The sequence below is a fragment of the Ochotona curzoniae genome, unplaced genomic scaffold, assembly GCF_017591425.1.
Source record: "Ochotona curzoniae isolate NIBS_2020 unplaced genomic scaffold, NIBS_Ocur_1.0 contig_2692, whole genome shotgun sequence".
NCBI classification, from domain to species: Eukaryota; Metazoa; Chordata; class Mammalia; order Lagomorpha; family Ochotonidae; genus Ochotona; species Ochotona curzoniae.
The window spans coordinates 8155624-8732339 of record NW_024465556.1 but is presented as its reverse complement, the minus strand read 5'-3'; the positions used below and the strand labels follow the sequence as shown (position 1 = coordinate 8732339).

Below are 576716 nucleotides of genomic sequence, written 5' to 3'. Positions count from 1 at the left end.
CTTCTAGAAATCTCCATGACCGTTTGGGACTGGGTATAGACAGATGGGAGGTTCAGCGTTTAGCTGCAGAGTGCTCCTTGCTGTGCTTTGGCAATTGATATCCTCTCTTGTTTGTATTTGTTATGATCATTTCAACCAAACTTTAAAGTTTCACTACTGGGGGGCTATCATGAAGACTCATTCCACTGACTAATCTTCACTCTGTAAACACTGGCATCTCATTTGCATACGTAGGTCATGTCCTGGCTGCTCCACTTTTGATCCAGTTCTCTACTAATAGCCTAGGAAAGCAATAGAGGATGGTCCAAGTCCTTGGACCCCAGAACCCACATGGGAGATCCAGAGGAGGCTCCTGGCTACTGTCTTCAGATCAGATCAGCTTTGGCCATTGTGGCCAACTGGGAGTTAAACCAGCAGAATGGAAGTTCTCGGTCTCTCCTTCTCTCTGTAAATCTACCTTCCCAGTAAAAAAAAAAAAAAAAAGTATTTTGTTTTAAAAAAAAATCCATAATTGGAGATATATAATCAGGTACACTGGATGGTTACTCAGGCAGAGCTGCATAAATATACATTATCATAGTGAGCAAAGCTTTTGCTTTGAAGATCCCATAGCATTTTCGTGAGTATATTCACTGATGGTTTAGTTCAGGGGAACTAATCTGAATCCAACTTTACAAGAAGCTGATGAATAAACAAGCATAATTTATTATGGTACTTGAATAGATCTGAAACTCTCATTAGCTGTTTGCTGCCTGAAGGAAATTTACTTTTATCAGATTTGTACCAAGCTTGGGAAATTAGTGGAATGGCCTTCTTGGCAGCTATTATTGTACTGTGATTTTCACTTGTAAATCAGGGTCAGAACTATCAGAATGACTACATAATCAAAAGGGATACCCAGGGAGTTTCTGTGTGGCCTGTCCTTTGTCCTCATTCTGCTGTACATTATTTGCTTTATCAGTGGTTTCATCACTGTCTTTCTAGTTTTTACTTACATCCATCACGGGCTTGAATGATTGAATCAATCATAAACATTCAAATAGACTGAAATACATTAATTTGAGGTTTGTTGAAAATAGTGTTCAAGTTTTTGTTTTCACATGTCCTTTTCTTTCTTGAATGTTCCTGGATCTCTAGGGGGCACAAATTGGCTTACTTTATTATTTTTCTCTTACGTTAATTTTATTTTCCTGTTTGCCTAGTTTTATTTTCCTTCTACGTGTTCTTCAGTGACTCACCTGTTCTTATGAATGTTAATGTCTTAGAAATGTTGATGATTCCTACTTAGAAACCTAGTGGGCCTTGAGTTGTTATGAGCATTTCCTACTGGGTGTTACCAAACGAAACCACTCAGTCTCTCAAAGTTGGATCTTCCTGGGAGCTTTTGATGTGATTCGGGGTTCCTGCTGCCCCGGGAGCACATGTAGGCTCCTGTAATCAGTGCTGTGCTCAACACTGACTGTCCCCACCAAGGTTTCAGATGTATTCCCACCCTCCAAATTTCCTGAGTAGTTATTATGTGTGACATAGTTGTACAAATTAATAATAAGAAGAATAAAAATTAACCCTTTCCCTTCAAATAACTTAAAAGGGGAAAAGACTTGTCTAACAATGTTGGAAGTAATTCAGTGTGTGGTTTGTAACTAAAGACATTGTGAAATTTTTTAGGTGAATTTTGGCTGCATGTTCAAAAGTTTTATGGGGATGACTGTATTTGGGCTGAATCTTGAATGATGTCATTTTGATCAAGATAGTTGGCTAGAACTCTGTGTATTCCACTTGTCCATACGAAAGGGTTGTCTAAGGTAGAGTAGTGAACTTCTCTTTGGGGGAAATTCAGTTCTCTCAATTGTCTTGCATTGAAGGAATGTATTTCAGTTGGTTATTTTGAAAGTTTAGCTGGCATATAATTCTGTAATTAATTTGATCCTAAACACTCTCAAAACCTAGATATAAAGCAGTCAGCTTATCTTTTTAAAATATATACTCTTTTTAAGGAGGAACAAATTATCCGGTTGTTATGATCTGTTTTCATTTCTTAAGTTTCAATAATTCATCGTCCAGCCAATTATAACTTTAGTTCAGCTTGTTAAAAATTAGAGAACAGGGACCAGCATTGTGGCACAGCACCTTAAGCTGCTGCCTGAGATGCTGGCCTTGGATTGCTGTTTTGAGTCCTGGCTGCTCTGCTTGTGACCCAGGTCCTTGCTAATGTGCATGGGAAAACAACAGAAGATGGTCCAAGTCTTTGAAACCCTGCCACCCATTTGGAAGACCTGGATGGAGTTACAGGTTCCTGGCTTTGGTCTGGCCCAACCACCTGAACACTTGCAGCCATTTAGGGAGTGAACCAGAAGATGGATGAAATCAATCAATCACTCTCTCTCTTCCCCTATCTATCTCACCCTTCCTGCTCCCCCCTTCACCCACCACCTGCCCCCATCCTGGTTATACCCCCACCCCCTTTCTCTGTCTTTCAAATAGAATCTGGATGAAGTAAATTTTGAAGTGACTTCAGCTACATGTATGTAGAGATACTTCATTAACGAACATATGGTAGCAATTTAGATTCAGCTACCTGTTTGTTAAAAAAATATGTGTATATAAAGAGGGAAAATCCTTGTATAATGGTGATAAAACCAACAACAATGTTCATATGCCCAGGAGAGTGTTATGTTCTTGATTTGCTTTTCTATTCACACTTCACCATTAACCCTATACTGTAGGTTTTTTAATCATTACTTCATAAGTAAAGAAATTGGTTTTCAGGGAGGTTTTTAAGCACACATTAATGTAATGCATTTGATTTTGCAAGATTTGTATTAATGATAACGTGAAGTTTTACTTCCTTTAACAAAAGGAATTTCATTAATGAGCAATTAGCTCACAAACCTAACTTTTTTTTCCCGTTTCCCTTCCCTATACTTAGTAGGCTAGCAAAATTGTTGAAGTGAATTAAAGAATTGGAAATTTCTTTTGCAGTTTTTTCCTTGATTTTAAAAATAACTTGCTCATATCACTAATCTGTGCACACTTGTAAGAATTTTCATTTACTCCTTGCTTGTATTTAAATGATGAGACTTGAAATAAAATTCAAAGATTTATTTATTTTGTATTGGAAGACAGATTTAACAGAGAGAAGGAAAGACAGAGGGAAAGATCTTCCATTAGCATTTTCACTTCCCAAATGGATGAGCCAATTCAATGACGGGAGCCAGGAGCCTCTTCTGGGTCTCCCACGTGGGTACCAGCTCCCAAGGTTTAGGGCTGTCCTTGGCTGCTTTCCCAGGCGACAGTAAGGGAACTGGATGGGAAGTGGAGTAGCCAGGACAGGAACCAATGCCCATATAGAATGCCCATATAGAATGCTGGCACTTGCAGGCAGAGGATTAGCCAGTTGAGGCATTGCACCAGACCCCAAAGCCACATTTTTAGCATTGTTGAAAGTATGACTCTTAAGCAATATCAGAAAGTGAGAGAAATGGCAGTTTTTAAAGGCTTATGTTTGAACTGTAGTAAAAATCTTGAGAAGGACCCAAATTTGCTAAAAATGCTAAATATTGGTTTCTTCCCAGACTGACTCTCTGGACAATCTGTGATGAATATTACAGGTATATCACCGCAAAGAAATTAATCCCTCTAGAGATTAATAGTACATGTATCCCTTCTTCCAGACATTTTTACTGGTATTCAGTTTTTCATTAAAAGAAAATATTACTTGGTGAATAATGATAGTTGGCTTCTTATGACCATCAGTTACATGACTATCAGTTACTATTCTGTAACTATCAGTTACAGAACCACCTGCTTTCATTGTACTCCAGGAACATCTTTCTGGGAATAATTACATACAGTGTGGAAATGCTTCAGCCAGTCCATTTTTAACCTTCCTGAGCTTGTGGGTTCTATATTGTGGGAAAAGCAGTGTACTCTGGTTTAGTTTCATTTTTTTCCTTACTTATTTTCTCATTTTGATAGCTATGTGGAAGGTTCTTTCTACAAGCTATCTACATTTATCCCAATGTGTTTATTTTTAAATGGAAGTAACCTAACCAGAGATAGTATGTCCTATCTGGTTGCTATTCTTGGTTGTGTTATTGGTTCTATTCTTCATGTTACTTAGCCTGTGTGTGGGTGTGTTTGTGTGTGTATTTGTATTTGGGGGATGTGTGTGTACTTAAATCATTGCATGCATTCATCTGTACCATGTGTCCCCAAATCTTTAGCATTTACAATGTAATTCAAGAAGCAGTAATATGAAAAATGACTCCTTTGGTAGTCATTTCCTAATTACTCTTTGCTGCTCACTGTAGGTACTTCAGGCATTTGAACTTACAAAATCTTGTTCCCATTCCATCTGAACTTTAGGATGCTTCCTTTTCTCGCCAGGCTGAAACCCGCTATTCCCCTTATGCTTCTCAGTTGCTGCCAAATTTATTTCCCAAGAATTTAATCCCGTAATTATGAACCCTCTAAGAGAAAAACTAATCTTTACAAATGTTTAATAGCATCAAAAGACCATGTTTCTCCATTCCTGAAATTGTTAATAGTGCTTTCCAGTGGCATCCATAGCTAGACTTACATATGATCCCAAGGGTCATTCCGCTGAAGATGACAGCAATGACATTTTTAGAGGAATATTCTAGAAGATCTGGTTGCAGGCTTCCCTACCCTTAGTATGCTGCTGAGATTCGTTGGCAACATTTATTGTGAATTTAAAAGAAAGTATTTCCATTTATGGTAATTATTTTTCACATTAAGTCTATATTCTCATTTGATATTTAAATGAATGCCTCATTTTACCTATGAAAGAACTGGTTCTTCACAATACTCATTGACTGGCTGAGGATGATAACAGCCTATCAAATCCCATAATTAACATCATGGCTCAAAGTCCAACTCCCATGTAGAGCCCTAACTGTCAACTCCTGTTCTCACCACTAGAGCAGATCTGTGTTGCTGGGACAAACCAGTTTGTCTACGTATTTTTATTTCTTGACTGGTCTTGTAGGTTAGTGAGCTGAAAAATAAAGATATTTAAACACAGATGTAATTAGCCAAATGCCTACTGAAATCATGTGACTACGTTTGCTCCAAATACACAGTTCACATCGTCCAGTCATGTGTGGACACTCACCTGTGTGGGGCATTGATGGGGCTTCTGTGGTACTTTTGTTTCTTCAACCGGCCTTTCTCTTTTCATTATGAAAATGGTTCTGGAGACAAAATCCGGAACTCTATTTTCTTTTCCTCCATGCACGTCCTTTTATGAATATCTTGAGATCCCAGTTTCCAAATCCAAAGCAGGCATATAAACATTAATTCATTTCTTTTGTTTCCTAGTTGAAAAAGACTAGTTAGTGTTCAAATGACAGCAAACCCACACCGGTGTCACTCCTGTTAATGTCGGCTGTTTGGTGCGATTGCTGTTTTCTTTTAGCTGCTTTCTGCTGTGTATGTTGATCAGTAGGGCTGTGTGGTGGATTGTACACCTGGAATTTCAGAGGTGCTGCTTTGGGGTTGAGCTGGCCAGTCTGTCGGCATCTTGTGTGTTTCCATTGCTTCTCGGTGCTGTGCAGGGAGAGTGAATGCAGTGGCAAGGCACGGGCATGCTGGTGGGACAAGACTAGTGTCTTTGAGATGAGCTTTCTGCTGAATGGATGTGTAGCCGTATGAGATCAAGGGTGCTTACTAACCACAAATATTACTCTTTGCTGAGCAGGAAAAAAAACACAGTACTTTGAAATTCTAAAGCTAGGTTTCATTTGCAGACCCAATATTTCAGAAACAGACTTATCTTCCTTGTAAAAAGAGCTGGTTCAGTTGTGCTTGCTTGGCAGAGTAAAAATACACGTAGTATAGAAATGAAGATAATTTCTCTTTTGAAAATCATTTTGTAAAGACTTATTTGTTAGAAAGTCTGAGTTACAAGGAGAGAGAGAGAGAGAGTTTTCAGCTGTTAGGTCACTCTCCAGGACTGACCTGGCCATAGCCAGGAGCCAGAAGCATCATCTGCATCTCCCACTTGGTTGGCAGAATCCTAAGCACATAGGTCATCTGCTTTTTGAGGCCACCAGCAGGGAGCTGGATCCAAAGTGGACCAGTCAGGGCCACCCAGCTGGCATCACAGGTTGTGGCTTTAGTCAACCCCTATTTTCTCTTTAATGGGTAAAATTTGAATTCTGCTCTCAATTCTGAAATGAAAGTGAAACACATCTATAGAGTTGGTGAGACTTACAGGAGCCAGAATGTATAGACCTGGCTAACAGTGGTGAACAAGAGTTGGAACTCACTTTCCAGGATTGGTGAGGGCAGTTAGAATGTGGTTATCTTTCTGCACCTTGATTTGTGCAAAATGAAAAGATAGTAAAGCTTATCCTGCCATACTGCATCTTGCATGAGTTTTCTTAATAAGAACTATGTCAAGTGAATAACTGTCACTGTGCTCCATTTGTTTTTATTGTGGAAAGAAAAACAATTTGTTTTCATTTTCATTCAGCATTGGGATGTAGTGTTATATATATTTAAACATTGCAGATACTTCAAATGAGCTCAGTTCTTTTATTTTTAAATCAAGAAGAGTCTTTTACTTGCCAAGCTTGACTCAATACTTTTAATGCTACCATTAAGCTTTATTAATTTTTATTTGTATTTATTTTTTAAAAGATTTCTTTTTATTGGAAAGGCAGATTTGCAGAGAGGAGGAGAGACAGAGAAAGATCTTGCATTTACTGATTCATTCCCCAAGTGGCTCTAAGGGTCAGAGCTGAGTCGATCTGAAGCCAAGATTTAGGAGCTTCTTCTGGGTTTACCAAGTAGGTGCAGGGTTCCAAGGCTTTGGGCTGTCCTCCCCTGGTTTCTCAGACCAGAGCAGGGAGTTGGATGGGAAGTGGAGGGTCAGGACATGAACCAAGTGCCCATATGGGATTCTGGTGCATGTAAGGTGAGAACTTTAGCCACTAGGTTACTTGCTCTTAATTATTTTAGTTGATAAGAATGACCATGTGGACTTTATATCACAGACAATTTCTTTCAGATAGTCTAGATGATAAAAACCCTTATTAGAAAAGTAAAAAAGTAAAAACTCCCATATTTCCATAGAAACAACTCCTATCAGGAGCTAATATTGAGCTACCACCCTCAATGCTGGTATTTCATACGGTACCAATTCAAGTCTCAGCTGCTCCACTTCCAATCCAGCTCACTGCTAACGTACCTGAGAAAATAACAGAGGATGGCCCAAGTGCTTGGACCCATGTGGGATACCCAGAAGAAACTTCTGGCCCTGGCCCATGCTTCGGGCTGACCCAGTTGAGGTCATTTTGAGAGTAACCATGTATTTGAAAGATTTTCTCTTTCCCTCCCTCCCTCCCTTTGTCTGTAGCTGTCTTCTGTCAGTCTAATTTCAAATAATAAATAGAAATAATGACTAACAACATATTCATTCTTCTATACATTTTTCTATGGTTACATACAGTTTTATTTTTTTCCCAAAGTGAGCAAGAAATATTTTGAAGTAACATTGCATATATAATTTAGATTTTAAATTTTGCGAGAAAATTACCTAAATCCTAATGAGCCTCATATTCAGGCATTCTCTTCCTTAACCAACAGCAAAAAGTTCTTTGAATGCCTAGGGTTAGCAGAGGCCAAAGTGGAAACTCACAAATCATGAACTCGTGGAGTCTTCCTCTTTGCTCTGTGACGGCTTTCATACAAAGCTGGCAAATGCATATTTCGTGGCATTACACCCACTGGTGCTGTCAGTGACTCTGGCTTTGACGGAGAAGCAGAGCTGCTTTTTGCCCACTCTCATGCAGCCTTCCCTTGGGTGACTTACGCAGTCTGAGGACATTTTGGCCGAGCCCTCTGGCCTGCCAACGCCATTAGAGATCTCTACCTCAGCCAGAGCGTCGCAACTGTCTTCCTAATGCGTTTCCCTTCCCTTCCTGCAAGCCCGCTGACATTGTGGCATTTGCTGAAAGCTGATGCATTTGTATCTTTCTCTGCTGTAGCGAGTAAGAAATTCCTTTGAAAATTTTAGAAATGTTTCTTTTCTTTTCAACTTCAGATAAACATAGCATTCCAATCTATTAGCTTATATGTTTGACTTCATAGAAGGATAATGTATCAAGCCATTACCACCCATGCTCCCTCAACTAAACTGACCTTCCTGGGATGGGCACATTAATGCCTGGGCTGTCATACTCCAGAGTCTTCCTCAAGGATGAGAAGCCATTAACTTCAGTCATTCCAGAAAATGCATTACCTATGACTGTTAAGTGACTGTGAGGGGAAGTTTTGCCTTCAGGGAACTTTGATGCCCACCTTTCTGTTATCTTCATAGTCATATCAGATTTGAGACAAGGATGTAATTGCCTAGACCATGTCTGCTCAGTCATGTTAATAAATGCAAAATTCTGCAGTGATATTTTTGTATATGGGGTTTATAGAATTTCCCAAGTATGCTTAATCCGCAAGTTATCTAGAACTTTTTGAGGCATTGAAAAGGAGATCTATATCCTGGGTTTCCTTTACAAAAAGAATAAATGAAGACTCTTAATGTCGTTATCTGTGTTTAAAACAAGAACTAGAAATGAGAAATGTAAAGAATACTGTTGGCAATGTTATTCCAACAAGAATTACTGTTAACTTATTTTGAAGGATTTGTTTCCGGATTTTTTTTTTTCACTTTATATATGTGAGTGTGAATGGCTGTGAGTGTGAATATGTTGACAGGTCTGTGGGTATTGTTAAAATGGAACCGTATTTTCTATTTATTTTCTGTGCCCCACTTTTTTGGCATTATTTTGTGTGGCCTCTGATGTTATTAAGTAGTATTCCATTGTGCTAAAAAATATTCTTGGTTGTGTTTCTGTTACTTATTTTTTTTTTTTTTTTTTTTTTTTTTAACAAATTGGGAACACTTGATTTTTTTTTTTTTTTTTTTTTTTTTTTTTTTTTTTTATTGTTGCTTACACTGTATTGTGTAGTACAGTTTTATAGGCGCTGGGGATTCCCCCCACCCCTCCCCATACCCCTCCCCCCATGGTGGATTCCTCCACCTTGCTGCATAACCATAGTTCAAGTTCAGTTGAGATTCATTGCTTGCAAACACATGCCTAGCATAAAGTTCAGCGTCTTATTGTCCAGATAAGTTCAGTGGCCTCCTGGGGAGACCTTCTATGGTCTGAAGATAGGTGTAACAGAGTAAAGATCCGGTCGGTTAAAAGCCCCAACAAGGCCTCAGTATCAATATACAACATTATGGAATTAATTGACATAGTATTGGGTAAACAATATGTTAAAAATAATGCAAGTTCCATTCTTCGAAACATCTGGGTTGGGACAGCATCAATGACACGTTCAAAAAATAACAAACAACCAAACAATAAATTACAGGTTAAATCAAGGCGAACATGTGGTATCTAATCTTTTGGGATTCACTCATTTCCCTTAGCATTATAGTTTCCAGTTGTGCCCATTTAGCCACAAAGAACTGCATTTTGTTTTTTTTAACAGCTGAGTAGTATTCCATGGAGTAGATGAACCAAAGCTTTCTTATCCAATCTTCTATTGATGGGCATTTCGGTTGCTTCCATGTTTTTGCAATTACTGATTGTGCTGCAATGAACATGGGGATGCATGTTGGTTTGTCGTAAAACAGGTGTTTTGGATATATTCCTAGGAGTGCTATTGCTGGGTCATATGGCATGCAGATTCCGAGTTGTTTGAGTGTTCTCCAGACTGATTTCCATAAAGGCTGTACCAATTTGCAGCTCCACCAGCAGTGGAGTAGGGTTCCCTTTTCCCCGCATCCTCGCCAGCAAGCGTCGTTGGTGTTCTTGTTTATGTGGGCCAATCTTACTGGTGTTAGGTGGTACCTCATCGATGTTTTAATTTGGATTTCCCTTATTGCTAGGGAGCTGGAACATTTTTTCATATGTTTGTTTGCCATTTGGACTTGCTCCTTTGTGAAATGTTTGCCCATTTCCCTTGCCCATTTCTTGAGTGGCTTGTTTGTTTTGGTTTTTTGGTTGTTTTGAAGTTCTTTGTATATCCTGGAAATTAGCCCCCTATCGCCTATATCGTGTGCAAAGATCTTCTCCCACTCTGTGGGTTGTTTTTTTACTTTGTTGATTGCTTCCCTTGCTGTACAGAAGCTTCTTAGTTTGATGAGGTCCCATTTGTTTATTCTATTCTCAACTGCTATTGCTTTTGGTGTCCTTCTTAGAAAGTCGGAACCTACTCCTAGGTCTTGCAGTGTATTTCCTACATTTTCTTGCAAGAGTTTGAAGGTTTCTGGATGTAGGTTTAGGTCTTTTATCCATGTAGATTGGATCTTAGTGTATGGTGATAGATGTGGGTCTATCCTTTTGTTTCTACAGGCTATCAGCCAGTTGTCCCAACAACATTTACTAAAGAGGCCTTCCCACTTGCTTGAGTTGTCATTGGTCTTTTTGTCAAAGATTAATTGGCTGTATTTGTGTGGGTTCCCTTTTGGTGCTTCTATTCTATTCCATTGATCTTCTTTTCTGTCTTTGTGCCAGTACCAGGCTGTTTTGATAACCACTGCTCTATAGTATGTCCAGAGGTCCGGGATTGTGATTCCCCCTGCTAATCTCTTATTTTTCAGGATGGTTCTAGCTATTCGTGGTTTTTTGTGTTTCCAGATGAACTTTTGAATCATTGTATCCAGTTCCGTGAAGAATGTTTTGGGCAATTTGACTGGAATTGCGTTGAAAATGTATATTGCTTGTGGTAGTATAGACATTTTAATGATATTGATTTTGCCTATCCAGGAGCACGGGATGTTATTCCATCTTTTGAGGTCTTGTTCAATTTCCTTTTTAAATAGTTTGTAGTTTTCTTCGAATAGGTCTCCTACGCTTTTGGTTAGATTTATTCCCAAATACTTCATACTTCTCTCTGCTATTTTGAATGGTATCCTGTTGGTTAGATCTTCTTCCATCTTGGTGTTATTTGCGTACACTATGGCTGTTGATTTTCGTTCGTTAATTTTGTACCCCGCCACTCTGCCAAACTCTCGTATAAGTTCTAGCAGTTTCTGTATTGATTCTCCTGGTTTTTCTATGTATAGGATTATGTCATCTGCATATAGTGAAAGCTTGACTTCTTCGTTTCCTATACGTATGCCTTTGATTTCTTTTTCTTGTCTTATGGCCTCTGCAAGTACCTCTAGGACTATGTTGAATAGCAGTGGTGATAGCGGGCACCCTTGTCTTGTTCCAGATCTCAGTGGGAAGGGTTCTAGCTTTTCTCCATTCAGTATGATACTGGCGTTGGGTTTTTCATAAATTGCTTTAATTATGTTGTGGATTTTCCCATCTATGCCTACTTTGGCTAGAGTTTTTAGCATGAAGAGGTGTTGGATTTTGTCGAAAGCTTTTTCTGCATCTATTGAAACTATTATGTGGTTCTTGTTTTGCAGTTTTTGGATATGGTTTATAACATTTATGGATTTCCGAATGTTGAACCATCCCTGCATTCCAGGGATGAATCCTACTTGATCCGGATGAATGATCTGTCTGATGATTTTTTGAATTCTATTGGCTAGGATTTTGTTGAGAATTTTAGCATCAATGTTCATCAGAGAGATAGGTCTGTAGTTTTCCTTCTCTGATGGTTCTCTGTCCGGTTTTGGGATTAAGGTGATGTTGGCTTCATAGAATGAGTTTGGGAGGGTTGCTTCCTCCTCTATTGTTTTGAAGAGCTTGTAGAGGATTGGGGTTAGTTCTGTTCGGAATGTTTTGTAGAATTCTGTAGTGAAGCCGTCTGGGCCTGGGCTTTTTTTCGTTGGGAGATCCTTGATGACTGTTTCAATCTCTACCTCGGTTATGGGTTTATTTAATTCTGCAGTTGCCTCCGGACTGAGTTTTGGTAAGTGGTGGGAGTCCAGGAACTTTTCTATTTCTTGGTGGTCCTCAAATTTGTGGGAGTACAGTTCTTTGTAGTAATTTCTAATTATTTTCTTAATGATTGCAGTGTCTGTTGTTATGTTGCCTTTTTCATCTTTAATGCTATTGATTCTCACTTTCTCTTGTTTTTTTTTGGTCAATCGGGCCAGTGGAGTGTCTATTTTGTTTATTTTCTCAAAAAACCAACTTTTTGATTTGTTGATTTTATGTATAGTTTTTTTGATTTCTATTTGGTTTATCTCCTCCCTTGTTTTGATGATTTCTTGTTTCCTATTGTGCGTGGGACTCTTCTGCTGCTGTTTTTCCAGATCCTGGAGGTGTGTGGTTAGTTCCTGTATTTGGCGTCTTTCTTGGGCCTTGACATGCGCTCCGATTGCAATGAATCTACCTCTTAGCACTGCTTTGGCGGTTGTCCCACAAGTTTTGGAATGTTGTATCAGAGTTTTCGTTGGTTTCCATGAATTTTTTGATCTCATCTTTAATTTCTTCTCTGACCCATTGTTCGTTTAATAGCATATTGTTCAATTTCCAAGAGTGCCTATACTTCCTGGGGAGTTTTGAGTTGTTGATTTCCAGTTTCATCCCATGGTGGTCTGAGAGGGTACATGGTATGATACTAATGTTTTGGAAGTTGTTTAGATTCGCTTTATGTCCTATCATGTGGTCGATTCTGGAGAAGGTGCCATGTACCGCTGAGAAGAATGTATAGTCTGTGGCCTTAGGATAAAAAGTTCTATATATGTCTACTAAGTCCAGTTGTTCTATTGTTTGTGTGAGCTCTGTTGTTTCTTTGTTGAGTTTTTGTTTCGTAGACCGGTCCATTGTTGTTAGAGGTGTGTTGAGATCGCCCACAAGAATTGTCCGGGTGTCTATGTCTTCCCTTAAGTCTGTAAGTAATTGCTTTACGTAACTAGGTGCATTAAGATTCGGTGCATAAACATTAATGATGGTGATTGCTTCTTGATGGATCATTCCTTTCACCAGTATAAAATGGCCTTCCCTGTCTCTTTTGATATTAGTTAGAATGAAATCTATTTCATCTGAAATTAGGATAGCTACCCCAGCTTTTTTTTCTCGTCTATTGGCGTGAAATATCTTTTTCCATCCCTTCACTTTCAGTTTCTTTGCATCTTTTCTGGTTAGATGCGTTTCTTGTAGGCAACAGATGGTTGGGTCTTGTTTGATGATCCATTCTATTAATCTCTGTCTTTTGATTGGTGAATTTAGACCATTAGTGTTGAGAGTTAAAATTGAGAGTTTGCAATTTTGCCCTGCCATGTGATTGTGTTGTGTGTGTGTTGTCGCCAATGTAGTTGTCTTGTTTGTGCAGCTTTTAGTTTGGAGACCTTCTTATTTGCCAGCTTTGTTTGTGATTTGCCTCCTTTTTGTCCGGGACTAGTGCATTTCTAAGGAGACTTTGCAGAGCTGGTTTTGTGTAGACATATTCTTCTAGTTTTTCTTTGCTATTGAAGTATCTGATTTCGTTCTCATATACAAATGAGATCTTTGCTGGGTAGATTATTTTTGGTTGACAGTTGTTTTGTTTCAGGACTTGGAAGATCTTTGTCCATTCTCTCCTTGCTTGTAGGGTCTCTTCGGAGAAGTCAGCAGTGATTCTGATAGGTTTTCCCCTGTATGTGATCTTTTCTCTACTTCGTGCTTGTCTCAGGATTCCTTCTTTGTCTTCATTGGAGTAGAACCTGAGCACCGTGTGTCTGGGTGAGGATCTCTTTGGATCATGTCTGTTGGGAGTTCTCTGTCCATCCTGTATGCGGGGTGGATTCGTGTTCCAAGTGTTTTGGAAGTTTTCCTGTATAATTTCATCAAGCACTGCTTGCATCCCAGATTCTCTTTCTACTCCCTCAGGGAGGCCGATGATCCGAATATTCAGTTTTCTAAGGTAATCCTTCATCTCTTGCATCATTTTATTAGTTTTGCTGAGGTTTGTCTCCAGCTGTTTAATTCGCTGGGCACTTTCATTTTGTGTGTCTTCTGATTCAGAGATCCTTTCCTCTGCCGCATTTATTCTGTTGATGAGGCTTTCAATCTTATTCTCTTGGGCATCCAGTTTGGTTTTGATTTGTTGTATTTCGGTGATTATGCGGTTCTGGTAGTCTTCCAGCTTTGTGTCCACGTCTCTGAGAAATTTTAGCATTATTTTCATCAATTCCTTTGCTGGTAACTCGTCCATGTCTTCATCTCGCATCGCCGATATTGATAATGGCTTTTGGCCCATGTTTGGTGGGGTGCTGGCTCTTTCATCTGGAGCACAGCTCTTTCTGGTTGTTTTTCCCATTGCGTTGGTGTATTCTGGTGGGGCAAATGAACCTGTGTGTTGAGGGGCTGTCAGGTGCTTTCCTGTAGAGATTGGAGCCTGCAGGCGTGGTGTTGCCGGGCGTGGTAATTTTCAAGGCACCGTTGGTGCGTTCTCAGGGCCCGGGGCTGAAGAGCACCACCTTGGGGGCCCAGTGGATTCCAGGCACACTCTGGGCACCTCTTCAACAGGTGTGACACCCCAGGGCGTGGAGGGATGGAGGCGCTCTCTGGGTGTGCCCCCTGCACGGGAATCCACAGGACTTAGAAGGTTTTATGTGCTTTCTCCCTGCGTTCTCCGTGTCAGGGACTGCTAGGTTTTTCAGAGCCCACCTGGTGCGTCTCCCACACACGGGACTGTGGGTGAGGCACTTTCCAGGCGTGGCTCTTGTGCAGTGAATCCACCACTCGTGGTGTGTGGGTGTTCAGAGCCCCTGCTCCTGTGTGGCTCTCTCACACCGGCCCTTAGCGGGGGAGTGGCCCAGGCGCCCTGTTATTATTTCACGGCAGGTTCGCACCGTGTCAGTGTGATGCAGGAGTTTTCTGAACTCTCCTGGTGGGTCGCCCACGCTCAGAACTGCGGGGTGGGAGGCGAGGGGTGAGCAGTTCACCCTATGGGAGTGGTACCTGCGTGTCGGGGACACACAGCGCTACACTTCCCAAGTCTCAAAGCTCCCCTGACATCTGACACCTGCGCTGTGGAGGCGGCTGCTGCAGGCGGGGCCGCCTAGCCCGCTCGGCTGCTGCAGGCGGGGCCGCCTAATCCGCTCGGCTGCTGCAGGCGGGGCCGCCTAATCCGCTCGGCTGCTGCAGGCGGGGCCGCCTAGTCCGCTCGGCGCAGCGACCAGGGTCTTCCCGGATGTGGAGGACTCCAGATCCTCACCAGCAGCCTCTGCGCACTGAGACGCACTGGCCCTCTCAGTGTAGGAATATCTGAGGCGCCTTCCTGGTGCCCCCTCAGCCCCCAACACCACTGTGCGTAGTTCCCAAGGCATAAACCCGACAGCTTCAGTCTCTCTGCCCCGCGTTCTCAGAGGCTGGGCCCTCAGTAGGGGGTCAAGGAGTGCGGAGGCTGCCACGTCAACCCCCCGGCTCACCAAACGTCCGGCCGCTGCAGTCTGCCTCCGCCTCCCGCCGGCGACGGTCCGCCCGATCTCCCCGCCTCCGGGCTGTCCGCGTCTCCCGTCAGGCCGCTTTCAAAAGTGACTCAGCAGGTCTGGAGTGGGATGTCGGTTTCTCTACCTTTGCCCTGCTCCGTTCTCGCTGTTCTTCCGAGTTGTGTGGGTCTTTTTGGCTCCACACTGTCCCAGGGAGCCTCACGGACCTCTCCCTGCGATTCCCTGCTGTTCCACTTTGCTGCTTCTGTAACTTTCTATCCCTCTTTCACTGGACGCTCTCTCACAGCCTTCCTCCTACGTCGGCCATCTTCTCTCCCCCCCTGTTTCTGTTACTTATTATCCATTAGACTACCCCAGCCACGTAGCTGATTTGGAAAATGAGTTGAGCAGAGACTATACGTTGTTAACTCGTGTTGCAAGATTTTCAACATTAGGAGCTCAAGAAATTAATGATTTCACTAACCTGAGGGTCAGTGTTCTATCTTGGGTTTTCTTATTTTGTAAGGATGGGTTATTCACATGGTTTCTACCTGTGACATGTGGTTTCTACATGTGACAAGCAATGTGTGAGCACTGGAGAAAGAGTAAGCTTCTTTCCCATCTTTGACGTATGCCGTTGTGTGTGACCTAATATCTGTGCAAAGTAGCAGGGCCATAGCTTCAGATACAGATGAGGGGCCAGCCTGGTGTTGTAGCAAGTGAAGTCCCTACCTGTGATGCCAGCATCCCATATGAACATCAATTTGTGTCCTGGCTGCTCTGCTTTCTATGCAGCTCCCTGCCAACGGAATAGGAAAGGCAATGGAAGATGGTCCAAGGATGTGGGCCCCTGCCACCCACTTGGGAGACCTAGATGGGCCTTCTGGCTTTGTCCTAGCTCCACCCTGGCCTTTGTGGCCATTTGAAGAGTGAGCCAGCGGGAGAAGGTGGGCTCTTCCCCTCTCAGTAACTGACTTTCAAACAAATATTTTTGATAAAAACACATGAATGTGCATTGGGGGCAGGGGTTAAATAGTTCCAGTTCTGATAGGTTGGGTAATTGCTGCAACTTTAGCTCACTCTCAGAAAAAGCTCTAAGTCCTGCAGAAAGTATGAAATCAAAAGGCTCAAATATGTTAACTATGATTAGTATCATTATATTAAGCATTTTCTCAGTGTTACTAATAACAAAAAAAATATGACAACACTCTGGGATTTTCCTAAATCCTTTTAATGAGTATAGCAAATTGTTTAGTAAAGCAGTGTGTTATGATTCTTTAGGTGTGAGTTGGCAGTGGGATTGCTACTGGTAAAAATCAGTGACATGCTATAAATTACCAAAGGGCATTTCCCCTCGTCTTGATTAATTCCCCAGTAATTACAGACTATTCTTACCAAGACACTATGCTGAGATTTCAGCCTACTAGATAATTACAAAAGAAGATTGCAACTTGTTTATGCATGCATGCACCTCTTCCTAAAGACAGTTCAGTTAGTCTCTGCCTCAAAATGTTGATGATCTTTCTTTGCATTCTGTTGCTTATCATTTGTTACAGCGTGACCTGGCATACTGAGTTGAAAGTCACTTGATAAGATTTGATAGCTCCTTCTCTCAAACTTTTTCTATCAAGTTTGTCTGAATAAATTGTGAATATACAAAGGCTTTGACTGATAACATCCACTTATCAAATGTTAATGATATTCATCTGCTTTTTGTCTCCTCTCTTGAGGGCCTTTACTTGCAAGTTCAAAGTCCAGTGTTCCTGTGGGCACCATTAAATGAAAGCAGTGTTGATGTGTTGATGTGTGTTTCTTTCTCAGATGACTTGCCAATTTGGTATTCATATGCTTTAGTGTATGGTGTTCCAGAAATGCATCTTATGTCAGGCCATGGTTAAAAATCATATTTTAATATATAGGAGAAAATGGCAGTATCATATAATTGATGGATATTTAACATATTCTAACATTCTTTGAAGGCAGTGTGGCAGTATTTTTGCAGTATTTACAGCATAGATAGCCTTAAAACAAACCACCCTCTAGGTAACATGTAAGCATAGTTATTGCAACTTTGTACTCATAAGAAGTATTGAATAAGTATCTGGATTTCCATCCAACTAAGTGCTGGGTAGCCAAGCCATTAAAAAATATAAATATGCCTACAATGAGAAATTCTGACACTTTCTAGAAAGTACGAAAGCAAGCAAACAGGAGTAATAGCAAAAGATGTCAAGCAGTCTGTAGAGAATGGTGCCTTCTTTCCAAAGTAGCATAGTAACAAAATGGTTATCAACATACATGCAATGTGTATATGATAGGGAAATTCCAACAATTTGAGAAATCCACATTCCCTTTCAATTATGTTTGGAAGTGTGTAGGGTTTGCGGTTTGTATTTTCAAATTCTACACAAGAATTGTTGGTGATGTTTCTTTTGGGGATGCAACCAAAAATCACTTGTTTGGGCTTTCATGTTTTCTGTATTATTTGAATTTCCAAAATAATTTCACTTATTATTTCATCAGTGGAGTTATCTCTTTGTGGTTTGGGGTCCTCTTTGTCAAAACTAATCAAATTATGTATTAAAAGCCTGGGGCAGTGCTGATAATTGATATTGTTTCAGTAGATTTTATTTTGAAGATTTACTTGTTGGGAAGGCAGAGATACCTTTATAGATGGAGAGGGAGAAAGACTGGACTTGCACCATCTGATTGACTGCAATGGTTGAGGGCTGGGCCTGGCCAAAGCCAGGAGATTTTTACTGGTTTCCCAGCTGTTTGCAGGGGCTGGTGCACTGTGCCATCCTCTGCTGCTTTCCCAGGCACATTAATAGGGAGCTGAATTGGAAGCAGAGCAGCTGGGTCTCAGCCTGGTACCTGTATGGGATGCTGGCAGTGTAGGTGGTAGCTTAATGCACTATGCTATAGCACTGCCACCTTAATATAACTTTTTAAAATTCATCAATGTTGTTAAGCAGTAGGGGCCAGAAAGAAATAAAAGGTAATATAAAGTGAAAAGTCAAAAGAGCAGAAATTAAAATTTAGGAGATGTGGAAAAGGATGACTGTTTTTTATCAATTCTATTTTCTTAATTTTGTTTTGTTTTTGTTCTCGCTGTAAACTTGATTTCTTTTGCGCTTCCACTGTTTTCTTTGCTTCATCAGACTGCATCGCTATTCTGTGCTGTTTAATTTTCGTTCGGTCCCAACCATGAGCCTGTGTGCTTTCTGCTGTTTTCATTAAAAACTCAGCTTTACGGTAAGGTAGGATTTTGAGTGTTACTCCCAAAGTTGATATATTGGTGTTTATCTTACGCTTGCCAATGGCCAGCAGCTGGATTGAGACCCTCACACATCAAACTTATTCTTTTAATTTAAAAAGCAATTAATATTTTAAGAGCTTTCTTTGTCTCTTCCTGTCTCTTATCCATTGGTTAATTACCCTATATCTGGATGTGTGGAACCGATTCCAGGTGTCTCATGTGGATAACAGGAACTTCAGTACTTGAGCTGATCCTTTCCTCTGGGCATGCACAGGCAGAAAGTTGTAATCCTGATGGGACTTGAGCCCCAACACTCCTGTGTGGGACATCAGAGCCACAGGAGCTAATGCCCAACACAGCTTTACTTTTGAGCTTCCTAAAATGTGTATATCAAATAACATTTTCTAATTCTGTGTCAGAGAGTAAGTTGCTGGACTTTTCCAGTGAATAATTTTGAAATCGGTTAGCCATGATGGTGGTGGAACCAAGAAGGTGCAACCTGCCACTCATTTATAACTCGGCCTTTATTAGACTTCCCCCAATATTGGGGTATTCATGAACAGTCTTACAATTCCAAGGAGTGAGTGGGATTTATTTCACTTGGTTTCTTTTTCCTTTATTCCTCTGCTGTGTAGGAAACAGTATGGATAGATATTTCAGATGGCTTGATGGAAGATACTCTGGGTTGAAAAACTATGCAAAACAATGGAACCATTTGTGCTCACAAATTAGGTGACAATGGAATATACAATATTTTCAATGTCCCTTACAGATGCTCAGGTGAAAAATACTCTCATGAAATGCTAATAATGAAAAAGTGTGGCTAAATGCACATTTTTTCATAATTTTGGAATATATGCATCATAAACATCAACTTGTTTGGCAGTTCTTTTTTAAATTTTCCATAAAGAATGGAGACTTGCTTCTCTGTAATCTGATGATTTGGTCTACATCTTGCCAAAGACACATTTAGGAATAGGCTGATAGATGTTGGATAATTTCATTATTAAGATGGAATGGGATTCCTAGAGCCGCAGTAAAGCAGGAAGAGCTAATATACATTGACTCATGAGTTGCTGCTTTGCAGCATCAGCAACAGCTACCTGCTAGTATTTGAGTGTTATCTGCAAGGAGCATTTTTCTTGTAGTAACGGTTGTTAGCTGATAATGTATTAAACTATCATTTTAAATTATTTACAATTTATCAGTTTAAAATTATTTTAAATTTAAAATGTTTTAAATTATCATTTAAAATAATTTTAAATGTTGGGAGTCAATGAATTTTTCTATCTTGGCTGAATTGTGAATGCTCTCTAATCTTTACTCTCCGTATATTTTTGTTTCTAATTATTTTATCATGTATCATTTACACATCATGCATTTCATCTGTTTAAAATGTGCTTTATCCTTGTTGTTAGAGTACTTTGCCAGTAAATAATTCCAGGGCATTTTTAACAGCACTCCCCACCGAAAAAGAAATACAGTGCCTGATCGCAGGCATTCTCCACCAAACTCCGCAGCCCCACGGCGGTGACCACTGTTCTACTCTGACTCAAATTTCATGTGAATGGAACCACATAACATGTAATATTTTTATGATTGGCTTCCTTCCATCAGCATGTTTCTGAGGTTTGTCGATGTTGAGTATGTATCAGTACATCATTATTTTAATGGCTGAATAGTAGTCCATTGTAGGGCTGTCCTACACTTTGTGTATCCATTCCTCAATTTATGGATGTTCGTATTGCTTCCGCTTAGGGGCTGTTATGCATAGTACTATGTCCAATCTCATGTAGACATCTGGTTTCATTTCTTTAGAGTATAACTCTAGTGGAATGGCTGGGTCCTGCAATCACTACATTTAGTATTTTGTGGGACTCCTAATCTGTTTTCCAAAGTACTGCACCATCTTACATTTCCATTAGCTGCATGGGCGGATTGTCACATTTTTAAATAGAAATAGCAAAACTTGTTTCACCATTGTTTTGAAGACTAAACAAGGCAACATATTTAAAATAGTTAGAGTAGTTTGGGCATAGTAAATAAATGTTTCCTTTTCTTTCCTTGATGTAGTTAGAAAAACTCCCATGAAGCACACATCTTTAGTCACAGGAATCATTGAAGAGAAACAAAAGGCATCTATTGCCACACCCAAGGCTATCCCTTGAGCTACTAGAAGCGAGCTTTGTCCTGTGTATCCAAAGCTGTATTTGGCTTTTTATTCAGTCTTACCTCACTTAGGTTTTTATCTTTTGCAAAAGTGTATCATATGTTGTTATTACATTGTTACATGTTTCAAAAGATAATGCGGTGGTAGGGGTGAAGAACTCAAGGCGGGACTCTCCTCCCAGCTTTGCCGGTAGGAATCTTTTCATTGTGACTTAGTGCTCATCAAAGAGGGACTGAGATAACAAGAGCTACAGGGTGCTTCTACTTTATATTTGGATTCTATTACAGCCAGAAAAAAAAAAAAAAAACTTTACAGCATCTGTAATCTTTCCAGTGATCTACCTTAATACTTTGTTCTAAATTTTTTAGGAAAGAATTGAATCCTCTAATCCTATTAGAAGTTCTTAAATTCTGTCTTCTGTGGAGTGTTTTTATCAAGTTGCTATTGAATTACAGAATTATAGAAAACATTTGAGAAGAGATATTTCTGCCATATACTGTAAGAGGGAAGTAATGAAGAAATTTTGGGGCTAGCCAGCAGAAGTGACCTAGCCTTCCTGGCTTCCCCTTACCTATTGAGTTTGGTTTAGTTACTTACCGAAAGCTATCTATAAGAGGGATATATTTTCCTTTTCCTGAACACAGCAGTTTCCTACCCTATGGACACAGTGAATGATAAATACCCACAAATACATTGCTTTGTGCTGGCCATTGGATGGATAGATGCGGGCTTATTTATTCCAAGCAAACTTGAAGATAATAAATATCCAGTAATTGTGTGCAAGGAATTTTCGTGATCCACACATGGCCCAGAAATTTTGTTTCATGACAGACTCAAGGGAATAACTCCTTCAAATGCTTCCTGCAGTTTTATAATTTACTAGTAAAAATCCTACACATATCTCAGAAGTAACTGGTGACTGTCTCATGAGAACTTTGTTTTCCATAAAAACATGCTAAGGAAATAGAATAAAGTACAGCATCTTCTGCTTTGGAAAACCTAACAGATGGAGGGTGTGGCTCATTGATTTTTAGTTGGGTTAAAAGCCACGGCAGTGAAGGAAGTGCTTTCATAAGGATTAGTGGCTTTGTACAAAAGTGCTTTAGAGTGGATATTTTATAGGTCTTAATGCCAAATTTTATATTTTGTAACCAAGTTAGAAGTGACATTTGTGTCATAATTTTGTTGCTTAAATGTTTCCGTGAGACATTATGACAGTTTGACATTGGGGGATACCAAGGAGAAGTAAACATTGATAAACCAAATTTCTGAAGATGAGAATTAGAACAAAATAACTTCATTTTCATCCACAAATGAAGCAGTGAAAGACAGTGGGGTGAATAGGGTAGTTTCTCAGTTGTGTCAGAGTGCACTATGTCTGTGTGTTGGTTTTACGTGGTTGCTATTTAAGATGGTTTATTCAGGGAATGCTCTGAAAAAAGCTGCATATCATATTGCACATAAAACCTTGTGAATCTTTTTACCAAAGAAGTCAGATATCTTAGGATAATTAGGCTATTTCTTTGTTCACTGCTATTCGTTGTCTTAATGAGTAAAAGTTATTCATGAAGAAAGGTATATTTAAAGTAAGAAATGAATAAAACTGTTTCTGGTTTCAAAATGTAAAAAGAAAAATTCTGCATCTTCTACACATAATTTTTCTTTCCTATATAAATAACATTTTGCTGACTTTTTGATAGTACTGTGATCTGCAATTCTGATGGTGAGGAAAGCATCAATTAGCACTCCCAAGCTCTAGTATCGCCCGCTCCCATTGTGCTTCAGCTGTGCCTGCCTTAGTGTGTTTAGCTGGAGACCCCAGAGTTTCATATACCCTGCACGTCATGTCTCCATTTTATTGCTAAGCCTCCATGTTTCTGGATCATTCCAAAGATTTAGTGGAATGCATGTCTTGGCAAAGAAGATAGCCTTATTCGCTCCTGAGTGGAGAATTAAAATGTCTTTGGCACAGTATGGTGCTATCATTCCACTCTGTTCCCTGTGGAACACTACATTGAAACCCTCTCCTCCGAACAAGTGAAGAAGAGGAAGAGCTGAAAAGTGTCTGTGAAGAAAATCTATTATTTACCCCCTCCCCAAAATCTTCTAAAAAATCTCATGTAATTTTTTTAAAGCGAAATTGCAAAATAATGGCAGCTGAGAATGAAAGAGAGCAATTACATCAGCAAGTTGAGACATAGCTTCTCCACTGACAGAATTGCTTCTCCGTAGAGGAGGGGATTTCAGCATATATTTGATAAAACTCATTTTTCTTGGAAAACAGATTTACGAAGAGGAGGAGAGACAGAGAGACTGGTTCACACCCCAGATGGCCACAATGGCCAGAGTTGGGCCAATCTGAAACCAAGAGCCAGGGGCCAGGGGCCTTTCCCAGGGCTACCATATGAGCACAGGGTCCCAAGGACTTTGGCCATCTTCCACTACCTTCCCAGGCCACAAGCAGAGAGCTGGATGGGAAGTGGAGCAGCCTGGACATGAACTGGTGCCCATATGGAATCATGGCACTTGCAAGGTGAGGATCCAGCCATTGAGGCAAACTGCCAGGCCCTTTTGTTATTTTTTCTTTCTTTTAAAATTGATTCATTTTTATTTGAAAGGCAGATTTACAGAGACAAGAAGAGACAGATGCTCTTCTATTCACTGGTCCACTTCCCAAATAGCCACAATGGCCAGAGCTGAGCTCATCCGAAGCCAGGAGCCAGCAGCTTCTTTCGCGTCTCCCCTGTGGGTGCAGGGGCGTGACGACTTGCATTCCCAGGCCATAAGCAGGGAGTTGGATTGGAAGTAGTACAGCCAAAAGCACAAATTGGCACCCATAAAGATTGCCAGTACTAGCAGGTGGAGAAAGGATTAGCCCGTTGAGTCACAGCACCAGCCCCAACAAAACTTATTCTTGAGGTGCTTAGGGAAAAGATGGGAAAAATTAGTTAAGAGAATGAATGGTTAGCAGGAAATGGTTCTACCCAAAGATGCTCCTCCCCTTCTGTGTGGGCAGACAGGAATACGTTGTTGGCTGACAAAGAATTATAACAAGATCTGCAGAAATGGGATAATTCTTGGTCAAAATAAGTATACAGTTGGGCCTGGGGTGGTAGCCTAATAGCTAAAGTCCTTGCCTTGCATGTGCTAGGATCCCATATGGCTGTTGGTTCTAATCCCGGCAGTCTCACTTGCCATCCAGCTCCCTGCTTGTGGCCTGGGGAAAGCAGTCAAGAACGGTCCAAACCTTTGGGATCCTGCACCTGCATGGGAGACCTGGAGGAGGATCCTGGTTCCTGGCTTCAGATTGGCTCAGCTCCTGCAATTGCAGCCGCTTGGGGAGTGAATCCATGGATGGAAGATCTTTCTTCATCTCTCGTCCTCCTCTCTGTATATCTGACTTTCCAATAAAAGTAAATAAATCTTTTGAAAAAAGATGAGTATATGATTGCAGAAAACTTAAGGAATAAATGCAGTATAAGACAATGTAGAATCCAAGGAAAGAGAAAGTTCTTAACTTTTCTGTGCGTTACAATTACCTGGGTGTGTACCTGAGATGTTTTTCGAAAGATGGCGATTCCTGGCACTCCTGCAACCTACCTAATAAGTCAGAATTTCCAGGAGTGATGCCTAGGTCTTGACATGGTTAACAATTTCCCCAGGTGATTTTATTGTTCATCCAACATTTTATTCACTTTGTACCTGGTTGATCAACTCAGTAAGGAACTGTCTTTCTCTTTTTAGAATAACTTCCCTTCTTTTGATTGATCAGATCCCATTTAGAACATGGAGAACAGGTCACACGCAAGGGCGGCACGAGATGAAGGTGGTGAAACAATTCTAGATGCAGTGTGAGAGCTTTGAGACATTGCCATGTTCAGTTTGAACACATACGTGGGAGAAATGTTGGCATTTGTACTTTTGCAGTTATCAAAACTTGATTTGATGTTATCGAAAATAGATTTTCTGTGGAATTTTCTTCCTCGCAGCCTGAAAACTGTGCTTCTTTTCTTCCCTGCCTCCCTTGGGCCCCCAAACCACTGGGTTCACTATTTAAACAGCGATGCGGAGAACCCCCCCCCCCACTATACCCTGTGGCTGACTTGGAGATTACAAAAGAGGGAATAATGTGAGAAAAAGTTATTTTCACATCCATCGTCTTACTCTGTCAGGAGTGAAATGTGTGAATTTATGTTTGATTGCATGATTCTCGACCTTGTCCAATCTGAGCTTGCAAGGGAGTTTATTTCAAACACCTTGATATCGAGCCTTTTGAATAATAGTTGTACTTGGGCTGTTATTACCTTGTCCCTGTCTTGCTATTGCTCTTTCTTGAAGATGGTTTTGCTGTAATTTTGACAGAATGTTGAAGTTAGGATATATGCTTAGGCCAGAAAGTCCAAGAATGTCTCTTGTACACAGAAGTCATTTTAAACCAAAGTGTTACTGTTCCTATCCTGTCAGTCTTCATTGGCCTACCTTTGTGGCTGTGTCTACTTCCACAGCTGCTTACCATCCAAGTCCATGTTTCACATTATGATTTCATTTTGGAGATGCACTTTGACCTGGCTTTAACCACTTTCCACCACTACACTATCATACAGAACAGTTTCAATATCTTAAAAATCCCCTGTGCTTCAATTGTGTATCCTTTCCCTCCCCTTGAACCCCTGGCAACCTTGGGTCTTCTCCAGGATGTCACAAAGTTCAAACCAGACGAGTGGTTTTTTTATAGATGTTTGGACAAGTCTATCTGGTAGCAGTCAATCTGTGTATTGAAAATATCATTTTGATCTAATTTTAGTGGCTATTTCAGTAACCACAAAATATAATTTATTAAACCGTTTCATTAGAACTATTACTCGGCATTGTAATGAAGTAGCATTGAAAATACAGTGTTGATTGTTGCTTAGGTTTCTTGGAAGTTTCAGATCCCATATTGGGAGGTTCTCTTTTTGTCCGTGAAAGGAAGGGTCAGAAACTAGGACCTTGGTTTTAATAAGATGCTCACAGCCTCTGTGAGGATGTGACTGGGGAAGAAGCTGAGATGTAGATGCTAACGGGTCCCTTCAGGGCAGACGAATGTGCATTTGAAAGTGACATGCATTGTTGAGGTCTGTAACCTGCGCTTGAATCAAGTGCCTGTCTCACACTGGTCATTGATTAGAAGTCTCAACTTTCTGGGCTTCAATAACCTACAAAGGGAGACTATTTGACCGGAACAGTCTGAAGTCTCTTCTCATTTAAAATGCTTCATTCACACACAGCATTCTGGAATCTACTTATGTTTGAAGAATGATCAGTGATTTTGATGTGCATCTAAGCTTATAGTACTGCCTGCATTGTGGCACAGATGTGTTTAAGGGGAAAATGAGAATAAAAGGAATTCTGAGGATCACAAGCAATAAAACTTTCACAATCATGAGAACTAAGACATCTTCAAGTCCTTTGACACTGCAAAATATGAACAAGAATATAAATTCAATTAGAAAATGATGGAATGTGAACAATTCCCTTCAGAAGCCCAGGAAACACCAGCTGGTTTAGTTTGAATGCCAAGGGAGAGACAACACATCAACTCTCTAAGAAAATGCAAGCAACATAGGAAAAGTGAACTGAAGTATCTATTGAAAATATGTGCCTTCTGCTGTGATCTGCTGAGTAGGCCTGTGGCCCTTGCCGGCATTGTTTATTCTATGGAAATTAGCGCCTGGCACAGTGACTCAGTGGCTGAATCCTCTACTTGAATGTACTGGTGTCCCATATTGGCACAGGATTGTGTCCCTGATGCTCCACTTCCCATCCAGCTCCCTGCCTGTGGCCTGGGAAAACAGGAGAGGATGGCCCAAAGCCTCAGAACACTGCACCCCATGTGGGAGATCTGAAAGTGTGTATGTGGGTGCTCCTGGCTCCTGGCTCCTGGCTTCAAGCTTTGGATCAGCTTAGCTCCAGCCGTTGTGTCCACTTGGAGGGTAGGCCAGTGGTTGGATCTTTGTATCTCTCTCTCTCTTTGCAATATATATTGCAAAGTCAGATCTAGAGAGGGGAGGAGAGACAGAGAGGAAGATCTTCTGTCTGTCGATTGATTCTGCAAACGGCTGCAATGGCTGGATCCGAAGCCAGGAGCTGGGAGCCTCTTCCTGGTCTCCCACACAGATGCACGGTCCCAAGGCTTTGGACCGTTCTTGACTGCTTTCCCAGGCCACAAGCAGGGAGCTGGATGGAAAGTGGAGTTGCTGGGATTAGAACCGCTGCCCATATTGGATCCCAGCAAATGTGAGGTGAGGACTTTAGCCACTAGGCTACTGCACTGGACACAAAAATAAATCTTAAAAAAAAAGTGAACATTTTTATTGATCATATCCAACTGTGACAATTGATAAAATAAATTCTATGTTGTGATTTTTGTGGTTTTGGTATGGTTATTATCCTGAAGTAATCCTAGAGAATTTTTCCAGATTAGATGTATTTGTTCTGACAGAATACTTTCTGGCAAATACCTTTCTGAGCCTTAAATTGCTTCTTTAAGTACCACTCAAAGTGAGGTTTTCTCCTCAGTTTCTAATGATTCTTGCTGTCTTCAATATTGCCTTTCTGGCTTCTTTGCTGAATCATTGCGTGTGCCTCTGGGAGATTTGCAGTTATTTCCCGAAGGATTTGCTCCTGACGACAAGTGATTACCTACACGCTAGCAGCTTAGATATTTCTGCTGTGTGGCTTCACTCTAGATAAATCAGTTGTTGCTAAAGTGTACAGCTAAGCTCCAGAATAGGGGATTTCATGGTGGCTGTGCTCAAAGGAATCGGTGGCGTGGTCTGCACTGGGTTTTATCTTTAGATCTTGTTCCAGCGGTGGGCGAAGGTGATGAACCCCCTCTGCCATCTGCTCAGCTGAGCTGAGCTCTTCATTTCACTTCCCCCAAACCTTGTGCCCTCTGCTGGTCCCTGCTTCTGCAGCCTCTGCCCGCAGAGATGACCCACAAACTGGAGCGCAGGGAATTTCATAAAGACCAGTTGGAGGGTACTGTGGTAGAACGCAGTGAATTGCTGCAGATGCGTTTATCTGGACAGTTAGAAGCTGAGTGAAGAAGCTCGGTCTACAGATCTGTGATCATTTTGTATTCTGCGAAGTGACTGCATTATACTTTCTGGATTGGAGGGACTGAGAAAGCTTTGTGGAAACCCCTTAAACACTATCATGCATCATTCATTGGAGCCAATGAGAGGAGCAATCAGTCAGAAAGAGACAAGACCTAACGCGATGCATCAGCATGGAGAGCAGATGATTGTAATAAAGCAGGCGAGAGTTTGAGGCAAGTGCAGCACACAGCTAAGGCTACAGGGACCGGCGAAGGCCCTGGTGTTTCCCTCAGCCTGGCGTGTGATTGTCAAGGTCAGCTTTCCAGAGAGTACAGGATCCAGTAGTGATGAAAAATTCCAGCCACCAGTTTTTTGCAAGTTCTAAGTGAGACTATGCTGAAAGAGACAGGTAGATATGTAGCTTCTTACAAAGATGGAACACTCTTAGATCAAGGGGATGCCGAAGATACTGGCAAAGCTTCTGACTCTTAGACCAAAGGACTGAAGCCTTTCCTCATCACAGGAACAGGCACCATATTGTTTAGATAATATGCCTGTGACCTCTGTCTTTACAAGGAGCTGATATGTTCTCTTTTCTAAACGGGTTCTCTCAAGGCCCCGTTGAATACTTTCCACTTGTTTTGTTCTGATATGTCTTATAATTTTTAGCTTGCTTTCTATTTTGTTTTTTTAAAAACACCCACATTTTCAATAGAACAATTATGTTAGCTACATTTCTTTCTTGGAGCATTAAGGCCAAGTAAAATCCCTTTAACGAACTGAGTCCTATCCATAAATCTAGTCTTACTATTTTTTTTTCAGGATAAATAACGGTTTCTCACTTTCCCTACATCAATCATAGATGCTGACGCATGAGCCTGATTTTTCATCATCACATAGGTTACACCCTAATTGCAACCCTAACCTAAGTATGGCTGAGTAACTTTTTTTCTACCATTTTGTTAGAATTCACATTGCTGCGTGGTAGATACTTTCATGGAGGATCCTTGTTTTAACTTTTCCTTTCTCTCAGGAACTCACCCCAAATAGTGCTTATTGCAGATGCATGAGGGGAGTTCCTTTCTGCTCCCAAGGGCCAGAACCAGTCTCTCTCTCCCCCTAGTGTCTCTGTTGCATTTTCTCAGTCCACTGTTGCCTAGCTGTTGTACATGGTATCACAAACAGCTGGTATTTGTCTCTTTTTAGATCGTGAGCTCTTTTGAGTCGTGTTAATAATTGTCATTGATTCCATTGGCCCAAGCTGTACCAGACAGAGAGTAGGACCCTGCCAAGGGAATGTTGAATTGTGTTCCTTTAAGGGGCAATGTGGAATATAATTATAGATTTATGTGGCACCTGCTAGTGAATTTCACTTCTTCATATTCCTTATTGGAGAGAAGGAGAAAATTGGAAGCCAAATAGAAAAATATGACAGAAGAGAGAATACTTGATTTCCTGTAATTTTCAGTGCTACATGCAGAATGGCAGTGTGGAGATTTTTTATGCATATAACATATATACCTTTCCTAGAATATTTTTATATATAGGAAATTACAACGACTAAGAATTTTTGTTTGTGGTGGGTGCTAGACATTGTCAAAGACCTTCTAAGCTTATCTCTTAATTCTTGCGATAACTGTAGGAAAAGCATTGTATATTCCACCTGTAAGACCTGTTTCAGAGAGTATATAAATCACGTAAGGTCATTTAAGAAGTGCTAGGCCAGCATTGTGACACAGTGAGTGAATCTACTGCCGGCAACAAGTTCCATAGAAGTGCTGCTTGAATCTGGCTGCTCTGCTTCCCATCTTATTCCCCCAGTGTGCAAATGCTCTGCCATTTGTAAGGGTGGAGTTTTGGGGTCCTGGCTTGGCCTGGAAGACCCTCAAATGTCGTGGACATTTTGGGAAGTGAAGCAGCTGATGGAAGATCTCTCTCTTGTTCTTGCTCTCTCTTCACTCTATCCCCCTACTCCCTTTTCTCCCCGCCCCCCGCCATGTGTGTGTTTCCCTCTCTCCCTCCCAGTTCTGCATAAATCTTTCACATAAATCTTTTTCTCATGGTACCACAAAGCCATGACTGCACCTGTTCCTGATCCAGATTGCATTTCCTCTCTACTGTCCTGTCCTGCCGTCTCCCCATCTCATGAATGGACTCAGATTCAACAAGCTGGTGGCAGAATACACACATCAAGGAATAGGAGGTATGTGAAGATTAGGCTGATGTGAAAAGAGAACTGTTTCTTTGGTTAATAAAGCAGAATCCAGAATCTTCAAAAAGATTCAAACAAAACAAGATGCAAGGCTTTAACTCTTCTGTTTCACCCTCTAGGAGGCTCTTTCTCTTAATGTGTCTCACCTTGCTCCAAGGAGACACTGACCATCACTTTATCCTGCAACTTCAGGAGTGATGTGAGATATTCCCTGCTCTGATTCTGTTAATACAGCACAGGCCACTGGGGTTATCAAGGGAGAACTAAAAGGATATGGACATCAGCACAATTTCATAACATCCTAGCAATTACATCCACGAATTTCAGACTTATGTTCCACCAGACATTGCCTTCCACCAAGACTTTCAGCACCTTTTGTTTTTATTGAAAAAGCAGATACACAGAAGGAGAGACAAAGAGGAAGATCTTCCATCCGTTGTTAGACTCTCCAAGTGTCCACAAAGGCCAGAGCTGAGCCTGTCTGAAGCCAGGAACCTGGAGCCTCTGCCAGGTCTCGCACACAAGTGCAGGGTCCCAAGGCTTTCGGCCATCCTTGTCTGGCTTCCCAGGCCACAAGCTGGGAGCTGGATGGGAAGCAGGACTGCTAGAACACAAACCAGCACCCATATGTGATCCCAGCGCATGAAAGGCAAGGACTTTAGCCACTAGGTTACTGAAGCAGACCCCAAGGCCAGCTTCTTAAGAGCTACACAATTTCCTCCAAAGATAGGCTCCAGAAATAGAGACCCACCAATGCCTGGCCTTTTGGCTAGAAGAACAAAAAAAGTCTCAGGTTGAACTGATACTTGTAGGCTTAGGCTGGCAAATAAACACTTGACCCTGGTTAGCAGATTTCTGTCCAGTGTTGGAAGATCACTGAGAGACTAAGGTTGATCAAACAGGGCAGCAGGAAGCAAAGCTTTAGAGTTGGAGACTGTGGGTCATGGATCAGGTACTTGCATAGACTCTCCTAAGCAGGGCTTGAATCATGGAGGAGCTTGAGGAGAGGATCCAAGAAAAACGAACACTGAGCTGATGTTGACTGATAAGGGTCAGAAGTGCAGGAGAACCTGCGATGGACCCATCCTGTCCATCACAGCGCCTCAAAGGTCTGATGACGCCCAGCAGGGAAGCATTGGCAAGGGAAAGCACAGTGGTTATAAGAGTTTAAAGTGATCAATAACAAACTGTTAAAAACTGTAAAGAAATATAAATGTTAGCATACTAAAGACCTCCAGCTTTAGTTTTTCTTGTCCACTTGACCTGTTCTGTACAGGTTTTAAATAAAGCTTCTTTCATCATCTGTGTTAGATGGAAAAATATCTTGACAGAGCAGAGTGAAGAATTAAGAACTTATTTTTTGAAGTTACTTGTCTATATTAATTGGATTTTTTTTAGTTTTCTGCAAAAAAAAAAAAATAGACAATTTGGATGCTAAGACAAATCTTAACTGATGTCTAGCTTTAATTTGGGGCAAATCAAAGCAACCTCATCATACTCACTAACTTGACACTAAATTTGGTAGTGAAACTGGATTTCACAAAATAGTTTTGGTTGTTCAAAACCTCTTTTAAATGCTTTGGGTGTATTGTTCTAAAAACATTTTGCAGTAGCCCTAACAAAAAACCCACAAACATTTGAATGCTCCACAGAGAGTTTATTGCTACATATTATGTTACAGAAATACAGTTTTTACCATGAAGTAAAATGTTATATATTTAGAAATGTGGTCTTATTTTTCCCACCTTTTCACTTTGTTTAAAACATTTTAGTCAGTGCCAGCTGGGTTGTTACTATCTGAATGTCAGATTCTGGTTTAGTTACATTTATTTATTTTTCTTTTGTTTTGGTAATAGCTCATTCAGTTAGCATTCAGGCACAGAAAGTGTGTATGTGAATCCTGACAACTTCAAATGACGAGAGAGACTGTTTTATCTTTGAATTTGAGGTAGAGTCCATCGAAGGGAAGAACCCTTTTGTGTATCTAATAAAAACATCATACCAGGATGTCCTACTTCAGGCAGAGCCAAAAGGTGGCCTATTTTCATCCTGCATTGCATGGAGCTCCTCTTTGGCAGGGGGCATCCTGTAAACCGACCATCCTGGCTTCCTTGCCTACTCTAAAGGGAGTGCCCTTCCTGTCCTGATCCATGTGAGGCTTACCATTTCACATGGCTTGAAAGCCATCACGAGCCACAGGCGAGATCCTGGGAGGCCAGCCTGGCGCTAATAGGAACTGAAGGGGAGAGCCAAGGGCAGTCAGTGGACAGGAGCGAGGGAGCAGAAAAGTGTCATTCTAGATTGTGCTCCGCGTCTCCAGGCTTCTCTCGGATTGTGCTTTTCCCCTGCTCTCATTTTCCAGTGTGCATGAGACAGTCCCTGTCCGTGTCAGAAGAGTAGGGATGATGATGTCACACGACACAGTCCGTGAGAGCTTTCCACTCGAGTCGAAGTGACAGTTCCACAGTTAAAGCCTCATGCGGTAGATGGAACAAATATAAAGGAAACGTCCAGTTTCTTGCAAATGGACATCTATGCTTCCTAAACGGAGAAGACAGAAGCAGATAAGAATGGCTTTTGAAAGACCTAATTTAAGAAGGAAACTGCATCAGCTGTTTGAGTCGTAGGCCTACAGTGGTGAGAGATCTAGAAGCCAGTCATGTTTGTCAGGCTATCCATTTGTGTTTCATGTATTTCCAGTGTCTCATTACCAGCCGAAACCAGATTGCCATAAATCAGCACGCATAAGAATGCCCAAAAGGATTGCTAAGATATGGGCAGAAAATTTGAGAAATGATAATGTTGAAATTATGTTAAATAAACACAATCAGGGGAATTCCTTTATAATTACATTTTCTTTGTTTTTAAGGATTTATTCTGGAGTGACAGAAAATCTGCCTTTTGTAGAATATAGATGAAACAAGGAAAAGTTTAGCTTGTCAAACACTTCAGTTGTTTGTTCTTATGTATCCTGTAGATTCTACCCAAATTCCAAAGTCATTGCTGTTTAAGTTTGCAAAACAGAGAATTTGATAGCAACCCCCACACACAGTGAGATGTATTTTAATTTCCTTTGAGAACAGAACACCATGAAGATGATTTGAATGGTTGGAAAAAAATGTGTTTAAATTGCACAAAGAATTCTTAGCTTGAAGGAGTTGGAATAGATTAGGGAAGTAGGTCATAGGATTCTTTCTTCCAGAAAGCACTTGCATGGAGTGAGAAGAAAGGGAGAGAGGGGCGTGTGGCGTGTGCAGAGTTGACCAGGGTTGTGCACATCGAAGGCTCATGAGGCCACTATAAATGATGATTGATAGCTCTAGGCAGGAGAAAGTGCCGGAACCAAGATTCAGATGCGAGTGTTTCCACTTTAATGTGCTCCTTCACTGGAGATAAGTGTTTGTAAGTTTAGCTTCTTCTGAAAAGAACAACAAATTGGACTTGCAGAGTTTTTCTTGGCTCCTCTGCTGCTGTGTGGAACAGAGGTCGTCACTGTCCCGGTACCACAGGAAAACGTGCCAGGATGATTTGTGTCCAGGCTGCGTGATGACATCCTTCTCCAAAAGTTTTGAACAGCTGAATGTCTTGAATTCAGCCTCTGTGGAACTTTGCAGTAGCCACAGACCAAACCCTTCCAGACAAGACCAGTCAGAGGAGAAATTGAGGGGAAAGTAAGAGTCATCCATATCTGCAAGTAAGTGGCATACAGTTCCCATCAAAGGCACAACCTTAATGAATCACACTTGCAAAACTACACAACCTCCTATAATTGAACTGGACTTTTAGGTCCTTTGGAAGAGTTGAGAGACTCTCAAGGTGTGCAGATTTTTGCTGAATTGCATTTGGTGTCTGTTGCCCTTCAGTTAGGGAGGCTTGTGAAGGCTTGCTTTCTTTCAAAGACTTTTTTTTTAAAGCACTAAAGACAATAGAAGGAGTGTGAAGAGAGAAACAGTTCCTATGACCACACCGTGGTTCACTGGGTTATGATATCAGGAATACTAAAACAAGTATAATGGGTGATTTTCCAAACGCTGTTTCCCTTAGAAAGATCCGGCTGATAATGCTGGCTCTGACTTGGTTCATTCCTCCAGAGGGCTTTCCTACTTGTGCAGCTCCTATCTGTCCAAGTGTGTTGCCTTGAGTGTAGGCACATTTAGCAGTATGTAGGTGTCTGTGCAAACGTCTTGTCTAGGAGGAGAGGAAATTCTAGACTACCTGAAATGATTTCCACAGCTCACCCAGAATCTCTTGGGTGAGAACAAGGGATTCTTGACAGTGAGCAGCTGTGTGTGTGTCCTGCCAGGTCTTCACCCCAAAGGAAACAGGCTGGTTGAAATGGGGAAAGCACAATCGAAAAACCCTGGGTGCTAAGGGTGTCTGTAGCTACAGTGGTTACACTAAAATCAGTAAGGGCATAGCCATGGCGGTATGAGTGACAGAGGCTTAGTTCCCTGAAGTTTGTATTTAACAAAGAGTGACTAAAAGCATTTCAGAGCAGATCGATGCACTTGTTGACCACTAGTGGAAGGCTATTCCTCGCTTATCTCCCAGATTCTTGGAATTTAAGAGAGCCTTATTTCTAAAGTTTCAGGGATGTTTTCTTTCTGTTTTATTCCCTTCAGGAGGCAGAGCACTCAGTGTATAGAGCGAAACCTACAAGGTGCCCAGCACTGATGCTGGTGAGATTCCACTCTGTTCTTAAATCTGACCTTGCTGTGGGCCTTCCAGTATGTGTTCAGTGTCCTGGAAGATGATCAAAACCCTTGGGATAGACTTGTCAAATCCTTCAGAAGTGGCAAAAATCACTCAGTTCCGCAAGTGACTTTTCCCTCGTGGGCAAGACTACTGGGTGGCCCCACACACACCAGCAGGGTGTGAGTTGTCAGAGCCAACAGTCCAAAGACAACGGCACTTAGAGTTGCCCAAGGGTTTAACGCTGCTAGGAAACCGACTCATCTTTCTTGTGCACCAGCTGGTTACACTATTTAGGGTGCTTACAAACCCATGCAGGGGAAGAGGCCGTTGGAGAGGTGAGGAAAAGACAGGGTAAAGCATAGTTTTACCTTCTAGGTGAGAAGAGAAACTTCCGTGACGCCTTCCCAACCATGAGGTTGCCCAACTTTTCCACCTTTCTTGAAGAAAGGTGTTCTTTGAAAGATGAAGCCATGTGAAATGAGATTGAGCAGCAGGCCAGCTGATTTGAGTTGTAGTTCCAGCCTCACCAAGTTCAAGTCTGGTGGTTTTGAACAGGTGACTTCATCAATGTTCATTTGACTTTAGGTCTGCATGAGTCTCTCAGAACTTCCATAACCAGTGCTCACTAGCAGCAGCCATTTGCTTTATGAAAGTTTTGCAGACAGAAGTCTGGAGTGAAGGTGAGGCAAGGTGGGCTCCTTGTGGAGGGTCAGATGGTACGGCTTTAACATCTGGTGCCCTTGTCTTAAGGTGTCTTCCTCTGTGTTTCTCTTTGCTGCCTCACTGGATTTAGAATCCACCCTAAACTAGGATAATTTCATCTCAAGATCCTTGCCCTATTGATGTCTGCAAAAACCTCCTGTGAGTTATATTCTGGAGGTTCCAATGGATGTATCTAGGGAGCCAACATTCGTTTCATTACGAGAAGTATCCCTACCTTCTCTATATGCTATTGAGACTGAATAGGAAAATCTGGCTGCATTGTGAAATGTAACATACTGTTTTTATTCTTGTTATGCTCTCAATTTAGGAGCCTTTGTAAATTCCCCGTGGTGGAGAGGAAGTTCCTGTTCTTTCCTTGCATTCTGTTTTCATTGTGATCTGGTCCTAAGCATTTTTAATCCTTTCTGAGTGTATCTGCTAAAGTATCAGTTCCATTAACCCCAAAAAGAAACATCACTTTTTGGACTCACTGTACAATTTGATCCCTCTTCTTTTTCCTTCCCTTACTCTAAGCTCTTATCTCCCATGTTTCTTCCAAGGTTGGCCTGATAGCCTACTTTGTCAATCTCTTCTGGGTACCTCTCAGTTGGATGTGTTCTATGGGTGTGCTGAAGCTGTTTCCTACGAGCTAAAGAAAATTCATCACTGGTTGCTAACTAGTCTGTGCTGTTTTTGGCCACCTGAAGCCAGCCATGGTGGGACTGTTGACACCATGGAAACGGCCAAATGCTATGGATCAGTTTGTTCAGCCGCCTCACCCCCTTGGTTTCTGTCACGCCACGAGTGTGTTTCTCCACTACACTTTCTTCATCCTTTGTATTTACCTTTATGTCAACATTTTAACTATTATTTTCTATATAGGCAGCCAGCCCTTCTCCTAGATTTTGAGTTCCATGTGGTTGGGGAGATTTTCTGTGTTCTGTAGGGAATATAATCTTCATAATCTCTAATCCAGAGATGGTGCTCAATAAATATTTGTTAAACTGAGTAACATAAAGAGGAAAATAGTGGCCACCCCTTTTTACTAGGCCCTCTCTACCATCAGCTTTGTGTATCAGGTACAAGTATTAGACCCATTTTGTGGAAGGCATTTGAAAAGTAAGTGGTTGCCCAGAATTGCACAGCTAGTAAGTAAACTCTGGAAGTCTGATGCCGAGACCTTTGCCTTCCAGTTGAATAGCCATTATCTACCTTCAGCTATTTCGCACCTGAACGTAGGGCAAGCTTGAATTTGTGGCTGCTCTGAGTTCAGAAGCACAGAATGCATACTGAAATTCAAAGCTGGAGTGGAAGGAAAATACTAACTGTTAAAATGTTGACATAATAGCTTGGTTATATTTGGCTAAGTAAAATCTAATGGGATTTACATCTTGCGTTTTCTCATGTGGCTTCTAGAAATGTTATGAATACCTATGTGACTCATGTTAGGTTTTCATGAAAAAAACAGACTACTGTTTCCTGGGATCTGGTAATTACTTGAGATGGTCTGTTTCCATAATTTCACTTACACACCCAAGGAGAGCCACACATACAAACAGGAGAGGATGCCACACATTGCTAACTTCCTCTGACATTCTCCTCTTGATCATTTCAGTGACTGAGACAGGGCATTTGGAATGGGTAAAGAGATAAAGGTCAATGCTGCACTCAGCTTGGCATCTTGGGAAAGGGTCAGGCATCCAGGGAGTCATGGAACAAGGTTGGAGCCGTTGGCCAAAATTTTATCTCTAAGTCATCTGTAAGTATCAGTTACAATAAATCTTGTCTGCTTCTTTGGAGGGGAGCCACAGCTCAAATTAAAATATTTCAAGGGAATTAGTAACCAATTCCTGTCTTCCTGTAGGGCAGGAAGCTGCTTCCAGTAAACACAAAATAAGCCTGGCTGATATCCTGTAGTTCTCCTCTACTGCCTAGTTTGAAGTCACGGGGTTGGGGAGTCACTTCCAGACTGAAGAGTAGAGAAAGTGTATAAGGCAGGTGATTAAGACTTAGCCGGACCACTCAGCTCTGTGTTATCACAGATGGCATGTAGCATGGGGAAGATGATGTTTGGTTTGAGAACATGAGCCAAATGCTGTGGAAAACAGAAATCAGAACACCAATGAATGTCAGTAAATGAATCCACCAGGCTCCCCGGCATTCTGTTTCTGCACCAGGGGAGTTCTTCACACACTCCAGGCTGAGTCAGGATGTGAGAATTTCGATTTCCCTGACTGTCTAATGAAGACAGAAATGCTGAAAATATTGCAATTCCTTCTGGTGTTTCTCCAGAGTAGTGTGGCTTCAAGTAATCGTTTGGATTCATCTCCATTACTTGGAGTCTTTGAGGCAAATCCCCAGACACATTACCAATCTCGATTTTGCAAGGCAGACCTGGATGCCCCAAGCTGGGTTGCTCACGGCCTGCAGGTGGTAGGATCAAGTTCTTGGCAAAGTGTTGTTCTGCCAGTAAGTGATGAGTAGCCTTGCAAAGCACATCAGGGAGGATTCCTTCTGGCCTGGATCCCACCTGCTCCTCTTCATTTGTAGAAGATTTATATAAATTCCAATGCAGAGAAAACCATAGTTTAATAAAAAGAAAAGTCAGACCTGGCATGGTATCCTAATAGCTAAATCCTCACCTTGCATGTGCTTGGATCCCATATGGGCACTGGTTCATATTCTGGCTGCTCCACTTCCCATCTAGCTCCTTTCTTGTGGCCTGGGAAAGCAGTCGAGGATGGTCCAAAGCCTTGGGACCTTGCACCTGTGTAGGAGACCCAGAAGAGGCTCCTGGCTTTGGATCAGCTCAGCTCTGCTCATAGTGGCTACTTAGGGAGTGAATCAGCAGATGGAAGATCTTTCTGTCTGTCCTTCTCTCTGTAGATCTGATTTCCCAATAAAAATAAATCTTTTTAAAAAAATGATTCTCAAAACCATTTGTTGAAACTCAGTTATTCAAGTAAACTCGGTACAATCAAGTCACTCAAGCAGACCCCATATCTGGGTCTGCCAAGGGCTCATCCTGCCTGCTCTGCACTCCATTTCACTAAACGACTTCCAAGCCCATCATTCTGTTCAAAGGAGTAAGGTGATCGGTAAGAGTCTGATTTTACATCAGGATCAGGAATACGTGACCGTCACGGTGGCATACTGTGTTTTGCCTTGGGAACACCTGATCCTCCCGATGCTCTAGGATTCCTCGCTTGGTCCTTCACCTGGTGCAACAGTCACTGTTTCAGTCCATAGAGGGGTAAGAACCAGCCACAGACTCTACCTTTTCATGAGCCAGGGTTCTTGGTCTGAGGAGGAGCTGGTGCTCTCTGGCTGCCACAGAAAGCAGACCCTCCTGTTTTGACCGTTCTTTAGCTCTCATCCTTCTCAACACCCCAGGGCTAGGACTCTCTCTACTCTCCCTTTGGGCTCATAACCCTGTGTCACGGGCCCTGACATTTTAGAATGCCTTAGAAAGGCCTCAATGGGTTTTTTTCTTTTTTCCTCTCCTTGCGGGATGGTTCTTTTTATCTCTTTGGGGGAAGCCCTTCAATCTGTGAACACAAGTCTCCCTTTGACCTCCACTAATGCCCATGTGTGCCAAGGCCTGTGATGTGGTCCTGTGGCATTTGGCACAGCGGTCAACCCTGGGAGAATGCCCAGGCTCTCAGCCCACTGGTATTTCCTGCCACTTGTAGAATTTGCTTCCTATTACCTTTGCTAACCCGTGGAAACTTGTATTTTAAGCAAACACTTCCTGCTTCGAAAGCACTTTTTGTATGCAGGACTGGGGTAATCTGAGGCTCAAATGGAATTACTACACCATTGAGTGAGTTCGTCTGAAGTGGCTCTTTCAGCCACTTCTGGATGCCATCTCTTCATTCTCAAAGTCATTTTCATTGGATATGGTGGTTTAGGGTGAAATTTAATTATATGAAACTACCTTGCTGTATTCCAGCCTCCTTCCCGTGAATTAACTCCCAAAGGATCCTTTGAAATTAGAGCTGCTTTTCAATCAACCTTGGCAGTGCTAATGGAAGGAATGGCATCAAACGTCATAGTTTATATACATGGTGCTTAGAAACCCAGACAGGAGCAGAAAGGGGAGCAGAGTCTGATAGAGCTTTTCTTCTGAATGGCTTTCAGAATCCAAAATAGTCACCAGAAAATCTCTGTCTACTGCATCTGTAAGGGGCAGAGTCTTATTACCATATGCTAACTACAAGAATGGAGAGATGAAGAAGACGGGGCCGGGGTGGGAGGAGTCATCAAGAACGCTATGCAGAAATAATGCTAACTGACCCCCCAGTCAGGCTCAGGCCTTGAAGATGAACAAGTTCCCCTGGCATAATGGGGCACATCCAGAGGTGCAATTTGCTTGGAGTGAGTGCTTTCCATTCTGATGGATGTGGTATTTCCTTCCTGAGAATGTTTTCCTTCATTCCAGGCAAGGAAACTTGCTCTTCAAAAACAGCTATACCACTCCATGTTTGAGAAATACAGTCTCCCATGGTTTATATTCCAAAAGATTGGCCATTATCACCTATGCCAGGGCAAGCAGGTTGTAATTTTGAGAGCAGTTCTAATGGAGAGAACTGGATGATGAATGCCAGCGGTTGCAATTGGCGGGTGTAAAACACATCGGCTTCCTGTAGTTCCTTCTCTTCAATGTTTCATGACCCTGCTTCCAGCCTTCCTCTATTTACAATGTCTGTATTTTTGCCATTGATTGACACACCAGTGACAGACCTGGGAAACAAGATTAACCTTTCCCCAGCTCCTTTCAAACTTTTTCTGACAGATTGAGCCCCAGAGCATCAGAAATGTGAGGCACGTTTTAGGTTACCATTCCAGCTGGAAGTTTCCAGAAACTCTTGTATAGGAGATGTTGGCTGGTAATATGTGAGTGCTGCCTTTGATCGATGGAGTTGTACAAATATGAATAAAGTTTAAATCTGAAATTTAGTCATTTGTAATGTAAAGAGTTAGACTATAGACAGACTAACTCTAGACCCCGGCCTTAAAAAATAAATACTTTTGGTAAGTATTTATTACCAACCTAGTCTGTGCTAAGCATCGAATTTATCTGTTCCTTAAACATAGTTTTGAATCCATTTTTTTTCTTATAACTTGGAAACTTGTATTTTCATTTTCAGAGTTGCTCCAAAGTCTACCATATTAAAGGGCAAAGATAGGTGTCAGAACTCTGATCTCTCTCTTTAACTTTCACAGCTGTGTAGTAGTGGGTATCAACAGAATGAGTTCATTTTCAAAACAGTTCCAATGAAAAGGGAATTTTGTCAGTGTATAAAGCATAATGGATTCAGTGGAAGCAGCTACAAGATTATGACCCACACAGCACAGAAAGTGAAGGGTCCTTCAGGTTCTGTGGAAATTTTGATGACCCTTATGACGTCATCATATTTCAACACTGTGAAGTCTGTTAGAGGAAAATTATTTTTTCTTACCAACTGAAGCTGAAACAGAAACGAAAGAACAGGTGCTCCCTCTAGTGACAGATTCTAAATTAGCAACTAAATGAAAATGGTTTATTTTTTAAATATATTTTTATTTTGAATTATGTGGTACAATTTCATATAGGCTGGGATTACCCCCAAACTCCTACCCCCTGGTGGATTTCCCCCGTTATACTACAATGGCGTAGTCATTCATACAGAATCATAATTCTATCAGTCTCTTATTGAATGTATCCCGACATTGTTGATACAAACTCTGTCGACAGTTATACTTACCTGGCAGGGGAGATACCATGATCATGAAAATGGTTTAAAATGAAGACTTTGGAGCAGGGGAGCCCTGTTGTGTGATGGAAAGTAATTTCTGGCTTTTGAGTGTTCAGAATGTGAAAAAAAAAAAAAGCAGGTGAAGGAAGATCTTTGTGTTTGCAGTTGCTATTAGTCACTTCCTGTCCAACTTTTTCTCTTTTGATTTATTAATGCTCTTATTTTGTCCTAATGTTGACTTCCTTTTTTTCTTTGTGAGAAGTATTTTTGTCCTACAAATGGGTTCATGTAGGCAAGTGTGGAGATTTGCTGTCATTTCATACTCTCCAACTTCAATAAAATGATTTTTGCAGTTTAGCTAGAGTTGGATGTCTTTGCCCTGACAGGATAATTGCGTGCCAGAATTACACTGCATGATAGGTGGATATAAGAAGCGGAAACCGAGAACAAGATAAGACAAACACCCCTAAATCCAATATTAACATTTGAGGTACATGTGTCTTTTTAAATGTTTTTAAAAGTGAAATATCTGACATTTCATGATAAAAAGGAAAAGTAGGTGGTCTAAGCATCATTGCCCAACCTGGTTAGCAAAGGTGCATTGAAAGACTTTATATGCCTCAGTCAAACGTGGGAATGAGTGTATGCTAAGTAATCTGAGATGGATAAAGGCCCAAAACTATGCAACAATCACTGTCTAGTATTTTCAGATGTATTTGAAAGGCATAGGCACAGAAATCTTGCATGTCCTGGCTCAGTGCCCCCCAACAGTGAGGGCTGGACCAGTTCCAGACCTGGTGCTCAGAACGTGATCTGCAGCTCCTACGTGGCTGGCGGAGACCTCAGTGCTGCAGCTGTCACCTTTGCCTCCCAGGGTGCATATTTGCAGGACGCTGGAACTGGAAATCCAGCCAAGATGGAAACCAGGTGCTGTACGGATGCAGGCATCCCAAAGGTACTCCTGACAGGCTGTCATGTTACCTGTCACCGCTCGGAGGTGTGTGCTGGGTGACTGTTTCGGAGAAAATGAGTGAACAAGCTTAACTATGAGAGCAGACATTTGGAGAATCAGCTAGAGTTTTGAAGGACTTTTGTGATACTGTCAGCCAAGAAAGACCTTGGTATTCTGACGGCACCCAGGTATGTGTCAACATCACATGTGGGAACTCTCCGTGGGATATCCAAGGCTTTCATTTTTAACTTACGTGGTGCAATATCCAGCAAAAGGCATGATGCTTTAATGGGAAGTTAATGGCTAAGGGAGTTCTGGATGGACATGGTGCCGAAAGAAAGAGGGGACCATTTTGGAAATGTGTAGTTGGTTGTGTTTGTGCAAGGGTTGTGCAAGATCTTTCAGTATTACTGTCTCAAAGATCTGTCCAAGGCAGGACAGGAAGTAAAGCTCAGCATTTCTTCTTGATTGGAGACAGCAGGCATATATCCCCAGTCCCTAGCCTACGCCCATCCCTGTCCATCTCGCAACATGGACAGACTTGAGTGCAGCAGATGCTCTTGTGTCCGCTACCTTCATCCATTTCCTCCAGTGATAGTCTCTACTGGGATTAATCTTCCCCAGCCCTCCTCTCGTTAGTAAGCCTTGATACTGGAATCAGAGATCAAACCTAGTTACTGGGTAATCCACGGTGCCTGATGCCAAGTAAACACACAACTAAAGTCTTTGAAATGAAAATCAACTTAAAGAATGATGCCATAGATGAGGTTGGAGACAGCATTCAGATGCCTCATCCTCCAAGAAGCTCTGCCTGAATCTTGAAGTTGTGATGAACTGTTCCAGGAATATGCATACCTAATGTACTCACAAGTGCATTTATTTTTTAATAGTGATTCCTTACTGCATTACCAGCTTAAGATGAACAGCATGAGGTCTGAAGAAGATAAAATATGTGTATCCTGAGACAAGCTACCACATTTTTCAATTGTGATTCCAATTTAGATATGTGTTATTCTCATCAAACCATGCTGTGGACATAAACTTATTTTTTACTGTTAGTCTACACTCCTAGAAAAATACTGCTTATCTTGAGCATTGCTTTTATTCCACAAACTACTTAAGTCTGATGTCATGAACCTGGTAAGGAAGGGAGTGAGGCAACGGGTATGGGGGGTAGAGGACTCTGGCTGTCGGGGCTTGAATCTGTCTTCATAACAAAGTGACCCCTGGGAGCCTGGCACGGTGGCCTAGTGGTTAAAGTCCTTACCTTGCACATGCCAGGATCCTATATGGGCATTGATTCTAAGCCCAGCAACCTTGCTTCCCATCCAGCTCCCTGCTTGTGACCTGGGAAAGCAGTCAAGGAAGGCCCAAAACTTTGGGACCCTGTACCCACATAGGAGACCCAGAAGAGGCTCCAGGCTCCTGGCTTAGTTTGGCTCAGCTCTGGCCATTGTGGCCACTTGGGGAGTGAGCCAATGGATGGAAGATCTTCCTCTCTGTCTCTCCTCCTCTCTGTGTATCTAACTTTCCAATTAAAAAAAAAAAAAACTACAAAGTAATCCCGGGAATACCACAGCATCTGTGTACTTTAATTCCTCTTTGGAAAGGATCAGGACGGTGACTTCTCCATACAGTTTTTGTGGGAGTTAAATATTTTGGTTGAAACCAAACCCCATAATATGAAAACAGGACCCAGCCTCCTGTACGTCTCCCTTGTACAAGGTGTCCTTGCCTGCTCCCCCCCCCCTTTTTTTTTTTTTATAAAAAGAGACTCGCTGACTTAAGGAAGTGAGCCAGCTGGCCTTGCAAGTCACTCTTCACCACCAGACTCAAGGGGTCATTTGCTTCTCCAACAGATAAGAAAATCAATTGGCCAGTGTAGTCCTGGAGTGATTTGGGTGGGGAAATTCCAGGTCTGGGCAGAATGTAACCAAGTGGAACCCCACCTGGCCATCATGAATTCCCTAAGAGCACGGGATGCTCACTGTCCAATCACAGGAGAGTCACAAGTCCACTGACCAACCAGGAATGAAGGCACGAGCTGATCATGTGCCTGTCAGCCTCAATTCCAATATAAAAGAAACTCCGCCCCCCTCCAACTCCTCAGGAAAACCCCAGAATCAAACAATAGATAGTTGCCTGGCTCCTTGCGGGGCAGTGTGCAATAAATGCTTATTTTCTTCCGCCATCCCAATGTCAGTGATTGATTTTCCGCTTATCAGGCAAGTGGACCCAATGCCAGGTTTGTTGTGTTTGGCCACATTATCTTTGTATGGAATTTAACATGTGTTGAACAGGAAGAAGATACTCATAGATAATGAGTAGGGAGTTATTTACACCTGCAAAATTATGTAGGCATTTTTAGTTTGTTTCTTTGAAAGAACCAACTGCTATCATAGTGGACTAAATGATAGGTGTATGTATTGCTCTTCAGGGTAAAGTTTTAAGCAAAATATACTTCGAATCTGCTGAATAAAAATATTCCACTGCCCAAACTCTAGAAAAAGGGAAGTTTGTATTTTCAATTCCTCATAGTTTAGCTTATGTGGAAAAGAAAGCTGAAATAAGCAAATTTAGTATAAATATGACATTTTCAGCTTACCAAATAGAAAAATTCTCTAGTGCTTCAGTGAAATTTGTTAATCTACTTGTGCGAACACCAGGAGGCGCTGTTGTGAATAGCAATAAAATGGTTAGAAATGAAGAGATCTTGGATTCATTATAATTACAATCTTATCGATTTAATTATGCCAGGTATAAAAATTTTATGAAGTTGAGTAAGTGGTTTCAGCACTGAACAGATTTTTATAGGCAATCCACCACTGTTACTGTATGTGTGTGGACAGGATCCGCATGTGATATTTCTGAGCGGATAATGGACTATGTGATGGCTAGAAATCATGCTTCACTTATTAGACAAAGAGCCAAATTAAAATGTCAGTCGGGGATCTCACAGCATATCAACTAGTTATGAATCAATTAAAATAGTACTTTCAGTTACATTTAAAATTCTTTAAAAGTATATTAGGCCTAAATTTTCAACTTCAAACATTATTTGTTCTCAGGCTGAGTTTTTTGTTTTGTTTTTTTAGAGGGGGTGTTAGTTTTTCTCATCTCTAAAAGAAAAGGAGTGGAATTCTGTTCTGACCAATGATTAAAGAAATAGCGATGTTTGTTGAAAAGCAGGCTCAAGCAGTCCAAGAGGGTTGCAGTTAGAAAGTAGAAGTCATCCACAATCCATCTTACTGCCCAGACATGCTCCCAGTAGTGCTTGGGGGGATATTTTTTCTCACCATCTGCTTCCATCCCCTTCCTTCTCTTGCCCATCCTCCTGTCTGTGAGGCAATCTGCTGACTCACACACTTTACCCTCCTATCCTAACTCAAGCTGGGGATGGAGGGCGGGGGATGAGACTTAGGCACCTGTTGCTATGCAAATCGCCTAGCCTTGGGCGCTCTCACAGGGTATAAAGAAATCCCCCTAGGGAATGTGGCAAAAGGCTGATTGGTTCCTCCCTCTGAGAGATCCCATCAGTGAGGCTTTGTTCTCCAGACCCTGGCATTCCCGAGAGGAGGGTACAGGAAGTGTGACAAGCACCCTACACCTGTCGCCAGAGGACTATATCTGTCGCCCTGGACAGAGGCCTTGCATGCCTTAACTTGCTCTTCTTTCTGTATCCTGCCCCTACTCCCACCTTGATTGTTTTGTAAACATTGCTGTAGCAGTTGAGGCTGGTGAAGACCAGCTGGCTGCCTGAGTGTACTGTACAGAAGGCAGCAGGTTCCCTGGGACACCCAGCAGACAGCGACATGTTGAAATGTGCCTGTTGTTGAACTGATTGGCTCCTGTGAATTGAATTTGCTAAACTTCTCTCAGGTTTCACACTGGTTAGTCAGTGGTTGGAAGGAGAGATGTCCAGTTAAGGTGGGAATTGAGGACAAAATTGAAAGGGCATCTGGAATTGTCAGAGCTGCAAAGACTTAGAGGTCATTGGAACCGCTCTTCTTATCCGCTAGAGAAAGGAGCAAAAACTCAGAAGTGAGGTGTCTTGGCCCAAGCCACACAGCCACTCAGTCAGATGGAAGATGGGCTGTTCTGCTCAGGGAGCCAACTCTGTCCGCTGCTGGTTTATCCCCAGAGCAGAGAGCATCCCTGGGACTCACAGGATTTAACGTTTTTTTCTTTTTGCACACACAAAAAAAAATATGTATTTATTTGAAAGGCAGAGTTGCAGAGAAAGACAGATATTGCATCTGGTGGTTCATTCCCCATGTGATCCCAGCAGTTGGGGTAGATCAGACCAAATCCAGGAGCCTGAGATTATATCTAGCTCTCTTGGATAGTGGGGACTCAAACACTACTCTCCCAGGAGTCATTGGCAAGGAGCTGGATCAGAAGTAGAGCAGCCAGGACTTGAACTGGCACCCAAATGGAATGCTAATATCGTGTGCACCACCATGCAGGCCTCAAAGGTTTAACATTCAACAACTTTCCTGATTCCAGAATTCAAAACTGAAGGAGTCTCCCAACATGGATTTAAAAACTTAATTGCACCAAAATAAAGTTATGATTTTAAATTTTTCCTATTAAAAAATGTCACTTGAGAGGCAGATGGAGAGCAAATCAGCTCATAGATACTCTAATATGGATTACACCAATCTGAAACCAGGATGTTGGAATTCAATCCAGGTCTCCCGTGTGGGTGACAGGAAGGTGATTACTGGAGCCATCACTGCTCCCTCACAGGGTCTACATTAGCAGGCTGCTGGAGGCAGGAGCCAAAGCTGAGCATCAAACTCAGGTGCTCCAGCATGCAATGTAGATCTTCTAACTAGCACTTTAACTATAAAGGTAAAGGTCCACCCTTAAATGTATCTTTTTCTTTAAGCATAACTTCTAAATTTTTTTTTCATGTATTTTTAAAGCACTCTCATACAAATTCCCAAGCAAGGTCTGGGTATTATTTAAGTGGCAAATTTCATACTGAGCCTCAGTTTGCTAACTTCCACTCCCACTGCAAGCGCTGGCATCCCATAGGTCGTGTCCCAGTTGCTCCACTTCTCATCTAGCTCCCTACTGGAAAGCAGTGGAGATGGCCCAAGTCCTTGGGATCCTGTACCCACTTGGGAGACCCCAAAGAGGCTCCTGGTTCCTGGGTTCATATCATCTTGGCTCTGGCCGCTGTGGCCATTTTAGGAGTGAAACAATGAATGGAAAATTGTTCTCTCTCTTTCCTTCTCTCTACAAATCCACCTTTCTAATAAATAAAAATCTTTTTAAAAAATTAATGCTTTTTTTCACCATATGCTTCTAATGTAGTGTTATCATTCAGTAGTGTTTTTTCTCTACCAGTTCACAGAAGTAGCCACACTAAGCTATCACATTGGATCATAGAGTGGAGTCACCTCTTCCTCAGTGGGTAGGCTAAGTCGTTGGGGCACACCAGAATTCACCTCGGAAGGCTCTGAGGCAGTGGGTGCATCATCTCCATGGCCTCAACAGGACTGGTGTTTCCTACAGCTTTGCCCTTTGTTTTCTCAGTTGGGATTGTGAGTGGCTTTTGCGACCCATGTTAGAGGATGGAAACAATAGCATCACAGGACTTCCCTTGATGGACACATACCCTATTCACCTTGCTTTGGCATCTTGGTGAACATACGTGTGTTCCGTGTACGGCCAAAGAGATTTTTACAGCATTTAAAAAATAAAATCTCAGTCCCCCTCAGTTCCCGAAGCCAAGGGTCCACTCACTTGCTCTGGAGGGAATCGGAAGCACCATCTTAGTGTGGAGATGACCCACTTTCTATTTTTCCTGTTCCGGAAGTCATAGTGAGCCCCATCATTCCTTCCTGCTTCCTTCCTTCCTTAGGCAATTACCAGCTGTGCAAGGTTCTGCTGAGCTTTTTTGTTAGGCGCTTAAGGAGTCTTCCTACTAAGACACACTCTGTTTTCATCTAGCACCTGGTCAGCCTATCATGTTGAGGTTGTGAATGACTAGCAGTGCCCTGGGCCTTCCCATGTGCCAATCTCCTGTTCGTCCATTGCGTTTGAGGCTGGGCTGCTTGTTACTAGATCTTGGATGCCAGAGTTTGAGATGCGGGAACTAGGATAGGTGTGTAGGTGGATGCAGTAGAGGTGGAGGAAAGTGAGAAGAAATTCCAAAAGAAGCTTCCTGTTCTTTTTCTTTCATTTTGTTCATTCGTTCTTTAGGCGGAAAAACAGGCAGGATTATGGTCTTCATCCTAGCCTCTGCGTAAACCGTACGTGAGACATTGTGTGTGTCTGTAGTCTGTGGGAGAACGACCTGGAGGAATATGATCTTAAGTGTATTAATTCAATCACATTGCTCTAAGAGTTAGTGGAAATGTGGCTGTGATGGTCACGTAAAAGGATTTGTGTAAGTTTCTGGCATAGTAAGACTTGGAGTTTCTCAGTGTTAACTCTTGGGCCCCTGTACCCTTGTGAGATAACTGGAAAAAGTTCCTGGCTGCTGGCTTCTAACTGACACAGATTCAGCTGTTGTAGCCATGTGGGGAGTGATCCAGCAAATGGAAGAATTCACACTCTAACTCTGCCTTTCAAGTAAATAAATACATCTTAATCTCAGGGAAGTATGATGATGGCTTATTGCCTGAGGTATGCCGCCCCCCTCCCCAGGTCTGTCGGGCGTTTTTACAGAACCGCACAGAAACCTACTTGGAAGAATTGTGAAAATGCTTAAAAGAAGTTCAGATGAAATAAATTTATATATTAATAGACTATTAGTGAGTTTCTAATAATTTGGGGAATGCTTAGTGGGAAATTCTGAAGTGTAAAGTTAATTTAAGAATGCAAATTGTGAAACCATTTGGTTTGAACTTTTGTGGACAAAAATAATGTATATACAAAGTATTAAGTGTAAAAATCTAGGGTGGGATTATAAAGACTAAATTTATGCTCGCTCGAGACTGGTGGTTTTCTGTGAGAATTCCACGGGGTGGCAGTGCAGGAAAGCCATTGTACAGTTAGGACCGCTTTCAAGAGGAGCTTTGTGCTGCAGGGATAGGCTCTGCCCGAAGATGTGGAGCTCGCCATCTGTATAAAACATGGTTGATTGCATTACTGATAAATTGGATTCACCTGTTTAAATAACCCACAATATAAGGTGACCCAATTATTTTGGGGTTTCTTCAACCTTTTTTTTTTTTAAAGGCCTTTACTTGTTTGAAAACCAGTGGCCAAGAGACAGAGGGATTGATTGTTTCTCCCTCCGTTGGTGTGGGCCCCGCCCTCCCTCCGTGACTGCAACTGGCAAGAGCCTGGGACTCCAGTAGGACTCCCACAGGAGTAGCAGGGACTCAGATTCTTGAGGTATAATTTGCTGCCTCTCAGGATAAGCACTGGTAAGAAGCTGGGTCAGAAGCAGAATAGCTGAAACTCAAACTGGGCATTCCCAGTTTGAGATGTGGGTATGCCGAGTTGTGGCTTAGTGCGCTGTTCACAGCACCAGACCCAAGATGTATTTTTTATTAACCCATACATTTTTTTCTCAATAATTCATACCCAATAAATCATGCCCATAATTCAACATGCAGTTTGACTCTTGTGACATTTTGATCATCTCTGGCAAAGTAACTAGACTACATTGTTGCCAATATTGTGAATATATGCTATCACCATAGTTATGTATGAGGGGGCTTCAAAAGTTCGAAAATGGAGTTGAAATGTAACCACTGTTGTGCGGAAAAAGAAAAATTAGAAATCCACCTGTGTAAGGAGTGTTTCAAAAGTTCATGAAAATGTGTATAGAGGACATTCCTGGCTCCTGGCTTTGGGTCAGCATAGCATCGGCCGTTGCGCTCACTTGGGGAGTGAATCATCAGATGGAAGATATTCTTCTTTGTCTCTCTTCCTCTCTGTATATGACTTTACAATAAAAATAAAATAAATCTTTAAAAAGATAGAAAACCAAAAATTATTTAGGTAGCAAAAATATTTTGCTCCAAAATAGGCTTGCCATTTCATTTTTCACGAATATCTTGGAGTCCCCTCATATATGAAAATAAAATTTGAAAAGAAGTTATAAGATCTTAAGTATCTGTCATATTGCAATCAGAATGAATGAATATTCACCAGTAAAGATAAAGCTAGTCAGGAACTGAGAGCACAAGCAGTTTTGGTGTTGCAGAGCAGTTTCAAATTTCTTTTGATTGGGAAGTCAGATATACAGAGAGGAGGAGAGACGGAGAGGAACATCTTCCACCCACTGATTCACTCCCCAAGTGACCACAACAGCCAGCTACGCCGATCCGAAGCCAGGAGCCAGGAACTTCCTCCAGGTCTCCCACATGCGTGCAGGGTCCCAAGGCTTTGGGCCATCCACTACTGCTTTCCCAGGCCACAGGCAGGGAGCTGGATGGGAAGTGGAGGTGCCGGGACTAGAACAGGCACTCATATGGGATCCTGGCGTGTGCAATGTGAGGACTCTAGCTAGTAAGCTACCCCCCCAGGTCCTATTTTCAAATTGTTCAATGGTGCACATAAAGCATTTTTTTATTACTTACCTATGTATTGTGTCAGTCCCTCTTGTACAACTGACTTCTTTGAGGTGAATCAGTAACAAATATAACTGATACTTGCAGGATTTTTTTTTTTTTTTGTAAAATCTGTGTGCCATGTACAGTGTTAACAGATGGAAAGAATGCATTGTCAGAGATTTCAGAATTGCTCCTTAGCCCATGCATGCCTCACTGGCAGGACCTTGATTTGGACTTCATTTGGTATGTGTACCCAGGATTTGGAAATACATCAAGAGTGAGGTCTACTCTGATGTTTAGTAATAGTACTTTGTATAAAATATTCTAGAAGCACAGTGCAACAATTTGAAGCCTTTTCCCCAGTTCCTGGTCACTTCCCTGCCCCCTATCTTCATTTAGGCCTTTATTAGGTCATAGGTTATTGAAAGATACAGGCTTCCTATTTATAATCCTTTTTTAGTGGTGTTCTCTTTCAGCTGTCCTTTAACAAAGGAGATTTATCTGCTTTCTTACTTTGACAGTCAGGGGGCAAAAGAAGAGGGTGAGAGAAAACAGAAGACCTTCCAACACCTTCACCCACCAGTCACCACCCACCTATCCATAGCAGGCTTGCCTGGGCCAGACCAAACGCAAGAGCCTAGAACCCCATCCAGGCTCCTACAGGGCAACAGGTCCACGTACTCACCTGCCTTCACAAGGACATTAGCAGGAAGCTTCATCAGGAGAGGCAGCAGCTGGGGCTCAAGCTAGCACTCCAGAAGGCGATGCGGGTGTACCAAGCAGTGACTTATCCCACAGTGCCCACCCGTGCATTTTTTTTCCACCTCCTCTCTCTCTCTTACCCAGTTTCTGGTCAATTTTAGGTTGTGATTAATACCCAACGGGGGACAGTTTTAAAGAGAACTGGGGGCAGTACCCGTCGTCATTTTGTTATGACTGTCCCAGACTTTGAAGGAATTCCTTCTCTATGGCTGTTGACTGAACCTGGGAAATAGAGGGACTGCTTGATTGCAGGATTGCAACTAGAGGGCCCTGGGGCAAGTTTCCAGCCTTTTCCTGAGGTGGTCCTCGTCCAGCCTGTGAAAGAACTTTCTGAGAATGGAGGCGGAGCCGCACTGGCCTTGTCTCACTTGGTGAGTGTTTGTGCTGCCCCCCCTCACAGTGTAAGATCTTGTAATAGTGCCACAAAACATTTTATTCTCCAACCCATGCGAGACTCCCTCCTAAGGCCTCAGCTATCATGTGCGGCAGTTGCAATATTTGTTCTGTTTCTTCTGGTCTATCTAATGCAACTTAGACTGTTGGAAAAGTTGCCCTTTATGTGTTTTTTGGGTTTTTAAAAATTTTTTTATTTTGGTCATTATGTGAGGACAGCACTGTGTTGCTCTTCCAGTCTGATCCATTCCCAGAGCCAAGAAGGAAGGAAATGGGTCACTGTGGATAAAAAGCACAATGAAAGTGGTTAATGTTGTATCTGCTGGTAGATACTGGATAGTGGCTTTTGAATCCAAGGAGAGTGTAGGAGGCGAAAAGTGTGGCCGTTGGACACTATTCGTTAATGCACTGCAGAGCAAACCTGTGGATCAACTGTCTAAAAGTTCATTCCCAAGACAATTTACAAAATTGCTTTTCCACAGCCCTCTCCCTGAGGAGTGAGAGCACTGGACTCCCAGGGCCTTAAACCAAAGCACAAAGGAAGCTAATATAAGAAAAATCATCATTTGTGTGAATAGCAGTTGCTACACACACTCTCTTACCATTTTGAAGCTCTAAAACTCCATGAGGGGAACAGTTGTGATTCTGACTTGCAGGCCTGGGAGGCCACTTGATATGAGATTGTCAATATCCTTTTTGTGAGTTGAAGACTTTTAAGCAGAGATGGCCAGGAGCCACCAGAACAATGATTATCGACCCCATCTTCAGACTCATTTCCATCTTCTTTGAAAGTTTGAAATTCTGAATCTATTTCTTGATTGTAAGAGAGCACTGTAGCATACAGAAGATTGGTAATCCAGGTGGCTTACGAATCGGTCCAGTAGACAGACAGGTACAACAGAGTTGGAACAGCAAAGAAGAATTGAAAACGACATAGTTACACATAGCTTGTTTTTGTTCCATATGTTCTACTGATTTTATTGTGCTGATGGTAATCAGAGCAACACAACCTAGCATGTTATAGATAAGGCCCTTGAGTGAGTGCTGTGTATAGAGATCAATTTAGTCCTCAGAACAGATCAGTGGGCACACATTTCTATCCCTGTGTTTATGGATAAGGAGATCCAGAGAGGTTGAATTCCTTTCACCTGTGATCACACAGCCAGGGGATAGGAGTTAGAATTCAAAATCAGATCCTTTTGTTTTCAAACTTTGTTGTGAAAGATGTTCTTGAAACTCCATGAAGCTGATATCTTAAGAAGTGGAGAAGCACAGGGCCATGGTATTTCTGTTATTAGCTACACACTGAATGTGAATGGTTGGTGCCAAACAAAAAGGTAGATATATAAAGTCTGAGGTATACAACAGAAATATATCTAACTAGGATAAATACATCTTTGGACTGCCTGGGACAAACGGTGCAGATCTGTTGCCAGGAAGTAATTATTGCTAATGCCACTTTTACTCTTAATGATGTCCCCACTGAGCAGGGAATCATCTTACTTGTGATCACCTCTTTTCTTCCAGAGCAGAGTAATCTCTGCCAATTCAGAGTCTGTCAGCAGTTACCTAGCCATCTCACTCCCTGTGGAAATGGGTGGCTTGCTGTTTCCTAGTCCTCTCACTCGGTCTTCCCATGGACCATTCATACCACCTTATTCAAGGCATCTTTAGAGAAGCATTAATTTGAGCTCTTTGGGCTCTGAGTATGGATGTTATAGACTACAACTTGGTCAGGTCCGGCCTGGTATTTCCTCTCTTGTGCCAGTTATTCACACCCAAAGTTTCCTTTTGCTTTTTTGCTTTGCTTGGCATTCATTGTCAGGTGGTGTCAGGACTTTGTGTCCACATTTTCAAACCCATGAGTCATTGATCACTCCAGATCCAATCAAGAATGCTGCTTCAGTGCATTAATCAGAAACTCAATCATTTCTCTAGCATGCTACATTTTTTTTACAGCCATGATAAAACAATCAAAATTCCAAAAACAGAACTTTGTACAATTATTCATGATTGGGTACATTGGCAGATCTGTATCCATGCAGATATTTTTACTAATCATCACGGTAAATGTGTCTAACAGTTTCCAAATGTTCATTTTTCCTCTAGGAAAAGGTGTATGGAGGATCAAAGTGATTTTTTTAAAGTTACGTTTCCTTTCATATGTTAACACAAAAGTATTGTAATTATTAGCTATTACATGTGAGGAAAAATACTGGCACATGAAGCTGTTAAAATGTGCATTTACAACCTTATTTTTGATTACCGACATTCATGTGATGAAAGGAAGGCTGTGAATTTTATCCATTGATAGGGAATGAACGCCTGGGCCAGCCCAAGGGACTTTGAGTTGGGAGTAAAGCCAAGTCCAAAACCTAGAGCAGTTTCTTGGACCAGCACTTTTCCACTAAGCCAAAGCCTTGAGTGTCAATCACTACTTCATCGATGCATTGATCCCAAAGCGTATCCATGCTTGCCTGATTACATTTACTTGTTGATACTTTTCTCAAAACAGTGTTCTTCTTTGCCATCATATATATTATATATATAAGATATGTGTTGTTGACCATCTTACATCCGTTCTGTCCGGAGGGCATCTGACCACCTTTTGTTTGAGGATAGCTACTGCTTTGCCTCATTTTTCCTCCTTGACTTTACCTCTTATGCAACGCTTGTGCACATAAATTGCTCTTACCTGCGCCTTCTCCTACTTTTTGTCCTCTCCTAAGAGTGAGGCAGGGAGGCATACAAGCTGTGTGGAAAAAGCTAAAAACACCTAAACTATGTTATTTATGAGCAATTCAGTGATTGTCAATTAGAACTGAAAATTCAGATTCAGGGTCACATCTTCAAAATGATGTGACTTTGACATCTAAAGCTTTGGGTAGCACTTGAGTCTTTGCCTCTCATAAAGTCCCTGAGACTGAGAACCTGGGTACTGCCATCACATCTATTTTAGCCAGGTTTGAACAGTGAACTTTCATTCTGCCAAATGTACTGTTTCTTAACATCGTCCAATAGAATATAGGTCTCTCAAATAACAAATAAGTCTTTTTTCCCCCTGGGAACTGGATAGCAGTTGATATTTATTCCCAATTTCTTTTGTGAATTGCTTTTCATGCAGCATGGAAGAACAGTTAGGACCTGTCTTCCTACCAGATTGGAAGAAACCACCTGCTGGAGTTTCTCCTTTGTAGAGATTTAGTGAAATTAGATGTGGTTACCAAAGGGTCATAAGTTATCCTATGGCCAGGAAAACTAGACCCACCCATCTCTTTGTATTGAACTTAGAAGGGCTGGAACAGTACTGCTTGACTCGGGAAAATTCAGCATACTGAGTCTGTCCTTGAATCCTCAGATGTGATTTCAGTGCCACTGAAGTCCTGGAAACAAGATCTTCATGACGTTGCCAGGAAGTCCATGTTCCCAAGCTGTGCTGTCATCCTTCCAGCTCGGGATTTCTGGGAGCGATGTCACAGCCCAGTGACACCAAATCACTTAAACATGTGCTCTGAAGAGCAGGAAACTGTGACAAGGAGCTTATCTGGGGAGAAAGTTTTAGAAAAATGACCTCTGAAAGCTAATATTTTTTTGGTTCTGCGATGTTCAAGCAAGGCACAGCACCCTGTGAAATGATGGGTTGCCTATCAGAAGGGAACTGGATCTCAGAGGAGCACTGAGCCCTCCATCCAGGGTCGGCTCTGCCCTCAGTATGTTGTCAAGTTGTGTTCACACATCCATCATCTCTGAACTTCAGTTTCTGCTATGCTTGTTTAATTCAGCGATGACCTAAACATATTTCTAAACAGCTGTGAAGGTTTTTATTGCCTAGAATCGCTGCAGGAAAATGCAACTTCATTAACCTTTCAGCCCTGGCTAGTAGGAGAAAAGAAGCAGTTGAGAAAGAGATGTAACAGGTTCCTGCTAATGTAGGCAGGAGCTCAGAGAGGATGGGGCCACCATGGCCAGGGTGCCCTGAACTGAGTGCTGGCTGTTCCTCCAAGGAGGAAACCAAGGACACCTTAGAAGGTTGAGGTGTTAGATATTCACAGGTAACAACACCATGTTTAGCTGCTAACCCAAACATGTTGTTCTCAGAAGTCCCTTGGGGATTATTCACTTGTTCTGTGTATTTTTCAGAAAAATCTAGTCTAATTTTTAGCTCTGCTCCTGACCCACAAATTAACCTGTGGAATTTGGAAATGACCCTTGGAATGTGTGAGCATGACTCTTGGAAGCTAACAGTAATTTCATCACTTTATCAGCAATCTCATATCATCCTGTGATGCTTTTTTAAAATCCCACAACATTTATTGCGACTATAATAGAAAACAGTGTCAATCATACGTGTGTTACTTTTGAAAGATAACTGGCACTTCCTTGATTCAGAGCCACACCATTTTTCACTTACCAAGCTGGAACTCCTGAAAAGAACCTGCTGCTGGTTTTCTCTTATCTCTGTGGCTCACAAACAAGAAGGGCAGGACAGCTCACTTTACTGTTTCCTTTGTATGGGCTAAGAACTGAGCTGGACTTTCTCATCAGATTCCTGCACATACAGGTCAGAGCTGGGATGTGTCGGTGCAGGTGTGTGTGTGTATGTGTGTGCGCCTTTTCCTGATCTTTCTTGCTCACTCCCCACTGAGTCCCATCCACCTCCTTCCTCCTGTCTGACTCTCACCCACCACTTTACAGTACCTGTCAGAAGTTAATTAGTACCAGGACAAAATCTCAATCACTGTATTCTTTGATATACTGCTTATTTGATCAACATAGCACTTTGTTGATTTGGTTACCTAAAAGGCAGTATCAGACATAAAAATTGCCCAGAGTCACTGGATTTTACTCTTCTTAACCCTTCACCAGTTATCCACATGGTCATGGTTTATTTTATCATTTTTGGTCTTACCATTCTAGTAGCATAAACTGTTAGAATACGAAGGGCATTTTGAATGCCAGATTAACCAGTTCTATTTTTACAAACTAGAAGACTGAGGCTTCATGTTCATGACCATTGAACCTTGTTGAGAGTCGGTCATTGTGCATTTGCTTTCTACCTGCAGGTCTGCGTAGGAGCTATTTCCACCCGTTGTTTTCTTTTACATATTGGCTTCCATAGTTCACAAATGCAGAACTTGTGTGACCTAGTTGATGATGCTGATTTTGCTTTGCTAAAAGCCTCTAAAGCCATAAATAAGTAATTGTGGGAAGAGACTTGATGGCTTTTCAGTTGAAATAATAATCTTTGGATTGATAGTTTCTTTCTTACAAGAGCAAAGAGCACTTCTTAGGTATTAGTGCATTTATCATCAACATCCCCATGGAACTGTGAGGACAGATGTGATCATCTGGATGATTCTATAAAACTTTAAAGAAAGATTTGGCAAGTGATCTGTATCCACTCATGAGCCAAATTTTTTAAAAAATGGGATTAAGAGTTTCAGTTAGCTGTCCTAATGAAGTGTGCAATTAGGAAACAATAGTCTTTGTAGATATTGCTGAATTACAGAAAGTAGGAGCCAGTGGTATCACAAGTTGAAATAGTAGTTCGACAAAGGGAAACAATAGCTGTGGGAGCAAGAGGGAGGGAATGTAGCTTGTGTAAAGCAAGGGGAGGAGAATTGGATTTATGATACAAACCACAGGCATTAGCCAGAGAGCAGGGGTCATTCTTAGTGAAACTGGATTCAGGAAAGCCAGAGATCAAGGGGGAAAATAAGCAAATATGATGGGCTGGAAAGTTTAAAATATGTATCAACTTACTAGGGAGAAAATGAGTGACCAACTAGCATTTATATGTTTCAAGCTTTTTCAAATAATTTTGATTCCCAAATGTGTGATTTGTTCTTAGTCTAATGTTTTTTTCTCTTGTTTATTTTCCTCTTTCTCTTATTATATTTGCCTCTCATCTGTTCTTGCTCCAACCTGAGAAAGAGGGTGATTATTGTACCCATTTAACAAATGGGAAGACTGGGGTACAGAGAAGCCCTGGGGCCTTTTTCAAGCCCTTATGTTAAGCAATGGAGTAAAGACTAAACAAACCTTGGGCCTGGTTTGATGGCTCAATGCTAATGCTCCCCTTGTGTGTGCCAGGATCCCATATGGGTGCTAGTTTGTGTCCCAGCAGCTCCACTTCCCATCCAGCTCCCTGCTGGTGGCCTGGGAAAGCAGTGGAGGATGACCCGAAGCCTTGGGACTCTGCAACTGCATGGGAGACCCAGAAGAAGCCCCTGGTTCCTAGCTACTGACTTTGGTTCAGCTCAGCTCTGGCTGTTGTGGCCATTTAGAGAGTGAACCAGCAGAAGGAAGATCTTTCTATTTCTCTTTCTTTACATTAAATCTGATCTGGCTTTTCAATTAAAATAAATCTGAAAAAAAAATACTAGGTAAACCTAAAGCACCTGATCTTCTGGTCACTTTCTGTCTCCCTCCCTCTTTGTTTAATCCAGCTCCTAGTATTTTATGCAGCATTTGCTGGACTGCATCAGCGAATCCTTTGTATGCCAAAAACGCCCACTCTATTTTCCTAATTTCTCATAATCTGTTTGCTAAATGCATTTTCAATAAGGGAACTGTCTTCCTTAAGATCAAAAACTTAAATTCATAGACTATGACTGTACTTTCAGGACTGGTTGTTTATTTGAGGAAGGGCTTTGTTCAAAATTGAAGGCACATGATGAATGCCTTGTTGAACAAACTTGGCTTCTATAAGTGAAGTTAAGGCCAAAACCTTTCCTACTTGCTGATGCCCATCAATGCTGCAAGGAGTCTATTGTTTAGGTTGTTTGGGTGTGTAGGACTGACCATGAGAGTGGAAAGGAAAATCAGTAAATATGCAATTATTTTTTAAAAATTAATTGTGTTTTTGATGTTTACACAGTTGAGAGGGATTCATGCCCGTGTGGACCACCGATCAGGGAAGGGGTGAAAGTGAATGAGACAGCTGAGAGGGCCACTCCCAGCAGCCCAACCTGATAATGGGAGACGGCCACCCAGTGTCATCCTAGGATCCCTGATGTGGAATATATTCCAAGGATATTGTTTGAGTAATTTTGATAGTTTTGACATGTTGTTGGTTTTGTGACTCCAAGGTTGAAGAAATCCTGCTAAGGTGTATTTGCTGCACATTAGAGTCTTGATTTGACCAGATACTTGTCTGGGAGAGCTGTCCAATTTGTTCTGCCCTCTATAGCATTAGGTGTCTCTTGCAGGCATGAATGAGCAGGTTGTCATGTCCCCCATGAGCATCTGAGCATGCCTTCCACTACACAGGCCTTAACAACCATGGAGACCCAGTTCTGACATACATACTCCATGGTCAGATCACAGATCCTGTGATTTTTCACTGTGATTAGAATTCTGAGTCCAGTGGTCTAGTTGTAGGGGTTCACCCTGTAGAAACCTCACCAAGGGTGACCCCAACCTGACTCGTGTGTGCCAGCCAGCATGGGGTTTGGCTCAATCCATCACCCACATCAGCTTACACTCACACTGGAGCCTAATGCACAGTATTTTTTCCCAGTATTTATTTTGCAGTGTTATTAGTAGTTCCCATTCTCTTTAGTAATGCCAGAGTTGCTAATCTAAAGCATGAGTCCAACTATATCACTCATCTGCTGAAAGCCTTCTGTGGCATCCCATGGGCTTTGAGGAATAACCCATCATTCTTGGCTGGATACACAAAGACTCCATCACTGGCTCACTCTCTGGTCCAACTTGTCTTAACACTCCCTACTCTAAAATGTCTTACCATTGTGCTTGCCCTTTCTACAAGAGAAATGGAAATGGCACTTTTTCGTGTCTTTGTTTCTTCTGTTCTGTCTCCCCACCTTGCTTTTCTATTATTAACCTCTAGCAATTAACCATCTCTTTAAAAGGTCTTCCTTGATCTGTACTTTTCTCCCCTCTCTAGTCAATTGAAAAGCTCTTCCATGGGGATCATTTATCTGATTGTGTGTGCTGTAATGGAAATAGCATGTGGGAGCAATTTCAGTCTAGGTACATCAACGTTGTGTTAATATCTCATTTAATCCCTGTTACCACTTGGTGCCTGGCACTTAAAAGGCATTCAGGAAAGGTCTGTTGAGTACACTTGGTGAGCTTGCGAGGGTGGTATTGCTATCTAGATTTTTCGTAATGGAACAATCCACTAACTTTTCTAAGGTTCCCAACTAGGAAATGGGGAGAGGTAACTGCCGCACCCTACCACCTTGTATGAAAACTCTGCTTTGGTTCTTGTGTTCTACCAAATGAGATAGAATGTTCTGAAGAGCAGGGGTAAGGACTTCTTATTCCCTGAAGTCAAACATATTAATACAGTGTGTTCTTAATAATACCCAGTGAGACTGACCTCAATTTCCTCTTCTACCTCTTTTGATTATTTTTATTTTGGTGATGGGACCTATACTTACATAATGATGCAGTTGACTGGCAGTTTAAAAGATAAGTTGGCTTTTTCCCCCTAACAGTAACTTTCTGGTGACTCTTGGTTCTGCTGGGTGACTCTTCATCCATGTGCTTTTGGTGAACTTGGAGGCTAACCTTTGTTCCTGTAAAATCTTCATCAGAGGGAAATTTTCATGATAGAGGCAGAATTATGGCAATAAGTTAGACTGTAGCCCTCCCAGAGACTGTAAGCTCTTGATGAGAATTCTGTCACATTTCACCAGGCATCAATCATACTTGATTGTGAAATGCTAAAGTGAATGTATGTTCTGATTTGCATAGCATATATTTTATTTTCTCACTATGTATAAAGGCCTAGCAAAATCTTCAAATTTTTAAAGCCGTGGAAAATCATTCCTGAATGAGTGTTTTATTCTGTGAGTGTGATTTCTTGACCGAGAAGGGTTTTTTTTTTCCCTTTAATTTGGCAAAGCTTTTTTTTATTAGCTTGTACAATCTACCTACTGCTTGTTTGCATTTATATAACTCTTTATTGCAACAGCTGCACAAAAGCCATCATAGAACAGGGTGGGAAAAAGAATTAAGCTCTATTTATGAGCCAAATTCAATTCATGGAAGGCAGGAGTAAAATATATTGCTCACATTTTGTGACAATGAAATATAAGATGCTGCTAAACTGGAATATTCCTAGAAGTGAAATCTAAAATGTTAAACTTTTTTTATTAAAAGGTGTTCTTACCCCTTATTTCTAAAAGCTTGGATTGCGGTTTGTTAGGTGTATATTCGTGATTATTTTGATGCACTTGAGTAGCAATAGCTGGCATAGATCTCTTAGCTGATCTCAACGTTCAGTGGTCTAGTTTGAAAGCCAGTTGGTTTTGTGTGTAAAAGATTCTCACTAGGCATTTGCTGGCAATTGTATGAATGAATGAAGAAAGAAGGAATGTTTTGTGTGGCTTTTTAGCAGCTAGGATTTTGTGTCTGTAAGTCACTGTTAAGAATAATTAGTGGGGACCCAGTACAATTGCCAATTGGCTAAATCCTGACCTTGCATGCACTGGGATCCCACATGGGCACCGGTTCATGTCCCAGCTATTCCACTTCCCATCCAGCTCCCTGCTTGTGGCCTGGGAAAGCAGTTGAGGATGACCCCAAACCCTGGGACCCTGCACCCGTGTGGGAGACTCTCAGGAGGATCCTGACTTTAGTTGGGCTCAGTTCCAGCTGAGTAAACCAGCAGACAAAAATTTTTCTCTCCATGTAAAAATCTGCCTTTCCAACAAAAATGAATGAATCTTAACAAAAGAGAGTAACTGAAGTTGTTTGGGGGAAGACTTTGGTGGAAGTTACTCACAATTAAAAAACAACATATGTCAACATTTAAAAGCTACTTCAAGTGGAAATGAGAATCTAAAAATGGACACTCTCATTCCAAAGCTCTATCCTTTCCCAAACTCTTGCTACCTAATATCTGACTTGAGTTTCTCTGTTAGCCCTTCAGTATTTTCTGTAAGCCACAAAGCTACAGTCCAACAGCCTCCTTTAGGTTGCCATTGCTCCACTGCCCTCCCCCAAATTAATTGAAGCCTATGGCTTTTAAAGACAGACTGTATTAAAAGTCCAACTTGACATGACGATTATTGTACTATGTGAACTATGTGCAAATGCTACTCATTGGAGTGGGAAGAGGTATCAGAGCTTGGCCGTGGTTCATGTTAACCAAGGTGAATATGAAGCAGTTCTGTCCTAGAACCGTTTTCTGTGTTTCCTTACTGCATGTAGTACTTGCTTCCTGTGTTCTCAGTGGAACATTGATGTATTTGTACGCTAAGCTAGTTAGTGACCATAGGTGTGATCGTGCCATCCACACTGTTTGAGGAGGAAAGACCATGGCAGTAAGATTTAGGTCATCTTCTTCATCTGATGTTTTTCACAAAACTCTTTTTCACCAAGACTGTGGGTTTCATTCCAGGCTCTTAAAATGGATCAATTCCTTAAGCATGACATTTGCTCCATGAAGAGTTGGTGGATAATTTAAGTGATCTGTAGTGCAGGTTAAATATTTTTCAATGGTCTTACATGGACATTTGAGCAATAAAATATGCCATTGTGATAACTCAAGATAATGAAGCTACACTGGTGTTGGTGCCGGACTACTCTTTGGTCATCGTTGTCTATAAGTAGAGCTACTCCAGGACTCGAAACTTGTTTTTGCTCAGCACCCAAAGAGCCAGTAGAGGATGCTTCCCTTATGATGTCAGGACAGACATGCTAGTTGATGCCAATTAAGGCAGGAGGTTTGACTTGTGTTACTTAGTGAGAGGACATTGACCATGACTGAAATGAAATTGAGAAAGCAAAGGAAATGATTGTTAGAAAAACAATAGACCCTAATATGTGTTGAGAAAAGAAAAAAAGGGTATAGAATGATTATATGTCATTATACAGTGTTCTAATGTTACTTACTGACATCTGGGACTCTGGAAGTGTGGAGTTGGTTTCAGGTTTTCCTGATAAACAAGTTATTTACCTTAACCAACAGTCAGAATTCAAAAGGCAGACTTTGACAGGCAGAAGATGGGACAAGCCCAAATGGGTACCCAATGTGCAGATGTAGACTGTTTCTTAAATGTGCTTGATGTCTTATTTTATTCAGTGTGAGATGAATCCCAGAGAATGTCAAACTTAGAGGTTTCAGAACTAGGACATGGGACTGGTATTGTGACATAGTACATTAAGCTAACATTTGTCACACTTGTATCCCATGTTGGAATACAGGTTCACATTCTAGCTGATTCACTTGTGATCTGGCTGCCCAAAAATGTCACTGGCAAGGCAGCAGAGGATGCTCAGGGATTTGCCTCCATGCCACCTATGTAGAAGACCAGGTGCAGTCCTGGCTGGCATTGCCATTTGAGGAGTGAACCAGTGGATGAAGAGCTCTTTCTGCTCTCTCTCCCTTCTATCTCCATCTCTCTCTTCCTTTCTGTCTGTCGTTCTGCTTTTCAAACAATGACTAAAAATAACCCTTTAAAATAGAGTTGTGATGCATGGGGATTTTCTCTGAGGGTCAAGTGTACTCTCTATGTGCAAGTTCCCCGGCACATGTGCGAGTAGTACTAGGTCGGCCGACTGAGCGTGTGCTCGCTGTTCAGGTCTCCTGGCTGAGTACAGTTAAATGAGATACCTCAAAAACTCTGGAAAATTTGAATTGAAAATTAATTTATTTTGATATGAAAACTGAAACCCATGCAGTTGTTCATAATACATGTTTTCTATGAAGCTTAGGAAGGCTCCTAGTATCCATGGATTTCAAAAAAAGTTTGCCCTAAAAAGCAGAACTATCTTTAAATTCCATTTTCCATAAACATGTTTCAAGTATATTCATAGACAGATTTGGAGAGGGACCATGGAGACCAACATTTTTTTTAAAAATGATATATCCACTTGAAAGAATCGTGTGTGTGTGTGTGTGTGTGTGTGTGTGGCTGGGCATGTCTAAAGCCGGAACTCTATCCTGGTTTCCTACATTTGCGGCAGGGCTGTCATCTGTTGCTTTGCTAGATATATTAGCAGGGACCTGGATCATGACGGAAGCACTGAGAGCATTTAAAAACAGCTCTTCATGTTGCAGAGGAGAAAAAATGAATTGTGTACCCTGCCCAAGTTCACATTTTAAGTCAGTGGGCATCACAGGGCTGAAATGATGCTTGCAGGCAGTTGCCTCTGTACATTTTCTATGCAGGGATTTTTAAAAAATGCTTGTGGCACATTTCTGAAAGTTCCCCAAGCTTTAAACTTATTTCAGAATAACAGATGTTTACGTCTGCTGAAAGACTAAACTGACACATTAGCTTTTAATAATCAAAAAAGTGTTTTCAAGGGAAAAACACTTGAGAGAATGACGTTTTCTGACTTGGATGATATATATAAATATAGGTAAAAATCTACCTTTACATGACTTTGAAATAGATCAAGTCTGAAGTTTTGTCAGTTTCGGAAATGAAACTTTTTGAAGTTTAGAATGCCTCATTCCTTTTAAAAAGTGCATCCTAGGTAGGAGTCAATAATTGAAGTTTTCTGAAAATTTGGATTACCATTTAAAACATAGAACACCAAGTTAAACTTAAATTTCAAATATATATGAAATAATTTAGTGGCTAGTGTTATCCCGCAGTAGATTAAGCTGCCATTTGTAACAGGCATCCTATGTTAGAAGGTTGGCTCAAGTCCCAGCTACTCCACTTCCAATCCTGTTTCCTACTGATGTGTCCTTGAAATTCCTTTGTGAGACCAGGGTGTAGTTTCTGGCTCCTGGTTGGGCCAGCCCTGGTTGTTGTGGCTGTGTGTGGAGCAAAGCAATTGATAGAAGATCTCTCTCTCTCTCTCTGTTGCTTTGCCTTTGAATTAAAGAAATAAATGCTTTTTAAAAAAAGGATGCACTTTTTTCTAGTATATTTATATCCAAAACAATACTTGGGACATGTTTATACTTTAATTTTTTACCTGATACTCAGATGTAGTTGGGAATCCTGTTAGTACAATTGCCATGGCATTTGTTGGTTTTATTTGTTATTGTTAGATGTTTTTTCTTAAATATAGGTCATCAGCAGTTTAGGTATCAGGTTTTGCAAAATGAATAAGACCCATCTGCTGTCAAGGAATATGGAGTAGACCTGAATAGACATTGTAAAGAATGTGATGAGTGCAGCTATGAGTGCAATGAGAAGGCATATTCAAGCAGCAGGATGATTCAGGGGAGCCTTGCACAGGTAAAGATACCTGAATGCAGGTGTTAATGGATGTGGGAACTTGAACCACCTGATGTGACGTAGGAAGGATCAAGGCAGAAGCAATGGAAATGGTAGATAGTCAGAAACAAGTGACTTGGTGTGAGGCTGTCCTGAAAGTCAGGGCGGGGAAAGCTTCTAAAAGAAATTGTAAGCATGCTGCCCTGGAGTGGTCCAGTGATGCCCTGCTGGGTGCATTGCGGGAGGGGCAGAAGGGAATTGGAGATGAGGCGGTTAGCTTGGAGGATGTTGCGATGGAAGTCATAACCCCATTAGTGATAATGCAAAACGAGGGCTGTGTTAGCAGAAAGAGAAGAGATAGACCACACATACTCCAAAGGCAAAATCAGCTCTCCTTGCTTGTTCAATACATGTAGGCTGCATAAGTTGCAGGTGGTAACTGGACACGTGTAAAGGCACATACAGCTTGTAAAAGGTCCTTTCTGGGCATTTGGTGTCAGTATTCAGCCATTCCTTGGCATACCCTCAACCCATATCAGAGTACCTGGCTTACGGTCCTGGCTCTGCTGCCAGTTCCAGCTTTCTGCTAATGCACCTCCAGGGAGGCAGCTGGTGATGGCTCAGGACCCTGGGTTCCTTCATCCACATGAGACCTGGCTTAGTTCAGCAGTCAGCTTTAGTCCAGCCCTGGCTGCTGGAGTATATCTGGAATAAATCAATGGGAAGGAGATGTGTTTTTCTCTGTGTGACTCAATAATTTTAAAAACGTACAGTTTTCCTATTGTGGTAAATAAAAATGTTAGTGTTCTTTGGGTGATTGGTACCACTGATACGGAATTTTATTATTTGAACATCATACTAATGATGTTCTTTCATGCCTAGTACTTTAAAAAAATATTTATCTATACATTCATTTGAAGGAATTACAGAGGGCTGGGTGTAATAATCTAGTGGCTAAATCTTCACCTTTCATGTGCCAGAATCCCAGATGGGTGTTGGTTCATGTCCTAGCTATTTCACTTCCCTTCCAGCTCCCTTCTGGTAGCCTGGGAAGGCAGTAGAGGATGACATAAGGTCTTGGGACCCTGTACCCACATGGGAGACCTGGAGGAAGTTCCTGGCTCCTGGCTTTGGATCAGCTCAGCCCTGGCCACTGTGGCCACTGGAGGAGCAAACCAACAGATGAAAGATCTTTCCATCTTGTGTTCTCTATAATCTACCTTTCCAATGAAAATAAATGAATCTTTAAAAAAATTAGAGAGAATGAATCAATCTCCAGTCTACTGGTTCACTCCCCAAATAGCCAGAATAACCAGGGCTGGGCCAGGTTAAAGCCAAGAGGCTCATCCGCATTTCCCAAATAGGTGACAGGGCCACAAACACTTGGGCCCTCTTTTGCTACTTTCCCTGGGTTATTAGGGAGCTGGATCAGAATTGCAGCAGCTAAGGTATGAACCAGCACCCTTACGGGATACCAGTGTCACAGGTGGTAGCTTTATACAGTATGTCACAGCACCTATGCCTAGTGATTTTTTTAAAAAGATGATATGTAATTCACATACAACACAATGCACGCATTGAAATGTGTAATCCAATGGTGTTCCGCGTATTCACATGCCTATGTATTTGGCTTCTTGTGTTCAACATAATGTTTGTAGACATCCATGTGGCTGTATTTAATAGTTCATTTGTATCTATCTTTTTTCTTAATAGAAATTTCCGGTGGCCATAATAAATGGAATATAGACCATGGGAATTCATTTCTCGCAATTCTAGAGGTTGGGAAGTCCACGGCCAATCAACAGATGCAATTTCTCAGTGGACAATTCCAGTCTCTGATGAGAGCCCACTTCTTCACAGAGTCCTTACGCGATCAGAGCGGTGAGGGCTCTTTTGTAAAGAGACTGATGCCTTTCAAAGGGATTCTTCATTCATAAACAAATTACCCCACAAAGGTTCCACCTCCTGACACCAGCCCAGTGGGCCTCCTTCTTTGGCCAGTAATTTCAAAGATGCATATTCACACTGTCACAGAAATCAAATTATAAGTTGTGCTTACTGTGTTAAATATATACGTATTGGGATGGACAGAATTTTTTAAACCCAAGCAACTTTATTCACTGTTCTCAGAAAAGCCCACTAATGGCTTTTCTGAGATGTTATTTTCTTTGTGCTTGAGTGAAATATTGGAGCAATTCTACAGCTTGTTTTGCTTTGTTTCGGTGACTCTCATGTAACAGTCTTTGGCCATTCTCTGTTCCAAAATGCTCTTATCTTGGAACTTCTCAAATTCATTTGTGTCTCTTAAGAATAACAGCACCACTTTTACTGGACCTTCAAGCTCTTGGCCTTTTCCAGCTTGACCTGATCTGAGGCCTGATCAGAGGCCTGCAGCAGAAGGTGAGGGTAGGAAAGCTGTGCCCTCCTCTCTCACTGTGCATTCATCCCTGTCCTGGCAGATTCACTTCCGCTCTGGCCATTCGGGGGTGGGAACTGTTGGAAGGAGAAGGGCAGAGACCAGCACTGAGGGATTTGGGAGGTTCTGTCAAGCAGTTTAAGTAAGAGAAGTTCAAAGGATCTTCGCTATGTGCTGTGCAGATGATCATGGCAGCTTCTGGTTGCAGGTTTTTTGGGGTCCCTTCTGGAAACATTGAACTGCAATGGCTGTGACCCAGGCTGGCCAATCACTCCCTAACCCGATCCCACCTGCAGCCTCTGCAAATACTAGAGGCAAAGCTGCTGTTTCCAGAAGCCTTCTTGGAAAGACTTTGCAGCTGCCCCGGTCCCAGAGGTGATCACAAGACCAGTGTGCCCTGGACCTGCTGCAGATGGGGCCGGGAATTGCCAGCCTCTGACAGTGCTGGCTCAGTCTTTGTCCTCCCCGCTGCCTCCGATCAGCAGCTATAGCTTCCTGCATGGATTCCCCGGGTCTGTTTCACGAACTCAGGCACTCAGAGGACCTCGAAGGAAATTCCTTGACATGACTGTCGCAAGTCATGGTGGGTGGGGATTACTCAGAGTGCTGCCAGCATCTCCAAGTGATTTCTCTCAGTGTTCAAGCGCATCGGCTCAGGAGCAAGCCCCGAGGACAAAGATGGCTTAGACGTTCCTTCAGCAAATACTGTTCATTGTGAAAGGTGACAGTGATCACCACCATTGCTATCTTTTTATGTCCTCCATTAAAAAGAGAGCCTGAAACAGTCCAATTTTAATGTTCTGTGACATAGAAAATGTTGGTGAATAAAATGTTGGCCAGCATGGTACCACTTACCTCTCTTGCACTTTGTAGGATAGGTAGGGGTGAAGACCGATTTGTTTAATCTCTGTCCCCCTGCCAAAGTCGGCTCCTGCATGGTGGCTCTTTTCTGACCTCCAGAGGATTTCTCAGTCAAAAATCTCATGACTCCTCATCAACACCACCTGTCTTTTTGGACTTGTAGTTGATCTTTGTTCTTATAAATAACATGCAGTCATGCAGTGCCTCGGAGGACCACTCATGGATCTCGTTGATTCCCGTTACATTTTGGAATCTACTCCCGATGAGACTGGGGAGTGTGTTGAGTGGCTGATCACCACTGGACTGTGCACTGGGGCCTCCCCAGCAGGAAGGGGATGAAAGAGTGACTGGATTAACTGAATCAGGACTGAATCTAGTCCTCAGAACAGACGTCTTGTAGGCATCTTTTACATGATCCAAATAAAAGCTGCTATTGAAGTGTGATTGTCCTAGGCTATAAGAGTAACAGAAGTCACACTTGTCTTCCAGTTGCCAAGATTACCAAGTATGAGGGCCAAATAACAGCACCTGCATTGTAGGGTTAGTGTTTTCTTTTTTGCTTAATTTTTTTCCTTGTGAGTTACAGAACAGTTGAGTGTATGTTTTTCATGTTAAATACTCTGTCATTCTGAGTAGGGCCATTTTAACTCCTTTTTGTCGGGGGTATAGTCACTTTTCCTCTAAATCACTGTAGAACGATATACTTAAAGAGCTAGATTTTGCAACAGTTAATGTGATATTTGTTGGTGAATGACATTGTTTTGGAATTCAAGAGATGGGTCTTGGAAATTTTTACATTATATCCAGAGAAAAGAGAGATTGCTGTTCCGTGATCTAGAGGAGAGACATGTCAATATAATTAGGATCTGATCTTTTTTTTTTTTTCAAATACTTATCTGTACAGCTTTAGCATCGAGTATGAAAATTTCCAGTTACTAAATTAAAACAGCATGATAGCCACCATGTTTGTATTTTTTTTTTAAAAGAAAGACTTGTTTATTGATTTGAAAGGCAGTTAGAGAGATGTTCTACCTGCTGGTTCACTCCCCAAACTGCCAAAGTGGCCAGACTGGGCCAAGGCCACGCCAGGAGCCCGTGACTCTGTCAGGTGTGCACGTGGGTGGCAGTGGCCCATGCACTTGGGCCATCTTGCACTGCCTTCTCAGGTACTTTAGCAGCACACTGAATTAGAAGCAGAGCAGCTAACATGCCTACCCGGTGCCCATATTCTTTTCACGAATTCTTCCCTTGCATACCATTTACCATATCAGAAGGAACAGACTTATTTTTATGAACTCCACATTACCTTTAGGAAATAGACCAAAATAAAGTCCTTATTCCCAGGACTTCCAAATCGGACTGAGCCGTTTCACTCGTGTGCGTAGCAGTTTGGCTTGGAGAGATTTTTTTTTTCCTAGTAAAGAAGGAAAAAGTGGTTACTATTGCTACAATTTCCTTGTAGAAAAACACTCAAGACTAGTGTCACAGAAAAGAGACTCATTATTTTTTGTTCTTCAATTTTGTAAATTCAAGTTCTTTTTCATAAACCGGGGGTGGGGGACAGATTATTAATGAGTCAACTGGTGGATGATTTGTGCTTTTAGCAATTAATTAACTGTTTCAGTTTTTTGTTGAGCCCTTATTATGTATGAGATATGCTAGGTAGAAATAAAAGACAAATGAGGTAAGGAATCTGTTAAATGTCGTTGCCGAGGTAAGGCATTCACAATGAAAAAATCTTAAATACCAAGTTTTGATTTTCACCATAAAGAGATTTTTTTTAATCCTTTGCCTGCAAGTACCTGTGAGTGCTGCTTTGTGTCCCAGCTGGACTGCTTCTGATACAGCTCTATGCTTGTAGCCAGAGAAAGCAGTAGAGGATGGCCCAAAACCTTGAGAACCCTACATTTGTGTGGGAGACCCTGAAGTTCCTAGCTCCTGGCTCCAGATCGGAACACCTCTGGCCATTATGGCCATTTGGGGGCATAAACCAGCCAATGCAAGATCTGTCTTTGTCTCTCCTCCTCTCTGTTAATCTGCCTTTCCAATAAAAAAAATAAATAAAACCTTAAAAAAGATTCACTTCTTTGAAAGGAAGTGCAACAGAGAGAAGTAGAGACAGTCCTTCTATCTTATCTGTTATCTCATTCCCCAAATATCTCCATCCTGGACTCCCATGTCCAGGGTGGCAAGAACCTAAGTATTTAGGATTTGGTCCATCATTAACTGCTTCTTAAGGCACATTCGCAGGGACAGGTAATAGCATGCAAGCATGAAGGGAGATGAAGACACTGGTGGGAGATGAGAGTGGCTGGCCCTAAAGGAGTGTGCACAGGAGAACACTGGGGGAACTGGGGTCCAGACAGCATTGCCAGCAATGAAACGGGGAGGGCAGCAGGTGGTGCCGTTCCCTCACAATGGAAGACACGTGGGAGAGGACACCATGTATTTATTTTTTGGACATTGTTGAATTTGTGCCAGCCAAGTGAAGACAGCAAATCTGCAGCTGTGTTTTTGGGTCAGGAGCTTGGGGGAGGAGTCTGGGCTGTGAGTCACCTAACATGAGTGCTATCCAAAGCTGTGGGTGTGGATGAGGTGGGCCAGGCAGAGAGCCGAGAGGGAGAGGAGAGAGGGCCAGGCAAAGGAAACCGGAGTCCAACTCCTTTGTCAAAGCTGCTGCCGAGTCTCAGGCTCTTAAATAGCTAGCCTTATTGAATCAGCCTATTCCTTTATCTATTCATCTCAAACTTAAAACTGGAAAAAAAAAAGTTGTCCTCTTTTTAAAAGGAAGAACAAATAGCCTACAGGTGCACTGATACTCTCTGTTATGCCAAAAACACACTCTGTTTGCAGGTGTGTAGGAATGGAGCCCCTGATGCCAGCTGAAGAAAAAAAAATGGTTACAATAATACATGAGTTTCTCTTGCTCTCTGTAGCATGAGAAAGTTGTTATTTGGGATGGGTGGCACATTTCATGCCCCCAAATTTCAAGGGATGTAAATTATACCACCCAGGGAAAGTTGTGAAGGCAGACTTTTTGGAAAAGAAGGGATCTACTGTAGCTCTCACTACAGTGGTGACCTTGTCTATCAATTGAGGAAACAGAATTCTGAACTCAGGTAGACCCTAGTTAAGATTTTCACTTTTCCCTTCCAAGTCTATTGACATTGCTGCTTGCTTAACAAGGACATTCCTGTCAGGTAGAAAACATGTGACAGCTTCGCTCCCTGCCTCTTTTCTGAGCTCCTTGGCCTTGTTAATTGATTAATGGACATCTTTATTCACAGGGTTCTGCCCAGTGAGGAAGCCTGGCCAGGAAGGTGCTTCAGCCCCTGGCCCAGGTGATGAGGCATTTCCTATACCGTCTCAGGGAGGAGGTGTCTCTTCAGATGGCGTTTTATTCCCAGAGGGAGCTGGTAGGTTGCTAGCAAGGGGCAGATTTATCTTTAGTTCTTGTTCTTTGCAGAGTCTTTCTGTCTTGTGCAGTCATGAGCAACAGAACTGATTTGGTATCATTGCGAAGTTCCAGGTGGAAAGTAAGCTTTTTAAGGAAGGGAGTCTGTGGTCCTGTTGCTTTCCCTGGGTTTATTCCAGAAAAGCCAGAAGTGAAAAAAACATCGTGTGTGTGTGTGTGGTGTGGTGTGTGTTGGGAAATGTGTTCCGAACATGTGGTGCTTGTGGCAGGGGTAAGAATTGACCAGTTACTAACCCCTTACTGCACACAAGGTAGATAGAGGCAGTTCTAATGAGTGAGCTGGTGGGCCATCTGGTCTACTGCTTCACAAACCAAATGTATTATAAAAGGGAAAAACAATACAGAAATTCATTAAACAAGAGACATAGGTATATGTTCACATACTTATTAATAGTAATCAGAATCATTTGCAGGACTCAGCTGTAGTCCTCCTCAGCCATGTGATCTGTTAGCCCTTTTGAGCCTCTATTCCTACAATTTGTAAAACAAGTATTATAATGTTTATCTTACAGGATTTGAGACAGGTTCACTAGGTAATTTATGTGGACATCTACACACAGGTGCTCCATACATATTTATAATTGTGTGAATGAATCAACAACCTACCGCAGTTCCTGGCATATAATAAATACTCATTAAGGAGATCCATTATTGTTATTTTGTTGGTTTAACTATTTTCTTTTTTTTTGGTTTGTTTATTTATCTGAAAGCCAGAGTGACAATGATACAGAGACCTATTCTTTTCCAGTGGACTCCCCAGATGCTCACAGCAGTCAAGGCTGAGCCAAGACAAAGGCAAAGCTAGGAACTCCATCTAAGTGGCAGGAAGCCAATTATTGGGGCTGTGATCTTCTGCCTCCCCAGGTGCACATTAGCAGGAAGCTTGATTAGAAGTGGAGTTGAAACTCAAGTCAGGCACTATGAAATGGCATGTGAGCATCCTGGGGATGCTGCATTGCCATGCCCTCCCCCACGGTGCTATTTTTGTAATCATTGTAGATACCACCTACCTTTACAACTTTGCCCATGATATATTAAGAAATAAGTGGTTGAATACTGTGCTTACTTGTGATTTTGTTGAGAGCCATAAACTATAACTATCACTAACATTTTGCTGCCTCAGTTGTTTCAAGGTTTGGAGGAAAGCCAAAAATCAGGTCAGAGGCTTCACACACTTGGGAAGAAGATAAGGTTTCAAAAGGTTTTGAATGCTTGGTACCAAGAGGTGAACGAAATGAAAAATAACAAAAAGCCAAGTCCACCAACTTGTGTATTCAGGTATGGAAAGAGTGAGGCAACTGGGAAATTTTTATTCTAGTGGAAAACCTGAAGCTTTTTAGTGAATTTCTGTTGGGAAGAGCAAAGGAAATGTAGGGAAGGGGCTGGCATTGTGGCACAGCAGATTAAGCTGCTACTTGCCACCCAGCATCCTATATCAGATACTAGTTGGAGCCCTGGATGCTCTACTTCATTGCTTTTGCTTTTAAATTGAAGGCTCCGGGGCCCGGCGCGGTGGCGCAAGTGGTTAAAGGTCCTCGCCTTGCACGCCCGGGATCCCATATGGGCGCCGGTTCTAATCCCGGCAGCCCCGCTTCCCTTCCAGCTCCCTGCCTGTGGCCTGGGAAAGCAGTCGAGGACGGCCCAAAGCTTTGGGAACCTGTACCCGCGTGGGAGACCCAGAAGAGGCTCCTGGCTTCGGATCGGCATAGTATCGGCCCGTTGCGCTCACTTGGGGAGTGAATCATCGGACGGAAGATCTTCCTCTCTGTCTCTCCTTTCTGTATATCTGCCTTTCCAATAAAAAAAATAATAAAAATAAATCTTTAAAAAAAAAATAAAAAAAAAATAAATAAATTGAAGGCTCCGTAATACATGTGATGAAATGATTTTCTTCAGTCTGTGTTGTGACTGTGCCATTTGTGGAATCTTGTTCTTCCTAGACAAAGTTTACCCTTCAACTATGATTTTAAGCAGCTTTTTTTGTTGTTATTAAAGAAAAAGAAGTATTTTGTTTTTAAGAGGCAAAGTGACAGAGGAGAGAGAGAGAGAGAGAGAGAGAGAATGAGAATGAATCTTCTATCCATTGATTGACCTCAAACAGCTGCAGTGGTTCAAGCTGGGCCAATCTGAAGCCAGGGGATACTTAGAGACCTCCCACGTGGGCACAGGAGCCCAGGGACTTGAACCATTCTCTACAGATTTCCCAGGCCATAAGCAGGGAACTGGATTAAAAATGAAACTGCTGGTGACTTGAACCAGCACCCACATGGGATGCTGGCATTGCAGGCAGAATCCTAGTTTACTATGTCGTGGGACAAACCCCTGAATTGTGATTTTACTCACTGACACTCTGGGTAAGGTTCTTTTAAGACTTTGTTTAACTGGAAAACAGATCGTGTGCCAGCCTTGTAAAGCTGACAGGCTTGTAGGAAGATAACTTATATAAGAAAATGGTGTGGAAATGTAAAAGTTGTTTTCATGTCGTATTGGTTACTTTTTCTCCTGTCATTCCATTAGGATTTTTAGAAGTAGGAAAAAATTGAAGTATACAGTAGACACCCATGTACCTTCTGCTTTATGATCTCTATATCCACCTGCCAATTTTCTGTGATGCATTTGCTCACCTTATTTTTTATGCATTTCAAGTACAGATGTCAGCCAAATTCACCCAGAACATTTAGCTTGTGTGTCATTCACTGAAGCTCAGACTAGTTGTCTCTGGTGTTTAGGGAGGGAGGCTCCAGGACTCCTGCTGATGCCAAACTTTTGGAAAGCGCAAGTGCCTTCTGTAAAATGTGCAGTATTGACAGATAACCTTGCATATCCTCCCTTAGATTTTAAGTCCTCTCCAAGTTTCCTACAGTACCTAGTAGATTGGGGGTCTGTAGATAATGATTTGTTGTTTAAGGAACAATGACAGGACACCAAAGTCTTCATCTACTCATTAGAGACCTGAATTTTCCCCCAAATGTTTTGAATCTGCAGTTGGCTGACTTCACAGATGTGCAGTTGCAAGTAGACTATAGATGTTTGCTAATTTTAGGTGAAATTTATACATAATAAAATGTACAAAGCTGAAAAATGCTGTTTGAATTTTAGCAAATGCATACATTTGGTAGCACAGAATCTTAAGGATATAAACATCATTGTCACCACAAAACATTCCTTTGTGTTCCTTCCCCATTGTTTTGCCCTTCACCTCACTCCTGGAAGCAACCTGGTTCAGATTTTTTTCACCGTAGATGAGTTTTGCATTGCAAAATTTCATATGAATGGAATCATACAATATATACAGATTTTGTTTCAGACTTGTTTGTGTAGCAAAATAGTAAGAATGAATGTGTTACATGGAATAGTTTGGTTTTTTCCCCTTTAATTAGGACTGACTGCACATACAGCATGATTGGTTTAGCTATTCATCTGTTGGTGAACACCTGAGCTGTTTCCCATTTTTATTATCATGAAGAAAGCTGTTGTGTACAATCATACCAGTCAGTTTTGGAGTTCAGTTTGCCTGTCTCTTGTGTAAACATTCAGGTGTGAAACTACTAGGTCACAGGGTAGTTGCTTACATAACTTTAAAAAATTTATCAAACACTGTCTTCTAAAGTGGTTGTGCAGTTCCATTGAATGTATCAGAGCAAGCTTTTACTCTGCTTCCTTGCCGGCATTTTGTACTGTCTTTAAGCCTTGCAGGTAAATGGGAGTAGTAGCTCAGAGTGGATTTAGTTGCATTTGCCTTTTTGCCTTATGACTAACAAGAAGCAACTTTTTATATATTGACCTTTTGCAAATGTTCGTTGCAATCTTATGCTTTTTTCTTTTTTTCTAAAATTGTGGAATGCTACACAGATTTGTCTGTCACCTTTTCTCAGGGGCCAAGCTAATCTCTTTTGTATCTCAAGTGTTAGTGATTGCACTGCTTAGGTGAGCACCTTATGTTCATTTCTAATTGAGTTGTTTGTCTCTTCTGTTTCGATTTGTTTGTGTCCTTTATGTTTTCTGGACACTTTGTCGAGTATGTCCTGAAGAACGCTCGCTAAAGTTGTGGATTCTTAGCAGTGATTTTTGAAGAACAGAAGCTTCTGATTTTGATGAAACCTGAAGTGTTTTTCAAACTTCCTAGTGGTTGTGTTTTTGTGTTCTGAGAAATGTTTTCCTACCACCAAGTTACTTCTCTTGTTTTCTTCTAAATGCTTTAGAATTTTCATATTTATGTTCAGGTTTGTACTTCTTATAGAATTGCCTTCAGGGTGTAATATACAATGGAGGGTGAGGTCCATCTTTATCTATGTGAGTATTGTTCTGCATGAAGTGTTCAACAGATTTGCTTTATTGAACTGCTTTGTTGAAAATAAATTGAGAATGTGAGTATAGATCTGTTTTCACTTCATTAGTCTTTATGTTTATCTTAATGCCTGTCATATCGTCTTAATTATTTTGTCTCTAAATTATATTTTCTATTCAAATAGCACAAATCTTTCCAGCTTATTATTTTCAGAATTACTTTGGATATTTAGATCTTTTACATTACCTTTGTAAAAAAAAACAAAAAAAAGGAACAAAACAACGAACAAAAATGAAAACTACCTAGTAGAGGTGTGATTGAAATGGCTTTGCCAATGGGAGAAGAATTGGCATGAGTTTACAATGTGGAGAGCTTTTATCTTCCATTAAATTTATTCCTATTTCATTATTTTTATGGTATCAAACGTGAAATTGTTTCCTAAATTTCATTTTTCAGTTTGCAGCCAGTATGCAAAATACTGATCTTATATTTTGAAACCCACTTAATTCACTTGTAACAAATGAAGTTACATAAATTCTTAGTACTTCCTGTGTAAACGACTGCCAGGTCTTTGAAAGTTGTCCGGTGTTTATCACTTAATGGCTTTATTGCAAAGATCTCTTGTATAACACTGAATAGAGTAGTGAGGGTGATGTGCTTTGTTCTGTTTTAGGAAGCACTCTATATTTCCCAAATCTAACTTCTTGCAAATATAAATTCTGGGGAGCAGCAAGTTGCCTGCCATGCATATGAGAGAGAGATCTGGACTGAATTTTTGACTCCTAGGTTCAATTGGGCCCGGTCCTGACCACTGCAGACAATTAAGGAGTATACCAGTGGATGCGAATTATCTGTCTTTGCTCTCTTCTTCCTTACTCTTGCTCAAATTAAAAAACAAAATGTAATCATTTGGCCGGTGGGTGGGTGGGCTTGGATCAGCTCCTGGGCTGCAGGCATCCTCACAGGTTCACACAGGGCTGTTAGGTAGGTCAACTGCTAGGCTGCTCTGTACCTAAGATTTACTTGCTGCTCCTGGGGGCAGGAGGGTGATGGGCTACATAATTGCCATGATTTATCAGGCTAACCAGGCTTGTTCACCCAGTGGCTTGGTAGCATTCTTGAAGATGAATGAAGTATGCATTACTTACACATTGCCTTTCCACATTCTTTTGTCCAGAGTAAGTCTGAGAAAGGGCCCATAGATTTCATTGCTCCTACCAATTGAAAGTACATACTGGTGCCATTTTTCAAACTGTTTTGCTTTAATGTCTACTGTCAAGGAGTACTTGCTAGAGTTTGGCGGGTCTTAGCAGGTAGTGTTATAAGTATTGGGCTTCACAGATCCTTCCACATCTTCTTGGGTGTTGCCAAATACCGACTTGGGTGCTTCATCGAAAGTAGCTATTTCCCTCACTAATACCTGTACTTACAAAACACTTTTTACTTAAAAATGGGCTGGCTTGAATAGATCATTATATATTTTGGCCCTCCACACAACCCCAAAGCAGTGGATATCTATTTTATCATAAAAATAGCTTATTTTTTGATCCATTATGCCTGAGACATTCAAAATGTCTTAAATATTTCCATGGATCAATGGAGTTTGGGCCTCCAAAACACTACAAGTTTTATATAATTTACAGCTATCATATGCGTAAAATAAAAAGTAAGCAATTTGCCCTCTCATAGGTAATACGTTTCTCTAGTTTCCAGTTGGGCTGGCCAGTCGGTAGTTCCTATACACAAAAATTACTGGTAGAATTCAGAATAGGGAAGAAGTGCAGCTTAATTACATTAGATCCCAAGTATGATTTCAAACCTACAGGTTCAATGCAATTGGCTTCACCATTTTGGAAACTTACTTCTAGGCATATATTCAAAGTTATGTAGAGACTGTGAACTCACCTGTTGATAAGAGGGGAGCCTTACAGTATTACTTTATCTCTCCATCAAAGTTGAGGCACTGAAGGTGTTTAATACAATGCAATGGTTACAAAATGGCATTAGTATGGGTAAGCATTTTGCCTAGAAGTAAAGATACATCTTAGCACATCATATCTTGTATTGTACCTAGGTCTTGGCTCTGCCCCAGATACCTGTTAGCAGGCAATGGCACAAAGAGCTGGGTCCCTGCCACTCATGGGAGAGACTTACGTTAAGTTCCTGGCTCCCAGCTTCCACTGAGTCTGCCCCAGCTGTTGTAGTCTCCTGAGGAGTGAAATAGTAGATGAGAGATTTCCCTCACTATCACCTCTGTCTGTGTGTTTCAAGTGATGACTAAGTTTAAAACGTCATGACTTTGGGCTGGCCTTGTGCCATAGAGGAGAAAGCTGCTACCTGCAGCATCAGCATTCATATGGGCACTGAGTGTGTCCCAGCGGCTCTATTTCCAACCAGTTGCCTACTAATAACCTGGCAAAAGGTAGCAAAGATGGCCCAAGTGCTTGGGTGTCTGCTGTCCATGTGGGATACCTGGATGAAGCTCCCGGTCTCAACCTGTCCCTGCCCTGGCCATTGTGGCCATCTGAAAGGTGAACTAGTAGCCAGAAGATCACGGTTTCTTTGACTTAGCTTATCTAACTATCATTTTGAAATAAAATAAATCTTTAAAAAAATTATTATGTAGAACATTATTTAACCATGTAAAAATAATGCAGGAGTAATGACCTGTGCTGATGTTCATTTCATATGTATGTACACTAATAAGTATTTCTAAAGAAGGTTGTAAAAAATTTGTGATTACAAAGTAATTATGTTTAAATATATGTAAGCCCAAAGAAAATCTTGAAAAAATTCTCATACTACAAAATGCGAACAATTATTTTTGAATTGTGACAGTGTGATTTTTTAAAAATATTCTTTTCAGTTGAAATTTGCTTTTATTCCATGCATTTTGAGTAGCAGAGATTTTAATTTTTTTGTTCAATTTTCTTGAGAGCCAGAGAGAGAGAGAGATCTGTGATTCATTCCTTAAATGTCTACAACAGTCCGGACTGGGTCAGGCCAAAATCATGAGGCAGGCATTCCACACAGGATTCTCCTGTGGGTAGCAGGGACTGAGGTACCTGGGCTGTGCTGAGCTGCCTCCTGGATTACACATTGGCAAGAGGCTGGTCGAGAAGTAAAGGTGGGAATTCATCCCAGACATTGAGATATGGGATGCAGGCATCTCAGGAAGTGGCTTAATCAGATGCAACACAACACCTGCCACGATTGGCAGTTTTTGGATGTTTTAAAAATTGTAGTGAGAATATGAGCTCTGCCTTCTTAACAGACCTTTTCTGGGAGGGCAGATAGATAGCCAAAGAAAGACAAAGTGAACATCCATTTGTTGATTTACTTCCCAAATGCTTGCAGTGGTCCAAGCTGAGCATGGGCTGAAGCTGGGAGCTAAGAACTCAATCTGGGTCTTCTGCATATTGTTCTGGAACCTAACCACTAGTTACATGACCTTGGTTCTTGGTTGTGTGTTAGCAGGATGGTAGTCAGAAGCAAACCTGAATATACATCCAACCCTAGGCTGTCCAATATGGGATGGAGGCGTTCTTCACTGGTGTCTTAACTGTTAGGCCAAACAGCCATTGCTTTAAAAGATTTTTAAATATTAAATACAGTGTTGATGAGGTACAAATTTATATAGCAAATCCCTAAGGCTTCTTCATCCTCCTTGAATAAAACTTTGTGTCAATCGATTGTAGATAACTCCCTTATTCCAACCCCCCAAAGAAAGTGCCTTCTACCTTTTTTTTTGTTTGTTTGTTTGTTTTTTGAGATTTACTTATTATTACTATTTTTTTTTTGAAAGGCAGAGTAACCCAAGGAGAGGATGAAGAGAGACCTTCCATAGATTGGTTCACTCTTCAAATGCCTGTGACATCCAGGACTTTAGGCTAGACTAAAGCGGGGAGCCAGGTCTATCTGGGTGACAGGGACTCAGGTGATCAGCTGCTGCCTTTCAGGTGCTTCAGCAGGGAGCTGGATCAGAAGCATAGAATGCCCAGCACTCAGACGGACACTCCGATATGGTATTTGGGCTTCTAAATTAAAAATCTGCTATACTACAACGTTCTACTCTTCTATGACACATAGACTATTTTAGATAACTTTTTTAGTGCAACCATTTAGTGTCTTTTTGGGACTGGTTTATTTCATTTAGCATTATGTCTTCAGTATAATTTTTATTTTCCTAGTTTTAGTCCATGGTTTGAAATCTTTTTAAAATTTATTTTTAAATTTCTATATTTGTTTAAAGACAGCATTACAAAAAGAGAAGAAAAGATACAGAAAGAGATCTTTCACTAACTGATTGATTCCCCCAAATGGCCACCACAGCTGAGATGGGGCCAGGCAAAAGCCAGGAGTCTCAAACTTCATGTGACTCTTCCACATGGGTAGCTGGACCCCGAGGACCCAGGCCATCTTCTGCTTCCCCAGAAGTGGAGTATTTTTTTTTAAAGATTTATTTTTATTATTTTTTTATTGGAAAGGCGGATATACAGAAAGGAGAGACAGAGAGGAAGATCTTCCATTCGATGAATCACTCCCCAAGTGAGCGCAACGGCCGATGCTATGCCAGTCCGAAGCCAGGAGCCTCTTCAGGGTCTCCCATGCGGGTGCAGGGTCCCAAAGCTTTGGGCTGTCCTCGACTGCTTTCCCAGGCCACAGGCAGGGAGCTGGAAGGGAAGCGGGGCTGCCGGGATAGAACCGGCGCCCATATGGGATCCCGGGCGTGCAAGGCGAGGACCTTAACCACTGTGCCACCGCACCGGGCCCAGAAGTGGAGCATTTAGGAATTACACTGGCACCTATATGGGATGCCGATGTTGCAAGCTACAACTTAACTGGCTGCCCTTGTAATACTGGCTTCCAGTTTAAAAATTTTTAGCTCAATACATGTTGAATATACAGGGGAAAAATAAAGCAAGGGCTGGCATTGTGGCACAGTAAGTTAAACTGTTGCATTTCATGTTGGCATCCTGCATCAAAGCTCTGGTTCCAGTACTGGCTGCTCCACTTCTGACCCAGCTTCCTGCTGAAGTGCCTGTGAACGCAGTCCGTGGGTGTGGCTCAGTGCTTGGGCTCCTGACTCCTGGTTTTGACCCTTCCCAGCCCTGAGTGTTGTGAAAATGAACCCACAAATGGAATATTTGTCTCTGTCCTTCTTCCCCAAAGACATCAATAAATCTTTTTTTAAAATATTAACACTGATTATAACTAGCTTTACCAAAAACTCCCTACGCAATCGTAATTGTCAAATACTTTTTTTGTTGTCAATTTTAAAGAAGAGCTCTTCAGTTTTGCAAAACTTACAGATAAACTAAAATTTGGGATTCTCTACTAACAAGAAGACAAGTTTTGTTGACACCTTAGAAGAACATGGCCTCAACAAATGTAGTAGCAACTTTAGGATCTTTTCTTTTCCTTTAAAAACTCACAAGTATGCATGAAGACTGGGGAGGTTCTTTTATTTTAATAAGCATCATATTATTTGAACCATAAAAAGTCACTATTTAGGAAAGATCTGTAGAAGGTTCTGGTTGGAATCAGAACCAGCATTCCTATTTCTTTGCTATAACAATTTGTTATATATGCAGCAACTGTATCTTTTTATTAAGCTACTATCCATTAACCTGTGCTCACCATGCCAGTTCCACAGAAGAGCTTGCTGACAGAGTAACACACATTATGGCTGTGCAGGAAATGAAGCACTCTTATTAAACCTTCCGATTTCACTCTCATCACTGATGGAGTAGAGTCTGGGCAAATATTACTGCATTTCAGTGTCTTCTCTACTAAGCCCTCATGTTTTCAAATAATTATTTGAGACATTTTGATATGTTGCATTTTATTCTCATTGAATAGATGGCTCAAACCATTTGCTGCTAGAAAAAATGGTTAACGCAGTGTGTGCTCCCCAATGCTTGGGCATGTCTACAGGGGGTGTTGAAATGTTCTGGAAGCCAAATTAGTCTGATTTACATTAAATATATGTTAAAGCTTTTACATGGAGTGCTGCAAAATTACCACTTGAGCAGAATAGACCATAGGTTTTATATTTTATTTGGTTTTAGTTTCTTTGCATTACTGAGGGGAATAAAAATCTGTTGGCCAGATGCATAGGGACCAGGGCAGGCTTCTGTGGGGTGGGCAAGGGACTGGGGCAGAGGCAACACCTAGGAACTGTGGCAGCCTCGTGCCTGCAGCTCCCTTGTTCAGGCAGCTTTTTCCATGTCAACACCTGCTCATTAGGAACCGGACCAAGACTCCCAAAGAGCTCTCAGATGGCCCTGATTTTGTATCCCTGCCAATCGGCACTAGAATTTAATAACAACCTTGAGGTGAAACTTGGGCCTTTCCTCCTTGCTAATCCCCAAAACCATCTGGCCTTTTCCTTTCCCTGAATAGCAATTCAGTGCATGTGTGGTTAGGAGAAGCAGACTGAGGGTCGAAGGGGACAGCATATCTTACGTTTCTTAAAGGACAATGCACTTGATGTCTGAGCAGATAGAATTGCTTTTAGATTCTAGAGCTTAGCTTATTCTTTTCATGGCTTCTGCCTCTTTAATTGGCAGATAATTGTATGGAATCTACACCATTCGTTAACTATTAACAAAATGCCAAATTTTAGTTCTTTCAGGGAAATATTATCAGTATTATCAGGAGCTTCTTCTGGGTCTCCCATATGGATGCAGGGTACCTAACATCTTGGGTCATTCCTTACTATTTTACCATAAGCAGGGATCTTGGAAGGGAAATGGAGCAGCCAGGACATAAACCAATACACATGGGATCCTCACCCTTGCAAGGTGAGGATTTAACCACTGAGCCATCACACCAGGCCCACTGACCCCTGTCTTAAGACTAAAAATGAATAGGATGGCATCTGTCTAAATCAAGTCACATAGTCATGAAGTTACTGTGCCTTTCCATCAGCCCACTTCTAAGAAAAATTGGAGAGAAAATGAGAAAATTGTTCTCAACTTCTATCATTTTTTTTAAAGATTTGTTTTTATTATTTTTTTTATTGGAAAGGCAGATATACAGAAAGGAGAGACAGAGAGGAAGATCTTCCATTCGATGAATCACTCCCCAAGTGAGCGCAACGGCCGATGCTATGCCAGTCCGAAGCCAGGAGCCTCTTCAGGGTCTCCCATGCGGGTGCAGGGTCCCAAGGCTTTGGGCTGTCCTCGACTGCTTTCCCGGGCCACAGGCAGGGAGCTGGAAGGGAAGCGGGGCTGCTGGGATTAGAACCGGCGCCCATATGGGATCCCGGGCGTGCAAGGCGAGGACCTTAACCACTGCGCCACCGCGCCGGGCCCAACTTCTATCATTTTTTAAAAGGCCTCATAATTCCTCCCTTACTGAATGTATAATTCTATGTCCCAAGTAGCATATTTTAAATATTCTGACTTTAAGAACCCTTGTGATTATATCCTGCCTAATTAAATGAAAGGTGAAGTAAGAGTTGCAAAGTTGGGGAATATATGCTATGTTGTTGACTTAGTGTGATTGACCACTTGCCTGCTAAGGCAATAAGCAAGACAGCAACATGCCTGTAGGTGCCATGGGAAACCAGGGAATCTGAAGTGCACTTAGGGAGTCAGGTGCCAGTCTGGGCCAAGGTCAATGCCACAGTTCGCCCAGCATTGTTAGTGCCCCGTGCTTGTGTGTGCTATGTTTTCTTGGGACATTCCTATTGTTTCCAAGGCATTGGTTATTGAAACACAAGTGAGGTAGGGAACAAACAGGACTGTTTCCCCTGCACAGAGGGAGGCTACACAGACTGCATTCAGCTTGTTCTGTGTCACTAAGGGCTAAATGCAAAACAGAGAAGAATGGTATTTGGCACAACTCTTGGCAGGTGAGTGCAGCCGATAATATGATCCAGCATTATTACGTGGCTTTGAGTGTGAAGTCCTGCTGATTTCCGTTATAACCTTTGGCATCATGCTTAGCTATGATATGTTTTCTCTGCACCACTATTAAGGATGACCTTGTGAATCAACTAAGTAAATGCTTTGTTCTCTCAAAATAAGACCCTTTCATTTGTTGTATGTCAGCCTCCATCCTTCTGACACACAGTCAGCAAAGGACCACAAAGGAGCCAATAGTTTAGTCTTTATTCCTTTGACTGTGAGAACCAGTTTTAAAAGTGAACCTACTTCTATCTTAAACAGAGCACCACAACTGAAAAGGGTCATGTCTATCAGTCATTATCCTTGCTATAATTATACCTCCACGATGCCAAATGTGCACCGAGTGTGCATACTGTGAAAGGGACTTCGGAATTCCTTTCACTTTAGCTGTATGGAGCCAGGGGAGAAGAAAGAGAAGATACTTCTTTGAAGTTTTGTAGAAACATGGCAGTAACTATAGGACCAGAGCTGTTTTGCCCTCCTCAGTTACTTGCATTATCATTCTTTTGGACAACCTTAAATATAACTACTGCAAACATGAAATAGAAGGGTTTAGTGAAATATCAAGAGATACCATCTCATGAAATATCTCATCTGCCTGTGAAGTGAGACTTCTTTCCACAAGAGGCAGGGCAATGTCTCCTATTACTCAGGGGACGTACTCCATCAATCTTTGTGAACTTGTCATTAAAGTATGAATTCAAAAAGGTGATGAACAAAGACTGTAATTATACAGATAATTTAGAAGATAAATGACACACGAGCAAATCTGTTGTTTATCTTCTGTCTTAAATGCATCTGAGTTGAGTGCGTTCTTGGAGAAGCTGTTCACTGTCTACAGTCCAGGCTTTTTTTGTTTTTTTTTTTTTTTTTTTTGGTGTGAAGGGTGGTTTTTGGAGAACGACTTTCATAACAGAAGATTGTTGGCTCTTTTGCTATATTGGTTTAATTTTTTTCCCAGGGAATGTAAACATGGAAAGAAGAGTCCACAACAGATATTCTCCACCCAATCACTTCCAGTTCAATTGTGCTATGATTACTTTCCTTGTAACACTTCTTACAATATGAAACTGTTGACTTCTCTGCATCCTATTATGCATGGCAATGGAACCCTCAAAAAATGAGGGAACATTCACTTGAATTTTCTATTATTGTGCATCTGCAGCAGCACACAGGATGTAAGGGGAATCCCATGCTGTGTGTTCAGGGTGTGGAACTTGGCTGCATGGACTAGAGTATGAAGGGTCGAACTGAGAAATTGTAAAATCTATGGATAGGGACGAGACTGTATCTGGTCTTTATATTAAAGCGTTGTTCTGAATCCTGGTGTCTTTATTCTGTTGCAGATACCCCTTCCCATGCTTCCATAGCACCTTCACACATGTGTGTGGATTGTTGGCTTACTTGCCTTTCCCAGTAATACTCGATGGCAGGCTCATTCATGTGTGTGACTTCCAGCCACAAGGAGTCAGTGAGTGGGTCTGTGTGTATGTGGATGGTACCTTTAGAGCAAGTGCCTGTGATTGTGTTAGACTTTTCTGTTTCACCTCTTCAAATATAAACCATGTTGGGGTGGGTGGGCATGTGGTACAAGAGTTAAGTTACCACTTGTGAGGTTTACAGCCCATACTGGAATGTTTGGTTCAAACTCTGGCTACTCTGCTTCCAATCCAGTTGCTGCTAATGTACACCCTGGGAGACAAGTGATGACTCAAGTTCTTGGGTCCTTGACACTCATGTGGGAGACCTTCAGCCTGGCACAGCTGTGGTTGTATCTGGAGGGAAGAACCAGTGAATGCAAGATCTTTCTCCATCTGCCTCTTGGTGACAGACCGTTTCATGTAACTGAGACACTTGTTGAGTTCCTTTAGGAAGATGATGTCTTGCAAAGTGGACTTTTATTTTATTTTTAGTGTATGCTCTTCACATAGACCCTTGCTATACAATAGAAACAGAATGAGCCATAGCTACCATTTCTGATATCCAGTATCTACATTTAAAACTTTTTATAAAGGTATTCCAATTTTTATTTAGCTGGGAATATACAAAATTTTACTTAAATATCAAGGTATAAAATGATTGAGATTTTTTTTAACTTTAATTCTCAGCCTAAAATTTGTGCATTTCACATCTCAATTTGGATATTGAATTTCCAACGAAAGTGTATAATCTGTATTTTATCTAATAAAGCCCAAATTTAGCAAAGTAGATTCACATATCTAGGTTTTTCCAAACATACTTTAACACATTACAGCACCTGAGATGATAATTAGTTCTAAATTTAAAATTCCTAAGAAAAAGGCATTTCTGCAGCTATACTTCTCACTGTCAGCACCTAGTATCCACATGTTTCTAATGGCTACTGTATTGGCCCATGCAGCTTTTAAATTCTTCTTGCATGAAACTTCCTGGTTTATATTTGTGTTTCCAAACACCTAATCCCTCCTGCCACTTCAGTCCCATTGTTCTAGAACAATGAGCAGCAGTTATGCGGTCCAGGATACTTTCCTTAGTAGGACAGATTCTTGGTTTAGCAGATTAAGACCCCCCCCCCCCCGGCCACATCCCATACCACAGGACCAGGTTCCAATCCCAACTCCAAATCCTGATTCCCACTTCTCTGGGAGGCAGCAGTGACAGCTCTGCCAGCATCTGAGGGATGCACAAGCCCAAAGGAGCTCTGTCTTTGCCTCTGCCTCTCACATAAATCATATCTTTAAAAGAAAATGATATCAAAGGGTATGTTTATTTTGGTGCATTTTTTTGAAATCCATGCATAGTTTAATTATAATATGTACCTGCTGTAAACTTGCCAAAGACTCCCTAATAGGCATGGGGTTTAAAAACTTTGCACCAAGATAAGCATATCTTCCAAGTCCATTGATTTTCGTGAATGTTTTCAAGTTTGTTTTTGGAGCAGGGGCCTACGGAGGAGTAGCACATTCAGTAACAGTTAGTTGCTGCCCACTCTCTGTGCTCGCCCCAGGCTCAGGGCTCTGTCAATCTTTGCCTTCAGATCAGATAGAGACAAGTGGGGCATCTTCAATGCGCAGTGAAAGATGTCTTACTTTCTGCTGGCCGAGGTGGATGTGACAGACCATGAGGTAGCCACCCCCACGTGCCTGGCCCCGACTGCCTGTATGAGGTCACAGTGGCAGCTGGAGCGCTTAGAAGCAGCTGGCTCTCTGTGCAGCAGTGAGGTCAGGCCAGTTAGCTGGACAGAGAGCCTGCTCTGGGGCCAGCGGGCAGCTGCAGAGCTTAGGTCCTCTGAAGGCCAGTGCTGTTGCATCCAGACGATCCACCTCCTACAAGAAATGTGGCAAGAACCACCTTGTCCCTTGCTGTGACCCAGCCACAGTGTGTGTGTGTGTGTGTGTGTGTGTGTGTGTGTGTGTGTGTGTGTATTTAGGACTTCCTGTGTCTCCCCTGATAATGAAGAATATGACTAGGAGAATCTCCCAGGTTGCATTTTTGTCACTCAGAGCCGTTGACAGCTTTCATGCTCATGCTTGCTGACTTGTGCTCCCTCCTTGTTCTGGGCCTGCCCAAGGCCTCTTGATATCCAATCTATCCAGAGTACCAAAATTAATGAAAAGACAATGGGATCCATTTGTCTTCATGAAGGAGAAATATTTTGATTGTGTCTTGCAGTGAGGGTGTGCTGCTTCTGGAGAAAACGAAGTGGGTGCAGCATGAAATAGTTCCGATTCTATCAAAACACGCCCTTGCCTCATTACCATGAACCTAGAGTGGGGCTGGGAAGACACAGCCTCTCTGGCAGAACTGGGCCATCTTCTCTTCTCAGTTCTTTACTGGCTTGGTGTCTTCTGTTGTACTACCTACTCTGTATCTATCATTTCTGTGTGTTACTCTAACATTTTCTAAGAGCGCACAGCTATTATAACTTCAAAGTCTCCAAGTGACCCTGTCATCCCCATAGCAACCACATACATTGCTGATTGTATCATGTCAACTTGATAATGTGGAGAAGATACACTGTTCAATGACAGCAGACAACAGGCATGTTATTAATTGGCTGTAGGAACAACCCAAGCTTGTCTGAAAATCCAGGAAAAATCTGCAAAAACTGAGAAGCAGAGAGTACCCTGCCAGGGTTGTCTAAAGTTGGTGAAACTTTCCAGTGAACTGATTTGGTTTTATTGTTAATGGCATATTGAGTCACAACTTTCTTTCAGTTCTATGGGATATAAATTGACTCCAAACTGGAAAGTGGTGATTTTTTTAAACCTTTTTTTGGGGATGGTGGCTTCAAGTTCTAATAAAATATAGATAGGATAAATACTCAAGATAAAGCATCAGATCTGGCAAGAAACCAATAATTCTTTCAGACAGAATGTTGGGAAACGTTTCAATTAGATTTGCTGTTTCCCATAGCTTCTAATAACAAAGGGACAAGCATAGAATCACCTGGGTCCAACTGGCTGACTGTGCTAGTTGCCTAATTGTGCTCAGCAGCTCTGCCCCTGGAGGAAGTGGGGGAGCCACAGAACTGGACACATCTTCTTCATGTCAGCCAAGAAGCTCCACTGTGGTATTGATTAGAACTCCCTTCCTATAGGACTCAGCAACAGTCCTTTTTCAGCTACCAAGAATTTGAAGGATCACTCTTGTCTCCTGTATTTTTTTTTAAGAAAGTTGGTTTTTTTCATAAAGATTTATTTATTTATTTATTTTTTAAAGATTTATTTTTATTATTTTTTCATTGGAAAGGCGGATATACAGAGAGGAGAGACAGAGAGGAAGATCTTCCGTCCGATGATTCACTCCCCAAGTGAGCGCAACGGGTCGATACTATGCCGATCCGAAGCCAGGAGCCTCTTCCAGGTCTCCCACAGGGTGCAGGTTCCCAAAGCTTTGGGCTGTCCTCGACTGCTTTCCCGGGCCACAGGCAGGGAGCTGGAAGGGAAGCGGGGCTGCCGGGATTAGAACCGGTGCCCATATGGGATCCCGGGCATGCTAGGCGAGGACCTTTAACCACTTGCGCCACCGCGCCGGGCCCGATTTATTTATTTTTTTTGCGAAGTCAGATATACATAGAGGAGAGACAGAGAGGAAGATCTTGCGTCCGATGATTCACTCCCCAAGTGACTGCAACGGCCAGCATTAGGTATTAACTCAAGTACTCCCATGGGGGATGTAAACTTAGTGTCCTAACTACTAAGCCAAATACCCATCCTAGATATTTATTTTCTTAAAGGAAATAACCCATAGGAATTATTATTTCTGTACTTGCAGTAGCTTCAATGTTCCATGCTTAGCCCATCTTCAACCTGTGCAAATTCTGTCTGTTACACACCTATGACCAGTGGCAGCACATAGGATTAGAGAAGTTATTCCCCACATGAATGACCATTGACTGATTCAGCCTTGTGTTATTATTTCATATTGTGTGGTGTCTGTATCCTCTTCTTGTTGTTGGGGAGGGACCTGCCACTTGCTCTGAACCAGAACCCTGTAGCAGCCAATCAGTTTTACTTTGAATATTCATACTAACTGTATTTTCCCAGAAGAGAATTTGAGTTTCAAATGGAAAAGCTTGGTAACACTGTAGTCCAAGAATCAAATTTTAAATTTCTTTTTTTAAATGAAACAATATTTTATTGATTTTTATTAACTGCAATGTTAATAAAATTTTATGCTAGTTTAAATGTAATATAATATTGCATGGGCATTTTTACCCATTTTTCTTTTTTTTTCTTTTTATTATATTTTTGACAATCTTTACATAGGGTAAAATGGTACAAGGGTTATAGGAAAGTGGATAAGACTATTATTTTCATATTATTTCCTATATATATATATGTGAGATCAAGGGAATATTGAGGGAGAAACCCGACCCAGTTTCCCACCCACCCCAGGTCCTGGATGTGGCGCATGCTCTGAGATACTTGCTCAAGTGATTTTGATAGTTCACCAGTTATGAATCGCTGCCAATCTCACCACTCCAAGCACGATGAGGTCGTTGAAGAATCCACTGATTGACATAGTCCATCATAGAGTCTCCATTTGTCCAGTATTTCGCTGCCAATATATAGCTGAGGTAGTTGATTGACCTGTTCTGTCTTCCGTCTTTTCTTGGTTAGGGTTCTGAGTTCACCATTTTGATTGGGGAGATCCCCAAAGAAACTTTGAGGTGTTCCCAGACCAGATTCTTGTATGTACTAGCAAGTACAAGGCCCAGCACGATCCATTGCCCCGATCAGCTGGTGGTTGCACTTGCTGGGTTGGTTCTGTTTTCAGCCCCAACTTGCACTAGAACCAATGGGTGTTGCTGGTTCTGCCCAGCACATACTCGGCCCTCACATAAGCCAGTGGGAGCTGCAACTCAGTCAGAGCAATTCACAGTAACCCCCATCAGGCCTGGCCCTACCCTGGTTTGCCAGTATGTGCAGCAAACTAGTCCAGTCTGCTCCACATCCCATCAAATTTTAAATTTCTATGTTTAGGCTTCAACTATTATAAGGATTCAGTTTCTAGAATTATTAACAGAACTGTCAGTTCAATTTGAGGGCAGTGGGGAACTAGCATTCCTGTCTCTGTTGAGTTAATGCCTTTGTGTTGAGATTAACTACATAAGGAGTTTGAGAGTAACTTGTGGAGATGTGTGTGGGTAGGGATGAAGGTTCCATCCCTTTGGTAACATGACAACTGAAGTCTGTTACCTAGCAGGGCTCCTTTTCTTGGTAGTTACTGATTGAAGTTTTAGTTTTGTTAGAAATGGGAGAGAAACCCCACATTATCTGCAAGAAAGAAATCTAAGCATACTCTGAGTTAGAATTTATTTTTGATAACCTACCCACTTGCTGAAATAGGAGAAAATCCAAGGCAAGGAAAAAAATCACACAATGACATCATAAACGTCATGATGCACTATGAATGTCTAGACATTTTGAGGAAACAATTAGAAACCCATTGAAATATACCTGGGCTTACTTTCCACCTTTCTGTCTTTGCGTGTCTGATAGAGATCCATGGGGAAACAGTGCTTTGCCAGCCTCTGATGGAGAAGTTACCTTGACTTGAGAGTACTCATAGATGTATTTTTAAAGTATAATTAGCATCTATAAACCAAGAAAAAAAGAATGTCCCAGAGCCAGAGGGAAACCAGCCAGTGTTTTAGCTGGCTGCCCTCTTCAACTTGTTGAAAACTAGGAAGGGAAATTGGATGAATGTTCCTCAAAAGCACACGATGATTTGTGCAGGGAGAAGCATGTGAAAGTTCTAATTTGTTCTTTTCCCTGTACTGCTTGTTATTATTATGGTTCAAAGTAATGATGGGGGGCGGAAAAAAAAAGCAAAAGCAAACTTATTTTCCTATAAAGACCTAAATGTGATTTGTCAGCTTTTGGATCTGAGTCATCTTTAGCTCTCCATCTTTTATCCCACCCCAATTCCCCCTCTGCCTGGTAGCCAGTGGGAAAACTTTCTGAAACTCTTCATGGAGGGAGCTTGTCTAGAACATACACACACGAGCATCGATACACATAGTAGGCCCTTGGGCACCATGGTTCCTGAGGGTTTTATTATGTGGTTCACAGTATCAGGACCGTTAGTGGGAGGAAGGTAACACCACAGTCTATGAATCTCCCTGGTCATTTTCCATCTCTACCTAGCAGATATTGTAAAGCATACCACAAAGAAGAAAATACCTTTAATTTCCAAATCAGAAAAAAAAGAGAAGACGTTTTTGGCCAGAGCCCACACTTGGGACTGAAGAACGACCCCAGAGAACCCCACCTGGACCCTTGTAGCCTTCGCTGGGCTTTGTGCTCCATCTTTTACAAACCACAGGGGTCAGCACTCCTAAGTCAAGTACACTGACCTCCAAAGTTAGACGTTAGTATGAGAAGCACAAACATTAAATCTTTCCAACAGTAAATCATGGGCTTATATTTTTGTCTGCTCATCTTTGTTGCTGAAATTAGGGTTTCTTACCACCACCCAAGTATCTTAGGCCCAGTCTATCATTTCAGCAGTTCCTGGCTTTAGCCAGTACTATAAACCCTGCGTGTGTGAATAATCTCCCACTTAGATTTCTTCCACCATGTGCGTCCTCACAGAAGACCCCAGCAGGCCTGAGCATTGTGGCTGGCTGCAGCTTCACTTCACATCATGAATATTCAGAGGCTGCAGTCACTGAGGACTCAGGTGGCAAAAATAGTAAGGTGATTGAAGCAAACCCTCATCTGAAAGCCCAATCTGCATTTCAGCCATTCTCTGCCCTGCAGACCACATGAGAGCAGAGTCCTGGGGAACCTCCCATGAATCAGACATCTGTTCTGTGCACCAACACGCTCACGTCTTTCTGTGTGATGTGTTGTAATCAGCATGCTGTTTGTAAAAGACAACCAGCTCTTCTGTAGTCCTCTCCACAAAATGCATTTAGCCTCAGCGCTCAGCATAAAGGATGCCCTGTTGAGAGCGGCAAGGCATGCATTGTTTTCCCACATAATGCAGTCAAGATCTCCGTAGCAAAATCTAGTGTGTTTTTCTGAAATCTTCTTTTATATATTTTGTCACCATCAGCAGTTGAACCAAAGTAGGAGCTGCTCCATTCTAACCACGGGTTAAATTATGCTCCGTGCAGATCTAGTGGTGATGTATAAATTGCAGCCCTTTCTTTTTTGTCAAAGGATTCTAAAATAGGTTTTCAGAATTAGCGCTGGATTTTTGCTTCTGCCTGTGTGGTGACTCTTGATTTTCTCCCTCCGGAGAAGCATCCTTTGCAGCAGTCCCCCTTCCGAGGAGTCACTTAGACACTTCCAGCTGGTGGCTGGGGATCCAGCCATAACAGAGCTTCCCCGGTCCCAGCTGTCTTCACTACAGTAAATGCATTACGATGGCTGCGCTCTCCGACAGAGGTGCAGGTAGAGGAAGGTGCAGGATGAAGTCTGGACCCCGTCCTCTTGGTTTCTAAAAGCCTCAGCTCCTCCAGCATCTTGGCGTTTTGAATGTCTTCCTGCTTCAAGTCGGAGCCTTCCCTCTCCAGTGATCGGAATGCTGCTGGACGCCTGATTAAAGGTGCCTGAGGATATCACCTTGGACAAGGAAGCCCTTCGTGCTTGAGCATCTTTTTTAATGCATTATGGCTCATGCAGCCTCACAACTAAAGAAGAACAGGGATTTAGAAATCAATGCTGAAGAAGAGACTGAGAAGAAAAAGAAACACCGCAAACGGTCCCGGGATCGGAAGAAAAAGGTAGCTGTGCATGCAGGGCATATGTCTTGCCTAAATTCTTCTTTTTTTTTTTTTTTAAATTTTAGTCTGCTCCTGGCATAAGGGGTACATTCAAGCCCCTTTTCACATGCCATGTGAGGTGTGAATTGGGTGTGTAAATTGCGAACAGATGATAGAACCCTTAAGGCAGACCCCAGCCATGAGAGGGGGAAGGCCAGGAGAGGTTTTCTCCTGTGGGCTGGGTGATGCGGGGCTCTGCGGAAGGTGTGCTGCACTTGACATAGGCAGGGCAGGCTTCCATGGCACAGAAAGGTGTTGTGAAGGAGTTCAAGGTACTTTTCTCTCCAGAGCCTGGTCAAGGTTAAATGGACCAGCGTGACTTCGGTTCAAGGCAGAGGCCAGAGAAGGCATCTTTTGTACTTCTAGGAGGGCTGTCTCGTGGAAAAACAGCTTTTGTGCTAGAACTGTATCACATGTGTGCGTTGCTCAGGCAGATCTGTGACCTTAAGATGTAGCAGTAAAAGTCATTTCCTGCTTTGCTTTTCTTGCTCTTTCTTTTCCTTTGCCTCCTATTTTATTTAAAGTGTTTTTAGTTTCATGATACAGTGGAAGTAAGCCACTAGAAACAACTTTTACTAGGTTAAGAAAAAAGGAGGGGTGGGGAAGGCTACAACCCAGGAGGGTTGTTTTTTCCATGCTCGGTGAGAGTGATTTTCCTAAATGCAGGAATTCCGTGGCAAGGCTGGGACCTGCAGCTTTCAACACTGCCTGCTTAAAATCAAAGCTTGGGCACTGATGATTCCCCTACTGATATTCCAATGCGGTGGAGGCTGAGTGGGGGAGGCGGTGTGCCGAGAGGAAGAACACTCTAGGTCAGTGGTATTTTATGACAGCTGAAAAATACTTTCTAGGTGTTTGATGGCTTTACCCTTAAAAATGACTCCTGGGTACCCCATGGGGAATCTGGCTCTGATACACTTTTCCTCCATGACATTGAATAAAAACGCACTACAACTCAGTGATCTGAATGAGGAAGTCAGCTCATAAAGCATTTTTATGTGTCTTTGTGAGAATTCCCAAGGGAAAGATACTCACAATTTGGTCTGGCCATCAGTGCACAGGCTTTCTAATTGACAATGCAGGTTTCATTGACACCCCACACCTTTCCCTTGGAGTGACCGTGACTGGGTTTGGTACCTTTGCCATTTTCTTCCGGGTTGGGGATTTGTTAGCAGAGGCATCTCTGCTTTTGGTTCCTTGAGCAGACTCTAGGAGACGGAGTGTGGAGATCTGCAATTGTGCTGTGCTGCAATACGTTAAATGTAGAAAGTTTCCCCCATTCTGTGATCCTGTAAATACACTTCTTGAATCCATTTTCATTAAAGTGTAAAGTTAGGCCAAGAAACTGCAGACGGGCATATTGTGAAGCCTTGCACAGTGGGCTTGTTACAGCGTTGTCATCCTTTGCTGGTCTCATTACGTGAGGTATATGAGCTGGCAGGTCAGCATCTCTTGGCTCCTCTGCATGCATCTGTACCTCCCCCACCCTTCCAGAAGAGACTGATTTGTGCATCCAGGTATGAAGTCATCATTGACGTGGCTATTGTATGTAACGAGTCACCAGCCAGGCTGCACTCTTGAGCAGAGTCCTGTTTCTCTTGGAAGCAAAAGAGGGAAAGGGGTGAGGCAAAAGGAGTTTCCGGTCTGATTGAGCTGACAAAAATGCTTTGTGGACCCAACTTCTTTGTTATAAAAGCGTCTGTCCAATATAAATCTTTTAACACCTAGGAGGGAACATGGAGAAATGTCAGTATTTTAAGTGTGCAAGTAGATTTAAATATCTTGGTCTCAGGATATTCACAGAGCACATCCAGAAAGTGGCACATGAAGTACACTTTTGTTGTGGATGTACTTACCAACTCAAAATACCTGTAATGCATGTAATCTCTATCAAAGATACCATGTATGATTATTATGGAAGATAAAATATAATCAGAATATTTCATGAACCGCTTTTAATGCACGAAACTAAGAGGAAATTAGTTGATATACAGTCTAGAATTTCACTTAGTGGCATAGCATACGTAGCCCTTATTCCCTTCAAAGTGAAATCTTTCGAGTTTCTTTTTGCCTACTTTTTCCCAACTATATAAGGTTTGTAGGCTACTTTGTTCCATATTGTGGATCTCATAGCAATTTTAAAAGGGATTTTAAAATATTTGGTGGGTTATTACGTTGCTCTATTCATTGCCAGAAATATCCTCTAAGGTCTTCCAACTACATAAATGTACTAGGAAATACTCTAGTAAAGATCAGAAAATTTAAAAAGCTTGCAAAGTGTCTAAGATCCTGTTTTATACTGTCAGGCAAAAGATGTTTAATATTTGAATAAGGAATTTGATCCTCAGAATTTCTGCAATTCAGGCTTGAGCAAGCCCAAGATGACTCTTTCTGGATTGCGTGATATGGTATGGAATATTAAGTTCATTTTATAATCATCAAAACACATATATGGACTTAACATTGACTTCACATTTAATCTGCCTTTAAAAAAAATCCAGTAAGTTCCATAGTTTGTTTTTAATGTGTCAGTCCACAAAAGTAGACAATTTCTAGGAATTTGTAATTGGCTGAATTTTAATGAAGATGTGTTTTATCCTTGACATAAAAACTTGAGTGTCAAAGGAAAGGATTAGCTCTTACTTCTTAAGAGGAAATGGTTTAGGTGGAAGAACTCCTGATCTTTGATGATCAATGTTTCTGACTTCATGTGTGGTGGAGGGGATGTTTTAATGAGAAGCTACTTTTGAAGTTGCTGACTAGTATGCTTAGAAACATCCCTCATCCATATTTTCCCGTTTCTCCTCCCTGATAGGTTTTATTTTCCTCTTCCCACTCCTTGCCTGATGAGTTACTTGAGCTGGCAGCAGGTGGGAAGGATGCCAAAGGCAGACGTAATACCCATGGGCAGGTTGGTATTGGATCCCCACCCTGACTTGGCAATTTGTTCGTTTGCTTGCCGGTTCCCAGCAGGGTCCCTGCCCTATGCAAGGTGGGTAGTAGATGCCTTACCCTGCTGCCAACCTGTAAAGATTTGAAGTCACAAAGCCTTCTGGTGGTGCCAGCTGCACTCCCTGCACTTCCCTTTGTGGTACTAGCTTCTGTGTGCCTCCATATTTCGCCCCCTCCTTAACTTGAAGTATAATAGTGAGGGTGCTTCAAAACATTCACAGAAAACTAGAATTTAAATGTAAGTTTATTTTAGGGCAAAAACAGTTTGAAATACATGCATGGTTTTTGCATAATATGTGTTTTCTATGAATGTTTTGAAGATCTCTTGTATGCATGGGTTTCAGTTTTTCACATAATAAACTTATCTTTTAGATCTGTTTTCCAAGAATTTTCTCAAGTATCTAAGGGCACTTTAATATGAGAATTAAACTCTAATTTACTTATTATTTTTAGTGCATTAAAGTCTGCTCAGATATATTTGCTACAACCTATTTAAGAAATAAAACTTTGAAGTGACCTGGGCCATGCAGTTTTTTCTTCATGTGTGTACTTGGTACCATGCTAGTAACTTAGCAAAGTGAGAATTAATTCTATGATAAACATCCTTCCTGGTTGTGGATGACACATTCATACAGCTATTCTTGCATTCAAGTAGTCATTTAGTGAATGCGTACTGAGTATCTCCTGTAGACCAGGCGTGGCTTTGCATATTGGAACCCAAACTAAAGGTGACATGGCAGCAGCAGTACAGCCACTGGCAAAGCTGGGTGGTGGGATGTAACTATGTGCATGTATTCACTATGATAAAGGGACCACAGGGGCCAACAGAAAGTCCCTAAGTGGCTCCTCTGGGCTTGGTGAAGCCTCTCAATGAAGTTGAGCTTTCAAAGTGAGGAGGGCAGAAGACAAGAATCAAAGACCTAAGTGGTGAAAGCAGGAGACACTCTGGAGAGTGTGGGGATCAAAGAGTATTTTGGAGTGCCTGCAGCCAAGAGGACCTGAGTGTAGGACAGGGAGCACAGGCAAGGATCAGACCATTGCACAAGATTTGGAAATTACTCTGCTTAAAGGCAGGGAGTTGGGGTGGGAACTTCACTGGTGTGATAGAGAACTGTGAAGAATGTTATGGTCTACAGCCATCACTCAGGCATGGGTGATGGAGACAGTACCCAGGAGAGTTCTCATGGTCTTCCATGAGATGCTGGGAGTCTGAACTGGGGCAGAGAGATTGCCGGTGGAGAGGGGGCACATCATTCAAAACTACTTCAGGGGAGACTTGGTAGAGCTTGGCAATAGTTGGTAAATGGGGTGTGTGTGTGTGTGTGTGTGTGTGTGTGTGTGTGTGTGTGTGTGTGTGAAGGAGGGGGAGAGGGAGAGACAGAGATCAGATTCTAGGATAACTGCCAAGTTCCTTGCTTGAAGAAGATGAAGAATTAAATTTCCTAGGTTCATTTATTTTCTTACAGCACGTATATTGACCACTGATAATGCATGAAGCAGGGTTTTACATTACTTTGGGAATAGAGGCTCATTTAATTTTCACTGTAGTCCCACCAAGAATTATTTTTTTAATCAATGCCATATTACCAATGAAGGAATGGACAGAAGCCTTTAAGCTGGTTGTCCTAAGTTTCCCTGCTCATCATTGATAGAGCTAGGATTCCAATTTGGGTAGCATAACTCTCGAGCTTGGACCCTTAACTACTGAATTAAATGATCTATGTAGCGTGTGGCATTAATATTTCCCTAATTACACCTAAAAGCTGGCTAGTTTCAGAAAATCTTCTCAGAAATACACTATTTCCTTGCTATCTGAAACCTTAAATAGTGAACTTTACGTTTCTAACTAACCCAATATAGTAGTGTTTCTGCTTTTCCTTTCTTCTCTAATAGATAAGACTGTTTTATCTTAACATGTTTTCTCTGTCTCCCTCAATCAATCAATCAGCCAATCAATCTCTGTCTCTCTTTCCCTTTCTCCCCCCTCTTTCTCTCCCTGCCTTTCTGTTAGTTATGGCTAATAAAAATGAAGCCAGCACCACCAGGAGTTCAGATCCTCAAACACACCCTGGTATAATGATGACACAGCAGTGTGAGAAGTACAATGTACAGAGTACTTCCAATGCATTATTTTAACATTTCTTCATACACTTTCCCAATGAATCAAGTATTATTTTGCATAGATAAAATTAAGGTTTATAGAAATTAACTTACATGAAGTCATATACTTAGTAAATGACGAACTCAGGCTGAAATTTGGGTCATAGAATTTTTGAATCTTCATTTCTTTTTAAAAAGATTTGCTTAATTTTTTGAAATTCAGAATTGCAGAGAGAGGGAGGTCATCTACCTGCTGGTCCACTTCCAAAATGGCCACAGTGGCTGCTTCTGGGTTAGGCCAAACCCAAGAGCCAGGAGCTTTGTCCACGTGTTCCACATGGACACAGATGCTTGAGCCCTGCTTCTGGGTTAGGCCAAACCCAAGAGCCAGGAGCTTTGTCCACGTGTTCCACATGGACACAGATGCTTGAGCCCTGCTTCTGGGTTAGGCCAAACCCAAGAGCCAGGCGCTTTGTCCACGTGTTCCACATGGACGCAGATGCCTGAGCCCTTGAGCCATCTCCTACTACTTTCTCAGGCACATTAGCAGGGAACTGGATTGGGAATAGAGCAGCCAGGACTTGAACCGGTGCCCACTTGGGATGCCAGTGTTGCAGGCAAGCAGCCTAACACATTATGCCACAATTCTGGGGATTCCCGCCCCACTGAACTCCCACCCCCTGACTGATTTTTCCCATGGTATATATTTTTAACATCAGGTTTGTTATAATGAAACCCCAGCAGTCTCCTTTAGGACTATAGCAATGTAAGTGGGAACAAATTTCAGAAAATGTGAAATGGCAGCATCATTTCTTGCTGTGAAAGCTTGGTGCTTCCTTGCATTTTAGAAGCTTTCCCAGGGTCTAGTCACATTGATACTAATGGGATCCATAATGTAAGGTGCCAGGTCGAGTGAATTTGGCCCTGTAGCAGCTAAAATGTTACAGGATGGGATTGTGTGGACTCTGCGATAAGGGTAACCCACTCCGTTCCCCACTGTATTGAATATATAGATTCTGGGCCTATAACAAACCTGATCCATTAGCATAATTGACATTCTGCACTATGTGTTCATGTGCCACTGTCACTCAGGATACTCCAAGTTCCTTGAAACTAGAAACGATACCATAACTCTCTGTTTTAAGCAAAGTGGTGCCTGTGGGTAGGTGGATGAACAGGTAGGTGGGTGAGAAGCAGCACTGTGCAATGATGAAGAGCACAGAGTAATATTTTCTGGGATTGGATGCTGGGATGCTGGCACATAGGGCCCTGTGCTCTGTGAGAATTGACTGAACCTCTCTGTGCCTCATTTTCTGCAAGATGAATATAACAAGAGCACGTGCAACTGATCAGAATAAACAGATTTTCATCCTGAGCCTTAAGAAATTAGGACAACTCAGGTTCAATAGGTAAGCATTTAAGGCACATCTGACCACCACCCTGTCTGAACTCTTATCCTTTTTGGACAAGGATTGTTAGAAGGCTTGGTTCACTTGTAGGAAAGGTTGTAAGCATTTGTCCTTTGATGTTCTATGATATTTAGGAGCAGAGGAATAAAGAAATAAAACTTGCCACTGGATTGATTCTGTATGTTCCCTGTTATTATCATAGTACTTTACTCCTCCCCTCAATAAGTACCCCGGTTCAATAAAAGAAAAACTCACAAAAACAAATACTTTTTTGGCTTTGAAAAATTATAGCAAGTACAAGGTCATGTTAGATATAAATTATGCTAGCGATAGCCTTGAAGTGCGCCTGGGGGAATCTTCTTTGAATCACTTTTTTACCCACAACTTTTTTTACATTACACAAACCAATCCATACACAGCTCCTCACATCATGCGGCAAGCACACCAATCATAACTTAGGTCACGTAGCTTCCCTGCGTGCTCGGCCCAATCCTCAGTAACTTCCCGAAACCTGTTTACCACCTTTGTACAATGAAACAATGATCAACAAGTGCCATCTTTGAGGCGCAGCTCCGCTCTCCACACTTTTATACTCTAATTATTGAATAACTATTTCTTTATTACTCATGAGTCCCATAATCTTTGTCTCTTAGTTTTCCTCTGGCAAGATGATGTATTATTTTGTGTCTGTATGTTTTGTTTTAAATTCCCATTTAGAAAAACTTTAGCTTTCCATAAACATGTTTGAAGAAAAAAAAGAGGGTTGGGCAATACTTTCTTTTTTTCCCCTAGCTGGGTTATTAGAAAGGTATACATTAATCATATCCATTTTACCTGTACCTATTTCTAAAATACTATCGGGCACTTAGATTGTGCCTGGTCTTGTGCTGGGAACTTGTACTATACAGGAAGACACACATGGGGTCATCTAGTTGCTGTTATTTGCACTCTATACTGTTCTACACAAGTGGGGTGAAGGACTAGATAAACTGAATAAAATACGTATTTTTGGTGGCTCCTCTATGTTCTGGGAATCTTTTGGATGCATCTTTGAATTTAGTTCAGCCTGTAATGACATATGTATAAAGGTGTTACCACAGTTTAGGTTTGTTAGGCAACTTGCCTTGGGTCACAGAAACAGCTGGGCTTAGAAACAAGGCCTGTGTACTTCTAAGTCCCTCTATTGAAGAGATTCCATTATACTTAAATCAATGTACTTCTATGCTTAAAATAAGTTTAAGGTGGAAGCTAGTTACTGAAGAAAAAATTGTTGAGTTATATATCGTGGTTCATGGATAGGTAGAATTTCAAGGAGAATGTCTAACTACAATGTTACATAATAGATGTTACATAATCCAAATTTTATTCTAAATATTGATATGGAAAGGTAACATTTCAAAACAAGCCATCTATTGTAGGTTTGCCTCATATTGGTGTATATTTGAAGTCAAAGAGTTGAGAGTAAAACAGTGGAAATCAAACTTGTATGTCTTATATAAAAGTCATTTTTTCCCTAGCACTTATCCCATGATTCAATATTAACTACCATGAACCCAAAGAGACTTCATGAAATTGTATAGTGCAGCATTTTCAAATATAAAAGCTGCTTACAAACGATCTAGACATAAAAGTATAGTTACTTAGTTCTAAAAAGTTAATTCTGTGATAGATTTTCCACTAATTAGGATCACATCCTTGGTTCTGTTTAAACACAGATAAAGACCATTGGACTGAATAGAACTCAGAATACCATTCATTTTCCCAGGTCTATATCCCATCTTTGAACAGAGCAAATAGCAGCTACTACCATTGTCACAGGACGATGTAGGAACTGCAGGGTGAAGCATGGGAAAAAATAAATAGGGCATAAGAGGCATGGAAATTCAAGATCGTCTAGGCACTGGAAGTCAGAAACTGAAACACTTGTGGTCTTTCATGTAGGCACCTCTTTTTTAAAAAAAAAGGCAGAGAAAACCTTGTATCTTCAATTGTATGAACAGTGTTAGCTTATTCTAATGAAATACAATTTTTAAGAATCTGTGCATTTAAAGAAGATGTGAAAATATGGTAAACTGTATTTAACAGGGATTCTAAAATTTAAGCAGCCAAGTGAAAAGGAAGAAGAGTGTAGGCAGAGAGATCTCAGTGTTACTCTTTCTTGGAGAATGGAGGATAGGTTTGGGGACTAGACATGAATTCATCTTAAAGCTACTATTGATTAGCTGTGTGACCTTGAACTACATTTTTTTCAGTATTGATCAAATGGGAATATTAATTTTTTAGTAGAGATACTGTAAGTAAACACATATTGTCAGATTCCTGGCATTAAGGAAATATTTAGCAAGGCTTTCCAGCTTGCCACTTTGTGTAGTGTGAGTTCTCAAGTGTAGTTGAATGACTATAGCCAAAGAGAAGCGCAAGAATTGAGAAAAAGGGATAACTATAGATACATCAATTCTTACACCACATAAGCACTCAGGAAATTACTTGCCATATTTGGTGAATGAAATGTTACTAATAGATCACCATCCTCAAACCACCAAGGGGCTACTGCAGCCCAGCTGTTTGTGAAATTTTTCTGAACTTTTCCACAGCCCTTAGGAAATCAAATCTGTCATTTTGAGAAATAGTCCCAAAGATTTAGATGTTACCTACATTTTCCACTGAATAACACTACTTATCAATGAGCTTCTTCAGTGGTTGAGGGATTGCCTAGGGAAATACTTATGAAAGTTTAAGAACTGTGCACAGGCAGAAGACATATCCCAAAACTCCATTTACAAATTTCATTTTTTGGAATCAAGTGTAAATGTTAAAATGGTTATCAAGAAAACCTACTTGGCCTGAGGTGGAAAAACTTTCTAGTTTCTATGACTAGTGAGAAGAAACAAAATGTTCTGTACAATTTATCAACATCAAACTTGCATATAAATATGCATTTTGTATTACCTACAATTTATCACCTCCTCTGTATGGAGTGACCATACTGAAAGTGGTGTTCTGGTTTCAGGATAGTTGGGGACTGAAGGTGGAATGGATAGTCTTGCCTTTTATTGCTTATTTCACAACCAAGTGTGCCCATTTGGCTATCCTCCTTCATCAACACATTCTCTTCTTCCTGCTTGCTCCAGTTGCCACTTAAAATTTTCGTTCACACACAGCGAATCACCCTGCGTCCGACTCTGTTTGTTCTCATCTGTTGTGGCCACTTGGATTTATCGGTGTGTTTATGGACTCTAATTCACCTTCCACCAAACAGAAAGACTGAGCTTAAGATCTAGCTGACTTCCTTTGCATGTTTTCAGCAGAAACTCTGTGACTTTTTGACTTTTAAAGGGGCAATGCAGTGAGGCACCCAATAATACAGCTAAGTGGGGCAGAATTCGCCTTTTCTAGTGTGTTGGGCTGTAATGCATGAGGAACTATAGTGGGTCAGGCACTTTGGTGGACACTTGAAGTGGTTGATTGTATTAGGTTCCTCATGACATGGATGTTACCATCCCTATCTACTGGATTAGGGAAATTATACTCTGAGTTTCACCAACTTTCCCAAAGTCACACAATCAGTAACTGTACAACTGTAGTCCAAATCCAGATCCATCTGATTCCTGCTTTGTGTTTTCTCTATGATTGAGAGCATATTGTTGTTGCAGGTAATAAAAAAATTCACTTAAATTCAAATCACTCCATTTCATACATTTATTAGAAAAGTATTCTACCTTAACAGGACTGTACTCCGTACTATATCAGTACCATACTGTAACATATCAGAGGTACAGTAAAGAAACATGAATATAAGAAATCCCCAAAATGCTTATTTTTTTACTTATTTATTGAAAAGTGAGGTTAGAGATGGGGGGACAGGTGGAGCAAGATGAAAGAAGAAACGTCTTCCTCCATGGGTTCTTTCCCCAGTGGTCTGAACTGGATCAAGCCAAAGCCAGCAACCAGGAACTCATTCAAGTTCTCCCACATGGGTAACAGACTGAAGCCCTTGCAGCATCTTGGGTTGCTCCCCCAGGCATGTGAACTGGGAGCTGAATCAGAAGTGGAGTAAGCGGAACTCAGGCACACACCATATGAGGTGCCGGAGCCACATGAGGGAGGCTCAGCCTCCTGCACCACAATGCCAGGCTGAAAATACTTGTATTTTTAAAGTGGCAAGATCTTTCTGTGTTGGCTGATATTTTTATAATAAGCCCATTCCCATGTGTTTGCCAGTGCATTCTGTTGCATGGTGTCATTTGTATGAGAAAACTGGAGAAGAAACTGACTTTAAATAACTTGGAACCTCAAAACAGGCTACTTTTCAGAGCTTAGGTTAGAAATTAAAATGGAATTTGAAGAGGGTAAGAAACTCACACCAAATCAAGAAGAAGCAACTTAAGCTGGTGACAAAGACAGACTTGCAGCTGAGTCACCATGCGCTTTGCCAGATTTATTATCAGGACAGGAAATGTCTCTTACCTTATGGAGTAAAACTTCCCCTCCTACCAGTAGGAACAATGGATAGACAGTTTTACTTAAAGGAAGAGACTAGGTAAAAATTCAAAGTCCCCACATTTTTATAATTCAGAAACAGACTTTGCTTGCAAGTCTCAGTTTGAATTAAGAGGAACCCATGAGCCAGAGTTTAGGTCCCATTTACAGTAAGATAATTGGCAAGTACCAAAGGCTATTGCCTCCACTAAAATATGAATGAACTCTGAGTCAGGTGGCGTTATTCCCATCTGGCTGGTGAGGCAGATGAGACTTAGAAATTGAATTTATCAGTAACAGTAAGGAAAAGTGGAGACTGAACTTGATGCTTGGGGTGTCAGACTATAAGGCCTTCCTCCTTTCATTTCTCTATTCTGCTCACAGATTACTTAGTATCTGTGTAAGATTCTTGTATTTGGAGGCTTTTCCTTTCATTTTTCATGACTATATTCAAATCAATTTTATGCCTCTCATCATCACCAGTGTTATTGCTCATTTCTTTTATGAAGTAAACACTAGCTAAAAAGTGTTTTTTAAATGATGCATGACTATAGCATCAAATATTACATGGGAATGTAAGTGTTGTGGAAAAGCCCAAAGAAGTTTTGAATCAGGTACGATGTAATGGCAATTGATACTGGCGCTATGCATCAGCAAAGCTCTAGGGAAGCACCAATGGTCCAAAGTATAACCCTGGACACTGTGCTTTGTTTCATGTAGTATGAAGGTCCAGTCACCTAATCCGCAGCGACATGTCTGCTTGCTGACTGGTTGGGGTGAAAGAGATGGGACATTGGTGGGAGGAGCATGGATTCTGGGGTCACTGAGACAACCTGCTGTCCCCTGTTGTGGAAAGCTCTGCCAATGCTGTATGCAGCAACTCTGTGCACTAACTCAGTAACATGATGAGTATATTTACTTAGCTCTGTCAACACCCAAAATACATTTGCCTGCCCTTTAGTAACAGGAAGACAATCATGTTGATGCTTAAAAATGTTCAACATAATTAATTTCTTTCCTTTGAAGCACAGCCATTGTTATAACGATCCCTGCTTTACTCTGATTTTTCAGCTGGAGTCATTCTTCGCTCTCTAAAAATAAATGGATTTATTGTGCACATTCATTCCATCTGCATTTATTCCAAATAGAATTAATATATTAATACTCAGAAGTCAGGCATATGAAATTCACACATTCACTTGTCTTCATTAGCATAGAATCAGTAAAACCGATAATCCCCCTCGATTCCAGGCTATGGTTCACATCAAAGGGTTTGGAACATGCCTCATCTTAGCCGAAATTGGATCTTTGAGATCAACCAGGAATACAGTTAAATACGTTTCCCCTACTGACGATGTGCACCACCTGTTCAAGGCCCGCCTTCGTCTTGGCTTTCTGCTTTGGTTCCCACGTGGCTAAGGCAGCATGGCTTTCTCTGGCTACCGTGTGTGTGTCTCGATCTTGGTCTTTCTAGGAGCAGTCTGTAGAAGAGCCTCGGTTCCAGTGGTGATTTGATTTTATGTAATGTGTTGCACTGGATTTGCCATGGGATAAGATTAAAATAGGGATCTAGCCATCCTTTTGGCATCTGATAGGCATTATGTTTATATTTGGATTAGTCAGGATTTGTGGATGGCAGCGGAAAGAGGGGTACAATCATGTTCATTTGGCATTCTCAGCTTTGACCTGCTTTCTTAGAGCTGCATTTCAGCTTTCCTGAAACCTAAATTATTTATATGCTGTGGGTTCAGCCAGTGCATTGAGCTTAATCCAGCTTTTTTTTTTTTAAGTGCTGCTGTTAGGGACTTCTGAAATTGTAAGACAACTGATTTTTGAAGTCTGTATAGAATGCAGAAAAAGGCCTGGGTGTGGACCTGAGCCTTGGGCTCAGGTAGGCTTGGGAATATGGAATATGGATCCTGTTGCTTTTTCTCAGTGAAGCCTGAAGTCAGTTGCTTAACCTCTCTGAGCCTCTGCCCTCCTCCACAATAATACCAACTGCAAAGAGAAGCTGCAAAGACAGAAGTAAATGGAAGGTGCAGTGACCAGCACATGGCAGTGATTTGACACATGTTCGTTCCTCTCCCTTTCCTGCTCTCCTGTCCTCTTGCCTGGTGCTTATGGTAGAAAGCAGTTTTATGCTAAGAAGAATTAGTGAGACTCATCAGTTCTAACGTGCAAAATAAAATGTGTTCAAGTTAAGTATGATCTGGGGCCAGTAAGTCCGTGGTACGTATGCATCTGTGTTCATATTGAGAGAGAAGAGAAGGGGGTGGGGGGGACTTTGTATTCCAAAAAAGATGTTAAAGCCACAGCCGAGTTTCTATTCCAAGCAACGTGGTTGATGAAGGCACTGGTTGTAGGGTGGGGGCCCAAATTTTGTAGAAGTTCCCTGGCTTTGCCCGGGGCACCTCTGATGCCTTCGTCAGCGGTGTCTCCACTCCAATGCAGATGCCTCAGCCTGCCTGGCTTATTTTCCATTCTGAGAGTGAATCCGGTCCTTTCCTTTTCGTAAGCACTCTTGTTGATTTTAGCTATAAGTTCCCCTTTACTGACATCAGCCATGGACTGTCAGAGTGAAAGCCACACGGTGGAAACTTGTCAGTGAATGTTTGGTTCTGGTGACTCCCGGAAGAGTGCTCTGGGGCCTGTCTCTGAGATGCAGTTTCCCAGGGATAGAGAGAAGTAAGTTAATCAACAGGTGCGCAGTCTTCTTGTCAAATATTAACTGTCAAATCAAAGAAGGCTTCTGTCGGTAGCTTTGATGGCATCTCACGCCTGTGTGCCTTTTTCCTCCCTGCTCGCTGGTTATCTGCTGTGTTCTTTGTCTTCTCACTGGGAAAGTCCAGTGCAGAAACAACATTGATTGCAGGGAGGCAGAGCTCACTCAGAAACGTGACTGCTTGCGGGTATTTTTCTGGTCATGGATGTGTTTCTTTTTTCCTCCTTTTCTCAAAAAATAAATGGTGAGAAGAATGATGTATACCTCCTAGTTTATAACTCCATTTTCCTCACTAAAAATATAATGCAAATGTAAAAATAACATGAACATATGTCCATTTCAATAAATATATTTGTGTGAGTTTTAATGGATCTGTAATATTCTATTTTATGATTGCACCAAAATGTAGCCAATTCTTTTCTCCTTTTTTTATATGAAGTTGGTTTCAATTTTTGTTGATATTAAGCTAGGACAATATTGCTTCAACTTGTCACTAACCTATGACATCCTCGTTTTCTGTTCTCCTGCTTTCTGTATTTATTTGCATGGCGTTCGCAGTCTTCTATCCTTAAGAGCTGGCAGTCTCGTTTCCCACACATCTACTCATCAACTTTAATTCTAGTTGGAAAGGCGCTTCCTGTTCGCAGAGCACTCTCTGCCCTTCCACCATTGGCCTCCGTGTTGCTCAGCCTGTTTTATTTTATACAAACCCTTCCATCTATTAGGCTCTTTTCCAACCCTGCCCCCTTTTCTGCCATCACAGCTGGTTTATCCAACTGGTAACAACTGCTTTCATCTTAACTATTTTATAACCTTTATTTTAAATTATGGTAATCATTTTTTGCCCTTTTTTTTTTTTTTTAGAGATTTATTTTCATTGGAAAGTTGGATATACAGAGAGAAGGAGACACAGAAAGATCTTCTATCCACTGGTTCACTCCCCAAGTGGCCATAATGGTGGGGACTGAGCTGATCCAAATTCAGGAGCCAGGAGCTTCTTCTGGGTCTATCATGCAGGTGCAGGGTCTCAAGGCTCTGGGCCATCTTCCACTGCTTTCCCAGGCCACAAGCAGGGAGCTGGATGGGAAGTGGGGCAGCTGGGACAAGAACTGGCACCCATATGAAATCCTGGTGGATGCAAGGCAGAGACTTCAGCCATTAGGCTGGCGTGCCAATCTCTTTTTGACCATTTTGTATCTTAGGAAATTTAACATGGTCTACATGGGATTAGTTTTCTGCGAAGATGTCTAGATGAAAAAAAAAAACATTTTTATTTTTCACTCTTGGCGAAGCCCCCAAGGTTGTGACTTCAGTCCTTTCCCTTGTTGTTTTGATATTGAAGACACTGGCAGCACAGCACCAAGTGTCCCCCGCAGCTCCCTCAGCCACCCATGCTCCTATGAGGCTACCTCCACCTCGGGCAGGACCTCAGCTGGTTAACTGTGTTGTTCACTTAACCCTGTCCTATTGAGGGAACAAATGATAGTGGAGCCATAGCCTATTGCCTAGGGCTATCTGCTTTCCTTCTAGGCTGCCTTAGCTCATCTGAGATTTTTTAATGTCAGAGACTCTTAACTGGTGGGAGAAGAGGCTGCTTTAGTGGTCTGGAGCATCTGAGATTAATGCGACCACCTGGCCTGGGGTATCCAAGAGGTTTCCAAAGGGGTGATATTTTCAGTGATAAAACTGGTTTGACCATAACTCTCTTCTCAAGGACATATGAGAATTGCCCTTCGTCCATAGTAAGAGCCCCAGTGGATATATGAAATGGCAGATACTAACAAATCTCATATATACTCTATTTTTTTCTATTATGTATATTTGTGGTAAATTTTAACTTATTAGACACAGTAAGAGATTAGAAATAATATCTAATTATAAAATAGAATTATAATTCCTAATAAAATTGTCAGTATCACTGTTCTTGTACTTTGGGGCTGTTAAGCAGAATAGGCATTTCATAAACACAAGCACTGCGATAAGTGAATCCACCAATGGAGAATACTACTATGTGACTGACAGGTGGGTCGCATGCACTGTGTGCATACACTGGAGAAACTCATGAATGTCCTGGGCCAGATGAAGCGGGATGGCGTGAGAGCTCCTCATACTGCTATGAAAAGTATTCAATTTAAAATGCAGGAATTATTTCTGGAATTTTCCATTTCATGTTTTTTGGCTATGTTTGACTGTTTATGGCAGTGAAAACCGTAAAAAGCAGCATTGTGGGTAAGGAAGCTAGGTAAGCATGGAGAGGCACTAACAGAACAGAGAACTCTCTACAGCCTCTCCACTGCGCCTCCTTTGAAGGCCTTGACTTCCACATGTGCAGATGATAGAGCTGTTTCTCCCCGCTAGGTATTCATGTTCAGTTCTTAGTTTCTGCTATCACTGGTGGTTATTACTTTTTAATGACTTTTTTTTTCCTCTCCGCACCACTGAAGCCCAGAGCCTCCTTCTCTATGCTGTGCCAAAACAAACACAAGAAGGAGCATCAAGTCCACCTGCAGGCAGAAATTCATGATTGGTCAGCCTCTTGGCTTTGCTTGTAAACAAATATATTTCAAATGTTCGTGGAAAATGGAATGATCAGATAACTTTCCTTGGGTGCCAAAAAATTGGAATTTCATGCATACAGAATATTTTTTTAAAGTTCATAGAAATATGTATTGTGAAAACACTGAATTTTAAAAGTATTATTTCAGTGTTTCTTTTTGAAAGAATGTATTAATGTATGGAGAATGGATTTTGAACGTTCTATAGGTACAGTCCCAAGAAGACAGCTATTATTCCCTCATTCCCTTTTGCCCAACAATCCCCTCTTTGCCTCCATCCTATCTTCTTATTAGATTTTGCAGACATAATTTTAATGTGTTCCACAGTCACAGGCTTAATTTTGCACTAATCGTCATAATATTTAAGAAGCAAGAAGTAAGAAGACTCACACTTCCACTGGAATATATACAGGGGCTAAGCACAACGACCCTATCCTAGAGAGACCATGTCATTTCTATGCATTTTTTGTCACCAGCAAGATAAACTTAGCTCTGCTTGGCTTCCCATGCACTTTCTGGGGCAGTCTTGTAACTCTCCAGCCATCCAGTGGGGTCTTGTGTCTTCCTGTCTCCTGATTTCCTGTTTGGCTTGTTCCTGACTTGGACGTTGCCAAATGGTCTCCCTCTCTGCTCACCCATCTTGACCAAGGGAGACCGGAAAACTTGCCCCACAAAGAAGCACAACCATACTGGCACCTTCCACCAGGCAATGGGTTATTGCATATAAATAGACATAAAAATATTACTACAGAGCCTGACACAGCCTACTGACTAAAGTCCTCACCTTGTATGCGCCTGGAATCTATCAGTTACGGTTAGGGTGCCGGTTCATATCCCAGCTACTCCACTCCCCATCCAGCTCACTGCTTCTGGCCTTGGAAAGCTTTCTAGGATGACCCAAAGCCTTGGGACCCTGCAGTCATGTAAGAGACCCAGAAGAAGCTCCTAGCTCCTGGTTTTGGGTCAGCTCAACTCCAGCTGTTGCAGCCACTTGGGAAGTGAACCAGTGGAAGGAAGATCTTCTCTGTCTCCTCTCTCTGTAGATCAGCTTTTCCAATAAACATAAACGACTCTTTAAAAAAATATTACTGCCTTCCAACTTAACTCTGGTTTTATTTATCATGCCTTGGTCAAAAGAGCCTACCATTATTTTGGTAGGAATTTTTTTGATGGAAGCCAAACACAAAGCTATGTAACCAGAATGATATATATGTAACTGAGTTCCATTTTATTTAAAATTTACACAATTGAGACAAGAAACATGATTTCAAGATATTTTACAGGGAATATTTACTAGTATGTGTAGCATACCTTCATATTAATAGCAGTCATTCAGATTTTGAATTAGTGCCTTTCATGGACAGCAGATTAAACTATATGATACAGTTACTCATTCAGTGAATGATTCCAATTCTTTGAAATGGAAAGAAAAGCTATGTAGAAATCTGAGTTTGAACACTGGGTTTCCACGAAGGACACATGTATCTGTGTTGAAATGCAGAAGGACATGCACAGTTCAGAGAGTTTTTATCGTTCTGGAGTCGTGGAGGTGGACAGGACCTTGGAGGTCACCGTGCAGAACCTCTACAGAGCCCACTGCTCTTGGACAGCGGCTTTGTGAGTTGTCTGTCAGTTTCTGCTTGTGAGTCTCCTGGGACTGGGAGTGTCCTGCCTCTGAACATCGCCCCCATTCCTGAACAGTTGTGACTGTTAGAACAGGCTCTCTTATTTTGAAGCTAAATCCAGCACCCTGTTATGACCACCATATGCCAGCTATTTATGCCTATAGTTGGATATGATGATATGTAGGTGCTGCTGCTGCTTCTCTCCAAGCCAAACACTTCCTGTTCCTCAACCCAGTCATCCAGAAGCACAGATCACAGCCAGATCTTCTGGCTCCCCTCTTAGCCATTGCATAATATGTAGAAATGCTGCAGGATTTCGTGGGAGCATTATCCAGCTCGTAGCATATTGAGACAACACATAGTCAGCTGTTGCTGCTATTAGTAAAAGGGGCCAAGGTCATGGTTTATTTGAAGGAATAGACACTTGAAAGTGTTTCTTTAGGAACTTGGTTTTGTTTATTTGTTTGCATGTGCACTTTATCCCCCCTGTTTAACTTACAATGTCTTGATTGGGTTTTAAATATATACATTTGATTAGCTTGTGAATATTTGGAACATTTGCCAATTGGAGCTAAGAATAGAGTATCTTATATGAAAGCTTTTTCCCCTTTTGTAATTTATATTCTATGTTTTACTGTAATGCTTCCTTTATTTCTCATATTTAGAAATGATTTTCTAAGTAACTATTAAGGATAAAACAAATGTTCTACATTGTTCTCTTTCATTCTTCTATTTCTTTTCTGACTTGTCACCTTCCTTTTCTGTTTCAGCTATTTTTTTTTTTTACTTTAACACAAAAAGATTGACTAGATTTCATGGAAATATTAGAACAGGAACTGAAGCAGATGGAAATATGCTAGAAATACTAGTATAAATGGAAATTGTAGAACAGATGGAAATATTTCAATATCAGTTGGATACCACAGGATAACAAATTATGTAATGTAATAATTTATGAAAGGTTGGTTTTCATGTATTCCAGACTAACCAATTTAATATGTTAAAATGTGGTTTCTTAGGGACTTTAATGGATTGAATCATTAGAAAGTAGTATATATATATGGACTTATTTGACCAGGAAAAAAGCCATTAAAACATAAAAGGAACAAAATCTTTTTGTTACTGTAGTACAGTGAACATAAAAAAATGCATGCTTTAATTCAGTAACATTTCGGTTAACAAATGTGTACATGCTCCCAGTTATTGGTGACCTCCTAGCCTAGGGAAGAGGACAAACTTAAAATAGTTTTATGGTCAACACAGGAAATGTAGAACATGTAATGGGGGCATTATGAAAGGGCACATCTTCGGGTGATTGAGACGTGGATGCAGGCCTCAAAGCTGATCCTTACAATCAAGTGTTGGAAGATGGCATGAAGAGCACAGGTGGAAAAACTTGGGGAAGCCAAGTGGGTAAGACATGATGATTTGCTGATTCTGATGTGGAAAAGAAGGAAGGGGCCAAGGAAACCATGTGTTGGAGGTCACATGAGCTTTTGAAAGAGAGAGAAGAAACTGGGGACATTGGTTTCCATGAGCTGACATTGCCACTTTCTTCCTTTAGGATTGCCCTATTCCTGTTTGCTATCAGTAATATTTTTGGAAAGTTAGAGGTATTGTTTTACGGAGACTTTTAACTTGGGTTTTCAGTATTAGACCATTTGCCAGATTTCTGTATGAAACACTTGAGAGAATGACTGCACTGAGTTGATAAAGCAGAGGCCAGGAATGTAATGACTGAATTCTGTTAAGAATTGGTGTTACAGCCACTGATTTTTGTCTAGCCTGCCATTCCTTGAGTATCATGCGTGTGAACTTTCTTTAAAGATATGTTTTATTTGAAAATCAGATTACAGAGAGAAGGAAAGACAGAGAGGTCTTCCATTCACTGATAAAATCCTCAGGTGGCTGCAACAGCTAGAACTGAATCGATCTAAAGCCAGGAGCCGGGAGTTTCTTCTGGATCTCCCATGTGGATTTAGGGTCCCAAGCACTTGGGCCATCCTCTGGTGTTTTCCCGATCCAGAAACAGAGAGGTAGGTTGGAAGTGGAGCAGCCAGGACACAAACCAGTGCCTTATGAGATGCCAGTGCTTCAGGTGGAGGATTAGCCTGTTGCGCTGCCATGCCAGCCCTAGTTAATGCTAGTTAAAAGGCTTCTCAGGTTGAGATTAAGACAATCTTCGTGGTAACAACTGTAATGTCCTCTTCATTTCCTCCTTTCTATTAGTATTTATTTTATGCAGAGTAAGTTCTCAAATAGTGTCATGTTTTAATATATTCTTTCATTTTGAGATTCTAGTGATTCGTTTTTTTAAAAAAGGAGTACATACAGAAAAGATCATTCACAGTAAGCTCCGCGTGGTCAGTTTAACATGCTGTACTTTTTACATGTTGTCACAGTTTTAAAAATTGGCTTTTCAGAAACTCAGAAAAATGAAAAAACTTTGAAAATTGCTCAGTTTTGATGGACCAGTCTGTGATAACAAAAATAGGCATGATCGCACATGAAATGCAAGAATACTCTGCACATTTGCCAAGCTGACTCTAAACAACTTGAATTAATTTAAACATGTCCAAAATGTACTGTTTTATTGAAAAAACATACTGTTTTAGAGCCACATTTAACGATGACTGCAAGAATAATATGAGAATGCACGGTTGAGCTTTTTCTATACCACTTCTAGGAAAGCATGGGTAACATTTTGGTGAAAAATATTTCATTCATATTAAACTCATAATTATAAGTAAAGAATGGCATTAATCTGAATTCATGGAATAGATTTATTTTCAAATACTTCTTTGGTTGCATTTGCTGTACATTTGTATGTATTTCTAATTTTGTAACAGAATTGATATTAGTATTTGCAATTGTTAATTGCAGCAAAAATAAGCAGATACCTAACCTTATAGAAACATTTAACTTTGATAAGAGACAAAGTAGTAAAACTGAGAAAATATCTCATAATTGGTTTCCTTTCAGAAGACTAAGTAGATACCTACTGCTCAGTGCAATAGAGCTTGATGCTAAACACAAAGTTCCTTAGCTAGAAGATTGGGAAATGCATGATGACATGTAAAAATTTTTTTAAAAATCATTTTATATTGAAATAAACATGTATTGATGTATGCAGGTTATTTCATTATCATGAAATGAAACATAAACTGATCTTCTGGGGAAAGTCATGCTTGGACCTAGTTTGTGCTGTGGAGCTCAGCTGGGCCATTTACTTCCCCTGGGAGGGAACTTCCAGGGTCCTGTGTCAGCACGGGGAGTGCCATGCAAGTGCCTACCCCCATCTTGGCCTAAGCGTGGGTGGAATTGTCTTCTCAGCCATATTTGCTTTTATGTCACAGCAGTGAACTGTCACTATAAGGTCCTTGTCAAGTGTGGCACTGCATTCTCTCAGCCTGCGTGTGAATGTGCGGCCAAAGGTGCTCATTGTTTTTATTTGCCTTAAAATTACATTTCCAAATAATTCTGAGAGAAACTGTGCTTGGGATTTGATTTCATGTTCTCAGAGAGGTTTTCCGTTTTTTGGTTTTGTTTTTGTTTTAACTAAGGCAGGTTTTACTTGCAGTTAAATGCACTGATTTTCTCTTTGTAGTGACTCAGTTTTGACAAATGCTTAGCCGTTAACCCCTGGCCTCAACAAGGATGTGCAGGCTGCGCTTTGTCCCCCCTGCAAGTTCTTTTGTCTCTTTCCCCTGTCAGTTTCCCTTTTCTCTCCTTCAATCAGTGTTACCGTTTTCTGAAGCTTTGTTAGATCTCATGAATTCTTGTTAAACATCTTTTGTCAGATGCATGTACCCAAGAAACATCTTTAAATGTTTGTTTGTGTGTGTGTGTTTCTCCATATGGAATTGTTTAGAAACACACAAAGGTCAAGAATGGGTATTTAAAGCTTGGCCATGCAGAATTTCAGTCTGTTGTAAAACGCATCAGAGTAACTTCAGCATCTAGTTGTTATTGGTGAAAGAGCATGTCTGTTTCGAACCTATGCACAAGAAAAATTCAAGTAATCTCCTTTCTTGTATTTTCATTTGACTCTATTTTAATTTTTCAGCCATCCTTTGTAGCTGTGTTTTAATGTTGAGTGGGGTGAATACCCATTTGTGTGTGTGTGTGTGTGTGTGTCTTTGTGTGAGAGGAGATAAATGATCAGTTACAATAAATTTAATCACAGTGACCAGTGAATGTCATGGGTGAAACTCACTACCTCAGTGTCTTGGTGTCTGTCCTGTCTGTGTCCAGTGTTCCCACACTCATGCCTCATGACTGTGAACCATTGAGGAAATAAGAGCCTCTCTTACTTGGATCTCATGTTAACCACACAAAGATTACTCTCTGTGTGTGTGTGTGTGTGTATGTGTGAATGAGAGAGAGAGAGGGGGAGAGAGAGGGAGAGAGAGGAGAGTGATTCTGGATTGAACCCCGAGATTTCTTTTCCATCCTTTCAGTTAATGTGCTCTTCTTGATAAGTAAATTTCAGAGACAGAATTAGAAGAACCTGAACACCAGGAGCAGATACACACTTCCAGGACAGAGGAATACTTTTATTTCATGATAGCAACACATGGAGTATAGAATGAAACTGTGCTGCTATTGTAATTCATTCTCTTTATTCAAATAGAAAAGCATTAGACAAGCCATAAGATTCCCATCTGGATTCACAGCAGGCTCCCACCATCTCAAACATAGATCCAGTCCCTCTGAAAAGCACCCGGGAAGGAAGCATTTCGATGCTGGGGCTTGGCAGGATCATAATATTTAATTTCTGGAAGCCATGGTATCCTCGTCTGCTCTTTGGAGTGCAGCCTCTGTTCTTAAAGGGAAAGCGCGCCTTCTGTATTTTAATGTCACCGAGGACACAGGGAGTTGGGTCTGAAAGATCTGCAGTGCAGCAGAAGGAAATGAATGGCCTCCCAGCTCGGTAATTCCGCTGCAGTTCTGCTCCCATCACCTCCCAGGCTAATCACCTTGAAAAGAAAAGAAAAACAAAAGGCATTTTTTTTTTTTTTACAATATGCTGGTAATCACACCAGAAGCAAGGCACCCATTGTCATTTTAGCACATTTTTCTCCATTGCTCATGGGACAAAGGCTTTTAGTAAGGTGAAATTGCCATCCTGGACATGAAAAGAGAAGAGCCTCTTTCTTGTGCTGGAGGGAAAGAGCCCCTCCCCCCACCCTGATAAACGCCCAACACTGTCTTGCCTTTTAAATGTAGAAAGCACAGAATCCTGTGTAGATGGTATAAGAGGGAATTATTTGTAATTAGAATCTTTCTTTTTCTCAGCAAACTGTTTCCCTACTTGGAGAATATTCTATTTCAATTTTTCATAAATGCAGTCTGATGAAAAATTTAAGCCACCTCTTTTAGGAGTGAGTCTTCTGTCAGATGTCATGCCAGGCTCCCATTTGGTGGGAACGGTTATGTAAGGCAGGCTCTGCCATCCTTCTAAATAATAGATACCTGCCGTGAGTTCAGGGTCTGGCGGACTGCCGTGCCTCTGTCTCCCTAGAGCCTTCTGGTTGGTGGTTATTTCTGACTCAATAGCGTGTGGATAGAAAAATATTAATACGAATAGTCTGTTGGAACGTTGGACTAGGATAGACTATAACATTGGAGGGTTAAGAAAAAGTTCACACGGTGGTATAATTACAAATGTTTTGTAAGAATGAAACTGATATTAGAACAGATTAGACCACTGGATGCATGGGTGGTATACTGCGGTCCCTGGAGAGAGGCCGACAGTGAGAGGTTTTGTGAGGTCCATCAGAGACCACATCAGACACAGAGATGGTCGAGTTTAGAGTCTTTTTTTACTGGCCAGGATGGCCAAGATACAGCCTCCGGTGAAACTCTGGGAAATCTGCTGTACTTGAGTCATAACATCCAAGGGTTTTGAAACCTTAGAATCACACCCTGTTTGACACAGTCCTCTGGGAAAGCAGGACTATAGTAAGTATTTAGCAGCCTTATTGTTTACCCTGACGACGCCGAGCTGTTGGGTTGCAGGTGGTCAACCTTACCCTGATCCTCAGATTAGCTCTCAATCAACTACAGAGCTTCCCCTGACAGCCCAGCCAGGTCACAGTTTTTGACAACTTTTCTCACTACCTTTAACAGGCAGTTGGCCAGTTCAGAGCTTGGAACTTTCCAGGCATTCAATAAGGCTTCAAGGGTAACCCTGTGAGGAGAGAGGGCCCAGCCTTGAGAAGAAGCCTCACACCTGCTCCCTGCATGCCGTGACCTGTCCGATTCCATGCTGAAGTACAAAGAATTCCTGATGGTTCTCCCTTTGTTACAAAATAAAAGTTTTAAGATTTTGAGTAATGTGCATCAATCTGTTACACCGCAAGGGTTTCCATATATACTATCACATTTAATCCTTACAAATCTGTGGAAAAGATAATCTCATCTCTACAAGTAAAAAGACACACAAGAAGTTAACACTGTTTGCTCAAGGTCAGTTAGCTACCAGGCTATTCTAAATCCTGAGTAATTTCCTCTTAACAGTCCCCCCCACCCCACCCCTGACACACACACACAATATTAAACACGAAAAGGCCAGGGTCTACAGTGCATTCCTCCAGAGTAACAACTGTTTCAGGCAGATGTCCAGAGTGAAAGTAGCAAGCAAACACCAAGCCTGCCTGCGGTGTCTGGGAGTCTGGTGGACATGCTCCGAGTGTTGGCTTTCCCAGCAGGGTGGCTAGCACTGAAGGGAGAGAGAGAAAAAGCAGTTGGTTTCTTGCACAGTTTCCAAGCGCAGTGATTGAATACTTTGGTCCTTTGCCCTTGGCAGGAGAGTTCAGCATGGCTTAGCATAACCTGAGAAAGAAGAAAGACGTATGAAGGTGCTTTGGCAGCATATATGTATTATTATCTATAATTGGTATTATTATCAATTATTATGATCACCATCTCCACTGCTAACATAATTACATAGCTTGTCTTGCTGGTGAGGCTTGGCTGTAGAGTCAGATGCCTAAATTCCCTCTGTGTTTAAGTCTAGTCCCAGTGCTTACTAACTGGAGCAACTGAATCTACAAATGAAACTTTCTCTCCCATCTATGCAGTGATACAATAACTCTTCCCCATTTGCCACTGTTGGGAAGTTTTCCTGGCATGTTCACCTTGAAGTAATTCAGAAGTGCTGAATAAATCTCTCCTACTTTCCTGTTTGCCCGTTAAGGAACATACTTCAGATCAAATCTTTGTGGAGTTTCATAGATAGGTTTGCCATTGCAGCCAATTTTAGGTATTCTTTAAACCTTAGGCAACAAATTCAGAAATGCCTCTCACCAGTGGGATACGCTCGTCACCTTGTACAGGATTATGTAATACAATCTTAGTTTCTGAAAGCAGTTTCCTCTTCCTTGGTGTTGAGGTGCAGTCTGCAAAAAATATCTATAAAATGCCAAATGAAAATGAAGATAGAATCAGATTTTAATTAATTGTATAATGAAATTTGAGCATGATTTTTTTAAGATTTATATTTATTGGAAAGGCATATATATAGTGAGAAGGAGATAGACAAAGATAGATCTTCCATCTGCTGGTTCACTCCCAAAGGGGCAGCAACAGCAACAGCCACTTTGGGAGTGAACCAATCCAAAGCCAGGAGCCTCCTCCAGGTCTCCCACGCAGCTGCAGGGTCCCAAGGCTTTGGGCCATCCTTGACTGCTTTCCCAGGCCACAAGCAGGGATCTGGATGGGAAGTGGAACATCTGGGATATGAACTGGCACCCATATGGGATCCTGGCACATGCAAGGTGAGACTGTAGGTTACCATGCTGGGCCCTGAGTGTGATTTTTGAAACATGTATATCTAACTTTGTAAGCATGTAATCTTACTTTTTGTTTCATGTTGATATCTAGACATGTGCTTTCTATAGAATGAAATCTATAAAACGAAATGGCTAAAAGAAGCTGAATTTTTCACAAACAATATCTCCCTCTTTTCGGATATTTCTCTCATTTCCTTATTTTCTTTCCTCTCTCTCAGCAAATGTTTTAGCCTTTATTTTTGAGGAACTATACAGTATGCTGGGAAACAATGGTAAATAACATTCGGAACTTTGCCCTCTAACAGGCTGACATCTGTGTTTTCCATATATTGAAATTTGCCAATCATATTCATGCTCAAAGACGTGGTGATGTGGGCGGTATTTGTGAAACAGAACAGATCCACAAACTAGCATCTGATAGGGTGTCAGCCTCCATTTTTTTTTTTTCTGAAATACAGAATATGCCTCTTTACTGCATTTCATTTTCTCTTATTTTCTTGAAAACGTATGGTTCCTCCCCAACTTCTGTATGGCTTTGTAAGATACTCATATTAAAATGGTTATATTATTTTCCCATCTTGGGAAACATTTACTGGTTTGTTAGAACTGCAGTCTGAATGTGCATTTTCCTCACAAATTACACACTTTTAAAAAAAATCATTTAGTCTTCTCATGAGATACTTTTTTATATCGGTGCTAGATAACTTGAGCAACCTTGAGTAACTGGCCAAAGGGTGTGATCGTCTATAATCACTCTAGATGCTGTTCTTAAGAAAACATTTTTCTTCATTCCAGTTTACTCCAATGGGCTAGTAACACTTCACTAGCTCAAGAAAGAAAAAAAGACCTGATATTTTCATGTGAACTTCAAGTGTTTCTACAAGAGCACAAAATGAGACGTAGAAAGGACATCGTGTACATGTTTTTTCTCTGCTTAAGCATACCTCCTTTTTTACACTTATATTAAATTTAGTCTTTAATTCTATGAATCATGTTAGGGTTTTGTTTGTCTTTTTGTTTTTATTGCATTTGTTGTTGTTGCATCTTAAGGAAATCGCATCCAAACCATTAATGGTCAGTGGCAGCGTATTTCTCAGAAAAATTATTTTTTTCTTTCAGGCTTTCACTCTCTAGACAAGTTTTCCCCTGTACACTTAGCCATGCTTCCCACCCCGAGAAGGACCACAGTTGAGCACATGAGTCAGTAGGTTAAGTTGGACATACTAAATGCTGCATGAGACATCGGATTGTAATCTGTCTTGGCTCCTTACCTCTGCCTTTCTTTACTCTGTCCAGCTATCTTGGTTGGAAGAGTGATGAATGAGTAACAAATATCTTTAACTGCAAATATTAGTGTATTTGGCTAACTGATATTAACAAAATGATAGTTACTTCTGCTAGGGAAAAAAAAGTGAAGAGTAGGGCTAGTCATTTCAGCGCTTTTGCCAGAAGACAGAAATGCCTTCCCCCAAGCCCTTGGCCAATTTATCATTGTTAACTTTCTGGCCACAACTGCCTCTTACAAACTCTTCTAGCTGTAAGAGAAGCTGGGGAGCAGTGGTAGCATCTGACTGTGGAGGTGACTGCGGAGTTGAGCATATGCAGTGGATACGCAGAGAGTGAGTCTGTCTCTGTTCAAGGCAACTCATCCATTAACTCTCACAGAATGAGCTCTAACTCCACTCTTGGGAATCCTTACCTGAACGGCTTCTTCTCCAGTTGGTGCTGCAGTCATCACCAACTGATCTGAGCTGGCTCCCTGGACAAGGACTGCGTCTCCACATGCAGTGTCTTAGAGACGATGCTTTAGTGAAGAAGCTGAGAGGATGACCACATGCAGTGTGTGGATCTGCTACACGTTCCCAGAAGCCAGCTGTTGGAGGGAAATGGAGAATGCTGAATGAGGAAATCTCATTTCCACCTGACATCCCATCCTGGTCCCTGGGCACTCCCTTTATGAAATGTGAAACCACAACCTTCACCACTTCTATTCATTAAGGTGCTATGCCAAGCTTTTTGCCAAAGCCCTGCTGCCTCATTTGTGATAAACAAACAAAAAAAAATCTCTGATGCCTTGATTCCAGTAGATTACATATAGCTCATCTTGTTTATAAAAGGCAGTGTGTGAAAATACTTTTTAAGGCAGAGTGAAGACAGTTTCATATTGCTCAACAGAATACATGTATTCAGCCTTTTCTTTTTAATTAGTAGTTTGAACAGGTGTCATGTTTTTCATTTTCACCAATCTTTCCTAGAAAGAGTCATTGACAATGTCTTTAAACAGTTGTTCTTTTTAGGTTAGGTCTTGCAATATTAGTTGTCAAGATTGAAGGGATATTTTATCCAAAGGCTGACTTTAGCTTCAGTAAGTCCTACTCCTATTTCCTTGGATCTCCTGTCACTAGGAAGAAGAGTAAGTCCCTTAGAAAGTCTCTACATTTGCTTCTACAGTGGTGGGAAATATCCGATCCAAGTTGATCAAAAACAAGATAACAACTGTCCCAGCAAGTTTCTTGATCCCTAAGCCGACACTTCTGTTCATTCAGCCCTTGGCAATAAAGCAACTTTCTGATAAAATGAGATAGTCACTTCCTTAAGATCTTGGTTAGTCGTTACAACAAGTCTAACAATGCAGTTGTTTCTCTCCCAACACACACGCACACACCCCTGTACCCAACATACTGAGATTAGAAACTGTAGTTAACTGAGGCTGCTGTTAAGCCTAGCAGTTAAGATACCAGTTATGAGTCGTGTATTTCATATCTGAACGCCAGGGTTCCTGGTTCCAGCTGCCTGCTCAGTGTATATCCTCGGGTATTTGTGATGACTCAAGTAGTTTGGTCTTCACTTCCCACAAGGCAGGCCAGCACTGTGGTTCCAGCTCCTGGCTCATGACAGACATGGAGGGAGTAGGTCAGTGGATGGGGGTTCTCTGCCTCTGAAATCAGTTAATAGACAAGTTTCTTAACTACTGTAAATGTTTCTCAGATTTTGAAACCATTAGATATTTGAACATCTTATATGGTCAGTTAATTGACTGTTTTATTGTAGTTCAGCTGCTTGGAGAGAATTACAGGTAGTCAGTAAAACACTTAAAAATAGTAGAGTTATACCTATGTATTTAAATTTGGTCAAAATAGATTTCTTGACATTATTATCAGGCAGCATAGTTGAATTCAAATTGTAATTCACATTAGCTCTGTTTTTTTAAAACCAATTAATAAGCACTTAGGTCATATTACTCTAAGAAAATCACATAGCACATTAATAAAATAGAATTTAAGATTTAAGAATCTAAGAAAAAATGTTTTAAGGGACCTCAAACTAACCAGTCTGAGGGTACTAGAAGACATTCATAAAAAGTGGAATCTGTGTCATTTTATTTTAGGATGCAAACATTTTGAAATCTTGATATAATTTCTTCTAAAATGTTCAATTTCCATGAACTTTTGGAAAACCCCTATGTATTATAGACTACTTTAGTAAATTATAATTTGCTTGAGTGTCATCTGAAAAGATGCTAGAAACTCATTACTGGATTGAGCTTTCTTTGTGTTTGTGGAGAGAAATTGTTCTAAGCAAATCATTCTGACCGATATCTTTACTCAAGGTGGTCCATATGCCCGAGCTAGAATAGAGTGGTGTTGACCCTGCTGCCATCTGTGGGGTCTCCAACAAATACTGAGAGGAAGATGGAGAGGGAGAAGAAGAGAGAGAGAGAGAGAGAAAGAGAAAGTTAAAGACTGCAGCTTGGGGTCCAGCGCTGTAGCCTTATCTTGCATGTGCTGGGATCCCATATGGGCACCGGTTCTAATCCCTACAGTAACCCTACTTCCCATCCAGCTCCCTGCTTGTGGCCTGGGAAAGCAGTTGAGGATGGCCCAAGGTCTTGGGACCCTGCACCTGCATGGGAGACCCAGAAGGTGCTCCTGGCTCCTAGTTTCGAATTGGCTCAGTTCCTACAGTTGCAGCCACTTGAGGAGTGAGTCAGTAGATGGAAGGTCTTCCTCTGTCTCTCCTCCTCTCTGTATATCTGACTTTCCAATAAGAAATAAATAAAATATATATTTTTTAAAAATGTTCACAGAAAACACATTGTAGAAAAAACTATGCAATGATTTCAAAACATTTTTTGCACCAAAATAAACTGATCTATTAATTCTGTTTTGCCACTAAAGTTATGAAATTCTCCCAAGAAGAAATCTCTGGGCATCTGGTCTTCCCTGTGGCAGTAGGAGTGCCCCTGAATCTATATGCAGACACAGTCCACCTTGCATGTAAATGCAGACTCAAAAGCAGTAGTCGAGTGCTAAGCAAATTCAGTGAGTCACGAATTATGTATGTGAACTGAGAATGTGTTTTCCCGTGAAAATTGTGTGGCAAGAGTGAAGGACATCATATCCCCAAAGAAGTGAGTGAAGATATTGCATACATAAGATGGGTAAGCCTAAGGCTTAAGGAGACTCTAGTGTCTACCTTTAGATATCTTAGAAAAGTGCATACGTTCTTCCCACTATTACTTCCCTGGGCTCCCAAGTCATCCGCGTACCTGCCCTCGTCATTCTTACTTTTGCGGATGCATCGCTGTTACTAAACTGTAAGACCCTTGAAGTCAGGGTGATGCCTGAATCCTGTGATAAGGCCCACATGGAATCATCTGGAAAAGCATTTCGCAATCTCTCTGTTCTGTTTCTCCTTTGCCATTTTAGTGGAGGCGGGCAGGAAGAGGACTGGCTGGCCTTTTCCACTTCTGTCTGAAATGAAGAATTTGTTTAAAGTTTTTTCAGGGTGCAGGATGGAACTGACTCCGTGGAGGCATGTTAGGGAGAGGGACCTGAGTGGAGGAGTGGCAGCAAAGATCTTCAACTGCTGCTCCACCTGCCCTGTGAACTGTAATGTTTCAGTTGAAGTCAAAGAGCACGGTGGAAGATGGAAGTCTGTGTTATTCAGCCAGTTTGTCCATTTCTTCAGATTGAGCAATGATGTCTCATTCCATTTGGCTTTGGACTTCTCACACCTCAGTGACAAAAGGTCTGCTTAGTTCTAGATCTTATACCCAGGAGTAGGGGCATTCACAGTCTGGGTAAGGACTGGTTGTACCCCTATGGATTCCTGAACAAACAGGCTGTTCAAGGAAGTGGCACAAAAAGCAAACTTGGGAGCCCTGCACAATAGCTTAGTGGCTAAGTCCTCGCCTTGCATGTGCCAGAGTCCCATACATTGCACCAGTTCATGTCCCTGCTTGTGGCCTGGGAAAGCAGTAGAGGATGTCCCAAAGTCATGGACGCTGAACCCAGAAGAAACTCCTGGCTCCTGGCTTCAGGTCAGCTTCAGATCTTTCTGTCTCTCCTCTCTATGAATCTGCCCTTTCCAATAAAAATAAAACAAATCTTTTCAACTCCATGGTGCTGTAATTTTTGTTTTTGTTTTGTTTTAGCTTGATACCTGTTGTTGACTGTTTCATGGCTTCTCACTTAAGGAAATATAAAGTGATGGCGTAATAGAGACTACCATATCCAGATGTGAAGACACAATACAACATGCATCCCTACTTCCAAATCAAAGACAGACTCTCAATGAAACTGTTGAACATGTCTAGACAATGGGGTGCTGGACTGTCTGACATTGTCTGCACCAGCACTGTTGGGGCACACTTAAGTAACAGACTGATGCACTTATGACTCCTTATGAAGGACTATACTATTGTAATAACATGGGGAATATCAATCGTGGGTGGGAATTGGAGGGGAGTGGAATTCCACCCTATGGAATTGTACTGTAAAAATTTTTCTTAAAGAAGGCAAACTTAGGATTTAAAAGAATTGATCACTGATTTCTTTGAGGGGGAAGTATTGATATTTACTTCTTAAGGTTTATTGTTGTTTCTTCTTATTTTTTAAGATTTATTTATTTTCATTGCCAAGTCAGATATACAGAGAGGAGGAGAGACAGAGAGGAAGATCTTCCATCTGATGATTCACTCCCCAAGTGACCCCAAGGCCAATGCTGAGCCAATCAGGAGCCAATCAGGAGCCAGGAACTTCCTCTGGGTCTCCCACACGGGTGCGAGGTCCCAAGGCTTTGGGCTGTTCTCAGCTGCTATCCCAGGCCTCAAGCAGGGAGCTGGATGGGAAGTGGAGGTGCCAGGATTAGAACCAGTGCCCATACAGGATCCCAGCACGTGCAAGGCGAGGACTTTAACCACTACGCTATCACCCTGGGCCCTGTTACTTCTTTTTAAATGAAACTTTTTAGAGAAAGCAGTTTTTTATTTGTTCCTTTGTAAATTCTTAAAAATTATATAAAGAAAATATTGGCAATCATGAAAAATTCCAGCATCCAGAAATTAACAATGAGGAATATTTCCTTTTAATCCTATGTACTGTTTTTACGCGGCTAAGTTATTTTATATAAATAGATTCTGTAATATATATTTGTAATCTGCTCTTAGAGTAAACCAGAAAATTAATTTTGTGTATGATCAGATTCAGGAAGCTTTACTTAGCAGGTATTAAAGTTTCTACTTTTATACAAGCACATTTTAATTGGGTAGGAGGGTGGAGGGTTTCATTTAAAATAGGATAAGAGTGAAGAATTAACATCAAACAGCCAGCTTGCACTACATCCTTTCCTTTAATCAGTAGCTATGCATGTGCCAAGAAGAACTGGGACAGGAGCTATTTTTATGTTATATGTTCTTTATTCCTGAGATTTGTGAAAAAATGGTGGTAGAGAGTTTCTCACTGCTGTTCTTGACTGTGTTATTGGCGGAGGGGATGTAATTTAAAAATAACATCAGTTCTAGTTAGTTTTCACCAAAGAATGTACGAAACAACGTCAACTTTAGTATTTTGTGGAATTTGACGATAGCATGTCTTTTGTGTGTGTGCGTTAATGAAAGCAGTTCAGTACTGGGGACTGTATTTGAAGCAAGTTAAGACTGAACTCCATCGTGTTCCTTTAAAGCTGACTGTAAATCCCAAAGAAGAACTGAATTCTTTGAAAGAGATGAAGCACGCAGACGAAAAGGTTTCTCAAATCCTGTCAAGCTTCTTATAGCAACGATTGCATTTGCCTTGGGAGCAGGGGGAGAAAGGCTTCAACCCTAATATTGTATTTTGAAAATCAAACAATTCACACCCAGTACAGCTGATTGTGCAGTAGAGGGTGGAGTAGGACTGGGGAGGGGGGTGTTGATGAGCTCCTGAGGGGTGAGATGTGGTGACCTGCAGGAGACAGCACTGTCCATGACCTCATGCCCTGCACGTGGCTGTGGAGATGCCCCAGCCAAGCACAGCCAAGTCACGCTGCTCACTGCCCAGCTAACGAGACTCACAATGCCTTGTGGCTTTCCCAGCCCAGCTTGCCCACAGCTACTGGGTAGAATCAGCAGGCGGGGCTCTCCCTGGGGATTCTTAAGAGCCTGTGGGTGTGTAGGTTTGTAGGGTGAAATAGTAGGTTTCTGAGAATGTTCCTCCTCCCATCTCTTTTTTTCTTTTAAAGAATTGGTCTTCATTCTAAACACTGCTCCTCTCATCTTTACAATGCCTTGAGTGACTGTTGAATACTCCTGATGTCCTTTTACACCAGAGCAAGCCAGAGCACACGCTGCAATGGGATGAAAGATGTGACCTATCACAGTCTTAGTCATTTTCAGGGCCTTGGAAACACACCTCCCTCACAGCAGGTATTAATCCACCAACAGAATTAATGATGAAAGGGCAGCTGTGTAGTAAGACATCTTGTAAACAGTAAATATTAGGAGACTCCAAAGGAAGAATGGACAAGGGCTATCAAGGGCATTTTTACAAAGGAAATTGTAAGTGTCCAATTAGAATATATTCCATTCCTGGCTTATTACAGCCATGATGCGGCAAGTTTTGGGAAGCTCATGGGCTGCAAGAATGGTAGGCTTACCGTTCACAATTCTTACTTTGTTCCATTGAACAAAACTCTCTTTTCCTCTCTTTTTTTCCTCTATCCTTCTTCCCATTTTTCCTTCCTCTCTACTAGAAGTCCAAGTCAGTTTGCTCAAACTTGTGTATCATAATTTTACTGCCCTGTGCACATATGTATAACTTAGCATGGTACATAGAATCCTTGCGTCTTAGAAATTTTACTTGAAAGAGATGGTACATACCCTTATGTTTTACTCTTGTGGGACTAAAGCTAAGGAGGGAGGAGCTATGTCAGAATAGTTGTAGGAGCAGATGGCAGAATAATTACAGAGTAACGTCTTAGGGAAAAAGTCCTTACCTAGGTTCTCAGCGTGACTGCACCATCAACATACGTCAGATGCCATTGTTTCCTGGAGTCTAGCTGCATGCTCACACCACTGCTTGCTGACCTGAACGTGTGAGTCCTGCAGGTAATGCGAAATCAGATAATCTGTATTTGCCTAAATGTGAGCTCTTTGGCCAGTCCCACTTTCTGGTCGGTGTTGGTTGGGATGTTTTTGTGCTTCAGTAAATGAAATCTAAAAGCAAACCTCCAGCAAAGGCTCTCTTCTCAGGAGAGAGATTTTTTTTTTCTTTTAACTCAGACTGTTTCTCAGTTGATTACTTAATTTAAATTGTGATTCAACTGAACACAAGAAATAAATTGCCATTAAGCACCTATACTTACATTGAAAGTGGCATTCTGTGTTTCACGTTAAATGCATTTCCGAATGCCTTTCATGCATTTGTGAGCTTGGACTTCCTAGAAGGCAATGTACCTTTCCACTCTGGATGCTGGCTGGATTGTTCATGGGCACCCTGAGGGCCCGAGCAGCTGTTCTCAATCCATCTGGTGGCGTCCTGGTCCTCTCTGAGTTCTCCAGGACTCATCATGATTCTTGCAGAGCCTGATCTGTAGGAAGCTGCCCCTCTACCCTCTGCCATCTAGTTTCCTCCTTAAAATCTCAAGGCAGAGAGGTTCAAAACAGATCTTAAAGCCTTGACCTTTTGCATCATGGGATAGGAGAGTCTGAACAACAACAACAGCAACAACAAAATATGTGTTTTTTATGTTGTTCCTTCAGGTAAGGGACTTCCCAAATGCTCCTGCCCTTGGGCGGAGCAGTCCGTGACAGCGCCGAGGTGAATAGTTCTATATTTGGCAGTTCTGTGTCAAAGCGAGTCTCAGGCAGCAGACGTAGGTCCTGGGTGCGTGCCATGCGCATGCATGGGAGACTTATCTGCTAGTTATAGACAGTTGGGGAAGAGGGGGATGGGGAGGGAAGAGGAGCCAAGCACTTTCTTTGTTATTGTTTTACTTTCTAAGTGGCCATTCCAGAAGAAAACATTTCTCAATCTGAATGCTTAAATGGATCTTTTATATTCAAATGATTCGGGTTCCCCTAACTGTTGAAACTCTGGCTTAGAGGTTTTCTAAGGCAGTGGGTCCTGGTAGGCCTGGCCTCTGTAATTGTTGAAATTCCAGTTGTTTCCAAAAGGAAAAAAAAAAAAAAAAAGCATGTGTGCCCTCTGAATGGCATTGTCTGGCTCCCTGAAAGTCAGCTTAGGGGATTTTCTCTGTGAAATATTAAAGCAGCTTAAGTAATTGGAGTACCTGGTTCTCCCTGGAACAGAGCCAGGTCAGTGGCCCTGGGAGACAGTGAAGGGCACAGATAGCTCAAGTATGCAGCAGCAGCAGCATGGCTGTCTTGTGCCAAAAGGTGAGCAGAGGACAGCTGCCACCGGGGAGACCCCAGGGTGCCCACTCTGCTTACCCAGTACCGCGATGTATCCTCTCCCTGCACCCCAACCTTTGGTCTGTTTGTATTGGCAACTGTTAAGTGTGCAGCTTTCCCCAGCCCTTTCTTTGCCTGTAAAGGTGGGAGCTGGGTTTCTTGATTGAGTTTCTGACCTGTCCTTCAGGCGATTGAGAGGACTGGCCCGAGCAACCTCAGGGACTTGAAACTTGACTCTGATGCCAAGCTACAATCACAACTACAAATTTCTTAATATCACCTTGTCTCTCCTGGTTTGTAACACACCTACAGTTAAAAGATCCCATATTGCTTTGTGCAGGGTATAATGAAGAGCTTTTCAGACTCTGGAGTTTTCTGATCACCTCTATTTAAAGCCAGGGCTCTTTGTTTGCCTTTTTTCCTTTGGGTTGTTTCCTCCCTTGCCCCAAAGCAGTCAGTGTATTTTTAGGGAATCTTTACCTATCATTTTAACTCTATAATCAGTTGGAATACATTTACTGAATATTCTGTGAATATTATAGATATTTGTGTTTATAATAAATTCCTCAAAATCAGAACAAAATATTATCTATCTCTCTTTAGTGCCTTGCATATAGCAAGTAGTGAATAAATGAGATCAGGCCTCAATTTGTTTTCAATTCATTTGAAATGCATAAATAGTAATTGTGTTCGTTAGATGGACAGCCTTTGTGTCCTAGTCCATTCGTTCATAGAAAAATGCTTAGTTACTTGATGGGGCCCATTACCTTTCTCCCCCTCATAGGCTGTTTTCTTGTCACCTTTCTCCTCCAGGTTTCCACTTACCTCTGGAAATGTTTCATGTGCAGATGCACAAGTTGCTAGACATTGTATGTTCTTCCATGTGTATTTGGACCAATTGCAATGGAAAACAGAAAGGATGGTGATTTCTTGTTTCACCCTCCGGCCAACTCTTGTTTCAGTGATGACGACTATTTTTACATTCTCTCCCTGTTTGTATTAGAAAGAGTGGTTTTTAGTCCATCTTTATGAGAAGCAGTAACTGTGAGGGAAGAAGGAGGATTAAGATGTTCACATGTTTGGAGTTTTTTATGTTTTAAAAAAATGTCATTCTATGTGAAGTGGATATTTTATGGGTCTGTTTGCTGAGCAGTTCTCCTCCCTAGCATCAGTTACCCCTCGCTAATCTTTGTTTGCTGTTTTTGTGAGAACTGGAGTTTCTGAATATTTCCTTCACTTTTGAGCTGCCTGCCAGAGATGTAACACATGAGCTCTTTGTGCCTCTTTTCCAGTAATTGCTGAAGTCCAGCCTTCAGGCTGCCTGCACCCACATCTTGCAGAAAGATCCTTTTCTGATGCCCTGGTTGTGTTTATGAGATCACAAGTTAAATGCAAGCCTGAGGTTCGCATAGCCGAGGCAAGGCCCAGGATTCCACCCGGGAGATTGCTGCGGCAGTGTCCTGGGCTTCTCCCTTCACAATAGCTGCTTCTCTGCTGGGATGTAGTGTCCGAGCGGCTCTCCTCTCTCTCCTGCTTCTCTAAGGAGGCTGTCTGGTTCCCACTGTCATCCACAAGCAAAGCTTCTCCAAGTTTCAGTTTCTCCTGGGTGGCTGAAGAGACGGTAGAGAGCTGAAAGTAGAGAGCCGCAACAGCCCGTCCGCTGTGCTTGTAACCTAAGGTCTTCTAGTGGATCGTGGCTCTGTTCCCTGACTCTTGTTGGACAACTATGGCACATGTCTCTGTGCCAGGCATGGGGGACGTGGGGTTTATCTCTCGTCCTGATGTGACTACTGCAAGTTGGTTTGTTATGTGACTAATGATATCTGTTCATTTTCTTTTTGAGCTACCTCTTCTACAGAATAGAAATATGGTGGCTCTTGAGAGTGGAAAATGATGAATAGCACATTCCAGGCCCATGAATAAACCCTTAAAGTATAATGCACCGTTTAAGCCATTTAGTCCTCAAGTGAGTTCATGATGAATGTGACACACAAATAAAAATAAATTTTAAAAAATGAGAGGGAGAACAAACAGGAAGTGTTAATAGAAACCTGTTGCTCATACAAGTTAAATCACTTGTCCTGGATCACATAGCTGATGGGTTTCAGAACTGAAGTTAAAACCCAAATTTATCTTATTCGTCAGCCTGTATTCTCAATACCCACCTGCTTCTAACTCTTGGAGATTGTTCAATACCAATACATCCTGTAACAGTAAATTCTTTTTTTTGTTTTGTTTTTTGGCAGTTTTGAGGTTTGCTTTCATGTGATAGATAAGCATGCAAATAATTAAAACCCAGCATCCCAGATTTCTCTGTCACCTAGACTCATAACAGGCTGGCTTTGTTTTCAAGGATTTGACTCAGATATGAGTTCTGCTTGGGAAATACCAGCAAGCAAGGCTGAGGAGCCTTGTTTTAAGATTCCAGTAACTGTTCACCTCTCCTTGCCCTGGAGCTAATGAGGTTGGAGAGAACATAGAAAATCAGCATAAGGAGCAAAGCATGTCTTGGCTGACAATTCCAGTGCAGGGTAAGTGAGCAAAGCAACACTTGATGGGGGTCAGCGTGTGGGGCCAGCAAGTTTAAGAGCCACCTAAAGCCTCCAGAGCTTTAAATGACACCCCCACTTAAGCAGAATAGAAACTGTGCTTCAGAGTAGACACAATGGCTCTCAACACTTGGTGCCCCGGGCCACAGAGTAGGTTTCACTTGGGAATTTAACAGAAATACAAATTTTCAGGGTAGGAGTCCCAGTAGGCAATGTTTTGACATGGATATTATGATGCATGGGAAAGCAGGGCATCCACTGGTTCAGGGTCTCCCTTTCTTGTGTCAGGGTGAGTCGATCTAGTGATCTCTGCAGAAAGTGCTTTATTATTGAAAGAAGTCACCACTCTGGTGACCTGAACTGAACCACCACTGAACTGCTGGTTGATTTATTTACCACTTTCTCAGTGTCATGGTCTTTGACAGATTTTAATTTCTTTCACCTTTGTAAGAATCCCATGGGATATTCTTGTCCTCATTTAACAGATGAGAGAAGAGAGATTCAAAGGTGTTATGTGACTGGCTTAAGATCACACAGCAACTACCTGTTTTGGTATTTGACTCAAGTTTCTGGAAACATGCTCTGAAAAAAAATATATATATATGAAATATATATATAATCTCCATTGCCAAAAAGCTATCTCATAGTAAAACAATGTAAACAAAAATCCAACAATGTTACCATTTGCATGCTTTTACTATATGAAAATTAACATATGCAGGGCCAGTACAGTGGCTTAGTAAGTTAAACCTCCATTTGCAGTCCCAGCATCCCATATGGGCACCATTTCCTGTCCCAGCTGATCTACTTCTGATGCAGTTCCATGTTAATGGCCTGGGATAGCAGTGAAAGCTGGTTCAAGTTCTGGTTCAGATTGACCCAGCTTCAACCATTGGGGCTATTTGGGGAGTGAACCAGCACATTGATCTTTCTGTCTCTACTTCTCTCTAAAACTCTGCCTTCCCAATAAATTTTTTTTAATTAGCATTTTCAGTGTAGCAACAATTAATCAAGCTGAGAACCCCTTAAATAACCCACATACATGCTTCCAGGATACAATTATGGAAGAGACTAAACATACAATCTTTCTGTGTGCTGTTATAATCGTAGCATACCATGTACATTGCTGCATTTTAAATTCATGAGCTTTTGAACAGTCACTAATGTGCAAGTCAGTTAAAGTGTATTTGCTCCATAAAATACTGGATTAGGTACTGGATAGAAGCTAAAAAATAATTGATGCATCAAATTGCTTTAAAGACTTCTGTATGAAATTGCTAAAGGACAGTAAAGATTGACTATGAGGGTCTAACTGAAATGCTGTAATAGTGATTGGTAATGGATGAGGTCAGGGAGGGTCAGAAGACTCATTGTCTAAGTAGTTCAAACCCCCAGTGTTTTCCAGAACAAGCCTGTGTTAGATGAGTTCATGCATATTACTGTGGGCCAAGGGCACAAGCTTAGGTGATGCTTACTCCATGTGTGTGTATTTGTATGTGTATATCTACATGTGTATTTCTAAATTTTGAGTGCATGCATAGACAATTTCAAGAGCAATTGCCAAGTTGCGCCCCAGATAGATGCATCTCTTCGGACATTCTCTAACAATGTGGGCATGACAGTCTCTGCATACCTCAGTGCTGGGTATTTTTTAATCAACATTTTAATCTTTACTAATTTGGTGTTAAAATATCATTTTTATTTGCATTTAAAGGTGTATACTTTTCAGTAATGCTGCATATGTTTATTTCATGTTGATATCATCTACCTGCTATTTTTCACTGAAGGATTTCCTTTGTTATGTGAGTTGCATAGATGCCAGGAATTTATGCTTTAAAAAGTTCATGGAAATATGATATGAAAAACTACTGCACACATGTGTTTCTCTCTGCTATATGGTAACTTTATATTTTAATGCCATTTTGTCATCAACTTTCGAAGTTGCTTTCATGTTTCTTCCTGTTCATTCTTTTTTTAACCTTACTTACTTTGTGTACCATAGAGAAGTGTTGGTTTTAAGTACACAAATTTGCAAACTATATTTTCCAATAGTTCTAGATTTTGCTTCCACATAAAATTTCCTGCTCCAAAAATGATTTAAATATTCATCCATGTGCTCATTTAGTTTCCAGATTTTGTACATGTAATATTTATAAGAAACCTGTATTGCGATTGGCATAGAGTGAGAAAAAAACCTTACTTTATATTTGGCTCCTTGTGGCCAATCCTATATTCTAGATTCATCAGTATAAATGACCCACTTTTCCCCTGATGACTTCAGAAACCATTTACACTACATGTTAAACTCCAGTGTTTACTGAGGGATTTAGTTATTTTTGAACCAGTTTGCAGGCTTCCTGGCATCTTCACCAGATCAGTTCATGCTCCTAGAATGAGTAGCTGGTTCATACAAGAGAGCACATTTGTCAAAACATCTTCCCATGAGTACTGCCTCCAGTATGTAAAAAAGGATGCTTTATTAAAAATACATGCATGCACATTGATGAAAAAAAATCCTCGCATGAGTAACATCAAAATAGGTTGTGCTGGGATGTTATTTTTTGGCCCTATTCTCTTATTTTCAAAAAGGAGTGCTAGCTTTTTTACTTCTATATGATAAAATAATAGCACCATGGGATTAAATTTTGTTTGATTGAGGCATACTCACATACATCCTTAGTTGGAAATCATTCCACAATATTAGCTGATGATTCAACAGTCTGAACTTTATGCAGTGAGAAGCAAATAGACAAAATGGCACTCACTTACAGGTTTTTAGTTGATAACCTGCTGATAAGAATGTCCAAAGTTCCCCCCGGCCACTTGAGAATACGCAGTATGCTTCTATTTATTTCTGTAAGTCTTTTTCATCTTTCCAAGTGAACCAGATATTTTTCTTTGAGTTTACAGATCTCACTGTAGATTCACATGTCTGCACCAATCTGCAGATTCTTCCCACTGGTAGCCATTTCTTAACTGTTTTCACCATTGTGAAATATTATTCTTGGTAAATGACTAAAGCTTTATGCTCGTAATCCAAAATATCTAGCTAACGAATTGTAATTCAGTTTCATTCTTTGCTTTTTTATACCCACAGGAGTAACTTTCTGAAAGATGTCTGTCATGCCTTCTATGTGGGTTGTGAAGCTACAGACATTGTATTAGATTCCTGAAATTGGTCACAGACGCCTTTCAAGGCGCTCTTCCCAGTTGTTACCTGTTGGGTTTTAGAGTTTGAAAGCAGGCGATTGAGGAGAAAAAGGCAAAGGCCGGCAGTCAGATGGAGTCTGCCTTAATGGGGCTGGTCTAATGCTACCTTGTTAGTAGATCTGCCATCGCCCATACATCTTCACATGCTAAGCTAGGAGTAATGTCTCCAAACTTTACATGTCCAGTCCATGGATTTTTAGAACTTCCAACTGCTATAGTGCAAGGATTCTCAAAATGTGGTCCTTGGATTAACCATATCAGTATCACTTGGGGGAATTTATTAGGAATACAGATTATCAGGCCCCGTATCACCCAAGCTGAATGAGAAACTTAGGCAGGGAGGGGTAGTAGTCTGTTTCAACAATCCAACAGGTGACTGAGATGTGAGTTTATACATGGAATCCTGATTGCTACAGAAGCAGAACCTTGGCCTACAGCTAGAGTCTCACTGCTTGTTTATTGGTGACTGCATAATAGATGAAATTCAGCTTCAAACTTTAAAGGAAGATACCTGAGGCCTGCCTCAGAATTATTCATGTGGAACACAAGAATGGATGTGTAATGATTCTCAAATGCACCTGCTCATGAGATCCCTCTTTCTCAAGGCATCTCGAGGACTTTGAAGTGGAACATAGGTTTTCAAGTGTGGTCCTGTCGGATCTGTACTTTGTCCAGTCAAGAGCCTCATTCCTACTTAGAATCTGCATGCAGCCAGTTGCCCAGTTGAACTGCTGCTTGCTGAAGACCTTGCTTGCTTTGATTTGGTGAGCCCAAGAGGTGTGTTTCTCTTCGGCTGTCTTCAGAGAGCTATGTGTGGATGATCCCTGGCCCCGTTGCCTTTGGAGAACTACATGTGGATGATCCCTTGTGTTTTCACGAGTAGCGAACACTCTTTGCTTCTAGCAATGGTACCCTTCAGTCATCTTCGATCAGATAGTTTTTAACATATGTACCTGTATACATGAGATTTTCTTCCAGTTATCCAAGAGGCACTGACCTTCATCCATCTACCTCTCTGAAATGACTTTATTTTTGGAAAACAAGCAAAGCTATCACATGGAATCATTGAGCAGTGAGAAAGCACAGAAAGGATGTTTCTAATCCTTAAGATTTGTTAAGTAGTTGAATTCTTACCTTCTTAAAAAGATTATTTATTTTAAAGAGGCTATTTGAGAATACTGAGGTATGGAAGATTTCATTTCATCAGATTTATGCCTGTTAAGAATAAACAAAAAACAAACAAAGCCTCTCACATTGAAGCATGTTGCACCATCTGGGCCGGTAATTCTTTTCACCTACAGATTTTACCCCAACACCTTTATGGTGAATGAATAATGTGACCACCAGAAGGAAGCCGTTCATATTTATCTTGTAGGATGCTATCCCAGAGTGAGATACTTTGTTCTTTGAAAATGAGCACTGTAACCTGTACTCTGTACCTCTTCATTGAGTGGATTAATGCAGACAGAAGATGCTTAAAAACTGTTGCAGTGAGAACTTCCTGTTTTCTGTAGGTTGCGTGTTTTGTGTAACCACACAGCACTCTGTGCATGCTCTGCTTAAAGTGCTAGGCCAACCACAGAAAGGAACACAGAAAGGAGCAAGGCAGGAGTGTTCTCGTTAAGTGTTGGCTATTGAAATGTAAAGATTGGACATGCAAGTATGTACAGCAAGTGCAAAGCAGAAGCATGCCAAAGGCTGACATTTTGGCATAGCATATAAAGCCACTGTCTGTGGGGCTGTATTCCTTAGGGCCTCCAGTTCAAGTCCCTGCTGCTCCATTTCTGATCCAACTCTCTGCAAATGGACCTGGAAAAGCAGCAGATCACCCAACCCACATGGGAAACCCAGTAGAAGCTCCTGACTCCTGGCCCAACCCTGGTCATTGAGGCCATTTAGTGAATGAACCAGCAGATGGAAGATCTGTCTGTCCACCTCTGTGTATATTTCTACCTTTCAAATATAAAAACCAAAAAAAACCCCCCTTTTTTCTAATTTAGAATCATGCCAAGTATGTAGAGTATGAATACAGTTTTCTGTAGTTATTTGAATAAAAATTTTAAAAATCATACTTAGGTTATTGTAGTGGACTTTGATATTGTTCAATCATGTAACAAATGATGAGTCCTAACTGGCAGTTTCTGGGGGTACTGTAAAGAATCATAAATCCTGGCTTGTGCCCTTGAAAAACTTGATGGCAAGATAAGGCATGAAGGTAGAAATTTTTCTAATGAGAGAAGGGGTCACCAATATGAGCCAGAAGACATATGAGCTGTCACAAATCAGAACATGAGTGATCACCAGTGGGTAGTTTGCATTTCAACACTTCTCCCTACTGACTTCCACCAGTTTCTCAAGAAATGGGCATTTCCCATAGGCATAGTAATAATAGGGTGGAGGTGAGTGGCCTGTGTCAAGGCTTGGAAGAAAAGAAAGGTCAGAATTCTCAGTAGCACATCACTAAGTGATCAGAGAGCAGTGGTTTGAAGCAGGTGCTACAAGGAACGAGAGTCTAGAATAATGGGTGAGTGTCTCTTCACTGGAGCCCAATAACTATGAGTTTGTGTTTCAAGTCTTCTTGTTGTTTACTTGGAAAGAAGTTGAGCAACTTGCTTAGTCTCCTGAGGCCTCAGTTTCCTTATCAGTAAAATGGGGAAAAAATAAGTTACAGGGTCATGATGAGGATAAGATGAAATTCTCTACATGAAATACTTTGAGCAGGGTTTATAGGCTTATAGAGGTTAAACATTTAGTGTACGCTGGCTGCTCTCAAAGTTGCTGCCACTTTTACTATGGCCTCTGTGAAAGGGATAGTGACCTCCACACAGACGCTTTGTTTTGTTTTAGTGAAACTTATGTGCAGTAAAGTGTACAAAGTGCTTATTCAAAGCTGTAGCTTACTGTTGTAAGGCTTGTGCATACAAGTGGGGAGGTCTCATTGTCACAATAGATAAATTAATTTCTTAGTGTTTTCTTCATGTAAGGGCATTTGTTTCCAGTTTTGCACAGTCATCATTTTTGTTAGGTAGGTAGCTGGCAAGCAATAAGTGCATCATCAGTTCCTTCTGGTGCTTTTACTGCTGCAGCTATCATCGCTTCTAGAATCTGGTATTTTTACCCTTACCATGATAGTATTCTTGATTGCTGTTCCGTGTTGCATCAGCCCTGTTCTGGCAAGAGAAAGTTGGCTGGACAAGCTTGTTAGCCCTTTGGATCTCATCACTTCGTTTTGTGTTTTTAAGACTGCATAGGATAAGCATTACATTTCACATTTCCCAGAAGTAGTGGCCACTCTGCTTTCTGAAAGGTCTTTGGGCCTTTAAGTGATAGAATTAGAATTCTATCAGTTAACCAGGTCATTGGATTTTACTTCATGTTCCCATGAACAGCCTGGTCAGATGGAATGTCCATCCTTGTTTAAATTTATTTCTATTGATTTAAAAATCAGAGGGAAAGAGAGAGGTAGTGAGAAAGAGTGAGGGAGAATGAATGGATTTTCCACGCAAATGCCCACAACATGTCACAGTTGCAATTGGACTAGCTGAAGGCAGGAACTCAGGACTCAATTCAGGGTTCCTATTGTGGATAGCAGGAACCTTAGTCAAGTATGCAAGCCGTCACGGGTGCCCTCTCTGGTTCATGTTAACAGGAATGACAAGAGGAGAGCCTCACACCCAGCATTCAGACACAGGATGCAGGCATTCTGAACTTGTCCCCCAACCTTGTTTTAAATGACAGGGAGAATGGACTCAAAGACCATAGAAGAGGTTATGGTCAAGTATCTGTACATGTGTGACATGTGTGACACGTTTATAATCTAGGTGTGGCTGCTGCAGAATTCCCGGTGGTGTGTGCAGGTGAAAATGATCCATGAGATTTTTTTTTGCTGAGAAGAGCCGTGGGATTCCAAGAAGGCTCGCCAATGTCTTGCCTCCCTGCTAGTGTTTTCGTTTTATTCTTCAATCCAGAAATATTCTTGGCCCCTTGAGTAGATTGCATTTTCATAGCAGTGCGGAGGATTAGACTCCCACAGATGTTAATGGAAGCCATGTAGCTCTGTGGCGCTTTGAAAATGTACCACTTAATGTCTGATCCTTTTAATCATGCTGGAATTTTTTTTTTCCTAGCAAATAAACAGAAACCTATTTTTGGCCTCGCAAAGAAAAGAAACAGGCACACATTGTGTTTCTCTCTGCTCCCAGAATATTTATGGATTCTCCCTCCAGAGATTCACCACCTATCTACGAAGCTTTTTATGAAGAAATTAATTTACAGACAAACACAGCTCTTAGTAGTTTGGAGACAAGCATTCAACCAAACAAAATCTTCAAATAATGAGTTATTCGAAAGAAGAGTTCAGAGAAGAAATATTTTAGGATTTTATTTAGAAAAGTGACACAGATATTTTTAACAAAAGAGGCAGAATATGGAGTCTGATCTCCTCTACCTTCCAGGTCAATCTAGTGGACAATGAAATTGGGGTGGCAATAGTCCCCACAAGGGCTGGGGGTACAGGCCCATGAACCTTTGTAATAGCATTACTTGTCACAGGTTAATATATTGGGGATATGTCCTGATGCTATTGTCCTTCCAAAGTAACAGTTCCTGAAAGATTCTCTATTCTATCCTATTTGACAAAGGATGTTACTAATTAAGCATTTTTTCCTCTGTGAGTTCTGTCTTTGCAGTCTCTAGGCCAGCCATATCACCAGGAAGCTTGGTTAGGTCCCGGTGCATGTAGTGAAGGTGAAGTTCAGTAACATATTTTCATCAAGTGTCTGTTCTCATGGACCCAGGCACTTGCGAAATTAGTTGAAGCATTGGCTGAAGGATTGACACAACCGCAGTCCTGTATTCTCAGCCTCCTAGATGCATGCAGATCCATTCCAGCCTGTTGCCCTTGCTTTCCGCTGGTTTCATTGTATTTCAAGACGGTCAGTGTTCTGTTTCAGCAGTGTATGGAGAGGTGGGTCCCCAGACTCAAGAAGAAATCAGAGCTTAAGAGAAGAGGAAACACAAGAACAGGGGTTCTGAGGACAAGTGAGGCCAGCAGTTCAGGAGTCAGACTTTTTCCTAGCAATTCAAATCGGCAGTTCATGTATTTTAGAACTATGAAACTAAGGCCTAGAAAAGGAGCTTGAGCCAATGTCATCTGGAAAATCAAATACAAAAACAGCTTTGGGGTGAATTTGATACTACTTCGTTGATCATCCATTGTATGATCTGACTTTAGCTAATTCTTGGAGTGCCAAGAATATATGTTTCTGCTATTACCTTTACCTTGATGTAATGTAAATCATTTTTTATCTATCTGTATCTCTGTGAAGCCAAGGAATACCATGTCTTGTTGATTTCTGGTATGCCGTAGTACATGTACATTTGTAAATGAAGGGTTTGATGAGGATCTATTGAACTGACTTCTGGTATATGCTGTATGCTTTGCCAAAGATGAGATAGTGGAGACAACCCTGAAAGTGGCCCAATTGCCTATCAGCCTAAGTTAAGCCTAGGAATCCTAGGACACCAGAACAATGCTTCCCTCTTTGTGGTTTGCCTGGCTCTTTCGTTAGAGTCACAGCTGTCACTTCCCAACGTGCCCCAAGGTGACTGTCACCTGCTTCCTTCCAGCAGGCTATCCTTCTCCTCTTTACAATTTTCTGACTAATCTGTGATGATCATCAGCTTCAATATCCAAAGAATATTTTCTGGTCCTTTTTTCTTTTGAGGCTCTTCTGCTCCACTTGGCACTTAACTTGATTGCTCTGTAAAATTCCAGTCTGGAAGCTTCCCTGACCCAGCCTAGGTTTGCAATCCACTTGCCATTTAGAAGTAGCTGTACAACTTTGGCAAATAGCTCTACCTCTCTCTGTTTTGTTGGCCTCATTTACAAATTGGGCATAATAATAGAGTCTGAGTAGGATTGTTATACAGATTAACAGAATTAAATTGACAAATCAGTTACATTACTAACCCAATAAGTACTAACAATAATATCGAGGGCATTCCTATACATGCTCGTTTCATATAGGTTGGATTCTGAATTGAGACTGGTGGGCTCATTAAAAATCTAATCTCAAAATACTGTTTCAAGAGATGTCTTTGTTGCTGAATTTATGTGAGTGTGGCTTGGCACTTTGCCTCTGTTTACTGTTCTACAGCTGTTTGTAAGAACTGGAATCCAGGTGGGCTACCCTCATAGCACAAATGGTTCAGATCAGTCTTAACTCATTACCTGTAGATGATCCAGATGGAATTCTGTAGATGATCCAGGTGAGATCAGCTTCCAGCTGAAGTCATGCGCATACACACACACACACACACACACACACACCCTTCTAATATGACAAAACCTTTAACAGTTTTACTAGTGTGAATATGTCACTTTTATGTTCTATATTAGGAACATATATTATGTTTCCAAAGGAAACATTATGTTCCTTTGAGGGAAAAAAAAATTCCCATCATTGTTTTTGAGGTGAGTGAGTTTTGAGATGAATGTGAAGTTGAGTTTGGCTCTGAAATACCTGTAGCTTGGCTTTCCTGATGCCATACTTGCATACCTGGCACCCCAAGGAGACAGTAACTTGGGAAGCATCCTTCACCTTAGGATGTGTTCTTTTTCCAAAACACACACCTTTCCACACTACCTTTTCCTAACATACTCTACCTTTTGACAGTCTCATTTACACAAGATGGTGTATGTTTTAACAGGTGATCAATCTGTAAGACCTTACCGTCAGTAAAAATCCTAACGCCCATGATGCAAACATTGCATAAGAGCTGTTCATACCAATAGAATTATCCTCATTGTTGTTACCTGGTTTTGTTGTTATTTTAACCTTTTATAGTTTAGTGTTCATTTCTGCTGTTTGTTGAAATTCCTGTGAGCACTTAGCTGGGAAATAAACACTGCTAAGTGTAACAAATGTACATCACTAGTGGAAAATTGGTAGAAGTGAAGAAAAGAATAATATAATTAGAACTAAAATAGTATCCAGGATTCAGAACAATGTATGTGTATGTGTGTGTGTGTTGTGTGTTGTGTGTTTGGGAGGGTGGGTTGGCCCTTTATGCAGAAAAAAAAATTAGTTTGAAACTACCTAAAGAGTGGCAGGTGTTTTTAGCAGTTGCTTGGATTCCTGTAACTAATATTGAAGAGCCAAGTTCAAGTTTGACTCTACTTCCAATTCTAGCTTCATACTAACATGCATGGGAGGCAACAGTGAGAATTCTGGTTTTTGGTTACCTAGCACACATGAAGTAGACACAAATTGATTTCTGGGATCCTGGCTCAGCCTGGTCCAGCACAACTTGTGCCAATATTAGGACAGTGAACTAGTGGGTAGAAAATAACTCTCTCTCTCTCTGGATGTGTATTTCTCTTTCTTCTTGTCTTAAGTAAAGTGAAAATAAATATAAATTTAAAGAAATACCATGGAATTTGAGACTTCAGATGTGTATCCACATATGTCATTTAAGAATGCAGAGACTCGGTAACCTTTTTATAAATAGATTAACTTGTACGTATTTTATACTTTGACTCCGAAAAACCTATGTAGGTATCTATTAACCTTAAACATTGCCTTCCAAATTAACCTAAAATTTTCTTGATGATGTAACACAGGTAGGAAGCAGTTTAGTCTCACTTCTGCTAATTCTTCCAACAGATCTGTTTTCTTTGTGTCATAATCACTTTTCACAGTCCAGTGGTTTCTCTTCTACAATTTTAAAGCCCTGATTCTCAGAATGGTCAACATGAAAGCATGTCACAGCCCCCCAGAGGCAGCCCAGGGCCTGCGCCTTAGATCCGTTGTCACAGATGGGTGATTATCCACTTCTGAGGCTTTGTTTAACACAGCTCAGCATTGAGAATACAGGGCTGCTTTAACTTAGATTTTTATGTTTGGCTCTTCCTGTCTGCCTGTGTACCTCTCCTCCCCCCTCTGGGGCTACTGCCAAGCAAATGTGACAACACTGACAGTTGCCACTTGGAATCAGCCTTGCCATTCCCTGCTGTTCCCTCTCCATGTGTCCCTCTGGCTGGGCCAAGTGTGAGGTGACTACGCTTGGGGACAGCCAGCAGAAATTAGTAAATACTCTAATAGCTAACTATACACAGGGTGCTAGCATCAGACCAGAGCCCAACATCTCACTGTCTGCACCTGCCACCCTCCATATTAGTGTTACGTGAGTATATCGTTGGTGGACGGTGAACTTCTGAAGCAAAGGCACTCCGTGCAGTTTCTATCTCCTGTTGTGTTCATGTGTTTTGCATGATTTAGCTGCATATGTCTCCAACAGGAAATGGCTGGTTGTTCCAGATAAAGCTCCACATTGGTTTTTTTATACTTGTCTTAATTTAGGAATAGAACATTAAGGAAAGATGCCCATTTGCATGTGCATGTAATGGCAGAGATAGAGGGGTATCCAAATTTCTTTCCATTACAAAGAGAATGGCAATTTGCTGATGTCTGTTTATGCTGAGCTTAGCACAATACAAAACTAGCTGAAATTGCAAATAGAAATTGAGTCACACACATGGACAGGGTTCCCAATTTCTGAGTAATTAAGATGAGAAAGAAACTAGACCCATAGTTTACACACACACAACTAAAATGTAGTGATCCTACCAGAGGTACAGGGAGGGATGAGTTGATTTTTAGATTTTTTTCTCTTTAAAATAGTGTCTCTGTAGAGGTGAGATGCATTTAATATTCACTTCAAAATAAGGCCCGATCTTTAGTTGTAACCAATGGCCTGTAGTAAATTAGTATGCTTTTGTTTAATCAATGAACTGTTTTGTTTTTTGACTGTCCTATAAGAAATGAATTTGGCTTCTTCACTAGCAAATTGTAACTCAAGGACAAGCAGGGATATTTACCAAAAAGATGGACGTGTTTGGAATCGCAGCAGAGGAGTGATGGGCAGAGTGGGGGCCTGGGATACTACACTGAAGGTGTAGCATGTGAGCCACATGAAATTCTTTCATAAACGAAGCCAGTTTAGCTTCCTGGTGGAATTTTTTTCCCACTTTATTTGCATCTTCACTTTTTAAAAAGTTATGGAAATTTTAAAGTAGTCTGTTAACCCAGCAACCAGAGGGAATCACTATCACAGTTTTGGGTTATAGTCTTCTCATCTTTTGATTTCAGTATAGAATATTTGTAAAAGTCATTCGGGATCTTGAGGCTTAGACATACACCATAGCATTTTTATGAAGTCGGTTGCTGTTTTTATAGCTATTGATTTAAAGCTTGCAGCATATTCCACTTCTGGGGAATAACACTTTTATTTAACAATTATTCTGTTCATAGGCATTGCTTCTAAAATTCCCTAGTATAAATGAAGAGAAAATGAATACCTATTAAATACATAAAATATCTGTTAAATTTTGTCCATATTTTAAAGAAACGTTTATTTGGAAGGCAAACTGAGAGAATTTTCTGTCTGGTGGCTCAGTCGTCAGGTGCCTGCAGAAGCCAGTGCTAGACCTGGCCAAGGCCAGGAATGTAAAACTCCATCCAGATATACCACAAGGATGGCAGAACCCTTGTACTGGGCCATCATTTCGTGTCTCCCAGACACATTGGCAGAGAGCTCGATTGCAGCCAGAGGATCCTGGATCAGATCCTAGGCGCTCTCATACAATGTGCAACCATGCTAAGCTATAGCTTAACCGACCACATTAAACACTGGCCCTCAGAAGGAATTATTTTCTTTCTAAAAAAGATTTATTCGTTTTTTTATTTGAAAGGCAGATTTACAGAGAGGAGAGAGAGATCTTCCAGCCACTGGTTCACTCCCCAAATAACCACAACAGTGGGAGCTAAACCAGTCTAAAGCCGAAAGCCAGGACATTTTTGTGCTCTCCCACGTGAGTGTAGAAACTCAAGGACTTGAGCCATTCTCTAATGCTTTCACAGTATCTAAGTGGGGAGCTGGATGGGAAGTGGAGCAGCCAGGACTAGAACTGACAATAATATGGGACACTGGTGCTGCAAGTTGAAGATTATCCTATTGAGTCAGCACATCTGCAAAAAGTTATTTTTTAAAAATTTTATTTTTCTTAGAAAGGCAGATTTATAAAGAGAAGGAAAGCCAGAGAGAAATATCTTCCGTCTGCAGATTCACTCCCCAAGTGGCAATAATGACCGGAGCTGAACTGATCTAAAGCCAGGAGCCAGAAGCTGCTTCTGGATCCTCCATGTGGGTACAGGGTCCCAAAGCTTTTGGACCATCCTGTACTGCCTTCTCAGACCACAAGCAGAGAACTGGATGAGTGGAGCAGCTGGGACATTACTAGGCACCCATATGGGATTCCAATGTGGACAAGGAGAAGATTTAGTCACTGAGCCATCACACCGGGCCTAGAAATAATTATTTTTTAAAAATCAGATATTAATTGGTCGTCACCTTAAGTATTTTTAAGATGTTGCCAAGTGTCTGGCCTTGTAGAACAACAATTAATAAAGCCGTGTATGCTGTGGGCATCCAAAATGGGTGCCAGTTGCAGTCCCGGAGGTGCACTTCAATCCAGCTCCCTGCTAATATGTCTGGGAAAGCAGTGGAAAATGGCACAAGGGCTCAGGCCTGTGCTATTCATATCGGAGATGTGGGTTGAGTTGACATCTCCTGGTCCATCCCTGGTTGTTGCAGACATTCAGAGAATAAACTAGCAGGTAGATGATCCTTCTCTGCCTCTTTATCTGGGTCTGTGACTTTTTTTTTTTAATGTAACCAAATTCATCAAACCAATATATACACACACTTTTCTGAAATTTAGTCTCAGGAATCCAAAGCCAGTAGTTTACCACCTGGCTAAGATTCTGGTATCTGAAGACTATGTGAACCACACAATTTACCCGTTGCATTAACTCCAAACACTCAAGGCCAACTTTAAAAATCTAGCCAGTTGGTTCTAGCTATCTAGATAGACAGGAGGACTCTAGAGTCAGGATAGTGTTTAGCTCACCCTGTGGTCCTCAGAGGCCTCCGGAAGTCGGGAATGGGCCTGGAAGAGTTGGGGAATTCTACTTTGTAAGGTGACATAATCCTTCTCCTTCTCTTTTTCCTCCCTGAAATCCCACATGATTGCTTTTTTCTTTACCAACAATAGAGAGACTGTGAGGGACTCTCATCTGGAAGATTCTGTAACTCCTAATGGACGCCTTTGCTTTCTTACAGGATGAACATAGGCTAGGAGAATGTGGGAGTCCACAGCAGGGAGAAGAAGAAAATTGTTTCTGTTAGGCAGTATCTACCAACTCTCCCACTGCTTTAAACTTACACACTGATATGTATCGTATCTATCCTTTTAGACAAAAACAAGCAAAAAAATCCAGAGCCTGTTCTCCTAACCTAAAAGAAAGTTTCTTCTTCTTCTTCTCTCTCTTTCTCCCAAAAAAAAGAGTAGTAAATTTTTTAAATGTTGATGAATGAAACACCTTTTTATCAGTAACCCCAGAATCTACTACAGAATAGGCATGAAACATGGGTGATGTCTCCCATTCCATTCATAACAACATGAGAGCAGTAATCTGGCTTTCCCCTCGCTCCCTCTTCATCCCGTGAATTTCTGTGTAAAAGCTATGGGTAAGCATGGACTGATGTAATCAAAACCAATCACATCTTTGAACAAGCTTAATTTTTAAGAAGGAAGTCAATCAATTCATCTACATCTAGCTATTCAGATAAGCCACTTACTGTCTTTATAGGGGTTGGTCAGAAGCAGGGTGATTCTATGACAGGCTCACTAAGGAAAGAAGGCAATGAAAGAAAGAATACAGGTAGGGTTACCTTAATTGTGGCTGAGAAGAGGGCAAGGTTGTGATATTAGAACCCAAAGAGAAAAATGTTTTCTCAAGTTCAAGTGCTTAGATATGGTAGGAAAACAAAAGAGTAAACCCAGAGACCTATATCAGGATAGAGGATGACCTGGAAATAAATCAATTCCAAACTTGTACTGGAAACTTTTCTAGACAATCATCAGAGCTTTACCCTTGACCTTGAGAGGAAAGACTTACAGAGGCCTTTGTTGGGTAACAAACTGATGTCAGTTTTGCTTTTTCTTAAAGGAAAAATGATGCACTGTAAGACTGGGAGCCTCCAGGAGGGGGCAGGAAAGCCTAGGTTGGAAAATCAGAATGCTTGCACGGTCATAACTGCGTGGAGGAAGGGTGATGTGAAAATCCAGCCCTCGTGGTTTGCTCCCACCCTACTCATATTATGGGCATTGCAGTGGAGAAAGAAAGCAGGACCTAGAGGGTCTCATATTGGAAATTAAGTACTACAGCTGAGAAGGGACTTGTGGAAAATCCATGCCTGAACCTTTTTGCTGGGCCAAAGGGGTCTCCGCTGCCATCTTGCAGTGTTTCCTAGGAACACCTCCCAGACAAACTACTCACAACCAGGCACTTATCTCAAGCTTTGATGGTAGGGAACCCCAACTAAGATAGACATTAAATAGAAACTCCAGCTGCAACAAATCCCTTACGTGGCTCATACTCTTGGTGCCAAGCCTGTCCTTCCCATGATCTTGTATTGCCTGTGTTGGTACACAAGTGACTTCTTCCAGCTAGTGTTCAAAAACACTGACATGTACTCTCATACCTCTTACCTGATCAGGCTACAGATAACCAGTCTAAACAGACCCAGAATTCAACCATTTATTTTTCTTCACAGACTTTGACTCTTTGCGTTGTGTGATACTTGATATTTTATAACCATTTCTCTTCAGACAGTTACATATAATTCCATGAAGGAAGCAATGTTCATTTGTTTTGTTTCCTGTGGTGCCCTCAATGCCGGAAGCATAGCCTGGCATAGAATCAGTGTTCGAAAATATATGCCCAGAATTGCCTGTGTGCTAAAAAGGATGGTAAGAAAAGGCTTCGGGGATGAAGGGAATAAAAGGACGTTACATAGAATGCTTGAAGATGATGAATATCCTTTATTCCAGACTAAACATCTTTGTTACCAAAATACTTGTGCAGCTAGGAGGAAATCCTCCAGCGATTTCAGATACCCACATTTCATTGCTAAAGGATAACAGACTAAGATATCATGTTACAAAGGTGGACAGACCAAATGGCTCAAATGAACCATTTTCAACAGTGAATTTTGTCCCCTACCTCACCTCCATCATCACAACAGATTTGTATGCTCAACTTTGCAGGAACACACTTATTCATCTGTCTTTTCAGAACAGACATACAATAGCCTGGGTCACTTTAAATAAATGAATTATTTCAAGTTTCAGTAAATTGACAGTGAGGTTAACTTCATGGACTCTGAAGTCAGCATCCAACTTCTGTCCCAGCCTGGTTTCTCTCACTTATAGTGTGACCATGGGCACATTTGCCTGACCTCTTTAGCCTGTTTCTGCACTGAGAAAATGGGGTAATAGCAATACATATGCTATTTTGAGGTATTGTGGCAAAAAAAAAAAACACATACAGAATTCAAAACAGAAGGTGTAGCACCAAGTAAGCCCAGAGCAAGTGTAGGATCAACTCCTCTGTCTTGTTTATCCCCACATATATTCAGCCATCCTCTCTCCTTGCCTTCATTGTAAGTTCTGATACATGTAAACTGTTTTTTTTTAACAGCAGCATTTTTACCTATGTTCACCACTGTCTGCTTTTAGTGTCCAGAGCAGAACCTCTGTAATAGGAAGAAAGTTCACTTAATCCTGATTTTATGAAAAAGGTTTCCCTCTGATGTTGATTTTCAACTAGACTTGAGGGACGGAGTGAAAGAGCTTATTGGGCTGACTTTGGCCATCCTAATGTGCCCATTTTCCATTCTGATTCTCTGCTCGATAGAGTCACTCCTACAGCAGTTGAAGTAGAAGGAAACTGTCCCCACGGATGGAAAACGCCTATTTCACAGCTGCGTGCGCCAAATAAGCTTTTTCTTTCTACTCGTGTTTTGCCATCCAAGATAGACTCAGCACGCCACCTCTACTGGCTCAGCCATGCTTTGTCTTGTGTGTTTCAGATCTTTCGAAGCTGAGTCCTCTGATGCAGTGCACACAGCTGACCTTCAAATATGTTAGTGCTTTAAATACAGAACCAAAGAGAGCTGCCATGCTGCACCACTATTCTTTCCCAAGCCTTGGTCTCTGTGCTCAAAGGCACAAGGAGTGCACAGAGCACATAGGGGAGCTGGGACAAAGTCATGCATTGAATAGTCACTCAGAAAGGCCTACAGTAGGTGATAGTAGACCTGCTATCAAGATGACACCTAGCTTCTCCACTAGTCCAGGAAAGAGAGTGATTGGATTAGAATAGAAACTGGTTTGTAATATATTGAGGAAAAGAGCATTGCTTAGGGAGGCATGATCTAAGGAAAAAGGCATAGATGGTTGAGGGGATCTGATGGCCTACTTCCTCAGCATTGCTCTGCAGCACGCTCGAGAAGTATCAGTCTGCAATGTGGAGATGAACAGGGGAAGATAGCTGAAGGGAATGTTTAGCTCCAAGTTTTCAGTGAGAAATAAGCATAGTTCATGCTAAGTGTAGAGGTAGGACTTTTGAACTTGTCAATACACTATCACAACTTTTTATTGAGGACTTTTAGATATTTTAGTGCCAAGTAGAGAAAGAGCTTTGACTAGCAGAGCCATGTGTCTAAACCTTTACCATTTAGGGATAGGCACTTGGCATGTACCACGCATTTTTAAATTAAATTTAAAAATTTTTTTGTTTTTTTTTTTAAGATTTATTTTATTTTTTATTGGAAAGGCGGATATACAGAGAGGAGAGACAGAGAGGAAGATCTTCCATCCGATGATTCACTCCCCAAGTGAGCGCAATGGTCAATGCCATGCCGATCCGAAGCCAGGAGCCTCTTCCTGGTCTCCCACGCGGGTACAGGGTCCCAAAGCTTTGGGCCATCCTCGACTGCTTTCCCAGGCCACAGGCAGGGAGCTGGATGGGAAGAGGGGCCGCCGGGATTAGAACTGGCGCCCATATGGGATCCCGGGCGTGCAAGGTGAGGACCTTAACCATTGCGCCACCGCACCAGGCCCCCCCCCCAAAAATTTTTTTGTTTTATGATACAGTTTAATAGTTTTAGGATTTCCCATTCTCCTCTCCAAGCTCCTTCCCCTCCCCATTGACTTCTGCTCAAGTTTTACAATGTTTCTACTGCTTGAACTGTCATAAGTTCATCATGCTGTTATTGAAGTGTTCCCCAAAAATGTAGGCATGGACAGTGTCGGAGTCTCTAGCATCCTGCTGTCGGGATATCTTCAACCATTTTGCCAGAAGTCCATCTTTGTATGCATAGAGACATACTGCACTCTGTCTCTACACCTGAACATACCAGTCTCTGCTGCACTTCATTATGTGTCCCCTTGAATACTGAGCCAGTAAACACGATCTGCAACAGGGAGAAATATAGTCAACAAGAAGTTAATGAACATGCAGCAAAAATACAGATGCCTCACTAGAGTGTTGGAAAGGAAAATCAAAAACTTGCTTGTAGGAATAGATGCCAATGCGTGACCCATGTGGTGCTAAAGAGATTGCAATAAAGACTACAGCATCATTACTCATGAGATGTAACAAGAACAGTGTTGAAAGGGACATTAGCAATCTCAGGTGCTTACAAGCAATCTGTCTCATGGATGATCAATTAATGAATCATAAGAACTTATTGAGAAAAATACAAGTAACTAGGAAGTATGAAGAATTAACTAGGAATAAAATAACTAGGAACTAGAAAGAATTCCCTTAAAAATAATTAGATTTGACACCACAAAACTGCATATTGAAACAAGAAAGAGCCATTCACTAAGAGGATGAGCAAAACAACCCCTAGCCATATTAGCATTGAGCGTCACCAGGGAACAATCTGTTAAAATTAGGAATGAAAGAGAAATGGTTCCAACATTTTGCTCTTTATGTGGGATGTGGGTCATGACATTGTTGGCATGGTCAGTGGTAGGGATTGTAATTTTTGTTGTTTAGGTATATTTAGAAGTTTCGTTGGGAGTCTACCTTAATTCCTTAGTAGAGATATGTTCTGATGATCTTCCTTGATTCCTGGTAGTTTGGTGTCTATTACATCGGTCCTTTCTGGGATTACAAGTGTGGGCCTGCATCTCATATTACAGCTCCTAGCTTCACCTTCCTCCCAATGCACACCTTGCTGGGGGAGGGGGGGGGGAGCAGTCCAGCAGCTGGGTTCCTGGCACCCCGCCGAGAGTCTTGGATCCAGTTGCTGCCTGTTGGCTTCTTGTGGGCATTTGTGCAGTGAATCACCGCTGGAAATGAGCTCTCTTTCGCTCTCTCAGCCTCTCTAATGAATAAATATTTTAATGTATACTATAAAAGTAAAGTTAGACTGTGCTAATTAATTGTGAGTAGACTTGATTCCCCATGAATGTAAACTACTTGTGGGGCCAAGTTTTATTCTCTTTATATCAAATAACTTGCTGAATTAATAAATGAGTATGTTGTAAACATTTTTTGAGACTTAGGCAAAAAATACATGTAAATACTAGTATAATATTGGGAACAAAATAAATTTTATGCTTATTTACTGCAAATTCTGCATTGCCATCCAATTGTTATTTTTCCAATTGTTACTCTTCCAGCTCTTGTTGTGTCACCTTTTTACTATTTTGCATGACTGCTAATATATAGAAGTTAGAAATCAAAAAACTTAGGGCTGGTCCAGCTGCCTGACAAAAAGAAAAATTTTTCATGTCTCTGAGCATTGGTTTCCCCATGTATCAAAGGATAATAGCATCTTACCTGCATCTCAGATACTATTAGATGACCAAGTTAGTGGCAAATAAATAAATAAATAAATGCAACAAAGCCTCAGAAACTATAATGATCCAAAAATGTTGTAACCATTACAATGGTCTGTGCGTAGTATTTTTTTTCAAAGGCAGGAAGTAATTGTCCAGTCCAGCAATGTTGTAAATAACCTGTAATCATTTGTGTTAAGAACAATCTCACCAGCAGCAAACGAGTGACAGCCTTGAAGACCAGGTACATTACGTTCTGTGAATCAGCACCATGGCTGAGTAGTGAAGGGCACTCCAGAATCCTGCCGCATCACATGGCTTTGTGTTCAGGATCACACCGATCTTGAATGCCACAGACACTTGGGAAGATCACTGGTGTTTCTTAGCCTAGGAGAAGCTTTCTTCTACAAATGATCTTGGTATTAGGTAATTTTCTAAGTCATGTCTCTAAGGATCACATCATCATGCACATTAAGAGATAGTATCTGGTGCCTGGCACGGTAGCCTAGCAACTAGAGTCTTCACCTTGCATGCACTGGGATCTAATATGGGTGCCTGTTTGTATCCCTGCTTCCCATGCAGCTCCCTGCTTGTGGCCTGGGAAATAGTTGAATACGGTCCAAAGCCTTGGAACCCTGCACCTGCATGGGAGACCTGGAGGAAGCTTTTGGCTCTTAGCTTCAGATCAGCTCAGTTCTGGCAATTGCAGCCACTTGGGGAGTGAGTTAGTGGATGGAAGACTTTGCTCACTCTCTCTCCTCCTCTGTACATCTGCCTTTCCAATAAAAATAATTAAATAAAACACAGAGAGAGAGAGAGATAGTATCTGGAAGGAGACAGGTTGGAAGTGTGTGTGGGGGGAGATGACCTTTCTTGATGCTCTGCCGTCCGTTTTTTTTTTTTTAATATTTGTTTTTATTAGAAAGGCAGATTTATGGAGAGAAGGAAAGACAAAGATCTTCCATTTGCTGGTTCACTCCCCAAGAGGCCCCCACAGCTCGAGCTGAGCCAATCCAAAGCGGGAGCCAGGAGTTGCTTCTGGGTCTCCCACAGGGATGCAGAGCACCAAGGCTTTTGCGCCATCCTAAATTGCCAGGCCGAAATCAGAGAGCTGGAAAGGAAGTGGAACAGCCAGGATACCACCTGTGTCCATATCGGATCCCAGAGCATTCAAGGTGAAGACTTTAGCCACTAGGCTATTGTGGCAGGCCCAGTGGTGATTCTTAATTTTGAGAATTATTAGCCTCTTCACCCATTGCACTCTTGCACAAACATTAAGGCAAAGAGTTGTGTGTTTTCCAAGGTTCAGAGAGGTAGGCAAGTGCGTGGCATTAGTACTCTCTGGTGAGGTGTACTGTGATAGCTTTTCTTGTGGAAGAGAGTACCTCAAAGCTGTGTTGGCTTAAGCGTCTGACATAAAGTCCCCTTGCTTGTGAGTATTGATTTGAGAGTCTTGAGAATTCAGATTCTGATTTTTGAACAGGAGTCTTTAGTGTAAGTGGAAATATTTATGTATAAATAAAAGTAGGTTAGGAAACATTTATAAAATTGGGTGATTAGTAGACAGTTTGAAATGTATTTTAAAACTGAAACCTGGGCAGATCTTCCACATGCACATGGTAAATGACATTTCTTTGAGATGTTTGTGTATTTTTATGCCCTTATGAATGTGTGGAAGTTCTTTCAGGATTTGTTTGGGATTGTAGCTACAATCAGTTATTTAGCTGCTGGTGTCGTTTTTGGACTTCAGTATACTCCTTTGTCAGACGGGGATATTATACGTCATAAAAATGCTGTGTTAAGACAAAGTTCATTTAGTCTGTGAATGTTTGGGTATATAAAGAGGAGAGTTAAATAATAGAAGATGGTAAATGCCATTGGAAAATTTTAAGCAGGCTTAAAATTTGAGAGAGGTAATGGCTTGGATAGTTCTCTTTGAATACATAATGTGCTTGGCTAATGTCACATGGATGTGCGCGAAATTTGCCCTTGTCCATCAAGAGTCCAGGTTGAGATGGTGAGCAGGCAGTAGGTAGCTACATGTATGATATAGCCAAATGAGAAACAGGGCTCTGTTACCTTTAATAGGATAATTGTAAACATATTTTCTCATCTTTTTACAAATAATAACAGTGATAATTACAATTAATATTTATTGAATGTTTTACATGTCCTAATTAACTTCCTGGAGTATGATATATAGTGTTGAGAACATACAGTTTTATGTTTTGTTGAAGTTTCAAAAGGTCCACGCTCATTTGTGGCAGTTAGCTTGAGCCAGGGGAACCCTATCCCACTCAGATGGAGGGCATCTTCAGTCAGCACGGTCCAGGCTTGTGCAATCATGTCCTCTGTCTATAACATGGAGGGGGTGCATGCTTAGTCCTGAGTGTGTGTTTACAGGTTAGTATTCATGTCATAGTTCCACAAAGAATGGCTTATTTATATTCTGGAGAGTCATGCCTTACTCATATAACACTCCCAGGAATGTGCTGTCATTTGCATTTCCTTCCTAGCCTAGACCTGGCTCTATTTGCATAATACAACTACAACAGTACTGATTTTTTTTAAAGATTTATTCATTTGTTGGAGAGTCAGATATACAGCGAGGAGGAGAGACAGAGAGGAAGATCTTCCATCCGTCCAATGGTTCACTCCCCAAGTGAGCACAATGGCCGATGCCATGCTGATCCGAAGCCAGGATCCAGGAACTTCCTCCAGGTCTCCCACACATGTGCAGGGTCCCAAAGCCTTGGGCCATCCTCGACTGCTTTCCCAGGCCACAAGTAGGGAGCTGGATGGGAAGTGGAGCTGCCGGGATTAGAACCGGCGCCCATATGGGATCCTGGTGCGTTCAAGGCGAGGACTTTAGCTGCTAGGCCACGCCGCCAGGTCCAAACAGTACTGATTTAAGGGTTAATTTGATAAATGCCAGCTGGTTTTAGGACTGATCCAGTATACATCACAGTAGAAACCTTATACAATTCACTTATAAATTTGCCCAGAGTTATCTGTTCATTCTGGTGTTTCATTTGAAATTTTTTCTTGCCATAGAAGTATTTCTGTTAATACTGACCATGTCATGATAACCGTGTTTAAATGCTTATTCAGTTAAAGAGAGGGAGAGGATGAGAATGAGCAGGGAAAAGAAGGAGAACAATAGAGCTCATCTACTGATTCACTCTTTTCTAAATGTCTTCAGCAACCAGGGATATGCTAAGCCACAGTTAGGGGCCCAGAGACCATCCAGGTTTGCCACAGGGGTGGCGGAGACCCTTCTACTTGGGCCACCACCTGCTGTCTCCCAAGGTGTGTTGTAGCAGAAAGCTGCTTGAGAAGTGAGTTGGAATTTGAAACCAGGCCCTCGAATGTGGAATGTGGGTGTCCAAACTAGAATATAAACTGCTGTACAAAACACCTGTTCCAGACAACTGAGCCTAATGAGTTTGGTTTGGAACTAGGAGAACAAATATATTATGGAAGAGCTGGTTGTCAGGAGGGGAACCAGATCAGAAAAAGACCATTTGACGAGTCTAGAAAATAGAATGACTTGACGGCTAAAATCAGGAGACAATTCAGTGGCCCTGGAGCAGAAGCAGAGATAAAATAGAGGCAACAGGAGGCCTAGCCAAGTGTTCTGGCTTATCCTTTCCTAAAGTAAAGAAAAACTCTCGATGAAATGAAGTCAGCACTTTTTCCTTACTCTGCACAAAATGTTACCTGAGTCAAATGAAGCTCATTTTTCTTCAGTCTGACTTACATTTTACACTGTTCTCTTCCAGTGGTTATATCAGAGTGAAATGCTATCCTTTTTCCTGTGACTGATTCATTGCTCCACAAGTCACTGGCTTCCTGTAACTTTGAAACTCTGAGATCTCTTGAGGCCATTTTTCCAGCCATAAACTTAAGTCTAACTAAGTTAGCCCTCCTCAGTGTCCTGGCTGCTGGCCACGGTCAAAGTTGGCATTCTCAGTTCTGCACTCCAGGCGGTTCATCAGAAATGCCAGGTGCCACATGGAGAAGGTGTGAAGGCGACACCTGGCTCTGGCAAGTAACCAGGGCTATAGGAACTCGCTTTTTCAGCAAGAGTCCCGCACCGTCCATTCTGCACCCTGGAGAGGACCCTTTCCCAAACTCTGAACTCTCATTTCTCAGTCAGTTATAAGTATTATACAGAAATCTGTATTCCCACTGCTGTTCTGCAAGTTGACAAAACAGAAGTATGATTTTCAAAATCTAAAACTCTCATGGTAGTGGGGCAAAGGAGCAAAGAAACAATGAAGGAATACCTGAGACATTAATCAGATAGTGGTATGCAGAAAGTGTAGGTGACATGATAGTTTTTTGAAGCCAGGTTTGGCCCTATCTGGTGTGCGTTTTCTGTGATTAACTGATGAGAAAGAATGGGTTTTGAATAATTGATAGAAAATGCTTTCTGTATAGGAAACAACCCATGCAGAGGCAACAAGGGAAGAATAAAATTGCGTTCTGGAGGAGAAAAAAGGACCAGTGTGTCTGGACCATGAACTAGGGACAGAGAAAAGAATTTGTTTAGCCCTAGATGTGCATTCAATTGACTTTTGCAAATAAAGTTCCTTTTTCGCTATTTGTAGCAAAATCTTATTGACAAAGGGAATGATAAGACTGTTGTTTTGTGCTTTGGATACTCGATCCCTTAGTTAGTATTTAGTTAACAGACGACAGATGTATAAATCAGGTAGCCTTTGGTGTAGCAGAGAGCAGTTACCTTTCAGGGTGGTTTGGTCTAGGTTTTATCGGAAAGGACTACATCTAACAACCCATGAGGTTTCAAGAGGCCCGTTCTGCTAAAGGAGCCCACCTTCCATCTCAGCTGTCCTTCTCTGAAGATATCATTTCATTCCTTCCCCCTTGATTCAACCATAAGCTGTTTTGATGGTGTGTTGCTTCAGAGCCAGTAACCAACAGATCCCCATCTGGCTTAGGGGATAAAGAAACAGGCAGAGGGACATTTCCGCATCTTTGTTATTGAATAACAACCACAAGATACTCCACCACGTCTGGCACTTTGAGAGCCAACATTCTTGTTCTCTCATCTCTAGTAACTGCTGCTTACCAGTGCCTCGCCTTCCTTTGCATAAAAGAGATTATAGTTAATTGAAATGTAGCTGGGTATCATTAAGTGTTTGTCCCTTGAAACAAAATACAGGACATGCCCTGACCCACTGCAGGGCAGCTGACTGTCATGTGACATGCTGTGCTTGACCTTTTCATTCTCAAGTTGAAGAACATGACCCTGCAAATAGGAGCAGCGTATGAAAATATTTAGTTCTACCCACTTGTGGAATCCTGGGGGGGGGCGGGGAAATATTTTTGAGTAGGAAGTATTCCAGGCCTCATGGTATAGGGCAACTGAATCAATTCGTTTCATCTCACAAAGAATATAACTAAGTTGAGCCCCTTAGAAAAGGAAAAAGAAATAATCATACTTTAGAACTAATTCTGCATTTTATGTGATTCATGTTTCTGTATACCATCATTCTGCACATTTTGCACAGTGAGAGCTGCTTGTGTTAGACTCCAGCTGTACGTGTGTCTGGGGTAGGCAGTAGAGCAGCTTCATGATCTACCCACACAGATTTATTAGTTCTCTTCCAGTCTCCTGCATTTTGGTTACTCTGTACATTTTTATTTCCTCCTATTAATTTGTTATTTACTGTTTGCTGTGTGTTAATCATGCATAGTTCCTTCACTGGGTTACCGGTTAGCGCTTCCCATTCCTAAAAGCTAACTTACCTACATCTTCCATGCCGCATGTACTATGTGTGGCTGTGCGTTTGTTTATTACGAAAGCAGTGCTGGGAACAGGGTCATCGCTTCTTCCTTTGATTTGCACATGAGCATCTTGTCATCTGTAAATCAAACTGAGAATGAAAGAATTAAAATTAGAATTGAATAATTGTTGAAGCTGCCTGGAAACCAAGGTTTGTGTCTGTTGTTTTGGTTTCTTCCTTTCTGATGCTTTCAATGGAAAGATCATTTTTAAAGGGGTTGATCTGCTATTACAGTGGGTTTTTCTTTAATTGCAAGCATTAACCAGAGTACATTAGTATTCAAAATGCAAGCAGAGCTACCTATTGTAATTGCTCTGTTCTCCTTGTTTAACTCCAGAGAGGCGTGTGGGCGGTGACTTTTCAGGACACCCTTTAAAGTAATGTTTCAATGTCAAAATACACAACTGTTAGCTCATCATCTCTAAAGGTCTTGTTCTTAGACTACTCAGAGTTCATTACACTTTCGAAATCCCCAAGTCCTGCCTCCAACGTGACACAGCCTAGTGGCTAAATCATCACCTTGCATGTACTGGGATCCTATATAAGCACCGATTCGTGCCCCGGCTGCTCCAGTTCCCATCCAGCCACCTGCTTGTGGCCTGTTAAAACAATGGAGAATGGCCCCAACACCTTGGGACCCTGCACCTGTGTGGGACACCTGGAAGAAGCTCCTGGCTGCAGATAGCTTAGCTCTGACCATTGCAACCACTGCGGAGTGAACCAGTGTCTCTCCTTCTCTCTGCATATCTGCCTTTCTAAGGCTTTGGGCTGTCCTCTACTGCTTTACCAGGCCACAAGCAGGGAGCTGGATGGGAAGTGGAGCAGCTGGAATATAAAATGCTGTATATGGGATCCCAGTGGTTATACAAGGTGAGGACTTTAGCCACTAGGCTACAGCAACGGGCCCAAAGTACATCTCTTCCAATTCTCTTGGAATACCAGATATTGAGAAAATATGGCATTTGGGCTTTGGAAGTACAAGAACTGGGGAAGATGGTAGGAAACTAAACCCTTTAAGGGAGCACCCAAAGAAACACCACCCCAAACCCCCACACCCCAGATGTTCCATCCCATGAGTTACAGTTGCTGGCTGTCTGGGATAAGTCAGGCCTTCTGGATATTTCATCAGTCATTTTAGGAAAGCCATCCCACGGTCTCCGTGGTGCCCTTACATAATCAGGGTTTAGTAGAGTACAGGTTGAACGCCTAAGGAAGGGGAGAGGCTAGGCCACCCCCCATGCCTGCTCAGTGTTACTGAGTCCTGGCTTCATGGTTTCTGCAGGGGACACTCAAAACCATGTTCTCTCCAAAGTCAGACGTCTCCTGTCGAGGCAGGGTCTCTTAGCTTTTGTCCTTTATTTGGTCTGTTATCTCTGCTGATCAGGGAGGGTAGAATATGCTGTAATGAAGACAGTGGAAAATGTTAGATACAGCCAATCCAGATTCATTTGCTCCCTGAAAGCTCCCTTGTAGATTAGATCATTTGCTCTGTTAACAGCTCAATGAGCTGCTTTTTCCCATGTGTTCCTGTGAATAATGCCTGTGTCATGCATGGCCTCGGCTTGAAAGAAGGGAGAAAAACAGGGGAAAACAGTACATTTTGTTACTGCAAGTTCCAGGAGTCACATCAGTGATGGAAATGCTGGTGTCATTTTTTTGTTCCTTTTTGTAAAAAGATTTCATATTGTTGCTCAGTATGAACAGAGAACATTGTATAGAATCTAAGTCTCGTGCTTTGTATTTTGTGTGTGATAAACACAGAGGGAATAGAAAAGCTATTCGTAGTTTAAGCTATTACAAGCAAGGGCCACATAACAGTAGTCAACAAAAGGACCCATGTGTGCTCGTGGGCCTATAAGTTACAATAGATCTAAAAAGTTCCCAGCTTCTGATGATGTTGGAACTGTCATATGTCACAGTTAACCGTGTACTCAAGTGTTTGTGATGAGGCTGATATAAATAAACCTGTGCTACCAGTTGTGTAAAAGTATATACAGTTCTATACAGTAAATGACTGTGTATCTGTCTCACGCATTCACTAATACATTTTATCATTACTATAGAGAGAACTTTAGCTACTAAACAAAGTAAGCATGCCGTGTCACACCAGCAGTGGCCTATACATCTCATGTTTAATGTTTACTGTGTCTGTTGAATGTGTCATGTTCTTATGCTTGATTGAACCTCATGTTGTTTTAGTCATCATGTCCGTGGGAGCAATACCTAAGCCTGGTCTGAGTAGTAAACCACATCATCCACTTCTGTGGAACTATGTGAATTATCTGAGCGATGATTAAATCACCTAATGTCCCATTTTTCAGACACATCCCTTAGTAGTTTATGGACGCATGGTTGAACATGAAAACATAGTGGTTGACTTTTGTTGTTGTTTTTGCTGTTTTGTTTTGTTTCAGGAGGATTTGGGGGGAGATAACATAAATATAATTGATGAATGCAGTCTTCTGGGATAGTTTTGGGGTTTTGCCTTTTTTTTAACCTCAGAATCAAATTGCAATTAAGGTACACAAGAACCCACAGCTGTTTATAACTGCCAACCAACTGGCACTAGTCAGTGAATAGAACACTTTCTCTAAAAAGGGACAGATACTAATACTTTGGCTTTTGTTAGCTGTCTGATATCTCGTTTCTTCTGTCACTGCTGCTCAGAAGTAGCCACAAGTAACCCATAAAAAAGAGCACAGCTGTATGCCGATAAAACTTTGTGAACACTGTAATTTGGTATTTCATTTTCATATGTCAGACATGGCACCTATTATTATTTCTCAACCATTTAAAATGTAAAAATCAATTTTAGTTACAGGCCATATGAAAGCAGGTAGTTCATCAGATTTGCCTTAAGAGTGTGGTATGCAGACTTTTGATCTACAAAAAAAACCTAAAAACTCAAAACTCAAACAAACAAAACCTACCCTAAAATAAATAAATTAATAATTGTGGGGGGAAAAGGAACCTTCTGAGCCTGTGATTTTGCAAATGCACAGCTAGGGGCAGCTCCTCAGGCTGTGTGAAGAAGTGGCTGTTTCAGAAACTGTTTCAGCATTGTCTCGGAGAACCCATTTACCTTGCCTGAAAAGGTTTTGACCTTTGCATTAACCCTGGAAGTCCTTCCGTGCCCAGATCTCTCCTCCATCCCCCTGTGCCACTTCTCATCTTCCTTAAACATGGACCAAGTCCATAGGAGGTGTGTGGAGTGTTTGGTAGGTGATGGTGACAGGAAGATGCAGGGGTGTAAGTTTTCTCAGCCTACAAGTGGGATGGGGGTGGGGGAGAGTGAGGGTGACCTCAGCAGGTGCCCTCAGTACTGCCCCTGATCTCACCCTCTGCTGGCTCAGATAACTTCCTCACCCTGCCCAGCTGGAGCTTCAGGTTAGCTGCCATGGGCCCTGCCCACTCAGCTGCTCTAGAGTACCAGGCTTTGCCTGGCACTGGTTGATGGTGTGTTCTAACACAGTCCCATGCAACTTTCTGTCCTTAGTCTGAGCCACAACTGCTAAGTATCTGCAGGGATGCTTCTACCCTCACTTGTCATCTCCTGTAGTAAATATAATTGGCACACTGGGAAAATTATTTGGTAAACTAAATAACTGAAAATACCTGAAGTTCTTATGCTCGAAAGAAGAACTCTGTTGTGGGACTTGGCACGATAGCTTGGTGGCTAAATCCTCTCCTTGCATGAGCCAGGCTCCCATATGGGAATAGGTTTGTGTCTTGGCTGTTCTACTTCCCTTCCAGCTCCCTGGTTGCGGCCTGGGAAAGCACTAGATGATGGTGCAAAACCTTAGACCCAAAAGAAGCTGCTGGCTCCTGGCTTTGGATTGGCTCAGCTCTGGTTGTTGCAGCCACTTGGGAAGTGAACCAGTGGGTGGAAGATCTTTCTGTCTCTCCTCCTCTCTGTATACTTGCCTTTCCAATAAAAATAAATAAATCTTCAAATAATAATAAAAAAAAATCATCCTGTTGTGAATCCTAGGACCAGCAATATCTTTCATTCTTAATGGGTCACCATGGAAATAAGTTGGGCTTTCATTTCTTCATTTTTTAAATGTTAGGATTTAGTAAAATAAGCCTTCAAATTGTGTGATTTACCCTCCTGTTTATCTTTGGTGTAAAAATAGTTTAAAAAATATTAGCTTTTCTTGAACTAAGGCACAGTTGTCTTTGTGAAATGAGGTGGAAAAACACAGGCAGCATATCTCAGTCTGGAATGCTTGGTGTTCTCTGTAGGTCCTCGCAAGACCCCCAGTGGAGGCTCCAGCAGCCTCCCACGTGGCTGGGCTGGCGCTTACCCAAGTGAATGTTAGCTCCTGCCCTGTGTACCCTTTGCAGCTGCAAGATGAGCAATGATAGTTTTGGAAACAAAATGTGCTGGCCAAGGGGTGGGCTTGAAGATGCAATTATGGGAATTGTTACCCTTCTTATTTAGGCTAATTACAGAGTGTTTCCCTCTGAAGAGCTCCCTAGAAAGGTAGAATCAGTTGGGATTATTTATCCTGGGGAGACGATGACTAGAAGGGAGGGAGGAAACTCAATAACAATATTGAGTGTTTAAAAGACAATAACCAACTGTTCCTTCTTCCTATTGAAAACAAGATTAAGAAATTGGTAGGAGAGATCTAAATTAGATGTGAGGAGTAATGCCTTGCCGGTGAGCATGATTACACTACAACGCGTGGGAGTGATCTCTGAAGTGGATTCCTAGGGGAAGCCTCCCTGGACAGGGGGACTTGCATTCCCTTGCCTGGAGCCAGGCATCTTATTTTCTGTTGTGGGCTGGTAATATCCACAAGGCAGCTCAGTGGCCTGAGTTTCTAAACCTTCCCCACCAATACTTTGATAAAGCAAGAGCTGTCAATAGGGACATCCAGTGCAACCTTGAAGAAAGCTTCCCAAAACACAGCAAATGTCTGGGGGACAGGAGAAAGAGTTGTGTGTAGGGAAGTATCGAAGTATCTTGGGGTTTGTTCCATTGAGGACTGCCTGGTCAGAGGATTAGAATGACTTCCTTGATACCTTTGCCTTCTCTAGAGCAGTAGCTATAAGTGCTTCTCCCCTGTACACCTGCTTCTCTCTGCAGTGGGCAGATCGCATGCCCATAGATCAGAGGTGACTGACCTCACCACACAGTGGGCCAGTCCAGAAACAGGGGCAGAGCCAGCAGGGTGTTGGTTTCCTGGGTTTCCCTTGCCAAACATGTGCTTCCCAGCCCATACTAGGTGCTCACCTAGCATGTGATCATTTGTGTAAATGAGTGCCCAAGGGACTATAGCACCAGTAGTGAATAGTGGGGAACTGCAACTCTAAATCTTGACATGGTAGTTCTCAGTTTTGATATTGATGCGTAGTTCAAATACTTTTTCTCTCTTTGTTGAAGGAAGTATAATTAACAAACTGAAGTGTGTTTATTGAAGGTAAATTCAGTGCTTCAATATATATAATGATTATGTGCTATAATCATTGCAGTCAAGCTAATTTAGGTGCCTGTCAACTTTCCTAGTTAAGTTGTGTGTGTGTGTGTGTGTGTGTGTGTGTGTGTGTGTGTGTGTGTAGGGGTGTGATTAGAACACTTAAGATCCACTCCTAGAAATGTTCAAATATGTGGTCAAATATTCCTGTTGCTGTGCATTAAATGTCCAGAATTGAGTCATTTTAAATATACCCCTTGACCAACATCATCCCACTTCCTCTTCCCTCAACCCCTAAGAGTTACACTGTACTATTTCTTTGAGTTCACCTTTGGTTAGTTTACATGTAAGTAAAGGCAAAAGGCGTTTGTCTTTTTGTGTCTGTTTTTAACACTTTATTTAACTTGAGTTACATAGAGGGTGAAGGGGAGACAAAGAGAGATCTTCACTCCCCAAACAGGCCCTGGAACCAGAGCTGGACTTGTCCAAAGCTGGGAACCAGGAGCTTCTTCTGGGTCACCCACATGGTGGCAGGGACCCTGGGCCTTGAACCACCCCCTACTGCTTTCCCAGACTGTGATCAGGGAGAAGAGGAGCAGCCAGGATGTAAACCGGCATCCATGTTTACCCTTTGTCCATTTCTTAATTGGCTTATTTTTTATTATTGAGGGTTTTTTTTTAGTTCCTGATATATTCTGAGCATTAATCCTTTGTCAGACAAATGGCTTGCACATATTTTCTTATTCTGGTAAATGTGTGTTCACTTTACTGACTGTCCCCCTTGCTAACACAAGCTTCCGAATTTGATATAATCTTTCGTGTGTAGTTTTGCATTTATCGCCTGTGCCTTTATGGTCTTATCAAAAAAATAAAAAATAAAAAATAAATTGGCAACACCAGTCTCTTAAAATGTTTCCTATGTTTTTCTTCTAAAAGTTTCATAGTTCAGGTCTTAGACTTAGGTATTTGATGACTCATGAGTTGGTTTTTTCTATCTGATAAGAGGTAGGAATCTAATCTAATTATTCTAGGTATATAAGTATATATATACACACATATATACAAATATATAAAGATGTAATGGACATCCATACACATAAGCACATACACACATATATATAGTTTTGACATATATATTCTTTTGTTGAAAATACTTGTATCATTTATTGAAGACTATCTGTTTTCTAATATATATGTCCTTGGCGCCTTTACTAAAAATCAGTTGACTGTATAAATGAATAAATACTGCATATGGATATATATGCATTTCTGAGTTCTCAGTTCCATTTCGTTGATGTGTGTATCAGTGCTTATGCCAGTACCATGCTGTTTTAACTCCTATTGCTTCCTAGTATGCTTTGTAATTAGGTATTGTGATATCTCTAGCTTTGTTTATACATACGTAGGTATATACATACCTGCATGCCAGGAGCTTCTTCCAGATCTCCCACGTGTATACAGGGGCCCAAGGATTTAGACCATCCTCTGCTGCTTTCCCAGGTGATAAGCAGGACCTAGGTCAAGCAGTCAGGACATGAAACAGTGCCATGTGGAATCCTGGTGCCACAGAGTGAGGCTTTGCGTGTTATGTCATTGCACCAGCCTTCTAGTGCTATGTATATATTTTTTAAAGATTTATTTTTTATTACAAAGTCAAATATACAGAGAGGAGGAGAGACAGAGAGGAAGATCTTCCGTCCAATGATTCACTCCCCAAGTGAGCACAATGGCTGATGCTGAGCCGATCTGAAACCAGGAGCCAGGAACTTCCTCCAGGTCTCCCACATGCATGCAGAATCCCAAGGCCTTGGGCTGTCCTCGACTGCTTTCCCAGGCCACAAGCAGGGAGCTGGTTGGGAAGTGGAGGTGCCAGGATTAGAACCTGTGCCCATATAGGATCCCGGGGCGTTCAAGGCGAGGACTTTAGCCTCTAGGCCACGCTGCCGGGCCCTGTATTTTTAAAAAGATGAGCAACAGTTGAATTTGCCCTTGATAAAAGGAACTGGGTTAGGTAGGTAATGCCCCTCTCTTGGTATTAAAGCCTGCTTCCATGGTGTATGCATACCTGTTTTTGCCCTTTTGCAGACGTACATTAGTAATGCTAATTCAGGGAAGAAAATAAAAAGTTCGACCAGCCCAACTAACAGAGGCAAGCCTGCTCAGATTCCAGAGAGCAAGAGAGAAAATGATTGCATTGTCTTTAGAAGGAATGTCAGTCCCCAGCACCCAGAGCAAAGTGCTGATTAGCCGAATGACAAAAGCCAGTTTCATGAGTGATTCCAAGCAGCCCAGCTACCCTGCCAGCTGAGTGCCCTGCTATTTTCGGTATTCCACAGATGATGACGAATAACACAAAGTCTGACTGCATGCCACAGCTATGGTAAGCCCCTGGGGAATTCTGGGAGGCCCTCCATGGCTCCCAAGGCACTGTCCATCCCGCTTCCACCCCCCAGTGAAATAGTGAGTAGCTTCTGATTCGTTCCTACCTCCTTAGTAGGAGGTGAGAGGAACCTCACCAGGGCAGCTATTTTTAGACATGATGCTCTGCTTAAAGTGTTAACTGATTGAACTATCAGGTTTCAGACTTGGCCACCGAGAATGGCCCTGGAAGAGGGAGAGGACTTCCCAGGACACGTAAGCACTTACAGCTTCCATGTGAAATGGCTTTTTCTTATAGAAACGTCATTGTACCCTGAGGGTCTATGCCTCGTGGAGACTGTGGCTGGGTAGGAGGGTTACTAACTCGTCTGTCCCATAGGTCGCTTGAGTTGTGTGTGTGTGTGGCACAATGGTGTTCGTTGTCTCTGTTTTGCTCAGCTCTGGACTCTAGGTGTGTTTTCTCTCTGGAATTTGGGGGACGTTTGCCTAAGGTCTGTCTTAGCATGCTTAATATAATGCAGCAAGACCTTGGGTAAGTAGACAGGGCTGGGAAATCCAGAAACACCAAAAAGTTTAAGTGGTCGCACTGTTCATGAGAGAAATCTGAGGTCTTGAAAAGTCAGCTTTTTTCCACTAGGTTGATTACAAGGGTAGAAGTATAGAATTTTACAGTGAAAGGAGAGAACACTGTAGAATGAAAATCTGTCTTTGAAACTGATATGAATGGTACATGCAGCATTTAATTGGTAATTGGAATGTGTAGTTCATTTTCTGTTTTGTAGATAATTTAATAATTCAAGAAAATTGTCCAGTAACTCATTTTCTCCACAAGCAGAAGTAAATGAGAGAAGGGCACAAACTGTTTATAAAGATTTCAAATATCTGATTTGGGAAGATTCACAAAATACCATGTTGGTTACAATGTAGTTAAAGTTTTAATGTCCTATTCTTTAACATCAGTTTATATAACTATGGCAACATATGTTGCTGTGAACTGAAGGAATAATTTTTTACTATTAATATTCTATATTAAACCCTGATGTCATTGTACACTTTATGTAATCCAGATATCATAATAAAATATGTTATTAAAATATTTAGTGAAGTAGTCACAATGACAGGAATAAGACATCATAAAAATAAGGACATTAGCTTTTGTTCAGGTGGCTGCAGATGCTGGTTCTTTTGAATGAAGAGCTCTCATTCCAGTGCTACGGAAAACCATTTGAAGGACTCTTTCACAGGTCTTACCCTTCTTTCAAATGGATCCAGTTTTTAGCTTTGTGCTTTCACAGATAGAACTTTCCTCTAGAAGATAAGCTTTTCGTGACTTTCATGGAATGTCACTAAGTTATACTGTTACAACTAGTTTAGAAAACTGAATCCAAGACTTCACAAATATTTTGTGAAATGTCTTTTCAGATTAGACTTTTGAGATTCCTAATAATGTTAAAGCTTTATAAGTTTCATGCGTGAAAGCCTATTTTAATTTACTAGTGCATTACAAATTGGCAAATCCTTAAAAAGTTCTGTTCCTTAAAAAAGAATGGCCTTAAACCTTATGCATCTTAGATGATGAATTTTATCATTGAATTTAGGTGTGTATTATATTCCAATTGTTGTGGAATTGAAAACTTTACATAGTCATCAATTGGTGAGACTCAGCTTTGAGAAACTGCTGTCAAGCATCTTAGTCAATTGATGCTCTCACACACGTTTTAAAGATGTACTTGGGAAAACTCTGGCCTTAATGAGCTAATAAGTTTAAAACAAAAAGATCTGACATTCAAAAGCAATGCCCAAGTAAAAGTAGTGCCTCTTGAGATTTCTGCTTCATGTCAGGATAGATCAACAAAATAGTGAAAGTGTATCATCTAAACATGTATGTGCAGTGCTTTCTGTTTTGGCGGGCATGATGTTTAAAAAACGTGTAATAAAATGACAGATTGAATTCAAAGTTATCATGCCCTAAGCAGTAACTCTGGAAGGGCACTGACCCGATACAGATCACATGGACGTCCTGTCACAACACAGAGTGTTACTGCCGGGCTGAGGGTTTAGCTAGACAATGAACAAGAATTCTTCCTCTGCTGGCTTCACCTCTGACTTGAATGGAAGACTGAGCAGGTTATCTGCATGAGCTGAATTATGGATAAAATCCTGGCGAAGAGGGTATAGTAGAGAACTGCGTTTTTTTCCACAAATGACTGTTGATACTCCCCGTGATTTCTTGTTTGGCTTGTGGTTTCCACTGTGGTGTTGAGGGATTCTCTGCAGGATTGTGTAGTCTGTGTTCTGGGGAGGAGCTTGCTGTGATTTTGCATCTTGCTATTGCGACGGGTTTGCTGCACAAACCTTCTAGAAGTGTGTGTGTGTACCTCTGCTGATTGTAACAACAGCCTCAATCATAAAGTCCAGTAATGGCTAGTAGCCAGGTTTGTATGGAAGAACTAGTTTTGATATAAACAACAATGAAAAAGTTAACTCTTAAATTTGAAGTCTTAGATAATGCTCATTATAGAAAGCTGGACTATAGAATGAACAAAACCCAAGTGCAATCCAATTTTATTAAGCATTTTATCTGAGCCTTTAGTAGCAATGGCTATAACTGTTTTAAAATCCTATGTGTATCCCATTTAATATGAAATTAAAATTTTTGGCTTTAGCTTGTTTTATTCTATTTCATGTATGTTTTTCAGTCATTGATCTGTTAAGAAAAATATATTTATTGGAGGGACCACTTATTTTCTTATTAATGATTTTTTCTCTTTAGAAAGCTACAGGCAAGTGTGATAATACCAATAGACAGAACCAGAAAAGGAAGCCACAGTTTGCCTTTTTGCTGCTGAAATTGTAGACTTTCTTGTTTGGAAATAGGAACTTTTTGTTATATACTACATCTAATATTTGTTACCAACCCAATTTCCTCTTTTCATGAATATGAAGATGGTGCCTTGGGTCATTTAAAAATTTGGTAGTCAAGTTTAAGGAGAATGTCTAAAATTTGAAAAATGTACTGGATACCTCAAAAATTCATGAGATATACATGCTATGATTTGTATGCATGGATTCCAGATTTTTCACTCTAAAAATGAATTTGTGTTTTAATTCTGTAGTCTGTGAACTTTTTAAAGCACCTTTATAAAATGTTATACCTTCTCAGGCAGTAATTCTCTTTAAAAGTTTTTAGTTACAAAGTAAAAATAGCCTGTTTATCCCAGTGCCATTTCTTTTCACATTTTCTTTTTACCCTGGTTTTCAACATATACTGCAAATACAAGTTGTAAAAATAGTTCAATTGAATTGAACTATTAAGGATGTATCATTAAATTACATAACATCAGTTTCAGGTTTTTTTTGGTATAGCATCAAATTTAGTATAAATTTCATCAGGAAAATAAGTATGTTTAGTAAATAAGTACTGGTATAAGATTTGTATAGAATAGGATCCTTTTATTTTCAGTATTTATTATTCTGTATAGATATTGATGATAGCAAAGCTTTCCAGAGATAATGTTGGGTAGCTAATGTCATTTGTTTTAGTCAGGTGACAGTGAGTGATGGATGACAACCAGTTTGTGGAAGTCAATCATGTTAGAAATCGCCTTGTCAAACCTGGATATACTTCAGCTTTATTAAGTCTTGAATGCTTGATTAGTTCATGTTCTAACTGTATTGTTCTAACGTTGCTGATATACAGCTGATTAGTTGATTAGCATCTCTTTCATATTTTGAAAACGATGTTCCTTGATAGAAGTTCCATTTGGACTACTATCAATTGCTTAGTATACGCTGAGTCTTACTCACTTTGTTCCCCTAAAGCTTGCATGCATGTTAGAATCTTAAATGAGTTCTCATCTTTGAAAGCTATAGCCTCTCATTTTTACTTTCTCATCAGCATTTAACTGTATAAAAGACTTTAAATTAACATGCCCTCATTGGCTTTTAGTGACTAAAGTTAGATTCCTGTTTCCAGCCTAGGAGTTTCCCAGAATAGAGGATTTGTATCTGTAGCAGTGTTTACCCAAGTGGCCCAAAGGGAGCTTTAATGTTATCTGGCTGATACAGCCGCACCACTTGAAGATTTGTTGGGTATTTCTGACATGCCATTTCCAAGAACTTTCAGTTGACATTCCTTGTAGAGTGTTATCCACTGGGAAAGTGTGGTAGTCATGTCTGAGTGTGTGGTAGGTGTGTGTTTGTAGGAATTCAGAGAAGGAATTCAGCAAGGTAGTACAAAGGCAGTAAAGAGGTGGATATTAGAGTGAGCCTTGTCTGTGCTTCACAAACACAGCAGCACTCCATCAAGTTAGACTTTTACCATCCTGCTCTGTCATGGGTGGATTACTTAATTACTCTCTTGGGAGATCTTCGACTTTGAAACCATGAAATCGTTCTTTGGAATCTTTGCCCATCATCTAGCTCCTCTTGAAATGTGATCTGAGAATCCTGAATGTCCCTAAGACTCCTCCAGAGCATCTGTGAGGTCCTCCCTTTCGTAACTATGTAACTTACACGATGCCTACTTTCCACCCATACTTCGACCGAAACAACAACATCACGGCATGAAATGTGGAAGCAAATATAAAAATCTAACCATATTCTTTTGACATTTATCTTTTCATCATTTTGTTACCACATGATATATTTGCTATTGCTGTTTAAAAATAATAGCAGATAAATTTAAAGTCTATTTTATTTTGTAAATATAGTAAATGTCAGTATTTATTAGTTGTCATAATCAAAGGTTCTCTGGGAGGAGGGTCCCCAGTAAAATTTAAGATTTTAAAGGAATTCTGCAACAAGCAGGCTTGAGAGCTCCTATACAGATTGCAATGTGATGCTCTCTGACCTGGTTTGTATAGTTAGCTTAATTGAGGAAAACAGTGGGCAAATGAGGTCAAGTTCATTGGTTCAGTCCTTGTGTAGCCAGTTTTGTTCACTGCCACCATCCTGGTTATAACTCAGAAGCCAGAATAACTAATTTTAATGTGGCAGTCAAGGATATTAGTAGTAGGGTGCCAACTGTATGCCAGTCCATTTCTATATGTTTTACATATATTGCTTCATTGGTATAAACAGCCTATGAGTTAAACTTTGGTATCTGGAGTGAGTTTAAATGCCTGACCGGGATCTCACAAATTTGAATTGTAGAGATAGGTTGTGACCTGAGGCATTCTAGGCCCATTTGGATTCTGAAATCAACTAACTGTACTTGATGATAGGGATATATTGCTCAAAATCCACGACAAGACACTTTAAAAAAAGCAAGACCTTGAATTCTTTACATTCATACATAAAGGGTTGCTGCTTAAATATGGGACTGGCTCACTGAATCCCTGAAATATATTTTAACATTTAGACTGTAATAGCTAAAAGTCACCTGTCATATTGTAACTTATTACAACCACACAATCAGTGGTTACCTGGAAGACTTTGAGATAAAGACCACTCATCGGATTGCATTTTACATAAGAAAAGGCAACCGCGTGCTTTATTTTTTCTACATTTTTTTTCACTTTCTGAGAGATTTCTTAATCTATTTACTTCTTTCTCTTCCTTCTATTGCATTCAGTGAAAATTTGGCAATGCCTCCACGTCTAAGCCTTGTCCAGGAAAAATGCAACTGTCACTAGAAGATTGTTTAAGATTTCCAAGTTCATCCATCTGTTTATCTGACTTTACCAGTGACTTACACTTATCTGAATGATTAAAATGTACTTTTCAATCATTCAGATAAGAGCTGACTCTGATACTTTCACCGAAGACTCCTCACATTTCTTAGTTGATCTCACATTTAGACAGAAAGGAAAAATTTTAAAAGGAAAGTGTTATAATATTTGGATATACTTTTTTTCTCTGCAAGTTCCCCATCTTAGCCTCCCTCCCCATAAAAGACAGATCTTTTACCAACAGTTTCAGGAAGTCTGCATCTCCACCAGCTGTCACACATTTCAAGATGCTGTATTCAAAAAGCTTTCCTTTAACTAACACCTCCTCTCCCTCTGGTGCCAGGGGCCTCCCCTTTGAATTTTTCGAGACTTTTGAACTCCAGGCATTTAATTATCTGACCAGGAAGCTGCAGTCCAATATATTATCATTTCTGGCTTACTCTCACCACACAGAGTATATTAATGCTTTGCAAGAAAATAGTTGTGTTCAAAATATTGCATCTATTCACCTTAAAAATCAAGCAACTTGTTTTCTAACCTATTAGGAAAATGTTCATCTACTCAAGGAAATGCTTTCTCTTTTCTCCTATTACCTAGACCAATTTTAGCTTATCACTGTTTTTAGTTGCTATATTTGAAATGTGAATAGTTCCTTGGATAAAATATTTTAGAACTCTTGCCAGTACCTCCTACATAATAAGGATCCTTTATCATGAAGCCCTGGCATCTTTGTGCTGATTCATTACATGCCAAATAAATGGAAAAATCCCAAGCTGTTGATGTGTTCTTATGTACCCTGCCATATACAATGCTGAAACTTGCTGCTAAATGTTTCCTAAAGGATAAACAGTAATATCTGAGTCTCTTAAGGCATATTCCTGATGGACTGTGCACTTTGTATAGGCAAGCTCTACAATAATTTAGTATATTTTGTGAGTAGATGTTCCCACAGATTGCCAAATATTTCCTGGATAGTACTATTGCATTTCATTTAAAGAGTCAGAGCTGCCTGTCAGCTTTGACCCTTTTCGTGTGTGAGGAACTGGTCACCTCAAGATGCATCACGCAGGATACACAGAATGGGAGAGAGAAAACATGCATGAATGACAGTGTGCAAAAAAGATGGTTTGGACATTTGATCTTGGAGATGGCATTCAGCTTGGTGACCTGGCTGGAATAAATGCAGCCAAGTCATTTTACTGGTAGTAACAGTAGCATTGTAGACTGATTCATCCTTGTGCTTATGTCATGAGATAGTGGGAAAACCACTAAGCCAAAGAATCCAAATTCTGTTTTTAGTGATTTCAGTAAATAGGTGTTTAGAAGTTGCAATGCTGCTTGCATTGCCTTTACCCTACATCAGAGTCTGAGTGTGAGTTCAGCTGTACTTCCTGCTTTTGCTGATATGGGACCCAGGAGGCAATAGGTAGTAGCTCAGTTACCTGGGCCCTGTCAATCCGGGATTGAATTCTGGGCTCCTGGCTTTTACCAGAGCCAATCCAAACAGCAGGAGAATGAATCAGCAGATAAAGATGTTCCCCACCCTTCTCCTTCATAAATTAAATACATTTAAAATGTAAGATGTACATTAAAAGTGAAATCTCACTTTAATGAGATATTACTCAGCCACAAAAAAACCCCCGAAATCCTATCGTTGACAACAGAACAAATGTATTTGAAGACCATTATCCTTAGTAAAATAAGCCAGTCCTCCAATAGACAAACATTGTGTTTTCTTGATTTGTGGTAACTAATACACAATGTACCAGAAATGTGATGTATATGAGTGAAATTGACATCTTGATGTTTGAGTATTTATAACTCTTGTCTATACACCTGAGTAACTGACTTTTCTACTTAATATTTGTCAAATTTTGTATTTAGTGGAAAGTTAAACTTGTGATTATAAAATAAAAGTATATCATAAAAATCTTTTAAAAATACGTAAGAAAAGAGTGGTCAGGAACATGGGAGGGAGGGAGAGGAGGATAGGGTGAGAAGTATCGTTATTATGCTCTATATGAAATACATGAAATTTATTTCTTTTATATAAATAAAAAATTTAATGAATAGAATTGTCCTTTTGGGGGTTCAGTACAAAGCAAGACATTTATTAAGATTATGACTTCTTGATTACTGCATTGAATATGGGCTTACATGTTTACTAAGTTAGAGTTCTGGACCCTCAGATTATGTGTAGCTTTGAAGGACATGTTCATGTATATCTGATGCTTTGACAGCCTACCAATGGAGGGAGGATGGCATCCTTGCCAAGTGGCCCTTCCAGAGCTAGAGGTCCATGGCTGGTGTTAAGACGGATGAACAAGCAAGCACAGCTTGTGCATCCAGCATTTCTGAGGGAGCTCCCAGAAGAGCCAAAGGGAATTTCTTAAAAGATATGTTCATATGAGAAAGAATTGAGACAAATAAGATGAAGCATAGCAAGAAAACGTAAGAGATGGACTGAAATGAGAATGTTTGAGACCAGTGACACTCTGCTTTTTTTGTTCAGCCTTCTGCCTAACAAAGGATAGGGCTTTGAATCACATGTGGGGCGGGGGGAGCCTGTCCACAGAACTTATAAATGACACATAAACATTGACTGCTAACTGTTTTATTCAGCCATCCATTGCAGTCTTAATTTAACTCAAAGGGGAAAATAACTCCATGAAATAAACATAATTAAAACATCTAAAAGACTGTTTATAGTAACATTGCAATTTTGTAAATTACAATAGGAAAAAAAAAATTCATCATGGCTGTTACATATTCTGAATTGCTGAATGCTGTAGCTAGATTTGTTGTTTTCTTGTGTTCCTATTGCTTTTTGTCCAAAGGGGAAACCAGCAACATAACCCAAAAAAAATGGACGTTTCTAACAAGTCTACTCATGAAGAGCCCTGCAAAATGTACTTCTCTGAAATGATTTCTCCATCTCTGGTTATATTCCAGGCTTACTTACTTATTGGAATCTTTGTGTTTCAAAACAGAGATAAGCTTGCATTGATTTTGAAATGGATACAGCTCTACTTCTTACAGCTTCACCCATATGCAAGCAAGGATAAACTTTTCCTATCCTAAACTTTCCTTGGGTGGAATAAAATGAGCAGTTAATTTTGTTTTAACTTCAAATTTCAAAACCATCCCAACTAAAGATCTACATCTTTGCCCTGGCCAGAAAAAAAACAAAACAAAACAAAAGCTTGTATTAACGCTTCCTCATTTTCACTCATTTGGGAAGTAAGTCATTTACCCTGAGCAGTGGGAGCTTTGTACCTTGCACATTGTTTGCAGATTTTAGGGTGGGAGGGAACTTTGGACATCTAAAATCCTTCTGCTGAATCCTAACTGAATTTAGGGCATTTAACCATAATTCAGTGTCCACAGCATACTAAGATGCCTTTCGACCTGCACAATGGAGAAATACAGAAGTTTAAAATCAGAATGGTTAACCATTTTGCCATAGACTGGCACATATCAGGACTAAGACAATTTCACACAAACTCAAGTGAACGCGATCTTGCTGCTATTTTAGGGGATATTGGCATTGGCTGGCCGGCAACTCCCAGCACTTGATGTGTGCACCCTTCCTCCCGAACAACCATGTACAAAATCTCTCTTCTAAGTGTGTGTTTGCTTCTAATTCATATCCAGAGACTGTGCAGGGTTTTGAAGTCTGGGTGAGAAGATACATCCCCCACTCACTAGATTCCTAGTTGTCCTTTTGCTATAACCCGGATCACAGCAGACACGTTGGATGAAGAAGGGTCTTATCGGCTTGGTTAATCTGTTAAAAACATGACCACAATGAAAACAAACCCCTGCCAGCACTGTGTTTGCCTTAGACTCGGTTCCATTCCCTTCTGTTTAGGGTTGAAGATGGGAATGCTGTTTTGCCTTCAGAGGGGCCGCTACACAGACACACCCAGCAGGGTTGAAACATACCAGCAGCTGGGGTGTCACTGGTGGAGATCCCAGAGTAGGGCTGCTCACCAGGCCCTGCATGTGTGACCTCATTTCAACAGTGAACCGAGATGACGTCCGGCTTGTGGCTGGCTCCCCTCGTGTGTATGTGTGTATTTGTGGACAGAGCCATGGCTGCCCCCCTGTGTGTGTGCATGCATGTGTATGGACAGGGCCACTGCTCTGTGTCTAAGCTCAAAGCTTCAAAGAATGTGACTCTCAAATCACTCAACTTCTTTTTTCTGGAAGTTGTCTTACTGTGTCAACACCGGTGTTAGATCATGAGTTCTGCAGAGTAGCTGCATTTATATTTCAGAAGTGTATTTGGTATATGAGGTCACTGTTTATGGAGCAATGACATGGGAGAGTTGGGAATTTGAATAAGCAGGCTCATACTCTGGAAGTCCCCCCATACTGAAAGCATGAGTAGATTTTGAATATTCTTCAAATGATATTGTGACACGGAAATTTTAAAGGATAAGAAGGAAATGGAAAAGAAAGGCATTTTGAAGGTGTGCTGACATGCCTTCATTTCATGTAAAACATTACAATCTCTAGGACGGATTTCTAAATTCTGGTGTTAATATTTACACCTCCCGTCCTCCATCCTTTCCTGTTTTATGGCCACAGAGATGTGTGTGGTTTGGCAACATGGGGCAGTAATTTTGGGTGGATAAAGTAACAGATAAGAAGCCTTGCATCAAAGTTTTGGTTGAGACAAAATTGTTGTACCTATTTATGGAATACAGTGGGCTATTTCAATGTATACACTGTGTAATGACCCAAACAGGGTGATGGGCAATCCATCACCTCAAGTGTGTTCTTTCCTTTCTAATGAGCATATTCAAAAGCTTCTCTTGGCTATTTGAAATCTGCACTGCCTTGTTATGAACTGCGGTTGTCCTACTGTGCAACAAAACACCAACCTTACTCCTCCTATTTATAATGCTGTATCTGTTAACCAATATCTTCTTCTCCACGAGTTCCCATCCTAGTTTCTGACAACTACTATTTTCGCTCTCTCTCTCTCTCTCTCTTTCAAGATATGCTTTTTGGATTCCACCTCTGAGTGAGAGCATGTGGTATCTGTCCTGGTTACCTGGTTTATTTCATTTAAACAGTGTGCTCCAGATTCATCCATGCAGTGAAAATCAAAGTCTTTCATCCTTTTTATGACTGAATACTATGCTACTGGGCATATATATATATTTTTTTACCCACTCATCTGTTGATGGGGCACTTGATTCCAAACCTTGGTTTCTGAGAATAGTGGCATGCAGCCATATGGGGACAGTTACCTAATTCAATGGCTCTGACCTCAGCTGCAGCTTAGCATCTCCTGAGCATCCAATATGGAGTAATGTGTCTGGGGGGGTCCACCTACCACAGTTCCTCATGACCCAAGCCTGGCTCCTGTCTGCACAGCTAGATTATAAGGTCGTGGAGCAGGTTAATAATTCTTTCTCAGAGTAATGAACAAAGACCTACTACAAGATGATTATGTATCTTCAGAAGATAGTGGGCACAAAAATAGCAAAGATGAGGATTGTGGAAGTCCAGAGAGAGAAAAGGAGTCACATCTAATGTTTACAAAAGTAGTAAATGTGAAGTGGCCTAAAACATGTACCAAAAACATGCCCTTTGGCTACACCCAAAAATTCTGGCTTCCACTTTGGATTTCTGCATTTCTCATTACTGTTCTCCCATTAGGCTTGCTAGTTCTACCATTCATTATATAACTGTACATTTGAAGATGCCAAGAAAAGTCTTTTAAGGAGGTTTGCTTTAAAATTCTCATACATCCTAAATACTCAGGTACCAACCTAGAACCTGTTTGCAGCTCTGTAGGTGCTCGGTCCACCTCATCAGAAAACACGTAGGATAAAAAATGTCTTCACATGAGATTAACTTCTGCAAGCATTGCCAACAGAACATTACAGTTCTGTGAACTTAAATTTCTATTGTTTTCATTGCACATATGTGAAAAGCCTATGCATTGACACTGTGTTGTGAGTGCTAAATGAGGATAAGCAGGTATTGTTCTGAGTTAACCTAATATTGGAAAAAAAAAAAAACTACTTCCTCTCAGAGTTAGCATTTTGCTGATGAAATCCATAGAGAATGCTTTAAAAGGATTCTGTTTTTCAACTAGGTGGGTTTACAATGTGTTAGTACCAATCATATCTCTCATTACTACAAGACTATTATTGGCAAGATGTATATAAGGCATGTTGTAAATAAGTATTAAACCTGTTTACAGGGGCTGGTGTTGTAGCACAGCACTTTAAGCTCCCACTGCAACACTGGCATCCCATATCAGAGCACATTTGAGTCCTAGATGCACCACTTTCAATCCAGCTCCCTGCCAAGGCTTCTAGGAAAACATCAGGGGAAGGCCAAGTCCATGGACCCTGCCACGTGTGTCGGAGACCATGATGCAGTTCCAGGCTCTGAAACAGCTTATCTTAACCCTACAGTTTAACTTACCCAGTTAACCTGCAGATCATAAAGCTGTTTCTTTCTGTAACTGCCTTTCAAATAAATAAGTCTTACCAAACAACAACAAAGTGACTAACAAACCAACTTGGCAGCTGCTAGAAAAGGTGCTTTAAGGAGCAAAAAATATGAAAAAAAAATGTAATTTGAACACATATCAGTGTGTAATGCTTTTGTGGAGAAATGAATTGATAAATATCTGCTACCAGAACTCACAGACCAAAGACAGATGAACTTTTGCCCCTTAATCTCATAACTCAAGTTTGGCAACTAAAGTGATCACATGCAGTCTGCCGGGCAGTGTTGTCAGGAGTTGTCTGAGCAGCCACTTGGAAGTGCTAGTTGAAGTAGTAGTATTTCTCTCCAACCTCACCCTTTCACTGCTCACAACAAGAGCTGTTGTCTGGGACCCAGGAGCTTGCTGCTAAACCGGTCCGCAGTTTAACAACACCAGAGCTTGGCAGACATCGACATCTCAGAAAAATTACTGTTTCCAGTCCTGTAAAATGTTCCTTTTCTATTAGAGCAGCTCTGTCCAGAGACAGCCTGGTAAGGGCCTGTCTTGTTTTGTCCAGTATCTCACAGCAGCTATTGGCAAACTCCTCAGCAGCTCTATGTGCCTGACTTACACCAGTTTTTAAATTCCTGGAGTCACTTCCAGGACCAGGAGGCAGTCACACAGCCATTGATGGGTGATACAGTGGACAGCAGACTAGGCAGGATTTATAAGAAGCCTTCCGGGGTGGAACTGGATCAAATATTGTGTGTTCGGGATTTCAAAAAAGATATATTTATTTTTTATTGGAAAATCAGATATACAGAGAGAAGGAAAGAAAGAGAGAAAGATGTTCCATTCACTGATTCATTCCCCAAGTGGCCGCAACAGCTGGAGTTGAGCGATCTGAAACCAGGAGCCGGGAGCTTCTTCTGGGTCTGCATGTGGGTACCCAGACCCAAGCCTTTGGGCCATCCTCGACTGCTTTCCCAGGCTATAAGCAGGGAACTGGATGGGAACCAGAGCCACTGGGACTAGAACTGGCACCCATATAGGATCCTGGTGAGTTGCAATGCAAGAACTTAAGCAACTAGGACATGCTGCCAGGCACAAATACTGTGGTTTTTAAAGCAGAAACAGGGGAAAGAGTTTAGTGTAGCAGTTAAGATGTTGAACAGGATGCTTGTATTCCATATCACAGTGCCTGTGTTCAAGATCTGGCTCTGCTTTTGAGTCTAGCTTCCTGCTCACTTCACCCTGGAAGGCAGTGTGTGATGGCATCCCTACCATCCACATGGGAGATCTGGATTGAGTCCCTGGTTACTGGTTTGAGCCCATCCTAGCTCCCGTCCTAGCCCCCGTCCTAGCGTGCATTTGGAGAGTGAACCGAGTGAGTGGAAGTGCATACTCAAGCCCTCTTCTTCTTGCCCCCTCAGCTGCCTCTTCAGTGACTTTTGTAAAAGTTAGTTTTCAATGATGATTCAATAATGAGAAAGCAGGAAGCAGTTTTACTTAGACTGCCTCTTACACCTAGTTTTTCACAGCTGACAGGCTCAGTAAGAGACCCCATGTGGTGCTGGGCCTCAAGGGATATAAGGAGGCATAGGAAATGAGTTCATCTAAACACAGCAAAAACTTGCCTACCTCATTTGTCTCTAGATGGAAGAAGAAAAGAAAAAAAACCCTCCTGAGGATTTGTAACCAGGAGAAATATCTCATATCAATACCAGTTTAATGTCTAAATTTATCTGTGTGTTCTTTAACACAAAACCAAAAATAACTTAAGGCAAGCGTTTATTTTTTCAAGGAATCTTGGATAGGTGATGCTTCTAGGCAACTAGCAGAATTGTTCTCAAACTCCTCCTTGCAATATGGTGATATTAACTATGGCACTGAAGAATTACCACGGTTTGTGGCCAGGACCGTGCTGCAGTGGGGTAAGCTGCTGCCTGGGATGCCAGCGTCCCATATGAGTACTGTTTTGAGTCCTGATGCTCCTCTTCTGCTCCAGCTTCCTGCTAATGCTAAGGGCAGTGGAAGATAATACCTTCAAACACTCCTGGGTTTTGACAGCAAAGCTAGTGCCAGAATCTTAATGCCATTGTCATTACAGGCTGAAACTAGAAGTAACGTAAACACCAACTATTCTAGGATAGATCACTGGATGGTGTTATAATCCCATGATGGAATCTTCTACAGCAGCAATGACAGTTGACTTATTAAATTTCAACATGGATGACTCTAAGAAACACAACATTACAGAAATATGGATAGCAATGTATGAATTCACTTACATAATAAACTCAGATAGTCAACCACGTAGTATTTATCTTGGAGAAGTGTGTATGGAACTGAGGAGTAGGTGGCTGTTTGTTCTTATATTATTGTTTAAACTGCAGATAGGTCATCTATATACTGTTTTGGGTATATTTTGTACATCATGATTAATACTTTTTGAAATGAGAGTACAGAATTTTCAGAGATCTCCACGACAGAATGTTGGATTAGATGCTTGCATGTAACTCTCTGGAAAGGACTTTGAGGAAGAGTAGACAAGAGAATTTGATCAGAAATTCACACCAACGGTGTGTGCCTGGGTTGCTGGAATAATCCTGGGACTGTGGGAAAGAAATCAGGAGATCAAGACTTTTCTGGTGCCTAGTCACAATGGTAGCTATGTATGTGTCACGGTAGACTTCACCGCGGCTGTCGCTGAGGTAAGGGAAATGTAGCGTTATGCAAAAGGATATTCTCTCATGATACTGGGCATTTGCAGTGTGTTCCAGCTCTGTCGGTCCCATGTTCACAAGTAGGAGACAGCTGATACTCTACAGTGTACTTTGTTGCTAAATTAGGTATATAAAATACATTTTGCCTATGCTTCTTTCAAATTACAGTAGCTTTATTGAAGTGAAACCTTTTCACAAGTTGAAGAGCATATGTATTTATGCTGCATGTATATAAAACAATTTATTTTTAAGATTCATTTGTTTATTTGAAAGTTAAAGTTATATGGAGTAAAAGAGAGACAGCAATCTTTCTCTCTCACTCTCTTTCTCATGACAACCCCTGGTTCATTCTCCAAATGGCTGTGATAGCCAGGGCTAGACTAGGTTGAAACCTGAACCCTGAATTTCCATGTATGTCTCCCAATGGGCGCCAGAGACTTGAGAACCTAGACTATCCTCTACCATCTTCTCAGGCACTTAAACACAGCCAGCTCCGCAGCAGAGCACCTGGGACCCAAACTGACCAAGCAGCTGTTTATCCTGCTATGCCATGAAAACAGGCTGCACAAAGTCTTTTTTTTTTTTAATTATTTTTATTGGAAAGGCGGATCCACAGAGAGAAGGAGAGACAGAGAAAAAGACCTTCCATCTGCTGGTTCACTCCCCAAGTGGCTGCAACAGCTGGAGCTGAGCCAATCCAAAACCAGGAGCCAGGAGCTTTCTCCAGGTCCCCCATATGGGTGCTGGGTCCCAAGGCGCTGGGCCATCGTCTATCACCTTTCCAGTAACAAACAGGGAGCTGGAAGGAAAGTGAACAGTTGGAATACAAATCTTTGCCCATATAGGATCCCAGCACATGCAAAGCGACAACTTTAGCCTCTAGCCTATCGTGCTGGGCCCTGCCCAAAGTCATTTTAAAAAGTAAAAGGTAGTAAGATGAAAGCAAATGAGTCATTATTTGTACCACATCTGATTTCTTCAATGGCATTATAGCCAAGTATTGACACATTGACTAGCACATAGTCAATATTCAGCAGATATCTGGAATGGAAGATGTGGCCATATCACCTGTAGATGGTTGAGGTTGTAAAAGTGGGATGCTTTTGGTTTTATTTTTGTGGGCTTTAATGATTGTACTTCCTAGGCTGGAAATTTGCTGCAAGGCAGCCTTCATTCCTCTTGGTTTTTCCTCTCTCTCCTAGCTTCTTCCTCCGCCACCTTTTCATTGAAGATATAAAATAGGCAGGGTGTATTGTTTTGGCTTGGTGAATCTGTTAGCATGTGACAAAGGTCTGGGGAAAATAGAGAACACTAAGTTCTTGTCCCTTTTTTTACTTCCCAAATTTATTAGATGATAAATGAAGTTACCGCAGAGACTATGATACCAAAAAGGACATAGTAAAGATAATTACCAGAGAATTTCTTGCCATATGAGCAAAAGTTCTTAAATACAAATTGACAAACAATTTTAGGAATCCCAAGAAACCTAAAATAATGCATAAATTGCTCGAGGATAGATGTGCAATTGCTGGAGGAAAATAATTTTTTATATTAAATTCAAACTCTATCATAGAGAAAAACTCAGTTTCAAGGCTCTGCTACAGTGGTGCATTTTGCAGGGAAAATTTTAAGGACACTTGAGAAAAAAAGTATATGTAAGTTCTAAACACCTGCAGATATTGAATCTGTTTGAAAGTTTCTTTACTGACGTCTCACACCTCTCTTTCAAAGTATTTATTTGCTGTGTTTCTGCTCTGCAAGTTAGAGTTTGAAGCTCTCAGTGCTATCTGCAGTAATTGAAAAATCCTGACTGATGCTATTTGTTCTCAGGACTGCAGAGAGCCCATGTGGGCAACTTTACTGATAAGTCATTGAGCAAGCACATGACTTGGTGCTACCATGAACTGTACTTGTATAACTCATTTAGCTCTAACTGAACTTATACACAAAGCACTGGCCTTCTCAATGTAGTGCCCTTCTTCAGCTACTGCATTTTTTTTTCTTTAAATTCCTTGAAACTGTCCACTGGAACTTTCATCTCTTATTGTCCTTGTCTTAGGTAACCTTCCACTCTTACTGAATTATTTGCATGCTGGACTTAAATGTTTGTTTTAGTGTGGATTCCTGGGCACTCGACTCAGTAGCTCACTTGATGATCTCTGGAAGCCACATTGGTATAAGACCTTCTCAAGTGAAGCAGTCAAGATTACTGTTGTCATTAAGAAAGGCTTGTTCCTGGTCCTAATGTTTTACTTGTTATTTCCAGTTTATTTATTGATTGATCCATTCATTTACCAAACATTTATGGGCACTTGTTATATTCAGGGGATGTTCCCAATTGCAGAGGAATCAGAAAGATGAATATTAAACACTGAGTTATTGCCTTGTGCCAGGTTAGGGCACGTGGCAATACAGGCAAGATGAAGATTTAAGTCCTCCTTAAGCTTACTGTCTTTAAATAAGCATTTTGCTATGTATTTAGTCATTTGACAAACCTGGATACACATAGGGATGTTTTGGCCTCTGGGTCAGCAGAGGCCAAAGATGTGGTTAAACACTGGACGATGAACAAGACTGTCAATTTCAGCAAGGAATGGCTCTGGTCAAGATTCTGGTGGTGCTATGTTTCAGAAGCACTGGCTTAGAGGACCAATGTTCCTCAGAGAAACATCAGCTGTAATAGACTCGGGTAGAGGGGAACCCTGAGGCAGTGGCCTTTGCTTCAAAGCTCCCCACCCCAAATCAACTCTTAGTCCACAACAAAACCACAGACCATTTGGAAGCGTGGAATCGCATTTTCATCTCAGTGGATTTCCAGGATTGAACTGATGTTTCTTAAAGGCAGGCAGCTTATAGCTTGGTGCCTTTCTGGTTGCCTGCTGCTTAACCCAATCCTGATTGCTGTTAAGGAGCTTACGGTTGAGAATGGAAGAAGCACGGCTATAATATAAACTATGGCACTGTGTGATAAATCCTGAGAAGTTTCAATGCAGTTGATGTTTTGGAATATTAAGCAATTAAACTCTGTCTGGGGGGAGCGGGGCCTGGCAGGCTTGCCGGATGAGGTGGCATTTGAGCAGGGACTTTGATGAAGTAACCACCAGTAGGCTGATACATACCTTTTCCTCATTTCTACCATGTCCTGGTTGGTTGTATTTGTAACTGATGATAAGATTTTTGTGTTTTGTGTTTTATTGCCTTTTAGGAAAACTTGTTTCTATATTATATTGCGTTGAGCACAATTTTTTTATAAATTGTTCAGGCTCAACTCGGCAGTGTCCTTTTCTCCCCACATCTTCTGTTAAAGATTTTAATAGAAAGTGGTTTCAACTGTACAATTGTAGGTGCTGGAGTTTAGCGGTAGTCCAGGACTGTAAACTTTCAGTGAATGACATCTTGTTTGTTGTTTTAATTTTATGTGTGTGTTAAGAAAACTCTTTCTCAAGGCTAAGAATTTTGTAGCTTGAGAATCCATGGAAAGTACATTTATAACCTGTGTAGCCATTTATAAATGCTTTTCAGATACAATCCATGTTCTAAAACATAGGAAAACACAATAGAAAATCATGCCTACAGTTTGCAATATCAAATGTGTTTGTGAGCCTATAGATTGAAAAATTTGTTGTGCTAGATACAGCCAAATAAAACAGGTGTTCCATTTCTGGTACAGGAGAATGTTAAGATCTTTATAATGTGATTATCCAGATGTTAAAGGATTTATCTTCATTTTCTGAAGTTTTGTGTTGATGTAAGGTACCAACACATAATGAGTTGTTCTCTGTCACTTAAAAATATGCTGTGATATCACATATTTGGTAATGACTTTTAAAAAAAATGTTTCCTTGTTAACTTTTTAAAGATACTAGTTTTAATGTTAGAAATATATAGTTCAAAAAGCTGCAAAAAGGCATATATGTTGCAGGGCCTTGTATTTTAGTTTTTACTCTGAGTTGGGTGGATAAACATGGATGTTGGTCTGCATTTTCACCAAAATCTTTTCCTTTTTGTTTCAGTCTGATGCCAATGCCAGTTACCTAAGAGCAGCTCGAGCTGGACACCTAGAAAAGGCTCTTGACTACATAAAAAATGGAGTGGACATCAACATTTGCAATCAGGTTAATTGTGGTTATTGTTTCTATCACTTAGTTTTAGTCAGAAATTCAGACTTAAAACTCCTTAAAATATTATCAAGATTGTTTCTTGTTATTAATAATTATTATTTTCCCTACAAATTTTATCAGCTTGACATGATGAAATTTTTCTTTGATCTGTTAGAACATTCAAAAGTGCAGGTATTGGCTGTTAATAGTTAATTCCTAAAATTTATCAAGTAATAATAAAACAACCCATCTAGTTTTCAAGCATTTTTATTTCTCATTCAAATTACTTCGTTTATGGAATACTGTCTTAGCATTTCTGGATAGACTGTTACATGCTGTGTTTTCAACGTGCCAAGTAAAGCTTTTCCTGCACTTTCCCCAGAATGGGTTGAATGCTCTCCATCTTGCTTCCAAAGAAGGCCATGTTGAAGTTGTCTCCGAGCTGCTACAGAGAGAGGCCAACGTGGATGCAGCCACAAAGGTCAGTATCGTATCTTCTGCATTTATTGGTTTTTGGCCAACTTCAGGATTCAGCCCTTGAATAAGGGTCCACTATGCATAACTATGCTGATCAACTTTTTTCTTTTGGGGGAACTTCAAGCAGAGGTAGGTTAGAAAGTTTGGTGAGTTGATGTGTCTTGCTTTTCACTTTACAGAAAGGGAACACAGCGTTGCACATAGCATCTTTGGCTGGGCAAGCGGAAGTGGTGAAGGTCTTGGTTACAAATGGAGCGAACGTCAATGCACAATCTCAGGTAAACCACAACTCGACAGCAAAGACATTTTGCTATAATTTACAAGTAATGCTCTTTGGGTCATGTGCTTGCTTTGTTCTCCTGCCCTCTAAGAACACAATACTTCAGAGCTGTGCTGAAATAATTATGTGAGTGCAGGTTACTTCAATGCATATCTTCATGTGCAATATGTACGTGTGTATGCAATTTGTATGTAGAGGTGGAGATTGCTAAACATGATCCATCTATGATACTGTGTGCCGTGGGAAGCATTATTCAGTCCACATAGGCTTGATTGGATAGAGAAACAAACATCATCATAGCAGAACCATCCACTGAGGACTGCACTACTGTACAACTGCTCCCCATGCACACACTCCTTCCAGCTGGATGAGAACAGGGCATTCAAAGTGTTTGTGGAAAATAGAATTAAATGATAAGTTTTATTTCAGGAAAAGAGATTTTGAAATCCATGCATATGAGTGACTTTCAAACACTTCATGAAAATGAGAAGTTATGGTTTGATTTTAAAGATACACTTAGTTCCTAAAATCAATGTTCTGTGCAATTTTAGAAGTACCCCGGTACCTATCAGCAGCACCATCAACGTGTTAAGTATTGAACAAATTAATTACAGAACAAAATTGCAAATTTTGCCAAAGTCCCAATTTATACAGACACTAAAAATGTCAAAAAGTTGCTGGGTGCCCAGGTCAGCTGTAGGCAGCAGGTTTTCTGGCAGCATTTGACAAAGCAGCGTGTGAATACTTAAGCTGAATTTCTGATACATGCTTCACAGGCAGTGACTTGAAAAGGGAAAGATTAGATGAGGATGAAAGACATATACACACACACGAGAGGGGCGGGGGGAGAGAGAGGGAGAAAGAGAGGAGGAGGAAGAGGGAAGGCAGAGAAAATGTCACAGTTTTCCTTATCTTGTGAAAATAAGGGAGTGAAGGAAAGTATACTATCATAGGAATTTGATGGAAAAGTCACTTTTCCTGCATAGAAATCACACTTTGCTTATTCTTCATTCTGAGAACTCATTCTGGAGCACAACCATAATGTAGTGTGTTAAGTCATATAAACTTTCCACAGCTTCCACTTTTATCTTCTGTTTTTTTTTTTTTTTAAAGATTTATTTTTATTATTTTTTCATTGGAAAGGCAGATATACAGAGAGGAGAGACAGAGAGGAAGATCTTCCGTCCGATGATTCACTCCCCAAGTGAGCGCAACGGGCCGATACTATGCCGATCCGAAGCCAGGAGCCTCTTCCGGGTCTCCCACGCGGGTGCAGGTTCCCAAAGCTTTGGGCCGTCCTCTGCTGCTTTCCCAGGCCACAGGCAGGGAGCTGGAAGGGAAGCGGGGCTGCCGGGATTAGAACCGGCGCCCATATGGGATCCCGGGCGGCAAGGTGAGGACCTTTAACCACTTGCGCCACCGCGCCGGGCCCTATCTTCTGTTTTTAAGAAGGATGTATTCATGCCTTAGATTCTCAGGGTCCTGATCGGAGGGGGGAAAAAACAAATTTCTCAGGTTACAACAACTGTGTGATAATCACTGCAACACGGCTCTTCCCTGGAATTGCCATGACTTTCTGTTCCGTTACGTTAGTGACAGCTTGCTAGCCCCTGACTGCCCGTGTCCCGGAGCGGAGACTGCACAGTGCCGTCGGCGGCACGGCTACTCATGCTTGTGCCCCTACTGCCTTCTGCTTGGAGCTTTGTTACGTAGTCTGTGCCAGTTGCTCTGTTTTTCTGTGAAATTTCACTTGGGGGAGCTATGCTTTTCCAGATGATTTGAAATTAGCAAGCAAAGTATCTTGAGAGTCACAGACCAGCTGACCACAATAGAAACAGCCAGCTTCTAAATGCGTTTTCTCAAAATTATCCCTATGATTATTATTACTATTATTTTACTGATGAAGTGTCCAGTTTTGGGCTCTGAGATAATGGGAACACTCTCACTTTCACTTCCATGTTGATTCTCCTAAGGGAGGAAAACAAAGCCTCCTTCACGTAGATATTGCGCACATTCTTGACGAATGCTATAGAAGGAGCTGTAGTTTCAAATCTGCTTTCCGGTGTTTGGGAGAAGTGGCCATTGAAATAAAACCCTCACTGGGTTTAAATTCAGTTTGTCCACATTCCACACTGATGATGCAGCGAGGGGAAGAATATAAGCTGTGAAATTCCCTGGTGCCGGCAGCTAGGCTTTGCTCTGCAGAGCATCTCGGCCTGTGTGGGGCACCTGCCTTCCTGTGCCTTCTGAACCGCATAAATTCTGTGGGTGGAATGAATAATGACAAGGTAGTGCAGTGGTGTGGAGTTTTTGTGATGGCAGCTCTTCAGTCAGAACTGTTAGAGCAGCCAGTAATGGCTATGTAAAATGAGATTAGATTCCATGCAGATGGCCATATGTAAAACATCACAGGGATATTAATATTTAAGAAAATATCTCCAGCTCAGTAAAATTGTAAGCCATAGCCAAGTTTTAGTTGCCAACAAAAACTAGTGTAGAGAGACTCTAAACTCCCAGACTACAAAAAGTCTTGTCTTAGAAATAGGACATAGAACATTTTCTTCCTACAAACAGAGGCTATAAACTGAGAATTTCTTATTATAAAGTAATTCTTGTCATTGAACTGAGATCTTAACAAGTTAAATCTTTCTTACATTGTTAAGCATTCTGTATTCATTTAGTCCCACCCTGAGGAAAAAAAATGGTTGGATAATAAAACTATGATTATGAAGATTTAAGTCCATAATATGCTGTCATAAATGCACTGACAATGATCAATGATGTTTGCTCCTGAAAAAACAAATCTCAAAACTGCTGAGTCAGATGACAGTCCTCATTCCCCTGCATATTCTGTGATGTAAGCCCCGCTTGCACTTGGGAAGAAGCAAAGTGAGTTTGCAATAGCAGTTTTACCTGTCAGAGTGTTCAGCGGTGTTCACAATGGCAGGACCCACCCTGCAAGTGAACCAGGACCTGCCTCCTGAACTCGCTCTTGGTCTATATATCTGGATAGCTCCTGTGGTGAGAAGGCCAGCTCCAAAGGACATCAGACAGATAGGAACCCTCTGATTTTGTTATCACGTCTACCATGTCACTGATTTTTATGATGGTAAACGCCTTGTGAATCAGCACGCCAACTGTTGCGTTTGCCCGTCCATCTTCGTTAAAGTCACTTAAGGAGTGGTGTTCAGCACACCAGTGGAGATGCTGCTTGAGAGGCCCATGACCCATCTCTGCTCCTGTTGCCAGCTTCTAGCTAATGTGTGATTCACGTAGTTAGGTGTCTGGTGTCCATGAGGAAGACATGGGTTGAAATCCCAGCTTCTGGCTCCTTGATGTGGTAAGCATTTTGAAAGTAGACCATCAGATGAAAGAGCACTCTTTCTTAGTGCCTTCCAAATAAATTATTTTTAAAAACTCAACACATCATGATGTATAAAAGTTAGCCATACAAAAGCAGAATGCGTTGGAAAATTTCTTGGGTGAAATGTAAACCCTTACTTAAATCACGGAAGGAATTATTATTTTATTTGGATAGGCATTCTGCAGGCTGCTTCAGAACTAACTACAAAATTATGTCTGCAGATTTGCATGCTTTTAATAGCACCACTATAAACATTCAGAGCAGAAGGTACTGGAGACACTGGATAAAATCTTACTCAAATAGCATCCTCGCTCCATCTTACACTGCTCTGCCTTTTGAGAATTGAATCTATTGTTGCTGCAGAGAAGAAAATATAAATTAGTCCTGTATGTTCCTTTATGGCCAGTTTTTTTTTAAAATCTCCTACATTAGGAAATTAACATAAAACCAGTGATGTATTTTTTTTTCTTAAGTCATTCTTTGTCAAATCTGACCTTTCTCCCAATCCAAGTGCCGTGCCACAGAAAATCCTTGTAGCTGTGGGTTGTCTATGACTAGTTGAATTATGTTGTAAGCCTTTGACTGGATCAAAAGAATGAGGACAATAATTTTATTCATTCTTTCTAAAGAACAATTATAATTTTCTCCCAAAAAGCATACCTAAGTAGTGGGTTATCTTCTCATGACTTGTTTATCATTTATTGATAGCTGAAATTTACGCTAATTTGTGCCATTTGCAATCAAGGAAAGGAAGGTAATAGGGGCACAAAGGGGCATTTATTGGAATTAAATGGCGGATCAAAAAGGATGGGAAGCTAAAGAAGCTTTCAGAGAGCTTTAAAAACCAGGTGGAGGGTGGGAATACCTAGCTGGACAAGAGGTGATGACCTCTTCCTGTGGTTCCTACTTGTCAGCTAAGGCTAAGAATGACAGAGAACAGAGCTGAAAGAGCAAAAAAAATATATATATAGCATGTGCCCACCTGTAGTTAAATGGCAAGTCTGCTGGTCTCAGAGTTCAACTAAGAGAAATAAACACACAGACACACACAGACACACACACACACACACACACACACAAATGCTTACTATAGAATTTAAAGTTCTCTCATGGGAGTCCTCATTAACAGTATGTTGTTAATACATACTGCGGAAATAGCCTCAGATCATTAATAACCATGTATTGTATGCTTCTGTTTAAGTTAAATGTCCAGGCCATGGTGACAGAAAATAAATTATTAGTTACTAAGATATATACAAGGGGTAGATTGGGAGTGATTACTCACTAGCATGATTTTTTTGGGGGAGGAGAGGAATGATTGTCCACTTTTGTGAATTGTATATTTTAAAAGGTGAGTCTTATGCTGTGTGAATTATGTGTCAAAAATATTTTTAAAATATAAAGTGAAAAAGGACATGACCATTCAAAAAATGACCATTTCTCGTAATAAAGTTAGGATTACAAACACTCAAAAAGGAGGTACAATGTGATTGCAGGAAGCAATTGATGACAAGGCTACAGCTTGTGGCTCTTATCTACGTATTATTTACCAGTCATCTCAAGTGCACATTTCTCAGTTTGATACCTTTAAAAAAAAAACCATATGGAGTGACTTGTGTTTCTTAATAATAAGTCTTTAGAATCTCTATGTGTGGGAGAGTAGCGTTTCCCTAAAACTTGGGTGCCCAGCTTTCCTCATGGGTCATAAAGTGCTTGATTGCAGAAGGCAATTCTGGAAGGCAGGAGTGGACATTTACTGGGCTGTGAGGCAGTGATGTGTGGGTGGGCTGGAGCTTCTCACACTGCGTTGGACCCCAGCAGACATTATTCTGAAATGGAGAAACACCTTGCATCACTCCTGTGGATGAAATGGGTATCTGAGAGCACCAACATCCATTTGGAAGCTTTCAGAACTTTATACCTAAAATCTGAACCACCAATATCCAAATCTGGATATTCTGGCTTTAAAAAAAGCACTTGCTGGGTGAAGATAGAGTCTAGGAAGTTCATTTATCTACAAAGAAAAAGTCACACCAATTTTTACTCTATCTTTAACGATTATTTTTCTCTTGTTTTGTTATTTAAAGGTTATCTAAACCCACAAAGCTTCATTATTCTTTCATGTTGGTCAAGAAAGAAAGCAGGAAAAAAGTCAGCAGCATGATTAGGGTAATCCTAAGCCATTGTGGGGTTTCCCTCCTAGCTGTAGCAAGAGTGACTAAGATGTTGGACACTGAGGCACATGGATCTAACTGCACACACACTGGGTTGCAGTTATTCCGTGCCTCCTATTTAAATGCTGATGTAACCGATTGTGTAAAGTAGCACTGGCCACCAAAGCTTATTGCCACGTAGATAATCATAAGGCAGAAGGTTGAATAGTCATACTGTACTACCTCTGATTCTGAGTTTGTAATCTTGAGCTCCGCAACCAGATAACCCACCTTGGGACATTTATGTGCAAGCTAAAGAAGCATGCAAGAGATCTCTAATTAGGGTACCAAACACGCAGAGTGTGTGTCAGGTAGCGTCAGTTTTCCCTGCTCGAGAATTTCACTTCCTATTTCTCAGACATAAACTCCCAAAATGAGGCCACCAGAGCCTCATTATGGATAAAGAAGGTAGTTATGGATAATTATAGAGCAATAGATCTTTCTAATGATGAACCTAATGCTTTTGAATTGCAGATGTTTGAATGACATGTGGTAATACTTCAGTTTAAGGCATTTACTTTTATTCTTTCAAATTACATAGTGCACATTATGTTAACACTACGTATTCTGAAAAACGTATTTCCTTTGAAATGTGTTGTAGTCTGAAAATGCTCATTTTGCTGTTTATATCTTATAAGGTTTTTAAATGACAGTATTATATAGATGCAGTCTTCTGGTAAACACTCAATCGCACCTTTTTTAAAGATTTATTTATTTTATTGGAACTGCAAATGTAAAGAGAGGAATAGAGACAGAGAGGAAGATCTTCCGTCCGATGGTTCACTCCCCAAGCTGCCACAATGACCAGAGCTGTGTTGATCTGAAGCCAGGAACTGGGAGCTGCTTCTGGGTCTCCCACATGGGTGCAGGCTCCCAAGGTTTTGGGCCATTCTTGACTGCTTTCCCAGGAAGGGAGCTGGTGGGAAGTGGGGCCACCGGGATTAGAACCAGAGCCCATATGGGATCCTGGTGCATTCAAGGCGAGGACTTTAGCTGCTAGACTATCATGCCAGGTTCTGCAACAACTTTTTAATATTCATTTGCTTAAATCCAAGTGTTTGGACATTTTAGATAAGCATACACACACACACACACACACACACACACACAGACACCCCAAATGTGTATGTAAGCATGGGCATATTTGAATAATACTGTTGTTCCTAACATAAAAATCTTATACTTTACAACAACTACAAAGGAAGGAGACCTTATTTTTAAACTACTGATTTGATTCTGCATTCAGTTTGAACTGTCCCACTTTGCGAGTTGATGGGCTTTTCTTTCCTCTGAGTGACCGTATCTGTGGTTAGATTGAGGACATTGAAGATGAGTGTGCATTCTTTCCCAGAATGGAGCTGCTTCAGCTACTTCTCTGTGCAAGTGTTCACTCTGTACTTAAAAAAGATAACTGGCACTGAGGAACTGTAAGAACCCAGAATGTTCATCTTTATGTCCTCACAGCACTCAGCACAGTTCTTTACTCATGTGAGGCACTCAGTCGTTAAGTGGTTGATGAGGAAATGAATGTATTATTTATCTAAAGCAAATAAATTGCTATGGATTATATTTAGACAATTATGAACTATGATTCACTTTCAAATTATGGACTATGAACTATAATTATTATACTTATGAAATTTGCTTCACTACGTAGCATGGGTTTTCTAATAAATATGACTATTTTATACCAAAGTATAACTGCAATTATTGTGTGTAGACGTTTCTTACTGCATATCACCAACATTTGACTTCTTCTTTCGCAGAATGGTTTCACACCCTTGTATATGGCCGCCCAGGAAAACCACCTGGAGGTTGTCAAGTTTCTGCTGGATAACGGTGCCAGCCAGAGCCTTGCCACCGAGGTAAGAAACCGTGTTTTCTTCCAAGGGAAAAATTCACATGTGTTCATCAGACATTTTAAAAATCTGAGGTTGATCATTTGTTTCTCTAGGGTTTCTGTTGCAATTATGGATTCCCATAGGAGTTGAAACGTTTTATGAAATATAGAGTCTATTTTCATCTTTCAAGGCAAAAATACCCTTCTGCTGGTAAATGCCCGGTTCTGTCACACAAACGCGCTGTAATTTTGATATTTTAACTTGGGAACACTGGTTTCTCTCCTAATTTTGCCTCAGAGGCCACATTACAATCCAATAATAAGCTTTTTTTCAAGTAAGCTTTAGTTTTAAGTTGACATTTTTCAAATAGAGCCTGATGCCCATTACATTTATTTCTAAATTTAACTAAGTAAATCTATACTTCTAAATAACGTGATTATATGTTTCTAAGTCATAGACAGAAGTAATATTTGACAAAAACTTAGCCTTACATTGTAAAATTAAAGTAGAAAATTACTTAAGTTACTAATACCGTCTTAGGTGATGCAGTTTATTTCTAAGATTAATTTGGATGGGAAAGGTGATGTGGCGTAGTGGGTTAAGGTGCAGCTTGGGATTCTCCTATTCCTTATCAGAAGGCCAGTTCCAGTCCCAGATGCTCCCCTTCTGGCACAGCTCCCAGCTAACGTGCCTGGGAAGTGGCAGAAGAAGCCTCAACTACTTGAGTCACTGCCACTACAGTGGCAGACTGAGGTAGAATTCTGGGCCTCTGAATGGCCCAGCCCTGGGTTTGCAGCCATTTGAGGAGTAAGTCAGTAAAATCTTTCTATTTTTCTCTCTTTCTCTATTTCCCTCTGCCTCATTCTCCCTCTTCTTCTCTATCCCTCTGTCACTATATCCTTCAAATAAGTAACTGTTTAAAAAGATAAATTAGGACCTGGTACCATAGCATAGCAGCATGTCTCCAACCTGCAGGGCCAGCATCCTATATGTATGAGTCCCAGCTGCTCAACCTTCGATCCGGCTCCTTACTTATGTACCCGAGAAAGCAGCAGAAGATGGCCCAAAGTCCTTGGGCCCTACCATTCATGTAGGAGACCTGGAGGAGACTCCAGGCTCCTGACAATAGCTCAACCCTAGCCATTTTGACCATTTGAGGAGTCAACCAGTCGGTAGAAGATCTCTCTCTTCTTCGGTCTCTACTTCTTTCTCTGTAAATCTACCTCTCACATACAGAAAAAATTTTTCAGAAAGACCAGAAAAACTATGAATGGAAGATTGTGATCACTTTGTTAAAGATAGCACTGTCAATCTGTTGCTATTAATTAAGGACCCCTATTTTTTGTCGTCTTTGCTTTTAACAAAGCAGCAAATTAGAGTAGATGTGGGATTATCTCTGTCAACATATCACGGCCTTTGCTTGCATCCTGATGTGCGTCCTACATGGCACAGCAAGGATGCCCATGGAGGAATTGCATAGAACTTTATTCAGCTTTTCAGTTTGGGCATTCCAGGGCAATCACTAAATAAATGAAAAGATAGTGGGTACCAAAGGAATTGTAAATGGCCATAAGTATATGAAAATATCCACACCTCCTTACATAGTCAAATGAATAGAAATTTACTATTCCGATAAAAACAAAGTCCACTCTTTTGCTTATGAGAAAAAAAAAATAGGGACAGGAATCCTGAACTTTTCAAAATATTGGTGACACTGATTATTGGTTGCAATGTGTGTTTAGAACACTTGGCAGTGACTATCAAAAACTGATACTCGCATACCTTTTAACTAGCAATTCCACATCTAAAAATTCATCTCTTAAACATTAGAGCTATATACAATGTAATATATAGGAATATCAAATGGCATGTAGTGTGTAAGAAGACACAATTACATAATTAGAACTTCTAAAAGCAGAGAAGACTCTTGTAATGAGAACCCTGTGTAATAATTGTCAGTATGATGATGCAGTCCAATGCCACACAGCGTTATTAAAAATGAGTTTGGAAGGATCCTTATCTTTCACTCTCCCCCTTCAACATTGTTGGGACTTCATCATGAGAATTTACTTGTATTGTTTCTATATGAGTGTTCTTAAAGCCAAGTGAGAAATGAAGAACAATTACCGGCTGCTGTCAGAAGAATACACATGTGTGGGCATACTGTGTTCCCTGTCCTCACACTCAAGGTTAGCATGTCTGGGAACAGTACCCCAAGAGCAACACAAGGACAGCACCCATGTGTGAAGGGGGAGTGGGCACACAGCAGGCACGGGTTGTTGGTTAGAGAGACAAGCCACTTCTGGTTTTGGATGGAAATGCTGATTAATACATCGTGTCTTCTTTCTGGTCTTTAGGCGGTATTCCTTTGAATCTGTGTTGTACTGACCATTAAGTACCCGTTTAGAAGCAAGCACAAAGCCTACCTACAGCTAACAGATTTGAATTCATTTGCAAACTAATTACCAAGGACCACACAGGAGTACGGGCCTAGTGAAAAACTGAATATGTCAGATCACACCGTCATTCTTTTGGCAAAGGATATGTCAAAAATGGTCTGGGGTTCTTCTGATGAATTTAATTTCATGTTACTACTCTGTAGTAGTATGGGGAAAACAATCAAGAACAAGCTGTATGCATGTCTTCATGCTATTCAGTTCCTGTACAAACACAAATATTGACTGTCCCTCGGCTGTTTACTCCTCAAATGGCCACCACACTTAGATCTAGGCAAGTCCGAAGTCAGGAACCAGAATCTCCACCCAGAAACCCATGAGTGGCAAGGGGCCCAAGTCCTTGGGTTGTCTTCAGCTGCCTTGCCAGGTGCATCCACAGGGATCTGGGACTGGGACCAGTGCTTTGATGTGGGATTTGGCACTGCAAGTTGTGGACTAATGTGCTGCACCACAGTAGTGGCCTACAAGCCACACGATCTTTGAAATGCCTTGGGCCAGTATTTTGCACATCTGTTAATACAAGTGTGCTGAGTCAGATAAACTCTAGGCAGCCTTATCTGTTTTCTAGCAGGGAAAGAATGATGAAAGTTGTATTTGAGGAAGATTAACAAGGCATTAGTATGCAAATAGCCAGGCCTCTGCTCCTTTCAGAATGCTCTCCTGCTGGAGCTGTCCTCTGTTGGCACCCTAAGGGCTACAGAAGTAAAATATCATGACCAAACAAAGTAACAAGTACTTTTCTTGATGACTCTCCAGTAAAGATAATGTGTAAATGTCTGGGGGTATACATGAAGCAACTAAAGTGTGAAAATTCATATGCCAGCCTTAGCAGTGTCAACCCTGAACTACTTATTCTACAGCCAACAACACTGATCAGCTACAATTTAACCACAGTGAAATCTGTAGCTGCCCCCTTTGCAAGTCACAGTAATACAGAGGGAAGATTCCAGATGGACAGAATATGCGTACATGTGCTTACCTCAGAATTTGCTCTAAAGGATTCTGTAATGAAAGTCATAGAAGAGATTCAAATGGTAGTTATCAGATGCTCAAAGGTGGGAAGGAAGGAACAGGTGGATACTGGGCAACGAATTCAGTCTCAGCTGGATACAAGGTGCATCTTTTTGTGTCAGATCTGTTACACAGCATGGGGACTAGAGTTAATAATAGTGTTCTGTAGGAGTGAGTGTTTTCACCCAATGGTTCAGACGCCTGGATCCTCCATTGAAGCACCCTGGTCCAGGTCCTGGCTCTGGCTCTTGACCATGGCTTTCTGGCAGCATTGACCCTAGCAGTCAGTGGTGCTGACTTGAGTAATTGCGTTGCTGACACCCATGTGGGAGACGTGAGATGTGCTCTTAGAACCTGGCTTCAGCCCTGGCCCAGCCCCAGCCATTCGGAGCACTTGGGAATGAGCCAGCAAATCAGTCAGTCAATGAATCGATCAATCTCTATGAACACCAGCCTTTAAACAAAGAAAAAATGTTAAAGGTAGTAGTGTGTTATCCATTTCAAAATTGTTAAGAGAATTAAATTGCACATGTCCTCACCATAAAAAAAAACAACATGTGGATCACCAGCTCTGTGCTAGACAGCAAGATAGTGATTAAGCAGACACACTTCAGCTTTAAAACAGCAGTAGCAGTTTTTAAAATGAACCCCTTTCAAAAGCTCCCCAGAATTCACCTGAAATGTTGTTTTCATTGAGACTATTTTGTGCATACTGAAGTTATGACATCTTTTTCTTTATCTATAGTGCTTTGATGAGTTTTTCAAAATTTCACTTATTAGTGTATGTTATAGTTTACCAGGGAAGAAAATGACAAAAGCACTTAATTCCTTATTTTTAAAATTCCAGCTCTGTACAAAGTGACTTGAAAGAAATGGTGGAAAAACAGAATTAAGGAGATAATAGAACTTTTCCGTGAGCTTACTGACACCTCCAGGTGTATGGTATAGAATGTCTTTTCATTTATATGGATTTTGCATATATGATTAGCTTTCATAACTCAAGGAAGAGTTTTTGTTTGCTAATTTAATAAAGAAAGATGAAAACCTTCGAGGGCCAGTCTTGACCTGCTGTTTATTTGCAGGATGGCTTCACCCCATTGGCAGTTGCTTTGCAACAAGGTCACGATCAAGTAGTTTCACTTCTGCTAGAAAATGACACGAAAGGCAAAGTGCGTCTTCCAGCTCTTCACATCGCTGCCCGCAAGGATGACACAAAAGCCGCGGCGCTTCTGCTGCAGAACGACAACAACGCCGACGTGGAGTCCAAGGTGAGGGCGAGGAACTCCGTTCTCCTGGCTAAGGCACACAACCTTTGAGAGTACCTGGGTTCCCTCTGGGCAAGCTTGTGCTAAGCACTATCTCCACAGAAATGAATCACAACAGGTATCCACATAGCCCCCAGGAGGCACACTTCCCCTTAACAGGCAAAGCTGGGAGGTGACCATGGAGACGGCCCTGCCTGTGCTCCAAGGAAAGCCACCTCAAAGGAATTGAAGGCGCGCGCGTACACACACAGGGGCCCGTGCGCACATCTGATAGTTTCCTTCCCCATCATTGATGTTCCATAAGGCGAAAAATGACAACGGTGCACAAAGAAGTCTCTAGCAGTGCTCCGAGTGCAGGTCAGCTGCCGAAAGCACACCAGCAGGGACAGAGTCACAGCGCCCCCTCCTGCCTCCGTCCCCACGGCCTTGATGCGTGCAGTTTCAAAGTCTCCGGGAGGAGAATGCGGCCATTGGACTAGGAGCGCTTTTTCGAGTCTAGCTTTGTCTCTGTGGCGACTGTGCTTTCATCAGAGCTTCCGTCCTCATTACTTAGCGGTCATGAGCTTTCTGCAATCCATATCACCGATAGTGAACTAACCGTTCATTTTTTCCTCCTCTTTGCTTCCAAATGTGTTAACCTAGATGGTGGTGAATAGAACAACAGAGGTATATATAAATATACGTGTATGCGTAATCTCTTCCCTGCATCATCACTTTCCCATTCCTTAGTGCTGCTGCCTCATTTCCTTCCCTCCTTCTTTGCATTGCCTTTTGTAGGCTAGATACCTGCTTTACACCCCTGCCTCCTAAAGGAGCATGTGCTAGACAAGACCGTAGTTGGATTACCAGGGCTTTCTGCAGCTGAACCTGGTGTTTGAAAGGTAGAAGGAGGAATCATTGAAACTTAAGGGCCTTGCAATAGAGCTGTGCGAGATGAAGACTTCCGACACGTTAGATGCTTATCGGCTGCACCTAAAGCTGCAGACAACCCTGTCGTTCTACTCATCCCAGACCAGTTCTTTAGGGTTCTGCATGACACTCGGCCTCGGTGGTGTCAGCAAGAGAGAGGTGAATTCAGAACGGTGCCGACATGAGCTGCCCTCCACGATTCTAGATCAGACGGCTAGCATGGCTAAGAAGCTTGCTAACAACCTAGAAATGCATCTAGTTCCACAAGGTTTCAGTCTTCGGGGACTAAGTGAACCGCTGCATGTTTAGCAATTTTTTTAAGGAAGTAAAATGATTGTGATAGAAAAAAAAAATCTCAAAATTTATTACTGAACAGGCATTTGCTAATAAAGATGAACTTAAAGATTCTTTGTGGGGTACATTGTACAAAATCGCCTCTGTGACAATACCTCTTCCCAAAACAATTGTTCTGTCATCAAAATTGGCATTGACTGTTGGTTAATTTGGATCTACCTGCAGAAAACAAATGGAACTTGACAGTTTCAATGGGCGATTCTGTTAGTAATGAAAGTGGCTCTAATCAAGTTTTCTATGAGCTATAAAGATTTTGGCATTTCCAAATATTGGCTGCTATGTAGATCTATTATTGGATTACTAAAACTGTTCAGCCTGCACCCTTGGTTCTTCCCTGGCTAGTCTCTCTTGTCGCTGAGCAATTGGCACTGATCAAAACCTGGGAGAGAATGGAATGTGGATCTCAACATATTTTGCTTCCTCATTTTTATTTGGATAGAGTCATGATATTATCCTGTCAGACAAGGGACTCACAGGAATCAATTGAACGTCTGCTGTGTTTTCTTCACAGAGTGGCTTCACTCCGCTCCACATAGCTGCTCATTATGGAAATATCAATGTAGCCACGTTGCTGTTAAACCGAGCGGCTGCTGTGGACTTCACGGCCAGGGTAAGCATTCAGCATTATTAAAGATTTTGAAGTGATGGCTAAATTTTTCTCCACAGGCAGGGCCTCACCACCACCCAAGGGCCCTTTCAGCCAGTCAGCGCTGAGATTGTCTGCTTATCCTAGGGCATTGCCTTGCTTTTACGTGGGTGGCTTTGTTCCTGACTGGAAAGGGAAGCAAGGTCAGGAGTGCTAGGAGGTTGGGTGATAAACATCCAAGTGCATATATACACAGTGTAGAAACTACAAATGGTTCTCCATGTTGAAATTTCTGACACTATTAGCAGTTGATCAGGTAACCCTCTTCTCACGCTTGAGGTCAAAATCATAGCCTTACACATGAGAAAATGCTAGAATAACTGGATGAGTTCTAACCTAAGAGATAAAATAACAAGAGCATCTTTTGATTTTTGTCTTCTGTCCACTATAAATCTTCATAAGGAGTAACAGAATTTCACTCGCTAAGGAAGCTTGCATGCACTGGGGAAGTGGATGGCAATGGCCCCAGTACCACTACATAGCAACCTGCACATTTCAGAGGCAGCCTTTGTATTCTGGATATGAACCTGGGCTGTTGGTGGTTAGGGTGGCGCTTGGGACATCCATGTGTCACATCAGAGTACCAGGATTCAAGTCCCAGCTCGGCCCCCAATTCCAGCTTCCTGCTAGTGTGACCCTGGCAGGCAGAAGTCCATGATGCACTTGGGTCCCGGCCATATGTGTGGGCGACCTGGATGGAATTTCCAGCTCCTGGCTCCTGGCCTAGCCTGGCTGTTGTGTGGGAACTCAGGGCAATGAACTAACAGCTGAGAGCTGTCACTCTGCATCTTCGGATGTTGAAGTAAATAGGTAGATAGGAAGGTTGGTGGATGGACTGGTAAAAGCTTGATCATAGGTAGATGAGTTAGCAAAATGAAATAGGTAAAATCTCAACTCCCAGAGTTCAAATTTGGCTTCAACTTTTCTGTGTCCATCAGTTACCTCATTTAGAAGCTAAATTACTGGGAATTATGAAATTAAACAGTAGAGACTCGTACTAAATTAGTCTTCCCATCTCCTTCCTCGAGTCCCTGTGCAAACTGAGCCGCGGTGCACACACAGCACCTGACAGTCCTTCATCGGCCACTGCAGTAGCACTGCTTTTGTGAACATAGCATCTGAAATTTAATTTTTGCAAAAGCCTCACTAGGCAGGGGAGGAGCGGTGCTGGCTCGTGGGGAGACAGGGCTTATAGTACTGTACTAGCAAGGGGAGGGGAGCAGCAGGAAATGTAGGAGCAATTTTGAAGCAGTTCCTGGGAGAGAGAAGCCAGGCTACGCATTCTATCTCATTGTGTCTAACATGAGCAAATGTGTGATTTATCTCTCCTTTGCAGAGAAGGAAACTGAACCACAAGATCCCCAGGCCAGCTGGTCTGAAGGAGCAGGGTTTCCACTGCAAACCTCTTAGCCCCTCCACTATTGTCTCCCTTTCGCAGCCTAAAGAAACTGATTTTACTTTTCCTCTTGGATTTCATCAGTTCTGCAAAACTGAATAAGACTTCAGGTGGTTGTACTCTGTCGTGTTTATTGGTTACAATGACTTGAGAGTGCAGGCCACTTTGTTTCATTCTAGACTTCTGTTCTTATTTTGTTAACAATGTCCTTGATGTGGCATATCTGGAAGCTAATGTGACAGTGTAGAGAACACGCTTGAGAACTTCTTTAAGCCAGGTACAAACGGGACATGTAGATGTTGAAACTGAAAGTTCATTTCAGAAGGGATTCTTTGGTTTTGGTTTCTGTGATTCATAGTGTAACAAAAACCTCGTCAGGTTACATGTTTTAATGAGGAGGTTTGGAAAACCTAGGTCAGGGCGGTGGTGGAAGTTCTCTCCGTGCCATTGTCCTGGAATGCCCTGATGAAGATCAGGAGAATGCTTTAACCATTGACGAGAACAAAGGAAAAACATCACAGGCTGGTCCGGCTCCTCCAAGCCATTCAAGAGCAGCCATTTCTGTGAAAACACTCACTGTAATCATTACAGAGAAGCTCACCTATTGATTAAAGATCAGTGGGTGACCTCAGCCTCAAGTGCAAGTTAACCTTGCCTGAGTAAGCACACATGATGCAAACTAAACACACTGTGCTTTTGTTTAAAGTGTATGAAAATGCAGACTTACACTGATGGAGAGAAGTGCTTTCCTAGTCATCCTAATTAATGAGGCCAAGCAGCGTTTGGGCTGCAGGCTGTGGAGGGATTTGATTATCATTTACAGGAGGTGTGTGCCGCAGCTTACTCCTGCGTGACCTCGCCTTCTCTCCCCGGGAGGTGATTGATGACTTGCTGTAGGGTGGATGAGAAGGGCTCCTTGCAAGGAAGCAGCTGCAATCTCCAGTCATTTTATTACATAAAAGTCCCACATCTGTATCTATGAACTACAGAGGCTTTCCCATTCCATAAGCCCCAGTGGGGTCTTTCTAGATGGTAGTTCTGTCAGGAATGTAGCAGCTGATAGCGAGAGGCCTTGGAACACAGCTGAGAATGAATTTGATCCAGCCAGAGCAATAAGAGAAGGATCATTAAGCCTTTGTTTGCTGAGAACTGACAGTAGTGGGCAGCCAGAAGCCATAGGCTTTGAGAGCCTGGGTGAATGGATGGTTTAGATGAGATGTGGTCAGGGATAAATACAAAATAATAGCACCTGTCTTTGTTCTAGGGGCTCTGGTTTTTGATCTTGATCGTGTCTGAGTGCAGTACCGAGTGGAAGACTGAGATCATGGCAGAAAGCCATGCATGGTTCTTTGTAGCACTGTGGGCTACGAGAAGGATTACCTGCTAGCAAACAGAGGAGGGGGTGAGGGACAGGACCACACTGCTGGAAGCACTTCCTGCATGCAGTAGATGTTCATTTCCAAAGCAGACATGAAGCAGAAACAAAGTGTGATTTAGGGAATGCACAGCAGAACAGAAAACTTTCCATGCTGGGAAATCTGGGTGGCAAAATTTCCTTAGATTTTTATTATGGGGTCAGTTTTTAATTTTACATTGTGATTTTGCTGTGTACATATTAGAGCCCCCAACGGACGCCCTCGGCATTTTCTTTGGGATTATCTCCGGAAACTTGCTGAGCCTCTTTGGACCAGCAGTGAATGCGGTTGCTGTTGAATGCTGCAATGCAGCATCAACATTCTCTGTTCTTTGAAGCCAGTCAGCCGAGAGGGCGTTGACACCGCCTGGATTGATGGCTGACCCTTGCTCTTGCAGCAAATCCGTCTGGCTCTCTGGGGGAAGATAATGTAACTAAGACCCATCATAGCCACTACTGATTAGCATTCCAATAAGGAGCGTTTGTGCACCAGAGTAACTAAAGGCAAATGATATTATGTGGATGCTGCAAAGCTCCTTTTATTGATTGAAGAAGATGAATACTTCACTGCCTAGGAGTTTTTTCATCAAATATAATGGACCACCTAACTTAATCTTCACTCTTGGTCATTAACCTTTCGTTGTAAATTGTTTTTCAATTTCTCGATTTAAAATTAATAAAGTATGCTTTAAGGTCCTGCTGTTTAGTAATTTTTGGTGCAGCCTCTGAAAGGATTGGGAATTTGTCTGTTTGGGTTAGGCACCTCTCGTTTCCAAAAGGATTTCAGCTAGTTTAGAGATGACAATTTAGAATGTTGGAGTTTGAGACCAAGCCCCACTTCCAGTTCTAGCCTCATGCAAATGTGCATGCCCAGAGGACAGCAAGGGATGACACAGTGGGTCCCTATTGCCAATGTCAGAGACCCACACTGAATGCCTGGCTCCTGGTTTCTGCACGTCTCAGTCACTGCTGTTGAGGGGCATCTGAAAAATAAACCAGCAGATAGGGGATGTCAGTCTCTCTTTACCTTTCAAATAAATAATTAATTTTAAAATACATTTACAGAATAAAACAAGAAAGGATAAAACAGGAGCGTGTTATTAACATGTACAGTGACCTAGTGAATACAGCTGAGCTTCACAGCTTTGTTTAAAGCAGAAAGTGAACTGTGGGTTATGGGCTTCTCACTTTTTAACATGTTTTTAAAATTATTTTTATATTTTTCAAACATTATTTTTCACACTTAGTTTTTGAGATCAAGTTTGACTGTTAGAGCACATCTCAATTTGGACATGAATTTTTTAAAAAGATTTATTTTTATTGGAAAGTCAGATTTATTGAAATGATACAGAGAAACAAAAAAAAAATCTGACCATTGATTCACTCTCCAAGAGTAGCTGTAATTCCCAGAGCTGAGATAAAATGATCTGAAACCAGGAGCCAGGAGCTTCTTTTGGGTCTCCCTTGCAGGTGCAGGGTCCCAAAGCTTTGGTCCGTCCTCTACTGCTTTCCCAGGCCACAAGCAGAGAACTGGATGGGAAGTGGAGCAGCTGGGATTAAAACTGGCACCCATATGGGATCCCAGTGCATGCAAGGTGATAATTTAGCCACTAGACTGTTGCGCCGGACCCAGCTTTTTACTCTTTGACAAAGAAAATCCTACTTACCTATAGAGACAATTTTTTTGTGGAGTAACTCAAATGTGATTTTTGGAAATATAAGCCATTTTAAAGTTTGTTTAGTTTTATCTATTAGAAAAGTAATCTGAAAGATTAGAAATAGAGAGAGATCATCATTCCACTGGTTTACTTCTCAAATACCTGCAAGAGAGACGGGACTTGCCCTGGTCAAGTCACAAACCAGAAACTCCATCTGGGGCTTACACATGCATAACAAGCACATGATTCGTTACCCATTACCTTTCAAGCACATCAACAGGATTTGGGTCAAAACCTGAATATCTGGGGCCCTGTAGAATATGGAACACTGATGATGGGATGCAGGAATCCCAAGCAGTGTCTTAACCCACAGCACCCCAATGCCTGCCCCAAATCCTTCTTAAGACTGGCAAGATAAATAGTTCATGTTGCCTTTAATTACTGTACCATGGTAGGAATACTGTCTATAGTACTGATCATGCTTCCCAGGGCCCTTTGTCCTCAGAAGTCAAGACTATTCCTGTACTTAGCTTATTGTGTCCCCATAGTGCATGGCAGAACTTGGAATGCCACAGACCAGTGAGGAGGTAACATGTCCTTGGCACTGCCCTTCTCACAAGCCAGATGCGTTATGTTCTTTTTTTTATTGTATTTATTTAAAGAAGTCGACAAAAACATTTTTAATGGGTTACTGTTGATATATCATATTTATATAACATATATATGCATTGTACCTTTTGGGATAAATTGAGAAGAGTGTTTTTAAAAACTAGAACTAGTAAGCATGTTGGTGGAAAAACAAAAGTTCCAGACTTAGCTTTGTATCCAAACAGGATGCTGGCATCATTTAGCACATACATGAGCGAGGCAGGGTCTATAGACCAATAGTATCTAGGAGTTTCTAAATTCATTTCAACCCAATACTCTATGAAGAGTGTTTTCATGAGTTGTGTAGATGTAAACTTGAATAATTTACTTATTCTGCTCTGAGTAATTATTACTAATTCTAGCACATTCAGTATTCTTTTTTTCATCACTCCAGTAATGTGTTCAGGTACCAAGATGCTAAGCCATGACATTACAGTTTCTCCCACAATTCTCCAAAGTACCATTGCATCTAGGCCAGAAACTAGTGCCGTCCGAACAACTCAGGGGCTGACAAAGGACATTCAAAGTGCAGAGGAAAAACTGGAAAAGAAATCCTGAGTAGCTCTCTCGCTGAAGGCCTATGCTGCAATGCTTTCCTTCCACCACCTCCAGGGACCACTCTCCCAGGTCCTTGCTGTGGCTGAGCCGAGACCTGTCTCAGCAGCATCTGTGCCTCTCCCTGGTGCTGGGTCCCACGAGGTGGGAAAGGCTCTTTGCTCCACACCTGAGCTACCTTAACTCAGCAGCCAGTGTTACTTGGTACTATTTTTGACTTAAACAAAATGTAAAATTTTGGGTTTTTTTCCTTCTCAAGAGCATTTCAAGGACTAAGTTACTGCATGAGGCTGTTAACTACTGTTCTCACCACCTCTCCATCATCATCATAGAGAGTTTGCTCAGACAATGATGTGACACTGAAGTCCCCCTTCCCTGAATACAGAAGTCTTCTCCCCTAGGGAAGATGGTTGCTCCCCACGACCTATATGAGCATGCTCACAGCAGACCTCGAATGTCACCTTATTGGTAGGACAGTGTCCCGTATGTGCACTGTCCAGAGCTCTTGAAAGCAGACAAGCCTTATTCCCTCTCCAGCTGCTACTCCTCTGGCCTCTGGGTGGTCACCCTGTGCCAGGTTTTGTGCTAATGACTTGAACACAAACCCGGCCCTCTCTGTCTTCCAGGACTTGTTAGTCACAGAGGATGCATTTTTTGCTGTCTAGCTTCGTTTTAGGAGAAATAGCCATACCATTTCACAAAGCTGTCCCTCACCGTCATACAAGTAAGAAGGCAGGATTTCCACTTTGGTTGCTGTGTCTGTCTGTCTACCTGGGACTACGAGTTGAGGCCCCAGGGCGTTCAGCTATTGGCCATTCAGCAAATTTGCACATATCAAGAGCTCAGCCTGTTACAAAATACATGCTCAGAAAACACAACCCATTTCATCCATGGGTGAAATTTAGATGATTTTTTAAAGTTAGAATTCATACTTTCTGATATTTAGCTTCTGTGTTAGATATTTTACATTGCAATCCCAAAGGAGCTAAGTAAAAAAAATAATAATAAATATATATATATATATATATATATTCACTACATTTTATAGCTCCTTCCATGTCATCTTAATATTTTGGAATCCCTAGAGATTAACTTAGCAACTTATTCTGGACTGACTACATATATTTTGTGATCAAGAACCAAACTGGAGTTGACATTTAGTCTAGCCATTAAAGGGATCAGATAAGATGCTCATGTCCCATATTGAAAGTCCTGGATTCAAGTCCCAGCTGTAATCCCTATTCCCACAGCCTGTTAATGCACACTGTGGGATGAAGCAGTGATGACACAATTACTTGTGTTCTTGCCACTCATGTGGGAGACATGGATTGGGTTCCCAGCTTCTGACTTGAGCCTCCACTTTCTGTGACAGGCATTTGGGAATGGATGTCTCTGTTTTTCTCTCCCCACCCATCTTTCCCTCTCAATGAAAAAGATAATTTCTTTTTTACATGGCACACACACACACACACACACACACACACACAACACTGCTTCTTGGATTCCTGGGAACCCAGCACTTTTACACACGTGCTTGCTTCAAGCCCCAGTTGTTCCCCTAGTCTGTCAGAACTCCTCCTATTTCAACCTGAACCTCATCTGTCTTAGCTGCTTCTCAAATCTGAAAACAGTTACATTCACATATGAAAAGTCTTCAGGATTCGAATGGAGTTTTAGGCCGTGGCACCAAATCCACGTGACCAGGCAGTACATTTGCATCACCGTTGAGAAGACTCACCCCACCGTGCAGACAAACTTAGAATGTAGGACCAGCCACTAGGGGCTGCTTGAGAGTTTCGTGCAGTTCAGTGTGTTTTTACCAGGACCCCAGGTTTCACAGCTGGGAAAGTGACCACCAGAATTTACTAGAAAGAACATAATGGTTTGAATGTGAAGGGGGCGTAACCTTGCTTCGGCAAGGGTGTGGCTCACCTTTTAAATGGCTTTATTTTGGTGCAGGGCTTTAGAAACACTGCATTGCTTTGTGTAATACTAGCTTTGCAAATATATTTTTAAAACAATTTTCCGTTGAGGCCAATGCTATGGTGTTGTAGGTTAAACTACCACCTTCCGTGCTGGCATCCCATATTGAAACCAGTTTAAGTACTGACTGCTCCACTTCCTTTTTAGCTGAATGCTAATTTGAGTGGGAAAATAAAGAATATTGCCCTGATCTAGACCCCTACACCAAAGATCAGGAGACAAAGATGAGATTCCTGGCACCTAGCTGTTAGGGCCTTTAGGGCGTGAGTCAGCAGATGAAAGATTTTTCTCTTCCTCTCATACTGTCCTATCTCTCTCTCATCTCTCCCTCACTCCCTCTCTCTCTGTAACTCTCTCAAATAAATAAAGTAAATCTTTTTTTAAAATTCCCTGATTATACAATTTATTTTAAAGAAAATGCAATAAAAACCCCAAAAAACCTAGAAAAATCATTTCCAACAGTCCTTTTCTACATTTTTAACATTTGAATGTTGACTCTTAAAGAAATCATATTCACCCACCTAAAAACATCACTTTATTGGTCTGTATTTTTAAAAATAGATTTATTTACTAATGCTGTGTCATTAGCACATAGTGCTGTATCATACAGCACTAATGACAAAGATGGTTGCTTTTATTTTTTATGAAAGTTTTTTTTTAATATTTGTTTTATTTCACTTGTAAGAGAGGGAAGGACAGATCTTCCATTCACTGGGTCACTCCCCAAATGGTTGAAACAGCCAGAACTGGGCTGATCCAAAGCCAGGCAGTTCTTTTGGGTCACCCAAATATGTGCAGGGACCCAAAACTTTGGGCCATCCTCCTCTGCTTTCCCAAGCCATTAGCAGAAAGCTGGATTGGATGTGGAGCAGCCAGGACTCAAACTAGCATTGATTACACTGGCCCCTGCTTTTATTTTTCCATGTTATTCAAGCCTCTGTCTCCATGAAAATTGAGATCTGACAGCGTTAGCAAAGGAATGTGATTTTATGGAAAAGTAGCCATGTAGCTATTATTCTAATATTCTTGTTGCCATGGAGATAATAGGACCTTGGGAGGAAGAAAACCAGTAAGTTTGTGCAGTAGACAGAGTGGAGGGGGTGACCCTTTTAGAGATTTGCTCTTGTAAGCGTCCTGGGCAATTTCATTCCTGCCTGTTCTGTTTAATTCCCTGAATGCCGCTTCAAAGGAAAAGGTCCTGAATACATTTTTTAAAAAGAAATGTATTTATCTCGACTCCATTTGAACTCTATTAACATTTTACAGTGTGCTTTAGAATCTGTGTTGCTCCTCACCTGGAAAGGTGAGATTTCTCTTTTTTTCTACATTGATTTATTTCTATGAAAGAGAAATTCTATGTTACAGAGATAAGGGGTTTCCATCCACTGGCTCACTCGCTAAAATGGCCACAGTGGCCAGGGCTAACCTAGGCCAAAGCCAGGAGACAGGAGCTTCATCCAAGCCTCCCCAGTGGTTCAGGACCCCAAATGTTCTCACTCCATTAGCAGGGAGCAGGATTAGAAGCAGGGCAGCCAGGACAGAAACCAATGCTTCTATGGGAGGCCAGCAATGCAGATGGCCCCAAATAGTAGCTGGGTCTTCCTTCGCATAGGAGAACAGCTCCGTTCCTTAGGATGAGCTGCGGACAAAGAAGGCATTGCCCAAATCTGTTATTCCAAAGCAGTCTTCACGTAGACACTTCAAAGACACCACACTCATTTCCTGGCATGTTGGAAATTTCAGCAAGCATCCAATTTATCCAAAAACCTAGTGAGCAGCAAGTGACCTGAGAAATCCATAGTCTCAAGTTAACGGCCATCTCCAATGCCTGCTTGAGGTGATTTGTTTCTGCAGGGCAAAAAATTGTTAACACAGAAGCGATATGAGAATGTGGAAAATTTCTAAAGCCCATTAACATTTCTGTGTTTCAGAATTTTTGATGCAGTGTCAGTATAAGGGTACACATACACACAACGATTTCTTTCTTTGGAAGGCAGAGTTACAGAAACGAAAGAGGAGACAGTGAAAGAGGGCTTCCTTCCATGGATTGAATCCCCAGTTGGCTACAAGAGGAAGGGCTGGCCCAGCTGAAGCCTGGAACCAGTAGTTTTGTCCAGGTCTTCATGTGCTGGCAGCTGCCCGCTTAGACTATCTTCTGCCGCTTTCTCAGGTTCATGAGCAGGAAGATAGATCAGAAGTGGAGCTGCTGGGATGGGAACCAGCACCTATATGGAATGCTGGCAGCACTATGTCACATGTGAGCCCCATTTTTTAAAAATTGTTAAAGTTACAACAGTCCCCAGAAATGTTATGCACAATCTAATATTGCATCAATTCATTTTAAGAAATGTAAAATTGTTATTTTCTTCAGTGTATAGAAACCAATGATTAGGGGCCAGCGTAGTGCCTCAACAGTCTAATCCTATATGGGTGCCAATTCTAGTCTAAGCTGCTCCACTTCCAGTCCAGCTGCCTGCCTATGACTTGCAGTGGAAGATGGCTCAAGTCCTTGGACCCCTGCACCCACATGGGAGATCCGAAAGAAGCTCCAAGTTCTTGGCTTCAGATTGACTCAGCTGCAGCCATTGTCGCCATTTGGAGTAAACTAGTTGATGGTTCTCTACCTTTCTGTAAACCTGCCTTTTAAGTAAAAATAAATAAAATTTTCAAAAAAGAAATCAGTGATTATATTTAAATTTTTAGTGTGTCTTTCAGGTCAATTTCTGTCTCTGAATTCAAAGATGTGTTTTGTAAGTTTTTTTTTTAAGATCTATTTGTTGGGCCAGATGTGGTAGCCTAGTGGCTATAAGTCCTTGCTTTGCATGTGCTGGAATCCCATATGGATGCCAGTTCATGTCCCAGGAGCCCCTCTTCCTATCCAGTTCCCTGCTTGTAGTGTGGAAAAGCAGTCAAGAATGTCACAAGGCCTTAGGTCCCTGCACCCACATGGGAAACCCAGAAGAAGCTCCTGGCTTCAGATTGATACAGCTCCGTCCATTGCAGCCACTTGGGGAAGTGAACCAGCAGATGCAAGATCTTTCCTCTCTATATCTGACTTTCAAATAGAAATAAATAATTTTTCTTTAAAAAAAAGATCTGTTTGTTTATTTGGAAGTCAGAGTTACAGAAAGAGAGGAAAACAGAGAGATGAGGAATAAGATTTTTCCTCCGCAGGTTCACACCCCACATGGCCAGTTTGAAGCCAGGAGCCAAGAACTTCTTCCAGGTTGCCCATGTGGGTGCAGAGGTCCAAACACTGCAGCCATCCTCCACTGCACTTCCAGGTGTATTAGCAGGAAGCTGAATGGGAAGTAGAGTAGCTAGGATATGAATCTTCATCCACCTGGGATGTGAGTGTGACAGTACCAGTTGCAAATGGGCTTTCTTTACTGTAGCATGGATATCAGCCACTTTTAAAAAAATCTAAAATTTATTTCATTTTTATTGGAAATATGAAGGCCAATAACACATACATTTTCCATCCCCTGGCTCACTCCCTAAATGTCTACAGCAACCAGGTCTGGGTCAGGCTGAAACCAAGCACCTAGAATGAATGCTATCCAGGTCTCCTGTGAGGGTAGCAAGGACCCAAGCATTCCATCCATCCTCTGCTGCCTCCAAGGAGGTGCCTTGGGAGGTCCCTGGATGGAGAATGGAAGAACTAGAACATTCCAGGCAATCACAGTTAGGATGTTGCCATCTCCAATGATCAGTTAGCTGGCTGTACCCAATGGCTGCCCTACCAGGCTACTTTTGAATGAGTAATACTACTGTGTACCTTCAATGCCATCTGCAAGAGATCCATGAGTTGTTCTTTTTAAAGATGGATTAAGCTAGCAGTTCTCTTAGGCATTTAGTGTTTTTACTAGCTTGTATCATACTGTTTTGTTTTGGTGGGACATTTCATGTCAGCATTTCTTTTATGGAGACTACTGCTTAGTTTAAAACCTTGAGCTAATAATGTATGTGCAAATTCAGAAGAGACTTGTTGCTTAATATGCCTTCTGTTCTAAGACCCTCTTTGGGTGTGTGGGGGAGGAAGTGAGGCCAGCTTGTGGAATCAGAAAGCTGACATTGAAATCTTAGCTCTGGCATTTTCTAGCTGAGTGAGCTGCCCTATGCTCACCTGTGATTCTGAGTCTCTCGCATTCATCTTCTGCATTATGTGGAGATTAAATGTGATTGATACATGTGTGATGGGTCCTGCACCAAGTAACAATTTCATAAGTGGTGAATTTGTTCCATTTTAATTCATTTGTTCTCAGGTTAAATAAGTCGTTGCTTGGTACAAAGCGATGGCTGTCACTTTTTGGGTTTTGTTTGTTTTTGTTTTTGTTTTTAACAAATTACTTTTTCCCTTATAGCAAATTCTTATAGGATGAAAAGGCATATTTAACATTTCAACCTTCAATACCCAATTCCCCATTGTTTTTAAAAATGCAGAAATTCTGAATTGCATCCTGAAAATATATTTTAAAAGCATGTATTGGTCTTTCATTGGAGTGACCAGAACACAATAAGACGAGCAGTATTGTCGTGGATATAGAAACAAGTATACTCTGGTGCACGCAGATGGGACTGTTAAATCATGTGGCCACAGTGATTTGGCCTTTTCCCAAAAGCTTAAATATAGTAACACCCTGTGACCAGGTAATTTTGCTTCTGGGTGGATACCAAAAGGAACTGAAAGCAGAGTCGCATGAGATATTTTTACACTCGGGTTCACAGTGGTGTTATTCACAGTAGCCAAGTCCCCAGACAGATGAATGGATTACACCAAATGTAATATGTACACAAGAATATTATTCAGCCTTAGGAAGGAAAAAAATGTTAGTGTATGCTACATAAGAACATTATGTTCATTGAAGTGAAGGGTTTAGCCACTAGACTATTGCGCCAGGTCCCGAAGTTTAATTTAAGGCCAATGGAATGAGTGTCTCCAGCGACCTAGTCAGCAGCAAGGTGCAGTGCTGAAAAGGTAAAATAGTAGTCATTCAAGAACTGCTTGGGTCCTGGTCCTGCTGCCCTTCTCCTCTGTCAATAGCGGGGGTGTCTGCATCCACTGAGGCTGTGCTTGGACCAGTACAGGTCTGGATTATTGCATGTGCATGGTGTGCCTTCTCTGGCACGAAATGCTTTGAAGGAACCAGAGAAAGACCTGGTAGTGGTTTAGCTAAATTGTTGATGAGCTACTCTTTTTTAAGCCAAGTAGAAACGGAGCAGACCAGGTGCAAGAGAGAGCGATTGCACAGTATGCATCAGACCCCGAGCGGTTGCTATGGCCGCCTGGGGAGTTCAGTACTGTCCAAATGGGATGTATCTGGGCTATCATGGAGGAGGGTGAGGTTGAGGAAGTAGCATTGGCATCAGTAGTTTCAGTGTCAATTTCAGAGAGACCTGTGTGGGTTAATCTCCAGAAAGCATGGAGGGGAAAGTTTGTATGGAATCAGAGAAGAGTTAATAAACCTAGAGAAGGCTTTGTATAAACTGACCTTTTTTTTTTTTGTTATTAAGTCCTCATAACCAAGGGGAATGGCAGTTTGCCAGCAATGGCAGTCCAATTGAAAATGATCAATACAACAGGGGGACATTTTCCAAGCTGGTATTCTATTTAGATGACATAATAGAGCCTTGAGTTGAGTTTTCTAAGTTAAAGACTGAGTTATTTGTCAGACTAAAGTGTTTTCAGCATATTCAGTTGTTTGAAATCTCATGGGTAGATTTTTTTGGAATCTGCAGGCCTTATCACTGAAATGTCAGTATTTGGAAATACTTTATGACCTTCTTAAGAGAGTAAGAAATGAAGCATTCTCAAGAGAAAAGCAGAAATGAAGCACTAGTGTATATTGGTACAACAACATGACTCAACCCTGACAACAGCATGCAACTAGAAAGAAACCAGATACAAGTCACATGCTGTGTGATTCCATCTTAGTAAAAGGTATAGAGTAGGTAAATAGCCAGAGACAAGTCTCGGGGAGACTGAAGAATGGGAAGTGACTACTGAATAGTGTGGGGGTTTCTTTTGGAGTAATGAACATGTTCTAGAATTTGAAATTAATTTTACAGCCTTGTGAATTACTAATTGTGCATAATGCCGACTTATGTGCTTTAGATGGTGAGTTCTGTGGTGCATTGGTTATGTCCCAATACGACTATTTAGAGAATAAACCATTGGAGATTTTCAGTGGTGAAGAATAAAAATTAGGGGGGGAAAAAAAGTATGTTTTTAGATGTCCAAGTACCTTGAAGGAAACAGGTGTTCAGTTTCATATTTGTCCCGCAGTGTATCAGAATCTGTGTGATGAGTAGATGTTGTTTATCAGACATGCATGGAATGCCCGCATGGTGCCTGCGTTCAACAGATCTCTCTTCCTTTGGAGGTGAAAGAGTTCCTCCAAGAGGAAGATAGTTCTCTTCTCATAACCATCTTTCTCTCTCGTGAACCCATGCCTTAATCATTCTTCTCCTTCCGCTTATACTACAGCAATGGCATAGCACCAGGATAGAAGAAAGAAAAATCTTGAAATCGATGGTTTAAATGCAATCATTTACATAATGAAATATTGATCTTCAGTTATCGTGTTTAACTATTTTGATTTTTGTAAAACCACACTGAATGACTCACAGGCAGATGATATTAGGTGATAAGAATTGGCAAGAAATATTGGGTTCCCTCTCAGCATTTAATTATTTTAGATTTTCTGTTGATTGAAAACATATCACAAAACCAAGCTAAAATAGTTATATGATTTCATGCTTTGCAAAAGATTTTGGATAACAACATTCACTTATTCCTTTCTTCAGCGATAACCTCCCCCAGACATTTTGAAAGAAGAGGCGGGGGACGAGGGATGTAATGTAACCAAGTGTCCTTTATACATTTTAATGAAACGAGAACTCTGCCATCTATCACCAGCCACGTAGGAAATGACCCTGCTTTCACTTTGGCAAGTGGCAGAAATGACCTTGCTTTAGTGATTATTGCATGAAATGAACTTAGCTGCTACCTCAGCTGGAAGAAAGTGCTGAGAGGGGAAAAATGAGCAGACATTTCCTAGGGGAGGGGGTTGTTTGTTCCAGGTAGGATGGTACCCACGTTTCTGCTATGTGATAGCGTATGTCTGTTAGGTCCTGAGCGTATCTGCCCTCTAAGCCTTGGCTGCCCATTGCTCTCTCCTGCTCTGCCCGGGTCTCTGAAGTCTTCACAGGCTTAGCTTGTGCCAAGCAGATGCTTCTCTAGCACATTTTGCCTCCATCCCAAGAACTGCCCCAATTAGCGGCATTTGACTGCACTGCTTTGCCGCTGTTGGCTCCATCTCTGCTCAGTTTCATACTGTCTTGTGAGATGCAATTGTTTCATATGCTTCTAAATATCTATATAAGCAAGGAGATAGTAAAGACTATACAAGTGTTACACATTACTAAATGCCAGATACTGTTCTGAAGATGCTATGCTTGGGCCCAGTGTGGTAGCCTAGCAGCTAAAGTCCTCATCTTGCTCACGCCAGGATCCTATATGGGTTCCAGTTCTAATCCAGCGACCCCGCTTCCCATCCAGTTCCTTGCATGTGGCCTGGGACAGCTTAGTCGAGCACAGCCCACACCCTTGGGACTCTGCACCCACGTGGGAGACCCAGAAGAGGCTCTGGGCTCTTGGCTTTGGATCGGTGGAGTTCCAGCTGCTGTGGCCACTTGGGGAGTGAATCAACAGCCAGAAAATCTTCCTCTCTGTATCTCCTTGTTTCCATATATCTGACTTTCTAATAAAAAAAAATCTTTAAAGAAAAGATAGTAGGATTATTAACTCATTTAATCCTTCATGACAGCTTTATGATATGGGTGACAGTATTGTTAGCCTAATTCTACAGATTAGGTACCTGTGATACAGAGAAATTAAATAAATGAACTTAGCGCTATGGAGCAGGCCTGGCACAGTATTATCATTTTCTCCTTGTGCACTGTAATAGTAAGGATTGTTCATGTGTTCGTAGTGCTAAGAAGTGCAGAGATCACACGGTGTCTGCCAGGGAAGAATACATGAATTTGGGTCAGACAGACTGTGAGAGGTTAGTTCGATGTTCTCAGCTGGAGGTTGCCTACCTGTGAGATAAGCCTTTTTCGAGTTGCTGTAGGTTTAAGGAAACAGGAAAAATCGAACACTTGTGAATTTGCTTCCTCCTTTTGAAGTGAGTAATTACATTTTTCCTCTTGATAATGATGGGTCACCCACTTGAGTGGCAGGCACCCAAGCATTTGGACCATCTGCCACTGGCCTCCCTGGCACACAAGCAGGAGGCTGGGTTGGAAGTGGAGCAGCCAGGACTCCAACCAGCATGGGCTCTAGTAAGGGATGAGGCCATTGTAAGTTCTGCCTTAACCCACGGTGCAACGATGCACCTGAGATGCACCCTCGCCCCCTGATGACCTTCGGGACTTTTTAAATTTCATTTTTGACAGTTTGACTGCTATGGCTACTTATGGAATTCTTTCTCTGTTGCTTGTCTTCCTCGGCATCCACTGAACTGTTTGCAATTGTGGTTTTGTGTCTCTTTGTGAGAGATTTCTTGCACATTAGCTCTTCAGATATTTCTTCTGTTCCATTGTGTACTTTTTCCTTGTGCAGTTGCCATCAGCTGTGTTGTGTCACCCCACAGCTCTCTTTTCCATTTTTCTCCCTTGTTGTAGATTGGATGCTTATATTCATGCATGTTTATGTTTGCTGATTCATTCTTCAGTTATTTAAAGTTTTATTAGGAACTCCACTTCTTGGCTGAAAGTCCCTATCTTTTTGTGCATGTTATGCACCTGTTTCCACTGGATGCAATATGGGATATTAGGTGTTGGACTGAGTTTAATAGTGTTTTTGTGTGGAAATAAGTTTATTTTTTTTCTTCTGCCACACTGCAAATGTGTGGAGTTCATCTGAGTTTACTCCTGTTTGAAACCCCCTTTGAGGGAGAGTTGCTTTTGCCTTAGGCTTAGCGAAGGGTCCAGGATGAGAATTTTGCTCAGGGCTCGGGCTCCCCCTTCAGCTTTCTGGGCACACCAGCATCACAAGCCTGCTGTCTGATCCCAGCAGCTGACTACTGTTGCTTCATAGTCCTGTGCTTGGCAGCTGCTGGTGTTTGGGGTCTTTCGTTGCGGGCTTAGTCAGTGGGCCTGACTGCAACAATGGATCTTTCCTCACAGTCTTGCCCTTCCTACCCTGAAAGCCAAACTGCCTTGGACCTCTGGGCTGCTGATGAAGGACCTTCTCAGATGCTGCCAAATTCCATCCCAGCAATCAGGAACATCATCGTATTTTCATCACAGTAAAAGAGGCAAAGAGGGCTCTGGTCCCTAAAATCATTGCAGTCTTTTGCTAAGTTCTATAATTCTTTTAAATTTTAAAATGTTATTTTTAATTACATGGGGAGAACAAATTTCATGTATTTCTTGTATACAGTTTTTAGACCCTAATGGCACTTTGTATCCCGTGATGGACATGTAACACCTGGCCATGGACATAACTGGACATAATACCTTTTTATTAATTAAATAGCCATCGAATAGTTTGAAGGTATTACGTTCATGCTTTCTCCCTGGTTGTCAAGCATGAGAAAGCACTCAGGTGCATCAAAGCGTCACTGGGTGGAGATGGGAAGCAATGGCTTTTCTATAGAAGCATTCTGCGCAAGAGTCTGACCATTTTTGCACCTCTAAAATTGGGAGTGCATTATACACTATATGTGTCTGTAAGCATTACAGACATGAGATGAGGTGGCAAGAGAGCTCAGGGTCTGACTGAGAGCCAAGAGTCTGACTGACCCTGCTGCAGTTAGATACGTTTCAGTCTGTAAATTACTATTTTGTGCCTCATTTTCTTCATTAAACAGAAGTTAATAGCGCTTATCTTGTTTGGCAGGATTACTGTGAGAGTAAAATGAAATCACAGAAGGGTCACTTCCAGGAGGATCGAGGAACTGTAGAAAAATGTTAGGGTAGGAAAACTGGGGTGTCCTTTTGACACTGTGTGAGAGAGCACATGAATGTGGAGGACAGCAAGGTTAGAAACTGTTGTTTCTCTTACTAAAATTAGCCTGTTGGGACAAAGGTCAATCAAGTCCTTCTCAACCAGCCAACGGCACGACACTCAAGGGAAAAGGCACACAAGATCTTAAACATCCTGGGAACTCCCGAGTGTCGCCTGCCATTCAGGAGGGCCCAGGGAGCCCACCTGGGCTTTGAGAACTCCTCACCTGATACCCACGCTGCTGCCTCAGCTTTGGAGTGAGTCCCCATGAGCAGGTTGGTCACTTACACAACATAAAGCATCACTCAGGAGACAGAGACAAGTAAGAGAACTCTCAATGTGACACTGAAGGTTATTTCCTTCTGCCTGCTGTCATTCACAGGGAAGAATGGTGAAAAGGAACCAGACACACACAGTGCAAGGTATGGTTTTGTAGCCAGGGATGCACACAGTTGAAGCCTGCAGCTATGAACCATCAGGTACAAGTAGAGGCCAAGGGAGGGTTGACTGAGGGCCACCTCCAGCCCCCTGCCTGCTTTTGTAAGTGATATTGTATTGTAACACAGTCACTTTCCATTTGTTTACGTGCTGTGTGTGGCTGCTTTTGTGTTACCATGGCAGAGATGAGTGGGTGTGTCAGGAACGGTTGGCCATCTGGCCCTTGGTAGAAACAGCATCTACCCCAAACCTAGAGTCGTGATGCCACTTTTTCCACTCCCAACAGACATGACTTTTTCCAGTCCCAACAGCCATGACTAAGATGAGTGTTTTATTCAAGTCTCTTTCTTGCAATGAATTAATCACTGCTTTGTACTTTGCATCTGAGAATAATGACACTGATTCTTGATTATTACATAAGAATAATTCTGACTTTAGATTTCAACATATTAATGAAGTGAAAGGAATGCACATTCTCTCCATTTGTGAGAGAATGGACAATTGTTGAAAAAATACTCCACTACAGAAGTTTCCAGGAAACAGAGGTAAGGAAAGGCCAGTTAATAACCTATGGTGATACCATGAGTTAGATCTAGATTATGGAAAAATTCTGTTTGAAAAAAAACCCAGTTTTTTTTTTTTCAAAAAAATAAACAAACATGGATGAGTTTGGGGAGTTGTTGGAGATTAAGAGAAGTAATACACGGGACTGCAAAATTGAACAAACTGAAGTAGTTGAGGATATGGAAAGAAGTTACACCTGGGTGGAGATGTGGGTGCTACTTTATTATTTTTGATTTCTTGGTAATGATACTGGCATTGTGGGTCATTTGATTCAGGTATAATCTGTTAGAGATAATTGATCATCGAGCCAGTGATGAAACACATGATGGCAGGGATTTTCTTTCTGCTTAAGCTTGGGTAGTAAGAAAAAAAAAGGATGGTATAACCAACATAATATTGGCAAAAGACCAGTAGTGCTCCATCAGGTGGGGGTGGAGGGCAGATCCGTGCAGTCTGTGTACCTTCTGCTCGGCCTTCATGCATAGATGTGTAACTTTTCATTATAAAGATATTTTGTTTTTGCTGAATCCTGAACTGTTGGCCATTATTGCACCTCTAAAATAGGAATTGAGTGTTACGCTGTATGTGTCTTTATAAGGATTAGAAACACAAGATGAGGTGGCAAAGAGCTCAGCATAGTCCCTGATAGACGGGGTTGATTGATACCCATTTCCTGTTGTGTCTGTTGTCAAGCTATACCTTGTAGTAAGCCTAGTTATTTTATAGCGTAATTGACCATCATGAACAACAATACCTTGAACCCATATTGCTGTATATGGATGCAAATGTTTTTCAACCTATAAGATGCACTCGCAGAGTCTGGAAACAAACAGCACCTGTCAGATAGCAGGAGGAAGAACTGGTGGTCTGCCATTGAAATCAAGAACACAGTTGGAATGGCTGGTTGTCACACCAATCTGGCTACTCCTTGAAATTAGATTTTGTTCCAATCATAGCTTTTTAGGAGATGATTAGTTCATGCCTATCCATTCACTGAGGTATCAGCAGCCTGCTCTGTTGGATTGACAGATTTCCCATTTGATTTGTCATTATTCCTCCGTAATAATCTAACACTCCCACTGAAGCCAAAGAAGCCTGAGTCACTCAACCAACTGTTGGTCAAGTGGTGATCTGCGCCCTAGCTAGTATGTACGATCCAAAGTTGTAGGAATACACATGGACTTTGGAAAATGCAGGGTTTAAAAAATGTATTTATTGGGCCCGGCAGCGTGACCTAGTGGCTAAAGCCCTCGCCTTGAACGCCCTGGGATCCCATATGGGCGCCGGTTCTAATCCCAGCTGTTCCACTTCCCATCCAGCTCCCTGCTTGTGGCCTGGGAAAGCAGTCAAGGACGGCCCAAAGCTTTGGGACCCTGCACCCATGTAGGAGACTTGGAAGATGTTCCTGAATCCTGGCTTTGGATCGGCATAGCATTGGCCATTGTGCTCACTTGGGGAGTGAATCATTGGACGGAAGATCTTCCTCTCTGTTTCTCCTCCTCTCTGTATATCTGACTTTCCAATAAATAAATAAATCTTTTAAAAAGTGTATTTATTTTGTTTTTAATGGAAAGGCAGATTTACAGACAGAAGAAGAATCAGATCTTCCATCTGCTGGTTCACTTCCCAAGAGGTCACACAAGCCAGAGCTGAGCTGAGGTGAAGCTGGGTGCCAGGAGCTTTTCTGAGTCTCCATTTGGGTGCAGGCTCTCAAGAACTTGGGCCATCCTAAACTGCTTCCCAGGCCACTAACAGGGAGATGGATCTGAAGTGGAGCAGCCGGGGCCCAAATCAACAACTACATGCGATGCCAGCCCCACAGGCAGAACATTAGCCTGCTGCTCCACCATCTCAGCTCCTTTTTTGTTTTAAGCAAAACAAACATTTGTCCCATCCATGAATTATCCCAAATGATTGAAATAAACTTGCCTTGTTGCACATACCAAAAGTTCATCTTTTTTTTTGAGGAAAATTATTTCCTGAGGGAACTTTTAGAAGGCATTATATTTTTGAGAGTTTTGTTGTTGTTAAGAAAGGAAAATAATGGGAATGTGTTCAGGGAAACTGGGAAGCAATGTTTTGACTCATCCAAGGATATTAAAACTGGTTTTGTTTGCTTTTCCCCCCACAGAATGACATCACTCCTTTACATGTTGCTTCAAAAAGAGGAAATGCAAATATGGTAAAATTATTGCTTGATCGAGGAGCTAAAATCGATGCCAAAACCAGGGTAAGAGCACAACTTCCGTCCGTGCTGGTGCTTCTATTCAGGACAAACGAGCGCTTGCCCAGATGCCTTTGTTAGTTCACCACTGGCTTCAGCTTTGTTTCATTTATTGGTGTCTCTTAGAAAATGATTGTTACATCTTTCCTGCAAGTGGAATAGCAGCCCGTATTTATAAATCTTCCTTGTGTGTTTAAGTAGTTCTTGTCTTTAATAAGATGCAACACTTAAGATGCGGAACTAGGATTCTGGTGGAGTTCAGTGTCAGTAATAACTGCTTGGCTCTGTAAGATGAGCTGGATACTAAAACTGATAGTCATTCTATGTGTAACACATATGTCTACTGCGTGTACTGCTGGTAAGAACATATCACGGTGTGGTCCCTGTGGCAAAAACCAAAGGGGAAATACCTCAAAAAAATTAAAGCTACCGCTACTGCCCAGTTTGGCAGTCTCACTTCTGGTACACTTTGAAAGCATTGAAAGGAGGACCCCAGGGGTACCCGCACACCCGTGTTCGCTGCGGCATTATTCACAATAGAGAGGGCTGGAGGTGGTACAAATGTTCGCTGACAGCTGAGACAGTTTTACTCTGTGGCATGTGGGGCAGTGCTTGAGGCTAGTATCTGGAATCTCTGCATCCCATTGGAGTGGCCTCAACTCCCATCTTGGTTCCTGATTCTAACTTCCTGCTAAATCATACCATAAGAGGCAGTGCTAAAGGCTGAAGTAGTTGAGTGAAGCTGTGCTGCTCAGAGAAGTGGATTGCAGGCAAGTTCTCAACTTTGACTCTCACCCAGCCCCAGCCACTGCAGATATTTGAGGAATGAATAAATGATGGGAGCATGCATGTGCACACACACTTGTTCTCTCAGATTAATACATTTTTAAAAGAGTTATTTATTTTTATTGGAAAGGCAGATATACAGAGAGGCATAGAGGAATATCTTCCATCTACTGATTCACTCTGCAAGTGGTTGCAAACAGATGAAACTGAGCCAATCCGAAGCCAGGAACCCTGAGCCTCTTATAGGTCTCCTCTGCGGGCACAGAATTCCAAGTCTTTGGGCCATTCTCGACTGATTTCCCAGGTGACAAGCAGGGAGCTGGATGGGAAGCAGGACTGCCAGGATTAGAACCGGTGCCCATATGGAATCCCAGAGCATTCTAGGCGAGAACGTTAGTCACTAGGCTACCACACTAGACCCTCAAATGTATATTTTAAAGTATGATATACACATAATGAAATATTATTCAAATTTTGAAAAGTAAGAAAATGGGCCCAGTGCAATAGTCTAGCGGCTAAAGTCCTCACCTAGCACTTGCAAGATCCCACATGGGCAAAAGTCCCAGCTGTTCCACTTCCCATCCAGCTCTCTGCTTGTGGTCTAGGAAAGCAGTTGAGGACAGGCCAAAGCCTTGGGACCCTGCACCCACGTGGGAGACCTGGAAGAGGATCTTGGTTCCTGGCTTTGGACCAGCTCAGCTCCAGCCTTGTGGCTACTTGGGAAATGAACCAGTGGACAGATCTTTGTCTCTGCCTGTCCTTCCCTCTGTAATTCTGACTTTCCAATAAAAATAAATCTTTAAAAACAAAAAATAGAAAATCATATTACAGGCTATGACATCAGTGAACCTTGAGGACATTGTAATGAGTGAAATATGCCAGTCATAAAAAGTTAAATATCGTATGATATCTAGAGTTGCCAAAATCACAGGAATAGAAAATGCAGTGATGCTTTCCCGAGACTGGGAGAACATAAGCATTGTCCTTCCTCAGGCAGATTTTTGGCATCCCAGGATGAAAACCTTCTAAAGATCTGTTATACTCCAACACGCATGTCATTTGCATTTCTGAGGTATGCACATTTAAAAAGTTATGAGAAAGATTTTATGAGTATTTTATCACGTTTACTTTTTTATTTTAAAAGCAGAGTGGCAGAAAACCAGGGAGGAGAGATTGGAAAGAGAGAGAGCTCCATCTTCTACCTGCTGGTTTACCTCTCAGGTGCCTGCAGTGGCGGGGACATGAGGCCGAAGCCAGGAGCCAGGAGCTTCATCCGGGTCCTCCTTTTGGATGGCATGGCAGTTTAAGTACTTGAGCTGTCATCTGCTGCCTCCTGGGCGTATTAGCAGGAAATTAAAACAGACGCAGAAGCAGTACTTGGTCCCAGGCACTCCAGTATGTGACGAGAGCAATGATAGCTCAGCGGCCCAAAGTCTTGGGACCCTCACCCATGTGGGAGACCTGGAAGAAGCTCCTGGCTCCTGGGTTTGGATCGGTGCAGCTCCGGCCATTCCGACTGCTTGGGAAGCTGGATTCAGTTCCTGGCTGTGAACTGCCCTTGCCGTGACCATGACAGGCATTTATGCAGTGAACCAGCAGATGGAAGCTTTCTCTCTTTCTCTCTGTGTCTGTCTCTTAACTAAATAAGTTCCAAATCATAATTTCTGTGACTGTCAAGGAGATTAAGGATAAATCTTCCTGGAGGTGTTTAGCAAGGGTCTGATGAACTCCACGATCGTTATGTTTCTGTTTAGTTCATTTGAAGAAAGCTTTTCCTGTTTTCTCAATCCAGTAATGCTGAATATCACCTGGCTTGTTAACAGGTGTTCCTGTTGATAGCCAAATGTAAGGATGTAGAGTATCTTATGAAGTTGACAAATATGCTGAGATATAAATACTTATTAAGACAAATTTTTCAATCTGGTCTGTTTGTGGAAGCTTAATTTGGAGATGGCTTGTGAAGTTTCTTTTTTCGTAAGCTCTGTTTCTTTATTAACTTATATGTATTGCCAAGTATGACTTGCTATTTCTTTCCACTGAATTCTTGCTAGTGTGAGTGTTATGTTCATGTTAAAGAGATTCGACAGTGAGTGGATGGTCCCTTGTCATTTTCACTTTGCTTTGCATCAACTTATAGCCCAACCAAAACACTAAATGTGGACCCTAGCCCAGAGCAATTTGACGACTTGAATTCTCTCTTTTTACTAACTCTGCCCATCGAATAAGCACTTCAGAAAACTGTAGATTTCCTGGATGTACAGTCAGAATAATACTGCTTCCCAAATGCTGCTCTAGCTAAGCTACTCCCAAACAGGCGTTGCTGTTGTCCTCGTGTAATTCCATTGCTTCAACAGTGTATGGAGCACTACTCCCTGGTGCTGAGATCCACACATCAGCCTTGTCTGTAGTACTTAGCAGACCCAGCTGACTCCCTGGCTCCCAGCAGACGCCCAGTAGGTATTTGCTGAGTATATTGAAATAAGATATACTCCTTAATGCTACATCTGTCATGGTCTTTTTGGGGGGTAGAGATTGTTTTTGATAATCAAAATGTCTTTCTTTAACCCTTCTCCCAATGATTTTCTACTGTATTGGAAACCTAATTTCTTTTGACAAATTAGATACCTAAAAATAGTGGGTTGATGTCACAACATTTTTTTCTTGAAGAATCTACAAAGTGGACTTAGACAATTATTATTTTAGTTAATTCCTTTGTGATTACAAGAGCTGGCGCTCAGAAAGTAATCAACCTTTTCTCCTATTTTCCTTTGATATGTGTTGGTAATGGCCACATCCAATTTCTTTTCGATAACAACATCAGTTAGGCACACAAAGAATCCACAATAATCTTCTTTAAATATCTTTAATTTTCCCCTATTCTCAAACATAAATCATTATCTTTTTTAAAATAAATTGTTTGCCTTAAGTTGAATTCTTTTTTTAATATGTAGCATCTTATAAGAGCTTTATAATGCATTGACATATTTCTGAAGCCATAATTTGTGATAGGTTACTTAGTATCTAGCAGCTGAGAAACCGAGAGTTATGTGTTTGTAAAGAAATTTCATAAAGTGATGTGTGATGAAACAAACTGTGGTGGCCTGGTGTGTGGAGGTCACATGTCCTGTTTTTACTAAGATGGATGAGCATTTTTCCTTCAAGGAATGCTGGAGCATTTGGATTAGACTTTGCTTCCCACTGATAAAAGTAATACACTCCAGACAGGAATAAGCCCCGACGGGTTCCAGACTCTCTAGAACATGCCATTCGTAGTATCTAGCCTGTGATTTTAAAGTTTCTAAATAAAGATGAAAGAAAATGTGACCTACAGCCAAAGGACAGGTTAGATCATAGAAACACCCCCATGGATTACTCAACTGTTACAATTAGCACTCTAAAACAAAAAATGATTGAAAAACAAATGCAGTGCCAGTGACCTGTGGGATGGCAAGTTCACTGAATCCAGAGAATAGATTCAAATGTTCATATTTATTTTCAAATTAAATCATAAACTACAACCTGCAGATTCAAGAATCCCATTCCCCAACCCGCAGATTCAAGGAACCTATTCCCCAGAAAGGATAGAATAAAATATACAGAGACATATACAGAAACTGTTGAAATTAAAGCTAGAAAAACTTTCAAGCACTCAGAGAAAAAGAATGAGAAAACGGCATAAGAAGGTGAACATCAACATCTCAGCAGAAATGTTGCAGGAGAGAAAACAATGAAGCATCTTTCCAGAATTGCACTGAAATCAATCCATCTAAATTGTATTTCTCTTCAAAATATAACTAGAACAGGCATTGTGGTACAGCAGGTGGAAACTCACTGGATGTACCTGTGTCCCAGGTCAGAGTTCCAGGGTTCCAGGGTTCGAATCCCAGCTGTGTTTCCAATACAGCTTCCTGGTCCTGAGCATGCTGGGAGGCAACGTTTGGTTGCCCTCATTCTTAATTCCCTGCCACTCCTGTGGGACACCAAGATGGAATTCTGGGCTACTGGGTTTGGCCTGGCCCAGCCCTTGTTACAGAGATCTTGGGAGGGACCCAGCAGGTAGAAGATTGCTCGCTCATGCTCTGTCTCTCTCTCTTTCTCAAATACAAGTAAATAAATAAACTTTGTAAATATATTTTTAAAACAAACTTTCAGATAATCAAAGTTGAGTTAACTTGTTATTGTCTGAACTACACTCACAGAAACACTAAAAGAAGGTTTTATGTATCAGGGAAGTAACACTAGAAGAAAATTTAAGAGCGAAAGTAAAAAAAAAAAGTGAGTAAATGTAAAAGACTGTTTTAAGTTATTTAAAACGCAGTTGTTAAAATAATATATTCGGAGATTTATAATGTACATTGAAATTATATGATATTCACAGCACAGAATAATAAGTATAAATGATGGTTAATATTACAGAAATCTCATGAGATCATGTTAATTCAACATACAGTATATGGTGTCAATATTTCTAGTACAGAATATAATGTGTAGCATTATTCATACTATGATAAGGAATACATATAGTAATCTTTAATCACTTCTCCCCATGAAAATAATTAAGCCAAAAAGTTAGAGAGGAGATAACAAATCAGACCTGATTTAATAGTTTGATTACTCGATAGTACTTAACCTAGTGCAAGACAAGAATGCAGTCACCAAAAAGAGCAAAAAATTATAAAACAAATAGCAGGGTAGTGTGTTACAGTTTAAGAAAACAAGCACTTTTTTTTCTACAAGAAAAAGGATTTTTGCCTTGTTTTAGTTAAAATTTAGTCATGTAAAATGTACAAAAGTAGAATATGCAACAGAGTTTCTCATTCTTACATGTGAATGGCAATATTACTTCTTGATAAAAGAATCCTGGATGCTTGTTTTTTGCTTTTGTTTTTGTTTTTTTAAATATTTCACAGCACCATAGGGGGAATTTAATCCTTTCACAAGAGCTAGCCTGAGTGTAAATTGTAATTCCAGTCACTTTGTTCCCAGGTGACCTTGGTTAGATACACGAATCCCCTTGAGCAGCTCTCAAAATGGAGTTACCGATGCTCTTTGCCTCATGGATTCTTAAGACTGAAAAAGATCACAAATATAAAGTTACTTGTAACACAGGATGCATTCAAAAAGCACTATTTCATTCCCTGTTAGACCAAGTCTACAGCTGCTCAATACATAAAAAAAAAAGTGGTTATATTTTTTGGCGAAAATATCAACAAGGGAATAGCTTTGCTCTTAAACTGTAATTTAATTCCCTGTAGTTCATGTTTGGCTATAATAACTCATTGTATAAAAAGTCTACATTTTCTTCTACTGTTTCAGTAAATATTCCATCCTTTTTTGCATTCTCTCTGTATGTAGTTATGGGGAGGAAGAAAAGAAGAGATGGATAACTAGGTGGATAGATCTTTTGCTTGATTTTCTCAACTCTCTACTGTGAAGTTTTTTTGCTTAGGTAGAAGAGACCCAAAGGACACAAAGCAAAAATAAATGTCACTTCTTGAACTTACTTGCGTCACTTCAGTATTGGATTTGAGCAAATTTGACCTGTTAAAGACACACTCTCAGTTCATATTCCTAGGTATGATGACTTCATGTCCTGCTGCATGATTAAAAAAAAAAATCAGACCTGAACAAAAGTCCTTTTGACCTTTATGTTAGCAAGCACTCTGTTCAGGCAGTGCTGTGCAGGTGCCTACCTCACTAATAAGATTACTGTCACCAGGATGAAATATGAGATCTAGATCAGCCAGTTCATATCGTTTCAAAATCCTGCCCAAGGGAAATTTGTTCATTACATTACTGCTTTCGAAATCAAGGGAATTGGAAAAAAATTACCCTATGCAATTTCATTTCCCTCCCCTAATGTTGCTATGGCAACTCGTCATCCATGCCTAGCTCCTCCTCTTTTCCAACTGCCTATGTTGAGGCTGCTTTCCTTGACTCCCAAAACTGCTTTTCTTAAACATTTTCAACTGTTGTATGCAGTTGAGTTTCTGTTGTATTTGGGACTCATTCTGAGTGACGTTGTATATAATTCAGAATTTCTAGGGTTTAGGGGCAAGTAAGAATCCTTACTTTGCATTAAAAGCATTGCTCTAGTTTTAGGAAAAGGAGTGCCCCAGTTCACTGCTGTGTTGCAAACCACAGTATCTACAATAACTTTTATTAAGCTTACTGTAGTCTACAGAAGAAAAGGGAAAATCTTGAGATCCAAGTGTAAGAAGCATGAATTACAGTCTTAAATCAGATTCTAATTTACAAGCCACTTACATTGAAATTTTTATTTTTCTAAAGATATTTTAATAGTGCTTCTGAAGTAGACAAAATTAGTTTACTCTTAAACAAAAGTGATAGTAAGGAATTCCAACCAAACACTAGAAATGTTCTTTTAGAGTAGCATGAAAAAAAAACCTGTTCCTTGACTCATTCCACTCATCCGTACACATTCAGTTTTATTAAATAACATTCATGGGTACAGTGCTGTGTTATTCCCCCTGTGAGATTTGATTATCCCCTAGCAATTAAGGAAAAGATGATTCATGACACTTGTTAAAGGTAAGGTAGATTTTATTTAATGATGGCAACCATGACACAATTTTGGCGTAGCGAGAGACTAGGCTTGGCTTGAACTACAACCAGAATTGGTGGAGATTTATAGTCAAGCAAGTCAAGGGTCAATGGTTGGAAAGTGACTAAGAGAAAATATCAGGGGAATGAGTGAGTCAGTCTAAGTGAAGTTGATAGGATTATTGCAGAAGGCAAGAAAGGTGATGAGATGCAGAGGATGAGGCGTGAGGAACTAGATTAGATTTTATAGGTGGGAGACCCGCAATACTCTGTGTAAGCAAAATTCTTATTAAAACTGAACCAAGCAGACACTAACGCTGGGTAAACCTAAACTCAGAGCCCAAAAGGGAAAAGAACTCAGAGGGTCCCAAGTACAGTTAGATCAAGGCAGAGGGTCCTCATCACTAGTTGAAATGTCAGTGCATGTCCGTGGAGAACTGTAAGCCTAGGTAAAAAGCAACATATTCCCCACAAAAGGACAGCAAATAAGAAAGGAGTTCTGGCAGAAATACTGCATCTAGTTTGGAGAGAGACTTCAAAGAAAGGTGCTGTGAGGCAGTACGAAATTGCATCTTGGAGATAACGGGAAGGGAGCTCCAGATACATGAAGGAGTATGGGCAAAACCAAGTAGGAAAAATGAGTTGCCAAGAGTTTGTTCACTGGAGCGCAAGTGAAAGGGTTGCTGAAAGACCCAGCTGAGGAAGCACTCCAGGACTCAGCATCGAAGACCTTGACTGTTGACCTGAAGAATTCAGACTTGATTGAAGTTTGAATGATGTCACTGAGGACATTTTTGAACTGAGGAGGTGTCAGGAATCTGCATGAGGAAGCATACCAACTTCAAAACCAAGGACACAAGTTCAAAATTTTATAGCCATTTTAAAAAGATTTATTTATTTTAATTGCAAAGACAGATTTGCAGAGCAAAGGAGAGACGGAAAGATATTCAATCCATTGGGTCATTCCCAAGTGATCAGAAAACAGCCAGAGCTGAGCTGAGCTGAAACCAGGAGCCAGGAGTCTCTTACACATATCCTGCATGAGTACAGGGTCCCAAGGCTTTAGGGCGTCCTTGACTGCTTTCCCAGGCCACAGGCAGGGAGCTGGATGGGAAAAGAAGCAGCCAGGACTCTGAACAGTGCTCATATGGGATCCTGGTGCGTGCAAGGTAAAGATTTAGCCACTAGGCTATCATGCTGAGCTTATAGCCATTAAAAAAGCTATAAAAGTAAAAGAAATGGCTGCTAAATTTCCCCTTGTTTTCTTTTTTGGATTTAAATTTAATTAAGTGTAACTTGTTCAGTGGCAGATGCTTTCTGGTCATACTGTGAATCAGCTGGATTTGACTAGATCTTCATGACTGCAAAACCAGGTTGCTAATTAAAGATCTTGCATTCTCTACAAATCCTGGGTTTCCAGTGACCTGTGAATGTCGTAAGGGCTGAGCTGACCTTGCCTGTGAAGCCAGGCAATCGTGACATCCTAGAGAGCTTCCTTATGAGGCAACTCTGCTGCCAGAGCTTTGGCTATTTGGAGAATCCTACACCTTTGAAAAGTGCCAGAGCAAATTTGGAGAAGAGCCAAAGAATCAGTGTTAAAAATACTGTAAGGAAAAGTCCGGTTGAAAGAACTGTGCTGCAGGTAGCTCTGGGTGGCTCAGCCACTACTGATGAGCTTTACCCTGGGGAATAGTTGACTTCCTCTGGAACCAAGAATACCCATGACTAAAACAGTAGCATTTGAGTCTTCCCATTGATAAAACAAAAAACGTCCCCTGTACTGGGTCTTCAGATCCCATATGCTTTTAATGAACTCAGAAATCAGAAGCTCCTGCTTCAGAATGTGGCTAAAGGAGGGCGAGGAATAGCTGGAAGTTGAGCAAAGGGCTTTGTCTAAATCATCTCTGGATTGTATTACGTCATCAGCAGTAATACCACTAGGCTGATTCTGAGTAATTTCACATCTTAAGTCTTACCATCTTCATTTTATAAAAACGAGGATTATCTCTTATATGGGTAATTGTGGGGATGAAATGATATAATATCTGAGTATCAATCCAAGTAGTACAAGAAGGGAGAAAAGGTCAGGATATAAATGACTCATTCTTGACCAGGCTGACTTTCAAGAAACAATAGTTGAAGCTGAGTTCGCCACACTCTAGAGGTTTGCCACACTCTTCAATCTTCGATAGTCTGAAATATATTTGAAATGAACACTCTTAAAAAGGTCTTATCGAGAACAGGTGATTGGCCTAGCAGTTATGACGTCAGGTGGGGTACCCACGTGCCCCACAGCAGACGCGTGGATTTTATTCTCCGCTCTAGTCCCTGACTGTAAGTAAGCTTCTGTCTAACGCAGATCCTGGAATATAATACATGGTTCAAACACTTGAATTCCTCACTCAAATTTAGAGTTTGTGTCACTTTTGGTTGGACTCTGCCTGTGGTCATTGTAAGGCATTTGGGAGAATGAACCAATAATTTAGAGCTCTGTTTTCTCTCTGTCCCTCAAATAAATATTACAGAAGAAAAGCTTTTTCAAAGATTTATTTATTTTTATGGGAGAGTCGGATTTTACAGACAGTAGACACAGAGGAAGTTCTTCCATCTGCTGATTCACTCCCCAAGAGGCCACAATGGCCAGAGTTGAGCTGATCCAAAGCCAGGAGCCAGGAGCCAGGAGCTTCTTCCTGGTCTTCCACACAGGTGCAGGGTCCCAAAGGCTTTGGGCCATCCTCCATGGATTTCCCAAACCAGGCCACAAGCAGGGAGCTGGATGGGAAGTGAAACAACCAGGACACAAACTGGTACCCATATGGAGGACTTTAGCCACTAGGCTACTGCGCCAGGCTCATATTAAAAGCTTTTAAAGATCATAGCAGCAAAAGCTACATGTTTATAAAATGTAGTTGTGTATACTTCAGGGCCTCCAGCATAATGGCTCAATGGCTAAATCCTCATTTGCAAGCACTGGGATCCCATTCAGGCACCGGTATGTGTCTTGGCTACTCCACTTCCCATCCAGTTCTCTGCTAATGGCCTGGGAAAGCAGTAGAGGAAGACTTGGGGCCTTAGGAACCTGCACTACATAGAGTACCTGGAACAAGCTCCTGGTCCCTGGCTCCCCGCTTCAGCTCAGCTCAGCTCCAGCCTTTGCAGCTATTTGCAGAATGAACCAGCAGATAAAAGAGCTTTTTGTCTCTCTTCTCCTTAACTCTAATGTACCTTCCCAATAAAAATAGATAAATCTTTTTTTCTAAAAAAAAAAAGCTGTAGTTGTAGATACTTCAAAGGAGAAGATGGTTGAGTTAAATTTTGCCATTAGATAGCCAAACATTTAACATTGAACGTACAGCATTTTTCCTTGAACAAGATAATTTTCAAGGATAAAGAAGTTAAGCTAAAATAATTTTTTTTGCTCTGACTGTAATTTGAAAATATCTACACATACTCTGTCATCTGTGACTTCCTAGAGTCTACTTGGAGAAAATGAACTAGTTTTGACATTTTGTTCATAAAAGATAATCATCATACTGCAGTTTCGGTGAAGTGCCTCTTTGTAGTCAGAAGTAGATGTGATGTTACTTCTTTTTCACCAGCCTCCAGGTTGTGTATTCTTGGACAGTTTGTACTTGATTTTTTTAACCTATTCCCAGTTTTTACTTATTAGCAGAAATGCTGTTTCCACATGAAAGGCCACTTTGGTTTGGTTTGTAAAGCAAATGCTTCAAAAACACATAACGGGTCAGACTACTTAAACATGCTCAAAGAACAATCAAATCAGGTCATGTGCTGTTTGTAGTTCACATTTCATGTTTTAAAGATTTTTAATACTATTGGGATTTGATGAGCAGTTTTGAAATAAGGTTTATACTTTATTGTTGCAACATTAGAATACTTAGGTTTAGTTCAAGAACTGCTTATACAATCTAGAATGTGATTTAAACATGGAATCAAATCTTGGTATACTTTTTAAATGTTTAAATATGTTTCAAGTATTCATTTTAGGCATCTTCAGGTTGGGAATGCTTCAGTCAGGGTTGGTGTGAAATTTTCTCTAACAATTACGGGCTGACTGAGATAGTTTAAGGTAATAAGTCTCTAGTTGTTCAGCCCACGTTGAGTCTCCTTTCCACTAATAAAGAAGATGCAACTCCAAACATCTTTGGAGATGTCTGGAGAGGGAGACTTGAAGGTTGGTGTTGGGAGCTCCATGACACTAATGTAAATCTGTTTTGCATATTAGATGGTTATAAATCCATTGCTGCTAAAGACAGTAAAATAAAACAACAGAGTGGAACCATCCTGTGATAGAATTTTGCTGAAAGACGCTTGAATGATTTTGACGTAGAATTCAGGAGGAGTGGGCCCATCAGCAATGGATTAGTGGCTAAATCCTCACCTTGCATGCACCAGGATCCCAGATGGGCACTGATTCAAATCCCAGCTGTTCCACTTCCCTTCCAGCTCCCTGCTTGTGGCCTGGGAAGGCAGTAGAGGATGGCCCAGGGCCTTGGAAACCTGCATCCACATGGGAGTCACAGAAGAATCTCCAGGCTCCTAACTTAGGGTCAACTCTGCTCTGGCTGTTGTGGCCACTTGGGGAGTAAGCTAGTGGATGGAAGATCTTTCTGTCTCTCCTTCTCTCTATAAATCTACCTTTCCCATTAAAATAAATAAATCTTAATAATTCAGAAGGAGCTTAGAAATTGATAATATTTCAATGACAAAATAGCTTGTACAAACCTGGTTTCTCAGCAGTGGCATACATAAGAGTAAACAGTAGGGGTAGTATTGAAGCTGAAGCCTGTCGCAGTCACACAGTAGCATTCAGTAGGAATTTATAGAAATAAATGCATAACCAAGTTGAGACAAAATATTTATCTAATTAACAAGGCAATTTTAAATTATTTAACAAAAAATTTACTGACTTTAAAAACAGATTAATTAGTGGACTTGAAATACAGAGCTAGAGATCTTCCATCTGCTGGGTCACATTCCAAAAAGGCCACAACAGCTGGGCCTGGTCCTAGCCAAAGCCAGGAACCTAGAACTGCATCCAGGTCTCCTCCGGGGATAACAGGTTCACCAGCCCTTGGGCTGTCTTCTGCTCCTCTTCAAGGCATATTTGCAGGATGCTGACTCACAAGAGGAGCATCCAGGGCTCAAACCAGTGCTCGTATGGGATGCCTGCCTCCTAGTTGGCAGCTTAACCTGTTGTGCCACAGCACCTGCCCCTTTTTGTCATTTAACAATATATATTTTTGTTTGAGTTAGAGCTAAAGAATTTTACTCTCTTTCTGATGTTTTGGGAATTGTGTTTGAATAATTATAATGGTAATTCTAATCAGATTTACTTTTAATACTTACAGAACGTGTTCCCGGGCAAGTTTTAAACCTTTCTTAAATGTAAATTTATAGTTTCATGGCAGAGAAATTTGATGTCGCAATAAAGAACATTCAAGCATGAAATTATATTAAGATAAAATTATGTAAGGAAAATGGAATGGAAATAGAAATGTAAGAGGAAAAGGACTAAAGTAAAGCTCCGAGTATAAATTCCCAAGTAAAAAAAGTTATTTTTGTTTCTTAACTGGCAGGCATTACATTACTCATCTTACTATTTTAATTACTTTTTTATCATTCTGATTTTGGAAGTAATGTTTTTTAAATTTACATTGCAGTCAAAAGCTTAGTGCCTCACGGAACAAAAGCTCAACAAATAAAAAGGGTCATACTTCAGCTGAAATATAGGCAAGGGTTACAAACAAACAATTGGGAAGATATATATTTCACTTACATACGGTATATTTTAAAAGTCACAGATCATCAAAACTAGTTGATCATTCTTAACTATTTAACAAATATTTAAAACAAAGGTTGACAAACACTGTGATTTTCAGTAAAGCAGATAGTCATTTTTAAATTTATTTTTTAATTTCAGCTTCCATCTATGAAGGAGAACTTTCTTATCAGTTTTAGATGCCCTTGGATATTCAAAAGAGCAATAAAAAATTTATGTAATACATATCAAACTCCTAGTAAATGAGAAGTTACATGCTATGCAAGTGCTTTCACTTATGAAGAAATTAGTTCTCGACTTTAAGATATGACATTGATGAGATGAATGAACAGATGTTGGAAGTATTGGGGCAGAGGAGGGAGGCTTCTGTGCGGGGTCCTGAGCAAATGTGCATTTGTAGACTTTACATGCAACCTAAGGTAAGCTGTTGCCTTTCTTCCACAGGATGGCCTGACGCCACTGCACTGTGGGGCGAGGAGCGGCCACGAGCAGGTGGTGGAGATGCTGCTTGACCGAGCAGCCCCCATTCTCTCAAAAACCAAGGTAATCCATTCTCAGCTCTCTAGAAATTACACTGTATCTGGCTTTCATTTCACTCGCTGTTTCTTTCACCCTGGCCTTAAACCGCATAGAGAATGACCTTTTTTCAGGTAACAACTGGAGAAAAACTGCGTTCCCCAAGTCTTTGGAAAAGCTCAGTTACGTGTGGGTTTGCGAAGGACTGTGCTTTTCCATGAAGTCACTTTTGTGTGTTGCGTTTTGTTTGTTTCAGGAACATTTACTGCTTGATTTACTCAAGAAGCTTTCCTGTCTCAGAAATGGTGGCTTGGGAGACTAAGAAAGACTGAAAGACTAGGATCTGTCTTTATTCAGTCCCTCTCTGTATTTCTTGACAATTCACAGATGTTTAAGAAAATCTGGGATGGCCTCTAGCTGGCAAAGTCTGGGAACTTTAGAAGGTTATACACCCTGATTAGGCCTTTGGGAAAGAGAATGTATCTGAAAGAAACACATGGTGATTGCCTGAGAACATTAGTTTCCAGCACCTTTAAAGCTTTTTCCAAATGCTAAACCCATTTTATATGTTTTTAAGAGGGACTGTTTGCAAATAAATTTTCAGATGGAAATTATCCAGTCACTTCTATTTTTTATTCATTAAATCAGTGATTTGGGGAAGCTCTATTAAGCTTTATGAAGAATCTTAATTTCTCAACTCTTGCAAAGCTTTAGAAGCATCTACTGTCAGTGCTTCCCCTGAGAAGACTGGAAAGGATCTGGGAGAGCTCAGTAATTCCATCACTCACTTGAAATGCAAGATTTAGGCTAAAGAGCTGTTGGAAAAATCAGCCAATATATGACATATTGACCTTTTAAGTCCCCATCTTAACCATTTTTTTTTCTTTCTTGTAGAATGTCTTTTCTTTCTCCACTGCTTGCTACCTATTGTAAAAGCTTCAAGCATTTCCCTTCTTTTTGCTTTTCGAGTCAGTTCCCACCATGGAGTGAGGGTAGCCCCACAGACTATTAACCACATGATGTTAACCTCCAGCTTAAAACCCACCAATTCATTCCCATGTTTTCATTAAAACATTTACTCATTCAACAAAACAGTAGAGGTATAGTTAAAATCCTAATATTCCCTTTCTTAATGGGTATAGATTCCGCCCGCCTCCCCACCCCTCCTCCCCAGGAAATCTCCTTGATTTTTTTTTTCGTGCTTTTGATTTTCAATAAAATTTTCTTAGTTTCTGGTTTGTTTTTTTTTTTTTCAATTTTTATTTTTGATGGTGATTGCAATGTTGAACAGGGTGAGAAGAGAGTTAGGGAAAAATGGGTGAAATCATTGTTTCCAAATTCTCTGTATCTTCTTGTCTCTGGGAAAAGGGGAGAGATAAAAGGGGAAGCTACACCTAGCCTCCCAAATGTCCCATAACCCAGGGACAGGGTGCTGCCACCCAGTATCAACCCAGAGTTCCACTGAGTGCATGTTCTGAAGGTTCTGACCAAGTAGTTTGAATAGTTCTGAAATGCTGTCAATTTCGCTGATCCAAGGGGCAACCGTCTCAATGTCCATTGGCTCGCATAGTCGACTTCAAGTCTCTGTTCACCTAGATTTTTGCTGTCCTAGTTTGCTGGGATAGTTGTCCATTTTACTCTGTTCTCCTTCCTCTGCTGCAGTACCAAATGGGCTGCCATATTCTACACGTATATTAGGGTCTGCATTCACTGCTCCACCTTTTTCACTCTCAGACAGGTCCAAGAACCAGGGCTGGGCAACCCAAGCCCCCGGAGTCCCCACCCCCTGTGGCTCACAAACATGGCAACCACCTGAGGGCCCCAGGACTCATGCTAGGTGACCTGAACCCCACCAGATTCTCCACCCCGGGGGCTCACTAAACTGGCACCTACCTCACAAGTGGGCCCCAGGATTCAGAATAGGTGACCCGAGCCCCTGGGGCTCACAAACCCAGCACTCACTGACCCGAGGCTGGCATGGCTTGTCTCACCTCAGCATCCATTATTGCGTTGCGCAGCCCGGCTCAGTCCAGTTCCTGTTGATGTGTGCTTTTGACCTTATTTGTGTCTTAGCTTCTTCAATGAATTTTCAATTCCCTCCTATTTTATGTGGTTGTGATATCGAACCCAGTTGATTTAAGCCAACTGAGACAGTTAAGTGAGCTGGCCAAATTCCTTGCTTTTCCTCATCATAGACACATGGGGGCACCAGATTATACAAAATGGAAACATTTTTTGAACTAATGTGAATAGAATGAGATGTATTCAGGCCCTCTTTAAAAAAAAATCCACGTATAGTGTTCAACATCAAGAATCACTAATCTGAATGGACAAAATGCCAACACAAGCAATACATTTCTGTTCTGGGCTATATTTTTTCCTTTGAGTCTTGAATATTAAGAGTTCCTTTAACAAGAATACAATAAAATGAATTACAGTTTTAGTGAAATTCACACTGCTTTTTTTGTTATCAGGAAAAGCAGTTATCCTGATATGTTGTTATTGATTGACATAAGAAGTAGGAGGACCAGTTTTAAAAGTAGCTGTAATTCAAAACAGTTGTCACCGCCTTTTTAAAATAGAAGATTGGAATAGGTGTTTAGCTTTGCAGTTAAGATGCTTGTATCCAGGGCTCAACACGATAGCCTAGTGGGTAAATCCTTGTCTTGCATCTACCAGGAGTCCATATAGGCTCTGGTTTGTATCCTGGCTTCCCCACTTCCCATGCTGCTCCCTGCTTATGGCCTGGGAAAGCAATCGAGGATAACCCAAAGCCTTGGGACCCTGCACCTGCACCTGCAAGGGAGACCCAGAAGAAGCTTCTGGCTCCTGGCTTAGGATCAGCTCAGCTCTGGCCATTATGATTACTTGGAGAGTGAACCAGTGGATAGAATATCTTTCTGTCTCTCCTCTTCTCTGTATATCTGCCTTAAAAAAAAAATTGATGCTGTATCCCACATCAGAGTGTTTGGGTTCTATTTCGTGCTCCAGGAGCTCCTGATACCAGCTTTCTGCTAATACAGATCATGTGACACAGCAGTGATGGCTCAAGAACTTAGGTCCCTACAATCCATAAAGGAGACCTGGCTTACATTTCTGGCTCCAGGCTTCAATTCTTTTTTTTTTTTTTTAAGTTATTGGCAATTTTATTTTGGATGTCATAATGCTATTTTTTTTATTGTTATTAACATTGTGTTATGTGATACAGTTTTATAGGCACTGGGGATTCCCCCCACACCTCCCATACCCCTCCCCCTATGGTGGATTCCTCCACCTTGCTGCATAAGCACAGTTCAAGTTCAGTTGAGATTCCTTCCTTGCAAGCATATACTCCAGGCTTCAATTCTACCCCAGTCTCAGCCACTGCATGCATTTAACAAATGAATTAACGGATGAGCTCATGCCCAGTATTGCTAGTATTCACTTGTTCTCTCTCCTGTCCCACACCCCCAATCTCTATGGCACTCAAATAAATTTTAAAAATACAGAATATAGTCATAAAAAAATCCTAGGTTTTCGAATTGTCCTTATGTGTGCTTTCTTCTGAAACAATGCGATTTTATAAGATGATGTATGTGATTTTCTTATGTATTCTAGAATGGACTATCTCCATTGCATATGGCCACACAAGGGGATCATTTGAACTGTGTCCAGCTTCTCCTCCAACATAATGTGCCTGTGGATGACGTCACCAATGACTACCTGACAGCCCTACACGTGGCCGCCCACTGTGGCCATTACAAAGTCGCCAAGGTTCTCTTGGATAAGAAAGCTAACCCCAATGCCAAAGCCTTGGTGAGTGGCTCAGGTGACACATCCAGCCTAAGTTCTCCCTCTGCATGTAGAGCACGTTGCTTTCACAGAGGCAGAAATAAAAGATGTCTATTGAGGAAGGTCTACTTGTTATTAGATTTTTAAAATAGCCTTCTTGGAAATAGATAAAACCTTTTATTTCTGATGTAAGTAGGCCTATAGATTTTGATGGATAATTCTTTATGGTTACACTAATGATCGTGTTACATAAATGAGAGCCAGGGGCCAGCACTGTGCAGTCTTAAATTAAGCTGTTAGCTATGATATTGGCTTCCCATGTGGGCACTGAATCCAGTTCCAGCTGCCCCATTTCCAATCCAGCTTCTTGCTAAAGCGCTTGGAAAGCAGCGGACGATGATCTTAGTACTGTGCCCTGACACCCACATAAGAAACCTTGCTAGAGTTCAAGACGCGTGTCTCCAGCCACAATCAGCTCTTACGGCTATTTGGGGAGTAAATCAGTGGATGCAAGACTGATCCCTCTTTTCTCTCTGTTACACAGTCTTTCAAATATGTAAATCTTTAAAAAATTAAAAGCGAGTAAAACTTGGAGACTAATCATAAAATTATTGAAGAGATCAGCCTTATCTTATGAATAAAGTTGAAAGTTTTTTTTTCCTGAAATATGTAATTGGAGACAACATGATCACAACACTTCGGTTAAATTGTAAAAGGTCTGGAAATTTGCACCAGAAATTTTATATTGTGTTAATCATGTAAATCAATAAAATACTATGTATCTTCTTGTTGATATGATGGAAATTTAGTCAAGTTAATAGACTTTAAGTTCTAAAACAATTTGCTATGTGAAGCCTTAGCTGTGCTATACTTAGTTTTGTCAGTGATATAGTGTTTATTTTCTATGGAAAAATAAATGGTCCCAACTTGGTCAGACAGTTAAATTTAATTAAGCATCAAGCACCCTTGTTTGGGAAAAAGGAGGTCACCATGTTTTAGGGAAAACGTGGGAGTTTTCTGGCAGTTTTGAAGTAAGTGACCCATTCAGTCAACCCAGTGTAATGTTGTCATCCTGTCTGAATGTACCCACACTGCCTGCAGTATGCGCTGTGGCTCTGAAATCTGCAGTGCACAGACTTCACATAATTTCCCTGCCCTCACATTTTTAGAAGATTGACCTAAGCAACATTTCCAGAACTGTTGACCTTCCCAGGGTATTAACTGGGAGTTACAGTTCTGAGAAAGGAGGAAGAGAAATGAGCAATCATGACTCATTTTTCCATATAGAAAAAAAAAAGGCTTAAATCAGGGTGTGGACACTAGCTCTGTTTTCTCTGACTCTGAAGATTTCCTAACAACATACAGAGGTTGTAACCAGTCATTCTGGGTGGGACAGGGGCCAAATGGCTTGATGTACATGGTATGGTGCAGCACAGTATTTTATCATTGTCCAGTGGCACCTGAGACATTTTTCCTAGGTTCAGTGATCAGAAAGGACAGTTTGGTAGGCAATTTGTTAAAAAGCAGACTGTTTTATAAGATTAAGTATTAAGCTGAATGATCCAAGTTCTGCTTCCTTGGTGTGAGTGCCGACTTGCTGGAGAAGAAATTTAAGCTCTTTGGAACTGATCTTGTAGTCATTCTAGAGCATAACAGAGAAGTCAGAATAAGAATTGAATCAGGACATATGCTTAGACCCTTTAGACACACACCCAGAACTTTCCCGAGTATGCTTGTAGAGAGATGGAGAAGAGACATATTACCTGAAAGAACCAATTCCCACATAAAATAGTCTAAGGAAACACTCCATGATTTTGTCATAGCTACCAGGTGATTGGCTCAAAAATTCATTTCCTGTTCTTCCCTAGCAGGACCCCTTGCAACTTAACTACCTCTACCCAAGAGAAGAATCAGCATTCACTTTAACCCACAGAGTTTGCCCGTAGTGATGGACTGTTTAGCGTATTTGCTCAGCATAAGTTTATTTTGCTGTGCATAGTGACATTGGCTTCCAGTGGACAATGGTCAAAGCAGAAATGTGTGTTTGTCGTTTTCAGAATGGCTTTACCCCCCTGCATATAGCCTGCAAGAAGAACCGAATTAAGGTCATGGAACTCCTTCTGAAACACGGTGCATCCATCCAAGCCGTGACAGAGGTGAGAGTGGGAAGGTGTCTGGGACCCTGAGGGGCTGGGAGAATAGACTTTCTGGCCAGGGGCCCAGGGCCTCTCAGGACTGGTGAATCCTGCCTGTGAGTCAGTGCCACAAGCCACATTCTGAACTTGTCACAAGGACTGCCAGTCCTTAGTGAAAGGCAGACAAGAGCATGGGGTGAAAATGCGCTTCCTTGACTGAAAACAGAGCCCAAAGGTTTGTGTGAACAAGGTTCACACTCAGGATGAGTGGTACCAACCCTGAAACTGTAATTTATGTGGAATCCTGTTCAGTAGTGCTTTTCTAATGCAGGTGATTTTGTCCCCCAAGAGGTAATGTCTGGAAGTATTTTTAGTTGTTACAGCCACACAGTGCTACATGTTTCTCAGGTAACAGCCAGAGATGCTACTAAGCATTTTTTTAAAAACAAGGAATAGTATAGTCTACAGTGACAATTTCCTAACTCAAACTGTCACATGTGTGCAGTGCTATGTTTTTATCAAGAAGGGTTACTGTGTCTAAGAACTCAAAATCAGGCCCGGTGCAATAACCTAGTGGCTAAGTCCTTGCCTTGCACCTGATGGGATCCCATATGGGCACAGGTTTGTATCCCGCTGCTCCACTTCCCATCCAGCTCCCTGCTTATGGCCTAGGAAACCAGTCAAGAATGGCCCAGAGCCTTGGGACCCTGCACCTGCATGGGAGACCTCGAAGAAGCTCTTGGCTTCAGATTGACTCAGCCTCAGCTATTGAGGCCATGTGAGAAGTGAACTAGCACACGCAAGACCTATCTCTCTTCTCTCTGTAGACCTGACTTTCCAACAAAATAAATAAATTAAAAAAAAAAACTCAAAATCAGTGAAGGCATTGATGAATTAGTAAAGGACCAGTCCTCAGTTTCTTTCATAGAAACCAGTTCAGAATGCATTGAAATGATTCATGAGAATTGGGGCTGAGACTTCAACATAGCAAGCCAAGCCAGGCATCAGGTATACCTCCAGACTTCCTCCACCTCAGCAGCCACTTCCCAGGAATTTGATCCTCATGGATCCCAGGCATTGTCAGTTTCTTAGTCTAGACTCTCTTTGGGTCAGCTCCGTGTATATCTGCACTTCATCAGTCAAACCCCCTTTGCCAGGCTAACCCGGCATATCTTGGGGAAGCCTCCTTCTCTCCCTGACTTGAGCAAGGCACTTCTTTTCAGTTACCTCATCCTGGGTGTTTCTATCAAAGCACTTGTCTAACTTCTTCTGCTCCAGTAGCTCCCCCAGAGCCCCCCAAAGCAACAGGATCCTTGGAGTCACAGCTGAGTCTCCCGAGTCATTAGCTCACTCCGTGAACTCTCTTGAGTGCTAGATGCTTGAAACTAGGATTAAAAGAAAACATAGAAATTAAAGTTCAGCTCAGCAGTTGTTGCTTGGCTTCAGTTTTTTAACCTACAAATGGAATCTTTACCTTGACTATAGTTTCAAAATATAACATGCCTGAAGATATTAATACTGATTGGCTCTTTCATGAGACCAAGAGGTTCGTGATAGGCAACCTGTTCTTTTGATATAAAGGACTAAAGTTTATTCTCAGTGCTTGAGAACTGCCTTTAAGGACCAGTCATTTCTGGAAGAAAAGCAGAGTTTTGACTGATGCATAAGTGAGGATCTAGAGAGGTTAGTCAGTGGTGAGCGCCTCCATGGCAGAGCCGTGCTCCCCGAGAGCTCCCCAGGACTGAGTGCTGGTGACATCCCCCTCTGATGGCAAAAGGCATGAGACTGTCACTGCATCCTTCCCCGCCCCCATTTCCTTTCCTCCTCACTTTTTGAAGTCTAGCAGCCAGAGTTATTTGCGTCTTGCTTGAACCACATGTTGTAGGGAATTTCTTTCATGTGTTTTTTTTTTAACATTCCTCAAATTTCAATGGAAATTAATTATTTTCTTCCCTTTGATAAAAAAGTTAGCTCTTCCTAATCATTGTTAGGAAGATTTTTGAAAAATCAAATTTTATTACCAACTATGGTGTAAAGTTACATTCTCAAAAATTTGAAGTGGAGTCATCTTACATAAAAAACACATATAATTCACTCCTTAATAAGATTTTTGACTTGAGACATCGATTCCTTTTATTTATCCACTGTACCTCAGACGTAAAATCATGGGCATATTAGACATAAGAGTCTCTGGAACCAGTAAATCCTGCTTTATGTGGAGTAGTTTCGGGGAAGGTGGATGTGTTTGTGGCTTGGAGGCAAACATAAAAATTGAGGTCTAGTCTAGTAACTTTGCAATAGTTGTCTCACTTATATTGCTTTAATTTATAATACCATAAAGTAAAATGATTAGCGCACTCTGTGCTGGTTTGCTCGTTTCCAGAGGGATGGTTCTGGGATAGGTCCTGTGTTTTTTGTTTTGGTTTGGTTTGGTTTGGGTTTTTCTGGTGTCTAACATAAAAGTTTATTCCAAGTGTGTGTGAATCCTTTTTAAAGCTCAGATTAGAATCTGTGCAACTGGCCTGTGGCATCATTTGATACGCTGATGCCTGCAGCACTGGTTTCCCATATGGTGCTAGTTGGAATCCTGGCTGTTCCACTTCTAATCCAGCTCCCTGCTAATGCATCTGGGAAAGCAACAGAAGAAGATTCAAGTCCTCGGGCCCCTGAACATGCAAGGAGCCCAGATGAAAGTCTAAGCTCCGGGCTTTGGCCTGATTGAGCCCCAAGCTTTGCGGCCATTTGGGGAACAAACCACTGGATGGCAGATTTCTGTGTTTATGCGTGTCTCTCTCCCTCTCTCTGTACTTCTTCCTTTCAAGTAAATATGATAACTCTAATAAAATAGAATCTGGGGGCTGGTGCCATGCCATCAGCCAGGGGACCGGCTTCTCCTTCAGGTGCCAGTTTGAATCCCAGCTGCTCTGCTTCTGATCCTGTTCCATGCTAATGTGCCTGGGAGAAGCAGTGGGAGATGGCCCAAATACTTGGACCCTTGTACACAGGTGGGAGACCAGGAAGAAGCTCCTGGTTTCTGACTGATTCACCTCTGGCTATTGCAGCCATTTGGGGAATGAACTGGCAGTTGAAAAATCTCTCCCACTGCTTCTTTGTCTCTCTGAGTCTCTACCTTTCAAATAAATAAGTAAATCTTAAATAAACAAATAGGATCTGAGATGAAAGTCAAGTATTTACTGATATATATATGTATATGTATATCTAAAACCACAATGCCTCCTCCCCATACATATTCATGAGTGTGGAGGGTTTAGTAGCAAATGGAAAAAAAAATTCTTTCATAAATTTATACCACAAGTAGGAAACAGATATGACATAGCTTTTCCATAATCACAGATCTTGCCTTAGGGAAATGGTGATTTACATGTTGATGGACTTAAATTATGAATCTGCAATAAAATTTTTAATACCCTCATACCTTCTGTTCTGGTTACTAAATTGTTAGGGAGCCACAGAGAGAGAAGAGGAGAGTGAGTGAGTATGAATGGATACTGATGAAGATAAATGAAACACCAGACTGATTTAAATAGATTAGTCTGATTTAAGATGATTTAAGCTGATTTAAGATAGTTCAGTAGTGAAATAGATGGGTGATGGATAGCAGGCAGGCTGGTGGGTTCGTAGACAAATTTTGTTTGTGATTAACCAATAAATCAATGTTTCTTTCATTTCCTCTTAGTCGGGCCTTACCCCAATCCATGTTGCTGCCTTCATGGGGCATGTAAATATTGTATCACAACTAATGCATCATGGGGCCTCACCGAACACCACCAACGTGGTAAGTAGCCCTTGAATAAAGACACTTCAACTGTGACTATTTAAGAAATAGGCCAGGGTGGCTTTCATCATATTATTTATTTTTGTTATATTAATTACTATATCTATTTAAAACGACAGAATTTCTGAATACTCTTGGTTTCTTTTGCTTTGGAAGTAAAATCATTTCAGTTCCTAGCTGGCCACAAATTATCAGGACTTACGAGTGTGTCTGTTACCCTGTGGGTACATCAAGTGGAGAGGAGGGTTTCCCTATAAAAAGAGCACCAGGAAGTGCTGCAGGCTGAGGAGGTGGTTCAGGCACTGTCATTGCTTACATAAAGAAAGGCTCTCCTGTGACTCCAAAGTAATCTCCCTTTCCTGTGCCTCCTGAGTATTGCAGCAAACTAGTGGGACTCTGAGCTCGTAGACAATCAGAACATGCTGTTTCTGCAGCAGAATGCCTTGCTCTGTCAGAGCCATGCAGCTCAGTTCAGAGCAGATCTCCAGTGACTTAGTGCCTCAGATCCACATGTGGCATTTGACATTGTTACACAGGATTTCAAATTGGACATCATTATAGCATCAGTACACTGGATCACAAGCCATAAAAGACTTGCTGATTCATGAGCACTCATAAAGTAAAAATGTAGCAGGCTGCATCCTGGCACAGTGGGACTAGCTGTCAGTTCCTGTGTGGCCACCTGAGCAGCCGGTCCACAGTGAGGCTGTGCAGCCCCCACCCACACCCCGCTGTTGGAAGTGGGTGGGGTGCTGTGTCTCCTGGTGCTAATTCCAGCACATGAAAGAAAACACTAGGAGATAGAGGTTGAGGTTGGTGTTTTCACTCTCTAGTAAGCACAAAACTAGGATTCCTGGGAAATCTGCCCCCGGCTTTCCTTCCATGCACACAGGTAATCTATTTAACAAAGCTCAGTCTATGAAGGGACTTGGATAAGTTTATGCAGAATGAAAAGATAACTTTATTTCGATGTAAAAATATTAGCAAACCCATGGATCTTTTTTTTTCTTTCTTTATAATGTCAGTTTCTCAGGGATTTTTGAAAGATCTCTTACATAAAAGCAGCTTGGATGTAGGCATCATTTGTGTGAGAAAGTATATTAGGCATATATTACTCTAACATTTCAGGATGTCCGTGTTTTTGTCTTGCTTTGATGTATTACTAAGTGAATGAGTATTTTGGCAAGAAGCTGGGGAAAATAGGGACCAGTGGCTAAGAAAATGGTCGCTTAGGATAAACCAAGGACTGGGATTGTGATCTGACTAGATCAGTGAATGCAGACTAACCAGGGAGAAGCCAAGTCTAGCCCTCACGTGGGTTTTCAGTGGACAGGAAGTGTTGTGTTGGCTCTGATTTCATTGTCTGCATTTAAGAATTGGGAAACATACCCAAAATATTCAGAATGCTGCTTCATCTGGAAAGCGGGAAGGCACGACCTGATGCGGCTCCATCCTGCATGTCGAAATGGCCGTTTGCAGATAGGCGGCGGCCCATGTTTGAACCAGTGTGATGTCTCTTGTGAAGCTCTCCCTGCCTGACCTGGGCCACACACCTGCCTGCCTGTCTGCCCGCTGTGGGCATTCACCTTTTAAGCTCCAGTGAGGTCAGGTGATAGATTGCTGAGCAGCTTCTGAGACTGCTGGAGGCTGGGCTCCTTGGTGTAACACTGAAGTCCTCATCATCGTAGGTCAGGTTTTGTGGCATTCCCATGTATTTGGTGTCCCAAATTTCCAATTAAGAATTTTTTATCAATTCCATCCTGAACTTTTATGTCAAATAAAATAGGCTTCTGTCCCTCGCAGTTGTAGCTAATTGACTATGGTTCATGTTCCCCAGAGAGGTGAAACTGCACTGCATATGGCAGCCCGGTCCGGCCAAGCGGAAGTCGTGCGGTATCTGGTGCAGGATGGAGCTCAGGTAGAAGCTAAAGCCAAGGTATGTGTGATGCAGCAGACTCTGGCCCCTCAGGGGGAAACTTCAGATTTTCATAAAAGCTCCACACGTATCCATGGTGTAGTTCAAGAATATTAGTTGAAAATAGTGAACAAGCCCTATTGACAAAAGTTTCTATCCAAGTCATATTGTTACCAAAAAAAAATAATTTCTCCCTCATTGTTCATTCAAGTGTTTAATCAAATTACAGGGAGCAAGAACTTTGTGCCTGTAGCTGTCTTCAACACACTGCTGTCCTTAGAAGATTAGGCACTGAGTCTAGACTTTGTCCAGAGTTCTTCCCACTCCAGGGAGAGGAGCTTATGCACAGAACTTCTAGAACAAACATGTGGCATAGTTGAGCTCTTATGGTTGAATGATATGTCAGCTGTCACAGGCACAGCAGGGAAAAAGAAAGTTTTCTGCCAGCTGTAAAGCAATAAAGCCTGAGACTCATAGCACAACTGTCTCTGGTTAGGAGGAATGTCATGGGTGAGCATGGACCCTTGAGAATGTCACGGGTGAGCCTCCAGAAGAAAGCCACAGCCTGCCACTATCAGGAAGGGTGGATGATCTGGCTGTACGAACACAATTTCAGGAAAGAAATCTCAAGTACCTACACAAATAGCTTGCCCATTTTGTTTTAACCCACAATATATAAATGTACATTTATTTACCATTTATTTGCATGGTATGCAGTTACTACTTTGGGTTTAAATAAAGAGAAAGCTGAGATTTTTCTAATTCTACCAGAGAATATTAAGCTGCTCTCCCAATATTTATTTCAATCATAATAACTCCTATCAAGGCCCTCCAAAGCTTATTTTTCCAAGGGAAAAATCAAAACTTTCCTTTCTTGCTACAGCTTACCTCCTTACCTATTGCTTACGTACATAATTATAGTTACTAGTAAATTTTATAAACTAGTAATGAACATCACATAACTCTGTGGGAATGAAGCACTGTGTCTTTGTCATCATAAAATCTATGAAGTGGTAGAAAGACCCTAATAATATCCTAGGCAGCAGGTCACCAGCCTCCAGTCCACCCCTCCCTTGAGGAGTTGGTGGATTTCACAGAGCACTTAGAAACAGAGGTCAGCACGGACATGGCACTGTGACATAGGTTAAGCTGCTTCCTGCACTGCCCCATATCCTAGGGTGCCAGTTTGGGTCCTGGACTGCCTCACTTCCAATCCAGCTCCCTGAGAATGCACTGAGGTAAGCAGCAGAAGATGGCCCAAATGAATGGACCCCTGAACCCACATAGGAGAACAAGAAGATGCCCCTGGCTTCTGCCTGGCCCAGCTCCACCTGTTATGGCCATTTTGGGCATGAAACAGTGGATAGAAAACCCTCTGTTTATTCACGATGAAAATACTTGTTCAGTTAATATCCTTGCACCACATTTTTCTAGAATCCTCATATAAAAAGTGAGAGTAATGATTGTTGCAAGTCTTAAGATTAGAATAAGGATCAATGGGTTAATGCAGGTAGAATAAAGGACTTGGGACATAGTAGGCATTCCATAAATATTTGGTGCTTGTGGTGGCAATAGTGGAGATTTTTCTTTGGCATCTAGCTTTTTTACGCTTTCGATTTTCTTCTTTCTCCTTCATGGCATCTCTTCTGACTCAGCTCATACTTCCTGTTGGTTAGCTAACTCCTCTAGTTTGTACCCTCATCTTCATTCTGCTTATTCAAGAATAGTGTCCTGTGTTCTAGGGCACTTTTCTCTATCTTTCCTGATGAATGCATTTATCTGAACTTTGCCACATATCATTAGAGAACTGCTATCTGGAGGACCATCAATGGGCAAATTGGTAAAAGATGACTCTCTCCCTTGGGGAGGGGAGAAGGTTCTAAAGGTACAGGGCTTGGTGAGTACCTTGTGCTTTGGGATTAATGACAATGTAGTGATGCCCCATCATTAGCAGATGCAATCTAGGCCAGGCTGCTCAACTTCGCAATCAGAGGGGGTCAGCCTCCTCAGCCCTGTCGGCTGGGAGCTTTTGCCCAAGTGCTCACATACCTCAATAGCTACTACTTTCTCTGCGTTTGAATGTGAGAAGGAAGCACCAATTAAATAATTTCAGATGAATGCATAATGGCTGATAGAACTCTAATATCCCTCTAGATATATGAATTTTAATAGGATGTAGTCCTTCATCTCCTCAAAAAAGGAGACACTAGAGGTTAAAAATGGACATTCTGTAGCAGGTCATGGTGATGGTAATTTATGGATAGACATGTTTTTCACATGATTGTACTAATAGATCTCACCAAGTATATGTAAGAAGCTTAGATCTGCTATTGCCACATTTCTGAAGCTGGTGGGAAAAGATAGGCATTCTTTTTAGATTGAATTAAAGAGTTAAATCTCATAGTTGAATGTACCGCTGATACCAGGTAGCTAATACTCTCTGAATTTTTCTTGATGGCACCATTGTTTTTGGAGTTCATCAGCTTTGCATTTCTACCTTGATGTTTAGGATGACCAAACCCCACTTCACATTTCTGCTCGACTGGGGAAGGCAGATATAGTCCAACAACTGCTGCAGCAAGGAGCATCGCCAAATGCAGCCACGACATCAGGGTACACCCCTCTTCACCTTTCAGCCCGAGAAGGGCATGAAGACGTAGCTGCATTCCTTCTGGATCATGGAGCATCTTTATCTATAACAACAAAGGTATGAAAGCCAGTTATGGCATCAGTAACACCAAGCTATACAACAGCAGAAACCTTGGAGTCCCAGGCAAGTCATGAATGTGTTTTAGGCAAAGGGCTGAAGTGGGAAAGGGTAGTATGTTATATTGTGTGGCATTGGTTTTGTTTGTTCCTTAAATTTGTCAGTTGATGTCTAGGATCGAAGCTTTCTTGCAATTTATTTTATATATTAAGTGGCTATTTGGAAATACAATTACAGATTTTGCTTGCTGAAGCTAAGTACAAACCTTATTATCAGCTGGTAAATGCTTGTGATGCTTTTAAATTAGGAGGCAAACTTCTCTTGGATTGTTTTTATTTGCTGTGGTTCTTGTGCTGCCTGATTTATGGCTTCATTTTTTTATCTTTAATGTTTTAGAGCAATATTCTTTATGTATGCAGAACCTAAAATCATCATGCTACCTAGACTAGCACATGTGATAGCAAGATAAATTGAGCTATAGTGTGTCTTTAAAAATGCATAATTGGTGTAGAACACTATTATTTGGGTGTTGATAAAAAATATATAATCAAAGCAGAAAATGCATAGAAAATTATTTAGACAAATGATGGCTACTTCAAACTTCATCTCTGTTGGTTCTTTGATTGCTTCAGATTCTTTACATCTTCTTTAGTATGTGAGGCAGGATATTGGGTGATGGGGTTTGGGTGTCCTTCCACTATGCTTACTGAGTATTTGCTGTAGCCTTATGGGGCCAAACGTATTGATAACCCTCCATTTCCTGATGTATGCTCAAGACCCCCTGTTAAAGGTACATGCTGACAGGCTTCTACCCAGGTCTTTGTAGGAGTTGAATCTTTGGAGTGTAGCCATTCAGCTTACAATGGCTGCATGTGTGTCAGGCTACAGCTCAGTTCACCTGTACTGACAGAATTGATAGAATTTCCAACTTACTACTGAAGACTGGAGCATACATAAGGATGTATGTATGCAAGAACAAAGAGGAAAAGGGGAAGAGAAACTATCCAGTCAGGTATTATGAAACTGCAGGAGATCTTGACTTGCCCTGTATTTTCCAAAGTGATCCAACTTGATTGGAAACCTGGTAACCTAGTCTTTATACAATGTGGAGCCAAAAAATGACCTTGGCAAAAATCCTAGCTCCAGTTCCCCAACTTCCTCCCAGTGAGACAGCTAATTAGTTGCATGTTGTTTCACAGTCAGCTGAGAGAGAAAGATTGCATACTGTAGTATGTTCTGTTCATCATTGCATTTTGTTTCTGTCATTCATTATATTTGTGTGTCTTTTTTGCAGAAAGGGTTTACTCCCCTTCACGTGGCAGCAAAGTATGGGAAACTTGAAGTAGCCAACCTTCTATTACAGAAAAGTGCGTCTCCTGATGCTGCTGGAAAGGTATGAGGTCACAGCTACCGTGGAACAGGCTACTTCTATGGTAACCAAACACACACCTGCTAATATTCACCAACAGCCACTCAAATGGTAATCCATGTTTAACTCCTGCTAGGATAAAGAACATTTGGGGAGTAAGAGGTAACAGAAACTGGAATGTAAGCTACAGTCTCTGTTCTATGCAATCTGATCTCATCTCCTCAATCTAGACATCTGCTATTAAGGCACTCTTGACCCTGGTTGTTGTTTCTGCACGTGTTTTCAGAGCGGGCTAACTCCACTGCATGTTGCTGCACATTATGATAATCAGAAAGTGGCCCTTCTGCTTTTGGACCAAGGAGCCTCACCTCACGCGGCTGCAAAGGTACCTACAGTCCTGGTCTTAAAGCACTGCCTTCCACTTGTTTGTCTTCATAAAGTGGGTTGGGAGGTTTTCTATGTGTGGTGTTGTTAAGGGGAATCTTTATTGTCATTGTTAGAATATTTTTGATCAGTAGACAACTTGAATATTTGAGAAAAGATGTAAATGTAGTGTACAGCCACCCTACTGCTCTGGGGTTCTAATTTGAGGAATAAATCATGAAGAAGAGCTTATTTAAAGACAGAATAATAAAACATGGTTGGCTTCGTAACTTCACTGTTGTTGAACAGGTGACTGTGATCAGAGAACACTGCAGTGACACAAACCACAGCTTAAGAATTGTCCAATTCCTTTACTGAATACTCTTGGTGGGAGGATTTTAGCACCCCTCATGCTTTCTGTGACTCCATTGTGGAGCAGTGTTGGTGCTGTTTAAGCTCCATGTTAGATCCACTCAGCAGTAAACACGGATCAGTGAACACAGACCATGCTAGACTCCTGCAGAGGGCTTAACACATGTTGAGTACTTTCTTTATTTGTTGTCTTTGCCCGTTATATCTCCTAGAACCTCTTTTTCTTCGATGGTTTCCAGCATTTACTCTATAATTATACTTAATGAAATCTACAATTTAGAATCAAACTTCTTAATCAGTTTTTCATGTAAATGCAACTTTTACTCCACAATTTCTCACCATGACAAATATAACTTATATCATGAAGCCATGGTTTGATTTGATTAAGAAAATATATCACAGAATTATTTACAGTAGCCAAAGTCAAAACAGCTCTTATTCAAATGAGCAAATAGATGGGAATCTGTGCGTCTGTGCATGTAACAGAATCCCATCTAGCCTTAACAAGGAGGCAAAGTCAGATGAATCCTGAAGACATTGTAGTAAAAGAGCAAGCCAGTTACAAGCATATGTATCTTATATGATACCACTTAGAAGAGATGTGTAGCCCAGGACATGAAATGGCATCCATATGGAGTGCCTGCACCACAGAGAAAGGCTTAGCACATTGTGCCATAGCACTGGCCCTGTTTAACTTGATTTTAAAGCATTCTCTTGTGAACACTGTCGATAAATCTGTATCTGTGTAATTTAATGATTAACTGGATTTCTGAGGAGGTAACCTAACGTTTTAGTCCTTTGCATGTGGGATGTTGGCAATGTTTGCCTATGACAAGCATTGTAATGAAGTGAGAATATATTTGTTTTAAATTAAAAAAAAAAAAGAGGTGTGTAGAACAGGCAAATTCATAGAGGCAGAGTTAGAATGTTGATTATCAGAGCAGAAGAAAAGGGGGAATGAAAGATTATTATAATATGGTTATAGAATTTCATTTTGGGGAAGATGAAAAAGTTCTGGAATTAGATGAATAACTCTGATGATAGGCAAATCATGTCCTTAATGCTGCTGGCCTGTTCACTTAACAAATGCTTGCAATGAAAAATTTTGTTAAGTGTATTGTACCAGAATTTTAAAGGGAAAATTTGTGATGGAATTAAATGATTTTCCTTGTATTTCACTGTATTTTAATAATCATGTGCATGTGGGCAGCTTTTCTTACAAATAACCTCAAGTTAGCAAATGTACAATTCATTTCTCAAATGGGAATAATTTGGCACACTGAGTACCAAACAGTTTAGAATTGACAAGAGTTATAAAATAAGCATAACAAAACAAGTCTACTCTATCACAGGTAACTCTTATATAAGTTAATAGGTGGTATTTTTGTAGTTAATTTCCAGCTTTGTTTGACAACCAAGACTTGATGATATTCATGGTTCCGATTTTGAAAAAAAAAATCCTTGACAGGGAATGGAGAGCAGTCCTTTAAATAGTTCCTTGTAACTCTCATTAGCATTGGACGAATCTTCCACAGTCAATTAAACACAGGCTCCTCATGGGGGAGGTTGATTGTCCTATGCATAACTCAACAGCCGCTGTCAGAGTGTTGCAATCTTATCTCTGGCTTTGATCCAACCATCCCCATTGCCCAGAGTACTAGCAGGTGTCAGAGACGTTCTTGTAGACTTTGATCCTGAGCAAAGCCAGTTCTACTGCTTAGGAGTGCTCTATCTGCAAGGGAAAAAACTCTGGTTTCAATGGTTTAAATTGACGAGGCTCCAGTCCCAAGTCATCCGGTCCAGGCGGCAAGGAGAGCTGTTGTTGGTGTTGGTTTAGCGTTTCCAGAGTGTGCAGGCAAGTTCTTATGATTTGCTAGCTTGTTCATTTTGCCTTTCCCTCTAGAGATTCTTGCTGCCATATACCCTTTCAAGCCCAGGCGGAAGTCAGCAAAACAAAATTTTCCCAGAAACCCCACCCACATCACTTCTCCCTACTTGTCATTAGCTACTCATAGCTCAAGGAATTGTGGGAAATGTAGTTTTTCCTGTAGGCATGTTGTCCATGGTGGCTTTTGCTGAGAAAGCTTGGTAGAGGCATACAAGAGTAGGTGGTCTGCATCCTCACTGCTTTGCTACATGGCAAAGATGAGAAATGCAAGACAGACCATCGTGTTTGGATGTGTCTGCAGTAACCTCACTGTTAACTTTCCTTCAAATCATATCTGTTGTCCTTTGTTCTATTTTTTTTTTCCTCATGTGTATCCCAGAAACATGATGTGATTTTTAAAAACTGAGTGCTAAAAAAGTAGATGGACTGTTGTAATCCACTTTAGCTAGATCTGTTCCCTCAGTCAGGGTGCTGTGCTGGAAAAGGGATCGGCATGAATTCAGGCATAGCCAGACACGAATTGTGGAAGAGATGGTGAACCTTAACTTGGTAGCTCACCATGTCTCTCCCGTGAAATGAGCAACACATCTATTGATGTGGATCACTATGTGTCTGGCAATTTTTGGAAAAAATACAACATATGATATAAATTCTGCATCTTAATTTTGACAGTTTTTATTTTCATTTTGAAATGCATAGCCACACATGGCAAGCACTTACAGTTGAATCTCACAGCTTTATTTTTCTTCTGATAAGCTTCTCTTAGTGTGGTAAATGAGAATCATTTCATTTCCAGAAAACATGAAGCAGTTAAAAATGTAAAATATTCCCACTGTGAGTCTCAGCATAATTGTTTTTTGGTTATTTGAAAACATTTCTTAAATCTTTCTAACTTCAATCCTTGCTTTTTTCTTTGTTTCTCTGGTAAAGATATCAGAAATAAAGCCCTCAGCAATAATGAGTTCTTTCTCTGCAACTAGTTTGCATTATAGAGATGACAAATCTTCAGGGTTTTTTGGGGGTGGGGAGCTAGAATTTATTTTGGTAGAATTAGAAGTATCAGGAAGACTGTTATATCTAAGAGAATATTGAGTTGCCTTACCTTGGCTGGAGACTGGGACGTGATGAACTTGAAGGTTGTGTCAGTAGTTAAAACAAGAAATAAAATACAAGCAAACAAGTTAAATTATACCATGTCTGGCCCTAACACTCTAACTAGTTAGTGTTAGATATCCTGACTAGTCACATGTCCTATTTTAATGTGAGCTTGTGAATTTTATCACTTACACAAGGGTGTGGGATGTCCCTTCCCTCCTCTTACTCACTGTAGAGTTAAGCGCAACCCAAAGCTCAGCCTTGGTCTCTGAAGAGTGTGTGGGTAGGAGGACAGATGCTTCCCAGGGCAGCTGGGTCTTCCAGATGGCATTAGGTCAAAACTAAAAATAGGGATATAAAATCTCCTACCCTGGCTGCTCCAGTGTGGTGGCGGCTGGCTATAGAAGAGTCAAGAAGTGACATTTCCACTTTCATGTGTTGATATCAAATGGCTCTGAACATGCCCCAGTAGCATTTGGTTATTTTCTGGCAAGATTTGCTCCTAACCTGAATTTAAATGAAAAAAAAAAGCAATTATTGAACACATATTAATAAAACAAACTATAAATGGGAAACCAAGTTCCTTTAGGAAAACCAACAGTACTTTTTTGCTCTCTTGAAATCAATTGGCCTTTTTAAAATCATGTTTTCCGTGCTTAGGAAGGTAAGAGATGGAGGTTTTACATTAATGACACAACTTATCAATGCCTACTTACCTGATGATTTTTACTTACCTACTTACCTCATGATTTTTCAGCCAGAGAAAGGTACCAGAAAGAAAAATATATACCATTTGTAAATGCACTGCACACACTTTTGCCTTGTTTTCGGGCCTGTGACCAAGTGATTCATGTTGACAGAATGGTTACACGCCACTGCACATTGCTGCCCAGAAGAACCAGATGGACATAGCAACAACTCTGCTGGAATATGGTGCTGATGCCAACGCGGTTACCCGGCAAGGAATTGCCTCCGTCCATCTTGCAGCTCAGGAAGGGCACGTGGACATGGTGTCTCTGCTGCTAGGCAGAAATGCCAACGTGAACCTGAGCAATAAGGTAACTCGTTTTCTTGCCCTACAAAACGTATAAAACTTCACAGCCAAAAGGGTCACTAAAAATGAATGAAAAAGCTGGATTGAATAATTTTAAAGTGTAATATTGTACAAAGATGTCCACTGATGTGTTGTTTATAAATAGCAAACACCTAGAGACCATTGATGTAGGTACTGAGAGAATGCTAAGTAATTCAGTCATGTAGGTGAGTCTGTAGGCCTGTGACTTTACATATACGGAGCCATAAAGATGAAATCAACAATGTTTTGAAGAGTAATTTGAAAAAATTTCCTTAGCAAAAAGCTACATCATTACCTCATCAGGATGAGGTATGGCCTATTTATTTATTCTACAAAGACTTTGGGGCCCCTATCATTGCTTGTCCACTTTTAAGTCTACATTACAAAGAGAAATTAGAAATCCTCTGACAGTATAATTTAGTAACAGAAATTACAGTTCACATTTTGTTGAATAGAGGGGGAAAGTTGCTTACAGCTCTAGAATTTGTGGAAAAGTTGGCAGTTCTAAAAGAACCTTTGGAAACTTTTCCTGAATTCATGAGGCACCCTCCTTTATCATTCGTGTCACCATTACTTGTGAAGAAATAGAAGTTCTGGTCAAGCATCATGAAAGTTTGGACAACAGTCAACTAAAAACACATTATTGAGTCTGTTGATTCTCATTATATGTAATAAAGAATTGGGTTCGGCTAATTCATATCTGCACAAAACATAAAACAGGTATTTCTCAGTCTACAGGAAGCCCTACAGAAGTGCCCCCATGTTGCTGAAAATACACACTCTGCTCTGTTTGTTTGCTGATGGCATGGGTGTGACATATCTCAGCTATAGCTCAGATATTGAAGCAGAGGTGCAAAATAACAATGGCTTTATGGTGAGATGACAAGTACAACCGTTAAAAATACACACACAAATAAATAAACTGAATAAGTATGATCATTCTTCAGTGTCTGCAAGGAAATTGGATCCAGGACCCCCCTGCAGGTTCCAAAGCCCAAGGCTGCCCAAGTCCTTTCTAGAAAATGGTTCAGTATTTACATGCAACTTATTTACACCCTTCTATGTAGGTGAAATCATTTCTGGATTACTTATTAGACCTCAGACAACGCAAATGTTACATACACGATCATGATTAGGAAGTAATGATGAGAAGCGTAAGGTCTGTACCTGGTCAATACCATTCTTCATAAAGAGAATGTCTGAGAGTTTAGAGCCCGTGGACAGAATACATTTCCCAGTCTTTGCTGAAACTCCTCTGTATAGAGTTTATAAATGTCTCAGAATAGGTGACCATGACACACTTTCACAAAATGTTATGGCTGAAAATGCCACTTCCTCCAAAGTAGAACAGAGAACATGATTACATGATGATGTCAGTGTTTGGCTGATGCCAATTTGGGCCCTGGCTTATTTTACTTGGATTTCAAGTGAATGCCTTGGTCCTCCTTTTCGTATTTCCTCTTTATTCAGCTGTATGTGCCCCTTCCAAAATCCTATAAACATTCTCCCCAAATCACCAATGAATGGTTATTTCTGAATACTGTAATATCTTTGATGAAATGACAGCCCGTAAGAAAATAAATGATCTGCATCTAAAAGATTGTTTCTGGCCCAAAGTATTCTTTGAATCTCTTCTTTTGACAAAAGGGACAGACTGATGTTCTCAATGTCCATATGCTGGGAATAAGGAAGGGTTCTATGACCAAGATGCTAACAGAAGTGTTGATACAGGATGAAAGAAATAATCAGAAATCGCCTATACTAATTTGTTTCTTTTAAATCTGATTTATGGGGACAACTGCTTTATAATTACAAGGGTTTTATGAACCTGAGTATAGTCTTAGTACTTGTTTCATGGTCTTCTCTGGCAAGGTCAGTTGCAAAGGTTTCATCTAGTTACATCTGTATGCTAGATAAGTGATTTGATCTAGTATTCACATTGTATTTGCTAGACAATGTGTTCCACCTGGAAGCAACACACGGGAATCATTTGTCAGGCTACAGGGAGTTGGAATGGCTGTTACTATCTAAAGTCAATATCCACTTTATAAATAGCTATTATGATAATTTTTCCTAAAGATAGTACAATGGATAATGTGTTAAACTTCCTGAACAGTTTTGTTCTTAGAGTCTCCCGTATTTGGATATGAACACTGAAATATGTAGGCAGGCATAACATCGTGTCTGGGATTTGCTTTCCAATCCTGCTGTAAAGAAATGATTGAAAACAAAGTGAAGAATGGGCAAAGTGAACACAGGAAAATCTTGCAAGTTGCTGTCTGCGATGAATGAAAAGGTTGACTCCAGTCCCTCTGCCTCTGCGAATTCCTGAAACTTTGTGTTAATCCAAAAAATGGCTAGCTGTGTTGCAGAAGTGTTCAACAGTGTGGTACATATTCTATACATGTTTCTTTAAACACAGAAGTTGTAGAAGTCCCATAGAACCCTCAATTTTCACAAATTCTTTCATGAGCATGGCTATGTATACGCTATTCCTTCCTGTAAAGTATCTGTGTACTTGCTGTTTCTTACAGAATGGCCTCACCCCGCTCCATTTGGCTGCTCAGGAAGACAGAGTGAATGTGGCTGAAGTCCTCGTCAACCAAGGAGCTAATGTGGATGCCCAGACAAAGGTTTGTGTCCCCCCTGTTTCCACGAAAAAGGATGTTTTCCACATAGTACATCAATTGTATTTTTGCTCAAAGTCTCCACTTCTAGCATCCCAAGTACTTTTGTCTTTAACAGCCCGAGGACTATATCCCAGCTTCATTTCAGTATCCACTTGTGTTAACCCGGAGAATGTTGTTTTAACAGATCGGTCCAACAGGGTCGGAGTGTAAAAGCTTGTGCCTTTCTTGATTTTTGCGTCTGACCTTTAAAACATAGACTAATAGTGGCAGGTGTTTTGCTTAAACTGTCTGTGTCCCAGATCCGTGTGCCTTCATTCAATATCTAGCTTCACTCCAACTTCAGCTTCCTGTACCTATGCACCCTGGGAGGAAGCAGGTAATAGCTCGAGCACTGGGACCCTGTGATCGATGTGGGAGACCTGGAGTTCTGGGCTCCTACCTCTACCCTGCTCCAGCTCCAGATGCTGTGAGCATTTGATGAGTGAACCAACAGATGGGAGATCTACTTGTTTCTCTCTTTCTTTCTCTTTCCCCTCCTCAGATAAAAGTTAAACTAATCCATGTATATATACACACACATATATATTATAAAATTCTTTCTATGTGCCCTGTTTGACACCAAAAAAGAAGGCTTAAGAAATATTATGTTGTGGAGAAAAAGTAGTTTTATATAAACTGTGGAAAGTCTCTGAGACATGTAAACATAATGGAAATATGAAGAATACACATTACTGGGAAGTAGACAGGAAAGGAGGTATTGCAGATATAAAGACAAAAACTGGCTTTTGCTTATTTTCTTTATTTTGGTTGAATATTTTCTAGAACAATGAATTCTGTAGTTTGGAAATTTGCATCCTCATGATGAATTGGTTCTGAGTTGTATCAGGGTCACCTCTCTTTGTACATATCTAAAATTCTGAAAGGCATGGATTGGACCTAACTCTCAGTCAGCTTCCACTCAGGTGCATCCAAAGCATACACCAATGTTTAGCCAGGAAGCACATGTATGATTCCCTAGCCCCATGAAGAGAACCAAGACAGAGTCCTGAGCCCTTTGTCTGAATTTGCACACAGGGCTTGTCTTTAGAAGGGTATACATTTCTACCTCCTAACCCAGCTTGAGTTACAGCAATCATTTCATACTCAGTATCATGTTTGGGGCCCTTTCCTACCCTGCACAAAGGAGGCAGAGTATTGCACACTAGAAGGCATCTCTCTGCCTCTTACAAATTCTCTTCCTTTTTTCTTCCCAGCAGACATCACAGTCACCAGACAGGCTGCAAATTGACTGCAGCGGATAGAGCTGTAGTACAGAGGAAGGCTACGTACACCTGCTGCCTAAATTTATGAATAAAGAATTCATTACATTTTCATGAACTTTCAAATCTCATGGACAGACAAGACATCAAGACATCCCCGGACAGGCATTTAACCCAGCAGTTAAGACTCAGAAACTTCCATCCACATTGAAGTCCCTGGCTTCTGTTCCAAGTTCCTGACCCTGATTCAGGCCCCCAGCTAATGATGACTGGGGGAGGTAGCAGATGACAGACTTAGTTGAGCTACTGCCAACCATGTGATAACCCAAGGTTGAGTTACTGTCTTCCTGACTTCAGATTGGCCTGGCCCCCACCACTGTAGCCATTTGGAAAGGGAACCCAGATGCAAGCTCTGTCTCTTGCTCTCTGTCTCTTTGCCTCTTAAACAGATAAGCAAAAGGAGAAAATGTCGCCAAGTGGTCTTCAGATGGGTTATAGACCATCTGGTACATTGACTGAAATTACAACATAGTAGTGATGAGAATACCAAGGGCTCTTTCCTCTTGGGAAGAAAATTTGGTCTCCACATTGCTGCTTTCCCACAGATATGCTGATGCTGATCTGTTAGAGTTCCTCCTCTTTTGCCCTTGAGATTACCCAACACAGATAATTCTGAATTGTACTGCTAGTCACCGAGTATAATAGACAGGACTATAGGACTGAGATGAAACCCCTGCTCCTGCTTTTTGAATGAACAGTGTCCTAAAGCGTTTGATCTAGACTAGCTCCAAAGGCATCGATTCTCAGAGGGCATTTATCAGAGAATTCATGGTTATGTTAGATCTCTTTAAGGAAATATAAAGCCAGGAAGAGTTTTGACAACTGACTTAATCCTTACTCATTTCATATGCTTTTCTGGAACTCCTGCTAGTAGCCATCTCTCTCTCAATTAATATATATATATTACACATAATATATATATATTACACATAATATATTATGTATTATATGTATCTATTAACATATATTTCTTAATATATTAATAAAATCTTGATATATAGATTTTATTAATTTTTATTACAAAGGCAGATTTCCTGAGAGAAAGAGAGACAGATCTTCCACTCTATGATTCACTCCCCAAGTGGCTACAAAAGCTAGAGCTGAGTTGATCTGGATCCAGGAGCCAGTAGCTTCTTCTGGGTCTCCTAAGTGGGTACAGGGTCCCAAGGCCCTGAGTCCTCATCTGCTGCTTTCCCAGGCTATATACAGGGAGATGGATTGGAAGTGTTGTGCCCTGGACATGAGCCAGCACCCATAAGGGATGCTCATGCTCACAGGTGGAGGATTAGCATGTGGATCAATGACCCAATTCTTACCTGATAGTCCCTTGCCCTTATAAATCTCAGTGTCTCAACAGTGGAACATATAATAACATTAATTTAAAAACATAACGGCACCTAAATTTATTGCCCATTCACTACTTGTGAATTTGGTTCGTTTAGTATCCCTATATTACAGTTGAGGAAACAGACAGAGGAAAATGAATTGCTTGCATAAGATCCCATAGTTCTGTTCAAAACCTGATTTTGATATAAACAGAAGAGTGGTGAAATCAGCAATGTGGTATACAAACATCCTGGAAAGCAGTACAAATAAAAAAGGAGTGCAAAGATAACAGAGCCTGGCACAAGGGAAACTGAGGCTGCTGCCAAGGTCTGTTTGCAAGCCTCAATTAAGTGGCACATGAGAAGTTGGTTAACAGAATAAAAATTGAAGAAGGTTTGAAGACCATGTCACAGGGTGGCAAGTTGGGGCTGGAGAAATGTGAGTACTCTGGATGGTTCTAGGGATCTGATGAGTGTAACTGGTTGGTTAGTCCCAAACACTCATTGGCGAGATGAGGAATGCAGGAGAAGCCACTGGTGGGAAACGCAGGCCGTGAGCTGAGTAGTAGGTTTGCTCAACTGTAGATGATCCAGGGGCCAACCTGGTAGAAAAACCCAATAATGACCAATGTGTTGCTCTGGGATATTGGAAGGACTGGGGTAAATATTCAGATTTGGAATACCATAGCTGTGCTGATCCGAAGCCAGGATCCAGGAACTTCCTCCAGGACTCCCACACGGTGCAGGGTCCCAAGGCTTTGGGCCATCCTCAACTGCTTTCCCAGGCCACAGGCAGAGAGCTGGATGCGAAGTGGAGCTGCCGGGATTAGAATCGGCGCCCATATGGGATCCTGGCACATTCAAGGCGAGGACTTTAGCCACTAGGCCATGCCGCTGGGCCTGCCAAGAACTAATTGTACAAACTGTGATGAAGCCCCCATAGTAAGCAGATTTCTGATCACAGTGTGGTATGTGAGCTCCTCATGCTGGGAAAGAAGAACCCTGCAGAGCACGCAGGTGGAGTCTGGTCACCAAAAAGGAATTTGCTCCATTGTGCATGAATGGGCTTTTAGAAGTGGTTAGTCAGTGCCTGTGTCTGTGTGGTTATCCTAACTGTGTTGGCCTGGGCACATGGATGGCTGGGTTCATGGAGTAAATTTTGACTGGCACCAGCTCTCCAAAGCAACACATTCCTGAGGAGCTATGTTTGCCTTCCACTTTTGGCTATAGTCTGGGCACTTCCTTTTCAAATCCCCTGGCTTCATTTGCTGGAAATCTGAGACTTGTAGATTCCATCAAACAAGACTTACACACCCCTGAAAGCACGGGTCCCCAGGTAACATAAAAATATTGCCATAAAAAAAATCAATGCTCTCTCTTGGTGTGATGGTGCCACCCATACTATCATAAACAGTAGTTTTCCAGGGGCTCCCGGAGTGCCTGATGGTATCTGGTGGTGTCTGTGACCTTGGGTGTGGAAATCTAGAAAAAGTCCCAAAAGACCTTTACCTTAAAAAAATACTTACCTAGAGTTTTATGTATAAGCACACATATTCACATATATAACACCCAAGACTCAATTTCTATTCAGAGAGATCAGATTTGGACTCACCCACCCATGGGGGTCTCTTACTCTTGAGATAGAAAGAGAGGAAAAAGCAGAGTTTACAACACATATGCTTGTAGCTCCTGAGGGGTGAATAGATAAGATTTTGAGCAATTATTGTATCTAAATCATTGGTTTTTAACCTGTGAGACTCTAGTAAGTCAAATAACTTAAAAATCCTTTCTTCTTTCCTTATTGATTTTGAAGGCACAAACACAGAAACACAGAAATATCTTCCATTCATTGGTTCACTTCCCTAATGCCCACAACAGCTAAGGCTGAATCCAGGTGCATAGAGTTCCATCTGGGGATCTGTTATGAGTGGCAGGGACATAGCCACTTGGGGCATCACCTGCTGCCTCCTAGGGTACACATTAGTAGGATGCTGAAATTGCAAGTCTGGACTGGAAGCCAGGCTCTCTGAGATGGGATGGGTAGGCTGCACTTTGGCCGCAGCACCTGGCGAGGACCTTCAGTGGAGCATGTGACTTGAATCAAGATGATGCTTCTTAGACCACTGGAACCACACTGGCTTGATGCTATCTTGTGTTCCTGTCTGCTTCTCATTTCTGTCACGCATTCTGATAGTCATCTACTGCCTTGCATTATAATTTCTTCATATTTTCTCCCTTGATTGTAAACTTTCAGTAGCGTTTTCAAGCATCAACAGTCAGTCTGTCCAGTAAGCAGTTTTGACCCCCAATAAGCAGTGACCAGATGAGTCTGTCTAGGCTGTCATTTGCTGCGTTTTTCCCTTTCTATTCTGAAAATTTGCTTTCCACATAAAATCTAGTAACTCAACAGGCAGTATCTTGAAAGTTAAGTACCTAGATCTGTATGTGCTGCTATTACTATTTCTACATATGACTAGCTCTGAGGATTATCGAGGCCAATCTTTTGAGGATGGAGAAGGGAAAAACTTTTTTTCACATTCATGAAGAAAGATGAAGTCATTTCATCTCTGTTTAGAATAACTGATACCAAACATCCTAATGATATACCTATTTTTTTTTAACATAATTACAGATGGGATACACACCACTGCATGTGGGCTGCCACTATGGGAACATCAAGATCGTTAATTTCCTGCTCCAGCATTCTGCAAAAGTTAATGCCAAAACAAAGGTGAGCTCCTTGCTTTGCTGCTGCCAAGTCATTGATTTCTGTGTCAGAGGAAGTAAGAGTCATTTCTTCCCTCTTTCTCTGCAGAACGGGTATACGCCACTGCATCAAGCAGCACAGCAGGGACATACACATATCATAAATGTCTTGCTCCAGAACAACGCCTCCCCCAACGAACTCACCGTGGTAAGAAAACAAGGCGAGCTGGAGGGAAGAGGCAGATGGGAATCTTGCATCGTCTTAACATTTTTCACTGGCCTCCAACGTTGCTTTTCTAGCTTAATGAGCATAGAGAACATTCAGTAGAATGAGGGGAGACGACAGTAACCCTAGTGTTGTGAGCTGTTCAGAGAGAAATGTGATCACTGGCACACATTTTTAACATGCTGATTGCATCGCCACCTAGTAGGAAATGCACCTGTAGGAATGTGTTTCATTGATTGCATCCGTAGAACATTAAAAAGCCACTTGGATTTCACAGGTAGTTGCCCAGACTCTTCTGTAGGAGTAGAAACAGGTCAGGTGGGTTTTGTGCCAGGCAGTGTCTAATGAACAGGTTTTTGTGCATGACAGTGGGATGGATGTGATGAGTTCTTGCCTATGTGTAGACAAAGCATGGGGATTAAGTCTGGTTAATTTCTTGTCCACATTTTCCTGTTTCCAGAATGGGAATACTGCCCTTGCCATAGCCAGACGCCTTGGCTACATCTCAGTGGTTGACACTCTGAAGATAGTAACGGAGGAAACCATAACCACGACTGTAAGTAATGGATGGAGCACCTGGCTGGCCTGGAGATCATTCCTCAGGCTGTACTCTTCTCAAACACATCTGGGATGATCCTTCTTTCCACTATTCACAGGCCAAGAGCCGTATTACAAAAATCTGCCACCTCTTCATTGGCACTCAACTCTTCTGTATGAATAGAAATTGAAATTTTTTTTTAATTCTAAAGATTCATTTATTTGAAACTCTGGGTTACAAATAGAGAGAGAAAAATCTTCCATCAGCTAGTTCATTTCCTAGATGGCTGCATCTGCAGGGCTAGGCCAGGCCAGTAACAGGAGCCAGGAGCTACCTTCAGGTCTCATGCATGTGGCAGGGGCACAAGCACCTGGGTCATCTTGTGCTGCTTTCCCAATCATTAGCAGAGGGCTGGATCAGGAGTGGAGCGTCTGGCGCCTATCTGGGATGCCAGCATAACACGTAGCAGCTTTATCTGCTATGCCACAGTACTGGCCCCTCCCCAAATTTAAAATATTAAAAAATACCCTAATGAAGTCTCACTTGAAGCAATAGAATGGCTTATTCCATAGTAAACTAAATTGACTTAGGAAAATCCTTTATAAAAGATTGGTGGAGGGAGATATACTTTTATAAAGTATTTATTCATTTTTACTTGAAAGGCAAGTAATGAAGAGAGAGAATTAATGAAGAGAGAGGAGAGAAAGAGAGAGGGCTTTCATCTGCTGATTCACTGAAGGGAAATATGTCTTAACATCCTTCCTTAGCAGTGTAAGAAAGTTGAAAGCTCTTAAGTTGGTTTCTTAAATATTTTATTGCACAAAATGACTCACAGATATATCATTATCATGATAACAAGATACTGAAAAGATCAATATTGGTCTTGCACCATTCTCCCTTCTCTTCTGTTTTCCTATTGTAATGTTCATGTTGAAAATAGTAGGACCAAAAAAAAAAGAAAAATAGTAGGATATTTTGTTTAAAAATGTCAGGCAAATATTTCCAAATGAGATCTAATTACATCAGAAAGAGCTTACAAGCTGCAGGCTGTAGGATAAATTCTTGCTTGATAACCCCATGTGGCACAGTTGAACTTTTGTTACTAGATTCATGAGCAGATATTACACCACGTCCAAGGTTTATTTGAGTTATTTCTGACTCCATGATTCAACACACAAGCTTGAGATTGACACTGTACAATGTAAGTTTAGGACTTGAAAACATGTGGACTTAGGAGTTCCCTCTCCTTTTCTTTTCTGCCATCCTGCAACCCAGGAAGGCATAGCTTGTTTCTGCAAAATACTTTGTTGTCATTGTTTTGTCAAGAACGTGGGATAAACTTCCAAATGTCACTTTCACACACATGTTGAGTATTTCAGTATCAATGAAAGTTTAAACAAAGAATGTCTAATAGCCTTGATTTTGTAGGTATCCCGTACAGCTGACTGTAGGATGGGAAACAGGACAGGTGTCACGGAGCTATAAAATATTTGAAATCACTGCCTGATTGGGAGTGATTTCGTGGGAGACTTCTGTTTCATGTTAGCTAATTGAAACTTGCTTTAATAGTCAAGTGCAAACCTCATTTTCTGGAATGTAAGTGACTTCCTTACCCATTAACAACTTTCAAACTGTTTGAATTTGAAAACCTTGAAGAGTAAAGTTACAGCTTCAGAAAATCTACTGGAAAACAAAAGTCTCAAAGCTCATGTTTGTCTCAGAAGACATCATGGATACTAGAAGTGCTGTTTTCACTCCCAGCCTCATCAGCACACTGGTTGGTGTCTTTCCTGTAAGAGAAGGCACCATGCTTCCTAACCGGAGAACACCCGTTTGCTTCATTAATGAAGGCGATGACACTTCCAGAGTCTGTGAAAGTCCCAAGGCTCACTCAGGCATTGTGAAATTTATGAGTTTGTTTTCAGCTGAGCTACCACCTCGCAACCTTTCTCCAACAGTTCCTTATAAATTGGTATATAAAGTTGATGCAGTGCAGGCTAGAGTCTGGGATCTTAAGCTCTGAAACAGCTCAGCCATCACCACAGACTTGATTTTGGTGCAGCCAGGTCTTGGGTGCAGCAGCCATTGTCTCTGTGAGCAGACTCAACGTTTTCAAAGCCTGAAAAAGATGAGTGACTCTCCTGGGTGTGCCCTGATCTATGACGTCATTCTGAGGACACTGTAGATAATGTGTTTATGACCATTGCAGCATAAGAAACTGAATGGATAGAAGCTACTCCATAAAAGAGATAAATTCTCAAGTGTTAAAAGATGTACTTATTTATATATTCATTCCATTTATTTACAAGGCAGGATGATGGAGTGAGAGAAAGAATAAGATATCTTTTCATCCACCAATTCCCTTCTAGATGCCTACAATACTTAGAGTTGGGCCAGCAAGTTAAGCGTCCACTTAGGGTGGCTGCCTCCATGTTGCAGTGCCTGGTTCAAGTCCTGCCTCTTTCTCTTTCAATCAGCTCTCCATGAACGTGCCAGGAAAAGCAGCAAAGAATGGTGCAAATACCTGAGTCTGCACACCCACACAGGAGACCAGGAAGAATGATTTCTGGTCTTGGTCTGACCTAGTCCTCAGCTGCTATGGCCATTTGAGGAGTGAATTGGCAGTTGAAAGACCTTTTTCTTCCTTGATATCTCTCCCTATATCTCTGTAATTCTACCTTTCAACTAAGTAAAATAAATGTTAAATAACTTAATAAAAAGATCTAGAGCTCCTTGAAGAGATTGCTGAATGTAGGGTAAGAGTGAGAACTGTCTAAGTTGAATCTGGACCATCATATACAGCCAAAAAGTGAGGAAGTTCTCCCCCACCACCAAAATTAAGTGAATAATCCAGTTTATGCACACAGTAATGGAAGTATGTCAAAGGGAGGTTGATATCAACTGAAGGAGTTCCCAGTAACAAAAATAGGAGTGAGCTGAGAAAAACTAAGCAAGTATAGAGGATCAAAAAGTATAACATAAACCCATGAATCCACAAATCCTTAAAATCCATGAATCCATACCAACAAAAATAAATGATTGAGGGCCCCACTGTGGTACAGCAAATTAAGCTGCAATGCCAGCATCCTTTAAGAGAGCTGATTGGAGTCCTGGTACCTCTAACTGCTGATCGGCTCCCTGCTAATCTGCCTGGGACAGCAGCAGCAGGTGTCCTAAGTACTTGGCCCTGTAATCCACACAGGAGACCTGAATTGGGTTGCTGGCCTAATCCAACTCTGGTCTTTGTAGCCATTTGTGGAGTGGACCAGTGGGTAAGCTACCTCTTTCCTTTCTCTCTCTCTCTCTCTGTCCCTCGCTCTTTCTTGAACTCTGCCTTTGAAAGAAAAATTAATAAGTTATTAAATAAGTGGTAAAGAAGAGACAAATATGTCTGGGGAAACTGTCCAAAATAATTTATGGTAAATTTTCTTCCTTAAGAAACAAGTGTAAGTTCAGCATTAGTGATTTCTCTGTAAAGAAACCACTGTGAAAGCAGAGAAAAATAAGATGTCTAACAGTAGACTAGCCTGATGAGTGCTGCCTTGTCCAGAACAGCAGCCATACCATGGTAAGTTATATGGAGAGTGTGTATCCTTGGTGTGTGAAAATGGTCCTTACTAGGCCCAGGATGATAGCCTAGTGGCTAGTGTCCTTGCCTTGCATATTCCACAATGCCATATGATTGCCAGTTTGTGTCCTGGGTGCTCCACTTCCCATCCAGCTTTCTGCTTAGGGTCTGGGAAAGCGGTCGAGGATGGCGCAAAGCTTTGAGACCTACATAGGAGACCCAGAAGAAGCTGCTGGCTCCTGGCTTCAAATGAGCTCAGCTCCGGGTGTTGCAGCCACTTGGGGAGTGAACCAGTGGACAGATGTTTCTCTCTGACTCTGCTTCTCTCTGGAGATCTTTCCAATAAATCAAATCTTTAAAAAAAAAAGTTTTTTAACCTCCTCCATATTCCTCCCAAAGACATAATTTCAGTCTTGGCATGGAAAGGGGGAAGGGTATTTTTAAAAAATTGAGAGCTATTACACAAAACACCTCACTAATAGCTTCAAAAACTACCAAAATCATAAAAAAAGAAAAGAAAAGCATGAGACCTTGTTGCAGGCCAGGTAAATTTGAAAAAGGATCATTACTGATTGTCACATGGTGTCCTGGGTAGGAACCTGGGACAGAAAAAGGCTACTAGGCAAAGAGCGGGAAAAAAAAGTATGTGAATCTTACTAATCATGTTTCAGTACCAATTCATTAATCATGACATAGATACCATGCTAATTTAATATTATAATAATGATAGAACTTGGTATGAAGAAGATAGGAATTATTTATCCTGAATTCACAATTTTTCCATAACCCTAAAAGTATTCTAAATTAAGTTTATTTTTAAACCATGCTCAGTTGTAGTACATTCTGGGAGAGGCACCAATAATGTTTTATTTGAGCTTAATAATTGGGGCCAGGAGGTATAAATCACATTTACAAGAATGAGCCCTCAAGAAACAATGAGTGTGTACCCTTTCTTAATTTTAACAACCTGTTTTTTTTTCAGTTGTCTTATTTAAATGTGTGTTTTGTCTCCTGCAGTTGTTTTTTCATCTGCTAAAAATCAAAAATTAAAACTAAAGTCATGAGGACTTTCTCTTAAATGATGCTGTTGTAGCTGATAGATAGCCATAATTTGGGTAGGTGTGAAAATCTCAAGAAAATTCTAAAATCCTGCAAATGCAAGATGTCTAAAATATTTTTATATGTGTAGTTCAAAAACAAGTATTCCATTTATGCAGTTGTGATTTATCCTAGGAATGAAAATCTCAATTAAGGGGAGAACACAGGATAAGTAGAAAGCTTGACAGAATAGAAACGTTCTCGTTGTTTTATTTGGCCTATCTTCAGGCAAAACTTCTTTAAGATTTATTTATTTTTATTGGAAAGGCAGATGCACACAGAGGAGATACAACGATCTTTCGTCCAATGGCTCACTCCCCAAATGCAACAATAGTTGGAGCTAAGTTGATTTGAAGCCAGCAGCCTCTTTCAGGTCTCCCATTCAGGTGCAGGGTCCCAAGGCTTTGGGCTGTCCTCCACTGCTTTTCCAGGCTACAAGCAGGGAGCTGAGTGGGAAGTGGAGTAGCCAGGATATGAATTGGCACCCATGTGGGACCCCAGTGCATACAAGTCGGAGATTTAGCCACTACAACATGGTGGCAGATTCATCAGATCATGAAAAATATAGCAGTGGAGTAGGAGAGTAGATATATTTTTACCCCTTTTTCCCCCTAAAAGTCTCACTAGGTGCTTCTTTTAAGAGTTATTTATTTGAAAGGCAGAGTAAAAGATACAGAAAAGACCAGAGATAAAGATATTTCAAACACTGGTCCACTTTCCAGGTGTCTACAATGGCCACATGGAAGCCAGAAACCAAGAACTTCATCCAGGTCTCCCATGTGGGTCATTGGGGTACAAGCAGTTGGTCAGTCTTCCACTGCCTTCACATGCGAATGAGCAATGAACTGGAGTGGAAGAAGGGTATCCGGAACTTAAACTGGCACCCTCATTTGGGACGCAAACGCTCCATGTTACAACTTCTCTTACTGTGCCAGAATAACTATCCCAGGACCTGAGCCTTTTAAGTTGTTATGTTTTGCTGCTAAAAGTTTCTCACAGTGTTTAATCCCCTGTTGGGTATATATATGATCAGGACCTCTGTGCTGCTAAGGAGTAACAATTTATATGGTATTTCTTATGTGTGAGATTCAAAATATTGCACACTTAAGTCTGATTAAAAAAAACTTATTGATTAATTTGTGGAAAAAAATAGTCTTTTTAGAAGCTGTAGTTTGCTTGCATTAAAATGACTTTTTTCTTAACTAGACCATCATTGAGAAGCATAAAATGAATGTTCCAGAAACAATGAATGAAGTTCTTGATATGTCTGATGATGAAGGTATGGAATGTCCTTTACATGCATATTCATTATTAGTAATTGTATTTTTTTGTTTGTTTCCTGGAGAAAAATTCACTAGAAAAATATTTTTGAAACTATTGGGATGTTTTGTTATTATTATGTCAAGAGTATGGATTTTACACACTTACAATGTTCGCTTAAATCATGCAGTTCGTAAAGCCAACGCCCCTGAAATGCTCAGTGATGGTGAATATATCTCAGATATTGAAGAAGGTACTGCTACATTTTTATTTTAGTGAAACTTAACTACCAACTTTATCCTCAACTTCTGATCCCTGAAGTATAACACTTCTGAAATTACTAACTTTTCATATTAATCTTCAAGCTATTCATTTTATAGTGTTTAGAGAGAGTATATTTATAATACTGATTGTCTTCTATAAATCCCTTTGAATCATCTCTCCTTGACTCCATATTCCAACTTTAAATGCAAAAGCAAAACAATTACCTGAGTTATTGTCTTTGTACTTGTATCTATCTGGCAGAAAACTGACATTGTTATGGTTTACATATGAACTCTAGGGAAGATAATGAATTAATGTTCTAGAGAAATTATTGCCTTGAGTCAATAAGAGCAATCATCTTTTCATGTAAAGGATTAACTGCTCATTGTAAGATTGACCTTAGGTTTCCTAGTAAAAGTAGCTTTTGATATCCAACTAAAAAAGAACTGTCCAACTAAAACTGGAAAAACTGTTCAAAACCTAATGTTTCAATAATGATTTGACAAAAGAAACCAAAACATGATTGTAGCTGCATTTTATCTACTTAGAGAAATTGTCTTTTGCCTTATTCAAACATCAATACTTTGGCCAGATTATGAAATATAGAGATGTATGAGGGACATGTTTGAAAGGTCCACTGGGAGGCCAGCATTTTCATGGTGAATGAATATCAAGACAATGGCAGATCTGGATGCCTTTCTGGAGTAAGAGGTTCACTAGGGTGGAACTTGTATTAAAGTTTCTTCTTTGCATTGGTTATCACTGCAGCATTGCCTTCTCCCTTATTGCTCCCTTCATTTGGCATCTCTTATGAAGCGTTATTCTCTCGGGTCAGTCTTACAGGCACTGTTTTTTGTTTTTGTTTTTGTTTTATGGCCGTTAAGTGATCTTCCCAAATTTCATTATTTGTTTCCCCCCTTCAATTTGCACAAATCTCTTTAGGATCATAACTAATGAAAAAGCCTACCTGGTTTACCTACTTTACCTTGTTGGTATCCAATGACTGCCTGTAGCAGGTGCTTTGTGGCCGGGAACTACACATCCATAACCACTAATGCCCTGGTGGTCATTTTGAAACTGGGGAGAACCTGTCTATTATTTGTAAATGTGATAAATGGTAAAGCATTTAACTCACTTTCTGTCTTTCTAAAATATTAGCTATGCATTTGCCTTTTTTTCCTCAAATGGTTGAGATTTGCATTTTCTTCAGATCTCTGCATTGTCTTCAGATCTAATGTCTTACTGTTATTTCAAGACAACATATCAGAATTTCTTAGCAAAATGAAAGAGGTTGTCCTTACAAGGATATACACATGTGTAAATCATGATGTCAGAAGTATGTTTTCCAAATGAAATATGACCTTCATTGACCCAAAAATTTTACTACTCTTTTTATGCAGCATCCTAAGTTCACCCCATCTCTGATGAGAAGCCAAGTTTGAATGGACTATATAAGAACTTTATTTTGATAACCAAATAATTTCAAAAGAAGGAAAGTTTTGAATTTTGAAATTTGAGTGCAATGAGTCTAGCAATTTGGCTAGACATAGTAATCATTTTTATTTTACATATATATTTATCTCAAGCTTAGGAATTTGAAATTCACAAATGATAATTCTCATTTTATCCAACATTCTTTAAACACTGAGCCTTACTATATGCGTATCTATGGACTAGTGAAGTCAAGTGCTTTTGATCATGGTGTTGTAAAATTTAATGTCAAAAAGGATTCCTCACTAGTTCCTTGTGTCAGCCATCACTCAGTGCCAGTGTTTCATCCGCGTGGATGTTCCTCTGTGGCTCAGATGGTAGAATATCCTAGTTCTCAAACTGCCTGGTCCATTTTGGACAACCTCTTTAGAATATTTTGATATTGTTGAGCTTCCTATAGCTTCTACTCATTGATTCACATGCGGATATATGGCCAGGTTGATGACAGCATCATGTTCAAAGTGATGTTTAGAAAAACGTCATGCAACTCTTCCATGCAATAGTCCTTAGGATATTTGAAAATACATTTCCTAGTTCTTAGTCTTCTGTTTTCCAGGCATACCATTGCCACTTCCTTCTACCATTCTCCTTACTAACCTGAGCACCCTCCAATGCACTGCTCAACATACCTGTATCTGTCTGGAGTGGAACTGTATCCTAGGTGCAGTCTGATCAAAGCAGAGTAAACGGGGACTCCTGCTTTCTCCATAGACAGCATTAAAGAAATCTCACATTGAACAAGAACATATTGTTGAGATGATAGCAGACATTTAATTTGGCTAATCATTAATATTGTGAGCTAAGGTTCTAAGTTGTCTTTACCTGAGCTGTGGTTAACCACATTTGCCCCATTACATATTTATGCTGTTGTTTGCTGTATAATTGCATTTTTGAATTTTGAAATTTAGTTTTCACTTTTAGTTTATTTGCCTGCTTGTCCCATCAGAGCTTTGTCGCTTTGTCAGTGGATATAGTGTGTTTAAGTAGGACCTTACTCAGCTGTGGCAAATGTACATTTCTAAGAAACTAAAGGCTTACCTCGATGTGTAAGGACCAGCGAAGTCATGTCAGTAACCCTGGACACTAGGGTTACCAGCATCTTTTTGAACAACAGTAGCAAGCAACATCTGATGCAATTGATCTCATAAAGAAATAAAGAGGAATGTGTTTTTAATATGAGAACATTAAGTTTGAGTCCTAAGTAATAAAAATGGAGTCAATAGTAAGGATACAATGTCAAGAGCAGTTTGCCTGTTCCATTTTCCTCTTTGTTTTCTCCTCCTCTTTTTTCTTATCTTTCCTCGGTCCACATTGAACAGTCGGTGTAAGTGAAAGAATGCTTGGATCAATTTCTTAGAAAAAAAAAATTAAGGAAAACAAAGCTAGACAATGTTATCATTCAGTGACCAAGAAAAACAATAGTCAAGATAGAGTAGAACAATGGTGAAATATCAGCCAAGCACATACAAAAAGAACCTCATTTTCTGCAGATTTAGAAGCCCTGGCATTGAGCAGAGGAAGGACTAGGAAAGTACCTCAGGACAGGCAGGTACCTCAGTGTTCCTGCTGTCTTCTAGCCTAGAAAACCCATTAGCAAGACAATAGCAAGACAAGTACTGCGTGAATAACTTGACTTCAGTGCCAGTTAGATTCTTAGGTTTTGCAGTTCAGTTTGTAAATAAAATCAGAGAGGACATGGAAGAGAAAGAAAAGGAGGTAGGAGAAAAAGAGAAAGGGGAAAGGGGAAAGGGGAAAGGGGAGGGAGAAGGAAGAAAGCGAAAGGAACAGAAAGAGGAAGGAAGTTAAAATCAAAGTTGTCTTCTGGTTTCACCGATTTTCACGGTGCCAATTTTCAACTCTTCAAGTCATAAATTTCCACAAAATGTATTTTGTAAATTAAAAAAAAATGTATGAAATATTACTTTAGCTTGAAAAATTGTGCTGCATTGGGATGCAGATACCCATTTAAAGAACTATAGATGAAACATTATGGGAAATGGAATTCAGACATGTGAAGGAGAAACCAAAAAGGCAGCTAGCGGTACGAAATATGATTCTACTGAGCAGGTTTATGAGACAACAGCTGAGTAGAACAAACTCATACTTGGAAGAATTTCCTAATTCCTGATGACTTAACAAACTTGATCATCAAGATCAAAAATGAACACTAAATAGTAAAAGAGAAAAGTAAGAGCCTAAGAAATCACCATCAAGAAGGCACAAGTTTGAAATAAGATTAAGCAATAAAATTTGGCAGCAATTAGTGACATGAGGGGTGAGGAGACTTGGGCGCCACTGACCTTTGTGCCAGATTTGGACCCCAGTGGAAACCTCAGTAAATTCCACAGATCTCAAAGAACTGAAGTGGTGGGTCAGTGGCCTGTGAATGCTAACTGGGTGTCTGCTGGGTTAGTAGCTAACATATCTCACATTCCTTGGTATTAGATATTTTCATTCAGTGCTACTCTAACTTGACCTGTTTGCTTATATGAAACATCTGAGATGCATCGTTTTCATCTTTTAAAAAAAAAAAAGGTGTGTATTCAGGAAATGGAGCAACTCATTATCTAAGAAATTGCTAAAAGGTAATCACAATTATTTTTTAAAACACTGAGACAACGCTGGAAGTGCTATAACTATTTTATCAAAATAAATATGCAGAGCAATGCGGAAATACAAGTCAAAGGAATATAATTTTGGATAGATTTTCAAGAACTCAGAGCAAGTAGTTTTAATAAACTTATCAGAGTAGTCTCAACTAGAAGAGAATTAATAAAATTTGGTTAATAAAAATAGGCTTTATTACTTTGGGAAATGTGAAACCAGATCTAAGAAAACCAGTAGGAAATATCTTTCAGAACTTCTGGCAAATGCATAGGACTATTTGCTATCCTAATCATCCTAATAAAGAAATAGGACTATTATGTTATTACCTTAATAGATCTCAAAAGGCTGTGGCAATGAGCTTGTCCTTAGGTGATTCAAGGCCTTTAGTGGTGGTTACTTCATTGTTATTCTTAGCAACAAAAGTTGTTCTTCAACTACAAGTTTATCCCTCCCTGAAAACCTCTGATATAATTTCATTTAGCTTTTTCCTTAATATAGCTCTGCTTACAATTGGCCTTTCAAAGAGACCATGACATAATTATGTTCATCCTTCAGCAATAGCATCAAAATGATAACAAATACCAGGAGCTGAAACCAAATCTTAGTCCCTAGTGTATCCTAAGATCTAGCAGAGTTCAATTCCTGTTTGATCGGTTGCATGGAGATGAAGGGAGACTGAGGGGACGGGCAGGTTTATGGATTTCTGAGAACAGTCTGGAGGAAATTTGTCTGTCATGTTCCTGCTTTCTCCCACTAAATTCCTTCCTTCAGAGACCATCCCAACTGATATGCTGAATCGATGAAGGGCTTTATGATAACCTTCCCAAGGTATACCTGCATCTCAAGGAATAGTTCAGACATATAAGGGGACTTCCACTTAAGGAAAAGGTCTGTGATGGGATGAGGGGACAACGACCTTCTTAACAACAGTCTGTTCTGCCCTTGGAATCTGATCTTTGAAACGGGCTTTGTTTTGTGACTGTCACCCATTCTATCATTTATCTAGCTATGCACATTGCAACTTAGGTCCTGCAGGATATATTCGTTCATCATACCCTAAATGTACTCCTACAAGCCAGGGCTTGCTTTCACCGTTCATCCTTTAGTCCATCATTCCAGCCAAAGCACATGAAGTACAGGCCATCTGCTTTTTAAAATTTATTCTATGTTTTCGAATGCAGAGTTACATAGAGACAGAATGAGAGGCAGAGCGATCCAGTCACTGGTTCACTCCCCAGTGGTTACACTGGCTAGTACTGGCCCAGACAGAAACCAGAAACTGCTTCTGTGTTGCCAGTGTGGACATAGGGGCCCAAGCACTGGGGCCATCTTCTATGGCTTCCCTAGGCACAGTAGCAAGGATCTGGATCAGAACTTAAGCATCTAGGACTCCAACTGGAGTAAATAAGGGTACTAACATTGGATTGAAACTTGAACAAATACTTATATGGGATGCCAGCTTTATAGCTGGCATCTTAGTGTGCTTTGCCACAACACTAGCCCCGGTTTCCTTGCCTTTACTGCTTGCACACCATCATCCATCAACAGGTCTTATCATTTCTACTTCCAGAATGAAAAGCAAATTCATTTTCTTTGTTCTCCATCATCACCAACACCCCTCTCATGAAATATGGCAGAAATTTGTGATCACATCTCTACTTCCACTTTTACTCTTACACTCAGCTCTGTACAGCTTCCGCAACAGTCTTTTAGAGACTTAAACTGAATCATGTCATTCCTTTCTCCTTCTTAAAACCATCTAATTTTTTATTGTTATCCTTTTTTTTTATTGGAAGGCAGATATACAGAGAGGAGAGACAGAGAGGAAGATCTTCCATCCGATGATTTACTCCCCAAGTGAGCGGCAATGGTCGATGCTATGCCAATCCAAAGCCAGGAGCCTCTTCCGGGTCTCCCACGCGGGTGCAGGGTCCCAAAGCTTTGGGCTGTCCTCGACTGCTTTCCCGGTCCACAGGCAGTGAGCTGGATGGGAAGCAGGGCCGCCAGGATTAGAACTGGCGCCCATATGGGATCCCGAGCGTGCAAGGCGAGGACCTTAACCACTGCGCCACTGCGCTGCACCCTTTATTATTATTATTATTATTTTATTATTGGAAAGACAGATATACAGAAAGGAGAGACAGAGAGGAAGATGTTATCCTTTTAAGATTCATTCATATAATAGTCATTCATTCATTTTCTTTTCTATGTAATATTTGGTAACATGCCTATTCCTGAATTTAAAATCCACACCACAGTTGATGGAGACATGGGTTGTGCAGAATTAGGAACTGTTACAAACAAGTCTCTCTCAGCCTTCTTATGCACCTATGTCTACGAGTGGATACGTGTATGCATTTTTATTGGGTGTAGACTTAGGGATGTAATAGCTGGATGGTAGGTTAGGTAAGGCCAACAGAATTTGTCAGTACCTGGCAACAATAAAACAGAACTATAAAATTAGGTAGTGAAATAATGAATATCAAAGTCAGGAAAAGAGTATTTTAGAGGAAATAATGGCCTCACAAAGGGACTGAGGGGCAGAGACCAGGATGGGGAGGATGGGGAGCTTCTGAGGTGCTGATGACATTCTTGACTTGGATAGTGTGACTATTGTAACAGTTTAAATACATTAACATTTTATGTGCTCATCTGTGTCACAAGTCAGTACTGGTGCTGCTTGCACTGAACTGTTTTGCATAGGTGTCTGGCAGTTTTGGTAGGAGCAGCATGGCCACTGTTGGTTTAGTGAGTTTCAAAGAGATAACGTACAAAGGATTTAGTCCTGAATTTGGCATATGGTAGGATCTTAGCAAACATAACTCGGTGGGTTATCATGGTTAATTCTGTCAAACTATCGGAAAGCATTATTAGTACTGTTATTAGTCCTAACACACATTGTGTCCTAACTTAAAGTCCTACTTTAAAGTGTCACAAAGCCTTCATTTACTTGAATGAATCAGACTCAGAGACTTTAAGAGAGTTTTTCAGGTTGGCACAAAGAAAACTGAAATTTGAATTGAGGCTTTTTGCTTAGACATCCTACTTCAACACCATCAGAGAATAAGATTACAAGTGATGAAGTTATTCGAGAGGTTACTGAATGCTGCAAGGGGCTTGTGAAGCCTTTTATTTTAAAGAAGTGCTAGATTAGGAGAAGGCAGAAGCATGGCTGGTGCAAGAGAGGGTGCAGGAATACCAGGCTGCAAGACCAAAAGTTTGGCCTGTATTGGAGAGGTGACAAGGGTGAGGCATGTCACACAGGGCAGTGCATAACAAGAAGCAGTTGAGATATTGTAGGCACACTGGCATTTGAGAAGAGGAGGAATGCTGAAGGATGTGGAGGGGAGTGGCAAGGAGTAGAGAGGGAAATCCAGAGAAGAGGGTTCTGATGGAAATGATGGAAGATACTTCCCCAGGAAGCTGCAGGTGCATGAGCACAAGTGATTGGGGAACCCTTGCTGACCTTGGTCCATCAGTCCATCCGTGTGGATGTAGATAAAGACACAGAGCAGAGCACATAGTGCTACTGTGGAAGGCAAGTGCTTTTTTTCCTTCCCCTAGAAACTCTGGCAGAAGGAATAGCAGGCCACCCCTGTGGGAGGCTGCAGACCTGGCAGGGAGTGGCGTTAGCTTACTGCCTACAGACATGAGGTTATCTTCTGCACTGGCCTACAACAAGCTGTCATTTCACTTCGATTTTTTCCCTCTGAATTTCTTTTCTTTCCACCTGAAAGGTCTCCCCTGTTCCATGTCGGAATAACCATAACTTGAGCATCTCTCCCTCACATTGTGTTTCTTACTCAGAGAAGAAAGCCAAAGGTGGATCCAGGAGGCATCATCGTGGAAAAGAAAGAGGCAAGGCAAAGGCAGAGTGGAGGGAGGCCAGAGCTGTGAGCAAGAGAGAATCCAGGGGATCCCCTGGGCCAGAACCTCAGTGAGATGACAGCTGAAAACAGGCCGTGCAAGTGATTACCGCACACATCTTTGGGGTTGGTTGGAAGTTAAAACAAGCCAATAAACCTGTGCTTATTTCCCTGAATGATGACAGGCAATTTGGGGATGAGCAAAGGAAGAGGCTAAACTCCGAGTGCAGGGATTGGTGCTTTCCAAGTACCTGAGAACAGTGCCTGTGTTCCTGAGTTATACACATGGTCGTCGTAAGTCCAGGGGATGAAGAGTTGAGGTTGAATTTGAGGTTGAGTTTAAGAAGGATGGAAAACAAGACAGAGTGTGGTTGGTATGAATGTCGTTATCTACATTCTCTGCAAGTAGGAACCAGCACTTTAATGCCTGGCTTGTGGCAATTCATTCACTGTCTTGTTTCTTTCCAGGTGGCATCGAATGTAGATAAGAACAGTGTTAGTAACCTCAGATGCCTTTTGATGCACGTTCTCTCTTGGGACTTAAGTGCTCGTGTGGCCAGGCAGGATAATGTCTGGTCCTAGTCAGATAACTGGGTAGGGAGTGGGGGGAAGAGAGGTGTGACTTCTGCGTCAGGGTTAAGGGGTAGTGATAAGACTATGATAAAATTGTAGCATGGGTCCAAACATTGTCTTTTGCTGACCCTTCTCAGGAAAGGCACTGACTCCCATCTGCCTTCTGCAGTGGGTTTGTTTATTAACTCAAACAAGATCACAGGGGACGTTTCTCATTGCTGCTGCTGGAAAAGTTCCAACACTGAGTCATGCCTGCTTACTTTAGAAACAACTTGTCCAGTCTGCATTAAGAAGCAGTAAACTGCACTACATTTAAAAGAATCACACCTGGCCACACACAACAGATGAGGAATGAATCCAATTGAGCTTATGCTCAAAAACTACAGCCTGAAAAGCAAGCCTTTTTGTTCTGTGGGATTGGAGCAATTCCTGCTAGTTCACAGTCTGTCTGTCTCTCTCTGTCTCTCTCTCTCTCGGCTTCCTACAGTTAGGCCTTTAAAAACACCTAGAGTCATAGTCTTCCCACATGATCCCATACTTTTTCAGCCTTCTTAACTGACCGATTTCACCCACTGCTCATTCAGCCATTTGCTCTACTTACCTGTAGTTTACAAGCTTTTGCAGAAGGAAAGAAAGTAGATAGCATATTGCAGTGATTAATACATAATTTGAAAGAGCAACCACTACTACCAGAAGATGATGGGAAAACAAAGAATTAAAGTGAAGCCCATATATCCCTCCCCCATCTGCTGGGTCCTCTAGGAAGGGAGGATTGATGGATGGAGGAAGAAAGAAAAGGAGTGCTCAGTTCTGCTTGTTACCCTAAACTTGGGAAGTTTCCAGTCTGCTCAGAAGATGCCCAAACAGTAAAGGGTGTGCAGTGCCTCTCTGTTTCCCTAGACTGACTAGGAATACCTGCAACACCCAGGAACTTCTTGAGGGGATGGCACAATTCCATCTACCCCCCCATCCCCACTCATACCAACACATACACTCTCTCTCTCTCTCTCTCTCTCACACACACACATCATCATCATCATCATCATCGTCGTCATCATCTGATACTGTTCATTTAAATGCTTTGGAAACTTTGCTTAACAACTGGAATCTGTGTAACTTTCCTATGAATTATTGTGTAGCTCCCAGGATGGTGTTTGAATGGCTCAGGATTTCTATGTTATCATTATCCTCTTTTCTGCTCTTCCTACCTTACCATGGTGGTTTTGTTATTGTTGTTTGAGAATGAAATATTAAGATCAAGGGAGACTTCATGTAAGCAAATAAGATATTTAAGTTCTACACTAGAAATTCATTGTCTAGATGAATGTTTCTTTTTAAGATTTGTTCTTTTTTATTTGAAAAGAGGACATACAGAGAAAGAGGGAGACAGATCTTCCATCTGCTGGTTGACTCCCCAGTTGACCACACTTGCTGAAAGTGGGCCACCTTGAAGCTAGAAGCTTTTCCCAAGGCCCCCATGTGGATGAAGGTGCCCTAAGCAGTTGAGCCATCCTGCACTGCTTTTCTAGACACATTAGCAGGAGGCTGGGTCTAGAAGTGGAGCAGCTGGGACTCAAACCAGTACTTAGATGGGGGCCTGTACTGCAAGTGGGAGCTTTATATGCGGTGCCACAGCACCAGCCCCAAGGTATGTCTCTCAATTTTCATTAAGGTTTTGAGTACATGGAAAGTATTATTTCATCAAAGTTATCTGTATTTTTATGTTGCTTGTTTGAAACTTAGAAAAATTGAAATACATTGGATCTTATTTCTTGTTACTAACCCCTTTTAACCCTTTAAAGTGTGAATAATGCCATTTAGAGTTGCCGTGAAGAAGGAATATGCAGCATATAGAACAGCGTATAGTTAGTTGAATTCAGCTGCTGAAGCTGATATTTTAATTGCTCCACTAATTCCAACCTTGAAAATAGATATTTGATTTTGCGTAGTCAGGATTGGGTTGCTGTCATGTGGTGTAAGGATGCTTCTGACCAGGGGTCCTCAAAGTGTGGTCCCTGTACTGACAGCATCAGATTCCCTTGGAAACTTTTGGGAAATGCTAGCATATTACAGGTAAAGAAGCTCTGCCATAGAACATGAGGGAGCTATCAGAAACATATAACCGTAATGTGTGTCTCCTCCTTCCTGCCGTGTTATTTCATCATTGCTGTTGCTGTAGCTCTTAAAGAAGCTCAAGAGGTCAATTCTCATAGTCATGAGTGTCGTGCCTTGTTTGTTGGGTATCCCTTGGGACGGACACACACACACACCCACCCACACATCTTAGGATCTGCCTGGCAGATTCTTGGTATGAGTATGTTAGAGCCATATTTCTGGTGGATGGGACACAGTCCATCGGATTTATCTGTAGTCCTGGTATTTTGTTTATCATTAATTTTAATTCATTTTTCAAATAGGTGATAATGGCATATGGTACAAAATTCCCAAGGTACAAGAGTTTACAATAAAAAGTAAGTTGTCCTCCTCCTCACCTCAGTGATATGAGATCTTCAAAAAGTTCATGGAAAATGCATTCCACAAAAATTATACCTAGATTTTGGCATGTTTTACACTCAAATGTTTTAAATCCATTTTTGCATGAACTCTTTGAAGTCCCTTCATATGATTTCTGTCTTCAAAGACAATTGCTGGTCTTTCTGTTCAGTCTGTAGATTTATTGAGCACTTGCTGTGCATTTGGGTTTGCTCTGGACACTGTACATGACTCAAAAGAGCCACAAAAAAAAAAATGCCTGCTATCATAGCTCTCACACTGTGGTTACCAGTTTCCTGTATTCAGAGTTTTCTATAACCAGCAAACTGTCATTGTTGCAGTAGAGTTCTGGAGTCAAATCAATTGGCTTGGATCCCATCTCCCTGTATTCTAAGTGTTGGATATTTTAAAGTAGGTGTTGGCTATGAGAATTAAATAAGGAAACGCCACACTGCCCAGAACATAGTAACTGCTCAATAAATACTAGTGCTGATTGTAGTGATCTGCTCTTAGTCTACTTTTCTATAATAAAGACTATATGAAATCTCTTTAAGAATCAAAAATAGTACATTTAAGTCTTCTATATCTGATCAGAAACTGATTCTGCTTTAGACTATTTGTTGGGCTCTTCTAGGATGCCAACCCTTAGTAAATCATTAGAAACTAGGATTATGTTCTTTTGTTTCTAATTTAACATTTTATAATCTCATGTAATGTGGAGGTTCCTACAAGTGTTCAGAAATACAAACCTTGTTACGGTTCTGCATCTCAAAGTAGAATTCATTAGGTGCTTCTGAGCAGTTTCCAAAAATATAATTTAGTATACTTCAGGACCTTTCTCTCTTATTCAAATGTCTGGACAGATGGAAAAAAAAAAAAAACCTTTGGATACCTGGAAATACAACAGGAAGATTCTCTGGCTGATTGTCTTCAGGTAGTGAAAGATCAACAGGAAATTACACATGGAGACGGGGAAGTGAAAGATGAAATGAACCTCTAGGGCAAGAGAACGCTTGTAAACACTAACCCCAAACTGTTTTCCTTAGCATTAAAAGGATCATTACTGGACCTACTGAAGATTGCAAGGGTGTTGGGTTTAGAGATATTACACCAGGTATTTGGGATTGAAAAAATATTAGGGTACACTTGTTTGGCCCACCACCATCCTGTGAGAGTCATGTAACAAATTCTCTCCTTTCTTCCTGAGTCTATTTTCTTCTACTTACTTATGTTTATTTTCATCTACTTTTTGAAAGGCAGGGTGAGAGAAAGAAATGTTTTTCCCCTTGCTGATTCACTCCCCAAGTACGCTCAGGGCTGGGCCAGGCCAAAGCCAGGCACCAGGGACTCCATTAGGTCTGGCACGAGGCTGGAGAGACCCAAGTAATGGAGCCATCATTTGCTGCTTCACAAGGTTCATTTGAGGAGGTTGGATGTGGAACAGTACAGCCAGGCCTCAGATCAGCACTCTGATGTGGGAGGCAGGCATATCTACTGCACCACAACAGCTGCCTCCCCAGTCCCTAGCAATGTTGTTTTATAGTTTTGTTCTGATAAAAAACATGTATGGGTCTTTGAATGATTGATTATGACCCAAGAAATCTGTTCTGTTAACCTAGATCTTTGGATATTGGGACCAAGAATAGAGGGTAGCTGGAAAATTGATGTGCAGCTTTCATTGTTTGGTTAATGGTGGGATCAAGGCAGAGTAGGATCGTGTTGTGTTCTTTATAAACATTTCCCAGGCTATGGTGTCATAGTGGACAGAAATGGATTAACAATAAAATCAGTGCTTTTAAAAGTTTGAAAATGTCCAAAGTCAACACTAAATAGATGAGGTTTCTTCACTGTCATTTGTCACTGTACTTCTCCTGGACTTTGCCCACATTAACCATATAGTGCACTGCACAGCCTACTCTAATTCATTAGGGATCCCTCAGGCTACCAGTGTGTGACCTCTGGCTCACCTTTGGACCTTGTCGTTTCTCATTCATCTCTACTTCAGCTGTAATTAGAAAATCACAACCCATCGCTAAACTCAGTGCTTTAATGTATTATTATTATTATCTCCCAGGACTGTGAATTAACTGGGCTCAGCTGTGAGATTGAGATCTCTTAAGGGACTGTGGTCAGATTGCAGCTGGAGCAACGGCAGTATGACCAGCTGTCCAAGCAGTTGTCTTCATTCAAAGGTCTAGCACCTCGATAAGGTGGCCTGAACTGTTGGATGCTGACTAAGCATCTCTTTCCCTCCAAGCAGTCTCTCTGTGTGGCTACCATGAGCTTCTTAATAACGTGGTCTCTTAATTATCATACTTCTTATGTTGGACCTCATTTTCCCTGAACAACTTGGAAAGTTCCATTGAGCTCAGTCTCAAAGGTCATGCAAAGTCACTTTCTCTGAATCTTATTCAGACTCTAACCAACCCTGATTCAAGAAAGGGCTCCACACAAGTGCCTACGCAAAAAGGGAGAGGTGAGGTGGGGAAGACAACTTTGTCTAGTTTTTTTTTTTTTAAGATTTATTTTAATTACTTTAGAGTCAAATAGAAGGAAGGAGGGAGGGAGAAAAAGAAATTTTCCATTCTTTTTGAGTTAATTCTCCTGACCAGGCTGGACCAGGCTGAAGGTAGAACCTGGAATTCTACCTAGGTTTTCCACGTGTGTGGCAGGATCCCAAGTACTTGGGCCACTTTCTGCTGTTTGCCCAGACACATTAGCAGGGTGTTGGATGGATGTGAAACAGTTGAAACTCAACCTGGCACTCATCTGGGATGTTGGCATCTCAGGTGGTAGCTTAACTTGCTGTATTTTGATGCCAGCCCTGGGGAAGCAACCTTAAAGATGAGCTAGAGTCAAATTTATGTGTAACACACCTGTTAGTATATTCCTCCAGACACTCCAAGGAAACATAAACACACACAAGTGCTTCTTGGAAGTATCCATGGTAACGTATTTTAACAAACATATTTGATATTGAATGATTATCAACCATTAATTGACTTCCCTCGGTTGGCTTATAACATATGTACCTGTTGGTCAGAAGGCGCAGTTAACTGAAATATTTTTTGGATTACATGTTAGATTACAACAAGTCACTCAGATCATCTTTCTCCTTTCTTATCTTTGGTACAGTATTATATTTACTACACAATAATTACTTAATGTTTTGTTTGTAGAAGGAAAGAATGTTGCTGTAATTGCCATTCATTCAACCAACAAGTATTTGTTGAATACTTGTAATATTCCAGGTGCTTGGCTAATGGAGAGATGACAGTTCACTGCTGTGGCTGGGTTTTGCTTTGCCAGTGCAAATAACAGCATTGTAGACACAAACTATGTGAGTTCACGTATTCATACATTGAGGCACCAGAGAAAACTATGTTACGGTAATAGAACCGGTGCTGATTAAGCCTGCCCTTTGTGCTTTTTCTTGTTGAATCTGTTCATGAGGTCCTAGGATAGAGAAAAACTTTTCCTGGTTGAATAGCTGTTGACCCCATGACTCAGAGCAGTTAAATGGTATTTCAGATGTCATCTATCAAATCAGTAAGTAAATTGAGCTTGCATTTGAACCCAGAGTGCCTGCTGTGCATTACTGCATTAAAATATCTTGCCTTTATTTTCCAAATGTAATATCTCTTGAGAGATGTTTTCACTGTTCTGAAATGCTAAGTACATAATTAACGGAAAGACATTTTAAGTAGCCTTTGGCCAGAGGCATTGATGCCCATCCCCATCCTGCTTGGGCTTCCTTTGGATTTGTCTTGATCATTTCTGAAGTCTAAGGAAGATGAGTAAAGAATAATGGAGGCCAGTGTTGTGGCACAGAAGGTTAAGCCGCCACATGGGGGCTGTGTTTGCATATGGGCACAAGTTCAAGTCCTGACAGATTAGATTTCTTATTCAGCTCTCTGCTAATGTACGTGAGAAGGCAGCAGACCACCGTCCAATTCCTTGGGGCCCTGCCACTTATGTGAGAGTTCTAGATGGATCTCCAAGCCTCTGGCTTCACTCTAGGCTAACTGCGGTCATTGTGATCACTGGGGAGTGAATCAGTGGGTGAAAGATCTCTGTCTCTTCCTCTTTCTGTCACCCTGGCTGTCAAATAAATTCCAAAATAAACCTGCAAAAAATTTTTCAAGATGGCTTCTTTTTGGAAGCCATATTGCCCTGCTGTCTGCTTGTTACAAGTCAATAAAGCTTTCCTCTAAGCAAAAATAAACAATGGAAATTTAACTTCCATTGAAATGTTAATGTATACCTGTCAGCACAATTAATATTTGAAAAGAGCGTTAAGTTGCTGTGACATGTACATTAAAGACAAAAATGGCAACTAACCTGTTTGTGTTGAGCATTCATGAATTCCAAAACAATTTCTCCAATTCTTCAATATGTCTGGCCCAGAAAGAATATGGCTCCTTAACTACATACTTTACCAGACAATAAGAAAGAATAAGGGGAATTTTTTTTCTGACAATCCATTGTGAAAGGGACACTCTCTGAGACTACTAACTTTGCACTACAAGCAAAGGCTATGGGGTGTTCCAGAGACTCAAAGGCTGGAGAAATTAACCGGGTGAAAGAAAGCGGGGAAAGGTATGGTGAAGAGAGTACACCCTACATGAAGGTGCAGAGTCCAGGGAGTTTAAGAATTCCTTGGGACTGAACTAATCCTGTATAATGGCAGGGCAGGGCGGGTGTGGGAGAAGAGTGACCAGAGGTGACACTGACCAAGAAGTCACAGGGAGGAGACACTGCATCACAGATCTTTTTGGGAAGTTGGAGTGAATGACAGTTGTTGAAAAAGCCCTTGCTGCAGTAATTGGGATTCTAAATGCAGAGGTGAAGGCCAGATGAATGTTCCAGCATTATTCTTCATTATCCATTACTTCCCTTTCATCCTTGACTAGGAAAGTACCCTTCTCCTTGTGGGTGATTTTCAGTACATGCCACACATTACAAATGGCTTCCTTCTGATTTCTGCATATGAAGGAACTTCAAAATCATAGAAAATGAAATGAGAAGATAAATTTTGTGTATTTTTTAAAATGTGTATGTAATCTTTGCCTGCTGCGCATTGTCCATGAACTTCTTGAAGAATCCTCTCATGGACAATGTTGATTCCACCTGGACTGATGAAGCTAACGTGTTTTAGGTGTCTTCCCATTCAGTGAGTTATGCATTTCGCCAGGGAAAACAAATGTGCTTCCCATGTCACCTATTCTGTACATTCCCTTGTATTTAGGAAACACTTGAAGGATATATTGTGCTGTTATATAGTGTTGCAAGCCGCTCATTTCAACAAGATAGGTTCAAAACTCTTTGCCATCTTTCTAGAAGAACTGTACAGCTGATAACTGGGGTAGCAGCAGGGGATGGGGGTCAGCCCAAAATACCTCTCTTGTATACCTAGGTAGAAAAATGCAAGAGGTCCTACTAGATTTTTCCTCTCTTGCCATCATGAACAGATTCTTTTCTCTTGTGAAGAAGGACTGGCAGGAGATGGAGAGAGAAGGTGTAAGGATTTAATAGCTAAGTGACAGGCCTACCTCAGCACTGTTTCCTATGGTGGCCACACCGAGCTGTGCAGTCACCTCCCAAAGAGGGAGCACCAGACAGTCCCCTGTGTCCCAAATGAAGCCAAACACCCTACGCTCTCCTTCTCGGCTCCTGTCACTTTGGGCCCTTGAACTTCCCGCGAGAAAAGCAGCCATCTCTCCCACTAGCAGTTTCACAACCTCTGCTCTGGGCCAGGCCCTCCCTCTTTCCTTCCCCTCCTTCCACCTGACAGGGACCATAAATAACTGAGACTCCGGGGTGTTCCCAGCTTAGAACAAAGTTTAAAGTCTGCCCGAAGCTCCATGCCACTCCCCGCCTGGGTCATTACTTTGTTTTCTAATGCTTGCTTTGCCTTTACCTGGGTTGGCTGTTTCTTCATTCATATTTGAGAAGAGTCACTTCCTAACTGAATGCAACGCCCCTTGCACGCCCACGAGGTCCCTACATTTCAGGCTGTCTCGGTTACCGGGTTAGGCATCTGAGCCTGGGTATCAAATTACCGAAAGTCTACACCGGAGCAGTCCTCCTATTTACATACAAATAACTCGTGGGCTTGCATTTATGTCACCATTCGGTCTTGCTAGAGGCTTGCCAGAGGAGTTTTTGATCCAATCAGAAGGCGCTTTAAAAGGATGTCTGCGGAGTGATCAAAAGAGACTTAATCTCAATGAAGTGTTGCCAGGAATTTTTAGTGTTTTGGGAGGCATCTGAAATTTTGAAAATCTTCATGCTCTGATGAATGGCACAAGATGGGTGATTCCTCAGTGGTCTCCCTAGAGATCGAGCCGCTGAGCAGTTCTTGGTGGTGGTGAAGAGTGGATCCAACCCAGGCACTGCGTGGTTTGGGCTGTTTGGAGCTGGCTCCCAAATCACTGCGTGAGGAATTCCTGGAAGCATCCGGAAAGTGTTCCATCTGCCCAGACTGGTGGAAATGGCTTTCCCACAGAGTAAGATCTGTAAGTTGTACTTGGGGTGTGCTGTCTTTGTTTCCGATGCTGTGGAACTGTGCAAATAGCACACGTGCGAATCGCTGCTTAAAATACTCTGCTGGTATTGGGAAGCAGTAGAAAATTGTTCTGTTTAATTTTTATGTTTGCAAGAGCAGTTGTTGACAGTGCATTTTTAGGCTTGATTGGTTGCTTGTGGTTTCCTGAGTTTAAATGAATGGAAAATTGTACGCAGAACCGAAGAGATAGAAAAATACAACCGTGGTGGCTGGAACACATTAGAGAAAGTAGGACAAACACACGTCTAAAATCTCTTGCATTGGCTAAGCTTGTATCCAAAAAGCAAGTGAAAATCATAAAGGAAAAAACCCACCGAGTTTGCTCGTGTGTGGAAGGAACTATTTGGCAGTTTTTGCTACGGTTTGAGAAGGATGGGAAATGTCCCAGAGGGCAAAAGTAAACCTGCCCTGTCACTCTTGGAATGTGGTTTTTCCCTGTGAGGTCACTGCATAAGTAGCTAGTAAAAGTTTTTTTCTGTAATTAACTCTTTGTGAGGCTAGGTGAAAACCAACTGGTACACTCCATCTCTCCCTGTTTTACCTCGGTTGGAGCCCAGAGTTGCTTTCCAAGCAATTTCAGTCACTGGGACAGCTGGGCCTGAGTTGTTCATTTGATAGGTTTAGAAATGGTTTGAAATGGATGTGTTTCCAGGTCTCCCAAGTGAGCAGTTTTAGTGCACAGAAATAACCTGCTACTTCGGTACACAAGTCCCGAGGCGAAATCTGCATGCGAGAGAGTCAGGTTGTTTGGTTTTGTTTCATTTTGGGAAAAATAAATATCCTGTTCTCTTCCCACCTGTAATTTCAAGATGAGTCGTACGGAGGCGGCTCTTATTTTGCAATCTATGTCCCGTCAGACAAGCTGCTCTCATCATGGGTGAGGTGAGCCAAAATAGGTGACAGAAAAGATCCACCCTCCACTGGGTGAAGCTGGAGGTTGGGGACGGGGGAGGAGGTGGTAAAGAAAGTGCAGGCAAAGTTCTGAAATGAGAGCTTAACACCTGGAGGACTGTTGGGGGCTTACATGTATTCTTGGATTCCCGTGCTAACCTCTGCCTATCTTCTTCCCTTCTAAAGGACAGTTAGAACAATTACCTAAGGGACAGGAAGGGGACTGTGAGACCTTGGGTGCTTTGCTGACCCAGGAGCAGTGCTTCCCAGAGCTGACTCAAGTGACTCAAGCTTCTCACTGGAGCTTGCTTTCTCCTTCGGCAGGTGAAGATGCCATGACGGGGGACACGGACAAGTATCTTGGGCCACAGGACCTTAAGGAGCTGGGTGACGACTCCCTGCCTGCCGAGGGCTACATGGGCTTCAGTCTGGGAGCTCGTTCTGCCAGGTACTTTACTGTTACTCTTCTTCTTAGTTGATATAAAACAAGCATTTGTCATCAATCCAGATCATTTTCATTTTTCACATGTCAGAAAAACAAAACTGTGTTCTTTGGTTGAGGATGCAAGTGTAGTAAAACGTCCCTGAGTCGGATAGACTTGCTCTGTGGCTCTCTGTCAATCTCACGCAATTGGACACGTTAATCATTTGTTCTTTTGCCCCATTTGTAGTCATGCTTCAAGTCCAGTGACCAATGAGCTTGCTGACCGAACTGGGAGAACACATTTGAGTCGCATATTTCAAAATCAAATGTTGTTTTACATGGAGAAAACTCAAAAAGTTCACAGAATTAGAAGATAAACTTATTTCAGTGCAAAAAAAAAAAAAACGCCTATGAAAAGACTTCAGAAAGTTTCTGAAAATGCATATTATGAAAAAAAATGTGCATGGATTTTGATCCTTTTTATATCAAAATAAATGTACCCTTTAATTCTGTTTTCCTACAAACTTTTTGAAGACCCCTTGTGTTAAAAGGAACTTGCTAAAAGGGAGCATTATTGAAACAAATTACTTTGTTGATTAAGATTGTCCAGCAAATGTTTGAAGGTCTTTTCAAAATAGTTCCATTATTCTGTATACAAAGGAACATTTTAGGATGGTAGCATGTGACAATAGAAGTCACAGACAAGTAGAATGGCAAATTCAGTCCTTCCAAGGGAAGCATGAAACTTCTGCCCATGGAAAACCTTGAGTGAAACTTTTCTAGTCCAACAGGACCTTGCCCAGAATGGGGAGACTTCTTTGCTCTGGTATGGATTAGCAGCGTGTTTGCTGACAGTCAAGTTATTTTAAAGCTAATAATTAAACCTCTTAAGCCAGAGCCCTCAGGACATTTTCCTATAGTTTAAGGATCTGTTGTAAAAAGTTTCATTGTCTAATAGTAAATGGCACTAAAGTAAACCTTAGAGTTTATTTCCAGTGTCATTGTGTAGCTAGTTTAGATATGGGGTTTAATTTTTTTTTCTGATGTTTATTTCAGACTTTTGAGTAACTTAGTCAAACTTTTTCTTTCTAAATACATTGAACGAAGGCTTTAAAATTCTACTGTAGCAGGTGTCATAAACAGGAAGAGGAAAAATAACTTTTAAAAATAGAACACATTTCAGGTAATCATGTAGAACCTTAGTATATTTCTATAGTATTTAGAGATTTATAGCTTTTCTAGGCCAATAACTAGCTGTCCTTTCTTCTTCTGATAATGTATGACACATACTGTGCATCACTCATTTGTATGTAGAACATTCTAGCCACTACTACCCAGTGAATTATAAAACAACAAAAAAGATCTCTTCTGATTTTGTTTTTGTGTATATAACTCCAAGGTGTTCGTATTTCACATTTTGATCGCACTATTTTTTGTTGCTATTATGTGTAGCTCATTTTCTTACATTGGCAGCTCATGTTATGCTCAGAGGCAAATATGTTTTTAAAAGTCTACAAAGTTGCTACTTTTGAAAACACATTGTTAGAGGATTATCAAATAAGTTTTTCTGAGTGTAACATTTAAAAAGGAATACGTCAAATGTGAAACTCATCCAATCATAACATTTTTTTCCTTTTTTTTTCTTGTCTGATTTTTTTTTTTTGCTTTCTATTTCCTCTGGTTTGATTTCTAAAAACACTTTAAAATAGTCCCAAGATCAGGTAAGAACATGTGGCATTGTTACAGTGTTTCTCTGCTATTTCCTGGCTCATTTGCTCATCTTTATTTTCTTCAGCGTTGTGATGTGACGTGCTGTGATGTGCTGCAATGTGCATTTTTGTTTTCTGCTCAGCTTTAGAAAATCAGTTTTGCCATTCTGAGAAAATCAGGAAACTAAATGGATTTTAAGAAATGTACCTTTTGCAACATTGACAGAGTCCTTGAGGCATTTCTTTCCCTTAACAAATTTTGTGTAGTGCATGAAGTAAATGTGGGGAACAAAAGACTTCAGAGTTTAAAGGAAAAGTGTTGATTTGAAAGGCTCTTTCTTTGCTAGTTGATGTTTATTTAAGTTGTTCCTAGATCTATTAGTATAATTTCAGAGTTGAGAGGCATGTTTTAACACTTCATGTATTTAACATTTAGGATATACTGATGGCTACAAATAATACAATTGAATCTTAGTTCAAATCAATTTGATTCATTCAAGACCCCATGCACAAAATCTCAAAAATTAATAGTTGAAAGTACTCTGATCTATTAAGGAGTTAGCATGAAATTTCCTATGTTTTGTGGGCCTTATCTGCCTAATGAAAGTTGGCCTGGAGTATAAGCTTTGGGCATGGTGTAAAGTGAGAGCAATTTAGACCTTTCTGTCCACAGCTTCCCATGCTAAGCTCTGTTCTGCAGTGAACACTCATAGAAATTAAAGGAAGGAAAGTATGTCTAAAACCTACCAACAAATCTGAGATAGATTCTAAAATTAGAACGAAAATGATTTATAGCTGTCTTTAAAAACTTTCACGTGTCCATACGTAAAATGAAACTGTTTCATGTCCCACAGATGTTAACACTAAATTGATAATTCAGAAAAATGGATGCCTAATGTGGAGTGCGGAGCGTCCCAGCCTCGTTCAGATCCCATGGCTGGAAGAAAGTAGAATATGGCTGCTTAGAATCTGTCTTTTCCAATAGTACAGCCACTTGCTACATAGGGTTTCTAAATGAAAAGTAGTTATTAAAGGAATCATGCTCACATTCCTCAGTCCCAGGAGCCAGGTTCCTTGGCCGCTTGTGGTCACTAGTTACTGGGCAGCTTCGCTTTAGCACATCTCCCTCGAAGCACCAAGTGCTGTGGGACAGTGTTGAGCTGAAGAGCTGACTTCTAATGTTAGCAGGCTTCTGAGCATCTAAGAGAGGGGAAGGACGAGAAATGAAGACTAATAGAAATGTCTTGCAACTGACATGGAGAAAGTGAAGAGCCGTGGATCACCTGATTGGACACAGAGGGCTGGTTGGGCAAATACAAAGGATCAGTTCTGTGGCTTGCTTGGGAAGCTCCTCTATGTGGGGATGATACTCAGTATAGTCATGTAATAAATATTTGCTAAGTACAAAATGACTGGAGATTGACTATTGAGAGAGCCCGAAACCACCTGAATTCCTCTGAAAGCTGAAGCTATAAATCTAGAAGAATGTTTGCTATCTATCTGTGTAGATGCTTACAATATGCTTATAACATTAGGGCTCTCCATATCTTGATGTAAAATAACCACACTCTTCTACATTGTTTGCTTGAGAAGTGGTGGGAAAAGGAAATCATTTTTGTGCAAAGCAAGAAATTCTTGCTCTTTACGCTTTGCCCTGTCAAACACAAGGGAAGTCCAAGTCAACAGTTGAATGGTTTGGTCAGGAGAGATACAATATACGGGAAAATTATTATGTAGGCAGGAGAAGAAGGAACTGAAAGATGCTACCATCCCATGCTCTTTGTAAGCACAAGAGGGTCTGCCAGAGGAGGGCGCTTGTCTACAGAGCTGGTTGTGGAATACTCCGTCGGTGAAGAGGCTTTTCTAGACTTCTGTTCTGCAGCTCAGTTATAAGAACAGCAGGACAGAAAAGTCAGATCTCCTTAGAAAGAAGTAGTGAAAAGCTATTCATGCCAGCTTCCAAGGGAAGATGGGAGAATATTTCACAACAGTTCGCAACAAGCTTGCATCCTCTCCTCTTCTCTTGGAAGACCATGGATATTCATTCTGCCAAGCCTTACTTGTATCCTAGCTTGGGCCTGCCTGATCCCTGTAAATATATGCAAGAGTGCCATGGACAAGCTGCCCCCTGCAGTCTTTTCCTGTGGTCTAGAGGTCATGGTGCTGTGTCAGGAAACCGAGGATGTTGTCCTCTAGGGAGTTCAAGGCCAAGAAGAAACAGTAAGAGGAATTTGAATGTTAAGGAGGATCTTGCAAGGTACATTGGTAATGCTGCTTCCTTCTTATTGGTTTCTGTGAGTGTCAACTGCGAACCAGAGCTCTCTAAATTTTAAGCCCCTAGCTAGTGTTGCCAAAGACATAACCAGATGCATTTATACCAAACATGATTCCATACAATAGTACAAACAGACGTGGACCAGAAAGAGGAGGCTCTCCCATAAGGCCTTACCCTAGGGGAAAAAAAAACTCCTTAATTATCAGTTATCTAGAGTCACCTGTTACTCCTCAGGTGTCACATTGGTTCAGCATCAAAGAGAAACATCCAAAGTTCTCACGCATTCCATGCATAACACCAATTGGCCCAATTGCAAACAAACCTGATCCCAAGTTTGTCTATGCCTAAGACATTTCCTCAAATATAAGGCATTTTATTTTTGATGATGTCCTTGATTTCCTTGAAAAGAAAACATTTATTGATATTTTTAGCCATCTTGCCTGTTTTTGAAGTTGCATGCATTAATTTTCTTTTATTCATCTCATCATCATCTACTACTGTGAATGGTTAACTGTAAATACAACAGCCTCCGCTCCTTCAGTTCGGATAGGTCTTACACCTTGAACAGAAGTTCCTATGCCCGGGACAGCATGATGATTGAAGAACTCCTCGTGCCATCCAAAGAGCAGGTATGTGTCCTTTATAAGGTGTTATTTGATTATTAAGTTTGCATTGGTTTGGTGAAATCAAGCTCTTTGTCCTGTGATGAAAAAAAATGCATATTTCTACCTGTTAGAGTTTGTGTTTGTAAATCTTCTGGCATTAACCAGTAAAAGACAAAAGTCAGTTGTACTGTATACTTAACTACCATTGTTTTCTGTAACTGAGTCCCTCCAGGTCCCCAGAGAGGAACTTAGAAAGTCTCAAAAAGGTATAAATAATTTTCTCATCTCTGGGTAAAATCTGTTTTAAAATTTTTCAGGTAGAATTGATAGTCATTGGTAAAGTTGCAGATGCCCACATTAATATGTATTTTATTAATTTAAAAAAACATATATGAACGTTGAAGTTTGTTAGAATTGTTTTTAATAAGCCATTACAGATGAGATGGGTTGTGTCATTGATTCACTGACTTCACTTCCGCCTGTGATGGGCCTTCTCAAGATGTGATGGTATTTTACTTGCTCCCTGAATCTCTGCTAGGTTTGTTTCATGTCTGTGCATTCTTTTCTTTTTAATAATGGTTGTTGAATACACAATGAGTTGATAGAAGCAATCCTGGCATCATAATCCTGCAGGAAGAGCTTGAGATGTTTGTAGAATAATTTCTGGATACTCTTGATACTTGGTTTTATGAATTTTGAAGCAGGCTTTCAGTATTTAAGCAATGTCAATACTTGGTAAAGGTATGCTGGGCATATTCCCTTGCACATTGAGGACGAATTAAAGCTAATGAATAGGTGATAATTACTTACCATAGCATAGTGAGAAGCTAGGCAACCAGTAGCCTGATGTGCACTGTACTTCACAGGGCCCTACAATTACTAATATTCCATTTACATTCCGTAAAGTATCCTTAATCAAGGAAACTTTTTTTTAAAGATTTATTTTTATTATTTTTTTATTGGAAAGGCGGATATACAGAGAGGAGGAGAGACAGAGAGGAAGATCCTCCATCCGATGATTCACTCCCCAAGTGAGCGCAATGGCCAATGCTATGCCAATCCGAGGCCAGGAGACTCTTCTGGGTCTCCCACGCGGGTGCAGAGTCCCAAGGCTTTGGGCCGTCTTCGACTGCTTTCCCAGGCCACAGGCAGGGAGCTGGAAGGGAAGTGGGGCTGCTGGGGTAGAACCGGCGCCCATATGGGATCCCAGGTGTGTAAGGGGAGGACCTAACCACTTGCGCCACCGCGCCGGGCCCAATCAAGGAAACTTTTATAGAGGTGAAATAAGTGATTCAGAAGAAATTTGCCCCCATAACACACACACACACACACACACACACACACACACACACCTTCACACACCCTCACACACCCTCCACTGTCAAATAAATAAATAAATTAAATAACACTTTGCAAAAAAGAGTATAGGTACAGAAGCAAGGCATGGGCTTAAATGTTGTTAGCCCCTGAGAAAGCCTTGATCTCAAATAATGAGGCCAAAGCATATGTACAGTGTCACCCTGTAGAGATCGGTTGGGATATTCTGAAGAACTCATTGCATTCTTGGTTGGTTCATTCTGCTAGGCAGTTAATCATGTTCTCTCCATGTTCCCGTTTGAAATGAGATGTTGGTGGATATATTATTAATACCATTTGTAAGTGTAAAAGTGTCCATTTCGCAAGGAAATGTATAAAATTGCAAGTGAAAGGAGACACCTTTGTCTTGTGTAAAACAAGATTGCTGATGAGGTGTGATTGTGGCCCTTACCAAGATGTGCTTACTCAGGTAGAATGAAGGGGCAGCGTAGACTCAGAATGAAGGATTGTGAAAAGAGATAAAAGACAAGGAGAATTTACAAAGTCAAACTCTTGTTCTTTTAGCCAACTTGTTGCTGTCTAAATTCCAGAACCACTTCTTGTTTACTTTCTGAATGTTTCTGCAAGCTAAATGGAGAGCATAGGGTGTTTTAAATCTTGAGGAAAACAAAATATCTTGAAAACAGTGGAAAAAAGCAATTGCTTTAATAATTTCACAGTACCCTGTGGACTGATGGGCATTCTTTGTAGAACCAGCATGTTTGATGAGTACATGAGGTTACCAGGGCTGTACAGGGTCATGCTGGATTAACAAAGTTGAAAAAAAAAAATATATATATATGGCACAGAGCCATGTTAGGGGCAATAGAGGCATTTTTTAAAAGCCTAAATGAATACAAATATATAAATATGGATATATATGGAAATTATTAATTTTCAATGGTATTGAGGCTGCATAGGAAACTATCACTATTCAATGCTGAAATTTTCAGGAATGAAGTTGTTTTTAAATAAGCTATTTATTTCCACACATTGCAGCCCAAAACACGTACACATGTGTGCATAAAAGGTGAAGCAAATATGGTTAAATGCTAGTGGTTCATCTAAGTTGGAGGATATATTAATAATCATTTAAAAATTTGTTCAACTATTTTTAAAGACAACTTCAAGATAAGAACTTATAGGAAGCAGAAATATAAATTCTGAAAAAGGTGTCTTAACTTCACTAGTCCCTAGTTCTAATTCCAGAAGAGAGGAAAAAGGGTGAATTTCTTGAAAGAGAGGCTATGTAAAAGAATGTCATTACTCTGTGGAAGTCTACTAAGAAGAGGCTGGCACTGTGGTATAAGGAGTGAAGTTACTATGTAGCCTGCAACACTGTGACCTATGGGCACCAGTTGGAGCCTGGCTGCCCACTTCTGACCCAGCTCCCTGCTGATGCATCTGGGAAGGCAGGAGAGGACAGACACAAGCTCCATGTGAATCCCCAAACTAAGGCAATGCAGAGAGGAGGCTCTGTGAGTGTACCTGTATTGGCTAATCAGCATCTAATGTGTAAGTACAGATTCATGTGTGGTTGTTTCAGAGCAGCATCTATGCAGGGAAGCAGCCCTTTCTCCAAACAGGAGCAACAAAGACAGACAGGGGTTGAGTCCAGCCTGAAGCCTGAGGGCCTGGGATGAAGGCAGCAGACGGCTGCTTTCATTTCTTCTGACATAATTACTGAAAGCAACTGCCTGGCATGGCTGCCGTAATCCCCGTGTGTGATGCAGATCAGGCCAGTATTCCTCACTGAATGTTATTCACCAGATGCCGTAAGTGTCAGGAGCCATCTTGATGGGAACGTTTATGATGGTTGTGGAAAGAGCTCATGTGGAGCTCTTGCTAGGTACAGGGTCTAGTCTAAGGGCTTCCCCTGTATTAACGTATTTCTCATTGAGCCCTACCTTTGTCTGTTTTCTGTTGCTCTGAGAAGATGCCTGAGACCAAGGAATTTATAAAGAGCAGGCATTTATTTGTCTCACAACTGTAGAGGCTGCCAGGTCCAAATCCAGGGCATTGCCACTTGCATGGTCCTTCATGCTGCATCCTAACATGGCGAGAGTGGGTGCTGGCTTGATCCTCTACTCATTAAACCAGTTACGCACTCATGGGAGACCCCATCCCAACAACAACATCTGATCAGAATTGCCACTCAAAGGCCTTATTCCCAAAAGCTATTAGCATAAGAATTTGAGGATCAGATTTCCCCAAAAGGACCTTTTGGGGAACATACTCAAATCACAGCCACTCCTATGAGATGATTTCTCCATTCCATTAGAAAGCTGAAGAAAGGGAGGCAAGCTGAGGGCAAAAAGCCTGTGCGGCCATCTGGCTCCAGACTGTCTCCCTGTAACCCATATACTGGGAGGGGGCTTCAGAAAGTTTGTGGGAATGTCAACTTAACAGGTACACTTAATTTGGTGCCAAAGCTTTTTTTGAAATCCATTTTATCAGAAGGTACATTTTTCACATACTGTTTGAAGAGTTCTCCTGTGTGTAGACTTTGCGCTACAAGTAAATATATCTTTTAATCCCATTTTCCACAAAAGTTTTTTTAAGTACCCTATACTTAGCAGGCTAAGAAATACTTGTAAGACTGAAAAAGTTATAATGACGGGCAAAAACATTTAATCCAATGTGGTTCCTCACAGAGTTACCCAAATTGGGGGGTGGTGGTCAGCCGAAGTCACTCCTGATAAGTTGTTTTTGTCGGCATTCACCCCTCCAGGGTTTTGTACCCACTTCTTTCAAGAGCACTGCTGGGATCTGACTCTGCTTTGGGTCTCAGTCAATAAGTGTAGAAGCAATAGAAAATTCTCTTCCCCAAAGAGGTTGAGGACCAGACCTGGCAATTTAGAATTTATTTTCCTGGATTATGGGGAATATTTAGGATGAAAAGTAAAACCTGGCAATCTAATGAAGACTCAAATCAGACAGAGCCTTATGTAACCACTGAAAAAATCCCGGCTCCACTTAGCTTGCGAGGCTGTAAGGATGGCATAAATCTGAAGTTGCTGTGAGTCGAGCAATTGAAAACATGATTCCTCCCATCGTTGGAGCTGTGCCTGGAGTCGGCCACTCCTGAAGTTCGTGCCTGTCAGAATTTCGTGCCGTATAAACCAGTCGTTTAATTTCAGCCTTTACCCACTCATGGGGGAGATACTTCCTTGTTCCCGTTTAATCTTAAGTTTCCTTTAATTTTGTTTTTCACTTGATTTGTAAGGCAGAAAGAGAAACACCAAGAGGCCTTCTATCCACTGGTTCTCTCCTCAAATGCTGGCAAAAGCCGGGGCTATGCCAGGCTAAAGCCTGATTGTCAGTCCAGTCTTGCAAATGACACCAAAATCCGGAAACCAGCTCCTGCTGCCTCCAGAAGGTGGTTTAGCAGGAAGTTGGAGCAGCCAGCAGGAGCTCAGACTGAACCAAGTATGCCAGCAAGGGGCGAGGGCAGCCCGGCCACAGGCCACCCCTAATCTGGCTCTCTCTCAATTTGCTTGTCACTGGAGTTAGTCACCCTAGCATGCACAACACAGAAGTTTAACACGCCATTCTATCTTGAGATTCTATTACTTCAGGCTTACTTTGTGAAAATGAAGAAATCTAATTTTAACAAAATAGGAAAAAGATATGATTGAGAAGAATAGGTATAAAGTTGGATATTTATATACCAAAAATTTCTTTTTCTCTTTCTCTTTTTCACAAAAAAGAAAAAAAAATCAGGAATTCTTTAGAACTAACACTGTGGCACTGTGGGTTAAGCCATAGCCCGTGAAATGGGCATTCCATATCTGAGCACCAGTTCTCATCCTGTCTGTTCCACTTCCAAATCCAGCTGTTTGCACATATGCCCGGGAGAACACTGAGATGACCTGACTGCTCAGGCCCCTGCCGTGTGTGGGAGAGATGAAGCTCTTGGCTCCTGGTTTCAGCCTGGCCCAGAGCTAGCCATTGTGTCGACTCGGGAGTGAATTAGTGGGTAGAAGATCGATCTCTCTCACCCCTCTGCGTGTGTGTGTGTGTGTGTGTGTGTGTGTGGGTTTCAAACAAGTAAATTTTTTTTTAAGAAAAACACACCTTAAAGAGTTCTTAATTTTAACACAACAAAACCAAGATCTTTGCCAGTTGATCTCTATAAAACACACACTTTCCATTTCCTTTCCTTTCTGCTGATTAAGGATTAAAGAAAGCAAGAGGCTGAGCACTTTGGCTTGCTTCCCCTTTTGCACCAAATCATTTTCCTTTTGCAGGCTTACTCCTTCAGACCAGAATCGTACACACAGTTTACGCTGCAGGAGACAAGGGGCCAGCCCTGCCATAGTGACTGGCTTCCAAAGTAAAATACAAACTATTGCAGAAACAGTGGCTCTGGCTGCTGGAGTGATGCTGGAGGGAATCCTGTAAATGATGCTGGAGCCTCATGATGGCCACCATGTACGTGAAGGCAGCTGTCACATATTCCACCCTGTAGGACTTGTCTTACCACCTCGGATTATGGTGCCTTTTGAGTTGCACCTGATCTTTTTTTTTTTTTTTTTTTTGCAACTCAAGCAATGACTTGGTTATGTTTAGTTATATAATGTGCCTTGTTCTACTTGATACAAATGGGAGAGTCTTCCGGAGAAACTGTGTGTTGTTTTTATGTAGGCATCTTTCAGTGACGTCAGTATGGGAGAAGAGAAAAATCCATCCTCCAAAGGCTCACCAAGCTACTGTCAGATTTTCCTTTTCTAGTTCTCCACCCTATTCCACCCCCCACCCACAGAGCAGCAAATGGACCTCCCTGTTTCTTTCACTGAAGCCGGTTCTAAGCGGAGCTCAGAAATATGCCTGGTGTCAGAAGGCAGCCAGTCTCAGATTCAAGATTTGTTCAAGATAGTGCCGGGGAAGATAAGTACCTCTGATTAGTGACATTTGATACCGTGCCTGCCGTCTGCAAAGTGCCTCGCCAGCGGTACGCAGGTGATCCACTCCACACCTCTCGGAGATTGGTCAGCAAGATTGCAGGTGTTTTGCAAGGTACAGAGGGTGCTACTGTGACTTGGGAGAGGCACAGCAGGACAGCCAGGGCAGTCATTTTGAGCTGGACTTGACATGACAGGCTGGGCTTACTCGCCGACCTTGAGTCACCTTCTTTCGTGGAGGTTCACGGCTAATTTATCCTGAAATCAGTCTGATATGGAAATCCCAAGGAGATGAGCTTCATTATGAATTATGTTTTACTCTCAAGATAAGTCTTTTTTTTTTAAAAAAAAATGTTTATTTTGTTTGTATTGGAAAGTCAGATATAGAGAGGAGGAGAGATGGAGAAGATTTTCCGTCTGTTGATTTACTCCTCAAGTGACCACAATGCCCGGAGATGAGCCCATCTGAAGCCAGGAACCTGGAGCTTCTTCCAGGTCTCCCACACGGGAGCTGGGTCCCAAGGCTTTGGACCTTCCTCAACTGCTTTCCTAGGTCACAAGCAGGGAGCTGGATAGGAAACAGGGCCACCAGGATTAGAAACGGTGCCCATATGGGATCTCCGAGCTTTCAAAGCAAGACTTTAGCCACTAGGCTACCACACCAGGCCCTCAAGATAAGTCTTGAGGATAACACAGTTGGTTTCAGGAAAAATATCTTAGGAGGGAAAAAGCCTGCTTTCCTCATTATACTGTCCTTAATTTTTGCTGTTTGAATCAAGTTTTTTAATGAGTTTTATTTTTTTGAATGGTTATTTAAAAGTTACTTACAGATAGACATTGTCTAGCCACTGGTTTTCTTCTCAGATGACTGCATTCTTTGGGACTGGGCCAGCCTGAAGCCAGGAGCCTGGAGTTTTTTCCAGATCATCCTCATGGATAGCAAAATCTCAAGTACTTGGGCCATTCTCCTTTGCTTTCCCAACACACTTACAGTGAGCTGCATCTGAATTGGGGCAGCCAGGACATGAGCTGGCTCCCATGTGGGTTCTGGTGATATTTTCTAACACACACACACACACACACACACACACACACACACACACACACACACACAATGCTTCAAAGTAGTTGTGCTGAAAGTCCAAACTGACATGTCATCTGTTTAGATGGAATTTTGCCATTTTGCTCAGTATCAATAAGGGTTACAAAAACGACAGTGCCTAGTGCAATACCTGCCACCATCTTTTATCAAGTGAACCACCTAATTTCATGCTTCCGGACACCTCATGAAATAGGTATCCTCATCAGCACTATCCGAAGGCCCAGGGTTGAGAGAAGCACTGAATCTGCCCGATGTTCCCCAAGTGATGGGTGAGATAGCACAGAATAGAATGTCGACCTGATGAATACTTACAGCAGCTACCCTGATCATCACTAGGAGGTAGTACCACTCTAACAGGCAAAGTAAGGCAAGTCTTAGCCCAGGAGATGATGTGTATGCAAGTATATCACGGAGCAAAGCCACTTTGCTTGTTTAATCCAGTGGGCGGTTCTCACTACTTACAAGTGAAGAAGTAAGACCTATCCTAAAAATCTACTTACAGGGAATCAACATTATATACATTTACCTTCTTTATTAAAAATCTAGGAGCTATACTGTAATACCTATTCGTTTGTATCACCATTTAGGATTTCCAACTCACTCTCACATTGTTTGGGTCACCCCACTGTCACAGGAAGTCGGGATGGATGGTTGATTTGCTCATCACCCCCAATGTAGAAATGGAGTTTTGCTGGAGTTTTGGACTTGCCATTCGCTGAGCCATGGAGTGACACCAGCCAGCTCCAATCCACGTCATCTTGTTCTTTGAGTAGAGAAACACATCTTCAAGTCCCTCAGCTTTGACAAAGCCTGGGCTCCTAGTTGTCTTCTGTCATCCAGCTATTACTCAACCGACTTGTGTTTAAAATGTTCCTGATTAGATGCACTGGGTTTCACATGTGACCATTACTTTGAACGATGTGCCCAGTGCTGCTAATATTAGCCTGTCAAAGTCACCCATTAATTCGCAGGACTCCTGCCTTTCATAGACTCGCAGTGGTGGTAGGGCTGGCAGACACAAAGACGGCCGAGTCAGGGCTGGATCTTAACAGGTATCTTCAACACTGAGTACTAATGGGCAGAAATCTGGAGATTTACCCAATCTTAGCCTTAATTGGATTTCTGTCTCTTTTCTTTGCAAGTTTTTTCTTCTTTCTGCCTCTTCTTTTGCTGCCTAAACATTTATTCCCAGGCCTGCGTGTTTGGGTGTGTCCTAATTTGCCAGGCTGGCATGTACTTGCTGTCCTCTTCCCTAAATGAATAGGGCTAGTATGACACTATTTTGGGAAAGTATTAAGCTCTTGGAGACAGTGATATCACCATTAGTCAGGTTTTGAACTCTATTGAAGGATGTGCATTTTAATTTAGTAGTATTTTTGTCTTCAAGATGAAAAATGATATTCATATTTTTTACATGAAGTAGAAGGTAACTGTGATTTTTCCTTTAAGCGTCACATTCTACTAAAACTAACAAGTGCTAAGTGTTGACTTTGAGCTTCCAGATTTTTGAAGTTTTCCTGAACTTCAGCCTTCGCATACACAAAATAAATCCAGTATTACTTCCAGATCCAATAGACTCTCAAAAAACTAATGAACATCAAGACTCGAAACAGTCCTTGCCATTAAGCTAATACTCAGTAGGTTGTAACTGTGTTGCTAACAAAGGAATTGAGACATTTTTATGTTAATAAATAAGATTCAAATATGTATGAGGTATATTCTTTTAGCCAAATGTGCAGTCCTGGGCGTTGGCACGTGGGCCATGTAAGATGTGTTTGATAGACACACCCTGTCTCCATTAATAAAGATAGTGTTGAGGCTAGATTATGTTTGTCCTCACTCTTTTCTGACATAAATGGATCAAATTTTCACAAATATAGATATGAAAGTTCATTGAAAAACATAAAAGGTTTTCTGATATGGGACAATAATTCAGTACCAGTGCTGGCATTTCTGCCAGACTTTGGACCTTCTTTTTCACTTCAGTCCCATATCATCTGATCCTCAATTTAAAAAGGAGGAGGCAGAAGCAGGCTCCCATATCCAGTGACTGACTGTGCTCAACCTGAACCTCAGAGAGAGCAACCTGAATTTCACTGAGCCTGTTACTACCTTTGTGAAACTCACCACTCATAGAACTTACTCGACTGTTCTAGAAGGGAACAGAGTGGCCAACGTGAGTGTGAAAGAGCAGAGCAGGGAGGGGTGCACAGCTCGACGACTGAGTTGCCTTTCCAAAATAGAAAACACAGTGGGGGAAAAAAGGTTTTCTGTTAATGAGCAGCAAAGGCAATTTCTAAATCCAATCCTGTGATTGAACTTCAGGGCCAAAGCACATGCTTAAATCCTGAGAAAAAATTCTTTTTAAAGCTGCAGGAAAGCAAAGAATCATGTTGTAGTTCATCTTTAACCATCATTTGTGGTATCTGTTTATCCTTTTGAAAGTCTTCATATCCTGCACTGAGCATGATAGCCTCCAGGGGCTAAAATCCTTGCGTAGCATGCGCTGGGATCCCATATAAGCACCGGTTCTAATCCTGGCAGCCACACTTCCCATCCAGTTCCCTGTTTGTGGTCTGGGAAAGCACTCAAGGACAGCCCAAAGTCTTGGAACCATGTGCCTACATGGCAGATTTGGAAGATGCTCCTGGCTCCTGGCTTTGGATGGGTTCAGCTCTAGCAGTTGCAGCTACTTGGGAAGTGAATCAACAGACAGAAGATCTTTCTGTATGTCTGACTTTCCAATAAAAATAAATTAATTTTTAAAAACCTTTAAAAGTCTTCATATTCCATAACAAGATGGAGGTAATGCTTTTCTTTGATACTGTGATGTCCTGCTTATTACAGTAGATAGGTGAAATTTCATGGTTAAGTAAACTCATCTGTATAAATGAGTATTTGAAGTCATACTTTGGAAATCAAGGTATCAGTTCAATATTGTTTTATATAACTATTGCTTTGGGTTGGTGGACTTGTGTCATATTTTGATGGGTACCATGCAGAAAGAGTGTTTTGTTTTCTAGTACTAAGGCTACTGAAATGTATTTAAGTCTAAACACAAACGTGAACAAACCTCTGAAAAAAATCATGATTCAGAAGAGGGATTACTGTGGCACATAAAAACGTTTTCACAGCTTACTATGTGGAGCTGTTATAGATACCTGAGCCCATTGTTTTGAATCAGGTTGACTTTTACTCATTATGCTCTAACAAATCTTCATTGAGTGGCAACAAGTTGCAAGAATAAAGGAGCAGAAGGAAGCCTTGGTGGGCCGTGCAGTGCTGAGTGTTGGCACACTACAGCCTTGATGCATATTACATGATGGCAGCGATACCTTTTTGTGTGCTATAACTCGTCTCAATAATTAATGTCACCAGCACATGTTTCTAAGAGTTCCCAAAGTAAATAATTCACTGTAATTACTAAAGAGGAATGATATTACTTATTTATCAGAACTTATTTTTAAAAGTTCTTGATGAAAAAATCACCCTAGGGGCTCCAAATGTAAGAATTAAAGTTTTTTGTTCATCTACCTCCCACTGGTTCCCTTCCCTACTTAAAAAAAAATCCAACAGCAGCACCATTGTGTGTTAGGTATTTTGCCCTCCTGATGATTGGTTGGTTGGGGTTTGTAAAAGTTAATACAAGTAACTGTCTAATAAGGGCAGAATAAAATTAACTCCTCATCTTCCACAAGCCCATTTAGAATATGGGAATGCTCTGAAGTGATTTTTTTTTCAGTAGACTCTAAAAGATTTATTTATTTGAAAGTCAAAGTCGTGGTGGTGGTGGGGAACCATGATGGAGGGAGGAAAGGAAGGAACCTGGAATTCCATCTGGGTCCTCCATGAGGGTGTCAGGTACCCAAGTAATCTGGCCAGCCTCCACTGCTTACCCAGGAAACTGCATAGGAGGTGGAGTAGCCAACACATGAGGAGAACCCATGTGGGGTATGCACATTGGAGGTGGCACCTTAACTCACTGCACCACAACACAGGATTCCTCCTTAGACTATTAGTTGTATACTTTGCCATCTCATGTACCTTCCCATATCGAATGCAGAGAAAGCAGTTCTTCATTCATTTTGACATTTTCCTATGAGCTGCATGAGATAGTAACCTCCATAGAGACATTCTACAAATTATTTTTCAGCTTGATTCCAGGGCCGATTTTTCTTAAATGTTTATTTAAAAGGCAGAATAACAGAGGGAAAGGTAACTAGAAAGGCAGTGGGGGGTCGGTGAGAAGGAGAAGTAGGGAAAGAGAGAAGATAGATCTCACAGATACAGGTTTACTTTGCAAATGGCTATAACATCTGGGCTGAACCAAGCAGAAGCTAGCAGCCAGGAATTCATCCAGGGCTCTCATAGAGTAACCAGGGACTCAGGCAGTTGAGCAATGATCTGTTGTTTCTCAGGTGCCTTGGCAGGGAGTTGGATAAGAATCTGAGCAGTCTGGACTCAGTCCAGTTCTCTGATATCGGAACCAAACATGCACACTCCACAGCCTTGCACTTCCTGGAAAAAAATTTTTTTTTAATTTTGGTTATACTTTATCAGTATTTAAAGCTTACCTTATGTGTGTGTGTGTGTGTGTGCTGCTCACAGATGTGGCATATTTCTTGTTGCTTTATCTTTTTAACACAATATTTTCTCAACAGTTTTTCATATACTTGGTGTTCCCTGCGTATGACTTTCCAACTCACAAACTTTCCCCTGCTTTTATAAATCTCTCAGTGGCTGTAGGTATTCTGTCAATCTCATCCTCCCAATTCTTGACTTAGAGGTCTTGCTTGTTCATCCAGTTCTTGGATGTTCTCCTGGTTTGTCCTTCATTATTATCCTGAAAAGTGCCTTTGTCTTCTTTTGTGTTGGGTTACATGCTTTCCTTATTATTGGCTTAGTTCTTCAATTGGGCACTGTATATCTTCCAAGAATTTGCTGTTAAAGATGATGGTTCACACACCTGGATCCCTGCCACCCACTTGGGCTACCAGGATAGAGTTCTGAGACTCTGGCAGTCTCAGACTCAGCTGTTGTGAACTGGGGAAATGAACCAATCTCCTGCCCCTCTTCTTGTGTTGCTAACCCTGTTTTCCTATCATGCCAAAGTCAAGAAGATTGACAAGGAATTGTACAAATGTCCATTTGTTTCTTTTGTTTATATGCTGATGTTCAGTTGAATTCTCAACCTTTCAGTATATTTTTTCTTATTTCCTTAGATGAACTTGTAATTGATATTATAAAGTTGTTGCTAATGTACCTCAAAATTGGAATGAGCTGTTTATAGCATCTGACTTGCTTTGTCTTGTTTCATCTTTTTGCTTTTGTTTGTATGCCCTGGCCATCCTGAACTAATTTTCAATTTATGTTGGACATAGTTTCTAAAATAATAATAATAATAATAAAGTGTGGATGTACTTGATAGTAATATGTTAATTCCTGAGAGTGTTCATTGTCTCTATCTACTGAGAAAAGAAGTAGTGGCTGCTCGGTTTAATCCAATCATGGATCATGATTTTTTTTTTTTTTTTGCAGAAATGAGGCTGGTATGTCTAAAACCATCTTTAGTTTATCTCTGGCTCTCCTGCATCCTTACTTGAAATCTTAGGATGATATTTGAGTATTCTTCCCATTATAGCTTACAAACTCTGAAATCATATTCTCATGAGCTGCCCAAAAACTCCATCAGCTTTTCAGATCTTTGGCAAATATTCTCAGGGAAAAACTGTCGCCTGCTTGATGCCACCTAGATGTGTCCTGCAGCAGGAGTCCTTGTACATTCAAAGCTGAACTCTGTGTTGGTGACTGACAGATGCAACTCAGTCCCTTCTCCATTCCTACAACAAAACACTTGAGGCTGGTTGATTTATGAAGAAAAGCAGTCAAGCCAGCTCGCAGTTGTGCAGGTTGAATAGCCTAGCACCTGCTGAGCTCCTGATGAGAGCTACCTCGTGGTTAGCGCACACCAGAAGGGGCCAAGCCATGGGATGGTCTTGCATGCAGCTCACTCTCACACTCCCACAGTTAACTATTCTAATACTCTATGACTTAACTCACTTGTCAAAGACATTTGATCTTGAGAAAAAGCCACCATTATATTATTGAGAGCCCCTGTGAACTGGTTATCTCATAGAGAACCCACCATCTCTCATGCTCTTTCATTGGGAATCCCATTGGGGAGGGTGAACTATATCCAAATCTTAGCTGTCTGAAGTTAAAAATGTTCACAAAAAGTCACATCAACTTTTTAAAGTGTTAGCTGCCTCAAAATATAGCTCTATCAGCTCTCAGTGCCTCAGCTGCCTTCTGAGGCATTCAAATAACATTTCAGGTTTATCTGGTTGACTCTGCAGAAGCACCGGTCATGAGCTACTATTTCCCACCTGGAATCAGAAGGCATTAGGTTGAGCTTATTATTTTGAGAATTGAAACTTTTATTTGTATAATGTTTGGAGAATTAATTTGGAGATTTGTCAAAGTGTTTAAAATCACAGCTGAAGTTAGTGGACTGACATTCCTTTTTCCATGCCAGAGCGCTTTGTTAGAACTAAAATAATATGATTGATCAAGATTTGTTATTTATTTATTTACTTATTTACTTATTTTTATTCTTGTACTTGAACTTTAATGTGGACCAATAGAGGAAAATTTAAGTTTTGAATATTAGTATATTTGGATTTATACAGAAGCAAATATATTTGTATATATAAAATCAATGTAGAATGTGGATTATTGATGTACTACATACTGTTTTATTTTCCAGCATCTTACATTCACCAGGGAGTTTGATTCAGATTCTCTTAGACATTACAGCTGGGCTGCAGACACGCTGGACAATGTCAATCTTGTCTCAAGCCCTATTCATTCAGGGTGAGTCATCTGTCACTTTATCCTATAAGGTTAAAATTATTTGATTACATAGAGTTGTAAATTCAGTTTGGCAAGCTTCAGCTACATTAATATACTCATATATAAAATAAATACTCGTTAGTATATATGGCATATGAATCATGGTAAATATTTTTCTAAGCAATAAATCTATATTTTTATTAATAAAAGTACAGCATCAAGTAAAAATCCAACTATTTGTTTGTCAGCATTTCTTGGTTATTCTGATCATCTGGGTCTTAGACTCTTTAAAAATTGAACAATTATTTTTCTTTAATTTGCTTACTATTAAAATGAATTTTCTAGGTATCTGATTTTTCCTTCTAATAAATGAAAGATATAGACTTTCTGTTAATTTACTACACTGACTTTGTGTTTCACTTCTAATGTTAAATGAATTTGACTCTAATATATAGCTTTTCAATAACAAGTAAGCTCTTTTTTGTTTTTTTTTTCTCATTGCTCTCCACCTGGCATATAGGCCCATCATTTGACAAATGATTCTGTTGTTGGTGGTCCATTAAAGCTTAAAGTACAAACTTGAAACTTTTAATCAGTTGCTAGCTTCCATGTTTCTAAAATAAAATTACAGCAAGTTGTGTTAAAAGAAGAAAAATAAGTATATAAATGCATAAAAGTACTTTAAAAGTTTATGGAAAATGGACTTAAAAAGAAATAAGTTCATTTAGAGGAAAGTACTTTTGAAATCCACGTTTCTTAGAAGTCAAAAAAATTTCAGGGCCTGGTGCAGTAGCCTGTGGATAAAGTCCTCACCTTTATGCACCAGGAACCCATATGGGTGCTGGTTTGTGTCCTGGCTGCTCCACTTCCCTTCCAGCTCCCTGCTTGTGACCTGAGAGAGCAGGAGAGGATGGTCAAGAGCTTTGGGACTCTGCACCTGTGTGGGAAACCCAGAAGAAGCTCCTGGCTTCTGCCTTTGGATCAGCTCAGTTCCAGCCATTGCAGCCACATGGGGAGTGAGCCAGTGAGCGGAAAATCTTCCTCTCTGCCTCTCCTTCTATATATGTGACTTTCTAATAAAAATTTTAAAATCTTTTAAAAGTTCAAAGCAAATATATATGATACTAAAACTACTGATGCAATTCAATATGTTTTTGTACCGAATAATTTTTAAATTCCATTTCCCATGAACTTTTGTTAAAATAACATTGTATTATGTGACACAGTTTCATAGGTACTGGGATTCCCACCACCCCTCCCATAACCCATGAACTTTTTGAAATCCCTGTGTATGTGCATCAAAGATCTTAGAATAAAACAAAACCAAACCAGCAAAACATCAGATTCAGTCCTCATGACTGCCTCGCTGGTCAGTGAGGTTTCACACAGGGGGCTTAAAGTGACCTGTTTCCATTATCAAATCGATAAAAATCAGTATATTTTCAAATAGCAGATATTTTACCTGCATGTACTTCACATTTGATACAATGTATATTTATGTGAGTTATCATACAAATTATGACTACTTCTAATTGAAATACATTGTAATTAATACTTCACATTTCTCTGGTTGATATTTCTGACACTGTACTCAATCCTTTACGTCTATTGCTCATTTAATACTTATCTAAACCTTCAAATGATGCTAAATGCTAGATATTACTCATTATCCTGATTTTATAAATGGGAAATCTGAGAATTGCTACAGGTTATTCAAAATGGCATTGCAATTATAACTATAAAACCTTTGCCTCACAACTTTGACAAGTAAGCAGTATCATGAAAGTGCTAATGATTGACATGAAAGTCTTTCATAATTTCCTGGTGATCTTTGTTAACATTTCATTCTTTAACCCAGAAAAATTGGATTGGTAGTAATTGGAATTATAGTAATATTAATTGTTAAACTACATGTTTGTGGATCTGAAAAAAAAAAAAAACATTTGGAAGAAAAGTACAAAACACTTGGAACTTGTTCAGCAAGCAGACCGGCTGAGTAGTTTTTACAGTTAGACTTGGGGAGTTTGCACAGACTTAGAAACATCACTTTGTGTTGTCTACATGTGAAACGGAAGCATTTAGTTTGGCAACTGAGAGGGTAAAGGAACATAGCATAATAGAATGAGAAATCAATCTCCTGCATGTCAGAAACTGTGATAATATCTGAACGTGTAAATTGACTTCTTCTTGAACTGTGCTGAAGACAATGAACATGTGAAACAAAGCCAAAGCAATGACAGGTGGTGTGGACTTGGCATCACTTGGAAATATTCCCCTAATGCCAGGTCTAAGGAATAGTTTATACAGCCATATAAAAGCAAATATGTTTCCAGATTGTCGCACAAACACCAAATGCTGTGGTTTCATTTGCTGATGGTTTTTATTTTTCCTTTGCTTGTCATTGGCATTTTCTGTTGCTTGCTTCTAATTATCTTACATTAATTTTTCCCATTTGCTTCTAAATTATTTTGCAGCTATTCTTCTCCACTTCCTCAGTATGATTCAAGGTGATAACTATGTCCTTTATGTGACTCATCCTTTTGTATCTTTAATTTATGTGCATTTCCCCACAATTAGATTGTTATCGGTGTTTGTAGTGTTTCAGCATTTGTTATCCTGCTGTTCCTCAAACTAGAAACACTCATGTGTACTAGTCTACGGACTGTAGAATTCACTGAATAGTTTAAATATTTACACTATGCAAGTGTTATTTAATATCACCTTTTGTTTCTGTAAGTTATGTTGCATGCCTTTTTTGCATAGAGTATGTTAGGAATGAGTTTGGAAAGCAAATTACTCCCTTTCATAATATTCTGGATAAAAGCACTGTATCCCAGTTAACACAGACTCCCACCTGCAGGCTGTGGGCCTTATGAGGTTGAAAACCTTAGATTGAGAGGTGGCCATTAATGATGGCCAACTACAAACTCTGTGCTGTGCAGAACACAGAGATTTTTCCAGTTTGTCATGAAAATCATCTGAGTCCATTTGATTCTGTTATTCTTTGTAGCCAAGGAAGCTTTATATTGACACTCATGATCTTTTTTTAACACTGCTTGCAGACTGCTCAGCCACGGTCATCTCTGTATGCCCCACTTACCTCTCCACTTATTCATCTGTGTGTCCAGCTGTATCCATCTCCACATCCATCAGTCTATTATTAATCACTGAGTCCAATCTATGCAGTATCTAAGTGCACATGGCACAGCCGTTGTATCCATGGATTGACTCCCTGAACATTCATTGTGTCCATGTTGTGTGCTTGAACTTTGCTTGGCTTTTCAGGTCAAGCAGTGTGCAAGACACCCTGGATCTGAATCATTCTCTCTATGTTGTGACTTAACTGCTGCCAGGGCAACAGTTGTCCCACCATGGAAATATTCCAGCCTGTGTTTGAATTAACGCAACTGAATTTTCAAATACAGACTTTGTCTTGAATCATTTCTAATCCATTCTGCTGCTGTTGTTCCCAAAGACTAGTTGATTTTAACTACCAAGTACAGGGTGATTGCGACTTGGGCTTCTGTATAATATTGCTACCCTGTCTTCATTGCTAAACTACAGTAGTTGTTGAGTAGGTATGTGTAAGAAAACTTTGGCACTCAGAGCAATTTCACGTGAGCCTCTTATTATTTAGCACTAGAAACAATTCTAGTGGGCTTTTGTCTAAGTAGGAAAGTAGCTTTGAATGGAAAGGAATGTCTTTTGTTTCCTTTTCAAATGAATCAGTCTTTCCTCTACTGGTCTCACTGTCTCAAAATAGAATTTTATCGAAGATTAATTGTTAAAATTTTATTGAAGACAGTTGTTTCAGAGAATAGTTAAAATGGTTAAGCCCACAGTCAATAACAGTGTGTAAAGCAAAGTTCCCTTTACTGATGATCAGAATTGGCTCTGGAAATCTGATGGATTGAAAATTGATCCCCTCATCCTATCACCTGATTCCAGTGGGAATCACAGGCCAGTATAGTTTGTTGAAAAGTACAATCTTTCAAGGTCAAAAATTAAAAGAAAGGGTCCCAAATTATGAAGTTCTTGCAAAGCTTTCAAATCTATTTGCAGGGTTTTAGAACTGTTTTTAGATAATCAAAAGAATTTTGATGGATGGGGTTATCATTTTCCCCAAAAATGCTTTTGGAATCCAAGTCATTTTCTAGCTCTCAGTAATTGGTAATGTATAATATGATGAAGTACATTTTAACATGTGAAAGTTATAATGCAAGAAAGAATATGTGTTGGTGTCAGCTTAACTGAGTCACCCTCTTCTGTCTGCTGGGCTCACTCATGTTATCAGAGCTCTTATCACTTTGTGATGACAGTGGGACCCCTCATGCATGACAAGAGACAGTGATTCCAGTATATTCTTACATGTGACACAATGAATTAGTTTATATTTCCATAGCTACCAGTGGGTAGTTGGCTTTTTTTTTTTTTGGTCCTAATTAGCTTCAATACAAAGCCTTCGTGACTGATTTATGCAACTGAGATTTTTTTTCCAAAAATTTCTGACTTCCTTTGGTACTGCTCTATAGCATATTCAATTGTAGTTTATTTTAAATTGCTCATCAGGCCATCTTTATACCAAAAAAGTTTTAATCCCTTTCCATCAAAATTGCCTTAGCACTTTTAGTCACTTTCCGCTTTTTATTCTTAAGTCTTGCATCTTTCTAGTAAAAGTTGGAGTGTGGGTATGATGAAATATGCATCTTGTTAGCTGGATATGTTTAGACATACTGTGGAGTGGAAGGGCTATAGTCAGCAGCATGTGGCAAAAACCATGGAGAGTTCAGATACACCTGGTACAACTCAGACAGCTCTCAGGCAGAGTGGAGTATTTTAGCTTTTGGTGCCTAGACATCAGAATTCTTTCAGTAGCCAGTTTTTATTTCAATTTTCAAACATTCATGATAGTTTTGAATCTCTGATAAAGCGGGTGGCTTTTGTTGGGGACCGTTGCTAAAAATCGGTTGTGATCTCCAGTTTTTGCCCAGTGCACAAGTTGAAATGCATGTTTGATGTGACTCCACTGTATTTACTTGCATTGATCTTTGAACAAGAGGGAACATTTGCTGTCATATTTGGCTTCTAAACCAGCTGTAAATGCAGTTTCTATCTTTGATTTGGCTTCTGCTTTTTCTCTCTGCAGGTTTCTGGTTAGCTTTATGGTGGATGCCAGAGGTGGCTCCATGAGAGGCAGCCGTCACCACGGGATGAGAATCATCATTCCTCCACGCAAGTGTACAGCCCCCACCCGAATCACCTGCCGATTGGTAAAGAGGCATAAACTGGCCAACCCACCCCCCATGGTGGAAGGAGAGGGCTTAGCCAGTAGGCTGGTAGAAATGGGTCCTGCAGGGGCACAATTTTTAGGGTAAGTTACTTTGTCAATTTCAGTCTTGGCCTTCCTACCCCGATGTTGATTTTCCTTGCCCTTGTGAACTCAAGGAGTTTACTGTTACACGTCCTTAGTTGGACCTGAATGAGCATATGTTCAGTGAAGTGTCGAAGGTCATAAAGCTGGGTGACTCTGTGAAAGGCTAACAGGCTTATCCGTCTTTTAACTCACTTCGCTGGTTGAGGCTTTGACTAACCAAGAAGCATGCTCTCTGCTCAGCCAAGTGCACGGAATCCCAGTGGCGCCCTATGGAAGTCAAGGCACCATTGTTAGGACAACCTTGAGCTGCTGGAATTATCTCACCATATTGTATGAATAAGTGCTTTGGGGACATGTGTTTTTAAAGATAATTTTTAGGGGATAATAAGCTGTGATGTGGTATTTTACAAAAAAAAAAAGGAAAAAAGCAATTTAATTCATTGTCTGAGGTGGCACTTGGGTGCAAATCAGGCAGGCTCTGTCGTGACTGACAGCTTGTTCACAATCTCCCCTTCTCGTTTCTCTTCCTGCTGCATGGATGTTATTCAGTAAACTGCATCTTCCTACCAATCCTCCCCCTGTAAATGAGGGTGAGAGCTTGGTTAGCCGAATCCTGCAGCTTGGGCCTCAAGGAACAAAATTTATTGGGTAGGACCTTTAATAGACAAGATACAGAATGTCTACACTTTCTTTTTTCCATTTGCAGTTTTTTTCTGTCACACCCATGGTCTTATTCCTGTCTTAGTTTATTTAAGTTCTTCTTAATGCTTTCAGTTGATGTGTGTCACTGAAAGAAACAAATCATAGTGGCTTGACTTGATGTAGCACTGCCTCCTCCCTTGTGCTTTTCAAGCATGTGGAATTCACTGCAAGCATTCTGCTTTCACACCTTGTGCTTCTGTAAGCCTTTCTTTCCTTTGAAATGTTTCTTCTGAATATGAAATTTTTTTTAAAAAAACAGACTGACAGTTTTCAATTTTAACCTAGAATAATCTAGTTAGCTGCAGGCTTGGAGTCAACATTTGCTCAGAAGGATGTACCTGTATGTATATAAATATTCATATATGTATCTGACTATGGAATTAGAGCTTCATAATAAGTACTTTTGAGTACTATGTCTACGGACTTTGAGCGGCAAAGTCATTAATAACTGAGCTGATTTTGAAATGTGTTGGGAATATGAGATGTTTCAATAAAATTGAATAGGCAGCCAAGAGGGTCTTGCTTTGAAGTTACGAAGTCCTTGCGTCTTGTTTCGCTGAAGCTGAGATGTGTTGGTATCTGTGGTTTGTCCGCTTGTCTGTCTGGTTGGTGTTCTTGCCTTGGCAGTCTGCATGAGGAAACCTGTTATGAAAAGTTATGCCTGGCTTTCACCTTGGTCAGAGACTTTGTTCATCCCTTCTCTCCAGTATTGTTGGATGTCATACACAACGCCGCATTCCTAAAAGACTGACAGAGACAGTATCTGACACATTAACCTGCAAAGATTGTATCTTTTTTCACCAAATAAATAAAATTGAATGTCTAAATGTTAAGGACAGATGCAAACAAGAGTAAATAGCTTAACTCTTGAAATGATGAACATTGTTAGGAGATATATGTATATTTTTTTTTGCCTAATAAGGACATTATAAAAGATATCTAATTTGATAGAGTTATAATTACTCTGTCAAAAGTAAAATTATCTTATTTATTATCCCCAATTTTAATGGAATGCTTCTGTAATGAATCTGTTATGCACATACTTATATTTATTTCATTTGATCATAACAACTAATGTCCCTTTTTATGCTGTTACCTACTTAAGCCTACATATTCATTTATTGCCAAAGTGCAAAGACCAAGACGTGAGGTTACATACAACCTCTGTAGGAGAATAATGATACTGTCTACTTACATGTCATAAGATAAAGCTGCACAATCCAACTACATAAACTGTGTGTGATTGTGGTCTGCTTACTTCCATTCATCTTTTTTACCTACTTATCCGTTTTTTAAAATTTAACCAAATGATTTCCCATGGCTTGGTTGGCTGTCTTCAATTTGCAGCCGTTCTTTTACATTCCTTTTCAAAAGGACACTGTCAAAAATATTTATGATTGTTCAAGCCAAGGAGTGATTTTTCAGGAAATTTGAATGTTCAATGCAGGTTACATTTAGAGCCAGGAAACATAAGTTGCCCACTGCTTTTTCACAAATTGAAAAATCATAGAAACTATTGAAAGAGTACAGGCCGTGCAAGTCATGGAAACTATTGGAGGGAGTAGATTGTTACACTGATTCTTTTCTTGTGAAGGGGAAAAAATAGCAATAATTTTTCAAACTAAGAAATTTACAGAATTTCTTTTTTAAAAGAAATGACTGTGTCCTTTTAAAACACTAGCATTTTTTGTATAATTAATGTGCTTCCAAAAAAATAGGCCAACTTGCTTATGGCCTATTTTAATAATGTTTGAATTTCTTGATTCAAAATTCCTATTTTTTGCTATTTTCCCCCATTAAATCCAATGCCTAACATGCAGTAGGCCTACAAGAATTATTTGTGAATGAATGAATGATGGCATGTTTTCAGGCTTCTAATATATTATTGTTTAATTAGCAAATGATTCTGCAGCTTTGAAATCATTCCCAACCTTAGTGGCACCTCTGATTTTCAAATGATTACTGTTGATGGAACAATTTTTTTAAAGTATGGTGTTGTAAATATGTTTAATTTGATATCAAAATAATGTGGATTTTTTTTCCAGCCCTGTCATAGTGGAAATCCCTCACTTTGGGTCCATGAGAGGAAAAGAGAGAGAACTCATAGTTCTTCGAAGTGAAAATGGTGAAACGTGGAAGGAGCATCAGTTTGACAGTAAAAATGAAGATTTAACTGAACTGCTAAATGGCATGGATGAAGGTAATAGCCATGGGTCCCTTTCAAGTCAGCGTGTGTAGGTCAAAGCCAAAAGAATGGCTGAACTTCTTTTCTCCAAGGCGTGGGATTCCACTTGATCTAACTTTAACCCCACAGTTGCAGTATTCTAGCATTTTGATGATTCAGTCTTTAATCAAATATACCAGTCTTTGCAAAATGCAAGAATTTTCAAATTTGAAAATGAGGAAGTTCGGGACTGACATTGTAGCATAGTGGGTAGAAGCTGCTACCTACAGGCATCCCAGATGGGTGCCCTTTCAAGTCCAAGCTGCTCCACTTGCAGGCCATTTGTGGAGTGAGCCAGTAGATGGAAGAACTGTCTATTCCTGTCTCTGCACTTCTGCTTTCAACTAAATCTTTATTTTTCTTTAGGAAAAAAATTAAAAGGTAAGGAAAAGGTTAGATAATAATGGAAGGTTTGCAAAGTAGATCTCTTTCAGAAAATATATTCACATTTTTTTTCACATTATATTTTCCAAACTCTTTCACTTTACACCCAGATTATTTCAGTATACTCCATAAATTTTTAATTGCTCCTGAATGATAATTCTCTTAAAACAGTGTCATCTAAGGTAATTAAGAAAGCTACAGTATTTTGAAAATGTTGCCCTTTGACCTAGTAAGATTGGTATGCAAGGATAGTTTGAAAAAATACTTTGGGGAAAGTGCTCATATGAATGCTGGTTTGAGTCTCAGCTGCTCCACTTGCAATCCAGCTCCCTGCTAATGTGCCAGTGAAAGCGAAGTTCATGCGTATGTGACTGTTGGATTTTGGAAGGCATCCTGCACAGTCTGTCAATGTTTCAGGGTTTGAGCTGCAATCTAGACCAACCTGCGGGTGTTTGAGGGTGACCCTAGGCAACTTCTGGATTCCCCTACCTGTTTTTTCCTGTGAAATTGAGATTACGTTCTGTACTTCATGGTCTTACCAGGAGGAATAAATAACATTTACATGGAACAGTTATGAAATAGAGTTCTTATCACCAAGCAAGCCTTTGATAAATATCAGGTATGGTCACTAATATATTCATTCTTCAGAAACCAAAACCTGTCATTGCAAAGGCTAGAGAGAAGACACAATCGCCCCAGCCGTGAATGGGAAGGTACTTTTCTAGCAGTGTAGAGTGAAATACGTAATTGCTGAGACACTGACAAATGCAGTCTTATATGAATATGTGAAAGAAAACACAATCCTGCAAAAGTGGTGGTTTTAATCCTACTATACAAAGAAGTAAATTGAGGTTTAGGGAACTTATCTAAGATTACCCTATTCAGGAGCATGACAGAGGTTGAAATCTCGTTTACCTGTTTTCTAAGATTGTTTAATTATAATCACTTTTAAAAGCATGTTATTTGAAAGAGTTAGAGCAGGCTGCTTGTGGCCTAGTGGGCTAAGCCACTGCCTATAATGCCAGCATCACAAATAAGTGCTGTTTCAAATCCCAGCCGTTCCACTTACAATCCAGCTCCCTGCTAATGTGCCTGCGAAAGCAATGGAAGATGGTCCAAGTTATATTTTAGGGTCCTGCCATCCTCATGGGAGACCTGGATGAAGCTCTTGGCTTCAGTGCAGCCAGTCCTGGCGCTTGCACGATTTGAGGAGTGACCAGTAAATAGAAGATTTTCTCTCTCTTTCTCTCTCTCTCTCTTTTCTACCCTCTTTCTCTGTAACTTTGCCTTTCAAATACATAAACCTTTTTAAAAAAGAATATACATAAGGAGATCAAAACTAATTAGTATTTGTAAAAGTGCTGAAGAAATAGGTAATTCAAGATAAAAATGGAGACAGTAGAATAAGTAAATTTTTCAGAGATAAATTTTCTTAGTATTTTAAATAAATGGGAAGATTTTATGGAAATGATAAAGTGGGTTACTGATTTATAAAATGCAGCATCTAGAGTGCTAACTCACTAAATTTTGGATGCTGATGAGTTTAGATAAAATGCCAAGTTGTCTGGACAAAGTCATCCCAGCTTTCATTATAGTTCACCCCTGGGAGGCAGCTGGTGCTGTGGCACAGCAAGTTGGCCACTGCTTCCCACATCTGCATTCCAAATCAGAGAAACCTGAGTGTGAGTCCCACTTCTACTTCTGACCCAGCTTCCTGCTGGTGCATTCTGCAAGGCAGTAGATGGCAGCTCGTGGGCTTGGGCCGCTGCCATCAGGGCCAGGGATTCACATGGAGTTGCTAACTCCTTGTTAAGACCTGGCCCAGGCCAGGCTGCTGCAAGCTTTGAGGAGTAAACTAACAAATCTTGTTCTCTCTTGTTGTGCCTCTCAAGTTAATGAAAATAAATGTTTAAACAGTCAATCCCCGAGAAATAAAAAATGTAAAAGAACATTTACTTCAAGAAAAGTTTGGAAAAAGGGAGAATATTCTAGACAAAAATGGAATAACCTAAGCACTGCCTAGGACTTTACAAACAGGGAAATGTTTTATGTATCTGAGTCGTCCAGTATTGTCATTTCTAGTCATATGTGGCTCTTAAGCCCTTGAAACGTGACAAGTCCAGTGAGAAATGTCATTTTCCATTTTGTCTAATATGTCATAGCCACATGAACCAGTGGCTGCCTCACTGTAGAGGACCGTTCCGGCAGGAACCCTTCATTCTGTGAAAGTGTCGTCCTTCATTTTTGAGTGGTTAGGATAGTACGAGTAATCCAGCTGATGTACAGTTATTTAAAAAGATGTCTATTGAACAAAATTTCTTGTTTTGTCCTGACTTGTCTTTATATTGTTTTCAAAAAACCAGTTTTCAAGTAGGCCTTAGTTTTGCTTAGACCAATGATGGGCTAGACACTCTCGCACACAGCTTCCATGAGACATTTTGAAGAAATGACAGCGTCCTTTCTCTTGAATTTCACGTCTAATCTTGAAAATGGCAGATTGGATTTCCCTGCTGCAATTTCTTAAGACCAGACACCCTTTGACTCCATTTTTGATCATTAAAAGGAAGCTTAGATGCTCCCAGGTCTGAAAAAAAAAAAAAATTAGACTTGAAAGTTACTAAATCAAGAATGAGAACTAAACTTTCAAGGCACAGTGATTTTCTTATGTATAAAGTTTTTAAGAATAATGAAGGCATCGTGGCCTGCAGTTTTGCACCTGAAGCTCCTTGAATCTGATTTCTGCCCAAGTGCAGACTCCACTGTCCACCACTGTTCTTTTGTTCTCACAGATCCTTCTTTCTCATCAGAACATCACCTACTGAAAGAGGCCGCAAATGGCCACAATAGCCAGGGTTAGGGCAGGCAAAGGCCAGGAGCCAGGAGCTTCTTCTTGGTCTCCCATGTGGGTGATAGAGACCCAAGCTCTTGGGCAATCCTCCACTGCTTTCCCAATTAGCAGTTAATTTGTTTTCCCAAATTAGTAGGGAGCTGGATTGGAAGTGGAGCAACTGGGACTTGAACCAGCACCCATGTGAGGTGCCAGCATCACAGGCTACAGCTTTACCCACTTTGCCACAACACCATCCCCTAGGCATACATTCTATCACCACCATATCCCAACCAGGAAATAATCTATCTGAACTTCTGAAATCTAGATTCCCTGGATTTGTATGTCTGTAAATGAATTGTGGCTCTCCTAGTACTTTTTGTAGAACAGAAATTTGACTTCAATGTTAGCTGGCATTTAACTCTGTCTTTACTAATCAAATCGTCCTCTTAAGTTCCTGTATGGTACATATTCAGGAAAATGTGAAGCTGAAAACGTAAATGGAGTCGAGTGTTCTTTGTAACTTGGCAACCCTGGGGACAAAGGCCACAGAGCTCTTGAACGAGGTGTGGTTGCAAAGCCCTATGGCAGGAAGGGTTAGAATGGCCTGGAGAACAGCTGCTCGGGCATGCAGGGCCTGTGAGGCAGGGCCAGCCTCTCTCTGGAGCAGCAGACATAGGTCTGGATCTGTTCCATGCCAATTCATGCTTTCTCAGCAGAGGAAAGACACCATAAAACAGAAACCACGCATCCCTGTGCCTGAATCACCTTTGCAAGGCACCAAATTGAATCCAAGTTGTAAGTTTAATGACAACCTTGTTTGAATTAAACTCACAAAGGTGAATCGCACTTGTTTAGAATCATGCGTCCCATATCCAACCTCAAGAGTGTTATATTAGACTGGGGAGCATTGCTAGTGAAAAATTCCTTCCTCTTTAGTGCTTTGAGGCGCTCAACTTAAAAGTCAAAGAACTTTTTAAAAAATGCCGCAGCTCTGCGCTGTCTGCTTCAGTAGCTGCCAGTCCCGTCTGGCTGTTGAGCACTGGCAATGGAGCTGAACAAATTGAAATGTGCTGCTAATGCAGACTATGCCAATTCATGTGAAGACCAGCACCTTCCTCCACATATCTCGTTAACCATTTTTACACTGGTCGCACATTGAAGTGGAAATATTTTAGATATGTGGGGCAAAATGGGTGATGGCTAGAATTATTTTCTCTTGACCATTTTTATTGTATCATGTAGCTAAAAGAAAATGTAAAATTAAATACATGGTTTCTGTTGTAGTGCTGTTAGTCCAACTCTGAGCAGTGTGTAGAGTTTATTTACATACCAGGATTTAAAAATAAAAATCAAGGCTACCAGAGTATCACATAGAAGGTCTTAAGGACATGTATAAATTGTGCTCTTATTTTAAAATCTTAATCACTGTGTTGGATCAAAATGTTGAAATCTCCCCCAAATAGTTTTATTAGGCCAAGAAAATATTTTCTCACTACGTGTCATTGTTTCAGATGATAACGTGTAGCATTTTAAAGATAATTAATTTTAGTTTAATAATTATACTATTCTATCATAAAGGAAAATTAGTACTTACTATGTAACACATTTTCCAAATTTATTATCTAGCTGCGTCAACAATCAGAAATAGCCACTTTTGTTTATTTTTACTTTAAATTGTTTATTACTGTTAGGCATAAGACAAATGATATCCTAAAGTGTCAAGTCATTTTTCAAGTAAGTGAAATATGCAGCTTTGTGTTGTACACAGCACCATCTGTTGGCGAAGCTAAGCAACAGCTTTGAAGAATTCCAAAGAAAGCAATAAAAATCGCACTTAACCAAATCAGAATGCAGGTGAGGAGGAGGGGAAAAAGCATACCCACAAAACAATTGATTAAGTAATAACACAACACTGACTTTCAATCATTTGCCATGAAACGGACATTTTAAGATGAACTGAACAGTGAGGACTCCCTTGCAAAAGCAAGCAGCACCAGAACATCCTCTAAACCAACTAGTTGAGAAGTGGAAATTGGACCATAGTGAGTGAGCTTCAATTAACAATGCCATGTTTGCTTGTGTGTCTGCTTATACTGATTTCCCAGTGTGTGTCTTTATGCAACATGAGTGGGTCGAGACGATGCCCATGTGTCAGGGCTTCAGCCCTCTCAGGGGCTGGGCATTGCATTGTTCAGGGTCAGGCTGCCTTAGAGAGGTGAGCGTGCCAACCCCAGCAATGCTCAGTGCACCAATCTGGATGGAGCTCTACATGCATCTGGATTTCTGAGCTCTCCTGCTCTTCTTTAAAGATACTATATCTGATCCTCCATGTTAAAGATAGATTCACATTCACTAGAAGTGGTAGGTAGGGACTGACTGACATCTTGGCCTGGGACACAGAACAGCTCTTGGCAGAGTTGTCACTTACTCATAGTTTATGGAATGTCTACATAGATGAATGGGATGAAAAAATGGAATCAAGGTTTATGTTCCACATTGGTTGACACTACTTCTTAATAATTGGGAAACACATACCAGGAGAGGAAATGGCTTTCTGCAACAAGGGGAGCCACACACAATTCAGAGGAATGCCAGGGAACTGTGGAAGGCTGTGGGGGACGATTGGGGTTATTTTGTATGTAAGCAGAAATGATCTGATACTCAAATTCAAGAAGATGAGCATGTCTCCCTGATTTTCTTATGTTTCATAAGTGTATAGTGGCTAGAAATTGATTTCTTAAAAGTAATTTTTTAAAGAAATTAGTTTTCTAAAAGTCACTTTTCAACTCCATAATAGTCAGAAATCATATGGAAATTTATAAGTGGAGGAGAAGCACCAGTGTGTGACCTAGTGGGTGAGACCCCTTTCCGTGACACTGGCATCTATATGAGTACCAGTTCAAGTCCCAGCAGATCTGTGTTTTATCCAGCTCCCTGCTAATGCACCCAAGTAGATGGCAGATGATGCCCTGAGTCCTGGGCCAAAAGAAGCTCCTGGCTCCTGGCTTTGGTCTGGCCCAGTCCTGGCCATTATGGCTATTTGGAGAGTGAACCAGGGGGTGGATGATTTCTCTCTGTCACTGCCTTGTTGCCACCAAACAAAACAGAATAAAATAAAACAAAAACCTGGAGGAGAAAACAGGCATGTCATTGTTTCCTGATACTCATCTTTTTGCACTTACTGCTTTGTGCAACTCTAACAAAACTAGTAGCTGGATGTTCACACGTGAAGTAATATTGATTCACATTGACACAGAGGAGATGTTACAACTGAGTAGGAGTAAAAGTATTGACATTGTGAAAGGTGCAGAGGACCTCCCTAAACCATCCTGGCATCTCCCATGTGTCTATTACTCTTTCTGAATGAAGCTTTAAAATGTGGAAAAGACACCTCTGTGCTTACCCAGAGGAACAAGGATCATATAACCTTATTTGAGGGTTTTTCCTCTTATAGCATCTTGTGTAAATTCATTATAAAACTTGCATATTCAGATGGAGCTGAATTTTAATTCCAAATAAGTAAAAGTCTGTAATTTTCTAAGATACTTCAGTCTCTATATTACAGGTTTTATGTTCAACAAATTCTATAGGTAGATTTGAATTCTTACTCCATTGATTTTTATTTCGTTCATTTCTCCCAGTTGATGTTATTTAATTTTTGTAAATGGGAGAATTTTTAAAAAAATTGAATAATGTTGAAATGATAGCAATTCAGATTTATGTGTTGTAGAAATATAAATTATTGAGGTATGAATTTTTAAAACTCCCAACTTTTTAATTTTTCCTTGGAATCCACTGCAGACTGGTTTTCTATCTGCATGACCTTGGAAATAATGTATATCAGCTTTGGTAGAAAATTGCAATAAGCAGTTTTTGTCATTTACTTACAATGTTTACCTATTGGAAATGTCTTATTCTGACATTACAATTGAAGAACATAGTTCAGGAACTAGCAAAGACGCAGAGCCACAGCTTGGGTACTTGTCTGCAATGACTGCCCAGAGCCATCCTGGTTAACTTGCCCTTTCTAAGTCTTATACTCCCAGGCTCCTTTTTATTTACTTCCATCAAATATCCCAATCTTAGAAGAATATCAAGCTGAGCATTTACCTAACCAGAAATTAAAACCTATTTATATAAATCAACTCAGGTAAAACCTTGAGGTCATTAGTATTCTTTCTATAGTTCACATTGAAACCTGCTGGGTCCCAGATAGACTTCCAAACCTAATTTGATACAGGACAGCATCATGTCACTATTGGACTGAGTTACTGAGACATTTAATCTCATGCATGGAATAGTAAGGTTCAACTAATCAGCGTGAGATTTGAAAGGTCTAAGAAGAAAGAGTATTTACATGAAGCACAATTTCATTCTGTTACTTAAGCTTCACTGTATCATGGTCTCCATAGCCATTGGAGTTTTTGTTTGTTTGGTTGGTTGGTTTTTGGTTTTTTGTGATCCTTATTGCTGTGATGAGAAAAACCCTGGCACCACCTTTTACAAATGAAGGAGCTATATGGTGCTTGAGAAATGTATCACTAATGAGTGAGATGAGGAAACTGTACCAATGTAGTGGGTTCTGCCAATAGCCTGGGCCAGTAACATGTCAGGTAGATCTTTGGCTAAGGTTCACAAAGCTGTTAACTCATCCACTTACTAACCACACCCGTGTGCCAGTTGGTCTGCCAAGATGTAATGTTAAGGAATTATTAACGTCAATGTGTGTGACTGCACTCCCTTCCCTAACCTTCAAACCTAGAGTCTAATCCCATTTCTAGAACTATCCAGCTAGGTCAGTTTGGGCACATCACTTGACCTCTCTGAACTTTACAACCCTATTTTATTGGAGACCAGCTCCGGCTGACTCGAGAGCTTGTTGTGGATTGTTGAGAAGACAAGGAGGAGATGTGGACCACTGTGGCATGATGCTCATGAAGGACAACTCAGAAGTTGCCTTCTTTATTTACACAAATCATCACAAGCTTTTGCACAACATCCAATTGTTTCATTTTTACTTCGTTATAAAAGAATGGTTACAAAAGCAATCCTAAAAAAAAAACACTATTATTATTTTACTTCAGAGAAAATATTTTGAGCAAGCTATTACTCATTCAAACCTGCAGTGACCTGGCTAAAGCCAGTAGGGAGCACATGCGGTTACATAGTGACAAGTGGGTTACTTATATCCAAAGTCAATTTTCACTAAACCTAAACTAATATTATTTAAAATATATAGAGCACTGAATGAAAAGAAAAGCTTATATATGAAAGGAATTTATAAAAGCATATATTATAGATTCTTTATTAAATCTTATAATCAATCATGCATTAATTACCATCACCTCACCTAGTGATGATTCAATTGTTTTTTGTTCTTTTCTTAAAGGTCAGTGAAAGGGATCAGGGCAACTCAGCCATCCTACAGAGGGCTTTTATAAGAAACTTCTTTTTGACTTTATAAACTGCTTTCTTTCCATAAATATGAGTGCCAATATAAGATAGAAGTTTTTATAAACTGTTTTCTTTCCCTAAATATAAGTGCCAGTATAAGGTTGAGATTTTAAGCCATTTTTCTTTGGGGGTTCACATTTGTCCCCCTTTAGAAGATGTCCCATATGTTTTCTGCTTTCCGTTTTGAGAAACCAAAATGCGTAATTTTATGTGTTGAAACAGTTCAAGGCACATGGTAAACAAACTCTTTGTACCTCCATGATTGCCATCTGTTCCAAGATATTATCAAGCCATTTCTTAAGGAAAATATTATTTATGTTAGGGCAAGCTCCAGGACAAAGGTGGGCACATAACAGGATGTTTGGAAACATTGTGGGCTCAATTGTACTATTGTATGCTTTTAGCTGTGTGTCATTGCCTTAAATTGCTAAAGACGCTTTTACCATAACATGATTGATTACTTTGAGGTATTATACCAGTTACAGGAATCATTTCACATTTGCAGAAAAACAACAATACTCTCAGGAAAATTCTATCAAACATCAGAGAGGTGATTGAGTGTCCATACGATGGGGTGAGGCAGCAATGAAGTGACCAGAGACTTTCTGCCGGGCCTTGCCACACAGCTGGAAACTCATAGCCTTGCTAACCGAGGAGCTAGTCACACCCTTGCTCCATCAGTCCCAACTGCATGGCTGCCCGCACTATTTACTCATTTTTATGTGAGTAAAATAATAACTCACCTGTCACAAAAGACATTTAGTAAATTTCAACCTTCCTCCTGGCTAGAACAACCTGTCATCAGCACTTGCTTCTCCCTTCCCTTTAATTATCTTACTGTGTTTGAAAATCTGATTTGTAACAAATTTAAAAGAAAGGAGAAATAAGTCTTTTTTTAAAAAAAAATAGGAAAGGAAGGCTTTGGATGGGCATTATGAATTACACTGAAAGCTAAGAAGCTCAAGTTTAATTGCACGCTTCATTAGCTTACAGTTGCTTTTGTTCTTTTGTTCTTTAACTCTACAACTATGGGATCATTTACTATATCCTTTATGGGGGAGACCCTATGAAAAATATGTGATGCCTGTTGTCTCATAAGCAACTCCTCATACTGAACCACCCTTCAGCTGTTTTTTTTTTTTTCCTTCATAGAATCATGTTGTTACATTTGCAATAAATTGGGTTCTGAAGTTTTGATGGTCAGGTGCAAGCTAAAGGTCCATGATGACAGTGCTTCCCAAACATGGGACATTACAAAGTTACCTGAGCTAAGTGTGAAAAATACAGGATCTGGTTCCACCGGCGAAGCCTGGCATGTAGGTGCCAGGATCTGGCCAGGGTAGGGCACGTGACACTGGCAACCACAGCCATAGCATCCTGTGTAGGTTGCAGGTTATTGTCTTTTTAAAAAGTATAGTTTAAAGATTTATTTTTTTATTATTTTTTCATTGGAAAGGTGGATGTACAGAGAGGAGAGACAGAGAGGAAGATCTTCCGTCCGATGATTCACTCCCCAAGTGAGCGCAACGGCCCGATACTATGCCGATCCGAAGCCAGGAGCCTCTTCCGGGTCTCCCACGCGGGTGCAGGTTCCCAAAGCTTTGGGCCGTCCTCGACTGCTTTCCCAGGCCACAGGCAGGGAGCTGGAAGGGAAGCGGGGCTGCCGGGATTAGAACCGGCGCCCATATGGGATCCCGGGCGTGCAAGGCGAGGACCTTTAACCACTTGCGCCACCGCGCCGGGCCCATGCAGGTTATTGTCTTTTCACAAGGTGTAGAGGATGGGAGCACAAGGAAGACTCTTGGTCATATGTTTTCAGTTCTTCCCAAACTGAAATGGGTGACCACTTTCAAATCTGAACCCATACCAGGTCACTCCTGGGGAGACAGTTGCCATTGTTTCTACATTTCTCTTTGTCTTGAAAGCTTACTTTCCTGATGGCCATGGAAAGGCTGCAAGGCAAAACTTTCAGGGAAATTTTATGATCCTTTTTCAAAGAAAAGAACTTGATTTAAATGATTTCATTATTTAGTGAAGAGATGGAGACAGATATAGAAAGCTCTCATTCTTGGGTTCAGCACTGTAGTATAGCAGATAAAGGCTCCACTTGCAACATGCGTGCCTCCTACGGGAATGGGTTTGTGCCCCAATTCCTACACTTAAAAAAAAGGATCTATTTTTTTTTTGGAAAGGCAGATCAGATTTATGGAGACAAGGAGAAACAGATCATCCATCCCTGGTTCACCCCCCCCAAATGACTGCAGCTGCCATAGCTGAGTCAATCTGAAGCCAGGGGCCAGGACCCAGGAGCCATTCCTGGATCTCCCACATGGGTATAGGGAGGGTCCCAGACACCAACCATTGCCCATATGTTAATCCAGTGCTTGCAAGGTGGAAATTTAGTCATTGAGCCATTGCATCGGACCCAGTTGCTACACTATCCAGCTTCCCGAGGGAAACCTGCAATATATTCTTGGCTCCTGGCTTTGACCTGGCCCAGCCTTGACCTTTGCAGCTATTGGGGAAGTAAACCAGCCAGTTGAAGAGCTCTCCATCTCTTTTGTTGGCTCCCCCACACCCCTCCCTTTCTGTGTGTGTATGTGTGATGTGGGGATGTGGGGAGGTGCGTATCTCTGTCTCTTCCTCTCTGTAACAAGAGAAGAATGGAGAGCTCCCATTTTCCTCTTCAGCCCCCAGATTCCAGGAGCTGGGAGCTCACTTCAGATTTGCCATGTGTGTGGCAGCAGTCCAGTTATGTCAGCCATCGCTTCTGCTTCATCAGGTCTGCATTAGCAGGGAACTGGAGTTAGGAACCAGATCCTGATATTGAACCAAGAATCCCTGAACGCGGAAAAGGTGTCGTGACCACTGAGCCAAATGCCTGCCTGCCTGCCTGCCTGCCTCAGAGGTTTCTAATTCACTTAAAACATACATTCACTGAATGGTAATTTGAATTATGAATAAGTGGACATAATAAACTTCACGGTGAATTAAAATAAGAAAGTAGAGGTACATTATCACTTGCAGGTTTTTATTAAATATAAAACTATTAAAGCAAAAATTGGTCTCTACCAGATTTATTTTAGAGTATGGCTGCTTGGTATGAGAAGTGACTGAGGCTCAATAGTTCCCAAAAGATTTCTTATGTTCAGTGGTGGTGAGTTGAACATGTATTTGTTTGCCAGGTCACACTGAAAATCATCATTTAATGTTATTAACTGTGATTACTTCATATTTTTAAGGGGGGAAACCCTTATTTGTTGATAGACACAAATAATTTCCTTAGAATCAAAGCCTTGTGGGAATGTACCCATGTTGCCAGGTCACGTCACAAGCCCGGATGTAATGGTCTTGCAAGGCTGCTTGCCCTTCCATGCCCGATTGGAGCCTTCTTCAGTCAACAGCATGTTAGAACCCTGTTCTCATTTTGCTAAAATCAATTCAGTACTGTTTCAGTTCCATTTATGAAAGTAAGAAATGAAAATTAAAATGCATAAATTCAATTTACATTATACTGCATATTGGTTCATATCTATCTACCATTGTTTCAAGCTAGTATTAGTATGATTATACATGTAATAACTCATAATGCATTGATCTTTACTCTGCTTTCATGTAAATGATGTGAATTCATATATAAAACTATAGAGATATGATGTGTTCATTGTCCAGAGATGATATTTTTTCTTGGCTTTTTCATTTAATATGTTTTAGAGGTAAATTCATTCTTGTGTCAGTCATGTTAAAACTAAGTAGTAGTCCGTAGTATGAATATGTCATAATTCAGTTACCCCTCAGTTGTGTTCAAGGTTAAGATCATGTGATAGAGTGTAAAGTTATATGAATACTGGCTTCTTCCTCTCCCTCTTGCCTCCTTACTCCTACCTGCTGTCTGTGTCACTTACATTATATTCTTACTTAAGCAATGTTCTAGAATTTCACAGTTCAACCTTCAGCTAGTGCCTTAAAAGGCTATGCCTCTTTACAAACCCCCTTCTTGTATTTTTGACACTTCCATTGGCTTTTATTTATGGGAAAACAATTGCACGTGTTTTAAGCATATGAGTACATGAGACATAACTTGGTTACAGGGATTAGGGGAAGTTACTTATTTCATTATGCAGAGGTCTGGAGATCTGGGAATTCCAGAATGGCCTTCTGATGAAACAAAGGAGCATGAAGGTTTCCACAAGTAGTGTCAGTGCTTGAAATGGCCACATGAGTTGAGACTTCTCTTCATAATAACTGCTAAGTTGTGCATTTGCAGTCCACAACCATGCAAGATAGGATTTTTCTGTTGTTACTTATTTATAACTTTATTTAAAAACTTCCCAAATGTCTAGTAGCCAGGGTGAGGCTAGGCTGAAGCCAGGAGACTGGAACCCGAAGCGAGAATCATACCCCTAGACTAACGAGCCGACTAGGAGACTGGAACTCAATTTGAGTCTTCCATGTGGGTGAAAGGGCCACTTATCTCTCAGGGTATACATCAGCAGGAAGACAGAATCGGAGGCAGAGCTGTGAGTTAACCCAGGTGTTCTGGTATAGGATGTAGGCATGCCAGGAGACATCAAAACTAGTAGGCAAGTGCCCACTCCAATCTTATCCCTCAACCTCATTTTCTGTGTACCTTTTGAATTTCCCTCATATGTGTTGTGTGTATATGCATATGTATATATGCATATACTTATGTATACATAAAAAACCACACACATATATGCTTTATTTCTTTATGTAGACTTTTTCAGACATGTCAAAATTCTTACGCATTTTGTTGGGAGGCCCCAGTTTTTGAGACTTACACCTATTTTGAATGACTTGAGAGTGGATCATTGTAAATAATCACAGAATAATGTTTTCCTGCTTAAAGAGGGATGTTTGCCCACCTAGGGCGAAGTAGCCATTTTTGAAGGGCTTTTCTCTTCAGAAATAGAAATATTTTACTGAAAGTACTGAAGTATATTAAAAAGTCCTTAATGCTTTTGCAAAACTTGTTGTATGAGAGATCTTCAGAACAGTCACAATAACACATGAAAAAAACAAGGCAGATTTTAAAAAACAAAATTGCACCAAAAGAAGTCGCCCTTTCTCCTGTTCCACGCTGTTTTCTGAAGCGCCCTCCCGTGGTCACTGTTGCTCTGTCTCCCCTGATGGATTAGCATTATTTGGGCTGTCCCAGTCACCTGTTGGTTTGTCGCATAGGCATTTGGAGGAGGTGCTTAGTCTCGCAGCTTTTTCCATCGTTTGTTCCTTGTTCTTTGCAGAACTCGATAGCCCAGAGGAACTAGGGAAGAAGCGGATCTGCAGGATTATCACGAAGGATTTCCCCCAGTATTTTGCAGTGGTTTCACGGATCAAGCAGGAGAGCAGCCAGATCGGCCCTGAAGGGGGAATTCTGAGCAGCACTACAGTGCCTCTGGTCCAGGCGTCATTCCCAGAGGGTGCTTTAACCAAAAGAATCCGAGTGGGCCTCCAGGTAACATTCCCAACGCCTGGAGTTCTTGGTATATGGAGAGAGCACATGACCATAGCTTTCTTCCTGAAGCAGTCATCCAAGTTCCTCCTTACGGCTATTTCTAATCAGGCCATTTTGAGAACTGTTAACCTAATTCACCAAAAGCGCATTAAGTGTGATGTTTGTGCAACGGCTTGTTCAATAAGGTGTATACATATGTTTCTGGTTTCTGATAATACAGTTTTTCAATCATAGGTTATGGGCAGTCATATATAGGCCAACATACCAAAACTTGGTTTATGACCTGTCACATCATAAAAACCAGTTACGGTAAAACGTGTGAGTTTTAGTGTTTGCTTTGATTTCAGTAAATCATACCTCCTGGGTTTCATCCAAACCAGTTGGAACTTGCTTTGCTTTGGAAAGCTGACTGGAAAGGTTGGCAAGAATGAGCTGTCTTACACTGAAGCTTTTCTGTGAGGCCTTCATTAGTACTGTCTTCTCTGTGGAATAAGGGAAATGAGCTGAAAATGAGTCGCTTTGCACTGTTAATTCATGTAATAATTACTATTTTCACTGAGCTCATACACTTTGTGTGAAGCTGGACTCTCCTACCCGAGGAAGTTGTTCAGATTTTTTTTTCAGCTGAGCCCTCCTCAGACCTGGGAAGGTCTTTGTAAATATTTGAAGCTGGACCACCTCTCATCCCATGTGGTATGGAGTTCTTGTTGCCCATCATACTGCGTTACTTTGCCAGTGAAGATGATAGGTTAGATATACTGGAATTGAAATCCTTCGACGATCTTTTTCCCCCCGTCCTCTGAAAGCCTCATTGTCTACCTGAGTATGAGGTGACATTGGGAGATTGCAACAGATGCCCTGCCTAGGTTTAGAATAGAAGAGGATCTTTAAAAACACATGGGAAATGTCTGCAGGTGTATTTCAGAATTTTTGACACCAAAGTAAAGTGATTTCTCCAATCCACTTTTCCATGAACTTTCTGAAGCATCCTGATGCACTGAGCTCACTGTTTTCTCACTCTTTGCTTTGGAATAGAAGTTTCGCTGCCCAGAGGTTAACCCTTTCTCTTGCTTGCAAGCCACTCCTGTCAGTATTCTACTGAGGACATGGTTGAGGACATGGGTTGACCAATTCCTGCCACAGTGTTAGGTGGTTTTATTTTTCATGACTTTCTGGAATAGCAGGAGAGAATAAAGTGTAGTTATTTGTATTTGTTTGTCTCATCACTTAAGAGAGTCAACATGTGGTGGGGGAGGGAAAGTCCACTTTCACTTAATTAAGGACTTTTTCTCTGTCCTTAGGCTCAGCCTGTTCCAGATGAAATAGTGAAAAAGATCCTAGGAAACAAAGCAACATTTAGCCCAATTGTCACTGTGGAACCAAGAAGAAGAAAATTCCATAAGCCAATCACAATGACCATTCCGGTGCCCCCACCATCAGGAGAAGGTGTATCCAATGGATACAAGGGGGACACCACGCCCAACCTGCGTCTTCTCTGTAGCATTACAGGTTTGGTTCAGTTGCTGCTAGTCTTCCTGTTGATTTGCAATGGCATGCAACCACGCCAATATTCAGAGTAGGAAGTTGAGAATGAGCTGTTTTACTTGTCCATCACCTCTTCTCTGCTATCTCCAGAATCACTTCTGAGTTGCTGGTTTCAAGACCCATGTAAAATTTAGTGATGTCTTCTCTCCTGCTGTTAAGATTAGCATTGGTAATACTACCCTTTTGGAATGATTGCTGTATTCTTGATTATACTAGAGCACCAAGGTCATTTCTGAGTGACTGAGACAGAGGTAGTTGACCTACCCTAATCCTGCAAATGAAACAGAAATTAGATGTGTTTGCAGAAAACTGTAGAAGCTCCAGAGCACTAGTAGCTGGCATGTGTTGAATGCTTGTTTTTCTCACCTGCCTTCTTTGGCATAACCCAGTGTACTATGTGTAAAGGGTTTGGGAGAGCAGAGTATGTGATAAGCACCCAGAATCTGGAGCTCAATTTATCCTTTGTTTATTCTGAAATTATTTTTAATTGCAAACTCAAGAGTATCAAACGTAGATCTTTTTTTTTTCTGACTAGTAATTTTAACACCTTATCTCCAGTTTTTACTCTAGAAAACTGAATGGGGTCAGCCAGTTACAAAATGTTCTGTTTCTTCACAGTTTTTAATTGCTTTTAAAATAATGATAAATTCATTATCCATCTGCAACACATCTTTTTTCACTTATAAAATGTTAATAAAGTGCAGCTGCTCTTAGTTTCAGCTATTCATCACTAGTGAAATAGCAAAGCACTATTTAGAAAGTGTCCTTGTTACAAAAAAGTAACAAGGACATGGCAAACGTGCAAAAGGGGTAGGGTGGAAAGCTACCTCCAGTGCCTGCCATTCAGTTGACCGTGTTCAAGTTCTGCCCGTCACTGGCTGTTCTGAACGAGCAGGCTCATGATGCACATGTCACCCGGCCATGTCCATAACCTGTGCTGCTGTTCTCTCAGGGGGCACCTCGCCTGCTCAGTGGGAAGACATCACAGGCACCACTCCTTTGACATTTGTAAAGGATTGTGTCTCTTTTACAACCAATGTTTCTGCCAGGTATGGAAATAAAGAGTTCCAAAAGCATTCAAGATAAATTTTATTGCCTTTTGGGAAAATAAATTGTGTGTGTGTGTGTGTGTGTGTGTGTGTGTGTGTGTGTGTGTGCGCGCGCACGCGCGTGTGTGTATTCTGTGGATAGGAAAAGAAACACTTCAGTGTTTGCTTACCCAAATTATTTCCAAATGATAAGCAGTTTGAGGTTGATAAACAGATTAAACACCTTTGTTCTAAATGAACTAGTTAGCAATCTGATTTGGTTTCTCTGTATATGTCCTCTGATTGTTAAAATCTTTTAAACAATGTGCATTCTTTGTTAAGAATTTTTATCCTTCTGTTTTACTTCACTTTTCTCAGATTTTGGCTTGCGGACTGCCACCAAGTTCTAGAAACTGTTGGGTTAGCCACACAGTTGTACAGAGAATTAATATGTGTTCCATACATGGCCAAGTTTGTTGTATTTGCCAAAATGAATGATCCTGTGGAATCCTCCCTGAGATGTTTCTGCATGACAGATGACAAAGTGGATAAAACTTTAGAGCAGCAGGAAAATTTTGAGGAAGTTGCAAGGAGCAAAGATATTGAGGTACCTGTTTACAAAAATAAGTTATCTGTTTACATTTCCCCAGAACAAGGTTTTATTTTGAGCCATAATAGCACTCACCAAAGGTATCAAGCTCATTTTTTTTATTAATTGCATTGCATTATGTGACACAGTTTTATAGGTACTGGGATTTCCCCACCTTCCCCCCATGGTGGATTCCTCTACCTTTTGCATTACCCAAGTTCAAGTTCACATGAGATTCTTTCATTGCAAACATATACCAAGCATAGAGTCCAGCATCTTATTGTCCGGACAAATTCAACGGCTTGTTGGGGAGACTATCTCTGGTCTGAAGGTAGAGCTGGTAGAGTATCATCCCTATCAATTAAAAGCCCCGACATAACATCAGCAACACTTCACAATGTTATGAAATTAATTGACATAGTATTAAGTAACCAACATGTTAAAAAAAATGCAAGTTCTTTACCACATCCTGTGACTCCTTCGTTGACATTTCAATTTTAGTTTATACACAACCGGGTTCTATGGAGCTCATTGTTGATTTTATTTTGCAAATTTAATAGGGATGCAATCTGTCATTATTTCAAGTCTATGTAATTATAACTATATATAATTATATTACAACTATATAAGTATAATTATAAGTATATATAATTATATTTATAATTAAGTATATTCTGAGGTTATTCCAGCTGGTTAAAATGTGGTTCTAGTGAATGTGAGATTCCACTTTCTTGTGAATATTTGAGTTGTTTTCTTGTCAATACACATTATTATGATTTCTTTTTCAAATAGTATTCACATAAGTATCTTAGAGTCAACCATATTATTTCAAAGCCAATGTGACTAAGTGATTGATGTCAGGCACTGTGTGAGACATGTTTAATATTGCCAGGATGGAAATAAATGCAAAACTCTGCATTGTTCATGGTTTGCAGTTGTAACTATTTAATTGTAAGCCCTTATTTTTATGGTCAATAGCAACATAGATGTACTTCCTCATGAAAAGACATGTGACATACTAACATGCCAATCTTTTACCATGTGCAATTTGAAATTTCAAAAATTCTTCAAAGAAACTAACATTAAGCTATGCATTTCTTTTCCTCCAAAAGGTTCTAGAAGGAAAACCTATTTATGTTGATTGTTATGGAAATCTGGCTCCTCTCACCAAAGGAGGACAGCAGCTTGTTTTTAACTTTTATGCTTTCAAAGAAAACAGACTGCCATTTTCCATCAAGGTAAATCATCTTTAATGGAGACTCTGGTCTTTTTTAACCAATGTTGCTGATTTAGTTGGGAATAGCCCACAAGGAATGAGCATTTAGTCTACTCATTAAGATGCCATGTTACACATTAGAGTGTTTGATTCAGTTCCCAACTCTCCAGGTTCCTGTCAGGGCAGACACCTGCCAGGATCATGCAATGGCTCAGCTGAGATACCCACATTGAATTCCTGCTACCAATGTAGCAGACCTGCTCTGAGTTCTTGGTGCCCAGCTGTGGCCCAAGCCCATCCCCAAACATTTGTGAAGATTTGCAGAATGAATCTACAAATAGAGAAGAGTGGACTAGTATGCAATGTCTCACCTCACTCTCATTAAAAAAAAAAAGAAAGAGAAATCATTATCACATCTGAACTCCTAGGATGATGTTACATTTTTTCCCTACGTCTGCTGGGGTTAAATTTTGCACCAGTTAAGCTTTATAATTAATTAAAAATCTATCTTCGACTTTTAAATGTTTAATGCTTAGGCAAATATTTGCAAAGTCTTACCAATATGTATCATATCTGGTTAGCATTCATTAGCCAAATATTTGATGTGTGAAATCCAAATTCAGTACTGCAGTTCCATTTCCATTTCAGATCGTATCCAGGGCATTCTAGAGAGATCGTCTGTCTTCTCAGAGAATAGGAGATAAAACCATTGTTTTATTGTCATTATTTGTTGTTGCATTACTTGAAGCTTTGAGGAAGAACCTGTATAAACTTTAATTGGGCTGTGAATTGTCAGGCTAAAACAGGCAGATGTCACAATCCTGTCTTTAAGGCTGGTTGGTAGCTGAGTGTCTGAATCTTACTGAAGTCAAATTTGACACCCCTGGTTGATAGGTAATGGAATTGTTTTCCTTTTCTGCCTCTAAATGGGCTGCATACAGCAAATACATTTAACTCTTACATAAAATCCTAACTGTCAACTACCTGAATTCTTCCAGATTAGAGATACCAGCCAAGAGCCCTGTGGTCGGCTGTCTTTTCTGAAAGAACCAAAGACAACCAAAGGACTGCCTCAAACAGCTGTTTGCAATTTAAATATCACTCTGCCAGCACATAAAAAGGTACCCCTCAATCCTGATTCGTTTGACTTTTGTTATCTGGTCTTGAGAAAGTGGGCCCTTGATATGCAATTAAGGAATGCTCTGTGCCATGATTTTGAAACGCAAGTTTTATTAGTGTCCTTGTGTAAATGCATTAAGTCTTGTTACTGTGGTGTCAAATCCTTATAGTTTGTATGATGGAGTTCTGTGTTTATTGCTGCTGCTACTAGGTCAGATTTTTATGCTTTCAGATAACGTCACACATTAGTTTGCCCTGCTGTATAGTTGTTAATATTTTTGTTGGCTTCCTTTGGTTTGGTTTGCTTTCTAAATCAGCTTGCATTTTTGTGCTCCCTACTCAGTCCTTTTCATATCCTGATATTCTTTTCCCTGCTGTCCATTATAATATTCCTTGTCTCTGCAATGCATCTTGGAACCAAAAGGAGACAGAGTCAGATCAAGATGATGAGGTAATATGAATACTTCTGCTTTTATTCTATCAAGAGGCAGGCTAGGAATTGAATCTGTAGGAAAGAAGTTGCAGAGGGCTGAAGTATGGGAATTGTATAAATGCTGTTATTGCAGGTGTTAACTCAGATGAGGGAAAAGAATATGTATTTTTAAAAAAATGATTCTTCACATGCTGGAGTACTTCACAATATACTCCAAAGTTATAATCAGTTTTACAATTTAAAAAGAATGAAGTTCTTGAAACATTTTTAAATATGTCAGTCTAGTGTGTCAGTAGACCTTTGTTTAAGTTACAGGTGTGTATTTTGCTATCCATTGTGTAATAACTTTTAAATCAATATCATGGTTATTATATGAAGTTTTATTTATGCAAATCAATTTTTATATAACATAAAAATTTTGTTCCCTCATTGATGTTACAAAAAAATGTACTCTGGCCATTTTCAATTCAGATGAATTTTGAGAGGAATTCTCCTTTTAAGTAGTCTGCTAACATTGCTCTAAATTATATGATCGATGCATTTTTAAAGCCCACATATCAATGATAACAAATAGACTCAGCAGCCTTAGGCCGCAATAACATTACTGCTATTAAATTACTAACCTGTTATTAAGCGTCTAATTTATACATTATGCCTATTAACATATAGGAGTCACAATAGTGACTGAAATAATGAACCATGTGTGCCTTTTTCTCTGAATGTACTCACACGGGATGAGTGTACTTTGTGATATGTGTGCCCTCAGAATGAATGGATTTGGGAGAACTTGACTGTTCAGCACCAGAAGTCTCTGTGATGCTCGTCTGCCATTCGTAGTTCCCTGTAGTGTGCTGTGTTGGTACTTTCAAACAAGTATTTGCTAAATGGTGATTATGGGGTTGAGATTCTGGGTTGGGGCCACAGAATCTCTGTAGAAAATGAACATCTTCAAGAGGAAATTGCATACAAAGAAAAGTCACAGTCAAGGCAAGCTATCAACCTGCCATCCTACAAGATGTTTCACAACTGCGGCCTTGTGACAGGACAGCTACCTACACAGTCTCTTTTCCCTTTTCTTTTTCAGGCTGAGAAAGCAGATAGACGCCAGAGCTTTGCATCTTTAGCTTTACGTAAGCGGTACAGCTACTTGACTGAGCCTGGAATGAGTGAGTTTTCTAACACATTTACTAATATATGCGGATTTTTCTAAGAAGAGACATTTTTTCTATACCAACTAAATTTTGATGTCATCAGAAAACCCCATGGCAAAAGAAGAGTTGCCTATTATAAAATCTAATCTTTTGTACACACTTGACATTAGGTATAAACACCCCTATTATATAGCCTTCAAAGTCATTTTTAAGCCACTGTCTTTTCAGTTATAAACCCCTACTGCTTTTAATGTCTTGATGGTTAACTCTCCTAGGAGATGGACACTAGTGTTACTCAAAAGAGAAACATACCATCCTATGTATTTGTGATGGTGGATAGGATGACAAGGTTTCTTTGGTTGTCATCTCACTTGTCTTGATACAGAAAGGTTGTTGTATCTGAGTCCTGATGCTTGTTCTTCCCACTTTGCAAGAATTTTATTTCATGACTATCTTTGGGAATCATTTGCTTACTCATTTCTGATTTCTTCCATCGTCCTCATTCTCTCCCATCCCTTGAATTATTAAAATACCAGTTCTGAAACTGATCTTTGCAGGACAGGTTAAACCCTTTTCTCACTGCTTGTTTTGGTCTGTTGTAAATGGTCTTACAAGTGTCCAGGTCCTAGGCTCAGTTGTCTTTGTTCATTTTCTCTTTCCGTCTCTGTGTCCTCCCTCTCCTTCCATATCCTGGTAATTATCATGACATCCTTCACGGACTACACTCTCCATCAAGGGGACCCCAGAGCACCAGGAGCAGCACTGTGACTGACTGACAGAAAGGAGTTTCACATCAGCCATGGGAGAGTTGCAGAGAATTTGTATGGGAAATTAGTTGTTAATTATGGCATCATTCCTGGCGTTTCTATTAACTCAAAGTTACTTGAATACAAGAAGGTTTGGAAATTCACCAACAGGAGACATTATTTGGGGTTTCCTATCTTCTGGAATTAAAAATAGCATATAAAACATATAGTAGGAAACTACTCTGCCACTGAGCTCAGATGGTCTTAGCATAGACTGTTAGAACCTAGCTTTAATATTGAAATATAAAATGGGAGTACAAGAGAAATGAGCTGTTACCTCACTCACGAACACTACCTCAAATCTCAGGGCTTTTTTGCCATAGCAGAAAGATCTATAAATCCTTTCAGAAATAGGGCCTGAAATTAACTCCTACTGTGCTACTCAATAGGGAAAGAGTTGTGTATAAGTGTGTGTGTGTGTGGGGGGGGGTGTGCGTGTATAGCAAGATGGATTTCCAATTAAACTGAGTATACTGAATATCAGTTTTCTTTGGAATATTCCTTTGCCCTGAGACCCAAGTTGGGGTTTAAACCCAAGCTTCAAAGGGTGGTTGGTGGGATGCCCCAACCTTACTGCAAGACAAAATCCTTAGGCTTTGGACAGGCTTGATGGATCAGCTTTTTTTGGGTCAGAGGTACCTTAGAGCAGGCACGTTGCCTTAAGGATCAGAATTTATTTGGGGGGGGGGATGCCTGAATTATCATAAGACCAGTGTTGTGCTAAATCAGTTAAACGTTTCCCACTTATGAAAGGGTTAATCATTGTGATTACCTTTCTTAAGGTATTCGCAGCTTGTCTTCCTTGACTCGTGGTGGAAGTAGGAGAACATTTCTCTTTGTTTTATGAAAGGGTACACAAAGAGTACTACGTGAGAAATCAGAATAAAACTACATAAACAAAACTATGGAAATGCCAGGGCCTCTGAATTGGTGTTAAAACTCCAGACGCCACAATTCCTCTGTTATGCTGTTCCCTAGGAAAATGATTCTGACATAGCTCAGTGCCTAATATTCAGAAATACCCTGTTAGAGTTATCCTAGAATACATGTAATTAAGGCATAAAATGTGTAACTCGTCAGCAAATTGGTTGTTCTTCACTAAGTATAAAAGCATAGATAGGGTTCAAAACTATTTCTTTGCCTGATGGTGCCATCCTTCATTGTAGAGGAGAGATTATTGGCGTGTCTGGTGCTTCCCAAAATAAATGCAGTATGGACTGAGCCTAAATCATTGAATCAAAGGAATTCCCAAACCTTCCATTTGCACTGTGATGTTTACTTGGAAGTTGAGTAATATAGTAGTGCCAGTTGCAACTAGGAAGGGAAATGAGTAGATGAGTTTTTCCTTAATTCTTCTACTTCCTTAAAACAATATGTATGCCTAGACAAGGGTATGCTCTACATGTCTGAACCTTAAAGTCTTCACCTTTGTGGGAGTAGCTGGTGATCCTAGGATGGGATTGTAGCAATGGCACTGGCACAGCCGAAGAGCAACAGGAACAATGAAGTCAATGCTTGTTTCCCTTTGCGTTTCACTGTTACTCTGAGCCAGTGCTTTCACGGAACAAGACTGTCTGCAAGTTTGGTATAGAACTTGTCTCTTGGCAGGCCTTCAAAATCTGTGACCTGCTGGACTGGCTTTCTAGAGATGTAGAATTGGAGAGGGTTAAGTGTGTGTTTGCCGTCCCCCAGCCAATGTGCTTACCTCCTTTGTGTGTTTCTTGCCCTGCTCTGCCCCCACCAGGAGAATGCACCATTCTTTCCTAGTGGCAGGTGTACCTCATGGCTGCTCCACTGATTGAGGTATCCATGAGTTAAGTGAATATGAATCGGTACCTTTGCAATGGACAAACATATATACACATACATAAATATCCCACTGTAGGTGCTTAAATATGGGGTGTTTAAAATATACCTGTTTTTTAGATTTTTTCCCCACGATACCTTTTGAGAATCTAAAGTAAATTATGTTAAGAAAAAAAACTCAGATAAACTATGTTCTTCTGTCCATAATGGAGATAGCTACATAGATACATTTCCTAGTTGATGTATTTTGTAATATGTAGCATTAAATATTTTCTTAATCTCAAAAGGTACCAATATTTCACATCCTATGGAAAAAGTGTACTCTTCTTTCTAAATGCTGTTGTAAAAATATTTTTAAAGTGTTTTTATTGCACATAAGATGGCATACAAATGGTAGTACTTTATTGGCTTGTTTGCCATGGTATTTTGTGCATGATGAAACGTTTTCAGTTGCTTTGCTTGCTTATGGTAACCATGAACCATATTTTCTTTTTTTCCCCCTTTTGTGTACATACACATGCATTTAAATATCATTTCATAGTACATTTTTCCCCTCATCAAAAGGAATATGCTGCATGAAAAACATCAATGCAAACATTCCTTTTCTTTGTTGTTTTGTTTGGTTTAAATTTCTGACTCAGAAAATTTCTTGCTCTTATTGGCTTTTGATGGGTGTAAAGCATAACTGAACTGTGCATGGAAGATACAGATTTAAAATCCAGTGGCTTCACAGTTTGCAATCCGTTGCCTGTCACTTAACAGTTACTTTGGATTCTGCATGACATAGGCTTGAGTGGTTTTTTCAAGCAGAGTTCTAGAGTTTTAATTGACAGCTACGAATACGGAAATGGTTCTAAGTAGGTGCAATCTGTATCATGGAAAGGCTCAAGGAGAGGGTGCAGAAAATGACTGCAATGAGAGTCAAATGGTTGCACGAAACGAACATGTACGTATACAGGCAAAACCAGAATGGCTACTGAGATTTCCAACCCAGCACATAAGAAAGTCAATAGGAAGTAAGGGAACAGTTTTCCATCGTGGTTATTTTTCTCCTCATTAATTCTTTCCTCATGTGTTCTATTTTTCATTGTTGGCCTATTTGGTTGCGATGTGCTTTTCTTGTCTTTCATTTCCCATTGCTCTGTTTTTCTTTCTTTCTTTTTTTATTTCTTGAGTTGTTTTTTAAACTTTGGATGAGTTGTGTCTGCAGAAATTTATTTTTCCTCCTCCATGTGCTTGTTCCTTTTGCTTCTTCCATCCTAAGCCATGCAAACAATTGTACTTGCTTTTGTAAGATTTCAAAGTTTACTGACCAATTTTTTCCTCTGGTCTCTCTGTTTCTCAACCATTTTTGTTGATTTTTGTGTTTGATTTCATTTTAAAATTTAAGAAACAGTTGAACGGAGTGCAGGAGCAACAAGATCCCTCCCCACCACTTACTCATACAAGCCATTCTTTTCTACAAGACCATACCAGTCCTGGACAACAGCTGCGAATACAGTGCCTGGGCCAGCCAAGTCAGGCTTCACTTCCTTATCGAGTTCTTCCTCTAATACTCCATCAGCTTCTCCGTTAAAATCAATATGGTCGGTTTCGACTCCTTCTCCAATCAAATCCACATTAGGCGCATCAACGACATCTTCAGTTAAATCCATTAGTGACGTGGCATCTCCGATTAGATCCTTTCGGACAATTTCTTCGCCAATAAAAACGGTGGTGTCACAGTCTCCATACAATCTCCAAGTTTCCTCTGGCAGCCTGGGTAGACCTCCCGCAGTCACAGAGGCCTCACCCTTAAAGGGACTGGCCTCCACTTCCACTTTCTCCTCTCGAACCTCCCCAGTGACTACAGGAGGGTCTCTCTTGGAGAGGTCGTCCATTACCATGACGCCCCCTGCCTCCCCCAAGTCCAACCTTAACATGTATTCCTCAAGTTTGCCATTTAAGTCCATTATCACATCAGCAACACCACTGATCTCATCCCCTTTAAAGTCAGTGGTGTCTCCAGCTAAGTCAGCAGTTGATGTCATTTCCTCAACTAAAGTCACGATGGCATCGACTCTGTCATCACCCTTGAAACAGATGCCGGGACATGCAGAGGTAGCATTAGTCAATGGCTCGATCTCTCCTCTGAAATATCCGTCGTCTTCAACTTTAATTAACGGGTGCAAAGCCACTACCACATTACAGGACAAAATTTCCACAGCTACAAACTCTGTGAGCTCTGTCGTGAGCGCAGCGGCTGACACGGTTGACAAAGCCTTTGCCACCACGACAGCGATGCCATTCTCCCCACTCAGGTCATACGTTCCCGCGGCAACACCGTCAGCTTTTCCGTCTCTCAGAACTCCTCCCACAAGTGCTCTCTATACATCCCTCGGGTCATCGATCTCTGCAACTACCTCATCTGTAACTTCATCAATAATCACAGTGCCCGTCTATTCTGTAGTCAATGTTTTACCAGAACCAGCTCTAAAGAAACTCCCAGACTCGAATTCTCTGACAAAATCAGCAGCTGCCTTGCTGTCACCCATGAAAGCATTGACTACGGAGACCCGCCCTCAGCCCCATTTCAGTCGAACCTCATCTCCGGTTAAGTCACCCCTGTTCCTTGCACCCTCTGCCCTTAAGTTGTCTACACCATCTTCTTTATCTTCCAGTCAGGAGATATTAAAAGACGTGGCTGAGATGAAAGAGGACCTCATGCGGATGACAGCAATCCTGCAGACAGATGTGCCTGAGGACAAGCCATTCCAACCCGAGCTCGCCAAAGAAGGGAGAATGGAAGACGAGGAACCTTTCAAAATTGTTGAGAAAGTCAAGGAAGACTTAGTGAAGGTCAGCGAGATCCTAAAGAAGGACGTCTGTGTGGATAATAAAGGGCCCCCCAAGTCCCCCCAGAGTGACGCAGGACATTCTCCGGAAGAGGACTGGACCGAGTTCAGTGCGGAAGAGCTACGGGAAGCGAGACAGGCTGCAGCCAGCCATGCCCCATCCCTGCCTGAGAGAGTGCACGTTAAAGCGAAAGCTGCCTCCGACAAGGATTACAACCTGACCAAAGTCATCGATTACCTGACCAACGACATTGGGAGTAGCAGTTCACTGACCAACCTGAAGTACAAGTTTGAGGATGCCAAAAAGGACGGCGAGGAAAGACAGAAGAGGATTTTGAAACCCGCGATGGCTTTGCAGGAACACAAACTCAAAATGCCTCCGGCCTCCGTCAGGCCATCCACCTCGGAGAAAGAGTTGTGCAAGATGGCCGATTCTTTTTTCGGAACAGATACGATATTAGAGTCTCCAGATGACTTTTCTCAACATGACCAAGATAAAAGTCCTCTGTCCGACAGCGGCTTTGAAACGAGAAGCGAGAAAACGCCTTCGGCCCCACAGAGCGCTGAGAGCACTGGCCCCAAACCCCTTTTTCACGAGGTCCCCATCCCCCCCGTCATCACAGAAACCAGAACTGAAGTGGTGCATGTGATTCGGAGCTACGAGCCCTCCCCCGTGGGGGATGCCCCCCAGGCCCAACCCGAGGAGCCCGTGTCCCCCAAGCCTCCGCCCACCTTTATGGAATTAGAACCAAAGCCCACCGCGTCAAGCATCAAGGAAAAAATGAAGGCCTTTCAGATGCAAGCCAACGGCGGCACCTGTGATGACGAGGACCACAGCCGGGCGCTGAGCAAAGGCATGCGTGTGAAAGAGGAGACGCACATCACCACCACCACTCGCACGGTGTATCGTTCACCACCGGGCAGCGAGGGCACGTCGGAGCGGATAGAGGAGACCATGTCAGTCCACGACATCATGAAGGCCTTCCAGTCTGGGCGGGACCCTTCCAAAGAGTTGGCAGGTCTATTTGAACATAAGTCGGCGGCGGTGGCTCCCGACACTCCCAAGACTGCGGCTGAAGCCTCAGCCCAGCACACAGAGAAGGACACCCAAATGAAACCCAAATTGGAGCGTATTATTGAAGTCCACATCGAAAAAGGTAACCAAGCTGAGCCCACTGAAGTCATTATTAGAGAAACAAAAAAGCATCCAGACAAGGAGATGTATGTGTTTCAGAAAGACTTATCCCGGGGAGATATTAACCTAAAAGATTTTCTGCCAGAGAAACACGATGCTTTTCCCTGTTCAGAGGAACAGGGTCAGCAAGAAGAAGAAGAACTTACTGCCGAGGAGTCCCTGCCTTCCTATCTGGAATCTTCCAGAGTAAACACTCCCGTGTCCCAAGAAGAAGACAGCCGCCCTAGTTCTGCTCAACTCATATCTGATGACTCCTATAAAACGTTGAAGCTTTTGAGTCAGCACTCGATAGAGTACCATGACGATGAGTTGTCAGAACTAAGAGGGGAGTCTTACAGGTTTGCCGAGAAAATGCTTCTCTCCGAGAAGTTAGATGTATCTCATTCTGATTCTGAGGAGTTGGTCACAGACCATACGGGACCCCCTAGCTCAGAGTTACAGGGCTCTGATAAGCGGGCCAGAGAAAAAGTAGCCCCTGCCCCCAAAAAAGAGATCCTCTCCAAAATCTATAAAGATGTGTCTGAAAATGGTGTAGGGAAAGTGTCTAAAGATGAGCATTTTGAGAAAGTGACAGTGCTGCACTACGCTGGCGATGTTGGTAGCCCCAAACATGCCATGTGGATGCACTTTTCCGAGGACAGATTAGACAGAGGTAGAGAGAAGTTAATCTATGAAGACAGGGTGGACAGGACCGTGAAGGAGGCGGAAGAGAAACTAACCGAAGTGTCGCAGTTTTTTCGTGACAAAACAGAAAAGCTCAACGATGAACTGCAGTCCCCGGAGAAGAAGCCGCGTCCGAGAAATGGCAAGGAATATGCTTCCCAGAGCTCTACCAGCGGCAGCCCAGAGAAGGCTCTGCTGACAGAACTGCTGGCGTCCAACGAGGAGTGGGTCAGGACAAGGCAGCAGGGCCCCGATGCACCAGGCATCCCCAAGGCCGAGGAACGGAGAGACCCCGGCGGTGTCAGCAGCCCTGAGAAGCGGGCTCCTCTCGCCCCGCATGCCGAAGACGGCCAGGCCGCAGAAAATGCCCAGAGAAGCCAAGGGTCACCAAGCCAGGCGCCGGAGGGGCCCCAGGCTGGGTTTCAGCTCAAGCAATCCAAACTCAGTTCCATCCGATTAAAATTTGAACAAGGCGCCCACCCCAAGAGCAGGGACGTGTCCGAAGAAGACAGACGGCCGGATGGCCAATCCAGAATCCCCGTGAAAAAGATACAGGAGAGCAAGCTACCCGTCTACCAAGTCTTCGCTAGAGAAAGACAGCAGAAGGGCCTAGACCTCGCAGAGGAACCTGGAGCCGTGCAAAATGATTTGATGGCACTAAAAGCCAAAGACGAGCACGGCCAGAGCAACGAGATCGTTGTAAATGATTCTGGCTCTGATGAAGTGAAACAGCCAAGAACTGTCCTGTCCAAGCAAGGGGTGCCTGACCATTTTTCTGAGCAACAGGCTACCACGGACTTAGCATGTCCTGGGACCTCAGATTTAGCCCCTGCTAAGGGACCATGGGACAAAAAGGTCTTTAGGACGTGGGAAAGTTCTGGACCCAGTAACAATAAGTCACAGAAAGAAAAACTTTCGCATGTACTCGTTCATGATGTAAGAGAGAATCATGTGGGTCACCCCCAGAGTCCAAGTAGTGATCCAAAGAACGAGTTCATGGCTGTGACTGAGAGAGAACACAAGGTGTTAACAAATGGCTCTCTCTCAGAAATTAAGGAAATGACTGTCAAGTCTCCCTCCAAAAAGATCTTATATAGGGAATATGTTGTCAAAGATGGGGACCGCGCAGGTGGCTCTCCACTTCAGCCCTCCAGGAAAACTGAGAGCCCCGGAGTCTCACACATTCCGGTCAGAGTCGCCGAGGACAGGAGTGCGCCGGCCCCCAGCAGCCCCCGTGGTTTGTGTGAGCCGGCCACCTTTCCGAAACCCGAACTCTCACAAAAGGTGGCCCAGTCCGGTCTGAGTAAAGAGACAGTTGAGACCAAGCACTTGAATTCCATACAGGATGCAAAAGTGACCTATTCAGAAATCAGCAAAGTGTCCAAACAGAGTTATGTAGGCTTATGTCCACCTCTAGATGAAACGGAAACCTCCCCAACCAAATCTCCGGATTCTCTAGAGTTTAGCCCAGGGAAGGAATCTCCCTCTAGTGACGCCTTTGACCACAGTCCCATGGATGGATTGGAAAAGCTGGCGCCCCTAGCCCAGACAGAGGGAGGGAAGGAGATAAAAACCTTACCTGTGTATGTGAGTTTCGTACAGGTGGGGAAGCAGTATGAGAGAGAGATTCAGCAGGGAAGTGTGAAGAAAATTGTAAGTCAGGAGTGTAAGACAGTGCAAGAAACCAGGGGGACCTTTTACACCACTAGGCAGCCAAAGCAACCTCCTTCTCCCCAAGGTAGCCCAGAAGATGATACTCTCGAGCAAGTCTCCTTTCTAGACAGCTCTGGGAAAAGCCCTCTGACCCCAGAAACACCCAGTTCAGAGGAAGTGAGTTACGAATTTACATCTAAGACACCAGACTCGCTCATAGCTTACATCCCGGGCAAACCTAGTCCAATTCCCGAGGTTTCTGAGGAATCAGAGGAGGAGGAACAAGTCAGATCCACGTCCCTCAAGCAGCAGACAGTGGAGGAGACCTCCATCACTCCAGAAATGCCAGGTGACGCGAGCAGAGACTCCAGCCAAAGGCCTAAAACAAACCGAGTTGCCTACATTGAGTTTCCCCCTCCTCCACCGCTGGAGGCCGACCAGCCCGAGCCACAGAAGGCTCCTTATCTCCCTGAAAAAGAGGTTGACATGATTGAGGTCAGTCTGCAGGATGAGCATGACAAGTACCAGCTGGCCGAACCAGTCATCCGAGTGCAGCCCCCCTCACCGGTTCCCCCCGGGGCAGATGTCAGCGACTCCAGCGATGATGAATCTGTTTACCAGCCAGTCCCAGTCAAAAAATACACCTTCAAGTTAAAGGAAGTAGATGATGAACAAAAAGAGATGACAAAAGCCAAAGCGTCTGCCGAAAAGGCGCCCGCCCAGAAGGAACTGGAAAGCAATGGGTCTGGAAAAGAGAATGAAGTTGGCCTCACTCTTGATTCGCCTCAGAACGAAACTGCCCAGAATGGAAACAATGACCAGTCCATCACAGAGTGTTCCATCGCTACCACGGCAGAATTCTCCCACGACACAGACGCCACAGAGATCGACTCCCTGGATGGCTATGACCTGCAAGACGAAGATGATGGTTTGATCGAGAGCGATTCTAAACTCCCAGGGCAAACCGTGGAACTGAAGAAAGATGTCTGGAACATGGAGGGCATCCTGAAACCAGCCGATCGCTCTTTTAGCCAGAGTAAACTCGAAGTTATCGAGGAGGAGGGCAAGGTGGGGCCAGAGGACGATAAGCCATCTTCTAGAAGCTCTTCATCTGAAAAGACTTCTGATAAGACTGAGCAGAAGTCAGGGGCCCAGTTCTTCACGCTAGAAGGCAGACATCCTGACCGATCAGTGTTTCCTGACACTTACTTCAGTTACAAAGTAGACGAAGAATTTGCCACTCCCTTTAAAACAGTAGCCACCAAAGGTCTAGATTTCGACCCTTGGTCCAGTAATCGGGGGGATGAGGAAGTCTTTGACAGTAAGTCCCGGGAAGATGACACTAAGCCATTTGGTCTGGCAGTGGAAGACCGCTCTCCAGCCACAACCCCTGATACAACGCCAGCCAGAACGCCAACTGATGAAAGTACCCCAACTAGTGAGCCTAACCCCTTCCCATTTCATGAAGGGAAAATGTTTGAGATGACTCGCAGTGGTGCAATTGACATGAGCAAGAGGGATTTTGTGGAAGAGAGGCTCCAATTTTTTCAGATTGGTGAGCATCCTTCTGAAGGGAAGTCAGGGGACCAGGGGGAAGGGGATGAGAGTATGGTCACAGCCACAGCACAGCCACAGTCAGGGGACACCACTGTAGAAACCACTGTAGAGAGAAATGCAGAGGCACCTCCAGTGGAACCTCCCCCCAGCAGCCCGACCAGCGGAGAGTGTCAGGAAGGCCCAGCCAGGAGCAGCTCTCCGGAGAGAGCAGCAGCCGCCAGCAGCACCTCCAAAGTTGATCCCAAGTTGCGCACGCCTATAAAGATGGGAATCTCTGCCTCTACCATGACCATGAAGAAAGAAGGCTCTGGAGAAGCGACAGATAAGCTAGACGCTGTGGTGACCAGTGGTCAGGGATTAGAACACGAAGCTGTGAGCATGATTTCCAATGCAGTCAATAGCCAGATGGGCACTAGGCCCCAAGAGAAACATGATTTTCAAAAAGATAACTTTAATAACAACAACAATTTGGATTCTTGCACCATACAGACAGATCACACGATGAGTAATGTAGTGCTGAGAGAACAACCCACACGCAGCTGCACCACTGAGAGAGGCAATCCAGTGAAAGGCTCACCAGGCAAAAAGACAGGGGTGCTACAAGGACACTGTGTCAAAGAGAAGCAGAAAGTTCTAGGGGAACAGCAAAGGACAAAGGAATCCGTAGGGATTAGGCAAAAATCCAAACTTCCCATAAAGGCCACCTCACCAAAAGATAACCTCCCACCAAACCATATACCACGCATTAAGGCAAGTAAAACAAAGCAGGTTAGTCAATCTGAGAAAGCCAGAACCATTCCTCCTTCTTCATGTATAGATGGAAAGTCCAGGATTCCAATAAAAAACACACACAGGGATAACACGGTTTCAGTTAGAAAAGCATGTGCTACACAAAAACAAGGGCGGCCAGAGAGAGACAAGGTCAAACAAGTTCCATCTAAGTTGCCAGTCAAGGTAAGATCCACCTGTGTCACCACCACCAGCACCAGCACCACCACCAGCACCACCACCAGCACCACCAGCACCACCAGCACCACCAGCACCAGCACAATTAAAGTCAGGAAAAATCAGCTTAAGGAAGTATGTAAACACTCCATTGAATATTTTAAGGGAATTAGTGGTGAGACCTTAAAGCTTGTGGACCGCCTCTCTGAAGAAGACAAAAAGTTGCAGTCCGAGCTGTCCGATGAGGAAGAAAGTACCTCAAGAAACACGTCGTCATTGTCCGAGACTTCCCGGGGTGGCCAGCCTTCCGTTCCCACGAAGTCTACTAGAGATAAGAAAACAGAGGCAGCGCCTTTAAAATCAAAGAGTGCAAAGGCCGGCAGTGAGAGGAGGAGCAGTAGGAGGACTGGTGAGAATGAAGGCAGTCAGGTTTCTTGAGCGTTCTTTGCTCACCTCCTGGAGAAGGAGCGTAGTTTGTAAACACTTGCCAACTCGTAGACCGTAGTGCATGACCTGTCGTGATTGCCTGTGAAGTGACTTAACCGTAGTTGCTCATTCTGTCATTGTCATCTGTGTGTGCTGTCTTACCTACTCTTCTTCCTTCCTTTGAATCCAACTACACGGTAGACAGCGAGGGGGAGCATGCTGAAGAGATTGGTGTCATTGAAGATGAACAACTTTTTTTTTTTCTCTCTCTCTCTCTCTCATGTGCTAATGGGTATGATTCTGTGGAAGCCAAGCACACCTGTTGAAATCCCATCATGGTGTCTTCACCAACACAACTCTGTACCTGTCGTGAAGTAGCTAGCTTGTCAGCATGTTCAACCCCATTACATTGAGCATCCATGTAGTCTGACATTGGCCTGATGCAGGTGAACAACACGTGAGCCATGTGGAAAGCGGTGTTCATGTAGGTGATTAGGACACATTTCAGTGTACAGTGTTAGCATTAGTGTCTCTGTAAAATCTGAGTACTGCTAAAAGCAATTTTCCAGGATGGTGTCTTTCTTGATGATTATTTTAATTAAGAAATTGTAAATCGTAGGTCCACAGAGTCCCTGTGAACGGACAGATATCAGGATGGCAATAGTAGCCGATCACCTGGGACTTAGTTGGACAGGTAAGTGTGCCCGAATGAAACAAGTATGACTTCTTGATTGTATTGTTTTGTACACAAGCAGTTAACTGTAAATGTTCTTATAAACCAGCAACCAAGACAAGGCATTTGCATCCTCCACAGTCCCAGCTATGTGGACGTTCATATGCTGTATTTTCCCAGAGCTTTATGTAAACCTGCACACTAAGGACTAGTGTGCCGCAGCCCTACTCTCAGTCTTACTTTACATGTAGCAGCTTTCTTCATAATGCCACTTCTGGTTAGATAGAATGAACGTTTACCCAACAGCAAGTTACTTTGTCCCATAAAGCACAACTCAGTCCTGTAACTTACATCCTCAGAGCATTACTCTTTGCAACTGTTGAAAACCAATTTTAATCATATGGGAGTCATATTCACACTTGCTATGATATATAAGGAGTCTTCCAAGCATTCATGGAGGGGGTTGATATTGTGGCATGGCAGGCTAAGCCGCCATTGGGATACCCGTAACTGCTATCAGAGTGCCTGGGATCAAATCCCACCTGTGCTGCCGATCCACCTCTTGCTGCTGTGAGGCAGCACACAGCTCCATAAGCAGTCACATTCTGGCCACCCACATGGGAGGCCTGGATGGAACTCCTGGTTCCTGGCCTAGCCCTACCCCTGCCCTGGCTGTTGCAACAATTTAGAGAGTGACCTAGCAGATGGAAGAGATCTCTGTCTCTATCTCCCTGTTGCTCTGCCTCCCAAATGAAAAAAATACAGTGAAAGTTCATAGAATAAACATTATGAAAAGCTGCATGTCTTCCATATTTTTTGCATCAGAATGAACTTTGCTGCTGATTCAGTTTTTCCAGAAACCTTCTGAAGTACCTTTGTACACAAGCAGTCTGTTGTATTATCTATCTGGTGCTTTTAATCTTTAAATAAAATTACTTTTTGGTCAAATGTTTGGTTAAAGAAAATTTTTATTTTTAATAGAAATTCAGATTATTTATAATATTTATATTAACCAGAAAGCAGGGAAATGATAGTAAGTTTGAATTTTGAATTTTTTCTAAATGGTGCTGGTGTTGCGGCATAGCAAGTGAAGATACCACCTAGAACACTGGCATTCTTATGTGTTGGTTCAAGTCCAGGCTGGTCCACTTCTGGTCCAACTCCTTGTAAATATGCTTGGGAATACAGCAGAAGATAACCACCCACACGAGGAGATCTGGATGGAGTTCGAGGCCTCTGGCTTTGACCTGGCCCAGCCCCAGCCACCATGGTCATTTGGGGAGTAAATCAGAATATGGAAGATCTGTCTCCCTCTCCCTCACATTGTAACTCTTTCAAATAAACTTCTTAGAGATCATTTTAAAACAGAATGCAAATTAATCCTTGCACGTTCAATTCAAAAAACCGGTTCAGTGAATGAAGGAAACCATTTATGTTCAGGGTGTAGAAAAGGAATATCTGACTTGATTCATTTCATTGAAGATGAAAGATGAGGGGCTATGTCAACAATTCAGCTTTGTAACTAAACACTACCTCACATGAAGCAGGACGTGTGAAGTTTTATAGATTGTGTTGTTTTTTCCTTTTTTTTTTTTCTCTTGTTATTTGAAAGGCAGGGAGACAAGTGGATCTTCTGTCCACTATTTCATTCTCCAAAAGCCAGCATCAGCCAGGACTGGGCCAGGCCAAAGCCAGAAGCCCAGAGCTCAATCTGGGTTTCCTTCATGGATGGCAGGCACCACGATACTTGGGCCACCACCTGCTGTCTCCCAGAGTACACACCAGCCAAAAGCTGGAATTGGAAGTGGAGCTGACCTCTAACCTGAGCACTCTGAAAGACACTCCGGGCTGTGGGCTGTCCAAGCAGCGTTGTCATCGCTGCATCAACCCCTCCCCCCACCACCGTCTTTTTTTAAAATTGTGTATACTCTGTGTATAGCCAAAAGCCATAAAAGTTAAAATTATGTTCATCAGTCATAGCTAAAGTCTTCTTGCATTCCATCAGCAACATATATTCCCTATAATTCTGTTATTGAAGTGGAAATGTAATGGAAAACCAAGTTATCTAAATATTTTCCCACTAACTGCCCCTGACCCCCTACGTCCCCACCACCTCTACCACTTATTCAAGCCTCACTTCCTCCTCCTCCAATTCCCTTCTCTTAGGTTCACTGCCAGTGAGCAGGAACCCAGTGGAGTGCTGACTAGACAGGTTGGGTAATTGTTGGCAGTCAGTTGAGAGAGAGTCACATATTTGCTGACAAACATTACTAAGTATTTATATTTTAACATTGGACACTGTAATCTTAAAAAAAACTGAAGCAAATGTTGATTTTTTGTTTTTGGATAGCATAAATATCTAATTTTGTCACGGTAAATTCTTAACATTGGCATAATTTTGTGTTATCAGACTGTAGATGCAGTTTTGTCATGCAGATTTGTTGGACAGTAGGAGTACTGTTTCTTAACATGCAGAGAGTTGAAGATCTTTTAAAGATATATCTATCTGGTTGAGAATTAGTTTATGCTTACATTTAAGTAAATTTAAGTCTCTCCTTCAAAAAACATCTATACTGTATTTTGCATTTTCCATAAAACTATTTTATTATATGTATACCATGTAATCTGCTTTTGTATTTGTAACAAATGATATCATTTTCTACAAAATTAAATGTCCTCTGATCTTGACTTTCATGGAAAAAAAGCAGAGCTAACAGATGAAGATTATGGTATTTTCTAACTATGGATTCCAAGGTGATTTTATGATTTTATTTAACCATGAAATAAATTTATGCTACTAAGTGGAATATAAAGGAAAATGCCTATAAATTGCATAAAGTGATATTACATTTTTCTTCAGGATGCTATGGCTTTATTTTTATAAATACCATTACACAATATATTTCTAACTATAGGCCATGAGCAACATAGTTTGCAAGCCACTGCCCAAAATTAACTTTTCTCTATGAGATCAACATGTAGATCATCTTCAGTTACTCATTAGTAAATTGCCACAGTGTCAAATCACTTTAGGCAGTCTTTAGGTATTGTCAGAATAGGTTTCTAGAAGTGAATCACTTGGCCAAGCATAGTTTTTAAGCCTCTGAATTCATTTTTCTAAATAGCTGGAAGTACTCCTTACAGGAAGTAGAATCTTGCCAATACCTTTTCCATTGGAGCATTTTTATAATCACTGCCAGGAAAACACACCTATGAGGGTAGACAACAATTTACAGTGAAATGTGAGTCTCCATCTCCTGAGGTAGCCAGGAATACTCGGATCCTGTGTATCTTTCCAAGGATACTGTGCATTTAAAAGATTGAATGGAGGACTGCTTGCACCAACAGGGGCAGAAAGCTCTCTCCCCTTTATTTTGTACACAAAGTGGTTGCATGCTACCTACGATGATCTGGCCTGGAGTCATCAGTTGACCTCCCCATTGGAGTTCATGAAACTTGAAGGTGTGCAGGTGGACTATGTGAATGAAAGGCATGTCACGGAGGCTGCTCAGAGGAAACTCGGCCAGCTCACCAATGGAAGAGAGAATCCCGGTATCTGTCCGCAGGTGCAATTTATTTAAACTGTAAAACTTGGTTCAACTTAAAGTATCCATCAACATAATCTTTATAAAGACAATGTATCTTCATGCAATGATCTGTAATAGGACTATCGCTAAGGAATTACTTCAGTGGAATAAGTCACAGCCTGAGTATGATTACTGCTTTGTTGTGACATCCAGTATGCGGAGATTAATGCACAAGGTGCTCCTTAGATTTTTCTGTAAAATGTCTGGTTTTATAGCACTTGAACATTACTTTTATGAAATGTATGTAGTGAAAGTAAAATATGCAATCTTCGTAATTCTCTTTCTTTTTGCAGAACTGGCAAGGGAACTCAATTTTTCAGTGGATGAGATCAATCAAATACGTGTGGAAAATCCAAATTCTTTAATTTCCCAGAGCTTCATGTTATTAAAAAAATGGGTTACCAGAGACGGAAAAAATGCGACAAGTATGCTAATGTTATATTACCTTTGACTTTCAAAAGTTAATGAACCCACTTTCAATCTGTTCAAATATAGAGAAGTAAAAACAGGTTAATATAAAATAACAGCAAGGTTTTTAAAGTTTCACTTGTATAAGTGTTTAAACTTCTCTTAGAAAGGTTTTGGAAAGCAAGCAGTAACTTTTTCTCTGTCATTCTTTCTGTGACTATCAAAAATGAAAACAAAATTCTAGCTGTTAAATCATGGAATGGTCATCAGAAACACTGAACAGTTATTGCTGTGACCAGAGGTAGAAATACAAGAAGGTGCAGAAAGGAGGGCAAGAACTGTATTAAGGCAGTTTCGTGCAGCTTCATTTGTGATGGAAGAGAATGCCTTAGGGCTGGGTTGGAACTGGTTGGATATGAATGGTGATATCCTTTAGCACACGCCAAGCCACAGCAATCTGGAACCAATTACTGTGGGTCAGCCTGACCTTGGTGGATCATTACAATGTTAACCATCAAACAGGACTGAGAACCCATTTTGACATCCTAAAGGAAAGGAATTTGTTGAACGTTTTATTGGATTCTCTTATAACTAAAAGTTGTCTAACTTTTGAAGGCCATCTGCTCTGTTAGAGTAGGATGCCATTCTGACCTGAGCTTGACAATGTGATTGTGAGACCCTAACCTCCTGTCTGTTGCAGTGAGGGGTTTGTGTGCTGGGGATGGCTGGTGCTGAGCTAGAATGAGGACAAGCCAAAATGCCAAGAAAGCTACAGAAGCCCTGTCCTAGTGGATGTTGCGCTGGCTGGAAGAAAAGAATTCAGCTGGGTTTTCAACCTTTTTTTTTCTTTCCTTTTCAGCTGATGCCTTAACTTCGGTCTTGACAAAAATTAATCGAATAGATATAGTGACTCTGCTAGAAGGACCAATATTTGATTATGGCAATATTTCAGGCACCAGAAGTTTTGCAGATGAGAACAATGTTTTCCATGACTCCGTTGATGGTAATTGACTTTAATGTTCATATTTATGTAATTGCTTGATAAAATTTGAAACTGCAGCCTATTAAGGCAGTTGCTTCAAACCAGCTATATTGTGATTGGCTTGATTTAATTTCTCATTTTCTCAGCATTTTCTCTACCAACGTCTGCAAATAAGCACTCTGAGACCAGAGCAAACTTGGTCAGTGTTTCTGTAGCTTAGAATGTTAGCAATGTGCCATGAAAACCCATTACCCAGAAGAGTTGCTGTTTTTAATGTTCTGTGTAACCCACCAAAAAACAATTTAAAATCTAGAAAACACTTTTATCATTTAACTTTTTATGTTAACCTAAAAATCTGGTAATTTCTTATTCACACCTGCAAAACTAAATTGTGATCCACTTTCAGCAAATAAGCAAGATACTGAATCAGCTTTTAGCATGTATTATAGAAATTAGGATAAAATGGTAAATTATTGTCCAGGAATGGAATATTTAAATATGTACTAAAAAATTTCCAGTGTATCACACGATTGTTTTCATTATTCATTTAGTTTTAACTTTATAAGCGCTGCTGCTTTTCTTTCTAAAAAAAAAAGGCACTGATGTAACCTACTATATTTTAAAGGTGGCTGCATTTTAACATTGTTCAGCACAGATGTCACAAATATAATTTTTTCACTTTGACTTAATTTATATGATTTTGGGGCTTTTTAATCAACATATTGAGAAAACGTAAGATTATTTTACCTTCACACATGGAAATGAATCCCTATAACGAGTATGAAGTAGAAAATTCAGTGGCACCAAGCAGGCACAGGGAGGAACTAGGGAGACTTCTGCACTGTCCCAAATTTTGAAAAATATCAATTTTTTCCACTTTTAACCTGGTGAAGGTGTCCCGAGTCATTCAGTTCTAAATCCGCACATGTGATGCGGGAAGAGCTCAGGTTCTTGCTTTGTGCCTACCACAGTTGATGACAACAGAAAATCGAGAGTCTACCTATTCCTCCTGTAGCAAAGCTAATGGCTGCTGTAAGAGCAGAAGTGTTTATAAATGCCGTGGAACCTTGCGGGGAAATTGCTTCAGGATTTTGTTTTACAGGTGAAGCCATGCAGTGGTACAGGCTTTGTACTAGACACTGATCACTGTTCTTTTGATTTTGAATTGCTGACAAATGGTAGTGTGCGCAGGTCTTCTAATTCTCAGGAAAGAAAAAAGCTTAAGAAAAGCACCTCTAATAAAGCAATCAGTAAAACACAGCAGAAATACTTGGTTTTCAGGAACATCAATTCACATCTGAAAATTAGAATTATTTAATGTAAAAGTATAAGTGTGTCTTGCTATATCTTCGTATTTTATATTCCTTGCTTAAAATTTTCTTAAGGAAATTTAGGAATGTATAGATGAAGCAAATCTCATTTATGCTCCTTATTAACTCCAGCTAGTTTTAGCTAATCTTTCCACAACATTCTGGTTCATGAGTGACCATAACTGAAACAGCAGCTTGGTTGAAATTTACTTTGGAACTGATGGGACAATTCGACTTTAGTTTTACAGAACAATACATTCAGAAAATGTGCCCCGTTGCCTTTTTCTCCTGTCTCTCCTCTTCACTGGGCTTTGAAACCTCCTTTCCTCACCATGACCAGACCATGGTTGAATTTGCTCTCTGCTGAGACAAAAGAATGCTTTGGTAGCCCACAGAGCAGTGTTGGAAGCCAGCTCTTCTGTCCCTCCCTCCCTTTTGGGTGGACTAGCTCATGAACTCTGTGTTTCATAGTGTGGTCATGACCATTCAGAGTGCTCTTTGCAAGTAGATTCGCACCTCTTTGTCTATCACCTGGTTTTCTCTCGTTATTTGGTCCATGGTTCAGAGCAGACTCCATCATCCACTTCTCCAAGATATTCATCTGTCTGCAAGTGTGCCTGGAAAAGGTCATGGAAAATGGAATTAAAAGGTAAGTTTATTTTGATGCAAAATAATTTAAAAATCCACGTATAGTTGTTTCATGGTACTTAATTTATAGAAACATTTTGAAAATTTGCATGTGCGTGGATTTTACATTTTTTGCACCAAAACAAGCTTCTAATTTCTTTTTCCATGAACTTTTTGAGGTATCCTTGTACACTTCCAGCTTTTCATCTGTCACGTGTCACTGCAGAACTTTATAGGACACCTTTTCTACTCTGCTTTTCAAAGCATTTTCTTCTCATGTTTTTAGGTTCTTTTTCCTGGTGCTACTGCTCTAAACTGTAATAATCATCTCTTTCCAAAAATTAACTTCATTTGTCTTTGCTGTAAGCTGCATGTAAAACAATTAGAGTTGGATTGTATTGCTCCTATGTACGGCTTTTAAATTAAATCTTTGTTAATCAAATTTTTTGTGGCTTACTGCAGTCTACCACAGTATGACTTTTGCATGCTAAAGGTAGAAGGATAATAATTACTGTAAAGTAAATGTATATTATGTAACAGCTAACTTTTAAGTTGGATTAAATTAGTCTGCATATTTAAGTTGCTATATTAAAATGACCAAACTGATAAAATTGATGTTAGTATTCTTTTATTGTAGTTTGCACTAGGCTTATTACTTCATTGTATTACATTTAATTGAACTAAATCAGTAAGTTTGTCAACATTCTGTATTTCATCATACATTTTCATGCCTGATAAACCGTGTCATTCCATGTGTTTTTGTTTGATGTATTCTGATTCATTCCAGTCAGTCCAACTGTACTGTCTTCCATAGGTTATCCTTCCCTTCAAGTGGAGCTGGAAACCCCCACAGGCTTGCACTACACACCACCCACCCCTTTGCAGCAAGATGATTACTTTAGCGATATATCTAGCATAGAGTCGCCCCTTAGGACCCCCAGTAGACTGAGCGATGGGCTAGTGCCTTCCCAAGGGAACGTAGAGCATTCAGCAGATGGACCTCCAGTCGTAACTGCAGAAGACACTTCCTTAGAAGACAGCAAACTGGAAGACTCAGTGCCTTTAACAGAAATGCCCGAAGCAGTGGATGTAGATGAGACCCAGTTGGAGGATGTGTGTCTGAGTGAGTATCCTCAATGCCTTGGAAGCTTGCCTGGGGTCCCCACAGGGGCTAACCCAGCAGAGCCATTGACACAGACTAGCCAAGTAGCAGTAAGTTCTGCTGAGCAGCAGGAGGAAGGAAAATCTGGCCCTGTTGAGGAGATGACGGAAGAAAAACTCAAGTCTCTATTTGAGGACATTGAACTTGAAGAAGGCATAGAGTCTGAGGAAATGACAGAAGAAAAAGTACAGGCTATTCTTAAAAGGGTTCAGCAAGCGGAACTGGAAATGTCTTCAATTACAGGTTGGCAGAACGAGACATCAAGCGGAAATCTCGAGTCTCCTGCTCAAGCTCGAAGAATCACTGGTGGGCTACTGGATCGACTGGATGACAGGTATGGCTCCGTGTCTGGGACAGGAAAGTCCAGTGACGTGCGAGGTTATCTGTTAGCAGGATGTTTTGAAAACATGCTTTATAGCCATGATTATTAATTTTTTTGGCAAATTACCGTTCTAATTTGTGCATAATGCCTGCTTAAAGGTTGATTCATTATGCCAATCTGGAAGGACAAAATCACATTCAAATTATTCTCAACTACCAAGAGCCTGAAGCAAAAATAAATAAATTTTAACATACATGCCCAAGAGTTTTACAGTGCCTTTCCTCACAGTCTTTTATGTGCCTTATTCTTATCACCTAGGTAATTCATGGTCAAAGAAAAGTCCAAATCTTTCAAAATAGAAATATTTATATTGCTTTTCTAACTATTAAAAATCATATGCATACACAATATGAAAATACAGGGTACAAAAATCAATTCAACCTTATCTGGCAATAGCTCTCAAAATGTTGTTCATTTCCTATATTGAGTATTTTTAAAATGTCAATGTAGGAAATGAAGAGAAGCATAAAGACACGTCTTACTAAGAACACTATTAACCTTTTATGTTCTTCTGCTTTTTTACTTGTTTTTCATCATTTAAACATGTCATTCTTTTCCATAGAGATCTTTATATTTGCTTATTTGAACAACAGAGTGACAAATGGCTGTTACAGTGTGGTGGGGTCACACTGAAGCCAGGAGCTTCATCCAGGCCTCCCATATAGATGGGAGGGGCCCCGGCACGTGGCACATCTTCCACTGCTTTCCAAAGCACGTTAGTGAGGAGCTGCATTGGAAGCAGAGCAGCCAAGCTCAAACCAGAACTCGGAGGACATGCTGCATCGTAAGCAGAGTCTTAACCCTCTGCTCCCCAGTGCCAGCCCCTGAAACTTGTAATTCTTGACTCCAGATACTAGATTAGCATAGACATTTGTTTTTAATCAAAATAATCCCCTGCTCATGTTTCAGGTCCTGCTCTTGGAAAGGTAAGATCCGGGGTTCCTAAGAATTTCCAAGTTGTCAGAACATCACTTTATCATCTCTCCATGAATTGCCTCAAATAGCAAAAAGTTAAGCATGAATCCTGCCTCCTGAATGATTTGTACAAGTATTAGTCTATCAGCATTACTTTGATTGATGCACACATTAGATTAAAATGTATTTTCCTTCTGTGACAACTGGTGATAAAACTTAAATGTAAGGAAATTGATAAGTTCTTGCTCAGGAAAATGTCCCAACAAGGAGAGTTAATACAACTTCCCAAAAAAGGTTTATAAAACCTTTTAAAAACTTATAATACTGCTTTTGAAAAATCTGTGTAAAGTCCACCAAATGGACAAGCAGTGCTAGTTTTGATTCTATATTCTGGTGTAGTCATATGAATTATGTTTTAATATTTGGAAATAACTTACATATTAAACTTGCTGAAACTCCTTGTTTAATATAGGCTGTGCCTGTGTATTACATACACAGAATTCTTACGAGTTCCCTTGTTCTTCTACAATCAACTCTGTTCTTGGCATTCGCCTGTGTAGAATAGAATTTAGGCAGAGGTGCAGACTGGAAAAACTGAATTTGCGAAAGGGTATTGTACAGAGTCTTCAGAGACCCTGTTTTTGTCCTTATCCATCCAGAATGGAGTATTTTGTTTAAAAATGAATACTTTATTTAGAAGATAATCTAAAAGTGACTTGAAAGACTAGATACATGTATATCAGATTATGCACACATGAAACAATTTATAGTTAATTACTGTGCTTCTGCATTTGCTAAGCAAACACTAAAACATCATTTTGTTACCAAAAAGAAAAAAAGGCCAAAGATTTATTTACTTATTTTTATTGGAAAGTTAGATTTACCAGAGAAGGGGAAACGGAGATCTTCCATCTGCTGATTCACTCCCCACGCGGCCGCAATGGCCAGAGCTGAGCCATTCTGAAGCCAGGAGTTTCTTCTGTGTCTCCTACGCAGCTGCAAGGTCCCAGGACTTTGAGCCATCCTCGACTGTCTTCCCAGGCCACAGGCAGGGAGCTGGATGGGAAGTGAAGCAGATGGGATATAAAGCAGCACCCATATGGGACCCCAGGGCATGTAAAATGAAGATTTAGCCACCAGGCTACCGCACCAGACCCTGTTCAGCTTTTCTTACCAGTGATTTTTAAAAGATTTTTGAAATATCCTCCACTTCTAGGTTGATAGAGTGAGAAACTCAGAATATGTGTATAAACCTCTCAGGATCACTTCTCAGGACATAAAATCCGCATACCTGTAGAGCCGAAATTGAAAAAGATGGCATCATAGCTGGCCAGGTTGGGCAGTGCACGAAGCTAAGCGTATGTGCTCACAGCCATGCCTGTAACAGCTTCTCCCACTCTAAATCCAGGGATCAAATTTAATGCCTTTGTACTTTGAGTTGTTAGCATGTTTGTAAAGCACTGTTTGGAGCCCTGTGGCAGCCCTGTTTGCACGTTTTTGTCTTTTGCAGCCCTGACCAATGTAGAGATTCCATTACCTCGTATCTCAAAGGAGAATCGGGACAGTTTGAAGCCAATGGAAGCCATGCAGAAGTCACTCCAGAAGCAAAGACAAAAGCTTACCTTCCAGAATCCCAAAATGACATAGGAAAGCAGAATGCGAAGGAAATTCTCAAACCAAAACTACACGGAGCAGCTCGCGTTGAGGAACCAGCATCCCCACTCACAGCATATCAGAAATCTCCGGAGGAAACCAGCAAGCTTGGCATCGAAGAGCCTAAACCCTGTGTGCCTGTCACTATGAAAAAGATGAACAGGACTTGTCCTGCACCTGGCAAGCCCAGGCTGAATCTTCAGGAAGAGGAGGGCTCCAGTGGGCCTGAGCAAAAGGTATGTCACATGGGCACCCAGCATGCCCTCCCTGAACCCTGTGAGTGCCACGTCCCTTTCCGTGCTGCCCTGAGGAGCAGGTCGAGCGGTGGTGCTTATAGTGAAGGTTGAGAATGTGCAGAGCAAACGTGTGGGGTGAGACAAAGAACTCGGAGTTTGCAAGCCATCTCCAGGAGAGAAGAGAGCCGCAGTAATGTTGAGCAGTGAGTTTAAGATGCAGTGTTGATTTTGTCTAGACTCTGGGTTCCCATGCATGCCAATCCAGTCTTCTTTCTTACAGGAGGAAGATAGGGATTTTGACCTTTTCTGCTTCTTTGACTTAAAGAATCTGTAGCATTTGGTCAGTCTAAGTGACCCGTCGGGCAAGGTGTGATTTTTCAATTGATGAAATACAGTTCCCTTGTCTAAAATGCGCAAGATTAGAAGTGTTTTTACCTACTGTCAATTTGGATTTGTATCATGTTTCTATCCAGGTTGATAACTGGCTTGGCGTTTGTTTCTAATAATTTTTTAAACCTTACTGTTAACTTCCTTATTTTTTGTACTTACATGTTTTTATGGTAATGTCACTGGAGTTTTGCCATTTTAGATGTTAAAAATTTCACATGGAAAGAATGATGAATGTGAGGAAGCAAATGAACTCTACTCTGCGCATTTATTTTGCGTGATAAATAGGATCATGTGTTGGGAATAACGGTAGTTGGAGTTCTCAAACCACTGGGGTTTGGGGAAGGAAAAAACACGTCTTTCCTGAAATAATGAGTTCATGTCTGCTTCGAGGTCTTGAAAAATTTACAGTGAACTCCCGATCATTCAGGAGCTAATTATAAACTTATTAACTAACCATGTCCTTTCCTTTTCCCTTCTGCAGACTATTTTCCTTCTTTTCAATTGGGAAAGTGAGGCGAAGTAAAAAATTTTAATGCATCTGTTTTTATTGTCATTTTGATAGATTTGAGTAAATTAACAATGTTTCACTTTAGCAAATGATTACCATTACCAATAATTAAACCTTTATAATTGAGTCTCTCTCAGGCCTCTCTGGCTCTTGACAAGTGTGGTTTTGAATACTGAATTCTGTTTTGACGTGACCCATTTAAGAATGAGCCCACAAAATATAAGGGTAATATCTTACCTGAAAAAAAACGACTGATTGTACTGAAGTTTTTTAATAACCAATACAGAAGCTCGAGAGTAAATCACTATACAAAATAAACAAATAGTAAGGGGTGTGTGTGTATGAATATATATATATATTACATAATATATATATAAAATAGATCATTGGTATAAACAGGGTTGAAAGCAAAGAGCAGCAGTAATGGAAAATACTGCACAGTAATGGTTTTTGAAATTTCCTATTAATGTGTTTTTGCATGCCAGTCCTACTTTAATGCATAAGTACTTCCTGGCCATAAAAATGCATAATGAAGGTAAAGCTTCTGAGAAGCCCAAGGTGCTCAGGCTGTGTCCCTTTTGGCAACGTCGCAGTACAGTAGCAACCAACTAGTTCACAGGATTGACGTTTGATCTCAGAAAACAGCCCATTTTTGTCCCCTAAAAAATCAGGTCAAAAGTCCCGGGGCGGCTCTTACGCGGATGACGGCCTGCTGCTACAAGGTAAAATTCTGTTGTTTCCACCTTCCCCTGGGGAGCAAGCTGGGACAAGAAGTACCAAAAGATTCCTGTTTAACCTCCTAGGTTCCACTTTGAAGACAATTATATTAGAAAGGGAAAGAACAGCGATCCTGACCCTGTGATTCTACCACCTGTCTTCTCTCTACACTTTGCCTTAAGTTTAACAGACTCCAAGGAGAAGTTGGAAACTATTCAACAGAGACCAAATGGCCACCTTTTGTGCAAGGGCTGGTCTAGGATGATCCTTAATGTGATCATAATAGCACTGATAGCTAGATTTGTCATTAATATTTATAAGAACCACTGTTCTGTTTTTGAATTTATGTACGCAGAACCCTGTCTCCTGTTTAAGATGCCATATGTGGATAATTCAGATGTTTCTTGTATTCCATCCAACCCATTAATTCTGGAGTGGAAATGAGGAATTCTTTTATGCATGCAAGTTTCTCTTACCTCTTCCTGCTGTTCAAGCCATTCCAGGTTCTCCTTGCACATTCTAAGTATTTTGAAGTTGCTGTGTTTTCCTAGGGGGGCGGGGGGAAAATATAAGCACAATGGTGAGCTCAGTTTTCAGGTTCTTACTTCTTGCAAGGATATTGGCTGCTATGTTCTTGTTTACTTTCTTTTCCTTAAAGATTCATTTATGTGTTTGATAAGCTGTGTGAGATCTTCCAGTTGCTCTTCAGACCCTAAGGAGCCTCAACAGGGCTGGACTAGATCTGGCCAAAATCTGAAACTAGAAACTTCATCTGTGTCTCCCAGGAGGATACATAAACCCAAGTATTGGGCCATTTTCTGATGCTTTCCCAGGCATATTTACAGGAACTGGAATAGAAGTAGAGCAGCCAAAACTTAAACTGACACTCAAATGGAATGTCAGAATTAGGTGGCAACTTAACCCACCACATTACAACTCTGACTTCTTCTATTTCCTTTTTAAGCCACATTTTGCCCTGATCGAATTCCTCCCCAAGCTAAAGTGTATTGTAAAAAAAATATTTACAATATATTTTTTTTCTCCAGTGAATACAATGGCCTAGCTTAGTGGCAATTCTACTAGCATTTCATGATTCATTTCATCTAATACTTAAACCTCCTAACACAGGTTTCCACTATTTTACCAATGATGAGGTTCATTTTTCCTGGGGGGATGCTAGTTCCTATCTCCAGGACCATTAGATTTGGGCTAACTAGTAAACTTGGAAATTATTTTCAGAATTCCAACTTTAAAATTTAGGAACAAAGCCGCCAATAAATAGTCTTGTTCATGGCATCAAGGCAGAAGTTAAAGACAGTGTATAAACTATTTGCCACTTGGTAATTTCTTTCTCATTCCTATGTTTATTTTTCTAAATATACATATGCAGTCTTATCTATGAACCATAATCATGGTTTCATTTATTTGAGTAAACTCATTGGTACAAACATGCTGACAAAGTTGTCAAATTTTACCAAAATTTCATGAAAATTAGAAATATTTCTTTCGAAAGTTATGTAACCTAAATTACAGGACTATAGATTCAAGTAAAATACATATTTTTGAAAATATTTTTAAGTAAAATACACTTTTTTAAAAACTGATAATGGTATTTTACTTGATTCCAAAAGTATTTATTATTATTTAATAATTTGGTTTACGTATCTTGATCTTTAAGCTCCATTGATGTGTAAGTATATGTATGTACACTCACACACACAGAACTATCTCACTGTAAATCCTCATATATTTTCTCCCATTTTTTGCTGACAAGTGCACCTCATGGTTTCCCTCAGTAGGGAAAAAAGCAACAAGTAAATGTAATTCTTTCTTGATTTCCCTTCTCAGAATGTCTAATTCTATTCTGATGATAAAATTATACTAAACATGCATTTATCAGGACTGGAAAGACAGTGAGAGTGAGTCGAGCTCAGAGGAAGAAAGGGTGATTACCCGAGTTACTCGCCGGCGACTGATTCTGAAGGTACTCCGTGGCTGGGCCGCGGCGGGCAGTGCTGTGTTCTCAGCAAGTCCTTTCACGTACCTTGGAAAAACCAGCATGCCTGGCAGCTAAGTGGCCGTGTTCATGTCTCGCTGCATACCTGACAGCTTGCGAAAACAACCAGCTGCAAGGGAAACTTGTGCTGCATGGTACTGAGGATTTCTGTGTGGCCGCTGTAATTTTACCTGAGAATTCTTGGCACTTCTGTCTTGCTTTCCTTGGAGGAACGTTGTCAGTGTGAATGAGGTTTCTGTCTTGTGAAGGGGTTAGTTCACATCAAAAGAAATGTTCGATGGGACCCTCAGCCATTTTAATCAAGTATGAGGTGAGATTTTTTAAAAAGGAAAAAAAAATTACAACGTTTCCTTCTGAATCTCAAGTTCTTGCTACCTTCATTGGATACAAAAACTAGCTCTTCATCTTCCCTAGTCATCCATGGTCACATGGATGTGACATAACAGAAGCCAAGCAAGAACTTCTGAAATATGCTTTTTCACTTTACTAACATAATAATCGTAAAGCTCTATTTTTAAGAGATGTGACTCTTAAAGGGGGAACATCCATCCAATTACAATAGGATTGAAAATGCCATGAGCCTTTTTTTCCTGCGCCACCAAGGCCTTGTAAAGCACTGGCCTTACAGCTGGACAGTCCAGCAGAATGCTGTTCGATCTCTGCACTTGCCTACACCACTCTGTCTTGGAAAAATCTTGATGTTCTGAGAAGTAGGGAGCCATTCTAAATGCACAGACTTGAATGTGAACCAACTTGAGGTTTTTTTAGCTGGTAACTATAGAGGAAAAATGGAAATCTCAAAACCATCTGCCAATCTTAACCAGTCCTCCAGTGTCAGCTGAACCAATGGAGTGGAGTACTGGGCTGAGAGACTCCCGATTTCTCAATCCTGCTGCCTTGTACTTTGAGATTAGATGAGAGAAGAGTTCTCCTACCACTCTGAAAACATTCAAGAAAGCAAGTCTTTGTCTAAATTTCATGAAATTCCCAACAATCAACCAGGGGTCCAAAGCATGTTCTCAAAATAGCATTTGTTATTTCTCTGAAAATTCCATGTAGGGAAGCCAAATTATTTACCATTACCTAGCTATTTATAAAATCCTTTCCATCAGTCAACACTCATAGGTTCTCTTTCTGTGAAGGAATTAAAAACTGTACGTTTTTTTCTCATGTTTTGTTACTCTAGTTGGTGCCTTACAGTAAAGAAATTTCAAAGTGGAACTATCGAGAAAAAGCCCACCCAACATTAAGCAATTTGATTTTGCTTAGCATATGACATACTCACCCACATCATTACTTTCTAACAGCTGCCATTATACTTGCAGTCACTGACTTCCGTCTATCTTCTTCTAGAACAAATAAGGAGAAATACCGTTTGCTAGACTTAATCAGGCGTTGGGCCATTCAACCCAAGGCTGCCCTGTGATTGCTGGAAACTATGTGATGGCACTGGAATGCTGGGAATGTGACTTACTCCAGGGACATTGCCGACCCTCCACTGAACCAGCATGGTTAGAGTGTTTGCCCTAGTAATCCCCCTAGCCCGTCCTGTCTGAGCCCTCACTGAAAACTATTTTAGGGTCATTCCTGGCCCAGAGCAGCTATGGGATAGAAACACCTCCCAGGAGCAGCAGTAGGTGTTCCCAGGATTCCAGTACCACAGCCTGGGCAAATCTGTCTGGCAGAGCACAAATAGCATTTTGTAATTTTTCCCTGTTTTTATACGTAAGAGTCATGTATTTTCTACGAAGTTTATTTTACATTTAAGAAATCCAGTAATTGTTATGAACTTTAGTAAGATTCAAATAACTACATTTTTATATGAATATAGTGTATAAATGAGGGCTTTTTTCCTTTTTTGTAACATTTTTGCTGGCTCTCACATATGTTTCTCTCCAAATCAAGCAATTCCAAAGTATAGTTTTATTTAATGATCTTCAGATTGTTTTGCATACAACTATTAATATATTTGTCCATGAATACACACATCCTTGGCTAGTAGGTTTTTAGAATATGAACATGAACTCTACATATTGTTTGGTAACTTACTTTTTATAAAATATCTTGTCATTTTGTGGACTGTGAAAGTCCTGACTTGCCCATTAAAGCAAATTGATGCATTTCATTTGGATACTCAAGTCTTTTACTCAAAAAACCAAAGGAAAGAAAAATTATTCCAAAATCCCCTGTTTCTACCAGGCATCCAAATGAAAATAGTCTTCATAAAGGAGGGCAGAGATGAAAATGCAACACCGTATGTGCTGTAATTTTCAATGGGAATAGGAAAAAAGGGGTTGAGGTTGCCAAAAAAATAATGTAGGAACACAGAGGTCTTCTCAACAGTAACAAAATTCCCTCCAAACTGTTTGAGGAACTTAAGCAACTAAATGGAGATTATACTGCCTTGTTAAAAAGAGGCCTCAGATTTCCCCAAAGTAAAGCCAGCTCTCTGAGAAGTGGGTGAATATTTGTGAAACCTATTTTGATTCCTCCCCATCTTTCCTGTTGATCTACCTAGTTCAGAACTAATGTGTTCCCACACTGCCGTGAGTTTCTGCATATTCGGGCCATTTATTTTGGCCTTAAGAAAGTAATAGTTGCTTTTACTTACTGATCACTAAAGACAAAGATATACCTTAACTTTAATGTTATACATAATGGTAGGAATTTTCACCATGAAAGAATGAAAAGGACTATCCATAATATCTCTGGGCAACTTTAGGGACTTGCTATTTGTAAAGACGACTTTGCCTCTTCTAAGGCTAATCATGGAACTCGGTATCTCTGCATGTGTACACTATACTTACCTCACATCCCAGTGACTGTCCAAGCAACTGAAAAATCACCATCTTTCCCACAAAACAGTCCATTCAGAACATACCCAGTAAGACCATTTTGAAGCATTTTCCTGGGATCTTACAACTCTACCCATCAAAGCCTAGGATACTTAACAAAAACGGGGGAAGGAGGACGTTAGCTAAAACAAAAGCTTTCTTGAATGTTTTCCATCTTTTTAACAAAATTGTGGCTTTTGGCCAGATAAATAGAACTACAGGAAAGATGACTTACACACCCATAAAACCTTGTAGAATTCTATGCATTTAGATATGAGACTCACCATTTTTCCAATTTCTTCCTCTCTTAGCTGGCTAGTTGAAATTAGTCATGAGCAAAATCACAGCGGAGCCAAGCATAAGCGGCCAGAAGCAATCGTGTTGTATTTCCTTCTCACCTACCTATACACATAAGGCAAAGTGAATCTTAGGTCCCAGTTTCTGTTGTGACATTAGCCACCAACAACCTAAGATACAAAGTCACTTTGTAATCAGAAAAAAAAAGAAAAAGTGCTACCAAGACAAGACAGTTCTATGGTCTTTATTCTGGAACCACATTGCTGTTGGTGGTGACAATTTGATTATCACAAAATTTTCTTGCCATAGGTCAGCACTCTGAAAATTAGCAAAACTATTTTTTTCATGTCCATCCTACTGATAAAATGGAATCCTGGCTTTCAATGCATGTAATAGTCTTTATGATCTGCCCTTTTTAACCCCAGAAAAAAATCCTATGTGCACATTGCATTGTAGCTGTATACATTTCTCCTTGTCACAGAACTTTGCTAACTCAACTGGCCCCTGGCCTTTGAGTACCCTGCCAGTGTTTGTCCTTGTTTTCCAAAGCCACGAGTGACATGCATTAGAAGTCAAACAGTGGTGGAGCAGGCCAAGTATTTCAGATGCAGTCCAGTTTTGCTAAGTGGTCAGTTTTAGTAGACCATCGGAGTTAGCCAATGTAGGGAAACCAGCTCAACCCTGCAAGCTGCCTATGGCCAGGAAAACAGGAGCTCTCCAGCGAGCAAAGAAAGTATTCATGTTTCAGACCCACAGACTATCTTTGGCAGTTCCCCTTGCAAAATCTGATTAGTTAATAACTGAAAGATAAGCTCTTAATATCCTTGATGTGTTTCTCTATTCCCATTGCCTTGCCCAGAAAGATAGTCACGATAAGACCCTTTCGTGCAAGGGCACAGCTCTTCAGCTGTCTATACGTCAGCACAGTTATTGTCACTAATTTTAAGACCTTTGGAACATTTAGTCCAAAAATTTCCTCTGTACTCTGAACTTCTCCCCTGGCTTTTGTTGAATACTTAAACAAGAGTGATTCAGTATGCTCCAACTCGGGGACAGTCTTAATGCAAGTGAGATAAAACCCAATCCACAACAATCTCCTTTGGAGATAAGGTACCACTAATGAAGACACATTCTTAGAGATACAATGGAGCCAGAACTCCAGATCCGTGGCTGTGCTTTTTTTTTTTTTTTCAGCAAGTGAGAGCTTTTGGCTATGTGTGTGTCATTGTGTGTACTAATATTACCTATCTCCCAATACTCCTTTCTTGGAATTTGTTGCTAACCATCCTTCTCACAGACCCTTGAGGTTTATTGCTTTGGTTGCAATGCGTGCTACATAACCACCTGCAGAGTCAGCCTTCCTCCCTGACACCAGAGTAGCAAGTAGGATGCAGAACTTGCCGTTCTAAGACTCCAGAGCATGCGTGTGGTGTTTGCCCGGGTGTGTGGCTATTTCTCCAGCCAGTGTGTTTTTAATCTCTGTGCCACATCCTTTAGGGAGAGGAAGCCAAAAACATTCCTGGTGAATCTGTCACAGAAGAACAGTTTACTGATGAAGAAGGCAACCTCATCACCAGAAAAGTAATCAGCTTTGACAGTTCATGCTCCCCTGGAATTTGCTCTCTGCCTTAAAAACAGTGCTCTCTGTGTGCTGGGGCGTCACTGCTTCAAACAGAAAAGCAATCTCGACTTTTCCTTATTGCCTCCTACAGATCACTCGGAAAGTAATAAGACGAATTGTCCCACAAGAGAGAAAACAAGATGAAGTGGTAAATGGAGAGGGATTGCCAAGGAAAAACCAGGATGCAAGCTTTGTGCACTCCCTAGAAAATGCTAACAGGCTGGCATCTGCAGTGTGGCACCTTAAAGCCTTTGCTGCTTTTGACATGCTATGCATTTGATCACAAAGGGAAAGAGTTTTGGGCTAGTGTTCTTTCGTATTATATATATTTTATGTAACAATATGTGAAAGTGTTTTCTAAGTTTAGAGAAGTTCTTTATAAGACAGTATGCCAGGGACAGACAGAGAAGCATACTGTTTCCCACCCTGATCATCAATAGGACCCTAACTCTGCCCAGTACCCCATCTTCACTTGAGTGTCATCCAGGAACGTGGATGGAGAACATTCTAGATTCATGGAGTTGCAACATTAGAATCACCAAGAGCTTGAGTCAAAACCCCTAAATTAGACGTATACATTTTTCCCTTTCTGGCATATTCTGCATGAAAAATCCAGTGTTCCAAAGGAGAAAAATCAAGACTGAGTCACTCACCAAAGCAATGCACATCTCACGGAGGAAAAACATCTCGGCATAGTTTACGTTTCTGCGTTTCTCAAAGCGTTACCCTTTGAACTCTTAAAATAGAAACTTCACCTATGTGCATAAGAAAAAGTAAAAGGGAATTGAAAATTTTTCAGAAGGACTAAATCAGAAAGTTGCAAAGGCTGCCATGTTTCCTGTTACATATGGGGTCAAACCCGAGTGTTTGTATAGCAGCCTGGCCATTGTCTGGGAGTCAGGGAAAGGCATTAGTAAATCCCATATCCTCTTATTTACAAATGCTCCTCTGCCCAACAGCACTTCTATGGGGTTCTGTTCTTAATTTGTACTTGACTGAGAAATTTCATGAAAGCAGATTAAATATCTGCTGGTTTAAACACATACAATTTATGACTTCCTGTTATTTTAAAAGAAAAAAATGGATCTTGTGAGCTCTTGTGATGGTGTTTTTCCAGCTTGCTTTAGCCAGTGGACAGACTGTGCGTTTCTGTAAGCATCACTAACCTGCTGAGTTCCTGTGAAGCGCAACGGTGTTGTATTTTGACAGTGCTCTTGAGCTTGCCTTGATGAGGCTATGCTGTGTGGTGAAGCCCGAGAGATGATCGTTTTGGAACATTAAGTGGCCAAGTGCTCTAAACTGTTTCACTTATCGCTAATCCAGCCTCCAGGGTGCCGGAGTGGAAGGATTTATAACTCCAGCCCTTTTGCCGTGAGATCTGAATGTGTCTGTTCCTTCTCAAGCAGGGAGAAGCTTATAAGGTGAAGACAAAGAAAGAAATCCGGCACGTGGAAAAGAAGAGCTACTCCTAAGAGTGAACGGTCAGTCCAGGGTGCTCCCAGCCACAGTACAAGTACTAGGAAGCTTGCACATTTCACAGTTGAAGTGATTCAGGTCTTCTCCTTCCTCTTTTCCGTTCAATTCCAGTTTTGAAAACCCAGGATGAAACCCCTCAAGCTTTTATGTTTATATATGCATACATCTATATGTAAGCACTAAAACTTGGACTGAGAGCCAGTGTCAGGAATTTTCTCCTCACAGATTAGGCAGGAACTTAAATGTAGATGATGCTTGCAGAAGCCAATGGAAATAGTGACTTTTCAATCTCCTCTTCCTCTGGAATGCAGTAGCCTTCTAGTGTCTCATGGAAGGACTATTTGGCAAGAAAGAATGCGAGATTTATTAATACAGCCTTTAGCCCTTGTGGCCAAGAACACCCATGGATATCATTTTGGTTGAACTTATGGGGTGGCCAAAGCTGAATTAAATGATTGAGACCCCCCAATACCACATTAGATATTTGATAGAATCACAAAACAGAAATTAAGCAGTTAATCAAAACCCTATTTGTTTTTAAAAGTCAACATTTAGTAAGGGAGCTTAACTTAAACCTCTTTATGTCATACTTTTCCTTTGCTATTTTTTACATTTTATCTTGTCTTGTTAGGGTGATAACAAGACAGAGTCCTTCAGCAGAGTCCTTCATTAATTCTGGTGAGGTCAAACTGAAGTGCAAACAAGCTCCAGTCTTTCATTTTCACATATTGGCTGCTCCCTGCTTAGCAGAATCCTAGTAGGTCACATCTTAAGATTAGCAATCTAGAGATCTTCTGGCACCACGGGCCCTGATTTTGCATCTGACATAATTTAGGCCCTGTTGAGTTTTTATTTCTCTTCTCCCTAACCCTCTTATTTGTTTAGTCGCTCTTAAATGTATCTCACTTCCTCTCTCTCAGGCTTTCTGTTAGACACCCATAAGTCCACTGGTCAGCACTATCATGGCCCTTCCTCTCACACAACTTGGGTTTGAAAAATTTATAATAGTCACCACCCACCAATTACAGCAGCATTTAATGGCACCGAGAAAACTGCTAAGGACTGTAGAAAGCTCTGGAAATAGTATTTATATTCTCTAGTAAGTCTTTTAGGTATGCACTTCATTTAACTGACAGCTAGCCCTCAAAGAGATGTCCTTGCTGTCCCCACTTGGCAGATAATTAAGAGGCCTGAAATAGTTAAAGAATTGGCCTAAGACACTTGCGTGAAAGTGGCCCAAGTAGGCTACCAACCCTAGCGAGCTGGCCTAGAGCCCACATGGTCTCCCATCTTCACTGGATATGAGGAAGGCTTCCATAAGGCGGTGCCTGAGCTGCGTTTTAAAGGGTGAGGAGGAGTTGGCCATTTCTGTAAGGATTCTGGCCTTCATCCTCTCACCGGCTGGAACCAGTGAAGGTGGCAAGGATGGGATAGGATGCAAGTCCTGCATCATTCACTTCAGCTGCAGGGAAGGGGACAGAAATGGAGGCACAGAAACCCCATTGAAAGACTCCTGCAAGATGCCCACACTGGCAGTGAGGATGGCCAAATCAAGACAGACAGACACAACTTGCCTTGTATGGAAAGAGAAAAGTGGAAGATGAGAAAGCTCAAGATGACAACAGTGTAGCAATACGTAGAGTGAGACCCACCCATCATGTACGTCCTACTGCTGAACCTGGCAAAAGAGCAACACAGCAGATTCATCCAACACTGAGCTCAAGTTGACTGGCCTGATTGCATGTCTTTAAGGGACACTTAATAAATGAAGTACAAGTAGGAAGGGGTTCAGTCAGCTTTAGTATATTCCTAAAACTTCAAGAATTTATTTTAATCACATACTCAGACTCCAAGTAGGAGAAAACCAGAAAAGTCACCTACATATGTCAAGCCATTTTTCTATAGGTCATACACCTAATATAGAACATATACCTAATATGTATGAATGAATTAAACTAAAAAAAGTGTATGACAGTGATCCACTTCCAGGGCCCATTAAAATGTGTTACTATCCAAATGATCTGGCCACTAGCTATACAAGAGGCTTCAAATGACAAGCAGTCATCCTGTGAAGCTGCCAGGTGCATGTGCTCCACCACTCCACATAGACAGAAATGCAGATGGATTAACTCAGATGAATGCCAAAGTCATTTCAACGTAAAACAAATGTAATATTTCAGAAGGAAGACTCCGTGATGGGAGAGCAAGTGTCATGTTACTTCCCAGCATGAAATCTGCCTCCCATAAGTGATCCTAGGAAATTATTCCCAGAATATTGCCTGGAGTTCCAGGACATTAAATGTATACTCTGGAAAAAATAATTTGCAAATCAAGAAAGTCTGTATGATCCTGATGGCTGCCTTTTTTTTAACATTATAAAACAACTATGCAAGTGAAATGCTGCCAGATGTCACAGAACCTAGGAGGGTCACATCTGAATTTTTACTACTCATTTTAAGACAAGTTCAATTTTGAGCTCTGAATTCTGTACCTGCTTTTCTTTAATTCACAAGCATCCTGTTTTTAAGGAGATCAGCCAACTACTTTAAACATTTTATGCAGTATGGAGGCATTTATGATTTTGAAAGTATGTGTACATTTTGTCTTAGTCCTCCAATTAGGCAGGAGGAGGTGGGTCAGGCCAGTTTGGCTTGCAGCCTTCTCCAGAGGAGGACACTCTGGCTCAGGGAGGCCAGAGGACGTGTCTGCACCCACACAGCCTGTGCGTGACAGAGCTACAACTTCAGACTGCTCTCAGTCTATGCCCTTCTAATGCAATCAGCCCTCTATTATTACAACAGGCATTTTTAATTAAATGATTCCTGTATGCCACACACTAGATAAAAATCATATTCCTTTATGTAATCCCAGCAAGGTTACTGTAACTATTATACTCTTTGGTTTTAAGAAATCAAGTAACTGAAGTTGGCAAAGGCCCATAGCTGAGGACCAATAGGATGAAATTTGATCTCTTTAAAGATCTGTTAACTCTTATCAAGTAATATTTATTATTGTGAGTAGTTAAGTACGAGAGATTCAAAGCAAAGCTTCAAATACATGGACAAAAGCAACTCACAGTAAGTTTCTTCATAGTTTATACAATGAAAACACTCTCACTTTTAAAATTCTATTTAAAAAGTTTAAGGAAATAAAGTTTAAGAAAGAGCAGGCACCCCCCACCTCATCCCCCTCCTTCCAATGTATCAATAAGAGCCCTGCATTTTTATTTGAAATATCACTAGAGGGCTGATCAGTGAGATCATGACAAAGGAAGGTCCTCACATGAAAGCCAGGACACAGATTTCTATTTACAAACAGCTACAATCCAAGCCACTTTTAGGAAAATGCTCAGGATCTCACGGCCAAATGGAAGCCAAGAATGCCCACAGTGCTCACCAGAGGGCAGCACTTTACCCAAGGCTAAAGTGTTGGCTCATTTCATTCATTCCTTCAAAGAACATGACCACCTGCCTTGCTGGCGATAGATTAACCAGAGAGAATGGTGAATAGGACCTGTCTAAACAGCCTCAGCCTTTCTGGATGCCCTGGTTCACTCAAAGGGAAGAGATGGGACAAATAATAGAGGCCGTGTTATATTTTCATTCGCTCCTGTTGTTTAAGCACTAAAAATCCAGTTTCTAATTTTACACATTGCAGCATGCTTCTGTGAAGTCATGACATTGAAGACCTTCTAGGGAGAGGACCCCAGGCAAATATCAAGATGTGCAGAGACGGCACATGCAGTAGGGAAAGGCCTCCAGTATTGGAAAGAAACACACATACACAAACCACTCGTGTCTCTCTCTACCTGCCAGGCTCTGGGGAATTCATGCTAGGAGAGGCAGCTACAAGTTGAAGTGACAAAGGCACCAGGACTCAGAGCCCCTGCATCAGATAAAGGTTTTACATTTCAACCTAAGAAGAATCTAAAGCCTTAGAAGGAGTTTTTAAAAGGGTTAATCTTGAACTGTGTGCATTTTCCTTCCTTTTATAGGAGCACTTAGAAAATGAACATAGAGATAATAAAATGAAGGTGACCAGTTAGGGGAGCTGGTCTCAGATCTGGATTCTAGTTTTACAGTGACAGCACTTGAGAGATTAACGTGGGGAAGGGTAGAGAAGGAAGGTTTAGGCAAGGACTCCAAGGCTTCTGTTGGAAGTACCTAGGTGGCAGAGAAAGGAGGCGTGGAGGAGGCACGAGTTTTAAGGAAAGTAGCAGGCCCTTGGACTTGCACTGGAGCTTGACATGCTTGTGATCACTCAAGGATTTGTTAGATAAACATTGAACCCCTGAAGAAGGATTGGAACTGGACACAGGAAATCTGGGAGTCCTCCGTGAAGCGCTGGGTACTCAACTCCTGAATTCCACAGAGTAGCTGCGATCGCAGAGAGGGAAAGCGGAGTGAGCAGAGAAATGGCTTAGAACTGGGCGTGCAGGACAACAGCAAAAAGCAATGTGTAGACAAGGCGTCCCTGTGTCCCTATTTCCCTCAGAGAGCTCCGGCTTTTTCCTCACCCTTTCTTCAAAATTCTAAGCCATTTTATGTTCTCCGACTCCATCCAATACTGCCTAGCTATTCATTCTCGCTCATCTAGTATGTTTGTTTGGTTTTACCCCAAAATGTTTTCATCAGTGTAACTTCACGGTAGTGGATGAAAGAAACTTTCCGGTAATACATGTGAACTGACCAGCTTTTTCAACTAAGTGAAGGTGTACACTTAGAATCCTTTCACTGTGCAGCTTAGGGACAAGATACATGATGGGATGAATACACTGTTTAAGACATCATTCTGACAATGATTTTGGGGAATTCTTGTCTGCTATAACTTTGGAGTCTCCTCTAAGAGGCACACATAAATAGCTCAAAATATGTAACTGTTACAAAAGATACAAAGAAAATGTTAGAGGGATCTACTGGAAGATGTAATTATCTCAAACATTTGAAAAACTTCTTGGAAGTGAATGTTTAGACTGGCTCCGCAGCAGCTTGATTTGAAGATTTTACTTTTTTTTTTTTGAAAGTTAGATATACAGAGAGGAAGAAAGAAAGATCTTCCATCCATTGATTCACTCCCCAAGCGGCCACAATGGCCGGAGCTGAGCCAATCCGAAGCCAGGAGCCAGGAGCCTCTTCTAGGTCTCCTTGACTGTTTTCCCAGGCTACAAGCAGGAAGCTGGATAGGTAGCAGGGCTGCCAGGATTAGAACCGGCACCCATAAGGGATCCTGGCATGTTCAAGGCAAGGACTTTAGCCACTAGGCTACTGCACCAGGCCCAGCAGCTTGATTTAAAACAAGGCAAAGGGGAAGATGCATGCTACATCTTTGGCTTTATAGACAGGGACTCGGTCACTTGAGTTACCACTACTGCCTGCCAGCAAGTGCATTAGTGGGAAGCTAGCAGTAGACACCAGAGCTGGGTGAGGCACCCAAATACACCAATATCGGACACAAGCATCTTAATTTGCATCTTACTCACCAAGCTAAATACCTGTCCGACGGGCTGGCATTTGAAACCAAGTGCAAGTGGAGTTACATATAGAAGTTTAGTGAAACGTAGGTGGTTACAGAACCATGACCAAAGAGAAATGTTAGAAAACCACAAGTTGACAACCATCTAGATCCTCCACGTGAAAGCTGTAGACCCACAAGGTTGACATCCCCAGGAGTCTGAAGGAAATTTACCATGTCACAGGTCACCCCTCGCCTGCTCAATCAGAATCCCAGCTGGTACAGAGGCACGTTAGACTTCACAGTGCCCCAGCATACGTCACTGGCTCTCAGCCTCGCTTGGACGCTGCAGTCTAGACTTTGGAACTTTTTATACTCAGTCACATTCCAAGAAAGTTTTTATAAACCCCATGTTTCATAAACATGTCCTGTGGCATGGACGTGTACACGTTTTAAATCTTCCCAAATCATCCTAATGTTCAGCCAAGAATGACAGTCATTCGAGACCATGAAACAAAGTTTTGGTGAAGAGTAGTGACAATTATATGTACAAATGTTCTCCAAGCTAGACCACACACACTTCCAGATTTTCTTAACTCAGGCTTTGAGCTAAAAACCATAAGATATTCATGAGCTTAGATCAATTTTGCACCTAAGCACACTCCTCATTTAAAGATATGATAAAGTACAATATTAATGTGAGAAATAATCGCCATGGAAATCCATTGGATTGCTGATTTTCTTGAAAAGATTTCTTAAAACTGCAAATTTTCTGTTTAAAAAAATATAGGAAATGGCATAAAGGAATAATTGCTTTCTGAGTTTGTATCTCCCTCTTTTGGCTTTGAGCGCCATATAAAATCTAAAGAAAGATTCTTAAATGCAAATGTGTTTTTCTCATAGTCATCAGCTAAAACCAGGAAGGGTTTCTGTTCAAAGTTCTATTTCTGAAAAGTTCCTGCCCTCATACCTTCCCATCAGAGGGCGCTCTCATCACAGTTTATACTAAGTGCCCATTTTTTTTAAAGCGCACATAGCAACTTAGTCAAAGCTTTCAGGCTTTTTATGCAATGTGGTATTTGATATGAAGTCTTTGGTTCAGTGTATGACCTTCCTACACTCCATTTAGCCGAGACCAATACTCTGGTTACACCATCAAGAACAGGAGACATAAGGGGAATTAACTTTAAAATCTCAGTAACCCAGATATACAAGAGCATAATTAACAGCATTTTTTAAAGTATAAAAACTTATTGCTGTATCTAGATAATGGTTGCTTCCCTTGAGATAAAAAAAAAATGACCTTGCTCATTACAAAATTAAAAGAGGAAGTTGGGTTGGTCTAGTGGCAATAAAGCATTATGAATTCACTAAAAATTATCCAACTATGTATTTACAGTACGTTAAATAGGATATATACATTCTATGTCAAGGTATAAAAGGGGAGATTAAAGAAAATTGCTGATTTCCCTTTAAAAAAAATAGAAGAGTGAGCACTGTGGTAACATGATTAGGGGAACATCCGAGAAGCCTGGTGCCTGCCAGGTTAGGATGAACGGGTAAGAACAGATCTGTGGAAATCCTGATCTTACTGTGCTTTGCCTGCTCTGTGTCATGATCTGCTCAAATGAGTCACTTTCCTTCTCTGGATCCTCCAGAGTCATGGGCTGGGGGCAGGGTGGATGGCACATAAATCACCCAGAAGGAATTGATACTCTGATGTTCTTGGCTCCAAGCATTAGTGACTGGGGCGTGAAGGTTAATGACACTTATAACAAAAAATTAATGCTAATAAAGAATAAATTGCATCCTCCATAAGGCAGACAGGAAGTGCTACACTTGCCCGTTTCCCCAGGCCAAGGTATCCCACGTGATCCTTATCAAGGAACTTGTCCAGGGTCGTTGGACAACATGGAGGCAGCTGGGAACACTCTGGAATCACCAGGGAGGCTTGTCTAAATCTGCTGACATGGGTAGTTGCATCTACACTGGGTAAACAGGACTACCCCTGAAGTACTTGCTGCCTCAGAATCTCTATAGAGGCTCTGTCTTTGAGCCAGGCAGGCATCAGCTGTCCACGCTGAATGGGAAAGCAGGATTGTATGTAGAAGGATCTGTGCTCTACAGAGGAGCAATTCAAACAAGAACAGGGCTGAACAAGTCTTGGAAGACCTCTGCTAAAGGATGTGGATTCTTGTTCACATATTCACCCTGGCAATCCAGGAATGGTGCTCAGTGGGGAACCCACCCAGTAAGACGACACATTCTCAGTAAAACCTCCATTACAAAAACCAAAAAATGCCGAACAAAATCAGTTCATTCCAGTATGACTGATGTGTAACAGGAGAAGGAAGGGGTGGTCCATGGCACAAAAACAGCTTCACCACTTCTACACTGACTTCACATCCCTGGCCTTTTGTGCCCATCAAAGCCCCAGATCCCTCACATTTTTATATTGGTAAACATCTCAGATCACCCAGCAACCATTTTTTAAAATACTATTTAAATTTTATTTTTGTTGATGTTTCCATAGTTGGTTGGGGTGGGAAGGGTCGAGGATGAGGAGAAAATGGGTGAGATCACTTTTCAATTTTTCTTTTTCTTCTTTCTGTACCTGGGGGAAGGGGAAAGAGGGGAATAAACCACCCCTGGCCTCCCACATGCCTCAGTACCCTGGGAAGGGGAACAGCCACCCAGTGTCATCCCAGGACCCCCCAGTGTGGAGCATGCTCCAAGGGTTCTGTTCAGGTGGTTTTTATAGATCCGAAATACTATTGATCGCACAGATCCAAGAATGAGGAAATCCTTCCAAGATCCATTGGCTGATACAGTCTACCTTAAGAGTCCACCTTAGAGTTGACCAATTAATTCCAACCTCCATCTTCTTATGGTACCAGATGTCCTCTGCAGAACCCCACTGTACTGCCATATCCCCCATGTGCATCTGGGCACACCATCCACTGCTCCATAGGCACTCCACAGTCAGCAAGTTCAGTGACCTTGTTGATGGAAGTCCCTCAGAAGTCATTCCTCACCTGCAACATATTCCCTCAGCAGTCCTCCCCCTCACATGTTCCCTTGCCCCTTTCCCTGGTCAATCCACAGTTCTGGTGCCCAGTGCCAAATGGTACTCATGTAGGCCGGCCTGAACTAGGCTGGGGGCCATGGTCCCCATTCCTCCTACATATCTTTGAAAAAAATAGGCAACTGTGAGGGCACACAAATTTGACATTAAGCAGGCTCAGGATGTCCTCCAGCTACTGGCTTCTTTTCTCCCAGCTGTGTAACACTTGCTGAGGTACAAGGCAACCTAAGCTGTTGCCTACAGCAGGCAAAGCAACCTCATTGTACAAATGGCAGGATTGGACTGGGCTGTAGCTGAGGAATCCGAGCTTCACAGACTGAGCCAGAAACACTAAGTCAGTATCCAAAATGACACATGCAATACACAAGCTTCCTTTTAGGTTACAGGGTCTTCTAGATGACTCCCCACATGCTGTAGGGCCTTGTCCTCTGAGGCCTTGAGCATGCAGCCACTGTGAAGTCATGTTTAAGCCACCCCATTCAAAAGTGGGAGGCCCCAGTCTCCATGACTCCTTCTGAATGTCAAGGAAAGTGTAGGCAAGTTCTGCTTCAAACAGCAAAGCAGAAATGAAAGCTGGTGGATTTTGTAGCCCATCAGGTGAGGCAGCCGATTGAAGCATCTCTCTGCTGTATGACAGTGGCTGAGACACAGCTCCTCTGCTTCCACTCCACCTTCCTGCCAGTGCACCCCGAGAGGTAGCAGGTGATGGCTCAGGTGCTAGGGTCCCTGCCTCCCACGTGGGAGACCTGAGTGAAATATCTGGATGCCTAGCTTTGGCTCGACCTAGGCCTGCATAACTATTTGCAGACATTTGGAAAGTGAGCCAGTAGACTGATGTCTCTCTGCCTTTCAGGTACCTGAGAATAAACATTTACCACCTTCCCACCACCTGCTAACTTATGTACTGCTGTTTGTCTTTCCACAGGATCATGTGTGTTACTGCCAGTGTTGAGAAATTGGTGGAAAAACTATCATCAGGAAGGAAAAACTCAGAGAAGACTATGTGTGTTTGCTGCTTCCACACATTAATGGCATGATCTTTTTATGCAAAAAGAAAAAGAAAAAAAAAACCACTCCCATTTTCATTTAGCATGAGCCAATTTACAGAGCATGGAAGTTGACTTTCCTTTCCAGGACCGGCACGTGTGCAATTAGCAATGCAGTTGTATATACAAGAAGCCATGCTGTTAACAGTTTATCTCAAGTAATTTGGTGTCACAACAGAAGAAATTCCTGCCTCCGGAAGAGACCGAAAGGAGACGATCAAACCACAGAGAAAACACTAAAATTACTAAATCCACAACAGCTCGCCTTATTTTTCTCGGACCCAAACTGTCAGGGTATAAACACTACTTGTTTCTTTTTTAAAAACATGGATAGTTTTGCTGTAAATAGTAACACTGTATAAATCCTAACAGAAGATAGAATAAAATGCTGATAAGGCACTGCCTCTTAGAACACAGAACAGAATTCTCGCAAATGCATTGAACATAATAGGGGTCTCCAGGCACTTCACCCTAGGAGGGGGGCGGGGTTCTGGGAGGGGAAACTTCACCAATTCTTGTATATTAGCAATTATAATGTTTGTATATGCAAAACTGCTAGCTTGGTTTAAAACAAAAAATCTTTAAAACCTGCTGCAAATTTCAATAATTCCCCAAATGAGGAATTCTGTAGTTCTGTGAAAACCTTTTATCTTCAGAATACTAATATTTTGATGCATGTGTATTACCTTATTTTGATTAAACCTTTTCCAATTTTGCAAACACTATACCGCAACACAAAAGATTTTATCTGTAAACACAAAGCCCTCATCTAATATTTGTTGCTATTGCCAATTTTTCAATGAAATAACCTCAAAAGAACAACAACAAAAAAAAATTTAACCTATACAGTAGTTGCTTTAGGGGGTGGGGGGTGCTGTTAGTACTTCCAAGGGGGTAATGCTTGCCGCTTTTGAGATGGATGTGCGCAGAAGAAGCCCCAGTGGGGATTTAAAATGGACTCAACTGAAATCCTTAGCTAGTAGAATGGCAGCACGCTGTAAAATTATTACTGTATCGTGTACTGGCTAAAAAGATGTAGACACCTTTCAGTAAGCCAATCATTTGTAACCATTCTAGCAGTGTCATATTAGGTTTATAAGGCTGCTGTGTTTTCAAGGGCATTTTTATTTGGGTTTTGGTGAAAATCTTTCATTTGTTGATTCTATTTCACATAAAATCAGCACTCATGGACACATAGCTCTAATGACATATGTATGAAATCCCATACACTGGATGACCTAGCCGATTATTTAAGCCTAAAATAAATTGTGTTCAACTCTTCATCTATCTGTGCTCTGCAGTGTCCTTGTGTTCTCTGGCAGAAGGCGTTGGTCTGACCCCTTGGACTGTGAATCCTAGTGGCACCCATCCATCCTCCAGCCCTCTTGGCGCTCACTCCAGCCGTAGCCCCTAGTGTGCAGTTTTGCATTCAGATTTCCAACATCAACGATTCTGTGCGTGTTGTGGAGGAGCCAAGAATTAGAGATGAACCAGCTATCTTTGCCTATATCTGCTTCAGACTGCTCCCCAAAAGTGAGGAATTTGGGCTAGGTTAACTAACATGTCGAAAGATTATGAACTGGTACTGCCCAGCCTGCCGGTTGCCTTTAGCCCTTAGTGTGTATCGTTTGATTCACATTCGTTTTAGTTGTTCCAACTTGGAAGGCTGTATGTAACTTCCTGCCTTCTCTTAAAAGCAAATTGTGTCTGAAGTGGGCATTATGCTGTAAGAGCAACAACCTGCTGGGGACAGTCGTCCCTGCGCCCTCTAGCCAGGTATGTCATTTAGAGGCACCACAGCCCCAGTTCCCATTCTTGCACATCTGAGTAGGTACTGGTACCTCATGAGTCTGAGTTCCACAGGGGCAGAGAGCATGGATAGCTCTTTTTCATTCCAGCCCAGAGTATAGCATAGTCATGGCATAGTCATATGCTGCTAGAGTTGGAATGTTCCCCATGTGCCATTTCCTAAGTACCTCCCATCTATTATTTCCTTTTTTCTTCATCATCACTTTGAGTTAGACATCACCGAAAAGTAAATGATAGCGTAGAGCCATTCAGGAAAAAACAGATATTATCAATTAGAATCATTACCAACGAGACTATGTTCTTCCCATTAGAAATTTAATATCAGTACAAAAGGCACGCATTTAAGAATGCTAGATCGCATTTTGTGTGGTATCCCAGCTACAAGGAGCATGCTCTTACCATTACGGCAAAATCTTGTGCACAAATTGAGACCCCTCAAAGATTAGAGGAAAAAATACTCTTGCTTAGAAAGTTTGTCTTCCAGCCAGGACCAAAGCCCAGGTGTTCTAATTCCCCCTCCAAGAGTGATAAATTCCTGCCACTTGGTCCTTTCCAGAGGTGCTTATCCTGAGCTAGAAGTTCAATCATATGTACTCTTGATTAGGTGTCCAATGAGCATGTTTATACACCTGAACATTTATTTGACTGCAGAACTATGTGGAAGATTAACCTTCTGGCAGGCAGGGGAAAAGCACCTCAGTTTTACTCAGAAGTATCCAACATATGATGGGGTTTTATCTGCACACATGTGTGTATATAGCTTTTATGCACATATGGGTTGAGTGGAGCATGTATATCTCATATAGTCTCTGGCCTGCTAGCTTATAAAAATGTATTTAAGCTATTCATTGGCTGATATTTCTGATTTGTCTTTAAAAAAGTGGTTCATACGTTCCTGATATTTGCTCTGTTTATGTAGTTTCTGTCCCTACCCAATCCCCAAATTTGTTATGTTATTTTTATCCCTGTGTCACCACATGATACCCGTGGGCTGTGCAAGACTGCATCACCACTTCTGAGAGGGATCTGCTGCTTCAGTCATCTTAGAAGCCATCCAGCCTCATTTCCTGTGTGAATAAGAACCACTTGGCAGTCTCCTGGTCCACCATGCTCACTTTGCTATGATCCATCAAGACTGAAGGTTTTCTCTGTGGCAGATAAAAAGATGTTTGCTTGCCTATATTGTTATCAGAAGCCCAGAATTAAATCACAGGAGTAATACCTCAACCTGTGAGTCTCTCAGAAGAAGCAAATTATCCAAAAGCTATCGGCCTGCCTGGGTGACTTGCGGTACTGACTTGCTGAAGAGGCCTGAGCACACTAAGATGCATAAGGTCCTCGTGCCATTGCACATCTTGCATGGATTTATTATCAAATAGTGCAGAAGGAAACCTCTGCAAGGTTTATATTTGAACCAAACATTTTAAGAGTTCTTTTAATAATACAGAAAAAAAAAAAAAGCAGAGAGGCGATTTCTTATCTGGTTAACCATATACCAAAGCAAACAAGGAAATAAAAACAGATTCTGACAAATGTCCTTAGTAATATACCCAACAACTGACTTCTTAGTACTAATAAATGCTGATGGCTCAGAAAGAGCAAAACACATTTACCATCTCATTTACTGATAGCTTTGTACAACAAAGTGAATGTACCGTGAAGAAATTTTATTTGTTGATTGGTTCTTTCTCAGTTGGATAACACACACCCAGAGGATGGAGGTGGGCCTTGGGCTCTGTGCTGAAGTCACTCGTACACCTGCATTTCACAGGAGAATGTCTGGTTCATGTCTCATCTCCTCTGAGACATTCAGCATGTTACCAATGTGCACTCAGAGGCAGCAGAAAATGGGTCAAGTACTTGGGTCCCTGCAACCTGGGTAGGTAACCTAGACTGATTTCCAGGCTCTTGAGTTTGGCTTAGCCCTGACTACATTTGGGGAATTTGGGAAATTCACTTGGGGAATGAATCAATGAATATTTGCCTTCTCAATGAAATAATATAAATGCTGAAATTTACAAAACTAGAATTACCATAAAAGTTGCATTTTCAGCAGGACCTCTGCAGTTCCTCACCAAACTCATGGAGTTCCCTCACCAAATTCATCGAGTTCCCTAATAGTGATGAGATGTTTACGGTAGAGAATTCTGAAGGTGGGGGAAAGAAAAACAGTGACGTCACAGAGCTATACCAGCAACAGGAACTTTCAAGACGTTTTTTTCTTACATCACCATGGACCTACTGATGCTATTTCAGGAAAGGATTATTTGCCTGCCTCATTTCCTGCTTCCTCAATTCCTACTTCGCTTAGGGCATCTAGCACAAGCAATGGGATAACTCCAAGAGTGCTGGGACAGGAGGATGACTTAACCAGAATCCCTACAGACTCCTGTCACAGGAGGACCCCAGCAGTTCCTCATGCTGCAGGAATTTTCTTCTTTCCTCTGCTGTAGCTACAGTACAACCTAGCACCGTAGGTGGCTTCTCACAGGTGGTCGGTCAGTAAACACTTGTTGAGTAAATGAATGCATGAGTCAATCGACATCACAGAGGGCAAGCAACGGCGAGTGGCAATTTATTCCTTGCACCACTTTTTTCACAGGCTCAACTAAGTTGAATGTCAACAAGGAAAAGCACAGCTTCTAGTTCTTGTGATCTCGTTCACCAGGGACAGACTGATGTCCTGCCAGTTACATGACATCCTTTTCTTGCTCCACCCCCCGCCCCCCGAAAAAGGGTCCTAAATAGTAGGGTCTGGGTATATCAATGTCCCACAAGCAGGTGGCAGCACGATGGTCACCCTGAAGTGGCCATGTTTCCCACAGCTGTGGATGTTCACACTCAGCCTCATCCTCAGTTGCCAAGAATCAAAGCAAGAGAATGGAGAACCTAGGACAGATTATTCTGTTAATACACTCAATGACCTGCATCTTGGTCTTGCTAGAGGCTTGCTGTGCTATTGAAGGACCAGAAGGGTTTGAAATTAAAACCTAGAGGGACTTAAACCACAACCAACCAAGAGGGATACTTCTACTTGGAACAGAGAGTTTGAAAGAAGATGGTCAGCATATTTTTAAATAAAGGACATTTTAAAGAAATTCTGCACTTGATTGCCTTTGAACCTGAGGATGTAAAAATGCCGCTTATTACTTTCTTCCTGACAGGAGCCCCCCTGGGAGTGCAGCGCTGCCTGCCACCTCTGGGTGGGCTTGTGTGTGACTGTCCAGCATGGTCCCTTCTTTCCCCATTATTCTAAAAGCCAACCTGCTTTATTCTTTCCTCTTTCTCGTCTCTGTGTGATATGCTTGGAGGAAGGACACCCTTCTTTCTGGCAAGCTAGGCATCTACCTCACTTTCATCCTATGTCCCTCAATGCCAGTCAAATGAGGAAGAGCTAAACGAGTATCTGAGCAGACAGACTTGAAGCACGTGCTTCTTCAAGCCCACCCATCCCTCTGCCTCATTCAACAGCATGTAGTCAGTGCCTATCATTTGTCAGGTGTTCTTCCAGGCATGGAGTGCATCAGTTCCTCACCCTCCACCTTCAAGACGAGAAGAAGATCCGACACAACCTCTGCATGCAACCTAAATGTAGGGCTCCTTAGAATGGACGCATGACTTCCAAAAGCAAAATGCATGCAGCACATGACATGCAGAAACTATTGGAGAACTACAGAAGACCTGGTGGGATACAAAAATAGCTCTGAGGCCTGCTGGACCCATGTGGGAGACCCAACTGAAGCTCCTGGCTTCCGGCTTCATCCTCACCCAGCCCTGCTGTTGTGGCCATTTTGCCAATGAATCAACAGATGGAAGTGATTTTCTGTGTTTCCATCTCCCTATAATTCTGCCTTTCAAATGAATAGGCAATAACAGATACGACATAAGCACATTCCCCTTCTCCTGGGACAGTCCTGCAGGAAAACAAGCCTAACTCTGCTACATTTCTTCAAGTTTTTAAGTTGTTGGCAACTAATTTCCCATCAAACATTTTATGAGCCAAACAAAACAGGCCTATGAGTCAGTAGTTTTGAATTGGTCACTGGCTCTTAGCATTTGCAGAATGCACACATTCCTAGACCATGCTGCTCAAGGGAGGTCCAAGTGCAAGAGCAAGCCACTGAATTCCCGGGGCACTCTGATGCACTTTCCATTGCCCTGCCACAGTGCAGTGTGCTGGCCCCCTGTGGGCCTTCCCCTGTGTAGTCCACTATTTTTCCTTCACATTCTCTTACGTTAATGAAGACCTCATCTTTATTTGCATGTTCTGAGATGAGAAACCTGAGCCAGAATTAAATAAAGCATGTTACCAAGCCTATTCTTTAGGGTAGCTTAAAAACTACAAAGCTTTCTTAAGAAGAAAGTTTGCATATTTACAATCTAGTGTAAATCAGGTATTTTGCTACTGATTGGCATTCTGCGTGGCACAGTCTTAGGTACATTAGCTTCCTTTCTGCTCCCCAAAACTGCCAGCTTCTCATCTCATCTGCTACCAGGAAAGCTGTCAATCAACCTCCAAAACCCTTCTCAGACCTTCCTGGGTGGTCCTCTTTAAAATCGCCAGGTCCTCCCAACTATTCTGACACAGCATCATTTTAATTCCCTTCCCAGCATTTGTCACTAGGATCATCTAATTATAGAGCTGTTGATTGTCCTGATTCATTTTTACATCTGCAGCCCAGAGCATAGCCCTGTCTCTAGTAGTTGAATAAATAAAGGATGGAGACAAGCTCAAGCAAGTCTAGCTTCACACAAGCACCCTGGGAATGCTGTCAACATCCGGAGAAACCAGCCATACCCACAGGGAGTTGCTGGGGAGTAGTACAGAGACTTCGGCCAGTGCGCATTTGGTCTAGCGGTTGGGAAACCAGCTGAGATGCCTGTGTTTTGTACCGGAACATCTGAGGTTTGATACTCGGCTCTGCTCCTGCCTCCTGGCAATGCAAACCCCCCAAGGGCAGCAGTGCTAACTCAAGTGACTGGGTTCCTACCACACACAGAACACCTAGACCGAGTTCCTGGAGCCATTGTAGGTCCCTGGGGGTGGGAGTGATCTGGTAGAGGAGAGCTTCCTCATGCCCTCATGCCTCTCTGCTTCTCACATTTAATAAATACTTGGAGGGTTTCCATTCTCTCCCCTTAAGTGGAGACTTGCAGAGAGCTAAGATTACAAATCTTCCTCCACAGAATTCAATGAGAGCTTAGCTCATGGCTGTCAAGTGTCATCATGGTGCTGTTTCGATCAGGTGCCAAGGACACAGGCTTGGAAGGCTGTGCAAGACACTTGCTATATGCCATGGCATCAACATCTTCCAGTGACTCTGATGAGTCACACAGGCACAGTGTACACCCTACTAAACTAGTGCTAGAAAAATGAACCGTCTTTCTGGCTGAAATAAAAGCTCGCTGGAACAGTAATGGAAATGAGCTCTTTTGCTATGTTGTGTAATAACTGCACCTCTCTAAGCCCGGGGTTGGGTTGGGGCTGGGTTGCAAGTCTGAAGTTGCAACCTAAGCTTTCTTTCAGACTTGCAACATGGGTCACACTTCAAATGCTAAAGGGATGCGTGCAGGGGATTATAAATAGTAGAGAAGGAAAAGCATGAGAACATGTGCCCCAGCTGCAAACATGGTGCTCTATTAGCTCCAGTAAAATACCATGATGTATGAATACAGGCCCAGAACTTCCACTCCTCTGATCTTTGAAGAGATACTAGAAATCCATATGAAACAAAGGAAGTAATGTAGCAAGAACAGGTTTACATAAATGCAATGCCCATACTGTTTGTTTACACTATACCTCATCTACTATACCCCATCCTAGATATCTACAAAGGAATATGTGCTGCATAAATCTGTACCAAAAATTAAAACAAGGAATTGATGTATTGGTGTACAGGGAACGTTTCTGTCTATGGCATCGACATCCTATATGGGTGCCCATTTCTAGTCTCAGCTGCTCTACCTGCCATTCCAGCTGCCTGCTTATGGCCTGTGAAAGTGGTAGAGGATGGCTTAAGTCTTTGGGCTCCACCTACAGGGCACACCAGGAAGAAGCTCCTGGCTCCGGACTTCAGACTGGCCAGCTCTGGCTGTTGCTGCCATTTGGGCAGTGAACCAACAGATGGAAGCTCTGTCTTTTTCTCTACATAAAGTTCTATCTTCCCAAGACAAAAATATTTTTGAAAATAAAAAGGAACAAAAGCTTAGAACTGTAGAATCCATCAGTTTCAACCAGAATACGTTCACATTCCCATGCCCTTATAAGACAACGAGATGTGCTATGAATTAAATGTTACATAAAGTTTTTATAATGTACAAAACAGTACTACCATGTAGTTACATGTTTTGACAATCACGATTATTACAGTTAGTAGCAGTTACATCATCATCATGACCTCAGTGTCATAGCAAAATGTACTAGGCAAACCCTAGCTCATGGCCTTATACACATCCAGCACTCAGCAAATCCTGCTTGAATGACTGCATGGAGGGACAGCAGGACTGAAACTGGAACTCGAGGAACATGTGGGACTTAATTATGGGAAAAATAGAAACACAGGCAAAGAAAAACATAAGACAGGGTCATCCTTGTAAACACGAACCAGTTGCTCTTGGTCAGAACTAAAGGAGAAGTAGGCGGCAAGACTGGGAAAGAGCTTTAGCACCAGGAACCTCAGGCATCCCTTGGGAAGTTTCGCACTGCTTGCAGGAAACATCCCCGTCTATCCTAGTTGGTGTTTGCTCACCTTAGCAGGTTTGCCAACAGCAGGTGCTCAAGGAATGCAGCGATATTACTACATCAGCCTCACCACGTAGGAGTTGAAGACTTGGAAACCTAAGACCAGATTTCAGGTGTTCCTGAGCTATCTGCACATAGTGACTTGACTGTAGCAGGTACCATAGGAACTATTCAGCATGTAGCATAATAAAGCAGTTTCCCATCCCTCTCCCCATGAAGTAAAGGGAGATGTCTACCTGAAAACTGAAGCTGCAGAGAAAAAAAGAAAAAGAGAATATGTATGATATGTATGGAGCCAGACTGTTGACTGACACAGGACAGCATGAACAAATAAGACCCAGAGAATTAGAATGGTTCTTATACATGGAGCCTGTGGAATCATCAAAACCAGGACTTGCACAGTGCACCACTCTACTGTCTCCACTTGGTTTATGGATAAACAAAGAATCTAAGGGCAGTACAAAAAGGCACCTCTGCACTTGCATTCCCTTGAGGTCTTTGTGAATGCAAAAGCAAAATGTTCTCCCCAGGATCCCACAGCCTTGCCCAGCCTCTCCCCTCATCTTTCCTCTGACTCCACATTGGCTAGAGCGATGTCACAACGTCCAGTCAACACACACAGGAAGATGGTCTGCCCACAGATCTCTTCCATGAGCTCTGGAACTCCTATCAGCCACCTGCTAAGCCACTCCACTCTCATGACCCACAGATGCCTCCAACTCCTCATTGTCCAGAACTGAACATGCACCTAATCCCCTCACAGGATGTCACATCAGGCATTGTTCTCTGTGAACGATGCCATTATCCATCCCCTGCACAGATCAGATAGCTGCCCTCTCCTCCTTCCATCCAGTCTGAAATTATGTCCTGCACACTTCCTATTCTATTTAATGGCCTCTGTTCACACAACTGCTTTAGGTCCCCATTTGTCATTTGAGCAAATCAGGCTTTAACTGGTCTCCCCACTTCTGGCTTTTGCAGACATTAAATTCCTTCAAAAATCTCTGATCAGGGTCCAGAGGCAGGGCCTAGGGGTTAAAGTTCTCGCCTTGAACGCTCTGGGATCCCATATGGGCACCAGTTCTAATCCCGGCAGCTCCACTTCCCATCCAGCTCCCTGGCTTGTGGCCTGGGAAAGCAGTCGAGGACAGCCCAAAGCTTTGGGATCCTGCACCCGTGCGGGATACCCGGGAGAAGTTCCTGGCTCCTGGCTTTGGATCGGTGTGGCACCAGCTGTTGCAGTCACCTGGGGAGTGAATCATCAGACAGAAGATTTTCCTCTTTGTCTCTCCTCCTCTCTGTATATCTGACTTTCCAATAAAAATAAAACTAATTCTTTAAAAATCTCTGGTCAGTGATGAAAGATTGGCCATGATAACAACTTAAGATGCTATTTAGAGGACCAGCGGAGCAGGTGCAATGGGTTAAGTCACTGCCTTCAGGGCCACCATCCCATGTGGGCACCAGTTTGAACCTTGGCTGTTCCACTTTGATCCAGTTTCCTGCTGATGTAGCTGGAAAAGCAGTGGAAGATGGGGTGAGTGCTTAAGCCCCCACCAATCACATGGAAATCCTGGATGGAATTTTAAGCTTCTAGTTTTGGCCTGGCCCAGTCCAGGTTGTTGTGGCCATTTGGGGAGTGAACCAAGAGATGGAAAATATCCACCTCACCCTCTTTTCATAAACTTTCCTAATTAATTGAAAAAGATACTAGTAAGGATGTGTTTTTTTCCCAACATCAGATTGCTAGAGTCTGACACCCACCTCTGGAATTTTACTCCAGGTTCCCGCTAATCCAGACCCTGCGAGGCAGTGGTGATACAGAGCTGGTAGCTAAGTTCCTGGAGTGAGTTCCTAAGTCTCAACTTTGGCCCTCTGGCTGTTGCAGGCATTGGGGGTAGCTGACCGGCAGATTGAGAGACTGAGACAATGCATTCACAATTTCAAAAATTTAAAAACTATTAATTCTCATCATCCTACTTTGCTTCTTAAAAGCCCATCTTGAGTTTAGGGTGCAGAATAAATACCGTTCTTTTTTAAATTAATTTTTTTTGTATTGGACAGTCAGATTTACAGAGAAATAAAGACAGGAAGAAAGATAATCTGTCCACTGGTTTACTCCCCAAGTGGCTGCAATGGCCAGAGCTGAGCCTATGTGAAGCCAGGAGCCAGGAGCCAGGAGCCTCTTCCGGGTCTCCCACGAGTGCAGGGTCCCAGAGCTTTGGGCTGTCCTCAACTGCTTTCCTAAGCCACAAGCAAGGAGCTGGATGGGAAGTGGCACAGCCAGGACATGGACTGGCACCCACATTAGATCCTGGCACATAGAAGGCATGGATTTAGCCACTAGGCCACCACACTGGACCCAAAATAAGTGCTATATGGCATTAAAAGGCATTTATCTGTGAGACTTCAGAAAAGCTACTTCACCTCCGAGCCTCGTTATCTTCCTCCATCCAGCCAAGTGGAGCATATCCCTTGCTGGACTGCAGGTGGAATAACATCACAGGCACAGCTAAAATTGCTGCCAGAGTCCCTGACACAAAGTATGTTACGGAGGATCAAGTGACTGCTGTGGCTTACTGCTTCCCCCAGCCCCTCAATTAGTTCCGACTCTCTCCTACTGGTCCTTTCAGATAGTTCCTTGAAAACCTCTCTTAGAAAGTATGCCAAGATGGGACTCCATCCAGCACCTCCTCTCACAGAGGGCCCGGAGGTCGGACTGAGTCTTCCCCCATGGCTGTAATATCATGGTTTGTTCTTTCTCCCTTCTCCCTGTCCTTTCACCCATTAATGTTCATGCCTAACTTCGTTTTTCAAATTACACTCTCACTAAAAAGGGGCACTACTCAGTCTGTGCAACAGCTCATTTCCTGAGTTTGAGCTGTTTAACTACCATCCTACAGTGCAAACACTTTGAACCAAATGCACCAGTATGAAAATCACTTTTTTATTAGCGTATAGTCATAATGGATTCTAGAAACAGTAATTATCCATTTCTTCTCACTGCCCTTTCTCAGCCACTGTTTCCTTTAATTCTTCCATCCTAGGAGACAGATCACGCTAGAATCAAAGAAATGTCACGGCAGCATACTTAGTCCACAGTCATTTCATATATTACAATCATGAATTTCCTCTGAAATATTGTCCTACATATTCAAGAGGACTTCAAAAAGTGCATGAATGAGGAATACAAAATAAAGGATACATGCATTTCTGGTTTTTTTCTACTCCAAAAATATATTTTAATTGCATTTTACTAATATGTCAAAATTTGAATGCACTTCATTTATTTGAAAGAGAGGAATCTCCCATCCACTGGTTCACTCCCAAATGTCAACAACAGACAGAGCTGGGCCAAAGACAAGGAAACAAGAACTCAATCCAGGTCTGCCACGCCACGTGGATGGCACAGACCCAAGTCCCTAAGCCATCATTTGCTGTCTAAGGCATGCAGTGGCAGGAGCCTAGCCAGGACCCAGGCTTCCCAGCATAGGATGGGGCCACCCTCAACAGAACGTCGCCACCACCAGTACCCTCATGTAGCAGCTGAAGAAAGCAGCAGTGGGTTCCTATTCTCCGGGTCCTGTGTGGAGAAGTGGGGGGATTTTTCTCTATTGATTTGGACACATCTGCACCGTAAAACAAAGTTACTAGATTGACACTGAAAGTATTTCTGGAAATCACACAATTACTCAGAAACAACCACTCAAGAACATTGTGAGAAGAGAAAAGCTTGGGCACACACTGGGGCTAAAGCACCCATATTAGCAAGTCTTCTCTCCTTTATAAACAATGCCCTCATTTCTTTCCTAACCAATTGAATGTTTCTTTATGAGAACAAAGAGTTGAAATCCTCATGTTCCTTTTCTACACAAAAGGAACATATAATCTCAAAGCAAAGGGACTGTTCTAAGGTTTAAATTGAATCATTCCTGGAAAGCGCCTAACATTCCCAGAACCAAACAATGCCAAACAAACAGTAGCTATTATTATCATCTTAGTATTTTCCAAGGTCCTATGACAATAAAAACCATCTGGCTTGTCTTGTAAAAATACAATCTTTTGGAACCAGCACTGTGGCATGGTAGACTAATTCTCTGCCAGTTGTGTTGGCATCCTTTTTAGGCACTGGTTTGTGTCCCAGCTGTTCCACTCACCAGCTCCCTATTTATGACCTTGGAAAGTAGCCAAAGATGGCCAAAACCTTGGGCCCCTGAACCCTCATGGAAGACCTGGAAAGAAGCTCCTGGCTTCAGACCAGCCCAGCTCTGACTATTGTAACGATTTGGGACAGGAACTAGCCAATGGAAAGTCTGTTTCTGCTTCCCTTTGTGTAATTCTTTTCAAATTAAAAAAAAAAAAAGTTTTCTAAAAGAGTTTTGGGGGCTATTCTTGATGTACAGCAATCCCCAAATAAGGAGCCTGGCATGCCTCATGTTTAAAATTGTGGGGTTTGGGCCCGGCGCGGTGGCGCAGTGGTTAAGGTCCTCGCTTTGCACACCCGGGATCCCATATGGGTGCCAGTTCTATCCCGGTAGCCCCGCTTCCCTTCCAGCTCCCTGCCTGTGGCCCGGGAAAGCAGTCGAGGACAGCCCAGAGCTTTGGGACCCTGCACCCACGTGGGAGACCCGGAAGAGGCTCCTGGCTTCGGATTGGCATAGCATCGGCCGTTGTGCTCACTTAGGGAGTGAATCATTGGACGGAAGATCTGCCTCTCTGTCTCCCCTCTCTGTATATCCGCCTTTCCAATAAAAAATAATAAAAACAAATCTTTAAAATTGTGGGGTTTGTTTGCTTTTTTTTTTTAAAACCGGAAAGAAAAGGTAGTAGCCCATTCATGCTGGTTAGCTTGGGCTCTTTTTGCCATCCATCAGTAGGAAGTGCTGCAGGCAGCTTAAAAGTCATGTCTATTTTGTTTAACCAAATCAAGTTTTTCATTTGCTTAGACATTCAGGAAATTCCCAAGACAAAAAAACCTTTAAAAAAACAGATTAAATACATTAAAGCTGGCTTGTGTGACATAAACATTTATAAGATGATTACTACTATTTTGTTGATGAGATAACTTAACAATGTCAAGGATATTTTGAAAAGAGACAAGCTATCATTTTTGCAATTGCCTGCCCAGCCTTTGCCCAACCACATGGTACTTGTGTGTTGGAGGGAATGCTCAGAGCCACTGCTGTCTGTGCAGATAGGTGGAGAAGACTACAGAGACATTTTGCAATGTGGCATCAAGCAAAGACAGAGGCAAAACAAAGTCTACTTCATCATAATATCACAAAACTGGTCCCTTTTGACAATACCAAAAAAAATGTGGATGTTTGTACCTGCTGACCTGTGAGGAGTGGAAGCAGTAGCAGAGATGAAGAGTGTACAGACAGAGAGATCCAATGGCCTGGCCAGCCCTGAGAGCAGAGGAGGCAGCCTGAGCACAGGAGAAGGTCTAAATGTGTTCAAATGAGCAAGCTGACCCAAGCAGAGGAGGCAGCATGCGTACAAGCTCCGGAGGAGGAAGCCGGAACAACTCCGCTGCATCACAGGCAGCATTCGAGTCTACTGTTAAGTGCCCTCTGCACAGCCTTCTGGACTGCACCTGTCTCTACCCAGCCACACATGGGACACGTTTCCAGGACTAGCATTTTAGACACTGGACCAGGAGGATGCTGTTGTACATACATGAGTGATTTCCTGCAGTTTGCATCACACTGTGCTCTTGAGGTGACTCAGGGCAGTTGACTTCATCTTTTTGTTTCTTCATCTGGCAAACACAGTGGATGGTTTTACCAACCACAGATAGGGGAATGAGATCATCTGAATAAAGCATTTCAAAAGTGTCTGGCATAGATTCAGTGCTCTATAAATGTTTATTGTTTCTGGTAAGGGTGCATCATGCTTCAAGGTTCAGAGAAGGAAGACACCTTGCTGCCTCCTCTGTAGGAAGGAAGAAGTGCTGCAAGTGGTAGGTCTGGGACACTACCTACCATGCACTCAGATGCTAAGCACTGTCACAGGGGCCAGGGGACACCTAATCTGAGACTCCAAGATTTCAACCTGTCCTATTTCTTCCTGGGCCTCCTGGCTTAGCAGCTCCCTCCCTTCCACCTTCAATCTCGGGCAAATGGCCTTCATGCTCAACCCAAAGACATAAAGTGAGCAGTCTAAGAAATCACCTCTCTACCATGCAACCTTGGTCCTCTCTCCTGCTGATACTTACGCCTTCTCTAACATAGAGAGATCTCTCTTAACACAATGGTTTCCAATCTCAACCCCATTGCTTCACATCCATTCCCTCTGCTCCAGCAAAAGTGCTGCTTTTTTATTGTTCAGAGGAATAGAATGTGTATCTCCCTGGGGTGGGCCAGGAGGTTTCAATCATACCAAACTTCTCTTCAGAGCCTACTGTTATGATGTGAGACCACAATTATAGCAGCAGAGTCAAATCAAAATCTGTGGGTGCTTGGATGATTTATCTACCACTTGTTCATCCAAAATTACAGTTTGACGCTTACCCAATCATAAATAACCACACACTGCTTACCAAAAATCCAATTTGATATTAGGATTAGGAGCTACCTCTTCAAGGTACCAGCTTGACATAGACCCAAACCAAGAGCATGCCAAGTTATCTTTGTGAAAAAGACACCATGCTACACTCAGGATCTGTCATAGCATGCAGCAAAGTTAGATATGGCAATGAATGTTTTCATAAAGACATTGGGAGGCATTATGGAGCAGTCACTTAGAGGCAAAAATGAGTTTGGCAGGCAGGTTGTTGAAACAGAAAGCGAGTCAAGGAAGTTGATTCAGGATTTATGCTGTCTGTTACTTGGACCAACATTTAATTCCAGGTTGTCTTTAATACATGATTTGCCAGAGACATGAGTCCTTTGGGAAATACGAAGTACCACAATAATGAAAATTGAGGCTTTGTATTGTAAAGGGAGGATGGGTGGGAGAGGGGAAAAGAGACCAATCTTTAGAGTTTTTCTATCCGATGATTAACTCCCTAAATGTCCAGAAAGCTGGATCCGGGCTCAGTCTTCCATGTAGGAAACAGTGATGCAAGTAGTTAAAGCACCATCTTCTGCCACCCAGTGTGGGCATGGGCAGGAAGCTAGATTGGAAGAGGAGGCAAAACTCAATCCAAGGTTCTCCCCAGTATGGGATGCATACATCCCAGATGGCAGGTTAGCCCCTCGTACCACACTACCCACCCTAAATTTGCTACCAACAGTGTATAGTGGCTCTGACTCATCAGAAAGCGCTGTCAACGCTTTTCACAAGCACTTATATTGGTCAAGGAATGAGTCATTCTTAATTTCAGTGTTTCATTGCTTCTACATTTTTGTCTCTCCCCTTACCCTGTCCTACTCTCTCACTCTCTGCCCCTGTTTGTCCTCTATTCCCCTTAAATCTCCATCCCTCTCTAGAGTCTTTTTAAAAAGTCTGAAAAACCATATGCATTTTCTTATAAATGTTTTAATTAAAACATGTATGCCAACAGCAAATTACAGCATCCTTTTAAAAGGTATTTGTTTAGCTCATGGTTTATTTTAATGTAATTTTTAAGATTTGTTTTTATTGGCAAGACAGATCTAGAGAGAGAAGAAGAGACAGAAAAATCTTTCATCCGCTGGTTCATTTGCTAAGCGGCCACTTTGACCAGAACTGAGCTGAACTGAAGCCATGAGCCAGGAGCTTCTTTCAGGTCTCCTGCACCCCTACAGGGTCCCAAGGTGTTGAACTATCCTCTTCTGCTTTCCCAGGCCACAAGCAGAGAGCTAGATGGAAAGTAGAGCAGCTGGGATTCGAACTGGCACCCATATGGGATGCCAGCGTGTACAAGGTGAGCATTCAACCACTGAGCCATCGCACCAGGCCCAGCTCACGGTTTTAGAAGCTAAGAATCCATGACTGGGCAGCCCTCTCTAGTTGTTCTCCAATAACAGTTCCTCTCTCAGCTGATTCACAATGCAGAAAGGCAGACAGCTGCATGCAGGAGAATCCGGTGTCCGAGGAGACCCGGCCTTGTTAGCACAGTCTCTGCTATGAACTCACTCTGTATGATCGGCAATAAACCCTCTAAAAAGCAAGCACCCCCAAGACCTAACTACCTTCCATGAAACCCTGCCACTTCAAAGCTCCACCCCCTCATCACTGCCACCCTGGGAACCCAGCTTCCTGCCCATCAACCTTCAAGGGACACCTTAAATCATCATCCAACTCACAGGAAGAATGCCAAGCCTCTCAAAGGATTATCAGGAAACAAGAACTCATCAGGAGCAACGGAGGATAGAACTGGAGCCCAGATTATTTCACAAGAGAAGCCTGATTAGGAAGACCCTGCCATTGCTGGGGACACCCAATGCCACTACGGGGTAGCAATAGAGAGAACATGAAACCATGCTTGGTATAAAGCAACAAGCCCTGGGTAAAATGGTCTGACAAGCTAGGCTCCTATTGTGTCCTTCAACAGTTGGAGGTAGAACCCAACTTCCTATTCAGAATCACTGAATAGAAGGTGGCCTAGGTGTTGGGCACTGCCACCCAACTACCAGGCTCACCACACAAGGTACCCTCATGTATGGCTTCTATTCTATATTGTCAGAGAATACTTGTGGAGGCTTGTGATGAAAGGTTCAATGGATGGATTCAAAGTAAAGTGATGAAATAATGGCAGGCTTAGGAGATGGGAGTGGAGAGGTGCTAAAAGGAACAAGAAACACATTTTTCTCTATTATTTCTATTATCTTTTGCTTCTTACACTGTCTCCTCCTAGGCAGAAATGTGAATGGTATTTTAAATAATAAAATCCCAGCCCAGAAAGTTTCTATAACAACTACTTTCTTGAATCATACATGTAAAGACCTGGGAGTATGAAATGCTGGAACTCCTTACATGTCACTTGAAGACACTAAAAGCAAAATTCTCCAGTGTGTCCACATGGTGACAACTGATTGAGGCCCAGCACTATGTGGAACAAGCACTAGCCTAAATCCCCCAGATGCATGCATTCCAGTTCAAGTCTTTACTTCTGCCAGGTGAGATGACCACAGGAAATCCCCCTAGTCTTTCCCTGGGAGTGTACCGCGTGGCTGAAGTGATCCAAGACTCATGAGAAAGTTCAAATGCTTCTGGACAATTCATCGCTTTACTCATCCATTTAGTCACCAAGCATTTACTAACAAACATGTTGGATTAGACAGAAAGATCACTGCTCTCAGAAGGAGTCTATAAAGTTTGAGCCCTAAGTGACTAGAAAGGTCGAAGTTGTGTAAAGATATATAAGCCAATATTGAGCAGTGGAGCCTGTGGTTCACTGCAAGTCCTATCCATTCAATCAGGGAAAAAAGATGCATGAGTAAAAAGATATTTAAAATAAAGGTCCTCATATACAATAAAGAATGGGAAAATCAATACAGAAAATAGTAAGCAATTTGTTTTGACCAAATGGGATGGATGCTGAGTTGTTAAAAAAAAAAGTCTGCATGAGAACAAGATGCCAGAAAATTTAGAAAACAAAAACATTTATTTATTTAATAGGCAGTGACACACACATCACACAGAGGGACCCTTTCGCTCTCTGCTATCTCACTCCCCAAATGGCCATAGCTTGACCACACCAGGCTGAAGCTAAGTCTTGAACTCCAACTCAGTTTCCCACGTGGGTAGCAGGAGCCCAAGTATTTGTGTAATCTTCTTCCTATTTCCCAGGAACATTAGCAGAGAGCTGGAACAAAGGCAGAGCAGCTAAGACTCAAACTGGTGCTTTGTAACAGATACAGGCATGCAAGTGTGGCTTAACCTGACACAACGCAACACTAGCATTCTGAAGAGGGTTCTGAAAGGGCAAAGCGGGAAAAGGGCATCTCGGGTGAGGTGAGCCTCAGTCTCATAGACAGAGGCCTACAGTTCTGAAACACTCAGTGTATGATGAGATCTGTAAAACTTGTTGTTGCAGAAATCCAGAGGAACTTTAAACAGGGAACTGAGAGGTTCCAGAGGTAGTTGGGAAGGTAGGCTTAAGAAGCCCAGGGAGGTAATTAGAAAGGATGGCAACACAGAATGAAAGATGAGGCGGTCCTAAATGAGTTATCTATCGAGATACAAAAGTGCTTGACCTAAGGAATATCAAGGAGACAGGCTGAAAACCAAGGTTGGTTTAATAAATCCCTGGGCCAGCCTAATGTGCTGCCAATCACGAAGATGTATGGCAGTCAGGAAGGTAGAAAGATAACAAGGAAACCCAGGGCTATGTAAGTCAACAAAGGAGAATTTTAAATGGAAACCAATGTCAACAATAGGAAATGTCATGGAAAGGTCAAATGAATTAAGGGCAGAAGCATGTTTGTTTAGGTTTGATATTTACAAAGACTCTTCCCCCATCCCCAAATGCCTATATGCCAAGTAGTCTTAATGAATAGCAGAGTTTATCCCAGAATAGAAAAACATATCTCAGAAAGGCACAAATAAGTAGGACGCCCCCCCACCACCACCATTGTCATTGATCTTGTAGATACAAGAGAAAAAGATGGCAAGGACTAATTGTGATTTTTGTCCTGCCACGCAGGTGGCAACATACATCCCTCTTTCTTCAGGTGAAAATGTCATTTCTCTTTACCTAGTCCTTCATTCGTAAGAGCCTGTTTAATTTAGGATGTATATTCCCTACCCATTATGTAAGCACGTGACTTAACCCTGTAAAATCTCAGGATTCCATTCAATTGGCTTTAGGAATTGACTCAATGACTAGCCCACAACCAAAGCCACACCATTGTCTCCCTAATTTGAGGTTTTTTCCTTTTTCATTTTGTTTTCACAACTTTTAAGTTCACTTCTTCTAAGATTACCAACAAAAGTTTTGTCTTCTTGCAGTTACTGAAAATTAAAGATATAAGCATGAAAACGCTGGAAAACACCAGGTACAGAAGATCTGCCTGCATAAGGCCAATAATGTGCCAAGTGGAAGAAAGAGCTGAGCAATGGGGTAGAAGAGAACACTGTTGTCTAACATTTTTTGAGAACCTGTAGATAGTCACTCAAACTTTGCAGTATCATGAATAAATCCTGAATTCTACTAAGCCACTTACAGTTAGGTTTGCTGTCTTTTCTAGACAATAAAGCCTTATCTGAAATAAGGAATGGGAATTAGTATCACGGCAAAGCAAGTAAAGCTATCTATCGTCTATGATGCTAAGCATCCCACGTGAGCACCAGTTTGTTTCCATCTGCTCCACTCCCAATCCACCTTCCTGTTAATGGCCTGAGAAAGTCAGCAGAAATGGCTCAAATATGTGAGCCTGCCACCCATCTAAGCAAGACCAGGATGGAGATCCTGGCTTCTGAATTTGGCCTGGCCCAGCTCTGGCCTTTGTAGTTAGCTGGGGTGTGAACTAGTAAATGGAAGAGTTCCTTCTCTTTCCCTCTTTCTTTCAAACAAATAATAAATCTTTAGCAAATAACAAAGAAAGTGAGTAGAGAAATACTGGAAGCAAATTAGCTTCAGCAAAGCCTTGCCTGGGACTAACTCTGATGGTGGGTCTCTAAGTTGCCTCCCTCAGGCAGTGAGTAGTGTAAAGACCTGCTCTTCCAATGCCTCCAGGGCACTGATTGGAAGACAGGGGAAGGGTTAGGAGCAGGCCGAATCCCTGGAGCCATGTTCCTGCTACTGCTATTTCAAGGCTTCTGGGAACCGATGGTATATAACAGAAATAGACCATCTGTAAAATTCTTCAATCAAGGTCTCTGATCATTCCTGTTGGATAGAAACTCAAGAATGGGAACCAGGATGATGTCTACAGTGCAGCTCTCATAGGAAATGAAATCTCAAATCCCTGCCTTTAAAAACAGAGCTTTAGGGCTTCTGCTCAGTTATGCACAACTCCGGGGGCTCCAAACACTGTGGTTATGTGAATAGCCACATAGCCTGCAGTGATGCTGGGTTCAACCTAACTAACTATATTCAGCGGTCCTGGCAGACACTCTAATTATTAACAAATTAGCATTCGTGGGTCCCATACCACAAAAAGACTTTATATTTGCACCAACCATGAAGCAGGGTAGCAAACAAAAGACAGCACCTGCTGTTCAGACATCAAGAAGCTTAGCACTGTGGTTCAGAAATGAGCTCGCCAAGTTGTCTGTGCAGAGTGAGGATCCCAAGCTCTCAGGGCCAAGGGCAGAGCAGGGGCTTCTAATCCAGGGTCACTCCCAAAACCATCTCTCAGCCCCCATTAGTCCTCTGTCCTAAGCGGCAGACTCTGAACACAACAGCTGTTTCTCAAGACAGCAACTGGGCTTTTGACAGTGGTATTCCTGAACCCACTTACCTGACATTTTAGATAAACCAACTTAAATGAAGCAGAATCAGAGTCTGGGGTCTTAATTAAACCCGTAAATATCATTATGCCCCTTCCTCTTCTACATATGAAGCTTAGAACTAAAATAAAGCTTCAGATAGCCTGTACATGTGCAAGTTCAGATTAGACCTGCTCTAAAGCTTTCCAAGGTCTGACATGGAGTGTACTTTTATCTCAGTATCCAAGTGAGGGCTTGATACAGGTTCTTGCTCCTTATCAAACCCGTGTAGGAAGAGATGCTCCAAGGCAGAGGCTGGCATTATCAACCCTAAAACTAATTAGAACACCATATTGGTTAGAACACTATGTTTTGACTCTCCCCAGAAAAACTAAAAATATGTATTCAATGTCTTCTGTGAAAGATACTAAGAAACCATTTTCTCCTTAACTGTGGCTACCACAGGAAACCTATTTGCCTTCATGGACACAGTGTTATTAGAGCATTTTTAAAAACTGTTAAGAACTTGCACTTGTTTTTCATGATCTCCTTGCCCTACCTGTGGTTTTCTGAGTATTAGAAACTTTCAGTTTGATGATCTCATCATTGTAAGTCTATACTGCCTTTCCAAAGAGGTTCTGTGTTAATGCACAAACTACAATGACAACTGGCAGAATCCTCTATCTTCTCTCTGTTCTGCTTTCCTTGATGGCTCTCCAAGGCTAACATCAGATTTTCTGCCAATTTACATCTGTATATGTTACAGCGCATTTATTCTCTTTCAACATTAGAGGAAAGGGATATAGCTAAAAGATCATAATAAAAGTAGATACTACTAATTGAGCATTTAAGAATGCTTAAGGAATACTATCTTGAATTCTTAACCAAGCCCAAGATCTGTTAAGGGCCACAACCAATATTTTGAGTTGAAGTTGAGTTTATATTGGAAAGGCAGGTTAACAAAGAGAAGGAGAGACAGAGAAAGATCTTCCATTTGCTATTTCACTCCCCAAGTGGCTGCAACAACCAGAGCAGAGCCAATCCAAAGCCAGGAGCCTGGAGCTTTTTCTGGGTCACCCATATGAGAGCAGAGTCACAAGGCTTTGGACCATCCTCTCCTGCTTTCCCAAGCCACAAGCAGGGAACTGGATGGGAAGTGGGGCAGCCAGGATATAAACCAGCACCCATATGGGATCCTGGTGCATTTAAGGCAAGGATTTACCACTAAGCCAGAACACTGGGCCCTGAAGATGAGATTTAAACCCACATCTACAAAAGGTGAAATATCAGGGTACTGGACCATGGATTTACCTGCCAACAGGACAGATCAGCAACAGAAACACCAGCATCCTTAGTTCTTGAAAAACTGGGGCATTTTATCAACTTGACATTATGGAAAGCACAATGTGGTAACATTCTGACAAAGGCGTGATAATCACTAGATTTAGATCGATTACCCACTGAGAGATGATACCTTCCTGTCGTGGTCAGTATGCCTGATGTCACCGTTCATAACAATGAAGGGAAGTAATGACCTAAAACAAATTAACACAGCTCTAACACAGAGCAGCTGCCAGTCTTGATGATGAAATCCACAGCTTGAAGGGCCAAGTTGCAATAAGCGTAAGTGTCTAGTGTTGCGGAAATAGCAGGTAAAACCATGGCCTGAAATGATGAAATTCCAAATGGGCTCCTGTTCATGCCTCAACCACTCCACTTCTCATTCAACTCCCTGAAATGACCTGAGAACAGCAGCAGAGGAAGGTCCAGGGCTTGGGTTCCTGACACTCACATGGAAGACCCCAGAAGAATACCTGGCCCCTGATTCGGCCTGTCCCAGTGCTGACCGCTGTGGTCTTCTAGAGAGAAAGCTAGTGAATAAAAGATGTATCTATATCCCTCTACTAAATCTGACCTAATGGAAAACTTCTGAGAATAAATACTCTCTCTGGTAACAAGAAGCAAGGTTTAGATAGCTATACCTGCCAGCCAATTGCTAACTACCATACAGAAACAATACTGGTAATTCTAGCACTGTTACCTTACATATGTAGGATGTAACAGGAAGTTAAATATCCTTCAGACCTCCATCTCAAGCAAATGTGCAAGATATCACAAAATACATCATATCAGTTATAGTTCTCACAAAACTTTTGGGCCCAACATCATGGCCTAGTGGCTAAAGTCCTTGCCTTGAACGCGCCAGGATCCCATATGGGCGCCGGTTCTGGTCCCAGCAGTTCCACTTCCCATCCAGCTCCCTGCTTGTGGCCTGGGAAAGCAGTCGAGGATGGCCCAAAGCCTTGGGACCCTGCACCCGTGTGGGAGATCCAGAGGAGTTCCTGGCTCCCAGCTTCAGATTGGCATGGTACTGGCCATTGTGCTCACTTGGGGAGTGAATCATTGGAAGGAAGATCTTCCTCTCTTTCTCTCCTCCTCTCTGTATATCTGACTTTGTAATGAAAATAAAATAAATCTTAAAAAAAAAACTTTTATTACCTTACTAGAATTAGTTAACAGTATAGAGTAAATGGCATTGTATTCATTCATTCAAATTTGAGGAAAAAACTAATGCTGAATTCATATTCGTTTAGTTGGCTTAACTAGCTTATCCACCTACAAGCACCAGCATTTCATATGGGTGTGGGTTTGTGTCCCGGTTGCTTCATTTCGCATCCTGGTGGTGGCCTGAGAAAGCAGTAGAGTATGGCCCAAAGCCTTGGGACCCTGTACCCATGTGGGAGACCCAGAAGAAACTCCTGGTTCCTGGCTTCAAATGAGCTAAGCTCCAGCCATTGTGGCCACCTGAGTGAATCAGCAGAAGGGAGATCTTTCTGCTTATCCTTCTCTGAAAATTTGCTTTTTCCAATAAAAAAAAATATTTTTTTAAAGAGTTGAACAGGCGGCTGGTCAGAGTTCTTGAACACTCTGAAGTCGTTAATGGGCTTTAATGGGCTTTAATGGGTTTGTGTGTGAAGCCGCCAGTATGAAGTGAAAGGGAGCTCGCAATTCATGAGGAACAAGGATATGTGACCTAATCAAAGAATAGGTTTGCACAGGGAAACCAAGAACAGGTGTCCAGTCTGAAGCTCCTCCCCCCACACAGAACTAAAACAATAAATATACTGCTGCATTTTGAGGCAAGTGCCCAGGACAAAATGCTAGAATTCAGCAAGGGAACTATATGAATCTTACAGGGCACAAACCATGGGATGGCAGTAGAGAGAAGAGCAAGACCAGCTGGCAGCCACAGCACTGTGTCAGGAGTCCGCACTGCAGAGGAAAGGGTGTGCAGAATGGCCTCAGAGCCAATCTGCCGGGATCTGCTGGAAATTTCAGCAATTGTAGACACCCACAGTTTTCACTGACTGACAGCCCAGTAAGGAGAGCTACCCAGGGCACTCACAATAGCTTTCCTTCAAAGAAGGAATGCACAAGGTCTCCCCACCACCCACCCATCCCAGAACAACAACTGCCGCAATGTGGCACCACCTTGAGAGAGGAATTGCTGTCAAAACCCATATCACCTTGAAGGACAGATGTCCCTGGAAAACCCCCATCCCTAGGAATATACAAGCCATCAACCACATTATTGGAAAAATATCTGAAGATTCACACATCCAGCAAGCTTCAGCTGAGCAACAGTGACCTCTGCACCCCAGCCCATGAAGAGCTCTGCCATAGCAGCAGCATTCTGCTCCCCAGACTCCACAATCAGGGCACATGCCTTCCACCACCTCATCACCAGCCAAGGCTGAGATTTTCACAAACTGGTGGGTCCTGGCTTCCCTGCTCTGGACTATACAAGGTACCCAACCTACTCTGCCTTGCCAGCAGGGCTCCTGTTAGTTCAGGCCTATCAGTAGCCACCAGGGCAACGCATGCCTGCATTTCTCTGTCCAGAGTTCTCAACCTCTTTGACTAAATTAAAAACAAACCCAATGTTATGTCACCTGCAAGAAACTCACTTCGTCAGTAAAGAGACTGAAAAGGAGAAAAAGATATTCCTTGCAAGCAGAAATCAAAAGCATATCAGACATGACTATGCTCATATCAGACATGACTGGCTTTAAGACAAAAACTGAAGACACTAAAGGTCTCTGTATAATGATGAAGGGAAGATTATCAGGAAATCATATTGATTATAAAGTGTAAACATCCAGTACAGGAGCACCTACTTCTGTACAGCAAACATTGCCAGTTCTAAAAGGAAGAAATACAATCCCATGTAACAAAGATGGGGGTATTTCAATAACATGCTTTCGACAATGGGAAAGTTATCAAGGCTGTCCTCAAAAATCAAAGATATTTCTGAATATTAAGAACACATTCTTTTCATCAGTACTTGGCACATTCTCTAACTAGATCACATATTAGGCCACAGAACAAGTTTCAACTTAAAAATTGTATTGTGTATATTTCTGAACAATGAAACTAGAAGTAATCAATAGAAGAACTTCAGGAATTACACAAAGGCATAAAGACTAAACCACGCTTCTAAGCAATGTGTCAAAGAACATTTTCAAATTTCTTGAAACAAATGAAAATGCAAATACAACACAGCAAAAATTATGGAAGACAAAAATGCCACAGGGAAAAGGAATTTACTGCAGTCAATGCCTACACACAAAACAAGTGTTTGGAACAAAACATCCCAAGGAAGCAACTCAAGGAACAAGAACAAACACAATGTTAAATTAGAAGAAAAGAATGATCAGAGCAGAAATCAACATAATAGACTAAGAAAAAGTATTAAGTGTCAGTGAAACAGAGTTGGTCTTTGAATAGGTGTAATTTCCAACCTTTACCTAGACAAACCGAGGAGGAAAACACATAAAATCATAGATTAAAAACAAGCTATTACAAATGATGCCCTAGAAATGTAACTGATACACATCATTAGGGACAATTGTGAACAATATGCCAACAAACTAGAAAACCTAGAAAAATTGATAAGTTTTAAATACATATAACCCACTGAAACTAAAATATAAAAAACACAAGAAATCTGGAGAGATGAGAAGAGTAATGAGCTTGAATCAATACTCCCAATAAAGTATCTCCCCAGGATCAGATGAGTTTCACTGCTGAGTTCTATAAAGATAATTTATTAAGAGAGAGAGAAGACAGATTTGAAGGAGCTGAAATCAGTACCAGAGAGATACATGCATCCCCATCATCTCAGGTTCATTCACAGCAGCAAGCTACAGAAGCAATCCTCAATCTAGAGTCCAGTGATGAGTTGGCAAGTAAAGCTAATATGGCGTATCCCCATACACACTGGCATATTATTTTGACATAAAAAAATAATGAAATCCTGACATTTGCAACAAAATGGAAGTAGCTATAACGGACAGGGGGTCACATTATGTTAAGTGAAATAATCCAAGTGCATAAAGGCAAATATCACATAATCCCTATCTAAATTTAAAAAGTCAGTGTGAATTTAGACTTTTTTTATTTTTAGATTCATTGTATTTATTTGAAGTGGAGGGAGGGAGAGGGAAGGAGAAGGAGGGAGGGAGAGGGAGGGAGGGGGAGGGAGGGAGAGGGAGGGAGGGAGAGGGAGGGAGAGGGAGGGAGGGGGAGGGAGGGGGAGGGAGGGAAAGAGATGAATTAATCTTCCATTGGCTTAATTACTCCACGATTGGCCACACAGGTCCCTAGAATGGTCATCACTAGTGACTGGGAAAGTTGTGTAGCTGGGGGATCAAGAGATTGGGAGAGGTAAGAAAACAGTCGGGAGCTGGCATTGTGTCATAATGGGTAAAGTCACTGCGTGTGATGCCACCATTAAGTATAGTTGCTGAATGATATCTGATCCATTTCTGATCCATTTCTGATCCAACTCCCTGATAACAGCCTGGAAAAAAACAGTAGGGAATGGCCAAAGTGTTGGGGCCACTGTCGTTGATGTGGGAAACCTGAAAGAAACTTCTGCCTCCTACTGCCTATCCAAGCCCTGGACATTGTAATCACCTAGGGAGTAAACCTGTGAATCCCTTTCTCTCCCTCTCTCCCTCCTCATTTATAACTTACTTTAAAATAAATAAATCATCAACACACATACACAGAGCTAAGGGTTCCAAGACGGCTGACTAGGATAAAGACAAGCTCATTTTGTCTGGGAAGGGTAAGCAAGGGAGAAGTAGCTGACGTGCACTTCCCTGGGGTGAGTTACAGAGAACCCAGTGATGGAGATACTGTGGGAATGCAGGGACATCATGGAGCAGTGGGGACAGTGTGGCTGCACAGCCGGTATGTCAGCCATCAATGACTGATGTTCTCTGGTAGGTGGAATCAGCAGTAGTGGCCAGAGTAGCGGGCGACATTGCCTGATGCAGAAACCCCATCATCCCCAGGTTTGGATGGGAGTGAGAAGGAGGTCCCATGGGTTGTACCAAGAGTGGAGTACATGCCTCCTTCACCCCACCCCGCCCCCACCTTATCCATATAGAACACCCAGACTAGCAGGCAAAAGACATCTTGGGAGGGGCCCAACTCAGTCAGTGGAGTCCTCAACAACAGGATCAGGAACAGACAGCAGCAGCAGCTGCAACCTCAACAGGCATCTGGATTTATGCACCTCCACAGGCACCTGGGTTTACACATGGTGTACCTAGCTCTCAACAGTTGTATGCTTAACCCTGTACAGTGAACATATCTTGATGGTTCCACTGATAAAATAGGCCCATGTTACCTAATGACTTCAAGTCTTCCAAGAACTAATTCAAGTTCTCTACAATCTATTTCAAACATTGGAAAGGAATGGAATCCTCCCTAACTACTTCTGAGGTCAACATCATTTTAAATCCAAAACCAGAAAAAGATAAAGAGAAATATAAGCTACTATTCCTGGTTAAAATAGGTGCAGAAATCCTCAACAAAAAATACTAGTTAATTAAATCCAGGAATGTATCAGGAAGATCATTAACCTGTACCAAGCAGGCAGGGATGGCTTGACATACACAAATCAATAAATGCAATTTACCACATTAACAAACTTAAAAGTAAGAGGTATGTGATCTTCAATAGGTGCAGAGAAAGCAATTGATAAAATGCTACATTCCTTCATGATAAAAACCTGAAGTAAACTGGATACAGAAGAAAAATTCCTCAACACAAGGCAATGTATGAGAACCCATTGCCAGCACCATATTGCATGGGGGAAAGCTGCAGTTATTTCAATTAACCTGGAACCATTCAAGGATGACTGATCTCACCACTGATCTCCAATACAGTTCTGGAAGTTTTATCCAGAGCTAGTGGGCAAGAAAAGGAAATCAAAGAAATACAAATTGTAAAGGAGGATTTCAAGGTATACCTTTTTACAGATAACATACTCTATAGGGCAAAAGACTCTAAGAAACAATCTAAAAATCTGATTTTGGGAAGGTTGCAGGATATAAAATCAACACAAAAAATCAATGGCCTTTGTATACACCAACATTTTTATGGCAGAGAAAAAAACCTGTAAGATCAGTGCCATTCACAGTAACTGCAATAAATAATCAAACACACACAGAGAGAGATAGAAATAAACAGAATCAGGATGAGCGGAATCTAATGAAAATTACAGGACATCTTCGACACTAAAACTTGGGAAAATCTGCTATGTTCATTGATTGGTAGAATTAATATTAACACAATGTCCACATTACCAAGAGTGGCTCAGTGTGATCCCAATCAATACACTGACAACATTCTTTTCAGATCTAGAAAAAATGTTAAATTTCACATGAAAACACAAGAGATTCCAAATAACTAAACCAGTCCTCAGCAACACAAACAAAGCTGGAGGCATTATAATACCAGACTTCAAGGTGTACCTCACAACAATTACAATCAAAATAGATGATCAATGGGACAGATTAGAAATGCAAGAAATGAACCCACACATCTATAGTCAACTAAACTTTTACACACGTTATAAACTCAATCCAGGGAGAAAGGTCAGGTTCGTCAACAAATGATACTGGGAAAGTTTGATCCACAAGTGCAGAAATTACAAACAAGATCCCTACATTATGCAAAAACCAACTATAAATGGATCAAGGATCCAAATCTATGATCTGATACCATCAGATTATTACAGAAAAACATCAGCAACATTCTGCAAGACATAGGCATAGGCAAAGACTTCTTGGAAAAGATCCTAGAAACATGGGCAATGAAAGCAAAAACAAATGAGATTACATCAAACTAAGAAGCTTCTGAACTACAAAGGGAACCATCAATAATATGAAGAGGCAATCAACAGAATGAGAGAAAATATTTGCATACTATACAACTTATGGAGAATTAATATCCAATATGTACAAAGAACTCAAACACAATAGCAGCAAAAAAAAATTAATCCAGTTAAGGAATAGGCAAAGGACATAAATGCACATGTTTCAAAGGATGAAATTCAAAAGGCTGACAGACATGAAAAATACTCAGGTTCTCCATGATTCAGGAGATGCAAATACACAATGAGGCAAGAATGGTTATTACACAGAAATCAGAAAACAGTAAGTGCTGGCCAGGATTTGGTGGAACAGATGCCCTAATCCATTACTCGTAGATTGTAAACTAGTATAGCCATTATGGAATACAGGATGGAGATTTCTTAGTTATCTGAAAATAGATCTACCATATGATCCAGCCATCCCACTCCTGGGACTGTATCTAAATGAAATGAAATTAGCGTATGATTTAGTTAGGTTAGTTGAAATAACTGCAGCTTTCCCCCATACAATTCACAATATATGAAATCAACCCAGATGGCCATACATTGGTGATTAGATAAAGAAAATGTGGCATATTCACATATGGAATACTACTGTTATGTATAAAAAAAAAAAAGAATGAAACCTTATTCTTTGCAACTAAATAGATCCAGTTGGAAACCGTTATGCCCCCCAAAATAAGTATCACCTGTTTTCCCTGATCTGTCACAATATTCAGAACACACAAAAATATAATCTCTATAGATGAGATTAACATCCTAGAATTTAATTACTGCTTAGGTCTGTCTATACTCATGAATAACAAGATTCCCATTTGTTTCTTTTCCATCTATGTGCTATATCATAACATCTTTCATTACCTATTGGAGTGTTAAGTTTGTGATTGTCAAGTGAAAGAAAAATATGCCAGTTCAGACCCTGGGAGGCAATGGTAATAGCTCAAATAACTGGGGTCCTGCCACCATGTTGGAGACCTGGATTATGTTCCTGGCTCTTGGATTTGGCCCTGGCCCAGTCACGGCAGCTGTGGGCATTTGAATAATGAGCTAGCAGCTGGAAATGCATTTTCTCTCCTCCCCCTCCTAAATAAAACATAATAAAAAAAAACCAATAAAATTAGGTATAAAACCCACACTTCAACACTCAGATGAATGATCCTTTTGAGGCAATAAAACAACTGGCTGACCATGCGCCTCAGTAGCATCCAGTGAGACGATACTCCATAAGGCCTTTGTTGTCTCCATCCCCTACAAAGACCCAGCTCTACCCACAAAGGCGTTGGCTTTGTTTGCCTTTCTGCAAGGCAGCTCACAGCAGCTGGAGCCAGCCCAACAAGGCTGCCGGGTGCGAATGGGTTGCATATTTCATTTTTATGGACCAAACAGCTTTGCAAAATTTATCATCTGTGTGACAGAGAAAAGTACCAATAAAATGTGAACGTAAATCTCCACCTTCCAGGATCAAGGAAAGAACAAGAGAGCTAAAGGGGAAATGACAACATGGTTTTGTGATCTCAGAGTGTGCCTTTTGCAAAACCAAATGTGCCTGTGTCCTGAACAACATGTCCCTGAAGATGTTGAATTTGAAAAGGAGGCAAAGTGGGGGAGAGTGGAAGGAAGAGAATTTGATCACGCCTGGCAGTCTCCAGAGTGGCATCTTCCTGAGACCATCTTTGATGACAGTCCCCTGGGAAGCATTTTATGTGCTGCTATTTCCCGTTAACATGCAGAGCCGTATCAGTTTAACATTCAGTTGGGACCCCTTGCTCCAGGAAAGGTTCTTCAAAGAACAAATCACATTACTCATGACTGTAAGAAACAAATCTTCCCCATCCAATAAATTTAAAAATTCTTAAAAAAAAAAAAAAAGAAAGAAAGAAAGCTTACCACTGAGAAGGTTTTACCAGAACCATCTTGTGAGATACCTTCCACTTACCCATTTGTGGCATTTTTCTACCTCAAGAGTACATTTTCATTCTAAACTTTCTTTTCCTTTTTCAGCAAAACTGTGGTTTTAGATTTTCTGGGAGGCATCCCCAGCCATTACCTTAAAAGGACATGATGGCTCTGGCCTCAGCAGCTGAAAATGCAGGAACCTGTCAGAATTCCAGCCTGAATCACAAGCCTGGAGGCTGACTCCCATCATGGCCTCAGTAAATCTCATAGGACCACACCAACAGCTAGCATTTATATAGTTTGCTCTGTACCATGCATTCTAAACACTTGCCCTAACAAAAGCATTACTCCATGTTACAAATGAGCAAACTGAGGTACAGAATGCCTATGTATATTGACTAAGGCCACACAGCTGAGAAATGTAACTGATTTAATTCTTACAGCAATCAGATGAGGTATGGGCCATCATTTTTCCTCCTTTCTGGACAGGAAATATTCATCCCAAAGAGGTCGATGACTAACCCAAGTGCATACCATTAGTACATAGCTATGAGATCCAAACCAGCTAGTCTGTATTCTTTCCCCATGCCTCTCTGCAGACTCACCCAATTCCGGTAGCATTTAAAACCTTCACAAAACTTATTACTTTGAATCTTCCTTAGTGACAAAAAAGGCCATTTACCTAATGCAGAGAATAAAGGTTGCAGAAATAAAGCTCCCAGGAAATCAAAATATTTTCTAGGCTTCCTGTTCGCCCATATGTGAAAGATTAATACAGAAAAGCAATGCACTTGATTATCCCAAGCTTTGCTGGCAAGCACACACACAACCGACAAGTCATACGCACTCAAAATACTAACAGCACAGGAAAGCAACTGAAAATATCTATCAATGTCCTGGCAACAAGAATGGAATTCCAGCTCACTTCACATAAATGCAGTGAGGGATGAGCCCAGCATCACATTATTTTTAATAAGTGAACCTTTTGCCTTGGCAAGTACTGGAATAGAAGAACTTGCTTTTGGAAGCAAAAAACCACCACCACACACAACACATCCTTGCTCATCCTTGCTCAATAAAGACATTTTCATTGACTTCAAATGTTTGTAATCCTTGACAGGAAACAAAGTGTTTTTGGCAGAAGGAGTTTCGAGGCTTAGAGTTAGAATTAAACCAGGACTTAGACAAAGAACTTGTTCTTGACAATTCTTTGTGAAGCAACAAAAGTATGCTGTCAGCACCTCGCTGGCTTACATTCCTCCCCTGCCTAGGACTTAACCATCATCTCAGGGATGTTCACCATCAGACCCACTCCACAGTGTCAACACCGTCTTCCTGCAGAGCTCAGTGTGACTCTGTTTACATCAAAGATTTCTATTTTCACTTAAATGTGATACTAAGAGACGTTTTCTAGAGGGGAGAGATATGAACTGGTAGAGATTGCTAAATACATACACACACACACACACACACACACACACACACACACACACACACACACACACACACACACACACACACACACACCCTGTATCTTTATGTTGTAGATCTGCAGCCCAGGTGCAGATGACAAAGCTCAGCAATCCTAGCCACAGCTATGTGATAAAATACTTGCCAAGAAGATGCAAACAGAAATGATACATGCAACTCCTTTAAAATTTCTTTACTCCTTTCAAGGTTACTCACTTGGCTCTGACTCCATTTTGCACCTTCCATAGATGCTAGAAAGACAACTTCAAATATGTGGGTGAGGATAAAGCCCCAGAGAGTGGCTGAACTAAATTATATATGTGTATCATAACACCTGGATCCTTGTGTGTTCTCATGGATGAAATCTGCCCACAAACCCTAGGTTAGCTGCCTATCCTTATGAGAGAGAAATAAGCTTTAATCCTGAGGAAGCCACTTTTATCTTAACAAAATGGTCAAATCAAGGAGAGAAGACCCCCAAGCAGCAAGCCCCACACTCCAACAAACACACCCCTATGATTCTTTCCTCCGAGTGTTAATGTCCTCTGTTATGAAAGGGAGCGAACACTTATTGTTAAATGATACATGTCACACATTAAGCAGATATAAGTTTCCAGGCAATGATAGCCTAAAAATTTTAAACATAAAACTGCTTTTTCCTTTCTCAAATATCTCAAATGATGGACTAGTCACTAAGTCCATCTTATTCCCTCAATTCTCAATGTTACTATCAGTTGGGTAAACCTAGTGCGTAATTCTTGGGGGCGAGAAATACCCTCTATTTTCTTTCAGATTGAAATGTGTTTATATTCATAAATGAGACACCAGGGCACTTCAAAAAGCCTGTAGGAGGTAAAATTAAAGAATGTTTATTTGGGTTCAGGATTGCTTAAATCCAAGTACATGTATAGTCTTCAAAAAACATGAAAAATGTTCCTTATGAAAAAGTTATGTTTGTATTTTATTTTGCCACCAAAATAAACATCCTTTGTTTCCATTTTTTCTCCAAGTACTTCTGAAGTAACCTCATATCTTGGGTGGAACTTAAGTCTAAACCACAAACTCATTTGTTTCATTTATACATTGTACACATGGCCTGAAGGTAATGTTAAGCAATATCTTTAGTACAACTGCATTTGGGCTGTGGCCCATCACATGAAGTCACATGTGGAATTTTCCACTTGTATTGTTGGGGGGAGTGAGAGATCACATTAGACACAAGCACGGAATGTAGGAGGAGTCTTTGTCCAGCTTGGTGACAGCAGCTCCTGCCCGCATGTCCTCCTCCAGGAACTACTGCCTGCATGTCCAAACCCAGAGGTTTTTAAGCTCTCAGTAACACGCAGCAGCCAGGGATTTGAAATCCACTTGGGTGTTAAAAAATCAGTCATCCTACATCTTAAGCCAATCAGGTACAGAAGCAGTGTTTGGCCACACTTGAAACCTAGCACTGCCTGGGGGTGCTATTAGCCCGCTGCACTCATCCACAGTATCCTCTTGTGGCTCTGAAGTTTCAGATTCTAGAGCATTTCAAATCTTTGGATCAGGTATGCTTAACCTGATCCAGAAATCACCATCAGAATACTTACAGGCTGAGTCCAGGCAGGAAACACATTTTCCTTTCTCGCCCACCAATACAAAAGCTGCAAGTTAGGGAGTTGTTTTGCCTGCATTCAATTCCCATGTCCTGCATCGGAGTGTCTAGGTTGGAGACTAGCTCTGGCTAGTGCTACACCAGCCCACTCCCTAGTGGACCTTTGGAAAGTCAACCCGTGGTTAGCAGCTGTGTCTCCGTGACTGTAGGATCATTTTAAAGTTTAAAATGAGGATCTCCAAATATTTTCCAAAGAGAAAAAGCAGGGATGTTAGAGAAGACAGGCAAATACAATCATGAAAGTATTTTTAAAAGTATGATTTGGAACATCTTGCCAGACAAGATAATAAACAGGTTACCAATGACTACTTCAGGTGTGTCAAATGAGTCAGACAGTGAACTTGAAGAGGTTCTAACAGATCAAAGGAATGGTAAGTACAATGGATTGAAAAATAACAATTTATGGATATATAATATTGAGAATAATTAACTCATAATCAAGGAAGATGATTAGCAAACTACTCTCATTCTTTTGAGAAGTCATGAGGTTACTGAAGAATCCATTTTGAAGGACAGTGCATTGCTAAGTAACCAAAAACAGGACAAGGGTTAGCTTCAAGAGTCCAGCTAATGAAGGTTTATGCACACATACCCACAGATGATCCAATATAGGAATCACCATTCTGAGATCTCTAGTAACCAGCTGAACCAGTTACTACATATGAATGGCCACGGGTTTGATACAAAAAGAAAATAAGTTATGTCTCCTGGCATATGGAAGAACACAACAGCACTTATAAAACAGCTTTACTCCCAATATTAAACTGGAATCTGTTCAGCTCCCATCAGGCAAGCAGAAAAGAGAAAAGGTGAAAAGATTAAATGATACTGTCAATCAACAAAATACAAGCTCCAGGAAACTTCACTGAACAAACATATCAATCTTTTAGCAAATCAGTTATAAGAAAAAAACACGCAAGGCTACCTTGGAGAAGTGCTCTTCACTTGTCAGAAGGGACTACGAACAGTACCTAACTCACAGAATCGAGAGGACTGGGACAAGACATAAAGTATGTGGTTTATTGCCTCGTTTATGCTTCAAGTTATTTTTTGATATCTTCATCATTAGAAAATGAATGCCTAGCATTTATCTGCTAAAATACTGGATGTTAACTCTTCCTAGTTGGTAATACTAGTCATGTCATTTATTTGCTTTGGGGATGGCACAGGAGGAACACATCCTTCTGGGGGAGAATTTTGAAGGACAGCTACTACTGCCTGTTCCTTCCTACAAAATTGATTGAAGGTAAATAATACTCGAGTCCCAACAGTCCGCGTGGCACGACTGAGTCATTTCAGAATTTGACAACTCTTGCCTGGCTATCATCTCCTCTTGTTATTCTCACTGGTTCCTCTTTTCCATCCAATTTCCTTTCACTTCGTACACCTCCTGAGGATCTCAATCCTATAAACTGTTCTTCTGATTTGGATGAAGAGAGTAAACAAGCTTGCCAGAAGATCAAGACAACAAAAATGTTCTCATTAAAGAGACAACTGACCTACTTAAATGCTGAGATTCAAATGACTAAGGCAGTACAGGCAATTCCCACCTCATAAACAATCAACTTGCAAATAACCTAGAAATAAACCATGGCTCCACCCCAGCATGCTGCTGTGGCTATGAAAGCCATTTGGAACAAAAGGGAATGGTGACGAAGCTATTAGAAAACCGGACGTTTCAGAAGAAATTTAAGCAAGAAATTGTCTTCCCCAGCAGAACACAAATTTGTCATGCAAATCTGTTTTACTGTCTGAAGCATCATTAACTATAAAGAGCTTAGCAATGCCCTGAATTTTGAGGGATGGGGGAAGACAAGAAAGTGATTTCCTATCCAGTGGTTCATTTCCCCAGATTGGTTCAACAGCCAGGACTAGGCCAGGCTGAAGCCAGGAGCCTCGAAATCTGCTCAGGTCTTCCAGGTGAGTGACAGGACACAGGCATTCGGGCCATTATCTGCTGCTTTTCCAGGCACATCAGCAGGCAGCCAGATGAGAAGTAGAACAGCCAGTACTCAAAGCAGTGCTCTGAGACAAGGCCAGCACTGCAAACGGCAGCTTACATTGCTACACCACAATGCTGGCCACTCTAATGGGGCTAAATTTTCACTCATAATTTGAAAGACTGTTTATATTAGTATTTTTTATTAAGGACCAAAAAGGGACCCCGTTTTCATCAGCCACTGTGGGCAGTTGGCATCCTAGGGGCAGCACTGCTAATAAGGGACTCAGCACTTATAAAAGTGATTTACTACCATCAAGTATATAAAACAAGCCAACTTTTGTGCATAGCAGGACAGGTAAGAAGCGCTTGGGCTCATGCAACGTAGCAGAGCCAAGTGTCACTAGCCACTCACTTGGGTTTCAGAGATACTACATGCTTTTGTCACAAAAATTTAGTAAAGCAAACTAGAAATGGCAGATTTGGGGTTTTAAGGATACATAAAATAACCATGTTGGTGACCATGTCATCAAGAGGTACTATGGAGAAACTGAGAAATTTGAAAATGAAGAAAAAAAGTATGCTGAGGTCATGCATATTCTTCCATTTTCTACTGTTGCGGCCTGTTTGGTGTGGAGAAAAAAGGTAATTTTAAAAAAAATATTTATTTTATTTTTATTGGAAAGGCGGATATACAGAGAGGAGGAGAGACAGAGAGGAAGATCTTCCGTCCAATGATTCACTCCCCAAGTGAGTGCAACGGGCCGACACTATGCTGATCCAAAGCCAGGAGCCTCTTCTGGGTCTCCCACGCGGGTGCAGGTTCCCAAAGCTTTGGGCCGTCCTCGACTGCTTTCCCAGGCCACAGGCAGGGAGCTGGAAGGGAAGCGGGGCTGCCGGGATAGAACCGGCGCCCATGTGGGATCCCGGGCGTGCAAGGCAAGGACCTTAACCACTTGCGCCACCACGCTGGGCCCGAAAAAAAGGTAATTTTTAAAAAAAATTTTAAGTTTTGGCATATCCATATGTATGATTGTGTAGTTATCACTTCTGAAATTTGACTGAATTCTGAAGATCTCCCATGCTATCAAAATCACCCATGATAATTTGAACAATTAAAATAAAGCTGCAATAGATAAAACTATCCTCATTCTCACTCAAGCCAAACCCACCTCCCCTGAAGGGAGCAATGTAGGTTTTACACACAGACACATGCATATCCATAGCTTTGACACTCACACATCTTACACATCCACTGTTTTGCTATTTTGTATACTGTTTCATTTCTGTTGGAACTCTTTCCATATTGATATGCCATGATATACCTTATTCTTTTTCATGGTTGTCCAGCAGTTTTTTGCACACAGAAATCATACTTAACCACTCTTCTTGACACTCATCCTGCCTTTCTCTTACAGTAATGGAATACTGTGCATATTTGTACAAAGCATTTCAGTCATCTATTTGCAGAAACGAAATTACTACAGCAACCAGTATGGCAGTTTAAATGCTTGCCTTTACTACCAAATTGAGCTCCATAATGTTGTATTTGCCAAAAACTATCTTGAATTATGAGACAGGGATTCTACAAAACTCATTCTACGGACAGAGAAGATACAAAGATGAGATTCCCAAATAGGCCCCACCCACTGGAACTTTCCGCATGAGAGCCTCCCTTTCAGTTTGCTAGTTTGCTGAGAGAAAGATAAGTGATATTTGACAGTGTCCACATGCTTGCGACATGTGCTTGCCACAATCCACTCTGTTCTGTCTGCTTGTGGTCTGTCTCTACCTTCTCTGCCTTCCTTATTGGCTTGCCCTAATCTAGATACTGCAATGTGGACCTACTCCTTTCCTTGCTGATAAGAACACTTTTCTTCCTTCAGGAAATTCCTGTACCAATGTTCAGGTGAGTCTATGAGACCTGACAACACAACATTTCATCCCTAGTGCTATTAGGATAAGTTTTTGACCCAGACCTGGACAACCATGGTGTATTTCTATCCTGCTTGTCAAAAAACAACATATTCAAGGAAGGATGACTCTATTCCTATCCAGAATTTCCCTCAGATACTTCACATCTGGATGCTGAAACAAGATCAAGTCTTAAGATCTAGGATTGATAGTACAAATTTTGGGGAAGTCTGTTGCAAAACCTCATGAAATCAGTTATGAGGCTGACCAGCATGCAGCAGACATAAAAGATGCATGAAGAAACTCCTCTGGCAGGACACAGTCCCTGCAGGTAAGCGCAAGAAGCACAGTAAGGAACAGCCCAGACCAGGCCAGGGAAAGGTACCCACTGGGATACATTTGGCACAGGTCAGGGGTAGAGCAGGCTGAACCAGTTCACATCAGCCACTGACGAATCTGAGCACCATAAGAGTGTGGGTTGGGCCAGGTATGGTCACAATACCTACCAGTACACATTACAGCTGGAATAGGGTACATGCTGGGCTGGGCTAGACTGTAACCCTCCAGCTGGGTCAGGCCAGGCTACATTACCCACTAGCAAATGCAGAGGTGAAGCGGGCCATGCCAGACTGGGCCACAGTGCTAGTAGGAACCAGGGAGGGAGAGGGTAAAGCTGGTAGGGGGAATGTGGAGGGCCTCCCTACTGGAACACCTCACCTACTGAAGAGCATGAGTTGGAATGGGGGCAGACCAGACTGGGCAGGGCTACAATACCTGTGGGCCTTATACAAGCCAGATCAGGCTTGGTTGACGGTCCCTGCTGCTGCAAACATAAAGCAGAATGGGTGAGGGTTTGTTGGGCTTTGCCACTTCATCAGATAGCAGATGCTAGCACAAGCTACAGAACCATCCAGAAAGTGCGTGACCTGGGTGTGGGAGTGGCCTAGGAGGGAAATAGTGGGCTTCTCCCTCTTGAGTTACCACTCCCACTGGAGAGCACAAAAACTAGGACAGGGGCAGGGGTGGCTAGGCAAAAGGCACCCACCAGCATGTGTGTGGACTGGATGGTGGAACTGGTTGGGTTGAATTAGGCTCCAATGCCCATTGACATGTATGAGAGCTGAATGGAATGTGAGACAGACTGGACTAGTCTGCTGCACATACTGGCAAGCATGGGAACCAGGGCAGGGAGCGGGCCTGGTGGGGGTTATTGTGGATCGCTGCAACTAGGCTGCAGGTCCCACTGGTTTATGTGAGGGCCGAGTGTATGCTGGGCAGAATCAGGCTGGACTACAACATGCATTGGCTTGTGTGGAAGACAGGACTGGAAACAGAACCGACCCAGTAATTGCAACCACCAGCTGATTGGGGTGATAGACTGTACCAGGCCCAGTACTTGCTAGCACACACAAGAATCTGGTCTGGGATCACCTCAAAGTTTCTTTGGGGATCTCCCCAGTTGAACTGCCAGACTTAGAAACCTAACCATGAAGAGAAGTGCAAGTTCCATGATCTGCCATGGAGTGCAAGTGCCAGAGCTGAGCCTCCTCAGAGGTCAGACAGAGCAGTGGAGAGCAGTAGAGAGCATGACCAGGTGCTCATGGAGGATATGGCAGTCTATCAGAACCTGCAGAGAGCACCTGGCACCACAACAGAGGACAGAATAAATCAATCAACTATCTCAGCCATATGCTGCTGGCAGTGAAAATCTGGGCAAACGGGGCCTCTAAGGTGGACTATGTCAATCAGTGGATTCTACAGTGACCTCTTGGTGCTTGGAATGGCGAGATTGGCAGCAATTCAGAACTGTTGAACTATCAAAACCACTTTAGCAAGACCCTCAGAGCACGCTCCACATCAGGGGCCTGGGATGGGTGGGAGGCTGGGTGGGGCTTCTCTTTATCTCCCCATTTTCCCAGATACAGAAAAAAAAATGTGGAAATAGTCTTACCCACTTTCCTGTAGCCCTTTAACCTTTGTGCCCTAGGTAACTATGTAAAGATTGTAAAAAATAAAATGATGCTACTGTTAAAAAAACCGCATGAGGAGACAAACTTGATTTCCTAGAGGTTAAGTTCCTAGAAGGTAGTAACTTCCTATTCACATAAACCAAAATCTTTGTATACTTAATATATTCAGATTCTGTTTTACATTCTTTACGAAAAATAGTTACAACTAACGGCTTTCATCTCAGAGCCACTGGTTCAGTTCCTGATATGGCTCCTTCCTAGTCATGCAGTGAGCCTCTGCCTTGTTCCCCAGAGCTTTGCTCTCTCTCCTGAGACCCCGTCTTCCTGCAGCAGACCTAGGCAATAAGCTCAACAGGAGCTGCTCTCCCTGGATCTTAGCTAGGAAACACTATATTTCTGCATGCAGCACCCGTTACTGGCTATGTGTTGTTGGAGATACCTTCAATGGTACAAAATAATTCATGAATGATTTGGAAGGTTCAAAAATCTAGGTTGCAAGCACTCTGAATATTAGGATAAGCAGAATTGGAGGACACAACTCTAATCAGACATTTGTTATTCCATTCCAGGTTTTCAGTTCCAGTTTGTCAATTTTATGCTTGCTACTTGTGTGATTAACTCGTACGAATCATGACTTTCTAGCTTATGAATTAAAATTTTTATTTCCAATTCTAGGAAAATATAACAGCAAAAACTATGTTTCATTTGACCATCCTAAAACAAGTACTTCCAAGTTTTTACCTAAATGTGTCATTTTTCCACAGATGCAATCATGGTGATATACTTGCACATTTTGTCCCTTCATTTACATCAGAAAACAACTTTTACCTCATGCCCGATTTTCATAATACTCCATTATATTCCTTCCAATACATATTGTCATAATACAATGCAATTGTTAGACATTTTAAACTGTTGTAATTCTGCAATAAAAAGTTATATTACTAGACCAAAATGTTTTAACTGTTTAAATATTTAAATTTTAAATTTTATTTTAGTTTTGAATAAATTCAGTATTGTGTGTTGACATAATTCCAAGAACAGAATGATCTTTCATTTACCCCTCCCTCCCTGCCACCCTCTTTCATCTCTATTTCTTTAGTCTTTGAGGTGGCATTTTAAAGCTACATTATAATAAAACAGCTTAATACTTCACTACATAAGAAAATTACTAAGACCTTATTGGAAATATAGGCAATAGCTACAAACAACAAATGAAAGGAAAAGTCTTCCAGAGTGGTTCCTGGAGGACACAGTTGGGGTGGGTGGGGGCAGCCCAGGGGAAGGCCGAGGAAGGTGGCTGATAAGGCTGCACCGGCAGAATACAGCCCCCTCCTCAGCTGAGCAAGGATGTATGGACTCACCAAGGTCAAAAGGAACCTAAAGCACTCTGCAGCACCATATAAAGTGCATTTCTTTGTCCTCCAAGCCCGACCTTTACAGTCCCCTAATAAAAATGACACCTCATGTCTCCCAGGTGCAACTTCCCCGGCCCACCTTCTAACAGACCAGTGAACCTTGCCCGGGAGCACTTGCAATATGCTTGTTTTAAGCTGAACTTCATTCTGTGTGGATTTCTGGTTCCGAACATTAACTCGAGCCTTCCAGTCCCTACCCTCAGCCAACTGTGAGCCATGTACATTGTGGAGGTTTCCTCTTTAGCACAAAGAATCTAGCTTTGGCATTATGGTTTTTCTAATCCAAAAAACATCTCATGGTGCTCCCCAGTGGATATTGTATAAATTAAAATCCAAACTTAGAAAGGATAATTTGGATCTGAAAAGAGAGAAAAATAAAAGCCTGTAAGCCTGAAAATGTTCCACTTTTAAATCTCTTGAAGATAAACATTATTAGTGTACATAATTTGTAATTCCTTCTTTTTCATACCCCATAACCCTCACAGAATGCAATCTTTCATCCACACACTATCTCGCTAGTAAGGATGTGAGTGTCACTGAGAACTAAAACAAGATAGCAATGTATCATTTTATATTTCCTATTGAAGACAAAATTGCAAACAGGATGAAAATTTAAGAGGGGAAAAAAGCCCAAAGATTTTCTCTGCGTTTTCCAGCAAAGGATTACATTGAGAAACCAATATCTTCCAAAATATCTCATCAGTGTCTCTGACCCTTTATATACCTCCCCCTTCTATGATCCAAGACTTGGACCTTTCTGCAAATCAAGTCTCCAACCCCTAAATCTTGAAAGGCCCATACTGAGGAGGCAGCAACACACCCATGTGGCCTACACAACCCTTGACCCAGCCTGGAAACACATCAGAATCTGGACAAGGAGAGGGCATTCCGGGCTGCACTTAAAACAGTGGGGACTAAATGACACACACATCCCAACAATGACAGACTCTGTAGAACAGATAAAAACACATTGGTTGCAGACTGTTAGACTCTCAGCTCCTTGCTCATTTAGCCGAGAAATGTGTGACATCCTTGTAAAATGAAAGGCTTATGATAGGGCAATCATATTCTAAATGCCATCAACTAAATTCTTGGATTTAAACTGGTAACCCATAGTTTGTCTTTAAATATGTCACAGCCAAAAAAAACAAACAATAAAAAAGGCAAGCTTTAAAAACGGTTTCTTGTCCCAATCATTCCAGAACTCAGGTGATAGAGGAGGAGCCCATGTGAAGTGTTTCATGTACACAGTCCTTCATCCAGTGCTTGAAATTTAGTGATGAGTAGAGACAAGTAAGTTCTTTGTCTTCCAGGATCATGTAATCAGAAACAAAATGGGAGGAAAATGACTGATAAGTAGTAGATAGAATATAGTTAGTGTGATAAACTAATTAAACCTGTAAACATAATCATTAAGATAATAGAAAACCATGCCAAGTTCTTAGTGGGTTTGATACAGGGACATGAGCGTGGGAATGACAGAGTCAAAGTGAGGAGATCCTAAAACGCAGCTCCTTGCATTTTAGAGTATCTGTCTCACACTAACATTGCTCTTTCTTTTTTCCTCTCCCTCTCCTACTCTCCCACCCCCCTCGGGTCTCTGGAGCCTAGAGCCACTGTAGCATTCCCACCTCAAATGCCCACACGCACACACCTACACACACTCCCCGCGTCTAATGTCCAAGACTTTGCTTATCATCATTTAGAAACTTATTTTGAAGAGACTTGCAAGCCATAGACATTCTAAGAAGCCAACAATGAAACTTGATGGTGGGGACAGCAAGTTGACTTTTTCATTTTAACCTCTCAGATAAAATAAAGAACTACTCAGCAAATACAGTCTGCAAGAGAACAGTGGACTTTACAGCTTTGCAGTACAAAGGGAACGATAGTTGGATGAATGTCTTTAAGTTGAGCCACTTTTCTGAGTCACTGCCATTTCCCTGCTTATAAGTTGCCATCAGTATTTGGCAACACCTGAAACTGAGGGACAGCAGATGATGCAAAGGTGTGGGTCCCACCACCCATAAAGGCAACCACTCCCACTAATACTCATCAATTCAACAGAGACCCCATCAATCCTACCTTAGAACAGGCACCCCAGAGCTGCTTTCTGAAACCCAAGAGGGATCATATCAGCAAAACACACCTCAACTGCAGCAACAGCCTAGGAAGAATGCTGGCCTTTGATCCCATGCACTCCCAGCACTGCGCTTAATTAGTGAGCAGGGGCAGACACATTTGCCTTCTGTCTTAGATGTAAATCAAGAGTCGGGTTGTAGCTCTACAGTTCTGTCCCCAGGTCCTAATTCTACATTTTGGCAAAACTTCAGATATAATCAAATCAGGAGAAAAAGCTCTACAAATGCCAAAGACCTTGTTGAATCTTTTTGGTCACAGTTTAAAGGTTTACACATGAAGCTTTTTTTAATTGGCCTCACTTGGGATAACAACCTAAGCAAGGAAACAAATGAGTTACAGGTTTTGCTTTTGTTTGCAAGTAATATGCAGTCATCAAGAGAGTTGCAGCTGGAGTTGCTCATACTAATCATTTTCTGGAAAAAAAAACTATCCAGATATAGATTATGACTTAGTGATACAAAGAAGTGAAGACATTTATTACGGATTTAATTTTGTTTTCATTTAGCTTGGGTTTTGGATTTTACTCTTCAGAAGTTCTAATTTATTTTCATTTAAGGTTCAATCTGTAAATGCCTGTAAAAGCCAGGAGCCAACAATTCAATCCAACTCTCCTTCACGGGAGGCAAGACCTGAAGCACTGGAATTATCACCTGTCGTTGCCTCGCCAGTGCTCATTAGCAAGGAACTAGAATTGGAAGAGGCTGGGGACCTAAAGCTAACACACCTGCATAGAATAGAGGTGTTCTAACTGTCGCACTAGATGCCTACCCCAGCACTGAATTTTCGTAAAACCTTCTCAGGTGCCAATAAGCAGACACACATAAGGCTCACAGAAAATATAGTGATTGAATCTTAGTTGTGTACCTCATTTTATAAATATAGGTACAAAATATCAAGTACTACATACCAAAATATCTTTTTTCCCTGTTTTTCTCCATCCCTAAGTTTATAAGTACAGTGGAACCATTATATTCTTTAAAGATATTTACCACAAACCTTTGGAGGGCACTACTTAGAAAGCTCATTTTTGCAAACATAGCTTAGGGTTATGAACAGAAACACCGTTTTCAAAGTTCTCTCAGTTGAAAATGAAATGCCTCATATCTGCACCGCATTGTATCCTGATACACCCTGGAATGCAAATGTGTACACCCAACACTTCCACTGCAGTATGTCAGAAGTAGCCCAAAGTTAGCATACCCAAAGTGATATCTATGTCTCCTCTCCCTCTTCCCCTCCTGGATAAGGAGCCTTCATTCACCCATCGATTCTGCCAACCACTTGGGAAGCACCCTTGACTATTCTCATTCTATCACACCACACATCAAATGGTCAACACTCTCCCCTTTTGTTTTCTGTGTCAGAACAAGCCCAAAGAGCACCAGCTAGCCCAATAATACAGGTTCTTTCTACATACCTGCCTTAGCCTGTTTTGTGCGGCTGCCCTGTAGCCAAACACCAACACTGGATAATGTTACAGAAAAAAATTTTTCTTACAGTTCAGACGGCATAGAAGTCCACGTTCAAGGCACTGGCATCTGGTGAGGTCTCCTCGCTGAATCCTCACGTAGTGGAAAACACAGGCCAGAGAAAACAAACTTCCTTCCAAGCCCTTTTCAAAAGACGCCTACCCTGGTCTATCCGCGGACTCTGTAACTGAAAAGCCTCTTTAAGCACCAACTTCTTAATATTCTCACAGTGGCAACACCTGCGCTTTGGGGGCGGTACTATCCAAGCCCTAGCAAAATCCTTTAAAGCAACACATGAGGGCCCAGTGAAGTAGCCTAGTGCCTAAAGTTCTTGCGTTGTACATGTGAGATGGGGCACCAGTTTCAGCTTCCTGCTTATGGCCTGGGAAAGCAGTCAAGGATGGCTCAAAGCCTTGGGACTCTGCATCCACACAGGAGACCCAGAAGAAGCTCTTGGCTCCTGGCTTTGGATCAGCTCAACACCAGCCATTGTGGCCACTTGGGGAGTGAACCAGGTGATGGAGGATCCTGCTGACTGTATATCTGATTTTCCAACAAAATTAAATAAATCTTAAAAATACACGCACATGATAGGTGGAGAAGTGTAAATAAAACCCCATGCCTCTCACGACTTCAACTATGACAACTCAAATGCTTTTGTGTAAAGGTATAAACACAAAACTATAAAAGAATACCTCATTATTAATACAAACCTGTGGTACAGAAAGTTAGAAACGGGAAGGTTTTAGACATATGTGGAAAACATACTTTGACAACATGACACCAGATTTTCTACCATTGTCTATCTCTCCAACACCATGACACATTTAAACATCAGGATGTTGCACTTAGGACTGTACTATTGTAATAACATAGGGGGAAATGGTTGAGAGAGAATGTGGAAGGAGCAAGAAGAGGTGGAGGAGGGAAATGCCTACACCTACAAAACCATATCATGGAAAATAACAACAATTAAAATACAAAAAAATCAGAAGGGAAAGAGAAAAAAGTGAGATTACTCAGATATAACACAGACAAATCACCCTGAAAAAGGGACATTCAGACACAGAATGCTAAAACACCAAAAAAGAAACCTGGGACTTGATAATATAGTTTATAGAAAATGGGTTCAAAAGTGGAAGACCAGATGAGAGAGCTTTGAAGAATCATTACTTCGGGGAGGAGGGGGAGAAGAAGATAAATGTAGGAGTGATAGGTTCTCTCATATGTAAGCCATGGAGGTAAAGATGATTGTAATATGGCAAAATTGAAAAAAAAAGATGACAAACTTGATATTAGGGACATAAATGAGAGCTACAGGGCAAGCCAAGTCTTTCCACTCCTTCATCATATCACTACCACGATTATTTACAAAACTTGCATTGGAAAGATTGGCTTGGGGTCAGCTGTTAAGACAAGGCTTGTAGTACAACCGGTTAAGTCACCACCTGCAATGTCAACATCCCGTATCAGTAGCAATTCAAGTTCTGGATACTGCACTTCCAATCTAGATGCTTATTAATACACTTGGGAAAGCAGTGGAAGATGGCCAAAGTACTTAACCCCTGCAGGCACATATGTGAGACCCAGATCAAGTCCTGTGCTTCTGATTTCAGCCCGTGCCAGCTCCAATAATTAAAACCATCTGAAGAATGAAATCAGGGGATGTAAGATAGCTTTCTCTCTTTCTGTGTTATTCGGCCTTTCAAATAATTGATGTACATCTTTTTTTAAAAAAGGATATGTTTTGTGTTTTGTGTCATCCATATCCTGAATCCAAGCTATTCCTTCATTTCCAGCTTCCTGCTGTTGTTCATCATGTAGTCATTAAGTGATGTCTCAAGTGGTTGGAATTCTGCCATCCATGTGGGAGACCTGGACCAAGTTCTATGCTCCTGGCTTCAGCCTGGCCCAACCACTGCTGTTGGGGCCATTTAGGCAGGAAACCAGAGACTAGAAGTGCTCTCTCTACATTTTGAATGAATGAATCTTTTGAAAATTAAGAACTGGGGCCCGGCGCGGTGGCGCAGTGGTTAAGGTCCTCGCATTGCACGCCCTGGGATCCCATATGGGCGCCGGTTCTATCCCGGCAGCCCCGCTTCCCTTCCAGCTCCCTGCCTGTGGCCCGGGAAAGCAGTTGAGGACTGCCCAAAGCTTTGGGACCCTGCACCCACATGGGAGACCCGGAAGAGGCTCCTGGCTTCGGACCGGCATAGTATCGGCCGTTGTGCTCACCTGGGGAGTGAATCAACGGATGGAAGATCTTCCTCTCTGTTTCCCCTCTCTGTATATCTGCCTTTCCAATAAAAAATAATAAAAATAAATCTTTTAAAAAAAAGAAAATTAAGAACTGCATTTCACTATGCAAACTATCAACAAGTGGCTAGAAATACAATCAGGCTTCTTCCATACAAAGCTACTCTAAGAGACTAAGGAAATTGAGAAGCCAAATAATTCATATGATAAAACTTATTCCACTAAACCCAATCCTGAAGTAAACTCAGACTGGACCAGCGATCTGCAAATCAAACATCCTTAGGAATTACAGGGAAATATAAAAAGTCTTCAAAAAATAGTCATAATTGGGAAGAATGCAAGGACAGTTGAACACAGAAAAGAGGATATTTTTTCAAAGACAAAATGTGTCCGAAATAAAGTAAGTATTAGAAGGTGATATTGAACATATCCGCATGAAAATTTAATAAAGGAAACAGAAGAAAGGCAAAACAAAATGTCCACAGGAGAATGAAACTATATTAAAGGAAACAATTAAAAGGGCCAAAAGAGTGGCTGAAATATAGACAGGCAAAATGACATGCAAAAAAAAATTGCACTTCATAAAGACAAAAAAGCGAAGCAATGGAACTGAACAACATTTACAACTGCAATTGAAACTCTAGAGAAATAAGACAAATTTTAAATCTAGGGGTTGGTGTTGTGGCATAGCTTGAGCCACCTTTTACAATTCCTATATGATTGCTAGTTCAAGTCCCAGCTGCTCCACTTCTGATCCAACTCCCTGCGAATGTCCCTGGGAACACAGGTGAGGATGGTTGCGGTGCTTGGTTCCCCGCATGCACCTGAGAGACGCAAGTGAAGAGATGTAGTTCGTGCCTCGTGCCTTTGTCTTGATCCAGCTCCAGCAGCTGTGACCCTTGGGGAGTGAGGCAGCAAGTGCACGTTTCTCTCTTTCTCTCTCTAATAAGTCTTTTTTACAAGCCCTCAATCTGTAAAGTGACATGTCTCAACCTGTACCTTGGAAAACTGACATCAAATGACCAACCTTGAAATGAAGATGAAATACCGAAATAGCATTTTCAAAAAAGAAATTAAAGAAAGAAAGGGATATCAAACATCTTCAGATCCAGACAAGCCACAGAGAAATAGTTTCAGACATATGAGAACTCAGTCTCTGACCTGTGAGACTTTCCTAGAGAACCCAGTAGACCGTGTTTAATATAGGTCAATGCATGGCTGGCAACTGGTTGCTTTTATTTTCACGTGAACTAAAAAAAAAAAATGGATCTTACATTTTAAGCAGTTATGTTTAAGCAGTTACACAGGTAGTTATCTAATAGCCTCTGCTTTGCCCTATGGACCACAGAGCCTAAAATATTTACCATCTGGTCCTTTCAGCAAACATTTGCTGATCCCTGTAGAATAAAATGGGCTTCATTCAACAAAAACATGACTAAGCATGGTCTACATGACAAATACAAAAGTAATCGCTAGAATAAAAAAATGACTCCCCTAGTCAACTTTTCATTACTTTCAAATACCTGAGAGAAGCTTCTGGAAAAGGCAAGGGGCTATTCTGACAGCATTCAGGATTAAGTGGCCCCATCAGCCTGATGTCTGCTGGAGACTGGCAATGGTGGAGCAGATGCAAAGAAATGATCCCAAGGTAATCTAGAAAGCTAAGAGAAATGGAAAAGCCTCCTGTTTCTAACCTTCATGTAAGAAGACTCTCTCAATGGCCAGTCCCCGATGACATAAAGATCTTCTACCAGCCTCCATCTTTTGGCTGCTGTAATCAAATGAAATCTCCGTCATAATCCACAAAGCATTACTATTTATCCATTAACTACTAACATAAGATGGGAAATTAAACATCTGCATGAGTTTGGAGAACCAAATCCTACGCAATCTGTAACACAAACCTTCCTTAACACCAAATGAAAATTTTAAAAGACCATCATAAAATTAAGTCCCATAGAAAAAGAAATAGTAAATATAACCAATACAAATAACAGAGTAAAATAATATAAATTTTAAAACTAAACATATCAGGGCCTGGCACATTGGCACAGTAGCTAATAGCCTTGCCTTGTATGTGCCAGGATCCCATATGTATGCTGGATTGTGTCCCAGCTGCTCCACTTCCCATCCAAATCCTTCTTTGTGACCTGGGAAACCAGTCAAGGACAGCCCAAAGCCTTGGAATCCTGCACCCGCATGGGAGGCCTAGAAGAAGGCTCAAGCTCCTGGCCTTGGATAGGCTCAGCTTTGGCCATTGCGGCCACTTGGGGAGTGAATCAGAGGGCAGACAATCTTTCTCTGTCTCTTCTCTCTATACATTTCCCTTTTCAATAAATAAAATCTTTTTAAAAAGCTAAACAGATCAATAAATATGAATGGGATTTAACACTTTCACATTCATAATTTATATCAGAAAACAAAATCCAACTCTAAGTTACATTTAAGTGATATCTCTAAAGCAAAATGACTGAAAGAAAATAAAAAGGAGTAAATGAATGAAGATATACCAGTTAAATGCAGACACTAAAAAGGCAGGTGGTAGAAGAAATGAAACTATCTTTGTTCACAAATGATCTGATTGTCTAAATTGTAAGTCCAAAATAATTGAGGGAAAAAAACTTACTAAAACCAATAACTGATTACAAGATTGCTAGATACAATATTAATATGTTTAAGTCAATTGCTGTCCTATACACTAACACTCATGTTGAGTTTAAAACTAAAGACACAAAACCATTTACATGAGCATTCCAATGAAGAAGAAAGAAAAATTTAGTAATAAATTTAACAATATTTACAACATTTAAGAGGAAAAGCACAAGGCTGTGATTAAAGAAATTAAAGACTTAAATAAATGAAGAGATACTTTATATTATGAATAAGAAAATTCAATGTTGCCAATAGATATAGAAATAAATAAATCTTTAAAAAAATAATAAAATGATACTGTCAAAAATAGAAAGCCACAGGCTGGTAGAAAATATTTACAAAAAGCACATATTACGGAAAACTGCTATCCAAAATCCACAAAACACTATCAAACTCAACTATTTTAAAAGACAAACTGATTAATAATTAAGTAGGAACCTTAACATACACCTCACCAAAGACTAAATTTGTGCCAAATACATATGTGAAAAGATACTCCATATTCTAGGTTGTCAGAGAAATGCGAAATCAAGCAGCATTGAGGTATTGTTACACACACTGACAACACTAAGTACTAGGAACTGTGTGGAGCAATAGCAACTGCATTTCCTAAAGGTGGGAATGGGAAGTTCCATCACCACTTTGGAAGACAGTGTCCCAGTTTGTTAAACATTAAACACACCCCTATCGAATACTACAGCCCTGGAGACCTGTTGTATTTACAAAATACGAACTAAAAACCTGTGTCCACACAAAACTTACATGCACACAGACTTACAATTGCCAAAACTTGAAAGCAACTAAGATGTCTTTCAATAGGTGAACAGATAAATAAACTGTGGGACCTTCAGGCAACTGAATACTACTTAATGCAGAAATGAATTATCAAGCCATGGAAAATGATTGAGTAATAGTAAATCCATAGTACCAGCTAAAAAAAACAAACCAATGTGAAAAGTCTGTACAGTATAGGATTCCAACTATTTGACAATGTGAGAAAGAGAAAAGTAGAAACAGAGTAAAAACACCAGTGGTTCCCAGTGGTTGGGAGAAGCAGGAAGGATGAATGGGTAGAAACCTGATGCTTTTAGAGCAACTAATTACTTCATATGACACAATGATGTTGGAGATATGTCATTACACACTGTTGACACCCACTCTATGTACAATGCCAACTGTGAACTACAACATCATCAGTATAGTTATAGGCTATTATGATGTGTCAATGTGTTTCCATTGGTTGTGAGCAATAGATCACCACTCTAGTGAGAGATGTTATAATGGGGGAGGTTCAGCATGGGCACAGGCCCAAAGCCTTGGGAACCTGCACCCACGTGGCAGCCAGAAGAAGTTCCTGGCTCCAGGCTTAGGATCAACTCAGCTCTGGCTGTTGCAGCCACTTGGGGAGTGAACCAGCAGAAGGAAGCTTTTCCTCTGTGTCTCTTCCTCTCTGTATATCTGACTTTCCAATAAGAATAAATAAATCTTTTTTAAAAGATATTGAAACCCTAATGTCAGAAAAAAAGTAGAATTCAGTCAAAAAAGCATAAACTAAGACCAAAGGGGCGGGGGGTGGGGGTGGGAAGGACACTTGAAAATTCCCAAAACTACAATTCAAAAGGAAATGAATAGTATACATCTCAATGCACCAAACAACCATCTATGTATTTACAAAGTAACATACAGTTAGAAATGGAAGCATGATAACAGGAGCCTTTAACACAGCACTCTCAGCACACAGTGAGACAAGCAGACAAAAACAATGGCCAAAAATGAAGAAGGTGTTAGTATAACCCATCAAGTGTGTCTTACAGAAACATAAACATTACACTCTGAAATGTTCTAATAAAGCTAGAAGTTTGAAAACAAATCAAACCATCTAGTACATAATTTTTGAGTAAAATAAAATAGCAAAATATTTAACTTTCTGAAAGTGAATCAATGTGAGAAGGGAAAACACCTTTGACAACCATCCAGAGGATAGATGACAAACATGCCTGGGGCTGGTTCTGGGCAGTAAAGGCTCGGCTGCTCTGAAGGCTTCAGGTACTCACCATTCCCCAGGCCCCTGTGAGCCCTGGTTGTAGGTTTTCTCATAGTCGGCTGCCTACAAACGCACAACATGTCATATCCTTCCACCAGAGTTAGATGACCTCCTACCACATTTTTGTCAAGGAAAGGACTGGAAGAAAAGACTAACATCAGGGGCTTCAGAGGCCTGTCAGTAACTGCGGAACAAAACCAAGAAAGACTTACATAAACTTTGGCACATCCTGAAACATGCTTCTGATGCTACAGCAGGAAGCCAAGCAGAGGAGTGATTAGAAATGGTAGTGGATTCCAGGAATGCATTAGATGAAGTTGTCCAGGAAAGCAAACAGACTCCAAGGATTCTTCAACGCAGTTAAGGACAAAAAGCTAGACCTACTTAATACCTGGGGGAAAAGACATTTTGCAAGAATCATCTGGAACACAGATTACATTGTGGCTCTCAAGATAAGTCCAGGGAGCATCGTTGTGGTATAGCACATAAAGCCAACATCTGTGACTCCAGCATTCCTGTCCCAGCTGCTCCACTTCCAGCCCAGCTCCCTGCTTATTGCCTGGGAAAAGTAGCAGAAGATGGTTCAGGTTCTTAGGTCCCTGCCACCCATGTGGGAACCCCGGATGAAGCTCTGTCTTTCCATTGTGGCCACTTTAGATGGAAGATTTTTCTGTTTTTTTCTCTTGGTAATTCTTCAAAATAGTTAACTCTTTAAAAAAATATAAGTCTTGAATTATATTCTCTCTCCCTCTTGCATATACACACACACAGCTTTTAACATAAGACATAAGTGGCATAACTAATGAAATTAGAATATATAATGAAGATTAGAAACATTTTGTAAGTCACAGATTTCCTGTTTTGGTGTCTGTAATACAATGTGGATATGTAAGAAAACAATCTTGTTCTTAGAAAATGCACACTAAAAAATAAAGACTTAAAGAGAACTAATGAATGTCACTGAATATACAATGGCTCTGAAAAAAGTATGAAAATAGATATGGATGCAGATATATAAAATGGGTGTATAAATGTGTGCACACATTTGTGCATACTTAAAAATAGAGGGGAGGAGGGAATCGAAGGAGATAATGGTGCATTGAAGTGGCAAGACCTTTAAAGCTAGTCAAACTGGAGTCTTTAACTTTTACCATTCTTACAACTATTCCACAAAACAGAAATTATTTTTGAAAATGCAGAATAAAGAAAGAAATTTTGAGTCCTAAATAACAACACTTTTCATCACAATATTGCCCTTGTTCAAGCTGCCATCTCCCCTTATGACATAATTTGGATATGATTTGTTTCACAGAACTTCTATAAGAATTCAATCCCCAAGTTTCATGCTACTGCTATTTAGAGGGTATGAGCCTTATTTCATTATGGACTTTATAGAAAGGGGCCTTTGGAAGGTGATTAGATTAGACTGTATTAGATCATTGGTGTGGGATCTCTGTGACTGAATCCTGGCGGCTTTGCAGCAGGGACAGAGCCCTGGCAGACATGGACAAGCGCGCCAGACACACACTCCCACCACAATGTGAAGCATTAGTGTGGGACAGGTGTGGGAGGACATGCATTTGAGCTTTGAAGCATGAGAATCATTTACCAAAATAAACTTCTTTTTTGTATAAAGTTAGTCTGCTCAAAGCATTTTGTTACGGTAATAAACAGCCAACTAATATTCCTGGCTTAGACACTTATAGCATCCTACCTGGTTTTTGCTCCTATTATCAACACTCACACACCAGCCAGTGTGACCTTTTAAAGTTAACATCCAACTACACATTCTCCTGCTCCAATTCCAAGGGCTTCCTGCTACCATGGAAATCCAACTCCTTACAGTAAGACTCTGCACCATCAAGCCCCTAATCACATTCCCAACCTCATCTGCTGCTCTCCAACATGTTGACTGGGATGATTATTTTTTAACCATATTCCCCTTTCTAAAGCAGGTCAAAAACACTCAGTTTGTTCCAGCTGTCCAGTGTTTGCACTCATTGTTCTCTGAGCCATAAATGCCTATCCCCAGCCCTTCCAAGCACCACTCCCCCTCTGCATTCCAGCCCCTGATGAATGACCTCTGTGATCATTCCCAGCGAAAATGCAGCCCCGTCACTCCCAAAGCCTTCCTCCTGCTTTGAAGTTCTTTATATTGGGACATGTTTCACTCTCATAGAAGATATGCTCAGGTCACATGAGTAAATAATCCATAGGCAAGGTTTAAATCTATAATATATCAGAGACAAGGTCAATATTGTAATGAGGCCCTCTGCTTTTGGTGTGAAAAATTCACACTTTCGCATCAATATTTACCTTCAGTTTTGAGAATGGCCAGTATCACATGCATTCATACATTCATGTATTCATTCAACAAAACTTAGTATTTATTATATACTGAGTATTGCTTTGTGTACTGCAGATAAAACATGAAATAATTTTTAAAAAACCCTTGCTCTCATGAACTTTGCAGTCAAGTCAGGGACACTAGGGAGAGCAAACAAGTTAAAACATGTAGGACATGATTGTTATATAGTATCAAGTGCTAACAAGGGCAAGGACAAGATATCACAGGGTGAGCTTGGGAGTTGGGAGCCAATTTTATACAGAAGGCGATATTCAAACTGAGATCTAAGGCAGACAGTGCAACAAGTGCAACATCCTCAAGGCAGGGGTGTATTTATGTGTTTTTAGTATGACAAGTATCCAGTGTAGCTGAAGAAAAGGAACAACAGGGAGGATGGTAAAACATGAGTTGCAAAAACAGGGGGAGAAAGCTAAAGGGGCAAGATCTATGAACTGTTTGGGAACAGCAGTTGAAGCCACTATGAGACCCTTGATCTTCACTCTGAGTTGCTGGCAGAGCCACTGGAGAATTTTAAGGACTCATTATTGTTAGGCACAGATTTTAACAGCATTGTGCTGAGTGCTATTTTGGGAAGAGTACACAGAAGCAAGATAGAATATCCCCTTCTTCCAAGTCATCAGGGTGGAGACCAGACATATTGGATTCAGATGGGACACACAGCCAGGATCTGGCCAGATCTTGAACAGGAACAAGTACCAGAGCTTAACTATGCGTGGGAGTCATTCGTGAAAACAATGCCCACACAACACTACACCAACTTGAGTTTCCTGAACTACCATCACATTCCACAGAACTCTGGCCATGGGTAAGTGTATCTCAATGCAAATCTCTCTGGTCCTGCTGCACATTACCCATGTACACAGAACACCAATAACACTGAATCCACCAGTTTCTCCTTGCCTTTTGTTCTTTTTAAATTACTACTCTTTCCTTCTTCCTACACTCCTTCTCCTACACATTTTCTCTTTTTCAGAAGCTTCTAATGATCCCTGAGAAAACCCCACCATAAAAGACACAAAGGGGCCTGGCACAATGGCTCAGTGGCTGAATCCTCACTTAGTACGTACTGGGATTTCACATGGGTGCCAATTCATATCCCGGCTGCTCCACTTCCCATCCTGATCCCTGCTTGTGGCCTGGGAAAGCAGTCAAAGATGGCCCAAGGCCTTGGGACCTTGTACCCATGTGGGAGACCCTGAGGAGGCTCCTGGCTCCTGGCTTCAGATTGGCTTACCTCCTGCTGTTGCAGTCACTTGGGGAAGTGAACCAGCAGCCAGAAGATCTATCTCTCCTAAATCTGTCCTTTCAATAAAAATAAAATAAATCTTGAAAAAAAAGGCACAGAGGACTGGTTTGTAGATTATTTAAAGAAGACGTATTATTAACACCATATAGAAAACAGGCTTTTTGGTTATAACACCATGCATTCTTAAAATATATTTATTGTAATTGGAAAGGAAAGGCCATGGGGACAGCCCCTCCTGTCCCCTCACACTTGTGGTATTCTCATTCAGTCAGCTTAGCTGATGCAGAGTGTTAACTATGCACCTGCCACTGATAAAAAAAACACTGGTCATTTTTTAGGCTGTATGTACAGTGGACAATTAGAGAGAGAGAGGAGATATTCTGGGTTCGTCTATAGTCAGATCGAAAATTACTTTCATATCAATGGGATATAAGTATAATTAAGCAAGTTTTTCTTAATGTGTCCTTTTCAAGTGAAGCAGCTGCCCAGTGGAGCCTGGCCCACAGTTGCCAGAGGATCGGCTGCTAGTGTCTGGGGCAAGGTGGGTGGGCATTAATGAGCCCACATGGAATGATGTTCATTTCCTGCATTCCAGCAAACAGCAGGTGCACTGCCTTCAGACTTTTTTTTAACAGCCAGAAAATCCAGAATCTGGCAGGCAGTGTTAAGTCCACAGGAAAAGTAGAAGAGGCCCTGAGAGAGAAATAATGATAGTCCTGTGATGGGGCAATATTTGAAAGCATTAAATGTATCTGTATCCTTTGTCAACTCTAATTCCTAATTGCTTTATAGCTGCCATATCAAGAGACTATAATTTCCTTATTATTTAGGAATTTGGTCTGTCTGTCAAAGTTGAATGATGAGTCCTAGTGGTATAAGAGCAGTTCTTACAAGCAACAAGATAGAAGGTCAGCCTATCCCATAAGTGCCTGGAGATTAGGGACACAAGATGAGAAAAAGACAAGGGATGCAGGGTCTCTCATGATGAACTGACTTTAGCCCGGACCCCAGAGGATTGTTCCTGTAGTGGAATAAAAAGCCAAAACACTGCCACACAAGCATTTCTGACAACAGTTGGCTGGATGTGTGGAAGGGGTGAATTGACCGGAAGAAGGAAGGACAGACAGCATTCTTTGCTCTGTGTTCCATTTCTGGGATACAAAAATATCCAGAAAGTTCCTGTGTGCCTGGTGAGAGACTGGGAAAAGGCTGGGAGACCCTTTAGACTTACAAAGGCCAGGAGCTGGCAAAAGGTCAGAACCTCCAACAACTGGAAACAAAGTTAAGAAACCAACTGGCATCAATGGCTCCCATTGTTCATTAAAAGATCAAGTGCAACTAGTTTTGCTGCAATGAATGCCAGTGCAGAGACAAACTATTCACACTTTGGAAAAGTCAACTCAGAGAGATAGCAGGTAAACTGTCCCTGTTTGCAGGAGATCTCAGCAGCTTTCAACCGCCTCAGCCAAACAGCATTTGAAGGGAAAATGATACCGGGTAGAAGGCAATGGTCCCATGATGAAGATTGACATGGGATTGAGAAAGCATTTCCTTCAAAGTCTTCTAAAGACAGAGGTGACTTGTTTCCTCTCACCACCTGCAGCTGCCCCCTGCTGTCCAACAGTCATGAGAAACACGTGTTACAAAGTCAACAAGCTATATTTTCTTGTGTAACTCTAGGAATGTGTAATTTTGCTAGCTTGGTATCAGCAAACTCGGAGCATTAGCTATGTGCCAAATACTATGCAAAATGTTACATAAACCCTTATTTCAGGGGCTGAAGTCTGTGGCATAGTGGATAAAGTCTCTGCATATAGGGCCAGCATCCCACTGGACGCCAGTTCAAGTCCTGATTGCTCTACTTACAAACCAGCTCTGCACCTGAAAACATAGCAGAAGATGGTCTAAGTTCTCGGGCTCCTTCATCCAGATGAGACTTGGAGGAAACCCCTGGCTCCTGGCTTTGGCCTGGCCCAGATCTAGCCATTGCAGTCACTTGGGGGTTAAACCAGTAAATGGAAGATCTCTCTCTCTCTGTACTTCTACCTCTTCCTCACTGTAACTCTGCCTTCAAAATGAATAAAAATCGATATTTTTTTTCAATCTAACCTAATCCTTTTTGTGAAGGAGAGTTGGCACTTACTTTTCTTATGTACTTTAAAAGCACTGTCCCCAGATGCCCACAACAGGCAGGGATTAGGGACTAGCCAAACTGAAGCCAGGAGTTGGGACTGCATCCAGGTCATATAGATGGCAGGAGCCCAAGCATTTCAACCACCATCTGCTGCCTCCCAGAATGTATTAGCAGGAAGATGGATCAGAAACTCAGTTAAGACCAACCTGTAGCCTTAACCCACCACTTGGATATGGAATGTTGATGTTCTAAACTGCAGTTTACCCTGCACCACACCAATGCCTGCCCCAATTTTCCACTGTTATTATCCTCCCTTTACAATTCAAGCACAGTAAGGCTCAGTAAGTTTCTCAAGATGAGTGCCTGTACCAGGATTTGAACTCAAGCATTCTGACAATAGAACCCCACTTGTACACATCCCCAAAATCCTTTCCAGTGTGTATTACAGAGTTCACAGTTCCCTCCAAAGATCTCCATTTCGTGATCAGGAACAATTTTAAAAGCATACTATGTGATAATTAAGAGAAATAATCAGGTAATAGGGAAAGTATGAACCTACTTTACAAATCATGTTATTTTTATACAAATAGAGTTAGCCGCAGTGATTTCCACTATGAAATTTGTAATTGTTGACCCTGAGCAACAGATTTTGGAGTGATTTTAAATTGGTCCTCATTATTTTCTATTTAATTATAATCTCTATGATTTATTCTTTTCTGTTTAATAACTTACATGGTTGTGAATTCATTTTATAATCATAACAATTCAGAGAAACTTGTGTTTTTAAGGAGAGTATTAGTTTCATAGAGGAACAGATCAGAAAATCTTAGCAGATTTTTTTTCCTGCTTTAGGCCAGGCAAATTTCTTTTGAATTGTATTCAGAAACCCAATCTACTTCTACTTCATAATTCTACCATTTCAACATTTGATCTATAGCATCGCAGAGGCAGGAGATGAAAGAGAATGGAAATTTTGTACCTGCTGTTAAATGCCTCCATTTGCTCGGAAGCAGTTACAAGACCCTATCCAGCCTAGGAGTGATGGGAGGTACAAGAACCATATACTCCAGAAGGGGTGAGTGGAAGATCTCTCTGGGCCACTTGGATTCCTATCTCAGCTTAGATACTACTGACTATGTGACTTAGAACAAGTTGTTCAGCTGCTCTATGTCTGAGTTTCCTCTTCTTTCCACTGCGGGTAACAGGGTTGTCACACAGATTAAACCACATGGTGACAAGTTCAGGCAGTTATTCATGAAGTTGGGTATGATTACTCCTCCTAACCTTGCACACAGGCATATTTGCATGATCACTTTTCCACTGCTCCTTTCAAAAGGTAGAGTTTCTTTCCTCAACCCCAGATCTGGGTTTTACCAGTGATTTACCTTCAACCACAGAACATGGTGGAAGTGATAGAAAAGACGTACACACCCAGAATGCAAGCAGCCGTGGAGCTTCTGCTCTGACCTCGAGGAACTCTGTCCTGAAACCCGCAGATGAAGAAGCCTCCCCTAGCCAAGCACAGGATAAAGGGTCACTTAGAGGAGAGGCAAATCCCTGGTTGATGTCCTCTGTGCTAAAATCAGTTCATTGCTGCCACTGATTGATGGACACAGGAGGGAAGACAGCAGAGCCGAAAGAGAATTTACAGCTACCTACATGATCACAGGTGAGAGAAATAGAAATACCACCTAGCTGAGGGCAGCCCGAATGGCTGACTCACTGAATCACAAGCCAATAAAATGGCTGCAGTTTTAAGCCACTGAGTTTAGTACAATGCCTGGTTCAGCTTCACCACACTGCTTAGCACAATGCCTGGAACCAGGTAAGCACTTCATAAATGCCACGTGGTACAAAGATTACTATCTTCATCATATTTCTACATGGCAGACAGAACAGAGGCTTCTAACCTCATCTCATAGGTGAGGAAATGAAGGGTCAGGGATCATAAACACTTGACCTGTCATCACACAGAATCTTTAAGGTGTCAGGAACAGCATTGGAGACTTAACCTTGTGAGTCCCTCTGCTAAGTGGCCCTTTGTCTATAAAAACAAAGCCTGTCATAAAGAGGAACAAGGAGCCACAGTGCAATAGCTGCTCTTACAGGTTTTAAATTACCAATTTCCCATCACAGTGCCCAAGTCTTTCTTGTAAATGACATTCAGTATCTGTGAGGTCAAGTGTAACCTGCCAACTTGAGAAAAAAAGTAACTGAAGCAATAATTTTTTAATGACAAAGGAAACAGTGTCCTTTGGGGAGACTTCAAAAAGAGAACTACTGATTATAATTGTGAAAGATTTCCGGAATACTCATGTGCCCAAATCAGCAGCAACCAAAATTGCCTGATAATGAAGCCCAGCACTTTGATGATGGATCCATCTAGCCTATCCCACACACACATTTACAAACTCCCATTACCACAAAGCCCCAACAACTCCTACAGGCATCTTGAAAGTCACGTACGTATCTCAATGAGTTGCAAAAATTCTTGCTCCCTTGCAGCAGAAAGCTGAGTTTTATTCCTTTGGGTCAACAGAGAATCATTTATTTTCACATAAACATTTCTAGTCTTCCCATATGTCTCTAAATAGACATACACATTACTGATTTATCTCTCTTTCATTCCTTTACATATATGCAACTCAGAACCAAGTCCTATTGCCTTTACCTTCAAGTTGTACCCTAAGTATGCAATTTAGCTTGTCTACCATTATAGCCCCTGGTCAAAGTCCTCAATATCTCTTGCATGAACTAGGATAGAATTCTCCTTTATTAGGGTTCTCTGCAGCAACAAAACCAGAAGAAGATAAGATATAGATAGAGGCAGACACTCACATTTAGAGAAATATAACATAGTGATATGGATACAATCATGTGTACGTGTGTACACACACCAGATAATTTTGATCAGTAATGGTCTCTTACAGGATTATACAGAGGCAAAAAAGACTAACCAACTTGGTGAGGTAGCCACTGTAACATTATTGTACATAATTCATTTTCATAGATGCTGTCTCTTTTTGCTAGTGACAATGATATGATGAAGGTTATTGAGATTCTCTCATCTCTATGAACACAGTACATGTGAATGAAAGATCAAAGGAAGAACTTTGAAGAACTTTCTGAACAATCACTAGGCTTCAGGAGAAACTCCGGATGGCCTGCCACCTGATGTAAGGTCGCCAGGGCCTGCCATGGCTCTCAGGGCAAGTCCAGGCCAATATGGGGGAGATGCTGAGAGCAGAAGCTGACTTTCAGTCCCCACAACAGCACTGATTAACCACCAAGTTAATTCCCTGAGGATCATTCATGAGGACACAGCCCAAGGACTTAAGCTTCCTTGACCTCAGAGACCCAGTCTACAGAGGAAATCAAAAATAGTCAAGGATTTCAGAATCTTAATCATGTTCTCTGATGTGTCTATAGTTTTAAGGCAAGCTTACACAGAGGTAGGCATGAAATGGTTGCACAACAAAATCCATGAGGCAGGTGCTCAGTTCAGCAGTTAAGCCACACCTTAGGATAACTGTATGCCAAATCCGGGTGCCTGAGTTGAGCTCCTAGCTCCACTCCATCCATCTTCCTACTCTGCAAACCCTCAAAGGCAGCATGTAATGGCTCCAATACTTCAGTCCTGGCAACCCAGGTGGACACCCAGACTGAATTTTGGAATACTGGCTTCAGCCTGGTCCTAATGTGACTTTGGGAAATTAAGCAGTGGATGAAATCTTTCTCCCTCTTTCTCTCTCTCTCATTCCATATTTCAAATAAAAATAAATATATATTTAAAATCCTTAACTTCTATTATCAGTTGGAAATGGCTTAGAGTGCCATGGAATTGAAAACTTTTTTACAGAAAGATACTTCCAGCTAGATATTCATTCATTCACCCTTCTATTCATTTGCTTAATTATTCCCTTCAGTACACATTTAGGGAGCACCTGTTATTTTTGGTCAATAATTCAGCAGAGCTCTGTGGAAACAGAAAAAAATATAAGGTGATCTCTGATTCTTGACCAGGAACAATTCAGCACAATACACAATAGTGAAAACATGGAAACAATCTAGATGCTCAATGAAAGAGAAATGGATAAAGAAACGGTGGTACATCTACTCCATGGGATACTACTCAGCCGTTAAGGAAATTCTAACATGTGCAACAAAATAGTCCCAACTGGTGACCCTTACATTCAGTGAAATGAGCCAATTCCAAAAGAACAAATAGTATATGTTCTTTTTGATACAAGGTAGTGTTCATGCAAAATGCAAAACAAACAGATATATAAGTGAGCAAGTGCATTTGCACACACTAGCTCAATTTCTCTCATGCTCTCACATCTCTCCCCTTGTCTCTGTCCCTCTTCCCTTTCCTCCCACAACCTCTCTGCCTTTAAAATATGTAAAATAAATAGATTTTTTAAAAATCAGAAGTCACTTAACCACAACAAGAATGATTATTTAAAAAAAAAACCAGAAAAGTCACAAGTGCAAACAGGAATGTGGAAAAATTGAAACCCTGATACATTCCAATCACTTTTAAAAACAGTTTCTAAATCCACAGTTTTTATATGACTCAAAAAAATTCCACTCCATGGTATCTTTACACAAGAAAAATAAAAGTCCATCAAAAGATCTGCCCAGTGTGATGATTCAATTGGCTAATCCTCCTCTTGCAAGCGCCAGGATCCCATATGGGTGCAGTTAGTATCCCAACTGCTCTACTTTCAATCCAGCTCCCTGCTTGTGGCCTACGAAGGCAGCAGAGGTTGGTCCAAAGCTTTAGGACCTTGCACGCACATAGAAGACCTGAAAGAAGTGCCTGGTACCTGGCTTTGGATCTGCTCAGCTCCAGCTGTTGCAGGCATTAAACCAGAAGATGGAAGATCTTTTTCTGTCTTTCCTTCTCTCTATAAATTTGCCTTTCAAATGAAACTAAGTAGTCTTTAGAAAAAAAAATTGTGCTTCAGTGTTTATAAGGCATAATTTGTAATAGCCTCAGAGAAGCAACCCAAATACCTGTAGACTGGTAAAAGCAATAGCAATTGTACAAAATACATGTTCTAAAATGGATAAGCCTTAAAAACATTACATTAGATTAAAATGCGAGGCACAAAGAACCACATATTATTTTATTCCATTTAAAAGAAATATCTTGAAAAGGCCAATTTATGAAGACAGAAAATAAAATAGGCAGTTGCCTGGGATGAAGGATTGAGAATGGGAGTAATTACAGGTGGACATATAGTTTCTGTTCAGAGTATTGGAAATGTTCAAAAGTTAAGTTGTGATGGTTGCACAACTCTGAGAACACACTATACACTGTATACCTAAATGAGTTATTTCATGCATATGAGTTACATCTCAAAGCTATTCAAGTGCAGATGAAACGAACAAACACCTTGAAAAATAAAACTCTTCAAGGTTTTACATGGAGAAATAGAAAATGTGAAAGAAATGAAGTATCAGTGAAACTGAATCATCCATAAAGGTAAATTCCCAGAAGAGAAAACTGCAAATCAAAGAAGTATCAGAGATGAATTCTTCTGAACATATAACAAAAAATATTACCAATCTTATATAAAACTATTTTGGAGCTGGAAGAGAAGAGGAAATAGCTTAGAACAAATTTTGTCAGACCGAAATAATCTTGAAGATATCTTCTTTTCCTAGATTATTGGCAATTCATAAAGAAGTGTTAAATTTTATCAAAAAATTCTAGTTGTAACAATTATATAGATTTTCTTATTTTTATAAAAAGAATAATATATTTTGACCAAGTAAGATTTATGCAGAAAATGTATTACCTCTGTAATTAGTTCTTCCTAGAAATGCAACCTTGAGGTTAACATCATGAGCACAAATTATAAGACTATTAAATTATGTCTTATTAGTATATTAATTAATATATGAATTTCTGTTCATCAAAATATAACTGGAGATGGGCTCTTGGCACAACCATGAAGACACTGCTTGTCATGTGTACTACACCTGACAGTGCTTTGGCTTAAGTTCCAACTCTACTATCCGTTCCAGCTTCCAGATGCTGTGTGCCCGAGGAGACAGCAGGTGATAACTCAAATATTGAGGACCCTGTCAGCAACATGGGAGACAGACTGAATTCCCAGTTCCTGATTTCAGTCCGTCATAAGTCCAGGTGTTACAGGGATTTGGAGGAGAGGATTAATGGATGGCAAACCTTTGTCTCTTTCCTGTCTTTCTCTGCCTTTCAAAAAAATATTAACTAACTAGAGCAGACTGGGTAGCCTAGTGATTAAATGCTTGCCTTACATGCTCCAAGATACATTTGGACACGGGTTCATGTCCCAGCTGCTCCAATTCTCATCCAGCTCCCTGCTTGTGGCCTGGAAAAAGCAGGGGAGGATGGCCCAAGTCCTTGGGACCCTGCACCTATGTGGGAGATCCCCAAAAAAATCTCCTGGCTTCAGATTGGCTCAGCTCTGGCCATTGTGACCACTTGGGGAATGAACCTGTGTATGGAAGATCTTTTTCCTTGTCTCTCTTTCTCTCTGGAAATCTGCCTTTCTAATAAGAGTAAATAAATAAGTATTAGCTAACTAACTAACAATCCACTATGAAATGGAAAAGGAAAACCACTGACTTAAAGAAGACATTTGCAACACATACACCTAATAAATAACTCAAACTTAAAAATACATAACATAAATATTTTAAATATTAATGACCCATATAAATACATTTAGATAACTCATCCAGTGACATACCAGGGCAGTATTGTGTGAAAGTCTCCCTAGATGCAGATAATAAAAATATTTACTGTCTATAGTGAATGCAAAGCAATAAAATTGATAAGGTGTCTGCACTTCATTATTACCATGAACTCAAAATTCTAAATAATGTCATCATGAAATACTTGTCTAGAAAAAATTTACCAGTACAAGTTTAAACTAAAGTATGATTCACAGACCTAAAGTAACTCAAGACCCTGTCAGGAAATATATAGTAAAAATAATTCACAGGTAATATTAAAATCTTAATTATCTTTTTGATTGCTAACAGTCTACAATGATAATACAAAATAGTGGATAAAATGGCTCATTCTTTTAGACTGCATCATGGCAGTGGCACAAAGTACCAAGTGGCACCAAGACACATTGGATTCTTTCCCACTACATGTTCGCTGAAGAATAGCAACCTAATTTCTCTTAAGAATGTCCCCAGTGGGGCCTGGCACAGAGGTGCTCGGTCTGATAGCCTAGTGACTTAATCCTCACATTGCCTGCACCAAGATTCCATATGGGCACCAGTTCGTATACCTGCTGCTCCACTTCCCTTCCAGCTCCTCACTTGCATCCTGGGAAGGCAGCAGAAAATGACCTACATGGGAGACCCAGAAGAAGCTTCTGGCTCCTGGCTTTGGATCAGCTCAGCTCAGCTCCAACTGTGGCCAGTTGGGGAGTGAATCAGTGGATGGAAGATCTTTCTCTCTACCTCTCCTCTCTGGAAATCTGCCCTTTCAATAAAAATAAATAAATCTTTTAAAAAAATTAAAACAATGTCCCCAATGAAGCAGCAAATATTTTATCATCAAATATTTTCCCACTGGGTGCAGGGGGAGGAGGGGCTTATCATTTGATGCAAAAAAAAAATTAAAAGAAATGAAGAATGACACCACATAAAGATCAAATAATCCATTCAACAACAAGAGATCACCATAATAAATGTATATGTGATAAATGCCAAGGCATCTAGCTACATGAAACAAACATATGAATGAATTTAAAGGAAGACATAGACTTAGACTCCAACACAATAATAGTGGGGGACTTTAATACCCCTTTAACATCAATGGACAGATCAATGAGACAGAAACTCAGCAAAGAAACAACAGGACGCACCCAGACATGACAGTAAATGGAATTAGTTGATATCTACTGAACCCATCATCCTACAGATAGAGAATACACTTTTTTCATCAGTACATGGAATCTTATGGCCATGTTATAACTCATAAAAAAAGCCTCAGCAAATTTTTAAAAATCAAAATTATACAATGCATCTTCTCAGAGCATCAAGGAATGAAACTAGAGACCAAGAAGTCAAAACACCCAGGAAGACATGCAAATATATGGAGACTGAATAACATGCTACTAAATGATTTAGAGAGGAAATCAAAGGGAAAATTAAAATATTGCTTGAAACAAATGAAGGCATCAACACAATATATCAAAACCTATGTTACACATTAAGGCAGTGTTAGGAGGAAAGTTCATCTCAATCAATGCTTAGGTTAAGAAACCAGAAATGCATCAAGTGAATCAGCTATCCTTACAGTTAAAGGAAACAGATAGACAACAACAAAGCAATCCCAAGGTTAGTACAAAAAGAGAAATAATCAAAATAAGGAAGGAAATAAACCAAACAGAGACCAGAAGAACAATGCTATAAAATCAATGAATCAAGGAATGGGTTCTTTGAGAAAATCAATAAAACAGACTCCCCACTAGCCCAACTAATCAAAAAAGGGAGGGAGAAGATACTCATCAATAGCATCAGAGACAAGAAAAGAACTATAATAACTGATACCTCAGATATACAGATATTTATTAAGTACTGTTACAAGCAACAATATGTGAATAAATCAGAAGACCTAGAAGAGATGGATATCTCAGCTATGATGGACTATGTCAATCAGTGGATTTTTCAAAGATCTCATAGTGCTTGGAGTGGCAAGATTGACAGTGATTCATAACTGTGGCAATATCAAGACCACTTGAGCAAGAACCTCAGAGCATGCCCTATATCCGGGACCTGGGGAGGGTGGGAAATTGGGTGGGCTTCTCCCTTAAATACCCCCCTTTGAATATGAAGCTAACAATATGGAAAACATACTAGTATTATCCACTTTCCTGTAGCCCTTGAACCTTCTTACCCTAATTAACTATGTAAAGAATGTCAAAATAAAATTTATTAATAAGAAAAAAAAAAGAGATGGATAGATTTTTGGACACATACAATCAACCAAAATTGAATCAAGAAGCAGTTAATAACATAAATAGACCTATAACAAGGACTCACATTGAATCAGTAATTAAAGCCCTCCCAGCCAAGCAAAGTCCTGAACCAAGATGGCTTCATTACTGAATTGTATCAAATGCTTCAAGAGGAACTTACACCAATCCTCCACAAGCCTTTCCAAATAACAGAAAGGAAGACAATCCTTCCAAACTCTTTGTGTGATGCCAATATCACCAGATAGAGACACAATAGAAAAAGAAAACAACAGAACAATATCCCTGATGAACACAGATGCAAAAGTCCTCAACAAAATACTAGCCAACAGGATCTGTGGATGATCCCTTTTAGGAGACCGCGACTGAAGTGTGACAATGGTGCCGAGAAAGATCAGGACAAACAGGATGCAAGGTGAGTGAAGCAATAATGCACACTTTATTGAACTCGTATGTGTCCTGTGTTCATTGCTTTTCCTTGTTTTGCTGTACATTATGACTCGAGATTCACCTCATGTCATTGCATGTATCAGTAATTTATTTATTTGGTTTTCTTAGTGTGTTACCTTTCACAACCCTGCTCATGTCGGTTCTTTCACGAAGCCCCCTCTACTTTAGGCAGGTAGGTGCCCTCTCCGAGATTTCACAGCATTCTGTAGGTCTATAACCTAATAAGACCACTTACCATATTGAATGCAGCCTATCATAACTTTTAAACAATGCAGCTAGGGAACCAAATTCCCAGCACAAAGACTAGCATATAATACAATCTTGTTTATGATATTCGGATTCTCCAGAGAAACAGAAAAAACACAGTGTACTTCCAAAGGAATTTCAAAAATTTCATAGAAAACTAAATTAACTTTGTTGTAAAAAAAAAGTTTTGGGCCCGGCGCGGTGGCGCAAGTGGTTAAGTCCTCGCCTTGCACGCCTGGGATCCCATATGGGCGCCAGTTCTAATCCCGGCAGCCCCGCTTCCCTTCCAGCTCCCTGCCTGTGGCCTGGGAAAGCAGTCGAGGACGGCCCAAAGCTTTGGGACCCTGCACCCACGTGGGAGACCCGGAAGAGGCTCCTGGCTTCGGATCGGCATAGTATCGGCCCGTTGCGGCTCATTTGGGGAGTGAATCATCGGACGGAAGATCTTCCTCTCTGTATCTCCTCTCTGTATATCCGCCTTTCCAATAAAAAAAAAATAATAAAAATAAATCTAAAAAAAAAAGGTTTAAAATCATGTCTTTTTTTTAACAGTGCACATTTCCATGAAGTTTTTTTCAAAAGATTTATTTATTTATTGGAAAGTCAGATATACAGAGAGGAGGAGAGACAGAGAGGAAGCTCTTCTGTCCGATGATTCACTCCCCAAGTGAGCACAAAGGCTGGTGCTATGCCGTTCCGAAGCCAGGATCCAGGAACTTCTTCCAGGTCTCCCACATGGGTGCAAGGTCCCAAAGCCTTGGGCCGTCCTTGACTGCTTTCCCAGGCCACAAGCAGGGAGCTGGATGGGAAGTGGAGCAGCCGCGATTAGAACGGGCGCCCATATGGGATCCTGGCACGTTCAAGTTGAGGACTTTAGCCGCTAGGCCACACCGCCGGGTCCTCCACGAAGTTTTTGGGGATCCTATGTATATGTATTTATTTATATCCCTCATACATATGATGTAAAAAAAAAGCTTAAATTAAAATAAAATTGTCCTTTGCTTCCATTTTCCACAAACTTAAAAAATATCTTTGTATACATATATGTAGACTCTTGGAGAGCTTATGATGTAGATTCAGCCTGATTTCCAGTGGACACAAAAGGCAATGCTCACTTCAAGTGAGAGAGGCAGTAACTAACTCAAAGGCAGTCAAGCAAAAGTTCTTTCCTGAGCAGAAGCTCTCTCTTGATAGATTTTTTTCCCCCTGTTATTCAGGTATCCAACTAATTGCCAAGGTCCACTCACATTAGGAGGGCAATTTGCACCAGCTGCTGATTCACATGCTAAACCCATCCAAAAACATCTTCATTGAAACACGCAGAACAACACTAGAACAACTATTTGGATACCCCAAAGCCCAGTTAAGGTAACACAAGGTAAGGTTTATTCACTGAGTTTGTCTTTGTCATCACTCTCAGAAGAATAGATATGTAAAGGCCATTTCTGCAAAGCAAAATAAAAGAGGGTGTACAACTCACAGTGTGCCTTTGCAGTTTATTACTCATAGACAACCATATCAAAAGATTACTACATGGAAAGTTCCAGTTATAAACAATAATTTTCAATAATTTTATTATAGCATATTATTATAATTATTTGGTCTTGCTAATCATTGCTATTATCTTACTATTCCTAATACAGTTATTATTTACTATGGCTAATATAAATTAAAAGTTGCAAGCACCTGCTGGGAATCTTGGAATGTATTCTCCATGGATAGGGGGATTAGTGTATACAGAATTCAAGTTTTATTTTGCCCGAGAATTAACTTCTTATCTGAGCAGCAAAGACTATGTAAGATTGAGGGAGGAGAACACTCGTGTAAGGGGGACAAGCAATACCCACACAGAAGGTTCTTCCCCAGGTTAGATTCAGGTCACACTAAGAAAGAAAATTCTTTGATCAAAATCTAGTGCCCCAATAATTACATGCACAGGACTCTTCCCAGCTGGAGGAAATCCAAACAGCTCTCCAGAACTGGAATATCCACTACTGCTATCCTCAGGGATCAATCTTGGCTCTGAGTTAGTTCCTATGGAAACCAACTACGTCTTGTTTTTCCTCTGGTGATGTTCAAGAAAGCCCAGACAGACTCTTATGTAACATATATTCTAATAAGTGGCTTTACACCAAAATAGATGATTAGGTCCTCTGGAAAAAAACAAAGCAATGGTATTGTGCAAGAGGCCAGCATGTTCCCAAGTTGCAAATCCTGGAAAGTAATTATTCTCATTTGTCACACTGTGTTTCGCTTCTTTATTTCCAAGAAAAACATGTATACTTTAGAAAATACATTTAAAAAACTAAAAAAAGGAAGCTTAACATGACCATAAACATTTTTTCTTCTTGTATTGTGGAAAAGAATGTCAAATATAATATGCAATCCTTTTTCTTCTCCCCTCCAACCTCACCATTCCCCTAGCTGAGCTACACAATCTAATCACTTGGTCCTTGTTGGCCCTGCCAATTTCTCTCCCAACTAACTGCTTAGTTAGTTGATCAAGTACTTACTGAGTAATTATCTTGGCCCAAGTACTGTTGTAGACATAGTTGTTTGTTAGTAAACGAATTCAGTAAGTTTTCTGCCCATGTGGATGTCACATTCTGTGAGAGGAGACAGAAATAAATTTGTCAACAAATTAATAAGCAGAAAACTACCACACCTGCCTTCAGATTTTGGCTCTTGGCCACAAACTGGTGCTTTTGAATGTGCTTTATAATAAAGCAGGAGAGAGCCTGGAAGCTTATCTAGAGAGAACAGAGTAGTCCAGCACTGCTTGAAAATGTGGAGCAGTGTTTGCCAAGTGTGGGCACCTGCCTAAGATACAAACTCCCAGACATACTAATTCACAGCTCCTAAAGGTAGGACCCAAGAATCACTGGTGGCAATTACAATAGCTCATTGGTTTTTCAAAATGCTACAAAATATCTGTGTGGAAAAATCTAGAATACACCCATGGAGCAGAACCCTCACCAGGGCCACACTGAAAAACCACAATCTGATTTCCATAGCTCTCATGTGTGGTTATTGGTTTAAATAACTGTATGCATCTTCAATGGCAGACGATTAGAATGATGACCAGAAGATTAATACACTAAGCAACATAGACTCAATAAAAGTGTTGAGATTACCGAGAGATTTCATTTCTCTTCCATTGTGCCCTTCAAGATGTAAAATTATTTCTTTTCATGCTGCCAGAACAAATGGACTCCAATCTGGTGTTGCCCTGCACCACACAATTTATTAAATGACATTTGGAAGCCCTCATAAAAATGACAAATATATGTGCACTTAGAGCTCTGAGTACAGTCAGTCTTTCAGATCATCAATCTACTGTGACTACATTTGGAGATTTGGTGTGTGTTTGTGTACACATGGACCTTGTGTAAGGAAAGCTCCCTTCTCCCTCAACAGAATCCAAGAAAATTAGAGAATGGGCAAGATTGATATTAGCCAGTCTTCCAGCTGTAATGCAATCTGTACACTGCTAGCTCAGAACTCCAATCTGCAGCTTTCTCTGCCGAATTGCCAGTGTACCTGTGCAATGATCTGTTGGACCTCCATGCTATCTTTAATACGCATCTAAAGCATTCAACAACTGAAACTGAGCTGACCTTCCTGTTTCCCTCCCTTTTCCTCATCTCAGTTGATCCTACCTCCTGTCTAGTTGTTCAGTGGCCCTTGATTCTTGTTTCTCTTTACACAGACCGATTCATGGAACAGCACTTTCTATTTCTGCTTGAAAAGTATGTCCAGATGCACCCACTTCTCCATGTTAACTCTCACCATTGCAACCTGCCCTCACATTTGCACTGTATCAACATAGGAGCCTTCTGAACGGTCCCTTTACCGTCATACGTGCCCTTCCTTCAGCCTCCTCCAGTGGTGAGAGGGTTTTTTTTTTCATTTTATTTATTTATTTATGTTTTCATTTTATTGTGCAAAATATTAAGGAAATGTTAAAGAGAGAATACTACACTGACAAAAAGCCCTGGAGCTCGACAAGATCCAGCTTCAACAATTGTCATTCCCTTTTATTTATATTCCTACCCACTTTCCCCCCAGTCTTAAACTAGAGGAGGGCCGGAGAGAGCTCCTCAATGACTTCCTACCTCATTCAGATGAAATCTAAAATGACTGCATGGCACACAAGTGCCCCTTCCCTCCTTCTTGATTGCCCCCCAAGTCATTGGCCTCCTGGATGCTCCTGCCACAGGCCCTTTGCACTTTTTTCCTAGAATGCAGACTCTCCCTTCCCCAGTTGACTCCAGTGGCTTGCGTGTTTCCTCTCTCCACATCTGTCAGCCTGATTCTGCTGACTGCCTATACGTGGCAAAATCCAAATGTTCCTCTTTCCTAAATGCCTACTAATAGCTATAGTTTTAAAAATCTGTACTATTTACTCTCCAGCTATGCATCTTTATACAAATGTGAATTCCCTTATCTGACTTGTGCCTGCAAAGATGTAATCCTTTCTTGTAAAAAGACACTAACCCTTTCTCTGAGCTGTCCAGTAGGTGCCACGCTGCACTCAGTAATACTTGTGTGAAGAACAAGTACTGTATAATCCTGACAGTCATAGCAATTCATTTGCAATTCTACTCAATTTTATTCTAGTGTTATATTATAACATGATAATAATCCAAGCAATGCTCTTTACTATTTCATTTTATTGGACAAGAAGGGAGATAGAAATTTTCCATCTGCTGGTTCACTCCTCAAGTTGCCTGAAGGACCCTAGCCGAGTCAAAGCCAGGAGCTGGAAACTCAGTGCATGTCTCCCACACAAGTGACAGGAATCCAACTACTAAAGTGATCACCTGCTGCTTCCTAGGGCATGCATCAGCAAGCTGTTTGATGAGAAAGCAGTCAGGACTTGAACTCGGGGACTGTGGTATGCGATATGGACATCCCAAATGGGGTCTAAACCACAGAGCCAAGTAATTTAACAGCTAGGTGATTGTGAATGTACTTAATGACACAGAAGTAAATATTTTTAAATTACCAGAAAGTGAAGATTCATGTCATGCAAAGTTACTACATAACCAACATAGAAATTGGGATTTGGTGGTTGCTGAAATGAAGCACAATATCCCCCACAGAGCTTAGAGGTTTTCACTGACCTCCTACCCCCCAGGATCTCACTTGTAACTCAAGAACCTAACTGTTTAAGCAGAGTCAGTTCTGAGGCTGGCCAGACCCCTCCTTGTACCTGTACCTCAAGGGATGATACTTTGAGTATCAGCCCTATGTGTCTTTTCATCTGTATATTCATCTTTGTATTTACTTACCACTACCTGACCTCCCAAGACCCAGAGAAATGCAGGTACAATGAGCAGATACTCTAAATCTGCAGAGAAAGCCCAACCATCTGTGGGTCCATGGTGCCTTCCGGAAGTGGTTGTCAGACTCCATCAACAGTTCCCACTGCATTTGTATCACTCTTGGCTCTGCCTTCTCATTGCCCACCATTGCTATAGATGTGAATGTGGAATCGAAGGGTCCTTTTGGTTTGGTGTAGGCCTCTCTGAGGTGCTGCAATACCCAGGCCTGTCCTATCTCTTCACAGAGACCCTTCTTCACCTCACCCAAGACCCCCCATGGGTCTCCTTTTTCCCAGGATTCTCAACCCTCAATTAGGAAGTTTACATGAGTGCACTGGTAGTGCAAAATATGTTGGACATCTTCCCAAAATAGGAAATTTAGTATATTCCTTATCTATAGTTGAGAAATCCACTGTGACTAAAGTATGATTAGACAAAATCAATTACTACTAATTATCATATTTTAATAACAATAAAAATATTTTTGGAGCATTGAATGGAACAGTCCTAGTGTTCAGTGGTTTACATGTAGTGTATTATTAGATTTTCCTGGAATTTCGACAACTAGAAAACATGTACAGTTATTTCAAAGGAAATGTTTCAGGTATTAAGAACTAAGATATCTAGAGTGCTAGCAGTAGTCTTAACAAAAGAAAAGTTAATAGAGAATATTTTTAATAAAAATACTTGATATGGATTAACAGCAGACTGGATGTTTTACATGACTTAGTTCTATGTCATATGCACCGCAGCGTTATAGGACTATTATTATTTGCTCTGTTTTACAGATGAGAAAACAGGGACACACATTCAGTAAATAATGTACATAGCAGTCATCAGTAGAGATGAGGCCTGCACTCCAGCCATTCAGATCAGTGCCCACATGCTCAACTGCCATGCCAGCAACTTGGCAGCTTGCCAGGAGCACTCCATCATGCACCCGCCATTTTATTAATAATCTGAATGCAGATGTAGAAGGCATGCATTTTCATGAGATGTACACAAAATACAAAAGCAGACTGGAGATGCTAACATGTTAGAAGATAGAAACAGCATTCATAATTATTTCCCTAGGCACATTTGATGCTGCAACACTTTTGGAGTTGAATTCAGGGCTTCAGAAAAGTATTTAGGTTGGATAACGATTTATTGTGAGGAGCTGTCCAGGGCGTTGTAAGATGTTCAACAGCAGCCCTGGCTTCTGACCACAGTTGCTAGTAACAGCCTCCAATTGTGACATCAACAATGTCTCCAAACATTGACAAACGTCACCTTGGAGGTGGAATTGCTTCCAGTTGAGAACAATTGACTTAGTCTTTACCACATATTATTGTTATTTAACTCTCATAATTGTGATAAGAGGTAGAGAGAGCCATGATTCCAGGTGGTGTGCTCTCATCAAGATGAAATTAAGTAGAGAATAATGTCAATCCCCGCACTTAAAAGCAAAACAATAGAAACCCACGATGAGAGAATTATGAGAGCATATGTGGAAAAAACATTTAAGTTTCTAGATGCATACGGTCTAAAAACTAGTAGGAAACATTTACTGAGGGCTTAGGCTTTTTCAGATTCTGCTAAGTGCTGTGTACACGGGTTCATTTTGCTTGTAATCCCTGTTTTAGAAAGGAGGAAAATGAAGCTTTAAAAAGTAACAAAGGTGCTGGCACAATGGCTCAAATAGTTAATCCTCACCTTGCAAGTGCCAGAATCCCTTTTGGGTGCCAGTTCCTATCCCAGCTGCCCCACTTCTCATCCAGCTCCATGCTTATGGCCTAGGAAAGCAGTAGAGGTTGGTTCAAAGCCTTGGGACCCTGCACCCAACCATGAGGGAGACCCAGAAGAAGCTCCTGACTCCTGGCTTTGGATCAACTCAGCTATGGCTTTGAAGACCTTCGGGAAACAAATCAATCGATGTAAGACCTTTCTGTCTTGTCTTCTCTGTTAATCTACCTTTCCAATAAAAATAAATAAATCTCTAAAAATATGTAAGTGACATATAACAGCAGAGGTCAAGTGACATTGCTGTGACTTGACTTCAAGCAGTCTTGCTCCAGAGTCAGTGTTTTTAACAATGAAATAGTATTACATCTCACAAAATGTAAGTCAATAAATAAAAAGACTCCTCACTGCTATGTATCTGGGACAACAAATATTAGAGCATTTAAATACATGTTGAAATTCGATTTGAAATTGAAGTTATATTCTCCACTGGCTCTGATGGATGTGCAAAACAGAGAATCAGGTGGGACTGCACAGGCTCTTGAGGACCCCATCAGAGTTGTTTGGATCTAAGTTCATTCCTGGCACTAAGTCAATGCTTTCTCTAAGAGCTCTGTAAATTCCTCTTTCTCCTCTGTTTTGCACAATCTGTATTAGACATTACACCAACCCAGATCAGGAAATGAATCCCTTTTGTGACTTCACAAAACTTAAGGCATGATCTAAAGCTTTCCAGGACCTACAGTAAACTAGGTGGAAGGCTGTTACAAAACACCCAGAGTAGCATATTTTAAATCCCTACTCAAGATATTCTATGCTGAAATCACTTCAGGCAGGACAACATTGGGATTTTTCCCAGGGGTGTGCTGGCCTTTCCTGCTTGCAGCTTCACTCCCTCTGCTCTGAACTACAAATTACCCTCCTCTTTTATAGAAAACAATCTGCTTTTCCTAAAGAGCAGGAACATTTTATTTTCCAAAAGGAGAGTTTAAGTCCTTGTTACATTTGGAACAATAATTATGATCTTCTCTGGTAGCGAGCAATCCTCAGTCAAGGTCAATTTTCACTTCCCAGGGGACATTTTTGTTGTTACACCAAGGGAAAAGAAATGTAATGCTACTGGTATCACATCTTTAATGGCCAAAGATCCTGCTAACCAACCTTCAAGACACGAGACAGCTCCCTACAGTAAGGAATCCCAAAGTCTAAAATGTCAGTGGTTTCAAGGTGAGGAAATGGCACAATGGCTCATCCATTTCATTTAGCTATAAGGAAGATTGTACTAACAAGGCTGGCTTGAGATGAAGACTTACTCCTCTCTCCATTGTATGCAGAGGTGGGGGACCCATTTCCCCCCCAAGGATATTATCAAGGAGAGGCACATGTCAAGTAGAATGACACTAAATTTCTATTCTTATTGTTTAACAGTGGTAACATTATCTGCAATTCCATTCAAACAGTGATATCTAAGTTTGCAGTGGTGGCTAAGGCTACTCTCAGGACTCAGCAAAATTCTGACTGTTCATGAAATTGAACAAGAGCCCACAGGTCTCTTTAAGACAGCACCTCAGTGTTTAAAATCTGTCCCTCCCGTCTGCTTACTTTTACAGTCTTAGCTATTTTTGTTGTGGGGTGTGAGAGAGATCACACAAGACAAGTTTAGGATGTATTATGGAGCCTTTATGAACCAAGCTTGCTGATGGCAAGGCACACTAGAAATTAGTATATGACAAGTCCATTTGCTAAGACAAGTGGCAAGCCAGTGTAAATTACAATCCTAAGAGGAACAAATGGTCATTACCATGAAACCAGTCTGTTAAGCTAAAGACCTCTGTCCCAGCTTCCCCAGCAATATAAGCTATCTTAAGAGATAAGCAGTGAACAACTTGGACACACTTACAAAACTGCAAATATTTAACTTTTCTTGATCTCTTCTCTGGACTGCTACATTCCTACATATTCTTTTCTGTCTGACAAGCCGTAGCAAAAAATGCTCAAATATGTGAGAAAAAATTGAAGCTTTCTCCACCTCACTCATGTTATTATTTTAAACATTGGAATGTGAATGAGGTGTGAAATAATACTACAGTACAAGAGTACAATAATTACCCAAATACCTTCCATTTAGAAATAGCATTTTATGTTTACATGTTACCATGTTATCTTTAAATAGCTTTCACTTCTACATTTTTGTAAATTATCTGTATATTTTTGTTTGCAAAATCATCTGCAAAAGAAGTCACAGGCAAATACTGGTTTATGTCTTTTACCTGCATTCCCTAAAAACAAAAAAATCAGCCAAATTCCATATCACACACTATATATGTGTATATGTGTGTGATATATTTATATGACATGATACAGCCAATATCATATCACACACTAAAAAATTACCACTAATCCCTTAATATTTTCAATACTCAAACAACATTCAAACTTCCCTAATAATCTCTAAATCTTGCTTTTTGCATAATAGGATTTAATCAATTCTATCACTACTACTTATGAGCTCTTAAATATCTTTCAATTTATAATACTGCTTCAACTTTTCTTTAATGATATTGAGCATTTTAAGACATCAGTTATGTTCTAGAATGATCTGCTTTCAGAATATGATGTATTAATTATTCAGAATATGTCCAACTTGATCTTTTATACCTTTACCATAACCTGAACATTGGATGTTAGGATATGTTTCAATTTGGGTTAAACATTTTACATATATTTCACAAATAACATTTGGAATGTCATAATGCATCTCAATATTAATAGACATACAATGTCTGCCTCTCCCACTTTTGTATTTTTCACTTTTCTAGTATAAACTTTAAATAATTCAGTATGTTATAAAATTCAAAGAATATATGATATTCTCCCCCTCCTTCCTATTGTCCTTCTCCCTCCCTTTCTCTCTCCCTTTTTTTCTTAAGTTTTTGATGACATATTTTCAATTCACATTATGATCAAAAGGTTTAATACTTTGCCAAAAATATTTCTAATAAGTAAAAATTTAAAAGACCTTAGTTGATGGAACTACAGACAATGATTGTAAGTAGTAATTGAATGCAAACGTGATCATTTCACTCATATGCAGAACATTTTAAAGGAATCCCCAATCTTTAAAACTCAGCATAAATGTGTTACCCTAAGGAAATGCTCTACTCATATTACCAATATTATATGTCCTTCATCACTTTTTTCCCATGAATAATAAGGAACCTAGGGTCTCTTTAAATTGTGGATTACAATTTATCAGCACTGCCCCCCTCTCTCTGACCAAATGTTAAGTGGTTAGCCATTCCTGTGAACATTAATAAAATTTCTTTTGAAACTGATAGCTTTGAGGAAGAAAGAAAGTGAAAATAATAAAGTGTTCTCCGTGAACAACATGAAAAATCCAATGAGCCAAAGGATGAAGACAATTATTCAGGCAATAGAAACTTTTCTGGAACATTCCCTTTCAGTTTAAATCACATAAGCCTGACATCAAAGCCATACTTGATTCTACCATATCCATTCTGACAATGATCAATGCATGCACATCAAGGAAATGAAACTGAACTCTATCCCAGACCATCTATGTCACATAATCTTTTCTGGGTTAGAGATTCAAGTGACCCACAAGGCTTCAAGGGTTTTCCAGTGTGTGGTTCTCAGTGCTATTGCAAGGGGCGATGGAGACACTTGGCTATTCTGTCAGCTCTGCCACAATGCTTGCTTTGAAAATGAGAATTTGCTGCATTGTGCTTGACATGTAAGGAAAGAATTTGAGCATGAGGCAAATTTTGTGCTTACTTGGATGAGAGGTATGATTTTGCCCGTTAGAAACACAAAGTTAAAATTCACGGTGGACACACATTATGAACCTAGAGGGGAGAACAGGGTAAAGGGGAGGAAATTTGTGAGAGGGGCAGGAGAGAGCCCACTGCCAACTAAATTGTATCAAAAAATAATAAAATAATTTTTTTAAAAAAAGGAAACACTAAATTAATACTGAAAAATGTACCTAATTGAACAGAACCAAATAGGAATGCATGAAAAATCATAAACATACTACCAGTTACCCAGTTACCCAAGATCACTTTGAGCCAGGAGTTCACCCAACCATATCTCATGTCTAAACTTTAAATTCAGGTATTCCTCCTTCCACCACTGCATTGGAATTCAGCAGAGGCAACTGAGCCAACCTCCACAAACAAACTTCAAGCCTTTCATAAGTCCTCTATTTGCTCTATATATTTCTTGCCATGTAAAATGCATAAAGATCTGTTGTTTCATTGTTATTTTTTAATATCTAAGTTTTTAAGTATTGTGCTTCTACCCCAGTTCCTCCCGTCCACTGTGTTTTTTGCTTGTGATTCTTGCCATGAAATGCATTAAAGCAGGAATGACTATTTTGTAAAATGGCTAAGTCTTGTCTTTCAATGTGTTCTGTGAAAGGAATCAAGGGACAGCAAACCAAGTCAGCAATCGGTAGAAATGGACTTCATTTCATTCAGCATCTTTGAAGATGTGAGACATGGAAGAACTGAATGGTGAGGATTGAGGAATATTTTCACCAATAAAAATAAAAGCAGACACAACAGCCCTACAGCTGACCCTTGGATTGGAAAAATCAAACTGTTGACTGAAAATGTGCTGCTGGTGGAAAATGGAAAAGACCCAAATGCCAGTCAGAAATGCTTTCTTTATGGCTTCTGTTTGCTTTTACAAAATAAATAAAAAGCCTTCCTGGAGATGAAGGTTTATAAAAAAAAAAATACCTTCCTACATAGAATGTAAAAAAATTTAAGTGAGCTTTCTGCAATCTTTTTTACATGAGAATGTTTGATAAATGTCAGATTCTACATAAGTAGAAAAGAGGAATAGTGCCCACCAAAACCAAAGGCAAATGTGAAGAACATCCCAGTAAAATAACAACAGGAGACTAAATCAATGAACAACCCATTCCTAAAATGACAGGACCAAATTACCACCCATTCATGTTAACCCTGAATGTAAATGGCGTAAACTCATCAATCAAACATCATAGATTTGTAGACTGGATTAAAAAGACAGAGTCCATGTATTTGTTGCCTACAGAAGACATATCTCATCAACAAAGATCAGTGGAAACTGTATCTCACAGAGTTTGATTTTTTTTTTGTTTCATCTCTTCAAAACTCTCATTAAATTCTCCAGTGATTCATAGATCATACAATAGCATCATTTTCTTCAAGAAGGTTCCTGATTTTCATTTCTTCAGCTACATGTTAGTCATTCAGTAGCATGTTATTTAACTTCATGGTGTTGTTAATTTCTTTTTTATTCCTGTTGTTGATTTTGTTTTTGTGGCATTTCATTTAAGGGGATGTATAGCAGCTGTGAAATGGAGACTGCCATACCCAGTAACATGTCACTTAATTTCATGGCATTGTAAATTTCTATTTTTCTTCCTATAGTTGATTTTGTATTGTGACTTTTCATTTAAGGGTATGTACAGTAACTGTGAACTGCAGACTAACATATCCAGATATGAGGATATAATCTCTACTTTAAGACAAAGATGGACTTACAATGAAACTGTTTACTATATCCTGACAATAGGATGCTGAACTCTCTACCGTTGTCCATGCCTGCAATGATGGACATATGACTGTGTATGAAGAACTATATTTTAGTAATGATATAGAGGAACAAGTGGGGGGAGGAATTGGGGTTGGGATAAGAGAAATCCCAGGAGCCTATGGAATTGAATCATAAGATGATAATAATTTAAAAAGTAAAAAAAAATGCACAATATTTTGCATTAAACTGTGTAACTGCAGTATGATCAGAAAGCATCACACTGGATCTCCTGAGGGACAAGAGAGTCCATTTGTTAAGAGCACATGCCCTAGGGCCCAGCACCATGGCCTAGCGGCTGAAGTCCTCCCCTTGAACGCACCAGGATCCCATATGGACACCGATTCTAATCCTGGCAGCACCGCTTCCCATCCAGCTCCTTCCTTGTGACCTGGGAAGGCAGTCAAGAATGGCCCACAGCCCTGGGACCCTGCACCCGTGTGGGAGACCCAGAAGAGCTCCTGGCTTCGGATTGGCACAGCTTCAGCAGTTGCAGTCACTTGGGGAATAAATCATTGGGTGAAAGATATTTCTCTCTGTCTCATATCCTCTCTCTGTATACATATCTAAATTTGCAATAAGAAATGAATAAATTTTTAAAAAGAGCGTGTGCCTTGAAATTAAGCATTTCTCTTGAGTACCAGGGGGAGCTATGTATCAGGACAACAAAACAATTAGAGCTAGTAAGAAAAAGTGCTACTTGACAAAATAATGCCAGCGGATACATGTAGAAGAAATGAAAGACCTTAAGAAACTGCTGATTGAACATGGGATTGTTCACGGATGCTAAAGCCAGTAAGTCATGTGATGATGAGAGACAGGATTAAAAATGTACCCAATGTCAAGATGTCACTCTGCAAATTACTTGCTGGAAAGAAATAGCAAACCATGGCATGGCAAAGGCGAGACTCAAAATGCTTAGGTCAGTGATTCATGTCAGCATTCAGCTTTAGTTAACAGCTAGACATCCTGTGCCCCTAGTGTGGTATATTGTGAAGTACACACCATCACCTATGATATGTTGTGGCTAAAATGGTTAATCCAGATCAAAGCAAGGGTCAGATCTGTTTTACAGGGACTATAAAGGGCGGAGGAAAAAGTCAAATTACTGTCAAAAGGGAAAATTAAGCAAATCTAGAAATGGAAGTATTTAGTATTTCAAAGACATGATTAAGGTTCTGGGTTTGCTCTAGGAACATAAAGTGTAGGCATCCGGGAAGCTCACGTGTCGTTTCAGAGTGTTGAGCTTGAATAGCAAGCCCTACTCCTGACTCCTATTCCTACTGATACGGACCCAGAAAGGACTCAAGGGAGTGGGTGACCCACCACATAAGATATCTGGATGAAGTTCTGATTTTGGTCCTCAACCCAAGATCCATGGCAGCTAAGGGCATTTGTAGAATGAACCAGCAGATGGAATCTCTCTTTCTCATTCAAACAAATAAACAAACAAAAAATGAATTAGCAATTGAGACAGAAAAATCAAGTACAACGTAATCAGTATTCTTTGGTATAATTTTGGTTTAAAGAAACCAATTGCAGAAGACAAGCTGAGGATATATAGAAAGTTTTGACATTTACAGAGTATTATATGATATTGACAGAACTACCACTAATTCTCTTGTGGATAACAGTTACAGTGTGGTTCTGCAGAAAATTTAATTGGGAAGAAACATTGTGAAGTCCTCATTCTGCTCTAAAGTATCTGAACATGTGAGTTCCTTTCTTGGAAAGAAAAAAAAAATAGCAGCTGTTCTGATTTATTTCCTAATGGGTGACATTCAGATTTGCCCCTAATTTCTGTCTCTTGCCTCTTGCTCTTATATAACCTGTGCTGTGGTCTCATTAACATTCTCAGTCTATTTTAATTATTTTTTGTCTATATTTCTAAGCTAATTTTTCCCTATTTAAAATGCCATCCCCCACATTCTGTATATATAAGAAGTAATATATTTGCCTAAGCATTTATCATATTTGCATGTACATAGTCATCAAAAGCATTATGTTGTTTCGATGTGTTTTATGTTAGATGTTTCAATGATCAGTGATGATCCTTATAAATATATAAAATGTAAACATGAAGGAGTCACAGCCACCATGAAGAGAAGCGGTTGGAAATCAATGTGTGAGTAGTTTTTCAAGAGGACTTCACTGGAAGCATTCTGTTTCTTTAAGAAAAAAAGGAAACATCTAGAAGAAATATGAACCCAATGGCAACCCTTGCTCATCCAGGGTATTAAGTCACATGTTTAGGTGTGTCTTTTAAAGTTTTCTCTCTAAGAAAGAAAAGTGCACATAGGTATGCTATGCTCGTTTTAACCTCATTTCCAGTTTATCAGTTGAGAAATCTGGACAATTTTCTTAATTTCTTCCAGCCGAGTTACCTCATTTAAAAATAGTAATGATAATGGTTCCTGCCTGATGTTGTTGTGAGAATCACACAAGCTAATATCCACAAAGCAGTAAGGCATTTAGCTGGTTCCTGACACAGAATAAGCTCCCACACATGAATTATTATCTGTGGAACCAGTCTTGGGGCCTAGCTCATAGTCACTTTTCAGTGTGTTATGCGACTGAATAGCCTACATGCATGTACATTCCCTAGATCAATCTTGCTAGTTAGATTCATTTTTTCCTCATTCCTTTTTCATTGAATTAATTGTTACCTACAATGATTGTGTAGTTATCAGCTCATCCCTAGAATTCCCTTAATTTTATATTTAAGGATTTATTGTCAGTACATTAAAGTTTTTAATCCTTGTCTTTTTTTCTGGTTATTTGCCCTTTTAATTATTAACTATTTCTCATGTAGCAATTTGTCCTTTATTTGTATTCTTGGATAGTATAGTTGTGCAAAGAATTCCTGGTGCATTTGTTCCATCTCAATATATTGATGAATTATTGACTTTAAAAAAAAGATTTATTTTACTTTTATTGGAAAAGCAGATTCACAGAGAGAAGGAGAGACAAAGATCTTCTGTCTGCTGGTTCACTCCCCAAATGGCCACAGTGGCTGGATTCAAAGCCAAGAGCCAAATGCATCTTTCAGGTCTCCTACACAGGTGCAGGGTCCCAAGATCTTGGACCATCCTCTCCTGTCTTCCCAGGCCACAAGCAGGGAGCTGGATGGCAAATGGAACAGCCGGGATATGAACCAGTGCCCATATCAGATCCCAGCACATGCAAGGTAAGGAGTTAGCCACTGAGCCATTATGCCAGGCCCCATTACTGCCATTAAGAAATCTGGTTATGCTACAGTAGTAGGTAGTTATTCTCTGTAGGTAACCCATCTTTTCTCCTTATTTTCTGGTTTCATATAAGACTGCTTTATATTTTCTTTTAATTATTCTTCATGTGTGCTTAATTTACTCTTGATACAACTTCATTTTTATTTGCCCTCTCATATTCTCAAAGTAACTCCTAAGAATGTAGCTTCTATTATTCTAAAATGTTCTTGAGCATTATCACTTTTAATGTCTTTTCATTTTTCTTTTTTGTTCTTTAGTTCATGAATAGCTTTTAGATGTATATTGGACTTTGTAAATTCATCTTATACACCTCTTATTTATTCTAATGTGTTTTCATCCATGTATCTTTCTTTTGCAATTCAATTTCCTCAGACCTATCTTCTACTTTGCTAATTCTCTTTACAGTTGTGCCCAATCTGCTGATTCATCTAATTCTTAGACTTGAAAATGTAATCATGTAATGCAATGAAAACTGCTTAGATAGTATTTGCCAGTTAGATTATTTTGTTGGTAACTGAGATGACATAATGCTAACAATGAAAACAAGAACCACTCCACATCAGTGACTATAACATGATAGAAAGCTCACTCACTCCGCAAATATCCCGTTTCTGGCTAATTCAAGTGATGGATGCTCTTTTGCCAATGCTTTAGTATGCCTACCTCTCAGATGAAGTTTTCAAGGTTCAATCATCGATATTCCTCCATTTCTTGATGCCATCTTGCTTATTTCCTGCTTTGAACCATCTGCTTTAGTGCAAATCATTTTATCTCTGTCACACAATTCTTTTGTATGTTCCCTTTTGCTTTAGAAAGTTGAACAAAGCTAGTTTTGTTGACTACAGTTATGTTCCTGATCTTTAGTTAGTGGGTCTTAGCAAACTGTATGTTTAACTTCTAGCACTTCTATTTAGTTTCTATGTATTTCTGACTATCTCTTACTCTTTTAAATTTTATTTTGCTTTTTTAAAAAAGTATTTCTTTTACTTGAAAGTCAAGAGTTACAAAGATCTTCCATTTGCTGATTCATTCCCCAAATGGCTGCTGAAATGCTCTGTAGTCAGGAGCCAGGAACTTCTTCCATGTCTCCCATGAGGCTGTCTGGGCTCAAGGCCTTAGGCCATCCTTTGCTGCTTTCCCAGGCCAGTAACAGGAAGCAAGATCAGAAGTGGAGCAGCAGGGACTAGAATCAGGGTTCCCATATGGGATTCTGGCACCACAGGCAGAGGTTTAGCTGGCTATGCCACTGTACCAGCCACATGTAAATTTTGCTTTAAAAAAAAATTAAAGGATTTCTTTACATATATGAAAGGCAGAGTCACAGAGAGGAAACAGGAAGAGAAAAATCTTCCATCTGCTGGTTCCCTCCCCAAATGGCCACAACATCCTCTTTGATATCACAGGCTGGGATTCTGCTTTGAGTGAGAGTTACTACATAGTGAAGGGGATTTAAAACTCTTTTCTGGTCAGCCGTTCTCCATGGTCTCTGTCAAGGAAATGTCTAGGTGTTGCAGGCTGTCAAGTAGAGACGCAAAATCATGTTTTATTTATTACTGAAAGTTTTACTTGATTCTCTTCTTACTTCAGTTGATGAATTCCTTCTTCTGTCATCTATATAAGTGGTTTTGATTCCTATGAAGAATAATGAGTAAACAAAAGGAGAAGGATGGAGACGAGCTATGAAATTGGTTCTGTATTCATGATTTCTCGCTGGGGTGAGATGTTGAAAGAGCAAGGCCAGATTAATGTTCATAACTGGAAAGTATGGAAAAAGCAAGTTAAGGAAGTAGAGTGGCTTTAGATGGCCATAGTAGGAAGTATGGATGGCGGTATTTGGTCCAGGGTCCCCTAGCTAGATGACTTTCAACAAGAGCTGAGAAGTAGTCTCTTGAAGACTCAGTGGTATGTGATCCGCATATTGCCAGAAAGGTCTCACCAAAATGGGCCTGCCTTTGCCATGGATATGTCCTCCTTGATTCTCAACAGGGGGCACTTCTTTGCCTAAGGGTTTTGGTTGGTGTTCTACTGGCATCTAGTGGGTGGAGGTTACGGATGCTGCTAAGCAGCCTGCAATGCACAGGCCAGTTCCATAGTCTGTGACTATACTAACCCAAACATCTGTATTGCCAAGGCTAAGGAACTTATTTCCAGCGACTACACACAGCCTCTAAAGCACAGGCATATGTAAATAAGCATTATCAGCTAACTTTCAGGAAGTTACAGCCTCACAGGGGCACATTCTTCCAGGATCTTACTTACATCCTGACACTCTGTGTGATAGCCAGCACATCACTGATGAGTTTCAATTTCTGCGAATTTATGCTATGGTGAATGCAGTAACCTTACTAAATCCAGAGTTTGAATAAATTCTCTGACATCTCAAGGAAGTCAGTAAGACAGTTTTTATAGCCACTAAAAACTGGGCAGCAGGGCATAGCACAGTGGCCTAGTGGCTAAAATCCTCACCTTCCATGTACCAGGAGCGCCAGTTCTACCGCAATAGCCCCACCTCCCATCCAGCTCCCTGCTTGTGGCCTGGGAAAGCAGTTGAGGACGGCCCAAAGCCTTGGGACCCTGCACCAGTGTGGGAGACCTGGAAGAAGCTCCTGGCTCCTGGCTTTGGACCAGCATGTCTCTAGCTATTATAGCCACTTGGGGAGTAAATCAACAGACAAAGGGTCTTCCTCTCTGCTTATCTGACTTTCTAATAAATATAAATCTAAAAAAAAAAAAACAAAAAAAACCCAAAAAACACACCATCAATCGGGCAGCAGGGTAATGTGGCCTAGCAGTTCAAATGCCTACATCTGGGTTTGACTCCAGGCTCTGGCTTCTGACTCTAACTTCCTGCCAACAGAAACCCTGAGGTGCAGCTGGAATTGCACAAGCAGCTGGGATCCTGCCATGTATGCAGGAGACAAAACTGTATTCTTTCATTATTTTTTTAAGTGATGAAAACAAGTTTTTTTTTTTTTAATAGAGATTGATTTTTTACTGGAAATAGAGTTAAGGGGAGGAGAGACACAAAGAGAGATCTTCCGTCCGTGTGTTCAGTCCCCAAATGGCTGCAACAACTGGGGATGGGCTGAACTGAAGCCAGGAACCAAGGGTTTCTTCTGGGCTCTTGTGTGGGTGGAGGTGCCCAAGAACTTGGACCAACCTCTACTGCTTTCCTAGCCACAAGAAGGGAGCTAGAAGGGAAGTGAAACAGCTGGGATTCAAACTGACGTCTGTCCATATGGGATGACGGTGCTGTAGGTGGAGGGTTAGCCAGCTACACCACTGTGCAGGCTCTAAGTTTGTATTTTCAGTCCCAGGCCTGGTTGCTGTGACTATTTGGGGGAGTGTACCAATGGATCCAATGGATGGGAGCACTCTCTCCTGGTTGGAGAAGCAAAGATGTCCTGTTGCTTTTCCAACAATGCAAAACAAAAGGCGAATCCCCAAATACTGGCTAGCTTCTTTGAAAAATTAAGCAATACAGCTTCTATTATTTACGTCATTCTTTTTGCTTACTATCAAAAACACTTGAAGTTCGCAAGACACAGGAAAAATTAGTTGCAAAAACGACATGACACAAAGATTCTGAAATTGTGTGACACAGCTGAATGATCAGGTATCCTTTTCCATTGTTGATTTCATTCTGCAACCTAAATTTAGGGCGAAGTTATGTTTCATGATTTCTCCGATGGAAATGATTATCCAAATTTGTCTCTTTTTCCTCTGGCAGAGCGTGCTCACCATCCATTCTGATTCAGTTGCCCCAGAAAGCTGAGGGGTTTTATCATGACATTATTGGTTTTGTAACTGTGCTTCATTGTAATGCTATTACTGAGCCAGTGTTGTGATAAATGGTTGGTTTATAAGGGAAATCACTTTTACAAGAAGTACAAAATTAGACACGCTTCTGCTTTGCAATAACAATAAAAACCACAGTGGAAAAAAATATCCTCCAGTTTATTCCCGTCTGTATCAGCATGAAGCTTTGGAAGATGACTCCCCCCCAACCCCAGTCTTCTAAACACGATTATTGCGCGCAAGTACCATGTCAAAATGCAGATTTCCTCCAAATCCTATTGAAAACCAATAGAATCTGAAGCTTACCATGACGTGGGCCCTTTAAGAAACCCAGGCGCTTCAAACCCCGCCCTCTGCTGACTCGGAGCCGTCGGGCCGCTTTTTCCAAAGCAGTTGGTTTAGTGATAAAAACTCCAAGAGAGCTAATTTGCCCCCTGCTCTGCCTGGAAGGAATGTTCCTGTGGCAATAAGCTCTAAAAGTGGAAGACTTACGATAGGACGGAACAATACAAACTTGTGAAGTATGGAAGCCAGACCCACTCTTCAGAACCTATCACAAGCTGAATAAAGTGGAAAGAATGCTGTTCAATGGGTTTCCCCGCGCGGCTTGCTACTCGCTGCTAACTTCACTCTTCCATTTTTACCCACCAAGTCCGTTTTTGAAAAACCCTTTCCAATTTAAGAAGCTCGTCGTCCGGCCTACGGTTCCTAACAAGGCAGAGTCAGGGAGTAAAGAGAAGTTTTGATAAAAATGAAATCGGATCCCTGGGAGCAGAATTACTTACATTGGTAGTTCCCCTCTATACACCAGCAGGGCCTGGGTGCAGGAGCTCTGGAGCTTTACACCAGAACACACCTAGGAGAGACAGGGAAATTAATCGCAGCTGATTTTTTCTAATTTGTTTGCTAGAAGCAGCCATCTTGGTAGAAGATGATGTCATTGGGAACACTTGGCACGTTCGAGTTGACTCTGAGGTACCAGTTTCCATTACCTATTGAATAACAGTTTAATCATCACATTGAATTCAGGTTGCAGGAGACTGGGAATGAAAAAAAAAAAAATCATCCAGAGCCATCTCTTTATTCTTACCAACACGTTATAAGCCTGTCCAAAAGTTCAAAGCAATGGAAAAAAAGTTTTCACTTAAAAAAATTTATTTTTCCTGTTTCCATGTGTTTGTTATTCCTTTGACTAAGCCCTAATAATAAAACAAGCCTGGTCAGTTTCACTTTCCAATTTTTATACCTCAGTGAAAGCTGTTTTGTGTCATCAGGGTAAAGTCGTTAGAATCATCTCACCTGCTGGGCCAATTTCCTGTGAGCCTTTCTTGGGAGAAGGGGAATAAAAATCTGAAAAGCTAGAATGCCGAGTTAGACCACCTGGAGTAGTTAGTCGGTTTTATTTTTACCTAGCTAAAGTTTCCTAGGACCGAGAGAAGCGATGGCTGGTCTTAGTGGTGATTTTGTTGTACATTGTACGTATCATGTGGTGTCTGCAGTTACTCCGGAAAATTGGCACCTCAAGAGGTGCGTTTCAATCGTTCCACACAATGTTTCTCTTTCATTTTGGGGGGATTAGACTCCTGCTAATGTCTTAAATCCCACTGTGTGACGTGCCTGGAAATGCTTGCAAGATGCAAAGGGAAAACAGAAAAAAAATTTGGCACCTTGTTTAAGCACAGCGCGCTGATGAGATTATTAAAAGCCGGTGCGAGTCTTCGGTAAATTCCTACTTAGCGAGGTTAACCTGTAGCCGCGGCTGTTCTATCCGGTTCAACCTCCTTGCAGAACTTTTCGGACTCTCGGCTCTCCACAAAGCAGAGAGCTTCCAGCCGAGCACTCTGCTCGCGAAGGTGAAACTGCTGCTGCTTTGCGTGACACAGACAGAGGGAGACAGGCGCACGCCCAGTCGGCGGAACACCGGGCCACCGCACGGCCGGGGCTGGATCCCGGAGCCGAGCTGATCCTTCCACGTGTCCCCGGCACCTGCGAGGTGGCTGCGGGCACTGGGTTTCCATCTTCCCGGGAGCGGCCGCGAGCCCGGAAGAGGTTGGGCAGCCGCGGACTCGGGGGACTCGGAGGCCCTCCCTCGGAACACGTGCGGCCCGCGAGCCGGTGGAGAGGCGCGCCGGCCTGCCGTCGCCGCCGTCGCCTCCGCGGACAGCCCTGCCGGCCAGCGTCCCGGCGGCTCCCGGAGCTCTCGGCACGCTTTGCAAGGGCCGGCCTAGCGAGCGCGCCAGGCCCGGCTGGAGCGAGCCCCGGTGCAATACTGCCCGAGTCCGGGCGGGGTCTCTGTTCTCTGGCAGAGGCGGTCCCTTGGCAGCGGGAAGCTCCCTCTCTTTCTCTCGCCGCCGCTCCGAGTCTGCGCCCTGGTGCCAGGCGCCCAGCTCGGCGCTCCCCTGTGCTCGCCCGGCGCCCACTCATTCGCAGCCCAGCCTTCGCCGCCGCCGCCGCCGCCTCCCTGCTCCTCCTCCTTTCCCCCAAGCCCGCCGCGGCCATGGCGGACAGCGCCAGCGAGAGCGACACGGACGGGGCGGGGGGCAACAGCAGCAGCTCGGCCGCCATGCAGTCGTCCTGCTCGTCGACCTCGGGCGGCGGCGGCGGCCCCGGGGGAGGCGGCGGCGGTGGGAAGTCGGGGGGCATTGTCATCTCGCCGTTCCGCCTGGAGGAGCTCACCAACCGCCTGGCCTCGCTGCAGCAGGAGAACAAGGTGCTGAAGATCGAGCTGGAGACCTACAAACTCAAGTGCAAAGCGCTGCAGGAGGAGAACCGCGACCTGCGCAAAGCCAGCGTGACCATCGTGAGTGCCCCCCACCCCCACCCCCGGGGGTGCGCCGCTGCACCGGCCCCCTGCCAGCCCCCCGGGAAGAGGATGCACCCGGGACCGGGCAGCCCCCAGCGGTCCACGACCAGCACATTCCCGGCGGAACCTGCTGGCCTCGGCGGGGCTGTTGGAGGGGGAGGGAGGAACGAGGGAGGTGTCCTTTCGCTTCCACGCGGGTCTCACCCCCTTGGGGGCCCAGAACCCTTGCGGGCTGCGGAGGGAGACTCCAGGGGGCAGCCACCCAGGGCGCCTTTCGACTCTGGGGGCAGAGGCCCCTCCGGGGGCAGGTCTGGAAGCTGGCGGCATGGCTGGGGGGCGGGGTGGGAGTTTGGGATTTTTTTTTTTTTTCGGTCTTAGTGTGCCTGAGGGGTGCGTCCTGAATGTGTGGAGAGCCCCAGGCTGGGGGACCAGGGAGGAAGCTGGGGCCGGTTTCGGGGTGGGGTGGGGGGGCTGGCTCCGGGTGCGTAGCTGGGCTGGGCACCCAGCTGGCACCGGGACGGCTCTGGCTAGATCGCCCGAGGAGGGGGCGGGAGAGAGTGGCCGGGAATCCGGGAAGTGGAGTTTTCTGGCCGGCTTCGAGAAGGGCTGGGCGGCTGCCGGAGCTTCAGCTCCCACCTCGGCTGGAAGCCTTTCCCTCTGGGGATGGGAGGGTGGGCGGGACGCTGTAGGGAGAGAGCAGCATCTCGTGCTGGCTCGGAACCGGGGCGAAGGGTAGCGGCTGGGACAGTGCCCTTGGCGGGCCAGGCGGGATCTGCGTGTCTTTGCTTCATTGGTGGCCCAGTGGTTGGTAGTATCTGGCCGCTGGAGTCCAGGTAGTGGACCGCGGAACAGGTCACCAGGTCACGTGCGCTGTTTGTATCAGAACCCAGGAGGCTTGCCATTTGAGGGCAAGATGCCGGCTGTGGGTCCCTCTCCCCTCGACTGTGGGCGGCCTTTAGAAAGGCCCCTTAGCCGGCTCTGAGGAGGCGAGGCTGGGATAAGCACGCTGTGCGCTCTACCTAACATGCCTGCCAGCTTGCCACCATCCTTAACATGCGCAACCCTGTGCAGACCATACTCTTCAGATCAAAACGGTTTCCCAGCTGGGAGCAGAGGAAAAAATACTGAGAAACCAAGGGAATCAACTACCGTGGTTGTCTCAAAATAGCTGGTTCTGCTAAACCTGCTGGTGGAGAAAGGGAGCCGAATTTGGGGGTGGATTGAGGAAATGAGATGGGGCAAGGTTGGGATGCTACTGTGGCAGGAAAATCTTCCCTGAAGGAGGGAGGGAGGAAGAGCTGGTCCCAAGCCTGGCTCCCTGGCTTAAGTCTTAGATGGCCTTCTCGATTTCCCTACACAGCAGGTTCCCCCCAGAGTTTTCAGAGAGATCCACAGGCCTGAATAGCAAGTGGCCAAAAAGAGACTTTGCCCACCAGATTCAGGCCCGGTGAATGAAACTTGGAGAGAGAGTCTCAGGTCTGTAGGCTGTTAAGTCCTTGAAGCACCCTTTTTAGTAGGGAAGGGGGAGAGCCACTGCCAAGCCGCCTCTGTGGCTTTCTGGACTGGGAGCCAGCTGAGGGTTGGAGACAGGGCGGAGTGGGTGGCGGCCGGCTGTGGAAGGTGTGTGAGAGTGTTGGTCTCTTGGAGATTGTGAGTCTTGGACAGTAGTAAGCCTTATGTGAAACAGGATCTTCAGCTGCAGGCATACAGGGAGCAATTCAGGCTGTTTTGGTTTGTTTGGGAGGGGGGCAGTGAGAGGTAGGAGACTCTGAAAGGATGATCTGTTTGACACTTGGACCATAAGTGGGTCTGTAAATCGTACACCAGCATGTTGGCTTTGCAGGGACACACATGTTCATTCCTGATGCGTAAGATCAGGGGCCTTGTGAGGACTTGGCTCCGAGAGTGTGTAAGGTGATGGCATCTTAGTACTTGGCCTCACCTAGAACTGACGTCCGAGCGAATGGGCTTTGCGAAGAGTTCTACAGGTTTGCCAAGTCAAGTTTTTAAATTGCTCCAGATAACTGTACGACTACCAGAAGCTTCTGGGTTCTGTAATTTCTGGCTGCTGCTCAGGGCAACACACACAAGTGCTTGAGTGCTTGTGTCGCCTGGTTTCCTAGTGTTTGGTAAGTGCTGCCAGGGAGCTAATGACACATGCAGAAAAGAAATGTTGTCAAGATTTTGGAAGACTGTGCGGGGCTGGCCCTCATCTCTCCGGCCTGTAATCTGGGAGCAGAAGTGTGTGTGACTCCGTGAAGTGGGTCAGTGGCTCTAAGACAGCTGTTGACCAATAGGGTTCTCAGAGATGATATCAAGGTTCAAGTGTAGAATTCCTGACAACTCTGACTTCAATTCTGTCCTGTCTGCCTGTGAAGTTTGCAAAAAAGGCCCACATCTTTAGATGAAATGAAGGCCTTGCTAGCTTTTTCACTCTGCCAGTTAGTTTAAAGCGAAGATGGTATGGTAATCCAATCTTGCCTTCCTGACTTTATTACTTCCTCTGATTACAATATTAACTTGTGTGTCACTGAGCTCAAGTCCCTGCATTCCTCCTCCTTGAGCCTGTTTAGGAAGGCACATTGCCTTTTAGCCACACCCTGGAGAAGAAGCACATGCCCTCTGTTACTTTTTTTTTTTTTCCCCAGTAGATTTTTCCTTTTTAGAGCAGTTTTAAAGTTCACAGTAAAACTGAATACAGGTACTCTCCTACTGGCTGTCCCAACACTGGGTTCCCCACCATGGACATCTTGCACCAAGTGGTTCACTTGTTATAGCTGATGAACCTGCCAGCCTACGGTTCATACTCAGGTTTGCTCATGGTGTCACGTCCCTCACTGTGTTGGGGCGGATGTATCCTGACATCTTTGCACCTTACACAGTAGTGTCACTGCCCTGGAAGTCCTTCACACACTGCCTCTTCATCATCTTCCTCCTCCCAGCCCTTGGCAACCACTGATGTTTTATTCTCAATAGTCTTGGCTTGCTGAGATTGTCTGTACTTGGAGTGGTAGAGTATGCAAGCTTTTCAGATGGGTCCTTTCGCTTAGAAATAAGCAGTTAAGGTTCTCCCCTGTTTGGTTTTGTCATCTATAGCTTCATGTTAGTGTTCTATATCATCTCATTGTTTGGATGTGGCACAGTATCTACACTCACCTATCGGAGGGTTGCTTCCAAGTTTTGGCATTATGATTAAAGCTGCTGTAAACATTCACATGCGAGTTTTTGTCAAGACAGAAGATTTTGACTCATTCAGGTACATACAGAGGAGCATTATGGCTGAGATAGGTCATCAGGGTTTGATTGGAAATTGTTCACCTGTATTCCAAAGTGCTCATACTATTTTGCATCCCCACCAGCATAAATGAGACAAATTGTTTTTGCTCTGTGCTCTCACCAACATCTTGTGCTGCCAGTGTGCTGGATAGGCATGGTCTTTAAAACGGATGCCAAAGGCAAATAGAAGCTTTTGGCCAGTGGTCTCTTCTGGTATGATTGTGCGTGTCATTGTCACCCATTTTGTGAAGGACTGGTTTCATGGGTGTGTTCTTGGCATCATCAGTATGGAAGCCTTGTGTCCGTGTCTACACGTGGAGAGGTTTGCATTTGCCTTGTCTCGCACCTCCTGCATCCCAGGACATTTTCTTAGTTTCTAGGAGGAATAAATTATTGTGAGTGGTTATCCCATTTCACCCCTTCAGTCAGCAGTGGCACCAGCCTTATCAATACATGTGTCTGTGGAGGGTGGGTGTCCACAATTGCATTGTCATTCTTTTAGGAACAATATCTTTTTAAAGTGTTTTCTTTATTGGAAAATCAGATTTACTGAGAGAAGGAGAAACAGTAAGATCTTCCATCCTCTGGTTCACTCACCACGTGGTCACATAGGCTGGAGCTGAGCCAATCTATTCAAATTCACCCATGTGAATGCAGGGTCTCGAGGCCTTGGACCACCCTCAGCTGCTTTCCCAGGCCACAATCAGGGAGCTGGATGGCAAGTAGAGCAGTTGAGACACAGACTGGCACCCATACAGGATCCAGGCGCATGCATGCATAGTAAGGATTTAGCCACTAGGCTGTCGCGCTGGACACATCAGCACTCTTTTGAGTAGAGTCTCAGTGTTAGGTCAGATCTGTCTGGCAGGACCTGTAAGTAGGAATGTGACTGTGGGTTATCTGATGCAGGGCGGTATGGGCTGCCAAGGGGCAGTGATCTCTGTAAAGATGCTGATCAGCACTTGTTGACAGTGATCGATTGGTTTTAAGGTGGTCAACCAGTTCCTGGTGTTCAGTTGCTGTGGTGTGCCCCCACACAGGATCAGACCTTCAGTGTGCCTTGGGCTTGGGAACAAAGACCTGGAATAAATCATTCCTAATTGTCTTTTTCTGTATAAAACTACTCCCTCATAGAAGGTTAGGGATATGCAAGTACATTTTGCAGTTCTGTTAGAACACCATGTGAGTATGGCATAATTAGAAAGCCCAGCTTTTTAAAGCATCAACAGTGTAATGGTTACATTGGCCATTAAAAGCCATCGTATAGTTACCGCTGTGTATTTTCAGTTATTTACTCTAGAAACTCATACAGCACTTTCCAGTTTTAAGACTTCATTTTGGCAGAATTTCAAGCTGTCAGATAACGTTGCCCTTGTAGAGTCTTAACGCGTTGCCTTTTTCTTACTGTTCTATAGAGGAAAAAAGAAAAGGTTATTTCTGAGATTATTATGGAAATACCTAACATTAGAGACAACTTGCAGGCAAGTATGACCTCAGTTAGGACTAAGGGTGCACAGCAGTCCTCCAGGAGGCTGCCTTCATATTTCAAGCTTTTCATGTGTGTGGGTACCTGCTGTACGTCTCATATTTGTACTTCATTCAGAAAGCCTAGAGGAGGAGGCATGGCCGACTTCTTCATGCTTGCTTATCTGCTGGGGGTGAAGAATAAAGATGCTTCGTGTCTGGCTTGTGGTGCTTCTTGATCTGTAATATCGGAGACTGGTGAGTCAAAGCAAAAATCTCAAGTCCTCATGGCTTGCTTGAAAACTTCAGAAAGCTTTCTGGTGGTTCACCAGACTGGGTGAGCTTCATTGGCCCCTGATTGCCTCACAGTCACACCCCTCTCAGGCATTTGACCTGGTTGTGTGTGTGTTGTCTAAGCCCTCATTGGCTGCAGCTATTGGGATTTCCATGGGTTCTTCGCATTCCCCCAGTCCTGAATGCTCTTCCTCCTTCCTCCCCTCGCTCCTCTTGGCCTTGCACATGCAGGTAGACTGTACAGGAAGCAGCTCTTCCATAGTGTGCCCTGGCACTGCCTCACCAGCTGCCACACACTGCATTTATTTGCTTGCCCTGGGAATTCCAGAGAAGTCATCTGCCATTCACCCTCTGCCACCCAGATCTTCCCTAGTTGATGTAAACATTCCTTTGGGAGCAGGATTTCCCTAGTTCATCGCATTCCTCTGTTTCTGGCATGCAGGAGACACTTAGAGGTTTGTTGAGTTGGCTCCAGAGGCAGTGTGTGTGTGTGTGTGTGTGTGTGTGTGTGTTTGGAGTGCTAATACTATGTCCCTTACCTGTGTCCATGGCAATAGTCTCCTGGCACAGCAGCCAAAAGCATCGTCCTTGTAGGTGGTTGAACAGGCTGGGTGGACCCATGGGTAGGTAACCTGCCTTGCATACTTGAGGGACCTCTTCATTCTGTGTGTGCCTTAAGCCTTTGCCTTGTAGACTCTGGGAAGAGGTGATGTTGCACGCTACCTTGTAGCTATAGCTAGATGTTTCTGATACATTCCACCTCCTGAAAGGGGCAAAGTGCCTTCAGGTTCTTTTCAAAGGTCTCTGGCAATGAAGGAAATGGCAGCTCTGCTGCAAGTGCTGAGATGTGCACACTTGGTTTGCTGAGTGAAAGCTTTGCAGGCACTCACCGTGACTTTTCATGTTGAAGTGTCTCACAGCTGTTTCAGGAAAACCATAATGGGCCAGTGTGCAGTTCTGATGGCAGATGATGCGCCACCATGGTGGGGAAGCTTGCTGAGCCCTTGTGGATGTCTGTCCACCTATGGTTTGCAGAGTGGAGGTGGCCTGTGGATACAGTGTCACATTGTGTACTTGCCCTCTGTGTGTGTTTTTTTCCCTCCCTCTTCAATCATCCTTGCAGAAATAATGGCATTTATACCTACAGACGCTAATCCTTGCCTTTAGATTGGAACTGGGCTGTGCAGGGAGTAACAGTAATCTTTCATGTCCCCTCCATGTCCTTTCTTCCTCAGTGGGTAGGTGTTTTCTTTGTTTCACATCACAATGCAGTTACTTTTAGATGTATTGAATTATTGTCAGAGCATTGCAGAGTAACTGCTCACAGCTTCAATGGACTGCTTTCCTGCTGCTTGTTGCAGTGTTGAACCAGAAAGATCTGGGGGTTCTCTTTGTGGACCCTGCTTAACTCCCTGAAAGATTGCCAATTCTTCTTATCTTTCCTGGTCCTTTCACCCGAAGCTGTGAATTTGATCCTGTCGCATGGTGTAGTATCTGTTTTAGGGGTAAGAATGCTTAAAAGAAAGAACTTTGATTGATGGTTATTTAGACTAGATCTTCCCTTTCCTTTAACTGCCAGATCTCTTGCATGGAATGCGATTTAGTGATTAAAATTGGTTACAACACTCATTTGTCCAGTGCCGGGAAATTCTCTATAATTTTTTTGTTTTCTTTTTGCCTATCTTTGCCTCCTCAGTAAGGCACAAAATAGCAAGTAATAAATACAGCCTTAAATAGGCAGGATTCAGCCTTCCAAGTGCTGATGCACAGCCTACTGTGTACCAGATACTCAGAAATATCCCAAAGGAATGCAAGAACTCCAGCAGCCTAGTGCTACACTTGACTTTGGTTCAGCCTAGGCTTGGCGGCTTCTGGGCAAAGCACAGCACAGCCCACACACAGGGTTGCTGGCTAGTGTACTGGTGGAAGTAGGGAGGCGAGGACAGACAGCTGAGGAGCGGACCCCAGGGAGGGTCATTTTACCTTGCATGTGCAAGGAAATACCTTGGAGGGAAACAGCGTGTCACATCCACTTGTGATTTAAGTAGCTGGTAGTTTATTTTGTAAGGAAGGCAGAGGTGGGGAGAGCTGATGCCCAATGACTTTGTGGAGGTGGCCCATGGCAGCATTTTGTTTGGTTTTAATTTCTGTGTTTTTGTAGTGATGATTGGAAAGAAATGCCATTGATGTCTTAATTCCATGATAAACCTCTGTTGGTAACAAACTTCCAGCAGTAGCTTGAAATGATCCGTATGTTGCTCCTGGTGTTCCTGTCGCGTTCTGGGGCTCGCCGGTTCCTTTCGTGGGATATTGGCTAAGGTTCTAACCTCAAGCTCTGAATACCAAGACCTGTTTGATAAAGTCTATTACCTTTATTTTTAAATAGGAAATTGTGAATTCTTTTTTTAATACGCCATTTGCTGATGGATGATCTTGCATACTTCCCTTCTAGATCAGTCCTGCCTCAGCAGGTGCCAGGTGTGTGTCAGGAGCATGATGTGCCTAATGCCCATCTGAGCTTGTCATCACTGGGGATCAAAGCAGGAGTGGGATGTGAAGCCAGGGGAGCAGGAGTGGGATGTGAAGCCAGACATAGGTCACAATTCAAAAAGGATCTGTGGGAAGAAGGAAGAGTGAAGAAATTGAACGTGGTGTGAGTTACAGGTGAGCCGAGGCAGTCCTCAGAAATTGAGCTTCTTACCTTGGATACTTGGTGTGTTGCTTTCATAAGAGAACAGGTTGTTTTGTGCTATCCACCTTGTTAGAGTGAATTAGAGGGGCTAAAACGGACCAGTGTGAGAGAAATAATTATAGTTGACATTGAATACAGAAAAAAAGTTCTTGTGGAATTTTCACAGGAGTGTGGTTCTTTTTTTGCCCGCTTACCCTAACACACTAACTCAAATTATAACTTTTATTCTATTGAGTGTGTGTGTGTATATGCATGTGTGTTGGGGGGGTAGGCTTTCCTTCATCAGACAGGCCTTAATTTATCTAAACAAAGGCATTTGCTAAGTCAAAACATTGTGTCTGCTTCATTTAGTAGCTCCAGATTATAGAGACACTGAATTCTGGGAAGAAAAAAAGCCCAAATAGCTGATGCTAACATTTTGTTAACCAGAATTTCATTTTGAATCTAGATTCCATAAGCACAGGGGTGGCTTCTTGAGGCCCAGGGCACCGTCTTGGACAGGGCTGTGTATTAACTACCTCATGTCATTTTGAACCTTGATGTGTACAGTTTGCATTTCCCCTTTGCATTCTTAAATTGACCATTCTGAAGTGTGCAGTTCAGTGGCAGAATGCGCACGAGCAGTGTCTTGCAGCCTTTACTATATCCATTTCCAGGACTGAGTCATCATCCCAGGCACGTATTCTGGACCAGGTCAGCACTAACCCCCCCAGTTCTCCTTCCTGCAAAGCACCTCTGTTCCCAGTTTTCTGGAGTAGTGTTGTGTTGCAGTGGGGTTATCTGCCCCCCTGTGACACCAGCATCCCATATGAGTGTGCTAGTTTGAGTTCTAGCTATTTCACTTGTGATCCAGCTCCTTACCAGTGGCCAGGGAAACTCAGTGGAAGATCCCCAAAGGTTTGGGTTCCTGCCACCCCATATGGGAGACCAGAAGAAGCTCTTGGCTCCTGACTTCTGCAGCCGTTTGTGGAGTGAGACAATAGGTGGAAGATATCTCTCTCTCTCTCTCTCTCTCTCTCTCTCTCTCTCTCTCTCTGCAACAGTCTTTCAAACAAATGAAACAAATCTTAAAATTTTTTTTCATTTTGTAAAATGGAGATGATGCAAAAACAGCTTTTAATGTCCTGGTGTTAAATTTATAGATGGGAACCTAAAGCCTTCTAGTGTAAGTGCTGTTGATACATGCTTCGGCTTCAGTTCTTATTTATTGGCCATCTGTGTTATTTTCTGCCACTTCACAAACATCTACAGGAGTAGGCTGGGTGCCTGTTGTCCTAATTTGTAATTAGAGAGTGCTGGGAAAAGAAATCGCACAAAGTGAGGCCATATCCTCTAGGAGATAGAGAAATTTGCTCAAATACCTCACAGATGATAGTTTCTTCCATTTTTATTAGAAATGTATAAATTTCTTTGGAAGAGACAGATTTTCTAGTCTCCAGATTCCCATAGTAGCTGGAGCTGGGCCAGTCCAAAGCCAGGAGTCTGGAATTCCATCTGGATCTCGGCATGGGTTGCAAGGATCCAGGTACGTGACCTGTCACCTGCTGCTGCTTCCCAGGAAACTGGCAGAATACTGGATTCGGACCCAAAACCCAGGAACTGTGGAATACAGATGTCCCAAGTGCATCTTGACATTTTGGATAAGCCATCCTTTAAGAAAGTTTGAAGGAAAACCAGCTTGAGTTTTTATTCGTCAGTATTCACATTTCCAATCTTTTTTCTTAATGACTTGTTATTTTTGATTAAAAGGCGGGAGAAGAATTTTTTTTTCCATTGTTGAGTTCACTGCCGCCTAAATGATCACAACAGTCCGGAGGCTGGAACTCCATCTGGGTAATCACGGAGGATGTCGGAACCTAATGCTTCAGCCATCACGGTTGCTTCACACAGTGTGCTTTAGCAGGAGGCTGGAGTTAGAAACTGAGCCATGGTTTGAACCCACACTCTGTAATATGAGGTGCAGGGATAATAACCAGGGGACCCACACCCTCACCCCAGCCACCTGTCTTTCTGTGTTGCTGGGATAACGGGTACTATTTATCTAGCTCTTACTGGGCGATAGACACAGTTCAAAGAGGTTTGTGTCCATCTTACTTCCTCCTGGCCACAATTCTGTGTGATCAGTGCTGCTGCTGCTTCTGTCAGCTTACCTCCTTAGGTCCAGAGAGGGGGCATACCTGCAGAAGAGGCCCTGTGGCTCTCAGGTAGAGCTTGGCATTTCAACCTAGATTTGGCATTGAAACAAAAGTACAAGACTACACAGCCTTTGGGAGGATGGGATATAAGTTAGGAAGAGTTTGGTGTCATTCCTCAGAGTGATTTCCTCCCAGTTTGATTCTTCTGTGAGAGGAGCCCTGACCGTTCATTTTTCACAACAAACTCTGAGGATGTTGAGCCTAAGGGAGTGTTGCCACGGTAGCAGACTCCCTGTCGGGAACTCCCAGTTGATAAAGAAGCAGGGATAGATAGGGTGCCTGGGAGACTGCTCGTGCTCCTTGTTCCTGGCTCTGCCACCTCAACCCATGAGCCTTAGTCTGCTGTACTCACATACCCTGTCCAGTGTAGCCAGGTACATTGCCACCTCTGTCTATGGCATAGCCATCTAGGTGTCACCGTCCCTGTTTCTTCTTTTGTGCTTAGAATACAACCTCTGTGTAAAAATAGCCTGATTAGCACTTACTTCAAGTGGATTTTTGTCAAGGTGCATGCTGAGCACCTGCTGTGGCCAGGCTTGGTGCCACCAGAGTGAGATTATTCCATGGGAGTGGATGGAGAGTTCCTGATTCCAGGAGTGGCTTCTGTGGTCAGAGGGGGGTCACCCTGGAAGGAAGGGGTTTGATTTTTTTCTTTTTTTTAAGCCAAGGCTGAAGGATAAATACAGATGAGTCCAAAAGAACATGGAGAAGGCACTCCTTCTCTATGTAGGCAGAACATGAAAGTGCAGAAAAAATGAAGCTAGGGGCAGGGAGAAGCAGTCGGTTCTTGGGCTCTGCCCAGGAGTGTCCTCCGAGGGGTGTGGCTGGAGAAAGGCAGGCGGACTGTAGTCAGATCTCATCCTTTCACAAGCCTGCTCTGCCCAAGCAAGGTGGACCTGGGTTGGTGTTTGTTTCTGGAATCATTTGAAGAGAGGCACTTTGGCACATAAAAACGATTGTCTTATTCCCTGAAACTAATAGCCTCATGTTGCAGTCCTGCTGTGTGCCTGGTGTAGCTCTCAGCATTTCCCTTTTTTTTTTTTAAAGATTTATTTTTATTGGAAATTCAGATTTACAGAGAGGAGAGACAGAAAGATCTTCAGTCGGCTGGTTCACTACCCAGGTGATGGCAATGACTGCAACTGAGTCTATATGAAGCCAGGAGCCACAAGGCAGGAGCTTCTTCCAAGTCTGCCACGCAGGTACAGGGTCCCAAGACCTTTAGTCATCCTCTACTGCTTTTGCAAGCCACAACAGGGACCTGGGAGGGAAATTGAAGGACTCACTTGAGTCTTGTGATTTCTGTGTCAAACAAGGAAGATGTGAAGTGTGGGGTCTCAGTGAGAGACCTGGGGAAGATGAACATAGCATCTGTGCTTGGCGACATGCTTGGTGATGCTGCCGCTGTTGGAAGATCCGTTGTCTTCTGTCACAGGCTTAGTGCACGAGCAGATCAGTATGGCCTGTGGGCTTTGTTTAAGGAGATGCTTCTGTTTGTTCTTTGCACTTTCTAACAAGTGTTACACCAACTCTACGCACGTGCATCCCACAGTGCTCCATGAATTTGAGTGAACTCATCAGTGTACTTACCCACCCTTCAACTTGAAATGCTTGCTGTTACAACCACCACCCCCCCAAAATTTGAATCTATCCTGTTTAGTCTATAACCCTCAAAAGTAACCATGTTCTGGTTTCTCCCAATGAGCTTCCGATAAGTGGAGTTATGCAGAATGTGTACATCTGGCTTCCTTGCAATGTTGTCTTAGTATATGTGTTGAGTAATCTTACATACCCTAGTATCCGTGCTTAGTAATATTAAGCAGTATTTCTGTAGAGACTTAGGACCATGTGTCTTATCGTTGGGCAGAATTCGGCAGGGCTTCTGGTGAAATTGTTTCCAACTTTAGGCTTCTCAGGTGGCCGCAGCCTTGGTTTCTGTTTTGGTGTCTGGGCGTTGGGATAGCCTCGAAGGAATGTGGCACAGCCAGGAATGACAAGCGCTGCAGGGCTTGATCTCAGGTTCTTTGAGGTCCTAGCTCCCTGGCTAGCCAAGCTGCTTTGCAGTCAGAGCCTGTGGGCCATTGTTGACATACCTAGGGGCTGATGGGCATCTTGCTTCCATCCCACTATCCTTAGGAGGATCAAGTATGGGCACACGTGAATGTGAGCAGTTGTGACTTCTCACAGAAATTGGTGCTCAAACTGGCTCCCCACCCTGTGGTCACCACACAATTTCTTTTGTCTTCCAAAAGCATTTCAAAATGACTTCTGCTCCAGGTAACCCTGTAAGGTATTGGTGCAAAAATACCTTCCTAAGGACTGGGGAGGATCCTTAAGGCAGCACCAAGAATCACTGTAGACCTCAGGCTGGGGATCCTGGCAGCCCAGCTTCTCGAGGGCCTGCATGTTGCTGGCCCTCAGGGATGCTGAGGAACTTGGCAGGCTTCCTGGGCGTTGGTGAGCCAGGACTGAGCCAGCCTGTGTAACAGTAATAGGACTGCAGAAAGGCACTCAAGCTTTCTGAAAGATCAGGGGTTTTTTTGCCCTGGAGGTCTGTCGCAGAGTTCTGTTCCCTATTTCTTGAAAAGGAGGCAATGTACACCTCTGCCCATTTACCTGCTTGTGGTGCTGTGGGCGGAGATAAGACTTTGGAAGTTGGTCTCTGATGTGTGGCTTCTGACCTGGTTTCATGGGGTACAGATTCCAGTAGGTGGACTTTGATGGCCAACGCCCTCCTGCCACTTCTGCTTAGCTGCTGGTTTAAAGAACAGAAACCAAAGCTTGAATATCTTTAAAACCAACCTACTGTGCAGGCCTACTGCCGGCAGACACCCTGGGTTGGGGCCAGGGACAGGTCTTTGGGACAGCAGTGGTTTTCTGTTATAATGGGGGACTCTGCCAGTAACCTATTTTTTCCCCCTCTATTGCCTCTTTTTGTGTGGCAATAGAATTTGTAGCCCTGGGGACTTTCTGAAGATTGAAGAACATGCTTTTCACCAGGACCCTGCTTGACATTATTGGCCTGCTGTGAAGGCTTTGGGAAGGGCGTAGAGGTTAATAAGGGGAGACTTGGTTTAATTCTGGGTCTGTCGGCCTTGTGGAGAAGCAGGTTAAGGAAGCAGATTTGAGTTCAAGAAGGCGCTTTTCTCTTGCACCCTTGCCTGTCCATCAGGATTGTGCGAGTTCAGCCAGAACTGTTGGAGCCCTTGACTTTGCTCTGCTGCTGTCCCAGGTTGCTTGTCTGAGCGCTTCTCATTGAGCTCCTTTTCAGGTAAGGCAGATTAGCATTAATGACAGTAATCCCTTGTTTGATCGGTTCTTGTCTGGCCCAGAGCCTTGCGACTCTAGGTCATTTGTATCTGATGGGTGATGTGAAAAGGGAACTGGATTTCTCTGCTTACCTACAAATGAAAACCAGTAGGTCTTACTGGTTTCTCCAAGTACAGCAGTCCCCTTTTTGGTAGTTCCCAATGCCATGCTTTTGTTCAGATGCTTTTAATCACTGTGGGACCATTTCTGTGAATTTTTATCCTCAGTTTTATACATTAACTCCTTTTTGAGTTTCATTTCAGAAATCTTTGTAAGAACTTAGGGTAGGGAGAGAGCTGGAAACCAAGTATTGTTGCCAAAGTTAGTAAATGAAGCTGCAGGGCACATAGCTGTATTTAAATTCCAGATAAACAGTGGGGGGAAAATATTACTGTATTTCCATCCTGGCTGTTTGCAGGAAGTTCAAGTTTACCTGGGTGTCCTGTATTTTGTCTGGAGGTGTCCAAACCTGGGTTAGCACTCTCACTTCTCCTTCTTACTCATTGTGACATCTGGGGCAAGTTGGCTACCTTCCCTCTGAAAGGGGATCAGGATGTGTTAACTTTGTGGGTCTGGGGGCGGGGGAAGATGAGTAATGCCGTAGGTAGAAAGCTCGAAGTATGTTGTGTATGGAAGCACTCCACTCTCTGACCATGATCATGAACTGACTTTTTTTTTTTTTTTTTTTTTGCCATTTTTTGTTCTCTTCCTCCCTTGTGGACCTACAGCCAGGCTGCTGTCCCAGGATTATCCTCTCCTCAATGGGCTGACTCCACCATCAGCTCCCTTCAGCTCCTCCACACTCCCCCACCTAGAAACAGTCCAGTGTCGCTTTGCCTTGGCCAGTTCTAACCAACCCCCTTGTTTCCTTTTTCATTTGTTCCTGAACCTGGGATAACAGCAGGAGAGCCAGATCACAGCCTCACTGTCATGGGTCATGTATCCATCAGGGGCCTGTTTTTTCTCTGCATTTGCCTGGGAAGGCTCTGTTGGACTCCAGGGCATAAGCTTGGCAGCCAGCATCTGGCCCATGGTGGAGTGCTTTGGTTCCAGACTTTTGAAAGGCAGGGTGTCCTAGGCATCGCCTCTTTCTGCTGCTTCTCCCTGCTGTTTACAGCTCTGGTGGCAGTTGAGGTTTGAAACTCCTGGCCTGTGCTGCACATAATGACTGATGAAGCAGGTGCACTCCAATTGGATGTCACCTTGGGAACAAAGCCACTTCTGCAGAGGTGCAGAGGAGCTGGCTGCCTGGGCAGAGCCTGGCTTTGCAGGCTCGACCCCCTCATGTTGCGTCTTGGACCACTTGCAGCTGGAAGGGACTGTGAGATTCCTCGCAGAAGTTCAGAATACAGTTGTTTGGCTTTTTATCCATAATGCAAGTCTGTGCCCTAATGGCTGGGCAGTTGCTCTAATTCTTTGGTGAATGTTCATGATCAGTTGCTTTTCCAAAGAACACTTTTCCCTTCGGTAGGTACTCTCCTGTGTCCGTCCTCCAGCTTTTACAGACCATCAGGCCTCCATGGAGTATTGATGTAGCTGATTTTTTTGGGTGTCTACCAAGTGTAAACCGTAAGCTGAAGACATCTTTTGAGGGACAGGATGTGAATAATAACCAGGTGTGTCGCAATGGGCATTCACAGCCCTTGGGGAGACAGGCAGGAAAGCAGTGACCACATGTCAGATGAAGGAAGGTGGTCGGGCTGTCATTTAGGGTTTTCTTGAAAGTCATATGGAACAGGGCTGGGGGAGTGGACATTGTCTCCATGACTGAGTTGCCGTGAGGCTGATTGGAGGAGGGAGGTGGGCTAGGACGGGCCATGAGACACTGCAGCAGGATGCTGCCACCACACTCCTGTGCACAACTGAGTGGTCTGAGTGAACAAAATCTGAGCCGGCTGGGACCAGAGTGGATGTTGAGACTGTGATGCTGCTCCAGGTGGAGAAAGGTTCTTTCCAGGGCCTCTCATTGGCCAGATTGAGCAGGAAGTTGGTGGTTTTCCAGCAAGGGCAGCTGCAGCCCATGGAGGTCATCTTTCGTCGCAGAGCAGGATGAGGACTATGGAAGTGTTCTGGGCCAGACAGCAAGACTGGCCCAGTGAGACATGAGACTGCAATGGCTATGTGTGAGCAGTTGCTGAGCACCTCACAGGTGACAGAATGCTGGAGAACTTCCAGGAATGAAAAACAAGGTGAACTTGAACCAGTACTGGAGTGCCGGTGTCGCAGGCTGTGACTTGCCAGCAGTGCACAACACCGGCCCCACTCCTCGTAAGCGTTGCTGACACTGGCTGGGCATCTGCTGCTGCTTATCATGGGTTAGATGACACTTGCTATGTCACAGGGGCACTCCATATGCCCCTTTCCACCTGGGACTCTGATCGAAGAGGCATACTGACCATTTTCCCATGGAGGCAGGGGAAAGCCTTGAATGAGAGGGACGGAGGAAGTTGGGAAGCCTCCCTGCTCAGGCAGCAGCAAATGGCCCAAGTGCTTGAGCCCTTGGCACCCACATGGGAGATCCAGATGAGTTCTTGACTTCTGTTTGACCGAACCCTGGTTGTTGGATCCATCTGATGAATGAATCAATGGAAGATCGTCCTCATTTATACTTTTAATTAGATAATCACTTAAAAAATTCTTAATGCTAAGTGAATGATGCAGGATAGTCAGATGTCCGTCTCTTGTTAGTGTGCCGCCACCGTCCTGGGAGGAGCAGTGGCTGTGGCGTCAGTGTCTCGGGGGGAGGGGGTGGGCTGCTACTCCAGAGCCCGGCACACTGGTGGCTGGACTGTCAGGACACACTTGTTCTGTCCTGCTGCTGGGAAATCTGTTTTGATCATGAAAGTAGATTGTATTCAACTGAGTCTAAGCTGGAAATTTCCAAGCACACACAAAAGTAGAGTGTGTCTGAGAATTGTCAGCTTTGGGCACCTTGGAGCCTGCAGTCTGTCTTTGTACTTCACCTATGCAGAGTTCCATTGCACAACAAGCATATGGTACTGCCTGATTCTGGGGTCCAGGCTCCTAATGTTAACTTGCCCAGAAGGCTGGTTCTGCTCTTGTACAGTGCACAGGCCAGCTTCCCAGTCCTCGTGGCACAGTGCATCGAAGCCTGCCTTCTGTGACTCCATTGTAAGGTGATCTGAAGGGAGTCATCTTATGCAGCCTGTCCTGGAAGCTTCCAGTTGGGGACATTCTGGGAACAATCCTAGGGGAATGCCACCCTGGAAAGATAACGTTGGCATCCATGGCTTCTGGAAAGTCTGGTATGGTGTTCTGTGGAAAGTCACACAGGGCAGAGAGCAGCAGAGGGAAAACGTGGACAATGGCTGCAGGCAGATGGAGAAGGGAAGCAGCTTAGATCCACAGCCTGGGTATCATCCACAGAGCACTTTCATACGGTGTTGAGTCTGCCAGCATGTCTGGAGGTTCCTGGGAAGGAGGAGTCTCACCTAACAAACGAAGGCTCTGGGAACATGGGGAATGTTCCTGGATTGTTGGCCACGGAATGGGGCCAGGTAGTGGGACAAGTGGGACTCAAGGCAGATGTCCCAACTACCGGGGCAGGGTTCTTTTGTTGAGCACTTAGTGCCTCAGCCATTCTAGGATTCCTGGGTGATTCTGCAGTTGCTTTTTGACCCAAGGCTGCTAGTCTGTTCATTTGTGGGCAAGTATAGGCTTCACAGAATGCTCTCCTGTAAGCATTTTCTTTTTGATTGTGGAATGGGAATGGCAGGTAGTGTATGCAGTACTTTGCTCAATTCCCCATGCCACCTGGGCTCCTCTTAGTTATGGTCCGTGGGTTTTTGACAATCAGGATGTTGACAATTTCTGTATTCCCCCCCCCCCCCCACAAATACACGCTTCTGGTGACACAGTGTTGTCATGGCTCTGGTGAGGATGGTTGAGTGTGTTTTCCAGCAATCCTTTGAAATGACTCTGCTGATTGTCAGTGTCAGTTCTACGGAGTAGCCAGTTTTACTATCCTCATTTTACAGATGAGGAAACTGAGGTTCAATGCAGGTTGAGTGACTTGCCAGAGGTCACACCCAGACAGGTTGAGTCCAGAGGAATTCCTTCTTTTGTGACCCTGCCCTTTTGTCTGAATTCCCAGATGTGACATTGTTGGGTCACAAGCCCTAGGAATTCATTCTCTGAATTGATGCTGCCAGGGTGCCCTTGGCAGATCTGACATCAGCTCGCACTTGGCATGAGCAGAACGTATGAGGGAGTACTGGAGGCCTTGTTGTCTCAGTGTTCTAGCCAGCGTGGCTGTGCCATTCTGGTTGATGAAAGATGGCATTTTAGTATAGTTTTTGTACCTGAGTTCCTTAGGGGTCGTTAGGCATCTCTTCCCATCTTGGTTAAGTGCTGTTTGTACTCCACTGCTGAAACTGCCTGCTTGGTCTTTTCTCATTTGCCTCTTGGGACCTTGGTTTTTTCCCTTAGCTATTTGTCTTAGCACTCTTTACATATCATGGTGACTTGATCCTTCTTCCAGTTTTGAGTTGCAGAAAGAATTTCCCTCTTGTCATTTTTCTTTCACCTTGGCTCTTGGTGATTTTGTTTTTCTTTATGTTTTTACTTTTTTTAGCCACATGAAGGGTTTTTTTTTTTTTGTTGTTGTTACGGTTTCTTCATGCCATTTGCAATCTACGGGAAATATTGCTAAGATGTTATAGTAAAACTTTATAGTGCATTAGTTTTTTAGGGGAAAAAAAAGCTACGACACTGTTTTTGTTTAAATGATGCTGAATGCATTTAAGGGAAATGCAAAAATAATCATAGAAGTCATGATGCTAGATATTTTTCATTTGTGTTAGAGAACTTGAACTCATAGCTAATCATCAGGCACATCTCTGGTTGGCAGGGTAGGGAAGCAGGGCTTCCGGCCCATGGGCTAACTAAGAGCAGCAGAATCATTTGTTCTGATGCTGCCAAGGCAGCCACAGGCGAGACTCAAAAGTTCAATAAATCTATTGTGGGCTCATGTTTCAAGTTGACAATTTTGTATGGCTTATGAATGATGTTATAAATATAGAAATGGCCTTTGGCAGGGAAAAGATTCCCCACCCGACACGATGACAATTTATACTTCGTGTCATTTTGCGAGTGTATGAATTAGGATAAAACTCTTGTGACTGGGCCCAGCGGCGTGGCCTAGCAGCTAAAGTCCTCACCTTGAACACGCCGGGATCCCATATGGACGCCGGTTCTAATCCTGGCTGCTCCACTTCTCATCCAGCTCCCTGCTTGTGGCCTGGGAAAGCAGTCGAGGACGTCCCAAAGTCTTGGGACTCTGCTTCCATGTGGGAGACCTGGAAGAAGTTCCTGAATCCTGGCTTTGGACCGGCATAGCACCGGCCTTTGTGCTCACTTGGGGGGTGAATCATCGGACGGAAGAGCTTTCTCTCTGTCTCTCATCCACTCTGGGTATCTAACTTTCCAATAAAAAAATAAAATCTTTAAAAAAAAAAAACTTCTGTGACTACATGAGAAAAAGCAAAATGCATGGGGGTTATTATGAGTGTAGCCTTTTGATGACCACCTCCCTCCAATGTCCTTGCAGCTTCTTCAGTGGATCCGGGTTATTTGGTATTTTCTCAGTGTTGGTCAGATTTAGGCTGTTTCTTGGGTGCTTCTGCTTTACTCTGCTGCACTTTTCCATCTCCCCTGTCTTTCCTTTTGACCTTAATTTAATCTGCATTTATTTTGGCCACCTCAGCAATGCAGATATTTCTGAGGATGTCCTCTGTGCTGTTCTGTGCTAAGGTTTGGGGAGCGGCCTTGCCTCCTGGAGCTTGTATTCTAGCGGGCCAAACACCGACAGCAGGCAGCTGGTTTCAGGAATTGTGTGTGGTTCTCAGAAAAACTGAACCAGACAAGGACTGCATTCTTGAAGCAACATGTAGGCCCCCATCATTGCCATGTTCTTTCAGCAAAAACACTTAGCCCCACAGAGTATTGATCAAAGAAGATTCTGGGCCAACATCACAGGCTGTGCAAAAGTCCTGAAAAAGAAGTATGTCAAGCTTGTAATGTTGGAGGAACTGAAAGATGAGTGTGGTCAGGGTTTGACTGGTTGGGATGTGGCTGAGAAAGGATCTAGAAGTGGGTGGAGCCAGATGTCAGAGTCCTGAATCTTGCATTTGACCTGATGAATGAGCAGGGCTGACATATGTGCCTTTTGAAGTTTAGAGTAGGCTTTTCATTCCAGGGACCAATGTCAGTGTAGAACTTTGATGCACTAAATAAACTTGATCTGCAAAAAATGGCATGTAAATCCATTGTTAGTTTTTCTTTAGGATGGGTTTTTTTTAGCCGTGTCCATACTTAAAATTCAGATGTGGCAAAAAGATAGACTTCTGGGTAAAAGCAGTCCTCCTGACTTGGTGCAGTGATTGAAGAGTGAGCAGAGTTGGAAGGACCATAGAAACATTTCCTGTATCCCAAGCAAATCTCCTTGTCTACCTACCTCTTTCCCCTTTATTTTCTGTTCTTTTATTGATTTAGTTGGAAGTCAGAATGAGCAAAGAATGATGAGAATTTTTAATCCACCAGTTCACTTTGCAAATGCCTGCAATAGCTGGAGCTGTGTGCAGTGGAAAGCAGTCAGGGAGCCTGTCCAGGGCCTCCTGTTGGGTGACAAGAACCCTTTATCTGTTGTCTCCCAAGGTGCAGAGCTGTAGGAAACTGGATCAGAAGTATAGGCGGGATTCAATCTCAGGCATTCAGATACTAGTTGTGGGCATCCCAAGTAACAGGTTAACAAGCAATGCCACAACACCACTGCTTCCGCAAATTTTTTAAGTGGGAAGATGGGTCACCCTCCCTGTGATTCTTTTGTTCAAGTGGGAAGACTAAACCCTTTTACTTCTGCTCCGCTTTGCCTCCCAAATCTTGGATTCTTAGATCCTTGGTGTTAGACTACTTACGTACCCTCAGTGAGATTTGTTGGTGTACTATTAATGTGTCGAGATCCGTTAGCTCCTGCTTTGAGTGAGTCAAGGATTCTAGGCCCCCTCTCTTCCTAGAGCCTGTTCATTTCTATGTTGCGCTTTTCTCCAAAATAGCTTGTGCACATGTTAGGGTGTTGGCTGGCTTTGTGTGGGTGAAAACAAAACCTCAATAAGCCAGTAGAATAGCTGAAGTACGAATGATGTGGGCCAGAGGCCGGGATCAGAGAAGAGGTTAAGGTAATCAGGTAGGAACAATCAATATTAGAAGCTTAGATAGGAGAGGATTGGGTGTAGGAAAGTTCCCTTGTGCCTAGATGAGCCACCTGCTGAGTTCAGTGAAGAATCAGGTCATCTTGGATTGGTCTGTCTCTGAGACATCGGGCACTGGAGTGGGACTTGCTGGCTTGGGAGGCTCAGAAGTAAGTACAACTTGAGTGTTTGTTACCCAGGCCATGTTGCACCTCTTGACATAGTGGGGGATTTAAGTCCTTAGGTGAGGACAAGCAGGCATGTCCCCTGGCATTTTTCCCAGAGTATGTTCTTTGTCCTTTTCTTTAGTGTCTCCTGCTTGCTTGTCACCAGCACCAAGCCTTGTGCTGTCACTCTTTTGGCAGTCACAGCATGGGACTGCGGCTTTGCTAAATACACTGCATGAACTTGAGTTTCAGCTGCACCGTGCAATAACTTCATATTGTAGAACAGGTAAATTAGACTCATGAAATACTGAGACATTTGGAGCTCAAGCCATATAGAGGTGGCATCTGAGTCTTTTGTTTGTGACCTTTTTCTGTCTCCACCATCTCTAGTTTTTCATGTATTTTCCTCAGTGTTTTTCTGGCTAAATACTGTAAGCAAATACAAGCAAGTGCCTACAGGGTCTGTTCAGAAGGTACCCAGGCCCCATGCACATTGCGCATACTGCTGTGGCACTTGCTTTTGCCTACTCAACAGCACATCTCATATTTTGTCCTTGAATGTGGAACTGCCCCATTCTTCCCAAGAGCTTACTGTTGAATGTCCCATGCCAGGGGAGCACTGCATTTATTTAGCTCATCCTTTGTTGACTGCTTTGTATCTCTAGTTTACTGCAAATACATTCACAATGGACGTTCTTTAAAAAAATATATCCTTTACTTGAAAGGTGGAAGAGATGAGAGAAAGAGAAGCATACGCACACACACACACACCCTGCCCCCAGTCTCATTAGCTAGAAACGGAATTGGAGGTGGAGCATGCAGGACTTGAATTAGTGCTCATGTGGGATGCAGATTTCACAGCTGTCAGCTTAACCTACTGTTCCATAACACATTTTGTGTGTGTGTGTGCACTTAATGTGAATTTTGCAGTTGGATTGTATAATTAGTAGAATAATTTAGTAGAGGGAAATTATGGATTCAGAGAGTATTTGCTTTTTTTTAAAGATTTATTTATTTTTATTGGATAGGCAAATATACAGAGAGGAGGAGAGAGAGAGGAAGAGCATCCTTCTGCTGATTCACTCCCCAGGTGGCTACAACAGCTGGTGCTGAGCCAATCCGAAGCCAGGAGCTTCTTCCTGGTCTCCCATGCTTGCGCAGGATCCCAAGGCTTTGGGCTGTCCTCTCCTGCTTCCCCAGGCCACCAGCAGGGAGCTGGATGGGAAATGGGGCTTCCAGGATGCAAACTGGCACCCATATGGGATGCTGGCACGAGCAAGGCAAGGACTTGAGTCACTAGGCTACTGCGCTGGGTCCAGAGTGTTTGCTTTTTAAATTTTTGCTTATATTCACTAGTGTAATATTAAGTCATCTTTTGCATGCTGTTTTCTCCTAAGCTGATTTAAAAAAAAAAACATTATTATCCATTATCCTGGAAGAGAACATCTTATATTCTTTGAGTTTTGAAGGAATTGCTTTTACTTGAACCAAACTGCATGGATGTTTAGCTGTTCTCCTGAAACATAGCTTAGCTTTGCAAACTCCACTTTTCCCTAAATAACTTAGAAGTAAGAGAACAGGGGTAATATTGCTTTGATGAACAAACCCTCCTCTTCTGAAGAATCTGGAAATTGCTAGAGGGAGGAAGGAGCTCCAGATTATTCTGGAGGCCTCTATGGACCTGGCTATTGTTGTGCATCTTTGTTCAGGTCACATGAGGTTGTGGTGGGTTTTGTAAAATGTTAGAAAATGTGCTACCAGCTCAGGGCTGTCAACTCTGACAACAACACATTAAACTTTCTGATGTGTACTGTGTGCAAAGCTTTGTAAAATAGCCTCTACACTGCTCAGCATTAGTTCAAATTCTAGGAGTCTTAGGATTCTCAAAGATAGGTTTTTGTTTTGTTTTTAAGATTTATTTGGAGTTGAGGATCTTCATCTGCCTGCTCGCTTTCCAAATGGCTGGTACAGTTTGATGGAGCCAAGATTTCCTCTTTAGCTCTGTACAACCAATTCAATTTGTGTAGGGTCACAGTACAGTACCCTGTCTACAAGCTTTTAACACTTTGGTTCAGTTAGAAAAGATTTGTAATTGTGCGAAACCTTAACAATTACACTTGGTAATTCATTAGGTTGTTTTTCTGTCTTTAACATATGCTTGCATAGGTTCAGGTGAAAGGACTGGAAAGAGTAATAAGAAAAAGCATAGTCTCAATTTGTAAATACTGAGTCTCCGGAGAATGGAGATAACTCCTGGGAAATGTCTTAGCACCACTTTTAGAATTACTCGTGACAGGTGGCTCCTCTAGCATCTGACTGCATCTTAGTTTTGGACTCTTGGGTGCTTTGCAAAGTATTGATTGCCATGGCATATTTTCCTTGCTTGTTCCCTGTGCCTCAGCTTCCAGTATCAAATGTCATTCTTTGCCAGACTAGAGTCCTTGCATAATAGAGGTGTTCTCTCCTTATTGCAAAGGTTCGTAGCGATTAGCTCAAAGATCAGTAGGGTTTAGGCCATTTTGAGGGTAGAGGAATGGAACAGGGTGGGCAGGTAGGGATGGCAAGGGGAACCACAGTGGGTGTGGTCTCAGGTGATTGTTCCCTTGGTGTGAACTATTGGAGTTCTTGTGACTCCTTGTGTTTGATGGGTATTCTTCTTGCCTGCTCCCCCCCCACTTTTTATTCTGTGAAAAATGTTTTTCAAGTAAAGAAATGGGTCACCACAATGAATGGCTTTATAGTGCCCATGGACCTTCACTCAATGTTAGCATATGTTTCTGTGTCCCCACTTCTGCCTGTCTCTCTATTGCCCTTTTTTCCAGCCTTCTGGAAACAGGTTTCCAGTGTCAGGTTAGTTCATTCCTAATTTTGTGTGCGTTTCCCAGGCACAGGGACATGGAGGGAGGCTATTTTTGAGGCCTCTCTCTACCCTGTTATATTGAAGAAATTATTTCCTTAGGTTTTACTGCTAAATAGAGCCTCTCAGTTTGGGGGCCACAAAAGTGCTAACACTTAGAACTTGTTTTTCAAAATGTGTAGGACCTGTCGGGTACCCATGTAAGGTCTTTTGGGCTTTGGCTTTTTTCCCCCTCCTCCCCTCTTAAAGCCCCCAGTGAATTTTAGAATGAATTTGCCTCTAAGTGTAGCTCAGAATGAATCTGAAATTGCGTAGACCCCCAGCAGACCTGGAAGAGTAGAAAGGGGCAGAGTTGTTTTTGCCACTTTTGGGACACTGAGACAAAGCCAGTGGAATTTCCCCAATGTAAAGCCCCAATAGTTTTCTTTTTTTCTTTTGAATATACTGCCCTTGATGTTCATCTGGAAACCTTTAAGACTTACAGAACAGAATCTGACACCCACTCCCTAGGGAAGGCCTGAGGTGCCCTACCAGCTCTGCCCTGGGGTGACATTTCGGTACTGAGACTTTAAGTCCCTCATGGGGAGAAAATACCATTTCACAGAGACATCCCCTTGGGAACACAATGTTGATTAAATGGACCTTAAGCGCTAGTGGGCTTAAGAATGGCACAGAATGACAGTGAGATGGTTTTACATATGATCAGAAGGCAAGTGCAGTGGGAAGAGGCTAAGCGGCACCTACAGGCAGGCCTGGAGGGCCTTGTCTGGAGAGAAGGAGATGAGAAGGATCATAGCAGGGATCTGCCAGACGTGGATCTGATAATAGGAGAGGAGGAGCATTTCCTGTGGCAGTTTCAGAGTTGAACATACCCCAAATAACAAGCAGAAGAGACAGCGATCCAAGACTGGATGGCAGGACATCCAACCTGTTGAGTCACTGTGTTGTATGCACCAGGCTAAATACTAAATGGCAATTCTTGCAACTATCAAGAGTATGCATGGAAGCATTTGCTCTCATTGAGCGATGAAAACTGAGGCTTGAGAGGCTAAGCCATTGACTTGAGTAATGGAGACAGGCTACAGTGTCAGTTAAAGTGGGCTGCTCTGTGACATGGCACTACTTTAACTTTTTATATAAGTTTGTTTACCTATGTTGGATAAATGCACTTTGATCTGTTTTTGCAGATTGAAGGTACATATATGACTTTCACCCAGATCAAGAAACCAAACACTAATAAGAGCATGGACTCTGCCTTGCTGCTTGCCGTTTACTATACCATTCCTTCAAGGATAGCCTCGCTCCCATGTTGGCTCTCCAACTCAGTTGGAGTTAAATTATAAAGTGTGTGCTGTGCTCAAGGTTTTTGTCCCAATATTAGGTCTTTGAAGTTCATCTATATTGTTGATCTCTTTCTTCTTTTTTTAAAACTCATTTGTTTGAAAGTCACAGTTATGGAGAGAGGAAGTTTTTTTAAAGACTTATTTTTATTACAAAGTCAGATATACAGAGAGGAGGAGAGACAGAGAGGAAGATCTTCCATCCTCTAATTCAGTCCCCAAGTGGCTGCAACAGCTGGAGCTAAGCTGATTCGAAGCCACGAGCCAGGGGATTCTTGGGGGGTCTCCCATGTGGGTGCAGGGTCCCAAGGCTTTGGGCCATCCTCTGCTGCTTTCCCAGGCCACAAGCAGGGAAATGGATGGGAAGCAGGGCTGCCGGGATTAGAACCGGCACTCATATGGGATCCTGGTGTGTTTAAGGTGAGGAATTTAGCCACTAGACTACCGTGCTGGACCCGGAATAGATTTTTGTTGGCTGGTTTACTCCCCAGATGGCTGCAGTTATGGCCAGGAGTGGCAGGATTGCACTAGGCTGAAACCAGGAGCTTCTTCTGAACTTCCCACTTAGGTGGAGGGGCCCAGGCCTGCCTTCCCTTGCACATCACCAGGGAGTAGAACATCCAAGACTCAGACTCATGCCCATATGGGAGGCTAGTATCTCCACGCCAGCCCCAATCTCTTCCTTTTGGAGATTGGGTCTTAACTTTAGGAGCTAGAACCCCCCAGAAAAGTCATTTCGACTCTAGGGCTGTAAAATCTCCTGAGTTTAGTTACTTTTTTGGAACTTGTTTGTTTGGAAAATGTGGTCCATTAGATATCCTCAGAGCTTGCCATGCTTTGAACTTGGGAAGAAACATTCAAAAGGAAAATATGTTTGAATCAGGGATTTGAGAATAGTGAGGTAAAATCTTGAGGCATGTGGGTCTCTGCCGTAGACGTTTTGTCTTACAGATAGATGTGCATACCTCTGCAAGTGGCTGGGATTCTGAAAAATGTATCTAAATTGTAAATGCAAATGAGTTTGGTTTCATTCAAGTATAAACCTCTCAAGGTATCTTGATGATGAAGGGTATGGAAATTTTTTAAATGATGAATCATTTGTGCCCTTCAACCAGACTGCCAGCAAGATAACTGTTTCTAAGCAGGTTTGACTTAGGGTTCATTGCCGTGGGGACAACATGCCAAGGTGAGGAGTAAGGTGTCAGGAGGAAGCTATGAGGATCTGTGGCCATTGGTTAAATCATCTTGGAAGGGTCTATGGAATCAGAGGTTCTTTCTATTTATTTTAAATTTATCTGAAAGCTAGAGAGAAAGATTTGTGCACGGATTCTTTTCCCGAACATCCACAATTATCAGGGCTGGGTCAGGTCAAAGCCAGGAATCTGAAACCTGGTCCAGGTCTCCTGTGTGGTTGCCAGAGACCCAGGTCCTTAGACCATCAGCTTTTGCCTTTTAAAGTGCCTCTTAGCAAATAGCTGAAACAGGGAAGTGAGCCAAGACTTGAACCCAGACACTGTCATAAAGAATGAGGGCAAACCAACTGCCGTACCGAATGCCCACTGTGAGACTCTGTTCTGATGACGTGCCTTCGGGAATGGGGAGCAGCATTATGATTGGGTAACCAGAAATCTTATCTGCAGGGAGGGCAAAACTAAAGCTCTGATTGATACGGAAGATAGTATTGCAGTGAGAGAAGGGGTTTAGTCTAGTGGGGGTGCTCTCATTTTGTCTCACTTTGTCATGGTCACAGGGTGACCTTGTTTCACATGGATTGCTTGTGTCCTGTGGCAGAGCAGTGTGACCTAAGTGTTAAGTCTCAGATCAGTCAGTAACCACACATTGGGGTCTAGCTGAGAGCGTCAGATTCGTTGCTGGTACTAGAGGCTGGATTTTTTTTGTTTATCCAGGAGGAGTTTTAGATTCTTCCTTTTCATAAATCTGTATGGACTTTCTTAAAATAGAATTGACCTTTCCTAGCTACTTAACTCCCTAAGACACTAATTAAGTCTTCTGAATAGAAAACATTTTTAGAAAGTTACTCTTTAGATCCTTGTTTGCAGGCGCCCTAAGTGACTACCCTGGCCTTGGGTGGACTGGCTGGGAAGGTTTTAGGCAATCCCTGTGAAGTCACACTGCAGCTGCTGCTCAACACTCGACCCGTCTCTTGTACGTAAAGGTTGGAGCTCTTTGTGAGACGATAGCTGCTCATTTATATAGTGCAGACTTCCAGTGGGAATTCCAGGTGGCTGGGGAGATGTGTCTTCCCTCCGGTGCTCACACCATCTCTTTCCACTAGCTTTCCTTTGTCTTTGTGACTTGGCCTACACAGGCAGTCATAGTAACTACTTATCCACAAAGAAAACAGTTTTCTGAAAGGAATCTCTAAATCTAAAAACACTTTGGGGGGGTGCCCTCAGGGATGATTTGAAGGCAGGGCTGCAGTGGGAGACCCAGGCGCCTGGTGAGCCCTGTGTCCTGCTGGGTTGGGAACAGTGAGTGGCTTGCAGGGCAGAGGCTGGGTTTCCTTAGACTCCTGACCCTTCCCTGTGGGCTGGGAAGGGGCTTGGCCAGCACATGCTTTTCTCATTTTCTTGTCTAACGGAGCATTTAACCTTCTGCTTTCTGGCACCTCCTTTTTGCTGCATGAATGCCCATCAATGCAGCCTTATCCGTGGGCTGCAGCTGGTATGATTGCTCATCCGGTTTCAGGGAGCAGAATGTGAATCGGGTTAATGAGAATAGTCAGCTTTACCTTGCAGTGCCCAGCCTGACAATATGTGATATTCAGGCAGAGGAAAGGAAAAAAGCTGGAGGGAATGCATAGTTCAGTTGAATTAAAGCTCAGACCAGTGAAGGTGGATGAAGTGAGTAGGGTGGGAATGCTGGTGGAAAAGTATTTTTTATTGTTGGGTACAGCATTTCTTGCACATATTTTGAGGTGCTATCTAGTTCTACCTGAGTAGATGGGCATTTATCAAATTGAAATGCTTTGAAATGACATTTAAATTCTATACTGATTTCATTATGATCTTTATCCCTTCCTTCCTTCCTTCCTTCCTTCCAAGGTTTAAAAAGTAGAGTACCAGAGAGACGAGAGATTTTCCATCTACTAGTTTGCTTCTTAAACACCTATAATAGCCACGTCTGGGCCAGGCAGAAGCCTGCAGTCAGATCTCCATCCAGGCCCTCCAAATGGGTACCGGGGACCTAACTATTGAACTATCCTCTGTTATTTCCAAGAGGATGTTTAGCTGCATTTGAATAGCTTTCCTTTCTTAGTATAGTTTACCTAACATGGCAGCTATCTTATAAGGCGGATGAAACTTGTCTTGAAGAGAACCCTTGGCGATAGTATTCCTTCTGGTCAAGAGGAATAATTCAAAGTCATGGTGGGAGAACAGTGGTGACAAATAGTATGTTTAATAGGGCTGTTGCACATTAAGCATTAGTGAGCATGTGTTTTAAATGAACTGTGCACACATGTACGTATCTGCTTGGTCTTGAGGAATTGATCCTCAAGGTATTTTAGCAGCCACAGTTTTGGGGGTGGGGATTGCAGAATTGACTTTAATATTTTAGTAGGAATATTCTGTTCTAAGTTATGATCGGATAGCAGTGTCCATAATCAAGCATAGAGATATGCCCGGGGCAAGCTTGGGATGAGCAAAGCTTTTGGCTTGCTTAGTTTGGGCCATGTTGATTCCTATAGAGCTCTGAAACTGAGTTCAAGGGTTTCTACCATCACTTCCCCTATATTGTTACAGTAGTATAGTCCTTCAGCAGTAGTCCCAAACCCAACGATTTGCTATTTAAGTGTTATGGTATTATAGGTACAGGGAGGAGTAGAAAAATCTAGTATTGAATTGTTGAAGTATATTTAACAGTTTCACTGGGAGTCCTTTTTTATTCAGGAGTAGAGGTGCCTACTGCAACATATCTTTGCTTCCTGGTATGCTAATCTCCATTATATAATTCATCTATGAGATTATATATATATATATGTGTGTGTGTGTATATATATATATACCTTATATCTATTTTGTATTTTGTATGAAATTTGCCTAATATCAGAGATCATATGAATTTATCCTTTTGTGACTGGCATATTTCACTGCAAATGGGAGGGAGATGGGGCAAGGGATGGGGGAGTCCCTATACCTAAACAATTGCATAGTGAAAAATAACAATTTAAAAAATACAAAGAAGAGTTTTTGCCCCAGTAGTGTGTATGTGTTACTGAAAAAGTTCTCGTTTACTAAAGCTACCTGCTGCACATACTGGAGCTTGAAGGAACAACAGAGCTAGGGTAGAGCATTTGGCTACTGGAGAGTCCAGCAAATGAGTTTTGGTTTCTTGGGAGATGCAGCTTGGATTGGGGGAATAGGTTTAAACAGATAAGACCTTCCAGTAATGGATTTGTCTGCTGTGTGTGGGTACTCAGCTCTCTGAGACAGAAGGATGAGAAAAGACCTTTCTCTTTGAAATTCCCTTGGACAAGAATGGATTTGTGTTCTTCTAGCCCCCACAGCGTGTTTTTTTCCTACATTTCTCAGGGAGACTTGTTTTGTCCTAGACTTTTCTTGAAGTAAACAGTTCCTGAGGACCTTGTTACTGTCTAGAGTAGTCTTGATGTCTTTTTTTTTTTTTTTAAGATTTATTTAGAAGTCAGGTTTACAGAGACAAAGGGAGATAGAGAGATATATTCCATCTACTGGTTCATTCCCAAATGGCTGTGATAAATGGAACTGAGCTGACCTAAAGCCAGGAGCCAGGAGTTTCTTCTGGGTCTCCCATGTGGGTTCAGGGACCCAAGGAATTGATTTATCCTCTGCTGCTTTCCCAGGCTATTAGCAGGGAGCTGGATGGGAAGTGGGACAGCTGGAACATGAACTGGCACCCATATGGGATACTGGCCCTGCAGGTGGATTATCTTGCTGATCCACTGTGCCAGCCCCTGTTCCTTTTTTTCTGATGGTGAATAACTTGGTAATGGAAACTTTTAAAAAATTATATTTGATAGCCAAGACTGGGTCATCAGTGCCACTCCGTGTTCTAGTTTCTGTCCATCTAGTATTTCTAATACATTCTGATGTTGGTGCAAATCTTTTAAGCAAGCAAAATTGGATTCATGTTTTTGTCCCTTGCCTGTTTTGTTTTCCTTTTTTTCTCCTGTACACGTATTATGACCATGTTTGCTTGTTGATGGCAGCATATTAGTCCCTTGTTAGGGACTCATGAGTGTGCTGTGCTATGCAGTGGCCCAAAACAGCGTACTTTTATCCAATAGTTGTATATGTTGGAAATCCACAGTGGATCTCCACTGGCTGCAGTGAAGATGTGAGCAGGGCTGCTTTCCTTGGCAAAAGCTCTAGAGGAAAGTTGGGTTTCCTTGTCTTGTCCAGCTTCTAGGCACCTCCTCTCCCTCATGTTCCATGGCTAGTGACCCCTTCTTTTAGCTTCAAGCCAGCAGTGGCTTATTGAGTCTTCCGGTGGCCTCTGCCTCCCTTGTAAAGGATCTCTGTGCGTACACTGCGCCCACCCGGAGAAGCCAGAATGATCTGATTATTTTAAGGTCACTTGATTAGCAACCTGAATTCCATCTGTTCTCTGAATCCCCTGGAAGTAACAATGTCAATAGATGCTGGAGATTAGGATGTGGGCCTCTTTGAAGGGAAGCATTATTCTGCCTGCACTGTCTCCTGTCATTGGTGAAGTTAATTGCCTATTTGCATTGGTTTGCCTGGCATTTCCGCTAAGACCTTCACACATCAATCTCTGTCCCTGTCTAATTTGAGGACCACCTTTCTGTGAACAGTCTTTCAAAGTGCTGATTGTAATGTTTGTTAAAATCAATCAAATTGCTGAGAGCCAGCCTAGGCTGGGGAGGAGAGGAGAAACACATTGAGTGCTCAGGATTTTTCCTGAGCTGGAAGGAGATCAGTTTGTTCCTTTGTTGCATTCCTATTAACAGTGTAAGTTCCTGTCTTTCATTGTAGTGTCCCATTCCCTGTGCCTGTGGCAAAAGAAATTATGTAGGGACTCATTAGTACATATTTGTTAGGTAAAAGGGTAAAGAAATGAGTATTTACACTTACTATATATTTGCACTTCTTCATTAACTGCCTTGTTACTCTTTTTTTTTTTTTTTTGGGAAATTAAGTATCAATAGAGCTGCTGTCTGAATTACTAACCGTGGCGCATCTTCCAGCATTTTGGATGCTGACTGCTGTGTTGAGTTGAAATGTGACTGCCTTAGTGTCAGTGATTTAGAGAGCATTCTTTCTCATATAAACCATGAAAAGCTTACTTGAATCACTTAGCTGCTACCTTTAGTTTACAAATTTGAATTTTAAAAGTTACTTCTGTATGTTGCATCTCTCTGCCCTTTCAGAAAAAGTATCACAAAATATTTAGAAGTAAATGAAACTTGGGATTATCTGAGAATAAAGTGATATCTTAAAATACAGTTCCACAGTCTTAGGCAGAGGACTCAATGGGACTGCTAGGGAAGTTGCTTTAGATCTGGGTGAGGGACTGTTAGCTTCTCCTGGCTGCTGTTATCAGAGGACCACAGGCTGAGCGCCTTAACAGCAGAAGTGGATTGTTGCACAGTTCAGATGATGGGAAGTCCACTCTTAAGGTATTGACGAGAGCTGTGCTGCTCTGAGGCTTCCAGGCGAGGCCCCTTTCAGGGTCTCGTGGCTGGAGGAATTCCTTGGCTTGCAGCTGTAGCATTGCCATTCCTGCCGCTGTAGTCACATGCTCTTCTCCTTGGGTGTTTCTGTGTGTTTTCCTTTCTTATAAGGACATTAGTCATGTTGGATTGGGGCCACTCTGCATGATCTCATCTTAACTTGATTATATCTACAAAGACCCTATTTCCAAATAAGGTCACTTTCACAGGTAAGAAAGTGACAGATGAGATTGGGGAAGGGACACAGTTCATGCTGTAGCAGGGAAAGGGGGTGTGGAGAGGCAGTACTGAGCTACATGCCACCCTGGTGGGTCGAGGCAGCAGACACGCCCACAAAGTCTGGGAATAGGCCTGGGAAGTATGCTGACAAAGCCGCAGCAAGCCTGCTGTTGCTGCTCGGTGCTCATGTGCCACCAAGCAAGTGCAGATCCAAGGGGGTGGGTTCCTGTGAAATGGTGGCAGTGTTTGATTTTCAGGGATTTCAGGATTGTGTTTCAAGGATAAATCCCTGTGCCAGGGATTCATCTAGATTCCTACTAGTGGATCAGCAAGCTTTCTGAGACATCCCTGAAGGGGAAGGGTCATTCCTGTGCTATCTCAAGTTGTCTTTTTCCTTTCTCCCCTCTTGCCGGGAAATTCTTTTTCACGGGCTGGAGGTGACCACAGAAGTCCTGGGTAACAAAGGTGGTGATGGAGGTTGGCGGCTGCTCCTTCCTGTCCAGCCAGAATGGAAACCTTCTGCTGAAAATGCACCTCTCATTAGACGCTAAACCTTCCATCCCTCTGCCTTCACTGAAAACCAGAGCAGCTCTTTAATGTCAGTAACTTCGATCCACTAAAGCCAGCGTTCTAGTTAAACGAAAATGTTGTGCCTGTTACCGCTCTGGAGGGATTGGCTGCTTTTTAGGAAGTTGCGGTTTAGGAACACTTTATAGGAACAAGCGGACGCTGTGCAGGAAGCAAACTGGCTACCGCCTTCTCACCTGCAGCTGCACAGGAAACAGCGCCTTGGAGCTGCAAACTTAGAAGTCGTTTGCTTACAGCGCTATATCTTAGCAGAATACTGATGGCCAGGCTTGGGGAATCTGCACTGGGGTGCATATGGTTGGTCCGGTGTTGGCCATTGTTTAAATTTATTCATTTAACATTTGCCACAGAAGCAGGGAGGGAATGTCAGGCAGTAGGGAGAAGATTTTGGCACATCTCTGGCATACAATATTTATCACATGAAAAATCGTTAAAAGAATATTTAGTCATAGAGGGTGGTTATAATGTAATAAGGTGGCACTGTGCATTTGATGTAGAATAATTTAAATTGAAAAAATAATGTAAAAAGAAGATGCATATCTATAGGCGAAGAAATTTTCCACCTGCTGATCCCCTACCTCTATGCCCACAGTAGCCGGGGCTGCGCCAGACTGAATCCAATAGCCCAGAGTTGCCATCTACATCTCACATGTATGTGACAGAGACCCAAGTAAATGACCCAAGTCCACAATGTTCCCATTGATGAGCATTAGCAGGAAGCTGGGTCAGAAACCAGGACTTGAACCCTACCTGATGATGCAGTGTATGGCCTGCCAGGTGACTGCTGCAGCAGGTAGCCTGCCCCAGACTAAATTTACAACTTGGAAAAGCAGAGGGTTTAGAGTGACGAATAGCATCAGCGGTTCTTGTCACATAACTGATGACTTCTTTTTCTTTTACTGAGGATTTTCTAATTTCAGTCATGTATTTTCCTTTTTTTCTGTTCTTAATTCTGGAACCTTGTACTGCTTCGGGGAAATATGTGTCCTTGTATTTAAACAGAGTGCTATCCTCTTTCTGCCAGTTGGCAGCGAGGCTTGGGGCTATTTCCTGCAGGAGCTGCTGTTGAAAGTAGCCTGGGCCCACCACCTCCTCAGGCAGGTGGCAACGTAGGAAGCACACTGAACAAGGACTAGGAGTGTCTGTGTTCTGGTTCCTGCTTTCCTACTCCCTAGCTGCTTCCCGTGCCCTCCGTGAACCTGCTGAGTATGTAATGGGCATTTATCAGCTGCTGTGCTGTCCGGGGCTCCAGTTGGTCACATGTTTCCCACGTGGGAAGGTGTAAGCTTCAGAAAGATGCCTGCCTCAGCTAATGGGGAGTTCACAGGGAAGCTGGGGCTGATGCCTTACAATTCGCTGATGCAACGGTCTCCCATCCACTGTGGGTTCACCAGTCTGACTGGGAACACGGGGACCCCATCCTATAGAGCTGACCCTGAGTTTTGGGAATTTATTCCCTCCAAAGCAGTGTCTCTTAGGCTGGCCTAAAAATATGTGTACACATAGGGACACTGAGCAGAAGTTCATTTTTGCAGTGTGTGAATATTTACAGCATACAAGGTCATATTCTCAGTCCTATAGAAGTGGTGTGACCAATGGGGCTGTCAGCTGCATAGGTGGTATTTACATTTCTTGGGCACAGATGGGCGAGTTTAAAAAATGCACACTTTATGATGCTTAAGCATCTGTATAATAAATTTACAATATTACATGGCTGCATTTTTAAAAATGCTTATTTACTGGAAAGGCTGAAGTGGGAGAGAGATTTTTTCATTGCTGATTGACTTCCCAAATGGCCACAATCACCAGCATCTGGCCAGGTCCACCCCAGGAGCCTGGAAGTTCATCTGCATTTCCCACATGGTTGTAGGAGCCCAAATACTAGGGTCATCCTCCTCTGCTTTCCCAGGTACGTTAGCAGGTAGGTGGATCAAAGGTGGAGCAGCCAACACTTGAATTGCTGTTCATATGGCATGCCGCGTTGCAGGCAGTGATTTAAACTTCGCCACAACAGAAGCCTCACAAATGCATTTTATGTATGTATTCTTGTTGAATAAAAGTTTATCATGGAATCATAATAGACTTACTCTTAGTATTTGGCTTTTACATTTGTATTTCAGAGAAGCATTTGGTATTTAAGCTTCAGATCTGCCTCTCATCTTGTACAGTTGAATTTTCAGAAATTATGTTAGGAGTTAACTGCTGAAAAAGAGATTTTTAGAATATTATTGGTTCACATTCATTTTGCTCTGACAGAATTGTCTGGAACTAGTCGGTGACTTTTCTTCTTGGAGCCCTATGCCGGTCTGGGGTCTTCCTATTTCATTGTGACATTGTTGGTGTGCCTTTCGGATGAGAGCTGTGTTGGCGCTGGCTCTGCATTCCAGCTGATGGATGGGGGAATGACTGCTTCTTTCTTGAAGCTATGCCTTCAGAAGTGCCTGCCACCTCTGTTAGGCTCCTGTTTGCTGGAATTAGTAGAATTAGTAGCTGCCAGGGAGGCTGAGAGATACCTTACCTGGCTGGGTGGTCCTGTGTCCCACTAGAATGTTGAAGGTTCCTGTTACTTAAAAGAGGAAGAAGGAAGTTAAGTTAGCACAGGGTGAGGTTGATCATTTGCCATCACCAACAGCTGTATGCATTATCTAACAGTGGCAGGACCATGGAAGAGAGCCACTAAGCACACTCTGCTTTGGTATTGACATCTCTAAAGGGGCTCTGTGATGGGCTAACAGAATATCAGGGCAAAGAGGGACAGCAATACCAAAGCTTACTCCAAAATGTTTTGCCTGAGTGTCTGGGTGCCTACATGCTTAAGGCTAAATGGAAAGAGGAACGACTATGGCACAGTAGGCTGATCCTTCACCTTCAAGTGCTGGCATCCCATGTGGACACCAGTTCATATCCTAACTGCTTTACTTTTTTTTAAGATTTATTTATTGTTATTGGAAAAGCAGATATACAGAGAGGAGGAGAGACAGAGAGGGACATCTTCCATCCGAGGGTTCACTCCCCAAGTGGCCACAACAGCTGGAGCTGCACCAATCCAAAGCCAGGAGCTTCTTCTGGGTCTCCCACACTGGTGCAGGAACCCAAGGCTTTGGACTATCCTAGGCTGCTTTCCCAGGGCATGAGCAGGGAGCTGGATAGGAAGTGGGCTGCCGGGACACGAATTGGTGCCTAGATGGAGTCCAGGTGCAATCAAGGCTAGGACTTCAGCTGCTACGCTATTGTGCTGGGTTCCTGCTTTACTTCTGATGCAGGTGTCTGCTTATGGCCTGGGAAAGCAGCAAAAGATGGCCCAAGTGCTTGGAACAAATTTGAAAAAAGCTCCTTGCTGCTGGCTTCAGCTCAGCTTAGCTCAGGTCGGCTCTGATCATTGCAGCCATTGAGGAGTGAGTGAACCAGTGAATGCAAGAGCTTTCCCTGTCTTTTCTCTCTGTAAACCTGGAAAATAAACTTAAAAAAAAAAGGATAACTGAGGGCTCAACACAGTAGCCTAGTGGCTAAATGCTCACCTTCCATGTGCCAGGATCTCATATGTCCCAGCTGCTCCATTTCCCATCCAGCTCCTAGCTCCTGGTTTTGAATTGCCTAGGCATTTAGACTTGGGGAAATGAACCAGCATATGGAATATCTTTCTATGTCTCCTTCTCTCTATATATCTGCCTTTCCAATAAAAAGCTAAAAAACAAAGATAGAAAGGCACCAGGACATGTATTTGTAGCTGGTTTTGCCTTTTGTATATGATCTGTAGCTGGAGGTGACGATTGGTGAAGTGCCCACGGTCAGGGGGAGCTTCTGGCCTTGTGACCCTGCTCATCACGTTCACCTGACTGAAAGTTTAGATGACAACCTAGATGCAGCATTCGGATCGTGGGGTGTGACAACTCTCAGGTGAGCTCCTGCCATGACTGCCCTTGGCTCTTGAAGAATAAACTAAAAGGTGTTCTTCAGACACATGGGCTGTGTCAGGGTCTAGGACCACCCCCCCAGGAATGATGGCTTTGCTCCCCAAGGGCTCACCAGACTCAGCATCTGTTCCTGTTCACTGGTAGGCTTTATTGCAGTAAAAAACTATGAAGCCCAGTCGGGAGAGGGAACATGCATGGGATGAATGCCGGGAAAAGCAAGCACGAGACTTACAAGATCCCTGTCCAGGAAGGCATAGATGCGCCTCCTTCCTCCAGCGTTGACTGGGGACCACATGTGCGAAGCATTGTCTACCAGGGAAGCTCATCGGGACTCCGAGCTCTGTATATTTGTTGTTATTGCTTTGTTTTTGTTTTTGTTGTTGTTAATTAGAGGCTGATCACGTGAGAACTGTTTGGCATTTCATGAAATTCCACACCATTAAAGGCCAGTGCGTGTTCATCATTAGGCACCATGAAGCCACCCTGAAGTGTCAGTGCAGGAACGCTCCTTCTGTGTGTTCCACTGGCAACCGTGAAGCAGCCTTGTTAGGCAGGACTTTGGAAGGATAGGTTTGCTCCTGTTGACTCTTCTTAGGGAGTGTGCCTTTTCTCGCTCTGCAGTTTCTCTGTAGATTGGAATGCATATCTCTACTGGCTTGCTTGAGCAGACCTGTCCCTGTGCCTTCCTCACAGATCTTCCCTTACCTTCTCGGAGCTGCCTGGATTCAGTATCCACAGAGGAGGGAGAAAGTGTGCGAGAAGCAAATGCGACATCAGGAAATGGGTTCTGCTGGGAAATGGCCATAGCAGTAGCACAAAGTGGCTGTTGGCAGTTCAATTACCTTTTAGTCACCTAGCATTCAGTTACCTGTGGTTGGGGATAGGAAATTCTGGGGTGTCTCTTTCAAGCGTGAGATGCCTTGGGATGCTCTGGCACTGTGTGACAGCACAGATAATGTTAGCTTTAGTTGCCAGGCTGGTGGCTTTTGGGCTTCAGAAGTAGGGTGCTACAGCTCTTCAAGACGAGAGGGTGATGTGGATGGATACTGAACTGGTAAGATCAGGTTGTAGAAGGACCAGTCCAGACTTCAGTTTGGATTGTCACCTTCCTATTGAATATTCTGGATTATGGGCAAAGAAACAGCCTTGACCTCACTAAGCTCATTTCCCTGCTTAGGAGGTAGGGAGTCTATGTGCACGCTAAACGAGGGGAGTGTGGAACAGGCAGCTGTATGAAGTTTTTGTGTGCATTTATGCTCCTGACTGTTCAGCAGCTGTTTGCTTAACATGCAGATTTGGGGCAGTAGCTTGTGCTTCTGTTACTCTAGTGGTACAATACTTAGCTTTTTTTTTTTTTTTGCCTGAGCAACTTAATCCCATTTAAAATCTATTCTTCAGGCTATTTATGCAGCCAAGACAAGATCATTCCAAATCCAGTTGCTAAATGTATGGATTAATGATGGTGCTTTTCCCTAATTACTAGGAGGATTATGTACCCCTTCAGGGCAGGGACAGTGTCTGTGGCATTCACTGCAGAATCACATAGTACTCTCAATGAAGGAGTTGTTTGTTGTAGGTTGAATTAAATACCCCAATTCTAATGACTGGAGCCATCTTGTTTTGTTGGAAACTTGTCTGATTAGAAACCTACTGTGGGGCCCAGCGCGGTGGCGCAAGTGGTTAAAGGTCCTCGCCTTGCACGCCCGGGATCCCATATGGGCGCCGGTTCTAATCCCGGCAGCCCCGCTTCCCTTCCAGCTCCCTGCTTGTGGCCTGGGAAGGCAGTCGAGGACAGCCCAAAGCTTTGGGAACCTGCCACCCGCGTGGGAGACCTGGAAGAGGCTCCTGGCTTCGGATCGGCATAGCATCGGCCCGTTGCGCTCACTTGGGGAGTGAATCATCGGACGGAAGATCTTCCTCTCTCTCTCCTCTCTGTATATCCGCCTTTCCAATGAAAAAATAATAAAAATAAATCTTTAAAAAAAAAAAAAAAGAAACCTACTGTGAGGGCAAAGCTAAAGGGAAATGCATTTTGGACCATTTAGGTCAAAAGTGAGGCATTCTTAGAAGTGCAGGCTTCCTGGTGTAGTGAAGCTTTGAGTTGGCACCTAGTGAGTGGTGCATGGCCAGTATTCAGTCTGAAATGATAGTCATTTGTGATCAGATTTACAGTCAGCCAACCACCAGGGTGAGATTGAAAGCTGATATGTTTGATTCTTGGTTTGACACTTTGGGGTGTTTCTATTTCCTTGAAGACATCTCTGTTTCTGTAATACACCGTGTCTGGTTAGTAGGAGAGCAATACATGCCTGCCTTTTTTGTCTGTAGCCGGCCTTTCTGCTCCAAAGGTCATTTTGGTTGTCAGAGGAGAGGCTTGACAGGCCCACATGGCAACCAAGTAGCAGTTTGCATTTTCCAAACCTGAAGTACTGTAGAAGTGTGTTGTCTCTGTAATCCAGACCTCAGTCTGCCCCCAGGTCACACCTGAGTAGAGGCACAGATGCTGTGGCATGAGTGCTTTTCTCGTTAACAGCAAGCACACACTGCCGGACTCCCAGGTTTTGCACATTTTACACATGGACACGTTTTCCACAGGCAGTGAATGCCTTCTCCCAGAGGCTTCAGGGATGAGCTGCACTTTGGAGGTGCTGCTTTCATCAGCACAAAGAACATGCATTTCAGTTCATCGGTGGTGTAAGTCACAGCCATCAAACACCAGCATCTCCCTTTTGCCCCTTGGTGTACATCGCTAGTTGCTGGCACTCATGGCACAGGCTTTGTGTGCATGTGTCATCTCTTGTTATGGTCGCCTCTACTCCTGAGAACTGCTTCTGTCCTGGAGAGCTGAAATCTGTTTCCTATCCCCTTGATCTCCACTTTCATCTCCAGCTCAGCTGAGCCTCCAGCTGAATTCACCATGTGAGTGAACCCAGTCAAGCCAGTTGAGAGGCGCCACCCATCAACCCATGGAGTGATGACAAATAATGTGTTGTTGTTTATAAACATGAGGATGGTTTGTTTCACAGTGATCCTTAAAACTGAGTTGGTTTTAACTCTGAGTAAAGAATCCTCAAAGCAGATCCTGTTGTGTCTACCAAAAACAATCCCAGGATTAGGATAAAACTTTCCCAGCTCAGTAGAACTGGGATCCTTCTGCTTGCTTGCTTCTTGCTTTTCACCTGAAAGAGTTGCTGGGTGCTAGCTTTGTTTTGCAAGTGAAGGTTTGAAGGTGTGATTCATGTTGAGGGAAGGATTGCGTGGGCTTCATGCCACGGTAGGAGGAGGCACTTCACCGAGCCTACAGTAGCACTTGTCTTGTGAGTGCAGTGATAAGTGCTAAGGAATTTCAGTGAAGAAAAGGAAAAAATAGCAGGGAAACTTTGGAGAACGTTGCCTTACACCAGTCTTAGGGTTATAGGTAGGGGACATTGTCCCTTCCTCCTGCCTTCACAAACTCTTTGCTTTTGGAATCCAGTTCAGGCTGCTAATTTTCCCACAACACAGAATCCAGTTCTATGCAATGTGTTTTTATTGTTTTTAAGATTGACTTATTTTTGTTGGAAAGGCAGATATACCAAGAGGAGAGACAGTAAGCTGTATCTGCTGATTCACTCCCCAAGTGGCTGCAGTGGCTGGGGCTGAGCCAATCTGAAGGCAGGAGTCTAGAGCTTCTTCTGGGTCTCCAGCACGGGTGCAGGATCCCAAGGCTTTGGACCATCCTCTCCTGCTTTCCCAGGCCACAAGCAGGGAACTGGGAGGGAAGTGGAGCAGCCAAGACATGAACCAGCACTCATATGGGATCCTGGCATGTGCAAGGCAAGAACTTCAGCCACTAGACTAACACACCGGTTTTTGAGAGCTGCTGTAGGGACTGGACCCACTGTGTTTTCACCATACAAAGTGTTACCCTAACAACCAAGTGAGAAATTAGGACCTCCTTGTAGTGTTTATAGATGAGAGCCTGTCTTTAAAAGTTGTGAAGATGATATTCCAAGAGCGGGCTAACTATTTTGTTATATGTATCAAGATGATAAATGTGAGGCATGCCTAATAACTATTTGAGTCAGTGAATTTACAGTGATGAAAAATTAGGACCTTTTCAGATTCTACTTAGTTGTTAGAGATTAATCTCCATCACTTACTGCTTAAGCTGCTTATTTTTGAAGTTCATTGTTATTTATGATATGGAAGCTTGAGAGCGTCCTTTTTTAAAAAATGTTTTAATGATATGTAACATCAGTGTTTTTGAAGATTTATTTATTTTTATTGGAAAATCAGAAATACAGAGAGGACAATAGACAAAGGAAGATATTCTATCTGTTGATTCACTGCCAAAGCAGCCACAACAGACAGCCCTGCACCTATCTGAAGCTGGGAGACTTCTCCAGGTCTCCAGCACAGGTGCAGGGTCCCAAGGCTTTGGCCTGCCCTTGACTGCTTTCCCAGGCCACAAGCAGGGAGCTGGATGGGAAGTGGGCTGCTGGGACATGAACCAGCACCATATGGGATCCCGGTGTGTGCAAGGCGAGGGTTTTAGCCGCTAGGCTAGCATGCTGGGCCCCACCAGTGGTTTTTAATATGGAGTTTTGTAATCATTACTTTCATCTTATTTTGGAACTTCAATATTACTCCAAAAGGAACTTGATGCTGCTTGGTAGTTGATCCCTGTTGCTGCAGGCCTCCTCATCCTTCCCTGCCTCGATCCTAACCCAGCCTTACATCTCTCTGGACGCTTCTGTCAACAGGCTGCTGTGCTGTTGAAGTGGAAGCCAGCCTGCGTGTGGGCAGAGACCAAGTTCACAACGCAGGACGCGGCAGTCACGTAACAAGAAACCAGATTTCATGGGAAACACAGCAAAACAAAACAAAACAAATCACACCCAGCAAAGTCAGGTGAAGACAAAAATGCCCAGGATAAGAAACGAGATAACGGAATGTGGGCTGTACCAGCCGAGGCAGTTCCCAGGACTGGAATAGCCCAAAACCTAACCGCCATGTATTTGCCTCTGTATACCAAATCACTTGCCCCACCAGTGCTAAAAATAACTCCCACAACTGCTCTCAAGTCCCGGCACTTCTGGAGACAGCCATACTGGCAGGCCTGCGGAGGAAAAAGAAGTCCCTTTCCACAAGAGGCTATTGATTTCCCTAACACAGTCATCTGAGTTCTTCAGGGTCTGGTGTGTACCCTAGCATGTTGTTTCTGAGGTTTGTTCATATTGTAACATGTATCCATTATAGGGGCAAAGATGATTTATCCACCTTGATACTTACAGCCGTTTCTAAACTTTAAAAAAAAAATCTGTAGTATTTTAAACAAAAACAAGAATGGACCTTGCAACACATGGAAGTAAAAGTGTGACAGCACTTTTACTGGATTCCCTTCCCTTGGGAACAGAGTGCTGGCGCCAGGGTTGTGGCACAGCAGGTAAAGCTGCTGCTTAACCAGAGTGCCAGTTCTAGGTCTGGCTTTCCACTTCCAATCCAGCTTCCTGTTAATGCTCTGAGAAAGGCGGCAGAAGACAGATCAAGTGTTTGGGCTCCTGCCACCCATGTAGAAGACTAAGATAGAGTTCCTGGCTTTGGCCTGGTTAAGGTTTGGCTTTTGCAGCCACTTAGGGAGTGAACCAGCAATGGGAATATCTCTGTCTCTCTTTATCTTCTAAAGAAACAAATACACAAATAAATTAAAAAAAAAAAACTTTAAAAAGACCCAGTAATAGCACTGGTGCTATTACCATTCTACCTACTAGTAAATTTCATTCCCATTTCTTCTACCCACTTTTATTTTGCAGCTGTATTTACTCAACAGTCATTTATTCTGATTGCTTAAAGTTTTTCTGTGGCTTTTTTTCCCACTCAAAAATGTGTTTCATAGATTTATTCCAATTGCCTGTGGCTATAGTAATTTTGGTTTCAATGCTCTTTAATGTTTTTTACTTAAAGAGTTTCTCATCTGAATGTGTCTTTGGGGCTTTACCAGTTTTTTACTTAAGAACAGAGTGCAGTGAAGCTTTTGAACAGCTTCTTATGCAGGTGGCAAAGTTTCTTGAGGACCTTTACCTAGAGTAGAGCGAGAATGTTGGGCTTGTTTCAAGTACCTGTACTAATTCTCAATTCAATTATAATTACTACGTAAAACTTCTTTTTGGTTCACATCCTTATCAGCACTTGATATCAGACTTCTCAGTTTTGGCCAGGCTAGGTAACAGAAAATGGTGGTCATGATTCCTTCTGGGTTAGTTATAAGCGTGACTGTGACATTCTTAATTATTTTTGTTTAAATCTTTGTAGTTGCCCCTCATCTGTTCTGTGTGCTTTCCCTTGACTTTGTTCCATGTAGGTATCTATCACTGAGGGTGGCCTCTTTAGGGTCCTTTTCTCTGGCTGCCTTTAGGATTTTGTTTGTTTTTAAAGTTTGGTTATGTTGTATCTTGCTTGTTGTTTTCTGATAAAGGTTCTCTGAGCTTTCTGGATTTCTGTTCTCTTTTGTTGAATTTGGAAAATGTTTGCCGTATGTTTCACAATAATTCTTTATCTTCCTTTAGAACCTTGGTTCAATTTATATGGCTGTTTAGTATCATCTTATGGATGGTGAATATTTCTGCCTCTTTTTTTTTTTAATGTTGAACAATCTGAAAATGGCCTGAAACTTTCCTAATCCATGCCAAGTCTGTTAGTGCCATGGTGTCAGGTTCTTTCACTCTTGCCATTTATGTTCGCTTCTGCCTCTCCACAGATGTTCATGTATATTGTTTACCTTTTCCATCAGCTGCTTCAACAGAGTAAATGTGACTATTGGAAAAGCACTGTATGGTAATTCCTGTACCTGCCTGGTCGCTGAGTCTTCCCTGCTGTTAATTTAAGTTCTTGCCTTTTTACAGTTTTTGGTAGACTGCCAGACATCGTGTAAAAAGCAAGTAGAGATTGAAGGTAATAGTTTTTGTCCCTTTAAATGGTCACCCTGCTACCTCTGTTCGGTCATACTTATGGAGCTAAATTAATCTGCTCGATAATTGAATTGAGTTGGAATCTTTTTTGTTTTTTTTTTTTCCTTAAGATTTATTTTTATTGGAAAGGCAGATCGCATGTACAGAAACGAGAGAAAGAATGTTCTATCCACTGGTTCACTCCTCCATAGGGCTGTAACAGCCTCAGCTGAAGCAATCAGAAGCCAGGAAATAGGAGCTTCTTCAGGGTCTCTCATGAGGATGCAGGGTCCCAAGGCTTTGGGTCATCTTCTGCTTTCCCAGGCCATGAGCAGGGAGCCAGATGGGAAGTAGAGCAGCCGGACATGAACTTGCATCCATAGGGGATCCCGTCACTTGGAAGTTGAGAATTCAGCCTTTGAGCTTATCACCATGGGCCCAGTTCAAATCTTCTTAGTATTCTTTTTCATTTTACCACAGGCTTTAAATTCCTACAGTTGTTTCATACTTAGGCTAGAGCTTGAGATACCACACTTTCCTTCAGTGTTCATCTGTCATCTCAGCTTTTAGGACACCTTGAGTATGTGGGATCTGAATGTTTTGTGCTCTGATTCTTTCGCCAGCGGTCAAACACTGTTGCTCATTTGTGCTTGCTAGGTTCACTCTGCGGGCCAGAGGTAGGTCCAAGTTGCTTTGAAACACTCTAAGCTGGGCTAGGAGACACAAACTTTATCGAGACTTCTTTTTTACCCTGAAACTGAGGCTCTTAACTTGGGCCCTGCAGATTGGAAGGCTGTGGTTTTAGAGTGCCTTAGTGCAGTTTTTACTGCACTAAGAGTTCACTAAGAGTTAGTTCAGTACTACAACACTCACCCTTTTAAGGTAGTTCAATAGTTATGCAATGGTCCAGGGTTTTGTTCCCCTCCCCCAGCCCAAGCTAGCTGCAGCCCTAGTCAACTGCTGATTTAGTATTTGTCTTTGTGGACATTTCATATAAATGGCATCAAACAGCAGTACATGTCTCACCTCTTCCCCTTAGCATAACACTTTCAAGGTTCATACATGTAACATGTGCAATACTTCATTCTATGTCTGAATTATATTCTAGTATGAACACTATGTTTTGTCTACTCATCAGTGCATAGACATTTGAGCTGTTTCTGCTTTATTTGTTCATAATTAAATCTGCTACATACACTTGAGTTCAAAGTTTTATGTGGCAATGTTTTCAGTTTGTTCTAGTCTGTGTGTAGGAGTGGTGATATTGAGTAACAGGGATACCTATGTTTAACTCAGAGTTTATCACTGCCAGAGACCAAGTATCGCACCATTTTGTTTTCTCATTGGTCGTATGAGGAATAATAGCTATAATTTGATTAAAAAAATCTTTATCTATAGTGGGACAGGTTCCTTCTTGTTGTAATCCTCAGGAATTATTGCTTATCTTGGCACTTGTGCTTTAACACAATTTTTAAAAAGATTATGTATTTGAGAAGCAGAGATGAAAAGGCCAGGTAGACAAAACTCCCTTCTGTTGGTTCACTCCCCAAACAGCTGCAACAATCGAGTGTTTCAGGCTAAGGCCCAGAGTGAGGAACTCAGTCCAGGTCATGTCCATGGATAGCACAGACCCCATTCTTGAACTATCACCACTGCATTTTTTATAGCAATTTACCAAATTACTTACAAAGACCTGTTTATGTTTTGATGAAAAAGGAAAGGGATTCATGATGGGCAAAGAACAGACAGCTCCTTGATAGCAGGTGTTGGAATCTTTTCATGTGTTTGTTCTGCTAAACATATTTTGTTTCATATTTTTCATCATCCAGCTCTTGACTGTCATTGACTGATTTAGATACCTTGTACTTTTTATGACTGTGTTAGATCATGTTTTTTATTGTGTGTGGTGTATATACTGTGTCATGGCCTTTGTATTTGTCCTATGTGTTTTCATTTTCCATATAGTTTTACAATTTGGAGATAATGGCTGTTTCTTCCTTGCAGTCTTTATGTTCTTTTATTTTTTTACTGTGCCAGTAGAACTTCCTAAAAATGTGTTTTGTTTAGAATCAGATTAAGACAGGTAGTGTAATAACTATTCCATAACTATAGGGCATATAGAAGAGGGATGACCATTGCTTACTTAGTGCAACACTTTAATTGCAGCTCTTAGTTCTTATATCCAAATAAAGGTGAACTTTACTTTCCTTCAGCCCAAGTCTCAATCTGGTTATGTTAGACTGTTCAGACAAATTTTGATGACTGAATCTTTGTTCATTTTTTTTTTACATTAAAAAATTTCTTTTTTATTTGAAAGGCAGAGTAACAGAAGGGAGTGGAGAGCTACAGATCTTCCATTCACTGGCTTATTCCCTAAATATCCATAAAAGCTAGGGCTAGACTAAACTAAAAGCAAGAACCAGGACCTCCATCCAGGTTTCCTATTGAATGTCAGGAACTCAAGTGCTTGAGCCATCACCTGCTGCTTCCTGGGGTGTCCATTGGCAGGAAGCTTGATTGAAAACAGAGAACTTGTGGCTTGACAATCTTCAGCATGGAGGTACAGTGTCCCAAGCGGTGACTTCATTGCTGCACCAAGCACCTTCTTATTCGTAACTTCCCAAATAAAAGTTTTCCTCTTTTGACTCAGAAATCTTCCACTGTGGTTCTATTTATCCCTGAAACTCACGAGATGAATTCAGCCTAGGTCTGAAGTTCACATATTAGCTGTTGGTAGATGGACCTCAAGGTGTTGTATTTCTCATCATTGTCTTTTGACTAATGCTACTGTTGTTCAGTGGTTCATATGTTAGATGTTGTCTTTGTTAACTTTGCTTGCTTTTTATTTTTAAGCTCCTTTGGATGCTTTTTGAGTATAGGGCTGTTAGTGATGAACTCTTAATCTTTGTTTATATTGGAAGATAGTTTTTCTTAGTATCTTTAATCTTACTGTCTCTTCCTGTTGATATTGAAAAGTGGCTGCCAGTGTTGGCTGATTTGTGAATCATCTGTCCTTTCAAATTTTGAAGTTTTTGTCTTCCTGATGTGCAGTTGATGTGTGAGGTGTGGACTTTTCCACACTTGGAATGTTTTGTGATTCCCATGTGTATAGATTCAGATCTCATTAGTTCTTGGAAATTCTCAGCATACAAGCACCTCTTCCCCAATTTTTTCCTCTTTGCTGTCTGCTTACATATGCGTTAAGTCTTCTCATTTTTCTGTGTCCCTTTGTAGTCTTACACATCTTCCAGCTTCTTGTTTCTTTGTGTCATACTTGCCCACTTCAGCTTGTCTTTCAATTCTTCACTACTGAGCTGTGTCAAATTTACTAATGAAATGCAAAACCCAAGGTGAACTTAAACATCTGTTTCCAGAAGTTCTATTTTCTTGTTGAAACTTGCCTAGTTACTTTTAGTGGTCTCTTGCTGCTTTTTTCCTCATTTTAGTTCTTTTCAATATCTGTATAAAGCTATTAGAGTTTATGGGAATGTGGAAATCTGACACTTTGTGGGTTGTGAGAATGGAGTGCTTAGGAATATATATGGGAGTCATAGGTTGGTTTTATTTTGTTGTTCATTGATGGTTGATGTCCGTTCTGAGTGATTTTTGTTGGAGAGTGCAACATGAGGTTCTTCCTTCCAGGCGTATATTCTACTTGGTTTGGCATCTCATTTAGCCACTTGTTTTCAGACATTTTTATAACAGTATATTTAAGTAATATTTGAACAATTCTGCCATATTTCTTTGCATAGCTGTGCAGTAATTCTGCCTGTCTTCACTTTTAGTGAAATGAAACTCGAAAAGCCTTCACTGTTTGCATCAATCACTTCAGCTTCTCTCCCCAACCTTTTTTGAATCTTTTTGCGGGTTGACTCATGCAAGGCACTGCAATAAGCTCCTTGTGAATTGTTTTGGTTTGCATTTCCACCCAACCCAAGGGAAGGCACCATTGTTTTCCTGTAACAGAAGTGAGAACAGTACCCCAGAGGCCACAACAGTTAAGAGGACCTAACCACTTTGTACAGTAGGTGATCAGACATCAGATTCCGTTGTGCAAATGAACTTCCACCAAAGTGTGCTCTGTGCGCCAGTACTCCTTTGTCATTGGCCCATGAGGTAGTAAATTTATAAATCCAGTGTAAACACTCAGCAGCTTTTTCTAATGATTTCCCACTCTATATATAAAGCAAATGACTGGTGTGTTCATCTTTTTTTAAGGACTGTATGTGGAGCTGTGACCTAATCATGCAAAAAAAAAAACATACATAGAACATGTGTCCATCCTTGTAGACAGTGTGGGAACTAACTGGCGTTTCTCTTCAGGTTGCTTAGAGAGGCAAAGGTTGATAAAACTTCATAACTGGTTGGGTCCTTTTTTTAACCTCAAGACCTATGAAAGTGCTATTTTCTGTTTTGTCCTGCAGTCCTGTGAGTGGCCCAGTTGTTTAACCAGGCAGAATAGCACAGTTGTTGGGGACTTATAATGCTGCTATTCTGATCCCTCTGTATGCCAGTAACTTGCTGTCTGGGCTGGCATCAAGTAAATGACGTGAGTTCTTCAGTTTCTTCACTTTTAATTGCTTTTTCTGTAAGGTGGTCTGTCATATCTGGAGGAGACACAAATGGAGAACCATCATTCTCAGACATGCAATTGAAATCCTTTTCTTGAGTCTAACAGTAGCAAAGGGCAAAGGTACAGAGGGGCTTGTCTCCTGACCTGGTACTTAAATGATGGACAGATGACTTCAGGACAGCAGTTTGTATTGGTAGAACCATTGGTGTGATCAGTGTTTGAGTTATCTTGCAAGAGCCATCAGTATTTGTGAGTTTTGTTGAAACTCAAAGCATCTTCTCAAACAATCAAGGTGTGCAGTGATGCACCTGAAAATGATGGCTTAAAAAGAGCAGAGTTCTGCTCCATTGCCCAGCTGCTTACTGGACATTGCTTGCTATCCTCACTGTAATGGTTCCACCTGCTTTAGCAAGTTTGGAACTTAAACTATTAAAGTTCAGATCAAAAGTGACTACATGCAATAAAATGCTACATTTAACTAGCTAGAATACTTTTAGGTATGTTCTGAAATTTAATTAATTAAACTAATAAATGAGGCCTGTCTGAATTCTTCAGCGTTAAGGTTTCCAAATATCTTTCATGATTCTTTGTTAGGAAAACAAGTCACGTAATTTGTTTAGCCAGTGCAGATGTGTTATCCTGGCAGTTCTTTGAACTTCTCTGCTGATGATTTCCTTTACCTACAGCCGCCATCCATAGATATTGGCCTGTGAGTCCAGCTTTGGAGAGTTGTTCTTCCTCTGGCACTGCACACATGAATTGCCTCATCCCACACAATGTTGATTTTGGCACTTGGATTTTCTCATCATGCAGGGTATTTGAGTTCTTTTTTCAGTACTAAGCCTGCATCTCTAAAATGCCAGTGTTAAAAGAGCAGACATACTACACAGTGGCACTGGAATTTCCTGTCTTTTTTTTTTTTTTGCCCAGGTCATAACAGTAGATCAGAACAAGCCCTTGTTTCCCTTATCTAGAGAGAAGTTTGTTCATACTGAGATACAGCAACACAGGAGGAAAATCAAATGCACACAGGCACAAGAGAGAGAGAATATGGAATTGTTTTCTTTTACTGGTTCACTGCCCAGTTGGGCACACAGCTTTGGCTGGGTTAATCTGAAGCCAGGAGCCAGGAGTTCCACCTCTGTCTCCCATATGGGTAGAAGGAAGCTACATACATGAGCCATCAGCACTATCTCCCAGGATTTGCGTTAGCAGGAAGCTAGATCAGAAGCAGAACTGAGATTCGATTCTAGGTACTCCAGTATACGTTGCAGGCTTCTCGAGCGGTATCTGAACTCTTCGAGTAATAAGTGTTTACTAAGAACTCCTTTGCTGGCTGTTACACCCAGACGGCTGGGTAAAGTTTTCTAGAGGACATGTTGAATTTCTCCTATCCCAAGGCCATGTAGTTTTTATTTCTCTTATGTTGAAGTCTTAAAAGGGTTGGGAAAGAATGCTGGGTAAGTGCTTTGTAATCTAGGACTCAGGTTGATAGATATGGGTATCCTCTTTCAACGAGTTTGTAATATATTCACCTTTTCATTATTTGAAAGTTTGCAGAATGAAAAGCAAACCTTGATGACTTTATTTTGCTTTAGAAATATAGCTGTGAGTTGGAATTTGGCTATGTTGAGTTATGCTCAGATTGTCACATACCTTGGTCTGCTGTTGAAACCTGATGTTAAGATTTCATCAGGCAGCCTGTTTTATCTCCCTTCTGGTCACCTGTTGTCCAGCTGACTCCTCCTGTCCTGAAAATGGGGGATGGGGGACTATTTCATTGCCTTTAAGCTACTGTCTGCCTGGCTCCTTCCTGGCTTCCTGTAGAGGGAACTAACTTGGGAGACAGTGACTTCAGAAAGCTTAAATGAAACTACCAATCTAAGTGAGGGAAGAAGCAAACAGGGCCAAGTCAGATGGAGGTGCTGTGGCACAGCTTGGGTAGACCCACAGGGAGTAGTCGCATAGACAGTCCTGTCTTCCTTGATGGGGATGTACTTTCGCTGGTAAAACAGGTTTACCCACCTTGTCAGTCAATTCACCTGATTTAATTTTCTCTGAGGCTGTATTGATACCCATTTTTGTCATTAGTTCTCATTTGTGTGTTCATTGCTAAGGTGATCTCTGCCATTTAGAAAAAGAGGGAGCTGGGACTTTTCCCTTTGGGGAATTGTGTCCTGAATCTTTTATCTGGGTATTCAGATTCTATGGGAGACAGAATCACAGCTCCCAACTGAAACTACGGACACAAGTCAGCTAAAGGCAGCCTCTGAGAAAGCGTGTATTAGGCCAACGTGAACCTCATATTAAGTCAATGGACTTGAACAAGCTTTGTTAGAAAAATTCACGTGGTGGTCCTGGGAGTGGCGTTGTCTGTTGATGACTTTGCCTAGAATTAATAGACTGTTCCAAACAGCTAATAATTTTCATTGTCAAAATCGCAGCCTTCCAAGACACATGATGTGTCACCCTGGAAGGTGAAGGTCCTTTTAGAGCAGGCCTGACTCTTCATGTCCCTTTCTCCATCCTTTCACAGCTTTCCTGCTCACCCTGGGAGCAGCTGCACAGGAGACCAGTGTCTGAACTAGACCCTATAGGTTACCAGAATCTTTGGTGTAAAACTCAACATGTAATTTGGCTGGCATAGTCTTTGAAAGCATACAATTTTATGATTTTGAGCATGTTCTGAAAGTTATGTCCAACAGTAGCACTAATTCCACAGGATTTTCAACATGGCCCAAATGGAGCCATCCTGGGCGGCAGTGATTGTGCAGCTCCTATGGACAGCTGCTCGTCTCTCTGTCTCAGGCCCTTTCCTACCTTAGCCTGAAGTCTGTTGTATCTCTAGTTTAATGGTTGGGTGAAATGGAGAGGGGACGCTTCACAAATAAACTTCTGGGGGTTATTTTCAGTTTTTGTTCAGAATAACTTGTTGGCAGTGAGGGCCTGGGTGAAAGAGAAGGTAACCTGCAGAAATCTCTGAATGCTGATCCCTTTGTTGTTTATGGTCATGATTATGCTGTGTAAGTTCTCAAAACTATGAAACTTGCCCTTTCCATTTATTCTCTTTCCTTTAAGGAACAAAAGAAAAAGCAGCAGGGCAGCAGGCATGTGGCCTGTAGGTTATATGTTCAGCCTGGGTTTGATCTCCAGCTCCGCTTCCGGGTTCTAGCTTTCTGCTAATGGCCACTGTGAAAGGCACTGGGATGTCCCAAGTCATTGACTTGCTGCATCCATCATGGGTGACCTGGAGTTAGTTCCCAGTTTGTGGTCCTGGCCTGGCCTAGATCTAGTAGTTACAAACATTTGGGAATTGAGCCAGCTCATGAAAATTTTCTATTAATATCTCTGTCTACCAATAGATATTTATAATTTTTTTTAGAAAAATCTGTGATAATGTGCAGATCATTGAATTTAACCAGATAATGAAATTGATGTGTGGCCAGCACCCTTTTGAATTAAATCCAGAATCACTAACAAAATCATTGAGGTTCCTCTTGGCTTTCTGTTTTTGTGACTTCTAGGATACTCAGAATAAAATTCTACAATACTTTGGCAATCAGAAACAGAAAATACAGGTAGTTTGAATGGACTGAGGCCTTGGATTGTGTGTCCAGCAAGCCTGAAGTATAAATTCTTTGTTTTACAGCCTCTTGCATTAGTGGCAGATCCTGAACACAAATGGAAATTGATTGGAAGGCTAGCAGAGGGACCAGGCCTCAGCAGTTGAATTTGCAAGAGCTAACAAAATAAGAGGCAAGCAGGTGCTCAGGCTGATGGACATCACCTATGGCCCCTTTGATGGAGAGCAGGGTGTGGGTGGGTGGGTGGGTGTGTATGTCACAGAATCCATGGGTAATGAGTGCTTGGAAAGTCCTGGTACCAAAAATGGACCTTGTAGTACTTGTTAGATCTTTTCACCTTACAAGGTACCTTGTTTCTCTTGCCCATCTGGCTCTGTTGCATTATTTTAAGTGACAATTATTTAAAATTGCTGCAGGCTTACAATTCATGTAGCTTTTCCACTTGGCAGATACAACAGGAGTGCATTATTAGGGATAAACACATCAAAATGCTGTGGTTTACAAAAATACCTTGGATAGAGTTGAGTCCTTTGAAACAAGGGTATTCTTTTGGAAAAGATAAGTTTCCTTCAGAAATACTTGAGTTTTTCTGTATAGACAATGTGAGGGAAGATGAAGCAACAATCTGGACAACATTCTGTTTTCAATTGAATTAGGCCTGATTTCTTTGCTTCTGTGTTGCAAAAATTGAGTGAGTGGCTTCACCACCCAGAAATGAAATTCCTCTCGTTGGCCCTCAGCCTTTAACTGCTAGATTCCCACTGTCTTATAATGTCTCCCTTGATACCCTTGGTTCCTTCTAGAAACTGTTGGTGTATTTGTGTGTGTGTGTTTGCTTTTTAATGACAAACTGTAAAGAGGTGGGGTTTTTTTGTTTGGTTTGGTTTTTTTTTTCTTTTTAGATGACTTGAGTTTTTCTGTCCTAGGTAAAAAACAATGTTGCTCAGATGTTTTCCTGATAAACCTTTCAGACATAATTACATGTGGGGAGTTGCTGTGAGCCAGTTATGTGCACATGACCTTGTTGGCCATGTGAAGAGCTTTCTGTATTCCAGTTATTGTTTTGGTGTTGCTTCGTACAGACTGTGAGCCAATGGTTATTAATTTCTGTGAAATAACGTTTTCTGAAGGAGGAATGCGCACAATACAGGGAGGCCCTGTGGGCAACAGCTAGATGGGTTTTTGTGGCCACTGCTGTGTTCTGTTTTGTACTTCTTGGGTGTGTTGGCTCACAGTTAAAAATAGAGCTGTAGTTAAAATGGGTGCCCTTGCTGGAAATAAGAACTACATTTCAATTAGTAAATTTCCTGTTTCCTTACCATGTGTTTTTGTTTTGTTCTCTTTAAAAAATTTTAACAGCAAGCCAGGGCTGAGCAAGAGGAAGAATTCATCAGTAACACGTTATTCAAGAAAATCCAGGCTTTGCAGAAGGAGAAAGAGACGCTGGCTGTCAATTACGAAAAGGAGGAAGAGTTTCTCACTAATGAGCTCTCCAGAAAATTGATGCAGGTAAATTATCTTCTCTGCCCTCTCATTTTCTTTGCCTGTTTTTCCTCTCTAGGAAATAAAAGTACTTTGAGGTTATAGCTGAATATCTTTGGATCCTAAAATACCAGATTAGGATGGCTACAGCTTCGTCCTCAGGACACTGTCTATATCATTTGTTTTGGATAAGAGAAGCATTTGTACCTGGAGTGTTTAAAAACAAATATTGGGTCCAGCACAGTGGTCTAACAGCTGAAGTCCTCACCTTGAACGCACCGGGATCCCATATGGTCACGGGTTCTAATCACAGCAGTCCTGCTTCCCATCCAGCTTCCTGCTTGTGGACTGAGAAAGCAGTTGAGGATGGCCAAAAGCTTTGGGTTCCTCCACTCACATGGGAGACCCAGAAGAAGCTCCAGTCTCCTGGTTTGGTATTGGAGCAGCTCCAGCCATTGTGGTCACTTGGGGAGTGAACCATGAGACAGAAGATCTCCTCTCTGTCTCTTCTCTCTGTATATCTGACTTTGCAATAAAAATAAATCTTAAAAAAAAAAAATTGATGGGGCCAGCATTGTGTCACAGTAAGATAAGCCAACTCCTGCAATGCTGGCATCCCCAAGGAGACCAGCATGAGTTCTGATGTGCACTGCTGATGTCCCAGGGAAGGCAACAGATAATACCTCAAGTACTTTGCCCCTGCACCTACATGTGACCATGATGGAATTCCAGGCTCTTGAGGAAGACCTTCGTCCAATGATTCAGTCCCCAAGTGAGCACAACGGCCAGTACTGTGCTGATCCAAAGCCAGGAACCAGGAACCTCTTCTGGGTCTCCCACATGGGTGCAGGGTCCCAAAGCTTTGGGCCATCCTTGACTGTTTTCCCAGGCCACAGGCAGGGAGCTGGATGGGAAGTGGAGCTGCTGGGATTAGAACTGGCGCCCATATGGGATCCTGGCGTTTTCAAGGTGAAGACTTTAGCTGCTAGGCCACACCGCCGGGCCCAGCTGCTGCTTTTCTTATCCAGCTCCCTTCTCATGTTCTGGTAAGGCAGCAGATGGTGGCTCAGGTCCTTGGGTCCCTGGACCCACAGGGAAGACCTGACTTCCAGTGGGCCCAACTCCAGCTGCTGCAGCCATTTGTGGGACCAGAGGCAGGGGAAGGTGAACCAATAGAGGAAAGATCGCTATCTGCTCTTTGTAAAACTCTACCTTTCCAATAAAAATTTAAAAAATATTTCTTAAAATGAGTATTATGAAAGTTATGCATGGATTTTGAAGTGTGTGACCAAAAGTAAACTTACCTGTTCATTCCACTATTCCATATACTTTTTGATGTACCCTTGTATAAAGCGTTTTCAAAGTAAGGGAATTGACAGCAGCATGAGAGTTTTTGCTCCTTTTTTGTTAAATTGTTACTAACATAAAGTTCTTGGCCATAAAGGCAGGACTTTTGCACTAAAATAAGAGACTGTTAAGTAAAGTGAGGGAAAGAAAGTTACTGTGGCTAAAATTGCACATGTTCAGCCATGTTTAAAGGGTCACGTTTTGCTGAACAGACTCTAGATTGTTACTGAAAGAATAATGGTCATTGCTAACAGGGAGAAGATACCACACAAAACAGGCAAGTTTTATTTGTCTAGTACATCCTTCATTTTCTTTTATTGTACCAAAGTAAAGTTTGCTTAGGGAAATTAGTTGGGAAGTAACTTAGTATGAGCTTCAGATTGGTAGATCAGAGTTTTTGGTGAGTATACATTCTCCAAAAATCTGAGCCGGTATAAAATTACTGCAAGAAGAGTGTCATCACTAGATTAATGCCTATGAGGAAACACTCCCCATCCACCAGCATTACTGCCAGTTTCATTAGTTAGATTGAAGTACTTATCTTAGTATGTGATAAGGTTGTTGAAACTTATTGTATATGGATAGTACCTATTTAGTAAGCTATATGAAACCTTACAAAAATTCTGTAAATTACTTTCTTACCTCCCCACATATGATTCTGTAAGAGAATACTTAAGCTTGGATGTATAAACTTTAATGTTAAGACTACACCTGATGCAGCTCACTCTACCTCTGTCTTACATTCTAAGTGTGGACCTAATGGCTGATTAGAGATACTGTAATAGTCTTCTGTGAAATCCAACTTATGGGAGAGCTGTTAATGAGAAGAGACAGAAACCCCAGGCATTTATTCTTGTAGAGAGTTACTGTACTGGAACTCTTCATTGATTATTTTGGGTTGTGGAGTAGAGATAAAAGGAGAAGGTTAGTTCACCATGACAGTGTTAGGCAACTTATCCTGAGTAGTGCTTTGGAGTTGTATATAGGGATGCAATTACATTTTGTTTTTCCTGAGTTTAGTATGTAATCAGGTACTTTTTTTTTTAATTTAATAGAAAGGGAACTGCTGTCTCCTGATATATTCCCAAATACCCACACAGCTGGAACTGAGCTAGGCCAAAGCCAGGGGATAGGAATTCAATTCAGGTCTCCACCATGTGTGCCAAGACCCATTACTAGAGCCATCATTTCTTTAGTTGAGATGAGAGCTGGGGCTCTAACCCACTTATTCCGGTATGGGATGTGCGCCTTAACCTGTGTCCTTACCCCTGAGCCAGTTGGCCATCCAATAAGCACTCTAGCAAGATTATTTCTAGTGTGAATGCTTGTGTAGTTTATGCTTGGCTTCCCAATCATTTACCATAACCCTCTGCTTTTCAGAGACACTGGTATCCCTTAAGATAAAAGGGAATGAAAGTGCACAAGCCATGTTCAGTAGGCAAGAAAGTTAAAGGAGTAAAAACACTTGCCATGAGAAACCTTATCCTTTAAATTTAAACACTATAAATAATGTGTAAGCCTGGAGAAATAATGATTCCCTCCCTCCCCCATAATTGTTACAGCTAAAGAAAAAATCTGCTTATCAGAACGACAAAAAACTGCATAAGAAACTTAGAGAAACAGGTTTCTGTGAACAGACTAAATATTATAAACAAACAAAACCTTAAAAACTGTTTTGACCACAAGTAGTATGTAGTATGTGGCTCTAGTCTTCATACCGCCATGAGCTATTGATCCTCGGGACAGTCAGTGTGATGATGGAGGTCTGAGGACACGGGGGAACTCCAGATGGCTGGTTGATGTATGTTGTGTAGACTCTAGATGGATGCCCCAGCATGTCCTGGAGTTAAGCTCTCATGCATCCCACCCAGCTTCATTTTTCAGCTCTCTGCTGTTTTCAAGCTTATAATTTGGTAGCATTAAGCACATTCATATTGTTGTGTAACCATCTCCACCAGCCACCCCTGGAACCCTCCCAGACTGAAACCCAGGCACCAGTTAACGGTAATCCCTCCTTGCCTTTGCCTGGTTTTCTGGCTTTTGAAAGGGGAAAGGAGGTTGGTCTTTGACAGTTTCTCAGGCAGTATCCATTTGGCTGCGTGGCAGATGTGTTGCTTGGCCTGCCCTCTGTCTTGTGAAGAACGTGCGCGAGCCTGCCCTCTGTTGGTGATGGTCCAGCGATCTCATGGCTGCACTGAGAGTGCTGTCTGGTTTATGAAACATTGACGAGGCTCCCAGTACACATTCCCTAATGGTTTCAATCAGTCCTTTGTTGAATACCCACATTTTCTGCCACCCAACATGGAAGTATTGCTCTCCATCTGGAAGATTTTTAGAGTAATTGATACCAATGGGCTTTTCCAGTGATGTAATTACTTTAATATGGCTTTCTAGGATGTTCGCTTCTGAATAGGACTTTATTATGAGGAGCCTGCTAAGAGAAACCATACTGCATGTGTCACCAGTAGACAAATGGGTGAATTGACCTGTTCACTGGAAACTGCTGAGCATTTTTCATCCAAAGGCCATGACACTATTTATAGGACAATTTTTGTTTCATCATCCAGCTTTCGCTGTTATCTCTTGATAGTGTTTGCTCAGTGCTTTTATGTGCATTTCAAAGGGATTCTTTGATCCTGAGGACACAAAGAGAATATTGCTATAGAGGAGACATATGCCTTCCTATCTGTCATGGCCAAACTGGTATCCAATACCTTTAAAAACTGACTCTAGTTTGCCTTAGATGAGAAGTCATCCGTGTGCCTTGTTAGGGAGATAAACAACTCCAGACAGTTGATCTCCCCCAAAACAAGCAAAATCAAAAACAAAAGAGAACCTGGAGCTTTTGTGTATACCCAATGGACAGACAAGAAATTGTATCTTCATTTTGGGAAAGCAGTTTTCTGAAAAGCCTACATCTTTCCAAGTCCACATTGTTTTTTAGGAAAATTCCCCATTGATTAGTGAGTTGTACAAACAGAAAACCTCAACTAATTCTGCTAAGTCCAGCACTAGCTCTACAATGTCTTGAAAAGAAGTAGAGTTTAGTCATTATTTGTCATCCAAAATTGCAAGAAATGTTTTTATAACGAAATGTTTCATCAGAAAGTGATACACAGCTTTCTCATTAGGACAGAAAAGTCTAAAGAGGTGCTGTCATGCCAGGAGCACGTGTGCTTGAATGCAGAGCTTACGGGTTGTGGCAGTTTTCTTGGTACCTCTTCCAGTTTTATAAAAGCAACATTCATTCCCTTAGTAACTACAAAATGTTTTTTAACAAAGGAAATTGTGCAGTGTTTGTGCTTGTTCCGTCTTCAAGTTTTGAAACTCTGTCTGCCCCTGAGCGTGGGGGCTTTGAGCCTGCTCTCACAGCTGCAGCTTGGTTGGAGATGCTGATGAATCCCCTTGCTGAAGAGTCGGGCTCATAGACCCCTGATAGGAGGCTCCGTACTGCCCATTGCATTCAGAGCGGGTATAGTCAGAATGCTCTAATAATTAGCTTAACTGTCTTTCCATTCTTTGTATGATTCACTCCACTGGCCACCTGTCATAAAACTGTTAACTACCAGTCACTGATGCCAACCGAAAGCCCTGTCATTGCTGTGATTGATGTTGGTTTCAGCACTTGTGAATTTTACCACCTGCTTCTATGTAAACCTGATGGAGGTTTATTTCCTGCTCTCTGCTGAGCCTGCTCAGACTTGCTGCCTGTTCTCATTTGAATAACCACCAAACCCCAAAGTTAATGAATACTTTGAAAAATATATATATACATGTGTGTATCTGTCTAAGAACACAAGAGTAAGAAAGTGCTGGTTATTACATATCCCTCAAATTTCGATTTAATTCAACTTTGAAATTTTAAACCTTAAAATGAATGGATAAGTAGTATTGCAGTTATGTTTATGTTTGAAAAATCCAAAACACTATGTTTATGATAATTTGGTTTAATTAATATAATGAGAATAGGTCTTATGTATTTCACAGATACAATTCCAAGAAGATAACCACAGTTTCTTCCCTACCTCCAAATTATTATACTTGGGTCCTAATGGTGAATACATTATTACTGATGATTCAAAGTAAGAAGGATCTTCACAAAGATCTTGGAAAACACAGATTATAGAAACACTGCCTGGTTCTCAAGCCTGTTGGCATCAAAACTGCCTGATCTTTGAATCCCATCTTCATGAACTTCTTGAGGTTGTAGTTAAGAAGTATTCTGGGTCTCATGGTGAATGGCATGGATGGTGATTGTTACTGATTTCATCCCTGAGGGATGAAGAGCGTTTCTAGCCTCAATAGACAGATGATGTAGGAAGGAAATGCTGGGCCAAAGCCTCTGCAACAGCTGCTATTAACAAACGCCTTGTGGCTGAGCAGTTTTAAAGGGTTGTCATTCGGCAGCATCACTCTCCCATCTGCTTTGTACGGGAGGAAGATGCATCAAGTCCTCCATCAGCCTCATCTTCCTCCCAGAGGGGTTCTCCCTCAGTGTTGGGCTGGCTGCTGCTTTCCAGTCCATCCCGGAGGGTTAATATTTTTCCACCAGAGCTTATACTTCCCCAGAAAGGGAGTGGCTGTGAAGAGTGGGGAATGTCTGCAGCCCCCAGACGTGACTCTGGATTCCCAGTGTACTTCGCATTCAGCATGTTCTCCGGAAGCTGTGGCTGCCTCTCCCCCCTGGTTTTCCAAGTCACTAATATGGAAAGGAAATGAATTTGCACCGGCAGCAAAATCACGTGTGAGGGGATAAATAATGCATGACATTCTGCTCGCTCTGTTCGTTTCGGGGGGCACCGTGGTTAAGGCACTAATGCAGATTGAAGTTCATTCTTCATAAGGGTGGCTAGGTGTGTGGCCCTTTTGCCTAGTAGTTTTTTGGGGTTTTCCCCCCTTTTTTCAGTGCCATGACTACTGGCCATGAGTAAATGACTGTCACATGATAGCTTTCAAAAACAGTTGAGATAGAATTCTTGTTTTCTTTCCAAATTATCTGAATCTCCGCTTTGTCTGATCTTCGTTTCATTCTGTGGAGCAAGGGAGTTTATGTGCTGCCTTCACAATGCATCTGCACCTAGCTGCCAGGTGGTTGTTCATTGATTTGAAATGCTGCAGCCACCAGTGAGCCATAGGGAGATGCAGAGCTTTCCTGTGTTTGCAGCCTGCCAGAGATCACTTAGTACACGTAGCTGATTGTTACGATTAGAAAATAGAATCAACTTTAAGTGATTTTAGTCTTAGGAAGCTGCTTAGCTTCTGTGAAAGCACATGTGGGCGAGCACGTGTGTGTGTGTGCGTGTGAGCCCGCACGCTCCTGGACAGGTGCTAATCTTAACGCTAGATTTGGTGTTTGGGCACAGATTCCAAAAGGAATAAGAGTAGAAGCTTCCCACGCCGATTGCTTTGACATGTGAGAAGAAAACAAACCTAAAATGCGGCCCAGAAAGTAAAGGTGGAAAGAAAATGAAGGCAAGAATGGAGAGGTGCTACTAGTGTGGAAGGTTGCTCTGTTGGCCAGTGTCAGTGAGGAGGCATGATCCCTTCTGGGTGGAAAGAGGGTCTCTTCTGTTAGCAGGGCCGCTGGTGGACTTCAGCCATCACTGCAAATGCTTCATTTATTTCTTCCTGAGATAGAGCTCTTGCCTGCTGGTTCACCCTGCAGTGCTCACATAGGCCAAGGAGAATCTAAATCCAAAGCTGGCTTAAGGGACACTCAATGCAGTTGTCCCGTGTGGGTGGCAGGAACCCGATCACCTCCCCCAGGGATCTGTATTAGCAGGAAGCTGGAGTCTGGGGCTGGATGTGGCCGCATCCTAACCACTGGACTAAACACCTAATCCCAGACACAATGCTAGATGTTTTACAAGCTTCATGGTTATAATTGCTGTAGTTTTACTTTTGATTTAGTTTGAAATCAGTTCAGTCACTACCTCAAAATAAAGCTATATCCTGCTATCTTTACCTTCCTTGAAGATGAAGGCTTTTGTTTTGAATATCTAGTATGTCTGCCTAGAATACATTTTATGGTGCCAGGGCACTGGATTCCTCAGAAGAAATGAACTTTTACAAAATGAGTTTTCCATATAGCAGGTAGAATCCAGAGGCTGAAGGACTCTTGTGGTACATCATTTTGTTAAGATGTAGTTTTAGTCTTAATGTTTTGTTTTGTTTGCTTTTTTAAAGAGACAAATTTGTCTTGAAAGGCAGAGTGAGACTGAGATCCTCTGTCTCCATAAATGTCCGTAATGGCCCACCCCTGGGCCTCCTGCCAGACCTCCACTGAGTGTGCCAGAGCTCAAGAACTTGGGCCCATTTGCTGCTTTCCCAGGCACCTTAGCAAGGAGCTGGATTGCAAGCGGAGCATCCACGACTTGAGCTCCCACATATATGGGATGACTTTGTCAGAAAGTGGGCAGCTTAACCCACTGTGCCACAACACTGACCCCAGGATATCTTTTTACAACCTTTTTCCTCACCAAATTTCTTTTTAGAGGTGTTACCGATTTTAGCAGCCATGTGTGCTTTTGGAAAGCCAAGAATCTCGAACTTAGCCCTTTTCTGGATTCTGGCTGAATGTTCCTCTGGATGTTAAACTGTGAAGCCACCTGCTCAGAAATGAGATGCCTGCTACATTCACCTAGGTGGATTCTTGTGGATTCCTCCCCATTACAGAAAGGCAAGGCAAAGGTGAAAGCTAGAAGGATGAAAGGAATTGAGGAGAACCATTTAATGATTGAGTAGAGAAACTGAAGAAACTAGTAAATAGTTGGAACTCAAAATTTTTCATGTAAAAATAAGTGTATTTATATACTGGCAGCAGTCGTTAAAATGTAAAAATACAAAAACATGACCTCAAAACCCAAAAGATGTTACTTTCTTCAGGAAAATACAGAATATGAAACAGGAGAGGGGAGTTGCTAAATGCTAGTGCCTGAGCAGAGCTTTGGAGGGGAACTGGCTAGGTGAGTTTCTCAGGCAAGATTGTTGCAGCCAGAGGGTCTTGGGCCAGAAGGTGGCGGTGTGCCTCCTACGGTGAAGAGCAGAGGCCAGTGTGGATGTGGTAGGGTTCAGAGGGGAAAGGAGATCCTGATGAAACTGGGAAGTGATGTAAACCAGTTCAGGGTTGATGGCCAGCACGCAGATCGTAGTGTCTTGGGAACCACTGTTAGGAATTGAAGTGTTACTCTAGCAGAGTGGTAAAATGATCGCATTTGTTGCTAGATCGTAAGATCATGAAGTCGGTACCAAAGTAGGAGCCCGGAGTAGGAATACTGTAATCTGTGGCATGAGCGGATTATCCTAAGAGGGTGGTGCTGAAGACGGTGACCACTGGATTCTGAGTGCATTTTGAAGAAGCAGCCTGTGGAATTTGTGCATGGAAAAAGGTGGGAATGAGGAGGGGGCGGAAAGACCAAGGAGATTTAGAGGCCTGAGTCTCAGTGTCTGGAAGAACAGGTTGACATCTTTTAAAGTAGGAAAGCAAGTGGAATAGGTCGTAGGTAGAAGTTCAGATGAGATGTTTAGACTTGCAAAGAGGAAAACAGACTATTGGACAGATTTGACTCTGAATAGACGAGTCTGGACTAGACGTAAGAATTCGGGAGTGTTGTGATTCCCATGTCACTGTGCACCATTCTTATGCCAGCAGGCACACTGAGAGAAATAGAGCAAAAGGATATGACAGGAATGTAAAGACAAGGCAAGCACAAGCCAGAGGAGGAGTCTCAACACATGTAAGTGATGGCAGGACCACAGGTCAGGAACACATGGAGGAAAAGACCAAGGGAAAAAATGACCAAAAAAATTGAGCTGTCTTCACATCAGTGGATGGCCAAGTGACCAATAAGCAAATGAGAAAGTACACAGCCACATTGGTATTCACAAAAGATGACTTTAAAAAAGATTTGTTTGGTAATTTGAAGGTCTGAGTTATGAAGAGATCTTCCATCCACTGGTTGAATCCCTTTGTGTGGCCACATTGGCCAGGGCGTGGCCTGGCTGAAATGAGGAACCAGGAATTTCATCTTGCTTGTGAGTAGTAGAAACGAGTATTTGGGGCTTATGCTTTTCTCAGGATATTACCAGGTAACTGGATCAGAAGTAGGGCATCTGGAAGTTGACCCAGGTTTATATGGCATGCCAGCATCGCAGGCAGTGGTTTCTCTTGCCACAATAGCATCCCTCAGTCCCCCAAGTTGTTGCTAATGCTCGTGCACTGTTAATGGAGAACGGAAACCATTAGAACCAGTTGGGACACAATTTATCCTGAAGTGGGAAGTGTTCATTTTTCCTGGCCCAGGAGTTCCACTCTGTCATGTACTCTTGCATGCTGTGTGTTCCAGATACTTATAACTGTTCCTTGGGCTGTGGACAATCACTAGAAACTAGCAATCACCCAGTGCTTATCCATGCAAGAGATCAGTTGTGGTAAACTCATCTAGTGGGAAGCTGAGGCAGTAAAAATAGAAGCCAGACTTAATATCACTGAGTGCCATCACAAGCTTATTTAGTCAAAAAAAAAAAAAAAAGCTAGACTTTAGAAAACCCTGCAGGACCTGGTACCTTGGTCCAGTGGCTAAAACGTCACCTTGTATGTGCAGGAATTTCATATCGGCATTGGTTCGTGTCCTGGCTACTTCATTTCCCTTCCAGCTCCATGCTTGTGGCCTGGGAAAGCACTAGAGGATGGCACAAAGCCTTGGGACCCTGCAGTCATGTGGGAGACCCAGAAGAAGCTCCTGGCTTCAGATTGGCTCAGATCTAGCTGTTGCGACCACTTAGAGAGTGAAGCAGCGGACGCAAGTACTCTGTATATTTGCCTTTCCAAAGAAAACAATGCAGTCTTTCAAAACAAATTTTTTTAAAGCCTGCAAAACTAATGTTTAGAAATGCACAGAAATTAAAAAAAAATTTAGAAAGATACAGGGCAATGAATATGCTAAGCCTCAGGATATTGATCTTCAGGGAATGTGAGGATGCTGTAATCGGATACGTGGTGCTTGGGGGGAACTGATGATGTTGTGCTTCTTGATTTGGGTAACTCTTGAGAGGGCTACAAGACACAATGCTTCCTTCTTTTAAAAGAATATATAATTTTCATTGAAAAGATAGTTAAAGAGAAGGAAGGAGAACTGATCTGCTGGTTCACCTTCAAGTTGCCGTGACAGAACTTGTGGAACAAGTTGGAATGGAGCTGATCCAAAGCCCGGAGCTGATTCTTCCAGGTCTCCCACGCTGGTGCAGGCTCCTAAGGCTCTGGGCCGTCCTCTGCTTTCCCTGGCCACAAGCAGGGAGCTGGATGGGAAGTGGAGCAACCAGGACACAAGCCAGTGACCATACGGAATCCTGGCTCATAGACGGTGAGAACTTAGCCACCGAGCCATTACACAGGCCCAGGACACAATACTTCTCAATTGTGTATACAATCCGCAACATCTCCAACACCTTCATCTTAGATATTTTAAGTTGATCATAGCCATCATATCTGCTTATTTATAAATGATTTTTTGTTACGATTTTTATTGGAAAGTCAGATATATAGAGGAGGAGAGACTGGAAGATCTTCCATGCCCTGATTCACTCCCCCAAGTAGCTGCAACAGCTGGAGCTGACCGGTTCGGGAGCCAGGAGCTTGAACTCTATTCCACGTCTCCCATGAGGGCGCAGGGTCCCAAGGCTTTGGATCATCCTCTAGTGTTTTCGCAGACCACAAGCAGGGAGCTGGATGAAAAGTGGGGCTGCCATGATTAGAACTGGTGTCTGTATGGGATCCTGGTGCTTGCAAGGCAAGGTCTCTAACCACTAGGCTACCATACTGGGCCCACATTCTATCAATTTCTTTCCTAATTGTTTTGCTTATTCTGAACATTTATTTCAGTCTGCAGAAAGTGAGATTTTTACCGTTCAGTATTTGCATACTTTATGTGTTTTCAGGTTTTTCTCATGATAGTTGCATGAGCCCTGACCACTGCCCCGCATGGGACTGTGGTCTTGGGTGGGTGGTTGGGAGGCTCCCAGCTGTCAAAGCATAACGACATGCATTAGGAATGAGGGCAAGTATTTGTAACCAGAGACCTCCTTGCCTGTAAAACTTTAGGCTGGTCACTGAATCTCCAATATGATTTCACACTTTTCACAATATAGGTCATGGCAGTGTCTACTAGAGGTGTGGGGAGTAAACCTATCACTGCATCGAAAGCATTTGAAATGAAGTAAGTGTCCTGAGGTGTCGGTTGCTTTGAGAAATAATTGGTGAAAGAAATAGGAAAGCTGTTTTGGGGTAGGCATTAAAATGCATATGAACGGTATGCTTGTTAGAGTTTAAGGCAAGAGGAGTACACACTGTGGTAAGGGCATGCAGGAAGGCCTGCTAGAAGTCTTTGCAACCATCCCCCAGTTTCCAGAAGTTTCCAGCACAAGGGCCTGAATGAGTGCCCCTAAGCCTGGTCTGGTATGGTCTAGTATGTCCCTTTTACTGCAGTTACTGCCATGCTCTGACATAGACCCATATATGTGTCCAGGGCCTGCACCCTGGAGACATGCTTATAAACTCTGGACTGTCACTTGGACCAAGTGCGGAAATGTCAAGAGGAGAGCTTGGGAACTTGCATAGCACAATATCTTGGGAGGATTTAAATGTGGTGCCAGAGAATTTAGACTTTATCTGTTAGCAGACAGGGCTCATCAGAGAGTTTGGGGTGGCACATTGAAGCCACCCCAAATCACATTTGGGGTGATTTGGGAAATTCATTAAGAGGCTTTGGCAGTGATCCTATGAAAGAATAAAAGACCTGAGCGAGAGTGGGACCCTGCACACTCAAAGAAGAGGCAGTCTTTGACAGCTGTTGTGGAGGCTGACTTAATGTGATTTGATAACTGAAGAGATGTGAGGTGTTGAGCAAAAATAATGGTGCCAGTAACAGAAGGGGAGGAGGTGGGAAGAAGTGTGGGCCCAAAACACACTTCATGGAGATGCACTGAGTTAAAGGTGGGAGTTGGAATTTCTGCACAGGCTGCTCAGTAGAACAGCTCAAGAGTTGATTCTTGAGAAACTCTTGCCGTTCCAAGACACGCATTTGAACTGTCTTTCAAAGTTTGTCTTTGCAGGCGGCTTATGGTAATCTAATGCCTTAGTGTGTTGGTTGTCCTCTGAAGGACTGAAGTTGGTCCCATGTAGGCTGTTGTAGGTCTTTGTTGCTGTCAGTACACCAGAGCTGTTGGTTGCAGGACTGTGAGTGGTGCACAGAGAAGTGTTAGAGTTGGGGCATCCATTGTGGTCTGCGGAAAGCTGGAGCCTCTGACTTGCCTCAATTGTTGAGGCCTGGATTGCAAACACACCCAGAGCTGCAGGCTAACACTTGACTCAGTTTTGGGGGTTTGGCGAGCCTGCTTCATTTTGGGTGGCAGAGCTGGCTCAATAGCCAGCCTTCATGGGCAACTGTGATGGCTGGTGGAAGTGGTTCTCCCAAGTGAATGATTTTCATTACCTCTACCTGCTAAAGAGAGTTTTTCTGAGAATGAAAAAATCATTGGGTGCAAAGTTCTTGAATCCCTATGTAAGAAGACTGGCTCGTTGAAGTAGTCCTGGAAAGCCATTGTAAATTATGAGAACAACAATTATTGGTAATTGAATGATGCTTAAAGCTAGCCTGCTGGAGATCAAATTAATGCTACATTTGTGCTTGGTTAAGGGGGTTGGAAATTCACTCTGGGGCTCCCTGTATCATCAGTGGATAAAATAAGAAAATGCCCAAGATGGGATTTAAAATTGTGCTGTTTTCGAATTATCTATGCATGTATCTGTTTCATTTATATTGTCCCTCAGTATATGCAGAGGGTTGATTCCAGGACCCCCTCTGGATACTAAAATTTGTGGATGCTCATTCCCATTGCATGAAATGCTGGAATATTTTCATGTAACTTGCACATGTCATCCCATAAATGAGTTAATACATTGTAAATGCTATGTTCTTTGTGTAAGAGACCATGACAAGGAAAAAAGCCTGTATATATTCGGTACAGATAGTTTTTTCCTCAATATTCTATGTAAATTTTCCTAACAATCTTGTTTCAGGTTGAACTCCAAGAAACGAATTTGTGCATGTATAACCCTAATTTATTAAAATTTGGCCTGCTGAGAAATCATGTGACAATGTGAAGTCATTGATACCATGGGATTTTTTTCCTTATTAGTGCTAAAATATATTTCACAAATAAGGGTTATAGAAGTCCTTTCATCATTTTCTGAGATTTTATATAAAGTATGTTATAGAACATTCTGATTTTGAAGAAAAGCTTTAAGCTGCCCAAGATTTTGCTTTTTACTTTATATTGTTGAAATTTGCCTACTTTGAATATTTTTGTTGTAGAATCTCTGTGTGATTTAAAACTGCTTGTATAGTTAGTGTGTTAAAACTTATGATTAGCAATTTGAAATTATGCTGTGATTTTGACCTTATTGAAAATGGACGTTAAGGGTAGAAGCCAGTATGTTTTCTGTTGGTTTGTCTTGGGTTAGCCTGCGCCAAGTCAGCTTTTAGAGTTGGTGAACCTGTGTGGCCAAGCTGCAGCTTGGGTCACGGCACTGGGTCCAGCTCTGTTAGGGCCAGGTTGCTTGTATTTACATGCTATTTGTTAACTACAGTTCACCAGTGTTCCTCAGGCAAATCGTGTGAGTACAACTACACAGATCATCCCCTGGAGGGCTCTGCCTTGTGCTGTTTCCCTGGTCATCTCAACTCCCATCGCATGATTTTGTGGGGCTTAGGGACTTTCTCTCTTCTCTCTGTTTCTCTTCTTATTGGTGGTTTCTTGATTCTAAGAAAGACCTATGCTTTTTTTCTGTTTCTAGTCTTCTGTTTAGAAACTCCAAGCCCTACCTCTAAATTGCATGTCACTTGAAAGAGGTGAAACAGAGCAGGTTGCCGAACTGTTTCAGCTCTCTTCTGTGGACATGATGAAAATTGTGAATTCTTCAGCAAATAGATCTCAGGACAGCTTGATATTTTCCAAATAAAGTGGTCTAACCCACTGGACCTTATTAGTAATGACAAGTGCCATCACATTTTCCTGAGCATGTACTTCTTCAGAGGAAGAGGTTTGCTAAAATTGAGAGCTGGTAAAGTTTTCATTACTGTGAAATCTACAGCTTTAAAAGAAGTACTCAGTACTTAATATTGATCGTGTTGGCCATATGCCTAAATAGCAATATTTTCGTGCAGAACACTGCCATCCGTTCTCAAATGAGCATCCTGTGAGGACCACTGCTTGATGGTCAAGAGATACTCTCAGTGTGGGATTGCATCCTTTGTTCTTTTAATTTATCTCCAGCAGAGGCATAATGCAAATAAGGTAAAAGGAAGGTTTCTTTCATTAAAGTGATGACCATCAAAAGTAGTGATTTTGCATAAATAATCTTTATGTGGATGATTTAAAGGTTTTAAGACTCAAGTTTAATTTCTATAGAACTAGTAGATATCACTTAAGCTTAGTGCTTACAAATCATTTTAGTGCAAAGATGATGCTGTAAGTTTCACCTGCTGCTGGTATAGGGCCTGCAGGTAGAAGATGCAGAGCAAATGCTCATGTTAAAAAATGAAAGTGTTATTAACATGTGCACGTTCTGCTGGTTTTCCTCTCAAATGCCATCTTTCTGTTCTGTTGGGATCTTTTGCATCTGAAATGCAAGGAACTGTCTTTCTCCATTTTTTGTTTGTTTTCCTTCTTTGAATTATTGCTTGGTCTTGCAGAAATTGAGTTTTAAAGATTTGGATAAAAATAGAGTTGTCAGTATAAGCACCTCATCATCACGTGCTTTTTTTTTTTTTTTTTTTTTTTTTTTCTCCCTTCTAGGTCCCTCCAAGGTTGACTGGCTTTCTATTTTTTATTATTTTTTTTTTTCGAATTGCACATCAATAGCAGTTGGAGGGAAAGCAGCAGCTGTTTAGTCAACATTTCCAACCTTAAAAGGCTGTTTCAGATCTAAGACTTTTTCCTTTGCCTTTCCCTCCCCGCCCCTGCTGCCCCCTACTCTGTGCTTTCAGAGGAGTATAAAAATTGTGTGCAGCATGGACACAGTTAGGTATGGCCTCCTGGAGGCTGATCACACCTGGCAGGGCTCTCCCAGTTGAGCATCACATCTAGTGGATGTGGCATCCCTCAGCGGCGCTCACTCAGCTTGCTCACTCACTCACTTCTTCATTTAACCGTTTGACTTTACCAATGCCCGAGACGTACCAGATGTTGATGGCTGGGTGGGTCTGGTGCACCTCCCTGAGGCTGGCCCAGGGATACAGTAGCAGGCCCCTGGTGAGGGGTTCAGAGGAGCTGTACAGAAAACCCATTTTATCTTGAACATGATAAGTGTCTGTGCCAGACTTAATGGGTGTGAAGTCCCCTGTGTACAGGATCTGCCCGCAGAAATCATTTTCAAGGTAAAAGTACCAAGTTGCATCAGCTGAGACCACAAAATAAAGGAAACAACAGAAAACCAAAACCTTTGTGTACTTCATTGTTTTAGTAAATTATTTCTTTTGGCCAACTTTTGCTATGGTTCAAGAAAGCTCGTCAGTTTAGAATGAAAGACCGGGCCTGGTTGCTAATGAAAACCCTAGACTGCCACATGTGCACTGGACTGGTTTTCTTCCTTCTCATTTTAAAGATTGAAGTAACTTTTTAAAAGAAATTTCTCTTGGGATGACGCTGAAGGCTTATCTTGTAATTGCATAAACAAGAGGGTTTCTGCCTTGGCTGAGGAGAGTGTAGGAGGTGTGAGATGCACTATCTCATTATGGAAAGATAATGGAACTGACTTTTGCCAAAGCATGCTTGCTTGTCCAGGGGAAACGCGGTAAATGCACTTGGTGAGAGTGACATCTTTTCTCTATGCACCATGATGTAAGGAAAATCTAATTCATTTAATAAAAGCTGATGGTGTGAACTTTCCTTTTCTTAAAAGTGTTCATTTTTATACCCATGCTGTGAAACTTCAGAGGCCCCGAAGGGTATGTGCAGAAAAATAGTTTCCTTCCCTGCCTCATCCCCCGGCCTCCCAGTTGCTCGCTGCAGAGGCATCTGCTTAAGTTTTTACTGGGAAATCTCTTCAACTCTGGTTTGATACCCTGTGGGGGGTGTGTGTGATCCTTGTGCAGGTTCCTGGGCCCAGGGACAGTGGAGGCAGCATGACTCCATGATGGTGCCTCAGCCTCTGGAGCCAGGGTGTCCTTCACTTTCCGAGTTGCTTGACAGCTACGTGTGTTTTTTCCACTTTGCAGTTGCAGCATGAGAAAGCTGAACTGGAGCAGCATCTTGAGCAGGAGCAAGAATTCCAGGTCAACAAACTGATGAAGAAGATTAAAAAACTGGAGAATGATACCATTTCCAAGCAGCTGACGTTAGAGCAGGTAAGCCTGTGGAGCTCTATGTACATTGTCTTCTGGTTATTAACCTATCGTTATAAACTTTGAGATGCCCTGAGGAAGATGAGGGGAAGATATTTTTCAGCCTTTTCTACTTTGGGGAGTTAAGCTTTAGTACATTTATGTAGTCCCTGCCTGTTTTCTCACATATGTTCTCTTTTTTAAACTACAGTTGATGAAACTTCAGGGGCAGTGTTGTAATGTCCTGATTTATAGCACGAAATGTCAGGCTCTGTTTTACAAAGCCAAGGGGGAAGAAAGTTTTTAACCCCAGGAGAGTTTATTCACTCCTTTCTAGCACCATGTTACTATAGACCCAGAGTTCTTTAAATTGAACAATTACGTTGTTTATATTGCACTGATTCACAGCTTTACATGAACCCTGTCTTCTCCCAGCGCTGCTGATTGATAACGGATATGGAGTCACAGACGTCATGATTTAGTTGACTCAGTCAGTAGCGTGATTATACTACTGGGTTAACGCTCAGCCTCTGTGAATCCAGCTTCTCCACTGGCAAACAGAGCAGGAAAAACTGAAATCAAGAATGGCAAACAGGGTACAGCAGGTGGGATGCAATGCGTTCCATCCCTTCATCTGCTTCCCTTGCAAACACTGGCATGGTTATCAGTGCTCATGTTGGGAATGCAGACTGGTTTCCTGCATTGTCACATAGTTCTGACAGCCACTCTGTCTCCATCCACATTAGCATGTCAGACTCAAGCACCTGTTATCTTGGCCTCAGTGTTCCTACTGCCTTTCCCTGCTCAGGTGTCCTGATATTTTTCTTTTTCTACACTAGAAGGAAGAGTCCATCATGTGTAGCTGTCTAGGTTTCCATACAAAGTTGAGTAGAGTTAAGATCTTGTTACTGTTAGTATTTTAGGTCCTGGTTGATGTGACGATGATGTAGCCAAGCTGTAATATGGAGTTGTCTGATCTAGCTCAAAATTAAGCATTTCCTGTGCATCTTTGTCCGTGTTGAATTGGTTCAGCAGTGCTTCCCAGTCCTAACATTTTCCTAAAATTCTATGCATGTGAGGTTGGTGGGGAAGTTGGGACTTGCTTTGAACTAACACTGACTTGTGTGTGTGTGTGTGTGTGTGTGTGTGTGTGTGTGTGTGTGTGTGTGTGTGTATTACGTCCACCCATAATGAAAGGATCAAAGAGAATGTTGAGTGTTTCAAGACAATGATAGCTATATAAAAAGTTCCTTCAATCTTTTCATATAAACAAATAAAAACTCCAAGTTCTGGAGGGTCAGCTATTTCAAACATTTCCAGAGTAATATAATCTTACTGTTTACTTTCCAAATTTAGATACACGGTTTCAATATAGAAGACACCCCTCCTCCTAAACACACACATCCAATTTAAAAGCATTTTGTCCTAATGTTCATCTGTTTAGTTCCCAGGACAGGTAACAGCTCTAATTCTGTCCAAGTTTAGCCTTTCTAAGACTATTATTGTAGTCCTTGATACCAAGCACAACTTTTTTTTTTTAAGCAACTTTATTTATTTAGTTGGAAAGTCAGATTACCAATCTGGAGCCAGGAGCTTCCTCTGGGTCTCCCATGCAGGTGCGGAGTCCCAATGCTTTGAGCCATTCGCTACTGCTTTCCCAGGCCACAGCAGGGAGCAGGAAGAGAAGTGGAATAGCTGGGGCATGAACCAGGGCCCAGATGAGATCCCTGCGCATGCAAGGCAAAGACCCCAGTCACCATGCTACTTTGCCTGGCCCAAGTATAACTTTATTATTGGCCCTTTTTGATCAGGCATAACCAGAAGACCTTGTGGAATTCTCACAAAGTTGATATTTTGAGAACTTTGCTTGGACTTGGCCATAAAGATAACACTTGTCTTCCTGTGTTTGCCCAGCCTCCTAAGGTGACTTTGAGACTCAAGCTATGACCCCCGGGGCTTAGCTTTGGCCACAAGGTGGAGGTAGTGAGCCAGCATCAGCACTAGAAGGACTAAGATGCTGAGCTCGCTGGGAGAAGGAACCACAGCTTCCTGGTGTGTCCAGACCCTTTGAAAACGATGTGAGGTCTAAGGCATGTGTTCACTTTACCAAGTAAATGATGCAGTGGACTTGTGGGATCACTTCAGGCCTTGGCAGTACAGGAGGACTTTCGCAGTGATGTGTTTGCAAAGGCATGTACTAGAAATACAAGTCTTTGTAAAGTTCATGCAAAAAGCATATTATCAGAAAAAAACATGCACAGATTTGAAATTTTTTGTTTTTCTACACCAGAATGAACTCAGCTTTTTCATGTTCCAGGGACTTACTTAAGTCCCGTTGTAAGCCTCAGATCCAGGATCTCAAGCTGATGTTTTAGTTAAAATGGGAAGATTTAGCATTGTCATAAAAATCACATCTTCCTTTGTTTTGGGTATGCCCGAAGTAGTTAAATGCTGGAGAGTTCACCCTGGGTTAGTTTAGCCACAAAGTAAGTTTAGTTGGTATTGAGAGAGACCATGCCATTCCCTACAGGAAAAATTTTAAGAAATCTCTTCTGAGCTTCCATGGATCTGTTCTGAGGGGCTCTTGTGATCAGCTGTTAGGATTAACTGAGGAATTGTCTGTGGCTTACCCTGTGGGTGAAAGCCTATATTGTGTACTTCTGTAACATAGATATTTTCAGAAGTGCAAAGATTGATTTTATGCTGTACACTCTACTCATGTATATGTGCTATGTGTCTTCATTATTCTGACAGTAGATTTTTAAAATAGATGGGCAGCAACTCTGCCAGAGCAGTGACCATAGACTCTGGTCCTGTGGCTGCAGAGCAGGGCAGGGTGGTGTTCTGGGCCCAGGCAGCAACTCACAAGGAACCAGATGTAAACTTGTTTTTTCCTTCTGCTTCATATTTTAGTCCATTTGTGTTTTTAAAACAGATGTCGTGAGACATCATTTATAACCCATTTAAGATGTATCCACTTAACATGCACAACTATCAGCATCATCAATTAGATATTTTCATGGCCTTTACAAATCTCTGGAAGGCCTTCACCTGTCCGTCTTCTGCTCTTACGCATCCCCCACTCTGTATCCCATGTGTGTTTACCTGCTCCACAGCTTTCCTAGAAGTAGGGTCATCTAACCTGTAATCCTCTGTGACTGCTCTTTCAGTTAGAGTACAGCTGCTTTCCTGTAACACAGTCAGCAATGCAACATGTATCCATGCTTCTTTCCTTTACCTGGACAAATACTTTTCTGTGTTATGGATCGACCTGATGTATGTTGGGCAATTGAGTTGTTTTGGTATTATGCACATCTATGTGCTAATTTTTTAATTGGATATGTGGTTTCATTTTTTCTTGAGTGTAAACGTTGCTTCGGGTTTGCTGGTAGCACTGTGTACAACTGCATGCAGTACAGTTTTATGCCAACCTGCATTTCACATCTAGAAAGAGAAGGTGTGGGTTGGGATTCGCCTGTGTTCGATATAAAGCAGGGCTTGCCTGGGCTTGAGGTGAGTCTTCAACTCCCTTCTAGAAAGCCCCAGTTAACTCCAGTGCCAGAAGGTTCTCTTACATTAAGTTCATGCTGTCGAGGGTCAAGCCTCTCCCATGGACATTTAAATTAGGTAGCTTTTATTCTCTCAGACCTAGACCCCGGAATCCTTTGATTTGTCCAGTGGGAAATGATAACAGCTTGATCAGGAAGGTCCCTGGACTGTGAGTGATCCTGTTGATGTTTCCTAAAACTGCAAGGCCATGTCATGGAGAAGATGGCCATTGTCCTCATAGCTGGTTGGGACCTGATACGGGGCAGGGGAACTCCCAAGGAAACCTCAGGGCTGGGGCAGAATCTGGTACAGCAGCCTCATATTCTGCCTCCTCTCCCCTTAGAACTACTGCAGAGGAAGAGGGCCCAGACCCTCTCAGGCTCCTTTCTCAGATCAGCAAATGCAGGGAGAGACCTTCCTTTGCCTTTCAGGGAACTCTTCTTTCCTGCCCAGGCATCCTGCCTTAGTTCATAACTGGCTATGTCACCATTACGGCTTTCAGTTAGCATTCTACGTGCTTACCACCAGAGATGATATGTAAGGCGAGGTAAGAATGGGCTTTTCAGCCCGATGTAAGATTGTGATGTCTTTGTAGCACAATGTGCCAGTCTAATAAAGTGCAGTAGTGTCATCAGTTTACCTTTAGTGCTGTTATGGATCTATGATATGAACACAAGAAACCACTGTCATGAAAGGTTTGTATTCAAACATGAGATCACTGAGTCCCTTAGTTTGTGTTCACATTTTCCTGGGTGATGATAAAAATGCAACATGAATTCTTTTCAAGTTCTTTTTTTTTTTTTAAATTTTAAATCAGAAAATGTTGATCCAGGCAATGTTCTCTGCCTGCTAGGGAGGATTTTGTTTGTGTTGCATTGGAAGACACACGTGTCCATGCACATACACACACATACAAATGAATGTTACGGGGACAGACAGAGGTCTTTGATTCCCTGATGAACTCTTCCAAATGCTCACAAAACTGGGGCTGGGCCAAACCAAAGTCACAAACCCAGAAGACAGTCCTAGTGTCCCACATGAACTACTGGGCTAAGATGCCTGAGCTGTTAGCCACTGCCTCCTAGTGTGCACATTAAGCATTAGCAGGAGGATGCTGTTGGCAGTGAAGCCAAGCACTCCAGGATGGGGTGCTGGCATCCCAAGTGATGTCCAAACCTCTGTGCCTAACATTCACCCTCATGTATTAATTAGTTTCATTTCAGTAGATATGAGAACCTGCGCTTAGCGAAGGAAATTATATGGAAGGAAAGCAGTGACCATTCAACACAAGAACCAGGTGGCACAATAGAAAAATAGTGGGAAAATTAGTGGAGGGTTAGTCATCTAATTCAACCATGATTCACGTGATGAAGATTGCTTCTCATGTGCTTTTGCCTTTTGTAATTGGTTCCTAGTTATTTCTGGATATATTCTCATCTGAGATGTTCCCTGTCTCCCAGAGCACCGAGACACGTCTAAAGGTTGGCATCAGGATTGGTATTGTAATTTCATGACTGTTCAATTGTCATGACATCATCTAGCTCATATTGCTTAGGGAAACTTGTGTGGATTCAAATCTCCACCTCTAATAAGCTGTGTGACCCGATTTGTAAAGCAGGCGTAATATCTAATTTGCAGGTTTGTCCTGCTTTTCACACTCCGTGGGTATTGAAGTTTTTTTCATCCCTCTGATGCAGGACTGTTAAATCTGAACCACAGAGCAAGAAATAAATTTAGTCCAGAACCCAGTGTACTGGTTGTTATGTAACTATATGTAAGACTGTGGTGAGTTTCATGAAATAATACTTGGGCTTTGAACTGATTTTCTGTTTAATCCTATTTCATTTTCAAAAGAGTGCAGGTCATGAACTGATTTCACAATCTGGTAATGGGTCGTGGCGTGCAGTTTAGAAACTATACTCTGCCAAGCCATGTAGTTTGATGCCTCCAGGTCTTTGAGGACGTTTCCTGTGCCTACAAAACTGTGTCTTCTCACTGTGCCACCCCGTGCAAGCTTCCCTGACATCACACCCTCAGTCAGGTGTTTGTGCTATGAAGGATTTGAACATGATGAAGTCCCCTTATCACACAGGGTACATTGGCTAGTAGTTTATTCCCTCCAAGTTTCCTTTCAGACAAAGTAAAAAAGGGAGAGCACTGACCAGCCCACTGTGTTTCCAGTGAATCATGAGCTCCAGGAGTTGTTAGAGTGGTTCATGATTAGTGAGAGTCACCCAATTGCTAGGACACTTTGCCTGCATTAGCCGGACCTGAGCCAAAACTGAACTGAGGGATCCAGAACTCAACCTGATTTCCTGTAGGACGGCAGTGGTCCAAGCACTGAACCTCCTGGGTACAAAACAGCAGGAAGCTGGAATTGGGAACAGCCCTGGAACTCAAATTCAGGCATGACGGTACAAAAATATGAATGTCTTGAGCAGGGAATGAATCAAGGTGCTAAATCCCAACTCTAGATTTTTTTAAAGATTAACTATCTTTTTGTTTCTTACTGTAACAATGTAAGTTGTTCATTTAAAAAGATAAGTTAGAAAGACATTTTTTCTAAGGAGCAGCCATATTTGTCTTGTCATATAGTTTGTTATTGTGTCCTTTATTACTGAATTTCTGACTTACCTAGTTGTTTACTTTCAATGGTGATTTAACATCCTAGATTTGAAAAACACCATCCTTCCTTCCCTCTTGCTTCACTTGTTTCTTCCTTGTGGTCAACATTGCATGAGTTAGGAAGGTGATCTAGAACTTGTGAATTCTGAAAACAGTGGCCATTTGATTAACCAAGTGGATACCCCAAACTCTGTCCTTGGACACCTGTATTCACTAGGAACACATATGAGCTGCTTGATTGTTTTAAATGGATACTTTTCTAGAAGGTGGGGGTCAGATGTCTTCTAGGGTAGGAGAATTGCCAAGACTGAGCAGAATTCCACCACACACTTGAGCATATGCCAGCACCTGCAGTGCTTAAAAGTTTTCTTGTCTCTGCTTCGGTTTGTGGTGGCATCACTGTGGAGCAAGGGTCACTGTGCCTTGTTCTCCATTTCTAGATTGGTTATGTGTAATCTGTTTTAATTGCCCTGTGTGAATCCCATTACTCATATTTTTCCCAATGCATATGCAAAACCTGGATCCGTTCAGCTCTATGGGCTAGTAGGATGGAATGAGGTAAGACCTTCTGTGGTCTCAATCATTAGACTAGAAACAAAACTGAGCATTTTTTTTCCTGAGCTTTGTTCTCTCATTTTCTGAATATTGCGCTTTTATTCTCTCAGCTGATTCTGAGCTGCTTCAAGGACAGTATTTCAAACCCTTGAGCATCTCTGGTATTACGTAATAAAGGGGCTGGAGGGTTGAGGTGAATGACCTCCAGGCAGAGCCTAACTGGCAGGGGTTGGGGAGTTGTGTTCCTCTCCAACACTTACTTTCTTAGGGTATTGCTTTGCTAAAAACCTGAAAAATGAAGACTTTGTCTTAGAACAGGACCAGGTGCCTCTTTTGTTTATTTATATCATCATTGCCCGTTCAGAATTAACTTAAAAATTAACCTACAGTTGGTTTATTGAATTTCCAATCCCATCTATACTAGACCAAATGATTGCATGGCCCACGGCCCTGTCTTAGTGTATTCTGCTATTTCTTTAAGCATTTGTTCTGTACTTTATATCATTATTTTCCATCCTTTTTGCTGTGTGTTGTAATAAAGCTGATGTCTGTTAGTGGGCTAACCTTTTGTTTCATAGGCTTTCCCTTTTGTTTTGTTGTGCCCGGATTACTAAATGTCTTAGTTTTAATGGATTGTCCTCCAGATTTTTTTTCAAGACGGGTGTTTAGAGTTCAAAAATATTTTCCCATAATTAGCAATGAGGAGCTAAACGGTGAGCTAAAGCCTTTCAAAATAAATGGAAAATATCGGTTAAAGCTTTTCAAAATCAAACAGCTGAGCAGAATACTTAGATTTAATTTCTCATTAGGCCTGTTAGCTTTGTTTTGTTTGTTTTTGAGGTACTAGTTCTCTCCCTGTATGCCCACAACCCCTGGGGTGACAGGCCATTCCTGTGGGTGGCAGGAACCCAGCTACTTGAGCCAAATACCTAGCTACCTCCCAGCGTGAACATTCTGAGATTGGGAGAAGAAATAAGCACAAAATCCAAGCTTTCCAGCATGGAATGTAAGTCTATTTTACCCACCCCTCATCAGGCTTTGAGATAAGCGTTCCTTTCTGCTATCCCTCCCCAGCATCGTAGTCTTTAAATGAGAAAATGTTACAGTAAGAAAGAAATGTGGCAGCCTTGGGAGCCATCAGCTGCCCCTGCCTTTGTGACCTTGTTGTTGAAGTTAGGATCTGCCTGTGGGAATATGCAGGTAGGACAGTCTGTGATTTCAAATGATCCAGCCATATTTTCATAGGGAAGTTTCTGCATGAAAAAGTTCTAGATTTTTCTTGTGAACATAATAAGAACTGTTGTTCTGACATTAATTAACCTGCAGTGAGAAATAGTACTGCTAAAGAAGAGTAAATTTGGCAGCTCATTGAACTGACTTAATTACAAAACAAGCTTTTGAAATGGATGGTCTACAAGTCATTTGTACCCACTGGTGCTGGGTGTTTGCACAATAACCCCAATCAGAAGGGGTCTGGGTTAGCCTGAGATAAGTGAGATAGCTGTTGTTCAGACACCAAATTTGGTTAGTACCAAACACCACAGGCGGAGAACTTTGGAAATTGAGATGAACATGGTAAAAGCAATGTATCACAGTTTCTCAGGCAAAGATTTCAACTTACTACCTTGTAAATTTAATATAAACCATCAGATAGTATGATGACCAGGTCGATACAGTCACTAAAAGATGGTACTGAGTGGCCAGATCTAATGGATGCTTTGACTCCAAACATATAGAATGTAGAATTCGGTGGGCAAGTGGTGTTGGTGCAGTTCCAATAAAGGACTGCAGAGATGGGCAAATATTTGGTGTGGCTTAGGATGCACTAAGCATTGTATCCCACATCAGAGGGCATATGTGCAAGTTTTGGCTCTGCCTCTAATTCCGGCATCTTGATAACGTACACCCCAAGAGGGAGTAGGTGATGGCTCAGGTGACTCAGTCCTTGCCACCCACATGGAAGATCTGAGTAAAGTTCCCTGTTTGAGCTCGGCTAAGCCCCACCTGATAGGGGATTTTGAAAAATAAATCAGCACCTGGGAGCGTATTTCCATGCATGCACTTTGTGTATGTGTGTGTGTCTATGAAATTTAAGAGAAAAACCATAAGTGGCAATATAATTTCTCATTTCCTTGTTGTGTCAGTGAAAGCTCATATGCGGTACTTCAAAGTGAAGATTTTTTTTAACTGAAAAAACAAGCAGCTTGTTTTTCATTAGGCTAAATGTAGTAAGGATTCTGTAGCAACATCAGCCTCTGTAATGAAAAACCAAGAATCTGAGCTGCCAATCTGGAGCCTCCTGTGTTGTCTTCATCATGGAAATAAATGAACAGAGCAACTTGGGACAGCTAAACTAAGTTTTTTTCCACCCAGGGAGCCCTGTTTTCAGGAGTGGCAGTAGATTGATAACTGGTAACTACTAGCAGGTGCCAAGAACAAGCTGAGATTCACATATGTTATCAACCTATGCTTCCTTGTTCTCATCTGTTCGCAAATACTCTTAGACATCCAATGCTATTTTTATTTTTCTTCCACCAGCTGCCCCTTACTCCACTGCACCTAAATGTTGTTGACAAAGAGGCCCAAACCATAGCATAATGTATCACAAATCCTACTTTACCTAAAGACTTTTGGCACTTGCTGCCTAACAGTGTTGGCTAGCATCATGACAATGTCTGTGTCTTGATGGTGTGACTTTATCATCTGCTAGACAAATGGTTTCCTCAACTCCAAAAGGACAAGCAGATTCAGGAGACCCTACTTGATGCTTCTAGTTCTAAAATCTGGGGCTGAAGCAGCTCAGACTAAAGATTGCTGCTGTCTTGATATTGAGCCAAAAATGGTAGAATGGACAATGGACTTTGTTTTTGTAGGTGAAGATTTGGGAGCTTGTAGCTGCAGGTTACCTGCCCAGTATGTTATACATGAATAAAGCAGCTTTGTCTTGATGGGCCTTTTGGTTGTTGGTGGGTATTATTCATGGTAACTCTAGAAGTCACTGGGCTCAAGTTTCTCCACTAAAGCCACATATGACAAAATGATACCTGCTAGAATTTTTTCTCGCTTGCCAGCTACCTCCTGTAGTGCATTTACCTCTTGGTTAAGCACTGAAATAGAATCTGTAAACATTGTGTTTGGGATTATGTTTCTGGAAAGAAATGACTGTGGACTGAACTTGAGAGCTTGGCCATGGTGTGACATGCACAGGGAATCACAGAGTGGGAAGTCTGTGAGGTGTCCCAGAGTGTCTGCGGGTGGGAACCATCTGACTTCAGAGCAGCATTTATCGGCTAGCTGCTTCCAGCTTCATGGCACAAAGTATTCCTATCTTACTCTGGTTATCTGTCCTCGGATTATTGTTCAATCTCACCATTCACCACACAAACAAGATATATTGAAAGCCTATTTTCAATCTACTGTATGTTCTGGGCTTGCTTGTCACTTAAGTCTCCGGTGCTTGTTAGTAGCCGAAGGTGCCAGAGATTGAGGATGTAAAACATACACCAGTGAACACAACAGGCAGGACTAGAAGCCCTGTGCAACAACATAAACAAGGACCCTAGAGACGGTGATCATTGCAATAAGCAAGTGGGGGGTGCTTCCTGAGTGCCACCTACCAGTGATGTGTGGGAGTTACCACATCTTGTGCTGACAGTGACCCATCGGCACAGGCATTTTTAGCCCTTATTGCACAAGTGATGAGATCCTCCCTAGTGATTTTCCCAGCACTGTTTTGCGACTACCAGTTGGTGGCATTAGGATTTGAACCCAGGAACCTCATTCAAGCTCTGTATGCCTCCTTCTGCCTTTCTGAAAGAGAGAAGCACAATTACAGGAGTCCTTTCCAATGGATGGGCTGCCACTATGCATTCTTCCCCTTACAGGAAGTATAAGCAAATGACCAAGTAGTATCCATGACACTCTCTGATCCTGGAAGAGGAGAGAAAAGCCTAGACATGTGCAGTTACATAAAAACACATTCAGGGCAGATTTGGGCATAGGCATTTCCTAACTGACCTCATCTCCTCCCGGGTCTGAATTGAGGTTCCTGCGTAAGTGATTGTGTGTTTTCTCCTGCTCTCTTCAGTATGTAACCAGGAGCTGCACCACCTACATGGAGCTATCCATCCCTTGGGTAGAGAGGAGGGAGTCTTTTTCATCCCATAGGCTCCTTGAGGATGTGATGGGCTTTATCACCAACCAATTTTAGGGGGCCTGTGCTTCTTGCAACAAAACTACTGCAAAAGCGATTTCAGAAAAGGGGCCTTCATGTACATGTGAAAAAAGAACCATACTCAAGGTGATTTCTGCTGATGTCTGCTCCATGTGATATATGCCCTGCGCTGCACCCTACTGTGCACCCAGTGGCTCTGTGATCATCAACAAGCGTACCTTTGCCACCCACCCCTAAGCAAATGTGAACTCTGTTGGTACCTCTGCAGCTGTGTAATTAAAGGAAGCTTTGTTATCTCAGGGATTCAAAAGGTATATAGCTGTTGGCTGAAAAGAAGGGGGGGGGTAGTAACAAAAGCTTGTTGTCTTTAAATGTTTTTAAACGTCTAGATGACTACAGAGAATGACAAACACACTTCCCTCCACTCCTCTCATGAAATCATTTTCTGTCCCTCCTCTTGATGGCCCTTCTTTTCTTCCAAGTTTAGATCATTCCTTGATTCTTTATTTTCATCCCATTTAAAATGTAGACAACCAAGAGATCTTCTGCCTGTGCTGGTTCATGCCCCCTAAATGCCCAAAACAGCCAAGTTTGGCCAGGTCCAAGTGCTTCATATGGAAGGCAAAGACCCAAATATTTATTTGTATAATCACTTCATGCCACTCAGGGTGCACCTTAGCAAGAAGCTGATTCAGAAGAGGAGCAGCCAGACCCGGTGCAGTAGCCTGGCAACCAAAGTCCTCGGCTTGCACACTCCAAGATCTCATATGGGCACCGGTTCTAATCCTGGCAGCCCCACTTCCCATCCAGCTCCCTGCTTGTGGTTTGGGAAGGCAGTCAAGGACAACCCAAAGCCTTGGGACCCAGAAGCTCCAGGCTCCTGGTTTAGGATTGGCTCAACTCCAGCCATTGCAGCCACTTGGAGAGTGAATCACAGACAGAAAATCCTCTCTATCTTTCCTCCTCTCTATATATCTGACTTTCCAATAAAGATTTAAGAAACAACTTTTTCTTAAAAGAGGAAGAACAAGGACTGGAATTAGACCCAACACTTGTATCCCAAGAGTTGGCTTAATCACTGTACCAAATGCCTACCCTTCATTTAATAACTTGACTCTTTCATACACCAAAATGAAGTGTTATAAAAGCAGAAATCCAGTTCATAGCTGGATTTATATTATACAGTGTCTTTCTATTCAGTATTTATTGTAAATCACTCGATTGAGTGAATGAATGTTCCCATGTTTACTTTATGAAATAGAATGTAGTGTGAGGTTCTCTCTAATACAAACCTCCTCCTCAAACCAGATTACCTTCTCTAAGTGAATCTGATGTTTATCATTTTCATGCCTGTTTTTATATCTCTTTGTATGTCTTTATTTGTGTCAATTAACCATAAAGTGATTTATAAAAATGACAGCATAACCCTTTGGGAATAGAGAAAAAAATCCAGGTAAGTCCTAGTATGACTAGTAAACAGAACTTGCCCAGACTGTTCCAGAAAGACATTCATGTGGCTTAAGTGAATGCTGAAACAAGCAATGTGATTTGTGCACCTGGCAACAAGTTTTAACAAAGTTTAAATGTCCTACCATTCTCAGTAAGGCCTCTTTTTTTCCTTTAGTTGAGACGGGAGAAGATTGACCTTGAAAATACCTTGGAACAAGAGCAGGAAGCACTGGTTAATCGTCTCTGGAAAAGGATGGATAAACTTGAAGCTGAAAAGCGGTTAGTGTAGTCTTACTTTCCGTATGTTTGGTAAGGTGTTTGCAGAGTGCTCTTCTGAGCATCATGGAAGGACACCATGGGACATTTGGGTGCCTTAGGTGAAACAGAGATCTTTGGTTTGTGAGGAAATGATTGTTGAACCCCACATTTTTCTTATGTTATTTCCTTTTTTATTTTTCACTCTTACTGTCCCTGAAGAACTGAGGGGGTGGTAGTAATTACAAGGCTATGGTGGGATTAGTCCCACTGCTCTTGTTGATCTGTAAACTATATTAGAGGATGGTTGAATTTGCAATTTTTCACCTTATGTAGATGTTTCTCCAATTAAAAAATTTTTTTGGTTTATTTGTTGAGAAGACATCTATTTCCTGATTCATTCCCAAATGGCACAATAGCCAGGGATGGGATAAGCCAGAGTCAGGAGCCTGGAGATTATCTGGGCTTCCCTCAATGTAGGGCGGGGACCCACATACTCAGGCTGTCATCTGCCATCCTCACACATTAGCAGAAAGCTGGATAGGGAGCTGGAGCATCCAGGACTCCAACTGGCTCTCAGGATGTGATACTGGTGTCTCAATTGACAGGATAACCTGCTGCACCATGCTCGTCCCCCCTCCGTTACTTCATAAAGTACAAAGGGTACACATTGTACGCTTGAGTATTAACACAGCTGCATAAACTAATTCATTAGGAATGCTCAGCTTTTAATGGAAAAAAGTCATCTATTTTTAAATCTTTAAAAAAAAAAGAACCGTATATATTTATGATTCTTTGGGTATGAAATGTCACGTGATGGTAGCATGTGTTGGACACCTTTGTGCAGTGCGGTGAGAGCCCTTGCTTTTCAGCACAGTGCCCTTGGGGGCAGAGTTCTGTAAGGCTGCAAGGAATGTTCTGTGTGTGGGCTGAGTCGCGGGTATAGAGTGCCTTTCCTGGGTGTGCACATGAGTTTTATTACCTTTACCCAGGCCCTTTTGTTTATTTCTCAGAGTTCATTACCTTGTGCATTTGGTTTGGATGCTTATTTATAAATTGTTTTGGTGACATTCCTAAATTTGGATATATCACGAAGCTTTGAAGTGAAAATTAGAGATAGGTCTATGGGACCTAATCCAGATACAATTTACACAGCTATATGTTAAATTGTAGTGAAAAGTTATTTTGTGCAAAAAAACAGAGACAATGAAAGTAAGGGTAGAAGTCATTCAGTTTGTACTTGAGCAAACTCAAAGGTAAAAAGTTAAAAATAAAACTACAAGGTAAGCATTGTGGTATATTGACTAAGCTGCTGCTTGAGTTGCCTGCATTCCATATTGGAGTACCTAGGTTCTATATCTGCTGGTTCCAATCCAGCTTCCTGCTGCTGTGCACCCTGGGAGGCAGCAGGTGAGAACTCTGCTTGGGTCCCTGCCATCAACATCAGACATGGGGGTGCAGTGTTTGTTTCTTGTCTTTTGCCTGGGCAGCCATGGCTGTAGTGAGCCTGTGCAAGTGAACCAACATAGGGGAGATTTCTAAGGCTCTCCATCTCTCTGCCTTTCAGATTCATTTGTTTTTGTTTGGTTTTTAAGACTATAATAAATATCATCAGCATTTTACATGCATCAACCTACCAATAATTAGTACAGAAGGTAGTATCACCAGTTACTAACCAAATATTTATTATTTATTTGAAAGGTAGAGGGGTTATAGGATAGAAATTCTCCATATGCTGATTCACTCCCCAGATGCCAAGGCTGCGCCAGATCATGGCATTGCTTGCGAGTCTCCCATGCTGGGCAAGGACTCGGGTATGTGGGCCATCATCTTAGCAGAAAGCTAGACTGGAAGCAGAGTAGCTGGGGCCTGAGCCAGGCACTCTGATAGGAAATGGAAGGATCCAAAGCAGTGACTTAACAGACTGCATCTTTATGTTCAGTTCTAATTTTGATTTTGACTTTTTGTCTTTGCTATAGACAGAAGCAGAGGACACCTCTTTCCTCACCCTGAACCCAGACCATTCCTCCATGCCCTTATAGAACTTCACCCTCTGAGGAGATGCATAGTAGCTCAAAAGTTTCAATCAAAAGCTTTAGGACAGTGGAGTATCTTTAATACTTCCATTTGCCAGCCAGTCGGTGTTGAACATTTAGGCAGCAGATAATCCTGAGGGTCTTATGTAATAAGCAGAAGCTGATATTAAACAGGAATGCCTACACCAATGGCCATTGGAGTGCTGCAGCAAGATTAGATCCTTCTGCTCTGCCCTTTGACCTGCTGAGGATAAGCAGAGTTGAAGGAAAATGGGCAGAGGAGTGCAGCAGCTCCATGGACTGTGACAATGAATAGGAACTTGTTTTCAAAACACATCCACCAGCTACTAAGCTGTGGCTTTTAGAAGCAAACTGTTTTTCATTGTTGGGCTCTTTCTTTTCAATGAAGAATCCTGCAGGAGAAACTAGACCAGCCCGTCTCTGCTCCCCCATCGCCTAGAGATATCTCCATGGAAATTGATTCTCCGGAAAACATGATGCGCCATATCAGGTTTTTAAAGAACGAAGTGGAGCGGCTCAAGAAGCAGCTGAGAGCTGCCCAGTTACAGCGTACGTAGCCTCTGCTGTCATTGTCACTGCTTCACTGCTGCCAACTGTCTGTAGAAGTAACATGTTTACCAGATAATACAGCATTACCAATACTCACCACAGAAATTGCTTTTATCACATTTATACAGTGTTTTACACATGATTGTGTGCAGACTTGTCATCCCAGGGTAGACATTTTTTTAAGTTATCGTAGTAAGGAAGTACAAACAGGTTAGAATACTTGCAGATAATACAATTCAATAAAGTCCAGAATCAGTAGTGTTCATTTTCTGGCCCCTCCCTCACATTCGTCTCTAGGCTCCTGCTTACCAAGGTTGTACAGGAGACCTCGCAGTGCACTTGCGGAACATCAAGGGAGAGCACAGAGCATTTGCCTTCCTTACTGACCTACGCTTAGCCTCGGTTGATGTTTGTTCATGGTATTTGAAGAACAAAGGCTTTTGAAAGTTATACTCAGATCTTTTGAAAAAGGCCAAGATGTTGAGTTGATAAAGCAAAGAAACTGAATTTCTGAATCTTTAAGTTCTTTTCTTGGCTCTCTCCTATTTCTGATTTTTGGCTACTCCAAGGTGGTTTTTTAGTAAAACAGTGAGATGGCAAGTAAACAGTGGGGGAAAAGAAAGAGAAATGTCCATTTCACCCCCATCTTGTATGTTTAAAAAATTATTTTCTCTAAGTAGTGGTGCACTATTGCTCTTCTTTTGTACCTATTTTCGCAGAAGCCTTATAGTATTTTTCCCATCAGTAATTATAGAGCTTTGGTTGCCCTTTTTGAGGCTCCCCAATGTGTAATTATGCAGATTCACTGTGATTTTACTAGTATCCTGTCTGGGGACCCTCATGAGGCTGCAACTGCTGTGAGGGTCTCTGCACAAGTTAGATGGTTATGTGAGGACCCTTTCCGAGAAGATTCCAGGAATACTGCTTGTTGCATCCCACACGGTGTGTGTTTAATAGTGAACAGTGGCTCTTTTCTTCATGTTTTCTTCTCTGGAGTTCATGGCATGTACTAGTCCAGTGGCTCATCTGGAATAATACATCAGGATCATCCCTAGAACCTTTAAAAAGTATGACATGTTAGTTTCCTGTTTACTCTGTAATTGTTGCTGGCTCAAAGCAGTACATATTTACTATCCTGTAGTTCTTGAAGTCAGAATCTGAAATGGGACTTGCTGGCCTCATGCTGTAGGGCTTGTCCCTTCTGGAGGCTGGAGGTAAGAGCCTGTGTTCTGGTCTCTTCCAGCTCCTAGAGGATTCTTGTACTCCTTGCTTGTGTGTTCCTCCGTGGCAGTGGCTTCATTCCCACCTCTGTTTCAGTTGCCACATGTCCTTTTTGTTCTGCCTCCTATACCTCCATGCTCCTCCGAGATTGTTTCCCCATCTCAAAGTTCCTAACTTACTCACCTCTTTAAAATCCCTTTGTCCCATAAGGTAGTAGTAGCACTGATAAGTTCTAGGGGTTAAAATGTAGACATCTTTAGGGACCATCATTCTAACACCTGTTTTTGGGGTTTTATGATTTTGTTAAGTAAACCAATATCTCTTGGCACCTTTCTGAATTCTGTTCAGTTCTTATCAATTTTCCATTTTTCTTTTTCATTTATATTTGTTTTATGGGCCCCATGTCAGATTTTTAGAAAGAATACGGAAGGAAACTGTCCTTCTATCCGCTTGCTCCATCTGTGCTGTTCTTTACCTTTGAAGAGATGGTAGATAGCCACCATGGGCACCTCTAAGTAATATTCTAGATTTTATGAAACAAGCTGAACTGGAACAGCAGCAAGTGACAGCATGGTTCCTTGCAGTCACTTTGAGTTGTGGTTCAAGGTTGAGCTGTTGACTTCCTGGTCCATCTCCCCCATTCTGCTTGGATGCAAGGACCCTCACCTTCTTTAGAAGGCAGCTGCACCAGTTAGTGCCCCACACTGCAACCTTTACTGCCTCCAGACTTGATGCTTTCCCTCAGTAGTTCCCAACTCTGAGTGAACATGGGGACCTTCCTGAGCACTTCCTCTTCCTCTTAAAAAAATGATTTATTTCTTTTTATTGAAAAGGCAGATTTTATGGAGAGGAGAGACAGAAAGATTTTTTTCTGCTGGTTCACTTCCCCAAGTGGCCACAACAGCTAGAGCTGAGCCAATCCAAAGCCAGGAGCCAGCAGCTTTTCCAGGTCTCCCACGCTGGTGCAGGGTCCCAGGTTTTGGGCCATCCTTGACTGCTTTCCCAGGCCACAAGCAGGGAGCTGGATGGGAAGTAGAGCAGCTGGAACACAAACTGGCACCCATATGGGCTCGCGAGGGATGCAAGGCGAGGACTTAGCTGCAAGGGTATCGTGCTAGGTCCTCCTTGAGCTCTTCTAATGCACCAGTTGCTATGCCTCTTCTTCAGGGATGATCTTGCACTTGGCTGGGGTGGTGGGAAGGAGAGAGGGGACGCAAGACTGGGCTTTCATATCCTAACCGCAAGCGTGAAAGGGAAGGCAGCATGTCCAGGTCACCCTGGAGTCCGTAGACACCACCTCTGGGATTGGTGCCTCCATTGACACTCTAACTCCATGCCTGAGAGATGGCTGAAAGGGGAAGGCATGGGAGATTCTCTGGATGCTCAGGACTGGTAAAGCCAAGTGGTTGCTGCTTGGCCAGCAGAGGGCAGCCAAGGAAGACCGTGGGCCCTCTGTGGTGTGTATTAGCAAACTAGCAGTGTTGGCTTCTCCATGCCTTGGGCTCCTGGACTATAAGCTGAATTTCCAGCAAGTCTTCCAGCCAGGGACTTTCTTATCCATATGTGATATTTCTCAAGGATCACCTGTTGCTGCTTTCCTAGATGTCATTTTCTTCTTGGAGCCTTATTAGGAATCTGCAGTTTTAAAAAGCTTTCTTGGTGATGGTATTTAAAAAAAAAAAAAAAAAAAGATGCTCTCACCATCCCTCTTCTCTTTCTAGAATAGAAAAATATTCCCAGGGGACAATAGAATGCTTCTTGTGGTACTCCATGAAGAAAAATCTTGCATTCTTGCATATCTGAGAGGAAATAATTTAAATCACTTAGTTTAAAAGTATACTTTGTGAATATTTGCCCAGCATGCCTTCAGTGAAAAAGATTTCTGCAGCAGGGTTTCTTGCAATATTGAAAACAACTGTGAGAGATTTAGTATTTAGAGCACAAAAATGGTGTTTAATGGTTGCCACATTTTTATGTTTGGATTTCTAAAGTAAGTGTTCAAGACCTTTTAGTGCTTTGTGATAATACTCTTTTGAAATCATTGACTGCTGGGCCCAACACAGCAGCCTGGTGGCTTAAGGCCTTGTCTTGCAGGCACCAGGATCACATATGGGCTTTGGTTCTAATCCTTGCAGCCCTACTTCCCATCTAGCTGTTTGCTTGTGGCCTGGGAAGGCAGTCAAGGACAGTCCAAAGCCTTGGGATCCTGCACCCACATGGAAGACTCAGAAGAGGCTCCAGGCTCCTGGCTTCAGATGGGCTCGACTCTGGCCATTGCAGCCACTTGGGGGAGTGCATCAATGGATGGAAGATCTTCCCCTCTATCTCTCATCCTTGCTACCTAATTTTCAAAAAAAAAAAAATCTTTTTTAAAAAATCATTGGTTACATATTAAAGACATTATTTGCTAAAATGTTAGATCTTCATAGAGAGTTGCTTAAGACTGAAGCTAATTTGAGTCTGTAGGAATCCATGTAGGGTCAGTTGATAGAGAAGAATTGGCCAGAATGGTGTTCAGTTCCTCCTTTTTCAAATAGGAGCCTGGCACTAATATGGAGCAGAAACCTGTAGGGAACTTCTGTGTGCCTGTGGGTGCTTGGAAGTTGTAGCTAGTTTCCAGGGAAGACAAGTTTATGGAGATGTTACTTTTGCCAAGTTCATTGAGAACAATAGTTTGGGTAGCAGGTAAAAGTGGAAGGGTGCAGCCATGGGTTGGGCTGGGGCAGGACTCACGCTTTTATGAACAGGGAGCTGGAGAGTGGCCCGGAATCCTATGAAGAACCTTCTCAGGAGGGCGGGCGTGGTGGTAGTTCCAGGGAGCTTAGCAGGAGATGGGCAGCACGTTGTAGAGGCCCATCAGTGTGCCATAGCAGGCTCCTTGGAGGCTCTGGCCCGGGTCCAGCCCTGAGAGTGCCAATGAAGGCATAGCTAACTGAGAGGCAGTCAGTGATGCCCAAAAGATAACCCATGGGCACAGACTGTTTCCAGTCAAGCTCCTTCCTCTCCCAGCTCCAGCAGCATGGAAAAAGGCTCTGGGCACTGCTATGTCTAATCAACACCAGTGCCGCCATTTCTTCTTCCACTGAAAGCACTTCAGGATGCAAGTGGAAGTGAAGATATCTCTGCTCCCAGCAGTGCCTATTTCCGCGCCACTCTCCCCCAGATTTATTTGCTTTTGCTTGAGAGAGGGAGGGAGGAAAGAAGGTAGGGAAAGAGATACAGTTCTTCCATCCACTGGTTCATTCTGCAAATGTCCACAGCGGCCAGAACTGAGCTTCCCTGAACCCAGAAGCTTCTTGCAGGTTTACCACATGGGCATAGGGACCCTAAGTACTCTCCCATGTGGGTGCAAAGGTCCAAACACTTGAGTCATCTTCCACTATTTTCCTAGGCACATTAGCAGTGAGATGGATCAGAAGTGGATTAGCCACATGGTATACCTGTGCTGCAGGTGGTGGCTTTAGTGGCTTTGCTAGAGCGCCGGCTCCACTCTTTTCCTTAAAAACGCAGACCGTGGTTGAATTGAGGACTCTGGCATTTCAGATTCAGAGAAGATGGCGCAGTATCTGGAGGAGGAACGCCACATGAGGGAAGAAAATTTGAGGCTGCAGAGGAAGCTGCAGAGGGAAATGGAGCGAAGAGAGGCTCTGTGTCGACAGCTGTCTGAGAGTGAGTCCAGCCTGGAGATGGACGATGAAAGGTACGGACACCTCACCAGAGCTGAGCCCTCCCCTAGCTTCCTGATGGCTACGGGAGAAGCTGCCTTGCACACACGTCACAGTTTCTACCTTAGATTCTGAATGTAGGGCAAATGTAAAAGATTGTTTTCCTTAAACCCAAAAAAGCACGGGGAAATTGCTGCTCTGCAATGACTGGATGAGGAGAAAAATGGAGGCACAGGTTTTTGTAGGATGGCAGCAAGGTTTGCATTTGTTGTTGAATGAATCTGTTCTTATCCTTGTGTTAAGCGTGAACAAGTCTTAATTCTTATGGACAGTCAAGCTGTTGTGCTATGTCGGTAAACAGACACACTGGTGGGAAAATGAGCAGGGGAGGCAAGTGGGCTCTGTTGAAATTCCAAGGACTTGCCTTAAAACATTTGATAACTTTGGAGCCTTTTAATGGCTGCTTGACGAACAGAGAGCTTTGCTGGTTCATTCACTGCCACAGTCTGGACTGGGCTGGGCTAAAGCCAGGAGCCACGTGGGAGACCCCATGAACTTGAGTCATCCCCACTGCCTCCCAGAGTCTGCATTAGCAGCAGGAAGCTAGAGTCGGGAGTTTGAGCCAGAAGTCAAGTCCAGGAACTCCAGTGTGAAGTGGTAAGTGAGCCCTTGCCTCTGCTGCTCATGTAAAAAAAGTCAACTAATGCATTTTATTGGAGCCTAACCCTATGCATGGGCTGAAAGAACAAAGTTTCCCTTTGGTTTGCTCCCACCCACATCTCCCTCTTGTCTTCTGCTTCCTCTAAACTTAGGGGTAAGGTGGTTATTGAGATAAGCAGCAAATATAAATTGGGCACCCATCCAATCAGCAGAGAAACCCAGCAGGTAGAAAGAATTAGCCTTTCTCATTTGGGCCAGGAGATTGCTTCTTGCACATCAGTGATTCCTGGCCTGGGCTAAGCCACCTGCTGGTAAATGAGGTGAGAGTAGGCATCCGTTTTTGGGGTGGGGGAGGGGTGGGTGATGACACAGAGCAGCCTGTGTCTTGGGTCCAGGGTCTGCGGGCAGTTGTGATGAGTCGTACTGTCCTGTTGTGAACAGACCTCGGCAGCGTTAGCACATTAGCACTGGGCATCTGTTTGTAGCCTAGAACAGGTGCCCCGGGATAAGAAAGCTTTCAGTCTGAGTGCTGCATATGCTTCCCAAAAAAAAAGGGAGGGGGACTTTTCTAGAATGGAAGTCTGTATTTTTATAATGAGGAAAAATAATTGTGAAAACAATAGTTGGCTATCCTGCTTCAATACCTATCTGTGTATACTCCTCAAGCAGAATAAACATCATTCTTTCTAGAAGTTTGTTGTAAAGCTGTCATCTTTACACTGAATTTCCTTGATTTGTTTTTGATTGAGAATATCAGCTGTGCTCCAGAGTTGCTAGGGAAAATTAGTGGCAAAGGTCTAGTTGAGGTACAGGTCCAGTTCAGGAACCTGATTTTCTTGAACTCCTGCTCAGCCATGAACTTTGTTGAGTGCCAAGGCTGAGCTTTTGTCCATCATAACCAAAGGTGAGCATACCTGTGACCACTCTTGACCTCAGGCTGAAATTTCTCCTGGTTTGCGATCAGCTCTGGAGACACAAAGTAAAAGCTGGTATTCCCAGTGTTCACGTGCGTGCATGGTCAGGGTGCCAATGACTTCCCAGTGTGGAAAGCAGTGGGACCCAGCACGCTGTGGCTAGGCTCAACCTGCCACCCTTCTGTTATGCTCTGATATGTGACAGTTTGCTAAGAAGCAAGCCTTGCACTGTAAGCAGTATTCTTCAGTTCCCAAGACTGTGTCTCTTTCAGCAGCATATTTCTCAAAAGGCTTGCCTGGTTTTGAGTTTCTAATAACAGTTTAAATGTAGACATGAAATTTGGATGTGTTTGGATTTGCTGGGATGTTGGAGAAGATCCTGTTGTTGCTGGAATGACTCAGCTCTGTCCCTGGGCCTCCAACTGAGGCTGCGACATCCTGGTTGCCCTGACCTACTCTCTCGGGGTGAGGTTAGCCTCTTTCGGGGAGCAGTGTGTCTCGGGGGTCCATACTTATCTCCTAGTGACAGCGTCTCTCTACACATTTTCCCTAAGAAACTTTCAGGAATTGCTTTACTGCAGGTGGTTTGATCATTTCTTCCTCTTCCCACTTAGGTATTTTAACGAGATGTCTGCGCAAGGATTAAGACCTCGCACTGTGTCCAGCCCAATCCCTTACACTCCTTCTCCGAGTTCAAGCAGGCCTATATCACCTGGTGAGTGCATTGCCTGGACCCTCAGTGGCTGGGGTCTGACCCATTGAGTAGGCAATGCTATTACCTTTCCCTCCAGCATATAAAAGTCTTATAAACAGACAGGTAATGGCCATATCTTTTTCGAAAGCAAATCACTCTCAAAACTGAAGAGCCTTGTCTTGAAAACTGTAAGCGTAAACGCTGTAGTACCAGCTGCTGTTTCTCTTCAGGTTTTCCTTCCCCACCTTAAAAAAGAAAAGGATTCCAATGCAAATACTTTTTTGGAATAAAGCTTGGACTGTGATTTTACAAGTGAGTAGATAGGCTTGGGTTTTCACATTGCATCAAAACACACTTTTATGGGATTTTGTGCAGCATTCCACATACGTTACCTCATCATTACCCTTCAACTGAGTGATGTGGGCATCATTCTTCCCATGATAAAATTGAAGTAGCAGCAGATCAAGGATTTACTACCTACTGGCCATGCAGCCAGGAAGTGCCCAGGCAGGGTGTGACTGTGTCCAAAGCTTGTGCTCTGCCCAGCTGGCACTTCCACCGAATATTTCCAGGGATTCATGAGTGGCACTAAGCCCCAGTGAGTAGGCTGGGGAAGGAGCCGCAGGCTCGGGTCAGGTAGTCCACTTCTTGCTTTGCTCTCTGACACCTCTCCCTCTAAGGCCTGCTTGCCTTCAGGTGACCCCAAAAGCACCCTCCCTGCCTGGTCTCGGGCTTGGCACCAGCGCTGCATGAGGCTCTCAGGCCAGGAGGGCAAGTTAAATGATCCAGTCAGGGAGAGCAGGGAGGCACAAGTGGACGGGGGAGGAAGAAAGAGAAGGTAGCTGGCCAAAAGATCTCATCTTGTGACCAAAGTGATGAGACTGAGTTTCTTGTGCTTGCTGGTAAACAGGTGTGGAACAGTTGCCAAACAAGCATGTGGGGGTGGAAACGCAGATGGAGGAGACTTTTCAGAGTCGAAGACTGTGGGCTGGCTGCTTTGAAGGGAGAGAGCATAGAAATCCTGTCAAGTCAAAGTCTCACTAGGGTGAAGGCATTTTATTTTGTCAAGGTAATTAAGATGAGGGATGCTCCTAAGGTTGATTGATAATGGAAAAATGCTTTTATGAGGCAGGCTGTGTCCTTGCAGGCTGAGACGAGAATGACTTGGTGTTGTGAGCCTAGAATCCAGCCACACAGTGGACTCTTGGGACCTTTTTTCCCCTCCCCTTCCATCCCCTTCTCTTCCTGCCCTTCACTTCCCCCTCCTCCCCTACCCCAACGCCTTTGCCCTGCTCCTTCCTCTCATCTTGCCTTCTTTTTTCACATCCATCCCCTTTCTTCTCACTTCTCTACTTCTGTCTCCCTTCTCCTTCCCCTGAAGGAGGAAATCAAAGGTAGATGCCAAACACAGTGGCAGCATTTGTATACTTCAGGGCCCTTGGGCAAGGACAGAGAGGCCTGGACACAGACTAGAAGGACTTTCTGTCAGGCCTCCATGGGACCCTCAGTAGTGGTCATCATGTCCTGCTTTCGCTGAGAGGATGTTTCTGAATCCGTTCCTCCCCTCCTGGAGGCCTCTGCCCACAGCCTCTCTTCCCAGTTGTCTCTCTGCTTTTCCCAAAATAGCACTTGGATTTCATTACCCTTTTTTGCTTTCTGATTTATTGATGGAGAAGGAAAGCCTGAGTCAGGAAGAAGCAAGAGGGAGGATTACTTTATAGCTGATGATGATGCTAATTCATGTTAAGTGTAACTTAATATCCTGTTTGACTTACTGAAACCTAATGAAAGTTTTAGAACATACGGTTTCCCATTGAGTAAAGATAGTTGCAGTCATTTAAAAAAAAGTAAGCTTTTAGTTGGGATCATTGTTTCTATTACAATAAATATTCTGCAGGAATATCATATTCTACCTTCATGATTTTGAGGTTCGCTCTATCTTTTCAGTATGTGTGCTGCCAAAGGGAACAAAGCTACCCCTGTCCCTTAATGAGATTAACTTCCAAGTTTGAATAGAAAACACTACTTGGGTTTTCCTTACAGTATGTAAGAAGTAACACCTAGGTTAGTTTCCTTTTCAGCCAACCTAAATATTTTTATCCTAAGTTCTATAAAAATACCAAAGTAGATTTTTAATCTCCTGTTTGGCAACAGAATGTCTGTATTCTCACCTAGCACACCGCAGTGTTATACACAGATCAGCAAGACCTGGAAGGAAGAGTTTGTGATTCTTAGCATTAGGAACATCTCACCACTTCCTTAGTGGAAATATGAAGTTTGTATGGTCTCCATTTCCATCTTTAATGTTTTTGGTTCTTCTGCATTCCAGTTGTTTGATTTGTTTTGTTTTGTTTTTAAGATTTATTTATTTTTATTTGAAAGAGGAAAAGTGAGGTGTTCCATTGGCTCGTTCACTACCCAAATGGCTGCAATGGCCAGAACTGGGCTGGTCCAGTGCTGGGAGCCAGGAGCTTCTTCTGGATGTCCCATTACTGCTGCAGAGGTCTGTCCTCTGCTGCTTTCCCAGGCCATTTAGCATGGAGCTGGATTAGAAGTGGAGCAGCAAGGACTCGAACTAGTGCCCATATAGGATGTCAGCAGCACAGATGGAGGGCTTAGCTTGCCATGCCATCATAGTGTCAGCCTCCACCCCTTTCCATTTTTGGTTCATGTTGGCAGTCTCGCATTTTCACTAGCTTGCTGAAATATTTTATTTCACAATTTGAATGAAAGGTAAATATTTTAGTTGTTAGGAAAGAGACTCTTCTTGATTATATGTAGACTTATATAAGTGAACTGATGTTTGGGAGCTGTTACTGTATAGTAGTTTTCAAGTTGTCCATTATATTTTGCAGCTTGGGAAGAGAATGTTCTGATTGAACCTGTTCTGTTGTGTGTCAGTCAGGGAAGGGCAATAGTGGGGTCTGAAACTATGCCTGTGTCTGATACCAAGAATCCCGCCTACCACTCAGACCCGGGTTTCTAGTTCCATTCTCCAGCAAAAGCAGTGAGGGCTATGGGACATCTTGTAGTACGAGAAAGCAAAAGGATGCAAATTTGACAGATGGATACACACAGTTTTCAGACATATCATTGGTGGAAATTTTATAATATTCGAATGTAATCCCAACATAAAACAAATAGCCTAATTTGTTACATGACTTGATTTTTTTGTTGTTTTTGCATATTTGCTTACTTGCATTTATAATTTGAGAGGCAGAAAGAGCAAAAGCAGAGACAGAGCCAGGCCAAAGCCAGGAGTCAGGAACTCAACCTAGGTCTCCCATGTAGGTAGAAGAAGCAGAGAAAACAACTATTTGAGCCATCATTCCTGCTTTCCAAGGTTCTACCATTAGCAGAAAGGTGAAATCAGGAGCCGAAGGTGAGTCGCAAATCCAGGTGCTTTGATCTGGAACTCAGAACTTGTACCTAAGGCCTTAACCACTAGGCTAAATGCCCACCCCAATTTCCTGATTTTTGAGAAGGCACTGTTACGTTATTATGACTGGGTAACATATGCAGGGAGCCTTGTAGTATTCTTGCAATTTTATGTTTCAGAATTTTTAAAAAGTTGAAATCACTGTAACTTTTTTTATTTTGAAAGCAATCCAAGGTGAAATAGTTTTTAAAGGAGTTCAAAGAGGAGGGAGCTGCTAGCTCCAGGGCACTGGACATGAGACTAGAGAGGGAGTAATGAACTAGAGCTTGTTGAGCCCTTGCCTGTGCCAGGCTGACTTGAAGCACTCAGTGGAATTAACTCATTCAATTCTCATAGCAACCTTAAGAAGTAGCTACAGTCATCCCAGATGACAGTCAGGAAATCCCAAGCACTTGCCTACTGGGGCCCAGTGCCAAGAGCAGAAGTGTGATTTATTTTCATGTGATAATCTGTAGTGTAAGAGAGGAGTCCCTGTAGGTACTCTGTGTTCCATTCTTTTCCTGTAGTACACTCTTGACATCTGCCAAAAATCTGTTGACCATATGTGTGTGGATTGATTTCTGGACTCCTTCTGTTCCAGGGGTTGACTTTTATATCCTTATTATCTATCCAATGCACCGTGCAAGACAGCCAATCACATTTTATTTTTGTAGGTTACTGAGAACTTGTGCATTTTAAATCTGCCCTGAATTGTCAAAGGCCCCAGATCGTCAGACACGATAGTTCATGTGTTGTTGTTACATTTCAGGTCTGTCATACGCAAGTCACACAGTTGGCTTCACCCCTCCAACTTCACTAACGAGAGCTGGAATGTCTTACTACAATTCCCCGGGGCTTCACGTGCAGCACATGGGAACATCCCATGGTATCACAGTAAGTGGCACTGGGATGGAGAGCAGGACTTTCCTGCTGATTCTGGTCTTGTTCTGGAGAGCTGCATTGATACCCTTGACCAGTCACCTTTGTGTCTACCTTCCCCAGGTTCACTGATCTAGGTGGACTTCTCAACACTCTGCTACCAAATTCTTATGTAGAAACTACTATCCTTCCCAAGAGGCCAAACTTCAACTTCACTTCCTGTGCAAAATTGCTCTTTATGAAGTGTAATTTGAACTTTGGCCAATGCTCCCGTTGAACACTAGGTAGCTCCTTGCCCTAAGATTACTGTTGGTAATAACTGCCACAATTCCTGAAAGCATTTATTGTCTGCCCGTCCACAGTTCACTGATCTTGACTTTCCTGAAAGGTAGTCTTTTTTTCTAATTGCACTCGGAGTTTTCTCTCCTGGAAATAGAAGAAGCCATTAGTAATTCTGGTTCAAACTCCGCTCACAGGAATTGGTTATATGAGTGCAGTTGACCAATAGGAGCAGTTAAAGATGTAGCTGACAGGATTAGAAAACTGAGGGTGTTTGCAGTACGACAGTCTTTGAGAAAGGAAACCTGACCCACGAAAACATTGAGGCTGCTTGTGAAGCTGTCCTGCCAACTGGATGAAATATTTATAAAAGCAAGAACCTTGTTTGTTGAGCTGTAGCTTTTGGGATGTGAAAAGCTTGCTTGGGATGAATGCTGCAAGGAATTGGGGACACAGAACCGGCGAAAAGAAAGATCTAAGGGAATGATGTAGCTACTTGTTAGAAACAGCTTGTCTAGTCAAAGACCTGAAATCCAGAAGGCTGTTCCATGAAAGATGTTATTCTGCATAGCTTTTCCACAGATGCGAGCATACACATGACCATGCTTCAGTTGTCATTCATCCCTCATCCAGAAGCCAGTATGACAAAGAAGACAGTAGTTCGCTGGCTTTCAGCCTTGGCTGATCCATCTCTTAGTAACCCTGACTCTGAGACAGGCTGTGCTAGGGATGAGTTGTCTTGTGCCTCGGCTGACCTGCTGTTCCTGTCCTCTCTGCAGAGGCCTTCACCGAGGAGAAGCAACAGTCCTGACAAATTCAAACGGCCCACGCCGCCTCCGTCTCCCAACACACAGACCCCAGTCCAGCCGCCTCCACCCCCACCACCGCCCCCCATGCAGCCCTCGGTCCCCTCAGCAGGCAGCTCGCAGCCCACCCCTTCGCAACATTCGGTGCACCCCTCCTCCCAGCCTTAATGCATGTGCTTAGTCTGAATTCCAAGTTGGGACTCGTCCAATGGAGCCGTCTACTCCACGCCAAAGGCTTCCTTCCCTGGCATATTTGGATCTGACTTCTTTGCACTGAGGTTATCTAGGCTTCACTATCCATTGTGCTGTAAGTGTCGGTCGGAAACGCAGCCAGTGTTGTGGGTCTACAACACTAACCAGACGACTTTTCCCATCAGTGTTTTACTTGAATCTACGTGTTCGTCCATTCCCTGGCTGGAACATTTGCTATTCGGTATTTGGTAATTCAGCAGCAGTGTGCAATTTTGGCTTGGCCCCAGAGCTTCATTCTCCTGGCTTTTAGGTTTGTAAAATAATAATAATAAAAAAGGGATATCTTTTTTATAATTTTTTTCCATGAATTTGCAGGAAATTACTGAGCTGTTACTATTCCCCCCGTCCCCCGTCATAACGGTGTTGATCAAACAAAACCAATACTTCAGCACTACAGTCAGACTTTTGAAAATCTAGCTTTCAGTGGAGAGTGGAAAGTTAGATGAATCAGTGCCCAAAAGCTATCTATATACTGTTTAATAGAGCTTTCTACAGATACACTTTTTACAGGTTATTTTCAGTATAAATCAACATCCTCATGTCTTGTAAAACAGGTAGCCTAAAGTGATGACTGTGACCATTCATGAGATGGGTAATTACTGTATTTTAAGGTGTGGCTCTTTTCTTTATCATCAATGTTAATCTACCTGAACCAACTCCCTCTAACATGAGTCGATAAATGTTGTCTCACCCACCAGTAGTTTTGATGGCTGATTAGAATGTGCTCTTTGATTTCTGCTGCAGAAGGCAATGTGATTGTAACAGATACAGTGTGATTTCCCCTTCCGTTCTTTGTTTTTTGTTTCCCTAAAATAGTTTGAACAAATATTTTAAAGGTGCAAAATACTATTAGAAAATACTATTGGAAACGGACCTTGTAGGAGTATTATGGCATGGTGGCCACCAAACACTGTATTGCTTGGCAGAAAGGAAGTGTAGAGGAAAGTAGCACATTAGCGTTGACGACTGCTTATCTCACCCAGTATGAGCAAGTGCAGTGTACAAAGAAGTATATTCTGAATACATTATTTCCATTCATTTAGCACAAATAAATCATTTGGTTTCACTTTGAGGTGGAACACTGTGAGTCACTCTTTTCTTAATACTTGCAACATCTTTATTTTGGTTTGTCAGAGGTTACTGTTTTGTCTTTGGTAGTCAAGTGATTTTTTTTTCACCACCTGTGTTTGCATATTTATATATGCTGTGAATGAAAATAACTTACTCGAATGTATAGCTTATGATGAGAGTGTGTATCTGTTGGTTATAATCAGAGAACTGAAAATTAACAGTAATTTCTAAGGGTTCATGTTTTGTGACAACCATCTCTAATAGTTAACTGTGTGGAACACACTCCTAAGAATAAGGAACCGTGACATTGTAGATATTTAATATTGTACAGTATTAGAAACCTCCGTTTTTGCCTTGACATGCATATTTAAGAGTTAACAGAAGTGTTGGATAATAGTGTTTGACTAGCATTTTAAGAACTTGAATATAAAAGCAACAATAAGATTTTTTTCACCTCTTTCTGCTTCTGTCCCCACACTGAGAATGTCATCCTTGCTCAGTTGGAAAGAAATCATATATCTGTATAAATTTGTTTTAATAGGTATGTAATTGCCATGATCATAGTACAGTTCGCAAACAGGGGGAAGAAGCTGGACTTGTGGTTTTTAAAGCCTGAGGTTTTTAAAATGACCAGACCGGGCCATGTCACCCCTAGGGATTTCACCAACAGCTCGGTGACCCTCTTGGCAGGTACATTGTCCCAGGGAATTTTGAGACGAGGCACACAGATCCATGGTACAGTTCTCAGTTTTTAACAGGAGAAATATGGTATATGTTTACAAAACTCTTTTATGAGATTATAGATTGTGATGCTGTTGGATAGTGTCTTGCACTCAACTGAGAAAATCTGCAGTATGATGACCTTCCATTTGTTCCTATCAATTCAGTTACCTCCTAAAAGCACAAAAGTTAAAGCATTGCTCTAGGGTGAATGAAATAGCAATTGGAGGGAGCAAGCAGTTCTCGATACATGCCTTTCAGAAACAAATGCTTATAGTCAGACTTCCCGGAAAGGTACTCCTGAAGTCCCTGGCCTCACCATTTCACTTTTGAATATAACCTGCAGCTCCTTTCAAACTGCACTTCTCCATGTAAATCAAGTTGTCTGACCCCATGATATTCAAAACTGATGCAAGAGACACTACTGTTTTGAACTTTTGCTGTTTCCTATCATTTCTAGGTGTTTACTGACCCCATGTGGTGCCTGTGACGCTTTAGCAGCACCTGCTAGGACGATCTGTTGGCCAATTTATATCCACCAGGGACCCGTCATACTCAAATCCTGAGCTTTTGGGAGCTGGCCATGCTATCGGCATTCTGTTGCCCACTTGCCCAGGCTAGTCCTGCAATGATGTGGGAAGGCCTTTGTAAAATCAGTAGCCACCCTTCCCAAAGGCAGGAGCCATGGCAACTACATGTCCTGTCTTGCTGACAGAGACCCTTGGCTACCACTGTGCTGCTAATAGGATAAGGACTCCGTTGCCAGATTACCATGCCTTTCTACAAAACCAAATTAACTTAGGTAATACCTGATGTCTCTGGGCTCTGAATTGCTTTCATCAAGCATGCTGGCATTCTAGACAACAGTCTAGAAATTTGGCAGATGGTGGAACTATTTAAAATTTGCTTTAGCTTACTCCTTTGTTGATCAAAAGGAGTCTTCATTTCTGAGCTCCTGAGACCCCAACAAGCAGCCATGAAATGAATGAGTGATCAGAATGTGGCTTTGATACCAAGTGCTGCTGTGCCTTTGGAGTTGGCTTCTAAGGAGTTTGACCAGAAATCATCAATCTTGAGAATGAATGGTTCAGTTGTAGGAAATAAAACATCACCCTGTGTTAGGTAGATATGAGCTTCTGCACGGAGCCTTGCTTGAGGAGAATACTTAACAGGGCAAGCAAAAGCATAGTAGCTTGTGCTTTGAGAGCTCAGCGTTTTTAATTGAGTACATTGAGCTTCTGGCTAGAACTTGTCTTATAGTAACCAACACTGAAAACTTTGTAGTGATGACTACCAAAGAAATATGTAGTGAAACAACCTTTATTTCCAAATTGTTACAGAGCCAGCCATTGACGCTGCTACATGAGTTCCATGCTCAAGAGCCATTGTAAGAAATTAAGGGATTTTTAAGTTTAGGGTTTTCTTTTTCCTTTTTCAGTTTTTTTCTAACTTTTTTGATAAGACATTTGTTAGCATGAAGTTCTAGGGAGCGTTGCTCAGCAGTTATGATTAACTGCCAAGCCCAGCTTGCCTCTTGCCAGGCAATGGAAGGAACCCTGTGTTCATGATAGCATGGGTACTGTGTGTGTGCACGTGTGCTGTGTGTGCATTCATGCCTTAACTCGGGTTACTGCTCAACTTTAGTCCTTGACTTGGTCTGCACTGTCATCTAGATTGTATTGTACATCTCGATCTGAACTTTATCCTGACAAAAACAAGGTTGCAGGCACAACAGTTTTAAGAGTGCATTTCTCTAGAAGAGTATCTGGTCAGATTGACCCTGAGTCAGCTTTAAGCTTTATGTGGAACTTAACCTGGAAAAGACTGTCATATGAAAAGATTTCTTTGCGGATGAGGAGAGCCAAGTGCTAGCATGCCTTTTGCCTCTGCATACCCATGCACACTGTATGTTGTCCATGACAGGTTGTCTACAGCGTGACTAGGTTGGGGTTCTGGTAATAGTGGCAATCTTGACACTCTTGGTCAGAATTTAGCGAGATGTAAGACTTCAATTAATGTTTTATTTACTTTATGTTGATTAGTCTTTGATACATGTGCTGAATCAGAAACCTAAATAAAGATAATTTTTTTAAATGTACCTTGTGAGCCTTAAACCCTATCTCTCTCTCTCTTTTCTCTCTCTCTCTTTTTTTTTTTTTTCGGGACTTGGAGTTGGAAAATGAGCAGTGTTTGCTTGGTGATTTTCACAGACTCCTGGGTTAACCTTTGAACTCTAAGGGCTGCCATGGGAAGTAAATTTAGGCTGACAGCTCAAAGGCAGCTGCTGTTCTATTCTCTCAATAAGGTGTTGGCTCCATTGGATGTATTGCTTTTGAAACTGTCAAGCTGCACATTTTTGGCTTATAACAGTGTTCCTGATCTGTGCAGTAATTCAGTGTAATTCAGAGATTACAAAAAGTGTAACAAAAAGGCAATGTTAAACTTGCCTGAGATGTTACTGATAAACAGACAAATACACAAAAATACATCAAAATGTGTGTGGGAAAATAGTCAAGAGATAAATAGGAGGGATGGGCTGTTTGACACAGCAGTTATGACACTGCTTTCCGGGGCGGTGGGGGCGGGGCAGAGATTTTGGTACAGCATAAGCTGCTGGGTGGAAAACCCGCATGCAGCTTAAAGTACCTGAGTACTTGAAGTACCTGAGTTCAAATCCAAGCTTCTCTTCTAATCCACTTTCCCAGGAGGCAGCAGGTGATAGCACAAGTAGTTTTGTTCATGCTGTACATATAAGAGTCCAGAATGAGTCTCCAAGCTCCTGGCTTCAGTCTGTTTCCACTGTACCCTACCCTCACAACCCATGGTTGTTGGAGACGTTTGGGTAGTGTACCAGCAAAACAAGATATTTCTCTTAGTCTCTGTCTCTCTCCCTCAACCCCCACCACACACACACACACACATTTCCCTCTTGTCCTTTTCTCCCTTATAAAGATGCTGTTTGGCAAACCTACCTTCCATATCAGAGGGCCTAGATTCAGAGTCCAGCCTCCATTCCCAAATTTAGATGTTCTGCTGTGTGCACCCTAGGAGGCGTTAGATGATGGTTCACACGGGGCCTTAGGAGACCAGTGTGAGTTCCCAGTTCTGGCTTTGCCTGGCTCTGCTCCAATTCTTGTAGTCATTTGGGGAGTGAGCCAGTCAGTAGGTGTAAGGTTTCTTTCAAATGAATCTGAAAAGATTGAAAGCAGGCATTCTTAGCCTGGAGGCTAAGAAGCCTATGGACCACATCTGGATGCTTGGTTTTGTTCCTGGTTCTGTCTTTCCACCCGTGCAGACCTGAGAGCAGCAGGTGTCTCTGTTGTCCATGTGGAAACCGGATTTGTGTTTCTGGCTCCTGACTGCAGTCCTAGTCATCATGGGCACTGAGAGCCAACTGGCTAATGGCAGGTTTATCTCTCCTCTTTCAATGTTTTAGAAGAAAGTTGAAGTATAAATATTTTAAGCCCATGCATAATTTCTCATAAGCATTTTTCTGCAAACTTTTAAAAACTTACTTCAGATCTACTGATTGACACGATCAGTGTCCTCAACTGCTGGCACTGAGCCAGGCCAAAGCTGGGAGCCAGCAACTCAACAGGTCTCTGTTGGTGACAGAGATCCAACCACTTGAACTGTCACCTGCTCCCTCCCGGATGTGCCATAGCAGGAAGGTAGAATTGAAAGCAGAGCCAGTACTCAAACCCAGGCACTCTGAAATGGGCTGGAGGCAGTCTAAACAACATCTTAACCACTGTACCAAATACCCACCCATTCATCATCTTTTTGAAGACACCCTCCCATTCAGGCTTTGGGTGCTGCATTTGATATGTTAGTGAGCTTACTGGAAATTCAAATCCATGTGTCTTTTTCCTGTTTTATAGGACACATGGCTTTAGAATCTGTCCTGGTTTGGAGTGCGAGTTCTTTCCTTGAAGTAATTACTTAACCTCCCTAACTTTGAACTTCCTTAGCTGTTATACAGATACCTATCTTGCCAGATTCATAGAAAAGTACAGTTTGTCACACAGGGACACATCCATTTATTTAGGAAGAAATGTAGAATAAATTTGAAATGATATTGTATGTGTCTTAAGGGGTGGAGTGGGGTGGTGTGGCTGGTCAGCTGTATTTTAGCGATACCCTATTGTTCAGGGTTCACAGTCTGCCAGGAAAACACACATGGCTTAATGGTGTCGTGTCTCAGGAGTGGAAACTTAAGGAACCTCTTGTGATATCTTAAGAATGTGAACCATTGGTATCTAGGCTTTTCTAAGAGTAAATAAACTGAGTCTTGACACTGGCCTGAGCAGGAATCCATTTTAACTATTAATGTATTCAGTTTGCAGTCTGGCTACTCTGATGAATTGAAATACCCAAATGACAAGATGCCTCTCTAGCCGTGGCAAATTGTTTTTGGTATTAACTTGATGAGTATACTGATGAAGAAATTCAAGTCATGATTTTGTCCATCAGCATCAGTTTTTGCTTTTTTTTTTTAAATTGTTTGAAAGGCAGAGGGACAGAGGCAAGGACACACACCTTCCCTCTGCTGGCTCACAGTTGGAGCTCCCACTAGGTCTCTCACATGAATGGCGGAGTGCTGGGACCATGCTCTACTGCCTTCCCAACCACATTCATGTGAAGCTGGATCGGAAAAGGGAGAGGAAGTGGACCAGCACTCTGATAAAATGCTAGTGTTTCCGGAAGTAGCTTAAGTGGTTGCACACAGCATCTATTCCTATACCAGCCTCAATCTTCTAGTCTGAGTGATTTGCCATTCTTTCTTAAGAGATAGTTTTGAAGAAGAGTGCTTTAAAAAGAAAGTATAAAGTACAAAACAATGTTTTCTGTTTTTATGATTTATTTATTTGGTTGAAAGGCAGCACTGCAGAGGGAAGTGAGGGTGGAAAGGGAGGAAAGAGAAGAATGCACATCTTACATCTTCTGCTTCACTTCCCCGGATGCCACAGCAGCCAGGTTGTAGCCAGCAGCAAAAACCTTCATCCAAGTCTTCCACAAGGGTGACGTACCACCTCCATTTCCATATTGCACAGAATGTTCTCGAACTAAATGTCTTCAGATATTTTTCAAAGACCTCATTTTCTGATACCCTAAAATGTAATGCAACTCTCAAGATGGAGGATTACCCCAAGAAGAGATCTTAGGTTATTAATCTTAAATTTTCATCTCAAAAAGAAAACATGGAGAGGCAGATTCCGGAGTGAGGCAGCTGGTAGAATCAGGAGATGGGCTGTTAGAAAGACCATTGTGAGCCCACCTGCTGGGTACGAGAGCCCAGAACGAAGTATAACATAGTGAGGGAAAATAGAAAATAGAAGAACCCCAGCTGCTTTTGGAAGTTAAAAAAGGGGGAAAAAAAGACAAAAGGAAACATCAGGATTCATGGGGTGTGAAAAGGTGGTTTTGATGTAAAATAATTTTTAAATCTTAGACAGTTTTATTCATAATATCAACTTGTTTAAAGATTTATTTCAAGGGCAGAGTAACAGAAGATTTTCATTAACATTCATTTACTTGTTTATTTAATTTGAAAGGCAGAGAGGAAAGAGAAAGTGAATTATCTGCTGGTTTACCCTCCAGATGCCTTCATCGGTTGGCACAGGAATTCTGCCTTGGGCTTCCCATGTGGATAGCAAGGGTACAACTGCCTGCCTGCGGTGCTTCCTGGGGTACACATCAGCAGGAGGCTGCCGTTAGGAGTTGCTACTTGAATATACTCACTTGACTTAGCTGGTGAACAGCCCAATGGTTCCTTAACCTTAAGGCCAAATATTTGCCCATGAACTTTTTGAATTCCACTCAAAATAACTGAAATTGGGCCCAGCCTAATGCCTAGTGCCTAAAGTCCTCGCCTTGCATGTGCCGGGAACTGTTTCACATCCCTGTGGTCCTGCTTCCTGTTCAGCTCCCTGCTTGTTGCCTGGGAAAGCAGTCGAAGATGGCCCAAAGCCTTGGGACCCTGCACCTACATGGGAGACCCAGAGAAGGCTCCTTGGCTCCTGACTTTGGATTGGCTCGACTCCGGCTGTTGCAGCCACTTGGGGAATGAATAAACGAGCAGATGATGTTCCTCTCTGCCTTTCCTCCTCTCTGTATATCTGACTTGCCAATAAAAATTTTAAAAATAAAACTTAAAAAAATAGCTGAAATTTACAGTAGCCAAAAGTTTTAAATCTTGTGAATTTATGTTTAATTTACATGAAAGGCGGGGATTTACAGAGAAGGGAAGAGACAAATCTTCTAATGCTGATTCACTCTTCAAATGACTACAATGGCTGGCACCGAACCAAGCAAAACCAGTAGCCGGTGGCTCCATCCAGGTCTACCGTGTGGGTGGTAGGGGCCCAAGTTCATCACCTGCTGCTGCTGTTCTGGGTACGTTTTCAGGGAGCTGGCAGTGGAGCAGCTGGAACTTGAATTTGGTATTCATATGGAATGCTAGCATTGCAGGTGGTGGCTTAATGTGCCACAATGTGGGTTCCTATTTTTAAGATTTATTGGACTAACATTGTTGTGCAACAAGTTGAGATGCCAATCTTGATACCCATCTCACGCTTGAGTGCCAGTTCAAAATCCAGCTGCTCCACTTTTGATCCAGCTTCCTGCTAATGCACTTAGGAATGCAACCAAAGATGACCTAAGTATCTGGACCCTTGCCACCCATGTTAGAGACCAGAATGGAGATTCTGGCTTCAAACTGGCCTGGTCCTAGCTGTTGCAACTATTTGGGAAGTGATCAGCAGATGGAAGATGGAAATCTTCCTCCCTCCCCTTCTCAGTCACTATTGCTCTGACTTTTTAATAAATATTTAAAGAAATTATCAGTGAAGGCAGAAATATTTTGACTGCTGGTTCCCTCCCCAAATGCCTGTAAAGACCCAGCCCCAGGCCAGTGTCCAAGTGGAGAGCCAGGAACTCAGTCCAGCTCTTGCACATGGGTGGTGGAAACCTCATCACTAGAACTGTCCCCACTGTCCCCCGGGGTTTGCATTAGCAGGAAGCTGGAGTTAATAGCCTGATGCAGGCTTCTCTGCCCAGGCACTCTGGTTTAGAATGTGAGTATCTTAAATGCTGGACCAAAGCATGGAGCTGGGTTTCTGCTCTAAGTGTACCTGACTGACATTGAAAGAAACTGATACAGTTCAAGTCTAGCAGATTGAGGTAAGGTGATCTCACAGGTCTAAAATTGTAGAGATGAACCTGCCTGAGATGTGTTGGTGTTTTACAGATCTGTTTTTGGAAAGAATAGCCTTGACTTAAATTGCTTGCTAATCTTTGAGGTTGTAAATATTATTTCCCACGTGACTGGTTTTAAATTACTAATATGAACTCATTGAACTCAGAGATGAGCAGTAGCACAGAATGATAATTTTCCACGTGTGGATTTATATACATAAATAACCTTAAGATTATGATAAAAGCAAAATGTAGAAAAAAGAACAAGGAAGTGGGATTATTTTAAATAAGAATTTATTATTATATTATTTGAAAGAGTTACATAAAAACAAGATAATGAAAGAGTAAGTTCTTCAATCCACTAGTGGGTCACTCTCCCAAATGGCTAAAATGTCCGGGACTGGACCAGGCCAAAGACAGGAGCCAGGAGCTCATCGTGTTCTCCAAAGACTTGGGCCATCTTCTGCAGCTTTCCCAGGTGCATTTGCAGAAAGCTAGTTGGAAGTGGAGCACCCAGGAGTCAGGCCCATATGGGATACAAATCGATTCAACCACAGTGCCATCTCAAGGAGGGTTTTCTTGAGTGTCTCTTGCTTTTTGCTCTTTTGTTTGTTTTTGTTTTTAAGTTTATGTATTTGAAAGGCAAAATGACAGATCATCTGTCCAGTGATTTACTCTTTAAATGCCTGCAACATCCAGGGTAGCAGCAGACCAAAATCAGGAGTGCAGGTCCTTGAGCCATCATCTGCTGCCCTCACCACCTCTGGTGTGCATACCAGCAGGAAGTTGAGTCACCAGTGGAGGTCAAACTCTACCCCAAGCATCCCTGTATGGTGTCTCAGGCCATGGCTTCATCCACTGTTCCACAATGGCCATCCCCTACATACGTTTTTTACTATTACTCTGTGTATGTGTGTGTGTCTGTTTCACAACCAGCTCACAAGATTGCTGGGAATTTGCCAGTTGGTGTTTTTGAGTGTATTCTCGCACACCTGGCCTGAACATCTGTGGCAGTTTCCTAGTCAGAGTGGCTGTGGTGTTGAGATTCCCTTGCAGCTGCAGTGGGGACAGTGGAGTATGTGATTGATATGGGAAAACTCAGACTGCAGCACAGCTGCAGGCTCACTGCAAGCTTGCATCAGGACTTGGCAGACAGCAAGAGGTTGGGAGAATGAGACTCGCTTGGGCGTTTCCAGACAGCCGAAGCAGCCACTCGTGCGGGAAAGATCCCAGATGTCAAGTGCGAGGCCGTTGTGTAGATTTAGGCATGGCTGTGTTCAAGAGCTTTCAGTGTGTCTGTGAGGAAGCATGGTCTATTTTCCGCCCTATCCTGTCTTTATCGTCCTTCTCAGTGGTCCTTGTGCTCAGCCGGGATGGGAAGGCCACAGAAGCAGAGCTGTTACAAAGGGACAATAGAGCTATCCCGGATGATGATCTTTTAAAGTGTGTGGATAGCCCTGTGAC

At 41.7% G+C, this 576716-nt stretch overlaps 2 protein-coding genes and 1 long non-coding RNA gene across 3 annotated transcripts; 2 read left to right on the top strand and 1 right to left on the bottom strand.

The window, feature by feature from the left end:
* Positions 1 to 93049: 93049 nt before the first annotated feature.
* ANK3 (ankyrin 3) lies at positions 93050 to 380183 on the top strand. The gene is made up of 44 exons (XM_040975812.1): positions 93050 to 93163; positions 183518 to 183619; positions 183987 to 184085; positions 184261 to 184359; positions 191705 to 191803; positions 196329 to 196514; positions 198286 to 198384; positions 219223 to 219321; positions 232913 to 233011; positions 236582 to 236779; positions 238813 to 238911; positions 242588 to 242686; positions 244524 to 244622; positions 247111 to 247308; positions 248603 to 248701; positions 248964 to 249062; positions 253256 to 253453; positions 256005 to 256103; positions 261377 to 261475; positions 261560 to 261658; positions 262137 to 262232; positions 268087 to 268159; positions 268331 to 268393; positions 287218 to 287341; positions 291828 to 291930; positions 306035 to 306141; positions 311267 to 311491; positions 314242 to 314396; positions 328353 to 328564; positions 329866 to 330073; positions 331062 to 331158; positions 331516 to 331744; positions 332839 to 332964; positions 333941 to 334063; positions 334486 to 334512; positions 335579 to 335660; positions 339654 to 347513; positions 348150 to 348224; positions 352084 to 352215; positions 353058 to 353201; positions 356523 to 356613; positions 359087 to 359465; positions 369253 to 369330; positions 378787 to 380183. Exons 1-43 carry the CDS (start codon positions 93050 to 93052, stop codon positions 369319 to 369321), a joined length of 13182 nt encoding a protein of 4393 aa, XP_040831746.1. The 3' UTR covers positions 369322 to 369330; positions 378787 to 380183.
* A 68593-nt stretch (positions 380184 to 448776) lies between these two features.
* On the bottom strand, positions 448777 to 467785 carry LOC121153483. The gene is made up of 3 exons (XR_005883403.1): positions 467616 to 467785; positions 466734 to 466804; positions 448777 to 448855 (listed from the first exon to the last, which is right to left on the bottom strand). It is a non-coding gene; the product is annotated as an uncharacterized LOC121153483 (long non-coding RNA).
* A 430-nt stretch (positions 467786 to 468215) lies between these two features.
* CCDC6 (coiled-coil domain containing 6) lies at positions 468216 to 570148 on the top strand. Its single transcript, XM_040975810.1, has 9 exons — positions 468216 to 468748; positions 521414 to 521563; positions 538159 to 538287; positions 550791 to 550894; positions 553316 to 553476; positions 558241 to 558397; positions 560551 to 560651; positions 564818 to 564942; positions 565986 to 570148. The coding sequence occupies exons 1-9, from the start codon at positions 468446 to 468448 to the stop codon at positions 566178 to 566180; spliced, it is 1425 nt and encodes a 474-aa protein (XP_040831744.1). The 5' UTR covers positions 468216 to 468445; the 3' UTR covers positions 566181 to 570148.
* Positions 570149 to 576716: the final 6568 nt, after the last annotated feature.

What these genes read in the sequence shown, in the direction of transcription:
- ANK3 (XM_040975812.1), top strand. Translation starts at nt 93,050, where the DNA reads ATGGCTCATGCAGCCTCACAACTAAAGAAGAACAGGGATTTAGAAATC. An exon ending in ACATCAACATTTGCAATCAG is followed by an intron (nt 183,620 to 183,986) that starts GTTAATTGTGGT and finishes CACTTTCCCCAG; the next exon opens with AATGGGTTGAATGCTCTCCA. An exon ending in GCTAAATGGCATGGATGAAG is followed by an intron (nt 314,397 to 328,352) that starts GTAATAGCCATG and finishes TGTTCTTTGCAG; the next exon opens with AACTCGATAGCCCAGAGGAA.
- CCDC6 (XM_040975810.1), top strand. Translation starts at nt 468,446, where the DNA reads ATGGCGGACAGCGCCAGCGAGAGCGACACGGACGGGGCGGGGGGCAAC. An exon ending in TCTCCAGAAAATTGATGCAG is followed by an intron (nt 521,564 to 538,158) that starts GTAAATTATCTT and finishes TCCACTTTGCAG; the next exon opens with TTGCAGCATGAGAAAGCTGA. An exon ending in AGCAGCTGACGTTAGAGCAG is followed by an intron (nt 538,288 to 550,790) that starts GTAAGCCTGTGG and finishes TTTTTCCTTTAG; the next exon opens with TTGAGACGGGAGAAGATTGA.